A 576716-nucleotide genomic window follows, 5' to 3' on the forward strand; every position below is an offset into this window, starting at 1 on the left:
TGAATTATACTCCTAGCCTTTTATGGATATACTTTGAGGTATATTCGGTCTCTCTTTCGTGAAAATAATTAGATGAAATTCAGATCCCTTTTGAAACATATTTCAAAGGCATGAGTTTGTTCATATATGCTAGCTTTGAGGTGTAAATTTGGTATGACCTAAGGGCTTTTTAGAAGACACCTTTCAGGTATGTCAAAGCATATTTGAGAACTGATCGAGGGTTATTTGAGGGAAATTTCTGAAGGTTGATTCAAGTTTGTTGGAAGGCATAAAATGCAGCCTAATACAATTGTGATAGGAATGATTTGAGGACCAATTCAAAGTCAACCTTGAGATCAATTTCTAGAGAAAAGTCCTAATTCAAAGCAATAATGGTAGCCAAATGGAATGTAGTGGAAGCTTGATGATTGTCTTCCTCTATGGTATGATCTCTTCTATGAACTGAGGTTTGCGACAGATTCTTGTGCTTCTTTATCATTTGTGATATATACATAACCTTGTACGTTGAAAATTAAAGTCTGATCTACATCAATAGTTCGAAGATTGTGAGTACTTGTTAATGAAACATTTTTGTGATCTAGGTATATATGCATCAAAAGAGAGAAAAATAAGGGCTTAATTGTATACCATTGTAAGTGGGTCATTGTCCCTGATATAGGAGCGCACAATTATTTCTCTATTGTGAGGGTGATTGGGTTGTGCAAGGTGGAGAGTGAAGTATCCCTCAAGTTGGAGCTTGAAAATACTTCAGGGAGGCAGGGTCATGCTAGGGAAAGTTGGAGCTTGAAGGTTGTTGGAGAGTTCTTTCAGTTGGAGCTCATAAATATAGGGTGTCAGAGCATCCTTCTAGTTGGAGCTGGTAAAACTAAGGTTTTGGAGCATCCATTCAAGAGTTGAAGCTTCCCGATAAATAAAATTATTTTCTAGAGTAGTAGGAAGTTGAAGCTTCCCCTTTAGTTAGAGTTGATAAATATTGTACTCATAAATTATATTAGAAAAGATTTCAGTGTTTTTTCTCCCAGAAAGGTTTCCACCTAAAAATTTCTTGTGTACTGTTCTTGTTATGTGATGTTGGTTTATGTGTTGATCTAATGCTAATGACATATAATGCTATGAAAGTTTAAGAATTAACTAATTGAAGTGAAATACTGATTCACCCCTCTTAGTATTTCCAACATTAACAAGTTATGGAGTTTGTTTTCGTATATTGACATTAATGTTTGTTTAAAGCCCTTTTCCATATGTTTTGATTCTAGCAAATATATGCTTTGAAAACACAAATTTCCTTATAGTAAAGTCTTCATACTTGGGTCTATGATAATTATTGTTACTATATTGCTAAGTTAAAGTGAAGGATGTGGTTAATGGGGCGTTGGTTTAATGGCGATGTTGACAAATTATTAAGCCAACCACCATGATTTAATTGTCATTCTCATTGTGTTTTATACAACATAAGTAGGATGTGAAAATGTGGACTAGGTTGGGTGTAAAGTTGTTTGGTGAATAGACATCTCTTAGATTTAACACCTAAATTGGAAATTTGTGTAATGTAGTGTAGCCTATGGATTGGGGCATTATTCTTGTCCGCATCTTGGTATGTTTCTAAAAACAACTTCCAAACACAAAAAATTGAAGTATCTAATAATTTATATAACATTTGAAATTTGCTATATATTAGTTAGCACATAAGATGTAATTTTTATGGTAGCCGTAGAATTTAATTGTGTGTTCTTTCATTTGCATAACATAGGGAGGATATAGTAATGAATTTTCCTAGTTTCTAGGAGTATACAACTAGAATCATTGTCATATGACGATAGTAATTAAATATGGTAATCTAATTTTTTTCCCCAAATTTTAAACAATGATGCTTAAATTTACTAGTTTTGACAAATGTAGGCCATACATTTTAATGCAAAATTCTAAAATAAGAGAAATCTAATATTTAAAATATAGTTCCCTTATATTAGAATTTTGACATGACAAGGTATTTATAAATGCAAATTTGCACTTGATTCTAGACTTAATTGTCATAAATTTGAACTTTAACTTCATACTCTTAGTTTTCTCTGTCTTAACGGTGAGTTTGATATTTTTTACACCTTTAAAAAAAAATAAGTTTCATTTCATTGAATCTAATTATGAACATGAACATCGAGACTTCAAATACTACCAGTGATGAGGTTTAGTCCCTATGTTCTTTGCAAACTTAGATAATGTGTTATTATTGTAATTTTCCTTTTAATGTTCTCATTTCATTTTACATTACTCAAAGAGGGATGCTTATTACCCACCTAGATGTGTATATTTTATTGTAATATTAGGAGACTTGGTTAAACTTGATCATTGCAAAATAATTTTTCTATTTTATAGAGATAATAATGATGGAGATTGTAGGCAGTCTCCTTTTTATCACATGCTTGACCTTCTTCGTATTTGTATGTGAGTATTTGTATTTCTATTATGTTCTCATATCAGTTAATATTATAGCGTAAAGATCACGACTTCCCAAGAGATTCACTGGGTTCCTTTGAGATTTTATTCCTATCCAAAATCTTTATCCAAGTGGTTTTGACGAAAAAAGGGGACCATTGTTTGATGGGATTGTCCTTGCCAACTTTGTATTTTTTCACTTTGTTTGTGTACTTTTCGTGCCCCTCAATTTTGAATATCTATTTTCTTGATTAAACTCACAAGAAGGTTCCATTTCCCTATTAGAACCCAAACTGACCCATTCTATGTATTAAAACTAAATAAAGGTGCTATGCTTGCAAATTTTTTCTTCTTTATTAACAACATTAGGGGTTCATTGTACCACTCCACAACCTAGTATGGGAGAGATGTTGTCCTGTAATATTACATTAAAAAATAAAATAATACTTTGATTAATTTAAAAAAAATACTTTTAACATAAACTGGTAAATTTTATCAATATAAAAGGCTCTGGCAAATGCACATAGATGGGCTACATAATAAGATGGCCCTTATAGAGACATGATGCTACAATAGCTAGAAATTCATGGCTTACTTTCCTTAAAGAACTAAAATTGTACACATTCTTACAAAGGATTACTAGATATGAAAATATTGAGATCCTTAGAATCCAAAAACAACCACTAAACTACTTGCTAGAGGAAGACAAATTAATAGGAGAAATTTCCTTGTCTGTTAGAGGCTGATTATTCAAAGAAAAGGAAGAGGGGACTTCTACTACATGGCTCGAAAAAAAAAATCCCAAACATAGAGGGTAATGTGTAGGAAGCTAACTTGAGTTAATTAGTTTGAGAAACACTTGCTCAATTATGTCCACATCTCACTTCAAGTGCTAAAGTACGCTCATCATAACCTCCCCTCTAGGCCTTGAGGTGCCTTCATCCACAACAAGCATTGCTCTAAAATGTCCATATCATTCTGCAATGCTTTGATTAGCATGTCATGTTGCTGTAGGGAATTGCGAGTTTCTTGTAATTCCCTATAATCCATGGTATCCACTCTCTCATAGTCGCCAAACTAGACCCCTATGACTAGCTCAGCTAGATCCCACTAGGAAGGGAATACTTCCCCGTACTAAATCCTTACTACCATACAACTCCAAACAATTGAATAATGAGAGAAGAGCCCAATTCACTACCACTGAATGGGCTATGAATGGGGGTCGATATATCCCATAGTTGTTGTGTGTGTGAAGGGAAAAAGGGGATTATTTCCTTTGATGGGAATAATATTAAACATAATGATGAGGAGTAGATATGGGATGTCATAGTTGCCTTAGTAATGTGGAGATATAACTACCAATGTATCCTTGTTGATCCACAATGACATGACGCTTGTTGGATAATGAAACTTAAGGAATTGGTTAGTTGACAAGTAGCCCATTAATTAAAAACAACCTTTTTTTTCCTAATTGAGCAACCAAATTGGCTTGGGAATCAACCAATTTATTGTTATACCTTCGCACATGGAACCTCTCAAACTTATAGTGAAATTTTCAACCATAGCTCTAATTTTGTTAATGATGGCTTCAAGCCTGAGATCTTGTTCCTTTGATCCAAATTGTATGTGTCTCAAACTGTGAATGAATCTCCCAGGACAAGGATATTCCTTGTATGGAATGAACATGCTAAGATAATGCCTTGTAAAAGATCATATGACTATTATATTGTTAGAGGGAACTCCTAATTTCCATGCATATTGTCCTTTAATTATTCCTCTGGGGCAAAATTACACTGCACCCTCCACATATGCCTCCCCTACAAAATAAAAATTATTATTAAGACAAAAATATTTCAACGTCAACCATAAATAAAATACTTTAATGTCCATTTTAAATAACATAATTTTACATCAACTTTATATATAGAGAGATATATAAAGTAATTGAAAGTAAAAAATATCTAATTTTGTCCATAATTGCTTTATACTTTTTAGTGTGAGGGAGATGTGTAATTCCTTCACTACTCAATATGTGGTTGACACATGGCATATAAAATTCTATTGATATTACAACCCACTATAAAAGAGAGTGTAAAGATGATCCAAAATGGATTTTGGATAGACTCCTAAGTCTAAGTGTTCCTCACAGAGGAAAATGAAAGTCCAAGGAAGTTCCTGGACATAGCCCCATTGCAAAGATCTTTTCATTATGAATCTACTGCAACTTGAATGGGCAAAAATGGATTTAGGATGCTGAAGTTATCACCAAAAGAAGATGCCCTATATTCTTTAGAAAAAGAGGAAAAATCCTCTAAAATGAGCAAAAACCCTTATAAAGGGAAATCACATTGGAGGAGGGCCAAAGGCGGACTTAAGTGGGGAGCGAAGCCACCTCCCATTGCCGATCCCCAACATATCGGGTCGGAGGTAGGCTTGCGCATATAACATAAGGTAAGGACCCCCCCGGGCTGATGCGATATGCCGATCGCCGAAATCGACAGATCAGCATCAAGGATGGCATGGGACTTAAGGCGGGACCCCGGGCCAAGCGACATTGCGATTGCCGAAATCGGCAGATCGGCCGTCCTCGATACACAGGGCCAATGCGATGAGCGATACCGATAAAAAGGTAGGACTTGATAAGTTTTCAAAGCCCGATTGTATAAAATTTCAGGTCCGATAAGTCAGATTTTCACGTTTTTCCTGTGTATTTGGGATTTTACCCAAAACACACATGCGATTTGATAAGCGATGAAACCAGACCCAAAAGGGTTTGTAAATGTAGTTGCATAACATTTCAAGTCCGCCATAAAGCCATTTTGCAATATTTTCAGTGTTTTAATGTATTTTTCAAATACAAAGGTATACCATGAAACAAGTGGGATTTCGAGTGGGCCGTAGGCGGTAAGTGGTTTTGGCTGGGCTCTGCCCGAGCCCATACACTAATTGCCATGTGGCTAGGTTCCGGAGAGAGAAAACCACCCTTTTCGGGTGGGTAATCTTCGTGCGTGTTGGCCACCTGAAATCAATAATAGTTGTTGATCAACGATTACTTGCAATGGCATCCGAAGACGGATCCAAAAGGATATAAGGTGGATTTAATGATTTTTGAAGTCCGATAGATTGCGTTTGGGTGGATTTTTATAGGTTTTCTGTGTATTCTATGTGTAAACAGAGAACGACAATTTTTGGGTTTTTGCCTATGAAACGGCCTCGAGTCCTTCTGTAACAGCTCCTAATCATCATTCCATGCTACAAGTAGGCGTTTTGGTAGACGATGAGGCATTTTGAAAGCCACAGAGCTGTAGAGCCAGATGGCTAGTCGAACAAACAACGCAGAGAAGCGACAGAGCCGCAGGGGAATGATCGAACACAGGGAAATGGCTGGGGAAGCCGAAAAGCTGGGAAAATGCCTCAAAGGAGCCTAGAGAGCTCAATTGAGGAGGAGTTGAATACTGAAAGTAGTTACAGAGCCGAGAGAGCAGAGAGAGCGGAAAGCTACTGTGCAGAGCAACGGAGGGAGTCACTTGGAGGTCAAGTGAAAAGCTAGAGAGCTGCAGAGAGCCAAAGAATCCAGAGCCAAAGAAGCCACAGCTAGAGCCAAGAGCCAGAGCAGAGAGCCAGAGCCAGAGCCGAGAGCCAGGGCCAGAGCCGAGAGCTAGAAGAGCCGAGAGCTTCAAGAGCTAGGGATAAAATGGTGTCTAAACCCATTGTTTCTGTGTAAAACAGTGGAGCTGAGCCAAGAGCTTGTAAAAGGACTTTGCCATAATCCCAAAGAGCCTAGTTGAGTTTACTAGAGCTCATGGAGACATAGCCCAAGAGTTTTGGGTGAACTCCTAATTAAATTGTTGTCTTATGTGTGTGGTTTTATTGCTGCATTATATTTGCTGCTTTAGTTGTTGTTATATCAATTCAAGCAAATAGACTTAAAAACACATAAACAATTTTTAAATTAATTTAGGTTTATTAATATATTTAAAATTAATTGATTTGTAATTAATTTATTTTATGATTTACTTATTATATTAATTTATTCTATATTAATAACTGAAATTTCTTTTATATAAATAAAATAAATAAATAATATAAATTAATACCCCTTATCATGGTCAAACTAGTCGTTATGAGGTCAAATCTAGCTGTTGTCTTTTCAGCTGTTACCTTATCGAGTAATCTGAGTCAGTGGATATTCTGCCCTATCTATTTAAAGTGCATAGCCAGATCTGCTCATTCAACTTGTCCTGACGATGAACCACACTGGTTGGTTCGAAACGCGTCGACAAAAATTTTTCCATGTGATTTTCGCCGAAGAATTTTTCAATAATTCGAACTTCCTAAGATATGGATGGAATAATTCGTTCATAGTGGCTTGGAATGTTGCTGGTGCATTGGTTAACCCATATGGCATTACTTTAAATTCATAGTGACCTTCGTGTTTTCGAAATGTCATTTTTGGTATATCTTCCAACCTGATTCTGATTTGATAATAGCCTGACCTTAAGTCCAATTTTGAGAAGTATTTTGCGCCATGTAGTTCATCCAACATTTCGTCGATAAAGGGAATTGGGAATTTGTTTTTAATCGTTATTTTGTTTAATCCTTTATAGTCAATGCATAACCTGAACGAACTATCCTTCTTCCTTACCAATACCATTGGAGCAATATACGGACTCTTTTCGAAATGATCCCACACTTTAAAAGGTCTTCGATTAATCTCTCAATTTCTGTCTTTTGGTGATGTGGATATCGATGCAGCTTGATGTTGACAAGGTCTGACCCTGTTTTGACTTCTATTGTATGCTCAATTTCCCTGTTAGGAGGCATTTTCATAAGCAGGTCTTGGAATACCTTTTTCATGCTTCTGAATTAGATCTTGTATCTTTGGTGACTCTTCGTTTATCATGTTTGCAGATAAAATTTCTAATTGGTGACATTGTACTACACAAGCTGGTGCTCCTTTTCAAATTATCTTCATCATCTGAGATGACAATACAATTTGATTTTTTGGTGCTTGGAATCGGTATAACTTGTACCTTTGCCCTTCCTGGTTAAAGCTTATGAACTATACTTGATGGTCGGCAGAATAAGTGCCTAGAGTTCGTAGCCATTGGATACCTAAGACCACATCTACTTCACCTAATGGTACAATGAACGAAGATTCTAAATTAAAGCCTTGAATCTACAATTTGACCTTATGGCATTTCCCTAACGTTTCAATCTTCTTACCATCGGCGACCATCACCTTCATGTTAGGTAAGGGAAATGAGAAAATGTTGAGTCTCTTTGCCACAGTTGCATCTAAACAATTGTGGGTGCTACCAGAGTCTATGAGAACCACTACGTTGTTCTTCTTTATACGTCCTTTCAATTTTAGAGTTTGGGGTTGTGATATACCTATCATCGCTGATAGTGACACTTGCGGAATAGTTTCACCATCTAATTCTGGAGAGAATTCTGGGGCATCTTCTATTTCTTCTATGTCTGAATCATCACTGTTTGAATCATTAGTTGCTTCACAGTTATATAGGTTCTTTGATTCCTTTCCTTTTTCACACCTATGTTTAGGGTCCCACTTCTCGCCACAACGTTTGCATTTGTCTTTTTTTATCCTTTGCATTTCCACATTAGATTTTTTGCCTTCACGAAGATGTGGTGGAACATATCTTGTATTATCCGTATCCACAAATTGGGGCATTCTTCATCTCGAATATACTTTTTCCAGTTCTGACCACAGTATCTGTTCAAAATTCTTTTCAGCAGCATTTGCTTTTTGTCTTACTACTTCTATTGATGTGATGTCATGAAGCTCAAGTTCTGCTTGTAAATGAGTTTTAATTTCGGAGATGTATGATTGAATTAGACGAGATTCTGATAACCCAGATACTTGTGTTGCTAAGGTCTCCCATTCTCGAGTGTACTCATCCACATTTCCTTTTTGTCGCAATCTGATGAGTGTTGTAAAGAACTCTTTTTCCTGTACACCTCAAAATCTTTTAAAGAATGCATTCTTAAATTTTCTCCAACTGGTGGCAATTGTCATCTTCTTCCACCACATGTACCAATTATATGCTTCTCCTTCCATTTTCATAGAAGTGTGCCTAATATTTTCGTCATCATTGTCGATGTTGTAAATCTCGAAGTATTCTTCTGCTTTATTCAACCACACAACACTGCATTTTTTGTTCCCATCGAATTTGAGCAGCTCGATTTTTGCTTTTCGCTAATACATTGCTAACGGTGGAGCGAAAAGAAGGTATTGATTGGTGAATGTATCCTAGAGCTGCTTATTTGAAAAAATCGCATTACTATTTCCTTGATGGTGCGTGGATGATTTTTTTGGACTCCGCTTTTTCATGAGAATCTGTTGAATTTGTTGAATCTGATGAATTGTGCTATTGATTACCTTCATCATTTTGTAGTTGTTCGGGTGTAACCTTCCTCCTTCCACACAAAGTGTTCAGCAACGCCATTGTCTAATTATGATTTATTTTGGACTTGATATGGTTTTGCTTGAGCTGTAGTTCTATTCGATTTGTTGTATCCTGAAGCTTCTTGATATCATCGGAATGTTTGATAACCCTACTCTCGAGATCGACTAATTTTTGGTTGAGATCATCGGAGTGGCTACTAATCCTATTCTCCAAATCAATCAATTTTTGGCTGAAATCGGCCATTGACATCGACGACATTGAACGAGTTTGTGGGGGGTGTATATTTTTCCGCCAGCTTAAGTTTCTTCCTTACGTTGACTAATTTTTTTTAATTAATTTTTTTAATAATTAAATTAAATTAATTAATTTAATTATATAACATAGAGTTTTTTTAATAACTAAATTAAATAATTAATATCATATAACCATATGATTTAAGTCATAAACCTTTATAGTTATATACCCCAAGTTATATATCCCAATATGGCCTTATACGATGCATAGATGTCAAGGACTGCGGCCAGTGTTGACCGAGATTGAAAGCTGACTGGAATAGACACAGGGATAGTGGATGAAAGATGGATGCAGAAGGCTTTGACGGAGACAGGAAATGATGGCGGGGTGATGGGGGAGCGGACTTGTGACAACGCGGATGTTGGACGCTACAAACAACCATGTTGGAAATAATACTGAGAGGGGGGGGGGGGGGTGAATCAGTATTATCAAACTCTTTTCAATATATTTATACTTTGAATTATTCTTCAGATATTGTATGTCAGTACCATAAAATAATGAGCATGAACAAGAAAAACAGATAGTCACACCAAAGAACACCAGATATAAGGTGGAAACCCAATGTGGGTGAAAACCACCTGCTGCAATATGTCTCTATCTTCTTTCAATTAGAAACTCTTTTTACAATGATTTTGTACTGGTGCAGTCCTTTACCAGTACGCAGGTTGCAACCTGCAGAGAGCTACAACTCTCTCTCGTTTTCCAGTCTCTCCTGGAAGGGAGCTACAACCCCCTACTTCTTTTCTTTCAAGGACCACTTTTCATTAATTTTCAGACTGGATCCAAGAACATCAAATAAACATCAAGTACATGTGAATTAACCAATCTCCTTATACAATCAAACCAATGAGCCACCCAAACTTCTCAGAATGCTGTAAACAGAAAACCAACACCAGTAACCTAAACCCAGAACACAGCAGCAAATGGAAAACCGGCAGCCAACAAATATTTCAAAACAGGTCCGCAACTTCACCAATATAAGCCTGCGGATACCCGCACTTCACCTTCAGCTGTGCTGCGTATACCCGCACTTGGTCTTCTTCTATACTGTGTACGCCGCACTGTGCCTTCAACTGCGCTGCGTATACCCGCACTGTGCCTTCCTCTGTATTGCGTACCCCACACTGCGCCTTCAGCTGCGCTGCGTATACCCGCACTGCGCCTTCTTCTGTAGTGCGTACCCCCGCACTCATGCTATAGATCGCCTGCGAACCTCTGATTAGGGCCAAATTAACAGTCCTCCAAATTACCACAGACAGTCAGATCCACAGATCTGATCATGCGCCCGAGAGATCACGACTTAGCAATAGATTCGCCTTTAAATTTTACCTTGATTTAGATCTAGCTTTTAAAACTGATAACCCAAAATTCAGATCTTAAGATCTTCAACTTTCAAAGTTCTCTTAGCCAAGTGATCTCCTTCCCTATTTATAGTCAAGCCCTTATTCACACCATGGGACAAAACCATCAATAACCAATACAAGGGATCCAAACCGGGGTTAAATTAGATCCTATACCACGGGCCAAAACCATAGGATCATGAACGACGGGCTAAATACCACGGGCCAAACATAAGAAACCCCACGTGAGCGCACTTCTCTGCCTTGAAGTGAGTGAACTCTGGAACCGCACTTTCTGAACGGGTAACTAGCGAGTATGACCGCACTTCATGAACAACGAACCTGCGGGTCCGCACCTTTTGAACCATTCACCTGTGAACCTTGTAATTTTCATCATTTTGAGAGCCTGAACAGAGTTTTGCCACTTGAGTGAGTTGCCATCAAGTACAACACCTGTACCATAGGGCCAAACCAGAATCATAATGCCAACAATCTCCCCCTTTGGACTTGATGGCAACCTCAAGATCCTCAACGTCATTCTCCCCCTTTGACATCAAGGGCAAAGGGTTATGCTCCCCCTAAGAACATGCTCCCCCTGACTATAAACCAGATCTGCAAAGGAAGGAAATTTCTTCAAGAAGAACCATAATCCACCAAACACCATAAATAACCATGAAAGAGATAGAGACATATTGCAGCAATATTCCTTCTGTACTTCTTCCATAATGCCAACAATGCATTATATGCTCCCCCTGAACCTGTGCCATTCGATCTTCGATCAATCCGCAACTCAGCAAATGTACGCATATACCCCAGATGAACCTTGCGTACAACCATCAATCAGAAGAGAGTCAACAACAAGATGATGCATCAACAACCCCCAGCTTTTGCCTGAGGTATTCAAAGGTCTCCCTGGGCAATGGTTTGGTGAGTATATCAGCAACTTGTTCCTTAGAAGGAACATACTCCAACTTGACCTTTTGTTCAAGCACTTGTTCTCGGAGAAAGTGATACTTGATTGGTATGTGCTTGGTCTTTGAATGCATGATTGGGTTCTTTGAAATGCTGATTGCACTTGTATTATCACATAAGATGGAGATAGGTGGTGTGCAAGTGATTTGAAAATCCTGCAAGGTCTGCATCATCCAAAGGAGTTGAGTGCAGCAAGATGCAGCAGCCACATATTCCGCTTCAGCTGTAGACAAAGCAATTGAACTCTGTTTCTTGCTAAACCAAGATACTAATCTGGAACCCATAAAGAATGCACCACCACTTGTGCTCTTCCTGTCATCCACGCTTCCGGCCCAATCTGCATCTGTATAAGCATGAAGTGTGAGATCTGTATCTCTAGGATACCATAAGCCATAGTTTTGAGTCCCTTGAAGATATTTGAAAATTCTCTTCACTGCCTGAAGATGAGTTTCCTTTGGATTTGCCTGAAATCTTCCAACTATTCCCACTGCATGCATGATGTCTGGTCGGGTACCTGTCAAATAAAGTAGACTTCCAATCATAGATCTGTAGGTTGGTTGATGCACTGCTGCTGATTCATCATTTGCACTGAGGTTACATCCTGTGACCATGGGTGTACACACTGGTTTTTCATCTTCCATACCATATTTCTTCAAAATCTGCTTGAGATACTTGGTTTGAGACAAGAAGATCCCTCCTTCATTTTGTTGGATTTGCAATCCAAGAAAATATGTCAGTTCTCCAAGCAAAGACATTTCGAATTCTTTCTGCATCACCAAGGCAAAGCTTTGACTCATAGCTTCTTCATTGCTGCCAAAGATAATATCATCTACATACACAACAAGTATTAGCAATTTGTCATTTTCAATTTTTATATAAAGATTGCTATCTGCTGATCCTTTTGAAAAACCTTGTTGATGAAGATATTTGTCCAAACGATAGTACCAAGCCCTTGGAGCTTGTTTAAGACCATAGAGAGCCTTTTTTAGTCTGCATACAAGATTTGGATCATTTCCAAGAATGAAACCATCTGGCTGCTCAATGTATACTTCTTCTTCTAAGTCTCCATTCAGAAAGGCTGATTTCACGTCCATTTGAAATACTTTGAACTTTTGAAAGCTTGATAGAGCAAGGAACATTCGGATGGCCTCAAGTCTTGCAACAGGAGCAAAAGTTTCTTCAAAATCTATTCCTTCTTGCTGGGCATACCCTTTACAAACAAGTCTGGCCTTGTTTCTAATTACTTCCCCATTTTCATTCAACTTATTCTTGAAGATCCATTTTGTCCCTATAACATTCTTATCCTTTGGTCTAGGAACCAACTCCCAAGTGTTATTCTTTTCGATCTGCTCAAGTTCTTCATCCATTGCTTTGACCCAACATTCATCTTTGCATGCCTCTCTTACATTTTGTGGTTCAGTGGAGGAGAGTAATGCCAAATAGCTTGAAGCTTCTGCAATTGTTCTTCTTGTTTGTACACCTGCTTCTTTCTGCCCCAAAATCTGAGATTCTGGATGATTCTTCTGAACGTACCTGGATGGAGTCTTCTCTTCTATCCTTATCTGTTCCTCTGGTGCTCCTTGAGGTTTTTCTTCTTCATCATTCTGTTTTTGAGGGTAGTCTTCATTTTCTTCGATATTTTCATGATTTACTTCCCTAGGAATGTATCCTTTTTCATCAACCACTACATCAATGCTGTCAACAATTCTTCCAAGTCTTTTATTGTAGCACTTATATGCTTTGCTGTGTGGAGAATAACCAAGAAGAATACCTTCATCTGCTCTAGGTTCAAGTTTGCCAAGCTGCTCATCAGTATTCTTAATATAGCATTTGCTCCCAAAAATTTTGAAATGCTTTACCGAAGGAGTCTCACCATACCAGAGCTCATGAGGAGTTTGAGTGCTGTTTACTCGGACATTTGTTTTGTTGAGAATAACAACCGCAACATATGCAGCTTCACCCCAGAAAGTTGCGGGAGTTCCAGACTCATCAAGCATAGCACGAGCCATTTGTTGGACTGTTCTGTTCATCCTTTCCACCACTCCATTTTGCTGAGGTGTTCTAGCTGTAGAGAATTCCCTTCTTATCCCATGTTCTTCACAGAAATCGAAAAATTCATTTGAGGTAAATTCCCCACCTCTGTCGGACCTGAGGCACTTAATTTTGTAACCTGATTCATTTTCAACCAAGGCTTTGAAGGATTTGAATTTTTCAAATGCTTCGTCTTTGTGCTTCAAAAGTCCTAACCAAACAAACCTGGAGAAATCGTCAATGAATAATATCAAGTATTCTTCTTCTCGTGGTGACCTTGTCCTGAAAGGACCACATACATCTGTATGGACTAGTTCAAGAGGCCTGCTGGCTGATCCTTCCTTCTCCGGGAAGTTGGTTCTGGTTTGCTTGCCAAACTGACATGATTTGCATATGGTATTGTCTGGAATTTTGATATCTGGAAGACCACGAACTGCCTGATATTTGCATGCCTTCCTTATTTGTGAAAAGCTTAGATGCCCCAACCTCCGGTGCCATAACCAATGTTCATCATCCTTGCTCAAATAGCATTGTTGTTGTCCTTCTTCAAATATGTATAGATTATTTGGAGTTCTTCTACCTTTGATCACTGTTTTCCCTGTATCAAGATCACGAACACTACATCCATTTGATCGAAATATTACCTCGGTTCCTTGATCGCACATCTGACTGACACTCAGAAGGTTATGCTTCAAGCCATCAACATACAAAACATTTCCAGCTTTGACCTTTTCTTTCAATTGAGCTATGCCTTTTCCTTTTATAGCTGCAGGAGTATCATTTCCAAAAGAAACTTTCTTTCCCTTTTCTAAAGCAGAATATGATTCAAGTTTTTCTTTATCACCTGTCATATGCTTCGAACATCCACTGTCGATGTACCATAGATTTTCCTGTCCTTTTGCATAAAAGGCTATCCCACATCTTTCTGATTGTGGTTCCTTTATTCTCCATGTTCTGGTGCTTGAGGCTTGTTCCTTTGTCTGCTGAAACCTGCTCCTGCATTCAGAATCTTCATGACCGAAGTTATTACAAATAGAACATTCAATTTCATTTTCAAGAGCCGAAAAGTTGTTACAGGTCCTTTTTGTAATCCCAGTCATACTTCTTTGTTTTTGAGCTTCTTTAGTCATGATTGTTTTATATGCAACACATTAAACTGCTTTGTGACCAAAGTTATGTCAAGAGAAACATTGGCCATTGAAGAAACTTCTGCGGTTATCAAATCTACCGGCCAAATGATTGTAATTTCTATTGTCATCCATTCTTGAAGCAAGTTGAGAAGATTTTACCTGTGGCTGGTTATAGCTTTTGTTCACCCTTAAGACAGATTGCCCCTGGTTTACCTGGTAGTCTTTGTTTGTTTTTGATGTAATTTGTCCCTGCTTTACCTGGTGATCTCCATTGTGCTTTTGCTCATTCCTTCTTGCTGCATCAAGATAACTCTTTGAGGTGGATGCTTGAGATGTTTCTCCATTATACCCCAGACCTGTCTTGTTTAGCGGAGAACGCTGTACATTGATGATCTCATCCAGAGTTTCAAATCCTTTGACAAACCTAAGATTAATAACCTTTGTTTTCTCAATTTCTTTTCTAAAGCCAACAATTTCACATTCTAACTTTTCAAGAAATTTTTCTTTTTCATCAATTTGAAATTGTAGAGTATCAATGATTACATTCTTTTCTTCTATACATGTCTTGAGTCTAGAAATCTCTTCATAGAAACTATCCACAACTATAGCATCCATATAATCATCATCTTCAAAGGCCATTAAAAGTTTATAGTCATTACCTCGTTCATCTTCATCACTATTTGATAGACCATCACTGTCTTCATGAGTGTAGTAGCTTTTCTTATTTGCATTCTATTTCTTGTTCCATCTAATAGGTTCCTTTCCCTTGTCGATCTTATCCTTATGAGGACATTTGGCAGCATAGTGACCTACTCTTCCACAAGCAAAGCATTTGAAGGGTAACTTACCTCTGAACCGTCCAACACCCCGTTGAAGATTTCTGACAAAATTTGATTCTTCTTCTTCTTTTGACCTATGTCCTGATTCATAGTACTCTCCTTTGCCTGAAGCCTTGAAGGCAGCTTCTCTCTTGCCAGATGGACCTCCTTTCCTCATTTCATAAGCAGTTAGAATTCCATGCAGTTGTGACATTTTAAGATGTTGTAGATTCTCCTTTTCTTCTATAGCAGAAACTTTAGATTCAAACCTAGGTGACAAAGATTTTAGTGTAGGAATTTACAGGGTAAGTTCCTCAGAAAGAATACCAAAAGGACACCGCTCACAACCAGATCACAGATCAATACGCCAGTATTTTTGACGTGGTTAAAACCCTCAAAGAGGGAAACAGTCCACGACCTGTCCCAACGTGGGTACTACAGGCAATTTATTAATCAAAGAATGAAAATTTACATAAGCTTCTTTCATGCACGGATTACCCGAACAATGACCCTCCATGCGCTTTAAATAGAACTCATGGACCAATCGGGTGTCAAGCCACGGATCAAGTGTCGGTAATACCGAGGTGAGAGTGAACCGTCGGATCACTACATATCGTGACCGTCAGATTGTAAGTTACAAAATGTACAACGGTAAAGAAAGACACTTTACCTAACTCTATACCTAACTCTATACTAGACCAAGTTGAACTTAACTATATCCTATGTGTCGGAATATCCTAACATCCCCCCTTAAAAACAACTTGGGATAGGATTGAAGGATTTACAAATATGACACAATAGGAGAAGGAAGGAGGCACTAGAGGGTTGTTCCATATAGATTTCTTCCTTCAAGTCCCCATGCAAGAAGGCAGATTTAACATCCATCTGATGGACTTCCCATTTTAAAGAGGCAGCAAGGGAAAGAACAAGGCGGATAGAGTTCATTTTGGCAACAGGGGAGAAGGTTTCAGTGTAGTCAATGCCTTCAACCTGTGAAAAGCCCTTAGCAACAAGACGAGCTTTATGTTTATCAATTTTCCCATCTGGTCCATACTTGGTTCTGTAAACCCATTTACATCTTACAAGTTTGCGTCCCTTTGGTAGAGGAACAAGATCCCATGTATCATTTGTCAATAATGAATGATATTCTTCATTCATAGCTGCTTCCCAATGTGGATGGCCTGAAGCTTCTGCAAAAGTGTCAGGATCATGATTTACTGGAGCTTGAGCCAGTAAAGAAGAGGCTCTTTCAAACTGGGAACGTGTACGTCGCTGATCTGTAGGATCACCAGCAAGATCACCTGCTGCATCCCGAGTAGCACGGACCCATCTTGGAAGTTGAGGATCCTGAGAAGGTGGGGGAGGATTATCATCCTCACTTTCATCATCTGAAGAAGAAATGTTGTCAAAAGTAGAAGAGATAGGAAGAGGTGGCACATCCGCCGGACTAGGCTCGCAGGCCGATTTATTTTCATCAAATTTTACATCTCTTCTAATGATAACATTTTTGGACTTAAATGGAATAAGTCTATAACCTTTTACATCTTCAGAATATCCAACAAAAGTACATTTCTCACTCTTAGGTTCTAAAGCTTTATGCTTTTCATCTGGAATATGGGCCCATGCTTCACTTCCAAAAACACGAAAGTGACTTACATCTGGTTTAATGGAACTCCAAGCTTCTTCTGGAGTGATATTCTGTAGAACCTTAGTAGGAGTGCGATTGATTATCTAATTTGCACAATTAATTGCTTCGGCCCAAAAACTAAGACTGAGTCCTTTAGATTGCAGCATACAATTAGCCATTTCCTTTAAGGTGCGATTTTTCCTTTCAGCTACACCATTTTGTTGTGGAGTGTATGGAACAGTATGTTGCATTTGAATTCCATTTTCGGTGCAAAAGTTGATGAATGTGTTTTTAACATATTCTCCACTATTATCAGTTCTTAGCTTAAGAATTTGATGTCCAGATTGTTTTTCAACAAAGGCTTTGAAGGCCAAAAATGTGTTAAATACTTCGCTCTTGAGTTTTAAGAAGTATACCCAAGTGCGTCTGGAGAAATCATCAATGAAAGTTAAGAAGTACTTGCAGCCAGAGAATGAAGCAACAGGAAGAGGACCACATAAATCACTGTGCACAAGCTGTAAAGGGGCTGAGGCGTGCCAAGAGGCACGTTTGTCAAAACTGTCCCCATGATGTTTTCCGAGTACACATCCGGAACAAACACCATCTCTGCAAGATACCATAGGAAGACCTGTCACCATATTTTCTTTACATAGATGCTGAAGGGAGCGATAGTTTAAGTGACCAAATCGCTCATGCCAAAGTTTGCTCACTTCATCATTATGAACAACAAATACTGAGGGAAGATTTGATGACCCAAAGTTGTGAAACTTATACAACCTTGTGGAATCATCAGCAAGACCAGTGGCTAGAATTTGTTTAGGATCTTTTAGATCCTTGATTACAACATCATGAGGTGAAAATTCAACAATTTTACCTTCACCTAAATGAGTTATCTGATAGACAGATAGAAGGTTGCAGGATAAGGTTGGAACACATAATACATCATTAAACTGACCATTGTCTAGATGAACAGTTCCAGTTCCTACAACATTAAGAGATCTATCATCACCAACATATATATTTTTGGTGTTACAATCATTTAAAGAAGAAAACATGGCTTGGTTTTTGGCCATGTGATAAGAGGCTCCAGAATCAATGAGCCACTCATGAGAATGAGAAGAAGAAGAAGATACATTTAATGCATAACCAGACTGAGATGATTGACAACGACATGCAGAAAGTGCCATTCCGGAAGTTGAAGTTGAAGTAGGCTCCACATGGATGTTATGTTTCTTCATTGCGGCTTCCAAGGCTTCCATCTTCTTAAAGCATTTAGATTCTAAGTGGCCATCTCGATTACAAAAGTTACAATGTCTATCAGTCTTCTTCCATTTGTTTTTATTGGTCTTATCATTTTGCTGAAATGATCTTTCATTTTGAGGCTGAGTTGGTTTAGGACCATTCTTTTGAGGATATGACTTCTTAGGATTCTTTGAATTTGGTTGCTGCTGGGCGGCTAACGCTTTCGTGGAAGAGTTTCCAAGATTAAGAAGACCAAGGTGTAAGAGTTTTTCTTGTTCTCTTATTAAGGAATCACAAAAGAAGTCAAAGGAAGGGGCCTTGTAGTCTTTTCCTTGACAAATGAAAGCTTCCCTTGTAGAATGGAAAGTGGAAACAAATACAGAGTAGGCTGGTCCCAATTTAGTAAGGATGGAATAAATAAGGTTACCATCTTCTTTCTTAACTTTAACACCTTCCAAGAGATATCTAAGGGTCTTGAATTTGGACAAGAAGTCTTCAATGCAAGAAAAATTATTAGGATCCAAAATAAGCAACTCATTTTCAAGTTGATGGGCTCTAATTTCATTTTTAATCCCAAAAACTTTAGCGAGTTTTTCTAATGCTTCATGAGGAGTCTCAAGTTCTGCAATGTGGAATCTAAGATCAAGAGAAATAGACATCCCTATCAAACCACGTGCTTGATCTTGTCTATTTTCCCATTTTGCAGCCTTGTCTTCATCTTTTGGTTTCTTTTCTTGGTCTGTGGCTATTCTGAAGAGACCTTTACTTCTAAGTAAATCTTCCATGTAGGCTACCCATTGGAAGTAGTTAGTGCTGTCAAGAATGACTTGGCATGGACTTTCCATTTAAAAAAAAAAAAAAACTGAAGCTGAAGATGCTGAAAGTAAGTGTTCCAATGGATAGATCTCGAAAAAATAGGCGGTTTTAAAAAAAACGACTCTGAAAAAGGCTTCCGGATGAAGAAGTTATGGCTTTTTGAAAAAAAATGGTTGACGTTGCCGGCAAAGTGCGCGAATGTGCGGGAATGAAAAAATCCGCCCCCACAAAATGGAGACTTGAACCCAAGACCTCTACTCTCTTAAAATAGCTTTGAACCAATTGATCTATACAAAAAATTTGAGAGAGAGAGAGAGAGAGAGAGGGGGGGGGGCCTTGGTTTGCGTGCTTGCCTTGAGAAAGCTCTTTTTCCTTACAAAACACAAAACACAAAACCCAACACGAATATGCAAAGAAAAAAGAACCTTGCGGCTCGAAGTTAGCTTTAGCCAAAAAACTAGAAATTTAAAAAAAAAATCTTAAAGTTAGCTTTAGCCGAAAAACTAAATATTTTTCTCAATGTTTCTGATTTTCCGAGATCACACTAAGGTGCAGGGAAAAGAGCATACGCATGAGAAAAATCATTCCTTTCTGTTTCTGATTTGCCCAGATCGCACAGAGTCGCAGGGCAAAGAGCATACGCAGAAATGAAAGGTATAGATCCGGTTAAAAAAAAAGGGCTAAATAAACCGAAACCGAAATAAGCAGAGAGAAAATAACAGTAAACTGCAAAAAAACACTGTATACTTCCCGATCTGAAAAATGACGCAGCTAGGGCTACCGGAAACTTTTTCGCGTGAAACGAAAGGGGTTCCTCACTGGAACAGATGCTCCGAACGCAACAGAGCAGTCCTCTCGGCCCGAAAGCAGTCAGAAACAACAGATCTAGGAAACGACAGCCGCATGCAGTTCTACCGGCTTCAAATTTGGATCACCAACGGACGCGGCCCTCAAATAGCTCTGATACCATGTAGGAATTTACAGGGTAAGTTCCTCAGAAAGAATACCAAAAGGACACCGCTCACAACCAGATCACAGATCAATACGCCAGTATTTTTGACGTGGTTAAAACCCTCAAAGAGGGAAACAGTCCACGGCCTGTCCCAACATGGGTACTACAGGCAATTTATTAATCAAAGAATGAAAATTTACATAAGCTTCTCTCATGCATGGATTACCCGAACAATGACCCTCCATGCGCTTTAAATAGAACTCATGGACCAATCGGGTGTCAAGCCACGGATCAGGTGTCGGTAATACCAAGGTGAGAGTGAACCGTCGAATCACTACATATCGTGACCGTCGGATTGTAAGTTACAAAATGTACAACGGTAAAGAAAGACACTTTACCTAACTCTATACCTAACTCTATACTAGACCAAGTTGAACTTAACTATATCCTATGTGTCGGAATATCCTAACATTTAGAACTTTTTCAACCACAACAACCTCTTTTATTTTTTCACCCAAATTTTCCATACAATTAACAATCTCATCCACACGAAGAAAATAGTTAGCCACACTTTCATCATTATACATCTTGAGATTTTCATATTGAATCCTGAGGGTTTGAAGTTTTGCACGTTTTACCTGATCATCTCCTTCATAGCTCAGAACAATCTTGTCCCATATTTCTTTTGCAGATTTATATTGCATAACTTTCACAAATTCTCATTGAGATAGACATCCTAGAAGAGTATTGACTGCCTTTGCATTTGTTTCATATTTCTTCTTCTCAGCTGGATCTGTAGGAGTAGCTGATGGAAAAGTATACCCTGTTTCTATGATGTCCCAGACTTCTGTACCCAAGGATTGAAGATAGGCAGTGACTCTTATCTTCCAATACACGAAGTTTGTCCCATCAAAAATCGATGGCCTGATTGATGCTTCCCTCTCGTAGTTGCTCATGATGAAAGATCTTCCTTCAAGCGATCAAGCTCCTTTAGAAGGACCCGCTCTGATACCAATTGTTGGAAATAACACTGAGAGGGGGGGTGAATCAGTATTATCAAACTCTTTTCAATATATTTATACTTTGAATTATTCTTCAGATATTGTATGTCAGTACCATAAAATAATGAGCATGAACAAGAAAAACATATAGTCACACCAAAGAACACCAGATATAAGGTGGAAACCCAATGTGGGTGAAAACCACCTGCTGCAATATGTCTCTATCTTCTTTCAATTAGAAACTCTTTTTACAATGATTTTGTACTGGTGCAGTCCTTTACCAGTACGCAGGTTGCAACCTGCAGAGAGCTACAACTCTCTCTCGTTTTCCAGTCTCTCCTGGAAGGGAGCTACAACCCCCTACTTTTCTTTCAAGGACCACTTTTCATTAATTTTCAGACTGGATCCAAGAACATCAAATAAACATCAAGTACATGTGAATTAACCGATCTCCTTATACAATCAAACCAATGAGCCACCCAAACTTCTCAGAATGCTGTAAACAGAAAACCAACACCAGTAACCTAAACCCAGAACACAGCAGCAAATGGAAAACCGGCAGCCAACAAATATTTCAAAACAGGTCTGCAACTTCACCAATATAAGCCTGCGGATACCCGCACTTCACCTTCAGCTGTGCTGCGTATACCCGCACTTGGTCTTCTTCTGTATTGCGTACCCCGCACTGTGCCTTCCTCTGTACTGCGTACCCCGCACTGCGCCTTCAGCTACGCTGCGTATACCCGCACTGCGCCTTCTTCTGTAATGCGTACCCCTGCACTCACGCTATAGATCGCCTACGAACCTCTGATTAGGGCCAAATTAACAGTCCTCCAAATTACCACAGACAGTCAGATCCACAGATTTGATCATGCGCCCGAGAGATCACGACTTAGCAATAGATTCGCCTTTAAATTTTACCTTGATTTAGATCTAGCTTTTAAAACTGATAACCCAAAATTCAGATCTTAAGATCTTCAACTTTCAAAGTTCTCTCAGCCAAGTGATCTCCTTCCCTATTTATAGTCAAGCCCTTATTCACACCATGGGACAAAACCATCAATAACCAATACAAGGGATCCAAACCGGGGTTAAATTAGATCCTATACCACGGGCCAAAACCATAGGATCATGAACGACGGGCTAAATACCACGGGCCAAACATAAAAAACCCCACGTGAGCGCACTTCTCTGCCTTGAAGTGAGTGAACTCTGGGACCGCACTTTCTGAACGGGTAACCTGCGAGTATGACCGCACTTCATGAACGACGAACCTGCGGGTCCGCACCTTTTGAACCATTCACCTGCGAACCTTGTAATTTTCATCATTTTGAGAGCCTGAACAAAGTTTTGCCACTTGAGTGAGTTGCCATCAAGTACAACACCTGTACCATAGGGCCAAACCAGAATCATAATGCCAACAAACCACTGAGGCAACGTAGCACGGGACGACAACGAAGGCAACGATCTACTTGCTCCAATACCAAATGGAACACATGAATTTAGCAATTGACAGCCATAATATATATTTTATTAATAAATGAATAGATGATGTTTACATTTTGTGGGAGGCCTTGGCTATATACTGCCTTGGGTGCCTCTTGGTGAATGGGCATGATCAAAGATCATGCCCTTTGCCTAATAACTTATGACTAACTAATTTTTTATATAACACTTGTTGAATTGATTCTATAGGGAAAGGATTGCTGGGTTTTTTCTCCATGTGGGTTTTCCCAAGGTAAATTATTATGTTCTTGTGTGGCTGTCTCTTTATGATCGTTATGGCATTTTTGTTTTACTATTGAGCTCCTCTGTAATTACTTTATAATGGAAAATATCACAAGAAAAGGATTAACCTAACCAAATTCACAAGCAATTATCAGTATACAGGATGCCCTAAACATCAACATTTCGTACTCCCATGTGGTACTTTTCTTCATTGGATGTTCTTAACAGTCCCACTGACCTACTCTTCTGGTAATTTGTTTGAGGTTAATAAAATTCTCATCTAATCTTCTCTTTGCTTGGTGCTAGAACAGTATTAATTCTCACATTTAGATAGTCATTTTTTACCATTCTTGGTTGTTCTAAATCCATTAGCACCTTCAATTTTCATATCATCACTATTACTTTCTATGCTCAACTTTGCCTTCAGCTTTAGTTCAGAAAATCCTGATTCACTTATTAGAGATACACCTATTAGAAACAATATCAAAGAAGCTCTTCTTTCTGAGCAGGCATCACTCTTCTTACTTTCTAATGGAATGAACAGGAGAATATAAGGAAGACACAACCCTCTGATATGACATGATTGGTAAAAGTTAGGCTTGTCACACTGGTTTACATTTCAAGGTGGACAAAGTAGTGCATTCAAGGAGCAGGACAATGCAAGTTGTTTAAAGGAACCTCTAAATTAGTCAATATTAATCTGAATTTTTATAATAGATTGTCCCAAAAGCAATCTTCAGAAATATTTGATAATGATCCCTTTGAAAAGTTAAAAATATTAAGTATTGATCAGAATGTGTTTTATATGTTTTGAGTTCAAATTACACAATCAAAAGAGACATGAAAATGAAAGCAAAATGACATGCTAAAATGGTTTCTAGTCCAGCAAAAGGGGATCATATTGCACCTTTTCACCACAATTTCCTACCCCTTAATCGACTCTCCTTCCTTTAATCCATCTTACTTGCATATCTTGAAAATAACCTTCTGAAATCTAATACACGTGGGGTTTCAAAATCAAACAAGATAATGGACCATTAGTAAATAAACAGCATAATAGATAATGTAAAAGAATTACCATTCTTCTATTTCATCTTCATCCATTTCCCCAGGGATTTCATTTAGGTCGCTATTAATATAAGCATGACCAATATTGTTAGATTTTGACAAAGCATGACAGTCAGAAAACAAATCATCTAACTCAAGTGAATCAATTTCAGCTGCTATTTCTTCTTCAAAATGAAAATCCTCTCCTTGTTTACAATCTCTGATAGATTTTAGCTGCACTTGAAGAACTGGTTGTGCTAACAAATGCTTGAATGGTTTATATTCAGTAGCCAAGATGGATAGTCCACAAGTCCCTGAAAGACTGCCTGATACCCACCGCTCAGAGAAAATTTCAATCTGTATCCAAAAATAGCCATACCAGTAATTAGTATTTGTCTACATAAAATGAAAACCTTTGCAATATTTTCAAGCAACCTTTTTAAACCTGCTATATTTCATATTGTAGAAACGCAGAGTAGATGCAGATAAATAGCTTATGTGACATTGCCTTTATGAAGTTCACCTCATTTCTTTATTACTAGACAAAATTGAAGAGCATATGCAGTGGATTTTCTCACAGTTTGTATTGATAGTTAGCAATAAGAATTTCACAGTAACTTATTAAACTCTAAAACTTTAAAGTCATATTCTCTACAACTAAGCAATGAAGTTCAACGTAGTACGTAAAAGGATCATAGAACAAAACACAAGATGCGATTCATAGCATTGACCTTTAGAACTAGCTTAGAGTAAGTTCATTCAGATGAGGTGGGAATAATTCTACTAGCTAATACATAATTTTTCTATCTAGATAACTTCCTGTAGAATATTTATCCCAGAATGCTGTGCCACCACTATCCATCTAATTGAACTTCAAACAAGTCCTGTTATTTATATTTGACTTCCTTTTTTCCTGATATTTAACTTTCTTGTAGCATGAACATTAAACATATGTACTGACCTTTTTTTCACGAAAGGACCGCTCCACCTGCCAGAGTATTGGGCCTCGAATGGATTGCCACCTGTTCAGTTGTTCACATAGAAAAAAAAAGTATGTCAAACTCGTTAACAATCATTAGTAAAAACTTTTCTTACATAAATATTGACAGTTGAACAAATACCTGGGAGGTGCAGGATGAGAATTTGCAAATAGAACTCCACGAGTCATAACAGATCCAGCTATTGATTCAACAACATGTGCTGAATCAACTTCATCTAAATCTAGTAAGGTTTGTGGCCTTCTAAGGTGTCGAATGCTACTAGCCCCAAGAAGGTAGTCAGAATCACTCAAATAAGATACTGCCATCCAAGCATCATCTATTGCCTCATCACTGATAAAATCTAACACTGCAACCAAGAGGGAAAAAAGATTGTTCCTGAGATCTGTTGATGCATTAACAATCTTTATTGATAACTACCATCTACAAGCACTCACCAGCACTACAATACTCTATAATCTCTAGATTGTCTTTACTCTTAATCACCATTCAATTGACGTCAGAACCTGTTCTGGGCTTTAACATACAAGTCTAGTTGGATATTTGTAAATACATGGCTATACAAGAAACGGGTGTTGTTGTGACATGATTAAATTTCAAAATTTAGGATTTTCAATCTAACCAAGTTGTTGAAACCTATAGATATACATGAAATAAAAAATAATTATCAAATAAAAAAATTGTAAATGTTGCCAGTGAAATAGATATAAACCTTAACAGAACCACAGAACTACTCGTAAAAAATGACAAATTTTTAAAGCATTGCCCACCACATTGTCATAAAAATCTGAAGCACAATTACCAAAACTGAGAAAACGAATTCCCACATGACATATCCTCTTCAGGAAACTGTGTCCTGTACATTGTGATCACCAACTTTAAAGTGCCCATGTTAAATCCAATTGGTGATCAGAAGCAACAAAACCAGAACCCATAGTGTTTCTCGTAGAAGAATTCTCCTACTCAATAACACTTCATCCCAAAATGTGAAATCCCCTTAATATATTCACTAAAATTGTAAATTGTATAAGTTCAGCACCCCATTAGACTTGCCCTACCTTTGTTGGCAAGACCCCATGGATTTCCAAACGAGACACTATCATAGTAAAGTTCAAACAAGATAAAACAATAGCAAAGTGGTAAGGTCTCAGTTTTAACAAGACAGCTTTTTTTAAAAAAGCCTACTTTGTTTCCAATAGCCAATTCTTGCCTTTGGAGCTTTCCCCTCCCCTCATATTGAAGTACAACTTAATCCTTTGAATTTAACAAGGAAATATACTTTTCATTATTATATGGAAAATTTAACCACAGAACACAAAGCCTTGTATTTTTTCATGCAAGCAGATGATCTTCCCTTATGTACAACTGAGTATGATATCTGAAAGCACATACTCTGTTGATTCAAAAGTAATCATAACCATAACCAGACCAGAACTGTTTTCCCAAAATGTCAACAGGAACCAGAACGAAATGAAGAACTGTTACAAAAACTGGTCGAACAAAAGATATATAAAATATAAAATTTCAATATAAAATGTGTTCATGCATAGCAATGAAAATTTAAACTATTAAGCACCAAATATGCAAAGTTTGCTGATTTATATTGTATGGAGGGTGCAAATAGAAATGTTACATAGAGATATAAGTTTTGACATACATTAAATTAATGCTTGGGAGAAAAATACATAAACTTTGAAGCTCTAAATGGCCTCTTGAGTCCAAAGTCATCATGCTATAATCAAATAACTACATAGCTTACGATGTCATGAGGAATGATTCATAAGTCATCAAGGTCATAAAGATTGTCGTCAACAGCATTTACTGAAGCCACTAGATCATCCTCATGTTCTGTTGCATGGGTACCCTCTTCTCAACTGAACGCCCCTAATGGACTAACACTTAGCTATGGCAGTGGAAGCAGCTTCAAGTCCATCTAGCTGAAATCAACCTTTGTAAACATTGCTGGTTGGCTATCTAATACCCCTCATATTCTATGATGTTAGCTTCATTTTGAAGAACCTGCCCAAGCAGGTTGTGTTTGGAGAATTTTGGGCTTGAAGCCAAAAATCTTCCCGAAGTCTTATGGCTAATTATCTGATACATGGGTTCTAGCATATGTTGGAAGGGAACACTCTTGAACTTAAAGATTCTGAAATTTTGAGTGTAGTTATTTAAGTTTCCACACCCTTTGGCACTCTTTCTTATGGCACTTGCCTTGTAATTATGGTTATATAATTGGAGGGCTGAGATGTCTTTTTGAGGAGCACTCCAAATGCACATTCTCCTCGGTAGTTGGGTCATGGTTTGAGGATTTTGGTAGCCCTTCTATGTAGATCCATGCTTTTGCACATGCTCCCAGGTCATCCTTATCTTGGAGGTTGTTATAACAACCAAACTTCCAAGTGGACCTTCTTGCACACATCTCTATGGGACAAATTTGTTATTGCATGGGAGAAAGTGCTCAAGAGTCAAACTACCATTTCTATTATTGGTGTGTGGCTAGTTCTCAAGGTACTGTTGGCACACTTATTTAGGGAGATAACAACTAGTATTGCCATGCACTTCTATGGTGCACCTCCTCAAGGAGTATTTTGTTGTTACTTGGCCCAGTCAATGTGAACGCAACCGAAGTGTCTTTGAAAAAATACACTTCAAGAAGCACAATAGGTTATAAATGTTCAAATTAAAATTTTCATTGTTTAGAATTTCATTAATTTTAATTTATGCCCATGGGACATCATCCTCTAATTACAAAATCCCCCTCGTACAAGTTAAATGTCCACCACCTCAATGAGATGGTCTATGTCTATTACAATCTTAAGCTATGGGTGGGTCAAATAGACAAAGCATCAGACTTGGATGCCATTTCATTGGATGTGATTAACACAAGTGTGTGAGGCTAGAGATTAAGAGGCCTATCATGGAGAAGGCATTGAGTGGTTGGAGCATGATGTTGATGAGTTGGAGGAGGAGGTATCAAAGGATGTTCCACTTCTAGGAGAGATAGGTTTGGAGATGGAGGACATTTTGAGTGTGCCACAACTAGTGTCACCACCTCCATAAAGATAGGTAACTAGAGACAGAGTCAAAAGACTACCCACTTCAACTTCCACCTTATCCCCAATAGTTGCACAATCCACCTTAGGCTCAACCTCAGCATGTCTACCTATTGCTTCTAGAGGAGAGGTTTTGGTGGTGACCTTTGCTCATAAAAGGTGTATAGGGAATCTTTGATATCTTAGTGCATTGTGATTATCCTCGTAGTATTTAGACACCTCATGATGATCATTTGTGTTAAATATCCTAATACCAACCCAAATTTATTTTCCCGCAACAATTATTTATTCCCATAAATTTATTTTATTATCCAGATAGATTATGAATAGTTGAAAAATAAAATCACTAGTATTTTAACTTCTAGAAATTTATATGCAATGGAAAAAAATTATCCTTCATTAATTTATCTCAGGAAAATCAGGGTTTCAACCCATAGAGAAATTACCAGGAAATATGCATTGACTAAAACTTGTAGCTCAACCCTAGGAATTTCAACCCACTAGAAATTAGCCTTTGAAGAAATTTGGCCCAACTCTCACTAGCAGTCGACCCTGCGTCTTCCCCTCGAACAACCTCTATGCCTCAGGAAACTTGGCCTTGGCAAATCAACTAGCCAACAAATCAACCTCCTCCTCGCTTCAACAATTTGACTTTGCAATCTCCAACAATTCAACCTCCTGGAAATGCTCTCAAATCAACTTGCACTCTTCCTCCTCTGTGCTATAGTCTAGCTGAGCCGCTCGCTCTAGGGAAAAATCACTCTCTCCTTGTGTGTCTTCGCTGCTCCCTTGGGCTTATTTTATAATCTTCGTCAAGCCCAAATCCCCAACCCTAATCTCCCTTCTAGAAGATCTAGGAGATCAACAATTTAGATCATTTTTAAGTCAAATAATTTCATTATTTATCCTTCGAAATTGACTTGGTAGTCCATAATAATTAATTGACTTTAATTATTGTACTTTTCCCAAGTTATTTTATTATTATTATTATTATTATTTTTCTGAAGAAAATACACCCGTAATTTTATTCATCATAAAAGAAAGAACAAAATTACATTTTGTATATGCTAAACACATTCAAGAGATACACCTCATGACATTGAGCTATAGAGAAAAAATTGTAAATAAGATACAAAGAAAACATTCGAAGTTAAGTGTGGAAATAATCACTTAACTTCTCTTTTTTGCCTTTATTTTTTTGCACTTTCTGCCATCTCTCAGAGTTTGGTTCAACAAGAACCATTGCCAATTCTCTTCTTGTTGTCTTTGGTGAGGTTTCTTTGTCTGAGTTTGAACTCTCAAATACATGTGTTCTTTTTGTGGCCCCATCCCATTAGATGCATGGATCTCAACTAAGTTGGTGCCCTTCTGAATAAGGGTTGCATTTTTGGACTGAGCCTCAGCTCCCCCTTATACTTGGTTACCTTGTTGTACATGAACATCCACTTCTGCTTGGATTGGTTGACCCTCCATGGTTTCTTCTTCCTCTTCTTCTTTTGAGAGGAGAGAATTTGATACCTGCCATCCTTTTGGCTTATGGGCCTGCCTCTTTTTTCTTTTTTGGATTCTTTTTTGCTTGAGGACATGTGTCTTGGAGGTGCCTTGTTTTAAAGTATGTTCGACATCTGATTGACGTGTTCTCATAATTTAAAACTTGGGTCCACTGAAAGTTTTTGTGATTCAATTGGATGTGGTCACATAGACCTTTTCCCAAGTTAGACTTAAGAAAGAAGACATAAATCACTTACTACATCAAGTAAGCACCTAAAGAGGCAATAAATCATCTTCTATATGATAAGACACCAAGCCTATGCAAAAGATCTTTTGAAGCTACCATATGCTTCAACACTCCCTCCTAGCAAGGAAGGGATTCTCCATTATCCCCAACTTGTCTTTGTACTTCACAAACTTCCCTTTCACTAGAGGCTTAGTGAGAGTTTTTGCTACCTACTCCTCTATGGAAATGTTCTGCAATCTCACAACACTTCTTTAGACTTTGTCTTTGATGAAGTGATATCTGATCTCGATATGCTTGGAATGTTCGTGAAACACAAGATTCTCAGAGAGCTTAATGCAACTCTGATTATCACAATGTATCACCGTTGACCCCATCTCTAGACCAAATAATCCTGCAAGTATCTTGCGAAGCCATACTACCTCACAACTCGCGATACTCGCTTCCATTTACTCTGCCTCTGTTGAACTAAGTGACATTGACTATTGTTTTGTGCAGTACCAAGATATCATCGTTGCTCCCAAGCTAAAACAACATCCAGACGTGGAATTTTTGTCCACAACACTCCTAGCCCAATCAGAATCTGTGTACCCCTATAACTCCTCTCCACAACTCCAATATATCTGAGCCCAAAGTCTACTATACCTCACATGTATCTCAACACATGCTTTGCTACCGCCCAATGAACCTGTCACAGCTCCACCATGGACTGACTGAGTGTGTTCACAACAAAACAAATATTCGGCCTAGTGTTGACTAAATACATCAACGAATCTATCAGTTGCCTATACAATGTGGGATCCACCAACTTGCCTTCAAAAGCACTAAACTTCTTCAAGTTATTGATCATCGGTGTGGACATAGGCCTGCAATCCTCCATTCTAAACCTCCTCAAGATCTCAACTACATATTTGCCCTGCTTAAGGAAAAATCTCTCCTCGTTGTTGCCACACCTCCAATCCAAAAGGTAGTGCATCAAGCTAATGTCCTTCATCTCAAAATCCAAAGCAAGATCCTCCTTACACATCCCAATGAGCTTCTTAGATCCCATCAAGAAAAGATCATCAACATAAAGTACCAAGATGAGCGGCTCACCCTCAACAAGTACATAGTACAAGTTGGAGTCTGCCTCACTCTTGGTGAAAATGAAAAAGATATCCATCGATCCATGGAGCCTGCTTCAGCCCATAAAGGGCTTTCTTCAATATGCACACATGAGATTCCCCCATGCACCTCAAAGCCTTGAGGCTGCTCAATATACACCTCCTCCTCAATCACTCCATTGAGGAAAGCAGTCTTCACATCCATCTGATGTATTCTCCACCCCATTTCTAAAGCAATGGACATGATTTCTCTAATGGATGCATATCTAGTGGCGGGTGTGAATGTCTCCTTGTAGTCCACTCCCTCCTATTGGGAGAACCCTCTTGCTATTGACCTTGCTTTGTACTTCTCAACATTGCCATTAGTCTGTTATGCTTGAAAGTGCTACTAGAAGCCTCCACATGCTCCTTAGCATCCCTCAAAATCTGCTCAGCCCATCTCAGCTTCCTCCTAGTAGAGCGCAAAGGAACATATTTCTCCTCCACTAGATCTACAGGCTATGTCCTTACCATTAGTGCTACTAGTCCATACTCAACCTTAGGAACCTACCACTCTTGATCCTCTACCCCTCCTAGCTCTCTCTCATGTGACCTTCTATACGTCTTGTCCTCATCAAATCTAACTTCTCGGTTGACAATAACTCTCCTCTGTCCTGGAATGTAAACTCAGTAGGCCTTTGAGACCTCATTGTAGACCACAAATATGCCCCTTTCAGACAAGGGCTCCAACTTAGTCCTTTTCTCCGCATAGTGTGAACATAAATTAGACTACCAAAGATACGTAGATGACTTACCTTTGGACTCACTCTTGTGAACATCTCCTCAGGAGTCATACCCTCCAAAACTCTCTGAGGACTCCTATTCTATAGATACACAATTGTATCGCAAGCCTCCACCCACAAAAACATAAGCAATTCCCGGTCGTTGATAATTTCGCTCCCTGCTGCCATTATGATTTTGTTTTTCCTCTTGACCACCCCATTCTACTAAGGGTTGTAAGGCACCATGAGCTCCATCTTAGTCCCTGCTGCCTTGCAAAAATCTTGGAACTCATTGGAGGTATACTCACCCCCATTATTTGATCCCAACACCTTAATCTTCTTACTAGTTTGGTTTTCCACAAGAGTTTTGAACTCCTGAAACTGAACAAGACCTAACCCTTGGTCTTTAGAAAGCAAATCCAAGTCTTCCTTGAAAAAGCAATAATGAATGTTGCAAAGTACAATGACCTTGTGATTGATTCCATTGACATAGGACCACAAATGTCCAAATGCACCAAGTCCAACACACCCCTGGACCTGGTCTAGCTGTGAGGAAACACAACATTGGCATGCTTGCCAAGCACACACCCCTTGCACACTCCCTCTTTCTCCACCTCGATTTTTGAAAAACCTGTAATCATTCTCTGTAACATAGGAAGATCCCATATGTAGTTGTCCCATTTTCTTGTGCAAAATATCACATTGGCTGTCACTCTCATGTACGAGAGCCTTCATCGACTGTCCTCTCAACAGATAGAGATTCTTCTCCCTTCTCCAAATTATTCGCCTTACTCGGATTAGCTCCTTTTGGCCTTGTTACCCACTACCTAGATGGTCCTCAGTCGGCAACCAACAACCCCTTACAGCCACCAGATAGCTTGATGTGCCATTATCTTTGCCACCTGAGTCAGCCATGTGGTCCTTTGCCCATCTGTTATGATCGTATGTTTGAAGGTGGGCCTCCCGACCCTGAAGGTATGACGTTTCATTGGTGTAGTTGAGTAATTTTGTTTACTTATCATGGGCACTTTTGGGCATGGATTGGTGGGGGGATTCAGCGGAAAGAGTGGGCTAGGTTCGTACTCTTGTCTCCTCTACTTGATTTGGTGGTTAGCCTTGTATCCTAGTCCCATGGGATCTCCTTTATTGTCTATTAGCTTTAGGGTTGGCACTACACGAGAAATCCTGATTTTGGTTGCATGGTCCCGCTTCCCAACTCCATATACATCACTCTGTTCCACTCATTTTAACCCCATTTATCACTTTTCCCATCCGGGTCCACATTTGTCCACTGGGTCCACAAAGGGTTAGCCTCCCCCTCCCCTTGCCCACACCTTGGGTCGAGCCTGGAATGATGCCCCAGAGGTTGATGCAACTAAAAAGAAAAGAAAAAGCATAATTTGGCCACTTTCAACAAGCAATGTACCACAAAATGCAAAAGATGGCCGGACATACAAATTTAGCACACAGGCAAAAGACAAACATGAGCTCTACCCCTTATCTATGGCCATCACCCTGGTTCCTATGGGCCCTAGATGAGCCCCCTCCACATTAAGGAACCCATGATTGTCCCAACCCCTGGTGGGCAATGAATTGCCCCACCTTAAAGGGGGTATCTACTGTTGTATCCTACACATCATGCTCTCATCCCCTGGAGCCCTGAGTAGTTATGAAGAAAAATCAATCAAAGGAAAAAGGCATATGAATAAGGGTGGAAAAACAAAGGTCGGGGTAACTCATGTACCACGATTTCTCCCTCCTACACTCATATACCCAAGTGTGGGCTTCCCCTATTATAGCTACCCTTGTACCATGGCATGTGGCTTGGAGCCTTCCCCTGATCCCCACTCCATTCCATCATTATATCACATGCCACCTGTCACTTGATGGATGTACCATGGACATGTCACCCCCCTTTAAAGGTTGAAACCACCTAATAGGCTCCTTGGTTAACCCCCTTATTGAGCTTGGAGACACCTGTACATGCCAAAGCCCACTATGGAAGGGCATCCCATTATGAAGTGTCCACTTGTGTTCCATGATTTGTAAGCTCTTTTACTTGATTAATTTAATGATTTGTTATACTAGAAGGCAAGGGGACGCATTGTATCTTATGCAAGAATGCAAGTGGGTCTCCATTTGGTGTTTGGTCTCCCTATACGGGGTCCAAGCCCTCTAGAGGGTCACAGTGGCACTTGTAGGGTGAGTATAGAGAGCCATGGGCCTTCGCCATAACAAAAAGCACCTCATGGATCCCCAACTTGCTTGTATTCCACCTTTTTGGATGAGGATGATGCACCTGGATCACCATGCCCAACTGACTTCACACTTGTACCACACACTTGACAGAGGTTCCAAGGTCCAGATGATGATGTGTCTCACTGTGGAAGACAAAGGGAGGACTTATGTCATCATCCTAACTCTTACAGATGGTTTATAGGCATTATTGATCCATTTGGAGACCCATGAGGATGGCATTGTGTCCCACACCCACTTGGGGACACCACAGGTGATTTGCTTGGATATCAACGGGCCAACCCCTCATTCACTATGTTTGGAGCATATTTTCACACATTGGCACACTTTGGACTCCACTAGGCTTTCTCAATGGCCCAACGACTCATTATGTTTACCATTTTTCCCTCTTGAGAAGAGGCTTATCTTTCTATTTTGGAGCTATCTTGGTGGGCTTGTCACCAAGGGATGTTATTATTGCACATTATTCTATTATTTGGGGCTTAATTAGGCAAGTCAAACTCTTTAGGAAGGATTTAATAAATGAGAGGCTCATTCATTCCTCTCATCATCACTTGGATTGGATTAGTATCTCTTAAGAGATTTTCACACTTGTTTTTGGGATAATTTTTTTGGAGTTTTTGGATGCACTATGATGTTTGGATTTTAGCTATTATTTTTGGAGCTTCTTTCTAATGCGAAGTTGGTGAATGGATATACTCTCTCTCTCTCTCATGTAAGTGAAATTTTAATGCTATTCTTGTTATCTTACCTATCTAATGCATGTTATTGTTATCATTATTCTTGTATGGGTTAAAGTAATGCAAAATTCTTCTAGAAACCTTGAATAAGTGATTTAATGCATGTGTTGCTCTTTGAGGGAGTGGGTGAATGTTCCTAGAGGCACCTCATAGGTTGAAATCCCTTGAAACTTCATCTCCTTTGCAATTCGAAGTATAAATCCCTAAATGACCTTGTTGCTGCACCTTGAAAGGCTAGCGAAAGTCATCTATGGCTCCTTGGCATATGAAAATTCTCGATCTAGGTGTATCTTGACTCCATTAAGCCCAAGAAGCAAGGCATTGATCCTCGCATCCCTTTGGTGGTCAAAATTACCCTTCTTTTTCTCATCTCTTCCAATTCTAGGCCTAACCCTAGTAGGTCACCTAGGGCATCAAGCGAAATCATTTGTAGCCATTCAAAACCCTTGAATTTTGGTCCACAACTGTGCTTTGGTTTTCTCAAGAGGTCCTCTACGTTTGAGGCAAATCTGATGGTGGAATCCCGAGATATAGCAAGCCCTAGCCATAAGACCATCTCTTTCCCTAGGTTGATTTGGGTTAGTGTCCTCACTTGGATCATTGCATTTAAAATTCAAAAGAGAATTTGTCCTTTGATCCTATTCTCCTCCCTAAACTGGTCAAGCCCCTCTAGTGTTGATCAACTCCACATCCTTGACCTAGTTTGGGTCCACTTTGGTTCTTTGTGGTCCCACAACTTTATAACTCAAATTCCACAAGGATTGCATAGAAAACATTTCTCCACAAGGATTCTTAGGTCAAGGAAGATTCTTTTCAAGGGATATTCCTCAAACCTAGGCTTAAGCATCCTCTTAAACCTTCCTAGAGAACCCATCACCTTGCTTCTTAAGCAAGTAAGCCATTCAAATAAGTTTCTCTTGTGAATAGGTTATAGGGATCACTCTCCACCCATTCATCGATCTAATCATCCTTGCGATTCCTCCTATATCGGGTCTCCTCCCATCAGTGAAAGTCTGTAAACAATAGGGGGCTATAGCTGAGGTGGTAGTGGGCTATTGCTCCATTGTTGCCACTTAACCTAGTAGGTTCTCTATAGGATCCCCTCCTAGGACCCCTACTAGTTTGAGCAGTAACAAGCTCTATTATCACTCAAACTAGCAAGGATCCTAAGAGGGGATCTTATAGAGCAACTACTAGGTCAAGGGAAACAATGGAGCGATAGCCCACTGTCACCTCAGCTAAGGCTCCTTGCTCTTTACAGACTTTCATTGATGGGAGGAGACCTAGTATAAGAGGAATCACTAGACGAATAGATCAATGAGAGGATGAAGGGTGATTCCCAAGGCCTATTCCTAAAATAGACTCAAATGTATGGCTTTCTTGCTTGGAAAGCAAGGTGATAGGCTCTCTAGGAAGGGCTAAGAGGATTTTTGAGGATAGGGTTCGAGAATGTATCTTGTAAAGGTGATTCCTAGGCCTATAAATCCTTATGGAGACTTGGTCTTTATGTGATCTTTGCGGAGTTGGAGTTGCAAAGTTGTGGGACCACACTGTAGGAATTTATAGGGTAAGTTCCTTAGATAGAACACTAAAGGACACCGCTCAAACAGATCAGTACACCAATATTCTTGACATGGTTAAAACCCTCAAAGAGGGAAATAGTCCACGGTTTGAGCCAACGCGGCCACTTCAGGCAATTTATTAATGTAAAAGAAATAAAATTTACATAAGCTTCTCTCATGAATGGTCACCTTACAAATGACCCTCCATGCTCTTTAAATAGAGATCATGGACCAATCAGGTGTTAAGGCACAGATCAAGTGTCGGTAATACCAAGGAGAGAATGAACCGTCGGATCACTTCATGTTTAGAACATATTGTGACCGTCGAATTGTAAGTTACAAAAAGTACATACTAAAGAAACACACTTTACCTGACTATACACTAGACCAAGTTATACTTAACTATTTCCTATGTGTCAGAATATCCTAACATCCCCCCTTAAGAACAACTTGGGATAGGATTGAAGGATGTACAAAGATGACACAATAGGAGAAGGAAGGAGGCATTAGAGCCTATCCCCCCTTAGTGACAACTCCCTGAACTCCAACAATAAATCGAAGTTTAGTAAACTTTGCCTCTGTGAGAGCATTTGTAAAGATGTCTGCAACTTGATCATCGCTTGAACAATATTGCACTTCAACGACATGGTCATGAATGAGCTTTCTGATGAAGTGCATGTGTAGTTCAATGTGTTTGTTGCACTGATGTTGGACTGGATCTTTGCATAGTTGAATGGCACTTTGATTATCACACCAAAGTGTAGTCGGATGCTATTGCTGAAAACCAAACTCTGACAAGATTTGATGAAGCCACAGGGCTTCCTTACTAGCTTCTACAGTGCCACGATACTCTGCTTCTGCTGAAGAAAGAGAAATGATGCTTTGTTTCTTGCAAGCCCATGTAATAGGTCCAAAACCAAGATTAAAGACATAACCTGTAGTAGACTTCCGATCATCAGGGTCACCAGCCCAATCAGAATCAATGAAACCAACCAATAGAGGAGATGCTTTTGCACTGTAATGAATCCCAAACTGAACTATACCTCGAACATAGCGAAGTATTCATATAACTGCTTTCAAATGACTTTCATGCGGGTTTTGCATAAACCGAGCAACAAGACCAACAACAAAGGAAAGGTCAGGATAGGGATGGGTCAGATAAAAAGGTTTTCCAACAAGCTAACGATATAAGGTAGCATCAACTTCAGGGGAAATACAAATGACTAAATGTTTGGCTCCAAAATGAAAGGGAGAAGCCGCTGGCTTATAGTCTTCCATGTGAAAGCGGCGTAGAAGATCACAGGCATACTTGGATTGGGGAAAGGGAAATACCTTCTTTGGATTGCAAGACTTGAAGACCAAGAAAATAATGCAAGTGTCCTAAGTCTGTCATTTCAAATTACTTTTTAAGGCTAGACTTCACATGGTTTATTAGGTTTGGATCACTACCAGTAAGGATAAGATCATCAACATAAAGAACAAGAATGATAAGAGACTTACCCACTTTCTTGGTGTAGACAGTATTGTCAAAATGACACCTAGAAAAGCCAGTATCCAAAAGAAAGCTATCCATTTTGGCATACCAAGCCCGAGGGGCTTGCTTGAGACCGTAAAGGGATTTCTTAAGCCAACATACAAGGCTGGAGTATGTTTGGATAAATCCAAGAGGTTGTTCCATATTGATTTCTTCTTGCAAGTCCCCATACAAGAAGGCGGATTTAACATCCATCTGATGGACTTCCCATTTGAAAGAGGCATCAAGGGAAAGAACAAGGCAGATAGAGTTCATTTTGGCAATAGGGGAGAAGGTTTCAGTATAATCAATGCCTTCAACTTGTGAAAAACCCTTAGCAACAAGACAAGCTTTATGTTTATCAACTTTTCCATTTGGTCCAAACTTGGTTTTGGAAACCCATTTGCATCTAACAAGTTTTCATCCCTTTGGAAGAGGAACAAGGTCCGATGTATCATTTGCCAATAGTGAATGATATTCTTCACTCATAGATGTGTCCCAATCTGGATGGCTTGAAGCCTCTACAAAGGTGTCAGGATCATAATTCGTTGAAGTTTGAGCCAGTAAAGAAGAGGCTCTATCGAACTGAGAACGTGTATGACGTTGATCTGTAGGATCACCTGCAAGAGCACCTTTTGCATCCCAAGTAGCACAGACCCATTTTGGAAGCTAAGGAGCTGAAGGAGGATCCCAGAAGGTGGGGGAGGATTGTCATCCTTGCTATCATCATCTGAAGAAGAAATATTTTCAGAAGTAGAAGGGATAGAGAGTAGCGGCACATCCGCCGAACTAGGCTCGTAGGCCAATATATTTTCAACAAACTTTACATCTCTTCTAATGATAACATTTTTGGATTTAGGTTGAAGAAGTCTATATCCTTTGACATCTTCAAAATATCGAACAAAAATACATCGTCCATTCTTAGGTTCTAAGGCTTTATGTTTCTCATCTGGAATATGGGCCCATGCTTCACTTCCAAAAACACGAAAGTGACTTACATCTGGTTTAATTGAGCTCCATGCTTCTTCTGGAGTGATATTCTTTAAGACCTTAGTAGGAGTGTGATTTACTATGTAATTTGCATAGTTAATTGCTTCTTCCCAAAAATTAAGACAAAGTCTTTTAGATTGAAGCATACAATTAGCCATTTCCTTTAAGGTGCGATTCTTCCTTTCAGCTACACCATTTTGTTGTGAAATATATGGAATAGTATGTTGTAATTGAATTCCATGCTCAGTGCAAAAGTTGATGAATTTGTTGTTAACATATTCTCTGCCATTATCAGATCTTAGCTTAAGAATTTGATGTCCAGATTGTTTCTCAACAAAGGCCTTAAAGGCCAAGAACATGTTAAAGACTTCACTCTTGAGTTTTAAGAAGTATACACAAGTGCGTATGGAGAAATCATCAATGAAAGTTAAGAAATACTTGTAGCCAGAGAATGAAACAACTGGAAGTGGACCACATAAATCACTATGCATAAGCTGTAAAGGGGTTGAGGCGTGCCAAGAGGCACGTTTTTCAAAACTATCCCGATGATGTTTTTCAAGTACACATCTGGAACAAACACCATCTCTACAAGATACCATAGGAAGACCTGTCACCATATTTTCTTTACATAGATTTTGAAGGGAGCGATAGTTTAAGTGACCAAATCGCTTATGCCAAAGTTTGCTCACTTCATCATTATGAGCAACAAATACCGAGGGAAGAGTTGATGACCCAAAGTTGTTAAACTTATACAACCTTGTAGAATCATCAGCGATGCCAGTAGCTAAAATCTGTCTAGGATCTCTTAGGTCCTTAACTACAACAACATGAGGTGAAAATTCAACAATTTTACCTTCCCCTAAATGAGTTATCTACTATACAGATATCAGGTTGCAGGATAAGGTAGGAACACATAATACATCATTAAATTGACCATTGTCTAGATGAATAGTTCCAGTCCCTACAACATTAACAGATCTATCATCACCAACATATATATTTTTGGTGTTAAAATCGTTTAAAGAAGAAAACATGGCTTTTTTTTTGGCCATGTGATAAGAAGCTTCAGAATCAATGATCCACTCATGAGAATGAGAAGAAGAAGATACATTTAGTGCATAACCAAACCGAGATGCTTGACAACAACATGCAGAAAGTGTTACTCTTGGAGATGAAGTTGAAGTTGAAGAGTGCTTCAAATGGATGTTATGCTTCTTCATTGCTGCTTCCAAGGCTTCCATCTTCTTAAAGCATTTGGATTCTAAGTGGCCATCACGATTACAAAAGTTGCAATGTCTATCAGTCTTCTTCCCTTTGTTTTTATTTGCCTTATCATTTTGTTGAATTGATTTTTCACTTTGAGACTGAAATTGCTAAGGACACTTCTTTGGTTTAGGACCATTCCTTTTAGGATGTTGCTTCTTAGGATTCTTTGAATTTGGTTGTTGCTAGGCTGCTAAGGCTTTCTTAGAAGAGTTTCCAGTATTAAGAAGACCAAGATGTAAAAGTTTTTCTTGTTCTCTTATTAAAGAATCACAAAAGGCATCAAAAGAGGGGGACTTGTAGGCTTGTCCTTGAGAAATAAAGGCTTCTCTAGTAGAATGGAAGGTGAAAACAAACACAGAGTAGGTTGGTCCTAACTTAGTAAGAATGGAATAGATAAGGCTACCATCTTCTTTCTTAACCTTAACATCTTCCAAGAGAAGTCTAAGGGTCTTGAACTTGGACAAAAAATCTTCAATAGAAGAAAAATTATTGGGGTCCAACGTAACCAACTCATTTTCGAGTTAATAGGCTCTCATTTCATTTTTAATTCCAAAAATTTTATTGAGCTGTTTGATTACTTCATCAGGGGTATCAAGTTCTGCGATATGGAATCTAAGATCTGGAGAAATAGACATCCCTATCAACCCACGTGCTTGATCTTGTTTATTTTTCCATTTAGCTAGCTTATCTTCATCTTTTGGTTTAGACTTTTGGCCTGGGGCTATTCTATAAAGTCCTTTACTTCTAAGTAAATCCACAATGTAGGATAGCCATTGCAAGTAGTTGGTGCTGTCAAAAATAACTAGGCATGGAATTTCCATTTTAAAAGAAACCGAAGTTGAAGATGCTGAATCTAAGCGTTCCAATGGAAATATCTCGAAAAATTAGACCGATTAAAAAAAAACTGCTCTGAAAACGACTTTCGGATGAAGAAGTTATGGCATTCTGAAAAAAAGTTGTTGAAAATGCCAACAAACCACGTGAATGTTGGAAAGTGAATGATAATGTTATATTTAAAAAATTCCCCCCCTCTCCCCGCCCCAAACTTACTCTAATTAGCTCACTTTTAAAAAAATGATTACTTTATGTGACCCACTTTTATAAATAAGTGAAAATCACTTTTACAATGGTACTTTATGAACTATCTAGTAAATTGTAACTTAAATAAAAGATAAAGTAACTTTAAAATTATAAGTGACTCACTTTTTATAATGGGTGAGATCACTTTTACATAAAATAACTTTAAAACATAAGTTATATGTGCTTTTTGAAAAAGTAACTCAACAAAAAGAAAGACTTGAATCCAAGACCTCTATTCTCATAGAGTAACTTTGGACCAAGTGAGTTAGTTTAAAAGGTTAGTAATTTTTGGAAAAAAGGGAGATTTTTTTTTTGCTCACTGAAGCTTTGGAGTTCGTGCTTACTTGAAAACCCCTTTTTGCCTACAAAACAAAAAAAGCCACACAAACCAAAACGAACACACAAAAGTAATCCAAGCCTTACAACTTTAAGTTAGATTTGGCCGGAAACTATATACTTTCCTCAAATCTTTCTAGTTTTCTGAGATCACACTATGGTGCGGTGGAAAAGAGCATATGCATGAGAAAAATCTTTTCTTTTTGTTTCTGATTTGCCCAAATCACACAGAGTCGTGGGGCAAAGAGCATACACAGAAATGAAAGGTATAGATCTGGTAATAAAAAGTAGAGAGATAAATAAACCGAAATAAACAGAGAGATAAATAACTAAAACTGCAAATAAACATTGTATAACTCCAGATCTTAAAAAAGATGTAGCTAGGGCTACCAGAAACCTTTTAGCGTGAAACAAAAGGGGTTCCTCACTGGAACAGATGCTCTTAACACAATAGAGCAGTCCTCTCGGCCTGAAAGCTGTCAGAAACAGTAGATCTACAAAATGACAATGGGATGCAGTTGTACCTGTCAGGCCAGGCAGTAACTCCACAAAACAAAAACTGATTCATATATTATTCCATTAGGTAGGTCTTTGTTATATACAACAAGGAGAGACTGTTCAGTTCATCTCCCGATGACTGTTCACATTTCTAATTTAATTATTTACATAAATTTTCCCAATCACAAGGATTAGGTGTCAACATTCCCCCCCTTAATCTGAAGGGATGTTGGTGAGTCCAAGCATCGTTCTGAATCGTTCAAGCTTTTCTCTTCCAAGCGCTTTGGTGAAGATGTCTGCAATTTGCTCATTTGTGGAACAATGACGGAGATGGATTGTTTTGGCCTCAACATGATGTCGAATCAGATGATATTTAGTATTGATGTGCTTCGTTCGATCATGGAACTTTGGGTTCTTGGCCAACTTTATTGCAGAGGTATTGTCAATCATGAGTGGAGTTGATTGTACTTGTTTTCCCTGCAAATCTTCAAGAATTTTCCTGAGCCACACAATTTCTTTTGTTGCTTCAGCTGCTGCCACATATTCTGCTTCTGTTGTGGAATCCGCTGGAACTGATTGTTTGCGTGATGTCCAGGAGACAGCTCCTGATCCAAGACTCATAGCATACCCTGAAGTTGATACCCCAGTTTCTTTGTCTCCATCGAAGTCTGAATCAAAGTATCCAAATAAGCTGAAGTCATCCACCTATGTGTACTTGATTCCAAAGTCTTGAGTTCCCTTCAAGTACCTTAAAACTCTTTTTGCAGCAGACCAATGTCCCTCACAAGGCTTTTTCATAAACATGGAGAGGATTCCAACAGCAAATGAAATGTCTGGTCTGGTAGTAGTTAGGTAGTTGAGACTTCCTACAAGCTGTCTATACTTTGTTGCATCCTCAAATTCCTTTCCTTCAGTAGATGTGAGCTTTAAGTTTTGTTCCATTGGAGTAGTAAGAGGATTGCACTCTGTCATGCCAAACCTGTTCAACAAATCTCCAATGTATTTCTTTTGAGAAAGAAATATGGACTTTGGATGTTGGGTTACTTCAATGCCAAGATAGTAATGAACATAGCCCAAATCAGTCATTTCAAAACTTTTCCCGAATTCCTTCTTTATGGATGCAATGTAGCTTTCATTGTTCCCTATCATTAAAAGATCATCTACATATACCACAAGACATACAACTGTTTTGCCAACTTTCTTGACAAATAAAGTTGCATCATCAAGATCAAAATGATTGAAATTGAGTTTCAGAAGATGCTCAGTTAGTTTTTCATACCAGGCTTGCGGTGCTTGTTTGAGGCCATACAAGGACTTCACAAGTTTGCATACTTTATGTTCATGTCCTTTTATAGCAAATCCTTCAGGCTGGGACATAAAAACTTTTTCTTTTAGATCTCCATTCAAGAAAGCAGTTTTTACATCCATTTGATGGACTTTCCAACCGTTCTGAGCTGCTAGTGCAAAGAGTGTCCGGATGGTAGCCCATTTTGCTGTGGGGGCAAAAGTCTCCTCATAATCGACCCCTTCCTTCTGTGCAAAACTTTTTGCCACAAGCCTAGCTTTGTGCTTGTCAAGTGAGCCATCAGCTTTATACTTGTTCTTGTAGACCCACTTGTAGCCAATTGGTTTGATTCCTAATGGAGGATCAACCAGCTTCCAAGTGCCATTTTTTATGAGGGCATCATACTCCTTTTGCATCGCTTCTTTCCATTCATCAGGAGAAGCAGCTTCTTTGAAGGAAGTTGGTTCAAAATCTGTAGACAAGTTCAATTCACAATCATAAGACACATCCATATCAACAGGTGAATTAGAGTCATCTACATCACCTCCATTTTGCCGGTTTGAATTTCTGGTTCCTGTCTTTCCAACTTCATTAGGATGAACACTTTCAAGTGTCTTTGTTAGCCACTTTGGGGGACCTTTTTCAGATGGTCCAGGCTGCTCCGTTGATTGAGTTGGGACTGAATCAAGATTGAGTCTCCCAATTCTATCAATTACATCACTTAAAGCATCATCCGTTGCTGAAGTTTCATGTGGGGGAGAGTGTTCTTCAGAAGAAGATTCCACATGTTGATTTAGTATAGGAATCCCCCCTTCAAGATGTGGAATCTAATTATCAAATTCTTGAAATGATTTTGCTTTTGCGAATCTATCTAAACGATCAAGTTGCTGCTCAACAACATTGTCAGTTTTGGATGATTCAAGAAAAATTACATCTCTAGATACAACAAATTTCTTATTTACTTCATCATAGAGGCGGTATGCTTTGGAGGTGTTTGAGTACCCCAGGAAGATACACTTACGACTTCTAGCACCAAGTTTGTTTCTATGTACCTTTGGTATCAAGGCATAACAGGTGGAACCAAAGACTCTGAGATGCTTTACCAAAGGAAAATGTCCATACCACATTTCATATGGAGTCTTGTTTCTTATAGCATTAGATGGACATCTATTCTTTATATATGCCTCACATAGAACAGCATCAACCCAAAACATTATCTTTACATTTTTGAAGAAAAGCATGGATCGTACCATATTCAAGATTGTTCTATTCATTCTTTTAGTGACACCATTCTGTTGGGAATTATAAGGCACAGTTGTTTGATGTTCGATCCCATGTTGGCGAAGATAGTTTTCAAATTCATTTGATGTGTATTCTTTTTCATTATCAGTGCGAATAGACCCAATATGAGATTGTGCGTCATTTTCAATCCATTTATGAAAATTCTTGAATGTTTGAAAAGCATCAGATTTGTTCTTAATAAATAAACCCAACACATTCTGGTGTAGTCATCAATAAATGTCATGATATATTTATTTCCATTTGCAGAAGGAACAGGCATTGGACCACATAAATCTGAATGAATAAGTGCAAGCTTCCTATGTGCTCTTGAATGTGAATCATGAAAAGACTGTTTGCTATGCTTTCCTAGAATGCAAGCATCACATTGCTTAAGTTTCCTAGGAATTGTAGGCAAACCAGCAACACCATTTTTCTTCAATAAGCGGAGACTGTCATAGTTCAAATGTCCAAATCTAGCATGCCATAATAAATTTGATGGAAGTGTACCTTCTTCATGATGAGAATTGTATGAGAAATGTTGTGCATGAGCAGAGGTTCCTTGCAGTTTGAGAAGCCTTTCTTCTATTCCCCTCATGACAAGTGAGTGGTCAGATGCTTTTCTTACCTCAAGCTTGCCATCAAACATATGAATGGAGTGACCTTGCTGGCGGATGTGGACCAAGGACAACAAGTTTCTCTTGAGCTGTGGGAGATATAGAACATGATCCAGAAGAAAGTTTGGAAGACCAGGCAGTTTAAGCCTGATTGTGCCAAGCCCTGACGGCTTGATTTTTGATTGATCTGCAAAGTATACTGCTCCATCAACATTGTCAGTGAAATCTTCAAAAAAATCTTTTCTATGAGTCATGTGGCAGGTTGCTCCTAAATCAAGCAACCAATCATTTTTCCATGAAGCAAGTGAAGCAATAAAGAAATCTTCATTTACTCCAATGTTACATTGTGCCTCAACATAGTGAGCGGATTCAGGTGCTTTACCTTTGTCTGTATCATCAGTTTTACCTTTCTGTTCGTTTGTTTTCTGCTCAATTTTGTCCCATGGTAGCTTGCATGTAGAAGCATCATGTGATCCATTTCTTTTGCAGCGAATGCAATGCAAATCTGCCTTTTCTCCTTGAGAATGTCTGCCCCCCTTGCCTCTAAAATATCTTCCTCTTCCTCTTCGACCTCCTCTTCCTCTTGTAGAATCTTGAGCAGAATGCTTTTCTTTATGAGCAAGGCACACAGCCTCTTCAGAAGATTCAGGGGCTGTCTTCTTTCCAAAAGCTTTCTCTCTTTCAGCAAACTTTTTCACAAGAGAGTCAAAGGTTATATCTTTGAGATTTCCATTTGCTTGCAATGACTCAAGATAATTGGAGTAAGTAGGATAAAGTGCCTTGAGAAAAGAGATAAGAGGAATATCCAATTCAACCTTAGTGGATTTGATATCATGCATTATAGATTTTACTTCAGATGAAAGAGCAAGAGGATCATTATTTTGCAGTTCAAGAGTGAATAGTTTAATCATGAGTTGGACAACTTCAATTGCAGAATGTGAGTCATAGAGTTCTTTCAGCTTTTGAAAGGCTTCAAAGGCAGTTGAATATGACGAAATATGGCGACTCACCTCTTCATTTATAGATGCTACGATTAATGCATAAGCTTTGCTGTTCTTGTTTTCCCAAATGACGAGCTCTTTGTCTGAGGTAGGCTGTACTGGGTCATTGTCTCCGTCTCCGACACACACTCCTTTCCACAACTCATTGAAAATGAGGGTGTGTTTTATCATTCGGGACCATTCAGGATAGTTCTCCTTACCTGTGAGCACTATTCCCACCATAGATATGATTGAATGCATACTGTAGCAAATAAAATTTCGGCTGCAGAAACTTTTACTTTTAATGGAAAAAAAATATAGTTCTGATATAATGGGACAGCAGATTCAAATATCAATTTGCATGCTTCTGCATAATTTTAGAGCACAAAATATGGCAGTATAAAATACCCTCAACAGCACTGCGTTCACCAAAGAAAAACTGAAGAATGTAGTCCAGATATTGTGTCATACAGAGAAGTATTTAGGTTATTTTCAAGAACAATTTAATTTCCCGAAAAGGCTTAAGCGCTTCTCCAAATTTATGGTGCGCACAAGTCATTAATTATCCACCATTTGTAATGACCATTCAAATTCACCCTTGAATAACTTTAATGGAACATGGCTTCACGATTTATATAATATTGGCCTTCAAAAATGATTAAGGAATAGGCATAAACAAATAGTTTCACATTGCCTCATTTCGTCCTGCGTGGAGGCGTCATTCCATCCATTGAAAATGCATTAACGCACAGGCTGGTCAACGCTCACCGCACCATTCTATCCTTTGAACACAACACTACTCCAAGGTTGCACCATGCACCACGGATACGCTGTGGATTTAACACAGTCAGCGACCGCTCTTCGAGCTCAAGAAACTTTACATCCCCACGCTTCAACAGTTCCGCATATCAGCGCCCAAAACTCAATTATAATATTATATATGCTCATGCAAAGGAAGGCAAAGGCAAAAGAAAGGATGTTTGTGATGGCTAATGCCAAGAAATCGGCAGACCCACGATGACGGCATCTTCTTTACTGCACGCTTTAGTGCTGCAGAGATGCGGGTTCGAGTTCGCCCGCAAGGAGCACGCAGCAGCAAACTTATGGTGGATGAGCACAGAAGAATGTTAAGAAAAGAGTACCTCGATGATGAAATCCTTGCGATTCCTGCTCGTGGTTATGCTGGGCGGTGTGCTGTTGTTGATGCTCAGCATCGATGGAATGAACAACGTCGATGGAATGAACAGCGTTGATACCAATACCATGTTCAAATGTCAGATAGCGTCCAAATGTCAAGACCTTCACAAATCAGCGTGGATACCATGTCAGGCCATTCACAAAAAAAATTTAACGTACAACGCTTCTTTCAGGACAGCATGGACAGCGCTGGACAGGACAGCGCTTCAGAAGAGCAGGGCGCAGGTCTTATAAAATAGAATATGGCAGACAGAACGCAGGCAGTATCAGACAGGCACTCAATCACTGAATTATATGGAGAGCAGAGGAGCAGACAAGGGAGTTACAAGGCACAAGAGCTAAAAAAAGGAGCTGGCTCTGATACCATGTCAGGCCAGGCAGTAACTCCACAAAACAAAAACTGATTCATATATTATTCCATCAGGTAGGTCTTTGTTATATACAATAGGGAGAGACTGTTCAATTCATCTCCCGATGACTGTTCACATTTCTAATTTAATTATTTACATAAATTTTCTCAATCACAAGGATTAGGTGTCAACAGTACCGACTTCAGATTTGGATCACCGACGGATGCGACCCTCGAATAGCTCTGATACCATGTAGGCATTTATAGGGTATGTTCCTTAGATAGAACACCAAAGGACACCACTCACAAACAGATCACAGATCAGTACACCAATATTCTTGATGTGGTTAAAACCCTCAAAGGGAAACAGTCCACACCCTGAGCCAACGTGGCCACTTCAGGCAATTTATTAATATAAAAGAAATAAAATTTACACAAGCTTCTCTCTTGAACGGCCACCTTACAAATGACCCTCCATGCTCTCTTTAAATAGAGATCAAGGACCAATCGAGTGTTAAGCCACAGATCAAGTGTTGGTAATACCGAGGAGAGAATGAACCATCGGATCACTTCATGTCTAGAACATATCGTGACCGTCGGATTGTAAGTTACAAAAAGTACATACCAAAGAAACACACTTTAACAAACAATACACTAGACCAAGTTAAATTAACTATTTCCTATGTGTCAGAATATCCTAACACACACATGACGAAGTGGACCTAGAATTAGGTCAAGGAAGTGGAATTGATCAATCAAGGAGGGGCTTGACTTAATTTTGAAAGGGAGAGGATCAATGGACAAATATTCTTAGAATAGAATACAATGATCCCAATGAGATCACTATCAAGGAAAACCTAGGGCAAGAAACAATCCTTGGGCTAGGGCTTGCAATATCTCGAGATCCAATCATCGAAATTTTGTGAAATTTGGAGGGCCTCTATAGGAAACCCTAGCGCAGTATGGGTGAGAAATCAAAGTCTTTTGATGGCTAAAATGTGAGATAAGTGATGCCCTAGATGGCCTATGGAGGCTAGGCCTAAAAAGGGAAGGAGAGGTGAGAAAAATATGCATTTAAAGAGACTACCTATGGAAAGACCAATGCCTTATCCTTTGGGAGAGATGGAGTTAGGATAATTTATGGTTTGGAAGAGGTTTACCCAATCAAGGAGGTCTTCAAGCAACTTCGCATGGCATTAGGGAATGAGAGCAGCTACTTGAGATCTTTATACTTCGATATTCAATAATTGATGACTTGTCAAGATGTATTTCAACAAAATAATTTCTAGGAACATTCACCCATTCATACATGGCCCATGCAATGATGCAACATTATAAAAGATCAAAATTTCCATAATTTCGCATAGGAAAGCAATAAATTTCAGACTTGTATAGCGAAAATCCCAGCAACATTCATGTGACAAAGTATATAACAAGAATAAGCATGAAAATTTCACTTACATGTACAAAAGAATATATCCAATCATCATATTATGCCAATAATGAAGCTCCAAGAAAAGAGAGATAGATCCAGACATCAAAATTCATCCATAACATCCAAACTCGTCCTCCAAGAGGGGATGTGAAATTCTCAAGAGCTACTAAATCCCAATCGAAGTGATGATGACAGAAATGAATCACCTCTCATCTATTTATACAATCTCTAATGAGTTCGATTTGCTTAATTGGCCTAATTGAGCCGCAAATAATAAAATATTGTGCAATAATAACATCCCTTGGTGACAAGCCCACCAAGATAGCTCAATAACATAATAAGAAGCCTCTCAAGAGGGTCTAATGATCAATAAAGTGATTCGTTGGCCTTTGAGGAGGCCTAATGAAGTCCTAAGAGTGCCATGATGTGAGAATGGACTTCAAACATAGTGGACAAGGTGTTTGCCACTTGTTTTCCAAGCAAATCCTAGTGATGCAAACAAATGGGGGCACAAGAACATCCTCATGGGTCCCAAGTGGATCGAAACTACTTGTAAACCATCTGTAAGGGCTAGGAGGATATCATAAGCCCTCATATGGACCCAGATCATCTGTCAAGTGTATGGTGTAAGTGTGGAGCCGACTGGGCATGGTGAACTGGATGCATCATCCTCATCCAAAAGGTGGAACACGAGCAATTAATGATTGGTGCTAGGGATCCATGAAGTACTCTCTACTATGGTGGAGGCCCATGGATCTCAACGCTCACCCTACAAGTGCCAATGTGGCACTCTGGAGGGCCAGGACCCTGAACAGGGAGACCAAGCCCCAAATGGAGACCCACCTGCAACCTTGCATAAGATCCAATGCGTCCCCTTGCCCTCCAATACAATGAATCATTAGAATAATCAAGTAAAAGAGCTTAGAAGTCATGGAATCAATGAGAAATTTCATGGTAGCACGCCCTTCCATAGTGGGCTTTGGCATGTACAAGTGTCTCCAAACTCAATAAGGGGGTTAATCAAGGACCTTATTAGGTGGTTTCAACCTTTAAAGGGGGTCGCATGTCCATGGTACATCCTTCAAGTGGTAGGTGGCAAATGATAAAGTAATGGAACAGAGTGGGGATTAGGGGAATCATCTAGACCACATGTCATGGTACAAGGGTAACTACAATAAGGGAAGCCCACACCTAGGTACATGAGTGCAGGAGGGAGCAAATTGTGATACATGAGTTACCCGACCTTTTTTTTTACACCCTTCTTCATATGCCTTTTGCCTTTGATTGATTTTTCTACATAACTACTCGGGGCTCCAGGGGATGAGAGCATCTTGTGTAAACGTATAACAGTGGATACCCCCTTAAGGTAGGGCAATTCGTCGCCCACCAGGGGTTGGGACAGTCATGGGTTCCTTAATGATGGAGGGGGCTCATCTAGGGCCCATAGGCACCAGGGCGATGGCCATGGATAAAGGGGTAGAGCTCATGTTGGGCTTTTGCCCACGTGCTAAATTTGTATGTCCCAACCATCTTTTTCATTTTGTGGTACATTTCTTGTTGAGAGTGGCCAGATTATGCTTTTTCTTTTCTTTTTAGCTGCATCAACCTCCGAGCATCGTTCTATGCTCAACCCAAGGTGTGCACGAGGGGAGGGGGAGGCTAACCCTATGTGGATCCAGTGGACACATTTGGATCGGGATGGAAAAAGAGATGAATGGAGCTAAAATGAGTGGAAGGGAGTGATGTATATTGTGTCGAGAAGCAGGACCACACAACCAAAATTGGAATTTCCCATGTAGTGCCAACCCTAAAGCTAGTGGCCAATAAAGGAGATCCCACAGGACTAGGATACAAGGCTAACCACAAAATTGGGCAGTGGAGACAAGAGTACAAACCTAGCCCACTCTTTCTACTAAATCCCCCCACCAATCCATGCCCAAAAGTGCTCATGACAAGTAAGGAAAATTACTCAACTATACCAATGAAAAGCCATACCTTCGGGGTCGGGAGGCCCACCTTCAAACATACAATCATAACAAGTGGGCGAGGGACCACATGGCTAGCTTAGGTGGCGGAGATAATGGCACATCGAGCTATCTGGTGGCTGCCATAGGAGGACCATCTAGAAGAAAATTTTTCTCCTATATACACTACCCACATGTGGTGTGTAACAACTGGCTCCAACTGGGACATAAGCTCTTAGAGAGGTGCATGAAGCTACTCAAACAGGAGGTCATGAGAACACCAACAATATCTTGGTACTTCAGACCTGTCACTTGCACATATCAAAGACCAAGCACATGGGGCAACGTGTTTTTGTGGTGTCTTATGATCACCCATGCTTAGTATTAGGCCATAGACAATCAATAAGAAAATAAAATGCAAATTTAATCTAAATGCATCTAATATATCATGAAAATATCAGATGATGTTAGTTCTAATGAGAAAAACGAACATGCAATGCATCCTACCCTAACATGCATATAATACAATGTCAAGTGTCAAAGAAAGGGGTGATACAACTCAACTTGACTGGTTGCGACCAAAGTTCATCATCAAGTTTGGCAATGTAGTAAATCTTCCCCAAATTTCCTTTGAATCTTGACACGTATTAGATTTTTATCTACTAAGACCACATCCCCAACCTTGTATTCCCTTTTGGGCTTCCACTTTTTGTTTGCTTTGTGATTTGGTCGCTTGAGAATACAGACTTCTTGTGAAGGGAGAATGGGAGAAGGCTTCTCAATCTCATGTGTCTTGTAATATGGAATTGGCCCCAACTTGACCACATGAGTAGGGTAGGTAGGTTCTCTATAAAGTATGAAGGGGGTCCCATCAGATTGCGGAATGGTGACGTATGACAAATCCATTTGAAGTTGACCACCAACAGTGGCTCCCCATTTCCTTGATAACAACATCCCCCAAACATCAGGGATATCTATGACCACAACATCCATAAGCAATGATATATCGGGGTTCATAGCTAAAGAAACCTTAAGGTCCTTTATGAGGCCTTCTACTTCCACGGGTTTGGAGTTAAAGCCACACACATTTTTATACCTTCAAGTGATGTTAAGACCCAATTGCTCCATGACTTTCAATGGCATGATGTTTGAAGAAGCCCCCGAGTCTAACATGCAATTATGTAATAGAAGGTCATTTACGGCTAAGGTAATGGCTCATGTCCTGGGTTTAGATTGGGAAGGTGAATGTTTTGTAATGCTATGGGTAATTCCTCCCTTTCAAAGCCTAGGGACTTCTTAACTTGCCATTGTTGTCGAGGAAGTTTCACAATCTCCTTTAATGGAACTGGCACGGTCATCTTCCCTATAGCAGTCTCTAAGTCAATATCAAGCTCGACCTCTTTACCTTTATCCCCTTTGGTAGATTCTTTCTTTTGAGGATCCTTCTTGGGATTAGCCTTTTTTTTGGAGGATCCTTCTTAGGGGGATCTTGAAGGAGGGGTTCTTTGTGAGGGACTTGCTTAGGAATTGAGTCATTTTTGTTGGTTTCCTTGGAGGTTGTGGGGTCTTTGTTGTTGTCTTTTTGTGAATATTGGACCCCTTTGAATCTTCCACTATCATCAACGTTAAGGATTGGCTCTTTCTTCTCTTCTTTGATAGTGACCTCACTAATGGGAGGATGAGTATATGAACCCCCAACAAAATGTTGAAGGCTTCGAATTCTACGAGATTACCCTGCTCATTAACTTTATCATCGTCACTCTCATCCTCATCACTTTGTTCATCTTCGGAGGATGAATCTTGCTCCACAGTGTTTGTTGGAGCCAAAGTGTTGGGGACTTGAGATGAGCTTGGCTTATCCTCCTCATTTTTCTTCCTAGGGAAAGGCTTCCCTTTTGGGATATAGCTTGATTTTTGGGCCCTTTCCAAGGCAGTGAGCTTGTTCATGTAGAGCCTATCTCGTGAATTCATTTCTTCGCTGAGCTTTTCCATTTTCTTGAGAAGCACCAAAAGGGTTTCTTCGTGTTGATCTTTGGATTTTCCCTTCTTGGCTTCAACCTTAGCCTTGGGGTGTTCATCAACATCCATCTTGGAGATTCATAGGTTTTTCTCATCTTCCAAAGCTATATCTTTGGCCTTAGCTATATCTCGAGATCCCACCGTCAAAACTTCGTGAAATTTGAAGGGCCTCTAGAGGAAACCCTAGCACAGTAATGGGCAAGAAATCAAAGTCTTTTGATGCCTGGAACGTGAGATAAGTGATGCCCTAGATGACATATGGAGGTTAGGCCTAGAAAGAGAAGGAGAGGAGAGAAAAACATGCGTTTAAAGTGCCCACCTATGGAAAGATTAGTGCCTTATCCTTTGGGAGAGATGGAGTCAAGAGAATTTATGGTTCGGAAGAGGTTTACCCAATCAAGGAGGTCTTCAAGCAACTTCGCATGGCATTAGGGAATGAGAGCAGCTACTTGAGATCTTTACACTTCGATATACAATAACTTATGACTTGTCAAGATGCATTTTAACAAAATAATCTCTAGGAACATTCACCCATTCATACATGGTCCATGCAATGATGCAACGGTATAAAAGATCAAAATTTCCACAATTTCACATAGGAAAGTAGTAACTTTCAGACTTGTATAGCGAAAATCCCAGCAACATTCATATGACAAAGTAAATAACAAGAATAAACATGAAAATATCGCCTACATGTACAAAAGAGTATATCTAATCATCATATTATGCCAATAATGAAGCTCCAAGGCAAGAGAGATAGATCCAAACATCAAAATTCATCCATAACATCCAAACTTGTCCTCCAAAAGGGAATGCAAAATTCTCAAGAGCTACTAAAACCCAATCTAAGTGATGATGAGAGAAATGAACCACCTCTCATCTATTTATAGTATATACAATCTCTAATGAGTTCGATTTGCCTAATTGAGCCCCAAATAAAAAATAATGTGCAATAATAACATCCTTTGTGATGAGCCCGCCAAGATAGGTCAATAACATAATAATAAGCCTCTCAAGAGGGTTGAATGATCAATAAAGTGAATCGTTAGCCTTTGAGGAGGCCTAATGAAGTCCTGAGAGTGCCATGATGTGAGAGTGGACCTCAAACATAGTGGACAAGGGGTTTGCCCCTTGTTTTCCAAGCAAATCCCTGTGATGCCCCCAAATGGGTGTGAGGGGCACAAGGACATCCTCATGGGTCTCCAAGTGGATCGAAATTGCCTAAACCATCTGTAAGGGCTAGGAAGATATCATAAGCCCTCATCTGGACCCTGAATCATTTGCCAAGTGTATGGTGCAAGTGTGAAGCCGACTGGGCATGGTGAACTAGGTGCATCATCCTCATCCAAAAGGTAAAACACAAACAATCAATGAGTGGTGTTGGGGATCCATGAAGTACTCTCTGCTATGGTGGAGGCCCATGGCTTTCAACGCTCACCCTACAAGTGCTAATGTGGTCCTCTAGAAGGCAAAAACCCTATATAGGGAGACCAAGCCCCAAATGGAGACCCACCTGCAATCCTACATAAGATCCAATGTGTCCCCTTGCCCTCCAATACAACAAATCATTATAATAATCAAGTAAAAGAGCTTACAAGTCATGGAATCAATGGGGCATTTCATGGTGGCATGCCCTTCTATAGTGGCCTTTGGGATGTACAAGTGTCTCCAAGCTCAATAAGGGGATTAATCAAGGACCCTATTAAGTGGTTTCAACCTTTAAATAGGGTGGCATGTCCATGGTATGTCCTTTAAGTGGTAGGTGGCAAATGATATATTAATGGAACGAAATGGGGATTAGGGGAATCATCCAGACCACATGTCATGGTACAAGGGTAGCTACAATAAGGGAAGCCCACACTTGAGCATATGAGTGTAGGAGGGAGCAAATCATGGTACATGAGTTACCTCGACTTTTGTTTTTCCACCTTTCTTCATATGCTTTTTGCCTTTGATTGATTTTTCTTCATAACTGCTCGGGGTCTAGGGAATGACAGCATGTTGTGTAAACATATAAAAGTGGATACCCCATTAAGATAGGGCAGTGCATCGCCCACTAGGGGTTGGGACAATCATGGGTTCCTTAATAATGGAGGGGGCTCATCTAAGGCCCATATGAACCAGGGTGATGACCATGGATAAAGGGGTAGAGCTCATGTTTGGTTGTTGCCAACGTGCAAAACTTGTATGTCCCAACCATCTTTTGCATTTTGTGGTACATTTCTTGTTGAGCGTGGCCAAATTATGTTTTTCTTTTTAGCTACATCAGCCTCCGAGCATCATTCCAGGCTCAACCTAAGGTGTGGACGAGGGGAGGGGAGGGGTAGGGTAACCCTATGTGGACTCAGTGGACACATGTGGACCCAGATGGGAAAAAAGATCAATGGGGCTAAAATGAGTGGAAGGGGGTGATGTATATGGTGTCGAGAAGCAGGACCACACAACCAAAATTGGGATTTCCCATGTAGTGCCAACCCTAAAGCTAATGGCCAGTAAAGGAGCTCCCATGGGACTAGGATATAAGGCTAACCAAAAAATCGGGTAGTGGAGACAAGAGTACAAACCTAGCCCGCTCTTTCCACTGAATCCCCCCACCAATTCATGGCCAAAAGTGCTTATGACATGTAAGGACCATTACACAACTATACCAATGAAAAGCCATACCTTCGAGGTTGGGAGGCCCACCTTCAAACATACAATCATAACAAGTAGGCAAGGGACCACATGGCTGACTTAAGTGGCAGAGATAATGGCACATCGAGCTATCTGGTGGTTGTTGGCTATCTACTGAGGACCATTTAGGAGAAAAAATTTCTCCTATATACACTACCCATAGGTGGTGGTTAACAAGCCCAACAACCACTTCACCTCCCATGATGCTGACCTCTAGTCCTCTGTCTTCTACGACCAACACTGATATGAGATTCTTCTCCAAACCTAGTACAAACAACACTTCATTCACCTCCATGATACTTCTTAAGTCCATTTGCAACTCAATGCTACCATCGTCCTCTACCGCATACTTGGTATTATCACCAAACTCTACATGTATATCTCTAGGCTCCTTGGTCATGTTGGTGAAATGTCTTGAGATCCCATCATGTGACGAGATGCTCCACTGTCCACAAACTAGACACCTCTAATGACAGTTCTAGAAAGGCATGACACCAAGGTGAAGTTCCTCATAAACTTCTTAGTCAACTCATCCATTTGTGTAGTGACTGTCTTTCCCTTGCCCTTCTTCCTATTCGAACACTGTCTAGCAAAATGTTCAAACTTGTGACATGCAAAGCACTTAATTTTGCTTGTCCTTCTCCTTTTTACCCTGTGAAGATCCATCTCACTTTGTTTCTGCTTAGCCTTCCCTTTGTCCTTTTTTGCTTGTACAGCAAGAGCAAGCTCCTCTTTCTCCTCACCACGCCTTCATTGTCCTCCAGTGAATGAATTCTCACAGATATCTTTCAGGATGAAATCATCCCACAAATGGCCCCAATCAAGAAGTTGTTACCTGGCCAGGATCCCATCTACAAAGGTGGCCCAATGCTTGGCACATTGTTGATTTTTCATGATCTTCTACTTTGAGAATTACTTTCCAATGATTTCTTAATTAATCCTTCTTGTGTCACATTCATCATTAAGAAATTATACATATAAAATCTCAACAGTAAAACACTAATGACAATAGGATCATGAAGAGACAACAAAACACAAAAGATAAAATTTTACCCTAGGAAAACCCTAACTAGAAAACCCAACAACCTTTTCTTAGGAGAAATTGTTGAATTCAACAAAACATACAATCTGATTTTCTAATCAAATAAAGTCAAACAAGACCAACAACTAGCAAATGTCAAACCTGGTCAAACTGTCCAAAAATAGCCTCAGTAAACTGCCCAGACACAACCTCAATCATCCTGTGGTCAATTGCCCAGAAATAGGCTCAGTCATCCTGCGGTCAACTGCCCAAACACGGCAAATTTCAGCCTCATGTTGCTGCCTAGTAACTCAGTTTGTTGCCCAAAGACCCTTAGAAAATCTTGACTTCTTTCCTCGACTCCTTTGCAAGTGTGAACATAAGATTACATACTTCTTGTGATGATCCAAATTGTTCTTGAAGTGATGAGGTCGAGTGGCAATATATAGTGGTTGAGGTGCCTGAATTGGTGTGTCTTTTCACTGAGCCGACTTGACTTTTGGAGGCAAAAATAAATTAAAATTAAAATTTTGAATTCCCTCTTTATTTTTCCTTTTAGGGCCGACTTAAGTTCAAATTTGTATTTGTCATTTTGTTTTTCTTTTGTGGGCTAATATGTAATATCCCATATCAGGAATATACCCCAAACATAAGCAAACTCCAACCAGAGATGGACTAGGAGGGCATTTACCAGATATGTCGCCTCTAAAAAGAGGACGAGATCCGGAGGCTACCTGGCCCTTTCCAGACTCTGTCTAAGAGTATAACAGAAACACACAAGTGGTATAATAGCCGAGAATGCTCACAGAGATACAAGATACTATATATATCAAATAAACCATAAGCAGATACACAAGAAATGCAGTGAGAAATGCTAAGCCATTTTATTATACTGAGCAATAAATGAGTACAAGAGGTGATTAGGCAGATGGCACCTCGACTTGCACAAGGAAAATGAAGAAATACTCTCAGAATGACAAGAATGGCCTCTCTGCGTGGATGCTGCTGCTGTGCTACTGCTGTGCTGCTGCGGCTGCTAGAAAACAAATGATGATTTGGGGCTGCTCCCCTCCTCGGAAAAAGTTGAAACTCTGGATTCGGGCTCTACTCAAGAAACCCAGAAAACCCAGAAAGCTTTCCTGGAATGGCCTCACACTGATCTGCGTCCCAGCTGCTGGGAAACTGTCGTGCTGCTGCTGCTGGAAATCGAATGAGGATTTGGGGCTGCTCCCCTCCTCAGAAAAGGCTGAAACTCTGGAATCAGACTCTACTCAAAAAACCCAAAAAAACCCAGAAAGCTTTTCTGAAATGGCCGGACCCCAAAAATTGCCCCCTTGGAGTTCTGCGCAATTCCTCAAAGATGCTGATGAAACTGCTGCTGAAATGCTGATGAAACTGCTGCTGAAACGCTGATGAATCTACTGTTGGAATGCCAATGGAAATACCTTGCCCGAGCAGGCACTCGAAGTCCCCCGGGGCTAAGGGTGAGATCTCCGAACGGAGACACTCAATGCACTAAACAGTGCTGCAGATTAGCTAAATAGCCAGCGTGCTCTAAGTCGAAATGACTATCACAAATGCTCATAACCAGAATGATCCAAAATGAGGGGGATCCTCTCTATTTTATAGCCTCTGCCTCTCACAATCCTTAGGCTCACCTCCTCCTGCGTGATTCCCCTCTTGCCATGTGTTCTTCCCTCCTGCACAGTCCTCTATGTGTCTGGGTGGGCCCCATTTCTGCATCCCCCTTTGGCCCCCTTCGCTCCTCCTTAAGTCACAACGTTGTGCTACTAGGAAGTGACTTTTTATTCTTAAAGTGAGTTATGTCCCCCATCCTCACTTTTTTATTTATAAATAACTATAGAAGGCAAAAATTGGGCAAAATCGAATATTCCAATTAGCCATGGCTAATTAGGAATATTACAGTCTCCCCGGCAAAATGTTGCTTGTCCTCAAGCAACTGAAGTGATGGATGCTGCAAGATCTTCTCACTCTCCCAAGTGGCATCCTCATCCGGCAAATTCTTCCACCTCACCAAGAATTCCCAGACCGTCCGCTCCGCAGTTGCCTCTCCCTGGTATCAATGATAGCCTCCGGCTTCAATACCAAATGCCCCTTGTCATCCATGGGTGGTAGCTCATCTGTCACTGTCACCTGCTGCCCCAATGCCTTTTTCAGGCATGATACATGGAAAACGTTATGAATCTTGTTGCCTTGGGCAACTCCAACTCATATGCAACCTGTCCAACCCTGCGTATCACCCTATACGGCCCATAAAAGCGGGGCTTAAGCTTCTCAACCCCCTTCTGCTTTAGTGACGACTGTCGGTATGGCTGTAACCGTAGGTAGACCATGTCCCCTACCTCGAACTATCTCTCCACCCGACCCCTGTCGACATACAACTTCTGCTGGTTCTGTGTTGTAGCCATGTTATCCTTGAGAGCTCAGAGAATATCCTGACTCTCTTGGATCCATATCTTGGCTCTGGGAGCCTTGCTATCACCAAACATCATGTCAGCAAAAGATAAAGGATGATACCCATATAAAGCATAGAATGGTGACATACCAATGGACATGTAATGTGAAGTATTGTAGCAGTACTCCCCTAGATGCAGCCACCTCAACCATGCTCGTTGCTGCCCACTGACATAGTTATGCAAGTAGCCCTCTAGCCACTTGTTAACTATCTCTGTCTGCCCATCCTTCTGTGGATGATAACTGGTACTCGGTGTCAACTCCGTCCCCACCAATTGGAAAAGTTCCTGCCAAAACCCGTCCATGAAACAACTGTCCCTGTCACTGACGATGGTCTTAGGAAGACCATGTAGCCTGAAGATCTCCCTAAAGAACAGCTCGGCCACCTGTGTTGATGTATAGTGTGCGGATATGGCAAAGAAATGTATGTACTTCGTCAGTCGATCAACGACGACAAAAATGCAATCCTTGCCCTGCACCATGGGCAACCCTGTGATGAAATCTATCGAAATACTCTCCCATTTCCTCTCTGGAATGGGAAGAGGCTGCAATAATCCTGCAGGATGGCTCATCTCTCCCTTGTTCCTTTGGCAAACATTGCACTCCCGGATGTGTTGGAGTACGTCCTCCTTGAGGCCCTTCTATGAGAACCTCTCCCTAATGGCCCTGTAGGTTTTGGTAAAACCCTGATGTCTTGCCAATGGGGAATCATGTGATGCCTAGAGTATCTTCTTCTTGAGCTGAGACCCCTCAGTCAAGAAGATCTGGTCCCTGTAGTAGATGATCTCATCGACCACCCTGTACCTGTCATCTGCCACCTGCCCATCCAGAACCTCACATGCAAACCTGTCATTGGAGTACTCTACTAAGAGTCGAGCCCTCCAATCTATATCCAAGCTCATAAGAGACAACGTGGCTGGTCTACGTGAAAGGGCATCTGCTATCACGCTGTTCCTACCTTTGACATACTCATTGTCAAAGTCATATGCTTGGATCTCACTGATCCACTTCTGCTGCCTCTCCTGTAGCTGCTTCTGCTCCAAGAAGAACTTGAGACTATTGTGATTAGTCCTCACCCTGAACCTGTTTCCTACCAAATACTGCTGGTACTTAGCCAATGCATGCATGATGGCCAACATCTCCTTGTCGTATATGGAATACAACCTCTCGTGCGGAAGGAGCTTCCGGCTCTCAAATGCTATTAGGTGACCTCCCTGCATCAATACTGCGCCGATCCCCTCTCCCGACGCATCACACTCCAAGACAAATGGCTGCGTAAAATTTGGCAACGCAAGCATTGGGCAGCTACTCATAATTTCCTTGAGCCTATCAAAAGCTCGCTGCGCTTTATCTGACCAACTGAATGCCCCCTTCTTCGTCAAATCTGTCAGGGGTGCAGCAAGCTGTGAGAAACCTTTGACGAACTTCCGGTAATAAGTGCAAATGCCAATGAATCCTTGAAGTTCTGTCACGTTTCTCAGCTCCGGCCATTCCCTGATGGCCCTGATCTTCTCCTCGTGGACCCTCACTCCATCCACCCCTATGATGTGTCCCAGATACAACATCTCTGTCAACCCAAACTCACACTTGGAGAGTTTGGCATAGAACTGCTGCTCCTGTAAGATACGCAGTACTGTCTCAATGTGCTGGAGATGCTCCTCCCAAGTCCTGTTGTAAATGAGAATATCATCGAAGAATACCAACACAAACTTCCTCAAATGACTACGGAAGATGTGATTCATGCAGGACTGAAATGTAGCTGGGGTGTTGGTTAGCCCAAAAGGCATCACCAAGAACTCAAAGTGCCCATAGTGACACCTGAAGGCGGTCTTGGGAATATCCAGCTCCCTCATGCGAATCTGATGGTACCCAAATCTCAAATCAATCTTTGAGAAGAATCGTGCTCCCCTCAACTCGTCCATCAACTCATCGATCCTGGGTATAGGGTACCTGTTCTTCAGGGTCTTCTTGTTTAGGGCCCTGTAGTCGATGCACATATTCAATGTACCGTCCTTCTTCTTCACCAACACCATAGAAGAAGCAAAAGGACTCGTGCTTGGTCGAATGTGCCCAAGAGCCAACAACTCTTGGATAATCTGCTCGATCTCGTCCCGATAGGCCTTGGGGTGCCTATAGGGGGTGGTGATCACCGCCTAGATGCCCTGCTCAAGCTCGATAGTGTGCTCAAACCCCCGGTCCGGTGGCTTTCCTGGCGGAATCTCCCCAAACACTATGGCATACCGGTCAAGGATGGACTTTATCTCCGGATGTACCGTCCGCCCTGTAGTCCCTGGCTCTGATGCACGCAGCTCTACTGCCCACTCCATGTCTCCCTTTCGAAAGACTGCCTCCATCCGATGAGCCGAAACAGTGTGAGGCGGATATGTGTGCTGTCCCCGTATCTTCTCATGCCTCCCTGTCTTCTCATCATCCCACTCCATCTCCAGGGTCTTCCAATCTGTCGTGGCCTTCCCTAGAGTGATAAGCCACTAAACACCTAGTATCATATTGGTGTCGGAATATCGACCACGAAAAAGTGGTCAGTCAATGTGTAGGTGCCCATCATCACTGAAAGCTCTGGAACATAACGAGCACACGTCATGGTCTGATCTCCTGGGACCAAGACTAAAAACCCATCGAAGCTCTTTGTCTGTATACCTCTCCGCTCAACCATCTGGGCATCGATGAAGTTGTGGGTTGCCCCACTGTCAACCAAAACTGATACGCGCTAGCCACGTACTGTCCCTCGTACACGTAGCGTCAGATACTTGGGAACTCCCCGCAATGCTGCAAGGGCCCCTCCGGTGGGTGCAAAAGATGCACCACCTGCTGTTGGTGGTGGAGGTGGCAAAGGTCCTTGTATGGCATGGCTATCTCCTGCCTCCACATCCTCCTCGTCATCCTCTTCTCCACTGCTCTCAGAGAAGACCTCAATAAAATGTGCTTTACCAGCAGCACATCTATGTCCTAGTGCCCATGGCTCCTAACAAGTGAAGCACAACCGCTTCTTCTTCAGCTCCCTCCTGGCATCATCGTCAAGCTGTACTCGTCCTGGATTCCCCTTTGGAGATGGAATCCTCACATCTTTCCCCTTAGACTGCAAAGTCTGTCTCTAGGAGTAAGGTGTCCGGGTCCTGGGTAAGACATCCTGTAAGTCCCGAGTCTTGCTGATAGCGTCCTAGAGTGTAGCTGGTCTAGTGGATCAGACTAGACCCCGAAGTGGCTCTGCTAACCCCTCAACATACATATAGACCCTTCATGTCGTGGATAGGTCTGCCACCATCACAGAGACCCTCAAGAAATCTGCAATGTAGGTCTCTGGGCTCCCTGTCTGTTTGAGCCTTGTCAGCTTAACAAAATGCTGCTCTAGATCCCTCCGATCAAATCGCTCCATCAGTCCCCTGGTAAACTCGACATATGTCGTCACTGTGGAGTGCCCTAGTGTAACCATCCCATGAAACCACCAATCCTGGGCCTCACCATCCAAATGCAATGTTGCCACCTTGATGGCCTCTGTCTCTGACATCTGGTTAAGCTGGAAATAAATGTCCAGCTTCTCCACCCAAGACTTTGCCGAACTATTTGATGAACCAACAAACGTAGGCAAGTGGAATCTACTCGCTGCATGGTGGGTGTCACCATCATGGTAATGTCGGTACCCTTTGTGATGGTCGCGGGGTCTACTATCCTGCTGGAGCTGAACAAAATCTCTGAATGAGAGGGCTTCCCTGAACTCCTGCCCATAGGCCTGGTACTCTGCAAAACAATCGCCCATATGTCCGGGCTCTGCCTCCTGCTGGGTTGCTGCCCCCGCGTCTGCTCCTAAGAAGGTGGGCATGGTAGAGCATGTAGGGGCATGTGAGGCCCCTTGCTGCGCAGTATCACGTTGCTCTGGCAAGTGATGGGATGCACTTGATCCCTCACTGATCTGAAAAACTCGTGGGCTCTCCCGTTGTCTGGCCTCTACTGTCGTGAATCTCTACCCCATCACCTCAATCTGCCTCGACAGATCCTGCACTGATTTGAGGAGCATATCCGCAAATCTCTTCCCGTCCTCGTCTGCCATCTGCTCTACGTCCACTACTGGATCCTCTTGTTCTGCGTCTGCCACAGGAACACAATCTCCCTCTCCGTAGGTATTCTCCAACCTACGCCCAGTGTCTCTGTATCTCTGACCTCTGTAACAGATATAGGGTTTTTCCCCCGGTGTCATAGATTGCTAGCTCCATAGGCTAATCCAGATCTATGCTCTGATACCACTGTAATATCCCATATTAGGAAATACCCCAAAAGCAAGCAAACTCCAACCAGAGATGGATTGGGAGGGCATTTACCAGATATGTTGCCTCTAAAAAGAGGACGAGATCCGGAGGCTACCTGGCCCTTTCCAGACTCTGTCTAAGAGTATAATAGAAGCACACAAGTGGTATAATAGCCGAGAATGCTCATAGAGATACAAGATACTATATATATCAAATAAATCATAAACAATACACAAGAAATGCTAAGCCATTTTATTATACTGAGCAATAAATGAGTACAAGAGGTGATTAGGCAGATGGCACCTCGACTTGCACAAGGTAAGTGAAGAAATACTCTCAGAATGACAAGAATGGCCTCTCTGCGTGGATGCTGCTGTTGTGCTGCTGCTGCTGCTAGAAAACAATGATGATTTGGGGTTGCTCCCCTCCTCGGAAAAAGCTAAAACTCTGGATTCGGGCTCTACTCAAGAAACCCAGAAAACCCAGAAAGCTTTCCTGGAATGGCCTCACACTGATTTGCGTCCTAGCTGCTGGGAAATTGTCGTGCTGCTGCTGCTATTAGAAATCGAATGAGGATTTGGGGCTGCTCCCCTCCTCAGAAAACGCTGAAACTCTAGAATTGGACTCTACTCAAAAAACCCAGAAAAACCCAGAAAGCTTTTCTGAAATGGCCAGACCCCAAAAATCACCCCCTTGGGGTTCTGCGTAGTTCTTCAAAGACGCTGATGAAACTGCTGCTGAAATGCTGATGAAACTGCTGCTGAAACGCTGATGAATCTACTGCTGGAATGCCAATGGAAATACCTTGCTTGAGCAGGCACTCGTAGTCCCTTGGGGCTAAGGGTGAGATCGCCGAACGGAGACACTCAATGCACTAAACAGTGCTGCAGAATAGCTAAACAGCCAGCGTGCTCTAAGTCGAAATGATATCACAAATGTTCATAACTAGATTGATCCAAAATGAGGGGGCTCCTCTCTATTTTATAGCCTCTGCCAGGCTCACCTCCTCCTGCGTGATTCCCCTCTTGCCATGTGTTCTTCCCTCCTGCGCAGTCCCTCCATATGTCTGCGTGGGCCCCATTTCTGCGTCCCCCTTTGCCCTCCTTTGCTCCTCCTTAAGTCACAACGTTGTGCTACTAGGAAGTGATTTTTTATTCTTAAAGTGAGTTATGTCCCCCGTCCTCATTTTTTTATTTATAAATAACTATAGAAGGCAAAATTGGGCAAAATCGAATATTCCAATTAGCCATGGCTAATTAGGAATATTACATAATACAATTAATGAATACCGACACTACGCTCCTTGGAAGCGGGAGTGGGGAGTGACAATTTTTAGAAGCTTCTAGGTTGGGAGCGATTTTTATATAATATATATTTTTATATATTTTGATGCATATATGTCAACAAAAGCATGTATAATGATGAATTACTTATAAAAAGCATAAAAACATGGATTAAACCAATGTTACCAGACTTGAAATTGACGAGGCAAACGAGAGAAGAGTTTTAATCGGATCGGAAAAAAATCAGCGAATTCAATAAATAAAGATATACACATATTGAATTAAAAAAAAAAAAAAACAAAAAAAAACAAAACAAAACAAAGCAAAACAAAACATTTTTCATTGATATTCAATAAATTTATGTCCAAACAATGCATAATATCAATAGATGTCCAAAATATCATGAATGAATAAGTATCTCATATATGTTGAGTCCAAACATGATCCAAAGTACCAAGTCCTAACCAATGACTATAGAGAACTAGAAGCATCTGCTTTTAAAAGTTTACCAAACTCTGCATATTAATTAGTAAAAAAATAATAACTAAGACTCTAAGAGTGAGAACTAGAAGTGATTCCTCCCACTCCTTCGCTTGCTTAACTCTCAAACCATTGTTAACTTGACCAAGTAAAGTTTACCTTAACTACCCAACATAAATTAATAAAAAAAAAAATACTAACGTAGAATTTTTATTTTAATATAGGGTTATTCTTATTTTTATTTTGACTGAGTTAAATGTTTATAGGACATGATATTACAATACATTACAATGGTTGGAGAGCACCTCAACGCAATAAAGAATTTAATTTTTAATGTTTTGGTATTTTTTATATATATTTTAACTATTGATAATATTGATGATATTCGAAAATATCGCGATATTTTCGACAAAACGATATATCGCCGAGAAAATATCGCGATATTTTCTATTTTGAAAATATCACGATATTTTCAAAATATATTTTCAAAATATCGGCTATGTTTAATATTTTGAAAAAATTATTTTTTATGCTTGCTGATATTTTCGCCGATACCGATATTTTCAACACTGATATTTTTAGTTAGATTTATTCAAATTTTGAAAAAAAATTATTAAAATTGTATTTACAATTTCACCAAAAAATCTACCATCGACCAAAAAACAAAACTCGTTAAAAACATTAAATAATTAAATTACATTGTTTCATAGTAATAAATTATCAAAATGTCTTTGCTGGCCACAATTAACAATTACCAATGCAAGGAGTCCTTTGAAAAAAATGATCAATGTAAGAAGTCAATAGTCACATGACATAAAAGCTTCATCATCTGACTAGGACCAAGAAATGAATGGTTCTCATTGGGATGACTGCTCAAATTTGGCGGTGATTCCACTTCTTAAGGTGGTGGTTACGCCTCACTCCGATTCAACAACTTTGATTTTTCATGTAGACCCTTTTTCCGAGTCATCATTAATCAAACACTTCAATAAGATGGAATTTTATGTTATTGTGCAGATCTTACCGATATACGAAATGGTTTCCTTTGATGTTCAAATAGTATATCATGGGAAGAAATGGTTGATTTCAAAAATTATATGGGAAAAGGTTGCAATTAAAGAGTAATTAACAGCTCGAATCTGATGTATTTTCAAACCAAAGTATTAATCAAATTATTTTATTCATTAAATATTTAAAATTATTTTTTAAAATTAAATTTTATGTAAAATATAAAATAAATATTCAAAATAACATAAAATAATTCAAAACAACACATTTATTAACTAAATATTTAAAATTAATGAAATAATGTAATTTATATAAAATATAAAATAAATATTTATGATTTCAAGGACAATTTAATTGGTAAACGCTGTAAAAATTGTTGAGAAATCTAGGGCATGAATAGTTAAAGATTTCTTTGCTTGATAATGGCTTGTGATATACTTTTACTTCTTAGTTTATAGTCTTTTCTTCATTATGTTATTATTGTGTTTTTTTCATCAAGACAATTACCAATATGCACAATAAAAGACAAATGACACAGTATGTAGGCTTGTCAACCGTGGCTAAAACCTCTCACCACTTGAGAGGAAAACCCGATCAAAATTCTTCTTCTAGATCTTCAATTGACGAGTACCAAGACCATGACACAGACCCTTGACTCTAGTATCCTCCCAAGAACTTTGTCACTATCCTTGATGCTCTACCTCTTCCCTTCGACTTCCTTCTTGATCTAGAACTGCTCTCCTCGGCTCCTTCTAAAGAAACTCATTCTCTATCCTTAACACTACTTCTTCTCGACTTTTTCTAGAGACTGTCTGTCTCCTTTAGAGAAACTCGGTCTCCAGATCTCTATCTAGGTCACCAGAAGAATCCTTCCTTTGCTACCCCAAAAGAAACCTTTGCCTTCGCTTGCCCAAAAGAAACCTCTTCTTCACTTGTCCAGAAGAAATTCTTCTTCGCTGCCCTAGAAGAAACCTCTCTTCGTTGATCTAGAAGAAACCTCCTCTTAGCTGCCCCAGAAGAATCTCTCCTCGTTGATCCCAGAAGAAACCCTACTTCACAATACTCAGAAGAATCTCCTTCGCTTAACCTTCTTCATACTTCTTCTTGATCGAATGCTTGTCAAGTTTCTTGCTCTAAGTGAGGCCGAGTGTGGCTTACATATACACCTTTCCTCATGTCCCTTACACCAACATGATCACTTGTGGTTAGGCCAACTTCTTCTAATAGTTTCTTTCATCGTTGTAGGCCGACTTGAAGAGGATAAGTGACAAGGTCTTGGAGGATACTTTACAGAGACAAATTTAACCTTTTACAAAGTGTAACATGACTTCATTACATGAATCATTTTATGACAAGATGACAAATAATTCCTAAAGACTCCCAATGGGAGTCTTGACTCAAAAACAAGATCTCTTGCTCATGAAAACCATGAAGCAAGTCAATATAATAATTTTATTTTTCTTCTTTACATCTCATTACATAAAATCATAATTACACATCATTATGAAGACCGAACCTAGTTACACTTTTCAACAAAAATGAGTTGTGGCGTCTAGCGTATGAGTTGCGGGCCGCGACATCTATGAACTTCTCGGTCTCTTTCGAGAAGTGAGTTACGACGTATGAATTTTTAACTTAAACAAACCAAGTGACGAACAAGTCAAACAAGTGATGAAATAAACCACGCAACAACCCTAAAAATTGTGTTCTCTGAGTCAGAGGTCCAAAATTCGCCATTGTTGCCTGAATTCGTGATTAATATCTACGTCATGAGTCAAACTTGCATTGACCATGAGTCAAACTCAGTCAACGTGAGTTTGACTCACCTAGATTTGAGTCTGATTGTTGAGGGCTGATCCGAGTCAGACTCATGAGTGATTGTAGAGTCCTGTTTCACTGGATTAAACCATATAACATCAATCATTTAGTAGTTATAATCTTCATCAATCACAGGGCCACAAGTTACAACATCTCAATTCTCATCAATCTTAAAGTTTCAAAGTTTCAAAATTCAATATATAACATTTGTCATCACTAAAGTTGTACTTGTAACCATTACCAAACTATAACAAAGAATATCAAACATGAAATGAAACATTTCAACTTTCACGAAGCATCATATTCATAATTAATTACCAATGAGTTATAATTGCCAGCTTCAAACTTCAAACTTAAATTGTCATATATTGCTTACAAAAAATACCATAATAAATATGAAAGAGTCAACAATTATAAAAAGTACTGGAAACTAGAAAAGACAAGTAAATCTACTATGTACTAAAATTTCTTCTTGCCACGAGAAATTTCTAAATTCTTTTCTCGTGGTCTATGAGCAATGGGAGTCTCCTCTCGCATGGTTGGATGGCCACATCTAGAACCAAATGGCACATGGCCTCCACATGAGGCCAATGTTACCAAACTCGGAATCGACAATAAATCGACGAGGCAAAAGAGCGAAGGGCAAAAAATCGTTGAATTCATTAAATAAAAATATACACATATATTGAATTAAAAAAACCATTTTTCATTAATATTGGGTAAAGGCATGTCCAAACAATGCATAATATCAATAGATGTCCAAAATATCATGAATAAATAAGTATCTCATATATGTTATGAGTCCAAACATGATCCAAAGCACTGAGTCTTGAGTCCTTAGAAGCATATGCTTCTAAAAGTTTACAAAAAACTGCATACTAATCAGAGTGAGAACTAGAAGCGATTCCTTCCACTCCTTCGCTTGCTTGACTCTCAAAGTTCTCCAAGTCATGAAGGCTTAAAAGAGGAGGCTCATCTAATTGAACCCAGTCTGCCGCATTTGTAGCTTGCAAATCTATCTCTTCAAGGTCGATTGGTGAATGATCCATACCTGTCATTATCATGAGACATTGAAATGTGAATTAAAGTTTCACTTTGAAGTTTGAAGTTTGAACTTTAAAGTACGAACTAGATTATGAAACCTTCAAATTCAAGCTCTCGAATCTCACCTTGTATTTGTTTATTGCGAAGTAGTAGATTGTAATGGACAAATACAAGGTCATTCAAGCGTTTTTGTGTCAATCGGTTGCACTTCTTAGAATGTATTTTCTCAAACATGCTCCAGTTGCGTTCACAACCTGAAGCACTGCATGCTTGGTTTAAGATTCAAATGGCAAATCTCTTCAAATCTGGCGTATCACTACCAAAGTTTTGCCACCAAAGACCTAGCAAGTGGTAAGGGTTTGTGAGTAGAAGACTAGAAGTACTAAATTAGTAAATAGTAAAAACTTAAAAAGAAAAGAAAATTTAATAAAACATTTAACATACAAAATAAAGTTTAAACAAATTTAATGAATTGATGAAGCCTTTAAGCTGGGTACCTGGCAACATCTTAGACCTTGTTCTGGATCAGGGAAGCACCTTTCCACGCATGTCATAAATCCTCTGCCAGCCTCCCCATCCTCATTAAATTTTCTCTTATCATAAAAATATTGTGGGTTTAAGAAGTACCCAGCATGTAAGGGGGAATGCAATTGCCTATCCCAACGTGCATCTATAATGTCCCAAAGAGGCATATACTTTGTCTCATCATCCCCATATCTTCTTTTGATGGCCTCCTTTGCGAGATCCATCGCCTCATAAATGTAACCCATAGCGGGTTTGTCACCATCAACCATCCTGAAAGTTCAAGCATTCAAATTTAAAGAAATATGAAACATTGTAAATAAAAAGAAGCTTGAAATGAAATTTAAAAAATGAAAAAGTTAAAAGACTTGAAGTACCTGAGAACTCTAACAAGGAACTCCGTCACAGCAATAATCTCTTCGGCATCTTTCCAGAAGCCATCATTAAACACAAGTGCAGCAATTTCAATGCCTTCAAGGGTCTTGGAATGTTTAGATCCCATCCACTCAGGTCCCAAGAACATCCTCTTCAGATTTATCTTTTGCTCAACCACAGATTGCAAAGATATGCAATTTGTTGCAAATCTAGTCACTACAGGTCGAACAATTTCTTTACCTTCAATGTATATTCTTATAGTGTTTAGGACAATAGTGTGGTTGTATAGGTATTTGGTTATGGATTTTGCCTTATCCACAACCTCATGTATCCAATGAAGCTTACCAATGTCCTCAAGCATTAAATCTATGCAATGGGCAGCACAAGAGGTCCAAAAAATAGTGGGGTGCCTCATCTCAAAAAGTCTACCAGCAGCCATATAATTAGCTGCATTATCGGTGACAATTTGTACAACATGTTCTTCTCCCACTTCTTGAACGACTTCCTCCATCATTTCACAGATAAGTTGGGCAGTCTTAACCTTGTCTGAAGCATCCACTGATTTGAGAAACATTGTGCCTGCGGGACAAGATACAAGGAAATTTATTAAAGTTCTATTCCTCTGATCTGTCCATCCATCACTCATGATGGTGCACCCTGTTTCTACCCATGATGAACGAAACTCAGCTAGCACAAGCATGACATCTTCAACACTCTCTAACAACATATCTGTCCTAAGGCTCTCTGATGTAGGGGCTTTGAACCCTGGACCTGCAATAGCAATTGCATCAATCATAGCTTGCCAATAAGGACTTCTGGCACAGTGGAAAGGTATGTCAGAATAGTACCAAAAGTTAGCAATGGCCTTCCTTGCCTGACTATGGATATTTTTTTTCCAACCAGTGGCATCCAAGGTAGGTTGGGAACCGGGTTTTGTGCGGGGAGCAAAAAAGGTGTTTATGTTTCCACCTCCAGTGTTGAAGGAAGGAGTCGAAGGACTCGTATGGCTTTGAGTTTGACTTGGCCTTGGAGGCATGTGTGGAAAACGTGGGAACAACATTGAGGATTCAACAGAGTGAGGTGACATGGGGCTAGTGGTAGAAAAACTATCAACTCCAAGAGTTCCTATTTTAGTATTTTGCTTTGCTTTCTTGGCATTACGCTGATCTAACATCTCAAGGGCCAACGCTGCTTGGTATTTGACATTATCGTCAACCTTGCCGCAAAGACCTATATCATGGCCAGGTATTTGTGCAAGGTGGAACTTGAATCTATAAATGCCTCCACTACATTCCTTTTTGCAAAATTTACAAAGGAGCTTGGATTTTCCGGGAATCTTGTCACAATAAGCCCAAGCAAAGTCCATCTCTCTCGGCATTGTTGTTGCTAAGAACTTGTGTTTAATTTGTGGCTTCTGTTAAGATTTGGAGTCGTGGCTTCTATTTAATTTGTGGCTCCTGTGAAAGACAACAAAAAATCAAATTTAAAAATGATCCCAAAATTTAAAATATGCTAGAAATCTAAAAAATTAAATGAAGGCAGATGTCAGTAAACATATAGAAATGTTGCCTTTCAATAAAACTAGAAAACATGCAGAACCCTGGTTTTATTCAATGGAGCACAACATAGCTCTAATAATTGGCACAAAAGCACACCAAGAAAGTGCCATGTCATGCTAAAAGGCCAACGTGCAGTACTGCCTTTTAAGTTTTGCTGGTTGAGAACAGTCATAACAGCAGCACAGATGACATGCGAAGCAAACCAAAAAATGGCACATTAACTGCTTGAAAATTCCTTAAGAAGTGCATCTCCTTGAGTCCTTACCAAGCAAACATACTCAACAGTCAACACCCTACCTTATACAAAAGAGATCCAAAAACTGTGCTCTCCATCACACCAACAACAGTAACAGTAGCACCCTCCTCTAAGGTTGACTTATCTCTCATTAAATCTCGAAAACGGTGCTTGGAAATTGGAATAAGTAATTTTCAAGCTTGTTTATTGATCATGCAAAAATTAAAATAACAGAAAGTCTTCACAGGTGAATTTGACTTAGCCTGAGGTGTGAGCAACCTCCATAATGATAATACATAACTTCAATGGTAGAGAAGAAAGTTGAGATCCATGATGATATGGTATCTGACTTGAGGATCAATGGCGATGGCTTGAATTTTAGTGGCACTATAGAAGAGGATAACTCAGTTCTTAAAAGTTTCTGGATGGAAATGGATCAGGCTTTCTATATAGTATAGAGATGGAAATAATCTCAGTCTTAGCCCAGAGAAGACTAGTATTCACTGCAAGCCTATTTTAACAGATAATGTGGAGTACAGAGAGATAGGTTTAGTAGAGAATAACATTAAAGAAAGGCTTCAATGCCCTTTTGCACACATAGCAAATGAAATTGATAAACCCTCAGTTCCTATCTTGGCCAGATGTCCAACGATAGAAAGGAAAGCTCAAGTCCATGGTGATTTGATATCTGATCTCAGGATCAATGAGGATTGCCTGAACTTTATTGGCATATTAGAAGAGGAAAACTCAGTCCTCAAGAATCTTTGGGAACAAATGGAGCATACTTCAGATGGGGATGAGAATAATTCTGATCTTAGTCCAGAGAGGAGTAATATTTGTTGTGGGCCTGTTTTTAACTTTTTATTACATATGTTGGTCCTCCATGTGCATATCCCAAGAACGTAGCTTAGGGAGTATCAGTAAGCTACCTCATTAGACGTGGATTTGAAATAGATCTGATATGCTTCATATCAGAGTTGGAAAACAGTGCAATTTGTTTCTCAAACTAAATAAAATAAGGATAAATAAATATCAGAGTTGGATAAATAAATATCAGAGTTGGAAAACAGCTTGATCCCTGTAGGATGTTGCACCTTAGTACTACTGTCAGATACATATATGGCAGGCATGGCATCTCTGCGATATGGTTATGTCTGTCATCTCTCTGCGTTATAGTTGGTCATAGTTGTAAACTTGTATGGATTCCGATTAACTTTGCGTTATATATCAGGCAGATACATATATGGCAGGCATGCCGCATAACTGTTATATATATGGCATTGCCGCATTAGCATCTGTTCTTCTCTGCTGTATCGCGATTCACATCACATGATCACACTGCACAGTATCACGATTCATCATTATATATATATTATATAGAGAGAGGGGTTACCTCAAGGCTCACGCAGGTATATGATATCTCAACAATGCGGCGTCGAATGCAGCTCCGAGGCTCTGCGGCGGTGTCGACTGTGCGGTGTCTGGAGTCTGGACGCGGGACGATGAATTATGAAACAACTCTACCACGTAACCGATAAAGTGATAAACGCGACAATCCGAAACCCAAAACCCGATAAACCTAAACCCAAAAATTTTGGCGGGACTCGGAAAAAAACGCAGAGTCGGAATAATCGCCATACTCGCGAGTCAAACTCGCGTTGACCACGAGTCAAACTCGGTCAATGCAATTTGACTCGGGAAGATTCGGTTCGGATCGTTTCGTGGCCGAGCAGAGTGGGAATCGCGATTAATCGACAAAATCGTCGCTTCCTGTTTCACTGCATGAGGCTACAGATGGAGGTGGCGGCAAAGACGGTGCAACTTGAGCAATGCTAGTGGATGATGGGGGTGGCATGGCTATTGACATTGTTGCTTCATCCTAGTTGTTCAAAAGTTCTGCTTCCAATTGTTCTAAATGTAAGGCTCCATCCTATAAGAATTTATAGGGCAAGTTCCTCATATAGAACGCCAGAGGACATCGCTCACAAACAGATCACAGATCAATACACCAATATTCTTGACGTGGTTAAAACCCTCAAAGAGGGAAACAGTCCATGGCCGGAGCCAACATGGCCACTTCAGGCAATTTATTAATAAAATAATGAAAATTTACATAAGCTTCTCTCATGAACAGTCACCCTACAAATGACCCTCCATGCTCTTTAAATAGAGATCATGGACCAATCAAGTGTTAGGCCATAGATCAAGTGTCGGTAATACCGAGGAGAGAATGAACCGTTGGATCACTTCATGTCTAGAACATATCGTGACCATCGGATTGTAAGTTACAAATGTACATAGTAAAGAAACACACTTTACCTAACTCTACACTAGACCAATTTATACTTAACTATTTCCTATTTGTCGGAATATCCTAACATCCCCCCTTAAGAACAACTTGGGATAGGATTGAAGGATGTACAAATATGACAAAATAGGAGAAGGAAGGAGGTATTAGAGCCTATCCCCACTTAGTGACAACTTCCTAAACTCCAACCATAAATCGAAGTTTAGTAAACGTCACCTCTGTGAGAGCTTTTGTAAAGATGTCTGCAACTTGATCATCGATTGAACAATATTGCACTTCAAGAACATGGTCATGAATGAGCTTTCTGATGAAGTGCATGTGTAGTTCAATGTGTTTGTTGTGCTAATGTTGGACTAGATCTTTGCATAGTTGAATGGTACTTTGATTATCACACCAAAGTGTAGTCGGATGTCGCTGCTGAAAGCCAAACTCTGACAGGATCTGACGAAGCCACAGGGCTTCCTTACTAGCTTCTACAGCGCCACGATACTCTGCTTCTGTTGAAGAAAGAGAAATGGCACTTTGTTTCTTGCAAGCCCATGTAATAGGTCTAGAACCAAGAGTGAACACATAACCGGTAGTAGACTTCTCATCATCAGGGTCACCAGCCCAATCAGAATCAGTGAAACCAACCAAGAGACGAGATGCTTCTGCATTGTAATGAATCCCAAACTGAACTGCACCTCGAACATAATGAAGTATTCTTTTAGCTGCTTTCCAATGACTTTCATGTGGGTTTCGCATAAACCGAGCAATAACGCCAACAACAAAGGAAAGGTCAGGACGAGTATGGGTTAGATACAAAATTTTCCTACCAGTTGACGGTATAAGGTAGCATCAACTTCAGGGGAAGTACAAGTGACTGAAAGTTTGGCTCCAAACTGAAAGGGAGAAGGGGTTGGCTTACAATCTTCCATGTTAAAGTGGCGTAGAAGATCACAGGCATACTTGGACTGGGAAAGGGAAATACCTTCCTTGGATTACAAGACTTGAAGACCAAGAAAATAATGCAAGTGTCCTAAATCTGTCATTTCAAACTTCTTTTTAAGGTTGGCCTTCACATGGTTTATAAGGTTGGGATCACTACCAGTAAGGATAAGATCATCAACATAAAGAACAAGAATGATAAGAGGCTTACCCACTTTCTTGGTGTAGACAGTATTGTCGGAATGACACCTAGAAAAGCTAGTATCCAAAATAAAGCTATCCATTTTCACATACCAAGCCCTAGGGGCTTGCTTAAGACCATGAAGGGATTTCTTAAGCCGACATTCAAGGCTGGAGTCTGTTTGCATAAAGCCAGGAGGTTGTTCCATATAGATTTTTTCATGCAAGTCCTCATGCAAGAAGGCAGATTTAACATCCATCTGATGGACTTCCCATTTGAAAGAGGTAGCAAGGGAAAGAACAAGGTAGATAGAGTTCATTTTAGCAATAGGGGAGAAGGTTTCAGTATAGTCAATGCCTTCAACTTGTGAAAAACCCTTAGCAACAAGACAAGCTTTATGTTTATCAACTTTTCCATCTGGTCCATACTTGGTTCTGTAAACCCATTTGCATCTAACAAGTTTTCATCCGTTTGGAAGAGGAGCAAGATCCCATGTATCATTTGACAATAATGAACGATATTCTTCATTCATAGCTGCGTCCCAATCTGGATGGCTTGAAGCTTCTGCAAAGGTGTCAGGATCATAATTTACTGAAGCTTGAGCCAATAAAGAAGAGGCTCTATCGAACTGAGAACGTGTATGTCGTTGATCTGTAGGATCACCTGCAAGAGCACTTGCTGCATCCTGAGTAGCACAGACCCATTTTGGAAGTTGAGGAGCTGAAGGAGGATCTTGAGAAGGTGGTGGAGGATTGTCATCCTCGCTGTCATCATCTAAAGAAGAAATATTTTTAGAAGTAGAGGGATAGTGAGAGGTGGCACATCCGCCGAACTAGGCTCATAGGTCGATATATTTTCAACAAACTTTACATCTCTTCTAATGATAACATTTTTGGACTTAAGTGGAATAAGTCTATATCCTTTGACATCTTCAGAATATCCAACAAAAATACATTTTCCATTCTTAGGTTCTAAAGCTTTATGTTTCTCATCTGGAATATGGGCCCATGCTTCACTTCCAGAAACACGAAAGTGACTTACATCTGGTTTAATTGAGCTCCATGCTTCTTCTGGAGTGATATTATTTGAAACCTTAACAGGAGTGCGATTTACTATGTAATTTGCACAGTTAATTGCTTCTGCCCAAAAATTAAGACTAAGTCCTTCAGATTGAAGCATACAATTAGCCATTTCCTTTAAAGTGCGATTCTTCCTTTCAGCTACACCATTTTGTTGTGGAGTATATGGAACAGTATGTTGCATTTGAATTCCATTCTCAGTGCAAAAGTTGATGAATTTGTTGTTAACATATTCTCCGCCATTATCAGATCTTAGCTTAAGAATTTGATGTCCAGATTGTTTCTCAACAGAGGCATTAAAGGCCAAGAACATGTTAAATACTTCACTCTTGAGTTTTAAGAAGTATACCCAAGTGCGTCAGGAGAAATCATCAATGAAGGTTAGGAAATACTTGTAGCCAGAGAATGAAACAACTAGAGGTGGACCACATAAATCACTATGCACAAGCTGTAAAGGGGCTGAGGCATGCTAAGAGGCACATTTTTCAAAACTATCCTGATGATGTTTTCCGAGTACACATCCGGAACAAACACCATCTCTGCAAGATACCATAGGAAGACCTGTCACCATATTTTCCTTGCATAGATTTTGAAGGGAGCGATAGTTTAAGTGACCAAATCACTCATGCCAAAGTTTGCTCACTTCATCATTATGAGCAACAAATATCGAGGGAAGAGTTGATGGCCCAAAGTTGTTAAACTTATACAACTTTGTAGAATCATCAGCAATGCCAGTAGCTAAAGTCTGTCTAGGATCTCTTAGGTCCTTAATTACAACATCATGAGATGAAAATTCAATGATTTTACCTTCACCTGAATGAGTTATCTGATATACAGATAGAAGGTTGCAGGATAAGGTTGGAACACATAATACATCATTAAATTGACCATTGTCTAGATGAATAGTTCAAGTCCCTATAACACTAAGAAATCTATCATCACCAACATATATATTTTGGTGTTACAATCATTTAAAGAAGAAAACATGGCTTTGTTTTTTACCATGTGATAAGAAGCTCCAGAATCAATGAGCCACTCATGAGAATGAGAAGAAGTTGAAGTTGAAGAGTGTTATTCCTGAAGATGAAGTTGAGGTTGAAGAGTGCTCCAAATGGATGTGACGAAATATCCTAACTTCCAAGTGATATATGCTCTATCAAATCGAGCCCTCTCATAATAATGTGTCAACAATGTCAAGTTGTAGTGTACATAAACCAAGCTTCTTGCCCGGTTTTCATTGAGGTAGCTTCTTTTAACATTGTTGATGAAACTATAGGTGCTCCAACACCTCTATGCAAAAGAAGTATAAACCACTTGTGAAAGCACTTTAACTACCAATTTTGTCAAAGGCCCACCAAATACATACACGTTCCACCATTCAACAGGATCCATTCTATCTCTATTATCAATTGCATGCAAAGAACCAAACATTCCAATTTGACTGAAGTATTTGCTTAATTCTCCATGCAATCTAGCACACTCCTCCCTGCCAGGGACCAACTTGTCGAATGCTAACATATACCCATTTTGTACCTCTGGATATGTATGGCATTTTCTCCTAACCCCACTCCCAGGTGCAGGTTTGGCCAACCAAGATGGAGAGTAGTATTTTGGCGTAAGGACATATGCCAAGGCATGGAGTGGAACATTAAGATGATCCCTCCTTTTGACCACATGTTTGTGAATATGATCATACAAGATGGCTAAACAATATCTTTGATTTTCCCTAGCATGCTATCCATTTGCTCATGCACCTCCCCAATCACTGACGCATCTATTTCTGCAAAACGAATCATGTTAATGGCCTTAATAAACTGCAAAATATTCTTCACACTTGCCCAAACTGACCATAGAACGATGTCCTCCATCTCTTGAAAATCTTCCTTGTCAAATGTGTTTGCAGCCCTATCCTTTAATATCTGCCATGATTCACTTAATACCATGCTAGTCAATGCCTCTCTTACCTTCAAAAGGCGCCTGAAGGTGAGGTAATAGCTAGCACATCTAGTCTTTGCAATCTTCAATAACTCCAACCTTGAGTGACTATGGAAAAGGCCATGGGTATTGAGGTATCTTGCCTTTGTTGTACAATGAACCAGTCCATTTGTATTGAGGTTCCTTTATATTAATAATGTCATGCATCAAAAGGTTCATTGTGTGAACCAAATGCCCAAACCAAAATATGTTGGGGTATCTATCCTCAATGATTTCTCTTGTTGCCTTACAATTAGAAGCATTATCAGTAATGATTTGGATGACAATGTATGTCCCAATATTTTCAATTGTTTGAATTAATGCTTCTGCAATGTTGATGTCAATCTTGAACTTATTTGAGTAGTCTTGAGATGAATGGAAGATTGCAACAGTAGAAGACACGCCAAGAACACTTACCAATGGCTTTCCTTTTACATTTGTCCAACCATTAGATACAATGGATACCGCGTATTCATTCCAAGCATTTGTGAATTTACCCAAAGTACTTTTTTTTGGCTTTTTCCAGATCAAGTTCCACGGTTCTTGCATTGTCATACCCAGGGCTCTATATCCTTTAGGGGCATCATTGATGGTTGCAACCATTTCATGCAAATAAGATGAGCGAAGAACATTGAATGGTATGCCACATTCAAAGAGAAACCACATTTTTTTTGCATCCATGTCATCCCTACAACCTTGGTCCAATAGTTTTGATATCGTTCTATGCCTTAAAGGGTGTTTGTGTCTGTGGCTGCGAATCCACTACCATGGGTGGATGATGATGGAGTTTTTGCTCTGTGTGTTGGTGGTGTCATGTTCACCCTTTGATCTTTTTGATTGATATTGTACTCCTCCTCTTCCCTTATATATTTAGCTCTTTGTTGTGTTGACACATTTGCACAGGTTTTGATTCCTATTTGCTTATTTCCATCCCATGACATTTTCCAACATAGATGCTTTCTGGCAAGGGTATGTGAACATGTAATGGAGGCATACAAATTTAGTGGTTCCACCCAGTGTTGTGAACATCGTGATTAAATCGCGATTTTTTCGCCCGGCCAATTTAATTGCCGATTTTTTCGGCGATTTTCTTTATTTCAAAAAATCACGATCCGATCATTAAAAATCATGAGTGGCGAAAACAATGGGTTTTAAAGCCGAATTTTTGGTTTTTGTTTGCCATTTTTTTCAGATAGTGGGTTTGTTTGAGAGTTGAGGAGGAAAGGAAGTTGACTACAAGGGCAAAGAGGAGAAAAACGAAAGATTTTAGCATCCCAAGCAAGAAAAATTCGAGTTTGGACCTAATTTCTTCAGCAAAGCGTGGTTTCCAAGTATGGGCACCAAATTTGGCCATTTTTTAGGGTTTTATTCTTGTGTTTGCTTGGGTTTCTATAACCCAATGATTATTAATGATTTTTTATTGGATTTGATTGTGTTTTTTTTTCATTTTTGTTGCATAAAGTGGAGAGGGTTCATTTTGGTCAAAAATGCAAAAACTTGATTGTTAAATTTCTAAGTTTAATTTCTTCTTGTGCTATATTTTTTTTGCATCATTTTTTTTTGGGTTTGAATGTGCATTTTTTCCATTATTGTTACATTGAGTTGAGTTTTTTTTTTGTCAAAATTTCAATGTGTTGTATGTAAATTTTATTTTTATTTTTTTAACTTGCAATTCTTCTTGTGCCCTAGGTTCAACTTCAAACTTCATCTTACATGAAAACTCAAGAGTTGAACCAAGTTACAAACATGCCAAGAAAATTGAACCCTCTATGGGAATTTGGTGAACCTGATGGAGGGTTTGACAGATCAAACTTGACCTGGAAGTTGTGTGGGCATCATATGACAATGGCGGTGTATAGATTGAAGTATCACCTTGCACAAATCCGTGGACATGACGTAGGGCCTTGCACCAATACAAATCCGGAAATTATCTAAAAAGCCCTCAGATCATAGGAAGAAATAAAGCAAACCAAACTATCCAAGTCATTTCTGAGGAGTCAACTAGCAAGGAATAGAGTGTTAAGAGGTGAATATGAGAGTGGCACTGGTTCTACTTCAGCATCAGTGTTTACAACCAACCCTGTAGCTGCCTCATCATATTTTGTTCCTAGAACCACGGCTAGTTCACAACCATCTATCTCTTCAATACATAAAAAAAAAAGAAAGAAAAAGTTGACAAGTCGTTGGGCAAGTTTCTTCTTTGGAGTGATATTCCTTTCAGCATTGCAAGGAATAATCCATTTTTTCAATCTGTTGCTAATGCCATTGCAATTGTTGGCCAGGGTACAAAGTCCCTTCTTATGATGACATTAGGGGCCGCATCCTTCAAGATGAAAAGGTTGACTGCACCAAAAGATTTGAGGAGTTTAGGGCATCACGGGCACACACGGGATGCACTATGATATCAGATGGATGGATCGATCAAAATGGGAGAAGCCTTATAAACTTCTTGCTTAATTGTCCCAAGGGGACAATGTTTATGAAATCTGTTGATGCATCTGCACATATCAAAGATGCAAAATTATTATGTGATTTGCTGAATTTGTTTATTTTGGAAGTGGGTCTAGAACATGTTGTCCAAGTCATAATGGACAATGCTGCCAATTATGTTGTTGTTGGCAAGATGCTTATGGAGAGACATCCTACTTTATTTTGAACACCTTGTGCTACACATTGCATTGATTTGATGTTGGAGGACATAGGAAAAATTCCTTTTGTCAAAGATATTGTTGACTTATCAAAAAGCATTACAAAATTTATATATAATCATGCATCTGTGCTTCATTTGATGAGAACATTCACCAACAACAAGGAGTTGGTGTGCCCCGCCATTACACGGTTTTCCATGAGTTTCATATCTCTTCAATCCCTCTTGAATTCTATGTGGGGTGTGAAGAGAATGTTTCTTTCAGATCAGTGACGTGTTTTGGCATTTAGCCGCAAACCAGAGGGAGAGGCCATATGCAAATTAGTTTCATACTAGGAAAGCTTTTGGGCGAGAGTGCAGGAGGTGTGCAACATTACTGAACCTTTGGTAAAGGTTCTTCGATTAGTTGATGGTGACAAGCCCGCAATGGGCTACTTGTATGAGGCCATGGACAGGGCCAAAGAATCCATTCGGACCTATTATGATGATAAGGGAGATGGGGGGTTTCAGAAACAACTCCTCCTAGGGGAAGTGATTGATGAACGATGTAACAACACTCCATCGTCCCATTCATGCTGCAGGGATCTATCTGAACTCCACATTTGCTTACCCTTGTGGGTTCTTATTAAAAAAAAGGGAGAAAGAAGAAGCTGACAAGTTGTTGGGCAAGTTTCTTCTTTGGAGTGATATTCCTTTTAGCGTTGCAAGGAATAATCCATTTTTTCAGTCTGTTGTTGATGCTATTGCAATTGTTGGCTCAGGGTACAAAGTCCCTTCTTATGATGACTTTAAAGACCGCATTCTTCAAGATGAAAAGGTTGACTGCACCAAAAGATTGGAGAAGTTTAGGGCATCACGAGCACACATGGGATGCACTGTGATGTCAGATGGTTGGACCGATCAAAAGGGGAGAAGCCTTATAAACTTATTGGTTAATTGTCCCAAGGGGACAACGTTTATGAAATCTATTGATGCATCTGCACATATCAAAAATGCAAAATTATTATGTGATTTGTTGGATGTGTTTATTTTGGATGTGGGTCCAGAACATGTTGTACAAGTCATAACAGACAATGCTACCAATTATGTTGTTGCTGGCAAGATGTTTATGGAGAGGCATCCTACTTTATTTTGGACACCTTGTGCTACACATTGCATTGATTTGATGTTGGAGGACATAGGAAAAATTCCTTTTGTCAAAGATATTGCTAACTCATTAAAAAGCATTACAAAATTTATATATAATCATGCATCTGTGCTTCATTTGATGAGAACATTCACCAACAACAAGGAGTTGGTGCGCCCCGCCATAACACGGTTTACCACCAATTTCATATTTCTTCAATCCCTCTTGAATTCTATGTGGGACGTGAAGAGAATGTTTCTTTTAGATCAATGGCGTGCTTTGACATTTAGCCACAAACTAGAGGAACAGGCCATATGCAAATTAGTTTCATACCAGGAAAGCTTCTAGGCGGGAGTGTAGGAGGTATGCAACATTACTGAAACTTTGGTAAAGATTCTTTGATTAGTTGATGGTGACAAGCCCACAATGGGCTACTTGTATGAAGCCATGGATAGGGCCAAAGAATCCATTCGGACCTATTATGATGATAAGGGAAATGAAGGGTTTCAGAAAACTCCTCCTATGGGAAGTGATTAATGAACGATGGAACAACACACTCCATCGTTCCATTCATGCCGCAGGGATCTACCTGAACCCCACATTTGCTTACCCTTGTGGGTTCTTGTTATAAAAAAAAAGGAGAAAGAAGAAGCTGACAAGTTGTTGGGAAAGTTTCTTCTTTGAAGTGATATTCCTTTCAGCGTTGCAAGGAATAATCCATTTTTTCAGTCTGTTGCTGATGCTATTGCAATTGTTGGCCCAGGGTAAAAAGTCCCTTCTTATGATGACTTTAGAGGTCGCATTCTTCAAGATGAAAAGGTTAATTGCACCAAAAGATTGGAAGATTTTAGGGCATCACAGGCACACACGGGATGCACTGTGATGTCAGATGGTTGGGCCGATCAAAAGGGGAGAAGCCTTATAAACTTCTTAGTTAATTTTCCCAAGGGGACAATGTTTATGAAATCCGTTGATGTATCTACACATATCAAAAATGCAAAATTATTATGTGATTTGCTGAATGTGTTTATTTTGGAGGTGGGTCCAGAACATGTTGTCCAATTCATAACGGACAATGCTACCAATTATGTTGTTGCTAGCAAGATGCTTATGGAGAAACATTCTACTTTATTTTGGACACTTTGTGCTACGCATTGCATTGATTTGATGTTGGAGGACATAGGAAAAATTCCTTTTGTCAAAGATATTGTTCACTCATCAAAAAGCATTACAAAATTTATATATAATCATGCATCTGTGCTTTATTTGATGAGAACATTCACCAACAACAAGGAGTTGGTGCGCCCCGCCATTACACGGTTTGCCACCAGTTTCATATCTCTTCAATCCCTCTTGAATTCTATGTGGGATGTGAAGAGAATGTTTCTTTCAGATCAGTGGCGTGCTTTGGGATTTAGCCACAAACCAGAGGGACAGGCCATATGCAGATTAGTTTTATACAAAGAAAGCTTCTGGGCGGGAGTGCAGGAGGTGTGCAACATTACTGAACCTTTGGTAAAGGTTCTTTGATTAGTTGATGGTGACAAGCCCACAATGGGCTACTTGTATGAGGCCATGGACAAGGCCAAAGAATCCATTCAGACCTATTATGATGATAAGGGAGATGAGGGGTTTCAGAAACAACTCCTCCTATGGGAAGTGATTGATGAACGATGGAACAACACACTCCATCGTCCCATTAACGCTGTAGGGATCTACCTGAACCCTGTATTTGCTTAGTTGTGGGTTCTTATTTGATGCTGAAGTCATGGATGGATTCTTCACCTGTGTTCAGAGGATAGTGCCATCTCTAGCAGAATGTGCAGAAATCTCCAAAGAAATGGAGATATACAAGATGCCAGGTTGCACATTTAGCTTTGACATGGTTGTGGTTGATAGGAAAACTAAAATGCCAAGTATTTTTGAGTTTGTTTCAAATTTCATTGTCTCTTCAAGTTCATAACTTCATACTTTACTTCAGCTTTCAAATTTCATTTTTTTCTTATGTTTATCTTGTTTGTAATTTTGTTCTAGATGCATGGTGGAGAAGTTATGGTGCCAAAGTACCCAATCTGCGAAGGCTTGCCATTCGAATCCTCAGCCAAACATGTAGCTCCTCAGGATGCGAGCGCAACTGGAGTGTATTTGAAAAAATACACACCAAGAAGCACAACAGGTTAAAACTTAAAATATTCCAAATTTCCAATTAATTTTTTCAATTCATTAAATAATATATTTTTTTATAATTATTATTTTATGACCCTTGTATAGGTTGGAGTCCCAATGACTTAATAACATGGTCTACGTCTACTACAATATTCGATTGTGGGTGAGGCAAATTGAGAGGACACCTGATATGGAGGCTATTTCATTGGATGGGATTGACACCACTGCTGCATGGAGGGTTGAGACTGAGAGGCCTCTCATGCTGTCTACCGTTGATTGGTTAGAGAAGGAGGTAGTGGAGGGGGTAGAGGAGGAGGAGGAGGAGGTGACACCACCTACCCAAGCTACCTCTGTCACTAGTAGAAGACGTGGTCTACCTTCTGTAGCTCCTAGATCTTCAGCTTCTAGAGCATAGTAGACTCCACTGCCAACTCCACCGCCATCTACATCTAGAGGGAAAGTTATTGCATTTTCTCACAAGAGGGGCAGGGGAAATCAATAGTATTAGCTATTTGATTCATTTCATTGTATATGACATTATGACTCATGATATGAGATACATTATTATATTTTTTGTTGAAATTTTGAGGCTAAGTTGGGACTCAGGACTTACTATTCACTGTTCAAGACATGATTCACTGTTATGTGTGATGTAGCACTAGAAATGATATTACACATCTTATATATTAGTTCTTTTATCATATTTATATGTCAATGCATTTATTTTATGTTGTAGATGCTTTAGATATTAAAAAAATTGAATATTTTTGTATTTGCCGATTTTTTCCCGATTTTTATTTTTTATTTTTTCCCCTCGCCGATCTAATCCCCATCGCAATGTTCGCAACATTGGTTCCACCCCCTTTCCATCCTCCAAACCTTTTAACATATTTCCACAAAGGTGTTTGGTCTACCCTGGTTTTCTTTCCATCATCTTCACTCCCATTATCCTCCTCTTCTCCAAGGTACCTCCACCATTACCCACTTCTTCATCATCTTCATCACTTCTTCTTCTGCTTCCCAACACCATCATCATAGGCGAAAAATGGAACCAACAAGATAAGGCTAATCCATTTACCCATGATGTTTATTGAAGCTTGAGATTATTGCATATAATAAAATAAGAGGAATGGGAAAGAGTAGGAGAAGAGAAGAAGATCATCTAGATTCTAAATTCATTCAACATAAAAAACACAAATGTTACATGAAAAAAAAAAGAATGGGATTAGACCCTACCTCTTTGGTTCTCCAACAATCTCCATTCAATCTCCCATAAGCTGCTCAAGTTCAAACCCTGTCAATCTCTCTCTCACATGTGAAATCCTCTCAATCTCTCTCACACACATGCAATGATGTTATGAGGGAGGGAAGGAGGCCTTTTATTCTTTTTGGCCCCTCCTATTTTCCTCCAAAAAGATCACCCCTCTTCTTTGTCGCGCGTGGGCTTCTTGGGCACAAGAGCAAACTTTTTAAGAGGGAGCGATTGCTCCTTTCCATTAAGAATCACTCCTAGAGCGATGGAGAGCAATACAAGAGCGATCGCTCCCTGATTGCTCCCAAAAAACTAGGGAGCAAAATTCTTTTTCTGGGAGCACGCTCTCGAAATTTGCTCCCAAACGGGAGCGAATTTGGAGTGCACTCTTAGTGTCACTCCCTTAGCACTTTTGATCGGAGCACGATTCAGGAGCATATTCAAGGGGGGGGAGGAGCAGGGGTGGTGCGCTGCCACGCAACCCTGTACCAACCACAACCACCAAAATTCAATACTCCCTCTTAACTAAGGAGGTATCCACTTTGACTTCTTCAAATGTATCTCTTTGTTGAAAAATTTCTTCATCCCAAGAAAAGGTTGAATGAGCTCATCTATGTTGATGGATCCATCCACATGATATTCTATACCAAAACCACGTGGAAATCATCCTGCATCAGCGTCATGCAAAGGGATCTAGTCACCCACTAGCCAAAACCCATGGCAATAGGGTTAGAACCTCCTGACCGGGGTTAACAAGACTAGTCCTGGGTCACAAGTTCAACAAGTTGTCATTTGGAGTCATGTCAGGAGCCCCCTTACCAAATGGTGAAATTCTACACCTATTTATCACTTCCACATGTCATCACATGCTATTGAATGGCAAAACACTTTCCCAATGCTATAAGGCACTCACTCAACCCACTAGCCAAATAACCATTGTCACTATTGTTAGGTAACTCCTGACCAAGGGAGCACTCCGAGCCTTGATGCCATCAAGGCCAATCTCCCTAGCCACATTATAGGGCTCCCGGTCAATACCCTTAACCTAGGGAGAATCTTTGCCCCTTGATGCTACAACATCAACACTCCCTTTAACCAAGGGAAGCATTCTCAACCACTCCAAGCTTGTCCCTGAAGTATACAAACTTCATCCTAGGACAGAGGCTTTGTGAGAATGTCAGCAACTTGCTTGTCCATAGAAATGCATTGGAGCCTCACCTCTCCCTTCTGCACCATGTCTCAGATGTGGTGGTGCCATGATCTCGATGTCCTTCAACCTGCCATCATAGTCGTCTCCCACACCTAATCAAACAATCCTGCGAGTAGTTTCTGAAGCCACACGGTTTCACAACTCACCAAACTAGCTGCAATATACTTGGCCTTTGCAGTCCTGAGTGCAACAAATGTTTGTTTCCTGCCCATCTAGGATATCATAGCAGAATCACAATTGAATCATCATCCTAATGTGCTCTTCCTGTCTTCAACACTGTCCAATCTGAATCTATATATCCTTGCAGTTATACTTCATCATTTGAGACATCTCAATCCATATTCAACTATACCATGCTGGTACCTCAACACATGTTGTGTTGCATGCCTCGGCTCAACCATAAACTGATCAACTTCCTTCCCTGGATCCATGACCACAATTGCTTTCCGGTCACCCTGACTAGGTGCACCCTCTGACACTGAAACATATCATGTTGTGGCAATCTTGACTACTCCCTCTACCACTTAGTTGCTTTAGATTGGTTACCATGGGAGTGGCCATGGAATTGCAGTCCATCATCCCAAATTTCTTAAGGATCATAATAATATACTTCCTTTGACTAAGGAAGATGTCAACCGACTTCTACCACACTTCTAGTCCCAAGAAGCAATGTATCTAACTAAGATCCTTCATCTCAAACTCAGAGGTCAACTCCCTTTAACACTAAAGCAGGGTTGCCTGCTCCCTCTATCATGGAAGAAAATCTTGTTGCCATCGCTGCTCCCTTTGTCATGTGAGTTCTTCTACTCCTATCAGAAACAAGTCATATAATAGCAAGATCAACCAAGACTCATAAGATATCCATCAATCTGAGAATACCATTCCTGAGGTTCGTATAAAGTTTTCTTCAGTCCGTAGAAATGAGATTCCCTCTCATGGACCTCAAATACCTAAGGTAGCTCTATGTGCACTTCTTCCTTAATTACTCCATTCAAGAAGGTTGTCTTTACATCCATCTGATGTAACCTCCAACAAAAGCAACAAAAATAATAGTTCTAATAGAAATGTACTTGACAATTGGAGCAAGGGTCTCTTCATAGTCCTCTTCCTCTTTCTGGGAGAATCCTCATGAATCTCGCTTTGTACTTCTCTATGTTGCCATATATTGCATACTTGATCTCGTAGATCCACTTGGAAATCACCATTGACTTCCCTTCAACACAATTTTCTCCATCATGGCATTCTTCAAATTTGTTGGCCTACCTGCTCCCTCTAAAAGCTAGCAGCTCTTCCAGTCATCTAGCATGGTTCTAGATGTCAATACAATTACTCCCTCTTGAGCACAAATCACTCTAGCTGATTTTATGCTCGATCTTGGGAGAACCCTCTTGTCACAAACTTTTCTTCATTCTTCCCGATGCTTCCATTTGCTACCAGAGCCTAAGAAATCTTCACGATGTACCTGCAAACCTCATTAGGAGGCCACAAAAGAAACAATTATAGCCAAGCACAAGATACAACAACAAGAGGTTGACCCGAAAATAAAGCAATAATCAAGGAAGAAGGATATAAGGTACTTCTCTTTTGAGGATTGTAGGGAATTGTCAACTCCCTCTTGATCTTTGCCTTCTTGCAAAAATCATTGAAATTCATCCACAAACTCATCATCAACATGTTGCTTTCCTTTCCTTCCTTGCATGAAATGTATGAGCTAGGATTTCTGCATTCAATGGATTCATTGATTCTCGGTCTAGCTCTAGGGTTTTATCCCCAAACCCTAGGGATTTCTTCAAATCATTCCTAGGGTTTACAAAACCCTAAGTCAAATAGCTCTTCTGAGAAGGGGTCATCTTTATATGAGAGAGCCTCTCCATAGCTCCCTCTGGCTTTTGAGTGACTTTCAATCTGTTTTGGCAAGACCCCGGCAACATATCTCAACAAACATCAACAACATATACAAGACATCTCTTACGCATACATGAGCAACAAATTGTCCCTTTCTAAACAAATTTCAACTTTGTCCTTGAAGTTGCCCAACCAGGCGTAAATGTGAGTTTTCGTCTAAGATTAAACTTGGCCTTGTTATGTTTTCTAGAGTTCTGTTCAACCCTATCCCTCATGTTATCAATTGATCAAGGATGTTTCATCTCGGTCAAACTACCAGTATCAGTCCAATCAAATGTATCAAGTTCAATGATCAATATAGCCTCTGTAAGGCTAGTTCTCTACCTCTTTTATTGTCCAGCATTGTAAAGAGACAATTGTTGAAGAATGAAGGGCACTGGTGTTTGTTAGGATTCTTCACTGCTTGATAACAATTGGTGATGCACTTTTACAATTATCTTAGCATGATCTTCTTCTTCTTATTATAGTGTGTGTTTCATCAAACTGCTATCAAAATAAAAAAGACAAGAACACAAATGTTGGCTCTCTGTTAGGGCCAAAACCTCTCTCTCTTAGGGAGGAAAACCCTTCAGTAAGTTTCTCTTATTGAACCTTCTTATTGACTAATGCCAAACCCTAGACCCTTGACTAGGATGTCATCTAAGCACAAGTCAAGTCCTTCCTCTTTTCTGCACCATGTTCCCCAACACATAGACTTCCTTCTTCCGGCACTTTGCTCCCCAGCACTCCGTCCTTTTTCTTCGTAGCTTTGTCTAGAGATAGACCTTGGTTATGTTAGCTTCTTGATGAGATATTCTTCTTCATTTCTTCTTTCACTTAAGGAATCATCCTTCTCTTGATCCAACGAGACTCTTCTTGAGATAGGTCTGCATAACTTGATGTGACTGAACAACAGCCTTGTTTTGCCACATATGGTAGGAACCCTAGAGAATTAGGGTCCTTTTCCTTCACTAGGCTTGGGAGTCCTTGTAGACTTGATTTCTCACCCAAACAATGATATTTCATGGATTGTTCTCTAGCTGTTGTTATGCCGCAAACTTACCCTCCTCTTCTTCGCACATGTGACTGTTTCTAGCCCTAGAAACAGTCCTCTTCACTTCGGCCTTCTTCCTCCTTCCTTCACTTGTCTTGGAGACCCTTTAGATTAGGCTTTTCCCTCACTTTCTTGGCTACTGTATTTGGTTGATTTTAGAGATTGACGAAGGACGTCGAGGGGGAGTGGACAACCTCTATATATAGAGGATTGTCCCTCCTTTAGGCCGACTTGACTGTTTCTTCATCATTTCCATCGTTTACCTTCCTTTTGGAGGATGTTGTTGCATGGAGAGGACTTGCACTTGTCTTGGAGGTATTCCTTTAACCTTATACAATATTATACATAATGTAACATGCCCTCTAAGGGTCTTACATAAATACATTGACACTTTGACTTCCTAGAAGCACTTAAACATGTGCTTGACCTACTTCAATGAGCAAGAAACTCATTGACAAATAATATAAAAAAAAAAAAAATCTCTTTTCTTGAATAAATACAAATGTCAAAATTACATTTATGAAGACCGAACCTAGCTACACTTTCTTCAACACTCCTTCTTAACTAGGGAGGTATTGATAAATCATTACAAGGTGTTTGGTTAATTTTCAATATTGAAGAATTCACATAAGAGAAGTTGGATTGGCAATCCATCTGTTATAGCATCATAGTGACCAAAATTTTTCCACAGCAAGGCCTTGACTGACAACTCTATCTCTCAATAGATCAGAGCACAATGTTGGCAAGACCAATGACTTATAGACACCTTAGTCATTGTCTCTAAAGGAACATACCCACCCGGGTGTTCATCGTGTATGACTTTCTAGGACTATTCTTATCTTGGGTTCCTAGCCCTCAAAGAATATCGGTCCTCTTGCCTACTCTTGTCTTGGATGCCCTACACATCCTCAAAGAGTATCGGAGGCCAGATGATTACCCAATCCTCCCATTCTTTCTTCCCAAGTGAACACAAGAATGTTGTGTCTATCACTTCCTCTCAATTGAGGAAGACATGCCCAAGTATCTTCTGACAAGGTACTTGTCCAAGTTCCTTTGTAATTGGGAACTTGTTATAACTCCCTCTTAGCTAGGGACTTGTCCATTCATCAACAACTTCTTCTTCGTGGGTCCTCCAACTGCTTGATCTCCTTCCTTCCTTTGATGTCATGAAGTCTTTGGTTGAACTTCTTCCTGGTAGGGCACCATCCATCGATCACTTTCCTTCTTGGTTTGTCATGTCATTGCTTCCTTCGTGGAAAGTGGCTTTTTTGTCATATATCAGGTTCTCTAGTCATCTGGTTATTTCTTGTCATCTTGTTTATGCTTCGGGCTACTCTTCACACGGATGCTTCTTTTTACTTGTTTGTTCCCATGCTTTGATCTAGTAGCCTTTCATGACTTCATCTTGATATTGCTTCAACATTAAATGGTACTTTTGCTAAATGGCTTCTTCATCATGACATCTTTGTAGAGTAGAATCAGTTATCTACACCTTTCATATCTCCAAGGCCTTCACAGGTGTCAAGGGTCCTTTGATCTTTCTCTTCCTTTGTCAGAGTTGTCATGCCTTCTTTCAGGAGATGTCTTCAAAGTATCTTGTCATATAGTGATTCTTGGTGATCATGGTGTTCTTCACATGCTTGATCTCTTTCTTCACTTGCTTCTTTCAGATAGATTGGTCAACCACCTTATGCTCCTTGTGAGAGCACTTCTTCATTGCTTGCTTCTAGGACTAGTCAACATTCCTTCTCCACTTGCTTGTAGTTAGCAATCTTATACTCCTTATGTGAGTATTTCTTTTGTTGACCTTTATTGCATTGTAGTACATGCCTTTGAGCATGTCATTGGTGAAAGAGATTCGTTCATACTTGATCATGTCATAGAACTATTCCCATGACTCAATAATATACATATAATAACATGACTAAACTTGATGCAAACATACCTCATCTTGATTCTCCTTTGATCATCTTAGCTTCATTTGGTTGTCCTTGGTGTGGCCCTTCTTACTTCATCTTAGCTTGCCTACATACCATCCTTTTCTTGAATCCCATGAATGGGATTCCCAATGAGACATCTGCCTTTGTTTATAAATCTTCTTTTGAAGATTCCATCATAGGATCTTGAAGACCATTACCCTGTAAATGCTTCTTTCCTTTTGATGATGGAGGTCTTCTAAGATTCTTAATCATGATCAATTTTCTTTAATTGTAGATGAGGTCCTATACTAGGTATGCTCCTTCTACATGAATATCTTGAGCTATATCTACCATGCTCCTATATTCTAGAAGATATTTCCAACCATGTATTTTGTTTTATTTGTAGGAATTTGCAAGTTAAGTTCCTCAGATAGAACACCAAAGGACACCGCTTACAAACAGATCACAGATCAATACACCAATATTCTTGACGTGGTTAAAACCCTCAAAGAGGGAAACAGTCCACGAGCTCAGCCAACGCGATCACTTTAGGCAATTTATTAATGTAAAAGAAAGAAAATTTATATAAGCTTCTCTCATGAACAATCACCTAACAAAAGACCCTCCATGCTCTTTAAATAGAGATCATGGACCAATCGGGTGTTAAGCCACGGATCAAGTGTCGGTAATACCGAAAAGAGAATGAACCATCAGATCACTTCATGTCTAGAACATATCGTGACCATCGAATTGTAAGTTACAAAAAGAACATAATAAAGAAACACACTTTACCTCACTATACACTAGACCAAGTTATACTTAATTATTTCCTGTGTCGGAATATCCTAACATTCCCCCTTAAGAACAACTTGGGATAGGATTGAAGGATGTGCAAAGATGACACAATAGAAGAAGGAAGGACGCATTAGAACCTATCCCCCCTTACTGACAACTTCCTGAACTCCAACCATAAATCGAAGTTTAGTAAACTTCGCCTCTATGAGAGACTTTGTAAAGATGTCTACAACTTGATCATCGGTTGAACAATTTTTCACTTCAAGAACATGGTCATGAATAAGCTTTCCGATGAAGTGGATGTGTAGTTCAATCTGTTTGTTGTGCTGATGTTGGACTGGATCTTTGCATAGTTGAATGGCACTTTGATTATCACACCAAAGTGTAGTCGGATGTTGTTGCTGAAAACCAAACTCTGATAGGATCTGACGAAGCCACATGGCTTCCTTACTAGCTTCAACGGCGCCACGATACTCTGCTTCTGCTAAAGAAAGAGAAATGGCACTTTGTTTCTTGCAAACCCATGTAATAGGTCTAGAACCAAAAGTGAAGACATCACCTGCAGTAGACTTCCGATCATCAGGGTCACCAGCCCAATCAGAAAGAGTGAAACCAACCAATAGAGGATATGCTTCTACACTGTAATGAATCCCAAACTAAATTGTACCTTGAACATAACGAAGTATTCTTTTAGCTGCTTTCCAATGACTTTCATGTCGGTTTTGCATAAACCGAGCAATAAGGCCAACAACAAAGGAAAGGTCAGGAGGGGTATGGGTCAGATTCAAAAGTTTTCCAGCAAGTTGATGGTATAAGGTAGCATCAACTTCAGGGGAAGTACAAGTGACTGAAAGTTTGGCTCCGTACTAAAAGGGAGAAGGGGATGGTTTATAGTCTTCCATGTGAAAGTGTTGTAGAAGATCACAGGAATACTTGGACTAGGAAAAGGAAATACCTTTTTTGGATTGCAAGACTTGAAGACCAAGAAAATAATGCAAGTGTCCTATGTCTATCATTTCAAACTTCTTTTTAAGGCTCGACTTCACATGGTTTATAAGGTTGGGATCACTACCGGTAAGGATAAGATCATCAACATAAAGAACAAGAATGATAAGAGACTTACCCACTTTCTTGGTGTAGAGTCTAGACAGTATTGTCAGAATGACACCTAGAAAAGCCAGTATCTAAAAGAAAGCTATCCATTTTGGCATACCAAGCCCGAGGAGCTTGCTTGAGACCATAAAGGGATTTCTTAAGCCGACATACAAGGTTGGAGTCTGTTTGTATAAAGCCAGGAGGTTGTTCCATATAGATTTCTTCATACAAGTCCCCATGCAAGAAGGCGGATTTAACATCCATCTGATGGACTTCCCATTTGAAAGAGGCAGCAAGGGAAAGAACAAGGCAGATAGAGTTCATTTTGGCAACAGGGGAGAAGGTGTCAGTATAGTCAATGCCTTCGACTTGTGAAAAACCCTTAGCAACAAGACGAGCCTTATATTTATCAACTTTTCCATCTAGTCCAAACTTGTTGCTGTAAACCCATTTGCATCTAACAAGTTTCCATCCCTTTGGAAGAGGAACAAGGTCCCATGTATCATTTGCCAATAATGAATGATATTCTTCATTCGTAGCTGCGTCCGAATCTAGATGGCCTGAAGCTTCTGCAAAGGTGTCAGAATCATAACTCGTTGAAGCTTGAGCCAGTAAAGAAGAGGCTCTATCAAATTGAGAACGTGTACAACACTGATCTGTAGGATCACCTGCAAGAGCACCTGCTGCATCCCGAGTAGCGCAGAGTCGCAGACCCATTTTGGAAGTTGAGGAGCTGAAGGAGGATCCCGAGAAGGAGGGAGAGGATTTTCATCCTCGTTGTCATCATCTGAATAAGGAATATTTTCAAAAGTATAAGGGATAGAGAGAGGTGGCACATCCGCCGAACTAGGCTCGTAGGTCGATATATTTTCAACAAACTTTACATCTCTTTTAATTATAACATTTTTTGATTTAGCTTGAAGAAGTTTATATCCTTTGACATCTTCAGAATATCCAACAAAAATACATTTTTCACTCTTAGGTTGTAAGGCTTTATGTTTCTCATCTAGAATATGGGCCCAAGCTTCACTTGGAATATGGGTCCATGCTTCACTTCCAAAAACACGAAAGTGACTTCATCTGGTTTAATTGAGCTCCATGCTTTTTCTGGAGTGATATTCTTTAAAACCTTAGTAGGAGTGTGATTTACTATGTAATTTGCACAGTTAATTGCTTCTGCCCAAAAATTAAGACTAAGTCCTTTAGATTGAAGCATACAATTAGCCATTTCCTTTAAGGAGTGATTCTTCCTTTCAACTACACCATTTTGTTGTGAAGTATATAGAACAGTATGTTGCAATTGAATTCCATGCTCAATGCAAAAGTTGATGAATTTGTTGTTAACATATTCTCTGCCATTATCAGATCTTAGCTTAAGAATTTGATGTCCAGATTGTTTATCAACAAAGGCCTTAAAGGCCAAGAACATGTTAAAGACTTCACTCTTGAGTTTTAAGAAGTATACCCAAGTGCGTCTGGAGAAATCATCAATGAAAGTTAAGAAATACTTGTAGCCAGAGAATGAAGCAACTGGAAGTGGACCACATAAATCACTATGCACAAGCTATAAAGGGGCTGAGGGATGCCAAGAGGCACGTTTTTCAAAACTATCCCAATGATGCTTTCCGAGTACACATATGGAACAAACACCATCTTTGCAAGATACCATAGGAAGACATGTCACCATATTTTCTTTACATAGATTTTGAAGGGAGCGAAAGTTTAAATGACCAAATTGCTCATGCCAAAGTTTGCTCACTTCATCATTATGAGCAACAAATACCAAGGGAAGAGTTGATGACCCAAAGTTGTTAAACTTATATAACCTTAGAATCATCAACAATGCCAATAGCCAAAATCTGTCTAGTATCTCTTAGGTCCTTAATTACAACATCATGAAGTGAAAATTCAACAGTTTTACCTTCACCTGAATGAGTTATCTGATATACAGATAGAAGGTTGCAAGATAAGGTAGGAACACATAGTACCTCAATAAATTGACCATTGTCTAGATGAATGGTTCCAGTACCTAAAACACTAAGAGATCTATCTTCACCAACATAAATATTTTTGGTGTTACAATCATTTAAAGAAGAAAACGTGGCTTTGTTTTTGGCCATGTGATAAGAAGCTCCAAAATCAATGAGCCACTCATGACAATGAGAAGAAGAAGATACATTTAATGCATAACCAGACCGAGATGCTTGACAACCACATGCAAAAAGTGTTATTTCTGAAGACGAAGTTGAAATTGAAGAGTGCTCCAAATGGATGTTATGATTCTTCATCGCTGCTTCCAAGGATTCCATCTTCTTAAAGCATTTGGATTCTAAGTGGCCATCACGATTACAAAAGTTGCAATGTCTATCAGTCTTCTTCCCTTTGTTTTTATTTGCTTTATCATTTTGTTGAATTGATTTTTCATTTTGAGACTGAAATTGCTTAGGACCCTTGTTTGGTTTAGGACCATTCTTTTTAGGATGCTTCTTCTTAGGATTCTTGGAATTTGGTTGTCGCTGGGCTGCTAAGGCCTTCTTAGAAGAATTTTTAGTATTGAGAAGACCAAGATGTAAGAGTTTTTCTTGTTCTCTTATTAAAGAATCACAAAAGGCATCAAAAGAGGGGGACTTGTACTCTTGCCCTTGAGAAATAAAGGCTTCTCTAGTATAAGGCTAAGGGTCTTGAACTTGGACAAAAAATCTTCAATGGAAGAAAAATTATTGGGGTCCAACGTAATCAACTAATTTTCAAGTTGATGGGCTCTAATTTCATTTTTAATTCCAAAAGCTTTATTGAGTTGTTTCATTGCTTCATCGAGGGTTCTGTGATATGGAATCTAAGGTATGGAGAAATAGACATTCCTATCAACCCACGTGCTTGATCTTGCTTATTTTCCCATTTGGCTTGCTTATCTTCATCTTTATGCTTAGACTCTTGGCCTGAGGCTATTGTATAAATACCTTTACTTCTAAGTAAATCCACAATGTAGGATAGCCATTGGAAGTAGTTGGTGCTGTCAAGAATAACTAGGCATGGACCTTCCATTTTAAAAGAAACTGAAGTTGTAGATGTTGAAACTAAGTGTTCCAATCGAAAGATCTCGAAAAATCAAGCCGATTAAAAAAAACGGCCCTGAAAACGACTTCCGGATGAAGAAGTTATGGCTTTTTGAAGAAAAGTTGTTGAAGATGCTGATGAACTACGTGAATGTTGGGAAGTGAATTATAATGATATATTTAAAAAAAAAACACCCCCTTTCCAAACTTAATCTAATTAGCTCACTTTAAAAAAAAGATTACTTTATGTGTCCTACTTTTATAAATAAGTGAAAGTCACTTTTACAATGATACTTTATGAACTATCCACTAAATTGTAACTTAAATAAAAGATAAAGTGACTTTAGAATTATAAGTGACTCACTTTTTTTAGAATTATAAGTGATTCACTTTTTATAATGGGTGAGAACACTTTCACATAAAGTAACTTTAAAACATAAGTTACATGTGTTTTTTGAAAAAGCAACTCAACAAAAAGAAAGACTTGAACCCAAGACCTCTATTCTCATAAAGTAACTTTGGACCAAGTGAGCTAGTTTAAAAGGTTAGTAATTTTCAGAAATGAGGAAGGGGTTTTTTTTTTTGCTCACTGAAGCATTGGAGTGCGTGCTTACTTGGAAAACCCCTTTTTTGCCTACAAAACAAAAAACAACCACACAACCCAAAACGAACAAGAAAAAGTAATCCAAGCCTTCCAGCTTAAAGTTATATTTAACTGAAAACTAAATCTTTTCCTCGTTGTTTCTGATTTTCCGAGATCGCACTAAGGCGCCACGGAAAAAACATACATATGAGAAAAATCCTTCCTTTCTGTTTTTGGTTTGCCCAAATCACACAGAGTCGCGAGGCAAAGAGCATATGCAGAAATGAAAGGTATAGATCCAGTAATAAAAACTTATAAAGGACTATAAACCGAAATAAACAGAGAGATAAATAACTATAACTGCAAATAAACACTGTATACCTCCAGATCTTAAAAATGACGTAGCTAGGGCTACCGGAAACTATTTCGCTTGAAACAAAAGGGGTTCCCCATTGGAACAGATGTTCCTAACACAATAGAGCAGTCCTCTCAGCCCGAAAGCGGACAAAAATAGTAGATCTAGGAAACAACAGTCGGATGCAGTTGTACTGGCTTCAGATTTGGATCACCAATGGATGCGGCCCTCGAATAGCTCTGATACCATGTAGGAATTTACAGGGTAAGTTCCTCAAATAAAACACCAAAGGACACCGCTCACAAACAGATCACAGATCAATACACCAGTGTTCTTCACGTGGTTAAAACCCTCAGAGGGAAACAGTCCACCCCTGAGCCAACACGGCCATTTCAGGAAATTTAATAATGTAAAAGAAAGAAATTTTACATAAGCTTCTCTCATGAATGGTAACCTAACAAATGACCCTCTATGCTCTTTAAATAGAGATCATGGAACAATTGGGTGTTAAGCCACAGATCAAGTGTCGGTAATACCGATGAAAGAATGCACCATTGGATCACTTCATGTCTAGAACATATCGTGACCGTTGGATTGTAAGTTACAAAAAGTACATACTAAAGAAACACACTTTACCTAACTATACACTAGACCAAGTTATACTTAATTATTTCCTATGTGTCAGAATATCCTAACACTATTTATAAATGCTCTTTCTGAATGAGTATTTTGAACTCTATGTACATCACGCTTCTAGATTCTAGAAGATGTTTCTAGCCATGCAATTTTATTTTATTCCTACATGCTCCTATACCACTCAAAACTTTGAAAGAAGACCTTAAGTAAACAAGTAGACTTATTCATAGTAGAGATCCAGAGGATCTTCCTTCTTTTGCTTCTTGTCTTCTTCGTTAATTTCTTGAGTCACATGAGCTTCTTCCGTTTTTCTTTTGTTGTTGTTGTCCTTCTTTAGTTTAGGACAATTCCTTTTGTAGTGTCCATATCCTTGGCATCCATAGCATTAGATTTTGGACATATCTTTGTTGTTTTTCTTCATGGACCAAATTTGCCAAATTTTCCCTTTCTCTTGGCCATGGTAGCAAATACTTGCTCCTTTGATCCCACATTCTCTTTTGCTTTGAGTCTTGTTTCCTCTATCTTGCATAGCGACCACATTTCACTTAGTGGGGTGGCTTCCTTCTTTGCATATATGCTTGATGTGAAGTTACCCCAATCCTCAAATAAAGCATTGAGTACTTGAAGTCGATCCCTCATCTCAGAGATCTTCATGAAGTAGGGAGCTATTCCTTCCTTTGATATCTTCATCTTGTACAATTCATTTCGTAGAGATATCACTTCTCCAGTTGTGCTTACCAAGAATAGCTCTACTAGTTTATCATAGATTTCTTTTGATGTTTCAAGATTAGAGACATAAGGAATGAGAGAGTCTTTGATGGATTTTATTAGAATCCTTTGAGCTCTTGTCTCAGCCTTATTGTACTTGGCTAGCGCTTGAGTTTGTTCCTTAGTAGGGGTAGTGATATTCCCTTTGATGTGTTCTAGGAGTTCATTCTCCTTGAGAGGTAAATCAGTCCTCTTCTTCCATGCAAGTAAGTTATTGGTTCCTACCAATTTGTTGCTTTCCTTGCAAAAAGACATTGATGTATATTTAGAAGGGGGCATATACTTACTTGATAGATTTTGAGATGTAGTAGACTTGCTTTCTCCTTGAAGACTTGCCTTCCTTAGATCTTGATGTTCTTCAATTTGCTCTCTCCAAGTGCACTTGCTTGATGACTTGTAGCTTGATGTAGGTCCTTATTTGATCTGCTCTTCTTGTAGGTGCCTTTGTGTAAGGCTCTTCTTCTTGCTTTGTAGTCTTCCTTGATGAATGTTAGATGGTAGACCTTCTTGTCCTTGATGTGATAGAGACTTCTTGGCTAGATGCTTCAACTTTTGTAGATGTTCTTCCTTGATGAGTGTTCTTGAGATTCCCTTTCCTTGATGTGTCACCTTAGCTCCGATACCATGTTGAAGAATGAAGGGCACTAGTGTTTGTTAAGATTCTTCACTGCTTGATAACAATTTGTAATGCACTTTTACAATTATCTTAGCATGATCTTCTTCTTCTTATTATAGTGTGTGTTTCATCAAACTGCTATCAAAATCAAAAAGACAAGAACACAAATATGGGCTCTTTGCCAAGGCCAAAACCTCTCTCTCTTAGAGAGGAAACCCTTCGGTAAGTTTCTCTTATTGAAGCTTCTTATTGACTAATTCCAAACCCTAGACCCTTGACTAGGATGTCCTCCGAGCACAAATCAAGTCCTTCCTCTTTTCTACACTATGTTCCCAGACACTTAGACTTCCTTCTTCTAGCACTTTGCTCCCCAGCACTTCGTCCTTTTTCTTCATAGCTTTGTCTAGAGATAGACCTTGGTTATGTCAGCTTCTTGATGAGATATTCTTCTTCCTCTCTTCGAGATGTTCTTTCACTTAAGAAGACATCCTTTGTTGAAATTTGATGACTAAAAAAAAAGTTCCATGCAAGCCCAACCCGGTTTTAATTTCACTTTATCACTCCCATTCAGTTAAATGCCCTTTCCCATAAATATACATTCAACATATAGAATTCTGGAAATGAAATTTTCAGATTAAAACACATGGGACTGTCAACACATGCTGAAAATAAATATGGACATAACCAGACCAGCAACACACATAAAAATACACAAAGATTTTTGGTCAACTTAGACCCAGGCAAAACCCCTTCAATCTTCTCCGGGGAAAACCTGTTAGAGAGCTCTTCAAATTTATTTATCTTTCAAGTTCAGGAAAAATACATTTGCAGACAAAACAAAACAACAAAATACAACTTATATCTTCAGCTCAAAACTCCTTGAAAACTGTGCCCACTTTGCCTCGATTTTCGTGCCCACTTGAAGCTGAATATGTACTGTACAGACTTCCGTACCACTGTACGGATTTTTTTTCATTTTTTCAATACTTCTCTTGAACGTCATGTAGCTCACATCATTCAGTGTTGTTTGTACTATACCTTTTGTTGCCTTTTATGCCTTGATTTCCATGCCCAGCTTTGCCCAGAAATCACTCCTTCAGCTTGCTGCAACAAATTTCTCCTTCAGAACTTTTCTCCAACTCTCAGCCTCCTTTCTCCAATTTGTTCATGAAGAATGAATGCAGTCTCTCTTTTCTTTTCCCCCTTTTGTTTCCCTAAATGACTTTTGGGCAACCCTAAGATCTAATGGCTCAGATTCATTTAGATCAAGGGATGAGAATAAATGTGCATTTAATTCTCACTTTCTATTTTTTAACTCACCCATTAAATAAAGTACCCACATTGTACTTTATGTCTAAAGTCACTTTTCACTTTATAATTTAACATTGACTTTACCACTTATAAAGTCACTTTCACTTTATAAAGTCACACTTAGGAAAAGAATTATTTTGGACACTTTTCCCTAGGTAGAGACTAACCCATGGGAAACCACTTGTCCAAGGTACATTAAAAATCAACATCCTTCTCTTGATCCAGCGAGATTCTTCTTGAGATAGGTCTGCGAACATGATGTGACTGAACAACAACCCTAGTTTTGCCATGTATGGTAGGAACCCTAAAGAATTAGGGTCCTTTTCCTTCGCTAGAGATATAGACTTCTTCGCTAGGCTTGGGAGTCCTTGTAGACTTGATTTCTCACCCAAACAATGATATTTCATGGACTGTTCTCTAGCTGTTGTTATGCCGCAGACTTACCCTCCACTTCTTTGTACATGTGACTGTTTCTAGCCCTAGATACAGTCCTTTTCACTTCGGTCTTCTTCCTCCTTTCTTCGCTTGTCTTGGAGACCCTTTAGACTAGGCTTTTCCCTCACTTTCTCGGCTACTTTATTTTGCTGATTTCAGAGATTGATGGAGGACATTGAGGGGGAGTGGACAGCCTCTATATATAGAGGATTGTCCCTCCTTTAGGCCGACATTAGGCCGACATGATGTCTTTAGGCTGACTTGATTGTTTCTTCATCATTTTCATCGTTTAGCTTCCTTTTGGAGGACATTGTTGCATGGAGAGGACTTGCACTTGAATTGGAGGTATTCCTTTGACCTTATACAATATTATACATAGCGTAACATGCCCTCTAAGGGTCTTACATAAATACATTGACACTCTAACTTCCTAGAAGCACTTAAACATGTGTTGGACCTACTTCAATGAGCAAGAAACTCATTGACAAATAATATACAAATATTTTCTCTTTTCTTGAATAAATACAAATGTCAAAATTACATTTATGAAGACTGAACCTAGTTACACTTTCTTCAACAACAATAGCCTCCAACTACCATGTCAACAAACACAAAATATTACATTTACAAATCTCCAATAAAGAAAGCTCCATGAAAGTAAGATGTCTCTTCTTATTTCTCTTATATCGACAGTACAAATTTAAATTATGGACTTGAAATTCTTCAACAAGACATGCAACAATAGACCTCTGGCTCAACAATACGCCATAAACAACAACTCCTCATTTACTGTGCAAGCATAGTATTGCAACAATGCATCCTCAGCTAAATACTGTCTTACACTGCCCTAGTTCTATCATTGATTTTGCCTTAACAGAATCCATCAACTCAACAACCTTTTGCATGAAACATTAGTTCTGGCCACGATGGCTTCTCCATAGACTTGGGACACCACTTTACTTTCTGGTCACTAATTTGAGGCTTCTCGGCCTCCTAAGGTCACTCATCCCCCTTGTTCTTCCTGTGGCCTTCCTCAGATAGACTGCAGCCTAGTTCTGAGGCCTTTCGACCCTTATAAGAAATGAACTAAGGTCTTTCGATCCATAACTAGGGCTTCGACCCATTTCCAATATCACAAATAAACTCAGACATAATACAGACAGAAAAACACTTGCTTACATCCAGCAGATCTCAACTTCTTTGTGATTGCAATTCAAGGATGAATGCCTCATACATCAACAAGTATCTTTGTTGGATGTAGAGGGATAGTCAAGACAAATTTGCCAAAAACTTGGTCTTTTCAAGTCTCTTTAATGGTTGCTCTTTAACCTTACTTGAAACCATGTTGATTTTTTACAATCTACTATTTTGATAATTACTTTCCAATGATTTCTTAATTAGTCCTTCTTGTGTCACATTCATCATTAAACAACTATACATAGAAAATCTCAACAGCAAAACAATAACGATAGTAGGATCATGAAGAGACAACCAAACACAAGAGACACGCAACTTTACCCCGAGAAAACCCTATCTAGGGAAAAACCCAACAACCTTTTCTTAGTAGAATTTGTTCAATTCAACAAGAGATACAATCTATTTTCCAATCAAATTAGGTCAAACAAGACCATCAACTACCACAAGTCAAACCTGGTCAAACTTTCCAAAAATAACCTTAGTCAACCTACGGTCAATTGCCTAGACAACCTCAATGATCCTGCTGTCAACTGCCCAGAAATAGGCTCAGTGAGCTTGTGGTCAACTACCTAGAAATAGGCTCAGTGATCCTACGGTCAACTGTCCAGACACAAGCCAAATTTTGGCCTTCTGCTGCTGCCCAAAAACTTGGTCTGCTCCCCATAGACTCTTCCTCAGAAAATCTTGACTTCCTTCTTAAACTCCTTTGCATGTGTGAACAAAAGATTAGACGCTTCTTGTGATGATCTGAATTGCTCTTGAAGTGATGAGGTCGAGTGCAATATATAGTGATTGAGGTGCCCGAATTGGTGTCTTGTCACTGAGCCAACTTGTACCGTTTGGAGAGTCGAATTGACTTTTGGAGGCAAAAGTAAATTCAAATTTAAATTTTAAATTCCCTCGTTATTTTTACTTTTAGGGCTGACTTAAGTTCAAATTTGTATTTTTCATTTTATTTTTCTTTTGTGGGCTAATACAATTAATGAATACCGACCACAACTACCAAAATTCAACAACATCTTTTCAAAGCCACTTTCACGATCTTTCAATCATTCAAAGCCCCCCCAACAACTGAAAGCTCATCACGAGCCTACTAGATCCTTGTGAGGTAAGATGTTATGGCCTCTGATTTGTTCATCCTGATGCTATTTAATTTTTTATGCAACACTACCTCCATGTTTTTGTTTTTGCTCTAATAAAGACTAGTTAGGGCTACCCACATCTAATGTGTTGTATCCTTCCCTCACATGTGAGGAATTATGTGATCCCTCACACCATCACAAATTATACCCATCACTTTCAAATCCTTCTGATTGTGCTCGACTGCTTGGTTTGGATCAGAAGGAACTTGGATATCTGTGTTCACAAAATTCCACAAACCATTCATTTTTAAAACTATGGTTAACCACTCCTTCAAGAAATTGAAGTTAGCGACCCCATCCAACCTATCTTCATATTGCAAACTACTTATTGACGCCATCTCACAAATCGACTTAGTAACTTGGCCACAAAACCTCAGCTACAAAATTAAAAATAATTCTACTATCATAAAATGAAGAAAATTGTTGCTGCAAACGCTAGCGATCTCAGATCTCTCTTCAAAGTTCTCTAGAGCTCTGATACCATAATAAATCTCCTAATACCAACCCAGATTGATTTTCCCACAACAATTGTTTATTCTCATAAATTTATTTTATTATACAAATAAATTCCGAATTGTCGAAAAATAAAATCATCGGTATTTTAACTTCTAGAAACTAATATGCAATGGAAATAAAATCAGAGAGAGAGATCAATCACGCATTATAATAGATAAACACCCACAATAATTCTCCTTCATTAATTTATCTAAGGAAAATCAGGGTTTTGATCCACATAGAAATTACAAGGAAATATGCATTTCACTAGAACCTGTAGCTTAGCCCCATTAGAAGAATTCAGCCCTAGGAATTTCGGCCCACTAGAAATTAGCCTCTAAAGAAATTTGACCTGGAGAATTTCGGCCCCCCTCTCACCAACAACTCAGTCCTATGTCTTCCCTTCAAACAACCTCTGCGCCTCAAAAAATTCGGCCCTGGAATCTTTAGCAATTCAGCCTCCTAGAAATGCTCTCAAATCAACTTGCACTCTTCCTCCTCTGCCCTACAATCTAGTTGAGCCTCTTGCTCTAGGGAAAAATCACTCTCCTTGTGTGTCTTCACCTCTCCCTTGGGCTTAATTTATAATTTTCATCAAGCCCAATTCCCTAACCCTAATCTCCTTTCTAGAAGATCTAGGAGATCAACGATTGAGATTATTGCTAAGTCACTTGAATAATTTCATTATTTATCCTTATATATTGACTTAACAGTCCACCATAATTAATTGACTTTAATTATTGTACTTTTCCTATGTTAGACTTAGGAAAGAAGACATAAATCACCTGCTCCATCAAGCAAGCACCTAAAGAGGCAAGAAATAATTTTCTACATGCTAAGACACCAAACCTATGCAGAAGACTTTCCGAAGTTGCCACAAGCTTCAGCAATCTGATGAGATATATATAATTTTGTTTTGATGTGATTTTGTATCATCTTGTTAGGGCTTCTAACTCCAAAGAAATATCATATTTTAGCTAAGTCACATGACACAAGGACACGAGACACGGAGGACACGTAAATACGAGGTATTCAATACGAAACGCAGCGACCTGGATACAGGACACGGGGGACACGTTTTATATATATTTAATTAAAAAAAAAAATATATATATATATATATATATATATATATACCGAAATATAGTTTTTTATCCATATTAAATTGCAGGTTGCAGCTTATCTAATCAAATTAAAATATAATTACTTCTCAAAGTTCATAGTTCACTTTAAAAAAATAAATAGAATCAAAATTTACAACTTACAAGCACATAAGAAACTAAGTAGTAAGTACTTACTACTAATTAATTATTTGATATTAAATCAATTTAGATTTATTTTAACTCTAGATCTACCAAATTTCTAAAAAGATTAAATTTTCTTTTCAATCTTAAAAAAATTAGACATCAAAAATTTAATCAGTTTCAACACTAAATAATTCTGAAGTTAAAATAAACCTAAACTAATATACATTTTTCCATATTTTATGTGAAAAAAGTTACCATTACACCTTATCAAACGAACTTACCTCCACACCATCATTTTAAACTCAAAATTATAAAAATTTTATTTTAAAGAAGTAACACGTATCAGCATAGTTAAACAATTCTAAATATCGCAAACTGTTCATATTTAAGTTGAAAAATTTTACGACTACAACCGAAACCAACCAACTTCCACATGACCCTAAGGACAAAATCACTTCACTTTGATAAAGCTTTACCATTTTCCGGTTGGACACTATAAAGTTAAAACAACCCTTCCAGTTGAACACACCTCTAAACCTCGTAGCCAATGCCGAATTTGATGCCAATTTGTCGTCCAATGAGAAATCTGTGCAGTTGTTCGACTGATCCATCACCTGCCTCGACAATCCAACTGACTCCCCAGCGGTTTCTGATAAGTACCAAATCACATTTTCAATAGCTCTAGGTCTGTACTGTGGTTTTATGATTCTCCATGGGGAATTAGGAGGCCAGCCATTGAAGACTACTATTAAAATTTAAGCATTTGGATCCAAAACAGGAGTTGCAGCCCAAAGAATCCGTGGGTCTTTTTTGAATTCAATGAAATGTTCAGTTTGCTAAATTTCATATGTTTTATTTATTTTTAAGGGAATTTTTGCATTATATAAAAAGTTAATTTATTGAGAAGAAATGTCTAAGATGGGAGAATCTATGACAGCTCCAGACAACCGAAAATAACCCGGGGGCCGGAATAGACCAACGCTTACGCTATAAACCATGTTTTATTTTCAATACGTATTCAAAACATCGAAATACGTTAGGGCAACGTATTTTATGTACGAAATACGCGTATTCAAAATTTATGACACGAATGGAAAACGTCGAATACGTATTCGATTTTTATGACACGTTAAAAATCGTATTGGACACGTATTAGGGCCGTTTTCGTGTCCAATACGTAAAATACGGGACACGGGACCCTAGGGGACGTGTCCTGTGACTTATTTTAGTATTGACATCTGATATACCATTTGACATCTTATATTACAGTTTTGTTTTCATATTTATGTAACAATGTGTTTGTTTGTTATTGATGTTGCTTTAGAAGTTTAAAAAGTTTAAAAAATGACTATTTTGTATTTTTAAAGTTTTCAAATAATTTTTGATATTTTTCTTGAAATTGCTAATAATTTATAATTCAATCCCCAAGAGATAAATTCAAAGTAATATACATGTAACATTGATATAAATATATATCAAACATATTAAGTAGTCATCTGCATAAACAATCATTACCTAGTCTTGTTTCAAATCCCAACAGGTGTAGAGACCTTGTATGTGTGACAGAAGGTGTTTGACCTGTCGGAGTCGGTTTCCCTCTGTCAACAAAGCGGGTTAACATATGTCCAACAAGCCAAATTTGTTTAAGCAGACATTAATAAGATACTTATTATGACTATTACATTAAGGTAATATATATTAAGCCAACCTTGAGGGTTAGCTCAAGCAGTCATGAGCTGGATGTAAGATCTCTCCCCCGAAGATGGGAGTTCATGGGTTTGACTATCTTGATCCCTTCAGAGTCAGGCTCAATATTCAAGGATGATAGTTTACCCTGTTTACCTGATGGATCATGGGGAGCACTCAAAAAGATTTTCCATGAGGTTTTCCTTGGAAAATAAATAAATATATGATTTATTATCTTACCTCTGTTCATTATATTAGAATATGATGGTTTTTTGTTTAGATTTCTAGAAACAATGACTGCTTTAGGCAACTAATACTACATTGACAAAGCAATAACATGTTGCAATCCTTTTTCCAAGGAAAAAAAACGTAACTTTATTTATGAGAATCAAAATTACATTTTGTATATGCTGAACGCATTCGGAAAATACACCTCAGCCAAAGAAAATCCTAGCACAAGGCACGTAAAATAGTTCCCCAGTAGAGAAACTACAATACATCAATGACCCCAGGGACAAAGAGCTAGACTACAAGGCTGAAAACCATGAAAACAAAAAACACGCAGAGAAAAACGTCTGAAACATAACATCTAGAGCCAAAAGGCCCACTTACATAACCTGAGAGTTACAAATAAATCATGGGTCAAAACCCAGACAGAAAACTAAGTCTCAACAAAGCCAACCCATAATGTGCAGGCGTGAAGGGGCACAGGCTGCAAGCAAAAAATAGAGCGCGGCAGGGACCTACTACCAGTGGAGCCAAGAGAAAGCACCACGAAAAATCCACAGCAGACCCCAACCAGAAGAGGGGTAGTGGCAAACCAGCAGGGGAAAGCCCTACAACTGAAGACCTAGGCACACGAAACACAAAGACCACAATGAAACCCATCACCAAGCACTTAGCGAAGGCCGACAAGAGCTCCAACAGATGAAGTAGCGACGACAACGGATAAACTGGAAACCAACAACAAGATACCCACCACGAACCCCCGAAACTTGCCAAATGCACCAGGAGACAGGAGAAGAGTGATACCCAACAACACAAACATGGAGGATAGAAAGGTAGCATGAACCAGAGGGCAAGGCAGCTAGGGTTCCAGCCACTGAGCCCCCTACTCCCTCAATGCCTCTCCTCTAACATGTTGCAATTATATACATAGAATGCTAATTATAATGAATTAATTACAAAAACAGTAAAATACCAAGTCAATAGATAATATCATGTCAAAATACAAGTCTACTCTAAAAATAATAAAGTTTTGATTTACCATTTTCATGAAGAAAGGCAGAAAAGGTTCCAGGTTCTGTATGTGCCTGAGAAAGAACAATTTCTGGCACCCCCATCTTTGATGGATATCTCACAAATTTCTCCTCAAGAACTATTGTTCCTTGTCCTGTACAATGAAATACAAAACTTCAAAATTCAGATTACTCTAAAGATATCTAAATATATAAAAACGAATCACTTAATCTTCAAACATCAACCCAAACATTGCCAAGTGTAAGTACTAAAAACCATTTCTATACCACCATATACCAGTATGTAGCCCATGAAGTGCAGTCATATAATACAACCAAGAACTAACTGATTCTTTCATAATATTCCTCACAAACATACCCAAACCTAACTTAGTTTACAATGTCCATTTTTAGCAGCTCATCACACTACATGAAAGGCATGCAAACAGATTCCAGGAGAGCTTTCTAGATATTCAAATTTGTCAGTCATAATGCTAGTTTAGTTTGCAGAATATTAAATTTCTTAATGTAGATCCATTTAAGTCATGGAGGATGATGTGTCCGACACTTCATTGGGACTTAGGTTGAAGTAATAATGGATATGTTAATGGACTGTTGAATATTATAGAAGATGCAGATTCAATAAGGCTTTACATTTCCAAAGAACAGTTCTGCCACCACCTACTTTTCTCTGGTGGAAGTGACAACAGGTAGATTAAAGAACTTTCAGAGCCATTGTGGTGTGCATTCATTACAATGTTCAAAGAAGAGATATTGCATCTCCTAACCATCTTTAAAGATATTACAAAGCTTGGAAGAGGGTGCTGCACTTCAATTAACATTGGTGCCTGGTAACAGCACCAGATGTTGCACTCTAATTCACAAGTATACTCAGTAGTCTTCAATTTTCTTAAATGTTCTTCTCTAGTAGAATATTTAGAATGACATGTAGAGAGCAGACAAACAAAATAGAGATACATGATTTAGGCAACATATGCATATATGGATACTATCAAATCTAGCAGCAAAACTAAATATGCCCTCAGGGCTCATTATTATCAAAGGGCTGTATCATTTTGTATGCAGGCTTCAAAGGGCTATATATGCACCAAGACTTGGGGCAAATGAAACCCCCACCATGTCTTCTGTGTTGGTTTTCAAAACCCAACATCCAGTATTTAATTCCTAGCAGAAGAATTACTGAATAAACACATAGCTAGGTTCCTAACAAAATAGTCATGCAAGCAAATAATGATCTCAATCACAATGGTACACAGATTTTTGCCCAACATGTTTTTCATTAACAAATCCAAACTTATGTGGGTTCCTGTCTTGGGATAATGGCCGACCTGAGAAAATACATATACAATAACCTAGATCTGATCCAGCAAATCTGCCTTAGATCGATGCTCGATCTCTCCTGCAGGTCTAGATCTCTAGTTTCTCTGCACTCCTCAGACACAACACACCACTAACTAAGATGCCGTTCTCAATCTCGTGTTGATGTTGTGTCTATCTCCTTTCCTCAACCTTGCTTTTATAACTTTACATTGAGCTAAAACCCTGATCCTAACCCTAATCTCAAAGTGATTGACGACTTAGAATAGATCTCGCCTCACTTGAGATCAATGGCTGAGATTAAAACTTATTCACTAAAGTAAATTACTTTACTTTTCCTAAGTTTCTATCAGCTCAATAAGCCAACATATTAATATGTGATTTTTCCTTTTACATAAGCAACTTGCTTACTCTTGAGCAAGTGTTCTAAGGAGAATGTGGGTGACTTATGCACGCCTAAACACAAGGCCTGTTTAGAAGTGCCTGCCCGAGCTACAAAAATCAACACACCCTTTCAGCAAGGGAGGTACTTTGGAAGAACCTCCTCCACCTGGATCTGTCTCCAATCCCAGCACATCATCTGCTACTGTAGTTTGCTCCCTCTGAACTGGAAGAGTTCCCTGCCACCTGCTTTGAAATCTGATTTGAAGACATGTTTCTCCCAACCATGCTCCTGTTAGATTTCCCTAAAACCCAGTAAATTAATTTGCAATTTTTTGTGTAAAAACCATAAATACAATTAACTGCGTTCTGGAAACTTAAATCGCAAATACACTGAATTTTATAACTTAACATGCACAACAAAAAAGAAATTAGAAGACAAACACATCAACACATTTAACACGAGATATGCCCAGGAAACCCCAACTCCTGGGAAAACCAACAATGTTGTGTGTCTTTTATTTTCTCCTTCAACAAAGGAATTTTATTCAAGAATTATAACAAGGGAGAAACTTCCTTTCTACCACAAAAAAGCACTGAATCTACGAAACCTCTACGCAAATCAACTAATTTGCCCACACGTGCGAGCGCAAGTCTCCTTTTTTGTGCGCACATGCTAATTGAAAGACTACGCTAGGGTTGTAAGAGCTTGGCCCTCACTCGATTTCTTTTGCTTGGATGTTGAGTCGTTGCAATCTGCTAAAACCCTCCTCTCTTCCTTCGCTAATCTTAAACACATTACTTGTGCTCAACTGACTTGCCACCAACTCACTCTATCTCCTTTTATAATTTCGATCTCAACCCTAATTTCCCTCTCAACGACTGAGATTAAATCGTGATCAAGGGCTAAGATTAAATTATAAGTTAACTTAGGAATAATTTTTAATTTTTCCGAAGTCTAACTTTAGGAAATAGTTAAATAATTAATATTTTGCTAAAGTGGTTGTCTTGTGGGTTCTTCTGCTAGCCTTAACACCTAGGCAAGCAAAACCCTTACTTCTCTACTCCAATCAACACTCCCTCTTAGAGAGGAAGGTGTTTTGCACTACACCCAACTTCTCTCTGAGGTAAACAAATTTGGTCCCTGGCAAAGCCTTGGTCAAAATGTTTGTTGTCTGCTCCTTTGTTGGTATGTACTAAAGAGAACCTATACTTCTCTGAACAATATTTCTGATGTGGTGATAATGTATATCGATGTGCTTAGAGCGATCATGAAACACTGGATTTTTAGAGAGCTTAATGCAACTCTGATTGTCACAATGGATCACAGTGGGCTCCAACTTTGTCTTGAACAAACCCACGAGAAGCTTCCTCAACTAAATAGCTTCGCACCTTGCCAAACTGGCAACCATGTACTCAGCCTCAGTTGAGCTCAATGCAATTGATCTCTACTTCCAGCTAAATAGAGAAACAATTGCTAATCCTACAATAAATGTGCATCCTGATGTGCTCTTCCTATCTATGGAGATCCCTGCCCAATCTGCATCAATGAAGCCCTCAAGCCTCATCTCATCAACCTATCTATACCACAATATATGCTCTACTGTCCATCTGAGATATCGCAACACATGCTTAGCAACAACCCAATGCGCTCTAGTAGGCCTTACCAAAAACTGGGTCATGAGTTAAATGCAAAACATATGTTTGACCACAAGTTAACCAAATACATTAGTGACCCAATCAACCATCGGTAAAGTGTGGGATCTACTTGTATCCACCTTCCTCCAGTTTGTGATTAGAGGCGTGGTCACGGTCCTGTAATCCTGCATGTGAAATCTTCGCAGAATCTACAGGGCGTACTTGCCTTGTCCCATGAAGATCTCCCCATCACACTGCCAAACGTCCAGTCCAAGGAAATAGTGCATCACCCCCATATCCTTCATCTCAAACTTGCCTGCAAGATCTCTCTTGCACTCCTGGATGAGCTTATCTGCGTTTGTCAAAATCAGATTGTCCACATATAGCACTAGAATAAGCGGCTCACATCTAACAACAATGTAGTAGAGGTTTGGGTTCGCTTCACTCTTAGTGAAGCCCAATCCCTGAAGATAATTGTCTATCCAAGCATACCATGCTCGTGGAGCCCGTATGAGCCCATACATGACTCTCTTGAGTCTGCATATGTGTGTCTCTTCACTGCATGTCTCAAATCCCTCCTGCTGCTCAATATAAATCTCCTCCTCAACAACCCCGTTGAGGAACTGTCTTCACATTCATCTGGTGGATTGTCCACCCCAACTATGCTGCAACAGCTGCAACAACCCTGACAAATGAATATCTGGCAATTGGGGCAAAGGTTTCGTCATAGTCAATCCAATCTACTTGCGAGAAGCCCTTTTCCACGAATCTTGCCTTATACTTCTCGATACTCCCATCAGATCCATGCTTGATCTTGTAGGCCCAACGAGAGACTACCAAAGATTTTCCCTCTGGCCTTGGCACCACTTCCCAGACATCATTCTTCATGATGGAGGCATACTCCTCTACCATGGATTCTTTCCACATTCGTTGAGTGGCTACCTCCAGATAACTTTTAGACTCGAAATCCAACAACTCCACCATAAGTGCCATATATCCTATGTAGCTCTGTGGTTGTCTGCTCTATTGAACTGATGTACTTGGAGCACCAACTTGCTCTAATGCCTCTTGGATCAACTGATCAGCCCATCTCGCTCTCCTTCTCCCAGTGTTGGGAGTCGCTCCTTGAGTGGGCTCCACTCTCTCCTCCAACTATGTGTCCCTCTCGTCCTCATCCAACCCACGCACAACTATGGTCTGAGGTTTTGACTAAGCCTCCTGCTTGGGAGCCTATTGCTCTTCCTGCATAGTAGTGGACTCCTGTTCTAAGGACTCTCTCAAAGCCCTATCCTCCCCAAACTTCACATCTCTTTTGATGATTGCTTTTCTATGTGTTGGAATATACACATTGTATGCCTTGAATGTCTCATTGTAGCTCATGAAGATTCCCTTCTCTACTATTGGCTCCAACTTTTTCCTTTCCTCCTCTGGTACACGGTAGTACACAAGGCTACCAAAAATCCAGAGATGTGACACATCCAGTTTCTTCCCTGTAAACATATCCTCAGGTGTAACTCCCTCCAACACTCTGTGTGGGCTCCGATTCTACAGGAAAATTGTTGTATTGCATGCCTCGACCCAAAGGAACTTGGGTAGCCCTTGGTCATGCAACATGGCTTTGGCTGCTCTAACTATTTCCCTATTCTTGTGCTCTGCCACCTTGTTCTGCTGAGGATTATATGGTGTTGTCAACTCCCTCCCAATGCCCTCCTTGGCACACAACTCCTTGAATGCGTTTGAGGTGTACTTCCGACCATTATCAAACCTTAGTGCCTTGATTTTTTTGCCAGTTTGGTTCTCAACCAAGGCCTTAAATTCCAACAACTTTGAGAAGATCGCATCCTTCCTTTTCATGAAGAATATCCAAGTCTTCCTCAAATAATCATTTATGAAGGTGACATTATACGTGTACCCACTAAGAGATACTATAGAGAAAGGACCACACACATCTGAAGGAATAAGATCCAAGATGCCCTTGGCCCTATTGTCTCTACTAAGAAAAGATGACTTGGCATACTTGCCAAGTGTGCAACCCTTGCACACCTCATGTTGATCCACGTTGCATTGTGGCAACCCTGTTGCCATCTCCTTAATAATCTTCAATACCCCATGGTGAAAGTGTTCCATGCATTTATGCCACAACTCTCCAAGCTCGCTGCCCGAGTCATAGCCTCCTTTGTTAGTCAATGTTGCGGCTACCTCAAACTATAATTTGTACAAGCTCTTCTGCCTAACCCCATTCTACATTGACACTTTGGACTTTGAGGGTTTTATAAAAACCTTACCCTATCTAAATGTCACTTCGTACCCCTTATCCTCCAAAGGTGAAACTAAAACGAGGTTCTTCTTAAGCCTTGATATGTAAAGAACATCTCTGAGATATAGAGGTTTCCAGACTCCCTCTCAAAACGAACTGTACCAGTACCATTGACCCGGTATTTCCCGTCGTCTCCCATCTCAATATCAAATTGTATGTCCTTTTCTGACAATTCGCTAAAATACTTCTTATTTTCCATCATATGTCAAGATGCACCACTGTCCACATACCATAAACTGGTATCCATTGAACTTGCAATACAGGCAATGAGTGAAATCTCCTCAAAATGAGACGAGAACATATCTATCTTTGTAGAGGCTGCTACTTGGTCCTTCTTTGACCCTTTCTTCTTGTTCGAGCATTTAGTAGCATAATGCCCAAACTGGTGGTAAGAAAAACAATTGATCTTGTTGAGATTCTTTTTGTTCTTCTCACCCTTAGAACTCGGCTCACTACCACCACTGCACTTTTTACCCTTGGACTTGGTCCCCTTACTGGTTAGAGCAAAATTTTCTTCATCTTCCTTGCTGACGAGTCATAACATGAGATCTAGCTTGAGCTTGGTTTTGAATCTCCTCTTAGATGTAGTCACCCCCATAAACACTCCCATTTTATAAAGTTTCTTAGGCACATCCCATCCGTGAATGTGTGCCATGACTTTGTTAAACCCAATACAGAAAAATTTACCATATTTTTATTTGGAACTGTCTCACCGACACCAACCAACTCTTCCTTTACTTTGGAAAACTTGGTGAGATAAGACACTACTGAATCTGACTTGGACATTTTAATGCTTTTAAGCTTGTCCTTCAACACTAACTTTTTGGCCTCGCTCGAACCCTGATAGAGACCAATGATGGTTGTCCACATTTCTTTGGCTTTCTTCTTCCCAGTCAGGTGAGGGATAATGTGGTCTTTGACTCCTTCTAGGATGATTCTTCTTGCCCTAGCATGCATCTTATTATGTTGAGTCAATTGTTGAGGATCAATAGGCGTGGTTGGGACATTATCGACAAAATCCCAAACCCCTTGATCCTCTAACACCACTGCTATCCTTTCACACCATGAGCAGAAGTAGGATGCACCGTCTAATCTGTCTTCAAATCTAAGACCCTGATATGCCATCCTGACAAATCAAACTATTGAATACAAATCGCATTACCGGAAACAATGCACACTACCCAGGAACCCTAATGGCCAAATCGATATGATAAACTCACTCCCTCTGAATTGCAGAACCTACTCTTGAAGATAAAACTATGGTTGGTCTTCAATCAGAGGCTACACTCTGAAACCATGTTAGATTTCCTTAAATTCCAGTAAACTGATTCACAATTTTCTAGGTGTAAAAACCAAAAATACGAATAACTGCGTTCTGGAAACTTAAATCACAAATACACCAAATTTTCTAACTTAACATGCAAAATGGAAAACAAATTAGAAGACAAACACATCAACACATAGAACACAAGATATACCCAAGAAACCCTTGTGAAAATTCCTTGAAATGCAACAAATGAAAATAATTCTTCCATTGAATAATTAATTATGCAGTTTATTTTGTCTATGGTAAAATATCAAATTATTCACACTGCAGTTTCTTCACAAAATAAATATTGTAAAAGCAAAAATAAGAACTAAGAAATACTAGCACAAACACAAAAATTTTGGCACCGTTATTTTTGGACAAAAGTCCTTGGAAAAACCCAATGTGGAAAAACCAATGCAACAACTAAGGGTTTATATTTTATTATATGCAGTAGAAAATCTGAGTACAATTTGGAAAAATATTGAGGAAATTTTCGTCACCCCATGAGCCTCAAAAACCCCTCTGCGAATTTCCCTACGTCACCCTTTGCGCAGGCACAATTTCACACTGTCTGGATCTCTCTATGAAATGCATGTCTAGCCTACCACTAACTCTGGAAGTGTCTCTCTCGACCTCTGCGAATTTTTCCTGTCTTTGGATTTCTGAAACGACCTCCTAAATTTGCAAATCGAACTGCTTCCTAGAGGCTACTGTGTAGCCCCTGCACAACCTCTCTATGGCTATCTTTGCCTCCCTGCAAATGACTCCCCAGAACTGTAAATCCTTCCTCCAGATACTGTTGAACTCTCTTGCCACCTACAACTCACCCACTCACTCGATCTCCACTTTTGAATCACTCCTACTACTGGGAATTCGAACTGCCTAGGGAAATTGAGTATCTGCACTAGTGTGTTCTCCATCTACCCATACCTCCTCTTATACTTTTCAGTTGGAACTCCAATGACCAAGATTAAAAATTAATCGATGGCAGAGATCATCTCCAAGTCAATCTGTGTGAGATTCTAGAGAATTCTTACCTTTCTCAATTAATTACTATTAATTAACCAGTGTTCCTAAGACTCAGGAAAAATTTAATTGATGGTCAATTAATTTAATTGATCTATCTCTAGGTGTAATTTCCATAAACGATTTATGGGTTTTGGAAAACTCCTGTGTTTTAGCCTCTCCACAAAGTTTTGAGACTAGAATACCATCCGATGCTACAAAAACTTACAGTCTCTCTTAGCGAGGAAGGTGTTATCTCTCTAGTGCTGCACAATCTGCCACAACACCCTGTCTCTGCATCATCCTCCATACACACTACTGATGTCTAACAACTATAGCTGCCTACCATTGTCCATCAACTATTGCGCTAACTTTTATTCATCTGCTACTGGTTGAAGTTGAACCATGCTACATCTGTGTTGCGGCTGACACTGCACTATACATCCTGTATTGTTGCCAACTCTGCATTTGCACTACAACCCAACTAACACTCCCTCTCAACTGTTGCTACTAATCCTGCAACTACTGCAACTGAGAAGCATCCAAAATACTAAATCAATTGCCTTTGTGCTACAATTGTCTCCTAAGTCTCTGACTGCTACTAGCCTCTGCACTGTCCACTAAGAAATTTGTGTTGTTGTTGACTCTGCTACTGAGCCTCCTGCTCTGCTATCAACACTACTCTGCACTCCTCGGCATCTGACTGCCACTAGTCTACAACTGTCACTCTGGAACTGACTGCACCAACTGACATTGATCCTCCTGCTACTGAATATTGTGGGCCCCTGTAGCAAGGGTAATGATCCATGAGGAAACACCATCGAATGTTGCACCTCAATGGACCCTACCCAAATCTTTGTGTAACTCTAGGAGTAAAGCTCGATATCGCCCCACTTCTCTCAATATCGTTGCATACATGGCAAAACCTTCCTCCAACTAGGAGGATACCTTTTCTATCTTTGTGGATGTTGCCACCTCATCATGCTTCTCCTTATTCCTCTCAGGACATTGAGTACTGCAATGGCCAAACTCCCCACACCTAAAGCACTTGATCTTAGATAGATCCTTCTTCTTCTTCTTTTCTCCCTGCGAGCCTTGTGCCTAACTGGGACCTTTTGCTTTCCCCTTTGATGCAAGCGCCACATTGTCTTCCTCCTTCACCCCTTTTGATCCCTTTTTTCTATTGCCGCTGATGGAGCTCTTTACTAGAGATCGCCTCATCTCTTCCTGCGGTAGGTCTGACCACATCCAATCTCACCCGGTAATGTATCTCGTCTCAAAATGCCTTGGATGAAGATTTCCCATTCTTCAGAGACACTGTTTAGGGCCAAACGCACAAGCTTTGTAGTTTGAGGCGCTTCTCCTATGGTTGCAAACTGATCCAGGATATCCTGAATTCCAGTGAGAAAGGGATCTATGCCTTCACCCTTCTACATCCTAGTATTCTGAACCTTCTCCTTCAGGAATATCTTATGTTGCTCGGAAGGATTCTAATATAACCCTGCAAGAACATCCCACATCTCCTTGGTTGTATTCTTGCCAGAAATGTGTGAGACTATATGGTCCCAAACTCCATCTAGGATCATTTGCTTCGCTTTGGCCATCTCTTTCCTGAAAGTTGTTGACTGCTACTAGTCTGTAGTTTTTTACCACAACATTATCTGCATAGTTTTTCAGACCCTGCTCATCTAGGAGAAAGGACATCCTAGCCTTCCAGATAATATAGTTGGAAACATCGTCCAATCTGTCCTAATCTCTAAGTCTGAATGTGGCCATTTCTACAAAAACTCGACCTGTAATGGAAATCTCCCTCTTTCTTCTGCTCGACTGTTGGCTCTGTTATTCGCACTCTCTTCTGGAGTTAGAAAAAAACCCTGCTGTGGTTTGAAATATTGGACTTCTGAACTAGAAACCCTTTGAGAGAAATGTTTCTCTATATGTGCACTTTCTGTTGAAATTTCTAAGTCTGACCCATCAAAAATCCCTACTGCATTATCTGGTTAATTATCTCCTACATGATCTTCCCATTAACAAGTTATTTATAAATATAAATATTGAAATAAACACAAATGCAGTCTTAAAACATATACAGATCAGCAACTAAAATAACTGAGACAATCACACAAGGCACTGTTATTTTTTAACAATCGTCCCCAAAAAAACACAATGCGGGAAAACCGATGCAGCAGATATGAGGGTTTTATTATTACGCAGTTTCTAAATACAACTAGGGAGCTAGAAATGGCTCACCCTTCAGATATTTTCCTTGTCAAAAGTACCTCTCCTCGAAGACAGATATTCTGGATGATCAGTGACCACATGATTGATCCCACAACAACTTCGACAATTCCTTAACTGGACAGCGAAATTTGCTCCAAAATTCTCTCTGGAACTGCGTCACCCTCTACGACTCTGCGTTTGCCTCTCAACTCCCAGACTGCCCCACAAAAATTCCTCAGCACTGCCTCTTCAGCCCAGCGTCAGCTCTGCTAGGCTCTGCGCAGCCTCTGTTGCCTTTGCGTCAGCCTCTTGGCTCTCTGTGTCTTCTGCGCTGGCCTCCTTAGCCTCTGCGTCAGCCTTCCTAAGCTCTGCCCTGTCTCTCCAACACTTGCTTTGCCTCTATGATATGTATTTCTGGCCTTCTGTCGAACTGCCCCTCGCTGCAACAGATCACTAACTCGATTTCTCAACAAACCCTGCCCCAGAAAATCAACTTGGTGTGTCTCCAACTGGCCCTCAAGCCTCCTCTTATAGTTTTCCTATTGACGATTCAACGGCCAATATCAAGTCCCTAATCAACGACTAAGATTAGAACTGGCTTGATCCTCGTCTCTTAGAACTTTCTCACCCATATTATATTAATACACATTAATATTTTAATTTTCCTAAGTTTAGACTTAGGAACTCATTAAAAATATTAATTATTTTAATATCTCTTCATCCGGGTGGAATTTCTCCAAAAGATTTCTGGGTCTTGGAGATCTCATGTGCCTTAGCTTCTACACCAAATTTCATGGCTAGAGCACATCCGATGCTACCAAAATTCAACACTCCCTCTTAGTGAGGAATGTTCTCTAGCAGCACTTCACCATAGAAGCATCACACTAATCCTCCGCATCGGTCCTCTGTGCTGATGCTAGGCCTGCTACCTCACATCCACTGCACTGCTGCTTCTTGGACGGCTGCCCATGACACTGCCACTACCACTGCTACATCTGCATTGCAACTCCCTCTCAACATATTGCCCATAGCATTACCACTACTAACTGTTGCACTGCAACTTAGTTACCGAGAAGTAAGTAACTGGCTTCACCCAAACACTGACATCCTGGTCAGTCTGGAAGCCTCGTGATGCTGAAGCTACCTCTGCTGCTAACCTGTGCTCCCTCTGCTACCACTGCACTGCTGCAACCTCTGTTGTGCCTCTCGCACTGCTGCAACCTCCACTACGCTACTACAGACTTCTGCACTCTAGCACTGTCTTGTCGCTCCATCACACCTTGCTCCACCCGACTCCTGTCATCATGCTACTGTCGTTAAGGGCTCCCAGAGCCGTATGTGATCCAAAAGTTTGGGCACCTCAAGGATCTTGCCCCAAGCATGTAGTCCTCCTGACTACAACTCTATTTTTCCCCACCTCTTCTCTAGAGGTGCACGAGCACTCATGGCACAATCATCATCAGTCTCGACCTCTTTCTCCGCCTTAGCTGGAGCTGCCTTTGAATCGGAAGCTTCTCCCTTGCCTTTCTTCTTGGGACACTGGGATGCATAATGACCCAGCTCCCCACAATTGAAGCACTTGACCTTGGAGATATCCTTCTTCTTCCTCTTCTGAACCCCCTACTATCCCGCAGATGCTAGAGCTACATCCTCCTCCTCCTCTTTCTTGACTCGAACTCCCTTACCACTACTCCCCGCCTTGGTCATCCTCCTGATCTCTTCCTGTCGAAGAGCTACCCACATCTCCTCCCAACCGGGAAGAGTAGCCCTGCCCAAAATACTTTGGACAAATGTCTCCCACTCCTCGGAGACTGCATTCAGGGCAGTCCTGACCATAAACTCTGGATCCGGTGTAGACCCCACGGAAGTAAGCTAGTCGCAAATCTCCTACAACCTGAGAAGGAATGGATCTATCTGCTCTCCCTTATGCATCTGATATGACCTCAACTGATTCTCCAATAGCATCTTTCGCTGCATGGAAGAACCCTGGTATAAGGTGGTCAGGGTGTCCCACATTTCCTTTGCTATGTTCTTCTCAGCAATATGTGGTATGACATGATCTTTGACCCCGTCTAGGATCATGCATTTCGCCCTCGCCATCGCCTCCTCATACTTCTCATTCTCAGCTGAGTCAACTGGGATAGCCACTACTTTCAAAGCAAAGTCCTTGATGCGATGTCGATCCAAGACTGCAAGGATCCTAGCCTTCCAAATGACAAACTTGGAAGCCTCGTCCAACCTGTCATGATCCCTCAGTTCGTTCACTTTCATTTCAGCTCCACTTTTGGACTCCCTCTGAGCCTCAACTCCCCTCCTGGAAATCTCCCTTTGAATCTTGATTTCCCTCCTAGAAATCCTCTGGCCAGTTGTCGAACCGCTCCTCTCCAATCCTCCTTGCAACTACAACTCGGATCTAGATTCCTTGGCTAGAAATCTGTCGAGGTAGTGATTCCCTCTACCTTGGTTCTATCTCCTTAGACAATGTTTTATATCAACAGAAACAACGTCCCACCATCTCCTCAAATCACAATCTGCCCACAGCTCCCCAAGCCCCGACAACTGAAGAAACTGAGCCTTTCAGGGTCTGTGCAATCCCGGCAAAAGCTGAATCTGCTGCTCCGACCAACTACATCAATGCTACCTGGCTGCACAGGATGACGTGGCTCTTCATGAGCCTCTTCTGCCTCACTTTGCCTCTACGTTGCCCCTTCCCTTGGCTCATACCGTTGACGCAAGCTCTGCGTCACCTCTTCTCTTGTTGCTTCTACTTTGGAATAGCGCTATCTTTCAGGACAACTACTACTGCTGCAGATTTCAAATTTCAGTTGTTGTCTTCAGTCTTCCTGTGATCTACAATTGCTCTGATACCATGTTGAAATTTCTAAGTCTGACACATCAAAAATCCCTACTGCATTATCTAGTTTATTATCTCCTACTTGTTCTTTCCATTAACAAGTTATTTATAAATATAAATATCGAAATAAACACAAATGCAGCGTTAACACATATATAGATCAGCAACTAAAATAACTGAGACAATCACACAAGGGACACCGTTATTTTTGGACAAACGTCCCTGGAAAAACCCAATGCGGGAAAACCGGTGCAGCAGATATGAGGGTTTTATTATTATGCAGTTTCTAAATACAACTAGGGTGCTAGAAATGGCTCACCATTCAGAGAATTTCCTTGACAGAAGTACCTCTCCTTGGAGACAAATATTCCAGCTGATCAGCAACCAGATGATTGATCCCACAGCAACTTCGACAGCTCCTTAGCTGGACAGCGAAAGTTGCTCCAAGCTTCTCTCTGGAACCGCGTCACCCTCCAAGGACTACGTCACCCTCTACGACTCTGCGTCTTCCTCTCAGCTCCCAGTCTGCCACACGAAAATTCCTCAGTGCTGCCTCTTCAGCCCAACGTCAGCTCTGCTAGCCTCTACGCAGCTTCTGCTACCTCTGCGTTAGCCTCCTGGCCTTCTGTGTCTTCTACACTGGCCTCCTTAGCCTCTACGTCAGTCCTTGCTGCCTCTACGTCAGCCTTCCTAGGCTCTACGTTGTCTATCCAACACTTTCTCTGCCTCTCTGATATGTATTCTCGGCCTTCTATCAAACTGCCCCTCGCTGCAACAGATCACTAACTCGATTTCTCAGCAAACCCTGCCCCAAAAAATCGAATTGACTAATCAACTTAGTGTGTCTCCAACTGACCCTCAAGCCTCCTCTTATACTTTTCCTGTTGACGATTCAACAACCGAGATTAAGTCCCTAATCAACAACTAAGATTAGAATTGGCTTGATCCTTGTCTCTTATAACTTTCTCACCCATATTATATTAATACACATTAATATTTTAATTTTCCTAAGTTTAGACTTAGGAACTCATTAAAAATATTAATTATTTTAATATCTCTTCATCTAAGTGGAATTTCTCCAAATGATTTTTGGGTCTTGGAGATCTCATGTGCCTTAGCCTCTACACCAATTTTCATGGCTAGAGCACATCCGATGCTACCAAAAATCAACACTTTCTCTTCCATCCAGCGTTGATTCTACTCTAGCACCCTGTTGCAAAACCCTTCTGCACCCAAACAAGAGATCTGCTTTGTGAAAATACTGAGTTGTTTCCCCCTCTGCCTGTTGGAATTGCTTCTGCAGACAAATTGAACTTTCATGCAATTGCAACTAGAAAATCGAACACTTGCCCAACAATTCGCACAACCTGGCTATGAACTGCGCAACCCAATAAAATTTCGGCTTGTTGCTCCCTCTGAATAGTGAAATTCTCTCTTCCGCTTCTGAGCCTCCTGTCTATCAAATATGCTCTAATACCATGTGAAAATTCCTTGAAATGCAACAACTGGAAATAATTCTTCTAACTAAATAATTAATTATGCAGTTTATTTTGTTTATGGCAAAATATTGAACTTTTCATACTGCAATTTCTTCACAAAATAAAATATTGCTGAAGCAAAAATAGGAACTGAGAAATACTAGTGCACACAAAAATTTTGACACCATTATTTTTGGACAAAAGTCCTCGGAAAAACCCAATGTGGGAAAACCAGTGCAATAGTTGAGGGTTTATATTTTATTATATGTAGCAGAAAATCTGAGTATAATTTGGATGTCGAAAACTGGCAATCCTATAGAGAAAATACTGGCAAAAATATTGTGAGGAAATTTTCCTCACCCCACAAGCAATCTAGCACTAAAATTGACCTCAAAAACCCCTCTACGAATATCCCTGTGTCACCCTCTGCGCAGGCACAATTTCGCACTGCTTGGATTTCTCTCTGAAATTCCTGTCCAACCTGACACTGACTCTGGAAGTGTCTCTCCCGACCTCTATGAATTTTTCTTGCCTTCAGATCTTTGAAACAACCTCCTGAATCTGCAAATCGAACTACCTCCTAGAGGCTACTATGTAGCCTCTCTATGGCTATCTTTGCCTCCCTGCAAATGACTCCCCGGAACTAGAAATCCTTCCTCCAAATACTGTTGCCATGTTCTGCCACTGGCAACTCACCCACTAGCTCAATGTCCAATGTTGAATGACTCCTGCTACTAGGAATTCGAATTGCCTAGGGCAACTGAGTATCTGCACTGGTGTGTTCTCCATCTACCTGTTAAATTATGCAACTAGGGTCAAATTCCACTTTGGACAACTCATTTGATGGAGATGATGATTACATTGAATTCCTCTTTTCGAGAGGACCAAAATTGACCTAAAGATCATCAAATTTGGACAAAGGAAAATGTACTTATGAAGAAAAACCCACATATGCACATTTGGACAGGTTGGCCCTAATGGTAAATTGGTCACCCTTGGAAGTCTATAAATACAAGTGACCTCAAGCTCATTTGGACATCACCAAGCATCTTCTTCTTCTCTTATTTATTGATTGGTTTGCATAGGTTTGAGGCTAGGGCGACAAAAGAAGTTTGCAAAGGTATGAAATTATAGGGTCCGAGACTCGCATCTTTCTTAGGGTTTTTGGGTTATAATCATTGGCTTATCACGGGAGAAATTAGACCACAATCGTTGGCTTGCAGGGTCAAGGGAGCGACTAGAAGCCTTCAGTCGCTTGCATAGCTCCTCCATGTGACCGGGAAGTTTGACTAAAATTTATCATTGACCAAAGTTGATCGTAGACAGGAAAAGTTGTCTCTGATATATTCTGATGCTAGAAACATATTTCTGAACGTTATTGGGTTGTTTTTCTCGATGATATTGTATTAGGCTCATTGTAATCTCTACTGAACATTTTATGACAATCTAATAGAAGAAGAATTTCAAAGGTTTTTCCTTCTAGAGGAATTTTTCCCTGGTCTTTGACCAAACCTGTTGTCTCTTGTTGATGTGTTGATTGTCTCCTTTGTCATTGCATTTATTGTTCTATCTTCAATCACTGTTGATGAATGAAAAGACTAATTGTTATTGAAAAGATTGCTAATTGAAGTATTGAATTGGGCAAGTAATTGATACAACATAGAACAATCAGAAAATTTTACATGGGATCAAAGCTAAGGTGAAGTACAAGCCCTAAAGGAGACGAGCATTGAAGCAATCATTTTGGTAAAGTTAAAGAAGCCAATCTTGTCAAGTCAAGATGTCTTCCTTCTTCAAGGAAAATGAGAAGTTGGATGACTCATCCAATTTTGCTGCATGGAAAATCAGGTTGGAGATCATAGTTGATATCAATGATGTTTTGGAACACATTCAAGGAAAAGTACCTGAGCCTCTGGAGAATGCTTCTGCTGTTGCCAAGAACAAGTACAAGAAAGGTGAGTTGAAAGCAAAGCAAATTATAGCTGATGGTTTACAAGATAATTTACTTGCATATGTTGGAAAATTAAGGAAGTCTAAGGACATGTATGATAAGATAGCTGGCATGTATGAAGTCAACAATTTAATGAAATCATCTCCTTGAAAGATCAACTCAAAGACACTAAGATGAACAAAAGAGAGTCCGTCCAATCTTACATAATATTAATGAGGATATCTCGTCTTAGAGATCAATTGCAAAGAGTTGGGGAATCTGTATCTGATAGGGAATTTGTGATTGTGACTCTAAGAGGTCTCCCTCCTATTTGGGAAACCTTTATTACTACTATAAGCAACAAGAATGTCCTCCCATCATTTGATGAAATTGTTGGAAAGCTCAAGAAGAATCAAGGATGATCTCAAGAGGAGAGATTCAAAAGCATGAAGAAGCAAATGTCCTCCCATCATTTGATGAAATTGTTGGAAAGCTCAAGAAGAATCAAGGATGATCTCAACAGGAGGGATTCAAAAGCATGAAGAAGGAGAGCCCACTGCATTCATCACTCATGACAAGAAGAAGAAGAAAGGAAAAGGAGGTCCATCAAATTCAAGAAAGCCTCCTCCTCGAAATCCAAATAGAAAGAAGGAATTATTGCACATTGAATGCTACAATTGTCATAAGAAAGGCCACTATGCTCGAGATTGCCTTGAGAAGAACAATGGACCATGCTACAATACTAGAAGCAACAACAACAGGTTCAATGATCAAAGAAGGAGAGATGACCAAAGAAATGATCGCAATGGAAGAGATGAAAGAAGAAGAAGAGATGCTCCAAGTGATCATGAAGAAGATCATCATCCACAAAAGAAGTCAAGATTCTCCAGGTATGAAAGTAATGTTATGAATCAATCTGAATATATTCTTATTTCTGCCCTTACTAGTTCATCTCCTCCGAATTCGTGGGATAGTTGGTTGGTTGATAGTGGGGCCACTCATCACTTCTTTGGTTATAAGAAAGTTCTCTCTAATTTGGTAGAGAGGGAGTCAAATTTGAAAATTATTCTTGGAGACAACTCCACTCATCCCGTTAAAGTTTTGGGTTCGTCAAATTTCATTTGAATTCTGGGGAATCTATTTTGCTCCATGATGTGATGTATGTGTTAGGATTGAAGAAGAATTTGGTATCAATATCCGCTTTGGAAGACAAAGGGATGAGGGTTGCCTTCATCAAGGGAAAGGTTCTTACTTGGCCTGTTGGATCACCTATGAGAGATGCATTCACATTGGGATCAATATATGAAGGACTCTATAGGGTTACTAGAAGACCTCTCCTAGCATTGGTTCATGATACTAATCATCTAAGTGAGCTATGGCACCGAAGATTGGCCCATCTACATTATGATGCTCTTCCGAAATTGGAGAAATTGGTCTCAGGGATTCCCAAGGTTCAAGCCCATCATGATGGAGTATGTCCAGGTTGTGCCAATGGAAAGAAGACAAGGGGACCATTCCCCTCTAGCGAGAACAAGACAAATGACATCCTCCATCTCATTCATTTTGATATATGTGGTCCAATGCTCGTGCATTCTATTGGTGGCCATCTCTACTATATCACCTTCATTGATGACTTCTCAAGAAAGACATGGATATATTATTTGAATCACAAGGATGAAGCCTTCAAAATGTTCAAGGAGTTCAAAACTTTGATTGAAAATCAAATAGGGAAGAAAGTCAAAATATTCAAGTTTGACAATGGTGGAGAGTACACATCAAAGGAGTTCATTGATTTTTGCAAGAAGGAAGGTATCAAGAAAGAGACAAATGTGCCCTATACACCCGAACAAAATGGAGTGGCTAAAAAAAAGAACAAGTCTATTATACAAGTTGCTCGTGCCATGCTCCATGATCAAAAGTTGTCGAAGTTCCTTTGGGGAGAAGCAACAAATGTCGCCGTATATGTTCAAAACAAGGTACCTCATCAAGCATTGGACAACAAGACCCTTGAAGAAGTATTCACAGGTGTCAAGCCTGATGTTGGTCATCTCCGTATCTTTGGCTGCCTTGTATACTTTCATGTGTCGAAGGACAAAAGAAACAAATTGGAGGCCACTGGAAGAAAAGGTACATTTGTTGGATATTGTGAAAATTTTAAAGCATTTAGAATATATATCCCTGGTCAAAGGAAGGTTGAAATTAGCAGGGATGTTACATTCGATGAAGATGTCACCCTTGGAAAAGCAAGGAACCTTCCTTCGCTGCCTCCTCCTGAGAAGAATGATGACATGGATATTTAAGATGGTCCTTCTGTGCCCAAACCTGATACAAATATTGTTGATGATCCCATGGAGACCATGGATTCCTTAGATCCTCCTCTGTTGGAGAATGTAACTAGGTTCAGTCTTCATTATTGTATTGGAGTCAAATGTAATATATTTGTCAAAATAAAAGCAGAAGGAATTTTTATTATTTTTGAATTGACTTATTAAAGTATGGATTTCATGCTTGGGTCAAATGTATAGGTCAAGCCTCCATTGTAGGCTTTAGGTTATTGTCAAAGTCAATTTGGGAAGACTCCTCCATCAAGTAAAAGTCTCCTTGTTATTGAAAGAATTCTCATCAAGTCAACCTACCTCAAATAAATCACGTCAGCCTAAATACAAAAACACACCTCTTCATATATTCATGTTGCCTCATTTCAAGTTGGCAACAACTATATATACCAGGATGAGGACTTCGGATAATGACCACAGAAAATCTCGCATAAGAATTTCAGAAGAAATATTTCGGTGTTTTCTACAGGAGCTCGGACAAGGTACAAGGAGGATCTCCGCGTGATCACAGAAGCTTGGGTTAAATCACAGAGATAATTTCGCTAAAGACAGGTACAAAATTACAGTGACCACAATTTTAGGCTATTACAATTTCGGTGCCATTATAATCTCACTGCTATCACAGTTCATTGCTCCCACGTTTTGATGCTACTGCTATACTACAGTTTCGGTGCAAATACTGACTTGGTGTAACCATAGTATGGAAGGTTCGGTGCCACCATAGTGAGAAGGAATCAGTGTTATCACAGTGGGAAGACCTCGGTGCCACCACAAAAATGAAGTCTCTTGTTGCTATTACAAAGACAAGGTCTCAGAGATATTGCAATGACGATGTCCTATTGAAAGCTCAGTGGCAAGTGTTCGATGCTAACACAGTGAAAGGAAGAAGAATGACTTGATGGAGGTAGTCTCGAGTCTAGATTGTAAGGGTGTTTTGCATCACAGTGTCCGAAGAGGAAGAAAGGTGGAAAGGGCATGCAACTAGCTATTTCTATGTCGATAGAAGGTTAGGCGGAGTTTTCCAAGAAGTTTGAGACAAAATTCATACTTGTGTCCTATTATCCACCACCTGTGAGTAGTGTATATAGGAGAAAATTCTTCTCCTAGATGGTCCTCAGCCGGCAACTAGCAGCCCCTTGTAGCCACCAGATAGCTTGATGTGCCATTATCTCTGCCATCTGAGCCAACCATGTGGTCCCTCACCCACTTGCTATGATTGTATGTTTGAAGGTGGGTCTCCTAACCCCGAAGGTATGGATTTTCATTAGTATAGTTGAGTAATTTTCCTTACTTGTCATGGGCACTTTCAAGCAGGGATTGGTGGGGGGTTCGGCGGTAAGAGTGGGCTAGGTCTGTAATCTTGTCTCCAATGCCCGATTTTGTGGTTAGCCTTATATCCTATTCCTATGGGATCTCCTTTACTGGTCGTTGGCTTTAGGGTTGGCACTACCTGGGAAATCTCGATTTTGGTTGCGTGGTCCCGCTTCCCGACACCATATACATCACTCCCTTCCACTTATTTTAGCCCCATTCTTCTCTTTTCCCATCCGGGTCATGGGTCCACTGGGTCCACATAGGATTAGCCTCCCCATTCCCTTGTCCACACCTTGGATCGGGCCTGGAACAATGCCCCGAAGGTTGATGCAGCTAAAAAGAAAAGAAAAAGCATAATTTGGCCACTCTCAACAAAAAATGTACCACAAAATGCAAAAGATAGCCGAGACATACAAATTTTGCACGTGGGCAAAAGCCAAACATGAACTCTACCCCTTATCCATGGCCATCACCTTGGTTCCTATGGGCCCTAGATGAGCCCCTCCATCATTAAGAAACCCATGATTTTCCTAGCCCCTGGTGGGCGATGAACTACCCCACCTTAAGGAGGTATCCACTAACATATATATTACACATCATGCTCTCATCCCCTAGAGCCCCGAGCATTTATGAAGAAAAATCAATCAAAGACAAAAGGCATATGAAGAAGGGTGGAAAAACAAAGGTCGGGGTAACTCATGTATTACAATTTGCTCCCTCCTACACTCATATACCCAAGTGTGGGTTTCCCTTATTATAGCTACCCTTGTACCATAACATGTGGTCTGGATGATTCCCCTAGTCCCCACTTTGTTCCATTACCATATCATTTAACCCCTGCCATTTGAGGGATGTACCATGGACATTTCACCCCCTTTAAGGGTTGAAATTGTTGATTTTGGGTAGCATCGGATATGCTCTAGCCTTGAAAATTGGTGGAGAGGCTAAAGCACATGAGATCTCTAAGACCCAGCAATCGTTTTGAGAAATTCCACCCAGATGAGGAGTTATTAAAATAATTACTATTTTTTATGGGTTCCTAAGTCTAAACTTAGGAAAATAAAAATATTAATGTGTATTAATAAAATATGGGTGAGAAATGTCTAAAGTGACGAGGATCAAGCCAATTCTAGTCTTAGTTGTTGATTAGGGACTTAATCTTGGTCGTTGATTCATCAACAGGAAAAGTATAAGAGGAGGCTTGAGGGTCAATTGGAGACACACCAAGAGAGATCAAGAATTCGATTTTCTCGGGTGAGGTTTGCTGAGGAAATCGAGTTAGTGATCACAGTTGAAGTGGGGCAGTTCAGCAAGGGATTTTCATCCGAGGCTGAAGAATACATAGCAGAGAGGCAATGCAATGCTGGGAGAGACAACGCAGGTCCTAGAAGGGTTGACGCAGAGATCATAGAGCTGATACAAAAGGTTGATGTAGGTGACGCAGAAGCCGTAGAGGCTGATGTTGGGCCTCAAAGGCAACGCTGAGAAGATTTTGTGGAGCAGACTGGGAGTAGATCAGCAGATTCTCAGCTGGGATAGGGTGACGTTTCTCCTGGAAGAGTGGCACAGTTCCTGAGCAGTGCTTGGAGCAGCTTTGGCTGTCCAGCATAGGGAACAGTCGGAGTCGTTGTTGGGTTTGATCATCTAGTTGCTGATTTGCCGAAATATCTGTCTCCGGATAGAGGTACTACTGCCGAGGATATTCTCTGTTGGGTGAACCATTTCTGGCACCCTAGTTGTATTCATGAATCTGCTTAATAATACAAACCCTCTATATGTTGCACCGGTTTTCCCGAATTGGGTTTTTTCGGGGACGATTGTCAAAAAATAACGGTGTCCCTTGTGTTATTGTTTATGTGCATGATCTGTATATTTGTGAAGGCTACAATCGTGTTTACTTCGATGTTTATGCAATTAAATAACTTGTTAATGTAAAGAACAAGTAGGATATTGTAAACCAATAATTGCAATAGGGGTTTCTGATGTGTTCGATTCAAGAATTTTCATAGAAACCACCTAATATGATCCTTGATTAACCCTCTATTGAGCTTGGAGACACTTGTACATGCCAAAGCACACTATGGAAGGGCATGCCACCACGAAGTTCCCCATTGATTCCATGACTTGTAAGCTCTTTTACTTGATTATTCTAATGATTTGTTGCATTGGAGGGCAAGGGGACGCATTGGATCTTATGCGGGATTGCAGGTGGGTCTCCATTTGGGGCTTAGTCTCCCTATACAAGGTCCTAGCCGTCTAAAGGGCCACATTGGCACTTGTAGGGTGAGCATTAAGAGCCATGGGCCTCCACCATAGCAGAGAGTACTTCATGGATCCCCAACACCACTCATTGATTGCTCGTGCTCCACCTTTTGGACGAGGATGATGCATCTAGTTTTCCATGCCCAGACGGCTCTACACCTTCATCATACACTTGGCAGATGATCCAGGGTCCCAAGGAGCACCACAGAGGGCTTATGACATCATCCTAGCCCTTACAGATGGTTTATAGGCATTTTTGATCCACATGGAGACCCATGAGGATGTCCTTGTGCCCCTCAGCAACGTGGGGGCATCACAGGGATTTGCTTGGAAATAAGGGGCCAACCACTTGTCCACTATGTTTGAGGTTCGTTCTCACATCATGGCACGTTCTAGACTTCATTGGGCCTCCTCAAAGGCCCAATGACTCACTTTATTGATCATTTGACCCTCTTGAGAAGCTTATTATTATGTTATTGAGCTATGTTGGTGGGCTTGTCACCAAGAAATGTTATTATTGCATATTATTTTATTATTTGAGGCTCAAATAGGCCTAATTAGGCAAATCAAACTCATTAGTGATTGTATAAATAGAAGTGAGGTGATTCATTCTAATCATCGTCACTTGGATTGGGATTTAGTAGCTCTTGTTAACTTCACATTCCCTTCTGGAGGATGGATTTAGATGTTATGGATGAATTTTGATGTTTGCATCTACTTCTTGTCTTGTAGCTTCATTATTGGCATAATATGATGATTGGATATACTCTTTTGTACATGTAAGTAATCTTTTTCATGCTTATTCTTGTCATTTACTTTGTCACATGAATGTTGCTGGGATTTTCACTATACAAGTCTGAAATTTACTGCTTTCTTGTACAAAATTGTGGAAATTTTGTTCTTTTATAGCGTTGCATCATTGCATGGGCCATGTATGAATGGGTGAATATTCCTAGAGGTTATTTTGTCAAAATATACCTTGATAAGTCATCATTTATTGCATATCGAAGTGTAAAGATCTCAAGTAGTTGCTCCCATGCCCTAATGCCATGCGAAGTTGCTTGAAGACCTCCTTGATTGGGTGAACCTCTTCCAAACCATAAATTCTCCTAACTCCATCTTCCCCAAAGGATAAGGCATTGGTCCTTCCATAGGTGATCACTTTAAACACATATTTCTCTCACCTCTCCTCTCTTTCTAGGCCTAGCCTCCATAGGTCATCTAGGGCATCAATTATCTCACGTTCTAGCCATCAAAAGACTTCGATCTCTTTCCCATTACTGCGCTAGGGTTTCCTCTAGAGGCCCTCCAAATTTCACAAAATTTCGACGGTGGGATCTCTAGATATTGCAAGCCCTAGCCCAAGGATCATCTCTTGCCCTAGGTTTCCCTTGGCTAGTGACCTCATTTGGATCATTGCACTTTATTCCAAGAATATTTGTCCATTGATCCTCTTCTCATCCACAATTAGGTCAAGCCCCTCCTTGAGTGATCAATTCCACTTGACCTAATTCTAGGTCCACTTGGTCTCATGTGGTCCCGCAACCTAGCAACTCCAATTGCACAAAGATCATAGAAAGACCAATTCTCCATAAGGATTTCTAGGCCTAGGAATCATCTTTACAAGATATATTCCCAAACCCTAGCCTCAAGAATCCTTTTAGCCCTTCCTAGAGAGCCTATCACCTTGCTTCCCAAGCAAGAAAGCCATACAATTGAGTCTCTCTTGTGAATAGGCCTTAGGAATCACTCCTTATCCTCTTATTGACCTATTCATCTAGTGATTCCCCTTTACATCGAGCCTCCTACCATTGGTGAAAGTCCATAAAGAGCAAGGAGCCTTAGCTGAGGTGACAGTGGGCTATCGCTCCATTGTTTCCCTTGACCTGGTAGTTGCTCTTTAGGATCCCCTCCTAAGACCCTGCTAGTTTGAGCGGTACCATGTCCAACCTTACCTCAGGCACATTACCAATGGGTGCATGGTTGCTAAATAGTGGAGCCAGAAGGGATATGACATGAGCACGAGATGAGTTTGACAACCTAACTGAGTGGGAATCAAAATTGCATGTGGAGTTTGGTGATGATGCCAAACATGCAGTTAAAGGGGTTGGAACAATGATATTCCAACTTGAGTCAGGAGGTAGGATGGAAGTGAAGGACATGTTGTGGGTGTCGAAACTTAGGTGGAGTTTGCTCTCAGTCTCCATGATGGAGAAGGGGTTCTATGTTGCTTTCCAGGATGTGAAGGTACTGATCAGACCCAATAGATCTAGCTCTAATGAGGGACATGTCATAGGAGTTAGAGAGAGCAACATGTATAGGCTGAAGAGTTGGCCCGTTTGAGCGAAGTCACGAAGCATAGCAGTGACAAAGAACAAGCAGCAGACAACCCCAAAGGTTGAGTAGCTTGGAGGGAGTCAACTTTTAGGTTTAGGAGAGTAGTAAATCTACTCAAAACTAATTGTTGGTTTGCTAGGGTAAGAAAAACTAACATGGATCCTTTCCATTCTGAGATGTGGTGGAATGTATTTTGTACTCGATGGTTGTAATTGGTCTTTTGGAATAATTATCTTTCCTTAAAGTTTGTTGTCTTTATTTCTATTTGGCCAAGCACATGAGATTGAAGCTAGCGATGCTTTTGGTGTATCGTCATGGTTTGAATCTGCATTGTATGCTTCTACTTCTACTTGCCTTCCATCCACAATTTTTTGTAGCATAAGGACATGTCTTCACATCTAAGTACTAGTGTTCCATTTTTTCCACACTTATGACAATTGTTTTTCTTCTTTTTCCCTCTCTTTGATTCACTATGAGATGTGTCTGAGACCTTTTCTGCTTCACAAGTAAGTTTCTTATTGTTGCATCTGTGTCCTGGAGACCATATGTCTCCAAAATATTTATATTTAATTATTCTATTCTTATTTGAATCCTGTTGTTGGTTTTCATCTTCCCTGGTGAATGATGGCTTGTTGAACTTGTATTTTTGTTCAATTAATTTCACTGCATGTCTAGCATCCTCGACTATTTTAGGATTCCATAGCTTTATTTCACTACAAATGTAATCCTTCAGTCCATAGATGTACATTTTTAGCAATTGTTCATCACAAATCTGAACTTCCCATTCATGTGTGTAGTCATTCACATTTCCCTTTTGTTTAAGATGAACAAATTTATTGTACAGATCATTGTCTTCCTCGTCATGGAACCTTTTTAATAGGGAAGCTATTGAAACTTTTCCAATGAAAAGAACGAGTGTCACATTTTTCGATTTACCATAAAAACCAATTGTAAGCTTCCTCTTCTAAGTCACTAGAGGCCATCATTATTTTCCTTCTTTCACCCAAGGAGGGGTTCAATTCAAAAATTCCCTACATTTTGTTGGCCCAAATGATTGCTCCCCTATGGTCTTTACCATAATATTTAAGTAATTCCTTCTTTATTCATTGATCATCTCTATCTAGGACTCTTGTGTGATAATTACTACCTGAAAAAATTACTTTGGGTGCTTCTTGCTTTTCTTGTTCACTTGTGTTTTGTGATTATGAACTTGATGTTGGATTGCAATAGTTTAAGGTTTCTAAAGGTTAAGTATCCTTGTCGTCATTTCTCATTCTTAAAGCAGTTTGGCATCAATTCTCGACGTCTTCTATTAACTTGTTAATCTTGTCTCCTCTTTCTATTAATTTATTGATTTTATTAGTTAACTCTTTTTGTCCTTCCCCCAACCCTCTCTATGCCTTCTCAACACTGCTAAGACAATATCATATGTTGCTAAGCTCATCTCTACAATGGTTGACTTCGACATGTAATTTCTTATTGCTAACCATCTTGGGGTTGGCCTTTGTCCTTACAGACCTCGGTCCCTCCCCCCTTTATGTTATTTATTTTCATATCATTATTTTAGTTACTTTTTTTTAAGAGGTAACTTTATAAATGACTTTATTAAGTAACTTTATTTTATAATTAATTTATTAAGGCAATTTATTTAAAATAAATTAACAATTTTTTGAATTTATTTTTTTTCAATTAAGTCAATTTGTACAAATTGTACGATCATGTCCGTACGGTTCCATAGAGTGCGTTCCGATTTTAAAAAAGTGCCAATAGGAGGGAGGGCAGACAAAGTCAAATGGTAGCAAACAAGATTGAGTGACACATGAAAAATGACAAAAAAAGTACAAAAGGTACATGGGTTTTGGCAGTGGACAGGGTTGAGCGACACAGAAAAACTGATGGCGGAAAAGTATGGAGGGTAAGCAACTTTTGGTTTTGACAACGGACGAAAATAATAGCATACGGAAATGAACATGGGTTTTGGTGCCAGAGGCAGGGCATAGATAGGTAATATGAGCAACAAAGGATTACATGGCAACATACAACAGATGAATACAACAACAAACCAAATTGCTCATCTTGTCCTCTACAAAGCAACACAGTTTTTGGCTATGATACCAATGCAACAAATAGATCATGCTTGTATTTTGAAGACAATCTTGTTTATAAATATATAAATTTATTTATTGATAAAATGAAAAAGAATGATGAATATTACAATGAGGGCCCCCGTTGAAAATACCTAGGTGGGGTTCCTTTTCCACTAATGGATGTGTCTTTTTGATAAGACACATGTCACTAGCTAGATAACTAGCATTTATTATGTTTATAATAGTTACGAGTAATAAGCAGTCGCTGGGAAACATAATAGAACAACTCAAGTAAAAGGAAGCATCGAAGTCTTCAAGTAAAAAGGTCCAAGTTGAGGAGAATAAAACAAATACAAATCTAAAACAACTCAAGAAGAAGCGAATCCAATTGAAGTAAAGACATGTTCGGATGTTGCAATACAAACAATGGAAATTCCAAGTGAGTATCCAATAACCAACCAAGGAACATCAGTTTGTGAAGAAAATCATATACCAAAAGTAAACTAAGAAAACCCTACAAACATGATAAAGGAAAATCATGTTTCAAGAACACCTTATTGACATCTTAACCGTAAGAGTAGATAACTTAACCAGTGAACATATCAATGTTGCTCAAAAGGGAAACAATTAACCTATCTTCCAAAGAATATTGATAGCAATATCATTAATTCTCATAATAACAATTCATCTTGGGTATCAAATAAGTGTGAAGTTCCATAGAAAATCGAATTGGGATGGTTAGATAATTTTTCAGTTAGACAATTCTACTCATCACTAGAACAGAGAATCATGTGAAGACATTAAAAGCCAAAGCAAGAAGTAAAGCCTTCTCATAAATATAGCTTGAGGGAAAAGCATTTCCAAAAAAAAATGTAATGTAATGAATGAATGAATATATATATATATATACACACACACACATAATGAAGAGACACATGAAAAGACATATCTCAACTTAAGGATATGACTTTTAAATGAAAGGGCATTGTCGCCTAGTATTTATATGGAACATGTCATTGTACAATCAATCATCATATTTTCTACCATCAATTTGTTATATACATTTTATATAATTATTGTCTAAATAGATTTCTTTATAATCTAGACATTTTGAATACTTTGTGTGTGAATGAACTTTGTTCATCACAAAGGGCATGCCAAATAAAGTGATTCTAGAATGAGTGGACCCTCAAAGAGTCTATTTCTTTCACAAGCATCCCATTTGATCCTCAAAGTATCTCATTGACAAGAATTGGCAAGGACAATGGCAATAGCAAGAATAATGGATTCCCAACAATGTTCGATGGTAAGGGTTACATCTGGGAATAATGAATTCCCAACAATTTCTTTGAATCCAGGCGGTTTGGCAAGGTGCAACATTGCAATTAGTGAAGCCTTTTGGTCCTAGTTCTTTAAATTATTTAGGTAGTTTTTGATCGAAAATACCCCTCTTGAAGTGAATCCTCTGTGCTACGATTTGAATTCTTGCCAATCCTGTTGCCATAATTGTCTCTCTTGCATCAGTGTCCTAGGCCTATTGGTTTTCATCAACCATTTAACTTACATGGTTGGGCTAGTAGGAAAAAATTCGCAAATATGTTGTGAAGCATAAACCAACAAGCCATAGCAGAACTCACTTGATTAGCAATATAACCAGACACAAACTTATGAACTAGACAATACTATTGTATCTAATCTGGTTCTCCAAAGATAATGCATTTTTTTTGTTTACAAATGTACCAGAAAATAATCATTTTAGATCGAGTCTTGTATTATCAATCCCCTAGAGTTAGGCGCGCCTTTAACTGAGGTGTGCGCCATGGGTGACATCCCCATCACATGAATTGCAACAAAGATATTGTAGGAAATGTGACAAAAGTGGAGGTTGGGCGAGGGCATGCCAACACGAGGTGCCAAAAAATCGACACTTGTGGTTTCCATTAGGCCCTTGTGGATGGCTTGGTGGCACAGCGGATGTGGACAACCAGGCATCCAACTTGCCCAACTGTCGGGTGAAAACTGTGAGGAGATGGCATGGGCACCCCAAGGGTGGCACGACATGCCCCCGAGACAAGTGATCGATGGAAAGCAACATGTCGACCCTATTACCCACCAAAAGTGGGTGACCCCATAGGAGAACTTTTTCTCCTGTCATTTCTGTTGTCCAGTTAGCAAACCTTGACAGCTACTAATAATCGATGATGATTTGTCAGTCATATCTTCTCCACCTGCATCAATCATACGTTTCCTCGCCCATTTGACAAGAGCGCATGTCGGAAGGTAGGCTTCCTATCGAAAGGTACTTTATTCATTTTGCAATCGAGTGCTTATGCTTGTTTGTATTTGGGCATTTGACATGGATTACTAGGTAACCTGGAAGGAAGAGGGGTTTTTTACCGTGATTTTGTTCCCTTAGCATAAATGGGGGATTAATCTTTCATCCTACTCTAGTGGAACCTCCCTTAATGGTCCAATAGGTATAGGAGGGGCACTACTAGGGAAACTATTGAAAATTGGTAGCTACGGGATGAATTTCCTTGAATAAAATCCCATTTATGATAATTCTAGAGTGACTTTCTAAAAATAGAAAGTCATGTCTATCATTTCAAGCGTGACTCCAAAAATAGTAAATGACCTAGCTTCAATTGCTAATCAAGTATAGATGATGAAAAATCACTTAAATTATCCTTAATCAATCTTAATTGTTCAATTTTTACTTAATCTTCAATATTATCATTAATATTATTATTATTATCCTTATGATACTATAATATTATTATCAAAATGGAAATACATGTCACCTTTCTTACTTGGCACTCAATCATGCCACTTTACACCTCTCACTCTCTCCTTGATGGCACTTGTACCCCACTCCCTCTCTTAATGATGTGTTACTCCCTCTCTCTATTAATGGATTTGTTGCACTCTTACACTCTTTTACACGCAATAAAGATTCGTCATAAAAAATTCCTCTTACGTACTCTTCAATGCATATGTTACACTCTCCTTCAAGGATGCATAACTCTCTCTTTATGGCATGAGTTACAAGGCATGCATACCCCTCTCTCTTTATGGTATGAGTTACAACGCATTCGTACCTCTCCCTAAATTGGCATATGGTACTCTCCCTCAAGGCATGCGAGTCACTCCTCCTTTATGGCTCGAAATCTTTGCTCCTCCTATATATGTGTGTGTGTGTGCGCCTCTTATCTGCACTTCTTACTCACTCATGCATTGTGAAAGAAGAATTCGAACTTGTGAAAGAGAGAGTTGAAGAGACTAGAGAGAGAGAGAGAGACTTGGAAAATAGGAGCAAAACTTGGTGAGCCAAAGTGATTCAGTGTTCGCATCAGTTGTTGCTACCAAAGATCTTGCTACAACTAGTTCATATTTGGGTCAACTTACTCATTCTCTTGATATCTCATTGTATTCTATTTCTCTACTGAACAATTGATTTCTAATAGAAGAAGAATCTGGTTGGGTTTTCCCCTTGCGGGTTTTGCCCTGGTCATTGGACCTAAATTCTCTATGTCTCATTGTGTTCTTGGTTGTCTTCTTTTGATCTATATGGTTTATGTTCTATCTACAATTGCTTAACTGATATTGCAATAGAAAGAAGTTTCATAATAAGTAATTGTTTCAACATAGAACATCAAATTTCAACATGGTATCAGAGTTTTGGTGAAGACAAGTCCAAGAAGTCAAGAGATTTTCCCTTCTCATTTTCTGCTGAAATATCACTTGCTGTCCCTGCTCGTTTTCTATTGAAATATCTCTTACTCTCTCTTCTATTTGCAACTCGTTTTCTGCTGAGATATCTCTTGTTGTCCCTTCTATTTGCAGGTCATTTTCTGCTAAATAAATCTTGTTGTCCCTTCTATTTGCATCACATTTTCTGTTGAAATATCTCTTCTTGTCCCTTCTATTTGTTTCTCATTTTCTGCTGAAATATCACTTGTTGCCCCTTCTATTTTCTACTGGAATTTGTTTGAGCAAATCAAGATGTCTTCTTCTTACTTTAAGAATGAAGAGAAGTTGGTTGATGCTTGGAATTTCTTCCCTTAGAAGGTCAGATTGGATATTACTCTTGAGAAACATGATGTACTGGAGTACGTTGAAGGGGAGGTAGCAGAACCAATAGAAAACTTTAATGTTGTTGTCAAGGCTAGATATAAGAAAAAGAAGTCAAGGCTAAAAAGATTATCCTTGATTCTCTTGGAGACCATCCTATCACCTATGCCTCCAACTTGAATAAATTTAAATAAATGTATGATAAGCTGATCAGAATGTATCAAGTGAATAACTTGAGCGAAATTATTGCTTTGAAGAATCAACTCAAGGATATTAAGATGAACAGAGGAGAGACAATTCAAGCATACTTCATGAGGATATCTAAAATCAAAGATCAACAGTCTACTGTCGCTGAAACTGTATCTAATAAAGAGCTTGTGTTGATTATGCTTGGAGGTCTTTCTCCGACTTGGGAATCTTTTATTACCACCATCAACAACAATGACAAGTTTCCTACATTTGATGAGCTCCTAAGAAAGTGTAGTCAAGAAGAGGCAAGACTGATTTCCAAAGGAAGAATCCCCAAGCATGAGGAGGGAGAACCTACTACCTTTGTTGTCTAAGGAAAGAAGCAGAAAGGAAGAAGGGGCCATCACTATTTGAGAAAACCTGCTCCTAGATCCAACAGTTCCTTCACATGGAACAAAGAATTATCAAAAGTCCAATGCTACAATTGCCATAAGCATGGCCACTATGCTCGTGACTGTCCAGAAAGCATAAGAGCACCGAGATCGAACTGCAATAGTCATACCAACAAATCTAACTATAGAAGAAGAAGAGAAGCTCCTTCTTCTTGTAAAGAAAGCTATCGTTCTTCAAGGAACCCAAGGTATGATAACAATGCAGCTGAAACACAATCAAAATACTTTCTTGTTTTTGCTCTTTCTAGTTCCTCTCATGTAGATTCTTGTGACAACTGATTGGTTGATACTGGTGCCTCAAGGCACTTTATTGGTTATAAAGAAGCGTTCTCTGAAGCGAACAAAGTTCCTTCTTCAGATTAATTATTCCAGAAGACTTGGAATATAAAGATATCCATGAGGATACAAATATTATATATTAAATGTATGAAAAATGATACAAATGAGAATGAGAGATTTGCTTATATACTATGCAGGTGCCTCTTCATCGAGAGTCATGCCTCATTAGGCATGACGCTTCAACCTAATTATTAATTAACTAATCATTACTAATTATTATCATTTACATTATTTCCTATATATTTATTCATAACATTGCCTTCCTCCTCAAAAAGCTTTGTCCTCAAAGCTTGTTGATGAAAAAGGCTTGATCTCTTTTTCGGGTTCGAATGTCTTCTCGTCTTGGAACAATCATCTTCATTGATACAAGTTGATATGATCTTCTAAGTGACAAACAAAATTGTTGCACTGAGAAGGGATCAGACCATCCTAGATTAATCTTCTGTGGAATATTCTAATCACTGGAATTTTGTAACGACTTGTCATCATAGGACTGGATTGAGGTTACATCAATATTCTTTGGAACATCAGTTTGTTGTTTGTGTTATGAATGGTCCCGATAAGTAGCTTGGTTGAATTGCCTACTCTCATGATTCGGATGTCGATAGGGAACCTTTTTGGTTTGACTTTCCCTTATTAAGTGTGTGGAAATTTTTTTATTTACTTCAGGTGACGATGTTGTTGAGTTGGTTATAGAACCTTCACTTAGGGTGTTTATCATCTGAACTGCAACATCTAAGTGCGTCTCTTCAACTAGTTTGCATTCTTCTTGAGTTATGATATTCACTGGATCGGTATTCATTCCCTTATCTTCAACTTGGACTGTTATGACTAGAGATTTCGATACTTCTTCTTGAGTAAATTGTTCTAACTTGTCTTTTAATGTTTTCTTATCATCCTTAAGTTTCTTAATTTGAGTGAGTAGACTTTGATTATGGTTTCTCAGACGTAAAAGTTCTTTGGTTTCTGATTCATCAACCTTATTTTCAATGTTTTGACTTTTAAGTTTTTCATCTTTTAGATCTCTGATTTGTTCTAATAAATTTTTATTAAGGTTCTTTAAACGTAAAGTTTCCTCTTCTTGTTCTGATAAGTGCTTCTTGAGTTCTTTCTTTGTGACCTTAGTCTTCTTCACTTGTGCAAGTAATTTTTCGACGTGGTCCTTGAGGCGAGAGATTTCTTCATCCTTTTCCATTACTTCCTTGTAATGCATATCCACAAGATTTTTATGTTCGTGTTGTAATGCTTTCTTGTTTTGCCGAAGTTTGGCTATTTTTCCTTTCTCTTGATCTTCTAAATGTACTTCCTTGATACACTAGATTACATCGTTTTGTAAGAGTGATGATGGGCTTTCAACTTGCAATGTGGATTCTGTTTTCTTCATTTCCTTATTAAAATCAGCAAGTTGTCGCCTATATATTGCCATTAATTTTTTTATATCTCTTGCTATTGATTGTTTTTGTGCATCACTTAGAAATTCGACTAAGGTAAAAGTTTTGTAACATTTTGTGTAGACGACATTTTGATTTCTAAATGATCCCTGACAATTAGGATATCCCTCTGAACAAAAAGGACATATTGAAAAGAAACCACTGCTTTTGGTGGACATCTTTTTGTTTATTTTATATTTTAATATAATTTTTTTTTAATTCTATTTCCTTATATATATATATTGAATTTGTTTTTTCTAAATAAATTTTTTTGTACAATTTTTTTTTGTTTTTTTAATTATATAATTATATTTATTATATATAAGTTATCTATCTTTTAATTATATAATAAATATACGTAATATATCTTTTAATCATATACTTACCACGACCAACAGAACGGTGTATCGGTTGACCAGTGGTCGTTGACCCACGGTAAAACGTGACTCCCGTCCCCTCAGCCTATAATTCGTCGCCGCAGTAAACATTGTCTGGTTCACGAATCAAATATTCATCTTGATGTGATCAGGTCGTGGCATTTGACAGCGGATGACAGCAACAAGACCGAGGTCCTCCCAGCGGATAGCACTACGTGGTCCGAACTGAAAAAAACACAGCAAAGGCAGATGGTTCTGGAGGGGATGCAAACAGGGGATGGATGCTATGGAGCAGAGATGTGTGTTTGCAGCGATGTGCTGGATGTTGGCCCGTTGTGGCTTGATCAGAACAGCCGCAGCAGTTGTCGTGGCTATGACGGCTTATGGCCACTAGTTGACAGCCTTGGCGGCGGCTACGCAAAGTCGATCCCTTTTGATATATATTTTAATACAATTTATTTTATAAGTTTTTTATAACTTGGTTGGTCGTATACGCAGCGGAAGGAGATGGCAGTTGAGGTGCGATGGGAGGGCCGATAAAGTGCCCGCTAATAAGTCCATCTGGTTAGTGTACGGCGGCGGCTCTTAGCAGCTTTCAACAATGGCTCTCGACTAAGTGATAACTTGGCTGGTCGTATACGCAGTGGAAGGAGATGGCGGCTGAGGTGCGATGGGAGGGCCGATAAAGTGCCCGCTAATAAATCCCTCTGGTTAGTGTATGGCGGCGGCTCTCAGCAGCTTTCAACGATGGCTCTCAGCCGAGTGACTGCAACAATTGCTATTACTTACATATATTTTTATTTAATTTTTAGAATATGTTTTTTTTCTAAGAATGACCAAAAGCCTAACAGCACGCTGGAGAAACTCCAAAACTGGTAGCAAAACGCTAGAATCACGACAACAACACAGTTGACGACAGGTTGATGGCCAAAATCCAGATCAGAGGAAGCTCTGATACCAAATGAAGCGAACAAAGTTCCTTCTTTAGATTAATTACTCCAGAAGACTTGGAATATAAAGATATCCATGAAGATACAAATATTACATATTAAATATATGAAGAATGATACAAATGATAATGAGGTTTGCTTATATACTATCCAGGTGCCTCTTCATGGAGAGTCACGTCTCATTAGACATGACTCTTCAACCTAATTACAAATTAACTAATCATTACTAACTATTATCATTTACATTATTTCCTGTATATTTATTCATAACACTCTCAAATCTAGTTGAGAGGGAGACATATTTTAAAATCATTCTTGGAGATAATTCTACATATCCTATAAAGGGATTTGGTTTTGTTTCTTTCCATCTGGATCAAAGTAAAACTATATCATTTCAAGAAGTTTGTATGTACCTAGTTTGAAAAAGAATCTTGTATCCATATCTACTTTAGAAAATAAAGAAATGAAAGTTGCTTTCATAAATGGTAAAGTTCTCACATGGCTGATGAGATCTAACATTAAAGATGCCTTCACTTTGGGTTCAAGATATGAAGGTCTATATAAAGTCAATGGAAAACCAATCCATGCGTTGATCCATGACAACAATCATCAAAGTGAACTTTGGCACCGAAGGTTTGCTCATTTACACTATAAAGCATTACCTCATGTGAGAAATATGGTTTCCGAAATGCCGAAGATTAGAGCAGATCATGATGGAATTTGCCAAGGATGTGCAAGTGGAAAGCAAGTAAAGGGACCATTTTCTTCAAGCAAAAGCAGAACCAGTCAGGTACTTCATCTTATACATTCTGATTTATGTGGACCTATGCCTGTAACTTCTCTTGGTGGCTACTTGTATTATATAATCTTTGTGGATGATTTTTCTCGCAAGACATGGATTTATTTTTTGAAAAATAAAAGTCAAGCATTTAACATGTTTAAAGACTACAAAGCTCTGGTAGAAAAACAAATTGGAAAGCAGATCAAACCTTCAAATCTAATGATGGAGGAGAGTTCACTTCCAATGATTTCATTGACTTCTGCAAAGAAGTTGGAATCAAGAAAGAGACCAATGTACCATATAACCTAGAACAAAATGGTGTGGCCGAAAGAAAGAATAGAACTATCATGGAAGCAGTCAAAGTTATGTTGTAGGATCAAAAATTAGCAAAGTTCCTATGGGGAGAGGTTGCTAACACCACTGTCTATGTCTAAAATAGATCTTCTCATTGTGCCCTGAACAACAAGACTCCTAAAGAAGTCTTCTCTAGTGAAAAGCCTGAGGTTGCACTTGAGGATCTTTGGTTGTCCTGTCTACTTCCATGTGCCAAAAGAAAAGAAGAACAAGCTAGAAGCTTGAGGTAAGAAAGGTATCCTTGTTGGTTATTGTGAGAATTCTAAAGCTTACAGAATATACATACCAAGTCAAAGAAATATAGAGTTTAGCAGGGACATAACATTTGATGAAGATGCAACTCTTGGAAAAGCAAAAGACACTCCTCTTCCTCCTACAAATGTTGATAGACAAGATGATGTATTTGAAATACAAGAAGATCCTGAGGCTGAAACTGATTTTACTGATGAACCCATGGAGTCCATGGACTCCTTGGATCTTCCTCCATGTGATCCTCCTGCTAGAAAAAGACCTTTATGGCTTCATCACACTCTACAAGATGTTGATAAATACGTTGCTCCTAGAGGAACCTTCAGAGAAAGCAAAAAACCATGTCGGTTCTAGGGATATGTTGTAACCATGAGCAACATTATTCAAGTTGAACCATGCAGTTTTGAAGAAGTTGTGAAAGATCAAGTGTGGAAAGATGCAATAGTTGAATAATATGAGTCCATCATTCATAATGATGTATGGGAAGTAGTTCCCAGACCCCAAGGTAAGTTTGTTGTGTCTTCTAAATGGTCGTATAAAATTAAGCATGGTGTTGATGGCAGTATTGAAAAATATAAAGCTAGATTTTTTGGCCAGAGGGGTTCTCTCAGAAAGAGGGAATAGACTATGGTGAGATTTTTGCACTTGTTGCTTGATACACCACCATCTGATCTATTGTGGCTCTAGCTACTAGTCAGGGATGGAATCTTGACCAAATAGATGTGAAGACTGTTTTTCTACATGACTTCCTCAAGGAAGAAGTATTTGTGGAGCAACCACAAGGCTTTGAAGTACATGTTCGGAGAACTCATGTGTGTATAGTATATATTGAAGAAAGCCCTCTATCGTTTGAAGCAAGCTCCAAGAGCTTGGTATGATCACATTAATAGCTTCTTGATGAAGCTTGGTTTTACTAGAAGCAATGCTAATCCAAATCGTTACTTCAAAACAATCCAAGGTATGCTTCTCATTTTGGTATTATATGTTGTTGATTTATTTTTGACCAATGGTGAACCTCTTATCCTCCAATGTAAGAGGGAGTTGGCTTCTAAATTTGAAACGAAAGATCTTCATTTGATGAACTTCTAGGTCTAGAAGTATGGCAGAGACCTGGGGAGAATTTCCTTTCTCAAGGAAAATATGTTGTCAAACTACTAGAAAGATTTGGCATGACAAAATGCAAGTCCATGAATACTCCAATGGAGACGAATTTCAAGAAGCTATGTGGTGAAGTTGCAGGACCTGATTTAGCTAATCCTTCAAAATACTGACAACTGATTGGGGCACTGATGTTCTTAGTGAACACCAGACCAGGCATATGTTTTGCGATCAATACTCTGAGCCAATATATGATTAAGCCATCACATGCACACTGGATTGCAGCAAAGCATGTGTTGAGATACCTGCATGGGACCATTAATCTTGGATTGAGATATACTACCGAAGACGTAAGACTGCATGGGTACTCTCATGTTGATTGGGCTGATAACTCTATTGACAGAAAGAGCACATTTGGGTGTTGCAATAGCTTGGTATTTACCATGATATCTTGGATAAGCAGAAAGCAAAATTCTGTAGCCCTTAGCACAGTAGACGCTGAGTACATTGTTGCTAGCATCGCTAGCTGTGAGGCAGTATGGCTAAGGAAGCTCTTTGGGGAGTTGTTTGAGCATGTATTGGATACAACATTAATTTACTATGACAAAAAGTGTGGGATTTGACTTGCTGAAAATCTCGTGTTCCATGACAAGTCCAAGCACATTGAGATCAAATATCACTATATCTGAGATATGGTGCAGAGAGTAGTGAGACTCCATCATATTGAGAGTGATGATCAAATAGTTGACATACTTACCAAGCCTTTGCCGAAAGGGAAGTTCTTGGTTGCCTGTAGCGTAGCACCATCCGCATAAGACCCATGAGTACCCGCAGGTCTTGGTGGGTACTATAGCAAGACAGGTCACTTGCATAGAACCGGCGGCTAAGACCCGTACTCGGCTAAACCAGTATTGAACCCATAGGCAAGATCCTTGTCATGTGTTGGCAAGTGGTAATCCCCCCAAGAGAATATAGGGTGATGGATGAATCTCCCCTATGATGATTCTTCTTCATTAGATTGTAACATCATTGTTTCAAGGCATAGATCCTTGTTTTAGAAAGAAATTCCTCCCTAGCTAAGAGGGAGTGTTGAAAATTGACAGCTAAGGGATGAATTTCCTTGAATAAAATCCCATTTTTGACAATTCTAGAGTGACTTTCTAAAAATAGAAGTCATGTCTATCATTTCAAGCATGACTTTCCAAAGATAGTAAATCACCTAGCTTCAATTGGTAATCAAGTATAGATGATGGAAAATCACTTAACTTATCCTTAATCAATCTTAATTTCAATATTTACTTAATCGTCAATATTATCATTAATATTATTATTATTACCCTTATGATACTATAATATTATTATCAAAATGGAAATACACGTCACTTTCATACTTGGTACTCAATCATGCCACTTCACACCTCTCACTCTCTCCTTGATGGCACTCGTACCCCTCTCTCTCCTAATGGATTCGTTGCACTCCTCTTCCACTCTCTTACATGCATTAAAGACTCGTCATAAAAGATTCCTCTTACGCACTCTTCAATGCATATGTTACACTCTCTCCTTCAAGGAATGTGTACCTCTCTCTTTATGGCATTAATTACAAGGCATGCGTCCCATCTCTCTTTATGGCATGAGTTACAAAGAATTTGTACCTCTCTCCCTAAATTGGCATATGTTACTCTCCCTCAAGGCATGCGAGTTACTCCTCCTTTATGGATCGATCTCCTTGCTCCTCCTATATATATGTGCCTCTTATCTTCACTTTTTACTCCTTGCGCATTGTGAGAGGAGAATTTGAACTTGTGAAAGAGAGAGTTGGACAGACTAGAGAAGGATTGAGAGAGAGAGAGAGACTTGGAGAATAGGTGCAAAACTTGGTGAGCCAAAGTGTTTCAGTGTTTGAATCAACTCCTAGTACCAGAGATCTTCTTGCTACAGCTAGTTCATAATTGGGTGAACTTACTCATTTTCTTGATATCTCATTGTATTATGTTTCTCTGTTGAACAATTGATTTCTAATAAAAGAAGAATCTGGTTGGGTTGTTCCCTTGTGGGTTTTTTCCTAGTCATTGGACCTAAATTCTCTGTCTCATTGTGTTCTTGGATGTCTTCTTTTGATGTATATAGTTTATGTTCTATCTACAATTGCTTAACTAATATTGCAACAGAAAGAAGTTTCAAAATAAGTAAGTGTTTCAGCATAGAACATGAAATTTCAACAGAAACCCCAATTGAGATAGTGTAGTCCCATTTTTCCCTATTCCATACTTACCACTTTCCATCTTACATTACAAGCCCTATATTCCATGTCCCTTCTTCAGGTCCAATTGACCATTGGTTCTCTGGGATTTGGCACCATATATCCTCATATCTAGGTAGGGCCCGAAATTTGGCCCTAGGAGGTTGATGCAACTAAAAGAACAAGAAAAAACATATGATGGCCACAAGTAAAAACAAAGGAAGATCAAAATACAAAAGATAGTTGGGGCATACACACTAGCACGTGGGTAAAAGTCTAGCATGAGCTCTACCTCACTCATTATGGCCATCACCCAGTTCTTGAGCACATGTTTCTCTTCATATTATGAAAAGGAACCCTTGCATGTCCTAACCCCTAGTGGACAATGAACTGTCTCACCATTAAGGAGGTAATAACTACTATACATCATACAAAGCAAGCTCTAACCCTTTGATCTATGAGCAGTAATATAAAGAAAAATCAAGAAAAAATAAAAGGCACACAAGAGGATTGGAAAAACAAAGGCCGAGTTGGTAACTCATGCATACACAATTGCTCCCTCCCCACATTTGTACACTCATAATGAGGAGCCCCATCATTGCTAGTCCCTTTGACCATGACACTTAACCATGAAGTCTTCTCCCCTTCACTCCATGATTATTCACATGACACCTATCAATTCAAGGGTGGACCAAGGACATGCCACTTCCCCTTGGGGGATGGAAACACCTAATAGGGTCGTCTATTAACCACTCCTACCTAGGGAGGTAACACCATTGTGAATTCCATCCTTAATTTTGGAAGGGAATCCTTATTTCAAATATCAAATTACCCATTACTTTCAAGCTTGGTCCACTTAGATGTAAAAATGATTAAATGTACCAAATGATGTAGTTGCTAGCATCAGATATAATGTGTAATTGTCAGGTGGTTCCACAACCATGGCTTGGGTAACTCAACTGGGACCCAGGCCTTCTAGAGGAGCATATTGACACCCACAGGTGAGGTGTTGAGAGCCATCGGACTCCAAGTAGTAGTAGAGCATCATACATACCCATGGGCAGCTCTAGCATCAGATATTATGTGTAATTGTCAAGCAGTTCCACAATCATGGCTTGGGTAACTTAACTGGGGCCCAAGCCTTCTAGAGGAGCATATTAGCACCCACAGGTGAGGTGTTGAGAGCCATGGGACTCCAAGTAGTAGTAGAGCATCATACATACCCATGGACAGCTCTAGCACCCACAATGTTCCAACACTTTGTCGTGCATTAATGACTTTTATGGATGATGCACCTAGACCCAAAATTCCCCTAGCCATCTTAGCACTATGAGAGGGATGGCAACTAATCCAGGGCCTAGAGGAGTATGGTCTCACACTTTGAGATATGCGAAGGGCTAGCACCACCTTGAAAGCCCCCAGTGTTGGAGCAAATGCAGACATTTTGGCCACTTGGAGAGCCATGAGACCACATTTTGACCCGAAGATGCAATTTGGGGGCCCATAAAGAGAGATTGACATAAATGTGAAGGCTAAATTCACATCCTGATTTTAGAAGGAATCATCACTTCACTTGGCACCCTTAGCCCTCAACGCAAGCCCTAAAAGACTACACATGGATGACGTCAGAACATTCTTCCCTACATCTCACACGTGTGGGCAATCATTTGTGTTTTTCGTTGGTATTAGGTTTCCTTGTTACCTAACTTGTTGTTGCCTCATTATTTTATTGTTTTAGGGGGCATTAGGCTAAAATTAACTTTGTCACTCCTCTTATAAGTAGAGGAGAGATCATTTGTTGAAAAACATCATCACAAGTTGGAGATTTCAACCTTGCTTTAGAGAATTTCAACCCACCTTGTGACCTACGAATGCACTTTGATATTTGGAGCAAATAGTTTGTCTTTGGAGCTATCGTCTTGGATCAATGGATAAAAATATTTGCATGTTATCTTGTAAGTGAGATGGTTGTTGATTAATTAATTTTCTTTATGTCTAATGTATGGAATATATTGAATCTAGGGTTTTCTATTGTGCCCTAATGTGTTGAAAATCTATGTGGTAAAATCTAGATATCATTATTGCATGCATTACCCATTAAATAACATTTGCATGCATTACTCATTAAATAACATGTGAATGATAATCCAGCAGTGAACTCTGATTAGCTCTCCCATGAAACTTCGTGATCCATTACATAGGTAATTGCAAGGGTTGTTGGTGCTAGGGCATTAATTATCCTTCCTCCTTAGCAACTTCTTGGTCATTTAATCAACTCATAGACTTGATCCACCCAAGGATAAGGATTTGGCCCTCCTTTATTGATGATCACTTTAACTTTTAGCCATAAATTTTGCTCTTCTTCCTTTCTTACCTAATTTGACCCCTTTAAGGCCAAGTGACCAAGCAAGGGCTTCGTGCAAATTCCTAGGGGAAGGGAATTTCCGGAGTTGGTGAGTCTAAATGCCAAGAGGATAATGGTTCCCACAAAATCTCTTCCTTTGATAGGTATTCACTTCAATTTTGTCCATAATTTTTTCCCCTAATTACTAGCCCTAAGCTAACCCTTGTTTGGATTTAGCTTCAACTTGGGGGCCTCTTTGAGGGTTTCATGTGCCTTAATCTTGTTGATATATATTGTTTGAAACCTTGACCTTGGGCCACCCCAACTCTCAACCTATTAAACAAACCCTAGGCCTTGTGTGGTCTATCCTAGGTATCTATAAAGAAAGCAAATTGCCTCCTATTGGAGCCTTGAGCCTAAATTGTAACTTTCTTGTGGAGGGCCTAATTGTGTCACCTTGTCCCCTAACCTTAGAATGCCCATTAGGTGACCTTCTCATGTATTGGGACTCCTCCCGTCAGTGAAAATCTGTAAAGAGCAGGGGTGTTTTAGCTATGGTGACAGTGGGCCATCACCCCATTATTGTCACTTGATCTAGTGTTAGCCTTGTAGGGTGCCCCTCCCCAAGGTTTGCTAGATTTTGTGGCAACATTTTTGGCTCCATTACCGAGGACGAAGTGAATCGAATTTTAAGGTTTAGCTTCATCCCTAACAACATATAGATCCTTATTTGGTGACTCCATTGGAAGAATGAAGCCCTTGTTCTTCATTGAACTTCCAAATTCAATGCTTGTAGGGTGAAGCAGACATTTCTCAAGGCATTTTGAATTCACCTTAGCGACTCCACACTTGAAGATTGTGAAAACATCGCATGGCTCACTGGAAGGGCTTCTTCTACAAGTTTCATAATGATGATCCTCACCCAAGTAGTCATGATGTCACCAATAACCAAGAAGAGCTTAATGCCCATCTAGAAGAGTCTCTTGGGAGCCATGGAATTCAAGAATCTCCTCAGCACCTTGAAAAGGGGTTGTGGTTCTTCCTGAAGTACAATGGCCTTATATTGCCTTGCTCTTCCCATAACAATCAAGAAGATATAAGTATGTCAGCCATCTCCCCCTACCATTTACACCATGATTCTGAGAATATTGATGAGAATGATATGCCTGACATAGCCTTTGAATGAAAGTTCATGAGTTTGACCATTGAGTATTCTATACTTAAGCTAAGAGAAAGGATCCAATGGCCCAAAAGTTAGGTTACTCCTCTCCCTCCTCATCTAGGACCCTTGATGCATGGTCATCTTACTTTACCACCTCCCACCCTTATGATTCATCATATAAATCTTGCGAAGGAGGACGTGACATTTGGTTTCCCTATCTCATAATGATTCATAAGGGAAACTATTGTTATGTTGATCTAATGATATGCTAGTTACATTGGTTGTATGACTACATTTAGCTCATGCATAGTATGCTAGCATTACATGATAGCATAGGTGCATTGCATGCTCATATCATGCATCTCATGTTCTCATGTAGATTAGACTTTGCATTTAGATGAGACTTTACTTTCTATATGGATTTATTATTTTCATATAAAACATGGGCGATACCCTACACCTAGTGCACATGCTCCCAAACAAGTTTGTTGCAATGTGCAGGTTACAAGTCTGCAGTCCCAGGAGATTTTTGAAGTTCTCATGAACTCTTTGTTCAAGTACATGGATCATGTGCTTTATGGTGAGCTCATGTCCTAGTTGGAGCCAAATGTTACCGACCCAAAGTGGGTGACCCCATAGGAGAAATTCTTCTCCTATTATTTTTGTCAGTCGACCAACAACCCTTGACAACCACTACTAGCCAATGATGATGTGCCATTCATATCTCTACCACCTACATCAGTCATATGTTTCCTTGCCCATTTGGTAAGAACACATGTTGGAAGGCGAGCTTCCGATCAAAAGGTACTTTATTCATTTTTCAAGTAGGTGCTTATGCTTGTTTGTATTTGGGCATTTGACATGGATTATTGGGTAACCTAGAAGGAAGAGGGGTTTTTTACTATGATCTTGTTCCCTCACCTTAAATGGGAGGTTAATCTTTCATCCTAGATTAGTGGGACCTCCCTTAATGGCCCAATGGGTATAGGAGGGGCACTACTTGGGAAACCTCGATTGAGATAATGTAGTCCCATTTTTCCCTATTCCATACTACCTACTTTCCATCTTACATTACAAGCCCTATATTCCACCTCCCTTCTTTCGATTCAACTGACCATTGGTTCTCTGGGATTTGGCAACATACATCCTCATACTTGGGTAGGGTGCAGAACCTGGCCCTAGGAGGTTGATGCACCTAAAAGAACAAGAAAAAGCATATGATGGTCACAAGTAAAAACAAAGGAAGATCAAAATGCAAAAGATGGTTACGACATACAAATTAGCATGAGCTCCACCTCACTCCATTTGCTTGAGGGTGATATGGAGTGGACATCCGGTGCTTAATTTTAAATTTCTTAGCGATGGATTGGATTAACTTAGAAGTAAATTGAGTCTCTTGACTAGTAATAATCTCTCGTGGGATGTCAAAACTGACAAAGATTTCTTCATATAAAAAATCAACCACTACTCGTTATGTCGCCTTTGGTAGGTCCTTGGCTTCAACCCACTTAATTACATAGTCAATGCACACCAAAATGTATGCCTTCTGTTTTGATGACAAATTAATCGGCACTATAAAATCAAAAGCCCACTTTTCAAAAGGCTCTATCATAACTTTTGGTTGCAGAGGCATTTCGTCAAACTGTGTTGGTCTTCCCATTCTCTGACATTTATCACAACAACTGACATACTTCTTAGCATCCCTGGAAATTGTTGGCCAATAATATCACTATTGCAGAACTTTGTTTGCAGTCCTTTTGTTGGTAAAGTGGCCCCCACAAGGCTCGTCATTACATGCTTTTAGAATGTGATAAATTCCATCTTTCTTAACACATCGTCAGATCACATGATCAAGCCTAGTCTGGAACAGGTACCCTTGAATCCCAGAGTATGTAGCACTATTTCTGACAACTTTATGTCGCTCTCTAGTCAATAAATGTTGTGGGAGTATTCCTGCAACCAAATAATTAGCAAATGACTACAAACCGGGTTGCATTAGTAGACAAAGCAAACAAATGTTCATCAAGAAAGGCATCTTTTGTAGGATTGGACTAATTTGTATTAGGATGTTGTGATAAGAAGCTAACAATGTCATTCACCTTTCCTAGCTTATCGATGATAGTGATATCGAATTCTTGCAGAAGAAGAAGCCACCTAGTAACTCTACCATAAGTAATATGTTTATTCATGAGGTACCGAATGCAAAGTGATCAGCATGTACAAAGACAAGATATCCAGTGATATAATGACGAAATTTGTTTATGGCATGGAACACAGCAAGCAATTCTTTCTTAGTTAAAATATAATTAAATTCCGTTGGAGTTAAGTTCTTACTGATATAATAAATGGTGTAGGGTTTCTATTCTTCCTTTTGGCCTAATACAATCCCAATGGTTGTATCTGATGTTGTTTTTCTACGTCAAAATTAGCCTAGTAAATTTTTCAACGATGGTAACTACTTTTGATAACAATGTAGTTTAATAGAGCATTCAAGTCTAATATTTAGAGCATAGTAATCATTTAGTAGCTACACTTGAAAAATCACAACCATAAACAATAGTAGAGTGGAAGAGAGAAGTAGAATATATAGACAATGCACAACACTATTTTACCTTGGGAAAACCCCTCTCCTAGGGGAAAAAACCAACAACCTTTCCTTGATAGAGAGAGAGAGTAATCCAATATCCAATGTTTCACAAATAAACCAGTCGAAGGTCAACCCCTTGACAATTCAACAAATCGGTTCAACACTTACAAAAATATAGTTGAGATAGACTAGTCAAAACTGGTCAAACCTCCTCAAAATTTGCTCAATGTTGCAGTAAAAGTTGCAGGTCTGAACTGTAGCTTCGGTCAATAGGGTCAAACAGTCTTGCAGTCAGATCTGCCTCAGGCCTATGGTCAAACATCACAAATTGCCTCGATCTCTATGCCTACAAGTGTGGCCTAACTAGCAGAATCCAAATCCACAAAAATTACAGTCAAAGAGGAAGTCAAAGGTCCCGGTCAAAGCTGGTCAACGTTGCTCTGTGCGCTGGAAAAGTCAACCACAAGAAATCACAAAAATTATAGTCAAACAGATCTGCACGTGTGAAGAGGAAAGAGAAAACTCGTTGTCCAAGAAGAGATGTCAAATTGCCTAATCATGTGAGGAGAGAGAAAAATGTGTTGTGGATGTGCCAAAATGATCTCAACTCAACTTATATTTATACAAGTCAATGTGGGTCAAAGGTCGTGTCTCTTAGGCTTCACATGAATGTGGGGCCGACCTTGACAAAAACCATCTCTGTGGGCTTGACTTCAACAATACATTTTTGCTTGTCAGATTGTCAAAATCCATCATGACTTAGGTCAAAATTGATCCTCTCAAGAAGAGGGATCCATGCCATCATCATCTCATGCATATGAGTTGTCTATAGTGGAATTTAGAATTTGTTTTGCTAGAAAAAATACTAACTAAAGTTGTCATATTTCAACATCTGAGGCATCAATATGAATATGAAAAGGATCCAATTAGGACCTCGCAAAATAGTAGTGGATAATTTTTCTTTAAGGGCATCAAATGCCAACTGACATTGATCACCCCAACAAAAGTCTGCAACTTTTGTCGAAAGACCAAATAATGGGGAAGCTACCTTTGTAAATATTTCTATAAATATTTGATAATATCCCGCATATCCTAAAAAGAAGCGGACATCCTTTTGTGTGATTCGAGTCGATAATTTAAGAATTACTTCTATTTTGGCATGGTCCACCCTAATCCCTTTAGGAGAGATATGGTGTCCTAACACAATTCCCTCAGTGAGAAGCATTTGACATTTTTCATTACTGAGAGAACAGTTTGTCTCTTGACATCGAATTAATACCTTTTCAAGATTTTTCAAGGCTTCCTCAAAGGTTTCCCCATATACCATAAAATCATCCATATATATCTCAGCACAATCATTGATCAATCTTTTCAATATTTTTCAAGGCTTCCTCAAAAGTTTCCCCATATACCATAAAATCATCCATATATATCTCAGCACAACCATTGATCAAATAGGAAAATATCCTGAGAACATCCTGTTGAAAAGTTGTTGGAGCATTACATAATCCAAATGAAAGCACTCGGTATGCATAAGTTCCCCATGGACAAGTGAAGGTGGTCTATTCCTGATCTTCAGGCGCTAATTGGATCTTGTTGAAAAATGTAACTAGGTTCGGTCTTCATAAATGTATTTAAGTCACAACATAATGTAGTTGCCAAAAGAAAGAAAATGAAATTTTATTATTATTAAAATTGACTTATTAAAGCATGGGTTTCATGCTTGGGTCAATTGTTTTTAGGTCAAAGCCTCCATTGTAGGCTTCTAGGGTTTATGTCAAGTGTCCTTGTCTATGTCATAATGTAAAGAACCCTTCTTGGGAAATATTTGTCAAGAAAGAAATTTATTTTCTATTAAAATAAGTCTTCTAGGCCTCCTCCACCAAGTCAGCCTCAAACTGGACAAGTCAACCTAAATCTGGGCAACAGAATCACTATATAAAGGCAACAACTCGACCTCATTTGTCACTCACTCACAATAAGTTCGATCTGCAACTTCTGGGGCCAGAAAAAGTGCAAAATTCAAGGAAGAAGAGGAAGAAGGATAACAAAGGAGGACTCTTTCAAGCATAAAAGTCGAAATTTTCTCTCTCTTTCCCACACGTGTGAAGTTGTGCAACTGCTAGAAGGGGGCCAAAATTTTGCAGTTACTGGGAGGTCGAAATTCTATAGTTGGGGGTTGAAATTCTACATCTGGGAAGTCGAAGTGTTGGATTGTTGTTGGGTTGAAGCTGCTGGATAAGAAGAGACTACTACATCATCTTGGAAGGTTGACTTGGTGGAGGAAGAACGTCTCTTGGTCTAGGGTCTTGATCCATCTCAATTTGAATTACTGAAGAAAGAGTTCTTGACTGGGTTTTCCCCTGTATAGGGGTTTTAGCCCTAGTTGTCCACCTACATATGGTGTCCCTGATCTTCATGTTTTGCTTTTGATAATTGCTTGATGAAACAAAGATAAAAGAAGAACACAAGAAAGTTAATAAGAACATAAGAATATCACAAGTAATTATTAACATAAGAAAATATGTATACCTTTCTGATTCTCTAACAGATCTGATTGTAGCTGTTGAATCCATCAAGAATGGAGATGAATTTCTTCCCTACTAGGGTGGCTAAGACTTGATCAAAGAAAGGCAGGGGAAAGTAATCTTTTAGGGTAGCCTTATTTAGTTCCTGCTAATCAACACACAGTTGCCACTTGCCATTCTTTTTAGGGACAATGACCAAGGGTGAGACCCATTCGCTATCAGAAATAGGATAAATAAACATGCATTCAACAACTTTTGTAACTCTTCTTTGACTATGTCCCCTAGAGCTAGATTCATCCTCCTTTGGGGCTTCCTAACAGGTTGAGAATCCTCTTCTATATAAATATGGTGGGTACACAAATTAGGAGAAATCCCTTCATATCAATATAATCCCAGGCAAAAGCACTGCTATTTTTCGTGAGCATTTTCATCAATTGCTTTTGTTGTGACGATTCCAATCGGACATTAATGTTCAAAGTTTTTCCAGGATAAATTTCAACAGCTTCAGTTTCACTTTCTATTGCAATTTCAAGTAGAGCTATTGAATCCAATTGTTGTGCTAGTTCAAAGGGTGAACATGTCTCTTGCGACTATTTTTCTAAAACTTGATTGAATGGTGAATTGTTTGTTAATTTTTCAGTGTTCTATGCTTAACACAATCACTTATTCCAATTCTTCTTCAATTAGCAATCAATTTATCCAATATAATTTAATCTCCCAGCAACACCAAGCAATTGTAGATAGAACAATAAACCAATGCACAATAGAAGACAACCAAGAACAAAGAGACACAATATTTGGTCAAAGACCAGGGAAAAACCCCACAAGGGGGAAAACCCTTTCAAAATTCTTCTTCTATTAGATTGTCATCAAATGTTCAACAAAGAGATACAATGTTCCAATTCATCAACAATGAGTCAAACTCAAATTTTTGACTATCCAAGAATCAATTAACCAATATCCAATCCAATGATGAGCTTAAAAGTCAAATATGGTCAACAACGAAAATTTGCAATTCTAGTCAAAGTCAAAAACAACAACAGCAACTCTTAACCAGTCAACGGTCAATGTTCAATAGTTCTCCAAAAGATTCGGACAACCTACCAAAAGATGCAGCCTCTTTTCTCCAGTCAAAATGGGTCAAAACAATCAAAATTCTAGCCATACAAATTCAATCAAAGTCAACCTTTAACCTGTGGAAACCTTAGTTGTAGAACAATGCTCAACACTAGTCAAATGGCCCAGAAAAGTTCGGTCAAACCATCCCTAAACTCGGCCTCCCAAAATGGATGCATATCCAATCAAACCAAGTCAAAACATGCCAAGTCAACACTAGTAAAAGGTGCCAAACAAAAGTCAAACATGATCAACAAAATTTCCTCTCTCCTCCTCACACGTTTTAGCTCAGACCCTACAATTTCAGGCTTTTATGAACCAATCAAATCAAAAGAGAGAAGATGTGATGTGTGATGATGTCCTCCAAGTGATGTGACATGATGTGTATTTAAATGTGTCTCAAGGGGTCGAATTAGCTTGCCCAGACCGACTTGTACTTTTATGCACATGTGGGTTTCTCATAAAAAATAATATTTTTCCTTGACCAAATTAAATACTTCCAAAGTTCCAAGGGCTAGTAAGGGTTCTCTAGATGAGGAGGGCTTCCCAATGGAGGGAATTTCTCCCTAAGCTGCCAAATTTTAACACTACCTCTCAACTAGGGAGGAATTACCGATTGCGTCATAAGTCCCACCTCAAATGTCTCGTCATCTTCATCAAGTCATATCTCGTCTCTACTCATCTCTGATCATTTGTTGAACATTCTTGAACCTAAATTAGAAGAATCGTCATATGGGAGCTCCGACTACCACCCTATATCCAAAGACAATAGGTGAGATACAACTTATCGGGCAAGGATCACAACCATCCCATTGTCTAATGACAATAGGCGAGATACAACTTCCCATGGGAGGTAAGAATCACATCCATCCTATCGTTTGATGATCTCTCCACGTTGATCCTCAGGAACCAAGTAGTAGAACACCTACATCCCATCACTTGAGCAAGATACCACTTGCCATGAGAGGCAAGGATCACAACCATCTCAAATATCCTCACCCATTGGCCAGATGGGTGGCAATCCCAACAAGCCTAGCTTGTGGGTAGGATGCATACATGGGTATACTCTATCAAGTCCAAACATGATAGTGGGAGATACCCAACTTGCCATAAATGACAACGATCACACACACCCTATAGTGACAATAAGCAAGATACTACTTACTGCAAGGGGTAAGGATCACAACCATCCTATTGTCTAGAGATCCCTCCAACCCCGAGAGCGCTCCAACTCAATTCCTCTCCCTGTGAGCTCAAACAGGGGTGAAGAGCATAGCTCAATGTCCTTGATCAATTGGGAACCTTTCCCGGGAGGGTCGCATCCATCAATCCAAGTTGCTCTCTAAAGACCAAGAACTTCCCTTTCGGAAAAGCCTTGGTGAGAATATCTGGTATCTGCTCATCCATCGAAATGTGATAGTCTTACGACTCCTCTCTGCACCATATCTCAAATGTAGTGATATTTAATCTCAATATGCTTGGACTTGTCATGGAACACAAGATTCTCTACCAGTCGGACCCCACTCTTGTTGTCGCAATATATCATTGTCATACCCAGATCCTGCTCAAACAACTCTCCAAAGAGCTTCCTCAACCATACTACCTCACAGGCATATACTGAGCTTCAGCTCTATTAAGGACAATGGGCTTCTGCTTCCTGCTCATCCAAGATATCATGGCATATCCAAGGCTAAAACAACACCCTAATATGCTCTTCCTATCGAAAACAATTCTAGCCCAATCAACATTAGTGTAACCATGTAGTCTCGCATCTCCGACAATATATCTCAGACCAAGATTAATCGTCCCATGAAAATACCTTAGCACATGCTTAGCAGTGACCTAGTGTGCATGTAGAGGCCTAGTCATGAATTGAATCAGAGTGTTAACTGCAAAACATATGACCGGTTAGGTGTTCACAAGGAACATAAGTGCCCCAATCAACTGTCGATACTCATAAGGATTCGCCAAGTTAAGCCCAACAACTTCTCCACATAGCTTCTTGAAGTTCATCTCCATCAGTGTGGTCATGGCCTTGCATTCTACCATACCAAATCTTTCTACTAATTTCACAACATATTTTCCCTGTGAAAGCTAAATCTCACCAAGACTCTACCACACCTCTAAGCCCAAGAAATAGCATCAATATGAGGTCTTTCATCTCAAATTTAGAGGCCAACTCCCTCTTGCACTCGAGCATCAAAGGCTCACTACCTGTCAAGAATAAGTCATCAACATATAAAACCAAAATCAGAGGCATACCTTAGACAATTTTGAAGTAGAGGTTCAGGTTGGCATTGCTTCTTGTGAATCCAAGCTTCATCAAGTAGCTATCACTATGAGCATACCAAGCCCTAGGGGCTTGCTTCAATCCATTGAGAGCCTTCTTCAGCCGACACACATGAGTCTTACTGTCCTGTACTTGAAATCCCTATGGTTGCTCAACATATACTTCTTCCTAGAGTATGCCATGAAGAAATGCGGTCTTCACATCCATCTGGTGAAGAGTCCATCCCTGGCTAGCAACTAGAGCCACAATAGATCTAATGGTATTGTAGTAGACAACTGGTGCAAATATGTTATCATAATCTTCTCGCTCTTCCTAGGAGAAACCTCTAGCCACGAATCTCGCCTTATATTTCTCGATACTTCCATCTGCTCCATGCTTGATCTTGTACAACCATTTAGAAGTCACAATAGACTTCCCTTTGCGTCTTAGAACCACTTCCCACACACCATTCTTCATAATAGATTCATATTCTTCGGCCATAGCATCTTTCCAAGCCGGCTCTTTCACTACTTCTTCAAAGGTGGGAGGCCCAACCTGTATTATGGTGCTCATAGCTAAACATAACCCTAGTATTGACATAGCTTCTTACTTTCTCTAAAGGTTCCTCTGGTAGCGGTATGTCTTTCAACATCCTGTAAGGTATCACGTAGCCATAATGGCCTTTTCTTGGCAAGAGGATCACATGGAGGAGGATCCAGGGGTCCATGGGTTCCATGGGATCATCAACAACATCTATCTCAGGCTGGTGCATAGAAGGACCTTCTAGTAGGTCCATGTCATCGTCCTTCTTCTCAACATTGGTAAGAGGAGGAGTGTCCCTTGCTTTCCCAAAGGCAGCATCTTCATCAAATTTCATGTCTCTGCTACAATCTATATTCCTTTGACCAAACACATATTCTAAAAGCTTTAGAATTTTCACAGTATCCAACAAATGTACCTTTCTTTCTAGTGGCTTCCAACTTGTTGCTCTTGTCCTTCAGCACATAAAAGTACATGGCGCAGCCAAAGATCCTCAGATGTCGAACATCGGGCTTCACACCTGTGAAAACTTCTTCGGGAGTCTTGTCACCCAAGGCTTGATGATGGGTCCTATTTTGAACATTGAACATAGTGTTTGCAGCTTCATCCCATAGAAACTTTGCCAACTTTTGATCATGCAGCATGGCTCGGGTAGCTTCCATGATAGTCCAGTTCTTTCTTTCAACCACTCCACTTTGTTGAGGGTTGTAAGGTAGAATGCACTCTTCCTTAATCCCAACTTTCTTACAAAATTCAACAAACTCATTTGATGTGAATTCTCCACCATTGTCTGCCCTGAAGACTTTGATTCTTTTCCCTATTTGATTCTCTATTAGTACCTTGAAGTCCTGGAACATCTCAAATGCTTCGTTCATGTGCTTCAAGAAGAATATCCATGTTTTGCGAGAGTAGTCATCCACAGAGGTTATATAGTATAGATAGCCACCATGAGATTTCACCAGCATGGGACCACATAGGTCAGAATGTATAAGTTGTAGAATGTCACTGGTCCTGCTCCTGCTAGAAGGGAATGGTCCCTTTGATTTCTTTCCACTTGCACATCCCAGAAATACTCCATCGTGATTAGCTTGAACCCCAGGCATTCCAAAAACCATCCTCCTTACTTTAGGCAGGGCTTCATAGTGAAGATGGGAAAACCTTTGGTGCCATAGCTCACTTTGATGATTGCTCGCATTGGTCTTCCATTGACTCTACAGAGTCCTTCAATTCTTGATCCCAAGGTGAAAGCATCCCTCATGCGGGATTCCATGGGCTAGGTGAGGACCTTTCCTCTTATCAAAGCAACTCTCATCACTTTGCCTTCCAAGGCAGATATAGATACAAGGTTCTTCTTCAATCCTGATAGTTACATAACATCATGAAGATGTATGATTTCTCCATAATCCAAATGAAATGTAATAGAACTGAAGCCCTTCACAGGATAAGTGGAGTTGTCCCCAAGAATAATCTTCCAATTTGTCTCCCTCTCAACCAAGTTTGAGAGGACTTCACAATACCCAGTGAAGTGCCCAGAGGCCCCACTATCTACCAAGCAACTATCAAATGGATCTGGAGGAGAGGAAATAGAAAATGCAGAAATAAGAAAATATTCAGATTGAGTAGCAGCTGCATTATTTCCATACCTTGTATTCCCTAATCTCTTTTGAGGATGGTTGTCTTCTTCACGATCATCAAGAGCATCTCTTCTTCTTCTATCATAGGACCTACTGTTGTTGTAGCCACGATTGTTGTTGTAGCTGGACCTTGGAGCTCCTCTTTTCCGAACAGTCTTGAGAATAGTGACCATACTTGTGGCAATTATAGCATCCAGCTTTGGACATATCCTTGTCTCTTCTTGATCTTCTATTAGAATCCCAGGAAGCTAGAGCAAGCTTTCTTGAATTAGATGGATCTCCTCTTCTTTTCCTCTTCTTGTCTCGAGTAACAAATTCAGAGGGCTCTCCTTCATCATGCTTTTGAATCCCCCCTCTAGAAATCATCCTGCTCTCTTCTTGAGTACACTTACCAACGAGCTCATCAAATGTTGGGAATTTGTCATTGCTGCATATAGTTGTAATGAATGTCTTCCATATTGGAGGAAGACCTTGAAGTACAATGAGTATCAACTCTCTATCAAACATGGATTCTCAAACAGTCAACAATCGATCCTTGAGTTGGGATATCCTCATGAAGTATGAGTACACAGTCTCCCCCTTATTCATTTTGATGTCCTTGAGTTGATTTTGCAAGGAGCGAATATGATTCAAATTGTTGACCTCATACATCCCAACCAGCTTGTCATAGATATCCTTGGACTTCTTCAACTTTGAAATGTAAGTAAGCAAATGATCTCTCAAAGAATCAATAATTATTTTCTTGGCTTTCATCTCACCTTTCTTGTACTTGGTCTTAGCATCTATAAAAGCATTTTCTAGAGGCTCAGGTACCTTTCCTTCCACATATTTCAAGTCATCATTCTCATCCAAGTTCACTTCCAACTTGATCTTCCAAGCAACAAAATTTGATGAGTCATTCAACTTCTCTCCCTCGAAGTATGAGTTAGACATCTTGACCAAGTCAAATAGGCTTCTTAAAATCTCTTCAAAGGTGATTTCTTATCTCTTGTCTCCTTGGGCTTGTCTTCAACTCTAATACCATGTTAATTTTTCAATGTTCTATGCTTAACACAATCACTTCTTCCAATTCTTCTTCAATTAGCGATCAATTTATCAAATATAATTTAATCTTCCAGCAACAATAAACAATTGTAGATAGAACAGTAAACCAATGCACAATAGGAGACAACCAAGAACAAGAGCAGCATAGTATTTGGTCAAAGGACAGGGAAAAACCCCACAAGGGGGAAAACCCTTTCCAAATTCTTCTTCTATTAGAATGTCATCAAATATTCAATAGAGAGATAAAATGTTCCAATTCATCAATAATGAGTCAAAGTCAAACCTTTGACTATCCAAGAATCAACTAACTAATATTCAATCCAATGATGAGCTCAAAAGTCAAATTTGGTCAAGTCAAATCTGCAATTATGGTCAAAGTCAACAACAACAACAACAACCCTTAACTAGTCAACGGTCAACAGTCAACAATCCTCCAAAAGATTTGGTCACCCTGATAAAAGATGTAGCCTCTTTTCTCTAGTCAAATTCGGTCAAAACAATCAAAATTCTGCCCATACAAATTCAGTCAAGGTCATTCTTTAACTTGCAGAAACCCTAGCTGTGGGACTGCGATCAACACTGGTCAAATGGCCCAAAAAAGTTTGGTCAAATTGTCCCTGAACTCGACCTCCCAAAGTAGACCTTGGAATTTTAGTCTTGTACGAAGTTATGTTTTAAAACTCTGACTCCGGTTCGAAAACGGCCAAGGGTCGGCTCCGACTCCAACTCTGACTTGGTATCGACTCGGCCAGTTTGATTTCAATGACTCAGTTGTTGTAAAAATACATTAAATATTTACTTTTTATAAAAAAGCATAATTTTAAGCATTTTCATTCATGTTTCCAAACACAACACTTTAGAATATAGAGAGAAGACAACATATGATATGATCAAAGTAAGCTCATGAATATATCCATTATATCAAAATGGCACCCAGTGCATTGTCCAATACATACACGAATGATGATATAGAGATCAAAACAAAAACACATAACCAAGGAAACTAGAAATGGCCTCTACAACAAAAGTAAACTATGAAACATCACTAGTCACCAGTACTACTAGCTACTGCTAGAGGAGCCAACATCATCTAGCTCAAACTCTGAATCAGAGTCAGATAGAGAAACCTATGTCTCCTCCTCATCATCATCTCCAACTGCAACTATAGAACTGGTAGCACTAGCAGGCTGCGAAGTAGCTGCACACTGAGATAGACGAGATATGCGCTTTTGTCATTGCTGAACAGAGGAAACACCTGCAACTGGAGGACTTGGGGTTGGGCGTGAGGCTGATACAAGTGGATCTGCATTCAACTGAACATTTTGTTCAAGTAATGCCTCCGTCTCTAAGTCCAAATCAAGATCCTCATCAGAATCAAACTCTGTTGGATGACTCTCCACTACCCAATCTGATGTTGAATCAATATATTCCAACACAATGGGATCTGAATCAGGTTTGTTCAGCAATTGGTTGCGTCTGAGCCGGAGGTTGTATTGGACATAGACTAGATTATTTAACCATTTTTTATCCAAACGGTTTCTCTTCTTCATGTGAATCCTCTCAAAGACAGACCAATTGCGCTCACACCCAGTAGCACTGCAAGTTTGACACAAAACACGAATTGCAAACTTCTACAATTGAGGACAATGGCTACGAAAAGCCTCCCACCATTGTGCTGCAAAAAACATAGTAGTGTAATGAGTTAGCTCAACAAATTGTATCCAACTTTCAAATTATAAACAATTTAACAAAATAAGAATTTGAAAATTGAAATTTTTGTGTACCTGGCTCATCTACTTCCCTTTCCATCTTTGCTAAGTTCTTGCCAAAGGTACCTGTGGCTTTGTTGAAACAAGTGACCTGTCGGTGTATCTCCAATGGGATCATGCGATCAATGCAGTGAATCAATCCATCTCTAACCTCCCCACCCAAAGCTCCGGAGCCTCCAGAGCTTTATAATGATACATTGGGTTCAAAAAATACCCAGCTGCATGCATAGTTTTAAAATTCGGCCAATTCGAAACGGAAACGGCCGAGTTGATCCGTTTCATTGCCCAGAAATATGACTCGGTGGAGGAAACGGTTCGAGAGGCCGAGTCAGCCATGACTCGGCCAAGTCATTCAATGACTCGGCCAAGTCATTCAATGACTCGGCCGAGTCATGGCTGACTCGACCAACTCGGCCATTTCCACATCTACTCGGCCGAGTCACTAAATCTGGCCAGTCACCCAAAAAAACAGGGATTTTTCTAACTCTTTAACATTTAGCTGATTGTTGGGGACTCCAAGGTGTTTTCTAAATTGGTTAAGTGCTATTTGGGGTCCATTCCCCTCTCCTAGTATTAATATGCTATTCAAATTTCATGGTAATGTTAAATTCTTAAAGTAAAAGTGACATTCTCCTTAATCTTCATTTTCATCCTTTTACTTAAATTTTTAACATTACCATGAAATGACTCAGGATGTTTGAGAGTGGTTTCGGCCTCATTGGATTTCATATGGAGAAAGTAGAATTTTAGATTTCATTCAAAATCCAGCAGACTTATCAGTTTTTCAGGATTTCAGGATTGGAAGATTGCAATGTTTCCATTGAATTTTGTCATGTATTAGGGTATGGAACTCGTATTTAATCAAGAGCACCAATCCCTCTGTACCTTGATGTTAGTGACATTGGTTGTCGAACTCCTCCGGGATTCGCTCCCAAACCAGGAGCTTCTGAAAATGTCACTCCCACACCCGTTTTCTCTCTCGCTCCCGCTCCCAAGTAACACTGAGCCAGATGATGTTGGCAACTCTAGCAGTTGCCAGTAGTATTGGTCACAAACTTTTGTTGTAGAGGCCATTTATAGCCTCCTTGGTTATGTGTTTTTGTTTTGATCTCTATATCAACATCGTGTATGTATTGGACAGTGCACTGGGTGCCATTTTGATATAATGGATATATTCATGAGCCTACTTTGATCATATGTTGTCTTCTATCTATATTCTAATGCTGTGTGTTTGGAAACATGAATGAAAATCTTTAAAATTATGTATTTTTATAAAAAATAATTATTTAATGTATTTTTTACAACGATCGAGTCATTGAAATCGAGCCGGCCGAGTCGATACCGAGTCGGAGTCGGAGTCGGAGTCGGAGTCGACCCTCGGCCGAGTCGGAGTCGGAGTCGGAGTTTTAAAACATTGGCTGCATGTATAGGGCGATGGAGTTGATTGTTCCATCTTTCATCAATGATTGCCCAAATGGGCCCATACTTAGCCACTCTATCCTTGTATGATGTCTTTATTTGCTCCTTTGCTTGATACATAGCCTCATAAATGAAGCCCGTAGCCAATCTTTCCCCATCCACCAACTGCAACCAATGTTTTAAGACTCCGACTCCGACTCCGACTCGGCCGAGGATCGACTCCGACTCCGACTTCGAAACGGTAATGACTCGGCCGGCTCGATTTCAATGACTCGGTCGTTGTAAAAAATACATTAAATATTTATTTTTTTTATAAAAAAACATAATTTTAAAGATTTTAAACATAATTTTAGAGATTTTCATTCATGTTTCCAAACACACCTACAACTGGAGTCCTTGCTGGCTGTGAGACTGAGGATGGTGGATTGGGATCTGCATTCAACTGAACAGCATGTTCAAGTTCAATTGATGTCTCGATATCTAAATCTAAATCAAGATCCTCATCAAGATCAAACTCTGCTGGACGACTCTCCACTACCCAATCTCATGTTGGATCAATGTCTTCCAACACAATGGGATCTGAATCAGGTCTTTTGTTCAGCAAATGGTTTCGTCTGAGCCGGAGGTTGTATTGGACATAAACTAGATCATTTAACCGTTTTTGATCCAAACGGTTTCTCTTCTTTGTGTTACTTAGGAGCGGGAGCGAAAATGGGAGCGGGAGCGACATTTTCAGAAGCTCCTGGTTTGGGAGCGAATCCCAGAGGAGTTCGACAACCAATGTCACTAACATCAAGGTACATAGAGGGATTGGTGCTCTTGATTAAATAAGAGTTCCATACCCTAATACATGACAAAATTCAATGGAAACATTGCAATCCTCCAATCCTGAAATCCTGAAAAACTGATAAGTCTGCTGGATTTTGAATGAAATCTAAAATTCTACTTTCTCCATATGAAATCCAATGAGGCCGAAACCACTCTCAAACATCCTGAGTCATTTCATGGTAATGTTAAAAATTTAAGTAAAAGGATGAAAATGAAGATTAAGGAGAATGTCACTTTTACTTTAAGAATTTAACATTACCATGAAATTTGAATAGCATATCAATAGTAGAGAGCATTTGAGTGTGTTAAATAGGGTTTGGGAGGGGGAATGGACCCCAAATGACATTTAGCAAATTCATATAACACCTTGGAGTCCAAACCAATCAGAAATCACCTTAAAAATCCATTAAAAAAATATTAAATTGCTGTTTAACGTGTTCTGGGCTGGCTTTTTGTGACTCGTCCGAGTCATAACAGAAACGGCCGAGTTGGCCGAGTCAGCCATGAATGACTCGGCCGAGTCAGCCAGCCGTTTCTGTTATGACTCGGCCGAGTCACAAAAAGCCAGCCCAAAACACGTTAAACAGCAATTTAATATTTTTTTAATGGATTTTTAAGGTGATTTCTGATTGGTTTGGACTCCAAGGTGTTATATGAATTTGCTAAATGTCATTTGGGGTCCATTCCCCCTCCCAAACCCTATTTAACACACTCAAATGCTCTCTACTAGGCCAAACTTACCGTTTCAAAGGCTGAGTCATGGCTGAGGGTATCGGCTCGGATCAACTCGGCCGTTTCGGTATCGAAACGACAGTTTTTTAAAACAATGACTGCAACACCTTAACCAGTGGCTCAACAACCTTCACAATCTCTGATGCCTTTTTCCAAAATATTTTTTCATTAACTTTCTTTTTCAAATATTTTCCATCATGTTTGTGAGACCATTGGCTTTCATTCCATTCATCACTGGAAAACATCTTTTGCAAGTTTCCATGTTGGGAAAGCATAGATTGGAATGTCAAAAAATGAGTTGCAAATCTAGTGAGGGCAGGCCTAATAATATCCCTGCCCCCTGTGTGTCTCCTCATTAGGCTCAAAATCCATGAATGATTGTAGATACATTTTGTTATGCTTTTGGCATGATCTACAGTGTTCTTGACCCAATCTAATTTGCCAATATCCTCAAGCATGAGGTCTATGTAATGTGCAGCACATGGGGTTCAAAAGATGGTTTTGTGTTTTTCCTCTAACAGTTTACTAGCAAGAACATAGTTAGAGGCATTAACTGTGATGATTTGAATAACATTAGCCACCCCCACCTCCTCAACAACCTCATCCAATAGCTGAAACAACAATTGTCCATCTTTCACCCTATCAGATGCATCAACTGATTTTAGAAACATGGGTCCCTGTGGGAAAAAGATAAGAAAGTTTATGATGGTACGGTTCCTTTGATCAGTGCATCCATCTAACATGATGGTACATCTTGTTTTTTCCCATGAGTTTTTGAAATCTTTCAAATACTCATCAATGGAAGAAATTTCTTTTCACAAACGAGACCCCATTAACTCATGCATAGTAGGGCCTTTGAAGCCCTTTCCAGCAACAAATATGGCATCAAATGTAGGCTCATAAGATGGTGAACAGGAAGCATTGAAGGGGATATCAGCACCATACCACCATCTAGCTATGTAATCACAAGCAGTCTCCATCAGTTCTTTCTTCCAATGGTCATCTAAAGTGGGTTGCATATGACTTCTACTATCTTGAGGACCATGTGCATCTACTGAAGAGGAGGGTGTGACAGTGAAATAACTTTTGATATTCATATCACCCTTCTTTTTCATTTTACCCTTACCCTTTTTTTCTTACATGGACTCCAAAGAGGGAGGAACATAGCAGAAGGGGTTGGATGCATTAGTACAATGGATAGATGAAGAGCCCTCAAAATCAAAATGGGGGTTAGTAGCCATCATTTGTTGTATACTCCTCTTCCTCCCAATTTCAGCCTCTATTTCTTTTTTTCCTAGCTTTTTCTTCCTGAAATTTCTCAAAGCTATTTAACAACTCCTTCCTAATCTCCCCAATTTGTGGTGATTCACATGGAGTAATTTGGCCTCTAAAACCAGCCATTGTTTCAGCCTATGAATGCCTCCAGGACCCTCCTTAATTTTTCTATGGCAAAATTTGCAATGCATTTGATTATCAACCATTGCAGCATATGCCCAAGCAACATCTTTCACTCTAGGACAATGTTGCACGAAGCGGGAGCGAAGCGGAAGCGCGGAAGCGGAAGCGGAAGCGTGGAAGCGTCATTTTCCAAAAATCTAGGAAGCGAAGCGTCCGCGGAAGCGTCTGCTATATATATATATATTTTTTTATATTTTTTTGCATTTATACTCAAAACAAACATCCCAAATACCAAATTAATTGTAGAAGACATGAAAACATGCACATTTTTGCATAAATCAAGATAGATATGGCATCCATGATTCCATTGTAGTTACTAGTATGTACAACAATCATCTCTATTCTAGCTATTACAAACATACATCAAATTTTTAAGCATATTATAAAACATAAAACATTTAAGCATATTATAAAACATAAAACATAGAGCATATTATGATTTATCTAGCAAGTGAGCAACTGTCAACATTTGTCATGTCCAAAATTCAAATAATAATGTTTACAAAATATGTCACTTGGTCACCGCCAAGCCAAAAAGGTTCAAAATTCAAATTCACAAGTCTACAAGTCTAATGAGTAATCTATGACAAAAAGTAGTAGATTGTGAATATATCTACTAATCTCTCCTCCTTCCACCACGAATAGAACGTGGTGGCGGGCCTCCACGTGGTGGCAATGAAGAAGATGGTGCCTCTGGAAGTCGTGGCACTGAAACTGATGAAGAAGAACCCCCTGCTGTTGGTGTTGAACCATGGAACCTAGGAACCAAGGGACCAGATGAGGGAGCATCTGCTATATTTATATTTTTTTTTGCTTTCATTTGTCACCCTAACCCAAGGTGGACCCACCCCCAACAAGCAAACTCACCTAAAATTTAAAAAAAAATTGAAAAAAAAACGATTTTCTAAATGCTTTTCCAGAAGCTTTTCTGGAAGCGCCTAGGAAGCGCCTAGGAAGCGCCTGGGAAGCGCCTGGGAAGCGTCTGGGAAGCCCCTGGGAAGCGTCTGGGAAGCGCCGTACGAAGCGCGCTTCGGCGCTTCGGAAGCGCCAGCGCTTCCAAATTTCCAGGAAGCGTCTAAAAATTTCGGAAGCGCGCTTCCGGCCAAGCTTCCTAGGCGCTTCCGTACGGGACGCGCTTCGGGGCTTGGAACCACGGGGGGGGGGGGGGGGGGGGGGGGCGCTTCATGCAACACTGCTCTAGGAGCCATTTTTTGACTTGGAAATGAAAGGAAAAAAATCTGAAAATGAAAACAAAAAAAAATAACATTGCTTCAATGTTCATTTCTTTTACAAAAAAGACTCTTTTCAATTTCCAGATTTGCACAAAAAAATAAATAAGAAAAAACAGATTTTAGAAGTGAAAAAAAAATACCTCTAGGCACAAACCGCCTCCTCAATGTTGCTCCAACCGCTGCCCAAGAAGCTCCTCACTGTTGCTCCAATGCTTGCCCAAGACTCCTCATTGCTGCTCCAAAAACAAACTCCACAACTCTTCACAAACTCCTCACAAATTCTCACACAAATGCAATGAGATAGTTGTGAGGAAATGAGAGGGGTTGGGTAGCTTTTATAGGGTTGGGAGAGGTAAATGGACCTCAAAATAATCTTAAGCCAAATTAGAATTGGTTGTGGGGTCCAATTTCCCCCCCAAAAAATCTGCAAGTTGTGCTTTTGCGTCGGTGACCGAGTCAACCGAGTTAACTCGAGGTGAGCATTGGCTCGGCCTGGCTCGACAAAGTCAAAGTCGGCTCAGCCGTTTTTTTAAACATTGGTACTATGAACCAATCAAATCAAGAGAGATGTTATGTGTGATGTTGTCCTCCAAGTGATGTGACATGATGTGTATTTATATGTGTCTCAAGGGGTCAAATTAGCTTGCCCAGGTTGACTTGTACCTTTATGCACATGTGGGTTTCTCATCAATATTAATATTTTTCCTTGACCAAATTAAAATCTTCCAAGGGCTTCTCTAGATGAGGAAGGCTTCCCGATGGAGGGAATTTCTCCTTGAGCTGTCAAATTTTAACATTGTTGTTGGTATAGGGATGTGCCATGAAGGTACAAATTAGATCATCCTCAGTATGTTCTTTAAAAATTGAGACTTGATCAAGGCTCAATAGGGGTCGGGTAGAGGTCGGGTAGATTCTTTGTCACTATCTTCAAACCAAAGAGAATTCTCAAGGTCTGAGGAAGGTTTAGTGGGAGGATAAAGAGTAACCTTTTTAGTAGAATTTTCGTGGGGAATAGTCATGTCCCCTTTCCAACAGTTGATATAAGCATTTGATGTGGCCAACCAAGATCTTCCTAGGATTAAGGAGTAACCTCCAAGGTTAGCTTTTGGTTGGAGAATCATAAAGTCAACTGGATATTGACACAAGTCTATGGAAACAACAATGTCTTCCACCACCCCTTCTGGTTTTATTGTAGACCCATCAGTCATTTGAAGGACAATTGGGGTTGGTTGAACACCAAGAACTTAAGTTTCTCCATAATCTCCTTTGTCATGACATTTATGGTCACCCCTAAATCTACCAAGGTATTGGCTATGGGAGTATTGTTAATGTTAATAGTAACAATGAGGCTTACTAGATCCGCGTATTTTGTTGTAAACACTTTACCCAACATTAAATTTGTTCATTTTTCAATCACATGAACTATCTTGGGATCTCTCTTTTTCCTCTATGGTTTCTTTAGGTAAAGCTCCTAGACTGCTTTTGCTTAGATAGGGACATTTTTAATCGCTTGAAATAGTGGAATCTTTACACATATTTCTCAAATCTCCCAACAAATCAAATTCAGGTCGTACAAGAGGTTTTTCAAGACACGGTCTCTCTAGATAAGGAACAAGATCAAGCTCATTTTCAAGAGATTGGTCTATTGAAATATCTTGAGCCTATGAAGAAAGCAATTCCGACTCTGGAGGGTTATCTTCTTGTTCTTGTTCTTGAATAATAGGATAAGTTTGATTTTGAATTACCTTTCCAGAATGCAGACGGATATTTTTACAATCCACAGATGAAAGGGGATAGGTAGGAAAAGGGGGTAGTTCAACATTGTAGGTGGGCTAAACTACTTTATTATTTGGATTAGGAATAGGTTGAGCAGGCAGTTGAGGCCTCTGCTGAGTCTGAGAAGGTTTATTGGAAGGTAGTTGGAGTTGTTGCAAAAGGAATAGGTTGAGCAGGCAGTTGAGGCCTCTGCTGAGTCTAAGAAGGTTTATTGGAAGGTTTATTGAGGTGTAGCTTGTGGTGCCATATTTCCAAAAGAGGAAGGTCCTCTCCAACCCACGACCCACCCCTGACTTTTCATTTGAGGGGGCCAATGTGGCCAAGGCATAAGAGGGTACCATCAAAAGGTTGGAGTAAAATACTGGGAAGGATCAGAAGATATTGGTCAAGATGATCGAGGGGGCTAAGGTTTATTTTGGGCCACAAAACGAATCTACTTAGTTTCCTCGTTGGCTTCTTGAAACATCACCTTAAGCCCTCGTAGAGAGGGGCATTCTTGAGTGGAATGCTTTTGCTTGCAAATGTTACATGTCTCGACATTGTTTAAGGAGCATTCTCGAAGAGGATGCTTCTTATGACATTTGGAACAAAATATAACCAAGGCTAACTCAGCTTCCTCCTCCTCCTCCTCCTTTTCAGCTTGCAAGGTATCTAATTGACAGTTGAGTGTGCTGAGAATATCCAACAAGTTCCCTAGCTTAGCTTTAGTTAACCCAATCCCACTTCACCTATTAATCCTTGAGATCACATCCCGAGAGCTTCTTCCATATTTCGAGCTACCTCTAGAATATTGTTTACACAAATCACAAATTTCTTCATAAGATAATAGAGAAACATCTCTTGCTCCATTAAGATTTAAAATTTCGAGCCAATCCTCTCGTATTCCTTTAAGAAAAAGGATACATAGGGTTTCTGGGTCCAAGGTGCTTTGTTTTGCCCTTTGTAGATTATACTGGAACCTTTCCACATATTCTTCGAGGCTTTTATCATATGATTGGGACATCTTGAAGCCTTCTTCTTTAATATCTTGGACTTTACAATAGTCCTGACATTTCTTCAAAAATGTTTTCTTCATGTCATCCCAAGTTTGGATGGAATTGCCCCCGAGTCCCAAAAACCAACGAAGGGTTGCATCCTTCAAGGTTGTAGGAAATAGTTTCAATTTTTGGGCATCCGTCAAATAATCATAACTATGACAAAGAACATCAAACTCGAACAAAAAGGTAGTTGGATCCTCTTTTGAAAGGCCATGAAAATTCAAAAGGGTAGAAAGAGGAATGGCTTTCATTTGGACTTTTGCATCAAGGTCTTTGATAGGGAACTCAAAAGTAATAGGGTCTTGTCGCTTAGGTCCATTTACCTCATCATCTCCCATCTTTTCTTCCCTTCGAGTTTCGAAGTTCTGGATTTTATTGGGACCTTCTAGGCTTTCCAGTTCCTCGTCCAAGGTAACCTGTTTCCTCCTTGGTGCTTGTCCTTTTGTATTATCTAGAAATAAGGTGATATTTAAAGGATTTTCCTTTCCCTTCTCACTTGCCAGAATGTTAGTAGGAGTGGCCCTATCGCACCATGTGGGGTTTTAAAGGATTTCTTCCTTCTACCTATGATGTTTTAATGCATGACCTAACACAAAAAGATAGTGGGGATCTAGTTTACTGAAAGGGGTAATTAACAACCCCTTTGGTTGCTTCTAGCCCTAATATCTTTTATGCTAACTATGTGAGGAGTCTTGAATCTTTTAAGTGCCTCCCTAGCAACGATGCCAAAAATGATGGTGTATTTATACATTTAATAATTCCGGTAATGGTTTAAGCTACACAATCTATTTTAATAGTCAAATTGGTGTTGGTAAATTTGTGAGGCTCACTGTGTTGTATGCACAAGAGACAAGTCCTCACACTTATTTGGATGACCTAACTAAAGGAGTGCATGATATTTGGGATCAAATGAGAGAATCAACTTATAGACAGTACACAACATAGCTATGTGGCACTTTAAGCACCCAAACTTCTCAAAGGGTGAGCTCAATGTCACTGGGTGTAATTTAGGCAATTCAATAGCATTTGATTTTGCATCTCCTGCACCTAGAGTAGGCTGCGAAATTCCCTAAGCTACTAAAATAAGAAAAGCATACATCACGCAATCACACATGCTTGGAAATAAATCATGACACTTATTGGAAAAGTAAAGGTCACACAAGTTGGGAAAATAAAGTAACACACATGCTTGAAATGAAACTAACTAAAACTCAAAGTGTTGCAAAAACAATCATAAATTTACTTAGAGATTAACAAAAATATTACTAACACAAGACCGTACCTTGAGTGGGCCCCTACTCAAGGCCGATCTATGCCTCTACACTCTTAGTCTTTCAACACAGGAAAAAGACTTAAGCTTCCAAACTCATACAAAACAACACAACATAATAAGATAATGCAAATTAACACACACACACACATATATATAGATATCAACCAAAAATAATAACAGAGTATCTTCATTGTCGTGCGCTTCAAAGTGCTCACATATTTATACAATACCATAAGTCTAAATTTTCTCTAAGACATTTGAAGGTTACATCTTCCTATGATGTACAAATTCACTATGACAACATACTTCTAAAAGTCAAGGAATCTATGATGACATTAAGGAAGACATCCAAATCCAGAAATTCTTCTCTATGGAAAAAATGGGAATTCTTGTGGGGATACAATTCAAGTTTTGCAATGACAACATAAATTCCTAAGGACATTTTTTATGACAAAATACGAGTTCCTGTGGACAAAAATTCATATCAACAACTGAAGACTCAATTTGGCAATCAAAGCATCCAAATAAGAAGGTTAAGTTTAAGACCTCCGAATTTGTGACTAGACTGAGCATGGATGATTAAGCGAAACTTTGTAGCATTATATGTGAAGTCCTGATGTACATAGTACTTGAGGAACGTTACAGAGTTTTACATGTCGTTGGACAAAGTTTATATGCAAAAGACAGTAGTTTGAGACATGTGCAAAGGTCACCTTGCTGTGGAAAAGATCAAAATCATATCTATAATTAAAGGACGAGACTGGAAGAACTATGACTAGACGTATGAAGCTAATATATGAAGCAGCTGCCAAGACTTCCTCCTATACATAAAAGGACTATTTCCATCAACAAAACCAACCTATCTAATTCACTGTAGTCTGCAAGTATCTCTGTTGGAAGAAAAAGACATATGTCAACTGAAGAGAAGGTCAAAGGATTAGATCGATGCAAGAATGGACAGGTAATGTTATAAGAGGTACATATAATCTTTGAAACTAATGACTTATGCTAACAATACTACATGTAATATTAAGTCTTTTTAGTCATGGTTAAGCTAACAATCTCTTGAGAGATATAGATGTATTAGAAAAGTGGTCTGTAAGAGATTGTTGATATGTTAAAAACTAGGTTTTGTGATTAAGAATTGAAATTAGAAAGCTTGCTAAAAAAACATCTCTAGGATTTGTAGAATTTGCAATTTGTACGCTGACAAGTCTTTGGCATCTACGGTTTGTAAACCTTAGCAAAGTTTGAACTAAGAAGAACCCTAGGAATAGAAACCCTAACTAATTGTTTCTGCTATAAAAAGAAAACCTATTTCTTGAGAATTACAAGAATGACATCATGGTGATATGAGAACAAGGTTGGTGAACAGGTCCAAGATTAAAAGGGAGTTAACCCTCATCAAAAAGATAAGTATCCTACATTTCCTTGATTACTACTATTGCTATTTTATCTTTTTACTTTGCATTTTTGCTCTTTCATAGTTTTCTAATAAAGATTGCAGGTCAAGTCAAGATCTATCTAAGCTTGATTAGCAGTTGAAAGAATTGAAAGAACGTGGCAAAGCATGAAGATTAAGAAAGAGAAATGAAAAGTCGATTAGATGGCAAGAAGTTCACCTACCTTAGTTGGAAAAGAGGAGATGTCAGAACCTAAACAGATACACTACTAGAAATTTGACAAATAATCCAAAAAAGTTTATGATCAAAAGGAAAAGATGATAGACCAATGAAAAGATCCTTTGGCAAGACGTAGAAGAGTTCTGATATCGCTGTACCAATAGTTGATTGATTCAATCTAGGAACACATCGATTGATAGTACTGATGATGATAAAGATACTATTGATGATTGGAAGCTGATATAATTTCTTGGAAAAGCATGTGAGAAATATTTTGTTACGAAGAAAGAAGATGGAGAGTCTTTCGCAATCAACAGTGAAGTTTGGCTCGATAAGATGTTTGATGATCTACTTGATGACATGTTAGAGCTATGTGAAGATTGACAAAGGTCTAGGAAGGCCTAAGCTCTCTATGACATGATGCAAGATAGGAGCCCAACAACTATAGTAGATCTCCATAAAAGGAACATGTAGTCGATGCTTTGATTAGTAATTTTGAGACAAACTTACGCTTGTGGTTCTTCCTCCCTGTTTGAGAGGGAGTGAGGATTTCCTCCGTGTTTTAGAGGGAGTGAGGATTTCCTCCCTGTTTTAGAGGGAGTGAGGGTGGACACCATATTCTCCATGTGTCATGCACTATGGCCAGGACTAATAGTCGTAAGCCTAGTGAAGGCACTGGTAAGGAGAATGGAGGATTGGATAAGCATCTGGGATTGATACTCCTTAAGGAATGTTATCCAAGATAGGAGTAGTCCCAAGTACCGATACTCTTTGAGGATTAGGAATCCAATATAATAGTCCTGAGGACTGATATTTGTTGGAATTTCTAAGTCTACCTGTTAGAAATCCTTCATGTACTTCTCTAATTTATTTCTGCCCACTTGTTCTAATTAATTAACAAGTTATTTACCATGTAAATACTGAAAATAAATACAAGTACATGCTCAACACATTACAGATCATCAACTGAAGGAAACAAAACAAGCACACAAGTGACACCGTTGTTTTTGGACCAATGTCCCTGGAAAAACCCAATGCAGGAAAATCGATGCAGCTATCTGAGGGTTTTATTATTATGCAGTTTTTGAATACAATCTGGGTGCCAAAACCGGCTCACCCAACAGAGAATAATCTGAGCAATAGTACCTCTCAGTAGGAGACAGATGTTTCGTCTGAAACCCCAGATAAACACTCTGACAGCTCCAAGCTTCAATCTGCCCCACAAAAACCCTAGTGTCGGCCTCTAGGGACTGTGTCAGCCCTTTATGTCCCAACGTCTACCCAGCATCACCCTAGCTCGCCCTGCGTCAACCTCTAGATGGACTGCATCAGCCCTTAGAGCCTCTGCGTCACCCACGCTGGCTCTCTGAGGCACTGCGCAACTCCTAGCTGCCCCTCTGTGAGCCCTGGCTACCTCTGTGTGAACCTTTGGCTGACTCTGCGTCCCTCTCTCCCGGCTTCTATGCTGATCCTCTCGGTACTATCTCTACCTCCCTTTTTCTGTATTCACTGCCCCTCAGCTGCAACTCTGATCACTCCTTCGATTTCCTTAACAAACCCTACCCCAGAAAATCGAATTCTTGATCAACTCGATGTGTTCTCCAAGTGACCCTCAAACCTCCTCTTCTACTTTTCTCATTGACAAATCAACGGCAGAGATTAAGTCCCTAATCAACAGCTAAGATTAACCCTGGCTTGATCCATGACTTTTGGACCCTTCTAACATAGTTTTATATTAATTCACATTAATATTTTATTTTCCCCAAGTTTAGACTTAGGGACTCCATTAAAAATATTAATTATTTTAATATCTCCCAGACTGTTTAGAATCTACCCAAACCATTTCTGGGTATTGGAGATCTCATGTGCTTTAGCCTCTCCACCAATTTTCATGGCTAGAGCACATCCAATGCTACCCCAAATCAACACTCCCTCTTAGCGAGCACTGTGCTCTAGTAATTCTCCTCACTGAGCATCACCCTGATCATCCGGCATCGATCCATGTGCTGATGCTCGGCCTGCTGCCCAACATCCTCTGCACTGCTTCAACATGTACCGCTACCCATGGCCCTGCCACTACCATTGTTCCATCTGTACGGCAGCTCCCTCTGCATCCGTGCTACTGCCCATGGCCCTGCCACTGTTGCATCTGCACTGCAACCCCTCTAATCATGTTGCATCGTGTTGCCCGTAGCCCTGCCACTACTAACTGTTGCACTGCAACTTAGTTACTAAGAAGTAAGTAACTGATCTCCCAACTCTGACATCTTCGTCAGGCTAAAACACCCTCGATGCTGAAACTTCCTTTGTCGTTGACAAGTGCTCCCTCATAGACCTCTGCGTTGCTGCAACAACTTTGTGCATCTTGCACTGCTGCCTCACGTTGTCCTGGGACTCCTGCACTGTAGCTCCCTCTGTCACTCCATCCACATCCATCTCTACCGACATCCGCCAGTCCTGCTACTCCTCTTCGGGGCTCCCATAGCAAGGTATAATCCAAGAGGTTGGGTACCTCGAGGATCCTGCCCCTCATCGCCTGTAGTCCATCTGACTACAGCTCAATGTCTCCCCACTTCCGCTCAAGTGGCATGTGAGCACTCATGGCACAGTCATCATCTGTCTCCAATTCCTTCTCCGCCCTTGTTGGCACAACCTTGGTCTCGGAAGCCTCTCCCTTGCTCTTCTTCCTCGAACACTGGCTCGCATAGTGACCTAGTTCCCCACAGTTGAAGCATTTGACCTTGGAGAGGTCCTTCTTCTGTTTCTCCTGCTTTCCCTCAGATGCTAGGGCAGCATCCTCCTCTTCCTCCTTAACGCTGATCCCCTTGTCGCTGCTTCCCGCCTTGCTTAGCCTTTTGATCTCTTCTTGGTGAAGATCCGCCCTACATTTCCTCCCAATCTAGAAGGGTCGCCCTACCCAGTATGCTCTAGACAAACACCTCCCAGTCTTCTAAGACTGCGTTCAAGGTTGTTCTCACCATCAATTCTTGATCTGGCGTGGCTCCTATAGAAGTCAGCTAATCCCGGATCTCCTTCAATCGATCGAGGAAGGGGTTGATCTGTTCTCCCTTCTGCATCTGGTATGACCGCAACTGATTTTCTAGTAGCATCTTCCTCTGCACGGAAGTATGCTGATACAACTTCTTTAGGGCCTCCCACATCTCATTTGTTGTATTCTTCTTGGCAATGTGTGGTACTACATGGTCCTTGACCCCATCAAGGATGATGCTCTTGGCCCTCGCCATTGCATCCTCGTACTTATTGTTATCAGCCGGGTCAACTGGGACTGCTATTGTCCTCAAGGTGAATTGCTTGAGACGGTTCCTGTCTAGAACAGATAAGATTCTGGCCTTCTAGACTACGAAGTTTGAGGCTCTGTCCACTCTATCCTGGTCTCTTACCCCGTTCATTGCCATCTCGCTGCTCCTCTACTTCCCTCCTGGAAGTTCTTGGTGTGACTCCCTCTGAGCCTCGATTTCCCTCCTGGAAATCCCTCTGCCAATGTCGAGATGCCCCCACTCCGATCCTTAGTGCAGCTGCACCACTGATCCGGATTTCTTGGCTAGAAATCCTCGGTAGCAACTCCCTCCTCCTTGGTCTTGTCCTATTAGGTATTGTTCTGACTACAGTGCCCCACCAACTTCACTCTACAACTTACCCACAGCGTCCTAAGCCCCAGCAAACTGAAAGTTAGAGCTTCTAGGCTCTGCGCAATCCCGGCACCAGCAAAATTTGCACCTCCTGGCCACGAGAGGCAATCCTTCTTGACTGAGAAAGATGACCGGGCACTGTGTAGGTCGAGTCTGCTCCCCTCTGCCACTATGCTAATCCTCTTCCCGGCTCAAACTTGATGACGCAGGCACTGCGTCACTCCTTTCTTGTTGCTTCTTTGCTAGGAACAGCGTCTGTCACTCGGGACAGTTGTTTTCTGTTGTTGTTGCTCTGCTCAACTGATGTCCTTAGTTCTCTTGTGATCTGCAACCATGCTCTGATACCATGTTGGAATTTCTAAGTCTACCTGTTAGAAACCCTTCATGTACTTCTCTAATTTATTTCTACTTACTTGTTCTAATTAATTAACAAGTTATTTACCATGTAAATACTGAAAATAAATGCAAGTACATGCTCAACACATTACAGATCATCAACTAAAGGAAACAAAACAAGCACACAAGTGACACCGTTGTTTTCGGACCAATGTCCCCGGAAAAACCCAACGCCGGAAAACTGCTACAGCTATCTGAGGGTTTTGTTATTCTGCAGTTTCTGAATACAATCTGGGTGCCAAAACCGGCTCACCCAACAGAGAATAATCTCGGCAGTAGTACCTCTCAGTCGGAGACATATGTTCCAGTTGAAACCCTAGATAAACACTCCGACAACTCCAAGCTCCAATCTACCCCACGAAAACCCCAGCATCAACCTCTAAGGACTGCGTCAGCCCTTTCTGGCATAGCGTCTGCCCAGTGTCACCCTAGCTCGCCCTGCGTCAACCTATGGAGGCACTGCGTCAGCCCTTAGAGCCTCTGCGTCACCCACGCTGGCTCTCTGAGGCACTACGTCAGCCCTTAGAGCCTCTGCGTCACCCACGCTAGCTCTCTGAGGCACTGCGTAGCTCCTGGCTGGCTCTGCGTGAGCCCTGGCTGGCTCTGCATGAGCCTCTCATTGGCTTTGCATGAGCCCTGGCTGGCTTTGCGTGAACCTCTAGCTGGCTCTGCGTCCCTCTCTCCCGGCTTCTGCGCTGATCCTCTCGGTACTATCTCTGCCTCTCTTCTTCTATATTCACTGCCCCTTAGCTGCAACTCTGATCACTCCTTCGATTTCCTCAGCAAACCCTACCCCAAAAAATCGAATTCTGGATCAACTTGGTGTGTTCTCCAAGTGACCCTCAAGCCTCCTCTTATACTTTTCTCGTTGACAAATCAACAGCCGAGATTAAGTCCCTAATCAACGGCTAATATTAACTCTGGCTTGATTCATGACTTTTGGACCCTTATAACACAGTTTTATATTAGTTCACATTAATATTTTATTTTCCCTAAGTTTAGACTTAGGGACTCCATTAAAAATATTAATTATTTTAATATCTCCCAAACTGTTTAGAATCTGCCCAAACCATTTCTGGGTATTGGAGATCTCATGTGCTTTAGCCTCCACCAATTTTCGTGGCTAAAGCACATCTGATGCTACCCCAAATCAATAATATTCTTTGACAATGGGGTGATATCTAAGATAAGAAGAGCCCTGTAAGGACACACCTGGTGAACATCCGAATGGGTATGTGCCTTGAGAGGCGGTGGCCGTGTCCAAATGAATGCCTCCTAGCATTGTGCTCTGATCTAGTGGAGAGATAGAGCTTGTCTGTCAAGGCCTTGCTATTTTGTAATTGACAATGTTGGTTATGATGATGCTTATCAATCTGAACTCTTCTTATGAGAATATTTCATCTTGAGAGTATCCTTGTATCCTATTGAGTCATTATGAATACCTACCTAGTTAAGAGGGAGTGTTGGAAATGTGACTAGGTTTGGCCTTCATAATTATCACTGTACTTGTGTCATTATATATTTCATGTAAAAGCAAAAGAAGAAAAGTAAATTATCATCATTATTATTTTCACTAGTCAAAGCATATTCTTCATGCTTCTAGGGTTTATTGAGTCTAAAAAAAAATTATTATGAGTTATTGAGTCAAAGTCCCATTTGGACTTTTTGAAAGAAAAAGGAAAGAAATTTGTATTTGAGTCAAAGAGTCGATTTTGTCACCACAAGATCAAGTTGGCCCTCTAGATGGACAACTCGGCCAACCCATAAGTTGTGTCTCTTCATATGGTTGAACAACTGTATATTGGCAACTGTGCTCCACATTTCGGCAATCACTTTGATTTTTGTGCAAGAAGAAGAAGAAAATCAGTGAAGTAAAAGGAGAGAGAGAGCGAAGTGAAAGGAGAGAGAAAGTCTTGTTTTTTCCGCCCTAATCTGTTCACACGTGTGGGTATCTTCTGTGGTTTTTCAGAGCTGTTACAGAGCCGAAATTTCAGGGATTGACCAGAATTCAGTAATTTGACCAAAGTTGACTTTTGATGACTATGATTTGTTGAAGATGGATTGAAGGAGGGCTGACTTGGATCTTTGTGGCAGTCTTGGTCTTGGGTTTTGGATATCTCACATTGATCTAATTCTATAAGAAGAGGATTTCTCTGAGTTTTCCCCCTTATAGGGTTTTTGCCCTGGCTTGGAGCCTAATTTCTTGTGTCCTTGTCTGTTTGTGATCTTCATGTCCCATATATTTTGGTAATTGCTTGATGAGAAAGAATATAAATTTAATAAGAAGCCAACAAACACTCACAAGTAATTATCAAGTTAAGAGAAATCATCCTAATCTACATGCATCCTGACTTTTCAACAAAATCTTGGTAGCTTCTTCATTGTGGTTAATCCTAGTTTTTGTCACTTTAATAGTTCAACATTTCTACAAATTCTGAAAATACCCATTTCAAGAATTGTTACCATAACAAAAAAATTCAGTAGTTTCCTCATTGTGGGTAACATGGCAACAAAACCTTTTTGGTTGCAAAATCAGAAAAATCAGTAGAATCTACAGGGTATGACAGTGTTTTGAGGAGAGTGGCACTGACCTTTATATTATTAGAATGGCAATTATTCTAGCTGAAAACAACCCATACAAACTAAATCCATCTTCACTGGCCAACTGGAAGTTAAGAGATTAAAAGAATCCAAGCACTAAGGGTGAAGTCCATGTTTACTTTGCCAACCCCTTCCATGAAAGAAAAGAGAAAAGAAACCATATTTCCAATATTTAGGCCCACAATGATTTCTGACCGTGACAAGAATATTACACAAATAGATATTGAAGTTACTGACATTTTTATTTTTTTCTAAAAAAGTCAGTGCTAGATTTTGAAGATGAAGTTTGCTCAGCGAATGGATTATACCTGAATCTGCAATCTCGTCTGTATGTCTCTTGTTGTGTAAAACTTTCCCAAGGGCATGAAATAGAGAGAGAATTCCATCACGTCCCATGCTTGACTTTACATTATTTGTCAATGCTGGGAAGCTAAAAGCTAAGATAGATGATTGAGCAACTTTCTTCCGCTTATGTTTATTAGATTGTGCTTTAGGAAGTCCAGGATATTCAAAGCTCCCCTGGTCCCAAGTGTCAGATAACTTGCTGAGGCAGTAGAATTGTAAAGAATTGATTGCGTGTCTAAGATCACCTCCACTACTTTCAGATATATAACTTAGCCACTCAGGAGGCGGAGACCGATGTTCTGCTGTCCATATTTTTGTAAGTGTCTTCGTGATGCTTTTTGATGTAAGAGGATTGAAAACTATCTGCATCAAATGCTTAATTCTCCTACTAATCAACTTCATATGAGGACCAAAGATCAAAAAAGATGTTAAAATACTACATAGGAAGTATTTATTACCTTTGTAGCACCTCCTTGCTCAAGAGCTAACTCCAACTCTTGGATCATTCGGCCAGGTCCCTCTCTATCTCCAGATTCAGTGAATTCAGTAATGGATACAATTGTTGGAAATTGAGCAGACAGTGCAAGATGTCGGAGACCCTGACAGAGTTGTTGGCAAGCCTCCCAACTATTTGGGGTAGGCAGGTCATCTACTAGAAGTAGCATATCTTTCCTCAATCTGCCAGTTGCATTTGATGAGCCTATATTCAATATTGGATATTTTCGTATAGCATCTAAAAATGCTTCAAACTCATCAAGCTTTGATATATATGATGTTCCTGGCAAATCATCAACAAACATCATATTCCTAGAAAGGTACAAGATGGGCATACAAATGTATTCAAACCAAGAAATGTAGAATTTGCTACTAAAAAATAACCCGACACTTCCAGTTGCAAAAGGTTACTATCAATCTATGATTATAAAGATGCTCATATATTATTTTACTTTAATTGAAACAAAAGCAAGTTTCTAGAAAATAAATAAATGTAGCTGTAAAATGTATACCAGAATTTATGTGGTGAATATATTCTCTCCACAGGGTGGGTGTTGGTGTGTCCCATTCATAAAATTCAATTCCTAAGAGATCTATGAGCAAATGAATAGTTGTCTGCATCAGATTTCACAAGAAAATTGAAGCATTAATAGAGATGAGCATCTTCAAGTGTAGAAAAAATGCCTAAAAATGCCTGAACATAAGAAAAACAAAAATTAATATTGATATCCACCAATAAAATACTCTGAAATCACTAAAGTCATTATCATGTTTATTGCATATTCCGAAAGTAAAGCTAATTTTCAAAAGTATAATTGTTAACAATCTGTAGAGGTCTTCATATTATTTTAGAAAAGAATAAATACAGCCTGCTCAAGGTTGGACTTTCTTTAATTAAAAATGCTCAACTTATAATGTACTACACCATAATGTTCCGACCTAAGTTGCACCAAACATGGACACTTGTACAACTTTCCAAAACAGGAACATCTCGAAATGTTAACCCTCCAAAATGGGTACATGGGGAAACATACTATATAAAAATAACAACAAATATAGATATATAGTTTTTTTTTAAACAACGCATTATCTTGCAAGAAAATAAAATCACACATAAAATACCATTTTAGGAGAACCATGTCTATATAAACTCTTATAGATTATTACATGACACAAAATCCCATAGCTTAGTGGTCTTGACTAATGTCAATCTTATACCCTCATACATGATAGAATCCAGTGGAAACACTACAATCCTGCCAACCTTGAAATCCTGAAAACTGTAAAACCTGCTGAATTTTGAAAGGGATATGTGTTAAATGGTGTTGTCATTGATGTCAACATACATTAATCAACACTCAATATTTGTTTGGATTGCATCAGTTGGAAGCTTCAATGCAAGGATGGATGGAAACCCTAGCTCTAGTATTTGGATTCCCTGGACGATGGACATACCCCACACTTGTTGGAGGTTTTTGAAGAAACAAATCACTGAATTTGTCTTGGAGATCCTCGTCATTAGATTCTCCTCGTCAACCTGATTCCGGTGGTATATGGCACATCACAAGAGGCCTCACAGTCTGTGAGTTATGCCAGATTGAAGGACCCAAGTTGTGGGCAAAAACCCCACAAGGGGGATGTGTTGAAATAAGTAACCAGGTTCGGTCTTCATATATACTCTTGATTCTTGTATATCGTAAAATTAAAAATAAATTATTATTATTATTTTTTGTAACATGGGTTTCATGCTCAGGGTCATTTTACCTTAGGTCAAAGCACCCATTGAGTGCTTCTAGGTTTTGTCATTAAGTCAAGAAGTCTAAGAGTCATTGTCATATGTAAAAGACCACATTAGGCATATTTTAATATGTCAAAAGAATTATTTTTGAGTCAAAAGAGTCAAAATACCGCTCCAAGACTAAGTCGACCTGGCAGCAGAAAAAGTCGACCGAATTAGGGCATGTCGTCCTCCTTGGAAGCCTACATATAAGAGAGCATTCGACCACCTATGGACTCACTCACTCATTCACTCATCGTTCAATCGAAGGACAAGAAAAAGAAGGCAAGCAAAGGAAGACGAAATTTTTGGGTTTTTACACTCTCTCTCTCACGTGTGAAGGCAAGCCAGGGTTTTTGTAGTCTCAAGGAGCAAGGAAAGGGTCGAAGCTGGAAAAAAAAGTGGACAATTTGATCTCTCATAAGGCATAGAAGAAACACTATAAAGGACAAATCATTATTCCCAGCACTTACCAGGAAACAATTACATGGCATCGCTTGTTCTTCTTGAAGAATGTAACTAGTGTCAAACTTCATAATTCTATTTGAGTCAAGATGTATTGTATTTGTCAAAAGAGAGAAAAATGTATTTATTTATAAAAGAAAATTATTTATTAGCATGGCTTTCATGCTCTTATTATTTAATTTCTAGGTCAAAGCCTCCATTGTAGGCTTCTAGGGTTTATGTCAAAAGTCTTTGTCCATGTCATCATGTAATAGACCCTTCTTGGGCTTTATCTATCAAGGAAGAAATTTATTTTTAATGTAAAAAGAGTCATTTAGACCTTCTCCACCAATTCAACCTCAAGGAAGACAAGTCGACCTAATTCGGAGCTAAAATCGACTATATAAAGACGGCAACTCGACCTCATTTGGAACACATACAAGCAAGTTTGATCTGCAGTAGCTAGAGAAGAAAAGGAAGAGTGAAATACCTAAGGAGAAGGAGAAAACCATAGCGAAGAAGGAGACTTTTGTCAAGCAAGAAGGAAGCCAAATTTCTCTCTCTTTTGCCACACGTGCGAGTTTCTGGGTTGTTGTTGGAGGGCTGAAATTTCAGATCTGCAGTAGGGCCGAAATTCTGGAAGCTAGGGGTCAAAATTTTGTGTTGTAGCTAGGTTGAAGTTGGTTGACAAGAAGAGACTACTGAAGTTTGCATAATCATCTTGGAAGGTTGACTTGGTGGAGTGAGGAAGGTCTTTTGGTCTAGTTAAAGGTCTTGGTTTGTCTCAATTTCATTTGAATTTACTAGTGGAAGAGTTTGACTGGGTTTTCCCCTTTATAGGGGTTTTAGCCCTAGCTGAGTGCCTACTTCTAGTGTCATCGATCTTCATGCTTTTGATTTGATGATCGCTTGATGAGATAAAGAAGAACATAAAGAAAGCCAATAAGAATATAGGAATATCACAAGTAATTGTCAAACATAAGAAAATCTTTTTTCCTTTTTGATTTTCTAACATGGTATCAGAGCTAAGGTGAAGGAGGAAAGAAAAAGGCAGCTTGAAGGTCTATTGAAAGAAGGATCAAGAAAAAGGTTTCAATGAAGATCATAAGGAATAAAGGAAAGCCTTTTATCTATAAGGAAGACATCATAAAGTATATGGAAACCTCAATGAAGATAGAAAATAAGCTAGAAGGAGCTACCAACTATAGAGCATGGAAGAAGAGGATGGATCTCATCCTTGCAAAACAAAAAGTATTGGATTTTGTTCAAGGAAAGGTGAAGGAACCCACAGATGATGCAGGAAAGGAAAAATACAAGGAAACAAACATCTTGGCTATGAATCTTATTGTAGATGGAGTGAAGGATAATCTAATTCCCTATATATCCAATATAGAAACTGCAAAAGGGATGTATGAAGCTCTCTCCAAATTATTCACTATCAAGAACATTGGACAAGTTGCTAGTCTCAAAAATGAACTAAGAACAATGAAGATGACAAAAGATGACATTGTATCTTCATATTTTGTGAGGATCTCCCAAATAAGAGATGAGATCCAAGCTATTGATGAAATCATACCAGATAAAGAACTTGTGATTGTTGCTCTACTAGGTCTACCTAAATCATGGAGCTCCTTTGCCTCAGGTATTAGCAGTTGGAAAGAAACACCTTCCTTTGAAGAAATGTGGAATACATGCAGTCAAGAAGAAGCCCGCATCTCATTAGCAAGTAATAAGAAGGAAGAAGAAGAGGACAACACTTCAAATGCATATTCTGCTCACTACAAAAAAAAGGGGAGAAACAAGAAGCTTAAAGGACCAAAGAAGAAGATTGACCTATCTAAAGTAGAATGCTATCATTGTCATAAGATGGGACATTATAAGAATCAATGTCTAGAAAATCCTAGGAACAAGAATAAGAAAAGACGAAGAAAACATGCAACAGTTCCAAATGAAGATCCACCTAAGAAGAACAAGGTTGAAGAGTCTGAAGTCAAAGACTTATACTATTAAGTCTTTTAGGGATAATATCCCTTACATATCCTTCTACTATTGTTTTAGGTTTTTGTGAAGGTTTTTCCTTTTATGTTTCGATTTCTAGAGTTCATAGATCTAATATGTCTTAGAAATTTTTGAAATGTTTTGATAAGTTGTAGGTATCCCTCAAAAAGATTGGATTAAGAGGGAGCCTTCACCATTTCACTAAAAGATAAGTATATTGTTATTTGTTTCCTCTTTCATATTTGTTTTCCTCCGCATATCAAGATTTGTTTATACTCATAATCCTTTCTTTGTATTTTCCTTGGTAGGAAAGCTTACAGATTACACAAACGTTATGGAGGAAACCTCAAGGAAAGACTTGTATCGTGAAAAGTAAGCTTGTTGCTAAAGAAACTCTACAAGGTTTGTTAAAGAAGTGTTGAAGAATCTAGGGCAAAGTAGTGTAGTGTGATTCTTCGTTACTTGATAACGATTTGTGGAGTCTTTTGACATTTCTTGTTAGGTTATGCTTACTCTTCTTCTTATTAGTGCAAACGTGCGTACTTCATCAAATTGCTACCAAAACAAAATAACAAGAACACAAAGTTGGGCTCTCTGCCAAGGACAAAACCTCTCCACTCTTGAGAAGAAAACCCTTGGTAAGTTTTCTCTTATTGAAGCTTCTTATTTGAACAACTGCCAAACCCTAGACCCTTGACTAGGATATCCTCCAAGCATAAGTCAAATCCTTCCTCTTTTTGCACTATAACTTCCAGCACATGGACCTCTGTCTTCCAGCACTTTGCTCCTCAGCACTTTGTCCTCATTCTTCTGGCACTTCGTTCTTCCTTCAACTTGTTAGTAACCTTGTAGCACTTTCTCTAAAGAAGACACTATTGATCAGACCTTTCTTCTTAGGATGGTTCCTTTCTTCTTTCCACCAATCAACTGACTTTGATGTAGGGTTGTTATCACTGCATAAAGAGTTTTGATTCTCGCACATGTCACTGTTTTCTACCCTAGAAAACAATCCCTTCAACTTCGATCTTGTTCCTTCTTCCTTCGTTTATGAGGGCTTCTCCTTCGCTTGTAGAGAGAAGCCTTGTAGACCTTGTTTGCACCCAAAACGGTGAGATAGGATGACCTTTACTTTTCTGCCACTATGGCCGCAGGCAAACCTTCCTTAACCTCGCACGTGTGGCTGTAGCTTCTCTAGAAACTGTCTCCTTACCCTCAATGTTCTGTCTGCTTATCACGCTGCCCTTGTAACTCTTTTTCCTTGGCTTTTCTTTGTCCTTCTTCATCCTCTTTCTTGCTTGTAGATTACAGAGTGAAGTTATATCAAATGAAGGGTGGACAGCATCTATAAATAGAGGTTTGTCCCTCCTCTTTAGGCCGACTTGACAATTTGCACTATAATTCATCTTTTATTCATTATTTTGCTGCTTGGAGACTCCGTTGATGTTAAGAGAGGATTTGACTATGCTTGGAGGTGTTCCCATGACTTTGTACATGATGTAACATGCCCTCAAAGGGTCTCATCATAATTACATTTTAACTTTGACTTTCTCGAAGCACTTTAAAATGTGCTTGACCTATTTCCAATGAGCAAGAAACTCATTGACAAATACTATAAAAATAATTTCTCTTTTCTTGAATAATTACAAATATCAAAATTACATTTATGGAGACCGAACCTAGTTACATTTCCTTCAACACTCCCTCTTAACTAAGGAGGTATCCATACAACATTTGTCATTACAAGGTGTTTCGCAATTTTCAATCTTGAAGAATTCACATAAGAGAAACCGGATTATCAATCCAGTTGTTATAGCATCATATCCATCAGCGTTGTCATAGTGCAAGGCCTTGACTAACAGTTCCATCTCTTTACGAGACCATGAGCCATAATGCTGGCGAGACCAATGATTTATAGACACCTTCATCATTGTCTCTCAAGGTACATACCCACCCGGGTGTTCAAAAAGTATGACCTTCTAGGACTACTCTTATCTTGGGTTCCCAGCCCTCAAAGAATATCGGTACTCTTGCCTACTCTTGTCTTGGATGCCCTACACATCCTCAAAGAGTATCGTATGCCAAATGATTACCTAATCCTCCCATTCTTTCTTCCCAAGTGAAGACAAGAATGTTGTGTCTATCTTGTGTCTACATTTCCATTCATGCCCTTCATCTAGACTTACAGCTGTTAGTCCTGGTTTAGTGCATGACCCACGAAATGGAAAACACAATTGTCACTCCTTTGTAATCAGGGGTGATTCAAAAACTCCCTCTAGATCAGGGACTTGTCAGAGCTCCCTCTTAACTGGGGATTCTTTCCATCATCAACAGCTTCTTCTTCGTGGGTCCTCCAGTTGCTTGATCTCCTTCCTTTCTTGATGTCATGAAGTCTTCGATCAAACTTCTTCTAAGTAGGGCACCATCCATCGATCACTTTCCTTCTTAGTTTGTCATGTCATTGCTTCATGGAAAGTGACTATCAAGTTTTTCTTGTCATCTTGGCTACTCCTTTGTCATCTTGTCCATGCTTCGGAATACTCTCCTCATGGATGCTTCATAGTACTTGCTAGGTTACATGCTTTGACCTAGTAGCCCATCATGACTTCATCCTGATATTGTTTCAACATTGCTTTTTCTTTTGTTGGATGGTTTCTTCATCATGACATCTCTATAGAGTAGAATCAGTTATCTGCATCTTTTGTATCTCCAAGGCCTTTATAGGTGTCAAGGGCCCTTTCTTCCTTTATTAGAGTTATCTTGCCTTCTTTCAGGAGATATCTTCAAGGCATTTTGTCAGATAGTGATTCTCGTTGATCATGGTGTTCTTCACATGCTTGATCTCTTTCTTCATTTGCTTCTTCTCAGATAGATGGGTCAACCATCTAATGCTTCTTGTGAGAGCATTCCTTCATTGCTTTCTTTCTGGACTTGTCAGCGTTTCTTCTTGCTTCATAGTCAGCAATCTTATGCTCCTTATGTGAGCATGTTCTTTTGTTGACCTTCATTGCATTGTGGTACATGCCTTCGAGCATATTCTTGGTGAAAGAGATTATTTCATACTTGATCATGTTATAGAACTATACCCATGACTCAATAATATACAAATGACAACATGACTTAAACTTTGATGCATACATACCTCATCTTGACTCTCCTTTGATCATCCTTTGGTGTGGCCCTTCTTGCTTCATCTTAGCTTGCCTGCATTTCATCCTTTTCTTCAAACCCATGAATGGGATTCCCAATGATACATCTGCTTTGGTCCATGAACCTTCTTTTCAAGATTCCATCATAGGATCTTAAAGATCCTTGCCTTGCAAATGTTTCCTTTCTTTTGATGATATAGGTCATCTAAGATTCTTATCATGATCAATTTTCTTTCATCATCTATGAGGTCCTATACTAGGTATGTTTTTTCTACATGAATATCCTAAGTTATATCTGTCATGCTCCTATATTCTAGAAGGTATTTCTACTTATGCAGTTTTGTTCTTATCATAAATGTTATATCTACATGAGTATCTAGAACTCTATGTACATCATGCTGCTAGATTCTAGAGGATGTTTCTAGCCATGCAATTTTAATTTACTCCTACATACTCCTATTCTACTCAAAACTTTGAAAGAATTCTAGAAGTAAAGAGTTTGACCTAGTCATAGTAGAGATCCTGAGGATCTTCCTTATTTTGCTTCTTTCTTTCTTATTTCATCTCATGAGTTATGTGAGCTTCTTCCCTCTTCCTTTTGTTGTTTTCCTTGTTAAGCTTAGGATAATTCCTTTTGTAGTGTCTATATTCTTGGCATCCAAAACATTGGATCTTGGACATGTCTTTGTAGTTTGTTCTTCATGGATCAAACTTACCAAATTTACCCTTTCTTTTGGCCATGGTAGAAAATGTTTGCTCCTTTGATCCCACATCTTCTTTTGCCTTAAGTCTGGTTTCCTCTGTCCTGCATAGAGACCACATTTCACTGAGAGTGGTTGCTTCCTTCTTGGCATATATGCTTGATGTAAAGTTTCCCCACTCCTCAGGTAGAGCATTGAGTACTACAGTTGTCATCTCTCTATCAAACATGACTTTCCCAAGCTCTTGAAGTTGATCTCTCATTTCAGAGCTTTTCATGAAGTAGGGAGCTATTCCTTCCATTGTTATCTTCATCTTGTATAATTCATTTCTCAGAGATATAACTTCTCCGGTTGTGGATACCGAGAATAGCTCTACTAGCTTATCATAAATTTCTTTTGATGTCTCAAACTTGGAGACATAAGGAATGAGAGAGTCTTTGATTGATTCTATCAGAATCCTTTGAGCTCTTGTCTCATCCTTGTTGTACTTGGCTAAGGCTTGAGACTGTTCCTTAGCAGGGACAGTGATATTCCCTTTGACAAGTTCTAGGAGTTCATTCTCCTTGAGTAGTAGATCAGTCCTCTTCTTCCATGCAAGAAAGTTATTGGTGCCTACCAATTTATTGCTTTCCTTGCAAAAAAAAATTGATGTATATTCAGAAGCGGACATGTACTCACTTGATAGATTTTGAGATGTAATGGATTTGCTTTCTCCTTGAAGGCTTGATGGCTTGTCTTCCTTGGATCTTGATGTTCTTCAAGTTGCCTTCTCCAAGTGGACTAGTTTGATGATGGGATTTGCTTGAAGACTTGTAGCTTGATGTAGGTTCTGCTTCAATCTGCTCTTCTTTGTAGGTGCCTTTATGTAAGGCTCTTCTTCTAGCTTTGTAGACCTCCTTGATAAATGATGGATTGTAGACCCTTCCTGTTCTTGAAGTGATTGAGACTTCTAGGCTTGATGCTTCAATATTGTAGATGCTTCCCCTTGATGAGTGTTCTTGAGTTGCCCTTTCCTTGATGTGTCACCTTAGCTTTGATACCATGTTGAAGAAGCTATGTGATTCTTCGTTACTTGATAACAATTTGTGGAGTCTTTGTACTTTTCTTGTTAGGTTATGCTTCTTCTTCTTCTTATTAGTGCATATGTGTGTACTTCATCAAACTGTTACCAAAACAAAATAACAAGAACACAAAGTTTGGCTCTCTGCCAGCGACAAAACCTCTCCACTCTTGAGAGGAAAACCCTTAGTAAGTTTTCTCTTATTGAAGCTTCTTATTTGAACAACTGCCAAACCCTAGACCCTTGACTAGGATATCCTCCAAGCATAAGTCAAAACCTTCCTCTTTCTGCACTAGAACTTTCGGCACAAGGACCTTTGTCTTTCGGCACTTTGCTCCTCAACACTTTTTCCTCCTTCTTCCGACACTTCATTCTTCTTTCAACTTGTTAGTAACCTTGTTGCACTTGCTCTAGAGAAGACACTATTGATAAGACCTTTCTTCTTAGGATGGTTCCTTTCTTTCCACCAATCAACTGACTTGGATGTAGGGTTTTATGACTGCATAAAGAGTTCTAATTCTCGCACGTGTGATTGTTTTCTACCCTAGAAAACATTCCCTTCAACTTCGATTTTGTTCCTTCTTCCTTCGTTTATGAGGGCTTCTCCTTCGCTTGTAGAAAGAGGCCTTGTAGACCTTGTTTGCACCCAAAAAAGCTGAGATAGGATGACCTTTACTTTTCTATTGCTATGGCCGCAGGCAGACCTTCCTTAACCTTGCACGTGTGGTTGTAGCTGCTCTAGAAATTGTCTCCTTACCCTCGTTGTTATGTCTCCTTATTACGTTGCCCTTGTAACCCTTTTTCCTTGGCTTTTCTTCGTCCTTCTTCATCCTCTCTCTTGCTTGCGGATTTGAGAGTGAAGTTATATCAAATGAGGAGTGGATAGCTTCTATAAATAGAGGTATGTCCCTCCTCTTTAGGCCGACTTGACTGTCCATTAGGCTGACTTGACAGTTTGCACTATAAGTCATCTTTATTCATTATTTGGCTGCTTGGAGACTTCATTGATGCTAGGAGAGGATTTGACTATGCTTGGAGGTGTTCCCATGACCTTGTACATGGTGTAACATGCCCTCAAAGGGTCTCATCATAATTATTTTGACTTTGACTCTCTAGAAGCACATTAAAATGTGTTTGACCAAACCTAGTTACATTCTTGAATAAATACAAATATCAAAATTACATTTATGAAGACCGAACCTAGTTACATTTCCTTCAACAAGAAGAACTCAAGGTATGTCTGATTGATTTAACTCGTTGCAGATCTTCTTCACATAAGAAGGTATGATTATTCTGTTGAGAAATCTAGGGCATAGAAATTAATTGATTTCTCTTTTATTAGTATCTACTTGTGCATGCTTTTTACTTCTTTAGATTAGGATCTTCTTTTACCTAGCTTTTTAGTGTTCTTCTTCATCAAACAACTACCAATGCATAAACCATAAAGAGAAAAGAGACACAGAATATAGACTATCAAACAGGGCCAAAACCTCTCATTCTTTGAGAGGAAAACCCGAACAAATTCTTCTTCTTATAGAGATTCCAATTGATGAATACCAAGACCATGACCTAGAACCTTGACTTAAATGACCTCTCCAAGACCAAGTCAAATTTTTGCAATTTAGCCTTCACTTCTCCAACTCAGATCTGAACTTTTTAGTCTCCTTGACTGTAGTCTTTGTCCTATTGTAGGAGACTCTCCTTTCTCGCACGTGTGACTGATAAAGGATGAGTTTTGTCCTTTACTTCTTCGCTTTAACTAGAGAGAAGTTCTATGTTAACTCGGCATGCAACATAGACATCAAACTTGCCTTAACTCAGACTCTTATCTTCTGCAACTTTGGCTTTTCTACAATATGTACCTACTCTTTTCCTCGAACGTGTGACAGACTTGCCCAAAAACAAACCTGAAATATATTCAATCTTCCCTTCAAACCTGATCTCATTCCTTCGCTTGGATGTAGGGCTACTATTGACCCTTAGATTGAAATATTTTGCACCTTTACTTAGATTACCTTCTCTGAAATCTTCGCTGAAATTGTTGCTCTGAAATAAGGCCGAGTTGCCCTATTTATAGTTGTTTCCCAACATAATGCACCGACATGAATGCATGTGAGCTGACATGTCCTTTGAAGAGTTTACATTATTCCCTTTTGAAGCCGCCTTGAGGAGGAGATGTTCTTGGTCTTGGAGGGCTATTTATACTTATCTAATGACTCATACAAAATGTAATATGCCCAAGATGGGTCCTCATACATGACATTGACTGAATTTGACTTTATGACCAATCCTAAGGGCTCACAAAGGGAGTCACACTAAAAATAAATTCCTTGCTCATGAAACCCATGAGACAAGCATTACAATAATAATTTTATTTTTCTTATTTTCATCAATTACATAAAATCACAATTACACGTCATTATGAAGACCGAACCTCATTACTTTTCAACACTCCCTCTTAACTAGGGAGGTATTCATAAAGGTACTTGGTCATTCTCAATCTAAAGAATTTCGCATAAGAAGAGTCGTATTTGTAACCCAACTGTATAGCATCATATCAACCGACATTGTCACATAGCAAGGCCTTGACTAACAGCTCTATCTCTCCACAAGATCTAAGCACAACGTTGGCAAGACCAACGATGTATAGACACCCTCATCATTGTCTCTCTCAAAACATACCCCACCCAAGTTCTCAGGGTGTCTTCCACCTCGACTATTCTTACCTTGGATTCCCAGTCCCCAAAGAATATCGATGCTCAACGACTACTCTTATCTTGGATGCCCTAATACATCCTCAAAGAGTATCAGATGCCAGATGTTTACCCAATCCTCCATTTTGTCTTCCCAAGTGAAGACAAGAATGATGTGCCTATCTCTCCCTCTTAATTAGGGAGGACATAGCTATTCCAATAAAGAAATGTACTCATTCCTACGGAAGGAATGTACCTAAGCTCCCTCTTGGCTTAGGAATTTCCAAGTTTCTTCCAAGTAAGAAACTTGTTTCTAAGCTCCCTCTTAATTAGGGACCTACAACAACTCCTCAGGTGGAGATGATGCAACAGCCAGATGCTTGAAGAACTCCTCCTCACGATGTCATGAACTTCTTTTTGTTATCTAGGAGTCTTCATGTTTGGGACTTCTACATAGGGCACTGACCATCCAACACTTTCATCCATGAGTCAGCCATGTCTTCATCGGAAAATGATCCATCAATCCATATCTAGCCTTCCTTTATGCCATGTTTCTTTCTTTAGGCCATGTTTACTTAAGGATCTTTCATGCTACTACATGTGCATTGGTGGTGGAAGACATCCATAGATCGTCCCTTAGCATCCCTGCATAAACCCATCCAAATATTCAAAAATAAAAGGAATGAACACTAAAATCAACATTACCTTTGTGATGGTCTTTCATCATGACATCTTCTAGTTTGCATCAGCATCCTACATACATATCGACACATCTCCCAAAGATATACATGTTTTCAAGGGTCTCTTTCTTTTTCAGACTCCAACAGAATCTTCATATCTTCCATGGAGATATCCTAGTTTGTTGAAATTTGATGACCAAAAAAAGTTTCCTGCAATCTCAACCTGGTTTCAATTTCACCTTATCACTCCCACTCAGTTAAATGCCCTTTCCCATAAACATACATTTAACATATAGAATTCTAGAAATGAAATTTTCAGATTAAAACACATGGCACTGTCAACACATGCTGAAAATAAATATGGACATAACCAGACCAGCAACACATAAAAATACACACAGATTTTTGGTCAACTTAGACCCAGGAAAAACCCCTTCAATCTTCTCCAGGGAAAACCTGTTAGAGAGCTCTTCAAATTTATTTATCTTTCAAGTTCAGGAAAAATACATTTGCAGACAAAACAAAACAGCAAAATACAACTTATCTCTTCAGCCCAAAACTCCTTGAAAACCGTGCCCACTTGCCTCGATTTCTATGCTCACTTGAAGCTGAAAATATGTACTATATGGATATGACTGTACAAATTGTACTAACTGTATGGATTTATTTTCAATTTTTTTTCAAAACTTCTCTCGAACGGCGTGCAACTCACAGCGTTCAATGTTGTTCATACAATACCTTATGTTGTCTTCTATGCCATGATTTCCATGCCCATCTTTGCCCAAAAGTCACTCCTTCAGCTTGCTGTGACAAATTTCTCCTTTAGAACTTTATCCATCTCTCAGCCTCCTTTCTCCAATCTGCTCATGAAGAATAAAATCAATCTCTTTTTTCTTTTCCCCCTTTTGTTTCCCTAAATGACTTTTGGGCAACCCTAAGATCTAATGGCTCAGATTCATTTAGATCAAGGGATGAGAATAAATGTGCATTTAATTCTCACTTTCTATTTTTTAACTCATCCATTAAATAAAGTACCCACATTGTACTTTATGTCTAAAGTCACTTTTCACTTTATAATTTAACATTGGCTTTACCACTTATAAAGTCACTTTCACTTTATAAAGTCACACTTAGGAAAAGAATTATTTTGGACACTTTTCCCTAGGTAGAGACTAACCCATGGGAAGCCACTTGTCCAAGGTACATTAAAAATCAACACTCCCTCTTACCGATGAAAGTGTTTCTCACCACACCCATTTTGTCCCTGAAATGGACATGCTTGCCTCTTGGCAAGGACTTCGTGAGAACATCAGCCACCTGCTGATCCGTTGATATATACTCCAACTTCACTACCCCCTTTTGAACATAGTCCCTGATGAAATGATATATGATGTCAACGTGTTTTGACCTGTCATGAAACACTGGATTCTCCGTGAGTTTAATGCAACTCTGATTATCACAGTGAATAACCGTCAGTCTCAACTCTTGATCAAATAGGCCATACAACAACTTTCAAAGCCAAATGGCCTCACAACTAGCCTAGCTAGCAGCCATATACTCAGCCTCAGAAGAGCTCAAAGCCACTGACGTTTGCTTTCGACTGAACCATGACACAACTGCCGAACCCAATCTGAAGGAACACCCTGAAGTGCTTTTCCTATCAGAAGCAGAGCCTGCCCAATTTGAATCTGTGTAACCTGCCAACCTCATTCTGTCTCCCCACCTATAGTCCAGACCATAATCAACAGTTCCCTACACGTAGCGAAGAATGTGCTTTGCATCTACCTAGTGCACCTTCCTGAGCTCAACCATGAGCTGGCTAAGTGTGTTCATTGCAAAGCATATATCTGGTTTAGTGTTGACCAAATACATCAAGGACCCAATAAGCTGCCTATACATTGTGGGATCCACCAAACTAGAATCTGAAGCATGAAGCTTCTTCTAGTTGGTGATCATAGGTGTAGACATGGGTCTACAGTCTGCCATGTGAAATCTGCTTAACACATCCACAGCATACTGCCCCTACCCCAGAAAGATATGCCCCTCCTCCTGCCACACTTCAAGCCCCAAAAAGTAATGCATCAGCACAATGTCCTTCATCTCGAACTCCAAAGCAAGATCCTCCTTGCAACCACTAATCAGTCTCTCTGCCCCCATGTTACTTGGGAGCGGGAGCGGGAGCGGGGAGCGGGAGCGACCATTTTCAGAAGCTCCCGGTTTGGGAGCGAATCCCGGAGCGATTTTTTAAAAATATATATATATTTTATATTTTTTAATTTTTGATACATATATGTCAACAAAAACATGTAGAATGATGAATTAGATATAAAAAACATAAAAAAGCATAGATTGAACCATATAACAACAATCATCTAGAAGTTATAATCTTCATCAACCACGTCCGCAAGTTAGTAACATAGTAACATACAACATATTGAGTTTCATGATTCATCAATCTTAAAGTTTCAAGCTTTCAAAATTCAATATATAACATTTATCATCATTGATCACCAAAGTTGTACTTGTAAGCTAAGTGTAACCATTACAACAAATAATATCTAACATGAAATGAAATGTTATAAAATGAAATGAAATGAAACAACTTTCAACTTTCATGAAGCATCATATTCATAATTCATTACTAATGAGTTATAATTGAGATATATTGTTTAAAAAAATATCATAATAAATATGAAAGAGTCAATAGTTATAAACTAGAAAAGAGAAGTAAATCTATTATCTATTTCTTATGCTTGGGCCTCTTGCCACCACGAGAAATGTCTAATTTTTTAGTCTTGTTGCAAAATCAGGATCTTTGTCATTAATATCACCCTCCAAGCATTAATATCCAGAGGTATCTTTGTCATTACCTTTGTATCTGTATAGGGATCTTTGTCATTAATATCACCCTCTAAGCATTAACATAAGATAGAAAAAGCATAGCATGTCAAGTCAAGATTTTGTTTGAGTGATGCGTACATTTTTAGAAGGGTCATGATAGAGGAGTTCGACAACCAATGTCACTAACATCAAGGTACATAAAGGGATTGGTACTCTTGATTAAATACGAATTCCATACCCTAATACATGACAAAATTCAATGGAAACATTGCAATCCCCCAATCCTGAAATCCTGAAAAACTGATAAGTCTGCTGGATTTTGAATGAAATCTAAAATTCTACTTTCTCCATATGAAATCCAATGAGGACGAAACCACTCTCAAACAACCTGAGTCATTTCATGGTAATGTTAAAAATTTAAGTAAAAGGATGAAAATGAAAATTAAAGAAAATGTCACTTTTACTTTAAGAATTTAACATTACCATGAATAGCATATCAATACTAGGGCCTAGACTTGATCATTAAGCTGCCCCACTCAAAAACTATTTGTTTCTTTCAAAAAAAATTGCATTTCGAACATTACTACAAAAAAAAAAAGGCAAAACGCTCCCGAAAAGGCAGGGAGCGAAATTTTTTTTAGGGAGCGCGCTCCCGACCCGCTCCCGAGTCGCTCCCGCCCGGAGCGCGGATTGGGAGCGGGAGCGAGGGGGGGGGAGGCGCTCCCCCGCAACACTGCTCTGCCCCAATAATGAACAAGTCATCAACATACAACACAAGAATGAGCAGATCATCCCCTACAACAATATAGTATAGGTTTGGATCTGCATCACTCTTCGTGAAACCCATCTGTTGTAAGTAAGTATCAGTCCTCGAATACCAAGCTCTCAAAGCTTGTTTGAGTCTGTAGAGTGCTCGCCTCAACCGGCATACATGGGTCTCCTACCCAAGTACCTTAAAGCCTTGTGGTTGCTCAACATACACCTCCTCCTATATAACTCCGTTCAGAAATGCGGTCTTCACATCCATTTGATGGATCTACCAACCCATTTCTGCAGCGATAGAAATAAGGGACCAGATAGAAGTGTACCGAGCTACGGGAGTGAAGGTCTCATCATATTCAACTCCCTCAATTTGTGAGAACCCTCTAGCCACAAACCTCACCTTGAACTTCTCAATGTTGCCATCCGCAACATGCTTGATCTTGTAGAGCCACTTGGAGGTCACAACTGACTTTCCCTCAAGGCTAGGCACCACTTCCCAGACATTGTTCTTAATGATAGAGGCATACTCCTCCACCATAGCCTCTCTCCATACCTCCTGGCTGGCAACCTCCTCATAGCTAGTAGGCTCAGAGTCAACAATGTTGGTAGCCTTGGCTACATAACTGCAAAACCGCTCAGGTGGCACACTCTCCCTGTTCACCCTCTTCGGAGGACCAACGGACTCCGCTTCCTTCAAGGTGTCTTGAAGCCACTTGGGCCTCCTCTTCCCTGAAGAAGCTTCCCCATAGGGAACCTCATCCTCTGCCCCCCAGTCTGGTGAACCTGAAGGTCTGCCAACTGACCCTAGTGTGCCTATACCAGCACCTGTCCTCGAAGAACCTGTATTGGCACCTATGCCTGTGTCAGCTGAAGTGCCATGTGAACTCTATACCAATGGACTCCCTAAAGAAGTGCTTGGTGAACTCGCCACTAGTGCCCCAGATGTCACTGACATTGAAGTACCTCCTATACCAATCGATCCAGAACCCTGAGGTCCTGCTCCCTATACCTGACCTCCCTGTTGAGGAGAAGTTTGTGACTCTCTCTCATCATACTCCCATGATCTCTGATAGGCCCTCTCCTCCTCGAACTTCACATCCCTCCTAATCACCACTCTCTGTTTAGAAGGAATGAAGATCCAATAGGCATTCAAAGTCTTGTTGTAACCCATAAAGATACCCTTCTCTGCCATGGGTTCCAGCTTCTGGGATATAAGAATATGTGAGACATCTAAAGATACGAAGATGTGCCACATTAGGCTTCTCTCTAGTGAAAGCCTCCTCCAGAGTCATATTCCCCAATACTCTGTGAGGACTCTTGTTCTAAAGATAAACAACAGTATTATAGGCCTCAGCCCACCAAAACAAAGGCAACCCCTGATCATGAATCATCGCTCTAGCAGCCCCAACAATAGCTCTATTCTTCCTTTCAAACACCCCATTTCGTTGAGGGTTGTAAGGAACTGTGAACTCTCTCCTAATGCCCTCATGTGCACAGAAGTCAGAAAACCCACCATCGATGTACTCGCCACCATTGTCTGACCTCAAGACCTGAATCTTCCTACCTATCTGCTTTTCCAGCTTCGAAATCTTTAAAGCGACTAAAGACCTCACCCTTGGTCTTCAAGAAATATATCCAAGTCCTCCTAGAGTAGTCATCAATGAATATAACATAATACTCATAACCACCCAAAGACACATGAGAAATACAGCCACTAACATCAATATGAATCAAGTCTAGTATACCTATAGATTTGTTGTCGCTCGCTGGGAATGGGAACTTGGTGTACTTGCCCAAAGCACACCCTCTGCAGACCTCATAATGCTCGATACTAAAATCAGGAACTCCAGTAGTGATCTCCCTCAGTACTCTCAAAGCTCCATGATGCATATGCGCCATCCTCCAGTGCCATAACTCGCACAAGTCTACTACTGGTGGTACTAGTGTTAGTGCTACCAGATGTGCTACTCACCAATGCTCCCATCGACTGAAAACTAAACCTATATAGTTTCCTAGAGCGAACTCCAATCACTTGGCCGAAGTGATGGAAGCTCCCCTAGGATGCATCAATACCTTCCCTCCTGAGAAAGTGGGGTCAAACCCCTTCTCCTCCATAGCAGACACTAAAATCAAGTTCTTCTTCATCCTCGAAACATACAAAACATTTAGGACCTTCAAAGGAGGCAAAGACTCCCTCTCAAAGGTCACAATCCCCACACCAACAGCTCTCACAATGCGGTCATCTCCTAGTACAATCTCAATATCAAGTGCCCTCTCTGCAAGCTCTAAAAAGAACTCTCGTGCACCTATCATATGGCAGGAAGCCCCGTTGTCTATGTACCACACATCGGATGATGTACTCCTACTAGATGTAGAAGTAATAAATGCAAACTCCTGGTCAAACTGTGAAGCAAACTGCTCCACCTCTGTTGAAGCTGCAGTACCCTTCTTCACCTTGTTCTTCCTCTCAGGACATGTAGCAACAGTGTCCCATCTTCTGACATGCCCAACATTTGACTTTGGACATATCCGTATCTTTCTTCTTTTCTTCTCCTTTCCCTTAGCCCCATCTGATGAGGCCCCTTTCTTGGCCTTCTCTTTGTTCTTCCCCTTGGCTGTCAAGGCTACATCCTCCTCATCTGTTATCTTCACACCACCATTGTCAATCTTTCATATCTCATGTTGCACACAATCATCGCAGAATCTGTCCCAATTGGGAAGATTCTCCCTAGAGGTAACAGCATCCCCAAAGACCTCCCAAGACTTAGGAAGTCCCGCTACAGCAATCCTAACTAACTCTGTGGGTGCAACTACCTCACCAATAGCAATCAAATCATCGCGTACCTGTTTGACCCTGCCAAGATAATGAACTACACTTTCAGCCTTTGTCATCCTGAGGTTCTTCAATAGTTCTTTGAGTATTATCTTCCTACTCTCATTGGTACTCTGATAGAGAATGGTTGGAGCTGTCCACATCTGATATGCATATGTGTTTCCTCTCACCTAAGGAACCGAATGATCCTTCAAACTGTCCATCAAAATCCTTTTTCCCTTTGCATTATTTTTTGTGAATTCAGCAAGTTCATCTGCAGCAGTAGGAGGTACAACCACTTGCTACACTATGTCCCAAACTGTTGCCTCCTCAAACACTGTCTGAATTCTGTCCTTCCAAACGACATAGTTCGATTTCCCATCCAGTCTGTCCTCTATCCTTAAGAACATGGTCATGACTATTGTCCAAAGTTTACAAAACCAAAAAAATGGAGAAATGAACTTTCCAGCACACCTTGTTGTCCCAAAAGTTCAGTCTATCTGAAATTTCACCTGGCTGTCCCAAAATATCAGTTTGTTGTCCAAACTGAGTTTGCTGTCCAAAAATTCAGTTTGTTGTCCAAACCACTGTTTGTTGTCCAAACCATTGGTTGTTGTCCCAAACTATTGTCTGTTGTTCAAACTACAATTTTCAGCCTGTACCTCTAATACCATGTTGAAATTTGATGACTAAAAAAAAATTCCCTGCAATCCCAACCCAGTTTTAGTTTCACCTTATCACTCTCATTCAGTTAAATGCCTTTTCCCATAAACATACATTCAACATATAGAATTCTGGAAATGAAATTTTCAGATTAAAACACATGGCACTGTCAACACATGCTGAAAATAAATATGGACATAACCAGACTAGCAACACACATAAAAATACACACAGATTTTTGGTCAACTTAGACCCAGGCAAACCCCCTTCAATCTTCTCCAGGGAAAACCTATTAGAGAACTCTTCAAATTTATTTATCTTTCAAGTTTAGGAAAAATACATTTGCAAACAAAACAAAACAGCAAAATACAACTTATCTCTTCAGCCCAAAACTCGAAAACGTGCTCACTTTGCCTCGATTTCCATGCCCACTTGAAGTTGAAAACATGTACTGTATGGATATGACTGTACGCACTATATTGTACGTAATATATATTAATAAAAAATTGTTTTTTCAAAACTTCATGTTCGTACAGTACCTTCTGTTGTCTTCTATGCCTTGATTTCCATGCCCAACTTTGCCCAGAAATCACCCCTTCAACTTGCTGCAACAAATTTCTCCTTCAGAACTTTTCTCCATCTCTTAGCCTCCTTTCTCCAATCTGCTCATGAAGAATAAAATCAGTCTCTCTTTTCTTTTCCCCCTTTTGTTTCCCTAAATGACTTTTGGGCAACCCTAAGATCTAATGGCCCAGATTCATTTAGATCAAGGGATGAGAATAAATGTGCATTTAATTTTCACTTTCTATTTTTTAACTCACCCATTAAATAAAGTACCCACATTGTACTTGATATCTAAAGTCACTTATCACTTTATAATTTAACATTGACTTTACTACTTATAAAGTCACTTTTATTTTATAAAGCCACAATTATGAAAAGAATTATTTTGGACACTTTTCCCTAGGTAGAGACTAACCCATGGGAAACCACTTGTCCAAGGTACATTAAAAATCAACATAGTCAAATCTTCTTGGTTTTTCGGATGTTGATTGTCTTTACCATGGTTGCATATTCCATGATCTCTTCTCCCTTTCTTCACACATTTTATTCCCAGGAGCTTTCAATCAGAGTTCCTCAATTGTAGTCAACCACCTCATACTTCATATGAGGACATATTATGTTGATTTCATCTAGTGAATGTGTGATCCATGCATTCCTGCATCCCTTTGAGGGAGGAGATCGTTCATTTGATTATGCTCTTAAGATAGAGCAATGATCCATGTTACCTGCAACCATATGACATGACTTCTACAATATCAAATGTAAGCACACATACCTCGTTTCTCCTTTGGGTCATCCAGTCTTACTGCAATAGCGTCCTTGACTGAAAGAGCTTCAATTCCTTGATCTTCTTCACTTTTATGTCATCATACCATTATCCCATGAATTCCACAAGTTTGGAATTCTTGATGAAATACTTGCTTTTCCTCATGATACCTTTCAATGAAGATTCCATCAAAGAATCTTGAGGATCTAAAGTATCCTCATCATTAGATGTTTCCTTTTGATAGATGTATGATGAAGCTTGTACCAGATGACCTTGTCACTTATGTTCCCAATGAGATTCCCAAGAGATATATCCTTGACTTCCAAACCATCTTTCATGCTTCTCTATGATGATGTCTCGAGCTCTTACTTTCAATGCTTCTATGATGCCTTGATATATCGCATTTAGTAAATCGTGATAGCTATATCTTACAACAGAAGACTTAGGAATTTGAGAAGAACTTAGGTGAGGAAGACTATCTCAGTAATAGAGATCTCCTACTTCCTCTTTCTTGGATTTCTTCTGTTCAGCTTCGTCTACGTCTTTGGCGATATGGGCTTCTTCTCTTCCTCTTTTGTTGTCCTTCTTGACCTTAGGACAATCTCTTTTGTAGTGCCCATACTCCTGACACCCATACTATTGGATCTTAGACATGACCCTTTTCTTTTACCAAGAACCAGAGTTTCCAAATTTTCCTTTTCTTCTTGTCATTGTAGCATAAGCTTGACATTGCTCACCTGCTCCCACATTAGATTTGGCCTTTGGTCTAGATTCTTCAATCTTGCATAGTGACCATAGATCCTGGAATGGAGTAGCTTCTTTCTTCCCATAAATACTTGAAGTAAAGTTACCCCACTTCTCCAAAGGAGAGTGAGATGACACTGCCTTTTGATCTAGCTTCCTTTGGATGAATAGTCTTCAAAACACTTTAACTTGAGTAGATGTAGGGTTTTGGCCTTCTCCCTCTTGATGATGATCCCAATGCTTCTTCGTAGACTTCTTTGATCTAGGGTTATGATGCTTCCTTTGACTTCAAGATGATCTTCGCTTTAATGCCTTCCTTGAGATTTGATCCTTGAGTGTCCCTTGATAAGATGCCCTTCCTTGACTTAGTTACCTTAGCTCCGATACCATGTTGAGAAATCTTTTTATTAGTAATTGCTTGTGAGTGCTTTTTACTTCTTTAGATTAGGATCTTCTTTTACTTAGGTTATTAGTGTTCTTCTTCATCAAATAGCTAGCAATGCATAAACCATAAAGAGACAAGAGATACAGAATCTAGGCTATCAGCCAGGGCCAAAACCTCTCACTCTTTGAGAGGAAAACCCAAACAAATTCTTCTTCTTATAAAGATTCCAATTGACGAATACTAAGACTATGACCTAGACCCTTGACTTAAATGACCTCTCTAAGACCAAGTCAACTTTTTGCAATTTAGCCTTCACTTCTCCAACTCAGGTCTAAACTTTTTGGTGTTGTAGTAGACTCTCCTTTCTCGCATGTGTGACTGATAAAGGATTAGTTTTGTCCTTTATTTCTTCGCTTTAACTAGAAAGAAGCTCTATGTTAACTCGGCATGCAACATAGACATCAAAATTGCCTTAACTCAGATTCTTATCTTCTACAATCTTGACTTTTCTGCGATATGTACCTTCTCTTTTCCTCACATGTGCCACAGACCTTGCCCAAAAACAGACCTAAAATATATTTGATCTTCCCTTCAAACTTGATCTCATTCCTTCGCTTGGATGTAGGGTTGCTATTGACCCTTAGATCGAACTATTTCACACCTTTACTTAGATTGCCTTCTCTAAAATATTCACCAAAATTGTTGCTCTGAAATAAGGTTGAATCGCCCTCTTTATAGTTGTTTCCCAGCATAATGAGCCGACATGTCCTTTGGAGAGTTTAAATTATTCCCCTTTGAAGCCGACTTGAGGAGGAGATGTTGCTTGGTCTTGGAGGGCTATTTATACTTATCTAATCACTCATACAAAATGTAATATGCCCAAGAAGGGTCCTTCATACATGACATTGACTCAATTTGACTTTATGACCAATCCTAAGGACTCACAACTGGAGTCACACTAAAAATAAAATTCCTTGCTCATAAAACCCATGAGGCAAGAATTACAATAATAATTTTATTTTTCTTCTTTTCATCAATTACATAAAATCACAATTACACATGTCATTATGAAGACCGAACCTAGTTAGTTTTCATCATATTCCTCATTTGAAATTTGCTTTATATTACTAACTCTCTTATGTCTAGGGTTTTGAATCATAAAGATTCTTATTAGGGTGATTAATCACTAGATTGAATCTACCCTTATCATACTATCTCTTCCCATTTTGTTCATGTTGATGAAGCCCTAACCTTTATGGTTCTCTATAAAATCCTAGACTTTTGATGCTTAGGGTATATTAATGATGAAACCCTAGTCTACTTAGGGTTTGTTGATAAAGTTTTGTTAAAATTGACAACTAGGGCAAAACTCCATGTGGGTCATCTTATTTATGGCAGCTGATATTTTTATTGGATCCCTCTCTTCGAGAGGTGTAGGATTGATCTAAAGATCATCCGATTCCGTCAAGTATTCATGGAGTTATGAATTTATTTGTGTTATAAGACAAACTGTCAAGTCAACTAGCAACTTGAGTAGGCTTAGAAACCCAATCGTCATGTCTATTCATCATCTATGTTTTAGTATAAATAGGAGAGGACTTGAAGTCATTTGGGACACACACTCTTCATGTGATCTCCTCCTCTCCACGTCTTTGGGTTTTTGGTGAAGGAGAGAGACACTAAGAGTACGCTGGGCTAAGTAGATGATGCCCTAACTGCAGTAGCTAATGCCCTAGCCGCAGTAAGCCGTAGGCTTATGAGGAAATCTAAACGCAGTCAATAGAGACACCTTATACGCAGTCAATGGAGACATCTAAACACAACAAGGAGACCTGTTCACGTAGTCAAAGAAGATAAGAACTTCGCATTCTTCCTCTCTGAAATTTCGGGTGTAGTAGTCGCAGTCAAAGCATAAGGTATCCGCAGATGAAGTGAACTGAACTCGGGTACAGGGACCCGCATTCAAGGGTGATAGATCTCGCATTATCTCTCTGCATTAAGGAGTAGTAGATCCGCATTGAATTAAGGTATCCTTGTCTAAAGGCTTGACTACACCTCGGATGGGTATAAGGTGCAGTCAAGCTTGATCCCAGATTGATGGAGCAACAAGGTCACCAAATAGACAATCTCGGAATAGAGATGTCTCTAAGGTACAGTCGTAACCAGATCTAGGAGGTGTGATGAGGACGCAGTGTTGACCAAAGTTCTGGACTAAATACACTCTTGGCATACCTATGACTTGAAGTACAGAAGAGCTCGGACAAGGGTACCGTATTCTCTTGGTATATAAACCTCGGTGGCATACCTGTAGCAGCCCAAACACAATGAACAACTGTGACAGATCTGTTCTCTCGACTCAATGAAGATTATGTTAGAAGTTACAATCCTGGCATAACTCTGATAACGAAATAGGTTTCGATGATGGTCAAGAGATCCTTGGCATACCAGTGAATGGACACAATCTCAACATAATGAGAATGATAAGGATGAACAGTCTCAGATCATGATGATGAAAGATGCAGCATGATGGGCATGTTAGTAAAGGGCAGCATGATGATGAATGAGACAGCATGATGATGAATGATGCAGCATGATGGGCATATTAGTAAGGAGCATCATGATGATGGGAGCAAATGGGAGTCGCTCAGTGACTAGGTGCAACACAGTGACGGGTGCAACATGAGTACAAGCTGCAACACTATGTTAGGTGAAGCCGTCACCTTGGAGAATCAGTTGAAGCAGAATGTCTTCAACTGATCTCATGTATCATCATTATAGGAGATGATCTATGCTCATATCTAGATAAGTCAAAGTGTTGACTTCTGTTGTAAATGTACTATCTCTCTCTCTCTGCTGAACTTTGAAGAACATAAAAGAAGAATTGATCAAGGGTTTCCCCACATTGGGGTTTGTCCCTGGCTGGCGCCACATCTTGTGTCCTCTTGTCTTGGCTTGTCTTCTATGATTTATGTTTATGTTCTATCTGCAGTTTACTTTAATGCCGATGTGGTTGCTAATCTAGAAAACATATGGAGCTAACTGTGAAAATTGAAATAAATTGCTCTTAGCATAGAACATACCTAAAATTAACAAGTTTAGATCTCATGACGAAATCCCACTCTCTTGATGTTTAGGGTTTTGGTAATGTTATGGTAAAACCCTAGCCTTTTCAGGGTTTGTTGTTAATGTCTAGAAACCCTAGTTTTTTAGGGTTTATGACAAAACCCTTTCTATCGTCAATATAAAGTCCTAGGAATGAAACCCTAGATGTATGTACTTTTGTATGATTGAAACCCTAGCCTGGCCAAAACTATTGTATATCTAATTTTGGAATTTGATGTTTGTATCTAGGGTTTATGATAAAATCCCTAGTAAGAGATTGATATAAGTTTCTAGGGAATAATAACAAAACCGTAGATATGAAATGTTAGAATGTTGACTTGATTGTTGATATTCTTTTGTTGATGAATTCTAGGGTTCGTCACAAAACCCTAGTAGTATTTGTCATCAAATTATAAAATATAATGTTAAATGCTATGATTTGATGGCTAACTTGATTTAATTGTTGATATCTAAGACTTTAAGTCTTGATGATGGAATCTAAGGTTTGCTGCAAAACCCTAGCAAAGTTGTTGAAGTCTAGAATATAAAAAGGTGCTACTCTTGTTGGTTATGAACCTAACTAGGTTTAGATATCTAAAGTTTTTTTTCATGTTCAATGTATTAAATGCTCCCATTATGATAAGCTGCTAACCCTATTTTGATATGACTGACTTCATGCTTCTATATATTTGTACTTGGTTGTACTTATTGTTTAAGATTTGCAGGTACACAATCTTCAAGATGTTGAAGAAGTTCATCTACCTCATAATTGAAGATGACTTGGTCATAATAGTAATGAGCATGATGGAAAAAGAGGAGTTGTAAGAATGATGACGATATTAAAGAGGAATAGATGATCTTGTTGTAAAAGGAATGATGTACCTTAAGCTTTGAAAGGTTGAAGTTTCTTCGATGTTATGAAGCTATCAATATCCCCTAGTTGAGAGGGAGCTTGGATATAAAGAAAGGGTATATCTCCCCAGTTAAGAGGGATGGCATATTATGACAGTTATAGTAAATACCTTGAAAGAAGGAATAAGACCAAAGAATGAATGGAAGTATCGTAGATGGACATTCTTGATTCATGAAGTTGCAAAAAAAGCCCTGGTTGTGTTGAGAAGTACTCAGGTTGAGTTTGGTGCTACTTGTTGTATCTTTGTAGACAATCCTCGACCAAAGAACTGTGCCAAAGCATCAATTGTGAAGGGTTTTTATGAAATGGATGACCCAAAGATGCAAATACTTGTCTATGCCTATAATTCTTAATCCTTTAGATTAATCAAAGTGTTAGTGTTCCATTATGACAACATACAATCTTTATAAGTTCTTTGAAGGAAGAATGTAGAAGAACTTAAAAGATTAAATATCCTTCCTGAACATCTAATCATTTGAGATGAGAGGAAACATATAGATGTATCTCTATAGTGAACAAAATATATTGAGAGGAAACGTATAGATGTATCTCTATAGTGAACAAAATATGTTTAAGTATAGCATAGAAGCAATAATCTATTAATTTTTGAGTATCCAATTAAACAGATTGTTTAATTATTACACAATATAGAAAATAACCTTGCTAGGGATGTCGAGGAGACTGATATTCAACCCTTCCCTTCCCAATGTCCTACACTATCTCAAAAATATGTAGAAATAGATTATGAAAATCACTAGAAAACACTCACAAGTACACAAATGTTGCATAAATGGAAACCAGAATCCTTTGATTATCTTGAAGATGAAAATATTACAGCAGTATCACCCAAAAATATGCTCCAGGTATCAACCTTTCTTAATTCAAATTACAAAGTACATATAGAGTTTTTTCTAAAAATCTCTTACCCATTACAACTTTTTCATGAAAAACTAAATGTTTATCCAAAAAGATACCTATAACAAAATTGCTTAAAAAAGAAATCATTGACTAATAAAGTGGAATCTGCACACTAATCAAGGATCTTGTTTCTAACTGCTAGCTTGAAATCTGCATCTCCGGATTGTGTTCCTGAATGTTTTTGAGTGACGGGGGGTGAGCAATGCACAAGCGCTTGCCATGTCAATTTCCATAGTTTGTCAAAACCATGGATTGTCGACCCCCCCCCTTCGTTAAACGTAGGGAGTGTCGGGGGCTCTCGCAATTCTTTATTGCTCGTTGATAGGGGCGGACGAGATCTAAACCGTTGGAATCTGCACAGTAATCAAGGATCTTGTTTCTAACTGCTAGCTTGAAATCTACATCTCCTGATTGTGTTCCTAAATGGTTTTGAGTGACAAGGGGTGAGCAATGCACAAGCGCTTGCCACATCAATTTCCATAGTTTGCCGAAACCATGGATTGTGGACCCCCCTTCGTTAAACATCGGGAGTGTAGGGGGGGTCTCGCAATTCTTTATTTCTCATTGATAGAGGCAGATGAGATCTGAACCATTGGAATTTGCACGGACGATAATCTGACATGATAGGACCCATTATTTTCAAAAATAATACAAATAAATAAACAAAAGCACATAAATAAAGTTTGCGCGCTTTATTAGAAAGTGCACGAATTAAAATTTTGACTATACAAGAAAATGTTACAACATCGGCTCCATCTAGGGACTGCTTCCCACTGTGGGATGCAGAGAACATGTAGATCCATGTGCCTTCTCCTCGAGCTATGGAGTCATTGCTATGAGAAAATCACACTTGCTCTGTAAATGTAAATCACACCGATTTATTTACAATGATTATGAAAGAACTTACTCAGTATTGAATGTAATGTTTCAAATATTGCCCATTGACTGGCAATGAGAAATATTTTCCTTCCAAATTTTGAATGATGAAAGTATTATTTCCTTTGACCTCTATAATCTTGAAAGGACCCAACCAAAGATTGTCAAACTTTCCATGTTTTCCTTTGTCTTCTCTTCTTGCATCCCATCTCAGTACTAGGTCTCCTTGCCTGAAGTCTCTTTCTCTGGCCTTTCTATCAAATAAAGTCTTCATCTTATCTTGATACTAAAGTAGCTTATGCTAAACTTCTTCCCTGTCTTGATTGAGTTCAATAATTTGATTGATTCTCTTTGAAAAATCATTTGTTTCCTCATAGGAATCCTACAAGATTTTCATCACTGGAAATGCTAATTGAGTAGGAAAAATAGCTTCAGTACCATAAACTAGTTGAAATGGAGATTTTCCAGTAGCTCTCTTGGGTGAAACTCTATTTGCCCAGACTGCAAATTTTAAGTGACTATCCCAGTTTCTTTTGTGGTCTGCTAACACCTTTTTGATGACTTTGATTAAACTTTTATTTGATGACTATGCTAATCCATTCCCTTGTGGATAGTAAGGTGTAGAATGATGTAGAGAAATTTGGTATTTCTGACAAAACTCTATCATTTTTACATAACTAAAGGCTTGAGCATTATCTATAATTATTTCTCTTGGATAACCAAATCTAGATAAAATATTTTCTTCAATGAATTTCATAACTACAAAATCGGTTGTATTTCTGACAAAGATAGCTTCTACCCATTTTGTGAAATAGTCTATTGTTGTTAGGATCCACCTATGTTGATTGCTGGATGTGGGATTTATTTCACCAATAAAATATAAACCCCATTGCAGGAAAGGAGCTTCTACTAATACAAGAATCAGAGGTAAAGAGGATAATTTTTGTTTACCTGCAAAGATTTGGCAAGGAATGCAGCTCTGAACTTTTAATCCAACTTGAGTAAATAATTTAGGCCAATAAAAGTCTGCTTTGAGTATCTTGTGTGCAGTTTCCCTCCAAGCATAGTGACCTCCACATACTCCTTCATGAAATTGGTCAATCACCCCTTCAGTTTCACTTTCAGTCAGACATAACAATAAAATATTCAAAGGATCCTTCCAATATAGGTTGCCATTAACTATGCAATATTTCATAGACCTAAGTCTAAGAGATCTACATTGATTCTTTGTGAATTCAGGAGGACATTTGAAATTCTGCAAAAAGTGAACAATATCCTTGTACCAGTCTGACAACATAAATTTTTCATCAATATGCAAAGAGAAATCTGTAGGTATTGAACTAGAAGAAGGTTCTTGTGGATTCTTCCCCTCTGAATTTTGAGAAGGTTATTGTGGATTCTTCTCCGAATTCATATCTAACAGTTGCAAAATCAAATTAATACCCAGGATTTTACAATTTGATTCTGCTAGCAATTTCGTTAATCCTTGTCTCTTTACTAGCTTTTTTGGTTTGATATCCAAATCAAACTCTAAAATCTTAGCAATCCATCTTCCCCTTTTTCCATCTGTATAAGCCTGTTTCTCAATAATATCATACTTTAGTTCTGCATCCCTCATGACTTTACTAAAGAAAGCAATTGGTAACTCACAACAATCTTCATTTTGTTGTAATAAAACTGTTGCTATTGTAGTATCTAATGCAAAGGAGAAGATACTAAAAGATTTTGAATAATCAAGGCTAGCTAAGACTGGTGCTTCTGAAAGTGCCTTTTTGATTTGAGCAAATGAAAATCTAGCTTGTGCATTCCATTTAACTTCATGATTCTTTTTGAGCATATCATTGATATCTTTTACAATTTCAACATAATTAGGTATAAATCTTATCAAGAAATTGATTTTTCCCAAAAATGCTTGAATCTCCTTCTTTGTTCTTGGCAAACTAATTAACTGAATAGCAGACACTCTTTTCGGATCTATCCTGACTCCTTCCTTTGAAACAATAAGTCCCAACAATATTCCTTCCTACATAGCAAACACTGACTATTTTAGATTCAAAGAAATCCCAAACTTCCTACAGCTTTTGAAAACCTTCTTTAAATGTTTAATATGTTGAGACAAATTTAGAAAAGACAATAAGGTTATCAAGGTAAATAACCATGAATTTATTTTTCTCCAACAAAAGCTAGATTTTTAGCTCTTTGGAAAGTTGCTCTAGCATTTTGTTGATAAATCTAGGGGCACCTAGATTAGGTGATTTCTCTTACTTTGATAACTGCTTGTGATGTATTTTAATTAACTTGATTAGCTTCTTCTTTCATTTTATTATTATTAGTGTTCTTGAACATCAAACAACTACAAAACAATGAACAATGAGACAAGAGGACACAAGATATAGGAGATTAGCAAGGGCCAAAACCTCTCCTCATGAAAAGAAAACCCACAAGAACTCTTCTCTTCTTATAGAACTTCAAATGACGAATTCCAAGACCTATGACCCTTGACCAAGACCCCTCCAAGATCAAGTCAAACCTCTCATGGATGAGCTCCTCTCCCACAAAGTCAATAATAGTCAAACTAGCCTTCCAACAACTGCTTGCTTCTTCTTCGACCTCAATTTCAGACCTGTACTTTTGATTGTGATTCTTGGCCCTCCTGCAACAACCATAACTCGCATGTGTGATAGGAATATGGTGAAGATGGTCTCTATTCTCCTTTGCTTGGGTAGTAGTTCCTTCTCCAACAATTCGACTTGTATATAGATGCTTCTTTAACCCTTTACTTGGCTTCTAAACCTGGCTGTAATTCGGTCTCGCTGTAGTTGAGAAGATGTCCTGATTACAGTCTACACGTTTGAGAGATTACCCCAAAACATACGTTAAAAATTTTCCTTTTGTCTTCTCCTTTTTTGGCTGGATCTTTTAGTGTTTTCTATGCTTCAGATCAAACTCATTGTGTGTCCTTACAAATGAGGTCGAGCTCTTTATTTATAGGCTTCTTGTCCTAGCTTAAATGCTTACTTGTCACTGTCTCTAGGTCAACTTGACACTTGGAAAGGCTGACTTGTCTTGGAGCATTATGACAAGGTCTTGGAGGGTCTTTGACTCTAATAACTTTTTCTTTACAAAATACATCATGCCCAAAAGGGTCTTTCATACATGACAATGACTCAATGACAAGCCCTAGAAGCACTCAATGTGTGCTTGACCTATAAAAATAAATTTTCCTTGAGCATGAAACCCATGCCTAAAGAATGACAATAATAAATTTATTTTTCGCTTTACATCAAATACATAAAATCATGATTACATATGTCAATATGAAGACTGGACCTAGTTACACATTTTAACACATTTATCAAACCAAAAAGCATTTTGGCATACAGAAATGTACCCCAAGGTGTAGTAAAAGCAATTTTACTTCAATCATCTTCATTAACCAATATCTGGTTATATCCTGAGAAGCCATCCAACATTGAAATTTTGTTTGATCTTGTTACTTTTTGCAGCAAATAATCCATCTTAGGTAAAGGGTAATTATCCTTCAGAGATAATTTGTTCAAATTCCTAAAATCAACACACAACCTTATTTCTCCATTATTTTTCCTAACAGGGACCAGATTAGCTATCCAATCAAAATATCTTAGAGGTACAATGATTTTTGCATCAAGTAATTTCTTCACTTCCTTCTCAATTACTGGCAATAAGATTGGATTTATTCTTCTCAATTTCTACTGAAAGGGTTTGGCCTCTGGTTTTAAAGGAATCTTATGTTCAATAATAGATGTATCATATGTCTTCAGATCTTCATATCTCCATGCAAAAACATCTTTATACTTCTTGAATAATTCAATGTATTTATCTTTGATTTCTGGTGGCAGTGAGTCTGAAATTTTGATGTTTTTAATATCCTCTGCAGTACTAATATTACATTCATGTACATCATCCTGTTGGAATTTAGGAAAGAGGAATTAGGGACATCATTTTGATCAAATAATCTTTCAAGGGGGACTAATCCTTTTGGAATATGATTATTAGACAGCTGAATAATATCATGGTCTGTTATCTTTTGCTTCAAATTCTCATCTTGCTGAAATATATTTTCCTGTACTTCCTCATTATCATCCTGATCAATATGTAAACATGAAAATTCTTCAATTGCCTGTAGAAATTTTTTCAACAGTACATCATCTTCAAATACTTGCTAGTGTTTCACATTGTCTGGGATAGAAGGTTTGTATCTAACTTCAACCTGATATTGCAGCTGGAAGGAATCTAGAACTTTAAAGGTGCTTGTTGAAACTGTTAAAGAATTTGCTTGTACATTATCCTCCCTTGGTATAGATAAAATGTTGAAAGCTTGAAAATAATTTTCTACATAGTCCCATACCTCATTCCTATAAGTTTTCAATCTAGGATGCTTAGTCTGACAAAAGTTCCTAACTTGTTTCACCACTAACTCAGAATCACCAAATACTGATAATCTTTGCACTTTCATTTTCTTAGCTAATTCCAGACCAAGAATTAATGCTTCATATTCTGCTACATTATTGGTGACTTCGAATTCCAGTTTGAAAGATTGATTAATAATTTTCTTTTCTAGTTAAATCAAAAACAATTCCATCCCCTGATCCATCTCTAGAAGAAGCTCCATCAAAATACATTCTCCAAATATCATTTTCTAAAGACTTAGGAATATTTACAGTGTCTTCAATTCTATTTTGTACATTACATTCTTCATTTATAGCCAAAATAAAGCACCCTAAATCTTGATCAATGGAATAGATAGGATGGTTCACAGCTTGTCTAACATCAGTAATTATATTTATAAATCTAACTTCTCTATACAATCTTAAATATTCTCCTCCATAGACTAGAATAGTGGCATATGGCATATCCATTTGTAAACTTCCTCCAAGCTTAGCACACCAAGACCTTGATAGCAACATACCAAATTTAGGAGGGACATTTGTGGATAACGATATCCATTACCACACATTTTACAGGGATTTGGGCTAAAGTCACTACCAAATCTTTGATTAGTCCCAAACACTTCACCTTCTTAGAATCAAAAGTATACAAATCATGGTAAGGCCTTGTCACCTGCAACTGAAGTTGATCCATAATGATTTTTGGCATTAGATTATAAGATGCTCCAAAATCTAACATACAATTATAGAGGAGAAAATCATGGATCTTTAGAGTTAGATAAAACGGAGGAACACCCTCATCTTGAATATCAAGACTAAGGTTTTTCATCTTGCAAACTGTGAAGACTACATCCATTTAGACACTTGTTTCTTATAACCAGGATTTCTTGTTAGCTCAGATAAAGGAATTGGAATTTTAACCTTTTCTAATTATTTTCTACATTAAAAACAGAAGGAACCACCTTTTCCACTTTTGACTGATCTTGTGACTGGGTTTGTTGTTGTGAGGATGAAGCTTCAACAATCTTATCTTGTGATACATCAAAAATAACTTTCTTAATTGGTCTACCCGGATTTTGTCTCGACCTTAAATCATATCTTTTATTAAGTTCAGCAATTAGAAATTCTGAAAAAGCTTGATATTTGGAAACATTAGAAGATTCCACATTCTGAACTAAAGATTGATTTTGATTTATGGGAACAATAGCACCTTCAAGTGGTTGAACAACAAAATAATTGATATCATCTACAATTGGTGTTATTTCCTCAATATCTTGATCATCAATCATTAATGGAGGTTGAATTTGTTGGTCAATATTTTGTCTTTCTCTCTATAAAATTTGTGGTTGGAAAGGCCTTTTGTAGGGTCCCGAAGGTCTATTTACATTTTGTTGTGCTTGTCTAGGCTGAGTTTCCATTCTTGAGATTCTGTTAGACAAGTTTCTTAACATTGAAGTAATTTCATCTATTTTTTGATCTTCTTCCTTAATTTTGGATGATGAACCAGCTTTTGTTTTTGCTTTTAACTTTCTTTTTGCTTTCTCTGCTTTGGCTCTCAACTTCCCTGATGCTGCTCTATTAGCCTCAACTTCAATTGCATCAGTTTGCATATCTGCCAAAGTTCTAGATTTCCTTTCTCTCAACATTAATGCAAAATCATAATCAAAAGCCTTAGAAAATCTAACCTTTGCTATGATAACTGGGGGTTTACAATCTGTAGGCATATTGTTATAAATTTTATTAAACCTTTTGATGAAATCTGATATAGGTTCATTAGGGTTTCTTTTGAGATCCTCAAATTCAGTTAAATAATAAACAAGATCCTTCTTTATTCCCCACTGATTTATAAAAATATTAGTTAACTCTGCCCATGAATGAATAGAATTTGCCTGCAACTGTCTAAACCAAACTCTAACATTTCCTTCCAATGATTGGACAAACAACCTCATATATACATCTTCATGTTCTATATTCAAATTATCTGCAAAATCCAAAAATGTAGATAAATGATCTTTTGCATTTGATCCTGTTTCCCCATTGTATCTAGGTAAGTGCTTTAGATATCCATCAGGGAAATCATGAAGTTGATCTGTTGGTGGCAATATTAATGTTGCATATCTAGCAAATACAACTGGTCGCACGCCAGTCGTAATTGGCTGAGAACTTGGCTGTGAACTTGGCTGTTTAGGAGATGAAGGTTTCTTAGGGGATGGTTGTTTTGAGATTATAGGATTTTTTGGAAATTGAGGATGGATGATTAGCTTTTTGACTTTAGGAACAATTGTCTCTTGATCTTCAGATGCTAGGGGATTTGTATAAACTTTGAACTCCTCTTCAGGTTGATCAAAAGTAGAAGGATAGGTATGAATAATAGAGGATATAAAATCTCCCGGTTTGAGTCCAGGTAATTGTAATTCAAGTTTTTCTTTTTGTATTAGAAGATTCTGAAAGGGAAACAAGAAGTTCAAAAGACTCAAGTTGATGAACCAATAGAGCAGTTTGTAGATCTATTCCTTTAGAAAGAAGTTCTAAAACTTTAGGAGGTAGATCAAATAAATAAGAAGGTATAGGGATTTGTTCTAGTTGTTCAGGCTGTGAAACTGATTTTGGTGGAAAAGAAGTAGAAGCAAGTCTACGTCTGAGAGAAGCAATTCGTACAAGTCTCTTTGGATTTGATAATGGTGCAAGTAGCTCAAGATCAGAATGAGATCTCGTATGCCTGCGTGAAGCCAAATTTTAAATTTATGAAGTGCCTAGATGAAATATTTCAACCTACTAGCCTTTTATTCACCATTAATAGGAAAGTTGAGTCCTAATCCCAAGGATAAATTGCTTCAAAATTCGTTCCCTGACAATGCCGCCTATCTAATGTTGTATCTTTGTACACAGTCCTCGGCCAAAGAACTACACCAAAGCATCAATTGTGAAGGGTTTATTTTTTAAATGGATGACACAAAGATGAAAATACTCGTCTATGGCTATAATTCTTAATCCTTTAGATTAATCAAAGTGCCAGTGTTCCATAATGACAACATACAATCTTTATAAGTTCTTTGAAGGAATAATGTAGAAGAATTTAGAAGACTAAATATCCTTTCTAAACATCTAATCATCTGAGCAAAGAGGAAACATATAGATGCATCTCTATAGTGAACAAAATATGTTTAAGTATAGCATAGAAGCAATAATCTATGAATTTTTTAGTATCCAATTAAACAAATTGTTTAATTTTTATTTTTTTTTAACCACATGGTGAATCGGTAACTGCTAGTCCTAATCTATGGGAGACCCAAGATCAATCCTCATAGTTGCCACTATAACACCAAGAGTACATCCAACTACCTGCAAGTCGATATACTAAGATCCTATGGTTTTAGCAAAGCGAAACTCTCGTGCCGCCAAGGCGAGGGTGGGGAATCTGCTTCTCAAGCATCCACCACAGCTGGCCAGTGTACTCAATGAGATTTGAACTACGGTCTCCCACGCTTCACCCAAGTAGACTTACCGTCAAACCACACATCACTGTACAACAAATTGTTTAATTATTACACAATATAGAAAATAACCTTGCTAGGGATGTTGGGGAGACTGATATTCAGCCCTACCCTTCCAAATGTCCTACACTATCTTAAAATATGTAGAAATAGATTATGAAAATCACTAGAAAACACTCACAAGTACACAAATGTTGCATAGATGGAAACCAGAATCCTTTGATTATCTTGACAATGAAAATATTACAGCAGTATCACCCAAAAATATGCTCCAGGTACCAACCTTTCTTAATTCAAATTATGACATACATGTAGAGTTTTTTCCTAAAAATCTCTAACCTATTGCAACTTTTTTATGAAAATATAAATGTTTATCCAAAAAGATTTGGATACATATAATAAAATTGCTTAAAAAAGAAATCCTTGACTAATAAAGTTGAATTTGCACACTAATTAAGGATCGTGTTTCTAACTACTGGCTTCAAATCTGCATCTCCTGATTGTGTTCCTAAATGTTCTGCTCAATGCTGAAATCTTGCTTGAAAACCTGTTTCTTGTTCAATTGATAAGTTCAACGAACTTATCCCACTGATCATCATCTGGACATGAAAACTTTATCACCTTTCTGTAGGCCTCATCTACCTCGGTATACTTTTCAAAAGTCGATTTACTGACAAAAAGATGATGAATTTCATATGAAATAAACAAATCATTTGCTAAGTACTGCAGTAAACTTTGACCACTAATAATTCCTTTAACTTTAGCAAATTTTGATTTGTTTGTTGCTATATCACGTAATCTTTTCTGATAGTTTTCCTGCTGAATTAATTCACCGTGAGAATCCCTCAATGATGGGAGTCCTTTCTGTTGAAGAACAAAAAACTTTTTGTGAAATCTCTTGATCTAAACTTCTAAATTTTCACATTTGTTTTCCAGCTGTACATTAAATTCTTCTTAGTCAACACTTTCCTTACTTCAAGGACTGCATCTGTTCTATCTTCAATTCCCATTTCTTCTAGCTCTTCCTTGGTTTTTGAATTTAGGACTTTGATGATTTTGGTTGCCTCTCCAGGTTTATGGTCCAACTCTTCTTTGATATCTTCAATGGCCCTTTTAGCTTTCTCCAATAGTTGTTCTTGTTCAAAAATGATTTCTATGGAAGACCAGAAATATGAAATTGCAGAATTTATGTCTATCCAAATCTGCTCCTTAGCTTCTGATAAATTTTGTGCATTAACTAATTCATCCAAATATTTTTCAAGCTGCTTTGTAAGCTTGAAATTCTTTTGCAACTCTGAAATGTATGCATTGTCTTCTTTTATCTTATTTTCCTCTGCCTTTGCAATGATGCCTTCAACTTCTCAATTTCTACATTTCTCAATGATAGATCAGCCATCGCTTTTTATATTTACTCTATTGAATCATCACCCACTGATTTTGTCTCTCCTGCAAGGGTTATAGTGCTAACAATCTACTCTTTTTCTTTGACTAATTTCTCCATCTCTGCCTCCACCCTTTGTATCTATAAATTATGTTCAACAATCATGCGCAACATAGTCTCTTTTTCATTCACTAACTCTCCCACCTCTTGAGCTTAAGGATGTTCTGTAGTGGGTAACTTGAGTCTCCTGTACAAAGCTTGAATGTCAACATTTCTATTTTTTATTATTTCTTGTGTGGCATCACCATCATTAGGATCCAATCCTAACTTGATGATATCTTCTAAATATTGAACCCTCGTATCTTTGAAGGGAGAAGACATTCTTTCTATCTTGACCTGAATGTGCATATTACTCGAAGAACTCTGCAGTTTTGAAACAGTCATGGCCGAATTCACCAACTTATTTATGTAAATCTATTTGGTCTATAGGGTGAATTTGTTTTGTATCAAAAGTAAAAAGAGAAGTTTTATAATCCTCAGCAGTCTTTGGAATTGGAACTTTTGGCTCTAAGAAAGCCAACTGAAATTACTACTTGTCAGGATCCAATACAGACAATAATATGTTTTGAGTAGATGTGGTCTTCTTCCACAAATATGAATAAGTGGCAGACTTCAGAGATTCATTCTTCTTCTTTATCTCTATGAATCTAGTAAATATACTCTGACTGCTAGAAGAAGGAGAAACTGATGGATCATATATTGTTGGTTCCATTTGTCTCAAAGAAAATACAGGCTCGCTTGACACTAACATTGTTGTTGTTGGCACTTCTGTAGTTGTGGCCTCAAATGATTCTTCCTCTGTCTCCCTGGTTTTCCTTCTCTTGAACACTCTAAATTTTGCTGATTTTGATCCTGAAGGAGTAGGAGAAATGCTTCCAATTGTTCTTTTAAGCTCTTTTTCCTTTAGGTGAGGAGTTTAAATTGTTTGAGTTGGTACCTGTTCTTCTGAAATTTCTTGCAGAGTATTCTCCTCCCAAACTTCCCTATTGGCAAACTGCTCAATTTCTGGCTTTGAAGCATGAATATGAGCAAATTTTGTTCAAGTCTGATGGCTGAGATTTTTCCAGTTGGATCATAATGCCAATTGAAACTCAATTTAAACTTCATTTGGGCTAACAAATTCTCTACTTCTTTATTAGCTGCTCTGGCATTTGCTATGAAGGAACCAACTTGAGCCTTCAATTTAAATTGAGCCTTTTGTTTTCTTGGCACAAAATGAACTTCATCTACATTCAAGCTCCGCCTTTTGAAAACCAAAGCAAAAATTCTTATTGGAAGAAATGCCAGTAGCTTATAGGGTGACAATTCACAACCATAAACCCTAATCTCCGTGAAACTCTACTAATCTATCCATTTTAGGCTTTGATTTCTCTTGCCCTAGGTTGGCTAAGCTTCAACTTGAGGACTTTTTGAAGGTTTCATATGCCATTGTCTTGCTAATATCCATTGTTGGAAACGTTTTCTTGGCACATTGACCTAAGGATAATCCATCTTGCTTGCTATTACTAAAGCCCTAGGTATAGCGTGCCCTAATTAGGCCTCTCTAAGGGATGTGAATTTCCTTACTCTCATTGGTTGAGCCATCCTTTAAGAGCCTATTTTGTAGAGCAACTTGAGGACCTTTTGAAGGCTTCGTATGCCATTGTCTTGCTAATATCCATTGTTGGAAACCTTTCCTTGGCACATTGACCTTAGGATAATCCATCTTGCTTGCTATTACTAAAGCCCTAGGTCTAGTGTGCCCTAATTAGGCCTCTCTAAGGGATGTGAATTGCCTTAATCTCATTGGTTGAACCATCCTTTAAGAGCCTATTGTGTCCCCTTAAACCTTTAAGCCTAGAATATCTCTCATAGGTGACCTATCTACTAAGAAGCCTCCCATTGGTGAAAGTCCGTAAACAACAGGTGGTAGTGCCCGTGGTGACAGTGGGCCACACCTCATTGTTGTCACTTACTCTAGTGCTTTCCTTGTAGAGCAACCCTCTACAAGACCTGGCAGATTTTGCGGCAATAGTACTTCTTAATATACCTTTGCGGCAATAGTACTTCTTAATATACCTTTGGAAATAGGTCAAATTAGTGTCCCAGTATTTAGAATTCTTGAATGAGTTTCATTTTAATTGATGTTGGTCCATTAAATGTTACATGCAATGATTTGCATGATTAGTATAACAATAACATCTAATAGTCAAACTTCTTTGTTATAGACAAACTTGAAAAGTGATTCTTTGGTATCTATTCATTGGTCATTACTTTTATGTTAAAATACAATTTCATCAACAGTGGCAAATGGGCCTTCAACTGTAACTTGATCTATAAGGGTTTCCTTGTCGATCAATGGCTTGTCTTTATCAACAATAGATAAATCTTTATTGGCAACATTTGGTTTTCCAGTCCCCCACTGTATATGTGAGAATTTCCCTATCCATCATTTGTACCTTGACTTCTGCAAGTGTTGTTAATTCAACAAAATCAGTTAATGTTTATATATCAAACATTGGAAGATGTAAATCCTTCCTCTTAAATATTTTAACGTCAGTAAGCAAAATTTGACAATGAACTTTCAGACAGTTGATATCTTTGTCCTCGTTTAAAATTGTCTTTATCCAATAAACCTTCTTGAAATTTCTCTTGAGGTCTTGCATTTTTCTATTTTTTTGTGATTTCTGCTCATTTTTGTTGATATTTTGCTATTTCACATTATAACTCATCAACTTCTGTAGCGAGGCATCTAGATTCTAAACCATCTGCAAATTCTTTAATTGATATTATTTTGAGTTTACTCACTTTTCCGTTCCTCACTATGATATGGGTATGCAGTGTTTGATTCTACAGTTGAATAATAGTGCTTTAACTATCTTCTATAACACTAAGTGGATGCACAAAGTTGTGAGAATCCCACTAACAATTACTCAAATTATACTGGGGCTTAAATTATAATATAAACTTCACTTAAAATAGACCCCTTCCTTCTATAAATCAATATGAAACATAAATCCTCGTGATTTTGGAAGAACCTTGGACAATTTTGGTTAATGCCTTCCACTTCCAACTTTACTGATATATCTCTCTTTGGTAATATGATTTTCCATCTCTCATTGATAATATGGAACATGGAATAAACCTTTATATTTCTTCTCACGAGTCGAACATTCGCCTCTTTGCATCATTTGATATATAAACGTTATTGCTCCTTTGTAACATGTTGATTTTTTATTGCTTGACATTCCATTATCAATATGGTTTAATTAGCAGTGATTTCACCTTTTACTAGGATATTGTTTGTTTCCTGGGGTTTTGAAGGTTCCATAATTCACCTTATGTACAGATCACAACAAATGAGGATTTCCCTTTTGACATTCTTTGTTGCCTTTTATTACAGTCACTATTTTGATGAAAACATTTCAGAAGATTTGGACTTAGAGTCACTGGCCCTGGTCACGGTATAAATAGAATGGGAGATTGAAATTTTTATGAGACCATTGGGAAATTTGTAAAATACTTAAATGCAGTGATGCCCAACATATGATTTTCAAACACTTGTATAAATTACCACTAAAAGTGAATTTATGTCAAGAGGAAATAAAGTGGAAGGACCATAGAAGTAAAATATTAGATTTAGAGAGGAGCAAGACGAACAAATTGAGCTAGAAAATCAGAAAGTGAAAATTTCGTCAAATACTTAAATTCAGTGATCCGCAATTTATGTTTTACAAACACCCATATAAATTACCATTAAAAGTGAACTTATGATGAGTAAATGAAGTGGAAGGACTATGGAAGTAAAAAATTAAATTTAGAGAGAAGCAAAACAAACAAGTTAAGCTAGAAAATCAGAGGATGAAGCAGACTAGAAAGAAAGTATATGAGAATCCAAAAGATGCTGAAGAAGAGTTCAAAGAAGATTAACCAGGAACATCTCTTTCACTAGTGATATCAGCAATATTAACACCAGGGAAGGGATCAAAGAATTTAGCTGACAATACCGGTTGTCTACATACTACTTCAGTGGGATACTCAGGAATGCAGAAGCAAATATTAACTGCAGTTTTTTCTCTGGGCATATTTGTTCTTGTAGTCTATTTTATCTTGTAATGACTTGTATATGTGGTCAACAAGATAATTAGATGCCCCAAGAATATAATTACTTTATTTCTTTATCAGTTATATCAAATAAGTTGCAAAGATGGTATCACAGACAGTAAAACATTTTAAAATTGGATGAAAACTACTATCGGCTAAAAAATTCTTTAATTGTGATTGAATTGAATTCATGAATTGAATCTCCATGCACTAAAAATGTAAAAAATAAAGTTTTCTGTAGCACTCAAAGAAAAAACACATTTTTAGTACCATAGAAAAATTGTCAAGGATAAGATGAAAGCCCAACAAACAACACCTATGGTAAGTGAGGATTTCAAGCTCTTACACTTGGTAGCAACCAAGCACGGAAACTACACAAACGAAAGAACAAAATTTTAATATCACAACCTAACGACAATAAATACAGTCACAAAATTGAATCAAAAAATTGGTACATACAGTTTTTCCAACTCCTGTTGGACCTTTAAGCAAAAGAACATGACTTCCAGTGTTTTGCTGCACAATGAAAAAAATCAAGAATCATTATTAGTGTCATCAAACAAGACTGACTGAAATAACAGCACCCAACAGGATTGACAGTGATGATGCCATCTAACATGAAAACTACAACCTATTATAAAATGGCAAGACTGTAGTGTTAGTATTCACTAAAATAGATCTTGAAGGAGAAATGCAAGAATCATTCTCATAATAAACATATTGTGGGAAGCATTCACTTAAAACAAGCTCAATTACTGGCACCATCTTTTGTCTGACATCTGCAGCTGAAATTTCCACATCTTGGAAAGTTTATCACAATGAGATTCTTTCTAACTTCACTTTCTGTCTAAAAAAGTGGCTAGTTTATGTTAAAACTTAAAATGGCAGCTTGCTGGGTTGATAAAACCAGTGTGATTCTAAAGTCCCAAATGACATGTTTGTGCTTGTACCTGTGCTTCTTTTGTGTCTGTGCTTGCAAATGTGGTGAGGGCCAGGATAAATTCCTACGCAAATTTGGCAGAATAGATATCACCTGCACTCCCTGTGGCCTGGATTCTATTTAAATGCTGTAAGGTGAATACACGCAATGATATTCATCCCATATTGGAGAAGGGAAAACTTGCTGCATCATGATAACAGGTAATTCCACCAACAAAAGGCTACTGAACCTTAATAATGGGGTTGATTAGCAGAGATTTCTCCCATATGTTATAAAATCTTCATTTACCTAAATATCTAGTTCTATCTTAGTGACCTTTCACTCCAAGTATGAAAGGTACAAAAAATACTTGCATCATCAAATGTACTCAAAAACTAGAACACACAAACTATTTGAAGCAAACAAAGTTCGTTCATCAAGTTAAATACTCCAGAAGACTTGGAATATGTAGATCTCCATTGAGATACAAGAATGTATATTAAATATATGAATAAGAATGATGATACAATGAGAGTGAAAGGCTTGCTTATATACCAAGCAGGTGTCTCTTCATGGAGAGTCATGTCTCTTCAAGACTAATTAGCTAATCATTATTTATGATTATTATCATTTAAATGATTTCCTATATATTTATTCATAACATTGTCTTTCTCCTCAAAAAGCTTTGTCCTCAAAGCTTGTCAATGAAAAGGCTTGATCTCTTTTTTGGTTTCGAATGCCTTTTCGTCTTAGAACAATCATATTCATCGATACAAGTTGATATGATCTTCTAAGTGACAAACAAAACTGTCGCATTGAGAAAGGGTCAGACCATCCTAAGTTAATCTTTTGTGGAATATTCTGATCACTAGAATTTTGTAACGGCTTGTCATCATAGGACTAGATTGAGGTTACATCACTCTTCTCTAGAACATCAATTTGTTGTTTTTGTTCTGAATGGTCCCGATACGTAGCATGGTTGAGTTGTCTACTCTCATGATTCGAATGTCGATAGGGAACTTTTTTGGTTTGATTTTCCCTTATTAAGCGTGTGGAAATTGTTTGATTTAATTCAGGTGACGATGTCGTTGAGTTGGTTACAAAACCTTCACTTGGGGTGTTTATCCTCTAAACTGCAACATCTAAGTGCGTCTTTTCTTCAACTAGTTTGCATTCTTCTTGAGTTATGATATTCACTGGATCGGTATTCGTTCCTTTACCTTCAACTTGGATTGACGACTTCGACATTTCTTTCATGATAAGTTCTTCTAACTTATTTTCCAATGATTTCCTGTCATCCTAAGTTTTTTAATTTGAGTGAGTAAACTTCGATTATGGTTTCTGAAACGTAAAAGTTCCTCATTTTCTCAGTCAACTTTATTTTGGATTCAAGCTTTTCAATTTTTAAACACTTGATTTGTTCTAATAACTTTTGGTTAAGGTTCTTTAAGCATAAACATTCCTCTTCTTTTCCTGATAGATTTTCGTTGAATTTCCTTTCAGAAATTTCATTTTCTTGTTCTAACTGGTGTTTCTTAGCTTTACATTTTCTTACTTGTGTAAGTAACTTCTGATTATGTTCCTTCAAACATGAATTTTCATTATTTTTGTTGAATATGACTTCTTCAAGCTCTTTCTGCTTCTTTGACACTGTTTCTGGATTCTTTTAAGACATTAGTTTCGAAATATCCTTAAGATCTTTTGCTAAAAGCATTATCAGTTTTGATTTTGTTGTCATGTCTTGGAACATGGCCATCTTCTTCTTGTAAGGGAATATCAAAAATTTGTTTTCTATGTTTAGAATGAACGTACTTAATTCCTTGAACCAAGGTCGACTGAGAATTATGTCAACCTCTTTGTCAAGCATAGTTACGACACAGAATTGAGATATGTACTCATAATGATCAATTGTCACTTGTAAATCATTAATTTCATATTCTTTTCCACCAAAAAAACCTTCTCGTTCGCCTATATTTGGTTCTAGAATTAATAGTTGATTTGCCAAATTAATATTAATGTAATTATCTTCAATGTTTGGATTAATGGCGATGTTAATCTCTTTCCTTTGGATACACCCTTTTAATGTAAATAATTTAAAATTTACAATTGGAATATCTTTATAGGAGAATTTTCCTTCCATTCCTTTTGAATTAGACTCCATTTGCCTTTTTCGAGATGAAATTAGGGCTTTTGAAGATAACCCCTTCTTAATCTCTATAATAAAATATTATTATTTTCCTTGTATGACATTTTATATCTCTTATAAAAATATCCTTCTTGATATATATATATATATATATATATATATATTAAACTTTTTTATAGCTCCTTTTATTTTTTTAGTATCCAATTTATGACCTTTTATATCTCTTATAAAAATATCCTTCTTGATTTTATATATATTGTTGATTTGGGGTAGCATCGCATGTGCTCTAGCCATGAAAATTGGTGGAGAGGCTAAAGCACATAAGATCTCCAAGACCCATAAATGGTTTGGACAGATTGTACCCGGTTTGGGAGATATTAAAATAATTAATATTTTTAATGGAGTTCCTGAGTCTAAACTTAGGAAAAGTAAAATATTAATGAGTATTAATATTAAACTTAGGAAAAGTAAAATATTAATGAGTATTAATATTAAACTTAGGAAAAACAAAATATTAATGAGTATTAATATAAAACTGGGTTAGAAGGTTCCAAAAGCCATGGATCAAGCCAAATCTAATCTTAGCCGTTGATTAGAGATTTAATCTCGGTCGTTGAAGGACCAACAAGAAAAGTATAAGAGGAGGCTTGAGGGTCAGTTAGAGAACACACCAGAGTGATCAGTCATTCATTTTACTAGAGCGAGGTTGCTAAGCAAAGTTGAATCAGTGATCAGCAGCGAGGGGCAGTGAGTACAAGGCAGAGAGGCAAAGACAATACTGAGAGACCAGCGCAAAAGCAAAGAGAGTGAGAATAGCAACTAGTCCAGGCTATGCAGAGCTTGGCAGAGACATCGCAGAGACCAGAGGGACTGCGTCATCCATGCAGAGGCTAGAGGGACTGCGTCATCCACGCAGAGGCTGCTGGAGTGACGCAGAGGGTCCCAAAGGCTGCGCAGTGCCTCAGAGGGCTGACGCAGAGGGTCAGAGGGCTGACGCAAGTCAGCAGGAGGCTGATGCAGAGGCCAAAAGGGCCAGCGCTGAGCTTCAGTTGTGCCGGAGAGGGTTTCATGGGACAGGTTTTCTGAATACCTGTTTCCGAATATAGAGGTATTGTTGCCGTGTATTTTTCTTTGTCGGGTGAGCCGGTTAGGCACCCAGTTGTACTCAGATAGACTGCATAATAATATAACCCTCTAAATAGCTACACCAGTTTTCCCGCATTGGGTTTTTCTGGGGACATTTGTCCAAAAATAACGGTGTCACTTGTGTGCTTGTTTTCTTTCAGTTGATGATCTGTAGATGTTGTGACTGTATTGTGTTTATTTTCGTTATTTAAATGTATCAAATAACTTGTTCGAATTTAAACAAGTAGAAGAAATAAACCAGCAGAATACATATTAATTTTCTTACAGATAGACTTAGAAAATTCAACATGGTATTAGAGTGTGGTTACAGATCACAGGAGAATTTGAAGGCATCAGCTGAGCAGACCATTTGCAGCAAAATCAGCTATCCCGAGTGACAGTAGATGATCCTTGCAGAAGCAACAGAGGAAGGGTTGAGGCAAAGGGACTGCGTCATCAGTCTGGGCTAGAGAGAGCCCAACACAGAGGCTGAGGAGGGCATAGAGAGGCTCACGCAGAGGCCAGGAGGGCTGACGCAATTGGCTGAGGGAGCTATTTTTCCGGTGCCAGCATTGCGCAGAACCAAGAGGCTCAATCCTTCAATTGTTGGGGCAAAGGAAGTTGTCGGCAGTTTGCGGGAGTGAAGCTGGTGGGGTACTATGGTTAGAACAGTACCTAACAGGGCAAGACCAAGGTAGAGGGAGTTGCTGCCGAAGCAGATTTCTAGCCAAGGGATCCAGATCAATGTTGCAGTTCCACAGACGATCGGAGAGGAGCAACTTGACAGTTGGCAGAAGGATTTCCAGGATGGAAATTGGGACTCAGAGGGAGTCCAGACGAGAACTTCCAAATGGGAAGTAAAGAGACTTGGAGGAGTCAAACCGAGAACTTCCAAACGGGAAGCAAAGAGACTCATAGGAGTCGACGGAAGAGTAGCAAGATGGTCGTGAATGGACTGAAAGATCAGGATAGGTTGGACGAAGCGTCCAACTCTGTGGCCTGGAAGGCCAAGATCTTGTCCATTCTAGACAGACATCGTATCAACGGCTTCACCTTGAGAGTAATGGCTATCCCAGTTGACCCGGTAGCTAATGAAAGGTATGAGGAGGCAACGGCTAAGACAAAGTGTATCATCCTTGATGGGGTCAAGGATCATGTGGTCCCACATATTGCCGAGAAGGAAACGACAAAGGAGATGTGGGACACTTTGAAGACATTGTACCAGCATACTTCCGTGCAGAGGAAGATGCTTCTGGAGAATAAGCTAAGGTCATACCAAATGTAGAAGGGAGAGTAGATAGATGTCTTCTTAGATTGGTTGAAGGAGATGCGTGACCAGCTAACTTCCATAGGGGCCATGCCGAATCAGGAGTTGATGGTAAGGACCGCACTTAACGCATTCTCCGAGGAATGGGAGACATTTGTCCAGAGCGTACTAGGCAGGACGAGTCTTCCGGATTGGGAAGAAATGTGGGCGGATCTTCGTCAAGAAGAGATCAGACGGCTGACCAAGGCAGGGAGTAGTAGCAAAGGGGTCAGGATCAAGAAGGAAGAGGAAGAGGATGTGACTCTAGCATCTGCGGGAAAGCAGGAGAAGAGGAAGAAGAAGGACCTCTCCAAGGTCAAGTGCTTCCATTGTGGGGAATTGGGTCTATATGCGAACCAGTGTCCGAGGAAGAAGAGTAAGGGAGAGGCTTTTGACTCGAAGGCAGCGCCAACGAGAGCGAAGAAAGAAGTCGAGGAGGATGACGATTGTGCCACGAGTGCTCATGTGCCACTTGAGAAGAAGTGGGGAGACATTGAGTTGTAGTCAGGAGGACTACAGGCGATGAGGGGCAGAATCCTTGAGGTACCCAACCTCTTGGATTATACCTTGCTACGGGAGCCCCGAAGAGGAGTAGCAGGACTGGCGAATGTCAATAGAAACGGATGCAGATGGAGCGGTAGAGAGTGCTACAGTGCAGGAGTCCCAGGACAGCGCGAGCCTAGCAGGCTGCAACAATGCGAGGCACGGGAGTGTTGCACCATTGCAGGATGGCACAGAGAGGTGTGCAACGGTGCGAGATGCAGGGAGTTGTTGCAGCAGTGCAGAGGTCAGTAGAGGGAGCACTTGTTAGCGGCAGAGGGCTTCAGCATTGGGAGTGTTTCTAGCCTGACAGGGATGTCAAAAGGTGGGTGGATCAGTTACTTACTTCTCAATAACTAAGTTGCAGTGCAGTAGCACGATGCAGCGTGATGAGAGAGGGATGTAGTATCAGATGCAGTGTTGGGAGGATGGACCAGCAACAGCACAGATGCAAAGGGAGTTGTCGTACGGATGCAGCAGTGGCAGTGGCAGGGCCATGGGCAGCAGTACAGGATGCAGCAGTGCAGAGGATGTTAGGTGGGGAGGCCTAGCATCAGCACAGGTACCGATGCCGTATAATCAGAGTGATGCTCAGTGTGGAGTATTACTAGAGCACAGTCCTCGCTAAGAGGGAGTGTTGATTTGGGGTGGCATCAGATGTGCTCTAGCCATGAAAATTGGTGGAGAGGCTAAAGCACATGAGATCTCCAAGACCCAAAAGCGGTTTGGACAGATTGTACCAAGTATGGGAGGTATTAAAATAATTAATATTTTTAATGGAGTTCCTAAGTCTAAACTTAGGAAAAATAAAACATTAATGAGTACTAATATAAAACTGGGTTAGAACACAAATTAATTTTCTAACAGAGAGACTTAGAAAATTCAACATATATATATATATATATATATATATATTAAACTTTTTTATAACTCCTTTTATTTTTTTAATATCCAATTTATTTATGGATACCTTAATATTTCAAAACTCCTTTGTATTTTTTTTAGATATTTCTACTTACGTTATTTTTTCCTTTTGTACTTTAAAAAGAATATTTAAATATTGTTTCAATTAGATTCTTTTAAATATCTTATTGTCCTTTGTATTTAATTTTTAAATTTCATATAACTCTTTAAACTTTAATTTTTTTTCCTTTTGTACTTTAAAAAGAATATTTAAATATTGTTTCAAATTCAACTTCACTTTGACGATATTTTCTCCTTATGTAACCTTTTATAATAATACCTGCTTTGTACTTATATATATTTTCAATAATTTTATGACTTGAACTTTTCTTTAAATACCCCTTTATAATATAATACTTCTCTTTATATATCAACGTAAAAAGTACAATTTACCATTCACATAAAGAGATTTTGTATTCCTTTTGTTTTACTTTTACTTTTAAAATACCATGGGAAATTACCATGGGTTTCTAAAACCTCGGTTAATGTTCTCCACGTAAATAGTAAAGCTTACCATTCACATAAAGAGATTTTGTATTCCTTTTGTTTTACTTTTACTTTTAAAATACCATGGGAAGTTACCGTGGGTTTCTAAAACCTCAGGTAATGTTCTCCACGTAAAAAATTAAAACTTACCATTCACATAAAGAGATTTTGTATTCCTTTTGTTTTACTTTTACTTTTAAAATACCATGGGCAATTACCATGGGTTTCTAAAACCTCGGTTAATATTCTCCACTTAAAAAGTAAAACTTACCATTCACATAAAGAGATTTTGTATTCCTTCTATTTTTCTTTTACTTTTAAAATACCATGTAAAAAGTAAAACTTACCATTCACATAAAGAGATTTTGTATTTCTTTTGTTTTTCTTTTACTTTTTAAATACCACGTAAAAAGTAAAACTTACCATTCACATAAAGAGATTTTGTATTCCTTTTGTTTTATTTTTACTATTAAAATACAACTTACCATTCACATAAAAAGATTTTGTATTCAATTACCATGGATTTCTAAGATCTTGGTCAATATTCTCCACTTAAAAAGTAAAACTTACCATTCACATTAAGAGATTTTGTATTCGTTTTGTTTTTCGTTTACTTTTAAAATACCACGTAAAACTTACCATTCACATAAAGAGATTTTGTATTCCTTTTGTTTTTCTTTTACTTTTAAAATACCACATTAAAAGTAAAACTTACCATTCACATAAAGAGATTTTGTATTCCTTTTGTTTTTCTTTTACTTTTAAAATACCACATTAAAAGTAAAACTTACCATTCACATAAAGAGATTTTGTATTCCTTTTGTTTTTCTTTTACTTTTAAAATACCATGGGCAATTACCATGGGTTTCTAGGGTTTTTAAAACCACAGGCTTGTAAACCACTTAATGATATAATATTATTTACTCGTCTTTCTCTTACATATAGTTTTAAATATATTTGGAAAGATTCCCTCTTAACTTTATCATGCACTTTTTATCAATAATGTAGAACCTTTGTATATATATGAATGTTCTCCTTCAAAATCTACATCTACATCGCCCTATATTTATTTATTTATTTAGTTTTAATCTTTATACGTACTTATTTTATTTTCTTTTTTCTTTTTTTCTTTTTTTGAACTTGATTTTTTTCCTATCTTTTTTTAAATCTTTGATTTTTTTATACTTTTTATTTTATGAATTTTCAATATTTTCAATATATATGTACTCTGACCTCTTTCTTTTCTTTTTATTATATTTATTTCCCTTTTATTTTTTAAAATTTATTTATTAAATTTAATTTTTTTTAGTGCCTAAAAGCAAGCTGGAGAAACACCAAAACTAGTAACGAAACACTGGAAATCACGACGGCAACACAGTTGACGACAGGTTGATGGCCAAAATCACGACGGCAACACACTCAACGACAGGTTGATGGCCAAAATCTCAACGGCAACATAGTTGACGACAAGTTGATGGCCAAAATCACAACGACGGCAACATAGTTGATGACAGGTTGATGGCCAAAATCACGACGGCAACACAGTTGACGACAGGTTGATGCCCAAAATCACGACAGCAACACAGTTGACGACAGGTTGATGGCCAAAGGCCTGGTGATTAGCCAAACGTGGCTTTGATACCAAACAAAGCGTTCTTTAAGTTAAATACTCCAGAAGTTTTGGATTATGTAGATTTCTATTGAGATACAAGAATGTATATTAAATGTATGAATAAGAATGATGATACAATGAGAGTGAGAGGCTTGCTTATATACCAAACAGGTGTCTCTTCATGGAGAGTCATGTCTCATTTAGACATGACTCTTCAACCTAATTACTAATTAACTAATCATTATTTATGATTATTATCATTCACATGATTTCCTATATATTTATTCATAACACTATTTAATTGTTGTAACCCCCTTTCATGCACTTTACTGATTTATTCCTACCTACTTGCTCTATTAATTAACAAGTTATTTACCATGTAAATACTGGAAATAAATACAAGTACATGCTCAACACATTATAGATCATCAATTGAAAGAAACAAAAATAAGCACACAAGTGACACCGTTGTTTTTTGACTAATGTCCCCGGAAAAACCCAATGTGGGAAAACCAGTGCAGCTATCTGAAGGTTTGATTTATTAAGCAGTTTCAAAATACACTCTAGGTGCCAAATCTGACTCACCCAACAAAGAAAAATCTTGGTAGTAGCACTTCTCTACTCGGAAGCAGATATTCCGGCTGAAATCCTAGATAAACACTCTGGCAACTCCACAACTCCAATCTGCCCCACGAAACCCCAGCGTCAGCCTCTCTCTGGCCTAGTGTTAGCCCAACGTCACTCTGGCTTAGCCTGCGTCAGCCTTTGGAGGCATTGTGTCAGTCCTCTAGCCCTCTGCGTCACCCATGCTGGCCCTCTTAAGCACTGCGTAGCTCCTGGCTGCCTCTGCGTGAGCCCTGGCTGGCTCTGCATGAACCCTTGGCTATTTTTGCGTCCCTCTCTCCGACTACTGTGCTGATCCTCCCAGTGCTATCTCTGCCTCTCTACTTCTGTATTCACTGCCCCTTAGCTGCAACTCTGATCACTCTCTCAACTTTCTCAGCAAACCCAGCCCCAGAAAGTCGAAATCTTGATCTCTTGTTGTGTTCTCCAAGTGACCATCAAGCCTCCTCTTATATTTTTCTCGTTGACAAATCAATGGCCAAGATTACGTCCCTAATCAACGACTAAGAATAGATCTGGCTTGATCCATAACTTTTGGACCATTCTAACATAGTTTTATATTAATTCACATTAATGTTTTAATTTCCCTAAGTTTAGAGTTAGGGACTCCATTAAAAATATTAATTATTTTAATATCTCCCAAACTGTTTAGAATCTGCCCAAACCCTTTCTGGGTATTGGAGATCTCATGTACCTTAGCATCTCCACCAATTTTTGTGGCTAGAGCACATCCGATGCTACCCCAAATCAACACTCCCTCTTAACGAGGACTGTGTTCTAGTAATACTCCTCACTAAGCATCACTCTAATCATTTGGCATCGGTCCCTGTGTTGATGCTAGTCCTGCTGCCCAACATCCTCTGCACTACTGCATCTTGAACTGCTACCCATGGCCCTGCCACTGCCACTGTTGCATCCGTGCTGCAGCTCCCTCTACATCCGTGTTGCTGCCCATGGCCCTGCCACTACCACTGCTGCATCTACACTGCCACCCATCTCATCATGCTGCATCATGTTGCCCATAGCACTACCACTGCTAACTGTTGCACTGCAACTCAGTTACTGAGAAGTAAGTAACTAATCCCCCAACTCTGACATCTCCGTCAGGCTAGAAACACTCTTGATGCTGAAGCTCCCTCTGTCACTAACAAGTGCTCCCTCTCCGACCTCTGCACTACTGCAACAACTCCATGCATCTCGCACTATTGCACACCTCTCTGTTTCATCCTGCACTGGTGCAACACTCCCGTGCCTCTCGCACTGTTGCAGTCTGCTAGCCTTGCGTTGTCCTGGGAATCCTACACTGTAGCTCCCCCTGTCACTCCATCCGCATTTGTCTCTACTGACATTGCCAGTACTGCTACTCCTCTCCGGGGCGCCCGTAGCAAGGTCTAATCCAAGAGGCTGGGTACCTCGAGGATCCTGCCCCTCATCGCCTGTAGTCCGCCTGACTACAGCTCAATGTCTCCCCATTTCCGCTCAAGTGGTGTGTGTGCACTCATGGCACAGTGATCGTCTGTCTCCACTTCCTCCTCTGCCCTTGCTGACGCAGCCTTGGTCTTGAAGGCCTCTCCCTTGCTCTTCTTCCTTAGACACTGGGTCCCATAATGACCCAGCTCCCCACAGTGGAAACATTTGACCTTGGAGAGGTCCTTCTTCTTTCGTTTCTCCTACTTTCCCTCAGATGCTAAAGCAGCATCCACCTCCCCTCCTCCTTGATTATGATCCCCTTGCCGCTACTTCCTGCCTTGCTCAGCCTTCTTATCTCTTCTTGGCAAAGAGCAGCCCACATTTCCTCCCAATCTGGAAGGATCGACCTGCCCAGTAGGCTCTGGACAAACACATCCTAGTCTTCTGAGACTGCGTTCAAAGTTGTTCTCAACATCAATTCTTGATCCGGCGTGGCCCCTATGGAAGTCAGTCGATCCCGGATCTCCTTCAATCGACTGAGAAATGGGTCGATCTGTTCTCCCTTCTACATCCGGTATGATCGCAGCTGATTTTCTAGTAACATCCTTCTCTGCACAAAAGTATGCTAGTACAATTTCTTTAGGGCCTCCCACATCTCATTTGCCGTGTCCTTTTCAGCAATATGTGGTACTACATGGTCCTTGACCCTATTGATGCTCTTGGCCCTCGCCATTGCCTCCTCGTACTTGTCGTTATCAGCTGGGTCAACTGGGATAGCTATTGTCCTCAAGGCAGAGTGCTTGACACGATTCCTGTCTAGAATGGATAATATCTTGGCCTTCCAGACTACGAAGTTTGAGGCTCCGTCAAGTCTGTCTGGTCTCTTACCCCGTTCACTACCATCTCGTTGCTCCTCTACTTCCCTCCTAGAAGTTCTTTGTTCAACCCCTGTTGAGGCTCTCAACTTCCCGTCTGAAAGTTCTCTGTTCGGCTCCCTCTGAGTCTTGATTTCCCTTCTGGAAATCCCTCTACCAACGTCGAGTTGCCCCACTCCGATCGTCTATGCAACTGCACCACTAATCCGGATTCCTTGGCTAGATATCCGCCTTGGCAACAACTCCCTCCTCCTCGGTCTTATCCTATTAGGTATTGTTCTAACTACAGTACCCCACCATCTCTGCTCTGCAACTTACCCACAGCCTCCTAAACCCCAGCAAACTAAAGGTTAGAGCTCCTAGGCTCTACGCAATCCCGGCACCAGCAAATCAACTTCCTCAGCCAACTGCGTCAGCCCTCCTAGCCTCTGCGCAACCTCTTCTTGGCTTAATCTTGATGACACAGGCACTCTGTCACCCCTTCCTTGCTGCTACTCTGCTAGGAATAACTTTTGTCACTCGGGACAGCTGTTTTCTGTTGTTGCTGCTATGCTCGGCTGATGTCCTCAATTCTCCTGTGATCTGCAACCACGCTCTGATACCATGTTGGAATTTCTAAGCCTAACACGTTAGAAATCCTTCATGCACTTTACTGATTTATTCCTACCTACTTGTTCTATTAATTAACAAGTTATTTACCATGTAAATATTGGAAATAAATATAAATACATGCTCAACATATTACAGATCATCAACTGAAGGAAATAGAAACAAGCACACAAGTGACACCGTTGTTTTTTGACTAATGTCCTCGAAAAAACCCAATGCTGGAAAACTGGTCCTGCTATCTGAGGGTTTGATTTATTAAGCAGTTTCAGAATACAATCTGGGTGCCAAATCCGGCTCACCCAACAAAGAAAAATCTCGGTAGTAGCACCTCTCTACTCGGAAGTAAATATTTCGGCTGAAACACCGGATAAACACTTCGGTAGCTCCACAGCTCCAATCTGCCCCACGAAACCCCATCGTCAACCTCTAGGGACTACGTCAGCCTCTCTCTGGCCCAGCGTTAGCCCAGCGTCACTCTAGCTTGGCCTATGTCAGCCTCTAGAGGCACTACGTCAGTCCTCTAGCCCTCTGCGTCACCCACGCTGGCCCTCTTAGGCACTGCGCAGCTCCTGTCTACCTCTGCGTGAACCCTTGGCTGCTTCTACGTCCCTCTCTCTGGCTACTGCGCTGATCCTCCCGGTGTTATCTCTACCTCTCTACTTAAGTATTCACTGCCCCTCAGCTGCAACTATGATCGCTCTCTCAACTTTCTCAGCAAACCTAGCCACCAAAAGTCGAAATCTTGATCTCTTGGTGTGTTCTCCAAGTGACCCTCAAGCCTCCTCTTATACTTTTCTCGTGGACAAATCAACGGCCGAGATTAAGTCCCTAATCAACAGCTAAGATTAGATCTAGCTTGATCCATGACTTTTGGACCATTCTAACACAGTTTTATATTAATTCACATTAATATTTTAATTTCCCTAAGTTTAGACTTATGGACTCCATTAAAAATATTAATTATTTTAATATCTCCCAAACTGTTTAGAATCTGCCCAAACCCTTTCTGGGTATTGGAGATCTCATGTGCCTTAACCTCTCCACCAATTTTCGTGGCTAGAGCACGTCCGATGCTACCTCCTAGGCAAGAAAAAGGCTTTGTAAAAGAAGTTGAATGGCTACCTACCTTGTAAAAGCACATTTGAACCATGGTCGCAATATTCATGTATGAATTCAAATTCAAATACAATTTGATGCAGAAAGGATACATAATGAAAAAAATCAGGTACGCCTCCAATACGGAAGTTAATATCTCATATATACTAAAATATGCATTTTCTTACAAATTTTTGAAGAGTTTCTACGTCAATAATTCCCAATAAAAAGGAAAAAAATCAATTTCTTTAAAATTTTGTGGTTTTTTTTCACAGGTACAACGCTGTATATTCCATATGAATATATGTATACTGTCAAGACTCAATATTGTCAACGTCTGTCATGTCACTTAGAGGAAATGAACCTGGGTGGTGAGGATTCCATTCCTTCCTCCCAACCACCCATGATAACCCGAATTGACTTTATGGTTAATTTATATTTATAGATGTACTCAAGATTTTCTTAATATTTTTGAGGTTCTTGTTCAGCTTGTTATTTGGGTTTATGAGTCAACAGGAATCAAATACATAAGGTATACTATCAAATTTATCAGAAGTAAGTTGACCGTACTGTATTCCTACTGAACCAAAAAGTTTCACCAAATTTTGTTCTAGTGCCGAGTTTCCATACAGCAAAAGTCAATACAGCTGAATCTTGTTACTATGATTTGAATAACTATATTTCTCCAAAAATTTCCCTTTATTAATATGGTTGTAAATATAAAAATTCATGGCCAGAAAACGTCTAGATGTGAGGTTTACAGATTACGAGTGCACTAAATTAATCCTAATTAACACTCACCAAATATTAAATTCTTGGTCAACCCAGAAAGGTCCTGGCCAACACTGAGTTAAAAGGGTTGGTCCTGCACCTATCAATCCAGACAGCCAGCTAGTAAGGTCCTCTTCAACCCTTCCTACAAGATTGGTCTGGATCATTTCAATCCTGATGTAGGTCAGGTCATGTGCCTGCCTTATGCAATTCTGCACCCATCTTACTGTACTGGTCCTCATTAAATTTTCTAGCCCCAGCAAATTGGAAAATTACTTCATAGTAATTTTCTTGCTGATTTTCAGTTTTAATTTTCAGCTTACTGAATAAAATGCACTACTGGGATTTTTAACTGGCAGAAAACAAAAATTTCAGCGGAAGCAAATTAATCAATTTCCACACATACGCAGAAATATTTGCCCTTCAAAATTTGGCTCTTCATTCAAAATTACTTCCTTTATTACAAGCACTCCCTTACTGGGACAATGGCCCACAAAGAATTTACTGGAAAAATTACGGCAAATAAAAACCTGGCAAATCTGCCCCTGAAGAAACCCGATATGCATTCCTGCAACCTTTCAGCCTGCACCCCATATGTGCAACCTGCCTGCTCCAAAACCCACGGGCCACAACACATGTGCCACCTGAACTTGTACTTGCACACCACGTGCAAACTCTCTTTGCCCTGCTGTCACATGTGCATCCCAATTTATCCTGCTGTGGCATGTGCAACCTCTCCTATGTTCATTTGGCCCGACACATGCAATCGGTGTGCTCTCTTGCTGCGGATTTGATGCTCAGAAAATCTGCACGGCTCCTTGCTGAACAGCCTTCACTTTATTTTCTGAATCTGAATTTCTTCTTGCTGCTGCACTGTTTTCTCTCCCTTAGCCTAACCACTCTCCAAGTTACTCCTTGAGTCACTGTCTTTCATGTCTCAATCACTCTTTCTTGTGTCTTTCTCCTTCACCTAACCTTGCTTTCATAATCTTAGGTTGTTGACTACATGAATTAACCATTGATGACCAAGTTTCCATGACCCTAATCTCCAAAGAGATTGACAATTGAGATTAACTCCCAATCCACGGTCGAGATCCATCTAATTCACTAATGTAAAAACATTTGCATATTATGACATTAAACTCACTTTTTAATAAAAGACAATTCACTTTAATAATTCCTTTAATTAAAGTGAATTTCCTAATGTTGAAGGCTTTGGATAACTTCCACGCATCTAGACACTTAAACATGTGCAGAAGTACCTATTTAAGCTACAAACATCAATAGTCCCTCTTACCGAGGAAGGTATTCTGCACCACTCATGCTTGTCTCTATAAAACACAAGCTTTCCCTTGACCAAGGGTTTGGTCAAAATGTTTGTAACCTGCTCATCTATGGAGATATATTGGAGTTTAACTACCTCTTTCTGGATCATGTTACTGACGAACGGATACCTAATCTCAATATGCTTGGACCTATCATGGAACATTGGATTCTCAGAGAATTTGATAAAACTCTAATTATCACAATATATGACTATGGGCTCCAACTCCTGAGCAAATAACCCTGCAAGTAACTTGTGAAGCCAAATGGCCTAACAACTCACCACACTTGCTTCCATATACTCTACCTATGTTGAACTGAGTGCCAAGGAAGTTTGCTTCCTTCAAAACAAAGATATCATCGTTGATCCAAAACTGAAGCAACACCCTGAGGCCCCTTTTCCTATCTACTACACTCCCTACCCAATTTGAGTCTGTATATCCCTACAAGCTCACTCCATCAACTACAAAATACCTCAGACCATACTCCACTATACCTCTCAAGTACCTCAACAAATGTTTCGTTGCTACCCAATGCACCTGCCTCGACTCCACCATGAACTAACTCAAGGTGTTCACAACAAAGCACATATCTGGCCTAGTGTTTACCAAATACATCAAGGACCCTATCAACTATCTATACAACATGGGATCCGCCAACTCTGAATCTAAAGTCAAAAACTTCTTCAAATTGGTTTTCATAGGTGTAGCCATAGGGTTATAGTCCTCCATCTCAAATCTCCTCAGAATCTCCACTGCATACTTCCCTTGACCAAGGAAGATCTCTCCCAACCTCTACCATACCTCTAACCTTAAGAAGTAATGTATCAAGCTTGAAGGTTGTGGACGACTTCCGCACATCTAGACACTTAGACCTATGTCAAAGCACCTGTTCAATCGACAAACATCAACAGTCCCAAATGCACTAGCCAACCCTTAGAAATGTCGTGAAAGGTTGGCCTTAATGGTTTTGTTCCTAATCGATCAACCCTGGAGGAGTCAGGGGAGATCTTAACTAATCCAATCTTAGCAATGTTCAAAGATTTTATGGTGGTAAAAGGCTAGGGAATTTGTGGCAAAATATTAATACTAACAATTGGAGTTGTCGCCATGAATTGTGAAGTATGTGGTAGTTAAGTGCACCAAATGAATTCGCCACATCAGGTTTACTAACACTACTTAAATTAGTATATGAGTTTAGACAATTTGATGGACCAAATGTCATATTATGTACACTGGTGTTTCTTAAACAACGACTTTTGGCGTGATAATGAATTGATTTAGTAGACTTTTTCATCTATTCTCTATTGATGTTAATAGCTCGAATAGGTGCTTCTACATAGGCTAGGTGTCAAGCATGCAGAAGATGTTAGATCGCCTCTTTAGGTTCTTGTTCATGAGTAAGTGACTTCTATAATCTCTTTCCTAAGTTTAACTTAGGACAAATACATTAATTAATGTTGACTATTGAGCTAAGTTTCTAAGGATAAATAATTTAATTATTTAAGTGATCTAGTGGGTAGTGTCCATAGGAGAAAAAAATTCTCCTAGATGGTCCTCAACCGACAACCAACAGCCCCTTGCAGCCTCCAGATAGCTCAATGTGCCACCATCTCTGCCACCTGAGCCTGCCATGTGATCCCTTGCCCATCTGTTATGATCATATGTTTGAAGGTGGGCCTCCTGACCCCGAAGGTAGGGTTTTCCATTGGTGTAGTTGAGTAATTTTGTTTACTTATCATGGACACTTTTGGGCATAGATTGGTGGGAGGATTTGGCGGAAATAGTGGGATAGGTATGTACTCTTGTCTCCTTTTCCCGATTTGGTGGTTAGCCTTGTATCCTTGTCCTGTCGAATCTCCTTTACTGGCCATTAGCTTTAGGGCTAGCACTACATGGGAAATCCCAATTTTGGTTCCATGGTCCCGCTTCCCAACACCATATACATCACTCCCCTCCGCTCATTTTAACCCCATTCATCACTTTTCCCATCCGGGTCCACATGTGTCCACTAGGTCCACATAGGGTTAGCCTCCCCCTCCTTGTCTGCACTTTGGGTTTGTTACCCACCATTTTGTGGGTGATATCCCTACGAGAGTTTTTTTCTCCAAGATGGTCCTCAGTCGGCAATCCCTGCAGCCACCAACTAGCTCATTGTTCCATTTCTCTGCCACCTAAGCCAGCCATGTGGTCCTTCACCCATCTGCCATGATCATATGTTTGAAAGTGGGCCTCTCGAACCTAAAGGTATGCCTTGTCATTTGGTAATTGAGTATTGTGGTTTGCTTATCATGGACACTTTTGGGCATGGATTAATGGGGGGATTTGGCGGAAAGAATGGGCTAGGTTTGTGCTCTTGTCCCCTAGTCCCCTTTGGATGATCAACCTTCGATTCTAGTCTGGTGGGATCTCTTTTATTGACCATTTGGCTTTAGGGATGGTATTTCACGGGAAACCCTGATTTTGGTTATGTGGTCCCGCTCCCTCATCCACATATATTACCCCCATTCAACTCATTATTCCCCCATTCATCATTTCTCCCACCTGGGTCCACATAGGGCTAGCTCTCCCCTTCCCCTTGCCCACACCTTGGATCAAGCTTGGAATGATGCCTTGGAGGTTGATGCAGCTAAAAAGAAAAGCAAAATCAAAATTGGCCATATTCAACAGGAAAACGTACCACAAAATGCAAAGATGGTCGAGACAAACACATTTAGCACGTTGGCAAAAGCCAACACATGAGCTCTACCCCATCATCATGTCCATCACCCTAGTTCCTATAGGTTCTCTGAGCGTCCTTCATCATATAGGAATCCATGATTGTCCCAACCCCTGGTGGGCAATGAACCGCCCTACCTTAAAAGGGGGTATCCACAGTTATATCTCACACATCATGCTCTTACCCCATGAGCCTCGAGTAGTTAATTAAAGAAAAATCATAAAAGGGCAAAAGACATATAAAGAATGGTGGAAAAATCATGGTCGGTAAACTGTCGATTTCTGGTAGCATCGGATGTGCTCTAAGCCTCAAAATTTGCAGGGAGGCTAGGACACATGTATTCCACAATACCCAGAAATCGTTTTGGGAAATTCCACCTGGAGACAGTTTTATTAAAATAATTAATTATTTTTAATGGGTGCCTAAGTCTAAACTTAGGAAATTAAAATAATTAAAGGGTATTAATCAAACTGAGGGTGAAACTTCTAGAAGAAGATGGAGATTGAGTCCAAATGATCTGAGCCATTGATTAGAATCTAATCTAGGCCGTTGATTACTCAACTGGAGGATTATAAGGACTTCGATGGGCATTTGGAAAACACATTGGAGAGAGATCAAGAGATCGAATTTCTCAGAGAGGGCAGCGCAGCAATTGCTAGAGAATCGATTGAGGAGATTTCTTGAAGTGACGAGCAGGGATAGTTTCTGAGGGAAGTTTTCCTGGACTGGAGAGTACAAGGTAGAGAGGGCAGAGAGACATCTAGACAGGCTGATGTTGGGCCACACAGAGCTACGTTGTGGCAACGCAGAGCCTCAAAGGGAGATCGAAATTCTGTTGAGGAACAATCAGAATCTAGTGTTGGAGCCGGGATGTGAGACCGGGAGCCCTGAGAGCTGCAGTTTCCAGCCAACAGAGGATTAGAAGGAGGTGCAACGCAATCCCAGCAGCAGTGATGCAGTGATTGCGTAGGCTTGACGCATTACTGCACAGAGGCTCATCTCCAGCGCAGATCAGTGTCGGCTCTTCCAGTGACAGGGTGAGATCATCTCACTACTCTTTTTGTCCAGTTTCTCTCTGTATCGGATAGGCGGGTGGGCATCCAACGAATTGTATTCAGAAAACTACTGCTTAATAATACAAATCCTTAGTTGTTGCACCGGTTTTCCCGCATTGGGTTTTTCCGGGGACATTTGTCCAAAAATAACGGTGTAATGTGTTGTGTATTTCTTTCTTGCTCAGTTTCTTGTTTCCGCATATAATTTTAATTGGTAAAGGTTGTAATGTATTAGTTTTGGTATTTGTTGTAGGAAGCAGTAAATAATTTGTTCAGTACTTAACAAATAGAAGTAACTTAATCAATTGTTGTAGTAGAAATTTGCGTTTCCAAATTTTCACAAAAACCTCATGTCCCACAATTACTCCCTCCTATACATTATATATCCAAGTGTGGGCTTCCCTTCTACTAACTACCCTTGTACCCCAGCATGTGGCCCAGAGCTGCCCCTTCTCATCCCCTACTCCATTCACCTCTTTATCACATACCACCACCTTTTAAAGGATGTACCTTGGACATGTTACCCCCTTTATAAGTAGAAACCACCTAATGGGATACTTGGTTAACCCCATTTGGAGTTTGGAGACATTAGCACATGCCAAAGCCCATTATAGAAGGGAAGACCATTATGTGTTGAAGAAAGTGTAACTAGGTTCGGTCTTCATAATGAAATGTAACTATGATTTTATGTAAAGAAGAAACAAATATATTTACTGTATTCCTTGCATCATGGGTTTCATGAGCAAGAAGTGTTTTTCATAGGTCAAAGACTTTCTTGATGTCTTTAGGAATTTGTTGTCTTGTCATAAATATAATTAAGAAGTCATGAAGTCACATTACACATGTAGAAGACATGTCATTTATGTAAAAGTTGCACTCCAAGACATTGTCACTACCCCTCTTGCAGTCGGCTAAAAGAAAGACAATATTCTCCTTAAGGAAAAGTCGGCTTATCTCCAGGATCTCATGTCGGCCTAGATAGCAAGCATAAGTCACTATATAAAGAGTGACTTGACCTCATAACGACAAGCATCTCAGACACATCTGATCTGAAACAATACGGATCTCAGAGCAAAGAGATAAGGGTAATACAATGAGGAAGGAAGGCTACTACAAGTGCATAAATGTCTCAAATGATTTTGGACTAAGTCTGTCTCATCTCTATCATATTAGCGAAGGAACGAAGATTGTTCTAGGACAGTGAAAATTCAGTTAAGGGCTACATCAAGTGTGTAACTATGATAGAAAGAGACCGAAGTCAGAGAGGCCCTTGTGGACCGAAGGAAGAGATCAGTGGAAGTCGAAGACTGTGTCTAGGGTTGCGAAGAAAAGAGACCAAGACTCTCTAAGTGACAGTGCCATAACAGTGCGAAGGAGAAGGACTGAAGTGATACAGTGCGAAGAAGGAAGACTGTGATATGAAGGCCGAAGAGTGCAAGAGATAGTGACAAGTGTCTTGAAGGTAAACTTGTGTCAAGTGTCCTTGTCAAGGGTCTTGGTATTCGTCAATTGAAATATCTATAAGAAGAGATTGAAGGGTTTTCCTCTCAAGAGGAGAGGTTTTGCCCTGGCTAGGAGCCTACATCTTGTGTACTTGTATTTTGTTGATCTTCTTGTTTTGATAGTTGTTTGATGATTGAAGAACACACTAACATAAAGAAGTTAATTCTAGAAAGAAAAAAGACATCACTAACAGTTATCATAGAAGGAAGAATCATTAATGTTAAATTTCCCTAGATTCTTCAACATTATGATGTCCCCATTTGTGGTCCATGGTTTGTAAGCTCTTTTACTCGATTTCCTTGATGACTTGTTGTACTAGAAGGCTAGGGGACGCATTGGATCTTATGCAGGATTGTAGATGGTCTCCATCTTGGGTTTGCTCTCCCTATATGGGGTCCTAACCCTCCAAAGGACTACATTGGCACACGTAGGCTATGTGTTGAGAGCCATGGGCCTCCGCAGCATTAGACAGCACTCCACGGATCCCTAGAGATGTTCAGAGATTGACTCAAGATCCACCTTTGGACAAGGAAGATGCACCTAGTTCACCTTTGCCCAACCAACCCCATAGATGTACCATGCACTTGGCAGTTGACCCAGGACTTGTAGGATGATGTGGCATCACCTACACCATCATCTGAGCCCTTACAGATAGTCTACAGGCATCTTCGACTCATTTGGAGACCCATGGGGTTATTATTGTGCCCCCACACCCACTGGGAGCACCACAGGTTTATTGTTTGAGGACCAAGGGGCCACCCCCTTGTCCATCACTTTTGAGGGTCCTATTCCTCATTATGGCACCTATGGACCTCTTCAGGCCTCTAAGAGGGCCCTACGACCTGTATTGTTTATAATTTGACCTCTTGAGAGGGTTATTATTTCATTTATGAGCTAGTTTGGTGGGCTTGTCACCAAAAGTTACGTCATTAGCACATTATTTTATTTTTGGGGCTTATGTAGGCGTAAGAGAGTAATCCGACTCCTAATTAGTCTAATAAATACAAGCAAGATGAGTTCATTTTCTCATCATCACTTTGGATTGGATCATTCTTCTCTTCATAGAATTTCGCAATTTTTTTAGGATGATGAATTGGAGCATGGATGAATTTTGATGTTTGGATTGGAGTATTTTATCTTGGAGCTTCTTTATTGTCAAATTGTTGATGGTTGGATAGGTTCTATTACATGTAAGTACACACATTTAATGCTATTCTTGTTTTATTTTTGTCATATGCACATTTAATGTTATTTTTGTTTTATTTTTGTCATATGCATTGAATGGGATTTTCGGTATACTAGGGCTAATTGTTGCATTGCATAATTGCAAAATTGTGGAATTATTGTTTCTATATAGCATCTCTCAATGTTTGGGCCATCTATATGAATGAAATCTCCTAGGGATAATTCCATCGTTGAATTTATCTTAATAAGACATCTCTTTTTGCCAAGCGAAGTATAAAATCTTTGGGGTCTCTTCTTCTTGCCCTAAAGGCCAAGCGAAGTAGTCCTTAAGGCCTCCTTGACCGAAATACAAGTTCCTTTCTCATCATTCTCCTAGATTCCATTCTCCCCAAGGGATTAGGCACTGGTCCACCAATAGGTGATCACTCAAAGAACATTTTTCTCCACCTTTCCCTCTCTCTTCTAGGTCTACCAAGTTGGGTCACCTAGGGCATCACTTTCCCAACGAAATAGCCATAGAAAAAGTTCAATCTCCTAGTCTCTACTGCGTTGATGTGTCCTCAAGGCCTCCTCCAAATTTGCAGCCATTCTGACGGTGGAGTTGTGAGCTAACCCAAGCCCTAGCTCTGAGATCACACTTTGCCCCGGTAGCTCTGAGATCACACTTTGCTTTGATATGGAGCATAATGTTGCAAATACTAAGAGGGGGGTGAATCAATATTTCACTTCAACCAGTGAATTTTAACTTCACAGAGATTATCACTAGCATTAGATTAAAAACATAATCTAGCATCACATCACATGAACAAATAACAACATCATTCAACAATGCATAATATCCAAGACAGTAAATAAGAGATTTTTAGGTGGAAACCTTTCCGAGAGAAAAACAACCGAATCCTTCTTAATATAGATCTTCAAAATTTACATCAATAGGAAGCTCCAACTTCCAAGATTTTCAACATCAACTAAAGGAGGCTCCAACCCTTTGGTTTCAGGCTCCAACTTGAAGGACGCTCCAACACCTTGATCTACCAACTCCAATTGGAAGGATGCCCCAATGCCCTGATTTACCAACTCCAACTGGAAGGACGCTCCAACGCTACAGTTTTATTAGTTCTAACTGAAAGGATGCTCCAACACCCTGCACAGGCTCCAACTTGCCCTAGCACCACCCTGAAGTGTTCTCATGCTCCAACCTAAAGGAGGCTCCACTCTTTGCCTTGCACCCCCTACCATCCTTCAATTCACCACATCACGCCACATTTCACAATTTTCAGACTAGATCAACATGTGCTCAATACAAAAAACAAATTGCAATTCAACAGCAATAATAACTTCCTCTGCTCAAGTTACATCAACCATTCAACCATATAAACACTGATATAACCTAGTTCAGCGACCAAATTAGAAGCACTATAAACCTTAGCACTCATCAATTGTCCACATAGGCCAATAACACTGCTCAACAATTTCTAACTCAACAATAGCAGCATCATATACCTTTCTACATATCAATAGCACCAAACCAAATACCTCTTTGTAATGCAAGCCTCTGCTCAAAAACCAAACCTGCTCAACAATACATCAAACCCTAGATGTCAATACCACTACTGCACTTCAACTAGCATAAAACCTCGTCCTAAATATTGCTTGGTTGTATTCGTCTCTAAGTTGTGATCGTCTCGCTTCTTTCAGATTACGATTTGGTCAAATAATGACTCCAGAAACCATAATAAACCATGTTATAAATTAAATGTTTTATGATAGATTTCTTTTCGGGACTCGGCCGAATTCTAGCACCAACCACTGGAAATTGTTAACCATTCAACAAAATAATCATTTAACCAAAAATAAAAATAATCCGACTTTATCCCAAGGAGTTGAACCTAGAACATTCAATGTTGCTACAACTCCATCGTTCGAGTTCGCTGATGGTTGTTACGACACTCGGTTGAATTTTATATATTAAGACATCAATTGTATCGGGGACATGTAACCTATCCATGTGATCTCATTCAAGTTGTTCAATATGGTAACATACGTGACAGTATATAGATCACACTCGATGTTTTCAAGCTCTACGTGGATTATCAAGGATTAATGAAAAGCCATGGTCATGGGATTCTCCACCATATACTGACAAATCTCGCCATCCAAAAAACTAAAGCTCAGCTCTCTTGTTATGAATGTCAGACCAGAATTAAAACTAAAGAAACATAGTCCATGGCTAACAAGTCACCGCTCCTCCGCCAAACCCTTGCCAATCATGACGAGCCAGATCTCGATTCCTTGGATCAATGCTTAGAACTCAATAAATAGAACACCGACTCGAATTGGAATTATTTTTACAAACACTACACTTACATAAACAAATTGTTCGGCCATTTCATCGAACTAGTTATAGATCTCATGCGATACCAGGCTCACGAGCTCTTAGAGGTAACAAGTTGCACCAATCGCTCCCATTCACGCGCATTACACAGAATCTTACTACTACATCATATATTGCAATTTGTTGCTCAATCACTTGGTGGACTATTCATTTGTTACGTGCAGTGCCTTCATCAATAGGTATCATCATTGTTTGGTGGGAGAGATCTCGATCTCACTATTTTAGACCTCTCAAAGGTTTCGTCTTGAGCCTCTAAACCATTGAATGTGTAATAAATCTCTACATCATAAACTACATATATGATATTAGGATGAGTTGCTTCATTGTTGGTGTGAAGGGGTATCCCGGAGCATAAATTAAATTTCCTGCTTTCTTTGAGCGAATTATTTGTGTATTCAGATGCCTTAGAGATTTACCATGACTGTCTGATCAAACAAAAGAGGAGAATCAAATCCTTATCTCAAATCTTGTTTCTTCAATAAATGAGGTGTCGTGAATACATAGCAGAGAGACAGAGTTGGTACCAGAGAAACAGCGCAGAGCCCGGAGAGGTTGATGCAGAGGCAGTTGGGTGCTACGCAGGGGTAGCCAGGAGCTGCGTAGAGCCAGGAGAGGCCAGTGTGTGAGACGCAGAGGGTCTAGGGGCTAACGCAGAAGCTCCAAAAGCTGACGCAGAGACTAGCAGAGCTGACGCAAGGCCAAGAGGCAGCACTGAAAGGATTTCGTGGGACAGACTGGGTGCTGGTGAGCCGGGTAGGGTGACACAGTCCCTATCAGAGTGACGCAGAGCAGTGGGAATTGCAATTGTTGCTGTGGGAGTTTGATTTTTGGCTCCAAATAATCGAGTCGACTTGATCAAAAGGAGGGAAACAAAAATTCAAATTTCATTTTTGATTTGGGAGCCAAAAATCAACTTCTTCTTGGAGGTCGACTTTAATTAAGTGCCACAAAAATAAAACGAAATTCCTTTAACCATCTTTGCAAGCAAGCTTGAATAGACTAGGTCCAACAATAATTTTGAAATAAAGATGTCACAAACAAACCAATCCAAAAGCAGCTTGCCACATCCTCCAACTTTGAGGACTCTGACCTTAAGAAGGGGGACCCCAAATTTGATTGATCATATCTCCTCAACCGCGATGAGTTATGAGGCGTGTCACTTACCGTTGGAATCAGCATGACGAGGAGAAACAAATGACGATGGTCTCGTGATCAATATCACTGTCCTTTACATCGATTTTCCTCAACAAGTGCAAAGCATCTAGGCCTTCCCGTCATTTGGAGCTTCCAACCAATGCAAACTGAACGAATATTAAGAGCATTCAAGGACCAACATTGGCATCAATGACAACACCATTCAACACATGATTTAGGTCTCCAATTTTGTTTTGTATGATATAACATTTATTTACCCCTTAAAGATGAGTTGGTTTCTCGCTCATCAGGGTTGGGACATGCAAGGGTTCCTTATGATGTAATGGAACATATAGTGCTCAGGAACTAGGTGATGGCTAATGACGGGGGTAGAGCTCATTCTAAGCTTTTCTCCACATGCTAATTATGCCCCGGCCATATTTTGTATTTTAAATTTTCTTTTTCTTTTATTGTGGCCATCTTGTGCTTTTATCTTTCTAGCAGTTGCATCAACCTCCAAGGCAAAGCTTTCCAACCCTAACTCAAGGACGCAGATGTGTGGGTGCCAAATCCCAATGAAACAATGACAGCAAACCCGGAGGGTGTATGTGAGATCAAGGGAGTGGTGAAAGGTGGTATGGAATGGTTATGGACACGCTACTTCAATCCAAGTTTCCCAAGTAGTGCACCTCATATACAATAAGTATGAAGTGCCATCAAGATAACATGTAGTGTTTCTTTGTGTTGTAGCTAAATGCTCTATATATTTTATGAAATCTTTCCATAATATTGTATGCAAAATTCTTCTTTTCAAAGCCCATAATGCAACTTTGAATTGCGTTGATTTGGGGTAGCATCGGATGTGCTCTAGCCATGAAAATTGGTCGAGAGGCTAAAGCACATGAGATCTCTAAGACCCAAAAATGGTTTGGGAAAATTCTAACCAGTTTGGGAGATATTAAAATAATTAATATTTTTAATAGAGTTCCTAAGTCTAAACTTATGAAAAATAAAATATTAATGGGTATTAATATAAAACAGCGTTAGAAATTTCCAAAACTCATTGATCAAGCCAAATCTAATCTTAGTCGTTGATTAGAGATTTAATCTCGACCGTTGATGGACCAACGAGAAAAGTATAAGAGGAGGCTTGAGGGTCAATTGGAGAAGACTCCAAAGTGATCAGTCATTCTATTCTCTAGAGCAAGGTTTGCTAAGAGAGATAGAATCAGTGATCAACAACAAGGGGCAATGAATACATAGCAGAGAGGCAGAGTTGGTACCAGAGAGACAACGCAGAGCCTGGAGAGGTTGACGCAAAGGCAGCTGGGTGCTACGCAAGGGTAGACAAGAGCTGCGCAGAGCCAAGAGAGGCCAGCGTAGAAGACTCCAAAGTGATTAGTCATTCTATTCTCTAGAGCGGGGTTTGCTAAGAGAGATAGAATCAGTGATCAGCAGCGAAGGGCAATGAATACGTAGCAGAGAGGCAAAGTTGGTACTAGAGAGACAGCGCAAAGCCCGGAGAGGTTGACGCAGAGGCAGCTGGGTGCTATGCAGGGGCAGCCAAGAGCTGTGCAGAGCCAAGAGAGGCCAGCGTGTGAGACGCAGAGGGTATAGAGGCTGACGCAAAAGCTCTAAAAGCTGACGCAAACGCTAGCAGAGCTGATGCAGGGCCAAGAGGCAGCGCTAGAAGGATTTCGTGGGACAGACTAGGTGCTGGTGAGCCGGGTAGGGTGACACAGTCCCTATCAGAGTGACGCAGAGCAGTGGGAGCTGCAATTGTTGCTGTGGGATTGTTCATCCGGTGATTAATCAGCCGGAATATCTATCTCTGAGGAGAGGTACTACTGCCGAGGGCATTCTTTGTTGGGTGAACCATTTCTGGCACCCTAGTTGTATTCTGAAAACTGCATAATAATAAAACCTTCTGAATAGCTGCACCGGTTTTCCCGCATTGGGTTTTTCCGGGGACATTGGTCCAAAAATAACGGTGTCACTTGTGTGCTTGTTTTCTTTCAGTTGATGATCTGTAGATGTTGATACTATACTTGTGTTTATTTTCAGTATTTACATGGTAAATAACTTGTTAAGTAATTAAACAAGTAGGAAGAAATAAACCAGATAGTACAGGAAAAATTTCTAATGGGTCAAACTTAGAATTCCATCATGGTATCAGAGCATGGTTGCAGATCACAGGATAACTGAAGGCATCAGCTACCAGAGCAGTAGCAGCAGATTCAGCTGTCCCGAGTGACAGAGCTGATCCATGCAAAAGGCAACAGAGGAAGGAGTGACGCAGAGAGACTACATCATCATTCTGGGCCAAAGAGAGCAAGCCCAGAGGCTAAGGGAAGTAGAATCAGGATCACGCAAAGCCACGCAGAGGCCAGAAGTGTTGACACAGTTGGCTAGGGAAGTTGATTTGCCGGTGTCGAGATTGCGCAAAGCCAAGTGGCTAAATCCTTCAGTTGCTGAGATATAGAGGCTGCGGGTTATTTGCGGAGTGATGCTGGTGGGGTACTATGGTCAGAACAATACCTAACAAGGCAAGACCAAGGAGGAGGGATTTCCAAAAGGGAAATCGAGACTCAGGGGGAGTCGAACCAAGAATTTCCAAATGGGAAGTTGAGAGACTCAGCAGGAGTCGAAAGAAGAGCAGCATAATGGTCGTGAATGGACTGAGAGATCAGTATAGGTTGGACAGAGCATCCAACTTCGTGGTCTGGAAGGCTAGGATCTTTTCCATTCTTGACAGATATCGCATCGCCTTGAAAAAAATAGCGATCCCAGTTGACCCAGCTGAAAATGAGAAGTACGAGGAGGCAATGGCCAGGGCGAAGTGCATCATCCTTGGTGGGGTCAAGCATAATATGGTACCGCATATTGCCAAAAAGGATATAGCGAATGAGATGTGGGAGGCCCTGAAGAAATTGTACTAGCATACCTCCGTGTAGAGGAAGATGTTACTTGAAAATCAGTGGCGGTCATATCAGATGTAGAAAGGAGTGCAGATAGACATCTTCCTTGGTCGACTGAAGGAGATCTGTGTCCAGCTAACTTCCATAAGGGCCACACCGGATCAGGAATTGATGGTGAGGAACACATTGAACGCAATCTCAAAGGATTGGGAGGTATTTGTTGAGGACATACTGGGCAGGTCGACCCTTCCAAATTGGGAGGAACCGTGGCCGGCTTTTCGTCAAGAAGAGATCAGACGGGTGACCAAGGCAAGGAGTAGCGGCAAAGGTGTCAAAATCAAGTAGGAGGAAGAAGAGGATGCGACTCTAGCATCTGCAGGGAAGCAGGAGAAGAGGAAGAAGAAGGACCTCTCCAAGGTCAAGTGCTTCCATTGTGGGGAACTAGGTCATTTTATGAACTAGTGTCCTAGGAAGAAGAGCAAGGGAGAAGCTTCTGAGACCAAGGCAGTGCCAGCGAGGGCGAGAAAGAAGTCGAGGAGGATGATGATTGTGCCATGAGTGCTCATGTGCCACTTGAGAAGTGGAGAGACATCGAGCTGTAGTCAAGAGGACTACAGGCGATGAGCGGTAAGATCCTTGAGGTACCCAATGTCTTGGATTATACCTTGCTACGAGAGCCCCGAAGTGGAGTAGCAGGACTAGCGGATGTCGGTAGAGACAGATGCAGATGGAGCGGCAGAGAGAGGTACAATGCAAGAGCCCCGGGACAGCGCGAGGCTAGCAGGGTGCAACAGTGCGAGAGGCACGAGAGTGTTGCATCAGTGCAAGATGGCACAGAGAGGTGTGCAACGGTGCGAGATGCAAGGAGTTGTTGCAGCAGCGCAAAGGTCAATAGAGGGAGCTCTTGTTAGCAGCAGAGGGAGCTTCAGCATCGGGAGTGACTCGTTAGCAGCAGAGGGAGCTTCAGCATCGGGAGTGACTCTAATCTGACAAGGATGTCAGAGTTGGGTGGATCAGTTATTTACTTCTCAGTAACTGAGTTCAAGTGCAGCAGTTAGAAGTGGCAGTGCTATGGATAGCACGATGCAGCATGATGAGAGGAGATGCAGTGCAGATGCAGTGCTAGTAGGACGAACCAGCAGCAGCACAAAAGCAGAGGGAGTTGTCGTACGGATGCAGCAGTGGCAGTGGCAGGGCCATGGGCAGCAGTACAGGATGCAGCAGTGCAGAGGATGTTAGGTGGGGAGGCCTAGCATCAGCACAGGTACTGATGCCTGATGATCAGGGTAATGCTCAGTGTGGAGTATTACTAGAGCACAGTCCTCGCTAAGAGGGAGTGTTGATTTGGGGTAGCATTAGATGTGCTCTAGCCATGAAAATTGGTGGAGAGGCTAAAGCACATGAGATCTCCAAGACCCAGAAATGGTTTTGGAAAATTCTAACCGGTTTGGGAGATATTAAAATAATTAATATTTTTAATGGAGTTCCTAAGTCTATAAAACTGGGTTAGAAGGTTTCAAAAGTCATGGATCAAGAGAACTCTAATCTTAGCCGTTGATTAGAGATTTAATCTCGGTCCTTGATGGACCAATGAGAAAAATATAAGAGGAGGCTTGAGAGTCAGTTGGAGAAGACACTAGAGTGATCAATCATTCTATTCTTTAGAACGGGGATTGCTAAGATAGATAGAATCAGTGATCAGCAGCGAGGCGTAGTGAATACATAGCAGAGAGGCAGAGTTGGTACCAAAGAGACAGCGCAGAGCCCGGAGAGGTTGACGCAGAGGTAGTTGTGTGCTATGCAGGGGCAACCAAGAGCTGCACAGAGGGTCTAGGGGCTGACGCAAAAGCTCCAAAAGCTGACGCAGAGGCTAGCAGATTTGACACAGGGCCAAGAGGCAACGCTGGAAGGATTTCGTGGGACAAACAGGGTGTTGGTGAGCCGGGTAGGGTGATGCAGTCCCTATCAGAGTGACGCAAAGCAGTCGAAGCTGCAATTGTTGTTGTGGGATTGTTCATCCGGTGATTAATCAGCCGGAATATCTGTCTCCGAAGAGAGGTACCACTACCAAGGGCATTCTCTGTTGGGTGAGCCATTTTTGGCACAATAGTTGTATTCTGAAAACTACATAATAATAAAACCCTCTGAATAGTTGCACCGGTATTCCCACATTGGGTTTTTCCGAGGACATTGGTCCAAAAATAATGGTGTCACTTGTGTGCTTGTTTTCTTTCAGTTGATGATCTGTAGATGTTGATATTGTACTTGTGTTTATTTTCAGTATTTACATGGTAAATAACTTGTTAAGTAATTAAACAAGTAGGAAGAAATAAACCAGATAGTACAGGAAGAATTTCTAACGGGTTAAACTTAGAAATTCCAACATAGTATCAGAGCATGGTCGCAGATCACAGAATAACTGAAGGCATCAGCTACCAGAGCAGTAGCAGCAGATTCAGATGTCCCGAGTCACAGAGCTGATCCGTGCAGAAGGCGACAAAGGAAGGAATGACGAAGAGAGACTACGTCATCATTCTGGGCCAGAGAGGCAACGCAGAGGCTAAGGGAAGCATATGAGGCTCACGCAGAGCCACGTAGAGGCCAGGAGGGCTGACGCAGTTGGCTAGGGGAGTTGATTTGTCGGTGTTGGGATTGCGCAGAGCCAAGTGGCTAAATCCTTCAGTTGCTGAGGTATAGGAGGCTGCGGGTTATTTGCGGAGCGATGATGGTGGGGTACTGTGGTCACAACAATACCTAACAGGGCAAGACCAAGGAGGAGGGATTTCCATAAGGGAAATCGAGACTCAAAGGGAGTCGAACCAAGAACTTCCAGACGGGAAGTTGAGAGACTCAGTAGGAGTCGAAAGAAGAGCAGCATAATGGTCGTGAATGGACTAAGAGATCAGGATAGGTTGGATGGAACATCCAACTTCATGGTTTGGAAGGCCATGATCTTGTCCATTCTAGACAGATATCGCACCAAGAACTTTTCCTTGAAAACAATAGCGATCCCAGTTGACCCAGCTGAAAATGAGAAGTACAAGGACGCAATGGCCAGGGCGAAGTGCATCATCCATGAAGGGGTCAAGGATCATGTGGTGTCGCATATTACCGAAAAGGATATGGCAAATGAGATGTGGGAGGCCCTGAAGAAATTGTATCTGCATACTTCCGTGCAGAGGAAGATGTTACTTGAAAATCAGCTGCGATTATACCAGATGCAAAAGGGAGAGCAAATAGATGTCTTCCTCGATCGATTGAAGGAGATCCCTGTCCAGCTAACTTCCATAGGGGCCACATCGGATCATGAATTGTTGGTGAGGACTACATTGAACGCAGCCTTAGAGGATTGGGAGGTATTTGTCTAGAGCATATTGGGCAGGTCAACCCTTCCAAATTGGGAGGAACTGTGGGCGGCTCTTTGTCAAGAAGAGATCAGACGGGTGACCAAGGCGGGGAGTAGTGGCAAAGGGGTCAAAATCAAGGAGGAAGAAGAGGATGCGGCCCTAGCATCTGCAAGGAAGCAGGAGAAGAGAAAGAAAAAGGACCTCTCCAAGGTCAAGTGCTTCCATTGTGGGGAACTGGGTCATTTTGCGAACCAGTTTCCTAGTTAGAAGAGCAAGGGAGAGGCTTCTGAAACCAAGGCAGTGCCAGCAAGGGCGGAGAAAGAAGTCCAGGAGGATGATGATTGTGCCATGAGTGCTCATGTGCCACTTGAGAAGAAGTGGGGAGACATCGAGCTGTAGTCAAGAGGACTACAGGCGATGAGGGGCAAGATCCTTGAGGTACCCAACCTCTTGGATTATATCTTGCTACAAAAGCCCCGATGAGGAGTAGGACTTGCGGATGTCAGTAGAGACGGATGTAGATGGAGCGGCAGAGAGTGTTACAGTACAGGAGTCCTGGGACAGTGTGAGAGGCACGGGAGTGTTGCACCAATGCAAGATGGCAGAGAGAGGTGTGCAACGGTGCGAGATGCAAGGAGTTGTTGCAACAGCGCAGAGGTCAGTAGAGGGAGCACTTGTTAGCAGCAGAGGGAGCTTCAGCATCGGGAGTGTCTCTAGCCTGACAAGGATGTCAAAGTTGGGTGGATCAGTTACTTACTTCTCAGCAACTGAGTTGCAGTGCAGCAGTTAGCAGTGGCAGTGCTATGGGTAGCACGATTCAACATGATGAGAGGGGATGCAGTGTTGGTAAGACAGACCAGCAGCAGCACGGATGCGGAGGGAGTTGTCGTACGAATGCAGCAGTGGCAGTGGCAAGGCCATGGGAAGCAGTACAAGATGCAGCAATGCAAAGGATGTTGGTAGGGGAGGCCTAGCATCAGCACAGGGACCGATGCCAGATGACCGGGGTAATGCTCAGTGTGCAGTATTACTAGAGCACAGTCCTCGCTAAGAGGGAGTGTTGATTTGGGGTAGCATCAGATGTGCTTTAGCCATGAAAATGGGTGGAGAGGCTAAAAAACATGAGATCTCCAAGACCTAGAAATGCTTTGGGCAGATTCTAACCGGTTTAGGAGATATTAAAATAATTAATATTTTTAATGGAGTTCCTAAGTCTAAACTTCGGAAAAATAAAATATTAATGGGTATTAATATAAAATAGGGTTAGAAGGTTCCAAAGTCATGGATCAAGCCAAATCTAATCTTAGCCGTTGATTAGAGATTTAATCTCGGTCGTTGATGGACCAACGAGAAAAGTATAAGAGGAGGCTTGAGGGTCAGTTGGAGAAGACACCAGAGTGATCAGTCATTCTATTCTCTAGAGCGAGGTTTGCTAAGAGAGATAGAATCAGTGATTAGCAATGAGGGGTAGTGAATACATAGCAGAGAGGCAGAGTTGGTACCAGAGAGACAACGCAGAGCCCGGAGAGGTTGACGCAAAGGCAGTTGGGTGCTACGCAGAGGTAGCCAGGAGCTGCGCAGAGCCAGGAGAGGCCAGCGTGTGAGACGCAGAGGGTCTAGGGGCTGACGCAGAAGCTCCAAAAGCTGACGCAGAGGCTAGCAGAGCTGATGCAGGGCCAAGAGGCAACACTGGAAGGATTTCGTGGGACAGACTGGGTGTTGGTGAGCCAGGTAGGGTGACACAGTCCCTATCAGAGTGACACAGAGCAGTGGGAGTTGCAATTGTTGTTGTGGGATTGTTCATTCGGTGATTAATCAGTCGGAATATCTGTCTCTGAGGAGAGGTACTACTGCCGAGGGCATTCTCTGTTGGGTGAGCCATTTTTGGCACCCTAGTTGTATTTTGAAAACTGCATAATAATAAAACCCTTTGAATAGTTGCACCGGTTTTCCCGCATTGGGATTTTCCGTGGACATTTGTCCAAAAATAACGGTGTCACTTGTGTGCTTGTTTTCTTTCAGTTGATGATCTGTAGATGTTGATATTGTACTTGTGTTTATTTTCAGTATTTACATGGTAAATAACTTGTTAAGTAATTAAACAAGTAGGAAGAAATAAACCAAATAGTACAGGAAGAATTTCTAATGGGTTAAACTTAGAAATTCCAACATGGTATCAGAGCGTGGTTGCAGATCACAGGATAACTAAAGGCATCAGCTACCAGAGCAGTAGCAGCAAATTCAGCTGTCCCAAGTGACAGAGGAAGAAGTGACGCAGAGAGACTACGTCATCATTCTAGGCCAGAGAGAGGCAGCGCAGAGGCTAAGTTAAGTAGAATCAGGCTCACACAAAGGTCAGGAGGGTTGACGCAGTTGGCTAGGGCAGCTGATTTGTCGATGTCGGGATTGCGCAGAGAAGTGGCTAAATACTCCAGTTGCTAAGGTATAAGAGGTTGCGGGTTATTTGCGGAGTGAAGCTGGTGGGGTACTATGGTCAGAACAGTACCTAACAGGGAAAGACCAAGGAGGAGGGATTTCCAGAAGGGAAATCAAGACTCAGCGGGAGTCAAACCGAGAACTTCCAGACGGGAAGTTGAGAGACTCAATAGGAATCAAAAGAAGAGCAACATAATGGTCATGAATGGACTGAGAGATTGGGATAGGTTGGATGGAACATCCAACTTCGTAGTTTGGAAGGTCGGGATCTTGTCCATTCTAGACAGATATCGCATCAAGAACTTCGCCTTGAAAACAATAGCGATCCCAGTTGGACCCAGCTGAAAATGAGAAGTACGAGGAGGAAATGGCCAGGGCGAAGTGGATCATCCTTGACAGGGTCAAGGATCATGTGGTGCCACATATTGCCAAAAGGATACGGAAAATGAGATGTGAGAGGCCCTAAAGAAATGGTACTAGCATACTTCCGTGTAGAGGAAGCACGAGAAGAGAAAGAAAAAGGACCTCTCCAAGGTTAAGTGCTTCCATTGTGGGGAACTGGGTCATTTTGTGAACTAGTGTCCTAATAAGAAGAGCAAGGGAGAGGCTTCTGAGACCAAGGCAGCACCAGTGAGGGAGAAAGAAGTCGAGGAGGATGACGATTGTGCCATGAGTGCTCATGTGCCACTTGAGAAGAAGTGGGGAGACATCGAGCTGTAGTCAGGAGGACCACAGGCGATGAGGGGCAAGATCCTTGAAATACCCAACCTCTTGGATTATACCTTGCTACGGGAGCCCCAAAGAGGAGTAGCAAGACTTGCGGATGTCGGTAGAGACGGATGCAGATGGAACGACAGAGAGTGCTACAGTGCAGGAGTCCCGGGACAGCATGAGGCTAGTAGGGTGCAACAGTGGGAAAGGCACGGGAGTGTTGCACCAGTGCAAGATGGCACAGAGAGGTGTGCAACGGTGCAAGATGCAGGGAGTTGTTGCAGCAGCGCAGAGGTCAGTAGAGGGAGCTCTTGTTAGCAGCAGAGGCGGCTTCAGCACCGGGAGTGTCTCTAGCCTGACAAGGATGTCAGAGTTGGGTGGATCAGTTACTTACTTCTCAGTAACTAAGTTGCACTGCAGCAATTAGCAGTGGCAGTGCTATGGGCAGCGCAATGCAGCATGATGAGAGGGGATGCAGTGCTGGTAGGACGGACCAGCAGCAGCACAGATGCAAAGGGAGCTGTCGTATAAATGCAGCAATGGAAGTGGCAATGGCAGGGCCATGGGCAGCAGTGCAGAGGATGTTGGGTCGGGAGGCCTAGCATCAGCACAGGGACCGATGCCAGATGATCGGGGTAATGCTCAATGTGGAGTACTACTAGAGCACAGTCCTCGCTAAGAGGGAGTGTTGATTTAGGGTAGCATCGAATGTGCTCTAGCCATGAAAATTGGTGGACAGGCTAAAGCGCATGAGATCTCCAAGACCCAGAAATTGTTTGGGTAGATTCTAACCGGTTTGGGAGATATTAAAATAATTAATATTTTTTATGGAGTTCCTAAGTCTAAACTTAGGAAAAATAAAATATTAATGGGTATTAATTTAAAACAGGGTTAGAAGGTTCCAAAAGTCATGGATCAAGCCAAATCTAATCTTAGTTGTTGATTAGAGATTTAATCTCGGTCGTTAATGGACCAACGAGAAAAGGATAAGAGGAGGCTTGAGGGTCAGTTGGAGAAGACACTTGAGTGATCAGTCATTCTATTCTCTAGAGCAGGGTTTGCTAAAAGAGATATAATCAATGATCAGCAGCAAGGGGCAGTGAATACATAGCAGAGAGGCAGAGTTGGTACCAGAGAGACAGCGCAGAGCTCGGAGAGGTTGACGCAGAGGCAGCTGGGTGTTGCGCAAGGGCAGCCAGGAGCTGCGTAGAGCCAGGAGAGGCCAGCATGTGAGATGCAGAGGGTCTAAGGGCTGACGCAGAGGCTAGCAGAGCTAATGCAAGGCCAAGAGGCAGAGTTGGAAGGATTTCATGGGATAGATTGGGTGCTGGTGAGCTGGGTAGGGTGACGCAGTCCCTATTAGAGTGATGTAGAGCAGTGGGAGCTACAATTGTTGTTGTGGGATTGTTCATCCAGTGATTATTTAGCCGAAATATATGTTTCCGAGGAGAGGTACTATTGTCGATGGCATTCTCTATTGGGTGAGCCATTTCTGGCACCCTAGTTGTATTCTGAAAATTGCATAATAATAAAACCCTCTAAATAGCTACACCGATTTTCCCGCATTGGGTTTTACCAAGGACATTGGTCCAAAAATAACAGTGTCACTTGTGTGCTTGTTTTCTTTCAGTTGATGATACGTAGATGTTGATATTGTACTTGTGTTTATTTTCAGTATTTACATGGTAAATAACTTGTTAAGTAATTAAGCAAGTAGTAAGAAATAAAACAGATAGGACAGGAAGAATTTCTAACAGTTAAACTTAGAAATTCCAACAAAATGTGCATGCATTATTTAATTTCTCCCTCACAAAAGAAATAGCTAGGGTTTCAAGTATATATCAAGGGCATCCCCCCTTACTCAAAACTTCCTTTTTTTTAGCTTGACCCGTGAAATTGACTGCATTTGAGCCCTAGGATGCCAAGGAACTCGCCATTGGTGTGTTGATCACTTAGAACCTAATAAAATATACCCTCTCTCTCTTTTATCTATTTTTCCTAGGGAAAGTTAGGGTTAGGGTAAATTAAGGGCTTATTATTTTATAGATGAACTTGAATAAGTTTTGGATAAAAATGTTGCTCTTAATTTAGGCTTTATTTTGAATATTTATTTCATGCAAAATCTAGCATTAAAACAATACAAAACCTAACATTTAAGGGTGACGTCATCCTAGCTATTTTAAACTGGCACATGGTGAAAAGCTTTATTTATCCTTAGCTCTCTTGCCTATTTGATGACCTTGGCCATTTGTCAATCAATCTTTTGAGATCATTTCCTCTATGTCTTGTTTGTTACATATCATTGCATGACTTTTTTGTTGAGAACCATTCAAGCCCTACTTATTTGTTGAATATTTATTGGGTGATTCTTTCTCAAACCCTAAGTTGTCTTTCAAGTCTATCTTTGAACATCTAAACCTTGGGATTTTCCTCTAGGGAAACCTCCCTTGTGGATATTTTATCTACCACAAAAGAGTAGAAGACAAACAATCTAGGTGATAGTAGGTGGTTGTCTTTTGTTGCCCTTGACCTAGGTTTCCTAGTGAGGCTTTGCACTAGGCCTGCTAGATTTTGTGGTAACATGGACCATATTCAATGTTAAGGGCACAAAAATGGTTCACACAAACCTTACCTTCCAATGTCTTTCTAGCTCAGGATTTGTAAGCAACTTACCACACTTGTGTTATGGATGATTATATCATTGACCCCAGGGTGGTTGTCTTTTCCAGCCCCCAAGCGACAAGACATTTCACAATTAGACCCATTAATCCATAGGTACAACTGATGAAGGTGGCGATGGAATGGGCAAGACTTCAAGCAAGATGGCCATAGCAATGGTACCAGTTCAAGGAAGTCCAATATCTCTAAGTGCTATATTGAGAAAAGGGAGCAATCATGGAGGTATGAGTTACCCCTTTCCTCAGCCTGCTTTCTCCACCCCTCTGGTGCACCTTTTACTTTAATGATTTTTCTTTCTTGCATAGCTTAGGAGGCCTAGTTTGCTTTATGCTTTTCCAATACCCCCTTAAAGATGTAGCAGTCTCTCACTCATCAGGGTTGGGACATTTAAGACTTCCTTTTGAATAGAGCATGAGATGTTGAGGAACTCAATGATGGCTAATGAGGGGAGTAGAGCTAATGCTAGGCTTTCTCTTGTTGGAGAATGTAACTAAGATCAGTCTTCATAATTTATACCATTATGTATTTTATGTAAAAAGCAAAAGAAAAGAAAAAGGAAAATTATTATTAGTCTAAATAAACACGTTCTTCATGCTTCTAGGCTTTGAGTCAAAAGAGTCAAAGTCCTATTTTGGACCTATTGTAAAAGAAAAAGAAAAAGAGATTTTAAATGTAATTTTTGGGACAGAAATCCCTCTAGATGCCAAGTCAGCCTTGCCCCAATGGACATGTTTATTTGCACCCCTCCAAACTATATAAATAGAGGGAAGATGGAGCTCATTTGGACACACACACACATACTTGGATGTTTTTGGTCTGAAATATTGCAGAGAGGGCAGAGAGGATATGGAGAGTCGTAAATTTGAAAAGGAAGATATCTTCTTGTGCTAGAAGTTGTCTTCGTTTGTCTCTGGTAGTTGGTCTCTTGTTGATGAATCTCCTAGAAGGAAGGAAGGTTTGACTTGGCATCTAGAGGTGGAAGATTTTGTGGTTATGGGTCTTGGATATCTCATTTGATTTGATTCTATAAGAAGAAAAATTTTCTAGGTTTTCCCTTTGGAGGGGTTTTGCCCTAGCTTGGAGCCTATATTTTGTGTTCTATTGTCTTTTGTGATCTTCATGTTTTATCGTGATTGTTTGATGAAGAAAGAAAACATAATGATAAAAATGTTAACAGACCTCACACGGAATTATCGTGTAATGGAAATCTAATATAAAAATGGAAACCCACCTGATTTCTAACATCTCCGACGTGTTTACTATGTCCTAGTGATATTTTGTGGTTTTCTTTTTCTTTATTTGTGGCTTCATATGCTTTTATCTTTCTTTCAGCTACATTGACCTCTAAGGGTAAATTTTTGAGCCCTAACTCAAAGACGAGGATATAAGGTGTCAATCCCAATAATAAATGACAATCAACCCAAAGAATGCATACATATAATAAGGGAAACATGGAAGGTGGCAAGTATGGATTACCTTGGGTATGGATTACCTTGGGCATGCTATATCAATCAGTGCTTCCTATTAGTGCCCCTCTTGAAGGAAGGACCTCAGGGAAGGTCACACTGGACTAGGGGCAAAGGATAATCTCCCAAGTGAAGCATGGGAACAAGGGTACAATCAAGAGTGGTCAATCATCCAACTTGGCATGTGATTCACACTAGTATGCCCCAAAACATTAAATGAAAGCACACAATTACATAAATTATTAGTGTAACTTCCAATAGATGACCCACCTTCGTTCAAGAAGCATTCCAGATGGGATAGAGCACTAACCAAAGCATAGGTGGAGAGCTCTAATGTAAGGCTATCTGTGGATCATCATAGGTATGCTAACTGACTAGCTAACCAATGGACAAAGAACAAAAAAAAAAAAAAATCTCCTAGGTATTACCCACTTTTGGTGGCTAACAATCCCCAAAGAATATCCCAACGCATCAAAATATGTTAGTATGGCTCAAAAGGTGAGCCTCAATGAGAGCATACACATCGAAATCTGCAACTAGGCCTCAAAAGGCCATATCTTTGGCAACCAATCATGTTGAATAGGTCTTCAAATGACAAAAGAAATCTTCATGAGCCGTGAGTGGTAACACAATGGAAAGAACCACTTCGACAATTTATGGTAACTCGAGGAATTCATATATTCTAGTCAAAGTGGAAAATTTTCCACCTTGAACAGTTGAGATTTTGATTGAATAAGAGTCGTATTTCAATCTAGTTATAGAATATCCAATAAGTCAACCACATGAATGTATGCTCTTACAGTGTAGGTTCATTTTCTTGTATGTCGACAGAAAGTTTTGATTTTGATTTTGACTTGGTCAAAGTTAGGGTTCAATTTTAACTCCACATTTATCAGGCAACCTGATTTTCATCGTGATTTCAGGGGTCCACACCAACCACATACAAGAGTTTATCATCACAATCCAAGTGAAGTAAGGAACTCTCCAAATCACCCTCTCTAAATAATCATTCCAAGAATCTCAAAAAGAGAGACCCATTGATTCACCTATGCATGTCCTGAAAAGTGGGCAGTCCCTACCCATACAAGCATTGGCTCAAGAAATTCGCTGGATTGGGATTTTATATAGCACCCTTTCTACATGTCTCAAGCAAGCAAACAAGACAATTCACCCCGTTGTCTAGCTCCATCACTAGCAACATAATATATAAGAAATGGCTAACTTGTAAAAAAACTTGTAATCGTGCCAGGTTAGTAGATTAATTCAATAACACAGAAAAACAATCAAAATGGATTTCCTACAACAGTTGCTTGCTATCATCCAAAGCATATTGTCGTTAAACACTAAACTTTAGTTCATCAATTCCAAATATTAATTTGGTTTCATCTTCACAGAATTTTATTCATTATACAATTACTAAACAGTCAAGTTATTACCAGTGAACCATTAAGCTTCCCTTCTATCCAAGCTTTCACCTCAGCTACCTGTCAATATTTCAGAAAGAAAGCAAAAAATTAAATCTCACATGCTTTTCACATCATAATCAATCAGTGATACTATTTAATGGCCTTTATAGAAGTCACACTATGCATAGAACTGAGGATTTATAGGGTTTGAATCCAGCAAAGGTTTTTAGTATTTCCCAATGGTAACAAAAGCTAACAATGAACAATGACTTTAAATGAATTCCTGCGGAAGTACAAAGCAGCAAGGAAAATATCAATATAACTGGATTGAAGAAACATAAATAGATACACCTTCAAATATCTAAACCCAACAGACCAGATATTCTAACTACGAAAAGAAACTGTGATCGCCAGAGTGCAGACAACAAGATAGGTTACACAGACTTCTAATATTTAGGGCATTAAAATAGTCTGTTATAATCAGATTGTATTACAAACACAAGACTGGACACTAACTGACTAAAGATCAAGAACTTACTATCCAACAATGATCTCCATAATAAGAAACAACAGTAATCATAACAATAGACATAATCAAATGAAAACCTTGCACGTAAGATGAAGCTTTAAAATCTTGAACCTTTTTCTTATTGGCAGCAAGCTCTGTAAGCGTCCTGGGTTTGTATTTGTCAACCCACAAGCCTTTTTCAGCAATCTGAGCAGTTCGTGATCTTTGATTTCTGTTTTCTACAGAGTAAAACCCAAAACAAACAACATCAACTCTGTTGGTGATCAAACGATTGAAACACATATTTCACTTTCAATCGTCCTGAGCTACTATTTTCTTAATATAATCTCAATATGTAAATGGCATGAAAAGAAGCTGGACAAAAACATCATAGTGGTTTTGCAAGACAACTAGTACAAAGGTCATCTGCAAAATGTACGCAGTATATTTTTCAATTAATAAAATTAAGCATTATTTTTTCCAAAAAATGAGGCTTAACACATGCAACACAGAAAACAAATGAGGAATCTATGGTGCAGAACACCAAGACTATAATGGGTATATCGCAAAATACTCAAAACTCATGGAAAAAGTCTTAAAGATAATATGATGGATTTAACAGAACGGTTTGTTACGCCTCGTATTATATGAGGTTTCAATTTGAGATTTTCATCACATTCATAATGGGATTTTGTTGCTGGTTCCTTGGAGCATTGGACCAACTTGAGGGGATATAATTTCATGGAGCCCCTTCTCTCTTTGGAATATGATTACCTAATGAACGTCTTTGGTTGGGGGAAGTCTCACTTCTCCTTCGTTGGATGATTATGTTTTCTTGTTTGGTGGTCTGCTCACATGTGCTTGCCTTGTTGATCACCCCTTGGTTGCAAATTTGATGGCCATGGAACATGCTAGCTCATCCTGGTGTGCTTTTGGTATAGTTTATTTTCTTGGATATGCTACATCTTTTTCATGAATAATAGTTCTAGCCCTCCCAAGGGGTTAGATGATGATGTTAAGAGGTAGATGTTTCATGATATTGTTGGACTTTCCTAGTGAATATATATGATGATGTTGTAACATCTGTGCCGCTAGAAGGGAGTGCTCTACATGGTCCTCTTGCAATGGCTTATGTGGTGGGGGCATACTTAATGTTTGATGGCGATGCATGTTGCCTTGGTGACATTTCCCTAGCTGATATGTTATGAACATAGCTATGTATAAATAATATAAATAATAATAATGATTAATAAGTATAGTTAATTATCTAAGTTGCACGAAACACCGAAACATCTAGGAGTTTCTGAAACGGGTACAGCACGAAACGCAACACCCAGAAAATGGAAACGCAGCTGAAACGTCATGGCTACATTAACATATCATTACTAATAAAACTCCTCATCCTCATCAGCAAAGATAGAACAAGACGCTTGTTCAGAAAAAGAAGCAACTCTACTAGTACTTCCAGTTGCACTTGCATCACCACTAGCACAAATATCAAGAGAAGAAAGAGAGCTCTAAATCTGGACATTTTGCATCATCCCAATCCTTATGAGGTCCACTTGTATATTCTTCACCCCTACGAGACACAAGGCGTAGGTTTGAATGCACATATACAACGTCCTCTGCCTTCTGTGATCCCAACATGTTGCGCTTCACATTATGAATGAAATTGTAGGTGCTCCAATTCTGTTTTGCTGATGAAGAGCTTGCGAATTGTGATAGAATAGGAGTGGCAAGACTTTGCAAATGAACACCACTTGCCCCATGACAAGTCCACCACTTAACTGGGTCCATGTTCCTCCTCTCATCCAAAGCTAATATGTCTGCCAAATCCTCTAATCCAGCAGCAAAACATGCAAATTCTAGCCTTACATCAATATCCTCTGAAAGGCTTTCTTCACTCCATTGGCCACCTCCTTGTCCTTATGTGGAGCCTTCCTCTTCCCATTGCTTTCAGCAATCAATTCATGATCATAAAATTTTGGATTCAGAGCATGTGCCAAAGTGTGCAATGGAGTGTTGAAGCTATTCCACCTGGTAACAATAATGGACCTCACTTATTCAGCAAAATCAAAATCCACAAAAAGAAGAGTGGGAGCCTCCTGTGTAATAATTTCCACAATTTTTTCAACCATGGTATCCATGCCATCATAAACCTCTCCTAGGAAAGGTTTCTCTGTGTCTGCATCTCAAAGAAGATGAAATGCAGGTGATGTGAACTTGAGCAAAAAATCAATCTTGCTCCACCAATCTTCATCAACCAACACCCTCCTCACCATACTTCCCTTCTTTGAATCTGCCTGTCTCCACTCAGCCCAAGTTGGACCCACCACCATACTCATTAATGCATTTTTAACTTCAACAAGGCAATGCAACATGATGAAGTTTGAGGCATACCTTGTCTCAACAACTTTCAACAACTCCAATTTGGAGTATTCTCGATATATTGCTTGAGATTGGTGGTGGTTGGTGATGAATTTTATAATCTCCCTAGCCTGCCCTGTGACCTCCTTAATCCATTATGTTTTTGCCTCAATCTCTTCTAAAATCATATTCAAATTGTGGACAATGCAAGGAGTCCAAAATATGTGATTGTATCTACTCTCAACAATCAAGCCTACAACTTTGCAAACAAGTGCATTATCTGTGATAACTTGCACCACATTTTCTGGCCCTACTTGTTCAATAGCAAAAATTAAAATATCAGCAATGAACTTACTATCCTTTATCTCACCCGAACAATCTTCTGCTTTGATGAACATGGCTCCTTTTGGTGATGATGCAATGACATTAATCAAAGGCATGTGTCTTGTATCAATCTAGCCATCTGAGATAATGGAAAGCCCTGTACTACCGCATGAGTTACGAATTGGTTTAAAAACACCATCAAGAAGTTGCCTCTCTTTCTTCAGCAAAATTGTTCTGACTTTTTCATAGTTTGGGCCCTTGTAACCTTGAGGAGCTTTTTTAATTACTCTCACCAAATCCTGCCAATATGCGGATCAAACCACATTAAAGGTGATGACACAAGCAAAGATGGCCCTTGCCACTCTTGAGTCAACTTCTTCTCTCCCTTGACTATCAAGCATTTTCAAAAATATGTTGTCTTGAATTGGAGTTGATGTCTTTGATAACTCTGCTTCTACTTCAAGTGCCCTCCTCTTTCTTGCTTCTTGAACAATCCTTAGCTCAATGCCATCAGACATGCAAGGATTGGTAGATGCCGATTTTGCTTCTTTGATCCTTCAACCTTTGAGTATCATCGCTCTCTTTCTTGAATTTAGCCCTCACCTCTGTGTTTTTGGTATGTGCACACACATCAATACCCTCTATCTCTTCATGCAAAATGTGAGCCTTCACTCTTGTGTAAGAGCCCATGAAGGTCTTTCCATTTTGCATAAATTGCACTTCCATTCCCATGTACCTCCGGAATCCATTTGCTTCACTTTTGTAGCATACTTCCATAGAGGATAATATTCTTACTGCCTAATTGTTTGAGTGGATTTAGGGGCACTTAAAACACAGCTTTGAGAAGCCATGAATGCTGCAAAATTACAATAATACAAAATGAAAAACTCACCCAATTTAGGGACTCTTGAAACACAACTTTGAGAAGCCATGAATGTTGCAAAATTAGGAAATGAAAAACTCACCCAACTAGCTACTGCCCATGCTCTTCCTCTTGCTGCCCACGCCCTTCCTCTTGTTGCCCACACTCCAAAACACAAATAAACTCCTTGTTGTTGCTATAGGAAGCTCTTCTTGCAAAACAATGTGTGAGAAATGAGTGAATGAAGTGCCTTTTTAAAGAAAAGAAGAGGCTCATAGGGTTTCTAGAGAATTCTATTCTTTTCATCTTCTAGAGAATTCCATTTGTAATTTTTTTTATTAAATTTAGCTAACAACCACATAAAAATTGGTTTATTAGTGTGTTTTGGTGTTAGATGGGGCCCACGCCCTTTTTCCACTCCTTGAGATGGCTGAAAAAGGCCAAAAAAAGTTTAATTTTTCCTTTTTGGTCGCCAAAACTCGACCTGTAGCGGCCGAAATGAGGCCAAAACACCGTCATTCATGTCGTACGCCATTTCGAAATCGCGAAACGCCATACGGTACGGTCAGTGGCATTTTGGCCCCGTTTCAAGGATGTTTCGGGCCATCCCCAATATTGGTATGCCACCATTTTTGGAGTTTCCTGCAACATAGTTAATTATGAAAGGGCATGTCTCAAAAGGACATAAGCCATATAAACAGGCACTCCAACCTAGTATATAAACGAGACCCTCATTGTACTATGAAAACCATAGTATTCATTCATACACTTTATATATACATTATTACTCCTATAACATTTGGTATCAAAGCCAATCTGCTCTAGCCTTTGGCCATCAACCCTTCAGCAAAGTTTTCTTGCTGTTGCAACTTTATTGGAGGCGTTTTAACCACATAAAAAATTTTGGAGGTTTTCCAATTTTGATGTAAATTACTCCGCTGTAAATTTGATAGGAAAAAAGAGAAAAAATAAATAAAAAAAGAGTTCGTTTTGAATTTGTTAAAAAAAAAGATAGAGAAAAGGCACGAACAAATTTGAAAAAAAAATACAATCATATTATTTTTTAAAAATGCTTAAAAAAAGTTATTTAAAACAATTAATAAAAAAGTAGTCAAAACGCCGTTGCACATTAAGCCACATAGCCACCACAATCGTCGTCAAATGACCTACACCATCATCCTGTCACATGCCATACATCGTCATCTGATTGCCCTTGCAACAATTGTACATAGCCGCCACAACCATCACCTGTTTAATTATGCCGTCACTGTCACCCATACTGTGCTTGCCCTACACCAACTAGTCACCCTGTTGTAACTTACTATCAACTGTCCTTTTTTCAACTTGTGTGGATCATCTGTGGAAGCCATGTTGATATAACTAGCTCCAAAAAAAAATCATGCAAACCAAAGTGAATAATTACTTTAATCAAGGACTTAGGGCTATTAGAATTGTGTGTTGTCGAGAGTCACACAATTTAGGCATATGTCAACCATGAAATATTATAATTAATACAAGGGCCATCTAAGTTCGAAAGGAAGTAATCGGAAGTCCAAAAAAAGGGAGTCTCGACTCCCAACATTAAACAGTTTATGATCCAAGGGAGACGAACATTCTTAAACAAGGAAATTATTATTAAAAGGATGTCTTGATTTGATTATATAATTCCTTAATTAAAGTTGAAGTGATCATTTAAGGTATTAACAAAAAAAATATTCACACTTCAATATTTTATTAAAAAAAGGAATATATAAAGGTACTTTATATTAAAAAAAATTAAAAATTTAAAAAAAAAAAAAAAATATATATATATATATATATATCATTTAATTCCCCAAAATTAAAATAGGAGAAATGAATTATAAAAGAGTTATAAAAAAAGGGTTATTTTTAAAAATTACAAGGTATTTAAATTATTCAAGACCAAGAATGGATTACAATTTGAAAAAGAAGGAAGATTTTCCTATAAAAGTTTTCCAGGTGCAAATAGCAGATTATTTACATTAAAGAGGAGCATCCAAGCAAAAGCGATTAATATCATTATCAGCACAAGCTATAAGGAAAATTACACCAATTATAAATTGGCAAATCAATTATCAATTCTAGAATCAAATATAGGTGAAAAAGAAGATAATTTTTAGTAGGAACAGTATGAAATTTGGGATTGACAAGTCACAATTGACGATTATGAATGTATATCTCAATGTAGTGTTGTAACTATGTTTGAAGAAAAAATCAACATAATTTTCAATTTACCTTAGTTCAAAAAACTAGGTACTTCCATATTAAACACAAAAAAAATAATTATCAATAAGAAGAAAAGGGTGACACTTGAGGACATTACAGTTAAGTCGGATTCCATAATACCTTCATCCAAGGACCTGAACAATATATCAAAGATAATCAGTTAGGAAAGTCCAAATTCAATATCAAAAATGAAAAAATAGTTTAACGAAGTTATCACGGATAGAAACAAAGAAATTTCTCACTTAAAAGACCACAATGAGTAATTACTTACGTAAATTAGGGAGCTTAAAAAGGACAAGAAGTCATTGGAAAACAAAATACAACAATTTATCAAAAAAGATGTTGATTTCGATAGCTCGGGAAGGTCTTCTTCTAGCTTTGTGTCTTAGCATGGAGAAGACTTTGATTTGCCTCTTTTGGTGCTTACACGTGAGGTGCAAGTGATTTTTTATTTATTTCCTAAGTTTAACTTAGGAAAAGTTCAATAAAATTCCATGAGTCTAGTTGGAACTATATGTTGCCAATGCCTTCCACTACATACCTAGTGTTGTCACCGAGCTCCACATGTAAATCTCTATTCTCCTTGACCATACTAGTGAAGATATCACAAGATCCCATCTTGTGACAAGATGCTCCACTGTCCACAAACCACAACCCTCTTGTAATGGCGCAAAAAAAGACAAGATACTAGAGAAAATTTCTTCTCGAATTTGTTAGCCAACTCATCCATTTGTGCAGATGCGATTGTTGTTGTTTTCCCCTTGCTTTTCTTCTTGTTGGGACACTGTCTAGCATAATGACCGAACTTGTGACATGCAAAGCACTTGACTTTGCTCATTTCTTTCTTACCCTGTGAAGATACCCCTCCACTCTGGTTTTGCTTGGCTTTATTGTTGCCTTTCTTTGCTTGCCCAGCAAGAGAAAGGTTCTCCTCGTCTCAATCCTTGTGTTGTCCACCAGTTATAGATTCCTCCCAAATCTCCTTTTGGATGAAATCATCCCATAATCTAGCCCAATCAGGAATTTTATCTCTAGCTAGGATACCTATCACAAATGTAGCCCACTGCCTAGTACACCCTTTCAATGCTACTTTGACAAGATCCACCTCTTCCCCAACAGTTGAATGTTCAACACAACCCTATTGAATCCTTGTCAAATATGCGGCCACAGTCTTAGATATGTTCATCTTGATGTTATTCAACTTCTCCCTTAGCACCACCTTTCTATTTTGGTTGTTACTTCGTTACAGCTTAGTCAACGGAGACCACATCTGATAGGTTGAATCTTTCTTTGTTATGTGAGGAATTAAATGATCCTTCACACCATCCAAAATGATATTCTTGGCACTTATATCTTTCAACTTATGTTCAACCGCTTGGGTAGAATCTCGAGGAACCTGAATCGCTTGGCTTGCAATTGTCCACAAACTATTTGTCGTTAAGACAACGGTGATTCACTTCTTCCATGCACTGAAGTTTACAGCGCCCTCCAACCTATCTTCATATCTTAGACTTGACGATGCCATACAAGCAGATCAACTTCAACCACAAAGCCCTCGCTGTAAAATTAAAAGTTCTATTGCCGTAAAATAATTTGTTGTCGTAAAACCCTTGTGATATCTGATCTCTCCCAGAGAATTTCTATCGCTCTGATATCATGTTAATTTTTCTCATACTAGATCTGATTTATTTTACTTCAACAATTTATTAAAACCCTAGAAAATATTTATCTCAAATATTTCTGAATTTGCCGAAAATAATACACTAGTATATTAACTTAAAAAATGTAGCGAAAATAAAATGAAGAGATCAATCACACCACAACAGCAAATTTACACCCAACACAATCTTCCTTCATTAAATTTCTCGGGAAAATTCTGGGTTAGACCCACAGAGAATACATAGAAAAAATACAGTTGTTAGGCACTTGGAAACTCGACCCCATTGGGAAAATCAGCCTCAAAGAATTCGGCCTATGGAAATCGAACCACCTAAGCAAATCGGTCCTGGAGAATTGACCTCCCTTTCTCCCTATCGCATAAGGCCCCTGCACACTAGAGAAATCAACCTCCCTAGATAATTCGGCCTCCTCCACAATTCGGCCCTTTTCTTCAGCAACTCAACCTCCCTCTTTCTTGAACTCGACCTCCTTGAATTTCTCTCGAAATTCCCTATTGCACTTCTCCTCACTTCTTTTCAGTCTAGTTGAGCCTCTCGCTCTAGAGAAAATCGCTTCCTCCACAACTATGTGTGTCTTCAGTGTTCACCTCTCCCTTAGGCTTATTTTATAATTTCATTAACCCAAATCCATAACTCTAATCTTCTAAGTGGTCAATGGCTAGGATTAAATCCTAAGCCTCACTTAAGATAAATGGTTGAGATTATATCTAAGTCACTTAAATAATTATATTGTTCATCCTTAAAACTTTGGCCTAATAGTCCACAATAATTAGTTAGCATAATTATTGTACTTTTCCTAAGTTAAACTCAGGAAAGAAATCATAATATCACTTACTCCACCAATCAAGTACCTAAAGAGGCAATCAAATATCTTCTACATGCTAAGACACAAAGCCTATGTAGAAGAGCTTCCAAAGCTACAAAAAACTTCAACACTCCCATTCTTATACATCTAGGGTTAAACACTAGGGTTTCTAGGGCATATTTACGCATAAAAGTGACTTTGTGTGGATGTTTGTGGCTCATAAATTAGGAATTGCATATTTAAATCATATACAGGCAAAATCTAGCTTAGTGCATGGTAAATCTCCCTCATTTATGGCTGATATCATCTTTCTTTTTGTTGTTCAATGTTTATGCATACCTAGCAACCATAGAAATTAATTTCCTAACCTAACCTTAGTCTCTATTGGAAGGCCTTTGTTCCCTTGTTGTTGATTATCATAAGAAGGCATTTTTATTGGCTGTTATATGACATTGTACACATATAGCAGAGAAAATAGAGAGAAAATCCAAGATATATACGAGATCTATATACAAAATAAATATATTTACAAAATGGGTTTAGATCTACTAGCCCAAAGAGTGTGAGGACAACTCTGCTCTTGGGTAGCAAAATACAAGCTCTAAAATAGCTAGATCTAACAAATAAAGTGCATAAATAGATAGATCTGAAGAATTAATGATAAGATTTGCAAGTTATGGCCAAGAAACTCCCTTCAAAAATAACCTTATGATAAGCCTTTGAGAGAGATCTATGTGGGTTCTTCCACTTCTATGCCTTGAGAGTTGGTTGGTTCAACCGAAAACTTCCCCAAATGCCCAAGATCTGATTCAGAAAATAAAATCTCTACACACTTTCGAAAGATAATGTTAGATCCAAAAGGGATTAGATAGCACAATGAAAAAGAAGACTAGGGGTCCAACCAAAAACCCACTAGCGCTTCTAGATCTAGAGTGTTTTTCTAATCCAAATATCAATGCAAGATATCTATAGATCAATAGATCCAAAATATGGCAAATGAAGATAACAAATTAATTATTTTCCAATAAAGCATTAAGAACAAATGAATCTGAAAAATATTACCATAAATGTAGAAGAATAACACCACAAAGCTTTAACCCCAAAGACTTTCTTTTTATTAGCTCAAAAATGTTTTCAGTACAAAGCAGAGCTTCCAACAAAGAGCTTAATTACAACTGATGTTGATCTTTAGTGAGTAGCTAAGAGCTTCCTTAAATGGAAAAAATGAGAGAGAGAGATCCCTCTCTAAGTGAAAACGGCTAGATCCAAGTGCTAACGACAAGATCTCATCCAAAAAAATTAGAACCCTTGATGAGCCAGCGCAGATATCTAGGAGGAAATTTGTTTTCCTTGAAGGAGATGCTGGATGGAGAAAATATTTGATCCTAGAGTGGTTTGGACCACTAAAAATATTTTTATCCTTCTTTTCTTGAAAAATTCTCATTCAATTTAACCATCATGGACCATCCTTTTAAAAATTTGATTTTGCTAGGACATGGGCCTTTTTTTTTGAACCATCGAATTTTTCCTTGGGCCATTTCTTCTTTGTAAATGGAATTCCCACAAATTTTTTACTTGACTTTAATATTTGAGAATTTCCATCTCATTTTTTTGTCATTTTCACTTGGAAAAAATTTTATTTTTCCCTCATTTTATTTTTTAGCTAATTATTTGCCATTTTTGTCAAAAATTAGAAAATAGGTTTTTGAGGGGTAAAGACATATTTTTCCACCCTCAAAGTATGTCTAGATAGAAAGTTGAGGTGTAGAGGTCTAATTTTGATTACTCATACCCCCTACAACTTCTATAGACAACACTTATTACATTTTACATCAAATAATTATTAAAAATCTCAACTAGTGGAAAAGTTTAATAATTAAAATATGACACTTAGACTCAACCAAATTTTGCAAAATTTTAGAGATGGTCTAGTATGGTAATTTACATCGACTCTAGACACTAGGACAAACCTAAGACTTTACCATCAAGTCTCACTCTAGCTTTCGGGTATAACTGAGAGAAAAACTCAACTAATTATTTAGAGTTGAGAAACATAAATAATTAGCTAAGCAAAAAAACTCCCTAGAGTGAAAACTTTCTAACAAAATCCTAAGCTACCTAGGTGTGTTACACGACTCATTTTTCATCATGCTAGAATCTTTTTTACAATAACCCCACGGGGTTGCAAAATTTGGACTACAAAATGATTACAAAAGCTAAATGATGATGACGACTTCTAAAATTTTGGTTGGGCTGCAAAATTTGGAATACAAAATGATTACAAGAAGCTAAATGATGATTATGACTTCTAAACTTTTCCCTGATCTGACGATGTTGGAATGCTCAAAGTGTACTTTGATAATGGAGTAGTTGACAGATCTTCAAATGTACATTTGAATGGTCAACAACCCCTTCACAAAAAGAATGGAGGATTTGATCACAAAGGGGGATCTCAATGATATTGTCCCAAAGAAAGGGACGTATACATGCACAAATATAAGGGTCGGGAAAGGGCATATAACAGCTAGGTTGGATCGATTTCTTCTCCATAGCAACTAGTTAATTAAAGGGATAGAATGTATCTCATCAATTTTAGCATAAGGAGAGTCTGATAACCAGCCCATCAACTTGGAAATCGATCCACTGGAATATCTGGGACCAATCCCCTTTCGCTACAATCCAAGCTGGCTACAAGAAGGATTTGTGGATATCATAAAGCAAGCTTGAATCTCCCATGTAGAAGGATCTACAACCTTCGTGAGGGAATCTAAGCTAAAAGCAATTAAAAGGGCTCTAAGATTTTGAGCTAAGGACAATTATAAACCCCTTAGACATAAAAAATTAGAGTTATACAGGCAACTGGAGTAGTACAAACCTAATGGACTCTGGGCCGATCAAAAATTGGCATATCAAAAAAGAGGAGTTAAGCAAATGAATACAGGCAATTCCCAGACAAGAAGAGGAATATTGGAAGCTAAAATCATGGAGCATCTGGCTAAAAGCAGGGGACCAGAACAAGTCATTCTTCCACAAACAAGCCAAGGCCAGGGAAATCTGTAATCAAGTCAAAGAAATAGTACCGGAAAGTAGACCCAAAATCACCTCCTTTGCAGGAATAAAGCAAGAAGCTTTCTCACATTTTCAGGCGTTATACACTAAAGATAAAGAGGTTGACTCAGCCAAAGTAAGGGACTTTCTATCATGTATCCCTTCTATAGTCTTTGTTACCCACCATTTTGTGGGTGATATCCCTAGGAAAAAAAAAATCTCCAAGATGGTCCTCAGCCAGCAAACACCAACTAGCTCGTTGTGTCGTTTCTCCACCACCTGAGCCAACCCTATGGTCCCTCACCCATCTGTCATGATCGTATGTTTCAAGGTGGGCCTCCCAAACCTAAAGGTATGCTTTGTCAATTGGTAATTAGTTATTGTAGTTTACTTATCATGGAGACTTCTGGGCATGAATTAATGGGGGGATTTGGCGGAAAGAGTGGGCTAAGTATGTGCTCTTGTCCCCTAGACCTCTTTGGGATGTTACCCTTGGGCCCTAGTCTTGTGGGATCTCTTTTACTGACCTGTGGGCTCTCGAAATGGTACTTCACGGGAAACCCCAATTTTGATTGCGTGGTCCCACTCCCTCATCCACATATATCACTTCCCCTCTACTCATTATAACCCCATTCATCATTTCTCCCATCTGGGTCCATATTCCTTCATTGGGTCCACATAGGGTTAGCCTCCCCTTACCCTTGCCCACACCTTGGGTTGGGCCTGGAACGATGCCCCAGAGGTTGATGTAGCTGAAAAGAGAAGTAAAAGCACAATTGACCACATTCAACAGGAAAATGTACCACAAAATGCAAAAGAGGGTCGGGATAAAAACATTTAGCACGTGGCCAAAAGCCAATGCATGAGCTCCACCCCATTCTCATGGCCATCACCCTAGTTCCTATAGGCCCTAGATGGTTCCTATAGGCCCTAGATGAGCCTCTTTTATCATTCAGGAACCCATGATTGCCCCAACCCCTGGTGGGCAACGAACCGCCCCACCTCAAAGGGGTATCCACTACCATACATTACATATCATGCTCTTACTCCTTGGGACCCTAGCAATGAACCAAAGAAAAAGCATAAAAGGCAAAAGGCATGTGAAGAAGGGTGGAAAAATCAAGATCAGGGTAACTCATGTACCGCGATTGCTCCCTAATTTACATTGATGTTTGGATAATTTTCATATGTCTTGGAGCTTCTTGATGGAAATTTTTTTTATGGTTGGATATATTCTTATACATGTAAGTACATTTTAATGCTATTCCTTCTTTCTAATCTTGTCACATAGATTGTTGTTGGGATTTCGCTATATTAGGGCTTATTTGTTGCATCTCTTATGCGAAGTTTTGGAAATTTTGTTTTTGGATAGTGAACGCTTCATGTATGGATAGTGAATGCTTCATGTATGGGCCATGTATAATGAATGAATGTTCCTAGGTAGTAGGGATGTTTCATTACTGAAATTCATCTTGACAAGTCATTTACCTTGAAAAACGGAGTATAAAGTCTTTGAAGTTGCTTTTGTTGTTGCCCTAGTGCCAAGCAAAGTTGTCTTTGAGGCCTCCTTGACCTAGAAAATTCAAAGGTCCATAGTCATAATTCTACCTGACTCCAAAATCCCCAAAGGATTAGGCACTGGTTCGCCCAACGGTGATTACCTTAAACCTATTTTCCTTCTCCCCTTTCCTCTTCTCTAGGTCTAGTCCTCTAGGTCAACTAGGGCATCAATTATCTCATGATCTATACATCCAAATACTTCGAATTTTGGTCCACAAATGCGTTGGTGTGTCCTCAAGAAGCCCTCCAAATTTCATGAGATTCTAACAGTGGGATCTTGAGATATCGCAAAACCCTAGCTCGAAGACCAATTCTTACCCTTGGTTTCCCTTAGGCTAGAAACCTCACTGGGATCCTTGCATTGCCTTTCATTGAAAATTCATTCCTTGATCCCTTTCCCCTCCCTAATTAGGTCAAGTATATCATTGGTTGCTAAATATTATCCCCTGAAACGAACCTCAGGTCCATTTGGTCGCCTGTGGTTCCATGCACTATCAAGGTTAATTCTTCAAATATCACCTGGAACCCAAGTTTCCACAAGAATTCTAGGACTTAGGGATGTCCTTTATAAGGCACATACTCAAAACCTAACCCTAGAAATTTTCCCCAAGCCCTTCCTAGAGATCCTTCCATCTTGTCTTCCAAGATAAGCAAGCCACATATTTGAGCCTCTCTTGTGAATAGGCTTCCAGGATCACCCCTCACCCTATCATTGTTCCATCCATTTCGTGATCCTTATAATAACAGGTCTCATCCCATCCGTGAAAATCCGTAAAGAGTAGGGAGCCTTAGTCGAGGTGACAGTGGGCTATCGCTCCTTTGTTGCCCTTAGCCTAGTAGTAACCCTTCAAAGATCCCCTTTTAGAACCCTTGTTAGTTTGAGCAGTGGCAGTCTCCAATTTAGAAAACTAGCCCCTCATTAAGGAGGTTGACGAGGAGGAAGTAGTTAAGGCTATCCGATCATTAGATTAGATAAAGCCTCGGGACTGCATGGCTTTACAATAAGCATTTTCCAATCCTTCTGGTCACTAATCAAAAAGGATCTTATGCAAACGATTCACTCGTCCAGGAGAAAAGACAAGCTGGGAGGAGGTATGAATTCCTCCTTCCTTGCCCTGATTCCCAAGGAATCCAAGCCCATCAACTTCTCTCATTGCAGACCAATCTCCCAATGTAACGTGGCATACAAAATCCTCACAAAGGTCATTGCAAACAGATTAAAGAAGATACGACCGTCAATAATATCAAAAAATCAAGGGGGATTCAAGCAACATTGACAAATCATGGATAATGTCATATTAGTGCAAGAGGCCATACACTCAAGTAAGGAGAGAGGTGACCCTGGTATCGTCATCAAGCTAGACATGGCCAATGCTTTCGATCGGGTAAAAGACATTCTTTCCTTTTTTCAGTTGTGGAAAAGTTTGGATTCAGTAAGGAATTTATAAGATGGATAAAGGCATGCATAGGTGCCCCTTGGATCACTCCACTTGTCAATGGAAAACCCTCTAGTGTTGTCACTGCCTCTAGGGGCCTCAGGCAAGGGTGTCCTCTCTCCATGTTGTTATATATCTTAGTCGCTAAGAGCCTTAGCACTGCCTCTAAGGGCCTCAGGCAAGGGTGTCCTCTCTCCATGTTGTTATATATCCTAGTCGCTAAGAGCCTTAGCAAAAATTCGAAATTGGCAATAAGAGAAGGTCGATTGATGGGCCTCAGCATTGCTAGAAACATCAAAGAGATCAATCATTCCCAGTTCGTGGATGATACGCTTCTCTTGGGAGGGGCCTCAAAAATTATTGTCAGTCATTTCAAAAGAGTGTTGGATTCATATTTGGACCTATCAAGTTAGTGAATAAAAAGAAAAGCTAATTATATGGATGGAATTGCTCTGATGCAACATTATAGGAGATCACCAATTTCCTTGAATTCCAAGTAGGAATGGGATGAAGTTATTTCAAATGTCTCAGAATTCCCATTTCACACTGCGCTACAAGCTCAGAGGATTGGAGCGAGGTCCTTCAGAAGATCAAAACTAAAATGCAGGCATGGGGGGCAGAGTGGCTCAATTCTGCAGGTCGAACAACAATGATAAAAGCAATCCTATTGCCACTTCCAATATACTTGTGTTCTGGTCTCCGAGTCCCTAAAGATCCGGTAAATCTAGTAAGTGCCCTCATCCGAAAATTCCTATTGCAAGGAGGGAAAAACAATGAGAAAAGGTTCCATTTGATGCAATGGAATATTGTTCAGCGTCTGAAATCTCATGGTGGGTTGGCAATAAAAGATCCATATTTCATGAACCTTACTCTCGGAGCTAAAATAGTTTGGAGATTGTTATCTGATTCAAAGGATTGGTGGAAACGAGCTTTCTTAAAAAAATATTTCCACAAAACTCACTTACTCCGAGATTGGTCCAGAACAAGTTCCAATATTTGGAAGTTATGCAAAGAAGCAGAGCCCCAATTGTGTTTGAGCATCTAAGTTGGCAAGCGGTTAATGGAGTGCACATCAAAATATGGAAATATAACTACACCCTAAAAGGCCCATTGGAATCAATAAGAGCTTCACGAATTGGCAGATTGGATGCAACACGAAGGATATATAAAACTCAAAGATATCTCAAATTTGAATGATCAAGGGTTCTAGTCCGGATTGTCTTGCCCCAACCTTCCTCCCAACCTCCATCAGCAATGGGATATGCTAGCATGGAATCCTAAGGGAATGGCCCCCATCTCATCCTCATCTCGAGAATAGTGTACATGGAGAATGAGCACACTCCAAAGTTATTCTATAAAAGAAGGTTATGCTTTCCTAGTTAAAGAATTGCCTCATCCAGCCTTGGACAAGTTGTGGAAGGAGATATGGCACAAGGATGGCATTCCAATAGTAAACACCCTTTGTTGGACCTTGGTTCATCAAAAGATTTTAATAGTTGAAAATATAAAGACGCAGAGCATCCGAGGTCCATCAAGATGTTCTTTATGTATAGCATCAAAGGAGAGCATTCCCCACCTATTCAAACTTTGTTCCTTTTCCCTGGAGGTCTGGCGGGTGACTTATGCAAATCTAATCCATATTGAAGTAATTTCGGAGACCTGGTATGAAATGTTTGTAACTTGAAAAAATAAATCCCCTTGGCCTCAAAAGCCCTCATTGTTGATATTTCTAGTAGAAGCAAAAACAAGAACAATTTTCTTCAACGATAACTATTTCCAATGATTAATTAGCATTAGTCCAATATAGCATTCAATATCATTGAGCAGTTATACATAAGAAAATTTCAACCATTAATCACTATAGAGCAATAGAAATAACAATAAGACAATGAAACAAGAGACACTAAAAATTAGGCCTGCGGCGAGGACAAAACCCACAAGGGGAAAACCATCATCACATAATGTTCTCATGTTAAATTAAATTGCATCTATATTAGACTTGCATCTTAGAATAGATTTACTTTTCCATATATATTTATTATTTGGATGAAAAACATGGGTGATGAAGTACGCCCAGTACACATGCTTCCAATGGTTGTTTTGTGATATGCAGATTACAGGTGTGTGTCCCAAGAGATTGCTAGAGTTCTCATGACCTCCCTATTCGAGTACATGGATCATGCGCTCTACGGTGAGCTCATGTCCCAGTGGATGCCAGATGTTACCCACCAAAAGTGGGGATCCCTAGGAGAGCTTTTCTCCTACTCATCTTCTTCCATCCCACAGCGAACAACCCCTGACAAACACCTTGCAGTTGATGTGAAGCGCCACTTTATCTCTGCTCCCTACATCAGTAGTATGTTCCTCACCCACTTGTAGAGAGCATATGTTAGAAGGTGAAAAATCCGACACAAAAGGTATGTTTTTCATTGTGCAATCAGGTGCTTATGCTTGTTTTTCATTTGGGCATTTTGGGCATGGATTATTGGGTGACTTGAAAGAAGGAAGTACTTTGACCGTGGTTTTGTTCCCTCACCTTAAATGGGGGGTTAATCTTCAATCCTAGTCTCGTGGGATCTCCCCAATGGCTTTAGGAAGGGAACTACTTGGGAAATCTTGATTTTGGTAGTGTGGTCTCATTTTCTCATTCCACATTTTTCACTCCCTTCAACAAATTACAAGCACTATTTCCCCAGTTTCTTTCTCTGGGTCCAAATGACCACCGATTCCACAAGGCTCTGGCACACCCCATCCCCTTGTCCACGTACCTGGGTTGGGCCTAGAAACATTGCCCTGGAGGTTGATGCAGCTAAAAGAAAGTTAATAGCATATCATGGCCACAAGCAAGAAACAAAAAAAAAATCATAAACTGCAAAAGATGTACAGGACATTTAACATAGCACGTGGGCAAAAGCCAAACATGAGCACTACCCTTATCATTATGGCCATCACCCTGGTTCACAGGGCCCATGAGTATCCCCACATCATTAAAGGAACCCATGCACATCCCAACCCCTGGTGGGCAACTGCCCCACTTGATGGGGGTAATATCTGCTTTACATCATTCACAGCATGCTCTCATTTCTTGTAACCCCAAGCAATAATACAAAGAAAAATCAAGAAAGGGCAAAAGGCAAATAAATAAGTTAGAAAAATAAAGGTTGGGGTAACTCATGTATCCACGATTGCTTCCTCCTTACATCTATATACCCTGTTAGCGCTTGAAATTTCACCTCAGGCTGAGAAAGGTAAACCTCAAGGCTACATCAAACCATTTAGCCTCGTAGCTACCCCTACGGGGCAGGAGAAGGCTCTCTCCGGTCAATCTCGGTAAATTTTCAATAGGATGAGATGACCAACAAGGTAACACTGGTATTAGGCTAGTAAACTGATTATAAAGGTTGATTTGGGGGTTTTTGGGGTTTTTGGTGGCAAATTGAGGAGAGGGCAATTTTGGGTGCGGGATTGGACACAGTTTCTGCAGGGGGTTCCTTGGGGCGAGGTAGGAGACAGCGTTGATGCCTTTAACTGAGGTGGATGGTCAGGAATGAAAGATGAAGAGCTAAAGAGAGCAAACAATAACTTTGAATTCTCTTTAGACAGAAGAAAACATTGAAATTAAACAAACTTAAAAGCAGAGCATGGCAAGCATGAATTCTTACTTTAACACTTCATTTGTTTAATGTGCAGAAGTAAAAGAAAGGAAATGAATCATATAAAAAGCTTACAAGTACATTGAGAAACACACCATCAACACATGAGTCCACAAGAATCCCAAAGAGGACTGCAAAACCCTGGTCTTCCTTTGCCAAAAATTGCAGAGATACAAGTGAAATAATACAATGATAGCTTCTCCCTCAAGAGTCCAACCATGAAAATGAGCATGAAAGTACATAATATAGATGATCTAACCTCTTTCCCTGCCTCCATGGGTCGAGCTCACTATCCTAGGAGCTGTTTGAACAACTTCTAAACTAAGCACTACAAAATAGGCAGTCAAAACAACTTGCCTCTAAAAACTTGGAAACCAGTTCATACAGTCAATTTTACCCTTTTACATGAGAGAAACTTCTAGAAGAGTAAAACAAGAGTAAAAGTACCCAAAAAGTGCCACAAGTACAGTCAAAAGGACCACCATCGACCTCAGCAAGTCAAACTGGAGCTAAACTGCAAATTCTGGGCTGAACTGGTCAAATCTGGCAAAGTTCCCTCAACGGGTCGCGCACATCCAGCTCAACGGGTCGCGCACTTTGGAGCCCTGTTTGGAGGCCTTCCCGGTGTCAGAATGAGGTGCAGGATAGCTCGTTGGAAAGGTCTCTGAGTCTACTTTCCAACCCAACCGGAATTTTTGGATTTGGAGGTCATTTGCCCAGTCAAAAGTCAATTCTCCCAAGACTACTTCTGCAGCTCAAAAAAGGGGCAGAAAGTCAAAATTTGACTGTATTTTGACCTTTTGGAGGCCCAAAACTCCATGAAAACTCAAGGTAATGCATGGGCATATGTAACTTTGCATGACAAATCCATCAATGCTGAGTTTCCGCAAAACGGAGCTACGATGACAAAGGGTCTCACCGGGGGTGAGACCCGTTGAGAAGCCAAAACCTGTAAATTGCCCAAAAATGCCAAAAATGAGCCAAAACTTCCAAAAAAAATTTGTACTTGGTGCTGTGAAGAGGCTAATGGGTGTCATGATGAGTGAGAGAAGCCTCGGCCAAGATGCGGAGTGGCTTGGCCTTCTTCTTCCTCCTAAGAGCCTCGGTCAATCTTCTTTGGAACACTTTCATCTTTGCTTTACAAACGTGCATCCTCGCCCAATAGTGGTTTTCCCTGTTCCTTAGCAGCCTTTTGTCTTGGTTGGCCTTAGCCAACAGCCTCTCCAAGTGGGCATTCTCCTGAATAAGCAAAGACTCCCGGTCAACAGGCAATGGATCACCGGGCCTCCTACGGTTTAGGACTCGATCACTACGAATCCTCCAAATCTCATCAAGTGCCTTCTCCTCCTCCAGCTGTGTGTTCCGCTGCTCTAGATATGTGATGGTCCATTGGGCACCCTCAAGTCTCCGCTGCAAAGTATCATTCTCGGCCCTAAGCTGCTGAATGATCTCCTTTGCCTCTTGGCTAGGAGAACTGACCTCAAGATCGATCACTGGATCCTCATGAACCATGGGCTCTTTGCCCCTCTGCAATACCTGTGCTGGTGAAGAAAGCGAGGCCCCTTCCACCTGCTGTGGAGATAACACTCGCTGCTCTGAAGATGAAGGCGAGACCCCTTCCACCTGCTGTGGAGATAGTACTCGCCTAGCTGCTGCAAATAAGGCCCTTGGGCCTTTCTGATAGGTGACCATAGGAGTGGAGCTGACATGTCGGGTGATGGGAGCATCAGGCTGCTGGGATGGTCCCCCCTCCTCATGAATGGCCTTCTGATGTGGCTGAGGTGGCACTGTGAAAAACTCACGGGAAATGAACTCCTCCCATGAGATGCCCTGCTGTGTCAACTGATGCAAAACTATGAGCTGAATCAAACCATAGTGACAAAGGCTCCTGTACTGCTGGGCCGGGGTCTTCCTCTACAACATGGGTACCATCCTCTGAATATTCTGAAACAGGAAGATCGGGAGGTTCATCATCCTCACCCGGGTGAAATGCATCAACAGGGAATGTGATATGAATACACCTGTGAAAATCTGCCCTCACATGTGAAGTAATGCATGATGAGTCTCATGAGGGGGGCATACTCACTGCGAAGAAACCTGAATGGGAAAACACCCGTCAACAGTTTCACAAATGATGGCCGGACATAGGGCTCAAAGTGAACAAAATCAAGTAGTCTGCGCTTAGACCACACCTCACCCACATTCGGTATACCTGTAGCCTCTGAGATCACCTCGGGTGTCAATATGAAATTCACCCCTGCAAGAGTGACATGTCCATCATGGAGGTGTAAGACAAACAAGCGGGCCAACTCTCTATGATGCTGAATCTGAGAGAGCCTCTCACAAAACTGATAACATGACATGTACTGGAAACAACTCAGTGCCAAAGGACAAGCCTGTAACTCTGCCAATGAAGTAGGCTCCTCCCTCTTATGGTGACCTCCCTTACCCCCTCTACGAGGCCTCCTCTGTTCCTCAATCTCTGTAGATGATGAATGATCATCACCTTGCTCATAAGTCTCGGTATCTGACATGGTTTTGGAACAAGGTGGGCAAACTGAAGGACAAATTGAACTGCTGCCTCTACCTGCAAAAATACTGAACTCTATGCTCGACCGATTGAGTAAATTTGAAGAGGAGTAAGGGAGTTTGAAGTTTTGGAAGCTGGCAGCTGAACGGGTCGCGCACAGCCTTGGACGGGTCGCGCACAGCCCAACGGGTCGCGCCCGTTATGTTTTTGCACTGCTGGATGGGTCGTGCACCTGCAAACTGCCCGAAACGCTTGTAATTTCGCCTCCTTCACCTTTCACTCTCTCACAATCTCACTTGTAAGCTTGAAATGCATAATAAGAGTGAAAGGAGGGAACATCACTTTTTATAATCTCACTTTGAAAAAATTTCATCCAAAAACCCACTTTATAAAGTCTATTTTGACACTTTAAAAAAAAACACTGATTTTCTTGGTTTCCTTTATCCTGAAGTTGACTTTTTGAGTGCTTTGACCTGATTCTTTTTGCAGGGAGATCATCTGAAGGACTGTAGCAAGGGGACCAGGGTTGTTGCTGCCTTTTTGAAGACTTCTTGGAAACTTATTCTTTTTACAAAAGTTATCATGACCTTGGCTTTAAAAAACAGGGTTTTTAAATCCAAGGTTAAAAATGAACTACACATGATGAAAATTTCGAAGGAACATGTTTAACATCCTCCCTCTGGCTTGCTGGTCACTCAAGGACTTTCAGAGACATGACCTTGCTAAGACAACTGACCAAGAACCCTAGACCTGGAATTTTGACTTTAAGACCAAACAAGAGTAGCTTGACAAACTCAATGACTGATATGACCTGATCCAGCAAAGCCAAGAGGGGTATGAATAGACCAGCTCCTCCATCAGGGTTATGGCATGCCTAATGGGATGCAAACTTTGACACTGATGAGACACCTACCAATGCAAATGCAAAGAGCTTTGATCACTGATGGAGGGCTTTAAAGACCGACACTAACATTGGCTCCAATGGGGATGGTAGCTCCTTGGAGGTGCCAAGAACCTTAGACCTCTGGGAGAGCAGACCAGTGCTTTCAGCCATTGGGCAATGGAGTCAAAAACTCAAGCTGAAATGCATGACTGAAAACTGACACAAACTAACTCAACAACAAGACTGAAAATTGACTCACAAAGGACTTATGACTCAACTAAAAACTGACTCAATACTTAAACACAATCGACCAACTGAAAATGATGCTCAAAGTGGAGTTTATTCATCACAACCTACTCTAACAGTTTCATTCATCACCTGATCAAGTGAAATGAAACAACCAATGCAACCAAGTAAGTATCTCATCTGCTGTTTGAAATCTCCGCAAGTTCTCACTTATGACCAACAAGAGAGAACTAATAAAATGCAACTCCCATGACGACTTAGAAACAGATCCATAGAATGATATGAATTCTCTATCCACCTCCAAAAACACTGCATAAGGATCATGAAATTCAAGCACACTGGAACTTAGCTCCTCGAATGGATTACTTCTCTTTTCCTCATACCATGAATGCAAACTTTGATCTGAGTCTTGTGACGAGACCTCTGCTAAAAATGACACAGAAACTGGCTGCCGGATCAAATTCATATCAGCACATGTTTCAAGCTCACATGTAGTCAATGGAGAAAGACTTTGACTGCAAACCTCATCCAAAACATCAGCTATTGGATCATGAAAGACTTGAAAAGACTGCCGCAATGTATCCATTGAAAATGTATGACATCCTTCTAGCTGTTCATCTTTTTCTTGAGAGATTTTACAAAGATTCTGCCTTATAAACTGAAATGCTTCAAAACAAAAGGGTATAGAATCTTCCTGTATCATCAAATCATGTATTTCGGCTGCCACAGCTTCATCTGTAATCTGCCCTTCAATTTCATTTGGTGGCTGCAAATCTGATGCTACAGGCTGCTCAAGAATTTTGTTATTTGTCTCGTCCTCAACATTAACACTGAGAGATTGCTGATTTGTTATAGGCTGTTCATTTGAATATTTACTATGCAATCTACCCTTCAAAAACTGAAATGATTCAAAACAGAACGGTACGGAGTCACCTTCTTGTATCATTTGATCAAATATGTCAACTTCCATGCCTTCATCTACAACTTGACAACCAATGACATTTGGGGGCTGCAAATCTGAATATGAGAAGTCTGGAACAAGGTTTTTATTGCCTCCAAGATGGTCTAGATCAAGACTTGTTGACAGCTGATTCCTAATTTCATGGAAGTTGTCTCTGATGAACTGAAATGAATCAAAACAAAGAGGCAAAGATCCTTCACTTACTTCCCAATTTTCTGCACTTTCCTCATCGATGTCATAGCTGATATGTGATGGCTGAACATTGTATTCAAGCTGCTGAAAATGAACTTTTTCCTCCCACAAACTAGCTGCTGTTTCGTCTGCAAGATTAGCGTTTGTTTGGAGAACATAATCATCATCATACTGATCATAATGAGGCAAATCATCATCAAACATACACATCATATCAACAGCTCTCTCTTCTTCACAATGATCTATAAAACAATCACTACGACAACTAGGGTAAGAAACAAAATGTTTTGGATCAACAACTTGTTCTTCTCCAATCAGCGTGTCATGAACATCATAATCATTCCTTGAGTTGATCTTGTCCATCATCTTTTCCACTGCGCTTACCAAAATGTCAAGCTTCACCTCTAGAGATGTTGATTTTTCCAGATCTATGTTTTTCATCTCTTCTTCCTTCATCCTTGCCCTTCGGATCAGCGGTTGAGCCTCTACACTTACTGCACTGTTTTGCATCTCGTGAAGTGTTGCAATATCCCTTTCTCTCAGCTGAAACTCCATCTCCGGATCAAAGGCGCCCGGGTAGTGCAAGAGAGCAGATCTAGTAGTAGGCCTTATATCAACTGGCATTGAATAATAAACTTGGTTAAATCTGGCTGAAAACTGTTGTACTGTCTCCCCTGGCAATCTTTTCAGCTGGTTATACTCTTCTACAATCAAGAAAAGGTTCTGCCCAATCATCCACCTATCAAGAAAAACTTTGACGAACTGCTGGAAATCTGAGATGCTCGCATCAGGCAGGGCTTTGAACCAACTCTTGACTTCGACTTGCAAAGAAAGAGCAAAAAGCCTAATACTGACATCTTCTTCATCAACCTCAAAAAGATCTAGAAAATTCTCAAAATTCTGCACATGTTGCTTAGCGTTGACCTTGTTACTTTCACCATCAAACATCGGCAAGTATAGATCATAGTTTTTGGGGAAAGCATGAATAACAGAAGGTAAAACAAGAGGTTTATACCGATCTGGAATTTTACAAGGTATAGGGGTATGTACAGCATGTATAGAATTAGTTTTGGTTGCTTGAGACTCATCAATTTGAAGATGGTCATCACAAAATTCAGAAAAAGGATCCTGATCAAGCTCAAAGGCATGCAAATCTTTGGTATTCACAATCTTCAAAGGGAAAGAATCAATTGCAGGCTGAGGATCTCTTCTCAAATACAATATACTTTGCAAAGCCTTCTTAACATTCTTGGGAAAAGAGAAGAAATAATTGAGAACAAAGAACAAAATGTCTTGGATGCAATTCCAACTTGAATACCTGATCTGTCCATGTTGTCCTTTCATGTTTCTGCTGGTCGGGATCATCCTCCAGTGGAGTCTTTGGATCTGATCTCGAAAATGATTTAGAGTCGCCAAGTGAATGATTTCAGCGTTTCAAGTGTCTGATCGTTGTCCACTATCAACAATCAGATCTGACCTTGATACATGTACTGGGGTAATATGCAAATGAAGTGCTGTATTCACAAGCTCACGGAGATGGACTGAAGCAGCGTTTATCTACTAACGCTGATGTAAAACAAGAGCGTTTTCGAAGGCTACCTGGCATAACTTTAGGCTCCGTCTAAGACTTATGAAACAAACACATCAACCACAAACAAGTTTGTTCTCCCCAGTATGGTCGCCAGTATGTTAGCGCTTGAAATTTCACCTCAGGCTGAGAAAGGTAAACCTCAAGGCTACATCAAACCATTTAGCCTCGTAGCTAGCCCTACGGGGCAGGAGAAGGCTCTCTCTGGTCAATCTCGGTAAATTTTCAATAGGATGAGATGACCAACAAGGTAACACTGGTATTAGGCTAGTAAACTGATTATAAAGGTTGATTTGGGGGTTTTTGGGGTTTTTGGTGGCAAATTGAGGAGAGGGCAATTTTGGGTGCGGGGATTGGACACAGTTTCTGTAGGGGGTTCCTTGGGGCGAGGTAGGAGACAGCGTTGATGCCTTTAACTGAGGTGGATGGTCAGGAATGAAAGATGAAGAGCTAAAGAGAGAAAACAATAACTTTGAATTTCTTTAGACAGAAGAAAACATTGAAATTAAACAAACTTAAAAGCAGAGCATGGCAAGCATGAATTCTTGCTTTAACACTTCATTTGTTTAATGTGCAGAAGTAAAAGAAAGGAAATGAATCACATAAAAAGCTTACAAGTACATTGAGAAACACACCATCAACACATGAGTCCACAAGAATCCCAAAGAGGACTGCAAAACCCTGGTCTTCCTTTGCCAAAAATTGCAGAGATACAAGTGAAATAATACAATGATAGCTTCTCCCTCAAGAGTCCAACCATGAAAATGAGCATGAAAGTACATAATATAGATGATCTAACCTCTTTCCCTGTCTCCATGGGTCGAGCTCACTATCCTAGGAGCTGTTTGAACAACTTCTAAACTAAGCACTATAAAATAGGCAGTCAAAACAACTTGCCTCTAAAAACTTGGAAACCAGTTCATACAGTCAATTTTACCCTTTTACATGAGAGAAACTTCTAGAAGAGTAAAACAAGAGTAAAAGTACCCAAAAAGTGCCACAAGTACAGTCAAAAGGACCACCATCGACCTCAGCAAGTCAAACTGGAGCTAAACTGCAAATTCTGGGCTGAACTGGTCAAATCTGGCAAAGTTCCCTCAACGGGTCGCGCACTTTGGAGCCCTGTTTGGAGGCCTTCCTGGTGTCAGAATGAGGTGCAGGATAGCTCGTTGGAAAGGTCTCTGAGTCTACTTTCCAACCCAATCGGAATTTTTGGATTTGGAGGTCATTTGCCCAGTCAAAAGTCAATTCTCCCAAGACTACTTCTGCAGCTCAAAAAAGGGGCAGAAAGTCAAAATTTGACTGTATTTTGACCTTTTGGAGGCCTAAAACTCCATGAAAACTCAAGGTAATGCATGGGCATATGTAACTTTGCATGACAAATCCATCAATGCTGAGTTTCCGCAAAACGGAGCTACGATGACAAAGGGTCTCACCGGGGGTGAGACCCGTTGAGAAGCCAAAACCTGTAAATTGCCCAAAAATGCCAAAAACGAGCCAAAACTTCCAAAAAAATTTTATACTTGGTGCTGTGAAGAGGCTAATGGGTGTCATGATGAGTGAGAGAAGCCTCGGCCAAGATGCGGAGTGGGTTGGCCTTCTTCTTCCTCCTAAGAGCCTCGGTCAATCTTCTTTGGAACACTTTCATCTTTGCTTTACAAACGTGCATCCTAGCCCAATAGTGGTTTTTCCTGTTCCTTAGCAGCCTTTTGTCTTGGTTGGGCTTAGCCAACAGCCTCTCCAAGTGGGCATTCTCCTGAATAAGCAAAGACTCCCGGTCAACAGGCAATGGATCACCGGGCCTCCTACGGTTTAGGACTCGATCACTACGAATCCTCCAAATCTCATCAAGTGCCTTCTCCTCCTCCAGCTGTGTGTTCCGCTGCTCTAGATATGTGATGGTCCATTGGGCACCCTCAAGTCTCCGCTCCAAAGTATCATTCTCGGCCCTAAGCTGCTGAATGATCTCCTTTGCCTCTTGGCTAGGAGAACTGACCTCAAGATCGATCACTGGATCCTCATGAACCATGGGCTCTTTGCCCCTCTGCAATACCTGTGCTGGTGAAGAAAGCGAGGCCCCTTCCACCTGCTGTGGAGATAACACTCGCTGCTCTAAAGATGAAGGCGAGACCCCTTCCACCTGCTGTGGAGATAGTACTCGCCTAGCTGCTGCAAATAAGGCCCTTGGGCCTTTCTGATAGGTGACCATAGGAGTGGAGCTGACATGTCGGGTGATGGGAGCATCAGGCTGCTGGGATGGTCCCCCCTCCTCATGAATGGCCTTCTGATGTGGCTGAGGTGGCACTGTGAAAAACTCACGGGAGATGAACTCCTCCCATGAGATGCCCTGCTGTGTCAACTGATGCAAAACTATGAGCTGAATCAAACCATAGTGACAAAGGCTCCTGTACTGCTGGGCCGGGGTCTTCCTCTACAACATGGGTACCATCCTCTGAATATTCTGAAACAGGAAGATCGGGAGGTTCATCATCCTCACCCGGGTGAAATGCATCAACAGGCGAATGTGATATGAATACACCTGTGAAAATCTGCCCTCACATGTGAAGTAATGCATGATGAGTCTCATGAGGGGGGCATACTCACTGCGAAGAAACCTGAATGGGAAAACACCCGTCAACAGTTTCACAAATGATGGCCGGACATAGGGCTCAAAGTGAACAAAATCAAGTAGTCTGCGCTTAGACCACACCTCACCCACATTCGGTATACCTGTAGCCTCTGAGATCACCTCGGGTGTCAATATGAAATTCACCCCTGCAAGAGTGACATGTCCATCATGGAGGTGTAAGACAAACAAGCGGGCCAACTCTCTATGATGCTGAATCTGAGAGAGCCTCTCACAAAACTGATAACATGACATGTACTGGAAACAACTCAGTGCCAAAGGACAAGCCTGTAACTCTGCCAATGTAGTAGGCTCCTCCCTCTTATGGTGACCTCCCTTACCCCCTCTACGAGGCCTCCTCTGTTCCTCAATCTCTGTAGATGATGAATGATCATCACCTTGCTCATAAGTCTCGGTATCTGACATGGTTTTGGAACAAGGTGGGCAAACTGAAGGACAAATTGAACTGCTGCCTCTGCCTGCAAAAATACTGAACTCTATGCTCGACCGATTGAGTAAATTTGAAGAGGAGTAAGGGAGTTTGAAGTTTTGGAAGCTGGCAGCTGAACGGGTCGCGCACAGCCTTGGACGGGTCGCGCACAGCCCAACAGGTCGCGCCCGTTATGTTTTTGCACTGTCGGAGACTGTTGGACGGGTCGCGCACCGCCCAACAGGTCGCGCACGAGCCTGGACGGGTCGCGCACCTGCAAATTGCCCGAAACGCTTGTAATTTCGCCTCCTTCGCCTTTCACTCTCTCACAATCTCACTTGCAAGCTTGAAATGCATAATAAGAGTGAAAGGAGGGTACATCACCTTTTATAATCTCACTTTGAAAAAATTTCATCCAAAAACCCACTTTATAAAGTCTATTTTGACACTTTTAAAAAAAACACTGATTTTCTTGATTTCCTTTATCCTGAAGTTGACTTTTTGAGTGCTTTGACCTGATTCTTTTTGCAGGGAGATCATCTGAAGGACTGTAGCAAGGGGACCAGGGTTGTTGCTGCCTTTTTGAAGACTTCTTGGAAACTTATTCTTTTTACAAAAGTTATCATGACCTTGGCTTTAAAAAACAGGGTTTTTAAATCCAAGGTTAAAAATGAACTACACATGATGAAAATTTCAAAGGAACATGTTTAACATCCTCCCTCTGGCTTGCTGGTCACTCAAGGACTTTCAGAGACATGACCTTGCTAAGACAACTGACCAAGAACCCTAGACCTGGAATTTTGACTTTAAGACCAAACAAGAGTAGCTTGACAAACTCAATGACTGATATGACCTGATCCAGCAAAGCCAAGAGGGGTATGAATAGACCAGCTCCTCCATCAAGGTTATGGCATGCCTAACGGGATGCAAACTTTGACACTGATGAGACACCTACCAATGCAAATGCAAAGAGCTTTGATCACTGATGGAGGGCTTTAAAGACTGACACTAACATACCCAATATATGGACTTCCCTCATTATTCCTATCCTTGTACCCATGGCATTTGGCCCTCAGACCCCTTCGCCCCATTTGTTTCATCATCATTCACATGCCACCTATTAATTGAAGGATGTACCAGGGACATGTCTTTCCCTTTAAGGGTTGGGAACACCTCATAGGATCATTTATTAACCACTTCTACCTAGGGAGGTACCACAATCATGTAATCAAAGCCCCAAATTTGGAAGAGAAGCCCCATATGAAGTCTCAATTTTCCCTTAACTAACACGCTTGGTTTACTTAGATGCACTAATGATTAATTGTACATGATGGTGAAGATGCATCGTTGGACATTATGTGTGATTGGCAAGTGGGTTCACCATGGGTTGGGCAACTTAATTGGGCCTAAGTCCACTAGAGGAGCATATGACACCCTACAGGTGAAGCATTGAGAGCCATGGGACTCTTATCACTTGCAGAGCATCATTTCACTCCATGGGCAACTTCAAAACCCCCAGCAGTCCGCATTTTGCCCCACATTATTCATGAGATGATGCACTTGGACCAGTGTGCCCCAACCATCTTAGTGGTGATCACATGGTTTGGCAGTTGATCTGAGGCCCAGATGAGGCTTGTCTCACCCCTTGAGACATGAGAGGGTTGTTGAGAAATCAGGAGGCTTCCAATTATTATTAGATTTCTCTTTTGTTGATATTTATTTGTGAATTTTGTTGGCATCTTTTAAATTAATTATGTTCTTCAAATAATTATCAAATGCAAAACATGAGACCACAAAAACAAAAGGACACAAAATATAGGCTCTCGGTCAATGAAAAACCCCTCTCCTAGGGGAAAACCCAATAAAAAACTCTTCTTATGAATCAGATCAAAGTGAGACATCCAAGACACATGACCACAAAAGAACTTCCACCTCTAGATGCCAAGTCAAAACCTTCCATTCTGCTCAACAAATTCATCATCAAGAATCAAGATATCTGCAACAAGAGAAGTACCAAGGCAAAACTTTCACATATTCCATCTCAAGAAGAAACTCTTCTTCCATTTCAAACTTCGTCCCTCCACTTCATCTGTCTTCTTCTGCGAAATTTCAGACTGAAAACACATCCATGTGCGTCCAAATGAGCTTGTATCATATTCTATTTATACTGTCCAGAGGGGTGCGAACAAACATGTCCATTGGGGTAGGGTTGACTTGTCATGTAGGCCAACCTGGCATCTAGACGAGGTTTTGACCAAAATTACATAATAAAAAATTTCTTTCATTTTTCCTTTCAAGAGGTCCAAATAGGACTTTGACTCTTTGACTCAACAAAACCTAGAAGCATGAAGACCATGCTTATCTAATAAATAATAGTAATAATAAAAAAATTTGAGCATGAAACCCATGCTTGAAAAAGAAAGTATATTTTTCTCTTTCTTTTTCTTCTTTTTGCTTTTTACATAAAATACATAGAGGTACAATTATGAAGACTGAAACTAGTTACATCTTTCAACACTCCCTCTTAACTAGGGAGGTATTCATAATTGTACAAATGGTACAAGGATGACCTCAAGTTGAAATGTTCTAAGAAGAGTATCACAATCAGCATATACAATGCTAGAGATCTCGATACCATCTAGGCTAACTGCCAAGGTATCAACCCATCAAGGGATCTAGGTACCATCTAGGCTACCTACCAAGGTACCAACCCAACAGGGATCCAGATCATCTAGGCTACCTACCAAGACACCAACCCAACAGGGATCCAAGTGTCATCTAGGCTACTTGCCAAGACACCAACCCAACAGGGATCAAAGTGTAATCTAAGCTGCCTGCCAAGACACCAACCCAACAGGGATCCATGTGTCATCTAGGCTACCAGCCAAGACACCAACCCAACAGGGATCCAGGTGTCATCTAGACTACCTGCCAAGACACCAACTCAACAAGAATCCAAGTGTAATCTAGGCTACCTACCAAGACACTAACTCAACAAGGATCCAAGCGTCATCTAGAGTACCTGCCAAGACACCAACAAGGATCTAGGTACCATCTAGGCTACCTACCAAGGTACCAACCCAACAAACATCTAGGTATCATCTAGGCTACCTGCCAAGATACCAATAGGGATCTAGGTACCATCTAGGCTACCTGCCAAGGTACCAACCCTACCAGGGATCTAGGTATCATCTAGGCTACCTGCCAAGATATCAACCCTAACAGTACCGTCATACAGGCTATTCAGCCTAAGGTACAATAACTTGTCACCATTATCTAGTCTGTGCTCTAATGTCAAATTTTTTGGAACATCTATCCTTAACGAGTACCGGGATGCTTACCCAATCCTCTGAACCCCATTCTTCACAAGACGTACAGTTGTTAATCCTAACCTAGTGCATGAAACATGAAGTCTATCCATCATTACTCCCTCTTAACCAGGGAGGATATACATAAAAGGAATATATCCAAGCTCTCTCTCAACTAGGGATATTTTTCCAACATCAACTACTTTGTTCTTCCAGTGGAGATCATAGTAGTAGTAGTTACATTGGCTTCTTCTTTCGTATGATCATGTCATCAAAGAACTTCAACCTTTCTGAATATCATGGAGCCATCCTCTAATACTTGTGACAAGTTTTAGGTCATCAATATTGCACATCACTTTTGTCTTTTCATCATCAATGATGGCATTATATTGATCCTCTTCAAACTTCAAACTAATCGTAGCTTCCTTATGAAAGTGATCTCCTTGTTGTTGTACGAACTTGACCTTCGGGTTATCTTCTTGCATTGCTACCTTTTGAACACATCTTGACTTCATACTTGCCAAATATGTTGACCTTGCCTCAACATTCTTCATATATTTCTGCAATATCCTTCCAGGTAGCAAAACAATATGTTAATCAAATAACCAACAACAATTATTAATATTTACCTCATCGTGATGACCTTCTCATCGAAGCATCAACATCCTTATGATCCATCTCCACACAAATCTTCCTTCATGCATCAAAGTGCCCAAGGATCGTGCCTGATTACCAAGCTGGTTGTTGTAATATCTTCCTTGGAGTTGGCATTGTTAACTCCCTTATTTTCTTGCGGAGACTATACTTGATGTTGATTAATATTGTTTATTCATGTAATCTATGAGAGTGTCTTGATCTCTATTAATCATGCAGCCACATGGAAGACTCTCCAAGCACATTCATAACTAATTCTTCCTTCATGATTCTTGTAGAATATCTTTATATAGGCATACCTTTGCTTCATGTAATCATCTAGTCATCCTGAGATTGTTTCTTATACATGTTAAAGATAAGTTTCCTTTTTCAAGAAAAAAGGAAATATCTTTTGTTAGTACCAATTCCTTCAAGGTCCATCATGCTCATCATTGCTTTGATTATCTTCCTTCTTATCTTGCTTCCTTTATGTACCTGCAATTTTCATCAACAAGTACAACCAAGCATAAAATACATACGTACAAGAGTATCATGTTAATATTATCAATCTAGGGTTATAATGACTTTAAAAAGTGTGTATCTAGGGTTTTGGTTACAAACCCTAGATATCCCATGACCTAACCCTTATTAAGGTCGAAAACTTCTACACCTAGGGTTTTGACATTCAAGCCCTAGGTTTCATTTTTACATCAATCCTCTTTAGGGTTTTACCACACATCTGAGATTCTATCGGCAAACCCTAGAATGTCATGAGCTGGGATTTCATTTGAGGCAACCACAAGTTAGAGTTAGGGTTTTTCACTTTCTAGGGTTTTCTAATTCAAGTCCCATCTAGGGTTTATGAACCCTAGATACCAAAAAAGTTTCAAAAAAGTAAAATCTACAAACCCTAGATTTGCAAAAATGCCATTCTCTTTCCCTAACATTATCATAAAGAAACTGCAAAAATCCTAACATGCCTCACATACAAAGACAATGCATTATTAACATATCATCATTATTATACGTAACTTCTTTGACTTTTACCTTGTTCCTTCTTTGTGAATATGTGGTCCCTCATCTTATCTTCAATTGTCAAGTGTTACGTCTCAAAAGATGCTTCAACTTTTCCGAATATAGAGCCTTTGTTGAGCTGCCAGCATCGTCATTATTTGATATATATTACTTCACCCAAGATTGTTTCTCTTATTCATAACACGGATGAATTTCATAATTCTTTAGTTTATTTTTGCTTCAAGTACTTTAGCTTCTAGTGATCTTTAAGTTCCTTCTAAACAAGTCGACTTCATTTAGCCTCTTTGAGACTTTGTGAATTAGTGTGAGCCAAAGTCATTGTAGCACAGTGAAGATAGTAATTGAACCACCACTCAGAAAATATTGCCATTGATAACAGGATGTGGTTTGAGTCATTAACAGAGTACACTGATGCAAGACATAAACAAACAACACAGAATACAATCCTCAGAAATGCCATGTGCCAAAACGAGCTTCAAAGAAGAAAATAGATACAAAGGATACATGTATGATCGAGCCATAACAGAGTGTGAGTTTCTTCAAACCTTTGCTCCACAACTATATTATAACTCTACCTTTGCGAAGATTTTAACAAGAAGAATTTATTGCCATTGTAACTACGATTGGAACAAAACACAATCAGAACCGTGTATAACAAGTTCACTTTTCAACAGACTAGTGAATGAAATGAGATTAGAATTAGTTGATTGTCATTAAACCAGACTTTTGCCAAAGTTTTATTTTGCCAATCGGTAGAAATCAATCACAAGGTATTGTAGAGTCGAATGACAACACCTGTTGCCATATGAACTTATTCACGAAACCATAAATAAGCTCAATTGTCCAATCGGGACCCAAAATGAGCCAAAACAATAAACAGTAATTGTGTATAAACCAGATTCCTTGGCCTTGATCGGAACTCTAACCTTGAATCACAAACTTCATTGTTCCTCAACACACTCCATTCACTTGCGGAGCTAGAAACCTCTATGCAAACTTCGTCACTATAAATTTCCAAACAATCCAGACATTTTATGCGAGCCTCAAAATATATATGCAAACCATTGTTATCCATAATATACATGTTCTTGCGAGGCACTAATTAAACATGAGTCATGATTTTTTAAATTGAGCCACAAATATGAAATGCGGATCATTGCTAACATAAATAAACAGATACTCGAATCTCAGAAGATTCGAATATTCTGACTTCAAGATCAATGCAAACTTTTTTATCGAAACTCTTTATATATAGTTTGGATCACATAACTGGATTTCTTGACTAGGTTTACCACGGAATCTTCATTAAGTATGCCAATAGATAGTGATCTTCAGCCTCCGCCTTCAGACTGCCTAAGCTTTGATACCATGTCGAGAAATCTGGAGGCTTCCAATTATTATTAGATTTCTCTTTTGTTGATAATTATTTGTGAATTTTGTTGGCATATTTTAAATTAATTATGTTCTTCTTCATCAAATAATTATCAAATGCAAAACATGAAGATCACAGAAACAAAAGAACACAAAATATAGGCTCTCAGCCAGGGCAAAACCCCTCTCCTAGGGGAAAACCCAGTCAAAATTTCTTCTTATAAATCAAATCAAAGTGAGACATCCAAGACCCATGACCACAAAAGAACATCCACCCCTAGATGCCAAGTCAAACCTTCCATTTTGCTCAACAAATTCATCAGCAAGATATTTGCAACAAGAGAAGAACCAAGGCAGAACTTTCACATATTCCATCTCAAGAAGAAACTCTCCTTCCATTTCAGACTTCATCCCTCCACTTCATCTTTCTTCTTCTGCGAAATTTCAAACCAAAAACGCATCCATGTGTGTCCAAATGAGCTCGTATTATATTCTATTTATACTATCCAGAGAGGTGTGAACAAACATGTCCATTGGGGTAGGGTTGACTTGTCATGTAGGTCAACTTGGCATCTAGAGGGGTTTTCAACCAAAAATTACATAATAAAAATTTTCTTTCCTTTTTCTTTTCAAGAGGTCCAAATAGAACTTTGACTCTTTGACTCAACAAAACCTAGAAGCATGAAGAACATGCTTATCTAATAAATAATAATAATAATAAATTCTTTTGACCATGAAACCCATGCTTCAAAAACAATTTTTATTTTTCTCTTTCTTTTCCTTCTTTTTGCTTTTTACATAAAATACATAGAGACACAATTATTAAGACCGAAACTAGTTACATCTTTCAACAAGGGCTAATACCATCCTCAGAGCCCTCAGCATTCGAGCAGAATCAGGGTATTCTATCACCAAGAGATCCATGAGATCCATTTTGTGCCCCAAACACAAAATTGGGGTCCACACAATGATTTGCATGGATATCTAGGGGCCAACCCCTAGAGAATGATTTTTGAAGCCCTCTTAACTTAGTTTGGCACAAAGAGAGCTCAACACATGCCTCCAAGAGGCCCATGCAGTGATGATGTCATCATTTCGACCCTCTTATGGGTTAATCTTTATGATTTTACATTAACTTTGTGGTTGGCTTGTAGCCACACTTAGTTTTGCTCATCATTTGACAACTAAGAGGGGCTTTAGGCTAAAATTAGACTTGATTGGACATTTATAGATAGAAGAGACCTCATTTGAGTCTCTCATCATGATCACACTTGGAATTCGATCTCCTAGAGGGTTTTCGCACTTGTTCCTTCTTGGCTATTGGAGATCTATTGGATGCATTTCGATATATGGAAGTTATTTTTAATTGTTGTTGGAGCTACTTCTTTGGATAATGGATGGATATACTACAAGTTGCCTTGTAAGAGTTTATGTTTGAATATTCTCTGTCTTAAAATTGCGTATTGTATGGAATTGTTGCTTCTAGTTTATGTTATTTTGTGCCCTAATTGTTGAAAATTAATTTTGAAAGACTGCCTAGTTGAGTATGTTTTTCATTGTAGAACGTGTAATGAATGTTCTTAGTGGTGGAAATCTTTAATCTCTCCATCAAACTCCATTTTGTTTTCAAATGGGTAAATGCTAAAAGTTGATACCTAGGGAATCAATTTTTAGCATCCTTAGAAAGGATCTAGCTTATCTATTTCATCCTTGACTCCATATGCCTAAAGGACAAGGCATTAGTCCAAGTCACTAGCGATCAACTTGAGGACTTTCTTGAGGGTTTCATTAGCCTTGGCTTAGTTGAATATCATTGTAAGAAACCCTTTCCCTTGGGCCCTGACCTTGTGAATACTTATCACCACCTAAAAATCTCAAAACCCTAAGTCTTGTAACTTCTTTTCTTAAGCTTTTCTTTGAGAGTGTTTTGCTTCTTTGAAGCCTTGAGCCATTATTGAGCCTCTCTCTTGAATGAGCTCTTCCTTGATCACTTTGTATCATATACCTAACATATTTATTCTAAGTGATCTCCTTCCTACTAGCACTCCTCCCATCGACGAAAGTCCATAAAGAGTAGGGGGTTTTGGCTGAGGTGACATTTGGCCTCTACCCCATTGTGAGCACTTTATCTAGCTTTTGTCTTGTAGGGTTTCCCTCTCCAAGGCCTGCTAGATTTTGTGGTAACAGTCCTGATTTTGGAAGGGGATCTTTGTTTGAAGTATTAATATTCCCTTAGCATTCAAGTTTAGTTCACTTAGATGCATTATTGATCTTAGTCTTTGATGGATGGTTGCTTTCTCTAGAATTCATGTTGTTTTCTATCAAGTGGTTCACCAGCCCAGGCCTTGGGCACCCACTCCATAGGTACCCAGGCCCTTCAGAGAAGTACATTGGCTCAAGCAAGTGTAGTGTTGAGAGAGTGTAACCTCTTGATAGCACTAGCAGATGACACATGCCCCAGAGTACCTCCAGGACCCAGGAGGTTGGTCAACTTTGACTCAATTTTGAGGATTCTTCATGATGACACCACTGGACACAATATGCCCCCAGGCTAGCCTTGACATGACCTAATGGGCTCCTAAGGATTCTTCATGATGACACCATTGGACCCAGTGTGTCCCTAGGTTGGCCTTGACACAACCTGATGAGCAAGAGTTGATTTAGAGCACAGATGAGGATAGTATTCCACTGAGAGACTAGGGAGGGCTTGTTGCACTAGAGGAAGCCCTAACACTGTAGAGGATGCCTTATTTCACAGTTGGAGTCCCATGGAGACCACAGTATGGCACCCCAACTAGACCTTAGGACTCCACATGAGATACTGAGGTGGATTTGAGGGCCAACCATTAAAATTTTAGATTATTCTAATATCTACACTCTTTGACACCTCAGCACGCCTAGCTCTGCTCTTTTCTATGCCTCTGTATCCTATAATGCTTATGCTATTGGATCTGGATCTTGACCCGGTGGACCTGGAACTGGATATGCAAGGGATGCTGGGTCAACCTTACCTGGAACGGGCTATGACTATCAAACTGGAAAGGACCCCACGTTAGTTACCCCTGTTTCTAGTTCTCGAGATGAAATAATAGGCTCTGCAACCTTTGTTATTTACGCTTTGGCATGGCATTTGGAGCCTAAATTAGACATGACGTAAGCAATTAAAGAGGCTACAGCTCACACATGTGGGATAATTAGGCTTATTTTGTTGTTAGCTAATGGGTTGGCTTGTAACCCAAGTTCATTCAATGATCAAACTTGTTTTTAGGGGCTTTTTAGGCTAAATTAGGAGACCTAAGCCTCATATAAATAGAGGATAGGCCCAAATCATTTTCATCATCACTTGTGAGCTAATTCAGCACTCTTAGAGAGTTTGGCCTAGCTGAATTGTGAATTGTATCTTGTGGAGATGTGATCTATTGAGGATTTTTGCTTATGGAGCTATTCTTTGGCTTTAGAGATGTCATTTTGGAGCAATAAAGGATTTTTTCATGCATTCTATCTTGCAATTGTACCTTGTATTTGATAGACCTTTGAATTTGTGGAAAATTATTATATGGAATCTTAGTGATAGTATTGCATAGTGTTGCAGGAAACGCCCCCCAAGATCTAAACCGGGATCCACGTCCCGTATGGATTCGTGGGGGATCTGTCGTCAGATCCGCAGTTCAGAAATCTGGAACCGTGGATCAGGTCGGAAATCACAGTTCTTGGAATTTCGGAACCATGTCAACCTGATCTGCGGTTCTGATTTCTGAACCGCAGATCCGACGTTGGATCCGCGGCAGATCAGGCACAAATCTGATGCCTGACAGGCGATTTCGCGCAGCAAACCAAAAAAAGCATGTTTTTGTTTAACTTGAGTTGGGGGTAGGTTTAGGTTCAGTTAGGGAAATGATAGATGGGGATAACGCTCATTTCCCCTCTCATTTCCTCACTCTTGTATTTTTGGAGAGCTTAGAGAAGGGAGGAGAAGAGAGGCTTGAGGAGAGCTTGGAGGAGTGAAGGAGGAGGAGCTAGGAGCAGTGAAGGAGGAGGGGCTTGGAGGAGTAAAGAAGGGCTTCCATCTATAAGAGCTAAAGAGGTAAGTGCAAACCCCAAACTCCCTCATTTTTCTGTCATTGTTGTTTGTATTTTTTCTCCTCCCTTTCCTACTCTTTCCAATTCTTTCTTCTTCTTCATTTCATTGCAGGTTGTCCATCTATATTCATATTCCAAAATGGTGTCCTTTTGGCTTCTATGTATCATTCCACTTTTGGTTTTCATGATGGCAATGGGGAGTAGGAATAGAAGGGAAGAAGAACAAGAGGATCATGGTCCCCATATGATTGAGCCAATATATGATGAGGAGGGAGAGGAAGGGGAAGAACTTGAAGAAAACACTAAAATGCTAGGGGGGAAGTTGCATTGACACCCTTGTGGAATTATGTGACCAAACTTGAAGGGGGAAAAGGTGGTGGAAGCTACAAGTTTTTGTGCCCTCATGGTTGTCATGGAGGAAAACCATATAGTGGTTCATATACCTATGTGAGGAGGCATCTTTGTGGGGTGTTGGACAGTGATGACAAAAAGGGTACTGTGGGGATAGCAATTTACCCAAAGGTTTCAGCTAGACAAAGAAGAAAATACATCCAAATAGAGGAGGTTGCACAACAAAAAACAAGAAACAAAAAACTCATTTTGAATCAAGTGCAACCTCTAGATTTGGTAGCTCATCTCCTCTTGGTACTTCTACAACCTCTTGAAGTAGAAGAATAATTGGGGATTTCCTTTATGTTGCTGGGAGGGATTTCCTTTATGTTGCTTGCGTGTACCATTCAATGTGCTTCGTTCTCCCTACTGGTATGATATGGTTAAGGCCATCAATGAAGCCCCAAAAGGATACATGAGCTCCAACTATGAGAAAGCTAGAACAATGTTATTAGAAAGAGAAAAAGAAAAGGTTCAAAGAGCTTTGACACATTTTACAAATGAGTGGGTGGATTGTGGGGTATCCATTATATCAGATGGGTGGACAAATGTTAGAAACCAACATTTGATAAATGTTCTTGGTGTTTCTACTAGTGGTGCAGTATTTATTACATGTCATGACTCCTCCTCCATCAGTGCAACTTCCCAAAACATTGCAAATCTCCTATTGCAATCAATCAAAGATGTTGGTCCTAATAATGTGGTTCAAGTGATCATTAATAATGCAGCAAATTGTAAGGTAGTAGGAGAAATTATTGAGCATACTCATCCACACATCTTTTGGTCTGGGTGCTTGGTGCACACATTGAACCTTTTGATGCATGATATTGTGAAGCATAAAGAATGTGGATGGATTAATGAGCACTTACTCCAAGTTGCAGTTGCTTAAACATGCAAAAATAATATTTGCAAGTTATTACCTCACCTTTAGGCAGCTAGTGAAGGTGAGACAAGCTTTAACTAATATGGCGACCTCATTGTTGGTTTCTAAAGGCCTCTAAGTTACTTATGTGTGGCCATCTCTCATGATAGCCTTCCCTCTTTCAAGTACTCTCCAAACACTCTAGACCACCTCCTATCATCTAAACAGAACTTAACCAACGTGCTTAGTAGATATCTACAAACAATGTACTCAAGTCCATTGAATTGCACCCCAAGAATCTTGTCTCTAATATTAATTTCTATTCCAAGCATTTTCTACAATTGAGAAGTGACCTTATCAGACTTGTCAATACCCACAAACACTTGATATACACCCTCAAGGCACCCCTTGGTTAATTGTGGATGGTTCTCATCCGCTTTAGGTTGACCATGATCACAAGCTCCCTCAACCTAATAGGATTTTTCAACTTTTCCACCTAAAGGAGATTGAGTCGAAGGAACAACTCACCTTCAAATGCCCTGTCTATTATGAGATCATAGGAGATTTCACTGCCTTTATCAAGGTTCAAGTGCCCCCCATCTTCACACTTTTTGGTTTTCCATATCAGACATGTTGACCTCTTTTTTGATGGAATATTTTGGATATTAATCACAGTGCCTACATGGACCTCCCTGCCCAAAGCCCTTCAGGAGGATCACCTCTTTTTACCGTGTTGTCATGTCTACTTAAAGTGACAAATGACAAGCAAAGGTCTAGGATTCTTTGAATATCATGTCACTACAACCTCAAACCTCTTACCAACCCCCAAAAATGGCTCATCCTACTTCCATGGGACCTATGAGGAGCTCATGTACTAGATTTCATAATAGACTTTTATCGGACCAATAAACACAATAGCTTTAGGACAACCCAAAGCCAAAGTCATATTCCTTTTGCAAAAGGTAAAACTTCGTAGGCTTCATCAAGCAATCAACCTTCCATTCAAAGATTTCCCTTGCATTGATTGTTGGGAGTGAAAGGCTTCATTAATCTAGGACTCCCCCTAAGATCCCTCCTCGAATAGCATGGCCAAACCACTTAATGGTAGGCAATCTCCAAATGACATTCACAAAAAGTGCATCATCCCCTTCAAGATAATTGAGGACTTTGATGAGAATCCTTCTTCAATCCCCCACCTCTTTCCACTTCAGCTTCCAACTCCAACATATCTTGCATGTTCTTGATGTGATTTTGTTTATGTAATATTTTTTGTCTCTTTCTTTCAGTTATGTTCTTCAATCTTTTTTTGATAGTAGTGTGGCTAGAAGCTGCTTGGGCACCCCAACAATGTAATTGCACTAGATATACTCTTTTAGTCACATTGACCTACTTTGTGGTTATTCATTGAACATTAATAAAATTATCTCATCTTCTCTACTTCTAGTGCAAAGTAGGGGCACTCCTTTTCTCCTCCTCTTGCATAGTGATGTATTTCTTTTTAGGGTTTAACTTCCGGATTAACCCTTTATACTCTATTCTTATTTATATTCCTTTGTGCACCTAAAATTTGTCATTGGCACTCTCACATCACTATTGTGATTTGTTCTATTTTCTAGTCCAATTGACCTGTTTTGGCCATTTTTGGGGAATAATTTTTTAAAATGGTTTTTAAAAGGCATTGCTCTTGTTTCTTTCCACATCAGACTATATATGCATTATTAAAATGATTCCTACTTCCAGACCATTATACAAGCCAATCCCCTTTCTTAATACTGGAGAGTTCTCGCAAATGGAGTGACACTCCCATAAAGTACCGTTATTCATATGCACAAATTAGATATTTAGTACACTTTTCACGTACACCTGGAATACAACAGGTTTCACGTTCTGTCTTCAAATTGAAAAGAAAACAGACAACAAAAACCGGGAAACAAAACAAGGGCTACAAAAACAATAGGAGCGATATGATTGAGAATCAGATTAATAATATCCATGGTGACAATCCTGTGATAAAGCTTAAATTAATAGCAGCATAATTTTCAAGACAACTGGAATAAAATAGAATATGCAACTGCCTTCAAACCGACAAAAATAAAGATAGTAAAAGCTAGTAATTAAAACAAGGGTGACAAAAGCAATTGGAGTAATATGGTTAACAATCAGCTTATTAATATCCCTAAACCCAATTCTATAATAAAGCATGAACTAATACCAGAAACTGTATAGTTTGAATGTGACAGTTCATACTTGGCATTGCAGATTGCTGCTGAAGAGGAGGAGCTTCAGAAAATGTCTCAGGGAGAAAAGCAGACCAATCCTGCAGAAAAGAATGAGCACAAGCAAGTATAAACCTCTGTTTTTCTTTAAAAACATTTATGCCCTTCAGCATTTTCCTTGAACTACTATAATAATATATTTACAATTCCATTTGATTAAAATGCTTGACTACAGTGCAAAGATAACCTTCGAGAGTACAATATTAGCCTAAAACAACATACTGAACTGTGATTCCTCCTATACAAAGTTAAAGGATTTGTCCTTTATCTGTAGAGGAAAAAGAAGTATGGCCACAGAGACACACCAAACTAACACTTAGCCTTACCAGGAAAAGCACTACTGTAGAATGCAACTGTCACTGTCCACACAGTTCTTCGTATTAGGGAGCTCCATCAAAGTACAAAAGCGTGGAACTGTGTCAAGAGAAACTCCACCTCAACCTTTGTTTTGCTTCTTGGAAACATTACAAACACTTGAATGGTCCTAGAAATGCTAAAATAACTTTCCCTGTCAACCTTTTCCTTCAATTTTTCTGAAACTTTTCCCAATCATTTTACACCCTAGAAATCAGCATCTCAACGATTGACCTAATTAACAACCACTTCCAACATACAGGCTCTCTTGTAAGGATTAGAAAACACTAAATAGAAGAAAACCATTAGCACTATTACCCACCACCTTGCATGGAGGTAATTTAGGATGTAATGCCAAAGTTCTATGGAACCTATTGCTCACCATTTCCACCCAAGGCCAAAAGGGAATCACTGCAGTTGTTTTGCAACAGAGGGGGTTGTGACATTGAGATTGGACCTCATACCATTGAGCTTCCCAATGGCAAACAGTAAACAGTACAAATAGAGCATCATTAGAAAAAAGGGCAGAAGCTGATGTTGTGAAATTGTGCACTTTCAGCATCTTGTTCATCGGGTATTTCTTTTCTCAAATTCAACATATGTCTCCTTCCTTGCTGGGTGCTTTCACTCAATCAGATTTGGAATAGAAGGGGCTCATAGGAAAGGACAAACTCTGCAATTTAACTAGATATGTGAAAATGGAGTGTTTATAGTGCATTCAAATGGGACATATTCTGTTGATTTTATAAGAGTGCAAGGAACAGTGAAAGTTTGAGCGGGGAAGTAATGACAATACAAGCAAAGAATGACAAACCCGTTGCCAAATTATTGTTCGACAAGTATGGGACAACTACTTAACCATTACAGCAAGCACTTTCAATCTGGAAACAGTCCAGGTGCCTGTAGACATACCTCCTTTATTGACTCCCATCAATCAATTACTAAGCCAGGAGGTATAAGGACATATCATCGTAATGTTGATTACAGCAGTCATTGTATAAAACGGAAGGGTTCTGAGGTCACATTTGATAGCTCAAGAAAAAAAAATTAAAAGACCCCTCCTCAAGCACCTGGAAAGTTAGCAGTCTGTGTGACATGGGGTTAGGCCTTACAATTATGCTAAAGAAGAATGTTCGAGCCTCTATAAATACAAATCAAGGGCATGAGGAAGTTATGTTGCAAGATAGATCTGCTAAGAAACCATCCTCAGGCATTGCTATGAAAGGTGTTGCAGAATTCACAGGTGTTATCAGTGGTTAGTACCAGTGATGATAATATCGGCGAGATATCGCCGAATATCGGAAATATCGTGATATTTTCGGCGAGCCGAAATATCGCGTGATATTTTCGGCGAGCCGAAATATCGCGTGATATTTTCGGCGAGCCGAAATATCGCGTGATATTTTCGGCGAGCCGAAATATCGCGTGATATTTTCGGCGAGCCGAAATATCGCGTGATATTTTCGAGGAGCCAAAATATCGCGATATTTTTGGCTCCCGAAAATATTGCGATATTTCCAAGATATCGCCGATATTTCCGAGATATCGCCAATATCTCGGCAAAATATCGCAAGATGACATAAAATATCGCCGGGCATGTTATGCCGCAGCTAGAAAAAGGGAAAATTGTTTTTTTTTCTTCATTTCTGTTTTGAGTGTTGGAGAAGGAAGGGGAAGAGTTTTGTGGTGGTTGTCAAGGAGGGTTTGAGGATCAAACATCGATCATCACCACCAACTAAGCTTTTTTTGTGGATCAAAGATTGAAGAACAATGAGACAAACTTCATTTCTTCCATTAACAGGTATGTTCTTAAAAACCCCTATGTTAATGATTTTTTCATAGATTTAGGGTTATGCTTGCTTGCCTCTTTGCCTACCAACATTTTGTTTCTTTGTTTTTTTTCCATTTGCTATGATTTTCATGCCCATGAGCCAATGCAAGGGTTTTCTCCATATTTGGACAGCAAGCTTTATTTTTTTTTTCAACTTTCTTATGCACCCTCTTATTGCCATTTTTCATTCACATTGCAAAATGCAAATAATGCAGTAATTTTTTTAAAAGAGGTGGTTATTACTTATAATTTTTTGTGTTGGGGGGTTTAATGCAATTTTTTTTTTGTGCCCTAGGTTTGAATTAGTTCACTACAAATGTCAAATATGCCAAAAGCCTTGGACCCATTTTGGGAGTATGGGGAGGTTGTTGGTGGGGCAAATCGGGCATATATATCATGCAAATTGTGTGGGACCAAGATGTCAGGAGGGGTTACACGATTGAAATACCATCTGGCTAGACTCCTTGCACATGATGCAGATGTAATGCCTTGTATGGTTTCTAGTGCAGAGGTTATACAAAAAGCTCTTGAAGCAATCGCTGAACAAGACAGAAAGAAAGCTGCTAGGGAGAGGCCAATGGTCTCAGATAGATAGCTGCTAGTTTTATTTGTTTTGCAACTTTTGCTACATATAAGTTTATAACTCATGATGATGAAATACTTTTAAAGTTTTATATATGTGATGTTATTTTGTTCGAGTCCCTGATTGGACAATTATCAGGGATCAGCATGATATGTGATGTTATTTTGTTTGAGTCCTTGATTGGACAATTATCAGGGATTAGTAGGATTTGGTATCGCCTTTGAAGTTTCATGTCTCATTTCTATTTGACATCATATATATCAGTGCTTTCTTCATATCTATGTGCCAATGTGTTTAGTTTATGTTGTTATTGCTTTATATGTTTAGAAATCTAAAAAAAATGAATATATTATGCATTTTTTATGCTTGTCGATATTTGCTGATATTTTGCTGAGATTTTTGCCAATATTGCCGATAAGATGTTTTCTGGACCCTCGCCAATATTTTTCCAATACCGATATTTTCAACAGTGGTTAGTACAGCAATATGTTATGTAAAAGCTAAATATATATAATTAGGGCATGATCAAAAGATCATGTCCCTTCTTGAAAAGGCGCCCAAGGCCATATTTAAGCCAGGGCCCTCTTTGTAAAAATTTATTGTTCAGTTTTTTCATATAAAAAAAATTATATATATATATATATATATAATTGAAGTGTTTGCTCCATTCGGTATCAGAGCCAGCCGTCGTTCAAGCTACCACCACTTCCGTCGTTCCATCATTTCGTTCCATAGATCTGACATCATCTACTAACTCCGCCCTCGTTCCTGTAAAACCCCCGTCACCTATGTTCCTAATTCAATATGCCACCAACACAATTCTTCACCGCTTCTCCCCCACTGCCAACAACATTGATTCCGCGACATTTCGACAGTAGAACCATGTCAATCTACCCTCCGTGTCTTGTTTTCCCCGACGTGTGCCACCATCGTCATCATTGCATACGCTGTCATTTGTCCCCTACCACTGTTCGCTGACGCATTCTACTGACTATTCTGACTGATCCTGCTCCCCGCATCCGTTGTCGTCTTCTTCCCTCATCGACCGTTTCTTCTAAACCGACATACCTACGACAAACGCTCCGTCCAGTTCCCCCTTGATTCACGACAATTGGTATCATTAATTAATTATTAAACACTATATAATAATTATATTATTATTAATTATTATGTTATATAATCAATTATTATATAGAGTTAATTAATAATTACATTTATTTATTATTTATTATATAATTATTTATTTATTATTATATAGTTACTAATTAATTATTAATTATATATATTTAATAAATAATTATAATATATAATTATTATATATCGGGTTAAGCTGGATCGCTATACACCACTATACACTTGAACAATGTCGTCAATGAGGATGAGTGACTTTAGTAAAAAATTGATAGAACTTGAGGATAAGGTCAAAGGAATGTCGAGAACATTAAGAAGCTCCAATATACAACAAAAATTGTAAAGAACCAGCTCCAACAAGATTATGATGACCTTCGAAGGGACCACACAACCCTTTCAAAAAAGGTTGATCAGAATCACACTCAAGAAGTGGGGTTATTAACCCTGATCTGTCAAAGATTCAATATTCCAGATGATCGACAACATCAGAATAATGAAGCAACTCAACAACCAAATTCTTCAAACACATCAAATCCATCAGACTCACCTCGTATCCCTGAATCTCCACATACATCTTCCATTCCCAATCCACAAAATAGTTGTAGAAAATTTATGATCTGCACCCTTAACCAAGTTTTCAAGTTTGCATGTGTTTGTTTAGGCCCAGCCTACATATTTTGTCATGCTGATATAAATTTCAGTATGCATTTATTGTAAACATTAAAAGAGTACTTCTACTATTTTTCACTTTCCTATCAGTTGAAAATTAACACATAATTTTAGCAAGCATTCACACATATGAGACACTTATTTTTGGTCAAGTTGACCCCAGAAAAACCCCACAGCCTCTTGGGGAAAATCAGTCTTCAAAGGAGGATTTTATTGCTTAAGAAATTATAAAATAAGTACAAAAGTTCATTGTACTATACTTCTCAGAATCAGCATCATGCAGCTTCCTCTAGTTGGTGATCATAGTAGCCATAGGCCTGCAATCATCGATACGGAATCTCCTCAAGGTATCTATTGCATATTTTCCCTGGCCCACAAAGATGTGCCCATCCTCCTTCCAAACTTCCAACCCCAGAGAGTAATGCATTAGCCCCATATCAGTCATATCGAAGTCTGAAGCAAGATCTCTCTTGCAGCGCTAGATGAGTCTGTCCTCCCTTGTAATAAACAAGTCATCCACATACTGTACTAGAATGAGTGGATCGTCACTTACAAGATAAAGTATAGGTTTGGATATACATCAGTCTTCTGGAAACCCATCTGGTGCAAGTAGGCATCTATCCTCTCTTACCGTGCCCTTGGTGCTTGCGTTAGTCCATACAAGGCTTTCTTCAGCCTACACACATGAGACTCCCTCCTGTTGTAGCATTTTTTGGTTTTGGTAAGTTAAAATAAATTAGTCCAAAAAATGAAAATATTTTTCAAAAAAATGTTAAGCTAGGATATGGACAAAAAGAATACTGAATAAAAATGTTAGGAAATATTTTGATAAATATGTCCATATCAAAGAAAATGTTAGAATAGATGCCCTAAAAAATGAAGGCAAAAATAAAATGTTAGGTTAGAGAGAAAAGCAAAAAGCAATAAACTCTGAAAGTGTTGCAAATCTAAATGCCACTACTTTTACTCTAATTCACTTTTGAAAATAATAGTTGTGTGCAGTTTGTTTAGATGCCACACTAGTTTATTTAATCTAATTATACAGTTTAATCATAATTGGATTTGTTTTAAATTGATTGTCAAAGGTAGAAAATAAAATTGGCTCAACAGTTTAATCTGAGCCAATGGAGAGAATAAGGTATAGAGGTAGATTATTCATCAAAAGAAATATTGGGTTGCTAGTTTAAATGACTCTGAAAAATAAGTAAAAAATGTTAGGATAAGTAAAGAGTAGGTAGAAGAAAGGTTGCAGAAATACAAGGTTGTTAAAAGCATAAGCACATTTATCATGCTTGATCCAATGTTTCAGTGTGCAAGAGCAGTTATGAAAGTGAAAAGATGTTCACTCGCTAATTTGATTAACTTCCCCTCATTTCATTTCACTCCCCCACTACATACTTACTAATTTCCCATTATCCCATCATTTCTTATGAAAATACCATTTTCCCTTCATTTTCACCCTTGCCCTTTGGTTTCACACATTTTCCTAGCAAATTACCCTCCAAACTCATTCCCCTACCCAAAAACCCCTTTTCCCTAGTGTGAAACCCTTTCCCCTTGAAAAAATACCATTTCCCCTCATTTTAACATTTTTTCCTTAATTTTAACCCTTTTCCCTAGACATTTCCCTTTGAAAATCATCCCCTGCATTACTTAATTAACTCCGCCATACGCCTAAAAAACCCATAAAACCCCTATATTCTAAGTTTTGTGTCCCCCCCGCATTACTTAACAAACCTCCACTATATTCACATTTTCCCGATATATAAAACCTTTTAACCCACCCCCTTGGTGCGGTTAACAAACCCCGCCGCATTTAACCCTGGTCCCACTCCATAAACCCATTCATTATATTTTTAACCCGCTTTATTCATTAATTAATTACAAATCCATTGTAATTATCCCCCAGGCCCCACTAATCTCCACCCGATTTCCCTCCGTGCATTTCCACCGCACGACAGCCGTTAGATCTTGCACCCCCAGATCTGACGGCGCGCATCCATATCGCGTTGATTTCTTTTCCGAGCTTTACCCGCCCGAGAGCACGCGAGATTCGTGGTTTTGCTCGAGCCCCTTTTGGTTACGTGGCAGCTTTACGTGAACTCGCGTGCTCTCATGGAAAAACCACCCGACTGCCAAAAGCGGTGCGATGAACCTTAATACCGCCTCCCCGCGTGGGCCGAAACCATCCACTGTTCATTATGAAATTCCACGCCAATTCTAGCCATTACCCGTTAAAATGCCAAAGACCCTCATTTTCACTCTTTTCGCTCGTTTTTTCACTGAAAGCCGCCTAAGCCTTCCTATGCCGCCCTGAGCATCTGCAACCCAATTTCACCGTTGTTTATGTTGGAAATACTGAGAAGGGGGGGTGAATCAGTATTTCTTACTATTTATTTTTTTTAATTGTTCTAGTGATTGCCAACAACCTATATAGATATGTATATGTATGTATACACAGAACACAAAAATCAACCGCTGAATTTAATGCTTTTATTAAAACTCAAGACAGTGCAAAGAAATAAATACAATATAAGTATAAATCTGATTGTGAATAGTTGCCAAGCTCCAACTTGGACTTCAATGAGGCTCCAACCTCCAGAGCACCAACTCTGTTTTGCAGTGGTTCTGCACTTAGGAGCACCTACCCCAATGACTTCAATCATGTTCAGTTCTGATGCTCCAACCCAACCTTGGTATAAATAGGTATGCTGCTGCACTCTATTCAGCTGAGGTTGTCTCACTCCTGCTCTCCTGCCTTTGCTGCCTCTACAGCCTCCGCTGCTTTTTCTACCTCTTTTTCCTCTGTTGCTTCTACTATCTCACCCTCAAGTTCTTCACCACCATAACCGCACCAACAGTTCTCTGTTTCTACTGTTTTATACATTCCCATGCCTTTGTCCATTCGTTTCCGCTTACACCGTCTCTTAGGCTTCCTCCTCAGTCGCTGTCGTTTCCTCTGACTTCGCTTGATCTTTCAGCTTCCCAATACGACCAAATCCATTTATTCCTATCTTGGTCCTCTCCTTTCCCGAAGATCTTTGAACTCTAGGAGGGGCCTCTGTTGCAGTAGCTCTAACTGGTTGCAAAGTCTTAGCACTCTGACATTGTAAGGTTGAACCCTAGCCAAACTCTGCAGTGGATCCAAAGAAATTGCTTCCAAAGCTTCCGAAAGGCAATCTAACTGTGCCATCGGTGCTGGTTATCTTCGATCGGATCTATGCATCAACCGCCACAGAAGGACGATGATTTTCACGAAACGATCTCGCCGTAACAAACGATCTCATCATGGTGGAAGCCGCCATTGCCATTGCGATCCGAAAACCAAAGGAAAGAAATCTAAGAAAACTGATATAAAAGTCTAGAAACACCCTTTTGCCCCGTCGTTTCTCTTTTATTCCAAAAACCCACGTAAATCCTTTTTCGTTTAGCCCTAGGCGCTAAGGTGTTAATACATAACCGTGCGCTTTTGCCAAATCATATTTACCCGTCGGGGCCCTCACCTGTCACGTCAGTCAATAAGCGTGCATGATTAGATCCCGCCATCCGATCGCGTCCACCATATCATCCGACGACGTTCGCTAGCCCTCATCCCTCAAGCCGCGCCCGTGATAACCCGCGGGGAAAGCGATTTCGCGCCCATCGCACCGGCCATGTGTCGCCATTTCACTGGATCGCGTGGCCATATACGGATACCGCCCATCTCCGATAGGTGGTGCGATAATCCCGCTTACCGCCTGTTTGTACATCTTTAACCTCCATGCCACTTTCCTACGCAATAGCCGTTGGATTTTCCACGTGGAGATCTAACTACTCTCGACCACCCATTTCCGTTGCTGCCCGATGCTTTCTCCATAGTTGCATCTTTGGTTTCCTCAACTTTCTGTGCAGCAGAATCCTTATACTCACGCGCTTTATTCACAACTGTATCTGTAGTTTCTCTCATCTTGTCTGCTACAGAATCTTTAGTTTCTCGTGTTTTGTCCACAGTGGTGTCCTTGACTTCCTATGTCTTGTCCGTGACAGAATCCTTGGCATTCTCGATTTTTTCTTGGAGGCCCTTGAAGGCCGACATGGTGCCCTCCTTGATACTACCCAGTGCAGAAGAGGCAGACTCGGTGCTGGCATCTTTGGCAACATGTGCCATCCATTTTGCAGATTCCAAGTTATCAAAGGCATTTTCCCGTCTCTCTTCTGCCTCCTGGCCAGAAGGTCTTCTCGCGTTTTCCTGTTCTGAAGCCATTGATCTGTACCTTGAAAATCAAAATTATCAGTTCAACTATTTCACAGCTCTAGAATCAAAATAATTTCACTGCATGTGTAAAACAAATCTCTCATGAATTTCCTATGCTCTGTGTGCTCCTCTTCTTCGGCTCTGTCTGCTTCTCTCGTCTCTATCTGCTCCTCGAATATTGCCATATTGACATCAATGAAAATCTGTGTCCAACAGTTTACCTCTCGAACACGCTCCGGACTTCGTCCACAAACTTTCCTATTCCCTGAAACCATTATCACCTCCCTGCCAACCTGTGTTTTTATTAATAAATTGTTTTATTTTGCAGGTGATTAGAAGGCCAGAAGCTTGGATAAACAGTTTTGATACTAGTTCCAAAACCTGTTTACTCCAAGATTCGCAAAGAAATCTACTCAAAAGGCTTTATTCAGAAGGAAAAGACAATTATACACAAAGCAGAAGAAATCATTTACACAGAGGCAGTAACTGTTAAAACATAGATAAATCAGCAACAGCATATCACATTTTCACATGAAGTCAAACAAGTCTTTAGTGAAATTCACTTTTACTAAAGACATAAATGTAGGATAAGAGTAAAAGATACCAGATGATGTGATTTACTGTGACTGGTAAAAGTAAAAGCAGGTGATAGAGCATTCATGGTAAAAGACTAAACAGAGGAGACAGATAAAGAAATACAAGTCAAAGTGTATCAGATGAAAGTGTATCAGATGAAAGGTCATCAGTAAATATGACATCCAGCGTGAAAATCGAACAGCATTCAGCTTTTGGAGGAACAATCAGCCAGCTTCAACAATTTTCAATTTTTTCAACAATAGTCACCAACAGCGCAGCATCAAAATAGTGCCAGATCAACTAGCAATCTTTATTTTGATTTTATAATAATCTATTTTTGTAAAAACAGTTTAGGATATTTTCTTAGTTCTACTGTTGTATAAATAACTCTCTTCACGAGTTATTAAGGGTTGCACCCTTGAAGAAGCATTTCTAAACATTTGATGTACTTGACTTTTCTGGATCATTAATACAAAGCAAAGGATTCTGAATTCTATTTTACACAGTTTGTGTTTCCTGTAAGTTTTTCCAGTATTACTCATTATGTTTTTCTTCATATTCTTATGTCTTACAGAGATAACTAGGTAGGAATAATTGGGTTTCAATCTATTCCTATAAGCTTCTGAAGTGATAATCTATAAAGAGAATGAATTAATGGATTGTTTGTTTAATTAATTCCCTCTGAATCAATAAATCATCAGCATCTTTTGTAAGCTTAAGCATATTCTCTTAAACCTTCTGAACATAGTTTAAAGGTTTTCATACTTATGATTATTTAATTTTCAATTTGAAAACTGTGATAATCATATTATTTCTCTATTTCTGCTTGCCACCATACAAGCTATATCACTGTGTGAAATTTTATAGCAGCCCTCTGCTTTGATATTAATATTATTCACAAGGTTAGGCATTATAGTGTTACATCTGTTTCATACATTGGTCCTCCAAATTAAAACAAAACCCCCCAAAACAATTATCTTAGATGCTCTGGCATGATAGCTGACCATTATCATCTCAGAAATACAACACCTCCCATGTAACTCAAAGCCCTCAGGCTGCTCAATGTATGTGAAAATTCCGAAGTCTGAAATCCTACTACAATAACTGATATTATCTCTTCTATGTGTTAAATAAATTAAACAAATTATTTGCATTTTCTTACAGCAAATATCGAAATAAATACACTGCAACCTTCACAAATTAAATATTAAGGAAAAATAAATGCAAGGAAAATTAGAGAAATGCTGGCACACATATAAGCATACTAACATAGTTATTTTTGAACAATCGTCCCTAGAAAAACCCAATGTGGGAAAACTGGTGCAGCAGATGAGGGTTTCTTTATTATTCTTTAGCAATAATTCATGTACAAGATATCAAACAGCAAAAATAGAGAAAGAAACATTGAGAGAAATTTAGTATAAATTTCTCACTCTCCACAGCGATTCTCTGACCCCAAAACGGCCACTCTACCCTTACACTAGTCTCACTGCATCATCCTTTGTGCAGTGCCTTGATGAACTGCGTCTTCTCTCAAGCTAATCCTTCCAGAACTGACCATGTACTCTAAGACTACCGTTGATGCCCACACTCTCTCCCCTACAACTCACCCTCTAGCTCTATCTTCTCTTGTTGCACTTTAGCCACTGAGAAAATCCAATGTTCCCCAGGGTCGCGTCCCCCCATTTGGGGGTCGAGTTTCCTAGCTCCCTCACACTCCGAGCACTTGGGGACAAGAGGGGGTCATTTCCCCATGCTCCCAAAAAATAGGGTACACATGGAAACTTGAAAGGGGTCGTTTCCTCTATTTTTGGGGTTGTTTCCTTCAATTGGGATCGTTTCCTAGGTGAAAGGGATTTTAAGGGGTCTTCAAGTGTCGTTTCCCTAGAAAAAAACCGCAGTTTTTTTATGAAACAAAAAAATCATAGTTTTTAATATTTGTTGACCGACCGAAAAGGGTTTACGTTATGTTCATTTCACATTTCATTTTATGTTTGCTCCTTCGTTGAATTGAACATTGTCGCCATCGCCAAGCAGCCTTCTGTCTGCTCCTCTGTTGAACGGAATGTTGCCGCCATCACCAAGCAGCCTTATGTTTGCTCCTTTGTTGAATGGATTACCTTGAGCAATTATGCTTATTTATCTTTTGATATGTTCTTATGTTATTTTGACTCTATAAAATTAAAAAATTTGACTCTTGATGTATCAGACTTGACTTTTATAATTTTATTTCAATATTCAATATTCAATGTTCATAGTTGGAAGTGGAACATCAATATGGTTTAATGTTTAAAGTTTAAAAGTTTAAACATTTATAATTTTATAATTTATTTTCATTGTGCATTATTAGTAAGTTAGTAGACTAGTAGTTACACCGTACAGTTACAAACTTACATGTATGATGTATGATTATAATTTATATGATAACAATATCAATGATCATGCTTTTCATTTTAAATTTGTTTCATTTATATGATTCATTGATTTATATTTTATATTTATAAGTTTCTAAGACCCTTACATCCCCCCGTGTTTCCTAAAAATTGGTGGGGAGCTTTTGCATAGGCTGCTCCTGCGTATCCCCGCTCCCTCACCTCCTTGTCCCGAAAACTTGGTGGAACATTGCTGAAAATCGATATGCCTGGGCAACTAAGTATCTGCACTAGTATATTCTCCATCTACCCAGTGACTTCTTCTTATAATCTTCCGTTGAAGCACCAACGACCAAGATTAAAACATAATCGATGGCTAAGATTAACTAGAACTCGATCCATTTCTTCTAGAAGATTTCACCATGACTTAATTAATACCCTTTAATTAATCAGATTTCCTAAGTTTAGACTTAGGCACCATTAAAAAAGAATTAATTATTTTAATTAAATCATCTCTATGTAGAATTTCCAGAAACGATTTTTGGGTTTTGGATAATACCTGTATTCTAGCCTCTCCATCAAATTTTGTGGCTAGAACACAACTGATGATACAAAATCAACACTCCCTCTTAGTGAGGAATGTGTTCTAGTGCTGCAACCCACTGAAGCAACACCTTGTCTTTGCACCATCTCCTTTAAGTTGTTGATATCTGGCTGCTGCTGCCCACCAACTACTGCGCAACTCTGATAAACGTTGCATCCGTGATGCTACTGGCCTTGCTATACTGCTGCCAACATTGCATCTGCACTGTAACTCCCTCTCAACTGTTGTTGTTGAGAATCTATTGAAATGGATTCTCCACCATACCCATCTATTCTCTGAACTAGATGAACTTAGCTCTCCCTAGAGCTTTTGTGAGTATGTATGCTACCTGATCGTCTGTGGGGACATACTACAGCTAGAATGCCCCACGTTGTACACAATCTCTGATGAAATGACATCTGATATCAATGTGCTTCGACCTATCATGAAATACTGAATTCTCAGAGAGTTTTATGCAACTCTGATTATCACAGTAAACATTGGTCGCTCCTATTTTCTTCCTGAACAAACTCACAGCCAATTTCCTAAGCCATATGGCTTCGAACGTAGCCGTGTTGGCCGGCATATATTCTGTTTCTGTTGAGCTCAGTGCTACTGACTTTTGCCTCCTGCTGCACCAAGAGATCATCCCTGATCCAACACTGAAGCAGTACTTGGAGGTACTTTTCCTGTCCACTGAACTCCCTAGCCAATCTGCATCTGTGAATCCGCTCAACCTGACGTCATCTCCTCGAGTATATTTCAACCCAATCCCAACTGTTCCACGCACATACCTGAGAATGTGCCTAGTTGTTGCCCAATGTACCCTCTTCTGTTCCACCATGAACTAGCTAAGGGCATTGACAGCAAAGCAAATGTCTGGCCTAGTGTTGACCAGATACATGAGTGACCCAATTAGCTGTCAGTACAAGGTGGGGTCAACTTCCTTGTCTCCTGATGCATCTATCTTCTTCCAATTGGTAATCATTGCTGTTGACATGGGTCTGCGGTCTTGCATTCTGAAACTCTTTAGAATTTCTGTAGCATATATCTGTTGCCCAAGGAAGATCTCCCCATTCTTTTGCCATACTTCCAATCCTAGAAAATAGTGCATCAACCCCATATCCTTCATGTTGAATTTTGCTGCAAGGTTTCTTTTGCAGTCCTTTATGAGCCACGATGTTCCTGTCAAAAATAGATCATCTACATATAAAACCAGAATGAGAGGCTCATTCTCCACCATCAGATAGTAGAGATTGGGATCTGCATCACTCTTGATGAATCCCAACTACTGCAAGTAGCAGTCAATTCGACCATACCACGCCTTGGGTGCCTGCTTGAGCCCATATAGGGCTTTCTTCAATTTGCATACATGAGTGTGCTCTCATGAGTTTTGAAGCCTTCAAGTTGCTCTATGTATACCTATTCTTCTATCACCCTGTTCAAGAACGTTGTCTTGACGTCCATCTGGTGAATTTCCCATCCCATTTGTGTTGTTAGGGATATGACGGATCTGATAGAGGTATATCTTGGAACTGGGGTGAAGAACTCTTTATAGTCTATTCCTTCCTTATGTGCATACCCCTTTGCCACGAATCTAGCCTTGTACTTCTCCACACTGTCATCTACAGCGTACTTGATCTTGTAGATCTATCTGGAACCTACAACTGATCTGTCTTCTAGACGTGGCACTACCTCCCAAACATCATTTGTCATGCTAGAGTTGTATTCTTCTACCATGGCATCCACCCACACCTGATGCTGAGCGGCTTCCTGAAAACTGGAAAGTTCTGCAACCTGAGCTACCAAGGCTTGATATTTGTCAGGCTGTCTGCATTGTCTTTTGTCTATCCTGGGAACTCCGACAAACTTCTCTATGTCTTTTAAAGTCTGCCGCACTTCCCTACGGGTTCTACTACTGGTGGTGGGAGGTTCAGTGAATTCCTCCTCATGTTCTAGCTGCTCCGTCTGCTGAGAACTGCCTGGATCTCCTACCCCTGAGGAGATGTTGGTACTGGTCACTACACTTGACCCCTACGACTATCCTCCTGCTTGTCCAACTTGTTGTCTTTGTTGTTGGACAAACGGAACCTCTGATGACTGATCTCCTGCACGGACGGACTCATTGACTAGATTCAGATGCTTTGGGCTATCCTCCTCTCCAACATGATTATATGAACATTCCTCTTCACTGTGGAATTCATTACATTTTGACACAAAGGAAATCCCTCTTGATTAGTCATGTTCGTAGGGGCAAGAATATTAGGCACAATTTGTTGGGAAGAATTCTTGCCACTATTTGGATTCCTTTTAAGGGCCCTATCATTATTGAATTGAGGCTTGGGAGAATAATTTTGGTGAGACCCTTTTTCTCTATTTAGGATGGTCAACTTATTCATCATATTCATTTGCCGCTGCATCAGTTTATTAGTAATTTTGTCAAATTTCTGGTCGAAGGCATGCAAGGTGGGGTTACCTTACAGCCACTAGGGCTGATTTGAGTTATTATGTGAGCTTCATTTCCAGATTCATAACAGCAACAAAGTAGAGCATTGCACTACAGCAAAATGGGTGTTGAGATATATTAAAGGGACCCTAAGTTGTGTGGGTATATAGATTCAAACTTTGCAAGCTGTGTGGATAATAGAAAATCAACTTCTGATATGTATCCAGCCTTGGCACAGACATGGACCAGCAAGAAGCAACATGCAATAGCCCTTTTGTTGACAGAAGCAAAATAGCGAGAACCAATGAGAGGAACAAGTGAGGTAGTTTGGATCAAGAGGATGCTTTCAGACATGAAGATGCAGCGAATAGAGCCAACACCCCTATGCTGTGACAATCAAGGGGTGCTCAAACTAGTCAAGAATCCAATCTTATAAGAGCGCGCCAAGCATGTTGAGATACATTGCCACTTCAACAAACAGGTTGTAGAGGGATGGAACTATTGAGTTGCAACATTGTCCCACAAAGGATGAAATTGCAAACATTTTTGAATCCTGAAAAATGTGAAAAAATCTGAGATAAATTTGGTGTAGTTAATAAATTGACCATAGAGAGGTGTTAAATTAAATTTAAATGTCAGCTTATAAAAGGTCAATTAGATATTAGACATAAGCATTAATAAAGTCACTTCAACTTTAGGTTGTTTTCTGCTTTTATGTATTATTTCACTTCAGTGTGTTTCTCAATCTATTTGACAATTATAAAGTGGATTTACTTGACTAGCTTGTAACCCTTTTATAAGAATAATTTCGCTTTCTTATCAATTAATGCAATCTTGGTTTCCTTTATGTCTTCTATTATCATGATAAAAAAGTTGAGGCAGTAAAATAGCCAGAAATAACACTGGGCACTTTTTTATTTGCATTTCTTAAAAATAGTAATTTGATAAAAGGTGTTGGTTCAGAATTTTATTGCCTACAAACATAACAGAAACATTTACAGTGCAACCAGTTTAAGACCAAGTTGGTAACTTCTATCATTAGCAAAACCAAAACTTCGAACTGTTTTCTATGGATAATTTGCAAATAAAAACTGAATATCCCTTCCAAATAATATCACATGATAAGCATTAGAATTTTGCGGTATCATAAAATAAGCATGCCTATATACAATGTAACTCAAATTTCAATTAAGCTGAATATGTAATGACTAAGAAATGCTACCTCAGTTCCGAAAGGTTTGCTTTTTGCAACTGAATGCCAAGACCAGAATAGCCTTTGTCATCCTTAAGCTTCTTTTGTTCACCATAAGATCCGGTTTTTGAATCACAAACAGCAATCTTTGAAGAATGCACATTACTAATACAATCTTCCTCATCTGAGGAAGATAGTATTACCAGTTGACGGGACCTCTTTCCCATCATTATCACCCATAGGATTCAGACTACCTGTGCACAATGCTTCATTGCCATAAATAGATGGGGGCAGCCTAAAGATGTAAAAGAGCAGATAAAACCACTCCAAATTTTGGAATTTGGTAAAATGTTGTTCAGGTATTTTCTCCCATGTCTATGAAAACAACTATTTGATCTATTTTGCAATCCACATATCATCAGATCCTAAACCTGCACACAATAAAATATGCCTGTCAAAAATTTCTAATAAGAATTTATTCTCAAGAAAGTATAAACACTGAACATTGTAAATGGATACGGCAAATAAATACCAAGAACCCAAATTCATAAGCCAATTATATTCTTAACTGGAATGCTAAATGAATAAGCTTTGGCACCCTCGATGCTTGTCATAAATTTAAAAACGTATGACAGTAGATAGAACAAACTACATTTGTTGAGATTCCTTGCCTGGAGATGAATAATAGACTTAAAAGTCTTAAATGTACTTTGTAGTTCAACCAGTAGGATGTGTCTATACTTTATCAGTGACAATGTAGGTCGAAAAAGCACAAGGAAGAAAGAAACAGTGACTTTGGTAGATGGTCCTGCCACAAGATCCAAGGATAATTGCTACACTACTCAATCATATCCACAACATAAAAGTATTACCGCCAAAATCAATTCTAGTTATATGTTATCTAAGAAATGGAGGAATGCCTAGCTACTCTGAACTTATCTATGGTACTACTTTTATTTGTGAAATCAAACCAGCAATTCCTCAATCTTGTAGGCTAAAGACTACTGCTCTGCTAGATCTTTGATCACTAGCAACAGTCTAAGTTGTGTTCACATAAATAATGCAGACAGTTGAAGCGCATAGAAACTTTTGTCCAGTGAAATGTCACATCCACTCAGCTGGGTGAAATGTCAGATGACGTGCCACATCATTTGCCAAAATACTCACAAAACATAGCCTCGCTTCATGATAAATCATAGATTGAAAAAACACAGTGCACTTTGCTTTATGCCATTCATTACAAGAGGTAAGTGTTGACTATAATATTGACTATTCTATCTCTTAATGCCCATCACAACATCTCTGTTTTTAGCTGTTGAATGGCATGTATGATGAGAATGGAAGTGAGGCAACATAAGAAGAGTGACATCTTCCAGTCAAAGAAAAAGAGTTCACTGAGACCAGGAGAAATGATATTGCACATATCATGATAATATCGGAATTATCACGACATTATCGCTGAACCCATGCTTGCTGATATTATCGCTGGTATTTATTGCAATAATTTTCTGAGTTTGAAATTCACGCGATAATTTCTCTAATTATCGCAAGACAACAAGAAATTATTGCCGTACTGCTTAAGTCGCCGCAATAAAAAGATCTGGGTTGGGTTTCTTGGTATCATTTTGGGTTTTCTTTTGCTGGGAATGAGCTCTCAGGGTAGTGTAAGCCTTGTGACCATTTTTTGGCCAGCAAACAAGGGAAAATCCATAGTTTTATTTGCCATCAGCTGAGAATTTGTGGAGTTGAGATCTAATCCAATATACCATATCCATAGTTCCAGGTATGTAAAAAAGATTTGCCTTCCTTCTCTTTGTTTTCAAGATATAGTATAGTGTATGCAATGTTCATTAGATATTAGATATACCTCTTTTTGCCTCTTTGAATGGAGGATTTAACACTTATGTAGCTAGGTTATTTTAATTGGAGCATTTATGATGTTTTTTGTGGATTTGTATTCTAATTTCCCCTCCTTTTTTGTCCCATAGGTTTACAAATTTAAACAGTGCTCCAGGGCCTACACATTTCAAAAATCAAAATGCCAAAGCCATTGGATCCAATGTGTCAGTATGGTCTACCCTATGAGGATCATAATAGAATGAGGTTGAATTGCAAGTTATGTGGTATGGAAATGTTTGGTGGGATCAGCCGTTTGAAATACCACTTTGTCAGAATACTAGGGAATGAAATGGATCTTTGGCAAGCATCCACAGCGGAAATGTAGTGCCTAGGGTAATTTTTTTCCCTATGGATTCTCTGTTTGGCTAGGGTTTTGATAAATCACAATAGAACGCATGCATTCATTAATATAACAGTGGCTTCCATTTGTAATGCAATGAATATATAAAAATTTCCTGCCCTGCGAAACAGTAGGTTCCTTCACCCAATAATCCACAGTATAGTTCCTGATCGCAAATACTGAATGCACCACTATACTAACACTATTCAGTTTACTATTGCTGTCCTAATTACAACTCACTGTCTGAGTTCCTGTCCAGCTATGATAGTATCTGCTGCTTACAAAAAACCAACTTCACTTTACAGAGTTCAACCCTCTTGTTTCCTTCACGGTCCACCACGTACTCCAAGCTTGCTGATTGGTATTGTTATGACAGGTTGCTGGAGGAAAAAAAATCTGCCTCCCCTGTAGCCAGTTTTCGGTCCTACAGTTGCGGCTCTGCAACTGCGGCTGTAGTCCCTACGGTCTGTGAAACTTCGATGTCTACCTCAGGAGAAATTTCAGTAGGGTTCCATTGTCCCTGAAACAAAGCTTGTTGAACAGTGAAATAATCAGAGAAAAGCCTCATTTCTCACGAAGACAGAATCGAAACTGCTCAAGAGGAATTGTTGAACAAGAAAGTTTTCAGATAGTATATTGAAGAAAGGTGTCTAACTAGGGTGGTATCTTTCACCACCAAAATCAGAAAAGGCTAGCTAGGGTGGAATCTTTCACCACCAAAACTAGATAAAGAAAAGGAGTCTTAAAACCCTTAGAACCTCACGCTCAAGAAAATCAGAGATATTCCAATCTAAATTAATCATGCCAAAATGATTCCAACTCTTTATTTATAAATTCCCTCATGGGGTTTCTCAAATGTGAGGGGTTGCAATGCAGCCCCCAGTTTGGGCTTTTTGCACCAACCAACCCAATATTCACCAAATGTTGACCCAGACATTTGGAAAATTGGGTTTTCCCCCTTTATCAAGACTATAGCCTATGGGGTTGGATAGGCTATTTCGTCATCTCGTGGGCAATTAATCCATAGGGGGCATTACAGCCCCCCCTTCCTGACATTGCTTGTCCCCAAACAATTACGTGTTTGGTTGTTGTACAATCTTTTCTTCAATTCTCAAGAATGAATAACTTCCTTCGATTTTTACAACTGCCATAGCGAGAACACCAGCACCCTTCTTCAGTCCTTGTAGCCCAATAAACAACATGCTGGTTAAAGGTGTCACCATGCAATAGTTACTGCTTCCATTCAATGGTTTATAGTTCAATTCTGCAACAAGAGTACAAATATGTGCTACTGCTGAAGCAAGTTCTGCTTTTAGACATGCATTTTCAACCTTCAGTTTTCTTGTTCTAACAATTTCATCACTGTCACGTCCTTAATTAATAATCTGGGGTTCATATTTCTTACTAGCATTTATAGAACCTCCTACTTCTGGGACTAAATGATAATTATTGTTGGTGCAGATTGCGTTTCTCTCCTGCTGATAATGATCTTCCTTAGGCAGCAGCCCTACCAAGGCTTCTATAGTCAAACACTTCAGGTTACCAATGTTAAGGTCGATCATATGTGTCCAAGGATTCTACATTGACAATACCCTCCACTGTTGCTAGGCCATCTTGAAGAATAAATCCAAGCAGAGATTCTAAAAGTTGTTCCAATCGGATTACTTCAGTCTCTCTTATTTTAGCCATCATCTTTTTGGCCCCCTGGCTTGCCTGCCTGATAAGTAATGTGGTCAAAGCCTTCCTCCTAATGAGTTCTGGACTGAACGCTTGACTAACTTGTAACGCACAATTTGCAGCAAGCCTTGCTAACCTTGCTTCAACAGAAGGCTTCAGCCAATCCTCAGCTTAAAAAACAGTGCAGTTATTCTCCAATAGATATTCCAACTTGCCCAAATATGCTGTAGTTCCCACGGGCCTCTTCGATCTCGATTGTTGGGCTATGTTCCTCAAAAAATTTACTACCTGTAGAAGCAGAAGACAATCTTTAATGCCATCCATAGTTACTGATGTTATCAATGACTTTAACCCAGCAGCGGATGCATGTGCTTTAGCCAATGTTGATAAATCCTTGGCTTTTGAACGTTTTGTTATATCCAAGTATAACCATTTCATCCATTCACCCACAAATCAGAAAGCATAAGCTGTAGCCTGCAAACAAAAGAGCCCATTCTGCTAAGTCTTGTAATCAATCATCTGAATTTCAGGACCATCATCCTGAGAACCAAATTTATGTCTAACAGCACTGTATCTCACAGCAATGCAAACATCCTGGGAGAGGTGATTAGAGGTATCTGAGACAATTGTTTGTCGCACCAAAACCATGGTACCATAAACAAGTTGCCTAGGGATATCAGAATGCAGATATTTTCCTTCCCTGGCAACTTTAGAAAGCTGCATTAGCATTTCCATGAATGGTATCCGAACATGATCAATGCTTGGTTGCCCTCCTGTCCACCACTTGGTCGAAGTCAGAGTTGGGCTATTTAAAACAAATTCATCAGTATTTGAGTCAAACATTGCATTTGCTTCAAGACCTTGGATATTGTAACCATGGGCCCATTTCTTTTTGCACATAACGACCAACTATTTGCATTTTATATGCAAGATTTGCCCGCTTGTTGCCTGTCACCAGCATACTATAAGGCTTTATGACACAGTGCAAAATCCCACAATCCTTCAGATGCATTAATGCAATAAATAATTGTTTCGCATATGCTCGTACTGCGGTTAATTTAAGACCAAAATTGCGACCACGCTCCTTAAAAACCTTCTGAAGATCCATGTGTAAGGACTCACACCCCAAAAAAATGATTCCTGTATTGGAGGCTGGAGAGCATTCTGACACCGTGTCGTTTATCTTCAGGAGCAACAAGTCTCTTCAATATTACCAGTTCCTCTTGGTCTGCTTTGTACATAGTTTCATTGTTGCATACAGTTTTAGTTGCAACCTCTTCAGGTTCTCTCTTCCCAGTTTTAAGATCCTTTGCCCGAACCAATGTTGCAGGAAGCGGGGACGTTTTTTGGAAGCAGATCCCTGGAAGCGTGGTTTCCCAAAAATCTAGGAAGCGAAGCATCTCGGAAGCGTCTACTATATATATATATATATATATATATATATTGTTGCGATGTCAATGTTGTCATTGATGGCCATATGGATTGAATATATATATATAGATAGATAGATAGAATCCGAACAAGCATTGGACCGAAGGAGCAGTCCCAAGGAGCAAGAGGAGCAGTACCAAAGAGAAGAGCGAGAAGTAGTTCAAAGAGAAGCCATCGGGAGCCAAAGAAAATCTATTGGAAGCCAAGACAGGCCAAGGAGGAGAAGATCCAAGAGAAGACCGCATATGCCCAAAAGAAAGAGCCAAAAGTGAAGAACAGTGATATCGAAGAAATATCATATCGGCGTTTTTTAGTCATCACTCAAATCTTTGATCTCCGATCTCGAATAAGACCTAAGCTTCGATATGCGATATGGACCTCTGAGCTCTGATATGCGATATGGACCTCCGATCTCCGATGTGCGATATGGACCTTCAATCTCTGACTTCCGATATGGACCCGACTTGATTTAAGTTAACGATTTAATTATTAAATCGCATCCGCCACTTTATCGGAACTTTTGAATGGCACCTCTGATAAGACCCTCCAATTGTGGATTGTCGATATGGTCACAGACCCAATTGACTTTATCATAACGTATCTAATATAATATCGCGTCTGCCTTGTCAGAACTTTCCTATATTGCAAGTTTTGCAGGTCGTGTCATGTTAAAGCTTCTAATACACAGTGTTGCACACATCGCGATCGGGATTTAATCGGCGCCGGGAAAAAAGCGGAAAAAATCGTTAAAATCGGGAAAAAATCGGAAAAAAGCGGGAAAAAATCGTTTGGCACAAAAATATTCATTTTTTTTCAATTTTTTTCAATTTTTTTAATATCTAAACCATCTACAACATAAAATAAATACATTGACACATAAATATGATAAAAAAACTAATATATAAGATGTTTAATATCATTTCTAGCGCTAAAATCACACATAACATTGAATCATGTCCTGAATAGTAAGTCCTGAGTCCCAAGTCCAACTCAGCCTCAAAATATCAACAAAAAATATGATAATGTATCTCATCATGTCATAATGTCATATACAATAAAATGAAAGTCTAATCCTATTGATTTCCTCTGCCCCTCTTGCGAGAAAATGGCACAACTTTCTCTTTCCCTCTAGATGTAGAAGCTGGTGCCTGTGGTGGTGGAAATGGCAGTGGAGTCTGACGTGCTCTAGAAGCTGAAGAACTAGTAGTAGCAGCTATAGGAGGCTGAGGTGGACGGAGACCACGTCCTCTACTGGTGGTAGTGGTAGCCCGGGTAGCCCGGGTAGGCGGTGTCACCTCCTCCTCCTGCTCCTCCAACTCCTCCTCCTCCTGCTCCTGCTCCTGCTCCTCCTCCTCCTCCTCCTCCTCCTCCCCCTCCTCCTCCCCCTCATCCTGCACTAACCAATCCTCAGTGGGATCCATGAGAGGCCTCTCGGTCTCAACCCTCCATTCAGCAGTGGTGTCAATCCCATCCAATGAGATGGCTTCCGTATCAGGTGTCTTCTCTAGTTGTTTCACCCACAATCGAAGATTGTAGTAGACATAGACCATGTCATTAAGTCTATGGGACTCCAACCTGTACAAAGTTCATGAAATAATAAATTAATAATTAATATTATAAAAAAAATATTGTTTAAAACTTTAATGAATTCAAAAATTTATTTGGAAATTTGCAATATTTTAAATGTTTAAGTGTTAACCTATTGCGCTTCTTGTTGTGTATTTTTTCAAATACACTCCAATTGCGCTCACATCCCGAGGAGCTGCATGTTTGGCTGAGGATGCGTATGGCAAGATTTTGCAAAAGGGGTACTCTGCCACCATACATCTTCCACCATGCGTCTACAACAAAATTACAAATAAAATTTTAAATAAACATAAGAAAAAAATGGAATTTGAAGAAACAATGAAATTTGAAACAAAGTTACAAAGTACATACTACAAACTAAAAAATACCTGGCATTTTAACCGTCCTATCAATGACAGCCATATCAAAGCCAAATAAGCCACCTGACAACTTATATTGCTCAATTTGTCTAGAGATCTCCATACGTTCTTCTGAAGATCTCACCATCTTCTGGACACAGGTTAATAATCCTTCCACGACCTCAACATCAAAATTAAACCCACATGCATAAGAAAATGCAGGGTTCAGGAAAAGCCCAGCAGCATGAATGGGACGATGGAGTGTGTTGTTCCATCGCTCATCAATGACCTTCCATAGAAGGAGTTGTCTCTGGAACCCATCATCTCCCTTGTCATCATAGTAGGACCGAATGGCTTCTTTGGCCCTGTCCATGGCTTCATACAAATAGCCCATTGCGGGCTTCTCACCATCTACCAACCGAAGAACCTTTACCAAAGGTTCAGTGACAGCGCACACCTCCTGCACTCCCGCCCAGAAGTCTTCTTGGTATGAAACAAGTCTGCAGACGGCCTCTCCTTCTGGTTTGCGGCTCATTGGCGAAGAACGCCACTCCTCTGAAACAAACATTCTCTTCAAATCCCACATAGAATTCAAGAGGGATTGAAGAGATATGAAACTCGTCGCAAACCGTGTAATGGCGGGGCGCACCAACTCTTTGTTGTTGGTGCATTTTCTCATCAAGCTAAGCACAGATGTGTGATTGTAAATAAATTTTGTGATGGTTTTTGATGAGTCAACAGCCTCTTTGACAAAGGGAATTTTCCCTATGTCCTCTAACATCAAATCAATACAATGGGCAGCACAAGGTGTCCAAAATAAAGTAGGATGCCTGTCCATAAGCATTCTACCAGCAGCAACATAATTTGCAGCGTTGTCCGTTATGACTTGGACAACATTTTCTGCACCCACCTCCAAAATAAACACATCCAGCAAATCACATAAATTTTTTGCATCTTTGATTTGATGAGTTGCATCAACAGATTTGATAAACATAGTCCCCAAGGGACAACTAACCAAGAAGTTTATAAGGGTTCTCCCCTTTTGGTCAGTCCAACCATCTGACATAACAGTGCATCCTGTTTGTGCCCATGATGCCCTAAAATCCTCCAATCTTTGGGTGCAGTCACGCTTTTCATCTTGAAGAAGCCGGCCTCTGAAATCATGAAGAGAAGGGAGTTTGTACCCCGGGCCAACACTGGCAACAGCATCAAGAGTAGGTTGGAAAAATGGATTATTCCTTATAATGCTGAAAGGAATATCACTCCAGAGGAGAAATTTTGTCATCAACTTGTCAGCTTTTTCTTTTTCAGTTCTTTTCATCATTGAACCGATAGTTGGTTGTGAACCAGGTGTGGTTCGAGGAACAAAATATGATGATGCAGCAAACGGATTGACTGACGCTGCAGTAGAACCTGTGCCACTTGGCCCACTTCCTTCAACTGACCTTTTTAGTTGCCTTTTGAGTTCTTCTTTGGCGTCTCTAGTGTGCTCTAATTCTCCCAATGCTCTCATGGCTTTTTGGATAATTTCAGCATTTGTCTTTAGACAGGGCCCCACATCACGTCCAGGGATTTGTGCAAGGTGGAACTTCAACCTGTACACCCCCCCGAATATTTCCTTTCCACACAACTTGCAATACAAGTTTTGTCTATCATTCGGAGTTTTAGGGTCACCATATTCCCAGAAAGGATCCAATTTCCTTGGCATGTTTGTTTTTGAATTTTGAATTTGCAAACCTATGGAAAAATAAGGATTAGGAAATAGGAATTTAGGATTACATAAATGATAATAGTAAATACAAATTACAATTTAGCATTTGCAAAATTACAAGCTAATTATTTCCAAAATCCCAATTTCTAAACCCAAGTCACCCAACCAAATGCCAAAAAACAATGAAAAATCAAAAAAAATAAACAATGTTTAAAGAAAATGAGAAAATAAAAATCAAAAATTGGTTCTCATAGTCATAACAAATAACCCATCCCAAATCAATGAAAAATTTCCAAAAATTCTTTAAAAACAATGAAAAACAAAGTTTTTATTGAACCAAAACAAAAAAAAATTAATCTACATACCTGGTTTATGGACAAATTGGCGATCTTGGCTTGGATTCCTCCTAAAATCGCTTCGATTCGCTCCCACAACCGACGGCAACCCTCTCCCTCCCTTCTTCTCCTTCTCCTCCGCGGCGGACTGCTGAATGAATAAAAAAAAAATCGTTTTTTCCATATAAAACCCCGCTGCCCGCGCCCCCCGCGATTTTAACCGAAAAAATCGCGATTTTATCGAAAAAATCGCGATTTTTTCAAAAAATCGCGATTTTTTCGATAAAAATCGCTATAAAAAAAATGGGCGATTTTTTCGATAAAAATCGCGCTTTGAATCGGCAAATTTAAAAAATCGCGATTTTCCGATTTTATCGTGATTTTATCGCGATGTGTGCAACACTGCTAATACAAATCCCAATATCCATGTGGTCCCAATGTACGTGAGTAAAGTGATGATGTGGCATGTGGGACCTCCCGGCATCCATTATAATATGGTTTCGCATTATTTAAATGTATTCGTTAAAATTTATGGCCCCTCCTATCTTGCTATTATAATATGGTTTCTGTAACAATGAAACTATGTTGTATTTGGTCGATTACTAACAAAGACCCCTTCCGACAGTTATTTAATATATTTCCAATGTGCCACCTCATGCACAAGTCGGCCTCACTTCAAATAGACGTGTCCCTTCAGTTATAAACAAAATCACTATAAATACAAGTCTAAACCTTCATTTCAACTCATCGATCTCGGTCATCCATCACAAAGAGTAAGACACAGTTCACAACTCGTGAACTTTATAGCACTGAGGAAAAGAAGCTAAAGGCCGAGAAGAGGAAGCAAATTTTGATTGAGACCTGTGGACAATCTCACGTGGAGGGATCAGACCTGCAGACAGGTGTGTGGATAGTTATCTGTAGAAGCTCGGACTTTGAAAGGCGCAGACATGTAGCTTAAACCTCTGTGCACTCTTGAATAGTGAAGAACTTGTGGCCTTGAACAATGAAAATTTTGAAGGCTTGAACAATGATGAATTTGGAGGATTGAACAGTGAAGAACCTGGAGCCTAGAACAATGTTGAACTTGAAGGATTGAACAGTGAAGAACTAGAAGCTTTGGATAGTGAAGAACACTCCTATTCGGATCTTGGAAAGTGGACAAATTAGGAGTCTATGGCAGTCTTATGGAGCGACTATTGAAGGAAGTCCTGAAGTTTTTTAAAGTAAGTCATTCATATATTTTGTTTGTTAAAAATTGGAGGGTTGGGGCCCTAGAGGTCAAAGCCTCTAAAAACAGGGTTGGAGCCTTGAGAAGGATAGGGTTGGCACCCTAGAGATTGGAGCCTCACAAAAGTCCAAGTTGGTGCTTGGCAACAAGTTGGAGCCTGGAAGATTGAAGGGTTGGTGCTCTCAAACATCACTGTACTCAAATTTTTGTAAAAGAGAATTGGTGTCCTCACTTGTTTATAATAAAATCCTTATTATTTATTTTTCTAATTATAATTGTGAAGAATCTTAAAAGATAAACATAACAATTGAAAAGAAATATTGATGTTGATTTGTGGTAGCATCGAATGTGCTCTAGCCATGAAAATTGGTGGAGAGGCTAAAGCACATGAGATCTCCAAAACCCAGAAATCGTTTGGAGAAATTCTACCCAGATGAGGAGATATTAAAATAATTAATATTTTTAATGAGGTCCTAAGTATAAACTTAGGAAAATTAAAATATTAATGTGTATTAATATAATTTTGGGTTAGAAGGTTCCAAGAGACGAGGATCAAGCCAAATCTAATCTTAGTTGTTGATTAGGGACTTAATCTCGGTCGTTGAAGACTCAACAGGAAAAGTATAAGAGGAGGCTTGAGGGTCAGTTGGAGATACACCATATTGATCAGTCAGTTCGATTTTCTAGAGCGGAGTTTGCTGAGAGAATCGAACAAGTGATCTATTGCAACGAAGGGCAGTTCGGCACAAGGTCAAGAATACATAGCAGAGAGGCAGAGATAGTGCCAGAGAGACAGTGCAGAGCATGGGAAGGCTGACGCAAAGGTAGCTAAAGCTTACGCAGAGGCTAAGGAGGCCAACGTGGGTGACACAAAGGGCCAAGAGGCTGACACAGAGGCATCAGTAGCTGCACAGAGGCTAGCAGAGCTGATGCAGGGCCAAGAGGCAGCACAAGAGATTTTCGTGAGGCAGACTGGGGCTGAGAGGGTGACGCAGTCCCTAGCAAAGTGACGCAAAGCAGTGGAGAAGCTTGGAGTAGCTTTCGTTGTCCAGGTAAGGAGCTGCCGTAGTTGTTGTGGGATCGATCATCCGGTGACTGATCAGCCGGAATATCTGTCTCCGAGGAGAGTTACTTCTATCGAGGGCATTCTCTTTTGGGTGAGCCATTTCTGGCACCCTAGTTGTATTCAGAAACTACATAATAATAAAACCCTTGTATTTGTTGCACCGATTTTCCCACATTGGGTTTTTCCAGGGACGATTGTCCAAAAATAACAGTGTCCCTTGTGTGTTTGTCTCAGTTATTTCAGTTGTTGATCTGTATGTGTTAAGGCTACATTTGTGTTTATTTCGATATTTATATTTATAATAATTTGTTAATGAAAAGAACAAGTAGGAGAAAATAAACCAGATAATGCAGTAGGGATTTCTGACGTGTAAGACTTAGAAATTTCAACATGGTATCAGAGCGTTGCAAATCACAGGAGAACTGAAGGCACCAGCAGTAATCTGAAGAATTTGCAGTAGTAGCAGCGGTCCCAGGAGACAACGTTGTTCCAGAGCAGAAGCAGGTAGAGAGGAAGTGACGCAGAGCCTGCGTCATCATTTCAAGCCAGGAGGAGGGTCAGCGCAGAGGCAAAGGGGCATATCGAACCTACGCAGTGCCCGGTCATCTTTCTCAGCCAAGAAGGATCGACGTTGTGGCCAGGAGGTGTAGATTCAGTCGTTGTCGAGATTGCGCAGAGCATGAAGGGCTCAGTTTCTTCGGTTGTCGGGGCTTGGGGAGTTGTGTGCAGATTGTGATTTGAGGAGCTGTGGGGTGTTGTTTTTGTCAGTGCAGAACAATACCTAAGGGGACGGAACCAAGGTAGAGGGAGTCACTACCTTGACGGATTTCTAGCCAAGAAATCCAAATCCAAGTTGCAATTGCAAGTAGGATTAGAGAGGAGCGGTTTGACAGTTGGCCAAAGGATTTCCAAGAGGGAAATCAGGACTTAGAAGGAGATTTCCAGGAGGGAAGTCGAAACTCAGAGGGAGTGCAGAAGAGGAGCTGAAATGGCAATAAACGGACTAAGGGACCAGGACAGGTTAGACGGGGCTTCCAACTTTGTCATTTGGAAGGCCAAGATCTTTGCAATCCTAGATCTACATCGCATCAAGGACTTTGCCTTGAGAACCATGGCTATCTCGGTCGACCCAGCTGAGAATGAGAAGTATGAGGAAACAATGGCAAGGGCGAAGTGCATGATCCTAGACGAGGTCAAAGATCATGTCATATCACATATTGCTGAAAATAACACAGCAAAGGAAATGTGGGATACCTTGAATACCTTGTATCAGGGCACTTCCGTGCAGCAGAAGATGCTATTGGAGAACCAGTTGTGGTTGTATCAGATGCAAAAGGGAGAGCAGATAGATCCATTCCTTCTCAGGTTGCAGGAGATTCGCAACCAGCTTACTTCCGTGGGGTCTACACCAGATCCAGAATTTATGGTCAGGACTACCCTGAATGCAGTCTTCGAGGAGTGGGAGACATTTGTCCAAAGTATTTTGGGCAGGGCTACTCTTCCCGGTTGGGAGGAGATGTGGGCAGCTCTTCGCCAGGAAGAGATCAGGAGGATGACTAAGGCGGGGAGTAGTGGCAAGGGAGGTCGAATCAAGAAAGAGGAGGAAGATGCGGCTCTAGCATCTGCGGGACAGCAAAGGAAGAGGAAGAAGAAGGACATCTCCAAGGTGAAGTGCTTCCATTGTGGGGACTTGGGACATTATGCATCCTAGTGTCCCAGGAAGAAAAACAAGGGAGAGGCTTCTGATTCAAAGGCAGCTCCAGCTAAGGCGAAGAAAGAGGTCGAGACTGATGATGACTGTGCAATGAGTGCTCATGCACCTCTAGAGAAGAGGTGGGGAGACATCGAGTTGTAGTCGGGAGGACTACATACTAGGGGCAGGATCCTTGAGGTGCCCAAACTCTTGGATCATATACGACTACGGAAGCCCTTAACGTAGTAACAGGTTAACAGGGGTCAGGTGGAGCAAAGTGTAGTGGAGCAGCAAGGCAATGCTTGGGTGCAAAAATCTGAGACAGTGCAGTGGAGGTTGCAACAGTGCTAAAGGCACAAAGGTGTATGCAGCAGTGCAGTGGCAGCGAACGAAGCACAATATAGCAGCAGAGGCAGCTCCAGTTTCACGAGGCTTCCAGACTGACTGGGATGTCAGTATTTGGGAGAAGTCAGTTACCTACTTCTCGATAATTGAGTTGCAATGCAGCAGTTAGCAGTGGCAGTGCTAGGGGCAGCATGGGTAGCATATTGAGAGGGAGCTGCAGTACAGATGTAGCAGTGGCAGTGGCAGTGTCATGGGCAGCAGTACAGGAAGCAGCAGTGCAAATGATGTGAGGCAGTAGGCCAAGCATCAGCACAGGTACCGGTGCGGAAGATCAGTGTGATGTTTCCATGGTGAAGCATTACTAGAACACATTCCACTAAGAGGGAGTGTTGATTTGTGGTAGCATCAGATGTGCTCTAGCCATGAAAATTGGTGGAGAGGCTAAAGCACATGAGATCTCCAAAACCCAGAAATCGTTTGGAGAAATTCTACCCGAATGAGGAGATATTAAAATAATTAATATTTTTAATGAGGTCCTAAGTATAAACTTAGGAAAATTAAAATATTAATGTGTATTAATATAATTTTGGGTTAGAAGGTTCCAAGAGACGAGGATCAAGCCAAATCTAATCTTAGCCATTGATTAGGGACTTAATCTCAGTCGTTGAAGACTCAACAGGAAAAGTATAAGAGGAGGCTTGAGGGTCAGTTGGAGATACACCAAATTGATCAGTCAGTTCGATTTTCTGGAGCGAGGTTTGTTGAGAGAATCGAACCAGTGATCTGTTGCAGTGAGGGGCAGTTCGACACGAGGCCGAGAATACATAGCAGAGAGGCAGAGATAGTGCCAGAGAGACAGTGCAGAGCCTAGGAAGGTTGACGCAAAGGCAGTTGGAGCTTACGCAGAGGCTGAGGAGGCCAGCGTGGGTGACGCAGAGGGCCAGAGGGCTGACGCAGAGACATCAGTAGTTGCGCAAAGGCTAGAAGAGCTGACGCAAGGCCAAGAGGTAGCGCTGGAGATTTTCGTGAGTCAAACTGGGGCTGAGAGGGTGATGTAGTCCTTAGCAGAGTGACACAGAGCAGTGGAGAATCTTGGAGCAACTTTCGTTGTCCAACTAAGGAGCTGTCGTAGTTGCCATGGGATTGATCATCCGGTGACTAATCAGGCAGAAAATCTGTCTTCGAGGAGAGGTACTTCTGCCGAGGGCATTCTCAATTGGGTGAGTCATTTATGGCACCCTAGTTGTATTCAGAAACTGCATAATAATAAAACCCTCATATCTGCTGCACTGGTTTTCCTGCATTGGGTTTTTCCGGGGACGATTGTCCAAAAATAACGGTGTCCCTTGTGTGTGTCTCAGTTATTTCAGTTGATGATCTGTATATGTGTTAAGGTTGCATTTGTGTTTATTTTGGTATCTATATTTATAATAACTTGTTAATGAAAAGAACAAGTAGGAGAAAATAAAGCAGACAGTGCAGTAGGGATTTTTGACATGTCAGACTTAGAAATTTCAACAATTGATTCACCCCCCTCTCAGTATTTCCAAGAATTGGTTTCAGAGCCAACTTCTTCATAATCAGCCTAACAGTTGGAAGAAGGATTCTTAAGTCACAATGAAGAATTAGTATTCAAGAAATATTTCCCAATTTGATGGAACAAACTTTGTCTCTTGGAAGCGTAGGATGACATTCTATTTAATGTCTCTTGGACCTGAAGTATGGTAATCAGTTACTGATGGGTATAAAGTTCCAGCTACTCCACCAACAGATCAGGACAGACAGAAAGTTTATATAGCAAATGCCAAAGCACTAAATTCCATAACAAGTGGAATTACTGATTCAGAATTTACAAAAGTTATGAACTGTGATTCTGCCAAGGCAATGTGGGACAAGCTTATTGTTATCTATGATGGAGACTCCAAGGTCAAAAAGGAAAAACTCCAAACACATAGAAGACAATTTGAGAGTCTTAAGATGGATGATGAAGAAGATATTGCAGCCTATTTCCTCCGAGTAGATGAAGTTGTTAACTCACTTAAAGGTTTAGGGGAAACCGTTGAAGAAAGCACAGTTGTCCAAAAGGTTTTGAGATCACTTCCAGAACGTTTTGATTCCAAAGTCAGTGCCATAGAAGAAATGAAGGACTTGGATGACCTAAAAATGGACGAACTTCATGGGATTCTCATTGCATATGAAATGAGAAAAGGAATCCCTAACTCCAAGGAAGTTGCATTCAAAGCTTCAAGGTCATCAAAGAAAGGGAAAATTTATAATTATAGCAGTGATGATTCTGACATTGAATCTGAACTAGCTCAATTCATAAGAAAACTAAGGAAAGGGTCCAAGCTCAAAGGAAAGTATCCTCTCATTTGTTTTAAATGTGGAAGAATAGGACATTATGCTGCAAAATGTCCTCATAAACACGATAGTGATGATGAAGACGAATATAAAAAGAAGATGTTCAAGAAGAAATGGTTTAACAAGAAGAATTTCTTCTCCAAACAAGATGACTCTGATGTAGAAGAATTCGAGATTACTAAGAAGAAATCAACTAAAAATATCTTTCTACAAAAAAGAGGATGATGAGTCTGATAAAGAAGACAACTATGCTGGAAGCGTGAAGTATTATTTATGGCATTTACAAATGAAGATGATTCTGAACAAGAAGAAGAAGGAAATGTGGATGATTTACTAATGAGTGCCATTAAAGAAAATGAGAAATTACGAAAGAAGGTCATTTCTCTCAAAGTGGAAAAAAAGGAAGCAAAAAGGAAGGAAGAATTCTTGAACAATAAACTAAAAAAAAGAGAAGAAATTTGCAAAAAACGTGAATCTGAAATTGTTTCCCTAAGAAAAGAGTTGGATCAAGTTAAAAAGAGTTGGCAAAGCTCTCAAACTCTTGATAACATCTTTAATACTCAAAGACCTCAACATGACAAGCCTAGAATTGGTTTCAAAGGAGAATCATCAAGTACAAAGGAGAATGTAAAAATCCAAAGAAGTTATGTTGACATCCTTTGCAGTCATCCAAAAGAGGAAAAGCCATCCCACCAAGAGCAAAGGTCCACCTTTAACAACCCAAGGAATGAAAGAAGACTACCTCCAAGGAAGAATACTACATCAAGTCAAGGCTATCCTAACAGGTGTCAAACAATCTTTCTTGGTTGTTACTTTCATTGTAAAAACTTTGGCAATCAAGCTAAGCATTGCAAAGCTCATAAGGATAATATTTCAAGATATAAGATCAATCATCAAAACAAGCCACATAGCCTAAAAGCACAAGGACAGATCAAGACTTACAACTCATTTGACCATTTGGCTAAGTATGATCTTGTTTGCTCAAAATGCAATGATTATGGCCGTGATACACAAAATTGTTCATTCAAAAGAGAAGAATTGAAGGAGGAACCCACTACTGATAAATGTGGTCTAGCTTTATGTGCACATAGTGATGAAAATCAATGGTTTGTGGATAGTGGATGTTCAAAACACATGACAGGTGACCAAAAGAAGTTTATCTCGTTAAATAAGAAGGATGGAAATGTAACTTTTGGAAGTGGTACTGCTAAAATTGTTGGAAAAGGGATTGTTTATCTTGTTAGTGGAAAGGGAAAAGCTCAAAATGCACTACTCATGGAAGGGCTCAAACACAATCTTTTAAATGGTAGCCAGATTTGTGATCAAGGACATAATGTTGTCTTTAGTACTAAAGGTTGTGAGATAAGGAATTCCTCCTCGGAGAACTTGTGGCAAAAGGAGTAAGAACACCAGACAACGTATATATTTTGAGTAAAATTCAAGAAGATAAATGCTATATGAGTCAAGCAGATGAAAACCGGTTATGGCACAAATGATTGGGGCATCTAAACTTTGATAACTTGTTTAATATCAGTAAAACAAATGCAGTAAGGGACATTCCAAAAATTGTCAAGCCAGATCAAGTTGTGTGTGGCCCGTGTCAACATGGAAAAGCAAACTAGAACCTGCTTCAAGACTAAGGAGATCTCAACATCAAAATCTTTGGAGATCATACATGCATATTTATGTGGACCAACGAGAACTCCAACTCCAACTCTACAAGGCGAAAGGTACTTTGCTATATTTGCTAATGACTATACTAGAATGATGTGGGTATTCTTTATAAAGTTTAAATCCGAAGCATTTGAATGTTTTAAGAATTTCAAAGCTCTTGTGGAAAATTAAAAAGAATCAAATATCAAGTGTCTTAGAATAGATAGAGGAGGAGAATTTACTTCAAAGGAATTCAATGATTTATGTGATCTACATGGAATCAAAAGACAACTTTCCGTAGCTAGAACTCCTAAACAAAATGTAGTGGAAAGAAGAAACATAATCGTGCAAGAAATGGCAAGAACAATGTTACTAGCAGTTGATTTACAAGCCAAGTTTTGGATAGAAGCAGCTGTAACGGCAGTGTATATCTTGAATAGAGCCCAACTAAGACCAAATAATGACAAGACTTCGTATGAATTATGGAAAGGAAGACCTACTTCGATAAAACACATTAGAATTTTTGGAAGTAAATGCTTTATGAAGATCAATGATGACTCACCAGGCAAGTTTGATTCTCAAGTTAATGAAGGAATATTTCTTGGATATTCAATAAGGAGCAAAGCATACAAATGCTACAATAATCGACTACGAAAGATGGTAAAAAGAATTGATGTGAAGATTGATGAGGCACTCCCCGAAAAGGAGATTGAAATCTATGAAGAAGATTCTATTCTTGAAGATTTTGAAGAAGATACAACAAAGGAAGAAAAGGATCAAGAAAATCAAAAGGAGCCATCTCAGACTCCATCAAAAGTAAAATTTGTTCGAAAACACCATCTGGAAGAACAAATTATTGGGAATACAGATGATGGAATACAGACCCGAATAAGGATGACTAGTTCACCAAGAAAAGATAATGTTGCTCTACTATCCATGGTAGAACCAGAAAACTTTGCTCAAGCTAGTAAGGACCCTCATTGGGTAGAAGCAATGGAAGAAGAAATGTTCCAAATCAAAAAAAATGAAACATGGGACCTTGTACCTTGTCCAAAAGATAAAAATATAATTGGAACCAAGTGGGTGTTCAAAAACAAAATGAATGAAGATGGACAAATCATCAGAAATAAGGCAAGGCTTGTTTGTAAAGGTTATTCACAAATAGAAGGAATCGAATTTGAAGAAACCTTTGCACCAGTAGCTCGTATGGAGGCTATAAGGATGTTTTTGGCATTTGCTTGTTCAAAAGGATTCAAAGTTTATCAAATGGACGTGAAATCAGCATTCCTAAATGGTGATCTAAAAGAAGAAGTTTACATGGAGCAACCGGAAGGGTTTGACCTAGCAGAAGGAAAAGACCTTGTATGCAAGTTGAAAAGGGCGCTATATGGATTGAAACAAGCTCCTAGAGCTTGGTATGCAAGATTGGATCATTATCTACAACAAGGGAGTGGCAAGAAGCAATCTCTACATGAAGATGGGCAAAGACAAATTGCTAGTCACTCTTGTATATGTTGATGATCTAATTTTTGCCAGCAATGATGATGGGATGAGCCATGAATTTGCTCAAAATATGTTGAAAGAGTTCGAAATGTCAATGATTGGTGATTTATCTTACTTCCTTGGACTACAAGTAACTCAAATTAAAGTAGGTATATTCATATCTCAAGCAAAACACCTTAAAGACATGCTTAAAATATATGGGATGGAAGAATGTGCACCTATGAGCACACCAATGACCACAGATTGCAAATTGAGCAAAGATGATGAATCTTTCTCGGTAGATGCAACTTTTTATAGGTCAAGACCTGATATTATGCAAGCAGTAGGAATGGTGGGAAGATTTCAATCAGGTCCTAAGCAGTCCCATTTGTTGGTTGTGAAAAGAATTCTCAGATACTTGAAAGGTACTCCTGATTTTGGTCTATGGTATCCCAAAAGCACAACTCTTACCATGACAGCTTACACCGATGTTGATTGGGCTAGAAACGTATATGATCGAAAAAGTACCAGCGGAAATGCATTCTTTATGGGAGAGTGTCTAGTATCTTGGCTCAGTAAGAAACAATCCTCCATATCTCTCTCCACAGTTGAAGCCGAATATATAGTTGCTGCAAATTGTTGTACACAAATATTGTGGATGAAGGAAGCATTGAAAGATGTCAACATAGAGACTAATCAACCAATCACCATCTATTGTGACAACACCAGCGCCATCAGTTTTTCAAAGAATCTGGTAATGCACTCAAAGACCAACCATATTCAATCAAATACCACTTTCTTCGTGAACAAGTAGTTGAACAGAATATCAAGTTGGAATACATCAACACAAAGGAGCAAATTGCAGATATCTTTACAAAACCCCTTCCACGAGAAGCATTTGAATATCTTCGCCAAAAGAAGGGGGTCATTGCTCTTGCATCACATTAAGAGAACACGTTGACAAGAGTAGAAGCACCATGACAGGGGGAGTACTTGGGCACCCCATTTTCCATTGATGCCAAAGGGGGAGAGAATACAGAAAGGAGAGGATCCAAGAAAAGGAGTATATTTCCATCAATGACAAAGGGGGAGATTGTTGAGATGTCAGTGTTGTCATTGATGGCCATATGGATTGAATATATATATATATATATATACACATATATACAAACAGAATCCCAAGAATCGTTGGACCGAAGGAGTAGTCCCAAGGAGCAAGAGGAGCAGTACCAAAGAGAAGAGCAAGAAGTAGTTCAAAGAGAAGCCATCGGGAGCCAAAGGAAAGCCATCGGAAGCCAAGAGCAGGAGCCAAGACAAGCCAAAGAGGATCAAATCCAAGAGAAGACCACATATGCCCAAAAGAAAGAGCCAAAAGTGAAGAAAAGTGATATCGGAGAAATATCATATTGGCGTTTTTTATTGTGTGTCATCACTCAAAGCTCTGATCTTCAATCTCCAATAAGACCTAAGCTTCGATATGCGATATGGACCTCCGATCTCCGATATGCGATATGGACCTCCAATCTTCGACTTCCGATATGCACCCGACTTGATTTAAGTTCACGATTTAATTATTAAATCGCATCCACCACTTTATCGAAACTTTTGAATGGCACCTCCAATAAGACACTTCGATTGTCGATTGTCGATATGGTCGCGGACTCGATTGGCTTTATCATAACGTGTCTAATATAATATCGCGTCCACCTCGTTGGAACTTTCCTATATCGCAAGTTTTGTAGGTCATGTCATGTAAAGCTTTTGATACAAATCTTGGCATCCATTATAATATGGTTTCACATTATTTAAATGTATTTGTTAAAAGCTATGGCCCCTCCTATCTTGTTATTATAATAGGGTTTACGTAACAATGAAACTACGTTGTATTTGGTCGATTACTAACAAAGACCCCTTCCGACAGCTATTTAATATATTTCCAATGTGCCACCTCATGCACAAGTCGACCTCACTTCAAATAGACGTGTCCCTTCAGTTATAAACAAAATCACTATAAATACAAGTCTAAACCTTCATTTCAACTTATCAATCTTGATGATCTATCACAGAGAGTAAGACATAGTTCACAACTCGTGAACTTTACAGCACCGAGGAAAAGAAGCTAAAGGCCGAGAAGAGGAAGCAAATGATTGGGTTAAAAATTGATGAAACTATATCTCGGACCTGTGGATAGTCTCATGTGGAGGGATCAGTCAGGCAAACAGGTGTGTGGACAATTATTTGTGGAAGCTCGGACTTTGACAGGCGCGGACCTGTAGCTTAAACCTCTGTGTACTCTTAAATAGTGAAGAACTTGTGGCCTTGAACAGCGAAAAATTTGAAGGCTTGAACAGTGATGAATTTGGAGGATTGAACAGTGATGAACCTAGAGCCTAGAACAATGTTGAACTTGAAGGATTGAAGAGTGAAGAACTAGAAGCTTTGGATAGTAAAGAACACTCCTATTTGGATCTTGGACAATGGACAAATTAGGAGTTTGTGGCAGTCTTGTGGAGCGACTATTGAAGGAAGTCCTAAAGTTTTTGAAAGTAAGTCATTCATATATTTTGTTTGTTAAAAATTGGAGGGTTGGTGCCCTAGAGGTCGAAGCCTCTAAAAACAGGGTTGGAGCCTTGAGAAGGATAGGGTTGGAGCCCTAGAGGTTGGAGCCTCACAAAAGTCCAAGTTGGTGCTTGGCAATAGGTTAGAGCCTGGAAGATTGAAGGGTTGGTGCCCTCAAACATCATTGTACTCAATTTTTTGTAAAAGAGGACTGGTTTCCTCACTTGTTTATAATAAAATCCTTATTATTTATTTTTCTGATTATAATTGTTAAGAATGTTAACAAGTAAACACAACAATTGAAAAGAAAAATTGATTCACCCCGCTCTCAGTATTTCTAACAAATATATATATATATATGCGTTTTTTTTTTTTTTTCAGAGGAAAAAATCAAGATAAATTATATTAAGATAATATAACAGACAGCATTACAGATGTCTCAGAGGAGACATTTAGCAGATGGAGAAGAGCATTATAAGACATGATATGGCCCCCGTGAGGAGGACGGAGAGAAACCTGTAATGAAGGGCCGCAGAGGCCGCAAAAAGACATGTGTCTTGGGATTGTTCTTTTCAGAAGTGTAGATATAACCCGATAAATAACCATATATGGGTCCAGCAATTGACAAAAAAAGATAAGTGATGGCCCAGTTGGCGCAAAAATACAGGAAGATAGGATCAAATCAGTAGAGAAACCGCCTGTAGAGTTACAGAAACTTAGGATCAGATCAGGAGAGAAACCACCTGTGGAGAGAATCGAGCTAATCCGATGGGGGCAAGAAGCCCGCAATAGAGATCAAAATGGAGTGTAGAGGTTGGCAGGTGTTCTGGAAGACACGTTGGTTCCTCCAATTCCAGATGAACCAGCAAGTAAGGATGAAGAGAGCACGCCAGGTTGGGCATTGTGAGCTCCACCAGAAGAAACCATCCTGTACAGAAGGAAAAGACCGATGAGAGAAACCATAAGTGAGAGAGAGCTTGTACTAGATTGTAGAAGAGGCAGCACACTCGAAAAACAGTTTGTTTCTTGCTGTGCTGAGCATAGGTGACACCTGCTCGGACCGAACCATCCTTTTTTTTGGAGGACCTCCCAAGTGAGGTTCTTGTTTGAGAAGAGAAGCCATGAGAAGAGGATCGCTTTAAGAGGGCAGGGAGCTTTCCAGAGCTTGGAGGGGAAGGTCGGAAAAGATGGCGGGAGGGTGGATGAGAGGAGAGAGTAGAGGTTTTTGACAGTGAGAGGGAGGGAGGGCTTCTCAAATGACCATACCAGCTCGTCCTTTGTACCAGATTGGGAGATACCTTTGTGAGAGAAGCTGTTTATGACGGAAAGCCAAAGGGGGCAGAGGGGAGGGGGTAGGCCGCACATATCAATCTAAATTCCACCTCATCAACATGGATTCCATTACGAGACCAAGGAAAACAGGTGGCTGGGGCCTCTTGCACATGAGATTTTTTGGAAAAGCGCTCCTTTGCAAATCTCTCCACCGAGGCATATATGGCAACAATCCATGGAGCTCCTTCATCAGGCAGAAATATCTCAAAGGTCGGAATATATCTTACTGGCACAGGAGATCCTCTCTTGGCATCAAGCATGGTTCCACTATTTGGCTGAACTTCAGGAAGATACAATCTTTTTTCTTGCAAAATCTGAGATGGTCTATCGTTACAGGCGAGAATGTCCTCATTGCCATTGATCCCACCCAGCACAAACTTGAATCCTCCATCCCCCCAGCTCTTCTTGCCTTTTTCCACTCAAAGGGCCTTTTCACTTGGAACAAGCTCATTGAGACGTGGTCCTCAAATCAGCCAATCTGGAATATATATATGCGTTTATATTAAAAAAACATCCAAAATACCAAATTAGTTGTAGAAGATATGAAAACATGCATATTTTTACATAAATCAAGATAGATATGGCATCCATTGTACACCAATGATTAATTATTCCAGCATCAACCATCTAAAATCTAGATTCCTCTTCTCTTCTCTAGCCCTTTCCTCTACTTCGATTCTCTAGGGATATTAGTCAAAATTGCCCAATTTTGATCATTGAGGCACATGTTTCCGAATTTCTCTAATTTGGAGAGGTTCATTTAATAGTATTTCCCTGTAAAGGGCAATAAAATCTTTCTTTTCCATTGAATAACGCTTATCCTGAGGTATACCCGCGCGAGACATTCGTAGTATTGTCCACTCATATTGCGCCAAACACTCGCAAAGGAAACACAAATTCTTGTAAATGAAAAGATATTCCTTCTTAAACAGACAAAGAATCAAATCCATTCTTATGATACCTGCGGGCGAAGGTTTTATAAGACATTCAAATCGGGTGTAAACATAAACTAAAAAGTTTGTGTAGATCGGTCCATTACATCTAGCTACTTGCAGTGGGACATATATAATGGATGATCTCGAGGCTAATCCCAACCAATATGGTGGAGACGGCCTAATCCAAGCCTTATAATATGGTAGAGAAAGCTTAATAGGCCTAATCAATGATTTTGACTTAAGTGAAGGGTACATTTTTGCTAAGGCCATGACAAAGGAGTTCAACAATCAACAACACCCAACACTGGGGTACATATAGCGCTCGGTGCTTTTGATTAAATGCCAATCACATGCCCTCATACATGATATAATCCAATAAAACGCCACAATTCCATTGATCCTGAAAATTGTAAAGTCTGCTGAATTTTGAATGGGATATGAAATTCTATTTTCTCCATATGAAGTCTGATAAGGTTAGAACCACTCTCAAACATCTTGAGTCATGTCATGGTAATGTTAAAAATTTAAGTAAAAGGATGAAAATGAAAGATAAAGTAGAATGTCACTTTTATTTTAAGAATTTAACATCACCATTAGGGAGCATCTAGGAAGTGTCTAGGGAGCATCAAGGGGCACCTTGGGAGTATTCAGAAAGCATTGTTCCTCACATAACAGTTCGAAATTTCCAAATACCAAAAACAAAAAAAGCCCTATGGAACCATGTGAACCGTCCACCTCTCAGATATGTTCACAATTTGCGGTGGATACACACTTAGAACCTCCACGGATCCACAGTCGATCCTTTCTGGATCCACGGATCAGGCCCCCGCAGATCCGGTTTTCCAAGAATCACCAAAACATGGCGGAACCACGGATCTGATTTTCAGATCCACGGTTCCGCCAAAGGATCGGTGGCGGATCCATACAGGACATGGTTCTGCCTCCTAATCCTTCGGGGGGGCAGTTCCTGAAACATTGGCCCAAACAACACTTGAGAATACACCTTTACCCTGAGATGCTATAACCTCATAACAACCATCAAGAACTTCAATGCAATAGCCATAGTATCCTTTTATTCCACTTCTGATTTGCAGATTTGCCATATATTCTTCCTTGTATCTACAATGGTTTTCTTTAGAAGTTTCAATCTATACTTCTGTAGAATCCTTTACAAGAGATATTCCTTCCTCTACCTTACTGAATACCTCAATTTTCAGAATTAAGGTAAGGTGTCTGTCAACTGGTGCTTGAAGATGCATCACTGGAACTTGACTCGCATCACTAGTTTCCTACTTATCCATTTCATTTCTAGTATAAATGTCTTTAGAAGAGTCAGAATTTTCTTGTGATAGAGCAATAGATAGATTCAAATTATTTTTACTCCTAGAGCCATCTGATGTAGCAACACTCATTGCCAATGAATCATTGTTAGCCAACACTTCGTCACAAACTAACTGATGTTTAAAAGCAGTATCAATATGAAAACCAAGAGAAGTATTAGAATCAACATGCTTATTTTCCTTGTAGCGAACCTGGTGCTTAGATTCATCTTTGAAATGTTTACTATCATGGTGCTTTATAGTGCAATTTCGATAAGACTGTCCCGGCCTATACTTCTCAGGTTTGCCATTATCATCCTTGTATCTATCCTTTCTATATTTCCTCTTCATGTACCTGTCTTCTTTGTTCCTTTCATCTCCATAATTGTTTTCCAATTTACTTTCCTTGATGTATGCTTCCACCTTCTTTTTGGTCAGATGTCTCATGTTAAATTTCTATCTTTCGCTGCCCACTTGTGAAACTTTCTTGGAAGTATCACCTCCAATCTGAAAAGGTAAAGAGACCATTTCCTTTATTTCAGAATTGCTATTGAATTTATCTTCCTCTGAAATTGCAGAATCTTCATGACACTGAGGATTCATTTGTTTGATTTCATCCCACTGTCTTTGGATAGCAAATTTAATGAAGCTGGTTCAAGGCCATAAAACTGTTCGTCATTGTCTGAATAACAAAATTTGTCTCCCAGCTCGTGTACTTGTCTTTTCCAATGATGATGCCCCACTATTATCATCTACCTTTGGAGTCAACAAAGATGTTTCCCTTACTTGCACAGGTTTTTCATTAATGGCCAACTAGATACTCCATATTGAAAAAAAGGAGAAAACTCCCTTCTTTGATCAATAGGCATTTGAGGCATTGCCTGAAGAGTGCCAAATGGATTTGTTACAGGTTGTGGTCTAGTGACCACTTCATTCTGTTGTGTGCCCTTACCACAATTTCTGGGCCTACCTTCGTACTTAATGTCACAGAACTCTTGAAAGGTTAGGGCTACCCGAGTACCCTCTTTTAGCATTTGGTACTCCCTCCAATAATCCGAAGCATCTTTGTTCTGTTCTGGTGGTCCACAATTCCCTGTTTTCCACCCATCTAGGAACTGGGGAAGCCAAGGTCTCTGACTGTCTATCCTAGTGCTAGATTGTCTGGGGATATTACACTGAATAGGAACATGGTAATCGTTACCCACATTATTAAGAAGCTAATTTATCATATATTGGTTTTGTTGCCATTGAGCAGCTATAGTTTGCCTAGTTTTTTCCCAGGCCTGCTTTTGCTAAACCTCCATTGAAGCCTTCCGTGAAGATCTTGCGCTAGTGACATCAAACCCAATTACTCATAGATTGGCAAGGTGAGCTGGCTCTGATACCATTGTAGTGTCCTAGGGTAAGTTTTTGCCCTAGGGTTTCTCTGTTTGGCTAGGGTTTTGATAAATCACAATAGAATGCATACATTCATTTATATAACAGTGGCTTCCATTTGGAATGCAATGAATATATAAAAATTTCAACAGTGAACAATCCTTGAACAGAACTTAAATAAACTAGGGTTGTCTGCCCTACGAAACAGTAGGGTTCTTCACCCAATAATCCACAGTATAGTTCCTGATTGCAAATACTTAATGAACCACTATACTAACACTATTCAGTTTACTGTTGCTATCCTAATTACAACTCATTTTCTGAGTTTCTGTCCAGCTATGATAGTATCTGTTGCTTCCAGAAAACCGACTTCATTTTATAGAGTTCAAGCCTCTTGTTACCTTCACAGTCCACCACATACTCCTAGCTTATTGATTGGTATCGTTATGACAGGTTGCTGGAGGAAAAAAATATGCCTCCCCTATGGCCAGTTTTTGGTCCTGCAGTTGCAGCCCTGCAGCTATGGTCCCTGTGATCTACAAAACTTTGACGTCTGCCTTAGGAGAAATTTCCATACCGTTCCTACCATATTAAAGTTCCAATGTCCCTGAAACAGAACTTTTTGACCAGCGAAATAATCAAAGGAAAACCTCCTTTCTAACCAAGACAGAATCAAAACTGCTGAAGAGGAATTGTTGTGCCAGAACAAGAAAGTTTTCAGACAGTTTGTCGAAGAAAGATGTCTAACTAGGGTGGAATCTTTCACCACCAAAATCACAAAACACTAGCTAGGTTGGATCTTTCACCACTGAAACTAGATAAGGAAAAGGGGTCTTAAAACCCTCTAAGCCTTCGACTCAAGAAAATCAGAGATATTCCAATCCAAATCGATCATGCCAAAATTATTCTAACTCTCCTCTATTTATAGATTCCCTCATGGGATTTCTAAAGTGCGAAGGGTTGCAATGCAGCCCCCAGTTTGGGCTTTTTTACCCCAGCCAACCACAAATTTACCCAATGTTGACCCAAACATTTGGAAAATTGGGTTTTCCCCTTTTATCAAGACTATAGCCTACGGGGTTGGATAGGCTATTTTGTCCTCCCATGGGCAATTAATCCATAGCGGTCATTACAGGAAATTATCCATATTGCAAACAAATCTATTTTTCAAATGCATAAGAGAGATCAAAAGGAAGAGACGAGGCTTGAGCTTACAAATGGATCTACAAGCTTCTCAAGAGAGGGAGAAAGCCATTCCTCAGGCTCACATTCTGCAATGCCTGGCCCCTCAGTGTCCCCACCTTTCTTTGTGCCAAGATCTGTGCCAAGTGTTGAAGCCGTAGCTTGGTAGGTGATTCTACATAGGTCAAGTGCCATGACATGCAGCGAAACACCAAAATTCTCTCACAACAAAATTATTTAATTATTTCCTAAGTTTGGACCTTAGGCATAAAGTCACTAATTAAATTTTTATTTTATTGGCCAACTTTTATAAAGTTAAAAAGGTCAATGAAAGATTATATTGTGATCGTAGATCTCAAGTGTGGAGATGCAATGTCAGCCTTCCATCACTTTGGAGATTTGGTCAGAAATTATAAAGAGGGAAATACATTGTTGGAGAGGTAGATCGATTTGGCACAAGCTTTTAGCGAAGAAACAGGAGGTCAAACTCACAACAAGACAAGACAGCAAACAGCTCAAGTTTCAGGGGCAGCAAACAGGCCGAGTTTGAACAGCAAGCAAACTTAATTTATCTGGGTCGTACAGGTCGAAATTCTGAGGGTTGTACAAGCCAAAATTCTCAGGGTCCTACCGACTGAAATTACCAGGGCCATGTAGGCTAAAACAGCTGGGCCATACAGACCGTATTTCCTGAAGCCATACAACATTGTGGTTTCCAGAGTAAAATTGTGTCAAAATATTTTAAGTGCTTGGTTTCTTGGTTATTTTATTTTTGTTGTGCATGCTGAGTTAGGAACCCAGCGTATTTCCCGTCATAAAATTCAGATCTGAAAGTTAATTTTTATTTATGTTCTGAGTATAATTTTATTGGGCATAAAATCTAACCTAGGTTCAAGAACTATCTTCAAAGTTAATTTTTGTTTTTGTTCTGAGTATAATTTGATTGGGCATAAAATTTAACCTCGGTTCAAGAATCTAACAAGGTATCAAAGCAGTAATCTCTAAGTACGAAACCAAGGGCGTTTGACACAGGTACCAACTCAAAGGAGTTTGAACTTTCAGCAAACAAGTGATTCAAGGGTTTAATCCACCATCGCTACTAACGTTAGATATCAAGATAGACTGGAAGGGTCCTTGAACTATCTTTAATGGAGGGTTTGAATCATATTCATTCTCAAGGAGAACAAATTGTGGAACTTTGTCAACACCACAATTGTTCCACCAGTTGCAGATCCAATTGCCCTAGACCTTCATGAGGTGAAAGAATCAAGGGCACAGTGGATTATTCTAGATGGGGTTAAAGACCACTTGATTCCACATCTATCCGAGAAGAGGACAGCTAAAGAAATGTGGGATGCACTCAAAAAGTTGTACTAGAGTAACTACCAGAGTCAAAAAATGGTACTAAGGGACCAGTTGCATAGCATAAGAATGTCCAATGGTGAGAGCATAGCTTCCTACTTGACCAGGATCACTCAACTATGAGATGAGATGGCAGTTGTAGGGGAGATAATCCCTTAACCAAAACTGGTGCGTATAGCCTTAAATGGCTCTATGAAATAGTATGATGTGTTTGTGAAATGCATCATGGGTTGAGAGCACCTTCCCACTTGGGAAAGAATATGGGACGACTTCACACCAAAAGATATTCAAGAAGGGGCTCTACGTGGTGACCAAAAGAAGTTTAAGGATGAAGAAAATCTCGCCCTGGCTAGTAACAGCAAACCAATGGCAAAGAAAGGACCAAGTGATGGTTTGACTTCCAAAGGAGAGAAGAAGAAAGACTCTAGCAAAATGAAATGTTTTGCTTGTCACCAGCCAAGACACTTTGCCAACCAATGCCCTAACAAGAAAAAGGGCAAACAGAAGAAGAAGGTCATTGCAACAGTGGAAATGGATGAATTTGCAGCCAGATTTGAAAATAAGTTTTCACTCATTACATGTCTCTCAAATTCAGTAACCAACAGCATGTGGTACATTGATAGTGGGACTTCTTGCCACATGACGAGAGTTAAGGAGTATTTCACCAGCCTGAAGGAGAAAGAAATGGACTTCTATATAGAGCTTGGGGACAATGCCAAGTATAAGGCAGCTGGAATTGGCACTATAAGTTTCAAAGGGAGTTTGGTAAACCCTTGCTGGTGGAAGATGTGTTGTATGTTCCAGGAATGACCAAAAATTTGATTTTTGTTGCAACCTTGGAAGACAAGGGTTACATTGTGACCTTTGAGGATGGCAAGGTGTACATTCGGCCTAAAGATTCCATGACAGCCAAGGTGATAGGAGTCAAAAAGGGTAATTTCTTCAGACTTCAGTTTGAGCCAGTGTAGGCACTAGTCAGTTGCAGCCAAGAGTTGGGAGAGTTATGACATAAGAGGATAGCCCATTTGCATCATTGAGCACTTAATGTGCTCAAGGAGATTGTGACACAATTGCTAGAGTTTAGGGTCGAGCAGCATGACGTGTGCAAGGGCTACGCACTGCACAAGTATGTCAAGACCACCTTTCCGAGTAGCGATACTAGGGCCGAGGGCTTTTTGGACCTAATTCATTCAAATGTGTGTGGGCCCATGTTAGCAGTGACCTTAAGTGGATACCAATATTATGTGACCTTCATAAATGACTTCTCCAAGAAGACCTGGATATACTTCATGAAGAATAAGGATGAGGTTTTTTGTCAGTTTAAGGAATTCAAAGCCCTCATAAAAATCTAGATTGGGAGAATGATCAAGACACTCAGGTCCGACAATGGAGGCAAGTACACCTAGAATGCCTTCAAGGGATTTTGTGCAAGTAAGGGTATCAGAAAAGAGTTGATAGTTTCTTACAACCCTCAACAAAATGGGGTTGTGGAATGAAAGAATAGGGCCATTATTGGAGTGGCCAAGGCTATGATTCACGACCTAGAGTTGCCTACGTTTTTATGGGTAGAGGCTCGCAACGCTATTGTTTATTTGCACAACAGAATCCCACATAAGGTGTTGGGGCAGATTAACACCTGAGGAAGCTTTCACCGGAAAGAAACTAGATTTGGAAAATATCCACATCTTTCGGTGTTTGGTATACTGCAATGTTCCATCAGAAAAGAGGACAAAGCTAGAACCTATTGCAGAGAAGGGGATTCTTGTGGGGTACAAACCTCAAAAGCCTATGGAATTTACATTCTAGCACTCCGGAAAACAATGATGTGCATGGATGTGAGATTTGAGGAGCAAAGGGCTCTTAGGAGGTCTTGTAGCACAGATCCTTCCATAGTGAAGGTTCAAGAGCAGGATACACTAATGTTGATTGGGCAGGTAGTACAGCTGACAGAAAAAGCACGTATGGGTGTTGTTTCAGCTTAGGATCAAGAGCAATTTTTTGGCTCAGTGGGAAGCAGAAGTCAATTGCTCTGAAATCTTCTGAGACCGAGTACATGGTTGCTAGCTTGGAAGCTTGTGAGGCAATTTGGCTTTGAAAGCTTCTTGTAGGACTATTTGATCAGGAGATGGAGCTAACTATCATTCACTTTGATAACCAAAGTTGTATCAAACTCTTGGAGAATCTTATGGTTCATGACAAGTCAAAACACATTCATATCAGGTACCACTTCATTCAAGATTGTGAGCAGAAGGGGACAGTAAAACTGCAGTATGTACCTACGAACAAGCAAGTAGATATCTTGATGAAGGCTTTGATTAAGGGCAAATTTGTGTTCTTCCAAGACAAGTTGGGGGTGGTGAAAAACACCTTCGTCGCTAAGAGGGAGTGTTGAAATTGTAGCTCGGTAGGTGATTATGCATTGGTCAAGTGCCATGACATGCAATGAATCACCAAAATTCTCTCACAACAAAATTATTTAATTATTTCCTAAGTTTGGACATTAGGCATAAAGTCACTAATTAAATTTTTGACTTTATTGGCCAACTTTTATAAAGTAAATAGGTCAATGAAAGATTATATCATGACCATAGATCTCAAGTGTGGAGATGCAATCTCAGCCCTCCATCACTTTGGAGATTAGGTCAAAAATAAAGAGGGAAATACATTGTTGGAGAGGCAGATCAAGTTGGCACAAGTGACTAGGCTTTCAGTTGAGAAACTAGAAGTCGAACTAACAACAAGAGAAGACAACGAACTGGTCAAGTTTTAGGGGCAGCAAACAAGGTAAGTTTGGACAACAAGCAGACTGAAATTATTTGGGCTATATTGGTCGAAATTCTCAGGGTCGTACAAGCTGAAATTCTCAATGTCATACAGGCTGAAATTCCAAGGTCGTGTAGCCTGAAATAGTTGGGTCGTATAGGGCATATTTCCTGAAGTCATTCGTCAATATTTTCTAGGTCAAATAGGTCGCACAGGGCAGGCCATGATAGGGAAATTGTCAAGTATTTTTGTTGTTGTAATTTTCTGAAGCGTACACTTTCTGTAATTGAAATTTCCAAGCCAAATAGAAGCCCAAACTTTGTTGGTTTTATGTGCTTGGTTTTTTGGTTATTTTATTTCTGTTGTGCATGCTGAGTTAGGAACCTAGTATATTTCATGTCATAAAATTCAAATCTAGAAGTTAATTTTTATTTATGTTCTGAATACAATTTTATTAGGCATAAAACCTAACCTGGGTTTAAGAAATATTTTCAAATTTAATTTTTATTTTTGTTCCGAGTATAATTTTATTGGGCATAGAATCTGACCTAGGTTCAAGAAATCTAACACCTAGGGGCAACCTTTGTTGATTTGTGGTAGCATCGGATGTGCTCTAGCCATGATAATTGGTGGAGAGGCTAAAGCACATGACATCTCTAAGACCCAGAAATGGTTTGGACAGATTGTAACCGGTTTGGGAGATATTAAAATAATTAATATTTTTAATGGAGTTCCTAAGTCTAAACTTAGGAAAAATAAAATATTAATGGGTATTAATATAAAACTGGGTTAGAAGCTTCCAAAAGGAATGGATCAAGCCAAATCTAATCTTAGCCGTTGATTACAGATTTAATCTCGACCGTTGAAGGACCAAGAGGAAAAGTATAAGAGGATGCTTGAGGGTCAGTTGGAGAACACAATAGAGTGATCAGTCATTCGAATTGCTAGAGCGGGGTTGCTAAGCAAAGTCGAATCAATGATCAGCAGTGAGGGGCAGTGAGTACTAGGCAAAGGGGCAGAGATAGTGCCAAGAGACCAGCGCAGAAGCAGAGAGCGAGAGGCAGCAGCCAGTTCAATCCATGCATAGACCAAAAGAGACAGCGCAAAGGCCAAAGGGACTGCGTCATCCATGCAGAGGCTGCAGTTGTGACGCAGATGGTCACAGAGGTTGCGTAGTGCCTCAGAGGGCTAACGTAGAGAGGTTTGAGGCTGACGCAGAGGCTAGAAGGGCTAGCACAGAGCTTCAGAGACGCTGGAGAGGGTTTCGTGGGACAGGTTTTCTGAATACCTGTTTCCAGATAGAGAGGTATTGTGGTCGTGTATTTTTTCTCTGTCGAGTGAGTCGGTTAGGCACCCAGTTGTACTCAAAGAAATACTACATAATAATAAACCCTCAGAATAGTTGCACCGGTTTTCCCGCATTGGGTTTTTCCGGGGACATTTGTCCAAAAATAACGGTGTCACTTATGTGTTTGTTTTCTTTCAGCTGATGATCTGTAGATGTTGAGACTGTATTGTGTTTATTTCGTTATTTATATGTTTTAAATAACTTGTTCAGAATTTACAAGTAGAAGAAATAAACTAGCAAAATACAGATTAATTTTCTAACAGATAGACTTAGAAAATTCAACATGGTACCAAAGCGTGGTTACAAATCACAGGAGAGTTGAAGGCATCAGCTAAGCAGATCATTTGCAGCAGAATTAGTTGTCCCGAGTGACAGAAGTTGATCCTTGCAGAAGCGACAGAAGAAGGGTTGACGCAGAGGGACTGTGTCATCAGTCTCGGCCAGAGAGAGGCCAGAGAGAGGCCAGCGCAGAGGCTGAGGAGGGCAGAGCGAGCCTCAAGCAGAGCCACGCAGAGACCAGGAGAGTTGACGCAATTGGCTGAGGGAGTTGTTTTACCAGTGTTGGGATTGCGTTGAGCCTAGAGGCTTAGTCCTTCAATTGTTGGGGCATAGGAAGATTTGGGCAGTTTGCGGGAGCGAAGCTGGTGGGGTACTGTGGTCAGAACAGTACCTAACAGGGCAAAACCAAGGTAGAGGGAGTTGCTACCGAGGCAGATTTCTAGCCAAGGAATCTGGATCAGTGTTGCAGGTGCACAGAAGATCGGAGAGGTGCAACTTGACGTTTGGCAGGAGGATTTCCAGAAGGGAAATCAGGACTCAGAGGGAGTCTAGCAGAGAACTTCTAGGTGGGAAGTAGAGAGACTCAGCAGGAGTCGAAAGGAGAACTTCCAGAGGGAAGTAGAGAGACTCGGAGGAGTCGACAGAAGAGCAGAGAGATGGTCGTGAATGGGCTAAGTGATCAAGACAGGCTGGACGGGCGTCCAACTTTGTGGTCTAGAACGCCAGGATCCTATCCATTCTAGATAGACATCACATCAAGGGCTTCGCCTTGAGAACAATGGCTATCCCAATTGACCTGGCAGCTAACGAGAAGTACGAGGAGGCAATGGCCAAGGCAAAATGCATCATCCTTGATGGGGTCAAGGATCATGTGGTCCAACATACTGCCAAGAAGGAGACAGCAAAGGAAATGTGGGACACCTTGAAGACGTTGTACCAGCATACTTCCGTGAAGAGGAAGATGTTACTTGATAATCAGCTGCAATCATACCAAATGCAGAATGGGGAGCAGATAGATCTCTTCCTAGGTCGATTGAAGGAGATCCGGGACCAACTGACTTCCATAGGGGCCACGCCGGATGAGGAGATGATGGTAAGAACTGCACTTAACGCAGTCTCCGAGGAGTGGGAGACATTTGTCCAGATCTTACTGGGCAGGTCGAATCTTCTAGATTGGGAAGAATTGTGGGCAGCTCTTCGTCAAGAGGAGATCAGGTGGTTGAGCAAGGCAAGAAGTAGTAGCAAAGGAGTCCGGATCAAGAAGGAAGAGGAAGAGGATGCAGCTCTGGCATCTGCGAGAAAGCGGGAGAAGAGGAAGAAGAAGGACCTCTCCAAGGTCAAGTGCTTCCACTGTGGGGAACTGGGTCATTATGCGAATAGTCTCCGAGGAAGAAGAACAAGGGAGAGGCGTCTGACTCTAAGGCAATGCCAGCGAAGGCGAAGGAGGTCGAGGAGGATGACGATTGTGCCATGAGTGCTCATGTACCTCTAGAGAAGAGGTGGGGAGACATCGAGTTGTAGTCAAGAGGACTACAGGCGATGAGGGGCAGGATCCTTGAGGTACCCAACGTCTTATATTATACCTTGCTATAGGAGCCCTGAAGAGGAGTAGCAGGACTGGTGGATGTCGATAGAGACGGATGTGGAAGAAGCAGTGGAAAGTGCTATAATGCAAGAGTCCCCGGGCAGCACTAAGCTAGCAGGCTGCAACAGTGCGAGAGGCACGGGAGTATTGTAATGGTGCAGGATGGCACAGAGAGGTTTGCAACAGTGCAAGATGCAAGGAGTTGTTGTAGCAGCGCAGAGGTCAGTAGAGGGAGCACTTGTTAGCGGCAGAGGGAGCTTCAGCATCAGGAGTGTTTCTAGCCTGACAGGGATGTCAGAAGTTGGGTGGATCAGTTACTTACTTCTCAATAACTGAGTTGCAGTGCATTAGAAGTTTGCAGTAGCACGATGCAACATGATGAGAGGGGGATGCAGTGTAGATGCAGTGTTGGGAGGATGGACCAGCAGTAGCATGGATGCAGAGGGAGCTGGCGTACGGATGCAACAGTGGCAATGGGAGGGCCATGGGCAACAGTACAGGATGCAGCAGTGCAAAGGATGTTGGGCGGGGAGGCCTAGCATCAGTACAGGTAACGGTGCCAATAATCAGAGTGATGCTCAATGAGGAGTATTACAACAGCACAGTCCTCGCTAAGAGGGAGTGTTGATTTGTGGTAGCATCGGATGTGCTCTAGCCATGAAAATTGGTGGAGAGGTTAAAGCACGTGAGATCTCCAAGACCCATAAATGGTTTGGACAGATTGTACCCAGTTTGGGAGATATTAAAATAATTAATATTTTTTATGGAGTTCCTAAGTCTAAAATTAGGGAAAAAAAATATATTAATGGGTATTAATATAAAACTGGGTTAGAAGGTTCCAAAAGTCATGGATCAAGCCAAACCTAATCTTAGTCATTGATTAGAGATTTAATCTCGACCGTTGAGGGACCAACAAGAAAAGTATAAGAGGAGGCTTGAGGGTCAGTTGGAGAACACACCAGAGTGATCAGTCATTCGAATTACTAGAGCGAGATTGCTAAGCAAAGTCGAAGCAGTGATCAGCACCAAGGGGCAGTGAGTACTGGGCAGAGAGACAGAGATAGTGCCAAGAGACCAACGTAAAAGCAGGGAGCAAGAGGCAGCAGCCAATTCAGGCCACGCAGAGACCAGTAGAGATAGTGCAGAGACTAGAGGGACTGTGTCATCCACGCAGAAGCAGCAGGAGTGAAGCAAAGGATCCCAGACGCTGCGCAGTGCCTTAGAGGACTGACGCAGAGAGGTTTGAGGCTGACGCAGAAGCTAGAAGGGCCAGCGCAGAGCTTCAGAGAAGCTGGAGAGGGTTTCGTGTGACAAGTTTTCTGAATACTTGTTTCCGAATAGAGAGGTATTGCTGCTGTGTATTTTTTCTCTGTCGGGTGAGCTGGTTAGGCACCCAGTTGTACTCATGGAAATACTGCATAATAATAAACCCTCAGAATAGTTGCACCGGTTTTTCTACATTGGGTTTTTCCGAGGACATTTGTCCAAAAATAACGGTGTCACTTGTGTGTTTGTTTTCTTTCAGCTGATGATCTGTAGATGTTGAGACTGTATTGTGTTTATTTCGTTATTTATATGTTTTAAATAACTTGTTCATAATTTACAAGTAGAAGAAATAAACCAGCAAAATACAGATTAATTTTCTAACAAATAGACTTAGAAAATTCAACAACCTTAAATTCAATCAATGGTTAAATCAAAGGAGAAACAAGAGACTAACAAAATTGTGGCAAAATGTTTTCTATGGAGTGACATACCGTTCAACATTTCCAAGAACAATCCATTCTAACATTCCATGTTTGAAGTTGTTACCATTGTTGGTCCGAGCTACAAGGACCCTTCCTATAATGACTTGAGAGGGCATCGCCTTCAAGGGGAAAAGGTTAATTGCTCAAGGAGATTGGTAGCACTGAAAATATCATGGGAGATCATAGGATGCACCATTATGTTAGATGGTTGGACAAATGGAAAGGGCAGGTCTATTCTAAATTTCTTGGTTAACTATCCATGGGGGACAATGTTTATCAAATTTATTGATGCATCTACATATGTTAAAGATGCACAATTATTATGTGAGTTATTGGATAACTTCATCCGAGAGATAGGTCTACACTATGTTGTCCAAGTCATTATGAACAATGTTGCTAGCTATATTGTTGCTGGCAAGTTGCTCATGGAGAGGTATCAGAGCTTATATTGGACTCCTCGTGCCAACCATTGCATTGATTTGATGTTAGAGGACATGGGAAAATTTCCCTGGATTAAGGAAATTGTTGAGTCAGCTAGGAGTGTTATGAAATATATTTACAATGTAACATGTTTCTAACACTCATGAGATAGTTCACAAGGAGCAAGGAGTTGGTCCATCTTGTTATCACATATTTCATGGCTAGCTTCATTTCTCTTTAATCTCTCCACAATTCTATGTTGGAGTTGCAAGAGATTTTTCTCGCAGATGAGTGGAATGCTTATGTCTATAGCACTAAAGTGGATGGGCAAACCATAGCCCAACTTGTGAGACACGATCAAAGTTTTTGGATGGTAGTGGAAGAGTTGTGTGCTATCAGTGAACCTTTGCTAAAGATTCTTTGCTTGGTTGATAGCAAGAAGCCCGTAATGGAAAACTTGTATGAGGCCATGGATAGGATAAAGGAAGTTATCCATCAGTACTATGTGGACAAGGGGGAAGATGGATTCACTATACAAGACAAGATATTGGGTGTGGTTGATGAGCGATGGAACAACACTCTCCATCGTCTAATTCATGCAACAGGGGTCTACCTCAACCTTGCATTCTTTTATGCATGTGGATTTAGGTTTGATACATAGGTTATGAATGGATTTTACCAATGTATTCAAAAGATGGTGTTGACTTTTGTTGAATGCAATAAGATTTCCAAACAACTTGAGGTGTATAAAGTGAGTTATGGGACATTTGGGTATAATATGGCTATCCAAGACAAGACCACTAGGATGTCAGGGAAGCTACAAGTAAAAAGAATCAATTTTCAAACTGTTGAGAATTCAATAGGGCAATGAATATGTTAATTCTCTTAACTTGATAACTGTTTGTGTTACCTTTTACTTATTAGCTTTGTTCTTTATTATTCCAATGTGCAATACATCAAATAGCTACCAAAACAATAAGAAAAGTGACACAATATATAGGCTGCAAGCCAAGGCCAAAACCCTCCTCTTAAGGGGAAACTCGTAAATCTCTTCTTATGTTTCAAATTTTTCGATTAACGAATACCATGACCTAGACTCAGACAAATACCCTCCAAGATCAAGTTTACCACGACCTTCTATTGCAATATCTTCGACCTCCTAGTAGATCCAAAATTATGCTCCCCAGTAACTGCTGCAATTGTTGTTGCTTCTCTAGGAAACTTTGATATCCCTCTAATAGCCTTCCTCTTGACTTCGCTTGCCTTGACTTGAGTCTTAGGGCTAGTAAGATGCCCTAAGAGACCTTCGCTTGTCTTCCCTTCTCTTTTGCTTCCAAAATCAAACCCTAGAAGATCCAGCACAGAAACCCTAACTTCAATCTTCCCAAAAGAATAGATAAGACCCAAACACTTTGACTTCTTCGATTTCCTCTTCTTCACACTTCTTTCTTTGACTTCTCTTTCTTCTACTTCTTTGCATAAGAGATGAGAGAGTGAGTGATCCAAAAGGAGGACGAGTTCCTCTTATATATAGGCTTCCTCAAGGGTGGACGTGGTTGTAGGCCAACTTGACAGCTCCTTAGGCTGACTTGATCTTGGAGGTATTTTGACACTTTCAAGACAAAATAAATTTTTCTTTACAATTTACAATGTGCCCATAAGGTCTTCCATATATGATAATGACTCTTCTACCTAGGACAAATCCTAGAAGCACTCAATGGATGCTTGACCTATAAAATAAAAGAACTTGAGCATGAAACCCATGCTCCAATAATAATAATAATAATTTATTTTCCATTTTATATTTACAAGAATACATTTCATACTTATGAAGACCAAACCTAGTTACACATTTTTCAACACTCCCTCTTAACTAGGGAGGTATTCATAAGAGGTACATGGTCATTCTCAATCTAAAGAGATCTCATAAGAAGAGTCGGATTGCTAATCCATCTGTCTAGCATCATATTTGTTGAAGGATCTAGGGCAAAGTGGTTTAGTGTGATTCTTCGTTACTTGATAACAATTTGTGGAGTCTTTTTACTTTTCTTGTTTGCTTAATCTTCTTCTTCTTATCATTAATGCATGTGCGTGTACTTCATCAAACTGCTACCAAAACATAAGAACAAGAACACAAGATATTGGCTCTCTGCCAAGGCCAAAACCTCTCTTCTCTTGAGAGGAAAACCCTTTAGTGAATTTCTCTTATTGAAACTTCTATTGATCAATGCCAAACCCTAGAAACCATACTTAGAATATCCTTCAAGCACAATTCAAGTCCTCTCCTTTCTGCACTTTGTTCCCCGGCACATAGGCTTCCTCCTTCCGGCAATTTGTCCCCCGACACTTCATCCTAAGGTCCTTCCACCTCCTTTCCACCTTCGCTAGAGAGATAGGTTCCTTCACTAGGCTTGGGAGTCCTTGTAGGCTTGATTTCTCACCCAAACAATGATGTGACATGGACTATTCACCAGTTGCAGACTTGTCCTCTTCTTTTTCCGCACATGTGACTGTTTCTAGCCCTAGAAACAATCCTCTTCTTCCTCGGCCTTATTCCTTCTTCCTTCGTTTGTAAGGGTCTCTTCTTCGCTCTTAGAGGGAGGACTTGTAGAACTTAATTTCAAACCCAAACAACACAAGGATATTGACTGCTTGTCCCTGTTGTCATATCCGCAGATTTCTCCTTCTTCTCCTCACACGTGTGACTATTTCTAGCCCTAGAAACAATCCCCTACCTTCGTTGTTCTTCCTTCTTACTTCACTGCTCTTGTAGACCCTTTTTCTTTGGCTTCCTTCGTTCCTCTTCTCCTTCTTTCCTTTGTGGATTTCAGAGCTCAATCAATGTGTTGTATTGGAGTGGACAGCCTTTATAAATAGAGGATTGTCCCTCCATTTAGGCCGACTAGTCAACTGTTTGCAGGCCGACTTGAAGAGTGGACTTCGGATGGTTCTTTAGGTGGTGTTGCATGCTTGAAAGAGCTTCTTGATGGTGCCTTATCATAAGAGGAGACTTGACTTTGCTTGGAGGTATTCTTTTGACTTTAATAGATATTTATACAAGGTGTAACATGCCCTTAAGGCCTTCAACATTTCCTTTAGACTATTTGACTCACCTATAGCACTTAAACTAGTGTTGGACCTAATTCAATGAGCAAGAAACTCATTGACATATATTATAGATCTAATATTTCTTTTCTTGAATAAGTACAAATATCAAAAGTACATTTATGAAGACCGAACCTAGTTACATGTCCTTCAACAATATTAACCAGCATTGTCACATCGCAAGGGCTTGAATAACAACTCTATCTCTCCACAAGATCGGAGCACAATGTTGGCAAGACCAATGATGTATAGACACCATCATCATTGTCTCCCAAGGCACATACTCCACCCGGGTGTTCACGGAGTATGACCTCCCATTGGACTATTCTTATATTGGGTAGCTAATCCTCAAAGAATATTGATCCACGACTACTCTTTTCTTGAATGCCCTACCACATTTTCAAAGAGTATCGAATGCCAAATGGTTACCCAATCCTCCATTCTTTCTTCCTAAGTGAAGACAAGAAGGTAGTGTCTATCTCTCCCTCTCAATTAGGGAGGACAAATCCACCAAACCAAGCTTGTCCCTTAAGTATACAAGCTTCTTGTTCGGAAGTGATTTTGTCAATATGTCAGCTACCTGTTCATTAGTGGAGATATACCGTAGCTGCAGCATGCCATTTTGTACTAGCTCTAGAATATAGAGATACTTATTGTTGATGTGCTTTGTCTTTCCATGAAACACTGGATCCTCAGACAAACGAATACAATTGGTGTTGTCACGAAGTATCACTGTAGGGTTCATCGGTCCTTCAAACAAGCCGGATAGCAGCTTCCTTAAACATACTGCTTCTCTGCTTACTTCACATGCTACAACATATTCAGCGTCAGCACTATTCAAAGCAATGGTGTCTTGCTTTTTGCTCATCCATGAGACCATGGAGGATCATAAACTGAAACGTCCTACCGTAGTGCTTCTTCCATCTTGTTCACTGCCTCCTTAGTCGGAATTTGTATATCCAATCAATTGGACATCATTCCTTCTATCAAATTTCAAAGAGTAGTTGATGGTTCCTCGCAGATATCTCAGAATATGCTTTGTTGCTATCTAATGATCATGCTTCGGCTCCACTTGGAATTGACTGAGTACATTTACTGCAAAACATATGTTTGGTCGAGTATTCACCAATTACATCAATGAGCCAATGAGTTGTCTATCCTTGGAAGGATCCACAAGGCTTGATTCGAAACTCCTTAGTCTCTTCAAGTTTGTGATCATCGGAGCGATCATAGGTTTACAGTCCATCATGTCGAACTTCTTTAGAACCTCGATCACATACTTTTCTTGACCCAAATACATTTCATTCGGTCCTTGCAAGACTTCTAGTCCCAAATAGTAATGCATCAACCTAAGATCCTTCATGTCAAATTTTGTTGCCAATTGCTTCTTACATTCTTCAATTTGACCTTCTACACCTGTCAAGAGAAGATCATCTACATACAAAAGAATAATTACAGATTCATTGTTTACAACCTTAATATAAAGGTTTGAGTCAGCATAACTTTTTGTGAAGCATATTCTTTGAAGGTATGCATCCATTCTAGCATACCATGCCCTTGGTGCTTGCTTGAGGCCATATAATGCTTTCTTCAATCTACAAACATATGCCTTCCTATCTTTGACTTCAAATCCCAAGGGTTGTTCTATATAGACTTCTTCATCTATAGTGCCATTCAGAAATGCAATCTTGACATCCATTTGGTGGATGTTCCATCCCATCAATGCTGCTAGAGAGACTAATGATCGAATCGTTGTATATCTTGTTGTTGGAGCAAATGTCTCTTCATAGTTGATGCCTTCAAGTTGAGAGAACCATCTAGCCACAAATCTTGCTTTATACTTATCTATACTTCCATCAACTGCATGCTTGATCTTATAGATCCACTTGGAAGTAACCACAAATTTGTCTTTGGGTCTAGGTACGATTTCCCAGACTCCATTCTTCATTATAGATTGATACTCTTCATTCATGGCATCCTTCCATTCTCGATGTTCTACAGCCTCTTCAAAGGTGGATGGTTATGCTTCTATTAATTTTGTCATGTATGCAGCATACCCAGAATATTTCTTGGGTCTCTTACTTTCTCTAAATGATCCTTGTGCTACCCCATGACCTTCTGCATCAAGTAGTGTGGATTTCAACCAATTAGGTCTTTTCCTTGTTTCTGGAATGACCACGGGTTGAACAAGTTCACTTGGCCCTTCTTCTTCATGGTGTGATCCTTCTCCTTCCTTGTCAACTTCCTCCTTGAATATCAGAAGTTCTTTGTCATCAGAATCTATGGAAAGTTCTTTTGACTTCTTGAATGCTATACTCTCATCAGATATGACATCACGACTAACTTCAATGTGATGTCCATCTTTCATATAGATTATGTAGGCTTTTGATGAGTTACTATACCCAACAAATATTCCCTTCATACTGGAAGGATCCAGCTTCTTTCTTTTGTCCTTTGGTATGTGAATATACACAGGACACCCAAAGATTCGAAGATGATCTAAAAATGGCTTCTTCCTAGTGAACACTTCTTCCGGAGTCTTGTTATCTAGAGATTTGTGAGGACATCGATTTTGAATGTAGACTGATGTCTTTGTTGCCTCTCCCCAAAGAAACTTAGGTAGATCTTGATCGTGTAACTTTGCTTTTACACTTTCTTCAATGGATCTGTTCTTTCTTTCTACAACTCCATTTTGTTCGGGATTGTATGGGACTATCAGCTCCCTCTTAATCCTAGACTCCTTACAAAATGCTATAATCTCTTTGGATGTATATTCTCCTCCATTATCAGATCTTAATATCTTGATTCTTCTTTCTGTAAGGTTCTCCACTTCAGCCTTGAATTCTTGAAATTTTGTAAATACTTCATCCTTGGTTTTCATTAAGTAAACCCAGGTCTTTCTTGAATGATCATCTATGAATGTGACATAGTATAGATGGCCTCCAAGTGATTTTGGAGTCATAGGGCCACACACATCAGAGTGAATGAGATCCAAGATTTCTTTTGACCGCAAAGCACTGCTTCCAAATGGTCTCTTTGTATTCTTGCCCAATGCACATCCCTTGCAGACACCTTCATGATCCTCTTTCAAATTCAGTATTCCATCTACTATGGAATTCAAAGTTGGAAGTATTTTGAAATGTAGATGACCAAACCTTCGATGCCAAAGTTTACATGGACTAATCTCAGTGTGAACTAGGGTTTTGTTCCATAAACTGTCGTAGATATTCCACTAGATAGTTTGTCACAACATATCTGATAATATTATATTAAAAATCTGAGATTCTACACTATTACGGTTTTATTTAATATCTATATCTGTAAAATTAACTGTAATTAGTGCATGCATGTAAAAGTAAATCAAGTAGAAAAGTAGAGAACGACAAAATAAGCTCACACACACATAATACACAAGATATGCTCTCTGGGAAACCCTTTCGAGAGAAAACCCAACTGGAAGGTGAGGCTGCTTCGCTCTCTTTCTCTGTCTGGAAATATGGTTGCAGATACAAAGAAGTAATGTTTGTGGCCCATGGGCTGCTACAGTGCACAGATCCTCTCTATGTGCTCTACCTCCTATCTCTCCTGGCTATCTTTGCTCAACTATGGAACAAAATGCTCTCGAAAGAATGGAATGCCTCTTCCTCCTAGTGGCTCGGTTATAACACAACCCGATAGCCTACTAGTGGTTAAGTTTGACTACATCAACTCTTAACTAGAGTTAAAAAATAGACTCTTCTAAATTCTTTTACATCACAAACACGTGGCTAGCCCCTTTTCCATGAATAATGGGGGCTGACGCGGCATCCTCCCGAACTATAGGTTTGAAAACAGGAAGGTCAACTTCTGAGTGGCATAACTTTTGCATACGAACTCCGATTGACGCGATTCTTGCGTCGTTGGAAAGCTTTTTATGTGTAGAATAGCATGAAAAGATGTTGCGCTAAAGCGGCAAAGTTTTACCCCCAAAAAACGTCATTTGATGCCTCAAAACACTCTCGGAAGATTTCGGACCTCGTTTCACCAAACTGGGTCTTGCCTTTAAAAACGTCCCCTGAGCTGACTCCTCCACTTTTTCCACTCCAAATGCATCGAGATGGATGAAAAACAATATAATGATCCAATTCGGATCAGGCTTGGTTTATGGGAGATATTAATCTGTAAAGCCTTCCTTCTCGGATACCAATAACTTTTTGCTTGATCTATGCTTGAGTCTTTTCCCCAAACAACTACTTTTCCATTAATGAAGGCTACTCTATCGCCTTTATCTTCTAAACATGAAATAGAAAGTAAATTTTTGAGAAAACCTGGAACAAATAGAATGTTGTTGAGGTGGATGTTGTTTCCATCTTCGAGTTTTATGGAAGTTGATCCAATGCCTTTCACTGGATATCTTTTGTTGTCTCCAAGTTCCACAGAGTAAGCAGATTTTCCTTCTGATAAGGTCTTCAATCGGTGGGAGTGGCCAGTCATGTGCATTGATGCACCACTAGCAATTTTCTTGATGAACTTCTTCATTGTATAGGAGATCTTCATGATGCCCTTAGAGAACCAAAGCTCTGATACCATGTTGAGAATTCAAAAGGGCAATGAATATGTTAATTCTCTTAACTGGAAAACTGTTTGTGTTACCTTTTACTTATTAGCTTTGTTCGTTATTATTCCAATGTGCAATACATCAAACAGCTACCAAAACAATAAGAACAGTGACACAATATATAGGCTACAACCCAGGGCCAAAACCCCTCCTCTTGAGGGGAAAACCCGTAAATCTCTTCTTATCTTTCAGATCTTTCAATTGAAGAATACCATGACCTAGACTCAGACAAATACCCTCCAAGATCAAGTTTACCACGACCTTCTGTTGTAATATCTTCGACCTCCCAGTAGATCCGAAATTCTACTCCCCAGTAACTGTTGCTACTTCTCTAGGAGACTTCGATCTCCCTCTAATAGCCTTCCTCTTAAATTTGCTTGCCTTGACTTGGGTCCTAAGGCTAGTAATATGCCCTAAGAGACCTTCACTTGTCTTCCCTTCTCTTTTGCTTCCAAAATCGAACCCCAGAAGATCCAGCGTAGAAACCCTAACTTCGATATTCCCAGAAGAATAGATAAGACCCAAACACTTCGACTTCTTCGATTTCCTCTTCTTCGCACTTCCTTCTTTGACTTCTCTTTCTTCTACTTCTTTACATAAGAGATGAGAGAGTGAGTGATCCAAATGGAGGACGAGTTCCTCTTATATATAGGCTTCCTCAAGGGTGGACGTGGCTCTTCATATACGCCGACTTGATAGCTCCTTAGGCCGGCTTGATCTTGGAGGTATTTTGACACTTTGAAGACAAAAATATTTTTTTCTTTACAATTTACAATATGCCCATAGGATCTTCAATATATGATAATGACTCTTCTACCTAGGACAAATCCTAGAAGCACTCAATGGGTGCTTGACCTATTAAATAAAAGTACTTGAGCATTAAACCCATGCTCCAATAATAATAACAATTTCTTTTCCATTTTATATTTACAAGAACACATTTCATACTTATGAAGACCGAACCTAGTTACACATTTTTCAACACAAACTTCCAAATTTCAATGTATTTACTTTTGTCTATTTGTTACTCAATGGAAAATTGAAATATAATTCACTTTCCTTGGAAATTTGAATCCTTTCCATTTATTTGTTGCAAATATTTGGTGGGCAAGCGATGGTAGAAGAGTCCCAAATTTGCACAAACTTCCCATTCAAGTGCAAAGTCAAACTTGTAGTTGTTAAAATTGGCAACTAGGGCCAAACTCCAAGTGGGTCATCTTATTTATGGTAGCTGATATTTTTCCTAGATTCCTCTTGTCGAGAGGTGTAGGATTGATCTAAAGATAATCCAATTCCGACAAGTATTTATGGAGATATGAATTTATTTGTATTTACTTGACAAATTGTCAAGGTCGGCCAGCAGTTAAATGTATGGCACACATGCCCAATGAATCATATAAATACAAGTGAGGTTGATTCATTTTATCATCTCATCTCACTCATTTCTTCTCTCTCTCTCCCCTTAGCTTTAGGTTACACAAGGGGCAACGCACACGTGGGAAGAAGGAGGACGCAGAAGCTGCTGAAGGTCTCTTTGACCAGCGTTGACCTTAGAAGAGTGTGGTTTTGGTGTGGCTGCCTCTCCTAGGCAGGCCGCATTTTTTGGCACGAAAATCGAGGCAATCTGACCTCAGGTTTGACTAGCGTTGACTGCCCTAGTTTGGGGCAACACGTTGACTTCAGTGAACTGCAGTTTGACTGTGTATTTGGGGTTGTTTAAGGGCTGATTCTTCAGGCTGTTCGAGGACTAGTTGACCGGGAAATTGACCAAGCATATTGGAGGTCAATTTCATCTCGTTTGACTAAGTTTGACTTTGCTGATTTAGGGTTTGTTGTTGCTGATATAAATTACAGAATTCTAATTTTGTACTATTTTTCTCTGCTGAACTATTGAAGATAAAAGAAGATTTGATCAAAGGGTTTCCCTGCATTGGGGTTTGTCCCTGGCTAGCCGCCACATCGTGTGTCTCTTTTCTTGGCTTGTTTTCTGTCGATAGTTTAATGTTCTATCTGCACTTTACTTAATGTATATGTGATTGCTAATCAGTGGTTAATAAGAAGAAAAGAAGTAAACTGCTCTAAGCATAGAACATACCATAACTTAACAGTAGCTCTTTAGGGCATGAGGCAATCGGAGTGTCTTTGAAAATATACAATATGACTGCAATATGTTAGAGATTTTCAAATTTAAATTTAATTTTTTTATAAGTTCATTAATTTCATTTATGGCATATGCCCATGGGACATCATCCTCTAATCACAAAATGCCCCTCATGTAGGTTAGATGTCCACCACCTCAATGACATGGTCTATGCCTACTACAATCTCAAGCAGATATGGGTCAGGCAGATAAGCAAAGTACCCAATACAAATGCCATTTCATTGGATGCACTTGACACCACGAGTCCGTGGAGGGTGGAGACTAAAAGGCCTATCATGGAGGAGGCATCCAAGTGGTTGGAGCAAGAGGCTAAGGAGCTAGAGGAGGAGGAGGAGCGAAAGGAGGACAATACACTTCTAGGAGAGATAGATTTGGAGCAGGTGGAAGATATCGGAAGTGTGTCGCAACCAATGCCACTGCCTCACAAAGACTACCAACTAAGGGAAGAGGCAAAAGACATCCTGCTTAATCTTCCACCTTTTCCCCAAGAGTTTCACCTTCCACCTTAGGCTCAAGCTCAACACGTCCACCTACTACTTCTAGAGGAAGAATGACACTGGTGACCATTGCCCGTAAAAGGGGTAGGGGGAATCGTTGATATCTTAGTGCATCATGATTAGCCTTGTAGTATCTATATGCCTCATCATGATGATCTCATGAGATACACTTTTTTGTTTTTATATGATTTTCTTTCATCTTATTAGGACTTGTGACTCGGGACAGATATCATATTTCAATATTGATGTTCGATGTACCACTTGACATCTTATACATTTTATATAGCAATTTTATCTTCATATTTATGTGACAATGAGTTTGTTTGATGTTGGTGTTACTTTAGAAGCTTAAAAAAATTAAAATAATGGTTACTTTTGTATTTTTTTAAGTTTTTCATAATTTCTCCAATATTGCCGATAATTTAAATTTTGGACCCTCGGCAATAAATTGCCGATAACAATAAATATAACATTGGATATGATAGCATTTAGTAAATTGTCCATGAGACCAAAGAGCCTATGGGACAAAGGCACTTCTATCCAATGTAGCCTTTTCAATTTTTCATTAAATGCAGGGTGTGAAGGGAAAAAAAAAAAAAATCAAAGGTGACAAACATAATCTAGTAAAAAGAACTTTTGGACTACTCATTTGGTCTCCGACTTTATCTCTCTACACCAAGAATCCTACACCTTGTTGTAATTGCTTTTTAAAATCTTGTTTCTTATGTGCATCATTCTTGCGGACGAATTTGTTGCATCCTACACTTGGTCTTCCTAAGATGTTGTATCCCAACTACTGAATTGCAAATTTGTTATCTTCCATATGTGGACATTTGCTTCTAGTGTAACAAGAAATGTTGTTCAGTCTCTACCTCTTCTTTCCTACATGTTACCTCTCATATTGTATGAGGTCATATCCAGTTGCACATGATAGATTCTGATGATATCTATTGATCAATTGAGAGAGGCAAGGGCTATTTTATGGATGCATACACTACCCCTGGCATTATCCTTATGGTATTTTTTATACTAACTACTCAAAGGTTGAACGTGGGACGCTCAGAGGGAAGTGAAGAATGCAGAGATACTTGTCTATGCCCCTATATCTTGGCGGGAGAATTAGCAACAGTTTTATGTATTTCCACTGGTATGATGCTATTGTTGATATGTCATACAAGCACTTTATTTTATTGTGGGACATGGTTAGACGGGTTCCTTCACACATTTTACCTAGGTGAAGTTGCTCCCTAATACACTGGTTTATGTCACTTGATGATGGCACTCTTTATGGTTATATCAATTATTAGAGGGTGCCTAGCTTATTGACCCCATTTTACTATGGTTTGGAGCTTATTATTGATGGATTTGATGACATCACACCCTCGTAGTGTGAGCGCCCTAGCTCGTGGTGTCACCTTTATTGTACTACTTTATATTTTGTTCACAGTTTATTCATTGGGTCTACGTCGTAGAGCCTATTTTGAGTTAGTTGCACATGGGAGAGAGGGTGCACCCTACTAGAGACCACACACACCACTTAGAGTGGTTTTTTCATACATCTTTATGGCATTGATGGAGTTAGTTACCATGGACGCTACAAGAGCCATTTAATGACATTCATTAGCACGCATTTTGAGGTATATTGGAGGAGTTTGAGGGAATGGCTCTCACACTCTATCTATTATTCACACATGTGGAGGTTAGGGTGGTCAACCCCTAGTCGTTTATTATATTTTTGGCATGCTTATTCACTTCTCTAGTGTAGCACTCCTCTTGGAGTGCAATTTATTCATTTGTGACTTGGTCTATCACTTGGATTAAGGAGGTGTTGCCCCTTATGCTAGCATGGGTAAATATAAAGAGAGAGAGAGAGATTTTTCACACCATTGTAAGCCCAAGGTCACAAGTTAAAGCCTTGTAGCAACCATGTGAGGCCTTGTATTAAGTGTCCTAGACCTTGTGTTGGGTTAGACCATGGCCAATCCCTTTGAGTTCATCTTTGGCTCCTTTCATCCTAGATAGGATTGGAGGGTCCTGGATGGGCTTACTTGAGAACTCATGGTTTTAGAGGAGCTTGCTTTTGTAGAGGTGATCACTAGTGTAGGGGCCAATCCAACAAATGTCGAGTGCACCTGTCTTAGCACATGGTTATGAGTCTATTGAGTTTGTAGGTGGCCTTGGCTATGGTGCAATATCCCTCAAATGTTTCTCAACATGGCAATCTCACAATTATCATTTTTTTCACACTTCCCAAGGCAATTCATGTTTCCCAATGGAAGTGGTCCCAGAAGTAAAAAAAGTAAACTTGGTCTCATAATGTTTAGCTTGATGAGAGGATGACATGCCATGTTGAATATTTCCAATCAGAGAAGGCATGATCAAGTTATGGCGGGTCAAAGTTGGTCAATAGGTATTACAAGTTCCAATTGGCAAAACAAGGGGAGCCCTAGGAAATTTTTTACATGCATTACGTCAAAAATGGTCTACAAGACAAGAGGAACAAAACCCATGTTTTTTGCAAATCCTCAAGGGCATTAGAAATCTACTGTTTGGCCATGATGAGGTGGCATTGACCAAGGGGATGTGGTAGTGCAGTGGACACTAGGAGCCAATAGAGCGTATGATTGGTTACAACAAGGAAAATAGCACCTAAATCAAGCAGAACACTTGGCTAGATCAGCAAGGCATTGGAGCTAGAGAAAAAGGTAGCAAGGTCGAATTAGTATCCATGAGAAAGTCAAGTCAACTAGTTGTTAAATGGATAAGATAGTTGTTGGAGGGTCAATGAGGACGTTGGAAGCATCTTGGACTAAGGAGGTAAGATTATCGACAAATTTATAGTTGTTACAAGTTAAAGAATAGTCTTCTTCAACTAGTTCAAGTTCCAAGAGGATCAAGTCAAACTCCAGGGGCCAAGTCGAGTTGTCAAGTGGAATGTTGAGGTCTTAAAGGGAAACATCAGGGCAGAAATGGTACTATGCTTCGTATTTTTGTCTTCCAAGCCATGAGCAAGTGAAACGTTGGGCTACCTTCAAACTTGAGAAGCAAATAGAACCCCCTTTAGTGGGAAAACTGTTAATTTTAGGATAACAATGGTAGGTTCTATGCTTAGAGCAATTTTACTTCGATTTTCTTTATTAGCCCAATATCATATCCAGTATAGCAATCACATCAACATGATAGTAAAATGCAGATAGAACATAAACAATAACAGTAGAAGACAAGCCAACACAAGAGGACACAAGATATCGCACCAACCAGGGACAAACCCCAATGTGGGGAAACCCTTGATCAATTCTTCTTATAATTCTTCAAAAGTTCAGCAGAGAGAGAGTACAATTTACAATATTCACTTGCCCAAACTGATCAGTCAAAACAGCAGAAACAGAAAGCCCTAACCAAAAAGTCAATGTTGGTCAATAAGGTTGAAATTAACCTCCAAAACAACTCGGTCAACCTTGGTCAACTCAACCTCCAACAGCAAGATAATGCAACCCAAAACAGTCCAAAAATAACCAGTCAAATCTAGTCAACAAAAGTCAACGCAGCAACCTGAATTAGGGCAGTCAACGCAGGAGTCAAACTGCCTCGATTTTTGTGCCCAAAACAGTGGCTTGCCCAAACAGAAGTCTCCCTCACAAAACCAAAGTCAAACAGGGTCAACGTTGGTCAAAGTCAGCCTCTTGAAATTTCGGTCTCCTGAAATTTCAGCCTCCTGAAATTTCGATCTCCTGAAATTTCGACCTCCTGAAATTTCAGCCTCCTGAAATTTCGATCTCCTAAAATTTCGGCCTCCAGAAATTTCGATCAAATCTGGTCAACGCAGCAGCTAGAAAAGACAGTCTTCCTTTCACACGTGTGGAGAGAGAGGCCCAGAAATCCGTACCCAATCAAGATGAGAGAGAGAAAGATGAATGAGATGAGATGTCAAAATGAGGAGGAGGCACCTTGTATTTATATGCAATGTTGAAGGCTGGAGGAGGCTAATTTGATGGTTGGCCGACCTTGATAATTTGTCGTCAATCAAAATAAATTCATAACTTCATTTGTACATATCAGAATGGGATGATCTTTAGATCAATCCTACACCTCTCGGAAAGAGGAATCCAAAAAAAATATCAGCTGCCTCATAAGAGTTGTCCAAAGTGATGTTTGGCCCTAGTTGCCAAATTTAACACTCCCTCTCAACTAGGGAGAACATCACCTGCCAAACTGTCTGACAATCTATACCATCCCTGTCACTGCACTGCTCTTCTTTGCTCTGCTGAACCATGAAGAAAGAAGAAATGATCGAGAATATATCATACCATTCTCCACTAACCCGAAGTCAGTCTCCAACAACAGAGAGTGTGTCATACCACTCTTAACTGACCCGTAGTCAGTTTCCATTGATCCCAAATCTATATCAACATCCTAGCATAGGGAGTACAGTAGTACACGATGCGTCCATCGGTGGTACTATGGTCCCTATCCTCATTTCCCTACTCATTGGCCAAATGAGAGGTACTTCCCATGAGTCTCGAACTGCATGGGTAGGATGTGCTGGCAGAACGTGAACCATTCATCGTGCTCATATGCCATAGGGGAGGGTGAACCACTCAGCCTATGCATATGCCACCATGGGGTATCACAGGGGAAGGTGAACCATTCACCCTGTACACAGCGCACCACTAGAGGAGGGTGAGTCACCCTATTGTTGCTCATCAATCCAAGAAGTACCCCAAGCCCAACGGAGCTCCTAGAGCTCACTATCCATCTCATACAAGACCCTCATAAGAGGGTCTCTCCACAACTCCAAGTCGTTCACGAAAGGTTAAGAATTTGACCTTCCCGAGGGGCTTCGTAAGAATATCAACGACCTGCTCATCGGTCCCAATATGATGGAGCCTTATTGCTCCTTGTTGTACCATATCCCGGATAAAGTGGTACCTGATATCAATATGCTTGGAACGATCATGAAACAGGGGATTCTCAGAAAGACGAATCGCACTCTGGTTATCACAGAAGATCACGGTGGTATCTAGCACATGTCCAAACAAGTCACTAAAGAGCTTCCTCAACCAGACAGCTTCACAGGAGGCCAAACTAGCAGCAATGTATTCAGCCTCAGCGGTGCTTAATGCAACTGACTTCTGCTTCCTGCTCATCCATGATATTGAAGCAGAACCTAGAGAGAAGCAACATCCTGATGTGCTTTTGCAATCCACCACACTGCTAGTGTAGTCTGCATCAGAGTAACCATGGAGCCTCACATTCCCGGCAGTGTATCTCAGTCCATAAGTGATTGTGCCCCGGAGATATCTCAAGAGATTCTTGGCAGCAATCTAATGTATATGATGAGGCTCGACCATAAACTGATTCAATGTGTTCACTGCAAAACATATGTCCAGACGGGAGTTCACCAAGAAAATCAGGGCCCCTATGAATTGACGATACTCAGAAGGATTTCCCAAATCGGGCCCGACAGCACTTCCACATAACTTCTTGAAGTTAAGTTCCATCAGAGTAGTCACGGACTTGTTGTCCACCATCCCAAATCTTTTAAGTAGCTTCACAACATATTTTCCTTGAGAAAGGAAAATCTCCGCTCGCTTTTGCCAGACCTCCAACCCTGGGAAGTAATGCATCAGTCCTAGGTCCTTCATATCAAATTCGGAAGCCAACTCTCTCTTACATTAATGAATAAGAGGGTTTGCACTTGTCAGAAAGAGATCGTCCACATAGATTACCAAAATGAGAGGTCTATCATTCTCAACCTTAAAGTAAAGATTCGGATCAACTTCACTTCTTGTAAATCCCAACTTCATCAGATAGCTATCGATCCTCTCAGACCAAGCCCGGGGTGCTTGCTTTAACCCATAGAGGGATTTTTTCAACCTGCATACATGTGTCTGACGATCTTGAACTTCAAAGTTCAAACCCCTCAGGTTGTTCCACATAGACTTCCTCCTTAAGTGAACCATGCAAGAAGGCAGTCTTGACATCCATCTGGTGTAGATTCCATCCTTGCGAGGCAACAAGGGCTATAATCAAACGGATGGTGGTGTAGCGAGCAACAAGTGCAAATATCTCATCATAATCCAGACCTTCCTTTTGAGAGAAGCCTCGAGCAACAAATTTGGCCTTTAACTTCTCAGCACTTCCATCAGCACCATGCTTGATCTTGAAGAGCCATTTAGAGGTGACAACAGATTTGTCCTGGGGTCTACGGACCACATCCCAGACATCATTCTTCATAATTGACTCGTACTCTTCATTCATAGCATCCTTCCATACTTGTTGCTTCACATCTTCTTCGAATGAGCAAGATTCAGACTGATTAATGGTGGTCATAGCAGTTAAGTACCCATGGTACCTATTAGGCTTCTTGCTTTCACGAAATGTCCCCCTCAGTGCAACATGTCTCCCAGCATCTTCGAGAGTTTCCCTCAGCGATAAGGGTGTCCTTTTGGAAGAGGAGGGCTCATGAGGAGGAGAATAAATGGGATCCATCGATTCTTCAACATCGAGCATCGGCTCATCCTGTGAATCTCCCTGATTTCCCGCATCTGCTTCTTTGTCCTTCCTTGGAATAGGAAGGTTGCTAATCTTCCTTAGGGCAGCATCCTCATCGAAGGTGACATCATGACTCAACTCTACTTCTCTTTGACCAGACACATAGATTCTATATACCTTAGAAGTTTCACTGTAGCCCACAAAAGTTCCTTTCTTTCCAGATGCCTCCAATTTACTTCTCTTTTCTTTCGACACATGAAAGTATATGGGACTACCAAAAATTCTAAAATGAGAAACATCAGATTTCTTACCGCTAAAAACTTCTTCGGGAGTTTTGGAGTCCAACGCTTGATAAGGGCATTGATTTTGAACGTACACAACAATTTTGGCAGCTTCTCCCCATAGGAACTTTGGAAGTCCTTGATCATAAGCATGGCACGAGTGGCTTCTATAATGGAACGATTCTTCCTTTCAGCAACACCATTTTGCTCAGGAGTATATGCAGTAGTAGTCTCCCTCTTAATGCCAGCTTCCCCGCAATAGTCATTCAATTCATTTGACTCATACTCGGTTCCATTATCAGTCCTCAATATCTTGATCTTCTTCCCTATTTGATTTTCCACCAAGGCTTTGAAGGCACGGAACCATGAGAATATTTCATCCTTCTTCTTCAAGAAATATATCCAAGTTTTGCGAGAGAAGTCATCCACAAAGACAGCATAATATAAATATCCTCCTAATGATGTCACAGGCAACATATTAGATAGATCAGAATGAACCAATTGCAAAATGTTTGTGGTCCTGCTATCACTTGAGGGGAATGGTCCCCTTGTGTGTTTTCCCTCGACACATCCTTGGCATACACCTTCATGCTCTATTTTGAATTCGAGCATACCTGTATCCGTCTTCCTTGCATCGGGTAGAGCCTTATAATGAAGATGATCAAACCTTTGGTGCCATAGTTCGAATTGAAGAGATGTGTCGCAAGACATGGCTCCCAGTGGACTTCCTCCAACTTGATATAAACTGTCAACCTTGAATCCAAGAGTAAATGCTTCTTTGAAATTTATTTTCCACACATGTACCTTTCCATCGATGAATGCCTTGAATCCTTTGTCTTCCATCGCCGAGATAGACACTAGATTCTTCTTTAGATCAGGTACATATAGTACTTCTTGAAGATGAACGGTGTTACCTTGATTCAATTGAAGGGTAACATTCCCAACTCCCTTCACGGGATAGGTGGCAATGTCTCCAAGGATAATTTCCAAATTTGTATCCTTCTCTATCAGATTTAAAAGAGCTTCCTTGTACCCGATGAAGTGCCTTGAGGCACCACTATCAATCAACCAATTTCCCAAAGTATCCGGAGAAGAGGCAATAGAGAGGGCAAATATAAGATAAAATTCCTTTTGCTTAGAATTTACAGCATTAGACTCATCATACCTTGAGTTTCTTATTCTTTTAGAAGCTCGATCATTTCCAAGTTGAGTAGCGGAAGCATTCCTTTTCCCTTTGTTGTTGAACCTGCCATTCCTTTGATTGTTGTTGTTGCCCCTGGAATGATTGTGATCATCATCATGAGATGTGTCCCTTCTATTTGGACACTCCCTGGCATAGTGACCAAACTTGTTGCAAACGAAGCATCTTCCCTTCCTTCCATTTTTTGAATCCCGGTCTTCGTTAACTTTGCTTCTTTGAACCTGCATTGTTCTTCCTCTTGGCATGAGAGGAGAATGCGGTAGGATTATTCCTATTCGAAGGCATCTCCAATTCCATCATTCTTGAGAACATCTAGTCAGCAATTCTTCAAAACCTGGAATTTTGTCGTTATTGAGAATAGTAGTGTTGAACACGTGCTATTCACGAGGGAGTCCTCCAAGAGCAATGAGGGTAAGCTCCCTATCAGCAATAGCTTCTCCAATCGAAAGAAGATCATTTTTATCTCTGTAATCCTCACGAAGTAGGATTGAATATCTTCATTTCTTCCTTTCTTTATATATTTCAGTTTGTTCTTGAGGAAAAGAATCTGATTTGCATTGCTAGATTTGAACATGCCAATCAACCTGTCATATATCTTTTTTGATGTATTCAAATAGGAGATGTAAGTAACTAAGTGCTTATGAATAGAATCCCTGATGATCTTCTTGGCTTTGACTTCACCCTTCTTGTACTTTATCTTAGCAGCAGCGGATGCATTTGAAGGAGGTTCTGGAATCTTTCCCTGCACATAATCCATGACATCTTGCTCTTCTAGAGTCAAATCAAGAGACATCTTACATGCATGATAATCAGAGTTATCATGAAGCTTATCATCAGACTTGAAGTAGGATGTGGAGGCCATTGAGACTTGTTCTTGATCAGTGATTGCTCTTCTTAGTGATTGCTCTTCACTCTTGCTTGGGCTTTGTCTTCCCCTCAACTCTAATACCATGTTAATTTTAGGATAACAATGGTATGTTCTATGCTTAAAGCAATTTTACTTCAATTTCTTTGTTAGCCCAATATCAATATCTAGTTCAGCAATCACATCATCACGATAGTAAAATGCAGATAACATAAACAATAACAGTAGAAGACAAGCCAACACAAGGGGACACAAGATATGGCACCAGCCAAGGACAAACCCCAATGTGGGAAAACCCTTGATCAATTCTTCTTATAATTCTTCAAAAATTTAGTAGAGAGAGTACAATTTACAATATTCAATTGCCCAAACTAATCAGTGAAAACAGCGAAAACAAAAAGCCCTAACTAGAAAGTCAACACTGGTCAACAGGGCTGAAATTAACCTCCAAAATAGCTCACTCAAGCTTGGTCAACTCAGCCTCCAACAGCAAGATAATGCAGCCCAAAACAGTTCGAAAATAACCAGTCAAATCTTGTCAACAAAAGTCAACACAGCAACCTGAATTAGGGTAGTCAACATTGGTCAACACATGGATCAAACTGCCTCAGTTTTTGTGCCCAAAACAGTGGCCTGCCCAAACAGAAGTCTCCCTCACAAAACCGAAGTCAAATAGAGACAACGCTGGTCAAAGTTAGCCTCCGGAAATTTTTGGCGTCCTGAAATTTCGGTCAAATCCAGTCAATGCAACAGCTAGAAAAGACAGCCTTCCTTTCGCACGTGTGAAGAGAGAGAGGCCCAAAAATCCGTACCCAATCAAGATGAGAGAGAGAAAGATGAATGAGATGAGATGCCAAAATGAGGAGGCACCTTGTATTTATATGCAACGTTGAAGGTTGGAGGAGGCTACTTTGATAGCTGGTCGACCTTGACAATTTGTCCATACTCAAAATAAATTCATAACTTCATTTGTACATGTCAGAATGGAATGATCTTTAGATCAATCCTACACCTCTCGGAAAGAGGAATCCAAGAACAATATCAGCTGCCTCATAAGAGTTGTCCAAAGTGATGTTTGGCCCTAGTTTCCAACAAATTTATAGTTGTTACAAGTTAAAGAATAGTCTTCTTCAACTAGTTAAAGTTCCAAGAGGATCAAGTCAAATTCCAAGGGCCAAGTCGAGTTGTCAAGTGGAATGTTAAGGTCTTAAAGGGAAACATTGGGGCAAAAATGGTACTATTCTTCGTATTTTTGTCTTCCAGGCCATGAGCAAGTGAAACGTTGGGCTACCTTCAGACTTGAGAAGCAAATAGAACCAGTGTTGCGAAAATCACGATTTAATCGCGATTTTTTGACTCAGCCGATATTATCGCCCGATTTTTACAAAGTTTTTTTTCGAAAAAATTGCGATTTTCTCCAAAAAATCGTGATTCAAACAGAAAAAATCGCGACCCTTTGGGACAGCGTGTTTTATAAGCAAATTGATGAGTTTTATTTCTCATTTTTAGCAGACAACGGACTTGTTTGAGAGCTGAGGAGAGGAAGGCATCTACTAGGGCAGAGGAGGAGAAAAACGGGAGATTTTAGCATCCCAAGCAAGAGAACTTCGTGTTTGGACCAAATTTCTTCGGCAAACCGTGGTTTCCAAGTATGGGCACCAAATTTGGCCATTTTGTTTTGGTTTTTTTCTTGTTTTTGCTTGGGTTTTTATAACCCATTGATTATCAATGATTTTTTAGTGGATTTGATGGTTTTTTTTCATTTTGGTCAAAAATGCAAAAACTTGATTGTTAGATTTATTAATTTAATTTTTTCTTGTGCTCTATTTTTTTGCATCATTTTTTATTGGGTTTGAATGTGCATTTTTTCTATTATTGTTGGATTGTGTTGAGGTTTTTTTTTTGTCAAAAATTCAATGTGTTGTGTCATGTATGTAAATTTTATTTTTTTTTTATTTTTTTTTAACTTGCAATTCTTATTGTGCCATAGGTTCAACTTCAAACTTCATCTTACATTAAAACTCAAGAGTTCAACCAAGTTACAAACATGCCAAGGAAATTGGACCCTCTATGGGAATTTGGTGAAGCTAATGGAGGGTTTGATAGAATAAACTTATCTTACAAGTTGTGTGGGCAGCATATGTCAGGGGGGTTTATAGATTGAAGTACCTTGCACAAATCCATGGATGTGATGTAGGGCCTTGCACCAATACAAATGCGAAAATCATCCGAAGAGCCATGAGATCATTGGAAGAATTAGAGCAAGACAAAGTGACCAAAGTAGATCTGAAGAAGCAACTAGCAGGGAGTGTGTTAGGATGTGAATTGGTTTTTTTCTTGTTTTTGCTTGGGTTTTTATAACCCATTGATTATCAATGATTTTTTAGTGGATTTGATGGTTTTTTTTCATTTTGGTCAAAAATGCAAAAACTTGATTGTTAGATTTATTAATTTAATTTTTTCTTGTGCTCTATTTTTTTGCATCATTTTTTATTGGGTGTGAATGTGCATTTTTTCTATTATTGTTGGATTGTGTTGAGGTTTTTTTTTTGTCAAAAATTCAATGTGTTGTGTCATGTATGTAATTTTATTTTTATTTTTATTTTTTTTTATTTTTTTTTAACTTGCAATTCTTATTGTGCCATCGGTTCAACTTCAAACTTCATCTTACATTAAAACTCGAGTTCAACCAAGTTACAAACATGCCAAGGAAATTGGACCCTCTATGGAAATTTGGTGAAGCTGATGGAGGGTTTGATAGAATAAACTTGTCTTACAATTTGTGTGGGCAGCATATGTCAGGGGGGGTTTATAGATTGAAGTACCTTGCACAAATCCATGGATGTGATGTAGGGCCTTGCACCAATACAAATGCGAAAATCATCCGAAGAGCCATGAGATCATTGGAAGAATTAGAGCAAGACAAAGTGACCAAAGTAGATCTGAAGAAGCAACTAGCAGGGAGTGTGTTAGGATGTGAATATGGAAGTGGCACTGGTTCTACTTCAACATCAATGTCTATGACCAACCCTGTAGCTACCTCATCATTTTTTTCCTAGAACCACGGCTGGTTCATAACCATCTATCACTAAAATGCTTAAAAAAAGAGAAAGAACAAGCTGACAAGTTGTTGGGCAATTTTATCCTTTGGAGTGATAATCCTTTCAACGTTGCAAGGAATAATCTATTTTTCTAGCCTGTTGTTGATGCTATTGCAATTGTTGGCCCAGGGTACAAAATCCCTTCTTATGATGACTTTAGAGGCTGCATTCTTCAAGATGAAAAGGTTGACTGCACCAAAAGATTGGAGGAGTTTAGGGCATCATGGGCACAAACAGGATGCACTGTGATGTCAGATGGTTGGACCAACCAAAAGGGGAGAATCCTTATAAACTTCTTGGTTAATTGTCCCAAGGGGACAATGTTTATGAAATCTGTTGATGCGTCTTTACATATCAAAGATGCAAAATTATTATGTGATTTGCTGAATGTGTTTATTTTGGAGGTGGGTGCAGAACATGTTGTCCAAGTCATAACGGACAATGCTGCAAATTATGTTGTTGTTGGCAAGATGTTTATGGAGAGGCATCCTACTTTATTTTGGACACCTTGTGCTACACATTGTATCGATTTGATGTTGGAAGACATAGGAAAAATTTCCTTTGTCAAAGATATTGTTGACTCATGAAAAAGCATTACAAAATTTATATATAATCATGCATCTATACTTAGCTTGATGTGAAAATTCACCAACAATAAGGAGTTGGTGTGCCCCACAATTACACAGTTTGCCGCCAGTTTCATATCTCTTCAATCCCTCTTGAATTCTATGTGGGATGTGAAGAGAATGTTTTTTTCAGATGAGTGGCGTGCTTTGACATTTAGCCGCAAACCAAAGGGAGAGGCCATATGCAGATTAGTTTCATACCAAGAAAACTTTTGGGCGGGAGTGCAGGAGGTGTGCAGCGTTACTGAACCTTTGGTAAAGGTTCTTCGATTAGTTGATGGTGAGAAGCCCGCAATGGGCTATTTGTATGAGGCCATGGACAGGGCCAAAGAATCCATTCGGGCCTACTATGATGATAAGGGAGATGAGGGGTTTCAGAAACAACTCCTCCTATGGGAAGTGATTGATGAACGATGGAACAACACACTCCATCGTCCCATTCATGCTGCAGGGATCTACCTGAACCCCGCATTTTCTTACCCATGTGGGTTCTTATTTGATGATGAGATCATGGATGGATTTTTAACCTGTGTTCAGAGGATGGTGTGCTCTCCAGCAGAACGTGCAGAAATCTCCAAAAAAATAAAGATATACAAGATGGCAGGTGGCACATTTAGCTTTGAGATGGCTGTGGTTGATAGGAAGACTAAAATGCCAGATATTTTTTAGTTTGTTTCAAATTTCATTGTCTCTTCAAGTTCATAACTTCATACTTTGCTTCAACTTTCAAATTTCATTTTTTTCTTATGTTTATCTTATTTGTAATTTTGTTGTAGATGCATGGTGGAGTCACTATGGTGCTAGAGTACCCCATCTGTGAAAGCTTGCCATTCAAATCCTCAGCCAAACATATAGCTCCTCAGGATGCGAGCGCAACTGGAGTGTATTTGAAAAAATACACAACAAGAAGCGCAACAGGTTAAACTTAAAACTTAAAATATTCCAAATTTCCAATTAATTTTTTGAATTCATTAAATAATATTTTTTTATAATTATTATTTTATGATCTTTGTATAGGTTGGAGTCCCAGCGACTTAATGACATTGTCTATGTCTACTACAATCTTAGATTGTGGGTGAGGCAACTTGAGAGGATACCTGATATGGAGGCCATCTCATTGGATGGGATTGACACCACTGCTGCATGGAGGGTTGAGGCCAAGAGGCCTCTCATGGAGTCTGTCGATGATTGGTTAGAGCAGGAGATAGTGGAAGGCATAGAGGGGGAGGAGGAGGAGGGGGAGCAACAGGAGGAAGAGGTGACACGACCTACCCAGGCTACTCCTGCCACTAGTAGAGGACGTGGTCTACCTCCTGTAGCTCCTAGTTCTTCAGCTTCTAGAGCACAGCAAAGTCCACTGCCAACTCCACCGGCATCTACATTTAGAGGGAAAGGGAAATCTATTGCATTTTCTCGCAAGAGGAGCAGAGGAAATCAGTAGTATTAGTTATTTGGTTCATTTCATTGTATATGACATTATGACTCATGATATGAGATACATTATTATATTTTTTGTTGATATTTTGAGGCTGAGTTGGGACTCAAGAGTCAGGACATACTATTCAAGACATGATTCATTGTTATGTGTGATGTAGCACTAGAAATGATATTACACATCTTATATATTAGTTCTTTTATCATATTTATGTGTCAATGTTTTATTTTATGTTGTAGATGCTTTAGATATTAAAAAAATGAAAAAAAATGAATATTTTTGTATTTTACGATTTTTTCCCCTCACTGATTTAATCCCAATCACGATTTTCACAACATTGAATAGAACCCTCTTTAGTGGGAAAACTCCATTGCAAACAAATATTTTTCATGAGGTCGACTTAATCTCCAACTTGTGGATGACAAGTCAAGAAATATTTTTTTAAGGGAAGGAGGAAAGTCGAAAACTAGCCATTAGCAAAGAAAATTATAAATTGTTAAATCCTCCTCGCATTTGAGGTTGTTGACTGTGAGACCATTTTATGCCATTCAATAAAGAAACCATTTGCAAAGATACCCTTGTATTGGGTTGATTATTTCTATGCTCTTTCTTCTTAACTTTTTCCTTTAATTTGTGCTTTATAGAACTAACTTGTGTTGATTTCTATGTGAAATTAATTTGAGCACAGTTTTCTGTCAGATAATTACTTCCAATGATACAATTCATTCTTCTTTAGTCACAATATAGTAGAGATCATAGTAAAATAAAAATGAACAAGAGACACAAATTTTACCTTGGGAAAACCCTATTCCAAGGGAATAACCGTGCAACCTTTTTCCTTATGAGAGATTGTCCAATTCAAATCAATTTGTACATCCAAAAAACCAGTCAACATATCATTTCATTGACCATGACAATTTCCAAGTCAAACCAGGTTAGAAGAGAGAGAAAGTCAAACTTCTGCTTGCAATTCAAAGTTGGTCAAGGAGGCCGAATTTCGGCCCTATTGCTTCTGGTCAACTGAGGTCAAAGAGGCTGAAATTCAGTCTTGTGGTTGCCACAGAGACTTCAATCAAACTATAGTCTTTGACTTGCGGTCAAAGTTCGATCAATGCCCAAATTCCTGCTCCAAATTCGATCAATAGATAGTCAAAGATTCCAAGAATATTCGGCTATCAAAAATAGTCAAAGATTCAGTCAAATAGCAACTCAATAATCCAAGTCAACACTAGTCAAAGAAGAGAATAGAGAGGTCAAACTTCGATGGTCAAACTTTGTCTTCTCCTTCATTCGCACGAGTGAACAGGTTCGAGTTGTTGATGGATGGATGCCAAATGAGATGAGTTGAATGCCAATATATACATGTCCAATAAAGTGGGTTTTTGACCATGGGTCAAACCCCTTCATGAGGTGGAGCCAACCTGTCAATTTGAGGCTGACTTGAAAAGCAACAAAATAATATATTTTGCCTTTGACTTGAAGACTTCAAATACCGACCGCAGCTACATATTTTCAACACTCCCTCTTAGCCAGGGATGTATTTCTTCTTTTTGACTTTCACAGATGTACATTTGATGAATAAAATCTCTCATAAGAAAAGGTTGAAAACATCAAGCTCAACCCACTAGCCAAAACCCATAGCAATAAGGTCAAAACACCACTGACCAGGGGAGAAATTCATGTTACTCACATGACCAATCTCTCCAACCACAAGCAATGGTTTCCCGGTCAAACACCATGACCTAAGGGAGCATTCCAAGTCTCAGGGCCAATCTCTCGAACCATAAACAGTGGTTTCCCGGTCAAACTCCATGACCTAAGGGAGTACTCCAGGCCTCAATATACATAGAGCTAATCTCCCAACCAAACTCCATGGCTTTCAGGAGCAATCCAGGCATGATACTCATAAAGCCAATCTTCCTGACCATAATTGCTTCTCCCAATCCAAACCCATGACCTAAGGAAGCAATCCAGGCATGAATCTCATAGAGCCAATCTTCTTGACCATATATAGGGCCTCTCGGTCAACCCCCATAACCTAAGGAAGCAATCTAGGCTTGATGCATGTAGGGCCAATCTCCCCGACCATAATTATGGTCTCCTGATCAAACTCCATGACCTAAGGGAGAAATCCAGGCCTTTGACCAACTCAACCCTCCTGGGGAGCAATCCAGGTCTTTGACCAACTAAACCAAGAACTTAGTCAAGGTGTTCACTACATAGCAAATACCAGGTCTGGTGTTAACCAGATAGTTCAAAGATTAAATCAGTTGACGATATATAGATGGATCAACTAGGTCAGACTCAGAGTCTAGCAGCTTCTTCAAATTATTCACCATGGGAATGTCCATGGACTTGTAGTTCATTATCCCAAATCTCTGAAGGATCTTAACAACGTACTTTCCTTGACCAAGGAAAATCTCACCAAGCTTTTGCCACACTTCCAATCCCAAGTAGTAATGCATTAAACCAAGATCCTTCATCTCAAATTTAGAAATCAACTCCCTCTTACACTGGACAATGAGGTCCTCTGCTCCAATCAAAAAGAAATCATCAACATATAGTAGCAAAAATCATAGGCTCACCTTTAACCATCTTGAAGTATAGATTTGGATCAGCATCACTCTTTGTAAAAACAAGGCTTATCAGATATCTATCAATCCGAGAGTACCAAGCCCAAGGTGTTTGTTTGAGTCTATACAAGGATTTCTTCAATTTGCAAATATGAGTCTCCCTCGAATGAACATCAAACCCATGAGGTTGTTCTATGTACACTTCTTCTTCAATCACACCATTGAGGAAAGTGGTTTTGACATCCATTTGATGTATCTTCCAACCTGCAATAGAAGCAATAGTAACAATAGTTCTAATAGAAGTGTCCATGGCAACAGGGGCAAATGTTTCTTCATATTCCTCTCCCTCTTCCTAGGAGAGCCCTTGCTTTGTACTTCTCTATGCTGCCAACAAATGCTTGATCTTTGTGAGTCCATCTAGAAGTCATTACTGACTTTCCAGAGATCTCGGAACAATGACATCCTTCAAACTTGTTGGCTTGCCTACTCCCTTTGAACTAGGAGCTCTTCAGGTCATCAAGTACAATAATAGATGTTAGTACAATTTCTTCCTCCATAAATCATTGACCCTAGGAGAATCCTCTTGCCACAAATTTTGCTTCATTCTTCCAATATTTCCACCTATTTCTAGAGCCTTGCCAGCCTTCACGATGTATCGGCAATCCTCACTAGGAGGCCATGGCAGAACGATTATAACCCAGCAAAAAAAACAAAGACAAGAGGATAGCAAATCAAAAGCAATAATAATCAAGGAAGACAAATATAGAGTACTTATCTTTTGAGGATTAAGGAAAATGTCAGCTCCCTCTTGATCTTAGACTTCTTGCATCCATCTTGCAAATCAACCTCATCCATATGATGTGATTCCTTCCTTGCATGAGCTAGGGTTTCTTCCTTCAGCGGAAACATTCGATCCTAGGGTTTTGTTCATAAACCCTAGGGCTTTCTTATCCAAATGTCCAAAAACCTTAGAAACTTTATGTCCTTTACATGAGATGAAATCCATCATCAATCAATCAATGATCATCCTTGGTTCCACCAAACCAAGTAGCTCGGCTTCTTCAAAACATTGTAGCAGCAGCAATAATAGATTCCATCAAAATAGAACTTAGCACCCAAATACCCATAGCAGCAAATGCAAGATTCACAGCAGCATATATATGGCATCAATACTTCAGAAGTTCAGATCTTAGCAACAACAGATTCATTCAAAAACTTTAATCCAATATGCTTATATCCTTGACCTGCTATGATAGGACAGTACTAGATCTACAAGTGATTTGAACTTATCAAGAGAGATTTGATTTTTAACCTTGAAGACGGACTCCGCCTCTTTTTCACTTATATATAATGCATCTTCCTACTTCTGAACACAATGCAACATCTCTCAAGAAAACACACAGTTTCATTACATTATATGTCAAACATTCATTATTGGCCTTATCTTGCCCATATTATGAGGTTGTCATTTGAAATATCAGAAACCTCTTCAATCATCATAGTTGTCCTTAAAGGTTTCTTTAAGGATCTCTTACAGTCCCATGACTAGATCAATTTTCCAATCTTCAAGATAAGCATGGATTCAACCTTACATTATTGAACTAGAGATCAATAGTTCCAAGGAGAAACTCGATAAAAGTCTTGCTACAGATTTTTGGCTAGACCTATACTTGGTCCTCATTTACAGACATAATCTTCAAAGGAACTTGATCTCAAACAAAAATTACTGTTAGAAAATATAATGATGAGACATACCTTTATTTCACTGATTCATAGCTTTGTTAGTCTCTTTGTATATCTAAGTTTTCAGGCTTCATATTCATCATAGAATATTCTCTCACTGAGATGTGCTTTGCATGGGAACAGAGTCATTATTGCTTAGATCTTCAATACTTCAACCTTGTCACTTAAGGCATCAGTCCTTGTCATCAATCCAACTTTCTATTGAGTATTGTGTCTTCCATAGTTCAATTAGATCTCATGCACAGGTAAATGACATTGTCGACTTATCTTTACACAGAGATGTTTCAAAACTTCCTTTTGACTGCTTCTTACAAGGTGACAACTGCTCAGCTCCTTAAGAAATCAAGGAATTATTTAAGACCCCTTCAAACCTGTCTCAAGACAATAATAGCTTGTGCAAGGAAGCATATTCAATCAGAACTTGTGATCTTTATTCGTAGCTTTCCAAAGAGAAACAAATGACATCAAAAATATCTATTGTAGGTATGAATTTGAAATCTTTTACAACCACCTTTCTGAGACCTTTCGGATCTGATTTAAGAGATTTATGCTTCTCGGGCCTTTCTTAGAACCACAATGATATTTCCAGTTCTGAAGTAACTTGATCACAATCTTGAATAGACCTAAAAATGAATCTTCAAATATTAGGTCTGGTGGTATTTAAACTTAAACTAGGGCTTCAGAGATTCTTGGCCTGCTGCACCCAAATTCGGGCTACTGTGACAAACTCTGAGATATATCAGCCTACTGCAACAGGCCCTGAGGGCTTCCTCAGCCTACTGTGACAGACTGAGGTATCTTTTTCCGGTCTATTGAAACATGCTAAGGTTTATAGATTCGAGTCTTTGATTACAAATGCAAGAATGAATTTTGGTCTTTACTTCCAGCATTGATTTTGACCTTAAACTAGGGATTCAACCCTTTTGAGCTTGGACTGAGATTGGCATAAACATGCTGACTTGTCAATGTTGCTTCGTCCACTTCCTGAGGCTCTCGGTCCTCTGTAACAGTCCTTTGGATTTTTGGCCTTCTGATCTGAGGTTAGTTTCGGCCTCTTTAAGGTCTGAGGCATTCGGCCTATTGAGGCAGCAAATGGACTAAGGTTCAGAGATAGGGCTTCGGTCCTCTTCCTGTACTTAGAACAAGTACATACCTTAAACAGAACTCCCTGTTCCTTTTCACAGTCAGGACAGACATTAGTAAGGGCACTGATTACACAGTACTTTTTGGTGGCATCTCTTCTTCATTTGATCTAACACCTTCAAGACTGCTCTTCAACCATATCTCTGATACCATGTTGATTTTTAGGTGCAATTAATTTGAGCACAGTTTTCTGCCAGATAACTTACTTCCAATGATACAATTCATTCTTCTTTAGCACATTTAGATCATTAAGCAATTACACTTCAGAAAAACTTCAACTATCAACACAATAGAGCAGTAGAGATCTAGTAAAACAAAGATGCACAAGAGACAAATTTTACCCTGGGAAAACCCTACTCCAAGAGAAAAACCCAACAACATTTTTCCTTATGAGAGATTGTCCAATGCAAATCAATTTGTACATCAAAAAAACCAGTCAACATATCATTTCATTGACCATGATAAGTTCCAAGTCAAACTAGGTCAAAAGAGAGGGAAACTCAAACTTTTGCTCACAAGTAAAAGCTGGTCAACGAGGCCGAAATTCAGTCTTGTGGCTGTCACAGAGAATTCAGTCAAACTACAGCCTTTGACCTGTGGTCAAAGTTTGGTCAAGACCCAAATTCCTGCTCCAAATTCAGTCAACAAATAGTCAAAGATTCCAGGAATATTCTGCCTTCAGAAACAGTCAAAGATTCGATCAAACAGCAGCTCAATAGTCCAAGTCAACACTGGTCAAAGCAGAGAATAGAGAGGTCAAACTTTGTCTTCTCCTTCCTTCGCACGTGTGAACAGATCTCCTTGAACAGGTCCGAGTTGTTGATGGATGGATGCCAAATGAGGTGAGTTGAATGCCAATATATACACGTCCAATCAAGTGGGTTTTTGACCATGGGTAAAACCCCTTCATGAGGTGGGGCCAACCTGTCAAGTTGAGGCCAACTTGAACAGCGACAAAATAATATAATTTTCCTTTGAAATGAAGACTTCAAATATCGACCGCAGCTACATATTTTCAACAACTTGCAGGTACAATTTGGTTATCACAAAGCTACTATAGTGATTCATTGAGGGATCAACGGTCACATGGAAGGAGAGATCTAGGCCCAAATCCTTCACCTCACCCTCAGCTAGTACTAAGAAAACACATTCCAAGTGTTGGACAAGCCCTCTGGGAGGGATCTTCAACTGAAGTGGTGGATATTGATGCTATTGTCAATATAGTAGTTGGGGTATCTCAAACGGGTAGATCCTAACTAGTGGGATTAAAATTTCTTGCAGGTGTTCTAGACTAAGTGAGTGGGATAGTTTCACCCCCAACTCCTCACTCATTTCTAGTCTTCAAGGAAAAGTTGACAAAGAAAGGGTTGTGATCACAACTCAGCAAATTGGAAAGTAAAAAGACCAAGGTAAGCTTCACTCTTCCACCATCTCATTTATAAAAATTTTAAAAATACTTTCCTTTCTTTTAATTTTTTAACTAGCTTGCTATAAAATTTTCTATCACTCATAGCTAGTAAGTCCTTGGGAAAAAGAGTAGTAATTTTCATATCTAAAGCTAAACCAAGGAAATAATACATATGTTTTTTTAGCATAATTTCCATATATTTTCATGGGTACATTAAGTATTTTTGCTGATCTGCAGTAAGGCATAGCTGTAGCAAACCATTTTCTGCAGATTTTTCATTCTATAGGGTATAATTTCTTCAAGTATCTTAACTCATCTTGTTTTAGTTCAGATTGGATCTGTAAGTTGATATCTTTAATCTGTAGCTTGAAATTAATTATTGCAGCCCTTAGAGCTTTTTATTTATTGAAATTTATGGGTTTTGCACCAAGGGGGTTTTGACTCCAAGACCTCAACAGCTGAATTTCCAGCTTGTCGGAAATTCAATTTTGTTGCAGGTCCAAGGCTTATAAGTGGTTTAATTTGACCCATCTTTTACCCTCTAGTCTCCCCACCCCTAGATCTTGGATCTAGAATTGTTTAGGCACTTTTTGGTGGTCTATCAAGAGGATTATTTGCTATTTTCTGCAATTTTTCACAGAATTTGCAAACCTGGTATAACAGGACAGCGAGTCGATTTACACAGCAATCCCTCTAACCAAGGATTTAATCATATAAATACTTATATATTTAGTTAGCATATTTTTTGTTCACTCAATTTGACTAGTCACACCATATATTTTGTAAGATTAGAGTGTCAATTTGAATAGTCACTCAATCCTAACCGTGCTTTTATTAAGTAGATTTGCCTAATAATCATTTTTACTGTAAGGAATCTGCTAGATAATAAATTGCCATGTTGCTAGGGTTAAAATTTAACATTCTCATAGCTTACATTCATTGATAAATGAGAACACTAGTTTAAAAATTGAAATGCTCAGGCAACTAGAAGAAACTGAGGAGAAAGCTGATGAAGTAGTATGGTTAACAGCCACGTGTGACCAAAATTTTAGTAAGCTAATGAAATGCTAGATTGCAAGCCACCTGCAAGGGTATATGCTTCGCATCCTACGGAGCAATCCTATAAGTTTATATTTGAGAGATATGCTTCCCAACAGATTGTGGATATTCAAAATCCTTGAAAATTTTGTGAAGTTTATTTTGACAGCACCCCAATTTATTGTGTTAATTAGCCCCAAGGGTTAGCTCAATTGGTTGAGTTCCCGTTGATAAAGTACCTTGCCATTGGGAGGTCACGGGATCAATTCTCCTCTACGCCCTCGGGGTTAGGCTCTGCTAGTTTGGCCAGCAGGGTGTGATCCCTTTGGATAGATCTGCTCGGATTTTCCTCGGAAAAACAGAAATTATTGTGTGAAGTTGTGAACTTTAAACGCACAATTATGTGTTGCCCCGAATATTCAAACGGTCTCCAAATGCCTATGTTTGAGACATACAATTGAGGACCTTCATCTCCTACCTATTGAATAAGCAGATGAAATTTAAAACAATGAAAAAGTATAAAGTCAATGAGATGGAGGTTGAATTAAGGATGAGGAGTGGAAGTGTCAAACCGACTAAAGTTTGGATGAATCTTCTATGTTAAATAACAGAGCATGTAGCATTCCTTATGTTGGAGAGGATGCAGTTAGAGGTAGCCTCACTCTACAACAAACTGATCAAAACCTTTTGTAATGAGTTGCTACAAAGTTTGAAATGAGATGGATGGGACTTCCTGACACGCCGCAGAGAAGAGAGCCTCATTCATTGCCTAGACTTAGGGCAACTCTCTTCTGAGCTGAGTTATATTTTGAAGGATTTCGTTAGATCAAATTCAACTGAATATAGTTGAGATTCTGATTTCCACTTTTGATGCATCCCATTCCTTCATGTAGAGGGTCCGGAAAGCCTAACATTGCTAATGAAAGGATGAGATGGAAAGAGATTATCAATATCTCAAGTTTTCATCCAAAGGAGGGCATGACCGATTTTGTTTCTTATGAATTTAAGGATCGTTTTATAGCACAAAGTGTTGTTAAGATGGATATAGAATAGCAAAGGCAACTAGCAGTTATATTTAGATTCAAACTAAAAGTCCAAAGCATAAATAAAAACAGATGCTTAAGCACAAGCAAAAAAAGAGGAAAAAGAAATGGAAGCAAGAGCCAAGCCAAAGGGATGTAAACAAAGGTAGGATGGGGCAGAGAAAGAAGCAAAAGCAAAGGTAGAGGTACAAATGGAAAATGAAGCAAAAAAATAAACAGAGAGAGAGAGAGAAAGAGAGAGACTGAGGCAGAGGCAGACCTATAGGATGTAACCACAGATAAGGAAACAGGGTCAATTTCTACAATAGATGATGAAGTCAGAATCCCACATCAAGGAGACAACCAGAAAAGGCCAACTAGTAGCCCTACCCTTTTTCTTCTTCATTTTGTTGGACAAGGGGTGTGCAACCCTTCAGTTGGGGGTCTGATCAGTCCCAAAATTGGCATGTTTTGCTACCATTCACCCCGCAAAAACACTTGAACATTGCCACTATGAAGCTCAATGTCCATTGCGTGGACCATTTTTGCAACCATTAGCAGTTTATTAGTTAATTAATTACAAACAGTTATCTTGGCAATGTTTTATGAGATTTTGCGTTAAAATATCTAAGTTTTCATCTACACTGATGAATGTGTGTTAGTGATAAGTTTGCTGAAAAGACATGATTGATATTCTTACTCGCTATGGAGTGTACAAGTTCTACAAAATGATTATTTATTCATTTCATCAGCATAGAATCTCTTTCACCAACACTTATGTGCATTCCTCTAAGTTACAAATCAAAGGGTTAAACAGGCTGCAGAGACCTCATCACTCCATGGTCAATCATACACTCATAGAAATTAGTTAAAATTCATGAGACAAGTGGTGGTCACTGTGCAGTAACAAGGGCACACATATTTGTCCATTATCTAGACTAAGGAAGGAAGGAATGGGCCTGAAAAATCGCTTCACCAGATATGCTCAGTTCATCCTAGGAAGACGGACTTGCAAGTTCATCTCTTCAGAAACATACCAATCCAACCCACCAAGAAGGGTGGTGTGCCCAAGAATCCGTTTCCTCAATGGCCCGCAAAAATGATAGTTAACTGGTGCAGGAAAGTGAGTGATTCTTAAAGGAAAATCAGTTGGGGGAGCCTTGGAACACCCTGGCATCCAAGAACTTCCCATTATAAATGTACTCATCTACAACTTGAATTTGGTTAGGCTCCAAAGTCTCCGTAAGTAGGGTTAGAAGTACAAGCTGCAGACTATAAATTGTAATCTTGAAGATATTTCCATTAAGAAATAAAGTTGTTGCTTGTTAGGTCAGCCAGCAAAATATGATTCTTATAGCTTACCCTCTTTTACCGCCGAACCACAACCTATAGGAATAGGGGTGTAAGCTATAGGAATCATATTTTGCTATAGGAATCGTATAGCTTACCGCCGAACCACAACCCCTTTAGCTTACCCTCGTTTTTATATCAAGTTCAACAAATGATTTAACGGAGGTTTTGCCATAATGATTGAATTTGACTCTAACTTATGCCTCAGTAACAAAAATAGTTTATGGTTCATAGAACAGCATTGAATAAGAATGAAAGACGCAGAAAATGAAGGCGTAACTTCTCATTGTGCCACAAATTTCACGTCACTTTCCTGCCGATGAGGCATTATTTCACCTAGGAGGTCAATGGGATTAACCCATCCAATCCTGCCCCACCCAAGCGGCATGAATTTTAAAGGAATGAGGCCGGGTACAAGTTCCAGCCAATTTTAGCTGAATAGATATCCTTCAAATCTAGCACCTAAGTCAAAGGAAGTCCAATGTATGCAGTGCAGCCCTTTGGGAGTGTTTTTGACAGCGTTCAAATATAATTAGAACAGACGAAATAAACAGAAAGGGGCCATTTTCAAGAAATTGTCATCACCTTGAACCAACAGACGTATTCATTTCAGAAAAACATATATCAGACGTGGGATGATGTTGCTCAAGTATGGACTGGACTGAGCAATTACAAGTTCTTTAATACAGTACCGGGTTATGGTTGCAGAAAATGTGAAAAAAGGATTTAAATGTCGAGTTATTCAGCACAAAATGCAAAATATCAACTGCAGACCCGCATAGGTGTATAAAAGGACCCCAATAGAGAATGTGGAATTGCAGAATTCAAATGTTAGAAAGCCTTTCGAATACAAAAACATGGAAAATACCTGCATTTGAGTCACTGAAATGGGCGCCAGCCAGCCGCTCTTTCTGGGTTACATGTATATTGTAAAATTGCCTAGCTAAAATGATCGCAGAGAAGCCAAAGAGTTGAAAGGAAAAGGACAATTTTTGCACACTCCCTGTGCAAGTTGGTACAGAAAGAAAAATACGGTTTCTTTTTGTTTTCTTAATATAATCTATTGGATTTGAGAGGAGGGATGTTAGAAATGATTTATGAAATGCTAACTAGATCTATTTTTTGTTTTTCGGGGAGAGGATAAATACAGTTGAGTAGGCTTATATTTTGCATCTAGGGGGAGGATAAATATGATTATAGGATAAATAAGATTACATTAGTGTTTACAAAAAAAAAGTATTGATGGTAATGGTTGGTGTTATAGATGTTTTTTAATATGGAAGAGATATTGTAATATTATGTTTTAATTTGTTAAATATTTTATTGAGTTGAGAGGTTCTTTCAAGTTTAGTATGGAAGAGATATTGTAATGTCATGTCTTGTTAAACATTTTAATTTAGTCAAGTTACATAAACATAAAATTAGTTGAGTCCCCGTTATTAAAGCACATTTGCTATTACGAGGTTAGAGGTTCAATTATCTTGACACTCTTGGGGTTAGGCTCCATGGTTGAGTTGGGAGGAAGTGATCCCTTCGGGTGGATTTGCCTTGTACAAATATTTTGTGGACGTAGTGGTCACCGATCTCCAAGATCCGTGAACCACATAGAAAAAAATAAAATAGAAGTAATCATTATAATTATAATTATAGTTATAATTAATAATTGAACTAGCCTATATCCATCTTAATTTCGGATCTACCAAGTGTTGAGGGGTCAAATCTCTTCAAGTGCAAACCTCTTTTAGAGTGAAGAGATATTTGATCCCTTTCGGCACTTAGTAGATCTGGAGTTAAAATGGATTTATGTTGGTGATTAATGAAGTACAAGATGCGTGGAATTAGAGTAGATTTAATAGCTAAGAATACATGTATTCTCTTTTAAGGTTATATGTTTAATTTTCGAGAGTATGTATATATATGAGTAATATTGTTATTTATGGATATTTGTATCTCAAGGGCAGGGTATTAGTAAATCTTATTTTCATTTATAGATGAGAGAGTGGGATGCATTGCATTTTCCAAACAAATCTCAATGCCTGAAAAAAATCTATAGAAAAAAAAAAAGTTATTATGCACAATAATGTTCTCCATGTGCCATCCCATTGTTACAAAAGGTGGTGTTCATAGGATCATACCACTTATCACCATATAACATATGATTTGGGTTCCAACACTAAATTCTATGCAGTTGTCATGATTGACAATATTTCGTTGCAGCATAACATAATAATAAATCATATGTTGGTAATACTAAGCGTGCAAACAATTAGGCATGAAATCCAAATGGTAGCTAATTTGGAAATTTTGATTTTGCTTTTATGCATAAAATGCAAATGAAGGATCATGGATCTTGAGATATGTTAACTTGACACCATTGGCTAAGGTTCCATTCCCGCAAACATTACCTAATGTGTCAAGGTAGTTGTAAGGAAAATGCCTCCATGTTCTTATTAAACCTTAGGGGTAAAGAACTTCACATTATTAGCTAAGGTTCCATTTGTGCAAGTTTTAGTGACAACTTACGGTAGTTGTAGGATATTTGCAAGATAGGAGTCGAACTTATAACACTTGGAGACAAATATCACATCCATGTGTTATGGACCTAAGCTTGCCTCCATGTTCTCATTGAGACTTGGGGAGCAAGGACTTCACCATTGACCTAGGTTTTGTTCCCATGAGATTTACTCAACACCTTAAGGCAATTGCAAGGACCCTTGAAAATAGGAGTAACACGTGTAGATATATATTGCATACGCATATACTAGAACCAAGTGCACTCCATGTTCTCCTTAAGGCCTAGGGGTGAGGAAGTTTGCATCATTTGCAAGGTTTCATTCTCACAAGGTTTACTAGGAACCTTAAGGTAATTGTGGGGGCACCTTAAGGTGGGATTGAGCATGTGATACTTGAAAATGAATACCTCATGCACATATTATGGATCCAATTTCGTCCCCATGTTCCCTTTGAGGCCTAGGAGTAGGGAGTTTCACACCATTAGCTAAGATTCAACTCCCATGGGCATTACTTAACACCTTAATATAGTCGTGGGGACCCTTGAAGATAGGAGTATAACTTATGGAACCTAGAGATGAGAAACATGTATCCATGTTATGGACCCAAAGCCACCATTGTGTTCTCCTTTAGGCTTGGGAGCAAGGAACTCCACACCATTGGCCAATGTTTCATTTCCACAAGTTCTACCTAACAACTTATGGTGGTTATGGGGATACCTAGAGGATAGAGTTCAGTCTTATGGTGCATTGAGACTAGTCATGTGTGTCCATATTATAGATCCAAACTCATCATTATGTTTGCCTTAAGGCATACCAAAGTCAAGTCCACTATGCTTGGAATTAATGGTGGTGAAGGTAAACTTTCACACCATTATTCAAAATTACATTTCCATGAGCTCTACCTAGCACCTCAAGGTAGTCATATGGGTAATTGAAGTTAGGAGTCAAAATTATGCCACATTGAGGTCAACAATGATGTATCCATATTACAAATTGAATCCTACTTATGTGTTCTCCTCAGGGTCTACTGAGAGTAAGCCCAATAAACTTGGAACTAATGGTGGAAAGTGAGGGTTTTCATATCATTGGTCGAGGTTGCATTCCATGGATTGGATAATCATCGGTGCACATAGAGAGAGCGGTCAAATTTATTGGACCTAGAGATGAGAACAGTGTGTCAATATTACAAAGCTAAGCCCACTCTTGCATTCTCCTCAAAACATGTTGAAATTAAATTCAATGAATTTGAGACTAATGACAAAGAGTGAGGAATTTCACATTATTAATTAAAGCATAGTCTATCTATTATATGTTTTTGTTCTTTCCCAGGTATATGTTCTAATCATTTTTGTCTTATATCTTATCGGGATTTATTAGAATTGCAAGTTTGAACTATGTAATTTACATAATTCGAGTATCCCATAAATTTCCCGGGGTGTTGAATTCATTTATGCATTCAGATTTACAATTCAAATGACAAAAAATACAGTCTCATAAAAAATTGTATCATCAAATTTCAATGAAAAGAAAAAAAAAAATATATATATATATATATAATAATTGCATTACATTATTAATTAATTAAAATTTAATTCTTACACATTTTATTAAAATGGTGATTAAAAAAAAAACTAAACTTGTAAATCATAATCACACTTATATTATAAATCCAAACCCACTCCCACACTCTCCTTAAAATTCCACCTCTCACGACCGAGTGATGCTCACATTATATATATATATGCGACTTTAAAACTTTTCCCAAGTCGAATCTTGGTTTTCTTCAATTGAGATATTTCAACAAGTTTAGGATCAATATAACTATAACTAGCTCCATAATCAACTAAAATGGCAATGGGTTTATTATTTATCTCACCTTCAACTTCAATCATGTGGGCCTAATGATCAACCTACCTATGTTTCTGCCCATGCCCTCCATTGTATCAACTCCTTGTATATGATGTATAGTCCTCTATTTATCTCCTTTGTTAGGGCAGACGCCCTATACATGTGTTCATCTCACAACCCCAACACCTAACGGGCTAAAAAGTATAGACTTTTTTCCTAATAAATCGACTACGTAACAGGCCCTGGTTTATTTTCCATATAAATAAAATAAAACCAAGGTCATGGGACTCGTTTTCTAAGTTGAAAGGTGGACAAACATTATAGTGAGCATCACTTGTGGTTTAATAATGGTTATGGAAATTGGAAAAGACATTGGCAAAGGAAAAGAGGCAATAAATGGCTTTTAATTATGAAAATAAAGGAAAATAGGAGAAAAGGAAGATGAGGAGACACAAATTTGCATGCAAGGGAAATTAGAGGATAAATGAAGGAAAATGAAAAAAAAAGGGAGATCAATGATAAAAAGGCATCTGAGAATCAGTTCATAGCTTTTGGCTTAGCTTTTGTTAGTTCAATTTTGGCTCTCTCCTTTCATTATCTCTCTCTCATACACTCTTGCACGCTTAGAGCATTCTTGGAGCATCCTAGAAATCACTTGGATTAGAGAAAGAAAGAAAAGGAAAGCAAGGGAGCACAAGGAGACAGTTGAATCAACAGCTACAGCAGGCCTACCTTGTAGGTAGCAGGTTGCATGTGTGATTTCCGTGTTGGTTTTTTGATGCATGGTATATGCATTTGGTTCCTTGGTTATTAGTTGTCATTGGCATGGGGATTTTCCTAGAGTGACAGTGGTTTCAGCCTTGCCTTGTCATTTCCTAGATAGCCATGGTGCAGTGGGTTCCCCATTTGGTTTTCTGATTGGTTCTATTGGTTTCCTATGGTTGTGGGTTGGAACAAATTCTCTTGAGCCCTAAAACAACTTGGGTTCCTTGAAGGTTGTGGGTTGAGTTACTAGTCCCTATAGCCTATGGGTTGGGACAAATTCTTAAGAGTCCTGAAACAACTCAAGTTCCATGGAGGTTGTGGGTTGAGTTACTAGTTCCTAGAGCCCTGGACAGCTTGGGTAGAGACCAATTTGGTTGATTTTAGTGATTTTTGGACCATATAGGTGAGATCATTGTGCTTGAGGGTTGAGGTGGTTTGGCCTCTAGAAGTCCTGGTTGGTTTTATTTTGGTTTAACCCATATGATTCCACATTCATGCTTGGAATATGGCACGAGGTTGATTGGTTGAAAGAGAGATCTGGTTTAGCCCAATCTATGGTTGGGTGGTACGTGGAAGTCCTGACTTGGTTGCCATTTTCATATGTGAATAAGAGTTATTTTCCTATTATGATATAAGAGCACTTGTATTGGTTATTATGGTGATCTTATGGCTGATTTGTCATGGGCCTTATTTTGGTTATATGCATGGTTCTATTATGTGCTCTAGGTATGGATCTTGTTCATGATTTGATAAGTTATTGGATGGTTGATGAATGCATGGACTAACAAGTGTTATTGCAACTAGCTAGAGAGGACATAGAGCCTTCTTGGTGATTCTCATATGAAGTTCAGAAGTTTATGATCAGATATGCATTCATGACCTGTAGCTTATATGTTTACTATTTGTTTGACGAAATATTTATCTTGCATCAAACATGTATTGGTCAAGATCTTGCTTAAGTTTTGATTGTTTGACTTTGAGTTCAGATACATCAAGGGCAAGGAGAACAGGGTTGAAAATGCTCTCAACAGGAGAGTGCGGGTGAATCACATTTCAGTTGTGAGCTCATATGTGATGCAGCGAAACTGCCACTTTACTAAAATCCATAATTTTAATTTAATTAAACCCCTGTTTAATTAACTATCAAACCCCGATCTCTTGCGTGGACTCCAAATTAAGCTCTTCTGTTAAAATAGCAGAACTATTTAAATTTCTCGATATATGGAAAACCTTTACTTTTACCCATGGAACGGAAAGGAAATAAAATGCCAGTTCATAACTTTCTCGGGTCCGAATTCTAAATTAACCAGCGCACATCTTCCAGAGCAATATCCGTCGGATCTCGTCCATTCACAATGAATGGTTACGATTGATCCGGAACTCAATGGATTAAACCACAGTTCATAACATATCGCGTCCGAAATCTGGATTAAACTTTGTGCATTTTTCGACACGATTACCATCCGATCTGAGCTTTTCAAGCGGACGGTCACGATTAACTGAGTTATTAACTCAATTTTATAAATGATCGTGTCCGTTTTTGGAATTAACCTCTGCGCTTATTGGCACGCGATGACCATAGATCTGTTGGATCTGTCGATCGGATGATCCTGATCTTCTTCCGGGTTTCTTCACGAATTTATCAATCAACTCGAACTTATAATGTTTCGGGTCCATTTCTTGTGTTAAGGAGCGTGTGCATTCACCAGCGAACACCATTGATCTTCAAACAAAGACTCCACTAAAGGTTTAATTTCACACACAATTTCCTGGATTTAATAGAGATTCAGCCTACGATTAAAGAATCAAATAATATAAACCACACAGAAACCACTTTTAAACACAAAACTCCTTTCTTCATTCATAACAGTATTTACATATATGTTCAGAACATCTCGTGCTTTGATCTATTCACTCCACTACTTAGCTCCCTCTAACTCTCTAACACTGTAACCTCTGTCTTCCACACTCTCCTCGCAGACTTACATTTATTGCATAATTACATAATTATGGATTATACTAAATCCATGATATTTTCCATAATTCGCTCAACTAATTCCTATTCGAGGATCTCGTAATCCCTAAGATCTCTACAAGATTACCCATATCAATTATCCCTGATATTCTCACATAGTTGAGAATATTTCACAACTGAAAACCTCACACATAGATTTCTCACTCAATCTATATAAGATTCCTAAAATACATAAAAACATCACCCCCTAAATCAACCAAATGAACAATAATACTCTGAGTAGGATGCTCCTGCATCAGACTCCCAATGTAGAAAAAAAATCATAGACTCCTGTTTATGAGGTCTGTCACTTTTATGTAGTAATGTGACAGCTACAAGTCTGAATGACTTGCTACCTCCAGGATTCCAAACTCTGTTTTGTTGATGGTCCTTCAATGGAATAACTTCATCATGTAGTCTGCCATTAAATTTGCAGAATAATATCTTCAGAGAATTATTAAACATGATTCTTGATTTTCCATACCTCATCATCCTCTGTTCTGGAAATATAGACTCGTGAACTGCATGTGGAAACTTGAATACCCATTTTCCTAGTTTCCAAATTTTGAACGAGTCTCGAACTGGTTCACGGTCTACACCTATAGCTTTGCCAAGTAACTCTGTCGTGCTGAGATTAGTAAGAATTATATCTGAAAGTTCACCATCATCATTACTCGAACTGTCAATTCTATATATTTGTAAAGCAATTTCCTCCACCATGCTCTAGGAGTAATTCCTCTTTGTTAATCACATCAACTCAGTTGATGTTCTCTATGGTGTCCTTTCCTTCTTTTGTTACAGTTTCTCTGGTTTCGACTTCTCTGGCTTCTGTCTCTTTAGCTACTGTTTCCTTCTCTAATTGAGCTGTAAACTCAACTTCATGGAATGAAAAACAATCTTCCCAATTTCCTTCATGTTCACAAAAGACTTCTTGATCATAACAATGGTCATTAGTTATCTCTATTGCAACAAATTCCTTATTTAGTACCATACCTGCATTCACAGACAAACTATTAGTTTTAAAAATATCAGACCTTTCAGTCTCTTTTGATGCTTCAAGCACCAAATTCCCATCATGGAATTTCTAGGTTTCAGCAAATCCTCTTTGCTGTGACTCGATCTCCTTCTCCAACAAAGAAATATATATTTGTTCAAGTTTGTTCATCAACATAGCATTCCATTTCTGTTGCAATAGATTCCACTTGACCCGTTTCCTTATTCTCCATCCATGTCTTCGGTCTTCATTCTCTTTCTCTTGAAACCATTCCTGTAGTATATTCAAATCTGCTCTCATCACTGCAATACTTATCCTATGCTCTTTATGACTCATCTGACATTTATTCAAACCTTCCCTAAGTTTCTCTATGTTCATTTTCACTAATTCTTCAAACTCAAATAAAAGAAAATATTTACCTCAATCAAATTCTAAAACTGATTCCTCTGTTTTTCCCTTTGTTTCCGTTGTGCCTCTGATTTTCCTTGTCATATGCTTTCTTGTCTTTCTAACAACTTTAACTTGTGAGATGCAATCAGCCTCTGTAGTAACCAGTCTCCCTGCTACATGATACCTCACTAAGCTTCTCTCCTTTGAGCTCAGTCTTTTGGCATCTCTCTGGTTCTCTCCTCTCGAACCATATGAGCACTCCTTGCTCTAGGCCGCTGCAAATCTTCTCACCTTCTTATGCCATTACTCTGCACAAAAATTATAAAGACTAATGCTGACAAATTTGCAATATAATCATAATTCACGCAGAATCTTCTTCTGCTCTGATACCACTTTGATGCAGCGAAACTACCACTTTACTAAAATCCAGAATTTTAATTTAATTAAACCCCTGTTTAATTAACTATCAAACCCAATTGTAGGGAAGGCCTCAGTTGGGTGAACTAGATCTAGGCCTAGGGGGATTTGAGCGGAGAGTTACAACGGACCATGGCGGTCACCTAACAGCGCTCGGACGGTGAGGTTACAGAGCTCACTGCCATGAGGAAACAGAGGTCTATCAACATTAGCAGATATGGTAACTGTTTTTCTCACCTCCTGTAATTTTTTTGCTGTTGATTGACCATTCCTAGGGCCTGCTGTCACCGACTGCTAGCTGTTGCCCTAGCCCTTTGACTGCTGCTCCCCCCAACCGTTACGGAAGCCCTGTTCCCACTGCAGCATGGATACTATGGACCTCGATGAAGTAGACTACTCAGCTGACCCAAACCCTAACCAACAAATTTTCAGGCGATCAAACCCTTCGCCGGCCCAAACCATCCCGCGTAACCCCTCTGCCTCTCTTCGCAACGGCCCTCCGCCTGTGGTTACCCTACCTGGAACATCTGCCTCTAGCCTACATTTCGACTTCCTCTCCATAGCCTCACCAGATCTAGACTGCCCGCCTCTCTCTCCAGCGACCCTACATCTTCTAGCCGCATGCTCACCTTCCTCTCCGTCATTCGAACCCTCCCCTCCTGGCGATCACCTCTGCAATCCCCACATTCTTTCCTCATCCAGACCTACCCTCCCTGGAGATTCAGCACAGCACCCTACACCGGATATCCTATCCATCGCTGCAAAGGCCACAGATTCCGGCCTGCCTTCTGGGTGTTTTGAAACCCCGGCTGTCAAAGTTCGTCCATCTGCTCAAGGTCCACAACACGCGAATCTGGGCTTTGCTGACCTGCTTTTGGATCATCCCACCGCCCTTAGAACCGGCAAAAGGAAATCTAAGTGTGTGAGGGCTTCATGGAAGGACTTCACCCTCACATTCGGTGATGATCTCACCATGGGTGAAGTGGTCAACACGGCCGGGAAGGTCCTGGTGGGTAGGGTCAGAGGCTGAGCTTACTCTACAGAGCGACTCAATCGTTGGGTAAAGGAAATCTTGGGAAACACTTTCAAAGACCTCCCTGAGGTACAAATTCTACCTCGAGGCTGGTTTGCCCTGCATTTCTCACTGGAAGAATACACCTCTCTGGCATTATCTCGCTATTGGCACATTGAAATGGCCCTGGTATTACTGAAATGATGGAGTCCACTCTTCGACCCTGAACGAGAGCAGATCGGGGCTGGACCTCTATGGGTGAGACTACCGAGGCTCCTACTGCAATACAGGTATGAGGATGTCTTCTTCCGTATCGATAATACCCTGGGTACCTATCTGGACTACGACAAAACCTACATTCAATCAAAGAACAGAACATTAGCTCGCATTCTGGTGCACCTAGACACGAAGGAAGGCCTGGAAGAAAAAATCACCCTGCAATGGAGGCATTTCACTAGAATACAAATTTTGGATTATGAAGGAGTCCCCTTTAGGTGTCGAAGATGCCACAAAGTTGGACATTTATATAAGGAATGCCCTCTGGTGCGAAAGGACAAGGAACCCTCTGCAGGAGCTGAGGAGGACACAGGGTCACACGCCGAACCCACCTCGGGACCTCCTGCATCTGCTGCTGCGACAACTACCAGATTGACACACTCTTTTCCTCTGGACTCTCATAGCGGACCTCGTCCACCCTCCCCACCAATGACCAGATCACGAGCTGTTTCTGAAGCTGCTCGTACATCGGGTACTCCCTCTTTCCCTATCTCTGATTTTATTTCCTCATCTGCTACCTCTGCATTGCATGTGCATGCTGCATCTTTGGGAGACACTCTTACCCCCATTCCATGTCCCCTCACCCCTCTACCCCCTACTTCCTCCACCCCCCCCATCCTTCCCTCCTGATCCCCCCTTTTCCCCCTAAACCTCCTCATCCCTCCCCCCAGTCTCTCCTCACCCATACAACCTTAGATCCTGCCTTGTCACTCCTCAGGACGGCAGATCCGGCCTGGGCCTGGACCTGATACCCTCCTCTCTGCATCACAAACCCATCCGAGGTCGAAAATCTCATATATCCAAAGCTATCCTGATAGCAGAGGTGGAAGTCGCCTCCGGAAGACAAACATCACTGGACCGGGTTCTTAGAGCATCGAACACCCCTACTCAACTACCTCCATGAAGTGCCTATCCTTCAACTGTAGGGGCATGGCTAGTTCGCCCAAAAAACTAGCCCTAAGAAGACTTCTCGACTCCGAATCTTTAGACATCATCCTCCTTCAAGAAACCTTGGGAGAAGCTGACCTCATCTCTCGCACTCTCGGCTCTCTAAAGCCTGGCTGGATTTTTCAATCCCTGGATGTTATCGGACGATCTGGAGGCTTGGCAATTGGATACAACCCCCGCACCATAAACTTGAGAAACTCATGGGGTGGGGACAGTTTCATGGGTATGGATATCTACGCCTCTGATCTGGGAGTGGACCTGCGTATTGTCAATATCTATGGACCATGCCACCACAGAGAGGCTTACTGGAATCGGCTACTCAACCTATCGATTATGTCCTCAAATAACCTTATCATTGGGGGCAACCTAAATTTCTCTATTGGATATGGAGAATCCTCGTGTACCAATGCACAAGTTGACAGGCTCACTGAATTAATGGAGAGACTGCTGGAACAACACCATCTGACGGACATTCCCTTGAACAAGCCCCTCCCCACCTGGAGAAATCGGCGTACAGGAGAAGCAACATTAGCTAGAAGGATGGATATATTCTTGATAAAGGACTCTCTGATACAAAAACTCTCTCTCTACAGACAGTGGGTGGGATTTGGTGGTATCTTGGATCATTCCCCCATATTCATGGAGATCTCGGGTCCACAAAAAAAACCAGGGGCACCTTATAAATTTAACTCCATCTAGTTAAATGACCCATCCTACATTCAAATGATAAATGAGTTCTGGAGACTCCATCCCCCATCCAGAAGCAGCACTTGGGCTGAAGGTTTCTGCTCGAACCTCAAAATGCTCAAAAATCTCTCTATTAAATGGGCAAAGGAAAAATCCAAGAGAGATGAGAACACCCTCATTACAGTGGAGCTTTCTTTGGCCTCACTTCAGGATGAGCAGAACAGAGGGTTTACATCTACTGAAGCCAAGGATCAGCTAATTGCTCTAGAAAATCAGAAGATCAAAATCCTAAAGGAAAGAGAAGAAACTTGGCGACTCTGAAGTCGAGCAATCTGGCTACAAGCAGGGGATGAAAACACAAAGTTCTTTCAAACCTATCCTAAAGGAAGGAAAATCTCAAACACCATCTGGCATATGCCCCGGGAAGATGGAAGCATGGCATCCACTTTCAGTCAACTCTCTTAGTTAGGGTCCACCCACTTCAGAAATCTCTTCAGGGCTCCCCGTGAGGCTTCCATTGCTGAAATTGTCCAAACAACTGGACACTTTCCCAGCTTCGTTGATGAGGATTCTTATGAAGAGCTAAATACCCTGATCACTCTAGGGGAACTGGAAGGAACGCCCAGTTGGCCCATAGAATTCTTCCTTGCTTTCTATGACCTTATCGACACTTACCTACTTAAGGTGGTGGAAGAATGGAGATTAACAGGGCGCTTGTATGATGCCATCAACACTACATTCATTGCCCTAATCCCAAAATCCGACTCCCCAACTTCTTTCAATGACTTTCAACCCATCTAACTCTGCAACAACTTGTATAAAATCATTGCTAAGATCATAGCAAACTGGCTTTGTCCTATCCTATCCAGACATATATCCTCTAAACAATTTGCCTTCCTATAGAACAGACAAATTCACGAAGCCATCGGCACTGCACAAGAAGCCCTTCACTCTATCAATCATAAAAAGATCAAAGGTGCCATTCTTAAAATCGACCTAGCCAAAGCTTTCGACAAGGTCAGTTGGCTATACATTAAAATGATCCTCACCCACCTTGGGTTCCCCCCTCCTTTCATGAATTGTATCATGTGTTGCATAACCTCTGCCACCTTCAGTGTCCTCATAAATGGCTCTTCTTCGCATTTCTTTCATGCCGAGAGAGGCCTCCGGCAGGGATGCCCACTTTCCCCTCTACTCTTTCTTATTGTTATGGAGGCCCTGAGCAGGCTCCTCACAACAGCCAAAAGGGAAGGTCGACTACATGGACTACATTTGAATTCTCTCTGCCACCTCACCCACCTTCTCTTTGTCGATGATGTACTCATCTTCCTCAATGGTAGTTAGAGGGACTCATCAACCTTCCATGACATCCTCAAACTCTTTGCAATCCACTGACATGGAAGCAAACCACTCAAAGTCTACCATCACTCTCTCCTACACTTCTCCCTTGGAAGCCAGATCTGTAGCCCATCTTTTCCCTTTCTAGCAACATTTTATGGAGGATGGGCTAAAATACCTGGGATTCAAGCTTAAACCTCACAGTTATCATATTGCAGATTGGATCTGGCTCGTTACAAAAGTTGAGAAAAGGCTAAAAAACTGGAACCATCGCTTCCTTTCAAGAGCAGGCCAGTTAGTGCTCATAAAATCTATTTTGGAAGCCACACCCGTGTACTGGATGACTTTGTCAGGGATTCCTAGAGGGATACTCGCTCGCATCCAACAAATCTATTGCCGATTCCTTTGGAATGGGTACAAAGAAGGTAAGCCCTATGCATGGGTGGGATGGAATCAAATCGCCCTACCAAAAAAATGGGGTGGGTGGGGATTAAAAGACCTCCATGCTTTTGCACATGCTCTTGCAGCTAAAATGGGATGGTCCTTACTCATTACTCAGAATCTCTGGACCAAGGTCACTTATCATAAATACATGTGGCCTCAACACCTCATGGACTGGATCCGTAACCCAACCTGGCCTCAAACTGGGATATCAATTGTTTGGAAATCCATTCTCCATACCATGCCCAGCATCCGAGAGGGACTTGCTTGGAAAATCAAAGAAGGCAACATGGCACGCATAGGTCTAGATCCATGGTCCGGTGGGGGCAATATGCATCGCTTACCTCCTGATCTTATACTATTCCTAAATCAGAGGTAGATTAAAATGATCAGACAGATTGCAGACAGGGGTAGCAGCTCCATTTTCGAACAAGTCTGGTACACGGCTTGGCACCTGGGCATACCCAAACCCTGGCATCATTTCTGGGAGGGATACATACATGATCTAAATGAAACACATGTCCGCATAACAGAGGGAACTGACGAACTAATCTGGTCCCCAACAGAGAATGGGAAATACTCTCCAAAAACAAGATATCAACACCTGATATGGGATCGTCAACCACCAACTTTCCTTAAATGGTGGTAAAAAATCTGCAAACTAAAAGCCCCCCCTTGAGCCAGACTTTTCATGTGGAATGTGTTGCGCAACAAGACACCAACAGGAGAAAACATCATGCGCAGATCGCATTTTGGGCCGCACAGGTGTGTCCTCTGTACACAGGCAGCAAAGACAAATGAGCACTTTTTTTTAACCTGCCCTTTCACTGTACAACTATGGCAACAAATAATTCACCTCCTCCAAAAACAAGGCAGCTAGCTTGGTCTATCGATCACTGAGGCTTGGACAAATTGGAATAGAATACACATAGACAACAAGACCCGATGCATACCCCTCCTCGTATGCTGGAAGATCTGGTTGGCTAGAAACAAAATCATCTTCCAAGGTTCTTCGGCTCGATGGCCTCTCATCACTGCAAAGGTTATTGCTGCTTATCATGAAATACCTGAAGAGACACAGCCCTCTACAACTCGCCTGCATGCCCTTGGAATTATTGATCGAACTACCCCATGGGCATACTTCGATGGAGCAACCCAATATCATGGATGTGGGGGAGGATCTCTTCTATACCTGTCTGACCAACACTATTACAAAACAAAAATGGGATTGGGGGAGGGTACAAACAATTATGTGGAACTGATTACTCTCAGACATTTATTGCATTTTACACTTGCACACTCATGCAATAACATTCAAATCTTTGGGGGCTCACAAATCATCATAAATTGGTTCAACAACAAAAATACATGTCATGCACATTCCCTCAGAAACATTCTGGATGAGATCATGGTTTATAAGGCCCAATTTAACTCTATTATCTGCCAACACATTTACAGGGAATATAACGAGGCTACTGACAAGCTATCCAAGGAGGCCACGACACAACCCAGAGGACTGTGGATGATAACAGAACAACATGGAGCAGAACAATATCAATTTTACCATCGGCCTTATGTTGACATATTTTATCCTCAGAGGGATCAGGCACAAAATTTTTGATGAACATAATGGCTCAGTTTTTTGTATATGTATATATTTATGTTGAAAATCTATCATTTTTTATGAAACTCTGAATCACCCTGTGTGGTGAATATGTACAACACTCTTATGTTTATGGCTTCAGCACATAATATTTTTTGTCCAACTATGAACCTGGTTTCGACCAGTAGTTATGCATATGCCTATGGCATCTACTACATGTAATTTTTCAAATTAATGAAAGATTATGATTTTTCCCTGGGAAAAAAATTAACTATCAAACCTCGATCTCTTGCATGGACTCCAAATTAAGCTCTTCTGCTAAAATAGCAGAACTATTTAAATTTCCTGATATATGGCAAACCTTTACTTTTACCACGGAACCGAAAGGAAATAAAATGCCAGTTCATAACTTTCTCGGGTCCAAATTCTAAATTAACCAGCACACATCTTCCGAAGTGATATCCGTCAGATTTCTTCCATTCACAATGAACGGTTACGATTGATCTGGAACTCAATGGATTAAACCACAATTCATAACATATCGTGTCCGAAATCTTGATTAAACTCCATGCATTTTTTGACACAATTGCTGTCCAATCTGAGCTTTTCAAGCGAACGGTCACGATTAACTGAGTTATTAACTCAGTTTTATAAATGATCGCGTTTGTTTTTGGAATTAACCTTTGCGCTTATTGGCACGCAATAGATCTGTTGGATTTGTCGATCGAACGATCTTGATCTTCTTCCAGGTTTCTTCACGAATTTATCAATCAACTCAGTCTTATAATGTTTCGGGTCCGTTTCTTGTGTGAAGGTGCATGTGCATTCACTAGCGAACACCATCGATCTTCAAACAAAGACTCCACTAAAGGTTTAATTTCACACACAATTTCCTGGATTTAACAGAGATTCAGCCAACGATTAAATAATCAAATAATAAAAACCACGCAGAAACCACTTTTAAACACAAAACTCCTTTCTTCATTCATAACAGTATTTACATATATGTTCAAAACATCTCGTGCTCTGATCTATTCACTCCACTACTTAGCTCCCTCTAACTCCCTAACACTGTAACCTCTGTCTTCCACACTCTCCTCACAGGTTTACATTTATAGCATAATTACATAATTATGGATTATACTAAATCCATGATATTTTCCATAATTCACTCAACTAATTCCTATTTGAGGATCTCGTAATCCCTAAGATCTCTACGAGATTACCCATATCAATTATCCCTAATATTCTCACATAGTTGAGAATATTTCAAAACTGAAAACCTCACACATAGATTTCTCACTCAATCTATACAAGATTCCTAAAATACATAAAAACATCACCCCCTAAATCAATCAAATGAACAATAATACTCTGAGTAGGATGCTCCTGCATCAATATGGGACAAATTTGCAGGAGAGGATCTTGCATGCGGGGCAACATGATGACAAGTACCAGTAGCTGAAGCAGAGATTGCAGCAACAGAGTGAAGATGATAGGGATGAAAAGTATCACCTCACGGTAGATGGCTTGGTTAGATTCACGAACAAGATTTATGTGTCAAATAACAGTGAGCTCAAGAAGCTTATCTTGAGGGAGTTTCATGTCAAGCCGTATTCAGGCCACTCGGGATATCAGAAGACTTTGAAAATTGTTAAGAAGTTTTATCATTGGCCGAACTTGAAGAAAGAGGTGGTTGAGTTTGTTGCAAGATGTTTGGATTGTCAATAGGTGGAAACAGAGTGTAAGCATCCAGCGAGATTATTGCATCCTATTACGCTTCTAGAATGGAAATGGAAGGTCATTTCCATGGACTGTGTTACAGGTTTGTCGAGGACATTGAGACGACATTATTCCATCATGGTTGTGGTTAACAGGTTGAGCAAGGTATCTCACTTCATTGCAGTGAAGTCTACAAATTCAGCTAATGAGGTAGCTCATATCTTCATCAGGGAGATAATGAGGTTGTATGGTGTTCCTAAGAAGATCATATCAAACAGAGATGTGAAGTTCACTTCCAAGTTTTGGAAGGAATTATTTGCAGGTTTGGGGACAAAGTTAGCTTTTAGTACAACTTATCATCCACAGACAAATGGACAGACAAAGAGGGTTAACAAGATTCTTAAGGATATGTTGAGGATGTATGTTATGCATCAACAGAGGGAGTGGGAGGAGTATCTTCCATTAGTAGAGTTTGCATATAATAATGGGTATCAAGAATCCTTGAGGATGAGTCCATTTGAGGCTTTCTATGGGTGGAGTTGTAATACTCCCATCAGTTGGAGTGATCTAGTGAACAAGGTGATGATTGGACTGGATATGTTGGTTAAGATGGAACAGATGATTCAGGTTATTAGAAGGAATTTGAAGGCAGCACAGGATAGGCAAAAGAGTTATGCAGATCAACATAGTGCATTCAAGGAGTTTCAGATTGGGGAAGATGTATACGTGTGCATCAAGCCCAAGAGGAGCTCCTTGAGGATTGGGTCATGTTCCAAGTTGGCACCTCAGTATTGTGGGCCTTTTGAGATCCTTGAGAGGATTGGACTAGTGGCCTGTCGACTTGAATTGCCGCTAATAGTGAAAGTCCATGATGTTTTCCATATTTCATTGCTTAATCTATATGTCCAAGATGTTGATCGTGTGATTGATTGGATTGTATTGCAAGTGGAACCAAAGGGAGAGTTCCAACCATTATCTTAGTGCATTTTGTAGCAAAAACAACTCATGCTCCAGAACGGAGAAATAGAGCAAGTTAAAGTGTAGTGGAAGCACTTTGGGCCCGATGAAGCTACATGGGAGATGGTTGATCAGATGCGGGCTTTGTATCCTTCTTTATTCGTTGGTTGAGAAAATATGTTTGGTTTATATTTATAAATGCATATGTGTATTGTAGATACTACAATGAGTTGTGTTATAAATCTCCAATAAGCAGTATGTTGTAAATATTGCAACGAGTTGTGTTATAAAGCTCCAATAAACAATATGGTGTTCATGGTTTCAGCAGTTTGGTATGATGTAAATGTTGCATTGAGCCGCGTTATGAAGTTCCATAGGAAACATGTTTTGATGGTCATAAGCATCATAGAACACCGAGGAAGGTGTTCGCCCAAGGGGGAGGGGTTTGTAACAACCCCTGGTTGATTTTCCATGTAAATAAAATAAAACCAAGGTCACGGGACACGTATTCTAAGCTGAATGGCGGCAAAACTTTATAGTGGGCATCACTTGTGGTTTAATAATGGCTATGAAAAATGGCCACGGAAAAGAGGCAATAAATGACATTTAATTATGAAAAGAAAGGAAAATGGGAGAAAAGGAAGATGAAGAGACACAATTTTGCATGCAAGGGAAATTAGAGGAAAAATAAAGGAAAATGAAGAAAAAGGGAGATCAATGATAAAAAGTTATCACATAATCATTTCACAGATTTTCTTAGTTCACAACTTTTGTCTTAGCTTTTGTCAGTTCAGTTTTGACTCTCTCCTTTCATTCTCTCTCTCATACACTCTTGCACACTTAGATCATTCTTGGAGCATACTACCAATCACTTGGATTAGAGAAAGAAAGCGAAGGAAATCAAGGGATCATAAGGAGACAGTTGGATCAACAGCTATAACAGACCTACCTTGCAAGTAACAGGTTACACATGTGATTTCCTTGTTGGTTTTTGGATGCATGATATATGCATGTGGTTCCTTGGTTATGAGTTGTCATTGACATGGAGATTTTCCTAGAGTGATAGTGGTTTCATCCTTGCCTTGCCATTTCTTGGATAACCATGGTGTAGTGGGTTCCCCATTTGGTTTTCTAATTGGTTCTCTGGTTTCCTATGGTTGTGGGTTGGAACAAATTCTCTAGAGCCTTGAAACAACTTGGGTTCCCCGGTGGCTATGGGTTGAGTTACTAGTCCTTGGACCTTGTGGGTTGGGACAAATTATCTAGAGCCCTAAAACAACTCAAGTTCCCTGGAGGTTGTGGGTTGAGTTACTAGTTCCTAGAGCCTTGGACAACTTGGGTAGAGACCAATATGATTGATGTTAGTGATTTCTGGACCGTATAGGTGAGATCACTGTGCTTGAGGGTTGAGGTGGTTTGGCCTCTAGAAGCCCTAGTTGGTTTTATTTTGTTTTAACCCATATGATCCCACATTCATGCTTGGAATATGGCACGGGGTTGATTGGCTGAAAGAGAGATTTGGTTCAACCCAATCTATGGTCGGGTGGTACGTGGAAGTCCCTAACTTGGTTGGCATTTTCATATGTGAATATGAGTTATTTTCATATTATGGTCTATGAGCACTTGTACTGGTTACTATGGTGATCTTATGGCTGATTTGTCATGGGTTATATTTTGGTTATATGTTGGTTATATGCATGGTTCTATTATGTTCTTTATTTATGGCTCTTATTCATGATTTGATAAGTTATTAGATGGTTGATGAATGCATGGACTAACAAGTGTTATTGCAACTAATTAGAGAGGTCATAGAGCCTTCTTGGTGATTCTCAGATGAAGTCCAAAAGTTTATGATCATATAAGCATTCATGACCCGTAGCTTATATATTTACTATTTGTTTGACGAAATGTCTATCTTGCATTAGGCATGTATTGGTAAAGATCTTGCTCAAGTTTTGATTGTTTAACATTGTCATCATCATTGTCATGATTTTGGAAAGTTACAGGCATTTCTGGGCAGTAGTATGGAGGTTAGCCTAAAAACGTGGTCTAGATCTCGTGATCGCATGCACATAACATGGAATTTTGGGTCATAACCGCATGCAGGCAGGCTTATAGGTGCGGTTGGAGACTCATAATTGCATGCATAGTGTGTCAAGGGTGTGATTGAGAGGCAAACCTAGTGAAAAAGAGTTCTAGCTCAGGGATTGATCACCTGGGGTGGTTGGCAGGCTCCTGAGTGATCTGTAGTCTTTGAGGGATGTCATTTTACTTCTGGTTTGTAGGCCCCACTTCCATAAATGGAACTTAGAGGTCAGGTCATATCATAATGACACTCAACTCATGTTTACCTTGGAAAGCCTGTAAAAGTGGGTAAATGTGGGAGGGGTGGTTACAGAATCTCCATGGTTCACTTTGGGATGGTTGAGTTGGATGATTTATGTAAGAATTGATCCTAAAAAAGGATGGCTTATATCCCTTTTTCTTTGCTCCACCTTGGCCCTCTTCTTGTCATCCCGAGTTTTTTGGAAGACAAACTTATATTTGTTCTACTCATAAAGGTAATTTTCCTTCCATGTAGCTTCATCCAAAGCCTTGGGCTCATCAAATTTAATTTTGTCACTATAAAATGATGGTAAACTACCTTAAAATCTTTGTATTTTGATCTTTTCATCTTCAATAAAACTAGCACACTCTTAGTAATTCAACAAATTTCCTTTCATGTTGCAAGTTATAAATTGCAATTCGGGCCTACAAGTTGGACGAGTAATTGTATAATTGGAGAAACTTCCTTATCTTTGGCAACCTAGCTTCAGTGTCCTCACCCTTCTTATGCACATCATCGAAGCTAAGAGGCTTAGTCTTCCTAAGTTCTCCTTCTAAGTTATTCGTTTTAGGTCTCCTCCTTTATTGTTTAACTAGTGATACGCATGGGCTACTCCCATATTTTGAGGAAGCATAAGCCCTCTTGGTTGAGTGACTTGGTGAGTAATGTTAGTGCCTACTATAACTCTTATAATGCATTGAACTTCTGGCATCCTCCCTCTTGATTTGAGAATTGTGTTCATTTGCCTGCCTTGAATCAAAGATATTATCCATCTACCTCTATAAATTATTTAATCTTTGTAGAATCTAAGTATTAATGTTGTGTTTTTCCTTCATTAACCTTTTATTATCAGCCTTATAGCTGAGCACCTCCATTTTGAGACTCCTCATAGTCTCCTATAGGTCTCTATTCTTTGAACTGACCCTTACATGTCCATTTATCTCTATCTAAACATTACCCATATTGGCATTCATGCCCCTCACTTCTTCATGGTTGTATGACCTCTTCACATCTTCCATACTCTTAGTCTTCATGCTGAACTTACTCTTGTAGACCACTAGAGGCCTTCTTTCAATTTCCCACGGTAATGTGTTATTCAAATTAAAAATTTGGGTTATAGGTGGATTCTCCTCCTTAACATATTTCTGTTAAATATTAGTTTGCTCAAATCTAAATTTTATGCTGAAAGTTTGAACCATGAAAGTTTTTGCCAATTTTGCCGAATTTTCCCCTATTCTACTACAATAGTGTTCTCTTGATTTCTTTAGACCCTAAATACCCAGATTTCAAATCTAACTCCATGTTTGTGTTCCATTATCCAATTGTTTCATATTAACTTCTTTTGTATGCCATTCTAAGCTTTGGTTAGAGAGTTGTTCCCTTTGGAAGTAAATTAGTGCCTAATTTTTCCTTCTACTATTTCAAGCATAACTTCCCCATACTATCTCTATTTTGCAGTTATAATATCTCATTGGAAAACTTTCTCCAAGCTCTTTCATTTAAGTTGTAAACATTATGTGTAACAAGGGTACACATAGTTTCATTAGGGTTCAACACCAAAAAACATCATGTAGGGCCTTAAAAATGCTCTCCAAGTTACTGACTTGTAAAACTAGTAAAACTTTTGAGAAATTTTGGAGTTTTTTTTTTGGGCGATTGTAGCTCCCTCAATGAGCCCAAAATGGTATGTAACTTTGTTCTATAATAATTTACAGGTCTATGAATCGCCTTTGTGTGCTTTCCCTAATAAATGGAATTGCGGGCATATATATCCTCAGTTCTCAATGAACACAAAATAAGTTTGCTTGTCCACCCCTAGATACTTGACACCCATGCAGTCTAGTCTTATGCCACCTATTTTTTGTCCTTCAAGCTCAATGGTTCATATGACACCTAATTGATCCGTATGTTTTGCATTGGTTTATTTCGGGGGTGAGATAAAATGGTTTTGTGATACCGCTTATGGGTACCAAAATGGATATAGGGCCGAAACATTGCAAAGTGGAAAACCATAGTTTGAAATTTTGCCACCTCACCTTGTGTCACAGTGGTAGTCTACTAGATATGCCATCTCAAATTTCCACTTCCTTACTAATGTTATTCTCGACTCATGGCGCACGCAGTTAACGTACCTCATTTATGTACCCTAACACTTGTAGGTTTCTCATTCATTTTAGGGACGTAATGAAATAGTTTGGAATACCAATTGTGGGTGCCAAAATGAACATGATCATTCCACATCATTGTTAATCAAAACCATGGTTTGGATTTCACTCTGACCCACCACACTCATCTATTAACTATCATACACTTTAACCGACCAAAATGAATATAAGTTGTCAATCTAATAAATCATGTGATCATAGATTTAAAAATGTGTAAAGCCTGAATAAGTGCCTTTCATTTTCAGAGAGGGCATATGATTAGATAATTCCCAAATAAGAACTCCCAACCATCCTTGGTGTTATCCATTCTAAATGTATCCTGAAATCATTATATTCCAAGAATCTATATGTTGTCACTTAGGAATTTTATTAAATGTTTCAAGGGGCCAACTTCATAATTTGAGAATTGATATACATGCTCACGAAAACACATCTCGTTAAGGCATTAGCCAAATAATTCCACGACCTTATCCAAGGAACCTATTATCCATGATAATATCTAGAAATAATTTTTATTTTGATTAATCATTTACATCTGTCTGTTGCTTTTTCGAAAGAGATTGTTGTACTTTTCAAATTGGAGATTAAAGAAGGAAAGAACATGCCAAGTTTGAATTATTTTGGAGAAATTCCCATATTCTCTAAAAACCCATTTTCTTTCACAAACCTCATTTTTCCCCTTTGTTTTCTGAAAAACTCTAGTCAAAATCCCTTTGTATTTCCAACTCTAGCTGTGTTTCCCCATTCCCCTTTAAAATTTCTTCAAAACATTAATAAAACATGTTGTAAGCCTTTTTAAAGGTTGGGACCCGCAGTTTATATCGCAATCGGCCTTTTCCCTTATGCAAAACCATATATGTCGTATCCCTCATTCGCTTGCGATTACGATATCGCAAAACGCAAAGTCTTTCTTTTGCCGACATTGCACTTTCTCCTTGCCGATTGCGATATCGCATAACCCTTCCCTCGCTGATTGTGATATCGCATGTCTTCCGCCAATTGCGATATCACATAAATTTCTTCTGCCACCGATATCACATATCACAGTTTTCCGTCGATTGTTATATCCAAGTCTCGTTACCACTCCGCTCGCCGATTGCGATAAAGACCTTCCCGCTAATCAAAATATTTTCTCCTCCCTGTCGATCGCATAAAGTTTCATCCCCCCGCCGATTGCGATGTCGCAATCAGGGATCGCATAGACATAACTCCATCCTCCGTCGAACTCCCTTCCAATTTTCGATTGCGATGGATCCAAAAGGTTATGTGTTGTAGTTTTGAGAAATTTCAGGTCTGGCATAATGGGAAATCACCATAAAATCAATGTCAAAGCTCCTTTTCGCTTTTTGGTGGCATATTGCGATTGTGACAATAGTAGGCTCGGATCAATGGACTAGATTGAATCAGCCCGGAACAACGACCTAGATCAACGAATATTAAATTTCCCTTTTCGTTTCCACTTAGTGGGACAATGAGGATGTTTTTCAGCAGCATGGTCATCAAAGAAAACAACAAGACACAGAGGACAGTGAAAAAACTTTCAAACATGGTTCAAACAACAAACAACACGCCTACCAACACGATAAACCATATTGCTTATTTAAAGGCCTAGAAACAACACAACAAAATTCAAAAGGCTGGATGCTCTGAATTTTCACAAATACAATGCCAACATTACAAACAGTTGCAATTTTTTCCTCAATTATTGCAACAGTTGGATAAATTCTGTTTATATTTGAATCTATTTGTATTCAAACTCTGTTAAAACAGAAAATTCCTATGAAAACTCTGCTAGATAGAAGAAAAAGGAGGAACATGTCTCTAGAACAATAAATCGAATTTGGCCCAAGTGGCAAGATATGTAAAGGGATCCTTTCTCTATAAATAGGTAGATTTTCGACTCTGAGCAGGGTGGATGGAGAGTGTGAAAAAATGACCTTCTGTAATATTTTGTTGTTTTAATAGAAAATCAACAACAACTCTATTTTTGTACCTGGGATTCGTGTTATGGCTTTTATGAGTTTTTATTATGTTGTTTCAAGTTTTACATAGTATCTTGATTACTTGGAAATCTGTCAAACAACTCCAATTTCCTTCATTTACTATGTATGATTGTGGTTTTCCATTTGTATCAATTTTAAAGCCATAGATGCCTTAGCTTCCATTAAACATTGTTGTTGATCATAATCTGTTTTAATTTGACTCCATGCTCAATGGTGGCAATCATCACATTTTTCTTCACCTACAAAATCACAAAAAGAGATCAGAGTTAGTTATCTGAATTTTGAGTTTATCACAAGTAATTTTATAAATAATCTGAGAAAGCCCTCTCAGATTGGAAGGACTAACTTCCAGCCTAAAGTTGGTTTGAAATAGTTACAGTTGGTTGGAGGTTGATACAACCCAATCTGTCCCAACCTAGTGATAACATTTTGGTGTGTCTGCCGGGAGTCTGAAAGTTATATCATCCTGGATGTTTCATTTCAAAAGATGAGCTCTTGAAGGTAGTAGGAGATCAGATTGTTCAAGGCTGCATTTCTACCTTGGTGACTCCACTGGTACTCCAAAAAAGGTGGTTTCTAAGAAGATTCATACGAGGAGCAATCCAGACCCTAATCCACCAGAAATAGTTGATGATCCAAAAAAAACCTCAGCAAAGATGTGGGCTCATCAAAATCAAGTACTTCATTTCTCTTAAGATCTACCTCATTACCCTCTAGAGATATTCAATATATTGAAGGTATTAGATTTGATGAAGAGTATAAGCCTATATTACTCAGATCTAAATCAAAGAATGATTTACCAAAACTAGAGTTAGATTCTATTTTTGAGGTTCCTAAAGAAGTTAAATATAGGTTTTGGGAAATTGTTGCATCAGAATTGTCACTTGAACAAGAGTCTTTAGAAAAACTAAAATAATTTGATCCTTTTGAACTTTTGTCAAGAAAAGAAATTGGTTTCCCTTTACCTAAAAGAAATACAAAAGTATCTGTCACTCAAGCCCCTTCAAGTACATCTACTTCCATCACTACCCCTACTAGTTTCATTTTTACCCTTCCTGTTGGAATTTCTGCTAGTACTTTTGTAATGGAAGACCCTGCTAGATATGCTCCTCTTGTTTTACCAGCCATACTTCATGACTTACCTCAAGGGTACTCCATTAGAATAAAAACTTTTCGAAGTGAGGAGGGGATAACTATAGAACAACCTGTTGACCAGTTCAATGACTTTATAGACCTAGAAGAGGTAGATTATGAAGATGTTAAAATGAGGTTGTTTGTACAGAGTTTCATTGGTGAGGTGAAAAAATGGTTCAAAGCTTTAACCCCTGGAAGTTTACATGATTGGAATGAATTAAAAGACACTTTCCTAAGGAAATGGGGAAGTAAAGTTAATCATGTACAAGCTTTGACTGAATATAACAATTTGAAGAAAGCAAGCCATGAATCAGTACAAGATTTTTCAAAAAGATTCAATAAAGTCTATAATTCCATTCCTGCTCACATTAAGCCTCCCCAAGAGCTGCTCAGTTACATTATGATGAGGCCTCTGATTATGAGTTTTCCATTCTATTAATAGAAAGAGAGTCTTCTACTTTAGCTGACATGCAGAATGATGTTGTGAAAGTGGAAGTTAATATGGTTGTAGCAAAGAGGTCTAAAATTGGTAAAGGGAAAGTAAGAGAGAAAGAACAACCTTCTACATCGTCTGATGTTAAATTTGATACCATAATGAAAACAATGGAAAGACTCACGAATAGACTAGTCCTTGGGAACAATCCTCTTGCTGCACAACCCGAGACACAAGTTAGAAATCCAAATTTCAGAAGGGGTCAAATTCAACAAAGGCAAAGAGAACAAAGAAATCAACCTGACCAACAAGTTAGGCCTCCTTTCCATCAAAACATGGTAGATGATGAGGAAATGCAACCAGAGATCCGAGAAGATACCATTCATTCTTTAGATGAAGATGAAAAAGGAATGTTTTTAACAAAAGAAGAACATGATGAGTCTTATAATGACTTGGATGGTGATGAAACTGAGCCACAATCAAAATAATTAGAAGGCTACCAGCATGCTATTCTAGAGATGCAAAATCAGTATAATTTGAGAAACATAAATGTTCCTGTAGTTGCAAATAAAAATCAGCCTAAGAAAGATGCTCCAAAGGTTACAGAACAAAAGAAAGAAACCCCTACAAAGGAAGTTGAGAAGACACAACCAATTTTCAACTTGGAGAATGAAATCTCAAAGATAAAGATTGTTGTCCCCTTTGGAGAAATAATAAGAGTTGCAGAATACAGAAAGCAAATTGTTAGAATACTTAATGCTGAAGTTGGATCATCTGATATTTTGAATTTGCATGAAGATCATCCTACTGTGTTCCTAGGGCCAAGAGCAGAAGATGAGAAGAATGAAGAGGTACCACCTTTCTATGTGAGTTTAAACATTCATGACATGACAATACATAATGCTATGTTAAATTCAGGGACTGTTGGCATTTTGGCACAGGTGTGGCCGTATGGTACAGGTGTTGTCCTTGATGGCAACTCACTTTGGTGTCAGACCTCAGTTCAGGCGCTCAGAATGAAGGAAATCTTGTATACGCAGGTTCACCTTGCCGAAGACGCGTATACACGCGGGTTATACGTTCAGAAGTCGCGTATGCGTATACACGCACTTTTATGCACAGAAAAGCGTGTACATGGTGGGAAACTTATTTTTGGTCCATGGTTGTTAGTCCTTGGAATTTGAACCTATGGTTTTGGACCAAGGTATCTCGTCAGAAGTGTTGACCCCAGGTTTTGGGCCCTTGGTATTGGTTTATTATGGTTTTGGACTGTGGTACTGTGGAAGGCCTAAAACTATAAAAGAGGAAGGAGATCATGTGACAAGGCATCATCTGAATTATTATTGAATATCTGATAATGTACGAGATCTGAAATATTGGTGATTAGCATTGTGGAGCAGATCTGGATCTGAATGAAGGAGGAACCTTAGCGAAAAGAAGGATAAGTTCTATTGATGGGTCATAATCTCTTGGCTTGAATGATAATATCTTTGCATGATTTTGATCTGTTATATCTGGCACATGCGTGATCTATAAATCTGATAATCTGGGTTAATCAGTGCCTGAATACTTGAAAGAGTGAATTATGTTTGTAGATCTGTACGCAGGTTCAGTTCAGCTAAGGCGTGTATATACGCAGGTTCAGTGAAGGAAAACAACGTATACGCAGGTTGTTCCATACGCAGAAGCATATGCACGCAGGTTTCAGGCCATTAAAGTAGCGTATACATTTTGAGTTGTGTTTTTTCTGCTTCTGTTTATTGCTGCAGTGTTCTGGGTTCAATTTTGGTGTGTGTTACTGTTACTGTGATCTGGGTATAGTCGTCAGAGAGGTGTTTATGTTGATTTAGTTTTTGGTGAAAAGGTGATTGGTTGATGCAGAAATTCTTGATGGTTGATTGATGTTATTTGTGGATCCAGTCTGAAAATTTATGAAACGTGGTCCTTGAAAGAAAGAGAAGGTTGTAGCCTTCTGTAGGCCAGCACCTACGTACTAGTATCTTGGCTAGTGCAAGAGCTAAGGGGGTTGTAGCTCCCTTCCAGGAGAAGCTGGAAAACGAGAGAGAGTTGTAGCTCTCTGCAGGTTGCAGCCTGCGTACTGGTAAAAGGACTGCACCAGTACATTTGTAAAAAGAAGTTTCTAATTAAAGAAAAGATAGAGACGAATTGCAGCAGGTGGTTTTCACCCACATTGGGTTTCCACCTTATATCTTGTGTTCTTGTGTGCGATTGTCTTTCTGCTCTGCTTTACTGTTTCTGGTTACTGGTTATTTGCTTTTGAATCACAGATTAACAATCAACATCAGAAAGATAAAGTAAATTAAAAGTTTGCATTGTATACGCAGGTTTTCTTCTGCATTATTGCGTATATACGTGGGTTTAATTAACTGAAGTAGCGTATAGCAGTTGATTTTAAAAAAGGAATATTTCACTTAATAATACTGATTCACCCCCCCCCCTCTCAGTATTATTTCCAACAATTGGTATCAGAGCAGGTCCTTCAGAAGAAGCTTGATCGCTTGAAGGAAGATCATTCATCATGAGCAACTACGAGAGGGAAGCATCAATCAGGCCACCGATTTTTGATGGGACAAACTTCGTTTATTGGAAGGTAAGAGTTACTGCCTATCTTCAATCTCTTGGTACAAAAGTTTGGGATATCATAGATACAGGGTATACTTTTCCATCAGCAACTCCTACAGATCCGGCTGAAAAGAAGAAATATGAAACAAATGCAAAGGCGGTCAATACTCTATTAGGATGCCTATCTCAATCAGAATTTGTCAAGGTAATGCAGTTTAAATCCGCAAAAGAGATATGGGACAAGATTGTTCTGAGCTAGGAAGGAGATGATCAGGTAAAACGAGCAAAACTTCAAACCCTCAGGATTCAGTATGAAAATCTTAGGATGTATAATGATGAAAGTGTGGCTAACTATTTTCTTTGTGTAGATGAGATTGTTAATTGTATGAAAAATTCGGGTGAAGAAATAAAAGAGGTTGTTGTGGTTGAAAAAGTTCTAAGATATTTGTCCCCTAGGTTTGAATCTAAAGTTTCTGCAATAGAAGAAAAAGAGAATCTACAAAGCCTTAAAATGTCACAGCTGCACGGAATTCTAACTGCTTATGAAATGAGGAAAGGAGGTCCATCAGACAGGAGAGAAGCTGCCTTCAAGGCTTCAGGCAAAGGCGAGTACTATGAGTCAGGACACGTGTCAGAAGAAGAAGAAGAATCAAATTTTGTCAGAAATCTTCAACGGGGTACTGGGCGGTTCCGAGGTAAGTTACCTTTCAAATGCTTTGCTTGTGGAAGAGTCGGTCACTATGCTGCCAAATGTCCTCACAAGGATAAGATTGACAAAGGGAAGGAACCTGTTAGATGGAACAAGAAACAGAATGCAAATAAGAAAAGCTATTACACTCATGAAGATAGTGATGGACTTTCAAATAGTGACGAAGATGAACGAGGTAATAAGTATAAACTTTTAATGGCTTTTGAAGATGATGACTACATGGATGCTATAGATGTAGAAGGTTTTTATAAAGAGATATCTAATCTCAAAATTTGCTTAGAAGAGAAAAATGCGATTATTGATTCTCTGCAATGTCAACTGGCTGAAAGGGAAAAACATCTTGAAAATTTGGAATGTGAAATTGTTGCTCTTAGAAAGGAGATTGAGAAAACAAAAGCTATTAATCTAAAATTTGTTAAAGGATCTGAAACTTTGGATGAGATTATCAATGTGCAGCGTTCTCCACTAATTAAGACAGGTCTGGGATATAATGAAGAAACATCTCAAGCATCCACCTCCAAAAGTTATCTTGATGCAGCAAGGAGGAGCGAGCAAAGGCCTAATAGAAATCATCAGGTATATCAAGGACAATTTACCTCAAGAACGAACAAAGACTATCAAGAAAATCAGGGGCAAGCTACCTTAAGGACAAATAGAAGCTACAATCAGCCTCAGGTAAAATCTTCCCAATTTGCCTCAAGAATGGATGTCAGTAGAAACTACAATCGGTTGGATGATAGATTTAATAATCGCAGGAGTTTCTTCAATGGCCAATGCTTCTCTTGCCATAACTTTGGTCACAAAGCAGCCCAATGTGTTGCCTATAAGACAATCATGACTAGAGAAGCTCAAAAACAAAGGAATATGATTGGGATCACGAAAAGGACTTATAACAACTTTTCAGCCCTTGAAAATGAAGTTGAATGTTCTATTTGTAATAACTTTGGTCATGAAGATTCTGAATGCAGGAGCAGGTTTTGGAAGACAACTCAGAAGGAACAAACCTCAAGTGCCAGAACATGGAGAATGAAGGAACCACAACCAGAAAGATGTGGGATAGCCTTTTATGCAGAAGGACAAGAAAATCTATGGTATATCGACAGCGGATGTTCGAAGCATATGACAGGTGATAAAGAAAAACTTGAATCATATACTGCATTAGAAAAGGGAAAGAAGGTTTCTTTTGGAAACGATACCCCTGCAGCCATAAAAGGAAAAGGCACTGCTCAGTTGAAAGAAAGGGTCAAGGCTGGAAATGTTTTGTATGTTGATGGCTTGAAGCATAATCTATTGAGTGTTAGTCAGATGTGCGATCAAGGAACCGAGGTAATATTTCGATCAACTGGATGTAGTGTTCGTGATCTTGATACAGGAGAAACAGTGATCAAAGGCAGAAGAACTCCAAATAATCTATACATATTTGAAGAAGGACAACAACAATGCTATCTAAGCAAGGATGATGAACACTGGTTATGGCACCGGAGGTTGGGGCATCTAAGCTTTTCACAAATAAGTAAAGCATGCAAATACCAGGTAGTTCGTGGTCTTCCAGATATCAAAATTCCAGACAACACCATATGCAAATCATGTCAGTTTGGTAAGCAAACTAGAACTAACTTTCCTGAGAAGGAAGGATCAGCTAGCAGGCCTCTTGAGCTAGTCCATACAGATGTATGTGGTCCATTTAGGACAAGGTCACCTCGAGGAGAAGAATACCTTATATTATTCATTGACGACTTCTCCAGGTTTGTTTGGTTAGGACTTATGAAGCACAAAGACGAAGCATTCGAAAAATTCAAATCCTTCAAAGCCTTGGCTGAAAATGAATCAGATTACAAAATTAAGTGCCTCAGGTCTGACAGAGGTGGGGAATTTACCTCAAATGAATTTTTTGATTTCTGTGAAGAACATGGAATAAGAAGGGAATTCTCTACAGCTAGGACTCCTTAGCAAAATGGAGTGGCGGAAAGGATGAACAAAACAGTCCAACAAATGGCTCGTGCTATGCTTGATGAGTCTGGAACTCCCGCAACCTTCTGGGGTGAAGCTGCATATGCTGCAGTTGTTATTCTCAACAAAACAAATGTCCGAGTGAACAACACTCAAACTCCTCATGAGCTCTGGTATGGTGAGACTCCTTCGGTAAAGCATTTCAAAAATTTTGGGAGCAAATGCTATATTAAGAATACTGATGAGCAGCTTGGCAAACTTGAACCTAGAGCAGATGAAGGCATTCTCCTTGGTTATTCTCCCTACAACAAAGCATATAAGTGTTACAATAAAAGACTTGGAAGAATTGTTGACAACATTGATGTAGTGGTTGATGAAAAAGGATACATCCCTAGGCAAGTGAATCATGAAAATATCGATGAGGATGAAGACTACTCTCCAAATCAGACAGATGATGAAGAAGAACCCCAAGAGGCACCAGAGGAACAGATAAGGATAGAAGAAAAGACTCCATCCAGGTACGTTCAGAAGAATCATCCAGAATCTCAAATTTTGGGGCAGAAAGAAGCAGGTATACAAACAAGAAGAACAATAGCAGAAGCTTCAAGCTATTTGGCATTGCTCTCTTCCACTGAACCGCAAAATGTAAAAGAAGCATGCAAAGATGAGTGTTGGGTTAAGGCAATGGATGAAGAGCTTGAGCAGATCGAAAATAATAACACTTGGGAGTTGGTTCCTAGACCAAAAGACAAAAATGTCATAGGAACAAAATGGATCTTCAAAATAAGTTGAATGAAAATGGGGAAGTGATTAGAAACAAGGCCAGACTTGTTTGTAGAGGGTATGCTCAACAGGAAGGAATATACTTTGAAGAAACTTTTGCTCCCATTGCTAGACTTGAGGCCATCAGAATGTTCCTTGCTCTCTCTAGCTTCCAGAAGTTCAAAGTATTTCAAAGGGACGTAAAATCAGCCTTTCTGAATGGAGACTTAGAAGAAGAAGTGTACATAGAGCAACCAAATGGCTTTATCCTTGGGAATGATCCAAATCTTGTATGCAGACTTAAAAAGGCTCTCTATGGGCTTAAACAAGCTCCAAGGGCTTGGTACTACCGCTTGGACAAATACCTTCATCAACAAGGTTTTTCAAAAGGATCAGCAGATAGCAATCTTTATATAAAAATTGAAAATGACAAATTGCTAATACTTGTTGTGTATGTAGATGATATTATCTTTGGCAGCAACGAAGAAGCTATGAGTCGAAGCTTTGCCTTGGTGATGTAGAAAGAATTCGAAATGTCTTTGATTGGAGAAGTGACATACTTTCTTGGATTGCAAATCCAACAAAATGAGGGCGGTATCTTCTTGTCTCAAACCAAGTACCTCAAGCAGATTCTGAAGAAATATGGCATGGAAGATTCGAAACCAGTATGTACCCCTATGGTTACAGGATGCAGTCTCAGTGCAAATGATGAATCAACAGCAGTACATCAACCAACCTATAGATCAATGATTGGAAGTCTACTTTATTTGACAGGCACATGACCAGACATCATGCATGCAGTGGGAATAGTTGGAAGATTTCAAGCAAATCCAAAGGAAACTCATCTTCAGGCAGTCAAGAGAATCTTCAAGTACCTTCAAGGAACTCAAAACTATGGCTTGTGGTATCCTAGAGATACAGATCTCACACTTCATGCTTACATAGATGCAGATTGGGCCGTAAGCGTGGATGACAGGAAGAGCACAAGTTGTGGTGCATTCTTTATGGGTTCCAGATTAGTATCTTGGTTCAGCAAGAAACAGAGCTCGATTGCTTTATCTACAGCTGAAGCGGAATATGTGGCTGCTGCATCTTGTTGCACTCAACTTCTTTGGATGATGCAAACCTTGCAGGATTTTCAAATCACTTGTACTCCACCTGTCTCTATCTTATGTGATAATACGAGTGCAATAAGCATTTCAAAGAATCCTGTCATGCATTCAAAGACCAAGCACATACCTATCAAATATCACTTTCTTCGGGAACAAGTGCTTGAGCAAAAAGTCAAGTTGGAGTATGTTCCTTCTAAGGAACAAGTTGCTGATATACTCACCAAACCACTGCCCAGGGAAACTTTTGAATATCTCAGACAGAGGCTAGGAGTAGTTGATGCTTCATCCTGCTGTTGAAGCTTGTCTGTTTCAGAGAAAGATGGTGTACGCGAGTTGGATGAGGGGCATCCGCGTACATACGCCGATTTATGCAGGTGCAGTCGCGTATATGGAGTTCTGAAGAAAATCAGCAAGGACAGACTCTGGTTGGAGAGAGTCTGATATGGGTCTGTCAGAGACCATCGGGCACAGGTTCAGGGGGAGCAGATAATCTTCTAATAATGCATTGTTGGGATTACCTTAGAAGCTCTTGGTTCTAGTACTCAAGCTGTTTTTGGTTCAGGTGGATCAGCTGCAGAAAGGAGAACAGAAGGAGAACATGGTTGCTGATATATACAGTGATTATTAGATGTTGCTGATAGTAGTTATTGGTGATTTGCATAGTCTTGATATTTCGTCTCTATGTCATGTATATCTTTTTTTTATCAAGGTCATGTAACGGCCTATTTTGGTTTCCCCACTATGCCTGGGATGATTGATGCAATGTGATTGGTTGTCATATGTAAATTTCTGATGTATCCCCACTTGGTTGGGTGATGGTTGTACGTATCGAGTCTTGTGGTGATAGGAAGGTCTTTTATGATAAGTCATGGTTCCTCTTGAAAAACACCTTTTTGCAGATCTTGCCTACAGTCAGGGGGAGTATGTTCAGCAGAGCAGAGATATCAGCATGTACTCAGGGGGAGCACAGCCCTTTGCCCTTGATGACAAAGGGGGAGAATGACTTGGATCTTGGGGTTGCCATCAAGTCCAAAGGGGGAGATTGTTGGCATTTTGGCACAGGTGTGGCCCTATGGTACAGGTGTTGTCCTTGATGGCAACTCACTTTGGTGTCAGACCTTAGTTCAGGCGCTCAGAATGAAGGAAATCTTGTATACGCAGGTTCACCTTGCCGAAGACGCGTATACACGCGGGTTATACGTTCAAAAGTCGCGTATGTGTATACACGCACTTTTATGCACTAAAAAGCGTGTACATGGTGGGAAACTTATTTTTGGTCCATGGTTGTTAGTCCTTGGAATTTGAACCTATGGTTTTGGACCAAGGTATCTCGTCAGAAGTGTTGACCCCAGGTTTTGGGCCCTTGGTATTGGTTTATTATGGTTTTGGACCGTGGTATTGTGGAAGGCCTAAAACTATAAAAGAGGAAGGAGATCATGTGACAAGGCATCATCTGAATTATTATTGAATATCTGATAATGTACGAGATCTGAAATATTGGTGATTAGCATTGTGGAGCAGATCTGGATCTGAATGAAGGAGGAACCTTAGCGAAAAGAAGGATAAGTTCTATTGATGGGTCATAATCTCTTGGCTTGAATGATAATATCTTTGCATGATTTTGATATGTTATATCTGGCACATGCGTGATCTATAAATCTGATAATCTGGGTTAATCAGTGCCTGAATACTTGAAAGAGTGAATTATGTTTGTAGATCTGTACGCAGGTTCAGTTCAGCTAAGGCGCGTATATACGCAGGTTCAATGAAGGAAAACAGCATATACGCAGGTTGTTCCATACGCAGAAGCGTATGCACGCAGGTTTCAGGCCATTAAAGTAGCGTATACATTTTGAGTTGTGTTTTTGCTGCTTCTGTTTATTGCTGCAGTGTTCTGGGTTCAGTTTTGGTGTGTGGTACTGTTACTGTGATCTGGGTACAGTCGTCAGAGAGGTGTTTATGTTGATTTAGTTTTTGGTGAAAAGGTGATTGGTTGATGCAGAAATTCTTGATGGTTGATTGATGTTATTTGTGGATCCAGTCTAAAAATTTATGAAACGTGGTCCTTGAAAGAAAGAGAAGGTTGTAGCCTTCTGTAGGCCAACACCTACGTACTAGTATCTTGGCTAGTGCAAGAGCTAAGGGGGTTGTAGCTCCCTTCCAGGAGAAGCTGGAAAACGAGAGAGAGTTGTAGCTCTCTGCAGGTTGCAGCTTGCGTACTGGTAAAAGGACTACACCAGTACATTTGTAAAAAGAAGTTTCTAATTAAGGAAAAGATAGAGACGAATTGCAGCAGGTGGTTTTCACCCACATTGGGTTTCCACCTTATATCTTGTGTTCTTGTGTGCGATTGTCTTTCTGCTCTGCTTTACTGTTTCTGGTTACTGGTTATTTGCTTCTGAATCACAGATTAACAATCAACATCAGAAAGATAAAGTAAATTAAAATTTTGCATTGTATACGCGGGTTTTCTTCTGCATTATTGCGTATATACGCGGGTTTAATTAACTGAAGTAGCGTATAGCAGTTGATTTAAAAAAAGGAATATTTGACTTAATAATACTGATTCACCCCCCTCCCCCCTCTCAGTGTTATTTCCAACAGGGACATCACACAATTTAATCCCTAAGGTCATCATGGAAAGATTGGGTTTAGACATAACCAAGCCTTACAAAGACTTGTTTTCATTTGATTAAAAAAGGGTGAAATGTACAGATCTAATCAAAGATGTGGTTGTTGCTTTAAGTCAAATTCCTGCTAAGGCTTTATTGAGGGATATTATTGTGGCCGATATTCCACCAAAGTTTGGCATGTTGCTATCAAGATCATGGGCTACCAAAATCAAAGGAACCATTCAGATGGATATGTCCTATACTACTATCCTGGTTTTTGGTGAACAAAGGAGATTATACAGAGAGTCTAGGATGACATATATGGTTAGAAGCAAAGACAAACCTCAAAAATTTCCATTATATGCAATGGAGACTGAATTGGGCTCATCTATACTCTTCAATGAAATCACCAACAACACAGAAAATCAACATGCAGAAAAGGAGTAGCAAGTTGAAGAAATTAATAGGAAAGGGTGGTGGCACATGAGCTTTGATGGTGTTGCAAGAAGAGATGGAGCTGGTGCAGGCATATGGATAATTAGCCCGAGAGATGAAAGTAATTTTTTCTCTTATAAACTCAATTTCGATTGCACAAATAATATGGCAGAGTATGAAGCATTGGTTTTGGGTTTAGAAGTCTTGAAGAATTTAGGTGCTAAGAAAATCTTTGTTTTTGGTGATTCTAAATTGATCATCAAACAAGTTAACAACACCTATCAAACCAAGGATGTTAGAATGAGAGCATACATAAATCTGATTCTTGAATTACTGGAAAAATTTGAGGAGTATAATTTCACCATCCAACCTAGAGAACATAACAGTATTGCAGATTCTCTAGCTATTTCAACAGGTTTATTTACAATTCCAATTCATTCCAACAATAAATATGAAGTTGAAATTAGGCATAGACCTGCTATACCTGATAACATAATAAATTGGCAAGTGTTTGATAATGATCAACAAGTCAGAAATTTCTTGGAATTGAAAGAAGAATTTAAATATATTCAAGTTGACCAACAAAACATCTTTGATGAAACAAAAGCCAATACCAAAGTTGTTCAACTCAAAACAATTATATTCCAAAGGGCCTGATTCCTCTTGAGAAGTTATTTGACCAGAATGATGTGGCCAAAAACCCGAAGATGAAATATGATGATGAGGAGGTTGAGACTTATAATCTTGGTACTGCAGAAAATCCAAAGAATGTCAAGTTATCCAAATTTCTTTCTCTTGAGGAAAAACAAAAATATCTAGATTTGATGAAGAAATACGTAGATATTTTTGCATGGAGTTATGCTGATTTAAAAAGCTATGATCCAAATGTTATTCAACATACAATACCAATAAAACAAAATGAAAAACCTTTCAAGCATAAATTGAGAAGAATAAATCCATTGCTTTTGCCATTGATTGAAAAGGAGATAAAAGAGTTGTTTGAAGCAAAGATCATATTACCATTGAGGTTTTCCAAGTGGTTAGCTAATTTGGTGCAGGTGAGAAATAAGAATAGGGAAATTAGGATATGCATTGATTTCAGGAACTTGAATAAAGCTTCATTAAAAGATAATTATCCACTTTCCAAAATGGATCATATTTTGCAAAGCATTGTAGGATCACGAAGGATGTCGATGCTAGATGGTTTCTTAGGCTATAATAAGATATTTGTACATCATGATGATCAAGAGAAGACAAATTTTACCACACCTTGGGGAACATTTATGTATGCAAAGATGCCTTTTGGACTTATGAATGCAGAAGCAACTTTTCAGAGAGGTATGGACATTGCATTTGCAGATGGGATATACAGGTCTGTAGTAGTATATTTGGATGATATTACTGTGTTTTCTAAAAAGAAGAAGAACATCTCAAACACTTGGAGAGAGTCTTTCAAAAATGCAGAAAATTCAGTATTTCTCTAAATCCTACTAAGAGTATTTTTGCTTTGACAAAGGGAAAGTTGTTGGGTCATATTATATCAAAGGAAGGAATTAAGATTGATCCAAGTAGGGCTTCTGCTATCCAGAAAATTAGCATGCCCAGAAATAGAAAAGAATTCCAATCCTTTTTAGGCAAAGTAAATTTTGTGAGGAGATTTGTTCCTAACTTTGCAGAAATTGTGAAACACATCACAAAGATGCTTAAAAAAGATTGTGATATTAAATGGATAACAGAGGCTAAAAATTATTTTGAAGAAATCAAAGAGGCTCTTACTCAGGCTCCATTCCTTATAAATCTTGATTTTTCAAAGCAATTTTTGGTTTTTACTTTTGCTTCAGTACACACAATTGCCAGAGTATTGTTGTAGAAAGGACAACAAGGTTATGAATAATCTATTTCATTTTTCAGTAGAATTGAAATATAACATCAGGGAGAAGCAAGCTTATGCTTTAGTGAAAGCTCTTAGATATTTTAGGGTGTATGTCGTTCATTCACACATTATTGCCTATGTACCTAATGTTGTAGTAAAAGACATATTAACTCAAGCTGATCTAGATGGTAAAAGGAGTAAATGGATTGCTAATTTGATAGAGTATGATTTGGAAATAAGGCCTACAAAATTGGTAAAGGGATAAGGATTGGAAAAGTTGATGACTCAATCAAATTTTGACTGTCTAGATATTAATTTTGTAGCAGAAAATTCAGATACAACTGAAGATGAAGAGCTGATCCCTGTTGAAGAATAATTTACAATGTTAGATTGGTATAAAGATGTTATCTTTGTACTACAAAATCCTAGAGCTCCTCCTGAACTAACAAAATCAAAATCCAGATTTGTCAAGTTGAAATCAGTAAGATATTGTATTTTGAATAAATGTTTGTATTGGAAAGATTCAGGTGGAATACTTCTTAATTGTCTATTGGAAGATGAAGCTTAAAAGGTGATCAAAGAGTTTCATAAAGGTGATTGTGGAGGACATCATTACTGGAGAGAAATAGTGAATAAGATACTCAGAGCAGGATTTTATTGGCCTTCAATGTTCAGAGATGTATACAGAAAGGTTGCTGCTTGTCATGGATGTCAAATATTTGAAGGAAAAATGAAGTTACTCTCATTACCTTTAAAACCTGTTTTTGTGGAAGCTCCTTTCCAGTAGTGGGGGTTAGATTTTATTGGTGAAATACATCCTACTTCTTTAGGCCAACATTGGTGGATCTTAACAACCACTAATTACTTCACAAAGTGGATTGAAGCAATTCCCACAAGATAAGCTACAAATGCAGTCATTATTAAATTTCTGGAAAATAACATCATGTCAAGATTTGGCTGCCCCATGAAGATCATCACTCATAATGATCAGGCTTTCAAATCAAAGAGGCTGGTAAGTTTTTGTAACTAGTATAATATCACTCTTGGTCATTCTACAACTTATTACCCCTAAGGTAATGGCTTAGCTGAATATTCAAACAAAATCCTAGTTATAATCATCAAAAATATTTTGCAAGAAAATAAAAGGTCAAGGAATTTAAAGCTTAAATTTGCTCTATGGGCTAACAAAATTTGTACTAAAATATATATAGGAGTTTCTCGTTATGAGTTAGTCAATGGAATTGAAGCTATTTTTCCTAGTTCGCTTGGAGTTCCGGTCATGAAACTGTTGCAGGGACTAGAGGAAGAACCAAATGTTATCCAAAGGAGGATCAACCAACTAATTTCTTTGCAGGAAAAAAAAGAAGAAGTTTACAACAATCATCAACAATCTCATAACAGAATCAAAAATACTTTTGACAAAAAGATCAAAGCAGAAAATTTCAGTCCTCAAGATGTAGTTTTGAAGTGGGAAGCTAAGATTGAAGATAAAGGAAAACATGACAAGTTTGAGAATCTCTGGAAGGGGTCGTATAAGATTTCAGCTTATCATGGGAATAATACATTTCTATTGCAAGAAATAGATGGTCAATTATATGAGGGAGGACCTGTTAATGGAAGGCTTCTCAAAAGTTATATCTCTTGATCCAGTTGAAAGAAATACCATTATATATATTCCATTTTTCTGTTTTTCTCATTTACAGGTGTGGATGATATACTTGACAAGTTTGAGCCCGAATTGAAGGCCATAAAGACTTGGAGATTATGTCGTCATTTTCAGTTTTCAATAAGGCAACTGGTCTATTGGTTCTTTGTTGCACCACAGGGGCACAACATCCCCATTGGAGCCATTATTATCTATGATAACATCTAGAAATAATTTTTAGTTTGATTAATCATTTGCCTCTGTCTGCTGCTTTTTCGAAAGAGATTGTTGTACTTTGCAAATTGGAGACTAAAGAAGGAAAGAACAAGTCCAGTTTGAATTATTTTGGAGAAATTCCCATATTCTCTAAAAAACCATTTTCTTTCACAAACCTCATTTTTCCTCTTTGTTTTCTGAAAAATTCTAGCCGAAATCCCTTTGTATTTCCAACTCTAGCCTATTTCCCCATTCCCCTTTGACATTTCTTTAAAACATTAATAAAACATGACGTAAGCCTTTTTAAAGGCTAGCACCCACAATTTATATCACAATCAAACTTTTCCCTTATGCAAAACCATACCCATCGTATCCCTCATCCACTTGTGATTGTGATATCGCAAAATGCAAAGTCTTTCTTCCATTGATATCGCACTTTATCCTCGCCGATTATGATATCGCATAACCCTTCCCCCGCCAATTGTGATATCACATGTCTTTCGCCGATTGCGATATCACATAAATTTCTTTCGCCGCCGATATCGTGTATCGCATTTTTCCATCAATTCTTATATCCAAGTCTCGTTACCACTCCGCTTTCCAATTGCAATAAATACCTTCCCGCTAATCGCAATATTTCCTCCTCCTCGTCGATTGCGTAAAGTTCTGTCCCCCCACCAATTGCAATGTCGCAATCGGGGATCCGAAAGGTTATATGTTGTAGTTTTGAGAAATTTCAGGTCCGACATAATGGGGGATCACCATAAAATCAATGTCATAGCTCCTTTTTGCTTTCCGGTGGCATATTATGATTGCGACAACAATAGGCCTGGATCAATGACCCAGATTGAATCAACCCAGAACAATGGCCCAGATCAACGAATATTAAATTTCCCTTTTTGCTTCTGCTTAGTGGGACAACGAGGATGTTTTTCAGGAGCATGGTCATCAAAGAAAACAATGAGAAAAGAGGACAACAAGGGTGTTTTTCAGCATTTATCCAGCAACATGGTCATCAAAGAAAACAACGAGACACAGAGGACAGTGAAAGCACTTTCAAACACGGTTCAAACAACAAACAACACGCCTACCAGCACGATAAACCATATTTCTTATTTAAAGGTCCAGAAACAACACAACAGAATTCAAAAGGCCGGATGCTCTGAATTTCCACAAATACAATGCCAACATTACAAACAATTGCAATATTTTCCTGAATTATTGTAACAGTTGGATGAATTCTGTTTAGATTTGACTCCTATTTGTATTCAAACTCTGTTAAAACAGAAAATTCCTATGAAAACTCTGTTAATTAGAAGAAAAAGGAGGAACATGTCTCTAGAACAATAAATCGAATTTGGCCCAAGTGGCAAGATATGTAAATGGATCCTTTCTCTATAAATAAGTAGATTTTCGACTATGAGCAGGGTGGATGGAGAGTGTGAAAAACTGACCTTCTGTAATATTTTGTTGTGTTAATAGAAAATTAGCAGCAAGTATGTTTTTGTACCTGGGATTCGTGTTATGGCTTTTATGAGTTTTTATTATGTTGTTTCAAGTTTTACATAGTATCTTGATTACTTTGAAATCTGTCAAACAACTCCAATTTTGTTCATTTACTATATATGACTGTGGGTGTCCATTTGTATCAGTTTTAAATCCATAGATGCCTCAACTTCCATTAAACATTGTTGCTGATCATAATCTATTTTAATTTGAATCCATGCCCAATGGTGGCAGTAATCACATTTCTCTTCACCTACAAAATCAAAAAAAGAGATCAGAGTTAGTTATCTGAATTTTGAGTTTATCACAAGTCATTTTATAAATAATCTGAGAGATCCCTCTCAGATTGGAAGGAATAACTTCCAGTCTAAAGTTGGTTTGAAATAGTTACACTTGGTTGAAGGTTGATACAGCCCAATCTATCCCAGCCCAGTGATAACAGAACCTTTAATATATTTTGGCAAACAATTTGCAAATACACTTTACTATTATCACTTTTGCTCTTTATCGTTGGTCCATGCATACCTAGTTTTGCAACTTAGGCTCTAATACCACTTAGTAACACCCCTACTCACCCAATGGGGTGTATTACTACCCTTGCAAACCTGAGTTCTGATTTTCTTCTTAAACTTGCTTCATACACCTTTGATACCATGAAATATAATTCCCAATAGGACTTCAATATCAACCCTTTGGTTAACTATTTTCTTTATCATGCATACCTAGTATATTGTGTTATGCAATGCGCGCACACTGATAGCCACGATAACAATATTCACATATTTAATTCATTAACCCTAAACATTACATGTAAATGCAAAAAAAAATACACAAAAAATCATATAAACATAATGAGAAACACTTATCTTATAAATGATGAACCAATTGGTTGTAGATCTAAGATGTTCCACCCAACCATAGACTGTGTTGCTCATAATCTATCAGTAGTAGGTGACCCCCGAGGTGAGGTTATGACTCCACTAGGTCAAAATTCCACCTAAATCCATCTATGGTCCATAGTTATACCAAGAAGGTAACAAGTTAAGGTACTTGACTTTAGTAGCCTCCAACCAACAATCTCTCGTCCCCCATAAGCTTACACAACCCAAGCAGCGCACCCACTTCTCTACACTCACAGACCATCAAGCTATGCCACTACCCTTCCAGGGTTCCCAACTCAGGTTGACCAGGTATTATCAAAGTCATATGGCTTCCAAGAGTTCCAACTTCCCTCAATAGTCCCCCGGTATCTTTCTAGCTTCTCACCAAGGAAACCTATCTCCATACCCAAATCCACCTAGGATTATCGGGCTAAAATAATTCATAGGTCACAACCCTCTTCCTCCTCTAGGTAGATCAATAACCACGTTATCCCCCCTCATGGAATGGAACAATTAGAATGAATGGAGCAACACTAAAATTCCTCGTTTTATGTGCATGTGCCCTTTTTTAAAAGTGGAACCTCCTAAAGTCACTTTATGGGCTTAGGATAAAAAATGGCACTTTTGAAATTATGCATATTTTACCAATGGTTCACCCCCTAGGCTTAATCCCTTCATCGCTTATCCCATATCACCCCTTTCCCATTCATGGAGTCTTAGTTCCCCACTAGTTCCAACTTCCCTCAATAGTCCCCCGGTATCTTTCTAGCTTCTCACCAAGAAACCTATCTCCATACCCAAATCCACCTAGGATTATCGGGCTAAAATAATTCATAGGTCACAACCCTCTTCCTCCTCTAGGTAGATCAATAACCACGTTATCCCCCCTCATGGAATGGAACAATTAGAATGAATGGAGCAACACTAAAATTCCTCGTTTTATGTGCATGTGCCCTTTTTTAAAAGTGGAACCTCCTAAAGTCACTTTATGGGCTTAGGATAAAAAATGGCACTTTTGAAATTATGCATATTTTACCAATGGTTCACCCCCTAGGCTTAATCCCTTCATCGCTTATCCCATATCACCCCTTTCCCATTCATGGAGTCTTAGTTCCCCACTAGTTCCCCATACTCTTGTTGGGCACCAAATTGGCCTATCTTTTCCCTACATTTCCACTCCTCTTTTCATCCCTTTTGTATTCATTCGCATATATTTACTGTGTAAAACTATGAGGTAATTCCCCTTTATCATCTCTTGGAATATTTAATTAATGAAGTAGAGTCATGAAGGTTTTTACCTATGCGAACCACTAAAACATGTGATGACTGCAGATTATGGAGCACAAGTGTTGACCGCACAACATATCGTAGCAGTTCCGCAATTCACAACAGCTGATCGACCACGACGAAACAACATAACTGATTTGTAGCTGTTCTCAACCTGTTTTTGGATCATTCCTGTTCTTGCTCTCTCGGCGCTAGTGCTGTGATAGAACTGATGTATATCTTTGGGCATATAGTTGCCAGGTTTTGGGGAGAGATGTTATTCTCCTTTGTACTGTATAAAAGACAGGTCATTCATGTATCAAGGGGAGTTGGACCCCGCATTGTATTGTAACAACATTATTCATAGGGTTAAGATACAAACCTTTTTGCTGATCTATCGTTTGCTGTGAGTAACGCAACCCTAATCAGAGAGCTGGGCTCGCTCTTCTGATCAAGTGCTGTGTGTTTCCTTGTTTTGTGTGTATTGTCTATCACTGTGTTTATTTCTTGTTGCTGTTGCATATCTGTTAGATAATTGTGAATACCTTTTTAAGTTCTGCAGTTGAGTTTTTATCTCTGTTTCAACAATGTTTTGATTGGTAATCACGAACCCTTGGTTGAGGACAGACTGTAACCTTGCCCTTGCATATACCTTGCATGTTGCCTTGAAAAGAATACACACCCGGATTAATACATTAATGTAGGAAAAGGGGTGGATAAATTGTTCATACATGGACACCAACATTTTGGCGTCGTTGTCAGGGAGGCTAACGAGGTGCAAGACACGATCTGTATTAACCAGAGGGTCAATCTCTCGTCTTGGGTAGAGAACGAGCTTTCTCACTTTGCTCCAAGTCTTGAGTGTAGATATTTCGTTTATTTTGCACTTTTATTGTTTTCCTATTTTATTAGGGCTGATCTCTTGCCCTGGGGAGGGAGGAGTCCTTTGACGCCCTGCTCCAACGCTGAGCTTAGATTTTCCCTAGCATTTTTTTTGTTGTTTCGATTTCGAGAAACCCAATCTCTCGCCCTGGGGAGGGAGGGGTCCTCTGATGCCCTACTTCAGGTCTTGAAGTGTTAGGTTTTCTTGTGTGTGTGTTATTTTCTTGATTGGGTTCTTGTCCCGGGGAGGGAGGAGTCTTTTGACGCCCTGCTCCAGGTCTTGAACCTTGGGTTCCTGTTTTATTTTCTTTTCTTCTGCCCTCTTTTCAACGTGATCTCTTGTCCCGGGGAGGGAATGGTCTTTTGACGCCCTACTCCAGGCCTTGAGCATTGTAATTTGATCACAACATCTATCGTCATACCAACTTGTATGAACAGAGAACCAAATAAAAGGGGTAGAGGGAGAGCCCCAAGGAAGGGAGGACAGGATTTGGGACAGAACACCTACATCCAGCAAATCATTGCAAAAGATGAGTCAGAGGTGTCTTCCCGTGCAGATGTGAGGCCAGGTGCACAGACAAAATCTGAGGGACAATCTGTAGATCAACCAGTGTTGTTCACAGCACCCCCCGCCAATTCAATACAACAGACCCTTCCAGCAGCCAGAGAGACAAGCAACAATACGCCTGTTAAAGGGATCCCATTTCTTGTAACAGAAGAAGAAGAAGTTGCAAGTAAAGCATCCGAAGGAATGGTCCATCCTAGTAGGGAAGAAGGAGTTACAGAGAGGAGATCCGAAGGGTTCAGCCACTATGACAGGGAAGAAGAGATTGTAGAGACATTTCTATCACCAAAGGATAGAGGAAGCGCTGTTAAGGCAACTCGAACCCCTGTGATAAAAGCCCTTCCTATGGAGCCTGTTGAAATCCCTAGTGAGTATTGGAGGATATTCATGGCACCTACAACCTCTACTATTGACTTCCCAATTGGGGATTTGGGGACTGGTGCACCAACAAAGCCCATTCCTTTAACAACTTTACTTAGTTTCCATGGGCTTACTTTAGAAGACATTGACACGTTTTTGTTTGAATTTGACATTGTGTGTTGAGGGTATGATTACATAATGGATGCTCAGAAATTGAAAATATTCCCTGCTACGCTAAAAGGGATAGCCCTGCGGTGGTTTATGGGTCTTGGGGGAAGGTCTATCACCACGTGGGAGGCGATGGGCATTGATTTCTTGGAGAAATACCAGGAGTACTGTAAATCACAGGATATTAAAGAAGAGCTTTTTAAATTTACACATTAAGAGGACGAAAATATGGAAGATTGTGTGGAACGCTTTAAATACACATTGCAGAGATCAGGTCACTCTAACCTGGATAAGAACATTTTGAAAGTTATCCTTCTCCGGGCCTTTCGAGAAGACTCTTTGGAATTGTTGAATAGATTCAGAAAGGGAGATATATCAAAGGAGGACTTTGATACCATCTGTGAGTTGTGTATCTAGTGCTCAAGAGGAGTTTCAAGAAATAAACAAGGGATTCGATCAACGAAGGTATCTGGTGGAGGCGTTGCAAAAGTAAAAATTGGGAATCTGTTAGACAACCTGAGGACTGATATCCTGAGTACCTTGTCTAAACAAATAGACACACTGCAGGTAAAACAGAAACAACTAGAATTGGAAAGAACTATGGCCGTATTTTGCCCCACATGCAGGAAGAAACGCCCACAGAGGGAATTTCCATTAAACTTTGTAGAGGAGTGTGTAATCTGTGAACTGAAGCATGCGACAAGTTCATGCCCATCCTTGCTAGGACTAAAAGCGGTTTTTCAAGGGACAGGCGAAGAGATGGAGTAGCTGTACTTTATGGGACCTAAAAAGCCATGGCAATCTCAGCCGTTAATGGGAAATCAAGGTATGTTTCTGAATCCATCTCAATATTTTAGAAATTTTAATATGGGTCCCCAGACTATGCCTTATCTGCCCATGTGGCCCCGATACTAGTTTTCACCTTGGCAGCAGTGGGCTCCTCAAGCTAGTTCAAGTTCCCCATGGGCTCCAAATTAGCGGGGACCTTCTCCTCCTGGTCAGTTTCCCCAATCGGTGCCACAACAACAAATTCAGTTTCCCTCTAATGTGCCTCCTGGTAATCAGCGTGTTCGTCCGTAACTCCCTATCCAACCCAATCCGAATGCTAACAATAAAGGGGCTCAGCAAGCTGACACCCTCAACTTACCTTCATACAACATCTCCACCGTAGAATTATATGAGATGCATTTACGATTTGGGCGGACAGTGGATGCTCAGCCCTCACCAGTTATCATTGAACAGATTGATAGTGAGGAGAAGGAACCAGAAATGGTTGGAGAGGAACCAAACCGAGTTAACAAAAATCATACACCTCCTCAACCGTCAGTTACTCAAAAACACCAAGCTGAACCGCCCTATCCAAAAAGGTTGGCTGTGAGTAAACCAACCCCTCAAGCTGAGTTTGACCTGTTAGGGGAGTTACAAAATTTATTTGTCAAGATTCCCCTATTGCAAGCTATGAGGGATGTACCTATATATGCGAAAACTCTTAGGGAATATTGTGCTAAGAAGCCTAAAAAGAAATCAAGAGACCCACTCACCATTCACGTAATGGGGAAGCTATCAGATTTCATGATGGGAAGGTCCATGCCTGTAAAGTATGGGGATCCCAGGAACCCAATTTTGACCATGCAAATTAATGGGGTAGAAATTCCAAATGTACTTGTAGATTTAGGTGCTGCCATAAATGTCATCACTGCTGAAACCATGCATGCACTAGGATTGTGTAACTTGAAACACACACCTACAGTGTTAGAATTGGCAGATCGATCTACAGTGAAACCAATAGGGAAGTTAGAAGATATCACGATTTCAGTTGATTCATGGCACTACCCTGTGGACTTCCTAGTACTCCAAATGCAATCTCCAGCTGGAGGCCATCCCCTAATTCTGGGAAGACCGTGGCTGGAAACCGCAAACGCTTATATTGGGTGTTGGTCTGGACATATGATCATTTCGAATGGGCAAAACACTAAGAATCTAGTGTTATATCCTCCTGCAAAACCTAACCCATCAGCAAAATCAGCAGGCCACAAGAAATCTTTATACAAGAAAGAGTCTGAATCAGAAAATGAGGAGTTAAGACCAGTTCTCACTATTGGGCAGGCCCTCCAGTTGAAATCCGAAACAGAAGATGACACAATTACTACCTTTATCAGTGATCCTTGTTCTGTTTCAGATTTGAATCAGCAAATCCCGGAGTTCGTCTTGAGCTGTGAGACTCAGGAAAGTATTGGAACAACAGATGGATTCAACGAGTTACCTACAGCTGCGCCCTATGACAGTGTTTCCGTGGAAATAGAACTAGGAAAAGCCCTAAATATCAATCCAGAGCTGTCGGATTCCCAAAAAAAAAAACTCCTAGATGTTCTTCGGAAACACAAAGAAGCCTTCACTTGGGACTACTCAGATATGAAGGGAATTCCTGCTAATCTGTGCACTCATCACATATACATTAAGGAGGATTGTCATCCTGTGAGGCAACCCCGAGAAGAATGAACCCCACTCTGAAAAACACTGTTAAGGAAGAGCTCCAAAAGCTGCTGGACGTGGGATTTATCTACCCCATTTAAGACAACCAATGGGTTTCCCCATTAGTAATGGTCCCTAAGAAAAATGGTAAATGGCGAATATGCATGGACTACGGAGAATTAAACAAGGCAACTCAGAAAGACCATTTTTCGTTACCATTCATTGACCAAGTCTTGGATACATTAGCGGGGAAGAAGTTTTTCTCCTTCCTGGACGGATTTAGTGGGTACAACCAGATCCAGATAGCTCCTGAAGATCAGGATAAGACCACATTTACATGCCCTTGGGGAACGTTTGCATATAGAGTCCTCCCATTTGGTCTCTGTAATGCACCTGCAACATTTCAGAGGGCAATTTTATGGATTTTATCTGATCTGATGGATGATAGTGTTGAAATCTATATGGACGATTTCATGGCATATGGAGATTCATTCGAAGAAGCATTGGGGAAGCTAGAAAAAGTTCTTGAAAGATGCAAGTAGGCGCATGTCTCCTTAAGTACAGAAAAATGCCATATGATGATGAATGAAGGAATAGTCCTGGGACACTTGCTTTCGGCTACAGGAATCCGGATGGACCCAGCCAAGATAAAGGTAATACAACATTTTCCAATACCCAAAACACCCACTTAGGTACGTAGGTTTATCGGTTGTGCTGGTTATTACAGGCGCTTTATAGAAAATTTTACTAAAACAACACATCTGCTTTTTCAATTACTGACAAAAGATGCAGACTTTGCGTGGACAGATGACTGTGATGCAACCTTTGTGAAGATCACGGAACTAGTCTGTAGTGCTCCAATCCCCATTGGGCATTACCATTCCATATTCATGCTGATGCTTCCCAGATAACAGTTGGGGCAACAAGTGGATAAGGTACCATATGCAGTTTACTATGTTAGCAAGAACTTGGCCCCTGTTGAGTTAAACAGTGACTGAAAAAGAATTCCCTACTGTCATCTACAACATCAACAAGTTCCGGCACTATATCACTGGTTACCCCACCTTTGTACACATGGATCATGTAGCCATCAGGTATCTGATGAATAAACCCGTTACTCCTGGTCGTATTACAAGATGGCTTTTGCTACTTCAAGAATTTGATATTACCATAGTAGATAAACCAGGGAAGGACAACGTGGTTGCTGATTTTCTGTCTAGATTAGAAAACAATGCCGAAGGTACACCTATCGAAGATAGCTTTCCAGATGAATATGTCTTTGTAATTTCCACTAACACTCTGTGGTATGCAGATATTGCTAACTATCTTACTACAAGGAAGGTACCTCGTCATTTGTCATATAAGGACCAACGGAAAATTATTCATCATAGTACCTGATATTCATGGATGGCAGGATACCTCTTTCATACAGGGGTTGATCAACAGATTTGGCGCTGTGTATCAGAGGATGATATCTATGAGATATTGAAGGCCACCCATAGTGGACCTTGTGGAGGACATTTTGCAGATAAAAGAATAGGCCACAAGGTGCTGCAAATGGGATACTACTGGCCTTCTATCTTTCATGATGCTAGAGATTACGTCCGAAGATGTGACAACTGTCAAGGGGTGAGACAACCTGGGAAATTGGATGAAATGCCATTACAGCCCAAGATAGTCCTTGAACCTTTTAAGAAGTGGGCCATCAATTTTTTTGGACCCATCAACCCACCTTCCCATCAGAAGGTTCACATCCTGGTCTGTACTGATTATGTGACTAAGTGGGTGGAAGCCAGAGTGGTTGCGAAAGCAACAAAACAGGTGGTGGCAAATTTTCTTTTTGAAGAGATTTTTGCTCGATATGGTACCCCGAGAGAAATTGTTTCAGATGGAGGAGCATAGTTCACATCCCACATGATAGAGAGGCTTATGCAGAAATATGGGGTTAAACATAGAGTGACAACTCCTTACCATCCCCAAGCGAATGGACAGGTAGAAAGCACAAACAAGGTATTGGAAAATATCTTGACAAAAACTGTAACAAGTCATTGCTAGGATTGGTCACAGAAACTTCCAGAAGCTCTTTGGGTGTATAGGACGACATGGCGGAATACAACTGGGTTTTCACCATTTGAGCTAGTCTACGGGAAATCCCCCTTGTTTCCAGTTGAATTCGAGATCAGTACGCTCAAAGCAAATTTGGAAGTGGGATTAAACTTATTAGAGGCCCAAAAACACTGGTTGGAACAACTCAATGAGTTAGACGAGATTCGTTCAGTAGCTGTCCAGAGAACTACTATTGTCCAACAACAGAGAACGAAATGGCACGATAAATTTATCAAGAATAAGGTGTTTCATACAGGGGACTGGGCATTGTTATATGACTCCCGGTTCAAAGATTTTAAAGGAAAGCTTCGCACTCATTGGATGGGACCCTATGAAGTGGACGCTGTATTCGTTAATGCCACAGTCAGATTGGTTATAGTAGATGAAAATTGTACTTCCTTCCTAGTGAACAGACATCGTTTGAAGTTATACCACCGTCCAATTTCTAAAGATGCCTTCATAAAACATCTTTCTAATACATCTGGTTTGATGGTTGTTGGTGCAGAGGATGCTCCCTTTGCCTTTTGATGAAAGATATATATCTATATATATATATGATGTTACTACTTACTTGTTTGTCTTTTTGCAGGAATAAAAACTGAATTATGACAAGGAGAAACGGAGAAATTTTTCAAGTAACAGTCATTGTTGTTACTCCGCCAGTGTTGTTACTCTACTGTTGTTGTTACTCCGCTAGTGTTGTTACTCCACTATTTCTGTTACTCTGTTGGTGTTGTTACTCCACCGATGTTGTTACTCCACTGTTGTTATTACTCCATCGATGTTGTTACTCCACCGATTATCTTTGTTGTTACTCCACCATCAGGTAGGTCGCCAGGTACGCCTTCATTGACTCTTACAGATTTAATTAAAATATTCCAAAGAAGAGACTAGTACGTGTCGCGGACGACCACATTTAAGTTGGGGGGGGGGGGGGGGTCCCGTCATAAAGAAACGACGACGTACATAAAATTGTAATCATATCACATCATTACCAAATCCAATGAGAATGGAAACCAAAAATTGTGCGATTTTGTAATCATGATTCCTACGCATTGGAATTTGAAATCGTACGCCAAGAACTTTACCGGTCATTTCCCCAGTACGTTGTATTCAATTACCATAATCATTCACCTGTACTACCACACCCTACCATTATTTGCTGTGTTTTTCGAGGTGTACCAGTCATTATTATCATTCTTTTACCCCGTGACCACCATGCTAACAATATTGTCATCGTCAGTTGGGTTGTTGTTACTCTCCCCCTACCAACTGACTGTACCCATCGTGTTGATCCAGTTCTTACAGTGATGGGTGGGTTGGCTATGCGCCATGAGCCGGAGGGCACGACAATGGTCAAAAACAATCCGGAAGTATGGCAGGTTTTCGAAAATGCAGGGTGGAACGTCTATTTCGACAGATTGCAAGGATTTAACGAGGCAATTGCGATTGAATTCGCACTCAATTTAGAGGAAGAGAGCTCTCAGGTCCAGGGGATAGAAATCCCTGTTACAGAAGAAACCATTGCAGAGGTCAACGGGCTACCCCAGCAGGGGCAGAAATGGTTTTCACGAAGAACCGCCCTTCCGGAGTTCCCCGAAGCATTCTTGCAGGCTAGAGAAAATGTTGTTCAGAAAGGCCGGGGGTACGACTGAAATTCATTACCACACCCATGGGGTGAGGTAGCAGGTTTTGTAATGAGATACATAACCTGCGAGGGGAGGTATACCACCATGTTTAAATACCATTTCAGAATATTGGCTCACCTCCAGTTCCCACAGGCGGAAGCCTTCTCATTGAATATGCCTTTCTTCCTGTTAAGAAGTCTCCAACTGATGGTGCATTCTGCTCGACATTCATGACAAGTGGCAGCAGTCATTACCAACCATGGCCTGGTCCGGTTGTTAGTCATGCATGCGATTGGTCGATTTCAAATCCAGTGGGAAACATTTAGGGATTCTACAGAGGAAGAAATAACGACTACTAGAGCTGCTAGAGAAGAAGAGTTGAAAGTGATGGAGGAAGGAACTGGAGCAGAGGATGAATACATAGATAAAGAGGAACCAAAGGAAATGGAGATGGAACCTGAAGGGCTGGAACAAAATCAGGAGCGTGAACCAGGGAGGACAGTCGAGGTTGCTCCACAAGAACCAGCCTCAACCACGAAACCAGTGGAAGAAGAAGTGCTGCAGGAAGGGGGCAATATAGAAAGGGCCACTAGCACCACGACTGAGGCTGTCCTTCAAGAACCAGCCTCGACCATGGAGCTAGTGGAGCAAATCAACAACACTATAATAAGCGAAGAGGGACCACATCAGGCTGAGGTGGAGGAATTCATTAATATTGTGGTCAGGGGTGTCCCACAAGAACCACCCTCGACCATAGAACCAATGGAGGAAGACAAACTAGAATGAGAAGGACCTGAAGCTGAAAGAACCGTGGGGCCAACAGAAGAAGAGGCTATGGGTATACTGGATGGAATCAATGTGATTATGCAAGAATCCATCTGTATCAATGTCGTGCTGGAAGAAACAGTGCCAGCATCGCGTGTTTAAGAACTGCTGGACATGGAAGGTGGTGTCCCACAAGAACCACCATCAACTTGTTTGACCTTGGAGACCATAGAGGAATTAAATGTTGGGATTGATGCTATTCCACAAGAACCAGCGTCAACCTCAGAACAGGGGACTGCACAGGTAGGGGTTTTAACCCAGAGTAGAGATGCCGCAGACAAAGGGAAAGAGCTCGAGACCACAACTGGGGCCAAGATAGATCAGGTAGGAAAATTCTTTCAATTTTCCTCTTACTTCTCCATTCTAAAAGGGGCAAGGGTGTCTCGCTCTGCCTGACACACAGAAGAGGATGTGGCTGTTCCGCTGATTTTGAAGTATGATGGGTCGAAGAAGGGACCAGCTGCCATAGGCTTGTTGGCCACAGATCCCCACAAAGACCTCTCTCAAGAACCCAAAATAGAGGAAAAGGCAGATGTTTTTGAAACGAGGGAACCTGGAAGGGAAAGTTTGGCTGAACCACCGATGGACATCCACCGAGTGAGCCCACCACCTGTCGAGATAGCTTCACAACAGGACGAGGTAGGAGACAATAAGGAAATGGTTGCTCCCTAGGAAGAGAAACCAAACAAAGAAGCCTTGTCGAGTAACCCTGTGGATACTCCCTCGGGTAAATCACCACCTGTTGAACCAGCTGCAGTACCAGATGAGGTGGTAGTTAAAAAAGAATGGGTGGAGTTGTGTGAAGAATGAAGGCTGCCTATGAAGTAGAAATTTCAGCTCCAGTTTAAAGAAACGATGCGGCTCACAACAAAGGTTAAGAGGCTGAGGAAAGAGATGCACCGGTTGAAGAACCAAGTGAAGAAATGCAAGCGGCAGGCTAAGAAGCCCAAAACCATGACGACCGAAGCAGGGACGCAGGTAGATGAAGTGGCAACAACTTTTGTTGCCACTCAGACAGACTTGATAGAATATTTGTCTGAAGGAGGTGAGTTTTCTTTTTCGGCTGAGGTACAGACCTGGAAATCCACCGTGGTGCGATATCAGAATGAAGCTAAGAAAGCCCAAGAGCTAGCATCCATGACTATCTTTGAATATGTGGAGTGCATTAATATAATGCGATTGAGGCATGCAAAGCAACAACTCAAGGTGGAGCAGCTGGAAAGGCAAGTAGCAGAGTTAAAAACCGATAAAGAGCATATGCTCCATTTAGCACAGGAAGTGATGGCATGTCGCCCTCCCGCTTCCAGTTACTCTTTATTTTTGCATGAGCGCTTTCTTTTCTATTGTTTGGAAAGCATCTAGAAAGAAATTAGTCACGAGATTGAGGACGATGTACAGTTCCTTTGGATATTGAGAGCCCATGATGTGCCAACTCAGCATTTGATGTGCGAGCTTTACATGCATGGGTATCTCTTGCGTGTTGAGAGAGAATTTAACGGATGCTGAGGACACAAAAGTGGTGCATCGATCTCTGCGTCAAACAATTAGTCACGTTTCAAGCTGAGGCCCTGGATAGTTGTCAGGAAAGGTGGATGATGTCACCCACATCTGTCCAGAACAGAGAACCGTTTGGAGCACCAAATTTTGCACGAGCACTCAGCAGGGTGCCAAGATATGTGGCGTGCATCCAAACATGTGGGGTCCGGTGGATGGGAATTTGATTCCAGTACCCTGTCCTATGGTTGCCAGTAAAACACTACACCCCAGCCTATAATGTGCCAAATGATTGGTGGAAGGAAGTTCTCCTCTTAGAAGGGTTTAAGGTTCTAGTAACATAAATGGTCGAGGAATACGATCTCGCTTGACTATAGGAAGCACACAACCTATCCAACCCAGACCTGCGGAGACAGCGAGTTGCACGAGGGCATGCAGAAGGCTAGTTGGGGGGAGATGTTGGGTACCAAATTGGCCTATCTTTTCCCTGCACTTCCACTCCTCTTTTCATCCCTTTTGTATTCGTTCGCATATATTTACTGTGTAAAACTATGAGGTAATTCCCCTTTATCTTCTCTTGGAATATTTAATTAATGAAGTAGAGTCATGAAGGTTTTTACCTATGCAAACCAAATAAACATGTGATGACCGCAGATTATGGAGCGCAGGTGTTGACCGCGCAGCATATCGCAGCAGTTCCACGATTCACAGCAGCTGATCAACCACAACGAAACAACATAATTGATTTGCAACTGTTCTCAGCCTGTTTTTGGACCATTCCTGTTCTTGCTCTCTCGGCGCTAGTGCTGTGACAGAACTGATGTATATCTTTGGGCATATAGTTGCCAGGTTTTGGGGAGAGATATTATTCTCCTTTGTACTGTATAAAAGACGGGTCATTCTTGTATCAAGGGAAGTCAGACCCTGCATTGTACTGTAACAACATTATTCAGATTAATAAGATACAAACCTTTTTGCTGATTTATCGTTCACTGTGAGTAACAAAGCCCTGATCAAAGAGCTGGGCCCGCTCTTCTGATCAGGTGCTGCGTGTTTCCTTGTTTTGTGTGTATTGTCTATTGTTGTGTTTATTTCTTGTTGCTGTTGCAGATTTCTTAGATAACTGTGAATACCTTTTTAAGTTCTGCAGTTGAGTTTTTATTTCTGTTTCAGCAATGTTTTGATTGGTAATCACGAACCCTTGGTTGAGGACAGACTGTAACCTTGCCCCTACATATACCTTGCGTGTTGCCTTGAAAAGAATACGCACCCGGATTGATACATTAATGTAGGAAAAGGGGTGGATAAATTGTTCATACCTGGACACCAACAACTCTCTTGTTTAACTTAGTCTACAACATTAATGTATTTTATTAATATTTGTGTGATTAAATCATTACAAAGCTAGGCTTACTAGCCTTTTAGCACATAGGCTCACCGACCTAAAATCACATAGGGACTTTGGCCTAAAAAATATAACATAGGCATGCTTGCTTGATACACAAATGTGCATGGGCACAGAGGCCTCCAAAATATTTCCTAGCTCACTAGCCTAATCATGATATGTACATTACATACTCAGGGGTAATTGTAGAGGTGTTATAATTAAGGATAAATGACAATAGGTAAAGTAAGAATCTAATTATTACTAGGGATTCAACTTTGATCTTTAAAATAATGCTCAAAACCTTCCAACTAAGCAATGGCTCTATAATTGGAACAATTTCTCGAATCAAATAGAAGTCATCAGGTTTGAGAATGTCAAGTTTTGTCATGTTCTTAAGGCACTCAAATACCTAAGCTACACTCTAACCAACAAAGCAACTCAAATGGATCATGACAAACTTTTGTTAAAAAATGGGGAGGTATATTAACCCTATCCCTTCAATTGATTTCATCAGTAGTTATGTTTAACTTTAGCATGCAAACATTTGGCACATAATTTAAATTAGGGTGGGTGTATATCAAAGCTAATGATTGAGACACATTCATTGTGCGTTCCCATATCACATGAAAACTTCAATGTGCATATGATCTATTGAATCACCTTGGCTCATGATTTTTATTGCATGTGGGATAATGACCTTGAAGTCTGGGAAATTTTTGCTTCTTATTCAATTGCATTTGGGTTTGAATTAGGAGTCGGTATTGGTTGTTTTCCCTTCTAATCATGTTTGTGGTATCTTGACTATGAGATTTGGTTGGATATTCATAATTTTGTCCTTAGTTTGACAGGAATTGGTGGAATTGAATTGGCTTTGGGTTAGTAATGAGGTTTAGTTCAATATAGCACCACAAGGTTAAGGAACTTTAGTGGCTTTTGTGACTCTAATTGTGACAATGGCTTGTGCAATTTCTATGATTGTCATTGTTTTTATGGCTTCTATGAGTTATGTGGACCCCAAGTATGCTCAAAGCAAGTCTATGGGGTTCCTTATGTTTTGACTCAACATTGATGGTGCCATCCAATTAGGATAGTGGCTTCAATGGCTTATGTGGTTGTCCTCATGACGATAACTTTTTTGGATTTCATGGCTGTCATCATGGGTGTGGCTTATATGTCTTATGTGGCCCCCCAATATGTGCAATTCAAGTTTATGGGGTTGCTTTCATTCTAACTTTGCATTAGATGTGCACTCCTTTACTAAAGGTAAGTTATTAACCCTTTATTTTCATCCTTATTGGTATGTTGGATAGTGATTTAAGATATTCTAGATTGTGTGTGGCTAGTGGTAAAATAGGGTTGGCTTTGGGGTTATGTTATGAGCCCATGATGGAACATGGGCATGCTGGATGATGCCCTTAATGTGATACCTATGTAATTCAAACAATTCTAAGAAGGCATGAGGCCTACATTGCTAGTAGCAATGCATCAATAACATAATTTTCAGAAAGAATGCAATCTTAGGAAACAAATCATGATATTGAAGTCACATTTATGATGGAAATCCTTCAACACTAAAAATAAAAAGTTGAGGAATTGCAAGTTGAATATGTAGCTCTTAGTCAAATGATTGTTGCCTTGGTTAGAATCAATTCCATATCCCACTTATTAGCTAGGTAGCATATTGGGTCAATAGAGAATATCGAGGAGGAAATAGTTCAATAACAACAAGAGGTTGTGGAAATGTTGAACATGCTCCATGACAATTAAAGTGCACACAGAAGAAGCCTACATTGGATCTAGTCTCATCCAACAATGTTTTAAGTACTATAAAAACAAATTTGTTAGTTGTTAAGAGTTTTTGTATAAATGGACACATACAATAGATTACCAAAATCATTTTTAAAGAATTATGTTATTGTTGATCTCAATTTTCAAACATAATTCAAGTTTTTTTTACTAAATAACTGATATACATATACTATTACTATTAAAAATTATGCTCTCACAAATACCTAAATTAAATTTAATTAACTATAAATGTTAATTTTAAATTAAATTCCCTAATTGTTAATAAAGACCATTGTTTGTTTGTTTTATTTTTTAAATTATTATTATTATTACTATTTTTTTCAAGCTAGGTTGAGCCTAGGTCGGGGCCAACCCTAATGTTGGATGGAAGAATGACCTGCCACCAACAGGATGTTATCACTAGGATTGTACAAAGCTTGGTTGAGCTTGAATGCCCCTTGGGATAGTTTAATTCCCCCAAAGGTGGCTCCCATCATCAACCCCTCCCCACAAGGTTCGAGCCAATAGTGTTGTTTATGTTGATAGTTTATATTTGATATCAAATAGGCTTTTTAATGCCCTCCAATCATACCTGCATATAATAAATGGATGCTAAATAATAACATATGTGCATCAAATATCATTTACTATTAATTTCCATCACTTAAAAAAAATATGAATTCTTGCATTGGGTGTTGCTTCATAATCCTTTTTTGCCCTTTTTCTATTTGGGTCCACTTTCCACCTTCTTGGTAAAGTTGCCTCTTACTTATCTGCTGAAACCTTCACATGAGAATGCGCATTGTCTAGAGCATGGCTGGCTCAATTGGCTAAATGAATAAGTGAAGGATAATTGAACTGGTGAAGGAATGTCACACTGACATGAATGGTTTGAGTACAATTGCAGACTCAAACACTATACCTTGGGTTCATAGGAATACCTAATTGGTATGGATTGGTTGGACAAGCACCATGCTTTCTTGAATTGCTATAATGAGGCTTTCACTTGCTTTGATAAATAAGGGTAACAAAGACAAGTGCAAGGGATTCCAAGGTCAATTTATGTAAAGAAAAAAACCATCCATGCAATTGAAGATTTTTTTTTGAAAAGAGTGTCAAATTTACGTAGCTCACATGAAAGAGGAAACCAAGGAAAAGGTACTAAACATTGAAGATCATTTCATACTTAAAGAATTTGAAGATGTATTTATTGAAATTCCATGTTTACCACCAAAAGGGACATTAATCTCTCTATTGAGTTGGTAGTTGGAGATGCCCTAATTTCTAAGACACCATATAGGATAAGCACACTTCAGCTTAAGGAATTGCAAATGCAACTTGAATAAATTTTGAAGAAGGGGTACATATGCACAGATGTGTTGCCTTGGGGTGCCCAATGCTCTTTGTTAAAAAGAAAGATGGTACACTTATGCCGTGTATAGATTTTAGGAAACTAATAAGGTGATAGTGAAGAACAAGTATCCTTTGCCAAGGATCCATGAATTGTTTGATCAACTATGGGGAACCAATATTTAATCCAAGATTAACTGAGCTTAATATACAATTAGGTGAGAATCAAGGAACATCAACAAGACAACATTCAAAACTTAGTATGGGCACTATGAGTTTGTGGTGGTGCCATTTGGGATTTTCAATGCCCAAGCGTTTTTGTGTGTCTTATGAATGAAATTTCTTGGAATTAATTGGAAAAGTTTGTCATTGTGTTTTCAGGCGACATCCTTGTGTACTCAAAATTTGAAGAAGAGCATGAGTAGCATTTCAGGATGGTGTTGTAGGTAGTTAGAGAGCATAAGATTTATGCGAAGATGAGTAAATATTCATTTTACCAAAATTAGATTCATTATTTGGAATATAACATCTCAAAGGAAGGGGTGGTACTGAAACCAGAGAAAACCAAAACAATTAGAGAGTGGCTAGCACCCAAAAATGTGATAAAGGTCGAATCCTTCATGGGGCTAGCAGACTACTACATGATATTTATTTAGAAGTTCTCAAGGATAGAACACCCAATCACCTCTTTGCAAAAGAATAATTTAAGTGGGCTCATGAATGTGAAGCATTTCAACATTTGAAAATGCTACTAACAAGTGCAAAAATATTGAGGATATAAGTATGGGGGATTTACGCAGTGCATTATATTAGATATCATTTTTGGGATTCAACTGCGTTAAGTAAGTCATTCAAACGTATGACCATTTCCATGAGAGGTAGTCGTAACTGACTAATTTCTCATGATTTTTGAATAGTTCACTTAGCACTCATTGCATCGGGTGATGCTCACAGGGGTGAAGAAGTGGGATTGAAACTAGTGAAATGTGGAGAACGAATCACATAGCATCAATCATCACTTCCGGGGCTTGCACCCGGTAACCAGGACTTCCCAGGAGGTCACCCATCCCAGAACTCCTCTGGCTCAAGCGCGCTTAACTGTGGAGTTTTTCCCACAATCAAGCCCACTTAGCTTGCTACCCCATTTTCAAAACCTTAGCAAGTATTGTGCCTCATGAACCATTCAAGTAGAGATCCCTTGACTCTTTTTGAATTTAAGTATGGGGGATAGCTTATCCAAATGAGGAATTTGTTTTGTGCACTAATGCATGCAATGAAGGGCTTAGAGGGGTCCTCATACAAAATGGCCACGTAATATGTTATGAGTCAAGGAAGTTAAAGAAACATTAGAAGAATTATGCGACTTATGGATTGGGGTTGGCAATCATAATCTATGACTTGAAAATGTGGAGGCAATACCTAATTGAGAATAGACCACAGTGGTCTAAAGCATTTATTTGATCAACCAATTTTGAATGCCAAAAAAATTAGATAGTTGAAATTTCTGGTTGATTATGATTTTGAAATCAAGCATATCAAAGGCAAGGAAAACGAGACAGTTGATGAATTCAACAGAAGGGTGCATACAATGCATGTCACAACCATAAGTATATGCAATTATAATTTAAAAACTAGAACTTTAGGGGCCGAATACTCAAATCAAGAATACATGAAAATAAAAGAACTACAACAAGGTAATGTATAACCAAAGTATAGGAATTATGAGTTGAAAGAGGATGGAATCCTTATGTACAAGGAAGAATTTACGTGTCGAATTCTCAGGGGATGAAATTTATAGTCCGAGGTGAGATGCATAAGGTACTTTATGATGGACACCCAAGGTACTAAAAAAACAATTTGAACTATAAAAAGTCAATACTTTTGGCTATGTATGAAAAAGGAAGTGGCTAATTATATAGCTAGATTTTTACAATGTTGAGAAGTAAACGTTGAGCATAGGTTTCCAACTATATTCCTACAACTAATACCCATTCCTAAGTGGAAGTGGGAAATTGTTTCAATAGATTTGATTACAAATTTTCCTAGGATTGTGAGGCAACATGATTCCACCATGGTAGTGGTGGATAAGTTTAATAAGGATGTTCACTTAATTCTAGTGAATTCAACACATAAGGAAACAAATATTGTTGAAATATGCATGCAGGAAATTCCTAGGCTACATGATGTACATAAGGAAATTATTTTAGATAGATATACCAAGGTTTACATCAAATTTTTGGAAAGGATTATTCAAGGGGTTTGGAACCCATTTCAAGTTTGATACAACATATCATCCATAACCAAATGGACAAATAGAGAGGGTCAATTAGGTGAAGATGAGCTAAGGATGTATGTGATGGATAAATCATCAAAATAGAAGAGTATTTGCATTTGGTGGAGTTTGGGTATAATAATGGGTATCGAGCAACTTTGAATATGAGCATATTTGAGGCCTTATATGGCAGAAAATGAAACACACCTATGTTTTGAGACAACCCATTGGATAGGGCCATTGTGGGGTTAGGTTGTCTTAGGGAAATGGAAGAGCAAGTGGTGAAAATCAAGAAAAATTTGAAGGCTGCCCAGGATAGGCAAAAAATGTATGCAAATGAGAGTAAGATAAACACATAATTCAGATTTGGTGCTTATGTCTTCCTAAAAGTGAAGGCTAGGAAGAGTTCATTGAAAATGGGAAGCTGCTCAAATTTGGTAGCTAAATTTTGTGGGCCATTTGAGATTCTAGAGATAATTAGCCTAGTTGCATATAGGTTTACACTTCCAACATCCATGCATGTTCATAATATTTTCATTTTTCATTACTTAAAAAGTATGTTCTTGATGCTAATCATGCCATTGGTTGGAATATGATTCAGGGGGAGCTTGAGGGAGACTTCTAAGTTTAAACAATGGGCATTTTTGATCGGAAGGTCGCTTTGGAATCGAGCCATCACCTTGGTAAAGGTGCAATGGGCACATTTCGGTCTTAAACATGCTACATGGGGGCACGGGGATGCCATGAGGGAGGAGTCCCCTCAAATTTTTACATAATTTTGATTGTATAGATGTATATATTACACTGAGGATAGTGCATAAATAAGGAGCAGGGAAATATAACTCCACCATGATGACCCTTGTGTGTGTAATTTCCATATCATGATTAGGCTAGTGAACTGGGAAATATTTTGGGGGTTTATGTGCCCATATACATATGTGTGTTAGGCAAGTGTACATATGCTATATATTGTGAGGCTAGAGTACTTGTGTGATTTAGTTTGGTGAGCCTATGTGCTAAAAATGCCAATGAGACTAGCTTTGTAACTATGTAATCACACATATATTAATAAAATACACCAGCACTGTAGACTAAATCAAACAAGAGAGTATGGTGGACCAAGACTCCAAAAGTGGGAAGAGGGGTCTATGTACTAAGTGATGAAGGGCTTATGACTAGGGGGATATGCCATTATCAAAAAATTCCTAAAGTGAAAACTAACTTTTAAGTCTATAAAGTGACTTTAGGAAGAAAAACTTGCTAAAACGGGCACATGCACATAAAATCTTGAATTTTATTGTTGTTTCATTCATTTTTCTTATTCCATTCCATGGAGGGGATTGAGTGGTTATTTTTCTTCTTGGAGGAGGAAGAGGGTTGTGACCCTATGAGTTTTGTTACCTTGACAATCCTAGGTGGATGGGTATGGGGATAGGTTTCCTTGGTGTGAGGCTAGTAAGGTACCTAGGGACTCTTGAGGCCAGTTGGAACTCCTGGAAGCCACACGGCTTTGAAAGCCCATAACTGACCTGAGTTGGGAACCTTGGAAGGGTAGTGGTATAACTTGATGGACTACATGTGCAAAGAAGGGGGTGTACTACCTGGGTTGTGTGTGCTAATGGAAGAAGCAAGATTGTTGGAACTAGGTACCTTGGTAGGTTACCTTGTTAGTACAATTGTGGACCATAGTTGGCTTTAGATGGCCTTTTGCATTGGTGGAGTCATAGCCTTGACTAAGGAGTGACCCACAATTGAGAGATTATAAACAACATGTTATGTGGTTGTGTGGAATGTGTGAGGTTTACAACCAGTTAGTGCTTCATTTATAAGATAAGTGTTTCTCTATGTTCATATGATTTCCACCATGTGTAACTATTTCATTTTCATATGATTTTTATGATTAACAAATTGAATATGTAGTGAGTCATGTTATCATGGCTATGAGTATGTGTTCATTTTATACCAGAGTGTATATGCAAGCATGAAAAAACAAATAGTTAACCAATGGTTTGATATTGAAACTCTATTAGGCATTATGTTTCATAGCGTAAGAGGTGTATGATGCAAGTTTAAGAAAAAAAATTCAAAATTCAGGTTACAGAGATAGTAATATGCCCCAATAAGTCACTGGCGGTGCTAAATTAATCCTAGGTACAAAGCAAGAGCCTCTCCTTGATTATTTGTAGTTTAGTTGAGTCCCAATTCAAAAGTGTTTAATGTATTTCCCTTTATACCAAGAATTAACCCCTTGTACTTGTCACCCCTAATTGTGAGGAGTGTTATCCTCTTCACTAGAATTCAATTCCCGCAAAAACCAAGTTGAGCTCTTGATGAGCATATTGTTGTAGTGGTCTTGAGCATTAAGTTGACAAGTTTTAAGTTTATGTAGAGTCCTATTTATCTTAGGTGTCATTCCTAGAACAAGGAGAAGTGCCTAATGGGTTTCTCCGAGATGTATATTTCATGAATAAATAAATAAATAAATCCATAAATAAATTAATTACATAATTATGAAATAAAACATGATACTTAAGCAAGTGTATGTTGTGGATTAAAAGTTTGGAAAAAGATGAGTTAAAAAACACAAATTTTCTGCTAAAATTGTTTTTCTCTCTCTTTTCTTTTTCTCTATTTTAAATGACAATTAATAATGTATCTTTCATATTCAATTTATTGAAAATTTTTATAAGTATTAACCATAAAATATGTTTTTTTAATATATACATATATATATTTTTATTTTTTATTTTTTAGTGTTCCATGATATGATATTTGTATCATGATCATCATGGGTTGTACTTACCGCTTTGAATTGAAAGTTAATATATTTATATATATGAAATTTGTGTTAATGGCTTAAATCTATATTTATTTTACATTATAATTGTACAAAGAGCAATGATGACCTTATATATACTAGATCTATCAAGGCATAAACATGATGGCTCAAACAATATTGATGATATATAAACTGTCTAATATCCTATTTAAAAGAAATAAATGGCACACTTAATGGTTTATAAATTTAATGACCATAAGTCAAAAGATAAGGAAAACCTTTAATCGTCATGAATTTTATGTTTGACAAGAAATTCTCTTCAATGTTAATTAAGAAAGTCAAAGAATTACAACATATAACTATGACATTCTAGTTGATGGATGAAATCTAGTATTAAATATTTAAATTGTAAAGTTCTTAGAATTAAATTATTCACTTCAAGAAAACAAGTTTTGCAACTACATTCTATAATGGTGAAAGAGTTTTTTTTGTTTTTTTTTAATACTGATGGTGTTGGAGGGAGCGATGAAGAGTGAGGAGTCTCACATTATAAACCAAGTAACAAGCCCAATTTGCACTAACACATATGGACCCATTTTTTAAAGAAAATACCTTTGTTTTATGCATTTTTTTTTAGTAATTTTGATATTAAGTAAGAGGAGGAAGTAATAACACTTATTTTGGAAGGGGAGGGTTATCTCTTTATACCATCTTGCACAAATCTCATTTTGAGGCATTTAAATTTTGGTTATGTATGGGTACCATTTTCAATCACCAACTAGTCATACCATCATACTATCCCAAGTGTTTTTTTACCATGTAAAAATCCTGCATTGTGTTTAATCTCGTGAAAGGGAGATGATCCCATCTGTACCCATCATTCCATCTCACATATTTTTCATTCATTGATTTTATTGTCTTATATACTCATCACACTATTTAGTTTTCATGCCTCTCTTTAACATATCACCTTGGGTAAACAATAGTGTAATGGTGAAATCTCCTCAACAATCATCATTTAATGGTTTGTGAAATGTAGTTCCCTATCCATAATTTTATGCAAGTAGTAGCTTGACTTTGACGTGATTGATGTCACTAGTAGGGGTGTTGGTTTTCTTGGCATGATGTTGATGTAATGATTACCAATAGACAACCTAATTCAACAAGGCCCATGCTTACTTTAAGGTGCCTACACCATACTAACATACAATTTGTGGATAATCTAAACAACATCATCTAACTCATATTGCCTAAATCCATTCATAATGTCTACCATATTTTCAAGCATTTCATTTAGATGTCTACCTTTAATTGATATCCAATGGAAAAATGATTTAAGAATCACAAAAGGGAAAAATTGGGGGTGCAACAGTGGGACAAGGGATATCCTACTAGAAAATGTAGTAGCCACAACAAGTCCCAACTTAATATAGATTTGCCAAGATGGTTGATTCGGGGCATACAAGGAATGAAATGAAACGTAGGAAAATAAATGGAACACACATACAGAGAAATATAATAGACATTACAATAATGTGGTGAAAACCAACTTCTATTAATAAATGAAATACAAAATATTGTAGAATACAAATTGGCTAGAATGGTGGTAGCTATATCTAAACAAAAAGAAATGGCAGCTACGCACAATAGTAAACGCTAGTACAAGAAGCTAAGGGAATGACCTTTTAACATTAAGCAAGAACCCTAAAGGTCCAAAAATCTAACCCTAGAAGATGAAACACCAAAAAGTTTTCTAGGCCTGACGGAGTTAATTGGTACATCAGCTTCTTGGGGTCATAACTTTTGCATACGATCTCTATTTCGTGCGCTTAGTAGGTCGTTTGAAAGGTGTAGCCGAGAATATCATATTTTGAAAAAGGACTTAGGCATTAGCCTGGGATCCAGCAAGGAAAAAAACAAAGTTATTTAGTGCCTCAAAATGGCCCCAGAATTTCAGGATGTGAAAAACTATAGAAAATATGCTAAGATAAAGAAATGTGATTTGAGCTAGTGGAGCAGGTAGATAGCCACCGATATCGACCTGGATTAATACTCCCCCCTTAGGAAGCAATGGTATCCATTGAGTTTTTTCTCAATATAAAATGGTCGTTGCAAGTCAACAGGGTGAGGAATGATGCAGAGCAAAGATAATGTTTCAAATACTCGAATGCCTTATGTTGTGATCCAGACTAGAAAAAATTTACTTTTGCTCCTCCCTTGGTCAATTGCCTCAGAGGCCAAGAGATGTAAGAGAACCCCAACATAAAAATATGTGTTAGAAGTTAGAAAGGACTAAGAATTTATGAATCTCTTTTAGAGTTGTCGACGCTGGGCAATCCCAAATGACTTGAATCTTGGTTGTGTCCACATGTGCCCCATGCTGATCCACATTGTAGCCCAAGTATTGAATCCTTAGCAATGCCAAATGATAATTTCTCTAAATTAACATAAAACTTATGTTGCCGTAGGGTGCTCGAGACCTGTTGAATGTGCTTCGAATGTTCCACCCAAGTTCTGCTAAAGATGAGGATGTCATTATAACACATCTAACCCCTTCTCTTTAGTAAAAGGAATGGGGTGTAAAAAAAATATTTCCTCTCACTGTTGCAACTGTCTTCGGTGGCCACTTTTCTCCACCATTTGAACCAATCCTATCGGTTTCCCAAAGTCACCAGGTGACGTTGGCTAAGCCCATAGGCATTTAGCCTGTTAAGGTCTCTGCGAGTTGAGTTTCCTTTGTGATTGGCTTGGAAAAAGTGGTATTGTTCTCCACGAAATGACCAAAGGATGGGGCTAAGTCCTAAACCTCCTAGCTTCTTTATACTCCTTTGCGCCCTTGGTATGCTTCTACATGAAGTGACCAAGGGGTAGTGCTATCTCGTAGCCTTCTATCCTGATGCGATAAACTTGTGTCCCATACACAGCCATCGGGGTTATACCGCCAGGTCGACATGTCCCGTCAGGACCCCCTGTCCTCACCTTAATTGGTCACAACCTTGCCACGTGGTTTCTCGTCAATCCTCCATGTCATGGTGCCTCATCTTCTGACGCATTCCTCTCGCCCACTTACATCCACTAGGGAATTCCTATTGGGATAGGTTGTCAAGTGGGTCCACCCATTACGCTCACCAACTAATTAAATTCCTTTCGGGGCAAGATATCTCTGACAACTCCCATGTCATCCTGATTCTTAGTCATCCTAACGATGCTTCCGGTGCAATGTTGAAATCTTTCGAGTTCAGGCCAACGGGATGACGTCACGATGACGTCTACTCTTGTGAGCCATTCAAAACCTGCGATGTGTCCCTCTGCAAGAGAGAGAAAGTTCCTCTGACCCTTTTCTTTTCATCGATTCCCTTTGTTATTCGAAAAACACTAGGTTTTGAAAATGACTCCGGCACCACCACTAAGCGGTTTGTGGGTTTAGAGGCATACCCTCGGAATAACTCCCAACTGTCGATCAGCATGATCAACAATGCAAGAGAATCGTTTCCGAGACCCCAAGGCTTAACATGGCTACCAACTCGAGGCTCATCAAAATGTTGTCATGTGGCCCGACACCCATATCCCAATGTATCCACCTTGCCTCCCTTTACATTCCTTTGGGATGACCGTAGTGGGGTCACGTGTTATGTGCGGTCTACCCGATGCATTCCCATTAGCGCATTCTTTCCTACATGGATCGACAGTCACATCCCAGTGTTTAAACATGTCCACCCTTTTTTATCACGCTGGGTGATTGCCTTCGGGCTATCAAAACTGGGTGGGCTTCACCCACTCTATTCCTTCTCAACGCTTACCACTTGCGCCTCAATTGAAATATTTTGGGGTGTACTCGCTAGGATGGCGTCATCCCTATCTCCTTTGCTTGTGTATTTAGTGATGTCCTGGGCTTACGTAGGTTGTGGGCCAACCTTCCCACCAATGGTAACACCACTGCGCACACGTAGTCTGTCGTGTCATCCCGCCCTACTCATCCCATTCCTATCATACTGCGCACCTTAGTGAATGCTTTGACTTGGAGCTAACGTGGTGACCTATCAACGAGGCCACTTTTGACCAATCGCATAACTTCCAAGCTCGTGTGGCCTCCAACTTATCCCGACTGGTTTCCTCCCGAATGTTACTCACTACTACCTTCAACGTCCCTCTAGGGTAAACCTTCCAAGGCACATCAACACTTCTCTCGACCAATCACGCGCAAGGAGAATATGTCTCCTCCAATATTAGGGTTCCAATCCGTAGGGGATTAAGCTTATCCAATCGATTTTATATGGTTGGAGCTTCGCTCCTCTACACCGCAACATATCCATGTCCCTCACCAATCTGTCATGGCCCATCAGGGGACTTCAATGTTGCCTCGGGCGATGAAGTAGAAGGGGACCTCCGTGATCCCTCCAAGGACAAGCTCGATTGTTACACAATTTCCTTCAAGCTGATTTTTCCAAATATGGCTCTACTTCATAGGTTTTGCAGACCTCCATATCAAGGTTAAGCTTCGATTTTGATGCTAAGGGTTTACTGATGTGCTCTACGGTGCTACCCCTCCTGAGCTTGGGTGATAGTTTCATCAATGGGTTTCCAGCCCGTGGGCCTTCCCTACTTGTGGGTAGGGAATTCCTCACATGGTGGCATAGGCGCTTCGATGCCCATTACTTATCATGCACTTGGAGTGAGCTTCCAAGAGGTTTCGACCTCTATTGCTACATGCCAACAGTGCCAAAATCCATGTTAAGCCTACAAACGCCTCCACAATGCCATTCTAGGGTTGCCAGGGTATTTGGCTACTTGTAGGGACACACAACCCTTATCGCCAAAATCCCTGTGGCAAGAATGGTGGATATAATTGCAAGTGTAAGGTTGGAGGCCATTTAGGTAAGGCTTCTAGGCGCTTTAGCCCAAGGGTAATAATCCACTGCATTGAAATCAAGCTTGCCTTATGGCACAATGGCTTGTAACTCGACAAATAATGGATGTAAACAAATGTAGACCCTCCTACACAGGGTCTCTCCCATGCATTCTTTGTATCGATAAAAAAGGATCGCTGAACCCACCATTCTTTCTAAATTTATTTACGAATTTTCATGACTCTAGCCATGACCTATGACAAGGTATGATATTTCTATTATTAAGTTATGTATGTGTTGCTTCCCACACTGTTAAACATATATGCAAATTAAGTCTCAGCTTAACATTATGGTTTAGGCCTTAGCATTATGTGGTTGTTATATTTTTCTTGGATCAAGTGCTATGAGCCTACCATCAACAATTATCACTCACCTTTGCTTCATATCCAACACACATACAATTATATTCGACATATATACATAAGTAACATGTTTCCATAGAGATGCATTACGAATGCGAGTAACATTGGCACAAAACACAATCTTTAATATAAAACCATCAACAATGTAATGTGATTCATTAAAGGAGGTAAACAAGCATGCACACATTACTCATCTTTATGTTTGCAGGGAAACTGAGTCTGGGACTAGGACTCTCAACCCAACCATAGACAAATACAACCACTTTCACTTGCAAATGTCACCCCCGAGCTAGATTCCAGAGTTTGAGGGGGGATGCTTGCTTCTGGAACTGCACACCAAATGCCAGCTGACACAGGGACTTTAGAGGACCTCTTCCTTAATCCCACCAGTCAATGGCTTCTTTCTTTGCTAGCACAGGGCGTCCATAGGTGCCGCACCTCACCCCAAGTGAATTCACAGTGATTCACCCCTTCTTAGGGAGTCCAAAATCCACCGTATTAAAAGGGCATTGCCCAATTGTCTTAACTCCAATCATTCATTGCTTCTGCATTAGGAAGGTCTCTTCTCAAGATGTTACAGGGCTCCATAGATTACATCCCAACCCACAACCTTCAGGGACCCAAGTTGGTACAGGGCTTCAAAGACCTCCGTCTCAACCCATAGCCTCCAGGGAGCCAAGCTATTACAGGGTTCTAGGGATCCTATCTCAACCCACATCCTCTAGGGAACCCAAGCTATTATAGGGCTCCAAAGACTAGTACTCAACCCACACCCTCCAGGGACAAATAACCATTCCCATTCTCTTATCTTCTCTTCAATCTTCTTGCTAAAATCTTCTACTAGAGGCCCGATATCAGTCTCTTCTCAGTCTACCTCCAAAGTAAGGTCTCTGCTCTTGCCATGGGAATTCAAATGGGTCTCCTCGTTAAGGGACAAAGTCTCTCTCATATTATTCTTCATTTGGTTTGAATGGATTCCCTTGATGTTTCAACCCTTTCTTCTTGATCTCCCTTCTTCGAGTGCTCTTACTAGTTCTTATGCCCTTTGCTCCTATTCCAATGCTTCTTGAATCATGCCCCCTCTCGCTGTTTGAATGCTTCTCTTTCTTGTTGGTATGCATTTCTATCCACCTAAATTACTGTTGCATCCTTGTTGTTTCTGCAACCTTCATAAATTCCCGCCCTCTTGCCCTTTGGGCTTCCTCAAGCAAGCATGGGCCTTGTCAGGTAACTTTATAAAGTAAACTAACATAGGTGTTTTACTTGTCAATCCGGGTTTGTAGACTTGGAAGCACGTCTAAAGTATATGGATTTCAGGTGAAGTCAATTTTGGAAGGCAAGACTACAAGGTTAAAGAAAATGCATATTACAAATATATATTATAAGTTTTAAAATACTAAAAAGTTTCTTGTTCAAGATGCAACAAGCAAGAGAAGAGGCTCCTAACTTAGGAGGTCCTGGTGGTCCTTCCTCATTGTACTGTCCCAAGAAGAGAAACTAAAGAGAAGTGGTTTGTAATGTGTAGATAGAAAGAGAAGAGGCTCCTAACTTAGGAGGTCCTGGTTGTTCTTCCTCACAGTTATGCTCCTATAATATTACCATTGCATCAAATAAAAATTGGAATTCAAGAAATAATACAGGAAGTGCAAAAAGGATGATTTTAGCCATGATTTATAACTTGATATAAAGAGAATTTAACTTAAATCCTTGTTTGTCCTTTCATATGAAAATTTGACTTTAAACTAACATCATCCAAAAATCACAGAAAAAGCGTCACACATCTAAATAACTGAATCATAAATCTAAAACAAAAAATACTGAAATTAAAGTTATGTCAATTTAATCAAAGTGTACTTAGCTTGGTATGGGGGCCCTCCAACCTTGCCTTGTACACCTAAGGAACTCTTAGTTACAACTAAATTATGAAAACATCCACAACATGAACAACAACTAGAACAGTAGAAAGTATTCTTCAAATTATCAAAAAGTATCCAATAATCTGAATACAAATTACATACTTGAATGGTCCATAAACTCAGTTTAAATAAGAAAATCATCAACAAAATTTGCTACAATGGCTCTAACAGTATTATCTATCCTAATCCATCCATTCAGGTCAAACTCATCAAGTATGGTTCACAAAATTAGAAAAAATCCCAAAAAATAATATTTTACCCTTTTTAATAGGGATTTCTGAATGACAGGTCAAGTTTGACCAGCGTTGACTGGGCCTGTGTTTGCTCAGTTTGACCGAACCAATAGGCGTTCCTTCATCTGTGGTTCCTAAGCTTTCCAAATATGCATCAGATCTCGCGTAGGTGTCCTGCACATATGACTTTAATGGAGCTATTACAGGAATTTTTAATGCAGTCCAAATTTACGCTGAAAACCCAATTTCTACAAAAATTTCTAAATTTTGAAAAAATTAATTTATTTACTTGAATATGCAAAATAGGACTAAAATGAAGCATATGTAAGTGAAATAAGATGGATTATGGTGGTAAATGAATGGATTTAGGATAGGCAAAAATGACCAAAATTGAGGGCCAACATACCTGAACACTTTTCTCAGCTCACTTAATTGCAAGAACTAGTTCATTAAATTCCTGAACCATCCATCCTTCAATGGATGTTGTCCAACTCAGGCTTATTATTTACACAAGAAACCATCACATCCCAAGCAACAATTCTCCTTCCCCAACTTTGGAATCTATGTCCCTTGACTCAATCCACTTTTCTTCTTTTAATTTCAACATTGTAAATTATTTACATCATATTTACAATGTGGCTCATATGAGACCCTTGGGTAGGGATGTTACAGTCCCCTCCCCCTTAAGGGAACGCTTCCCTCAATATTCATTTACACATATATAATTCCAAAATGAAGGTAATACACATATTGTTTCATGGAGATTTATACACACAACTCTATACAATATTTACAATTATATAAAACTGCTTTAATCATCAAACACGGAAGGATAATTAAATTTCATGGCATCAACCATTTCTCATGTGGCCTCCTCTAGCCCAAAGTGATTCCACAACACCTTTACTTGCTCTATGGCTCAATTCCGGAGAATGAGACTCTTCAGGTCTAGAATGCACATTAGCTCTGGTTGGAACTCTTCTCCTGGTTCCACCTATAACACAAACCAATTAATCACATGATTAGAATCCTGTACATACCTTTTGAGTAAAGAAACATGGAAAACATCATGAGCTTTAAGTGATGGAGGTAATGTGAGTCTATATGCTACTGGTCCAATCATCTCAAGGATTTCAAATGGCCCACAACACTGTGGTGCCAACTTGGCACATGTGCCCATCCTTAGGGAACTTTTCTTGGGTTTAGTTCTTAGGTAGACATGTTCTCTAACTTGGAACTATTTGTGTGCCCTAGGCTTATCTGCATAGATTTTTTGTTTATCTTGTGCCACTTTCAGATTTTGCTTTATGATCTAGACATGCTGCTCCATATCCTTAAGCATATCAGGTCCTACATGAAATCTGTTAACTGGATCACTCCAGCTAATTGGAGTATTGCAGCTCGTGCCATACAATTCCTAAAAGGGGCTCATATTTATGGACTTTTGGTGTCCATTATTGTATGAAAATTCCACAAGTGGAAGATCATATTCTTCCCAATTTTTGGGTTAATGCATCACGTACATCCTTAACATGTCTTCTAGGATCCGATTGATCCTCTTTGTCTTCCCATGTGTTTGTGAATGATAGGCTGTACTAAGTGCTAATTTATTTCCCAATCCTATAAACAATTCCTTCTAAAACCTGGAAGTGAATCTAGCATCTCTATCTGACATAATCTTCTTGTGAATGTCGTATAGCCTCACAATCTCCATTATGAAGAATTGTGCTATATCACTATTAGAGTTGGTGGATTTGACTGCCACAAAATGAGCTACTTTGCTAAGTTTATCCACCACTACCATGATTTCATCATGTTGCTTAGATGTTTTGGGCAATCCTGTAATGAAACCTATATAAATTACCTCCCATTTCCATTCTGGAATGGGGATAGGCTGCAACAATCCTACCGTATTCTTGCATTAAACATTTACCTGTTGGCATTCTATGCATCTTGCTACGAAATCTGCCACTTCTTTCTTTAGATTTGGCCAGTGATAACACTTTTTAATCGTTGTGAGGGTCCTTTAATACCCTAGGTGGCCTGTATAAGGCTTATCGTGTATTTCCTTCATTATTAGCCTTTTTACTTCATCACTATTAGGCACATAGATTATGCCTTTGAACTTGACTAATTCGTCCTCTGCAATGTGATATCCTTCATCCTCACCACTTTGATGCAACTTTTATTTCAATTGCTTATATTTCTCATCCTATAGTGCATCATTTTTTATAGATTTGTTGCATACGAACTTACCACCGCCAACTGATTTACTTGGCTTCTTCTGCTCAAGGCATCAAAAACCTTTCTTTCCTTAACTTTTATGTATTTAATCTCAAAATCAAATTCACTGAGCATGGCCAGCCATTTTGCTTGCCTAGCATTCAACTTTAGCTATCCAAACAAATATTTTAGTCCATTATGGTCTGACATGAGCGTGAATTTCTTGCCAAGGAGGTAGTGCCTCCACATTTTTAACACATGAATTATGGTAGCCAGTTCTAAATCATGTGTCACATAATTTCCCTCATGCTTATTCAACTTTATAGATTCATAGCACACTACTTTCCCTTCTTGCTTTAAGACCCCACCGAGTCCTTCTTTACATGCATCTATGCACACTGCGACATCCTTGTTAGGATATGCGATTCTCAACACTGGCACATTAGTGAGTAATTGTTTTAACTAATTAAAGCTTTATGCACATTGTGCAGTCCACTCAAATCTTCTTTCTTCTATAAGGTTGTAATGGGATGACCAGTTTTGGAGAAATCCTAAATAAATCTCCTGTAGTATCCTACCAATCCCATGAATGATCTAAATTCATCCACGTTCTTTGGAGTTGGCCGTTCCCTTATGGCTTTGATCTTTTCAGGGTCAACTGATACACCTTCCTCAGAGATGATGTGCCCTATGTAGTGTATCTGTGACCAGAAGAATTCACACTTGCTGAGTTTTGCATAGAGCTTGTGCTCTATCAACAACTGTAACACTACAACCAAGTGTTTCTCGTGTTCTTCTTTCGTTCTCGAGTAAACAAATATGTCATCAACAAATACTATGACAAATTTTTCCAGGTAAGGACGCAACACTCCGTTCACAAGGCACATGAACGAGGCAAGGGCATTGGTAAGCCCAAAGGGTACCACTACGAATTTGTAGTGCTCATATCTTGTCCTGAAAGTAGTTTTATGAATATCTTCTTCCTTTATTCTCACTTGATGGTAGCCAAACCTCAAGTCGATTTTGAAGAAAAGTGTTACTCCTCTCAGTTGGTCAAAGAGATCATTGATCCTTGGTAGTGGGTACCTATTCTTAATGGTTACATTATTTAGCTGTCTGCAGTCAATTCACAATATAAGGTTTCCATCTTTCTTCTTTACAAATAATACAGGTCCTCCCCAAGGAGACACACTTGGCCTTATGTAACCCTTGTCCAACATTTCCTTCAACTGTAATTTGAGCTCGACCAACTTTGGGGTGCTCATTCTATTTGGAGCCTTTGATGCAGGTGTTGCTCCTGGCACCAGTTCAAAAGAGAAATCTATCTCTCTATGTGGAGGTAGTCCAAGAACTTTCATTGGGAAAACATCTGCAAACTATTGCAAAACAAGGTACTTTTGAAGTAATTCAACTTCCTTATCATCTAATTGTCTGACAGGGTACTTTATCTAGTTGTCTGCCAACTTCTTCATTTTGAAAAATTTGTACTGTAAGCAACATGCATATTTTCCTGTTGTTGCATTTGGTTTGCATAATAGTGATCAACCTCACTAATATGGGTTTCCTCTTACCTTGCAACAATCTTTTTGTTCCTTGTTCATCCAAGCATTCTATTGTTTTCTTATAGAAATCTACCTTGGTTCAGTGCAAGTACAACCAATCCATGCCCAATAACAAGCCATGCCCACATAATGGTAACACATTCAAGTGGGTTGTCATGGGCATGCCATTGATCTCAATTTCACATGACCTTACTCAATGGATGATTCTTCTCCTTGTGCCTGTTCCTAAGAAGATCATATCAAACAGAGATGTGAATTCCAAGTTTTGGAAGGAGTTATTTGTAAGTTTGGGGATAGAGTTAGGTTTCAGTACAACTTATCATCTGCAGACAGATGGACAAACAAAGAGGGTTAACGAGATTCTTAAGGATATGTTGAGTATGTATGTCATACATCAACAGAGGGAGTGGGAGGAGTATCTTCCACTAGTAGAGTTTGCATATAATAATGGGTATCAAGAATCCCTAAGGATGAGTCCATTTGAGGCTTTCTATGGGTGGAGTTGTAATACTCCCATCAGTTGGAGTGATCCAGTGAACAAGGTGATGATTGGATTGGATATGTTGGTTGACATGGAACAGATGATGTAGGTTATTATAAGTAATTTGAAGGCAACACATGACAGGCAGAAGAGTTATGCAAATCAACATAATGCATTCAAGGAGTTTCAGATTGGGGAACATGTGTACTTGTGCATCAATCCCAAGAGGATCTCCTTGAGGATTGGGTCATGTGCCAAGTTGGCGCCTTGGTATTGTGGGCCTTTTGAGATCCTTGAGAGGATTGTATTAGTGGCCTGCCGACTTGAACTGCCGCTGACAGTGAAAGTCCATGATGTTTTCCATATTTCGGTACTTAAGAGATATATCTAGGATGTTGATTGTGTGATTGATTGGACTGTATTGCAAGCGGAACCAAAGGGAGTGTTCCAACCATAAACTTAGTGCATTTTGCAGTAGAAACAACTCATGCTCCGGAATCGAGCAATAGAGCAAGTTAAAGTGCAGTGGAAGCACTTTGGGCCCGATGAAGCTACATGGGAGATGGTTGATCAGATGTGGGCTTTGTATCCTTCTTTATTCGTTGGTTGAGAAAATATGTTTGGTTTATATTTATAAATGCACATGTGTATTGTAGATACTACAATGAGCTATGTCATAAGGCTCCAATAAGCAGTATGTTGTAAATACTGCAACGAGTTGTGTTATAAAGCTCCAATAAACAATATGGTGTTCATGGTTTCAATAGTTTGGTATGCTGAAAATTTTGCATTGAGCTGTGTTATGAATTCCATGGGAAACATGTTTTGATAGTCATAAGCATCATAGAACACTGAGGATGGTGTTCGCTCAAGGGGGAGGGGTTTGTGACAACCCCTGGTTGATTTTCCATGTAAATAAAATAAAACCAAGGTCATGGGACATGTATTCTAAGTTGAATGGTGGGCAAACATTATAGTGGGCATCACTTGTGGTTTAATAATGGCTATGGAAAATGGCCAAGGAAAAGAGGGAATAAATGGCATTTAATTATGAAAATAAAGGAAAATGGGAGAAAAGGAAGATGAAGAGACACAAATTTGCATGCAAGGGAAATTAGAGGAAAAATAAAGGAATATGAAGAAAAAGGGAGATCAATGGTAAAAATTCATCACATAATCACTTCACAACCTTTTTTTAGTTCACAAATTTTGTCTTAGCTTTTGTCAGTTCAGTTTTGGCCCTCTCCTTTCATTCTCTCTCTCATATACTCTTGCACACTTAGAGCATTCTTGGAGCATACTGACAATCACTTGGATTAGAGAAAGAAAGCAAAGGAAAGTAAGGGAGCGTAAGGAGATAGATCAGTAGCTATAATAGACCTTAGATAGAGGAGGAATGACCTGTTATAGAGTTTTGTGAACCCAACGTTTCGGACTACCAAGTGAGTCCATCATCAGGGGATGCGTCAATAGATATTCTCCAGATATTAATGATGTATCCATGAGCTCTATTTAGGGTGTATATATATATATATATATATATATATATATATATATATATATATAGGTTTTTAAAGAAAAGATATATGAAATTTGGTTGGCCATTATCCTGTTAGTTTTTCATTTATTTAATTATTTATTATTATATATATATATATATATTTTAATTTATTAATTTGTTTAATTAATTAAATAATTTATTTGATTAATTAGTTAAAAGAATAGATTAATTAATTAATTTTATTATTTATTAATATGTTTATTAATTTATTAATTTGATTAATTAATTAATTAATTAATAAGTTAATGGGATAAATTAATTAATTAATTTTATTATGTTTATTACTTTTATGTAAAATTAATTTTTTAATTAATTTGTTTAATTGATTCATTAATTTGTTTGATTAATTAACTAATTTGTTTGATTAATTAATTAATATGTTTATTGCTTTAATTTTATGTATTTTATTTGATTAATTAATTAATTAAATTAATTAATTGTTAATAAATAAATAAATTAATTAATTAGTAAATCAATAAAGAATTAATTATTGATTTTTTATGATTTCAAGTAAAGATTTCGAGGTGTTGCTTAGTTTTAATCCTTCGCTCTGGATAATATTAATTTTTCGAATTCTGATGCACTGTCCATCATGTCCCTTCCATGGTAGGACTTGATGTTGTTAAATAATGAATCCATACAGGTGAGGATAGTTTTAGATAGAGGAGGAATGACCTGCTATAGAGTTTTGTGAACCCAACGTTTCGGACTACCAAGTGAGTCCATCATCAAGGGATGCGTCAGTAGATATTCTCCAAATATTAATGATTTATCCATGAGCTCTATTTAGGGTATATATATAGGTTTTTAAAGAAAAGATATATGAAATTTGGTCGGCCATTATCCTGTTAGTTTTTCATTTATTTAATTATTTTTATTATTATTTATTTATTTATATATATATATATTAATTTGTTAATTTATTTAATTAATTAGTTTATTAATTAATAGGTTGCATATGTGATTTCCTTGCTGGTTTTTGGATGCATGATATATGCATGTGGTTCCTTGGTTATGAATTGTCATTGGCATGGAGATTTGCATAGAGTGATAATGGTTTCATCCTTGCCTGTCCATTTCCTGGATAACCATGGTGTAGTGGGTTCCCCATTTGATTTTCTAATTGCTTCTCTGGTTTCCTATGGTTGTGGGTTGGAACAAATGCTCTGGAGTCCTGAAATAGCTTGGGTTCCCCAGTGGCTGTGGGTTGAGTTACTAGTCCTTGGAGCCTGTGGGTTGGGACAAATTCTCTGGAGCCTTAAAATAGCTCAAGTTCCCTGGAGGCTGTGGGTTGAGTTACTTGTTCCTAGAGCCTTGGACAACTTGGACAACTTGGGTAGAGACCAATATGATTGATGTTAGTGCTTTCTGGACCGTATATGTGAGATCAATGTGCTTGAGGGTTGTGGTGGTTTGTCCTCTAGAAGCCCTAGTTCGCGTTATTTTGGTTTAACTCATATGATCCCACTTTCATGCTTGGAATATGGCACGGGGTTGATTGGCTGAAAGAGAGATTTGGTTCAGCCCAATCTATGGTTGGGTGGTACATGGAAGTCCCTGACTTGGTTGGCATTTTCATATGTGAATATGAGTTATTTTCCTATTATGATCTATGAGCACTTGTACTCGTTAATTTTCTTCATTTCATTTCTCTTTTTTTTTTGGTTATCATCACTTGCTCGTGAAGAAAGCCCATCCAATCCAGTTTTGAACCTGGATAGCTCTGATACCACTCTGTAACACACCCAACCCCTTCCCTTTGGTCGAAGGAATGGGGTGTAATTTTTTTCTTTCCTCTCCCTGCTGCAATTGTCTTTTGTTAGTGTTGTCTGCCACCTTTGGAATCAATCCTAGTGGTTTCCCAGAGTCATCGGGTGACCATCGACTAAGCCCACAGGAACTTAGCTTATTAAGCCCTCCCCGATCTGAGTTTCCTTTGCGACTGAAGCGACACTAGTGGTCTTATTCTCCGCGAAACAACCAAAGGCTGGGGCTAATCCCTAAACCTCCCAACCTCTTCGTACTTCTTTGCGCCCTAGTCTGCTTCTACGCGAAGTGATCGAGGGTTAACGCTTATCCAATAGCCTTCTATCCCAACGCAATAAACTTGTGCCCCACACACACCCATTCGGGTATACCGCCAGGTCGACGTGTCCAGTGGGGACTGCCCGTCCTCACCTTCATTGGTCACAACCTTGCCACACGGTTTCCCGTCAATCGTCCATGTCCAAGTGCCTCATCTTCTGATGCATTCCTTAGCTGCGCCCACTTACCTTTATTAGGGAATTCCTACCGGGCCAGGATGGCAAGTGGGTCTACCCACTGTGCTCGCCAACCAATTAACTTCCTACCCGAGCGTGCTTTCTCGGAAAACCCATATGTCATCCCGATGCCTAGTCAGCCCGATGATCCTACCCGTGTAGTGTTGAATTCTTCCGGGTTCAGGCCATTGGGATGACATTATTCTGATGTCTTCTCCTATGAGCCATTCAAACTCTACCATGTGTCCCTCTCGAAGAGAGAGAAAGGTCCTCCAACCCTTTGCTTTGCATTGATTCCCTTTATTATTCAAAAACCACTAGGTTTTGAAAATGGCTTCGACACCACCCCTAAGTAGTTTGTGGGTTTAGAGGCGTGCCCTAGAAACATCCCCCAACCGTCAATGTATGTGATCAACAATGCAGGAGAACTACTTATGGGATCCCAAGGCCTAACACGGCTACCAACTCAAGTCCCGTTGGAATACTGTCGCGTGGCTTAACGCCCATCTCCCGGTGTTTGCACCTTGTCTCCCCTTACATTCCTCCAGGATGAACCTGGTAGGGTGACGTTTATGGGGCCCGCTCGGTGCGTTCCCATTGGCGCATGCTTCCCTACATGACCCAACACTCACATCCCAACATTTAAACATGTGTGACACTTTTTATCACGTCAGGTGATTGCCTCCGGGCTATCACAGTTGGGTGGGCTCCACCCACTCTGTTCCTTCCCAACGCTTTCCACTTGCGCCTAAATTGAAATATTATGGGATGTACTTGTCGAGATGACATCATCGTTGTCTCCTTTGCTTGTCCTTAGTGATGTCACAGACTTAAGTGGGTTGTGAGACAACCACCCACCAATGGTAACACCGTTGGGCACACGTACTCTGCAGTGTCATCCCACCCTACTCATCTTGCTCCTATCAGCCTGCGCACCTTAGCGAATGCTCTGGCTTGGAGCTAACAGGATGACCTGTCAATGGGGCCATCTTTTCCCAATCACGTAGCTTCTGGGCTGGCGTGACCACTTGCTTATCCCGACTGGTTTCCTCTCGAAAGCTACTCACTACTCCCTTCGGTGTCCCTCCGGGGTAAACCTTCTGAGCCACATCAACACTCCTCTTGGCCAGTCATGCGCAAGGAGAACCTATCTCCTCTAAGCTTCGCTCCTCTGCGCCACAACATATCCATGTCCCTCACCAGTCTGCTATGGCCCGGTCAAGGGACTTTGACGTTGCCTCACAAGCTTTTTAGCTACACATTCTCCTCCGAGCTGATTTTTCCAACTATGGCTCTGCTTCAGAGGTCGGGTAGACCTTTGGATCAAGGTCAAGCTTCGATGTCGACGCTAAGGGTTTACTAGTGTGCTCTAGGGTGCTACGCCTCCCAAGTTTGGGTGATAGTTTCATCAATGAGTTTCCAGCTTGTAGGACTTCCCTGCTTGCGAGTAGGGAATTCCTCACATGGTGACACATGCGCTTCGACGCCCATTACTTATCACAGGCTTGGCGTGAGCTTCCAAGAGGTTTTCACCTCTCTTGTTACATGCCAAGAATGCCAGAATCCGTTTCAAGCATACAAGCAGCTCCATGACGCCATTCTAGGGCTGTTAGGGCATTGGGCTACTCGCAGGGACACACAACCCTTGTCGACAAAATCCATATGGAGGGAATGGTGGTTGCTGCAAGTGTAGGGTTGGAGGCCATTTAAGTAAGGCTTCTGGGAACTTTGGCCCAGGGGTAATTCTCCACCACATTGAAATCAAGCTTGCCTTATGGCACAACGAATTGTAACCTGACAAATAATGGATGTAAACAAATGCTGACCCTATTACTCAGGGGCTCTCCCATGCATTATTTGTATCAATAAAAAAGGGTCTCCGAACCCACCATTATTTTTAAGTTTATTTATGAGTTCTCATGACTCTGGCCACAACCTGTGACGAGGTCTGATATTTCTCTTATTAAGTTATGTATGTGCTACTTCCCGCATCGTGAAATATATATGCAGGTTAAGACTCAACTTAAAATTATGGCTTAGGCCTTAGCATTATGTGGCTTTTATATACATATATATTTCCCTTGCATCAGGTGCTATGAGCCTACTATCAACAATTATCACTCAACTTTGCTTCAAATCCAATACAGATACAATCATATATTCAACATATATACATAAGTAACATGTGTTCCACAGAGATGCATTACAGATGTGAGTGACAATGGCACAAAATTGTAGAAATTCCTTGCAGATTCAAATTGCTAATTGTACTTTACTAAAAAAATAGACTTGATGATTTGAATATGTAAACTTGAAGATTTTTAATAATTTGCAAGTGAAATTTTTATATGTGTTTTGGGTAATGGATCAAGTTACTAAACACATTAACAAGTGATTTTAAACCAAAATTTTCCAAATAGGAGGAGGTCATGGGGTAGCCATCGATTGACCCACGTCGCTCTCCCTCATTAGTTTAGCACAACAACTAATGAACCAATAAAACCACCATACACAAGCCAATAAGAATGAGACAAGTGTCATCCAGCCATAGGTCCTCATAAACACAGTGACCTGCCCAATCAATGTACAAATTGTTCACTGGGTGTACCTGCAACCCAAAGCTTAAAAATTTTAGTTGTTTGCCAATTCGACTAGAACATGATATCAGGAGCATACAATATTAGTTTTGAGTGAAACCAGTTACGTTGGATTTAGATTGCCAAGATCTATCCAATCGTATAGGTTTCGAGCATTTTTTTAGGTGTGTGTTATATTCTTTCCACGAATAGCCCGATGCACGAGGGGGTAATAGGGGGGTGAAGACCCCCTGTTCACTGCGCCGAGTGTTGCAAGGGGGATGGCAACCCCCCCTGTCAGAGGGTTTAAGGGCTTGGACCCTATATTAGGTGGCAAAACCTACCTATGGTTTTGTGTGTGGTTTTCACATATGGTTTTGGGCATGATGGTTTTCTGCCCATGGTATTTTGTAGATCCGGTCAAGGGAACTATGGTTATGTTCTAATCTAAGGTTAATGGATGCTTCAACATGTATATATATGTATTGTAACATTGAAAGGAATATAATGAAAAATCAAGCTGGTAGTCCCGATTTTGGGATCCAGGGGAAAATCTCTGTGTATATCTGTTTTATGTTTTATGTTCTTGCCGTTGTTTATATTATGTTTTTAGAATTCCTATGTAAGTAATCTATGTACGGGGTTAAAACCTACACATTTTTTGAGCACTTTGAATTTTGAGCACTAATTTGATCCTCTGGATCACTCCTCCCCATTGGAAGCTTTTGGACCTCCAAAAGCTCATTTTTTAGTCAACAACTAGATGAGGGTACAATTCCCTCACCCTTCCAGTCTTAATGCACTTAGCTTTGCTAGGATTTGTCACTTTGAGATTTTCATGAAAGTACATCAGTTTCCTTGATTTTGGAGTCCTTGTCTTGCTGTTAAAGATGACATCTTGCTGCAATTTCCCAAGATTTTTAGAAAAGAAAACTGCCCTTGAAAGAATATGAACATTCCCTCCTTGGTCTTCAATCAAAGGAAACTTATTCAATTTCAAATTCACTTCACCTTGAACACTGTCATCATGATGATGCTTAGCATGTCTAGTCTTACACTTGGCTTGAATCTTTACCAAATGTGATCGCCATCGCCATGCATCATTCCTCTTCAAAGCCAATCCATTATGAAACCCATAAGAAGATAATTTAGAACCAATGTCCTATTGTCAAATAGCTTTTGCATTTGCTTTTTGACCTCTGCATGCTTTAACACTGGCTTCTTGTTCATACCAATGTTCAATAATGAAGCATCCTGCTGCAATTGCACTTCATTTTGTTTACCTCTTTTATGAGGAAACTTGTTAGACTCTTGAAACATCTTATCACATGAATTAGAAACCTTAATGAATCATATTTCAAACTTGATTCATATCCTTGAAAGGGTTTAAGTTCCTCAACATCTTTGTGCTTGAACATTAACAATGCAAAATTTTGACTAGCATTAACAATCCTTTTCATGTGTCCAACATTAACAAGAGATAAACTCAATTTCTTGTTATGCGCTCTAACAATGTACTCATGGCTTCCCACCAAATAAGTGTTGGACCTTCCAATTTAAGAGAAGCAAGATGAATCTTGGTTTCATCATCCTTGATTCTTTATATCTCGAAATACACTTCAATCTGACGAATCCAATTATCTAATTTCTCAGCATCTACCTCCCCATTATACATAGGCAATTCAAACTTAATATTAAGCTTTAGCAAAGGAGTTTTACCATGTCCCTTTTGGAGAATTTGGAGGTGTTTGTTTTTGTGGAAGGGTAGAAGAAGTAGAAGAAGGTGAGGATGAGGATGATGGAGGTGAAGGTGGTGGTTTGTCACCATTCCCTCCATTCCCTTTTGGAGGCTTGTCCCCTTTTCTTCCATATCATTTTGGAGGTTTTTTGAGCTCTCTCCATACAACCTTGCATTTCTCTTCATAAAGAACCTTTACCATTTTAGATAACTCAAAGAATGCTTTTTTGGAAGTTCTTTCATCTTCAAACATCCCTTCAAGACCTTCTTCATGTGCCATGACTATTGAAGCTTGAGGCGTGTTTGTTCTCCTTAAAACAATTTGAGATCTTGGCTCCATAAGTTCTCCTTCTCCTCTTTTAAGTTTCAAACTTGTAAGCATCATAAAAACACTTGCAAACAAATCAAACCTTCACAATAACCTGATCCTATGATACCAAAATTGTCTGAATATGTAGACTTGAAGATTTTTAACAATTTGCAAGTGAAATTTTTATATGTGTTTTGGGTAATGGATCAAGTTACTAAACACATTAACAAGTGATTTTAAACCAAATTTTATAGCCAAAACAGAGAAAAATAACAATATCTGAAACACATAACAAAAAACATGATAAAGGAGTTCACCCCTCTTGGGCTACATCTCCTGGTTCCAACTTCAAATGCATGGCCTCTTTCATTAAGTGCTCAAAAATAAGCTCAAATAGAAAAACGATGTCTCCAATGGATCTAACACTGTTAAAAACCCCCATCTGGTTTCTTTCTGCACCTCATTTGACAAAAAATTGAGTAAGTTATGTCTGTTACAAGTTTTTTCCAAATTCTTTGGCTAGTCATCCCACAATTTGACCCAAATCTAGCTTGAGCGCCCCAAATCCGCAACCGACGCGCAAATATTCCATATAATCCCGCTTGACGGGAAAAATTGTAGGACCGTTAATTCGGCCATTAAGCCCCCAATTCTGAAAAATTTGGTAATGTTGGCGCATGCGACCGCATTGGGGGCCAAGATTCCAGGGCTTAACTCCATTCCCCTTTGGTTTGCCGTGCCCTTGGTCGTATTGGGTCTCAGTGACCTGGTGTTAGCCCCCTTTCTCTGCGTGCTCCCGGTTCTATGGATTTCATGTGCCTTGGGGCTGGCCCCCTCCACATTTCCGTGCGCTCGGTGTTATGGGGTGCCATGTGACCCCGGGGCTAGCCCCCAAGGCTGGCCCCTTAAACTTTACCACCACGAACTTGAGCACTGGGCTTCGACTGCGTTTGGTGTTGTGGGTTGTGGCCGTGGGCTGGGTTAAAGCCTAGCCCCTTGGTCCCTCCACCTACACTCCCGTGGGCATTGGGGTGGCCATGGGCTAGGGCTTAGCCCGACTCCCTCCCCCATATGTGCTACTATTAAGTTTAAATAGAATCCCTCCACCATATCTATTAAGAAACACTTGTGTTGTGATGGTGGAGCACCGTGCTGCCACTCTGGAGGTTTGCTGTTCGAATCCCATGGAAGCCCGATCTGGCCATAAACCAAATTTTGCCAAATAGGAGGAGGCCACATGGCAACCACCGATTGGCTCACGTGGTTCTCCCTCATTGGTCCAACACAACAACCATTGAACCAATAAAAACCAACATACACAAGCCAATCAGAATGAGACAAGTGTCATCCATCCATAGGTCCTCATAAACAAATTCATCTGCCGAGTCAGCATACGGATTGCTGACCGGGTGTACCTGCAACCCAAAACTTAAAAAATTTAGCTGTTTGCCAATTCGATTAGAACACGATATTGGGAACATACGATATCAATTTTGAGTGAAACCAATTGCATTGGATTCATATTGTCGAGATCTATCCAATCGTACAAATTTTAAGAATTTTTGAGCACTTTGAATTTTAAACACTAATATGATCCCCTGGATCACTTGAATCTACTTTACTCATTAGTGGAAACAATTAAACGATCGTGGAATCAAGAAGCCTACAAGAGAAGGAATTCAATCAACACATTACACAATGATTTCATGGGGAAAGCCATAGCTAAAAACTCTTGCTATCTATATATTTCATTAGTTAGAAAATATGAGAAGATTACAATGCTTTGCTCAAGCTCGAGCAACCTCTGCACTTTCTCCATCTGTCTCATAGCTTCTTAGACAAGCCTAGGCCAATACTTAACCAATTTATCACTTGCCCAAGTCCCTATTTCCTTGCGTTGTTTGCTTGGGAATTAGCCCCCTATTAATTAGGGAAATTCCTCAAAGGAATTGCACAACCCATCATAGGCCTTCCTTTGACTACATGCACCACTTGTACAATTCAGATGATTATATGATTGATAGTACACTGTCCCTGAATTCCAATATCAATTGGGTAACTCTCAGATCTTATATGTATGAATTATTTATGAGTGAATCTTCAGTTAACTGGTTGATCACTACAGGAAGCACCACACTACTAGACCTCCCACTAGTTCCTCCAACAGTTGGAACTAGTTTAATTGGCTTTAACTCAGTTAAACTGAATTAATTAATTACAACTCAAAATAAACTCAACCAGGGCTCCTATAATGTAGGAGACAATCTACATGACTCAAGTAAGACCCTCAACTCAAATTAACTGAGCCAACTAAGTCAAATTAACTTAGTTAACTAATACAAGTTGTCATTAGATGTAGAATAACAATTTTATTCGTAATTTAATTCAAGGACAAAATTAAAATAGGTTTTTCTTGTTGAATTTTCAACACTCCCTCTCAACAAGAAAGGGATTATCTGCTACCCTGATCTTGCCTCTATGAAACTCGAATTTGCATCTTGACAATTCCTTTGTCAAAATATCTACATCTTGTTCCTCCATAGGAATGCACTCACGCAACATGATTCTCCTTTGCACAAAATATTGTAGATGGTGATACCAGATGTTGATATGCTTGGACTGATCATGAAAAACTGGATTCTTAGAGAGTTTGATACAACTTTGATTGTCACAGTAAACCACTATAGTATCCATCCGCTGACCAAATAACCCAACAAGGATCTTCGTCATCCATATATCTTCACAAGTTGCTTAACTAGCAGCCATGTACTCTGCTTCTGCCAAACTGAGCGTTGAAAATAACAACAAGAAATGTTAAAAATAGAATCTAGAAATTCCAATTTAATTTGTCCTTGAAATAAATTGTGAATTAAATTGTAATTCTTTTCTCATATCAACTTGTAATAGTTAACTAAGTTAAGTTGACTTAGTTAGCTTAGGAAATTCAAGTTCAAAGTCTATCTGGAGTCATGTGAGTGTGATCCCTAAAGTTTAGGGGTCCAAATTGAGTTTATTTGAGTTGTAATTAGATAACTCAGTCTAACTGAGTTATAGTCAATTAAACTAGTTCTAATTATTAGAGGAACTAGTAGAGGTCTAGTAGTGAGTTGGTGCACTAGTGAATCCTCAGTACCACACCAACTAAATGAAGATTCAATCAAGAATAACTCATGCATGTCAGTTTAGAGGAAGACCCAGTTGAGACTAGAGTGCAGAGACAATGTACTATCAATTGTATGATTTTCTGAGTTGTACAGATAATGCATGAAATCAGTTGAGGACCTATGTTTCAATTACGCAATTATAGAGTTAGGATTTCCTTTTAAATACAGACTAATTCTTTCAGGAATGGTGCAAGGAGTCAGAAACTTGAAGGCTAGGAATTTGGCTAAATATTGGCCAAAAGAAGTCATCAGGCAAAGGATAAGAAATACTTGTGTAGGTTGAGCTCAAGGTTGAGTAGATCATATTGTATTCATCCAGATTCTTTGACCAGGAATGATGCAACGAAATAGGGGCTTGGAGAGCTGCAAAATAGGCTAAGGATTTGGCTTGAGCTAGCTTGTGAGATGAGAGTTGATTATACTTGTGCTGGGATTATTCTTGTGAGAACAAGCATTATATTCTCATCTTGCATTTCTGATTAATGCAATATAGATAGTAGGGGTTTTGAGTTGTGGATTTCCCTGGATACATATTGTGTTATGTGTCATTGATTATCTTCCTCTTGTCGATTACTGTTTTCATTGATATTTATGGGCTTCCGCTGTAAAGAGTAGAGTAGATTCTTGTCTTGTGTTTTAGGAAATTACATGAGCTGTGAATCTACAGGAAAATCTACATGGTATCAGAGTTGAAGATAGTATACAAGAGAAGAATTTGAATTTGTCGTTGTATATTGATGGAGCTCTAGTTTAGGGAAGATCTAGAAGATCCTATGTGCAAACTTCTTAATGGAGCTAGAAGGCTGCTAGTGGGAAGACTAAGGAGAAAGATTTTTTTGGGCGGCGAGTTTGCAGAGTAGATCTGATTTTTTTTTTATGCACAATTTTAAAAAATAAATAGCATATCTAGATTCCTTGCGAAAGAGATAGATGAAATATATTGGTGTGTGAGCCAAGAACCTATATTCTCTTGAGGTACAAGATGCATGTAAAGTCTTGAGGAACAAGGCAAAGGTTAGAGACTTGGTGGTTGAGAGGGAGAGTGAATTATCTCTCAACATGCAACCCCAGAAGAAGCCTCAAAAACGGTCTCAGGCAATTTTGGAGCAGCCACAATTGGGGAAGTTGAGAGGAGACTGAGTGGAGAGATCCACTCAATCAGAGAAGAAGCAATCTTAGACAATTGTGGAGCAGCCACAATTGGAGAAGCAGAGCGGATACCGAGTGGAGGCATCCACTCATGCATAGACCTCCAGTAGGGGGAAATTTTGAGCCAAGTGGAGCAAAGGGAGCACATGCAGCCATACCTCCAGGTTTGAGGTGGGGTGATGTGAAGTGATAGTCCCAAGAGGGACGAAATTGGGTAGGGTCCATTGAGAGGATTTATCTCATGGATCGTACCTTGTTACAAGAGCCCAAAGTATATAGTAGCAGGAGGAATCAATAGCGGTTGATGCAGTCAAAGATCGGAGTGACAAAGGCTAGAGCAGTCAGATACTGAAGAGTGCAAAGAAGAGATGCCAACAGTGCAGAAAGGCAGAGTCAACAGAAGCACATAGTTTTCAGTCGACAGAGGCAATAGAAGTTAGAGACTTGGGTGATAGATGCATCATACTGATTCAGGTTGGACGTTTTTTTTTAGTTTCAGGAGTTGTTGTAGAAACAACACTAAAGAAAAGTGTTGCATGCAGAACATTCCAAAGGTCCAGGACCGGGATAGAGTTGAATTCCTTTCTTATTGAGAGGGAGTGTTGAAAATAGCAATAAGAAATGTTAAAAATAGAATCTAGAAATTCCAATTTATTGTGAATTAAATTGTAATTCTTTTCTCACAGCAACTTGTAATAGTTAACTAAGTTAAGTTGACTTAGTTAGCTTAGAAATTCGAGTTGGAAGTCTATCTGGAGTCATGTAAGTGTGATCCCTAAGTTTTAGGGGTCCAGATTGAATTTATTTGAGTTGTAATTAAATAACTCAGTCTAACTAAGTTAGAGTCAGTTAAACTAGTTCTAAATGTTAGAGGAACTAGGAAAGGTCTAGAAGTGAGTTGGTGTTGTAGAAATTTTGAATAATTTAACACATATTCAATGGAGATTATCCTGATCATGTACTATTGCGGAAACCATACACAATACATAAGCTCCTCTACGTTGATCAACAATATAGCAGCATCAATAACAATAAAACATCAAGAGCATTCACACATTAACACATTATGTATCCCGGGGAAAGCATCTCGTTAAAAACCCCAACTATCTGTATATTAATGATTGAGTCATGTAACATTACACAGCATAATACTTCTCACAAGTATCTCCACCTCTGTTACACACAATACAACTCAGATCTGATCTCCAACTCTCTTCCATTGCTTGCCTGCCTCCACTGCTCAATACCTGCTCAAGAACTGATGAGAATGGCTTACCAAACTCGTTTTTCACCTGCAAAATAGTCACTCACACTTTGTTGGACGTGAGCACAAGCTATAATGTGGGCAAATACGTGGGCAAACTCATTGGCATACTCAATCCCTTGATTGTGCAAGATCTGGTGCACAACTATAGTCACAACTGATAGCAATCTGATTCTCTACCACCTGTCCCTGTTGAACTGAACATGCACTGACATGCAACTGAGTTAACTGATTTATTCATTAGTTGTTTTATGAGTTAATAACTTGTGAATTAATTAATAACTAATTCACCCAACTCATCTCTAGTCTATTTGCCAGTTAGACTAAATACAACTAGTTTAACAAAGCTAAACTGAACACAACTCCATCAACTCCACAATCAACTCCACCAAACTCAATTGATTGAGTTCTAACTGAAGTCATGCATGCAACAACTCAACTAACTCATAAGAAAAGCGTATTTCCTTCTGACAGCTGCATGTGCCACCTCTGTAGCTCAAACTGAAGTGCTCCAAGAGAATAAGATTAAGTTTATAGTCCAAATATTATTGTGAGATAATAATATTTGACTTTTCTATTTTTGACTTTGATCACTCACACTTTCATCAAAAATAGAAGTCCATCTATTTTTTCCCAACTTGATCAATCATCCATAAACAACAACCTGCAATCCATAGACATGATCCATATGTCTAAAAATAGACATAGTCTAAAAATAGACTTGCGCCAAAAATAGCCTGCGGGCCCACTTAGTGAAGGCGACTCTTTTCACTAAGCTCCATCATCTTGTTGCAATCTCAACACTCCCTCTCGACAAGATATGGATTATCAGCAACCCCTATCCTGCCTCGGTGGTACTCGAATTTGCTCCTGGTGAGAGCCTTCGTCAGAATATCAGCATCCTGATCCTCCGTTGGAATGTACGAAAGTAACATGATCCTCCGCTGCACACAATCTTTGATATGATGGTACCTGATGTCAATATGTTTAGATCTATCATGAAATACAGGATTAGCCGAGAGTTTAATGCAACTCTGGTTATCACAGTAAATCACAGTAGGATCCAAATGAGAACCGAACAAACCAACTAGGATCTTCCTCATCCATATAGCCTCGCATGCAGCCAAACTTGTTGCCATATACTCGGCCTCCACTGAACTGAGTGCCACGGATCTCTGTTTCCTGCTGTACCAAGAAACTGCTGTCGATCCAATACTGAAGACCCCTCCTGATGTGCTCTTTCTGTCTGTTGGGCTCCCTGCCCAATCTGCATCCGTGAAGCCACATAGCTTCACCTCATCCTCCTGTCTGTACCACAAACCATATCCCGATGTGCCTCTCAAGTAGCGCAATACATGCTTGCCCGCCTTCCAGAAGAGCTTGGTAGGCTTAACCATAGCTTGTGAAAGCTGGTTAACTGCATAGCATATATCAGGTCGTGTATTGACCAAATACATCAGCGACCCCACCAACTGTCGATAAACAGTGGCATCCACTTCTTCTCCCGAAGTGGCATCCTCCTTCCTCCAACCTCCAGGAAGAGGAGTATCAACAGGCTTGTAGCCATGCATGTTGAACTTCTCCAGTATCTCCCGAGCATACTTGCCCTGAGAAACAAACAGTCCACCACTGCGCTGCCATATTTCCAATCCCAGGAAATAGTGAAGGAGGCCCAAGTCCTTCATCTCAAACTCTGTAGCAAGATCTTTCTTGCATGACAGTATCAACAGCTCATCACCCGTTAGAATCAAATCATCAACATACAGTACAATGATAAGCAACTTACCCTCCACCACAATCTGGTATAGGTTAGGATCCGCCTCGCTCTTGGAGAATCCAAGTCCTGTGAAATAGCTGTCTATCCGTGTGTACCAAGCACGTGGTGCTTGCTTCAACCCATACAGCGCTCTCTTGAGCCTGCACACATGCGACTCGCTGCTGAAGACTTCAAAGCCTTCGGGTTGCTCAATGTACACCTCCTCCTCAATGACTCCGTTGAGGAACACAGTCTTCACATCCATTTGATGAATGTGCCATCCCATTTGCGCTGAGAGAGCAAGAATCGTCCGTATGGAAGAATACCTTGCGACAGGTGCAAAGGTCTCCTCATAATCGATCCCCTCAATCTGTGAAAAGCCTCGGGCAACAAATCTTGCCTTGTACTTCTCCACACTCCCGTCAGCTGCCTGCTTAACATTGTAGATCCATCTCGAACCCACCACTGATTTCCCTTCCGGTCTAGGAACAATCTCCCATGCACTGTTTCTGACAATAGAATCATACTCTTCCACCATGGCGTCTACCCATGCGGGATCCTCCACAGCTTCCTCGAAAGAGGATGGCTCAGTCACAACACACTTGCTCATAAGAGCCATGTATCCAGTGTATCGATCAGGTGACTGTCTCTGCCTACGTTGGGCTGTAGGTGGTCCTACAACTTTCTCTGCATCTTGAGCCAGTCGCTCAGCTTCTGTCAAGCGCTTTCGCCCTCTGATGGTTGGCGCTGCATGAGTGGTCTCTTCCACTCCATGAACCTCGTCCTGTGGCTGATCCACATCCTGAAGCTCATCCTTAGGAACTAATAGCTCCTCATCTGCATGCAAGTGTAGCTCCCTCTCAAGCGAACACTTCATGGCTTTCTCCTCCTGAAATTTTATATCCCGTCGCACAACAGTTTTACCATTGTCTGGCAAATACACACGATAGTTGTGGGGCGTATCAGTGTACCCCACAAATATCCCAACCTCTGCGGTCGGCTCCAACTTCTTCCTGGCATCCTTCGTCACATGCATGTAAACGTTAGCACCAAAAATCCTCAAATGAGAAAGATCAGGCTTCTTACCAGAATAAGCCTCCTCGGGTGTACTCATGCCAAGTATCCTATGAGGACAACGGTTCTGCACATAAACTGCTGTATTGCATGCTTCCGCCCACAAGTGAAGGGGTAGGCCCTGATCATGCAACATTGCCCGTGCAGCACCCACAATCGTTCTGTTCTTTCGCTCAGCTACCCCGTTCTGCTGTGGGTTATGGGGAGCTATGAGCTCTCTACGAATCCCTTCTGTCTTGCAGAAATCCTTGAACTCGTCCGAGATGTATTCACCAACATTATCGCTCCTAAGAGCCTTCACCTTCTTCCCTGACTCCTTCTCGACCAGTGCTTTGAATTCACAGAACTTTGAATATGTCTCGCTCTTCTTCTGCATGAAGAAGATCCAGCACTTACGAGAGAAATCATCAACAAAAATCACATAATACCTGTGTTTTGCTGTCGAAGCAACTGAGAAAGGTCCACACACGTCTGTGTGAATTCTCTCAAGGATCGTCGTGGCGCAACTATCCTTCTCGTGAAAGGTGGCTTTCACAAACTTCCCCAAAGTACACCCCTTGCACTGATCTGACTGCGCAAGTGTGCCTTTAGGAAGCCCTGTAGTGATCTGCTGCAGTATCTTCAAGGCTCCATGGTGAAGGTGACCCAATCTCCTGTGCCACAACTCGCCATCATCCCGGCTCACCAATCCTTCTGCCTTGCCTGCCATTGCTGCGCATCCATCTACATGCAACTGATAAAGGTTCCTCACTCGAACCCCTATCTTCCGGGTCTCACCAGTTGTCTTGCTGCGCAGGAAGGCCTTTCCCTCGCTGAAAACAACATCATACCCCTTGTCTTCTAACATCGCCACTGAGATGAGATTCTTCTTCAATCCTGGAACATGCATGACTTCCTTCAATACAAAGGGTTTACCAGACTCCCTCTCAAAGGAAATGGTACCGATACTGGTCGCACTGTATCTACCATCATCGCCCATCTCGATGTGCACTCCAAGATCCTTGTCCTCCAGATCAGAGAACAAATCTCTATCTCCCGTCATGTGAAAAGACGCACCACTGTCCAAGAACCACACTGATCCCATCACACTTGAAACCAAGCATGCGATCAATGAAAAATCAAACTCAAACTGAGAAGCTAAGGCCTCTCCCCCTGCAGATCCAGCAGCTTGCTTGTTCTTCTTCTTCTGCGGACAATTTGTGGCATAGTGTCCGTGCTGGTGACAGTGAAAACACTTCACCTTGGACATATCCTGCTTCTTGCCTTTCGCACCAGACTGAGAAGCTTTCTTGCTCTTCCCTTTCTTTGCTTTGGCAGCCAAAGCACAATTCTCTTCATCAGCTCCCTTTGACGAAGATCCGTCCCTGGTACTCCGCCTGATCTCCTCCTGCACAAGATCTGACCATAGTCTTTCCCATCCTGGCAACTTCTCCCGACCATTGACAGAGTCCTGATAGGAATGCCAACTCTTCGGAAGACCAAGGAGAGCCAAGCTCACCAAGTCCTCATCATCGACAGTAACCCCCACACTTCCCAGCTCATCTCGACATTGAGTGAACTTCGTGAGATACTTGGGAATACTGTCACCCTTCTCGCATTTGATGTTTCTGAGTTTATCTTTGAGCGTCAGCTTCCTCTGATCGCTCTTGCTTTGGAATAATTCTGTTAATGATTTCCACATCAAATATGGAGTAGCCTTTCCATGGAGGCTGGACACAATGTGATCCTTCACGCCCTCCAACAGAATCCTTTGACATTTTGCGGTCTTCTTTTGCCAAACTTTTGCCTTAGCAGCATCAGTAGGCTTTTGGATATCCGTATCTATGAAATCCTTCAGCCCGTTATCATCCAATACTGCCTCCATCCTGTCCTTCCATGCAATATAGTTCGAGCTGCCCTCAAGAGCATACTCCAATCGCAATCCGTTGAAAGACATTGCTGCGTTGTCACCAAGAAAACACTGTTGCAAATTCGAATTCCACCAGCAACCAACTCAACTGCCTCGGATCTAAGATTCGTGAGAACACAATATTTCTCGTACAGAGATTGACTGTATGGGCATTCACCGGATATCTCACCTTCCAAAGGAAGGATGAATCCAGAGGCTACCTGGCCCGATTACAGACTCTGCCTGAAGAAATAGAATGTAGACACTTCCTGAATAGTAGATCTGATGATCAACAGCTCCGATACCATGTAGAAATTTTTTCTACAATTATCTAGCTCGCTCCGATACCATATAGAAATTTTGAATAATTTAACACATATTAAATGGAGATTATCCTGATCATGTACTATTGCGGAAACCATACACAATACATAAGCTCCTCTACGTTGATCAACAATATAGCAACATCAATAACAATAAAACATCAAGAGCATTCACACATTAACACAATATGTATCCCGGGGAAAGCATCTCGCTAAAAACCCCAACTATCTGTATATTAATGATTGAGTCATGTAACATTACACAGCATAATACTTCTCACAAGTATCTCCACCTCTGTTACACACAATACAGCTCAGATCTGATCTCCAACTCTCTTCCACTGCTTGCCTGCCTCCACTGCTCAATACCTGCTCAAGAACTGATGAGAATGGCATACCAAACTCGTTTTTCACCTGCAAAATAGTCACTCACACTTTGTTGGACGTGAGCACAAGCTATAATGTGGGCAAATACGTGGGCAAACTCATTGGCATACTCAATCCCTTGATTGTGCAAGATCTGGTGCACAACTATAGTCACAACTGATAGCAATCTGATTCTCTACCACCTGTCCCTGTTGAACTGAACATGCACTGACATGCAACTAAGTTAACTGATGTATTCATTAGTTGTATTATGAGTTAATAACTTGTGAATTAATTAATAACTAATTCACCCAACTCATCTCTAGTCTATTTGCCAGTTAGACTAAATACAACTAGTTTAACAAAGCTAAACTGAACACAACTCCATCAACTCCACAATCAACTCCACCAAACTCAACTGATTGAGTTCTAACTGAAGTCATGCATGCAACAACTCAACTGACTCATAAGAAAAGCGTATTTCCTTCTGACAGCTGCATGTGCCACCTCTGTAGCTCAAACTGAAGTGCTCCAAGAGAATAAGATTAAGTTTATAGTCCAAATATTATTGTGAGATAATAATATTTGACTTTTCTATTTTTGACTTTGATCACTCACACTGTGATCACTCACACTTTCATCAAAAATAGAAGTCCATCTATTTTTTCCCAACTTGATCAATCATCCATAAACAACAACCTGCAATCCATAGACATGATCCATATGTCTAAAAATAGACATAGTCTAAAAATAGACTTGCGCCAAAAATAGCCTGCGGGCCCACTTAGTGAAGGCGACTCTTTTCACTAAGCTCCATCATCTTGTTGCAATCTCAACAGGTGCACTAGTGCATCCTCAGTGCCACACGAGCTAACCGAAGATTCACTCAAGAATAACTCATGCATGTCAGTTTAGAGGAAGACCCAGTTGAGACTACAGTGCAAGGAAAATGTACTGTAAGTTTTATGATTTTCCGAGTTGTACAGATAGTGCATGCAATCAATTGAGGACCTATGTTTGGATTACACAGTTATAGAGTGAGGATTTCCCTTTAAATACATGATAATTCTCTTAGGAATGGTGCAAGGAATCAAAAGCTCGAAGGCTAGGAATTTGGCTAAGTATTGGCCAAAGGAAGTCAACAGGCAGAGGATAGGAAATACTTTTGCAGGTTGAGCTAAAGGTTGAGCATAGCATATTGTATTCATCCAGATTATTTGACTAGGAATGGTGAAAGGAAATAGGGGCTTGGAGGTCTGCAGAATAGGCTAAGGATTTGGCTTAAGCAAGCTTTTGAGCTAAGATTTGATTATACTTGTGCTAATATTGTTCTTGTGAGAACAAGCATTGTATTCTCATCTTGGATTTCTGATTAATGCAATATAGATAGTGGGGATTTTGAGCTGTGGCTTTCCCCGGATACATATTGTGTTATGTGCCATTGATTATCTTCCTCTTATCAATTACTGTTTTCATTGATCTTTATGGGCTTTCACTGTAAAGAGTAGAGTATATTCTTGTCTTGTGTTTTAGGAAATTACATGAGCTGTGAATCTACAAGAAAATCTACACTAAGTGCAACTAATCTCTACTTCCCGTTGTACCAAGAAACTGTTGCTGACCCAATACCGAAGATTCCCCCTGATGTGCTCTTCCTATCGGATGGACTCCCTTCCCAATCTGCATCTATGAATCCTTGAAGCTTCAATCCCTCTATCCGTCTGTACCAAAGACCAAACTGAGTGGTGCCTCTAAGGCATATCAACACATGTTTAGCTGCCTTACAATAGAGTTTGGTTGGCTTAACCATTGCTTGACTAAGTTGGTTGACTGCAAAACATATGTTTGGTCATGTGTTCACAAAATAAATAAGTGAAACCACATGCTCCCTGTAAATAGTAACCTCCACTACTTCACCTGAAGTAGCATCTTCCTTCCTCTAATTTCCTATTATAGGAGTCTCCATGGGTTTGTTGCTCTCAATGTGGAACTTCTTCAGTATCTCGTTGGCATACTTGCCCTCAGAGACAAAAAATTCCTCATCTCCTTGCCATACTTCCATGCTAAGGAAATAATGCATGAGCCCCAGGTCCTTCATCTCGAATTATATTGCAAGATCCTCTTTGCAAGATTTTACCAGCTTCTCATCACCTGTTAGAATTAAATCATCGACATATAATACTATGATCAACAATTTACCTTCAACCACAATATGGAAAAGGTTCACATTTTCTTCACTTTTGGTGAAGCCCAACCTGGTGAAATAACTGTTAATCCTTGTGTACCAAGCACAGGGTGCTTGTTTCAATCCATACAACGCTCGCTTGAGTCTGCACACATGTGACTCTCTGTTGAAGGTCTCAAATCCTTCCATCTGCTCAATGTACACCTCTTCCTCAATCACATCGTTGAGGAATGTTGTCTTCACATCCATATGATGTATCTTTCATCCCATCTATGTTGAAAGTGTTAGAATAGATCTGATTGAGTACCTTGCTACTGGAGAAAATGTCTCCTCGTAATAAATTCCCTCCACCTGAGAGAATCCTCTGACCACAAATCTAGCCTTGTGTTTCTCCACACTCGCATTTGCTGCTTGCTTTACTTTGTAAAGCCATATGTAACTCACCACTAACTTGTCTGATGGTCTTGGGCCCACTTCCCAAACACTGTTTCTGATAATGTAGTCATACTCCTCTACCATGGCATCAACTCATACTAGTTGCTGCACTGCTTCCTTGAATGAGGATTTCTCAATCTCTACACTCTTGTTCATCAGAGCCATTTATCCAGTGTATTGATTTGGTGACCTCCTCTGCCTGCGTTATGATGTGGGTGCTCCCACATTCTCTCTAGCATCATGCATCAATTTTTCAGCCTCTCCGGTGCACTTCCTTCCATCTCTGGAAGTCTCTGCATGAGTGGGTGCTTCCACTCTCTGCTCCTCTACATGTGGCTAGTCCACATCATCATGAGGTTCTTCCTTTGGAGCTATAAGTTCCTCATCTACATGTAACTAAAGTTCCCTCTCAAGGGAACATCTCATGGCCTTCTCTTCATCGAAATTCACATCTCTACAAACCACTCTCATCATGTGGGATGGAAGGTACATCCAATAGTTGTGAGGTGTATAAGTGTACCCCAAAAATATGCGCAACTTAGCTGTTGGTTCTAGCTTTTTCCTTGCATCCTTGGTAACATTATAGTAAATTGATGAACCAAAGATCCTAAAGTGTGCCACATCTAGTTTCTTATCTGAAAAAACTTCTTCTGGTGTACTCATCCCGAGAATTCGATGAGGAGTCCTCTTCTGCACATATACAACTATGTTGCATGCTTCAACCCACAAGTGCAACGGTAGGCCCTGATCATGTAACACCACCTGTGCAGCTCCCACAATACTTATGTTCTTCCTTTCAGCCACCCCATTCTATTGTGGGCTATGGGGTGTTGTTAACTCCTGTTGAATGCCTTCTAATGCACATAAGTTCTTGAATTCATTCGACACATATTCTCCACCATTATGGCTCCTGAGAGCCTTCACTTTCCTGCTAGTGTCTTTCTCAACAAGTGCTTTAAATTCACAAAATTTAGCGAGCGTTTGATATTTCTTCTACATGAAGAAAATCCAACACTTACGAGAGAAATCATCTACAAATATTACATAATACATGTGCTTGCCCATGGAGGTTTTTGATAACCGTCCACACATTTGAGTGAACTCTTTTAAGGATCACTTGCGCTCAACTGTCCTTATCATGAAAGGTGGATTTGGTGTACTTCCCCATTGTACACCCTTTGCATGTATCTCTTTGCTCTAGTGCACTCTTGGGAAGTCCTGTAGAAATCTGCTGCATGATCTTAAAAGCTCCATGGTGCAGGTGACCCAATCTTCTATGCCACAACTCACTGATGTCTTGGCCCTGCACCTTCTTAGCTTTTGTGCTCAAAGAAGCACAATCTTCTACATCTAATTTGTAGAGGTTCTTCACCCAAACCCTGATCCGCTTCACTTGTCATGAGGCTATGTGACGAAGGAAAGGCTTTCCTTGGCTAAATATCACATCGTAGCCACGATCCTCCAACATAGCAACTAAAACCAAATTCTTCTTCAGACCCGAAATATACATGACATATTTTAATGTGAAAGGAGAACCAAAATCCATCAGAAAAGTAATAGTATCGATGCTGGTTGCGCTATACCTTCCATTATCTCCCATTTTTATGTGCATCTCGAGGTCCTTCTCCTCCAAGTCACTGAAGAATTCTTTGCTTCCGTTCATATGGAATCAGGCTCCATTTTCCAGATACCACACAATACCCATCACCGATATCACCATGCAAGCGATGAGGGTGAAATCCAACTCAAATTTTGAAGCAAGAGCTTCACCTAGCGCTCGTCATGAGGGCTTCTTGTCGGCCTTCTTATGCAGACACTTCGTGGCATAGTGTCCCAGCTCATGAAATTGAAAACATTTAATCTTCGAAAGTCCTTGCTCTCGCTACCCTGATTGGAATCTGATTTGGAATGGGATGAATTCCCTTTCCCTTTCTTTACCTTTCCAACTGAGGTATAGTTCTCCTCATCATCATGCTTGGATGAGGATCCATCTCTGATGTTTTGTTGAATCTCTTACTGCCCCAAGTCAGACCACAAACGCTCCCACTCTGGTAGCTTCTTTCTCCCATTTACCAAATCCTGGTAGCTGTGCCAGCGCTTGGGAAGGCTTAGAATTACTAGGTTGACCAGATCATCTTCATAAATTATAACACCAACTCTTCCAAGCTCATCCCGACATTGGATAAACTTGGTCAAGTACTTTGGTATTATGTCACCCTTCTCCATCTTGATTTTCCTGAGCTTGTCGTTCAGTGCCAGCTTCCTGTGGTCAATGTTGTTTTGAAACAGGTTTGTCAAGGCCTTCCACATTGCATATGGAGTCTCCTTACTGTCGAGGTTCGAGACAATATGACCTCGAATTCCTTCTAGGATAATCCTTCTCGCCTTTAAAACACATTTCCTCCACTTTGCCAGATCTTGAGCATTAGTTGTTGGAGGCTTAGGACTATCTTTGTATATGAATTCCTTAAGCATGTTGTCTTCCAACACTACCTCCATCATGTCCTTCCAAGAAATATAGTTCGAACTACCCTCAAGGGAATATTTGAGTCTCAATCCGTAGAACGACATTCTGCTGGCTCTGAAGTATGATACTGTAAATTCGATTTCGCTTGCAAAAGACAAACTCATATTCTCCTCTTCTAGAGCGATTTCTGCTTTGATGCCATGTAGAAATCCCTTGTATATTCAAACTACTAATTGTAATTTACTAAAACAATAGACTTGAATATACTATACTCATAAATGGAAACAACTAAATGATCACAAAATTAAAGCATACAAGAGAAAGAATTCAATCAACACAATACACAATGATTTCCTGGGGAAAGCCATAGCTAAAAACCCCTGCTATCTGTATATTGCACTAGTAAGAAAATATTAGAAGATTACAATGCTTTGCTCAAGCCTGAGAAACCTCTGCACTATCTCTCTCTGTCTCACAACTTCCTAGATAATCCCAGGCCAATACTTAACCAATTTCTCGCTTGCCCAAGTCCCTATTTCCTTGCGTTGTTTCCTTGGGAATTAGCCCCTATTAATTAGGAAAATTCCTCAAAGGAATTGTGCAATCCATCACAGGCCTTCCTTTGACTGCATGCACCACCTATACAATTCAGATGATTATAAAACTGATAGTACACTGTTCCTAAACTCCAATCTCAACTTGGTAACTCTCAGATTTGACATGGATGAGTTATTTATGAGTGAATCATCAGTTAATTGGTTGATCACTATAGGCAGTACCACATTAATACACCTCCCACTAGTTCCTCCAACAGTTGGAACTAGTTTAACTGACTTTAACTCGGTTAAACTGAATTAATTAATTACAACTCAAAATAAACTCATTGAGGGATTCTATAATGTAGGAGACACTCTACATGACTCAATTTAGACCCTCAACTCGAATTAACTGAGCCAACTGAGTCAAATTAACCTGGTTAACTAATACAAGTTGTCGTGAGATGTGAAATTACAATTTAATTCCTAATTTAATTCAAGGACAAAATTAAATTAGGATTTTTTTGTTGCATTTTCAATAAAAACATAGTCTTTAATACAAAACAATTAGAAATGCAATGTGATTCATTAGAGGAAGTAAAGAAGCATGCAAAAATTACTCATCTTTAAGCTTGCAAGTAAACTGAGTCTAGGACTAGGACTATCCACCCAACCATAGACAACTACAACCACTTTCACTTGCAACTATCATCCCTGAGCCAGATTCCAGAGTCTAAGTGGGGATGCTTGCTTATGGAATTGCACACCAGCTACCAGCTGACATGGGGACTCCAAAGGACCTCTTCCTCAATCCCACCAGCCAATGGATTTTATCTTTGCCAACACATAAAGTCTAGAGGTGCCTCACCTCACCCAAAGTGCATTCATAGTGATTCACCCCTTCCTAGGTAGTCCAAAATCCACTGTATTAACAGGGCATTATCCAACTATCTTTTCTCTAGTCCTTCATTGCTTCTACTTCAGGAAGGCATCTTCCCAATCTCTTACAGGGCTCCAGAGTTGTTATCTCAACCCACATCCTCCAGGGGACCCAAGCTATTATAGGGCTCCAAATATCTTTGTCTCAACCCACAGTCTCCAAGGACCCAAGCTGTTATGGGGCTGAAGGGATCCTATCTCAAGCCACAACCTCTAGGGACCACAAGCTGTTATAGGGCTTTAGAGACTAACACTCAACCCACAACCTCTAGGGACAGATAACCCTTCCCCTTCTCTTCTCTTCTATTCAAGCTGCTCGTTGAAAGCTTTTGCTGGAGGCCCGATCTCAGTCTCTTCTCGGTTTGCCTCTAAAGTAAGGTCTCTACCCTTTCCATGAGAATATGAATGGGTCTCCTCCTCGAGGGCCGAAATCCCTCTCCTCGAATTTTTCCTCTATTTCGAATGCCTTCTCTTGTTGTTCAAACCTTTTCTTGTTGATCTCCCTTCTTTGAATGCTCTCACTAGTTTTGATGCCCTCTGCTCCTGTTCGAGTGCTTTTGAATCACGCCCCCTATCGTTGTTTGAATGCTTCTCTTTCTTGTTGGTCTGCATTTCTATCCACCTTAATTACTATTGGGTCCTTGTTGTTTATGTAGCCTTCATAAATTCCTGCCCTCTTGCTTGTCGTGCTTCCTCAAGCAAGCATGGGCCTGAGCACTTTTATTAGCTCATTTAATTGCAAGAAGTAATTCATTAACTTCCTTCACCATCTATCCTTCAATGGTTGTCCTCCAACTTAGGTTTTTTGTTTTCACAAGAAGCCATCACATCCCAAGCAACAATTCTCCTTCCCCAGCTCTAGAATCCACGTCCCTTTACTCAACCCCTTTTTTCTTTTAATTTCAACATTGCAAATTATTTACATCAGATTTACAATGTGGCTCATACGAGACCCTTGGGTGGGGCTGTTACAATATTCCAAATATATAACCATAAAAGGGTTTTTAAATGGCTGTAGGATATCATCCATCATCCTCATGAACATTCCTATAGATTTATTCAAGCCAAAGGGCATGACAAACCACTCAAAAAGGCCTTCTTTATATATGAATGTTGTTTTCCATACATTAGTTTGTTCAATTGGAACCTATTGGTAGCATGACTTCGGATTAATCTTACTAAAGAACTTGGAATCCTTAAGTTGGTCAAGCTAATCACTAATCCTAGGGATTAGGTATCTATTCTTGACAGTGATTTATTTTAGGGATCAATAATCAATACAAAGTCTCCATGTCCCATCCTTCTTCTGCACCAATACAATTGGACTCCTGCTAGGTGAGGAGCTTCGTTGAATGTGGCCCTTTTGGACGAGCTCATAAATATGACATTTAATTTCCTCATTCTCCAAGAGAGAGCATATATATTTCAACCCATTAGGGTAAGGAGTACCAGTTATTAATTAAATTGAGCCATTGACCAAGCAGTGTAGAGGTCACCCCATAGGTGGAGTGAAGATATCTTTGTATGTCTCTACTATCATGTCCACTTGATTCTGTTGTGTAGAGAGGCCTCATGTAGAGGTTGTGGTAGTCACAATGACCTTCCTTTTACCTTATGACTAAACCATGAAGAGAACAAAATTTGTAGTATGAGAGAATACCTTTTGGCACTGTTTTGTTGAGATCAATGAAATTGTAGTATTTGGGACCACCTCTGATATCATGTAGGGATGACCTTTGAGAGTAAAAATGACACAATGCAGATGAGAATCATAAACACCATGATGTTTCCATGTATAAGGTTGTCCTAAGAGAACATCACTAACTTCAAGCAGGGAAACATCACATAATACCTCATCTTTGAAGGGTTTGATGTCATAAGAAAAGAGACACTATTGGTTGATACAAATGTCTCATCCATGGCTCAACCAAACAATGGTGTATGGTTGAGGGTGTGTTACTATCGACAAATTCATTATCTTGATTATATTGTCTAATATTAGGTTATTTTGGCTTCAACTATCAATGATGAAATGGAGCGGGATCCTCTTCACCGCATCTGTGAGTGGAAGAGGCGCTCCACCTCTTTAAGCTCCTATGGTTCATTTGGTTGGATCTTTGTGGTTGCTATGGTAGCACTAGGTTCCACATCGATGATTAACTTCCCTTTATCCTATTCTAAATTAGACGAAGATCCAGAGTCTATTTCATTTTCGTTTAGCTCCACTAACATTGATTGTTTCGAGTGACATTCATTGGTGTTGTATCATGGGATTTTGTGGAACTCACACCACTTTCCAGTGCCCTTTTCTGATTTCACATCACCCTTCTTTGATTGAAACTTGGGCTGGTGGTATTAAGATCTACTCTCCTTGGTTTGTCTCTTGTTCTTTGAGTTAGGATTGCCTTTTCCAGGCTTCTATTGTAGTGGATTTACAAGCCCAAACTCCATTTTATTCTACTTCTTCAATATCTCCATTTGAATGTGCCCATGTAGGCCACTGTGGTACTTTAAGACTAGGTTCCACTAGAAGTTTCAGATTCTGAACTGTGAGCACAAGGTATGGAAATTATTGGTGCACCCTAGCACCGTTTGGTCTCTCTCTAGCCATAGAGTTGTCCATCTCGTGTATTGGTAATGATATGATCCAAGAGGATCCCAAAATGCTCAAAATTTGAAGTCCAAAAATCTCATCAAAATCGACACCAATTTGTAGATCTGGTCGAGATGATGCCAACAACATGAACGATACCTCAATCCGAGTCTGTATGACGAAGTTATGCTCAACTAAAGTTTTTAGCAAACAATAAAATTTTTGGCACTAAAAGTGCCACACAACATCACCCGTAGAGCACCATGTGGAACCACCCATAGAGTGCCATGTGGCACCACCCACAGAGCGCCATGTGGCACTAACAAAAGGGTTCCATGTGTCAACCACTAGAGATGCCACATGGCATGACATGGCATCATACTAGATGAATGATGTGGCAGGAGTAAGATGAATAGGAACATACATGGGCCAATGGGATGGGGCCATGTGGCCCAATAAAATGGCACCACGTGGTACCCAACTACCATCCAAATGGTCCCTGACCAATCCACGACAAACATGTCACTTGGCAACATATAGATTGGTGACACATGGCCAAATCTGCTAGAAGTGTGATAAATATGGCGTAGGTCAGCATTTGTTATAACCAATCAATATATATATTAAATAAAAGTGGTTGGGGTCCATGGGTTTGAACCTAGGACCCCCGCCAACAAACATACCAAATATCACATACTAAGTTGCGCGCAAATGGTCCGATTGTTGGTAGAGCTGCCAACCAATATTATAAATACCCATACCATTTGATTAACGACTAGTCCATAAAGGAGAGAGAATGTGGGTTGGGCGTATCAAATATTAGCATACAGACCGAGAGGGTCATGTGCTAAGGAGGGCATAGAAATCTAAGAAGAATATTTTGTAGCATATTCTGGATACACTCCAGGGAATATTTTAGGGTAATGTTCCTAGAATATTCTAAGGGAATATTCTTAGAATATTTTGCACTGGTGTGGCATCTTGAAGATTCCTTAAGGGGTCTAGAGGTGAAAGTGACAGGATCATATGAAGTTTATAGTCATTTTTCATGAAAATTTGAGTCAAATCCATTGGTGCAGTCAAAATTGGGATATGAGCAGTGGATTTTTGGGTCATCCCTAGATGTGAGGTATTGCCATGTAATTGCCATTATTTTGTCGAGATAATAAATAGGTCTCTCCACTTTTAAGCTAGGCCCGAAGATGTAGCTCACACATTGTGAGTAAACTTTGTTAAAAAATCTTGGTGCATTGTCTATGTTTCCTTCTTTTTGTGTTTCTTCTTCATGGATGTTGCATTTAGGGTATTTTCATGCTCTTTAAGAAATTTTGTCTAACATTATCAAAGGAAAGATCCCAGATCATGTTGGTATCAAAGTGGTATTTTTGGATGTGAATTGTGGGTGTGGATGCTTACCAGGGCCAAACACAAAGAGGGTGAAGGAAAACTCAATTCTTTTGACTCAAATATTGGGCTTGCAACTCAAAGAAATAAAATGGACGATAATGACATGCACATAAAGAATGAGCAGGATTTCCGAAAGGCCTTCTACCAGATGGTTGATACAGTGGAAATGTTGTTTGTAGATTATGAAAGGAGAATGGAAAAAGAGGGAAAGAAATCATGAGCTCCAATAGATGATAATGTGTCAGTACATTGAGGAGGAGAATTTAATGGAGAAGATAATGCATATTAACTAAGCAATTCGATTAGATAGATCGAATTCTACTGCCGTATACAACATATAAAAGAGGATGAAGCAAATATTCAATTGGAATCTCTTCGATTGGGAGGCATAACTCTTGTATGGTGGGAGAGAAAACTTGAAAAAGGTAGTTAGCATAATGGTAAACTCCTTTCATCGTGGTCTAGGTTTGTTTCTACAATAAGAGGGAAATTTTATCCATTGGGTTACAGGAAAAAAACCATGATGGAATGGAAAACTTTGAGATAGGGCAAAGGTCAGAATGTTCAAAGTTTTACAGAAGCGTTTCAGAAGCAAGGATTGGCATTGAATATTCCTTGAGACTCACCAGAAACTTTGATGAAATACATTGACGCTTTACATAGTTATCTTCGTCATTCATTGTTGTTGTTTGATCCTACTAATCTAGATGAAGCTAGTGTGAAAGTAATTCATCTTGAAATCATGGGAAAACATGGACTAGAATATCATGCAAAGAAGCCTCCATCTAAGCCTGAGAAAAACAAGTTCAAAGGAAAAGGAAAGGGCAAGAAGAAAACGAAAATAAAGAAAGAGAAAGGAAATCCCTCACTACAACAAAACCCTGTGATTAACATCCATTTTTGCTTCCTTTCTTGCATATAGAGCCCATTTTTGGTGCTATTTGTGTCCATTTATAAAATATGGTGAAAAACTTGATGCAAAGTTTGCATCGATTTTTGCACCAATTCTTACACCAAGTTTAACATCAGGTATTGTAATAGGTTTTGCACCAGTTTTTACACTAGGTTTTACGCCAGGTTTTATGCCCAGTTTTGTGCCATCCTTTGCACCATGTTTTGCATCAAGTTTGGCACCTAATTTTGTTTCACCAAATTTTGAATCCTCTATTGCATCCACTTTTTGCACCTACACTTGCATCAACTTTTGCATCATCTCTTGCATCCTCTTTTGCATCATTTTTTAAATCAATTTTTGCATCATTTTTTGCATCCCATTTGCGACAAGTTTTGCATCGAGGTTTGTGTCTAATTTTGCATCTAATTTTGTTTCATCCACTTTTACATTATGTTTTTCATCCATATTTACATCCTCTTTTTCATCTGTTATTGTGTCCACTATTGCATCCAATTTTCTTGTCCCATTATTTGCACCTAGTTTGGCACCTCCCTTTGCACCCATTTTTGCTTCTAAATTTGCATCCACGTTTGCATCCTCATATACATCTAAGTTTTCATCGACTTTTACATCTATTTTTGCATCCCTTTTTGTATCCACTTTTGCATCAATATTTTCATTAGTTTTGTGTCTCATATTGCATCTACTTTTGCATCAAATTTTGTTGCATCAACTTTTGCATCCATTGTTGCACCCATGTTTACGTCCACTTTTGCATCCCTTTTTGCATCTTATTTTGCATCTTCATTTTCTTCTTTTTTTGCATCTATCATTACATCCACTTTTGTTGTGACACAATTTGTGCCATGTTTTGTACTTATTGTTGTACCCACGTTTGCTTCCAATTTTGCATCCATCTTCACATCCTCTTTTGCATCAAATATTGCATCTATTTTTGCATCCATTTTTTTGTTGGGTTTTGCATCTCATTTTCTATATTCTTTTGCATCTAATTCCATTACACCCATATTTTGCATCCAAATTTGTTTCTCCTGCTGCACCCATGTTTGCATCCACTTTTACATCCCTTATTGCATCTAAGTTTGCATTATTTATTTATTTATTTTCCTGTGTTTGTTATTACATCCATTTTTTTTGTGCCACAATTTGTGCCATATCTTGTGCCTATCGTTGCAACCCACATTTTCTTCCACTTTTGCATCCACATTTGCATCCTCTTTTGTGTTCAAGCTTGCATAAAATATTATTTAAGTTTTTTTCATCCCATTTTGCATCTACTTTTACATCCACTTATGATGCGTCCAGTTTTGCATCTAATTTTGTGTCCACTATTTCACCCATGTTTGGTCCATGTTTACATCCCTTTTTGCATCCAAGTTTGCCTCCTTTTTTCATCCAAGTTTGTGTCCTTTTTTGCATTCATTGTTGTATCCACATTTGTTTCACCACAATTCATGCTAAGTTTTATGCCTACTATTGCACCCATGTTTTCTTCCACTTTTTCATCCATGTTTGCATCCTATTTTGTGTCCAAGTTTGCATCAACTATTGCATCTACTTTTTCATCCACTTTTGTGTCAATTTTTTTGTCTTGTTTTGCATTTACTCATGTTGTGTTCACTCTTCATCCAATTTTTCATCTATTGTTGCCTCCATTTTTTTGTTCACTTTTTCATCCCTTTTCCAACACTCATCATATTTTTTGCATTGATGATATTTCTTATGACATTGAAAATTATGAACAACTGATGACAATGTCAATAATTATGATGATGATGATAATGAAGATGATGAAGATGACGTGAATTGTTATTATTATGATAATGAAAATGATGATAAAGACGATGGGGGTTACAATGACAATGATGACGATGATGATGCTAATGACCTTGGACAATATTCCGAATTTTTAAATGTTGTCATAGTCATAATCATAATCATTATCTTTGGAGTCTTCTTCCAAGTCATCATCATCTAATCATCATTATCATTATTTTCATCTTGGTCACCATCAACAACAATAATGGCATGAATGATGATTATGATGTTCATGACAAAGATGGCAACAATGATGATAGAAATTACATTAATTATGCTGATGGGGATGATGAAAATTATAATGATGATGATAATGGTAGTGATGATGATGATCATCGATCATCTCTAAAAAATAAAGTTTTTATTTCTCTTGCATATATCATGTGTCCTAATAACCCTTTTCGAGCACTCGTAACATTTTTTGGGTTGATGATATTTCTTACGACACCTATAATTATGAACAATTGATGACAATGTCCATAATCATGATGATGATGATGATGACGACATGAATGGTGATTATGACGATAATGCAATGATGACAATAATGATGATGATGATGGTGGTGATGATGACGATAATGAAAATGATGACACTCCCTCTAAACTAGGGAGGTACTCATAATGAGACAAAAAATTACTCTCAAGTTGAAGTATTCATATAAGAAGGGATCTGGATTGATAAGCATCAATGATGATTTGCACCATCATAAACAACATTATCAAAATAGAAAGGCCTTGAATAACAAGTTCTATCTCTCCATTAGATCAGAGCACAATGTTGGGAGTCATAAATTTGGACACCACTGCCTCTCTAGGGACTTACCCCACCAGGACGTTCACCGGGTATGTCCTCACATGATCATTTCCTAATCCACTGTCATAATATTTAACACCAGGAAATGTTGATCCTCATGACTATTATTATCTTGGATTAATGTACTTGACTTATGGCCGTTAGTCCTAGTCAAAGTGCAAATTATCAAAGAATATTGGTCCCAGATGTTTATTTAGTCCACCATTCTCCCTACTGATGTCTTTACTAGGCTTACGATTGTTATTCTTGGCCATAGTACATGACACATGGATAATATGGTGTCCACCCTCACTCCCTCTCAATCAGGGAGGAGACATCCACAAGCATAAGCTTTTCTCAAGAATACCCATCATTTTCATAGAGAATAACATCATTAATTTGTTTTCATCGCATCATGCCTTTATGATTAAGCATTCATAGATTTGTGGCAAAATATTTCCCCTTTTGTCATTTGTGATGAAAGAAAATAAAAAAGTGAAAGCCAAAATCATTAAAGATACACTATAATGATTTATCTAAGTCTAAAATCTAAGGTTGAAGTGAAAATTCATGTAAACTCTATATCTATGAGTTGTGCCAAACTTATGAAAACCTTATTCCCTAAGTCCTATATATAAGAAAAAGAAAAATAAAGAAAAATAAGGCCCAATGAATGGTAACTCATGTATTCATTCCCTCTTTGGAAAACATATGAATATATACACTCTTAGTCACACTTGATCACATGTTTGTGATGGTTAAATCATAGAGTCCTCTTTTCCCCTTGCATTTTCACTTCATCATTTAAGCACCTAATTGAGGATCTAGGGAATGTTTTTTGCCTAAGGGTTTCATGTCTACTCTTGGTTTACTTATGTCACACTACAGAAAATTTATGTGACGGAGTGAAGTAATTAAGTTTGTGGAGTTATTAGAGAAGTGTATTGATTTAGTCACCACACACACATGTATTACATCTTATTGATCCATATGTGTGGGTTGGAGACTCATTGCTTGAGAACTTTGATGGAGTCTACTTTAGGGCTTTGATGGTATAGCTTACAAAATCTCTTGGTAAACATTGTGATTCATCCTTTCTTTTCCTCGAGACACTTGATAATATTGAAGTCACTCCCAATAAACATGCAACTAATGGGAGTGACCACTTAAGGCCACCATAAGACAATTAATCTATTAAGACCAAGAATAATGGGGACAAATATATACAAAGGACAAAGACAAACCTATTTTAACTTTATTGTTTTATTAGGTGCAAGTTGAACATCTCAAGATATAATGAAGAGCATAATTAATTTTATTGCATTAAGAAAACCCAAGTACATTCTATAACTTAGAAAGGAAGAGATGTATAATACCCATCTCATCGACACAACAAATGGCATTAAGTTATTTTTTTTTTATTATATATAATTTAAACTTATATCATAAAATCACAAATTTAGCATGAATGGAACGTTTAAAACCCATTTTTTATAAAATCAAAATATAATTTTTGTTATATAAAAAAATACCAAAAACTAAATATATTTTTTTAGAAAATAAAAAAAATACGAAAACTAATATATATTAAAAAAAAAATACTAAAACATAAGCAATTTTTTTTGTTTGTTTTTTAATTTAAAATAATTTTTTGAATTTTTTTAAACACTTCCCTACATTCTAAGAAGCAAAAATTATAATAGAAATAAGGACAGACCAAAATCTTCCTTTCCCTGGTAAGTGTTTCCCACCATTCATTCCACTCACTCAAGTTATTTCACAAAACAAAGATAAGTGTTATTTCACACTCTTTTGGAAAAGCCTATTGAGCTTCACCTATGATATTATATCTATTCATTGATGGAGTCCTTGATATATTGATCAAGTTTTGATTCCTTGGAGATTAATTAGAGCAAATAAAACATGAGTACTCTTAATTCCAAGTTCAATACCTCTGGTGGTGGACACGAGGCAAGGGAGGGGTTGCTATTGGGGTCATAACTCCAATTTCATTGCCTCTGATGGTGGATGAGGAAAGGGAGGGGCTTGTGGTCGTGGTCGTGGAATTATCTCTTTTACATTATATTTAGGGAGTTCAAAGCAATTTGAATGGAATCATTGTTGTCGCTAGGTATAATGGATTAAGTGTGATAATGAATAAAATGAAGTAATTATTTGTGAGCATTTTTTCTTGAACGAACATTAGGATCCATTTTATCATAGAGAGAAGTACATGCATTAAAAACTACTCAATATTTCATGTGACATCATATTGTATGTGACTTATTTCTCATTAAAAACAATTTACTTTTTCACGTGACATTTTTTTTTTGTTAAAATTTCTTTTATTTCTAATCTGAATTACAATTGTAATTTGAAATAAAGCTTCCAATAACTCCTAATTTACCAATCGTGCATGGACATCATAATAAACATTCACAATATAATATGAAGAACAAATGGGTACCTACTTCATATGCATTAAAAAATGCTTCTACTAGTTAATGTGAATTACAATTGTAATCTTAGTTGGATCTCCAATATATCTTAAACCATATTTTCATTTTATTTTTTAGTACTATTAAATGTTATTATGTCCTACCTCATTTTATGGTTAGCATTCTAATAAAAATATGCATTGTGATATAGAAGTAGTACTAACATGTAATATTGATGTTTTTTCTAGAACGTTACAGGTAATGACCATGAAGATGGTGATACAAACTATGTTTAGATTACATCATAGATCTAAGACGATGATGATGAGGATGGCGATGGTGTTGGTGATGATTATGTGGATGATATTATCAAGATGGCCAGGATGATGATCATGGAAATCATCATGAGGATGACCTTGACTATGATTTTCGTGGTGCTAACTAGCCATTTGTTATTTTTTATATTTAGTTGGGATGTCTTAATATGTTAATCATACATTTGAATTTTAGTTGATTCGAATAATGATGGTGATACTATCGGTACTATCTTGTTACCTTATGAATATGTTGAAAATTGTTTACATTTTTTTATGAAGAATTATTGTGTATGATGAGATTCCTATTTTTTATGGATGTTGTGAATTTACCTTAGAATAATGATATCTATGAAATATTTTTATTTGGTAATCATACATTGACTTTTAGTTGATTTGATTAAATATGATGATGATATTATCATTTTTATCTTGTTATTTTATATATATATTGAAAATTATCAACATTATTTTGATGGAGAATTATTATGTATGATCATATTACTATCTTTTGATGGATGTTGTGAATTTACCTTAGAATAATGGTGTTCAGGAAAGATTTTGATATGATAATCACACATTTGAATCTTAGTTGATGTGATTAAAGATGATGAGGATATTCTTAGTATTATCTTGTTACTTTATATATGTGTTGAAAATTATCAATGTTTTTTTATGGAGAATCATTATGTATGATGATATTACTATTTTTGGATGTAATGTTGTGAATTTACCTTGGAATAATGATATCTGCGATAAGTGTTGATTTAGTAGCCATATATGTATATTGGAAATTGTCAATGATTTTCTAATGGAGAATTGTTATATATGAGGATACTGCTATCTTTTTGATGAATGGTGTCAATTACCCTTAAATTTGCTTACAAATATTAAGTTATCAATTTGAATTGTGATATATTCTTAAATGTGTTATACATGAAAATACCTCCTCATCATCTTGGAGGAGAATACTATGTTGTTGGTTGAAATACCCTTTTCTCCTAGACTATATAAGACTATAATACAAGTTATGTACCATGAGGACCACGTTATCCTAGTCTATAACAAGTTGTCCCCTTCATCTGATTTTTGTTACCAAAATTCCCACACAAGGAAAAAAGCTCGAGTTAACTAGAATTTGACACTCTTGTTCACTTTCGAAAACTCATATGGTGGAATGTGATCTCTTTATCCTCATCTTTAGATTTTTCCTAAAAAATAAAAGCATACAAAAGCGGGAAAGAGCCATAAAGCATGGGGAAGCTTTTTCCTAAGCACAAAAGCATCTAAAAAGTGGAAAAGGCCATTTTCATATGAGGAAACGTTATTCACCCAAAATATTTTCCCCAGTTTGAACTAATGAGGAATTTGGGAAATCTTCATAGCCTTCACTTTCCTATATATTGGAGGCTTGGCCATTGAGAAAAGGATGGGAATTCTTGTATTGTCACACTGCTGAGATCTATATTGAGAGGGATATTTTTGGAGCTAGGAGTTGGGGGAGGTGCTACTGCAATTCTGATGGTTGTAACTTTCCTCCAACTCCTTTATTAATATAGATTGGTTATTCTTCCTTCCACATGCTGCTCTTCATTCTTTACTTATTCTATTTAACTAATGAATGTATGTGATTTTGATTTATATTTATTTATTCAGTAATATTTATATGTTTCTGATAGATTATCAAGATATTATGTTGTGAAGGTTGCTTTTTTCTCTCTCTTATGTGTAGGACCAAGCTTTGGAGCTAACTAGGAGCGCTTCCCAGCTACACTAAAAAATACAACAAGATCTGCATGGGAGGACTCACAAGAATTCCTTCTCTTTTTCTTAATCTATACTCTACATCTTGATCTACTAAGAATCCTAAGCCTTAGAACAACCTTTCTCTTAATCGGCCTGTCCTAGGTTTCTAGGATAAACTAAGAGGATTTTATGTTCATCTAACCATGCATTAAGTCCTACAACAAAATGATATTTATAAACTGTAATATATTTCACTATGTAATTGAAATTAGTAAAATGAACCCATAAAGGGGGTCATAAATGGAAATAAAATTAAAACTCTAAACAAGAAGCCAAAAGTGGATGTAACCATGGATGCAAAAATTGGGAGTAGAATCGGATGTTAAACTAGCCAATAAAAAAAATGCAAACAATGACACAAAAAGGGTTTTAAAGTATAAATAAAAAATGGTGCAACACTAGACACAAAGAAGGGAACAAAATAGGGCATACAAAAGGATACCAAATTGGGCGCAAACAATGATGCAAAAATGGACACCAAAATGAGGATGCAAAGAATGGTTTAAAATTAGGATGCAAAATTGGGTGCAAAAATGATGTAAGAGAAGACACAAAACAAGATGCAAAATGGGACTAAAAAAGGGTGAAACCAAAGATGCCAAAAATGTCGCATAACTAGATGAAAACTCAAACTAAAATCTAGGTGCAAAATGAGATGCAAATGTGGACACAAAAAGTCGCAGAAAAAATGATGCAAATTTGGATGCCAAAAAGGATGCAAAATTAGACGCCAAAAATGATGCAAAATTGGACATAAAAAATGGTGCAAAATTGGACACAAAAGTAGAAAAAATGGTGCAAAAATGGCTCAAATTTGGATGCAAATGGGCATAGAAATAATTCAAATGGCTCAAAATAAGGTGCAACAAATGATTTAAAAATTGGTGCAAAAACAAATGCAAAAGTAGACGAAAAAATGGCTCAAAATTGAACGTAACATTAGACACAAAATGAGATGCAAAGGTGGACGCAACACATGGTTCAACATATGATGCAAATTTAGATGCTGAAAAACATGCAAAATTGGATGCAAGAAATGACGCAAAATATGGTGCAAAATAGGATGTCAAAAAGGGAGATAAATAAAATGCAAAAGTGGATGCAAAAAATGGGGAAAACAGATGCAAAAATTGGCACTAAATTAGATTCAACATATGGTGCAAAATTGGATGCAAAAAATGATGTAAAAAAAGGCAAAAAAACTGGCATAAAAATAGATTTAAAAATAAGTAAAAAATTAGAAGAAAAAATGGCATAATACTAGATGCAAAAACTCGCACAAATTGGATGCAAAAAAAAGACACTAAATTAGATGCAAAAAGATGGTATAAAACTAGATGCAAATTATGACATAGAACTAGAAGCAAAGAATGACACAAAACATGTAACAAAAAAATGATGCAAAAAAGGGCACAAAACTATAAGAAACACCTGTTGTAAAACCAAATGCAAATCTTGGTGCAAAATATGACGCAAAAAATGATGCAAAATTTGGCGTAAAAAAAGATGCAAAATTTGGCGCAAAAAATGGATGCTTTAAAAATTGTACAATAAAACCAGATTTAGCATCAAGCTGCTCATCCCAATTGAGAAAAAAATGCACTAAAATCTAGTGCTAAATCTGGCGCAAGTTGTTTATTTTGTTGTAGTGCCTCTTGCACTCATTGCAAGAAGGATGGGCACGATGAGGAGCACTATTGGAAGTTACATCTAGAGTTAAAGCCTAAGAAGTTTGGTGGAAAATAGAAGCAGAAGATGATTGCTGCAGTGCAACAAGACCTAGGTTTCAATTCCAAAGATGAGCTACATATCAAAACTATTGGAGTACAAGGTGAAGGTTCCTTTCATGCTAGCACAAGTTTTGAAAATAAATCTGATGATGATGAAAGAAAAAGAAGCTAATTGTTTCATATAAGAGTTGTATCTAAGAACACAAAAATAGATACACTATTTGATTGAGGTTCGCAAGCTAATTTAATCTCAGAATCAATTATTAAGAAGTTGGGTTTGGAAATGAGACTTCATCCAAAACCTTATCATCTTGGTTGTGTGTGTGACAATGCAAAACTCATTGTCACCCAAAAATGTAGGGTTAGATTTGATATTGCTTCAAAGTTGATAAATGAGGTTGATTTAGACATTGTCCCTCTTGGCATTTGTGGCATAGTCTTGGGAATCCCATACTTATACGATAGGAAGGCAGTCTTTTCCATGCATGAGAACAAGTACCATATCACCAAATATGGGGTGGAATATATTGTCAGATCTCACCACATGAAAATAAATTCAACCCTTTTCAGTGTAGGATAGATGAAGAGACTCATCAACTCCAACAAGAATTGTATTCTCATGGTTATGAAGGAAAACGATTCTGAGACATCTAATGCTTTTTAAGGTTGTAGTCCTTCTCACAGTTAATAAATGTTTGATATTGTTTCTAATTATGATGATATTTTTCAGGAACCAAGTGGATTGTCTCCCAAGAGGGAAATTTAGCATGAGATCCATCTTCAACGAGATTCCCCTCTTCCAAATGTGGGCATGTAGAGGATGTCAACTGTGGAATGGAGGAAGTAAAGAAGTAGGTGCAAGTCTTATTTGACCAATGAGTCTGTTGAGTCTTGAAAATATCATTCATTTCCATTACACTTTCACTATTATGTCCATTATATCACCTCCATTTCACTACTATGTCACTACATTCATCCCACATTCATTATCATTGGGCCACATTTATGTTTTTCCAAACTTTATTAATTCTTAGCCTTTTAAAGTGAATTTGTGGTTAAAAATTAGGAAATAATGTGCATATGCTTATACTTAACAAGTGGGTTGAGATTGTTGACATATGTAGGTCAAAAGGAGGCTTCTAGAAGACCCTTATGTGGCACTCTAAGGCCAAATTCGAATTTGAGTGGAAAGAATCATGGGATCATGAGGATATGTGTCACATCTCCTAATTGTATTGAAACTCTAAGAAGACGTGTCTTATCAGTTCCTATTTTGATTAGGACTCTAAAGGAAGAGGGAGAGATTCATGGACTCTCATTAATGAGATGGCTTCTCATCTTTTTGTATAAATAGGAGATCTCTCTCCTTCATTTGTTAGCTTGTTATTTTAGAGCTTGTTAGCTTGTTAGTCTTAGCTTAGCTTGGAGTTTATAGTTCTTCCTTGATGGCTTTTGAAAGCTTTGGAAAGCTTTGTTGTACTTTGTAATTTTGAAGAATTTGAATAAAGCTTTGATGTTCTCAACATGGAAGGAGATGTGAAGTAGATGTCATGGAGCACGTTAGAATGTAAGGTAGAGTAGATTTCATTTTGTAATTTTGTTTTGATTTCATTCATGTATGTCATTTTATTGCTTTCAAGTTTGATAGTCTAGATTTTCTATTCATGCAATTTTAATTCATGCAAGTGTGTTCAACCGGTTGATTGTAGATTAGTTTTTCTTTACATGTTTTTGTATCAAATAGTGACATGAGATTTGCCTCTCTGTTGAACTTTTTCTTAAGCTTTTCAATTTCAGTTATGCTTTGAATTCAATCTTATTTATTTGCTGTTGTTAGTTAGTTTAGATATCAAATTCTTCATGTCATTTGACATTATTTCCAGAGCCATGGCTTAACCCCGAAAAGCTACTTGCCGAGCTATCGGATTATGAGTGAAGTGATTTGATTTTACTTTCATCTCTGTAATTAGATATCAGGTTCTTCATGTTATTGATGTTATCTCCAGAGCCATGGCTTAACCCCGAAAAGCTACTTGGAGAGCTATCGGATTATAAGTGAAGTGACTTGATTTTACTTTCATTTGCAAGTAGGTAATTTAGATATCAGGTTCTTCATGTTATTGACGTTATCTCCAGAGCCATGGATTAACCCCGAAAAGCTACTTGGCGAGCTATCGGATTATAAGTGAAGTGACTTGATTTTACTTTCATTTGCAAGTAGGTAATTTAGATACCAATTCTTCATGTTATTGACGTTATCTCCAGAGCCATGGCTTAACTCGGAAAAGCTACTTGGCGAGCTATCGGATTATAAGTGAAGTAAATTGATCTTGCTTTCGTTAGTCTGCAATTTTTGGTTTGTTTGAGTGCAATAGTTTATATTTTATTAGATGGGCAGTAGAGACAGTAATTTCATGATCAGTATTTCATCTTTTGTTTGATTTAAGTAGCTGCATATTTACATTCCTGTTCAAGTGTTAATTTTATCAATAGCATGTTTTGAGATCTTTTGAAGTGCTAATTTTTGAAAGTTATCATAAGGGACATAAACCTTTTCTTGAAATCTACATCCATACTTGATCTTTAAAAGTATTATTAAGACCTTAGAATAGGATTTCCATTTGCATCAGACACTTTAGGAGATAAACAAGAACAAAACCCTAAAACAAGATAAAAACTATAAAACAACGAAGTAAGAAAAATGTTAACTAAGCACATATGGTGCACCACACTTCATCAGTTTACGATACCTGGATTGATAATTTATGTAGAGCAATTTAAGACGTTAAATTGATTAGACATTTTGGCGCCGTTGCCGGGGAAGTGTAATTAGGAGACGTTATTTCTTACATCTAAAAAAAAATTAATAATTCTTGAGTATGCTCTCCTCCTGCACTTTGTGTGATCTGGAGGATCAGAAAAATGATTGTTATGTAAAAAAAATTAATAATTTATTGAGTATGCTCTCCTCCTGCACTTTGTGTGATCTGGAGGATCAGAAAAATGATTGTTATGTAGAAAGAGAAGAAAAAAAGAGGAGACAAAATATACTTCATCATTTCAATTGATTAAAAAAAAAAAAAAATGAAACCCAACTTCTTTGATAGGTTCAGCTGTTCAAGATTGATTGGTTATGGTTTCTAGTGGTCCTCAAAACACTGTGTCCTGTTTTAATAAGATTTTGTAACTTAGCTGCGGAATGCAGCCTGATTCCACAGCTAACTGTGAATTCCGCAGCTAATTTCAAGGTTTAATAGGTTACATGCATCCAATGAAGAAGCCGACCACATGGGCATCTCCAGAATTGTCCTGACATGGATCCTATCCTAGTCACCCAACCTAGATTGATAAAAAATCAACTTAAGGCCTCAGTCAAAGTCATGTTTTTAGCATGTTTTCCTTGAAGTCTTTGCTGCCTGAAATTGAAAATCATTAATCCTTCTTATAAAATTTCACAATTTCAGAGAAAAAAAGAAAAAAGAAAAACAATCAATGGCGATCCCCAATTCCAGTTTCCATTGTAGCCTCAATAGAAAATTTGCATTCTCGTTTGAGCTTTGGCCTTGAAACAAACCTGCAAGAACATTTAAAAGAAAAAAAATTAAAAGTGCAAATTCAACATATCGAATTGCATGGACTGTTGTAAAGAAAATAAGATGAGGCCAATTGAAAAAAAAAAAAAACCCTTGTGTGGCTTTCAAAAGAGTGTATGCGGCATTTAATTTATGTGGATTTTTTTTTTTTTTTTTTTTTGAAACCTCCCAATGTCAAAATCTGAAAAACCTGCATACGCATTGATTTAATGTTCTGGCCTCTTCGTGATTTCGTTTCAGTGCATCCTCAGCCCTTTGTAAGCAATCCATTTGCATTCATTTGGACTGTGCATCTTACTCATATAGGAAGCTTTTGGTTTTGGAAAGTTTTTGGAAAGCCAACATAAGAAATTTCTCAATGATAACAGAATCTCAAACCTATGGATGGCCTACATAAACTATGCAAATAGATTGAAAATAGAGGCTTAAGGCATGCTGCAGTCACCAATACTCCTAGAGAAAATGCGGAGCTCATGATCTCTATTGTAGGCCTCACAAACTTCTTTGAGTTCTTGGTTATTGGCAATTCGCTCATTCACCAATAAACGCAGGTATTCGGATCACCATTCACGAGAGCTTTACTGATGGAGACTATATCATCAAAATTGGTTGATTCATATGCTGTGAGTACGTCTGAAAACAATTTTTCTCTCTGAAATCAATTTCACAACCGAAAGCAGCAACTCAGGAAAAACGTAAAACAGAGAAAAACGTCAAACTTCAAATGCACGATTTGGTTAAACGGAGACGAATTTGAGAAAAATAAAACATGGGTATTTTTTGGCAGTAGGGTCAATTAGATAACCCATAAATCGTTTTAAGAAATTTGTGGCGGTTTGAGAGAATTTCTCGGTTCTTTGAAGCCTCTTTTTGCATGCCGCGTGAGGAAAAACAATTGTTTTTCTGAACAGTTGCGACCATATTCCGATTTCTTTGAAAAATCCGCCCAGGTTTGATTTCCCTGGCTGCCAGGTCATCCACCGTGTCACTAAATGTGTGAGGGAAAAAGGATTTTTATTAAATGAACAAGGAATAGTTTGAACACGTCTTCTGCCACCTGTCTATACCTGTTCCGTTACTTCCCATTTAACAGTAAGATGATCAAATACGACACTTCTCCAAGCACCCATCTAACAGCTATTCCTATGACTTGGCATTTTACTTGCTAAAATATCGGCACAGGTGTTGGTACTCATGGATCTTGTCTTCATTGACAAGTTCTATGTACATTTTTAGCTTTATTATGACGTGCTTGGTAGTCTGACCATACTTTCAGCCAAAAACTCTGCAATAAAACGACCTCTGTCAACCCGTAATCCCACGAAAAGCGCCGATCAAGCTCATGACTATTTTCTACTCCATCTGTATCAAACTGCACTTACAGCTAGATTGGATTATATGCTTTGGTTTCACCTCTCTGATTGATCCAACCATTAAAGCTCTTGGGTAGAAAATATTTGACATCATAATAAATGACAAAAATATACATCAGATATCCTTAAGGAAGTGGGGAGCTTTGCTGCTGTTTGGTGGCAGTATACTGTAGGCAATTTGAATAAATCAACAATTAGTATACAACTGAATCCAATTTCTATAATTCCTTTAATCAGTAGTCTTGAGACTGTCTTTTAGCTGTGGAATGCAGCCTGATTCCGCAGCTAACTGGCAATTCCGCAACCATTTTCATACTTCTATAGGTTATATGTGTTAAGAGACGAAACAAACCACATGGATAGCTGAGAAAATGTTAGTACATGGATGGTGTCCTATTCATTTGATCCAAGTCGATGAAAAAGACCCCGGTCAAAGGGAAGTCAAGGTGTGTGTTATCATTAAGTCGCCACACTAAGTCGCCTCATGTCAAGAAAAAATAATAATTTTGAATCAATGAAATGAATAAGTTATTTGCTCACTTTTATGAAGGTATTAATTAATTTTGGACTGACGATGAAAGATGAATGGCTAACTTTTTATTCAAGATTTTTAGCTACAGAAACTGTGCACATTCCGCAGCTAAAGTCCAATTCCGCAGCTGAAAAACCTCATTGTTCAAATCAGCCTATCTTTCTCATACAAAATCAGATTTTGATGATTCAAGTACCGTTGGAAAAATCTCAACAAGATCTACACAATGAGAAATCCATCGCTAGAGTTTGAAATAGCAAATAATGAAATAAATTGCTGAAAAAAAGCAACATTCAACTTGGGGCACCAATTCCAAAGCAGGTATAAATTCTTTTGATTTTTCTTTTGAGAACTTGTTTTATTAATACAAATTCCTAGTTTTGTGTGTAAATATCATAACTAGAGAGATTGATCACCTCTCTCCTTTGATAATCTTACATTCCATTGCAGAGGAAGTATTAGTTTTTTTGCAGGTTCCAGGAGGAAGGACAAATGATTACAAGAGAATGGTGTCTTTCTAAGAGACCAATTTGTTTCATAAGAGGATGATCAACAACATAGAGGAAATATGCTAATGCAAAATCAGATCCAAACACTTGAAAAAACTTTCAGATACTATTGTCTCCATCACATCCATACCTCATAATAAACCATTCACTTCATTTCACTTCATATTTTCCATTTACATTCACATCCACTTTCCATATTTTTTTTGTCTATTCATAACCCACAAATAAAAGCAAGAGGCTCATTCACATGCTTATTGCCCATTGCCATTTCTACTCTCCATTGCCATCTTCCATTTCATCTTCCCTTTCCTGTAATTTTCATTCCGCAAATAAGCCCTGCTTCAATGCAAATTATTGAGTCCATAGTCCTTTGAGTCTAAGTTCTTTGTAAAAACACCTTGAGGCTTGCATACCTTAATGGCCAGTCCTCATGTTGACAAACAATGGGAATACATTAATGTCCCTTGTTCGTCAGATCTTCTAGGTGACTCGACATCAGCAAATTCATTCGTACCTAGCAAGATGTGTTTGGGCATCTTGACTCTCATTGTCATCAATGGTGAGAGTTCTCGTGTTGACTAGTGGCATCCATTAATGGTCACTAAGTCAACAATTTCCTGTTATGTTCGACATCAGAACATCTTTTCACATAGTAGGAATTGTGCCAATGAGTTTTGAAGACATGAAGACTATTATTTTTAGCATTTTGGAGCAGATTCAACAAGTTTTAGTAGAAGCAATAAAAAATCATCTTAACTCTTTATCCATGACTCCTATTGTTTAGCCATTTGAAGAAGAATATGATCAAAATTTTGCAGCCACCACAGATACAACTCATCCATTCCAAAGGGTAAGTTAAGGTACGCCATTTTCTAACTTTTGACCATAGAATTCCATAAAAAGCTAGAATGATAATTGTTGGAAAAACATTTCTCTTCCTCATTTCATAAAATTGCCAATACCATCAATTGGGGGGGGAGAATAATTCATATTCATATCTTGCCATGTCCATATCATGCTCAGGAGCCCACATACTTCCAACATATATTAACTGCTACATTGTTATTATGAGCATACAATGGCTTTTCAAAAAGTGCTTAAAGGATAAATTGGATACAAACAAAATCATGGTTGTCACACAAGAACCAACCATCATGCAATCCAATAAAGATATACTTTGCAAACAATAACCAAAATATCATTATGCAAAGTTCAAAGATCAAAATAGAATGCAAAAAAAAAGAAAAGAAAATTGGTTGTAACACAAGAACCAACCACGTTGCAATTCAAGTAAAACACTTTGCAAAAATATGAAGTTATCAAATGATATCATGCAAAGTTAAGCCAAAGCTCAAGGATCAAAAAAAGAGTTAATGTAATATATATTGCATGAGGACATGCAATAACTTCAGTTGGGGGGTATGTTGAGTCTTAAAAATGTCATTCATTTCCATTACACTTTCACTATTATGTCCATTATATCACCTCCATTTCACCTCCATTTCACTACTATGTCACTACTGTTATAGACATTTTTGGGCCCTACAACCCCAAGCATGAAATGTCCATAAACCAAGGGCTCCTAAGTCCCTAAAAGTGTTTTTCTAACCCCTAAAGGAACAAGGTCAACAGATTACAGCTTCTCCCAGAAGTTCTCCATGAGAAAATGCTCAGAATTGGTCAAAACAGGATCATTGCAGCTGCTCCACTGGCTAGGTGCGTTGCATCTCACCCAAATACACTGTGAGGGTGCGTTGCATTTCAAAAGTCCCTTCTGTGGGGTGCGATGGGCGAGAAATGACAAATGGCAGTGTCATTCCGCGAGGTGGAGAGGCAATGGAAGCTTCCAGAATCTTCTCCTGTGACACTTGCCTCACTGAATTCGACCAAGGATGAGTAAGAGGCCCTCAGTCTCCAAGTGGAAACAAGAACTATAAGAGAGAAGACACTAATCAAATCACAAGCTGACTCATCCCCCTTGTAGATATCTATATATGGATCCCTCATCCCAGAGATCCAGAGGCTGGAATTTTGCATATTGTAAGGAATTGCTGTTGGTTTTCTGAGACAAACATCAAATTGTTGGGTGATCTAAGCTTTGTTTGAGGTGAAGAGGGGCTTCTTTGCTGGGAGGTTGATGCTGGGTCAGAACAACCGGTTGTAACTCCTCTTGGCTCTTTTCTTGTTTATCAATAAAAGTTATTTAAGTTTTCCTCCATGCTTTTGTGTCATTGATGCTTATTACATTTGTATGGTCAATTTACATCTGACCCTAGATTGTTTATGATTATAGATCCATGTCTTTGTATAGTGCTATGCTTCTGTGATCTTACAGGTACTTTGTGAAGTTGGGCGTGCAAGGGAGCAGGTAGCTAAGGACTATCAAAGAAGAGAGGGATCAAATCAGGAGATTGGCGCAAGACAGAGGTTGGTCTTTCTGTTCCTCTCTATCTATAATTCATAAAGGAAAAACAAAAGTAGCTTTTCTTTGTTTGTTTCTAAGGCAACTGTCACCCCTTAGTGGGATAGAGCAGTTCTAAATAGACACTTTTCCCTGTAACAAAATGGCGACTCCGCTGGGGAGCTAATTAGTTTGTTTGTTTATCATTCTTTGTTGTTTGTTTCATAAACTTACGAGTAGCATTCGAACTGCATTTGCCATAACAAATGCAAAGTAGACAACTGCTACTTCAATCCATCTACTGGATCTGTTTATGATTTAAACAACTGATTCACAAACTATCTGATTGCCCTTGTGATAGCTCTTAGATTCTCCTTAGATCTACCCCTGATTGTTGCATTACTGATTGCTTTTTGCTCGGCCAAAACCCAAGAACTGAACTGCAAACTGTGACCCGGAACCCGAACAGAGTCTCGTTTCTGGCCCAGCGTAGGTACTGTTTAGAGATTCTGAATTTCAGCGCACTTCCCGAGTGGACAACCTGCGCTGCATTTCAGATTCTCTGTGTTACAGGTGTGCTGATCAGACTAGCTCTGTGCAGTTGTGGCTTCTGTGGATCATTCTTTCCAGTTTTATTCCTGAATTTTGCTGCCTGTGATTAGTATATGTCTGTTTGGAACCCCTTTTCCTTGCTGTTATTCTGTCTCCTTTGTACAAAATAACTGTAGATGTTTTTGTGTGTTTGTTGTGTCATTTACAGTTCTCCTTTGCAAAAGTAGCGTAATCGTACTTTCGTCCTTTGATTTGAAACTGTCGCAAGTGTCGATTTCAATCCTAGGAAAGAGTTTGATTGCTATTGATGGTCGATTATCCTGTTACTATTGCTTTTGGTCTGAATTTATAATTTTTCTAGTGTCAAGAACAAGTATTCATTTCAAAATTGTAAGGTGTTGTAATCGTCTCCATTTTTGATTTCGAAAAAAACTTGTTGATATTTGTCACTTGAAAAGAGATTAAGATTTGTGCATCAACTTTCTTTTTAGCATTCATATACTAAGAAAATCGAAAAACAAATACATGCATGTGCATTTGCATATAGACAGTCTGATTGGTTTGATTTAGGAAAGTGCATTTAGAGTGTGCTCTTTTCTCTTTGTGAAAATATTCTGTCTTTCTTTTCCCCAGTAGCTAGGATTTTCATTGCATAAAGGAGATAAAAAGTTTGTTTATCATCTTAGATTTCCTTTTAGGAATTACATCTACATCTCGTGGTGAACCTAAAAGGCAAACTTCATAAACAAGATCAACTTAAAATAAATTCAATGAACCTAACAACGCTTTGGAACTTAACGCACAACATTTAGAAGTCTAGGCTAGAGACGTATTCCGGCGTCGTAAAGCCTGGTAACTGTTGTTCTCACTAATGGTTGGGTGATTCCTCCACTCTGAGACGATAAGTGCCAGTACGGACTTGTGCTCCCACGTACCGTCGAGTATATTTTGGGAGATCCCAATAGGCTTAATCCTTTATCCATAGGAAGTCGTGTCTGCCGCCCTATCGATCACAATGCACTGAACACAGCATTCGGGAAGATTGACTGCCGTACCATAAAAAGTATTCTGCAGTTTTGCGATTGGTTTGGTAATCCCTCTACCTAGATTTCCAGAGCAGTCCCTTTCGTTCCTTTTCAGACTCCTTAACAGAAAAGGTCCATCTGAGCACTTGTCACTTCAGGCTCATTAAAAATCGAAGGAGACTAGAGTCATCTTTTGTTTTTTCTCGACTCTTAAAAACTGAAAAAACAAGTTGTGTCAAAGCATCTAAAATTCATTTAATTCGGAAACATACTTCCCCTTTATTTTAGTTGATCGAGTAATCCGAAATCGTGGAAGAAAGTCAATTGAAACCCCGTCATTCGCGGAGACTTACGAGTCAACCGTCTTTGTCTCCGGAATCGAAGCCAGTACAGACAAAGCGAACTCGTTTAACTGGTTCCAAATCTCCTGTTAAAGTTAGAACAAGTGTTCCAACAACATCAGAGACTCCGGTTACTCCAAACATTTCTGGAACCCCTGCCTCTACAGAAGAAGTTCAGCAGCCGTAGAAGGACAATGATACTGATCCTAGTCTGAGAGTAAACACTTGTGTTACCGAACCAGTTCCATCTACAACCGGTTCGGAGAGTCTTGCTCTTCAAACATCTGTCGCTGCCGATTCAATATCTTCTTTGGCACCAGAAATATTCTATGGACCTGACGGTCTTCCCCTTCCACCTGGTCTGATTGCCATAGAAGAAATTGTAGAAGATCCTCCAACAAGTACTCCATCGCAATTTGGAGTCGGGATCACTCTATATCCTTCTTCATCAGAAGTTAGTCTACCACCAGCGGAAGCTCCTGTAGAATCGCTAGGTAATCTTTTGGATAGACTACAAATGTCTGAACAACCGTCAACATCTAGGACTGTGTCGTCTGACACAGCGACGACAAAACTCCTCGCTATCACTTCGACAATGTTCGCCGGTATACCATCTGTCCCGACTAGCTCTCAACCGCTAGAAGGAGCCCACTCAGGGGCCATTTTGACAGTATGGTCCGTTCCTGTTTGTTCATCCGGAATAACATCCGGCAACTCTTATGTTGAGTCTCAACAAATTGATCCATTTGGAGGTCAATTTGGGCAGTCCGGCCCCCAAGGGCAAACTATTCCCTTGAGTTCTGGATTACCATCGTATGGGGGGCAGTACACCCTTTCATTATCCCCTCCGGGAGGATATCCATATGGGAGTTCACAACAACATTCAGGCTATACTGGAATTACCTCAAAAAGTTGGGTACCTATACTACCTCAACAACCAAGAGTTGTATATTCGATGCAACAATGCTTACCTATGTCAAATATACCAACTACGCCAGCTATTGTGACAGTGTCACAAGTTCAAGCGCTGCCTGTCGTATGCCAACCTCAGGTTTCTCAGGTTGTAATGCAACAGCCCCTTGACCCTGTGACTCAACCGCAATCGCCGACTGGTGGAATGACACAGGTTCAGACGGGTACAATTACCCCTCATCTTGGTCAAACTGTTAGTATCGGGCAACAACACATGGCTTCACAACCGTGGCTAGTGCAATACCAACAACCGCAATTCCAACAAGTATACCAAGGATCTGAGCAACAAATCTTTGCTAACAGTGGACAGTCGTACATTCAAAACGGTCAGAATCAACCATTTTACAATGGTCATGCCCACCAACCTTACCAAAGTTACCAGCATCAAATGCATTATGCCGGTATGCAAAGACCAACTGCTCAGGAAATCCCATCTTATCCTGGGTATGCTTCACCTAACCTGAATCAGCAGTTACCCTTTGTGGCAACTTTAGAGTTACCTGATTTAAATAGGTTAACAAACGATCCAATCGCTTACGCCCCTTGGTGGCCAGCGATTCCACATAAACTTCCATCAGATATTCCTAAATTTAATGGAAATCCGGGTGAAGATCCATCGAATCACGTGATGACCTTTCATCTATGGTGTTCATCAAACACCCTGAATGATGATTCGATAAGACTTCGCCTCTTTCAGAGGACGTTAATGGGTCCGGCGGTAAAATGGTACATCGAATTGCCTAGAGCTTCGTTCGACAACTTCAGTACCTTAGCCACAACCTTTTTAACCCATTTTCAGTTACCAATAAGGTACGAAACGGGAACAGAACTTCTTACCAATTTCAAACAGACAACGGCCACTCACATATCTGATCATATACATGAGTGGCGACGTCGTCGTAGAATGGTAAAAACATATGTCCCCGATTAGCTCCTAGCTGAATGGTTTATCAAGTCATTACTACCTTCCATCACGGAAGATGTGGCAAAGGGGGGAGTCGTAACGGAAGAGCAAGTTATTGCTCGTGCACAATATCTGGACTTGATTTACACTCAGTCCGGCATGCTCTACGATAAAATACTTGACGCCCCTAGACCGGAATTCTCAATTCCTCCTCCTCCTAAATCGAACAATGACTCTCATGCTGGCGATGGCATGATTGGCACAACAGACACGAAATCGACAAAGGCTACATCCAAAAAGGCCCGTAAGATTTCAAGTCAAAATGCAAAAGATGAACTTCTTGCTTCGGAAGTAAATGCCGTATCAACAGATAAAGGCAAAGAAACCAAACAAACAGGGAGCAAGAAGAAAGGCAAAGGGAAGAAGAAGAAACAGGAGGAATCATCACCTGAGAAACCTTCTTCAAACCCTCCTGGAGATAGGAAACCAAAAAATCCATGCTTTATATGCGATGAGGATCATTGGACCGCAAATTGTCCACACAGGGCTGAGCTTAAGAAATTCTTCAAGAATTCGAAAACCTCCGCAGTGTTAACTGATCCGTTTCCAAATCTAGGAACAAATCTGGTTGAAAGTGGAAATGCTTCCCCGTCTCAAGTGCTAATGTTGTCGGTTTCAAAACAGCAAAATGATGCTTTGATATCGACAAGGAACAAAGATTATGGGAATCCACAGCTGTCGAACAACAAGGATAAAGATCAACCAAGTAGTTCGACAACAACTTCGACAGAAGTTGCGCCACCCACCATTCCTGAATTGACGATAAAACCGCCAAAGGGAGTAGTACACAAGTCGACATTTAATCCCCGCGCTAGAGTGGCACAGTATTATAATATAGTGGAATATTTGGCCCGATCGCCATCCGCTATGTCGACTCTTGAAGTACTACAGAATTGCCCATCCCAAAGGCAGGCTTTATTATCAGCCATTGGTGGGATAGACCCAAAGGATTCCAATCTTGTATCCTTCGACCATGAATGATACGATCCTCAATTACCAGCTCAACTAGCTTTCCTTGTTCAAGTGAAAGCCCTCAACAAAACTGTTCATCGAACAATTATTGATGAGGGAGCATCTACATGCATTATGTCGATGAGTTGCTGGAAAACTTTAGGATCTCTAACCTTGTCGCGATCTTCGATGACATTAAAAGCATTCGACGGAAGGACATATACCCCATATGGTATCCTAAGTAACTTGAAAGTTGAACTAGGAGGGAAAACGGTAGAAATAGATGTTGAAGTCATCGATGGAAATCTTGATTACAACATCCTGCTAGGAAGACCATGGATATATGCTATGGTGGCTGTTGTGTCGACCTATTTTAGGAAGATTGCATTTCCCTTTCAAGGAGGGATTACAATCGTCGATCAACAAAACTTCCTCCCCAATGGTTCTCAAGTTACAGGAAGCATTCCCATGATCCATGGAAGCCCCCATTCGCTTCAAAATATCGGAGTAGGCCTACTAAAAGATCCTATACTAATGGGAACTTTCTCCCTTCCACCTCCAATCAACCTGGCGGAAGTAGCGTCGATAGGAACCTGCAATATGATATCTTCTAAAAAGATCTCAGAATACGATATCGACATGGATCATGCAATGGTTTTGCCCCCAAACCCAACGGAATTATTGTAGCAATCAATGTTCCTAGCATGGGAGGCAAACCCAAATCAATGCTCATCAAGCGTTTGGATAGATAGGTCTAAAGAATATGGTACCCCTTCAGATCCTTGGTCGCGAGTGCATGTCATCAACGAAGGAATTGTCCAATCAATGGTAATTGAAGAGGCACCATGGAATGATTCCCACCATCGTTGCCTTCTCCCGGATTGTGGAGAAGATGCTCAAGATGACCTTTATCATCCTTCAGTCTTTGATTTCCTATCAAATACTGTAAACACGGTGGATTCTGAGCGAAACTTGTCCAACATTGAAGAGACTATCGCCATAAATATATCGACCAAAACAAATGTTGTAGAGAATATTTACGTTGGCAAATGTTGTTCTCCTTCAGAACTGGAAATATATAACGCTCTTTTTCGCGAATTCAGAGATGTCTTTGCTTGGTCATACAGTGAAATGCCAGGCATTGACTCGAGTATCGTTGAACACGAAATTAAGATGTATCCAGATGTCAAACCAGTACGACAACGGCTAAGGCAGGTGCACCCCAAGAAAGCCGCTGCCATTAAGGCAGAAGTTGAAAAACTTCTCCATGCTGGTTTCATCTACCCAGTTCCTCTAACCGATTGGGTATCGAATATTGTCCCTGTTATGAAAAAACAAGGAACAATTAGAGTGTGCGTTGATTATAGGGATGTAAATCAAGCTTGTCCAAAAGACAACTACCCTACACCCTTCATCGACCAGATAATTGATGAATGCGCCGGATGCGAAATCTTTTCATTCATGGATGGATTCTCCGGGTATAATCAAATAAACATCCACCCACAGGACCAGTCAAAGACTACATTTATTTGTCCGTGGGGCACGTTCGCATATCGAAAATTACCCTTTGGTTTGAAGAACGCAGGGGCGACGTTTCAGAGGGCAATGAATTATGCCTTCCATGACATCAAAAACATCGTTCAACCATACCTCGACGACCTACCGGCTCATTCGCGAAGGCGGACTGATCACCTGCAGCATTTAAGAGCGATATTTCTACGTTGCCGACACTACAAGATACGACTCAATCCACACAAATGTGTATTTTGCGTCAGTTCTGGTTGTTTACTTGGCTTTGTAGTCTCAAAAGACAAGATTTGTCTCGACCCATGTAAGGTCCAGGCAATCATAAATTTGCCTCCACCTTCGAATTTGCTTCAGATTCAGAAACTCCAAGGGAAAGCAAACTTTCTGAGGCGGTTCATTCCAAATTACGCCGAACTTGCTAAAGGTTATACACGTATTTTGAAAAAGGAAGTGCCCTTTGTCTGGGATCAGGTTGCGCAAGCTTCCTTTGATGCTTTAAAAGAATCACTAATGAAAGCATCATTAATGTACGCTCCTGATTATCAAAAAGATTTTAATTTGTATCTGGCTGCAGCGGATACGACCATCGCAATGGTTTTAGTTCAAGAAGTCGATGGAATTGAACATCCTATTTATTATTTAAGTAAAAACTTAAATGATACAGAAAGCAAATATTCTTACGTTGAAAAGCTAGTGCTTGCAACTGTTCAAGCGATACAGAGATTTCGACACTATGTCCTCTTTCAGAAAACTAACATTTTGTCAGATTGCAACCCCATGACTTATATATTGTCGCGACAGTTGTTGGGGGGCAAATACTCAAAATGGATAGCAATCCTACAAGAGTTTGATCTAGAATTTGTAAAATCCAAGTCGAAGAAAGTTCTAGTTTTCGCAGAATGATCTCCCATCGTTGTCCAACGATGAAACATCCGAAGAAACAATCGTGGACAAAAGTTTGTTTCTGATATCTTCAAGCAATGAGTGGTATGGAGATATAATAATTTATCTCCAAACCCAAAAATACAGGCCAAACACCTCCCACTCCGAACAAAAACGTATTCGATACCAAGCAAAAGACTACATGATCATCGGTGATACGCTTTACCGTCGTGGTATCGATACAGTTCTGAGAAGGTGCCTCACCCATGAGGAGGCCGAAAAAGTCCTGAATGATTGTCATTCAGGCGCGTGTGGGGGGCATCAATCTGGATATGCTACAACGCAAAAAATCTTACGAGCAGGATACTTCTGGCCAACAATGTTCAAAGATTGCATAACCGCAGTCAGAAGTTGCCATGCTTGTCAAATTTTCGATAGCAAAACCAGAAGACCACCCGCACCTCTGCAGCCAATAGTGGCTGTTGGGCCATTCGCCAAATGGGGCATCGATTTCATGACATGTAACCCCACCTCGACCAGGGGGCATGGGTATATCATAGTCGCAGTTGACTATTTTACCAAATGGGCTGAGGCGATGCCTACATTAGATAATACTGGTGAAACAGCTGCCCTCTTCTTTTTCAATCATGTAGTCGCCAGATTCGGCGTACCACAAGCTATAGTCATAGATCATGGATCGCATTTTCGCAATCACATGATGGTCGAATTAGCTGCCAAACTAGGGTTGTCTCACGATAGCTCTACTCCATATTATCCGCAAGCCAACGGACAAGTTGAAGAAATCAACAAGGTCCTAAAGTGCATGCTGCAAAGGATGATTGGAGTTCACAAAAGAAGATGGAACCTAATCCTGTACTCAGCTTTGTGGGCTTACCGAACATCGGTAAGGAATGCAACTGGGTTTACACCTTTCCAACTGGTATATGGCCTGGAAGCAGTCTTACCAATCCAGTGCGAAATCTCGTCTCTCAAACTCGCAATTGATCTCCTCCCCGAAACTTTAGAAGAAGAAGCTCGTTTCTTGGAATTAATCCAACTGGATGAAACCCGTCGTGATGCTGCTTTGGCTAACGAAGCCCATAAGAAACGAGTCAAGGCACAGTTCGACAAAAATGTCAAACCCCGTGTCTTCTCAGAAGGTGACTTGGTCTTACTTTACGACCAAGAATCCGATAAATTGGGAGCAAGTAAATTTAAGTCTTTATGGATGGGCCCCTATATTTTTAAACGAGTGTTAGCAAAAAGAGCCTACGAGTTAATGGATTATGACGGAATTCCACTGGCGCAACCTCGTAATGAGTTGTACCTCAAGCATTACTATGCGTAATGGTAACCTGTATGCTTTTGTTATGTTTTTTGTTTTCGCTAAAGTGTTTATTTTGGTCAAGTAATCCACTTTTTACATTTGTTGCAGATGTCAAACCTATTGGAGTCATGTGTTGGATATGCCGACGGAGCGAGTCGTAGTTCGCGGAACCTATCTTCCGTAGCCTGGGCTATTTTTGATCCAAGCGACGAGTTAGTAAGTTTCAGAGGGGTGTGTATTGGTCGATCAACAAATAACATCGCTGAATATAGCGCGTTGATAGAACTTCTCTCTGATGCCATCACACATGGTATACGCCGACTAATTGTCAGGCTAGACTCACAACTCGTAATACTACAACTCACGGGTATATATTCCGTCCGAAACCCAGCTATTTATCGCATGTTCCTAAGGGTTAAGATTTTTGAAAGGCAATTTGATTTTATTCAATATCAACACATTTCCAGAAACTTAAACACATTAACTGACTCATTAGCAAATTATGTGTTAGATAGACATTTGCAACATTTATAAAAGAAAACATACCATCAATGTTTGCATGTGGATCGTGTAACTTAACCAAAATAAAACTCCAAAAATCAAAAATATATATAACTGTTTATGGTTTACACATAATGTTCTGTAACCAAGACAAAATCAGTCAAATGACCAAAAAACTCAAAATGCTAGGGGGCACCCTAGTCTAATGATGCTCGTGATAGCAAGTCACAGCCTGTGCGATCATGCATAAGAGACGAGTCCATCGTCTTGGCACACCAGTAGTATGCCGCTGTAACCTCAAAGGTAGCTCGTCCATCCTCACATCTGGAATACCAAGAGTGAGGCCCTCAACCTGCTCCTGTAATGCTGTGAGAGTCTCGGCCACATCGAGGTCACGAAGAATAGCCCTTCCGACGGCCTCTCCTGCTGGGGCAGCAGCTGGTACTCTCAGGCGAACTACTGGACAAACAGGACCAACATCTGCATGTACACATGAGTTTGATTAAAGTCTTGATAGAATAAAGCACAAGGACATTATAAATGAAAAACGATAAACAAGAATATGGTCAAAGATTTTACCAATGGCGCCCCACTGTTCGCCATCCGGCAGTACTAAATCTGGATCACCCCGGAAGTCCATACCCGCATATGGATACTCGGAATAAACCATCTCCTGACGATCAAACCACCTGAAGAAGGTATCAGAAAATGAAATCTGAGACTGACCAACATGCCTAAACATATGGTCAACCCATCTCTGCATATGTGGTTCAGTAGGTGAAGGTAAATCGAGTGCAATATACTGCGGTTGCATCAGTGGTATCTTCTCCAAGGCAAAGGCGGTCAAAATAGAACCATACCCAAAGTTCTTGAACCTCCCGCTCTTTATCTTGGTCAACTGTTCTTTCATCACAAGAAGTACTGCGTCACACCAGTTGAACACCTTCGGTTGGAGGCATTCCAAGGCATACTGCATATAAGATCGGTTGGCTACATGAAGAGCCGCACCACCGGCCATCCTACCAAAAGTAAACAAAATAGTATTGAGGGACCTGTCGGTGACATCACGGATGATGATCTTGCCGTCTTTACTCGGCTGAGATCCTTCTCTGCAGTACCGGTGAACATAATCTCTCACAGAGTTGCCTCCTCGGGTTGAACCTGATAAAGAGATGGGGGCACCCCGCCTCGACAAGCCAGTCAAGAAATAGATGTCTACTACAGTCAAGGGGATAGATTTTCCCCTGATCTGGAAAATCTGGTTGGTAGGATCCCAAGCATCGAGCAAATACTGCAGTAAGTTGATCTGCTGTCTCATGCTAGAAATGCGGAAGAACTTCAGCAAGCCACAGTTCCGCAGTGCGTTTACTGTAACCGGATCATGTAGGGCAAGCATGTCCTCTTCTTCATGCTCACGTTCTCGCCATGTAATGGTCATCTTACTCCAAAGATCTCTGAAAAACAAACAAGAGAAGAGTTAGACCCTGATTTTGGTAAGAAACAGGCAAAATTTCCATCAAAACTTGTGCATTAAATTCCTTTTCTGCGCCCAACGCACCTACAACAGTGTTCTGGGTGTGTTGAATGTCAGATAGCCTTTAGACAGGCCAACATTCAACGCACCTTTCGATACATAGAGGGTGCGCTGAAAGCAAAACGAGTTTTTCAAACCCCAGGGGCTCAGAAAAACTAGGAATCAAGCTCAGAATGTAAAATGGAAACCATGAAATGAAAGAGCTCAGGTTTAGCTCTTACCTGGTCCAGACGGCGCCGAGAATCGTCCACAAATCTCCCGAAATCAGCTAGTGAAAATCAAAGGGGGAAAGCACCTCCAAAGCTCCAACAAACAAATTTCAAATGAAATGGTAAAATGAGAGGTAAAAACACTTTTTCATTACTTTTTACATAGTTCAAAGTAAAATATTAGTGTTCTAACTCGTTTTCAAGCATATATTGTTCATTTCTGACTAGTTTGATGAAGCATTTGAAAATACAGTACAATCTTTGAAAGAACAAAGCTATTTATGGTAAAATCAAAAGGGACCATTCAATCGAGCAGTTTTAGCACATAGTTCAAGCTCGTTAAAAAATAAACATAAGACACAAGCAAATGTTTCCCCTCGCGTTTAAGCTCGTTAAAAAATGAACTATTCCCCGGTAAATAACCATCGTGAATGTAGTACTTCAGCCGTTAAAGCCTTGGTCGTGTTTGCACCGTCACCTCCACTTTTTATTGGCCGATCATTCACCTCCATTTGATTGTTTACCCATTTTGAGGAACAGTTGCGAAGAGTGATTTCACTAGCCATCCTTGTGACACTGCCGTGATTGGAAAATTCCAAACCTTACCTGGAATCAGCTGCTACCCGTTTTATCACTCGTTCCTCAAAAGACGAGTCTCATTTAAGCTCTTTTCAACTGACTCGTAAAATATGAAAAGATTGTCGAGCCATTGGCCTCTCTAGCTCGTTAAAGGGATAGGAAGTGCTATCCCTCCTGTTATCACTCAGGTTTTCCTTAAGCTCCGGAAAGGATACGGCCGAGGTAACCACAGACCAACTTTGGACTGCAGGTTCTAGCCAACCTACAATCAGAGAGGGCTCTCTCTTTTAGATTTAAATTTGTTTGAAAAGGATTTTAGGCTAGTTATTGAGTTCAGGGGTTTTTGTCTTGTTTTTGGTGGGAGGGAAGATGTCTCAAGTAGAGAGGCAAAACATAGTCTGGTAAGTTTCAAACCATTGGGCGTGGAGTCAAGGAGTGGGACTGCTGGTGCATTTTCTTGGTCACAAGAGAAATAAGGAGCAAGGTAGCTGCTCATGAAACAACACTTAAAGCTTAAAAGGATGAAATGAGGGATAAGGAATGAGAGGCAATAAAGAATCTCTCACTCGACTTAAAAGGGGGAAGGTGAATGAGCTCTGTCTAGGAGCAATTAAGAATTCCTAGACAACTGTCAAAGATGAAGGGATTAGGGGAAACATGAGCCATATGGAATTCATATTCATTACTAACCCAGATGAAAACATAAAGAAATAGCAGAAAATGAGCATAGAGGGCGTTTAAACCAATTCTAGACTATTCTTTCTTTCTACTATTTTAGACGGTATATCAATGGAAAAACAGAGGTAGGAAAACTTATTGAGTCATGTTGCAGCACAAGAATTCCAAATTCACTTCTTCAAAACCATTAGACACAGAGCAGACAGTCTTTCCTCCAAGCCTTTCAGCAGTCTTTGATTACAGAAAACATATCAGGTATACAGTGCGAGTCTCTGCTGAAGACTATCAACCAACCGACCCTTAAAACAATACAGAGGGTGGTATATATAGGGAAGATTTATCCAAAATTTATCTATTGCAGCCGACCTAACAGGTCTGACAGAAAACTGATTGCTTTAACCTAATCTTATCCAGAAATAAATGCCAGAAAAATATCTTTGAGCTATGCTGGGGGCAGCTGTAACAAGATGAGTTGACGTCTGTCCTGGTGGCTGTGTGCTGTTCATCTCTTATAACTGTGCATTGGTCTTTGCACCCTTGCTGTTCGGCGGCATTGAATGCTTCTGACTGTGATTTGAGAGCTAGGACGGGCTTACTCTTCTTGTTTTTGACTTTCTGGGGGGCTCATCAATGTTCAGGTGCTTCGAGCCCCTAAAAAATCTTCGGCTGATACTCTTTGGCTCTCCTCCTTCCTCTGATACTCTTTGGCAATAAATTGATGCTGTTCTGGCGTGCTGTGGGTCTTTTTCACAAATTAATGGCCGCTGTTCGGCCTCTGTTTCTTTCAAAACTGTTTTCTGCTCCTTCCGGCAAGCTTCGCGAAGAAAAATGGGTCATTCGGCGCCTTTCGGGCTTGCTGGGGGCCGCAGAATGAAAATATTCCCTAAAGATTCCCCATTCAGGCCCAAAAAATCTAGCTAGGCGCAAATCGCTCATCAAAAACTGCCTCAGAATTGGATTCCGGGGCCCCGAAGTGCGATTTTCGCCTCTGCGCCAAAAACTGATGATGACGTCAGCATGACGTGACGTTGTACGGCGGGTGACGTCAGCGATGACGTCAGCATGATGACGTGGCGGGATGACGTCATCATGTACGGACAGTGACGTGGCATGACACGTGGCAAGGGGCCACGCAGGCAGATGACTGGACATGTGACTGGGCAGAGGGGGGTGACGTAAGCAGTGACTGTGCAGGGGGTGACGTATGCGGTGACGTCACCGGGCAGGAGGCGGTAAGCGGTATTGTGGCGCACCACCTTTGGGGGAGAGCGGTTTCGTGAGGGGGGCCTCTGCCACAGCCCAGGAGCTGACGCGTGGCGGGAGTACGGCGGCAATACCGCCCATCTCCCGGACGCTAAAGCTCGGGTGCTTCGGGGACGGGGCGGCCCGCCCACCGTTGATTTGTGGGGCGGGCGATCCAACGGTTGGCGGGAGACGCGAGGTGGCAGCGGGTTAGTGGGCGGGGATATTCGCGGGAATATTCCCAAAATATAGCGCGCGGGTGGGTTATGACTTAGGAAAAAGTGGGTTATAGGTTTAATAAGCGGCGGGGTTGATGTTTTATGCGAAAAACTTTGGGTTAGGGGCGGAAAAGGGGGTTATTTGCGCGCGGAGTATGATATTTACATTTAGGACTTAGGGAAAAAGGGGTAAAACATGGTTTTAGAGGATTTTTTGGGGGTTTTTGGGCTAGGGGGGAGGTTATTAATCTGACCAGGTGTCAGATTAATCCCTGTTATGACTCGGATGGGCTAAAAACAGCCCCAGATGGACTATTTTTCCCCAGACTTAGAAAAATATGGCTATATTGCCAGGGAGGGGATATTTACATAGGGGAGTTATATGTACATAGCTTTAGTAGGGGAATGGGAAAACTGATAGGGAGTTATATAATACTGTTAGTAGTTAATATGAAGGTGACTAGCAAGCGCTAAGGTCAGGGACCTTAGGCTATATTTGGGGAAAAGAACTTGTAAAGAACTGAGATCCTTGAGTGAAGCAGATCTTCACCAAGGCAACTGATATGGAATATGATGAGACTAAGAGGCTCAAGCAGATCTTGACCTCTTTGGGGAGTTAATAAGTGACCTTTTTAGAAGAAGGCGGAGTTAGTTACATCTGCCTTTGAGCTCCTTTGCATGAAAACTGCCTGCACTGTGATCTAAAAGAGATAAAACACTTTGTACCACAAAATTGATCACAATTTATCATTCTGCAACCACACAGCTGCCTACCCAGCCTATTTTTCTAACATTTTTTCTTCTTTTTAATCGGGTGCACTTAGGCTTGCAAACCCGGATTTACAATTTTCCTTTGAATTCCTCCTATCTAGATCTATACTTATTTCTGCCAGGGCCCAGATTAAACAGTTGGGTCCCTTTGATTTTCTACCTATCTATAAATCTGCCAAGATTAAACTGTTTGGACAGATATCATTCTCTATATTCTAAAACAGGAAATTTGAAACCTAGGGAGGCCAGGATTTAGTTGTTTGGCCTTCCCTTAACTGAAAAACTTATCAAAAATGGAATACAACAGTGGCATTTGGACCAGCACACTTTCATTGCTTCTTGTGGAAATATGGAACACTGCAGCTTACAAAGTTTGACATATTTAGCATGTAAAAATGTCAATCTTGAAAGATGAATACTTGCTGCAGCAGGAGGCTAACACTTCCTCTAGATTTTAATATTTTTGGACCTGAGGGATTATTACACAAAAAGATCGAGCGCTTGTTTTGTTCGGCTCGTTAAAAGTATCGAAAATTCATCCCTTCTGTATTGTTTTATACTTTTTCAGACTTAAGGGATTAGATGACGAAAAAGGAATTTTGGAGTTACCTTTACGTCCCTTTTTAGACTCTCTAAAATTGAAAAGGACCAAGTTATCTTTGTCGTTAAACTCGTTAAAAAGATTAATAGCGACAAACTTGTCTATAGACGAGAACGAGTTTCATTATCGCTAGGCTCGTTAAAACATAGCGATGGGTTTGCCCGAAGGGCAAATTATAGAACAAGCATATGTTATCCTCCTCAAGCTTGACAAAAATAAAGAGGTACTGGTCAGCAATGACTGGGGAAAATTGGGAAGAAAACTCAAAGAAACTTCGTTGGTAGCAAGTCGCTCTTGAACATGACACTTCCACTCTGTGTCCGAGTCGGGTTGGGTTGTTTCATTCACCGGTCACATCACCATGGTCACGCCATACCATCCACATTTGGGGTTAATGCTACCAATCCATCACATCAGTGTCGCCAATATGTTCAAGAGAAGTCATTCAGAGAGTCCACCTGTGTCTCACTCACTACCATACATTATACTCCATCCTTTCATGACCGCCACCCTAAACCTTATATCACCAGATCGTTTTCACCTCCATTAAAATCATTCGCTCCGTTCCGTGTCATTGATGTGGGATTCATTAAGGCCCTCCTATGACAGATCACTTCTTGTCGACATCAGCTCATTATCCAAGAAGTTGATCTAGGAACAACCCGTTCAGTACTTTGAAGCTTGCATGCCTCAATGGCAAGTTTCTCACTTCCGGCGACAGGTTTACATCAATGGCCTTCGACCGAAAGATTTTGCTGGTGTTCGACGCCAAGTCCTTTATTCACACCACGTGAATTGTACTGCAGTACCTTGAGGGTCATTATCATTATCGGTGATTCCTCTCGTGCTTGTTAACAGTTTACATCATTGACTGGTAATCAAGCGATGTCTTTCCATGTTCGACTCAGAACATTTCTCACATGGATCGACTTGTACTTCGAGTGAAGATCGGACGAGATTGAAGACCCCAGATCTAGTTTCATCCATCCAGGCTGCGATATATATTCAGGGAAATAAAGACATTAAATGTACATCATTGCTGCACAGATAATCATCCACTCAAAAGGATGATGGCTCTATCAGAATCATCAGTCTACACTCAGACAATTGTCTGTCCTATGTACATGAAAATGAATTTATAAAGCTGAGCATGGGAATGCCTGCCTCAGCTAGATCATGAAAATAGTATGAAGATAATGTATTGTATTGTATCTTATTACAGGTCTCCTCCCAGCATTGAAAGAACTTCAGATCCTCATAATAAAGCATTTCACCCGACACTAAAAGATTAACGGCCTCATACTTTAGGGGGCAACTGTTATAGACATTTTTGGGCCCTACAACCCCAAGCATGAAATGTCCATAAACCAAGGGCTCCTAAGTCCCTAAAAGTGTTGTTCTAACCCCTAAAGGAACAAGGTCAACAGATTACAACTTCTCCCAGAAGTTCTCCATGAGAAACTGCTCAGAATTGGTCAAAACAAGATCATTGCAGCTGCTCCACTGGCTAGGTGCATTGCATCTCACCCAAATACACTGTGAGGGTGCGTTGAATTTCAAAAGTCCCTTCTGTGGGGTGCGATGGGCGAGAAATGACAAATGGCAGTGTCATTCCGCAAGGTGGAGAGGCAATGGAAGCTTCCAGAATCTTCTCCTGTGACACTTGCCTCACTGAATTCGACCAAGGATGAGTAAGAGGCCCTCAGTCTCCAAGTGGAAGCAAGAACTATCAGAGAGAAGACACTAATCAAATCACAAGCTGACTCATCCCCCTTGCAGATATCTATATATGGATCCCTCATCCCAGAGATCCAGAGGCTGGAATTTTGCATATTGTAAGGAATTGCTGTTGGTTTTCTGAGACAAACGTCAGATTGTTGGGTGATCTAAGCTTTGTTTGAGGTGAAGAGGGGCTTCTTTGCTGGGAGGTTGATGCTGGGTCAGAACAACCGGTTGTAACTCCTCTTGGCTCTTTTCTTGTTTATCAATAAAAGCTATTTGAGTTTTCCTCCATGCTTTTGTGTCATTGATGCTTATTACATTTGTATGGTCAATTTACATCTGACCCTAGATTGTTTATGATTATAGATCCATGTCTTTGTATAGTGCTATGCTTATGTGATCTTACAGGTACTTTGTGAAGCTGGGCGTGCAAGGGAGCAGGTAGCTAAGGACTATCAAAGAAGAGAGGGATCAAATCAGGAGATTGGCGCAAGACAGAGGTTGGTCTTTCTGTTCCTCTCTATCTATAATTCATAAAGGAAAAACAAAAGTAGCTTTTCTCTGTTTGTTTCTAAGGCAGCTGTCACACCTTAGTGGGATAGAGCAGTTCTAAATAGACACTTTTCCCTGTAACAACTACATTCATCCCACTTTCATTATCATTGGGCCACATTTATGTTTTTCCAAACTTTATTAATTCTTAGCATTTTTAAGTGAATTTGTGGTTAAAAATTAGGAAATAATGTGCATATGCTTATACCTAACAAGTGGGTTGAGATTGTTGACACGTGTAGGTCAAAAGGATGCTTCTAGAAGACCCTTATGTGGCACTCTAAGGCCAAATTCGAATTTGAGTGGAAAGAATCATGGGATCATGAGGATATGTGTCACATCTCCTAATTGTATTGAAACTCTAAGAAGACATGTGTCTTATCAGTTCCTATTTTGATTAGGACTCTAGAGGAAGAGGGAGAGATTCATGGACTCTCATTAATGAGATGGCTTCTCATCTTTTTGTATAAATAGGAGATCTCTCTCCTTCATTTGTTAGCTTATTAGTTTAGAGCTTGTTAGCTTATTAGTCTTAGCTTAGCTTGGAGTTTATATTTCTTCCTTGATGGCTTTTGAAAGCTTTGGAAAGCTTTGTTGTACTTTGTAATTTTGAAGAATTTGAATAAAGCTTTGATGTTGTCAACATGGAAGGAGATGTGAAGTAGATGTCATGGAGCACGTTAGAATGTAAGGTAGAGTAGATTTCATTTTGTAATTTTGCTTTGATTTCATTCATGTATGTCATTTTATTGCTTTCAAGTTTGATAGTCTAGATTTTCCATTCATGCAATTTTAATTCATGCAAGTGTGTTCAACCGGTTGATTGTAGATTAGTTTTTCTTTACATGTTTTTGCATCAAATAGTGACATGAGATTTGCCTCTCTGCTGAAAATTTTCTTAAGCTTTTCAATTTCAGTTATGCTTTGATTTCAGTCTTATTTATTTATGTTGTTAGTTAGTTTAGATATCAATTTTTTCATGTCATTTGACGTTATCTCCAGAGCCATGGCTTAACCCCAAAAAGCTACTTGGAGAGCTATTGGATTATGAGTGAAGTGATTTGATTTTACTTTCATCTCTGTAATTAGATATCAGGTTCTTCATGTTATTGAAGTTATCTCCAGAGCCATGGCTTAACCCCGAAAAGATACTTGGCGAGCTATCGGATTATAAGTGAAGTGACTTGATTTTAATTTCATTTGCAAGTAGGTAATTTAGATATCAGGCTCTTCATGTTATTGACGTTATCTCCAGAGCCATGTCTTAACCCCGAAAAGCTACTTGGCGAGCTATTGGATTATAAGTGAAGTGACTTGATTTTACTTTCATTAGCAAGTAGGTAATTTAGATATCAATTCTTCATGTTATTGACGTTATCTCCAGAGCCATGGCTTAACCCGGAAAAGCTACTTGGCGAGCTATCGGATTATAAGTGAAGTAAATTGATCTTGCTTTCGTTAGTCTGCAATTTTGGTTTGTTTGAGTGCAATAGTTTAGATTTTATTAGATGGGCAGCAGAGACAGTGATTTCATGATCAGTATTTCATCTTTTATTTGATTTAAGTAGCTGCATATTTACATTCCCGTTCAAGTGTTAATTTTATCAATAACATGTTTTGAGATCTTTTGAAGTGCTAAGTTTTGGAAGTTACCATAAGGGACATAAACATTTTCTTGAAATCTACATCCATACTTGATCTTTAAAAGTATTCTTAAGACCTTAGAATAGGATTTCCATTTGCATTAGACACTTTAGGAGATCAACAAGAACAAAACCCTAAAACAAGATAAAAACTATAAAACAACGAAGTAAGAAAAAAGGTTAACTAAGCACATATGGTGCACCACACTTCATCAGTTTACGATACCCGGATTGATAATTTATGTAGATCAATTTAAGACGTTAAATTGACTAGACAGAGTCATCAAAGCTAACTCATCCCCATGTGGTTATCTAATTATGTTGGTGCTAAAGAAATATGGCATGTGAGAATGTGCGTGGACTATCAGGATCTCAACAAGATCATGGTAAGAAACTAATATCCTCTCCCTCGTATAAATGATTTTCTTGATCAATTGAAGAATGTTGTTTATTTCACTAAGTTGGATTTGTGCAATGGTTACCATCAGATCAAGATTGCAGAAAACGATGTGTGGAAAACTACTTTCAAAACCAAGAAATAATTGTTTGAGTGGTTGGTAATTCCATTTAGGCTTTGCGATGCCATAGCTACATTCATGCATGTAATGAATGGTGTATTTCGACCATTATTAGATGAGTTTACGCTTTTATATTTAAATGACATTATTGTATTTAGCAAAACAAGGGATTATCATGTAAGACAAGTCAAGCAAAAACTGTATACTCTGCAAAAGAAGAAATTGTATGTAAAGTTTCTCAAATGTGAATTTGGCAAAACTTCTTTGGTGTATTTGGGTCATATTGTTGGAGGAGGTCAACTGAAGATTGATCCTTCTAAAGTTGATGTAATTTTAAAATGGCCTAAGCGTATAAATACAATAGAAGTGAGAAGCTTCTTAGGAGCAGTTCAATACTAATGAAGATTCATAGCTAACTTCTTAGTCATTGCATCTCCTTTGCATGCCCTGACTAATGTAAAGCATGTATTTCGGTGGGGAGGAAAGCTACAAAAGGATTTCAACACCATGAAGGTAAAGATCAACACAACACCAATACCAGCCTTTCTAGACCTTCAACAACCATTCAAGATTGATATGGAAGCCATTGCATATGCCATGGGTGTAGTATTGATGCAACATCGTAAGCTTATTTGTTACCACTATGAGAATTTCTCTCAAGTTGTTGTTAACTATCCCACATATGACAAAGAGTTATATTCCTTGGTTCAAAGTGTCAAGAAATGCAAGCATTATTTAATAGGTAAGGAGACCATTATACATACAAACCATGAACCCTTATAGTATCTCTAGTCACAAACTAATTTTCAGCAAGCTCGTCACTTCAGGTGGATGGGATTCCTCCAACAATTCCATCTGGTAACCAAATAAATGAAGGGTACAAGTAAAAATGTGGCATAAATGCTTTCTATACCTTCTATTTTTGCATCTATTGTCTTCAAGAATGCTTCTTTATCTCATGATAGCTATGTTGAACAATATGCTACTGATGAATATTTTAAAGATGCTTATGAGAGGCTAGCCCATGGGTCACAGGTGGAAAAATATCATTTGCAGGGCAAGTTGCTCTATCATCTTGGAAAGCCATGTATTCCTACAAGTGAAATAGTCCATGTAATTCAAGAAGCTCACACTTCTCTTGTGTTTGGTCACTTTGGGGTACAAAAAACCATGGCTCATTTGTAGAGGTTTTGTTATTGGCCTTAGATGAAAGAAATTGTAACCAAATATGTAAAAGGGTGTGTGATGTGCTCTACTTGTAAGCCCACTGATAGAAAATTGGGGTTGTACACACCACTCCCTGTTCCTTCTCATCCTTAGGAGATTATCTCCATGGATTTTGTAGGGGGTTTCCCTTGTAAAAAATGGGTAATGAGTACTTGTATGTAGTAGTGGATAGGTTTAGTAAGATGTGTGCCTTGATGCCATGTAAAAAGTCGATTACCACTGAGAAAACTACTCAACTTTTATTTTAGCTTGTATGGGTCCATATTGGACTGCCCACATCTATTTTCTTGGATTGAGATTCTCAATTCGTTGGAGAGTTTTGGACAATATTTTGGAATGGAAACCAAGCTATAGAGGAGTGTGGCTTTCCATCCACAGAACGACGGATAGATAGAGGTCGTCAATAGATCAATGGTTCATTTTATCCTAGGGTATTGCAACAAGCATCGTAAATGGTGAGATGAACAAATACGTTATGTTCAACATGCATACAATAGGGCTTTGCACTCTTCTACTCAAATTTCACCATTTGAGACATGCTTTGTGTACCTGTCGAAATCGCCCTTAGATTTGGTCTTTGGGAAAGATGAGGATTCCAATGAACGAAGTGATGAAGGTAGAGCTCTCAAGTTCATTTAGAGGATCCAAATGATACATCAAGTAGTGCAGGAGCATTTGGAGAAGAGTCAGGCACAGTATAAGGCCCAACATGTCAGGCACAAAGTTGATCATCAGTTCCAGGTTGGAGACCAACTATGGCTTCACATCAGAAAGGATAGGATGAAGTGAGACGGAAAAAAGTTGAAACCAAATAGATATGGTCCATTCACCATCTTATAAAATATTGGAACAAATGCTTATTGCCTTGATCTACCGACTTATATGCAAATGTATTCCATAGTTAATGTAAAGAACTTGAAACTTTACGAACCACCCATGATCATGGATACAATGGAGAGTGGTCAAGTTCCATTAGTGGATGATTTCACTCCATATTACTCAGATAAGTTTCCCACTGATGTAATCCTAGACAGAAATACCAGGTCTTCACGACGGGGAGATGTAGAGTACCTTCGAGTGGGTTTCAAAGGAATGCATCCCAGAAAGGCATGATGGATTGAAAAGGATAAAGTGAGGGAGCAATTCCTTCACCTACTTGTTGATTGATAAGGATTTTGGAGGCCCAAAAGCTTCTTAGTGGGGAGGATCTATCAAGGAGGATCCCAAAAGGATAAAAAGTTAAAGTCCTCAAATCTCAACAAAACCTGCACCAATTCGTAGATCTCAATGAGATAATTCCAATGGTGTGAACAACCCCTCAATCCAAGTCTGTATGATAAATTTTTGCCCACCTGAAGTTTTTGGTAAACGGTAAAGTTTTTGGCACTAGAAAATGCCATGTGGCATCACTAGAAGGTTCCAAATGGCACCACCTAGAGAGTGTCATGTGGCACCAAAAAAGGGTGCCATGTGTCACCCACCGGAGATGCCACATGGCATGACAAGGTTGTTGAGATGCCATATTTATTGTCATTGATGGCCCTAGTAAAAGAAGTTGAAACAAATCTCTATCTATGAGAAGGATTGTTGCTTGGTTGTCTTTGGTAGCCCTAACTTATCACAATAAAAATTCTACCATCGAGACTTACATTGACTCCTAAATTTAAGGCACTAAATTATGAAGTTTCTTTACTATATTTTTAATTTGTCAATAGGAGATGTTTTGCCTAAAACAAAATGCATTTGTTTGTATGTTTTATGTGCAATTCCCAAGGAGAAAAGGGATACATTGAAGCTTCTTGCAAAAAGATGTAACCTCTCTGTATATTTTGGAAGAAGGGATCCAAGATGTGTCTTGATTATACAAGATAAACAAAATTCTAAAGCCCCTATGCATTGTAGTATGAATCCTAGGGTTCAATTCATGCAACAGAGCATGCACTTCCTTTGTCTTTTAAATCATCTGTAGATATGGATTTGAGGCTTTTCATTGGCCTATTTGAATTAACATACGATGCAAACATGAATTCACCAATATTGAGATAATAAGGAACTTATTCCAATTTTGAATGGAAACATAACTCTAAAATAAAATTGTGCGCTAAAACAAAATACCAAAACCAAATCGTGTTCTTCAAGAAAATCGAAAATCAAAGTTCACACCTAAAAAGAAAACAGTACAAAAGCAGAAACACCAAGTCACCTCAATTATAAATCATAAGTTGACTCTCCATAAAGACGTGTCAGTTCAAATTTGAGATCAAACTTGTATATATATTCATCACTCCTCCTCCATTCAATCAGAACCTTGGTTGAAAAAGAACATAATTCGTGTTTGTGACAGGATAATCCAACAAAGAATGGTACAAGAACTCGTCTAACAGAATATAAGAAAGAGATAAGTGCAAAGAAGTCTCTGTGGCATAGGACCGAAGGTTGAAACAAATTTCTATGCAATATCAAATTTTGAAGCCTCCTCTCTATTTGTTTTACGTCACCCCTGTTTAAGGGTTAAGGCCAGATTTGTAAGGATAATTTCTATGGATAAATCAAAGTTTGTGCAACTTTATACTTCTGACATCTATGTGAAATTATGAGGTGTAATTTTTGTGGAAGGAATCCAAATCTTGTATGTGGTTCATATAAAATACAAAGACTTCAAATCTAGGATCAATATTGAGATCTGGATTGTGATAAGAGGTTGAATCCATAGAAATATTCATGGGACAACTTGTGAGCAATCTAGAGAAAACATTGAAGATTTCCTAGGAGCCTTGAAAAATATTTGTGTATCAATATTTTGAATAAATTTAGGTATCTTATTGAAGAGAGCATTGCCATTGAACCTTTTGGAAATTGGAATTAGTCCTCGAAGAGATGAGTTAAAGCGTTGATGGAACTTTTCTTGGATACCTTATTGAAAACTTGAAAACAATATTGGAGTTGACATATTGTGATGACTTGAAACCCTTATTGAAGAAAACTTATTAGAGATTTTCATTGAAGATCTATTGAAGAACTATTGAAGCATTACTTGAAGCCTTGTTGGGAGAATAATTGAACCTTCTCTTTGATAGAACTTGGAATACTGAAGCAACCACCTATCCGATACACATTTGGAGCTGATATTGTAGCAGTCATTAAAGACATGTGAAGTATTACTTGTGAAAACATGAAGAGCCTTGGAGACACCTTCAATACTTTACTAAAGTTGACTTTGATTTAAATTTTGGAGCAGTTTTTGGAGGCCCCTTTACTGAAGTTAATTCAAAGAACCTATTGAAGCTGATATGGAAAACCCGTTGAATCTGATCATGAAGACCCTTTGGAGACATTATTGAAACCTTGTCGAAGATATCTTTTAGGACTTATTGAAGAAGATATTAGAAGTCTCGAGGCACTGAAATCGTCTTGAAGAATTGAAGCAGATTAAGAGGGTTTGAGCCCTAGAGGATTGGAGTTCTCATAATAGGTTGGAGCCTTGTGGAACACCTGGTTGAAGCCTGAATTGTTGGAGAGGGTTGGAGCTTTGAAGGAATTACAAGTTTTATTATACAATTTGGAACTTGAATTTTTGTAAAAGAGGATTGGAGTCCTAGCCATTCTTCTTAATAAAGCAATTATTTTATTGTACTCCTGTGTTCTAGTTTTACTAAGTGATCTTAACTGGTATAAGATAACAACTGAAAAGAGACATTGATTCACCCCCCTCAGTATTTCCAACAATCACATCATACTAAATGAATGACATGGTAGGACTCAGGTGACTACACAAACACGTGTCCCAATGGGCCCCGACCAACCCACGATAGATATGTCACATGGAAACAGATAGATTGGTGGCACATGGCCAAATTTGGTAGAAGTGGACCAACTATGGCAGCGTTTGGCATTTGTGATAACTAATATATATATATCAAAATGAAAAAAATATATTAGTTATAACAAATGCCGACCTCTACCATAGTGGTTGGGGTCCACAGGTTTAAACTTGAGACCCCAACTAACAAACGTACCAAATATCACATGCTGTCTAGTGTGACAATGCCCTAACTATTGGTAGATATGCCAACTAATATTATAAATACCCCTACCCATTCAGCTGATGACCAGTCCACAAAGGAGAGAGAATGGGGGTTGGATGTATCAAATCTTAACACACAGGGCGAGAGGGGAATCACGCACAGTAGACATAGGAATTGAGGGATTCTTAGGTCCAAGGAGAGAGAATGGGGGTTGGATGTATCAAATCTTAACACATGGGGCAAGAGGGGAACCATGCACAGTAGACATAGAAATCGAGGGATTCTTAGGTCCATATAATACTAGTATAGCCCCCATATTGTTATTGTTGTTTCCCATAGAAGCCCACTATTGTTAATGTTGAGCCCTTACATTATTATCGTTATGTAGGCCTTAATTATATTTCACCCTTTAGACTCCTATATATACCAAGGAGGTCTTGTCATTTGAATAATTTAAAAATTCTTCATTTATGTGATGTAAAGGGAGGTTCTCCCCTCGAAGTGGCTTAATATATAGTCTTTTATCTATATTTTCTTATGTTCAGTGTTATTTTTGATTTTGATACATAATATTTGGTATTAGAGCTCTTGATCCTAGGGTTTCGCTGCTTCAAACGAGTCATTGTGGAATTTCACTATATTTTTATTTTTTTGTGAAGCTTAAGACCATGAAATTGCTACCACAGATAGGTGAAATATTGATGAACAACTGTTTACAATTTCAAACCTTGGTTTACAATACTTTCAGAGATATGGTCAAAGGAATTTAGGGTTTCTGTATGCTTCAGAATTTAGTCTCAAACAGGTCTCCCGGGGAAAATTCTCATAAATATCTCTTCTGGCATTGGATTTGAATTCCATAAAAATTAACTGAAATTGCATGGATGGTATTTTTTCAGGTAGGATTTTTATGGCTGAAGGTTGAAACTGTGGCACATGGCATCCAATACAAATTCGCTCTATTGAATTAGTCCATAATCAAGTCATCACGGGAGATTGGACATAACTTTATCTTGAACAATAAAATCTCAGTTCTACTTGAATTTTTAGAAACAAGTGATAGAGAGGTACCTAAGGATGAAATTTCAAATCTTGGGAGGCCAAAATCACATATATCTAACAATTTCAAGGTCATCTAGATCAACAAGCTCAAGATCGAGCTCTTAAAAGTTATGTATCTTTAAATTTGCATAATTTTGTTTGAAAAATCAATTTGAAGTGACACAAAGGGAATAGTGAAGCATATATATATCATTAATTGGTTCCAAAATTCTTCCTAAATAAAAAAATTCTACTCCCCTTAAGCCCTCATAAAGCTCTATTATGACACATGAAGAAGAGGAAATGGAACATGATATATCAAAATTATGAGACCAAGTGCAATAAAGAGCAACCAAAGATGAACTGAAAGTGATGATGAATGAAATAAAAGGGGACATGGAAGGTTTAAAGGAAGGCTTGACAAAGTTTCTACAAGAAAGGCTTCCTAGTGGTGACAAGGTATTCCATGAAACTCGTGATGAGAACAAAAGTAATGTGAATCATGATTTTAGAGACTCTAACTTTGGGTTGAAGACCAACCATATTCCAAAGTTCAATATGAGGAATTTTGATGGTAAGGGTCCAATAACATGGATAATACAAATGGATTAGTTGTTTGATCTACACGATGTGCAACACACACAAAATGGTACACATTGAATATCTATATTTAGAACCTAATCAATTTGTGTGGTATCGATGACTTTGTTCTCATAAATCATTTTTCACTTGGAAAATTTTTATGGAGGAATTGATAGCACATTATGAGGATACAAAGAGAAATACTTTCTTTAGTCAATTAATGTTGACACCTAATCATCAGGATTGGGTGAATAAGTGTAACTGATGTAAATAAATAATAGAAAATATGAAAAGTCACTGGGAGATGAAATGAACAGTCTCTCCCTCATGTATATAATAAAGACCAATCTGAATGAATACAATGAATTGTTTTGAGGAGTTACCTCCTGGTTTGACATGGTATCAGAGCCAATGCCATTTTTGGCTTCCCTCTGCTTTGTAACTCCCTATTCTACCTATGCAGACTGACATCTCTCTCACTATTATTCTACTGATTCTTCCTGGCAGCTCTGACGCTACCTCCCATCCCAGAATACAGTCGACTCATAATTCTAAAACGGTTTCATTCATTGCTTGTCGATGAAATCGAGACTCCCGTCACAGCAGGTGCCGCCTCTGCCTTAGACGATCTCTGTAAACATTGTGAATTTGTCATTGAAAAAAAAAACCGCCCATATCCAAAACACGTAACCTCCACATCCCCACAGCACTGAGAAAGAATAGCTCCATCTCGTCCCACAGATTCCGTAAAGGGAGAGAGCCAAAAGCTGTTGGCCAAAACGAGTTTTCTTGAGAGCTAAAATTTCCCTCACTGTGCATTTGTAAACCTTGCCATATGATCCTTCGTCTTTCCTAGTGTGTTTCACATACTTGCCCAGTATAATCTTCTCCCCCATCATACAGTGAATATTGTTGAAAGCGTTTCTGATAAAAGTTGTGCTCCAAAAGCTGCTGTACGGAGTGCTTGGAGAAGTTGGACCCGGCTAACCACACCATCAGCTTCCGCGTTCTCGGAGGCGAGCACCAGCTACGCAACTACAACTCGGTGACCATGCTGAACGAGTTCATGGAGTCTGCCCGCACCTGGACTGTGGTCTTGGAGTCGTATGTCGTCGACATTCTGGAAGGCAACAACAAGGAGAACACCCCTCCTACGCGTTTTAGAAATCAGAGTGCCGCAACAGGAAGAAGGACTGGTATTTTCCTACTATTGTCCTCATTTTGAGTTCTGCGTGTGTTGGCTCGTACTCATCTTTGTGTGATGAAACTTCTCCTGTAAAATCTGGAAATTGTGTGTTATTTCTTTGAAAGTCGATTGCTGTTCTAAGTAATGCATTGAAGCAGTGTTGAATAGTCTTGAAGAATGCATTAAACTCCTGGTGCATTGTTCATTTTTGTTGGGTTGGTTGAACGATGGACCGTGTATGCCTATTATGAAGCTGTTGCAGCAACTTTGTTGCATCCACCAAAAAAAAAAGAAAATCCTTCCAATTTTCACTGCAATTGGTCGATTAACGCTCGAGTTTGAGCTAGGCTAGAGCGATGGGTACATGAAAGACAAGGTTTCGAATTTGCTTTAGGAAATTGCATTATTATTTACACCATGGGATTCAAATAAAATGATAAAGAACAGATGTAAATTATGAAGCGTTGGCATATATTAAGAAGGGACCACACCACTATAGTCATAGGTACATGAAAGACAAGGTTTCAAATTTGCTTTAGGAAAAGTATAGAGGGGAAATAATCCCAGCTTGTTGAGAATCATAAAGAAAAGTGTGGAGACTTAGAAATTTTGGGGAAACTATTCAAATATTGTTGTCATTTGGTATGTCCTTTTTTTAATGGTCGAAATCCATTAACAACACATACATTGAAGCATTCGATGGTCAATGGCATGTGTTCTAGGGGATACAATATCACATAATACCTCTGTCTCCATATATCATATATCAGAATCAATTTTTTAGCAGCAGAAGTTTTTTTTTCTCCACAAAAGCACATTTTTTTTGTCAGAAGAAGTATTTTTACAGCACTCAGATTTTACAATGCATTCAATCATATCTTCTTCTAAAGAGGCTGTGTGCCTTGCTCATAAAGAAAAGAATCTTGCCCAAGATTCTTCCAGAGGAAGAGATGGTCGAAGAGGAAGAGGAAGATATTTCAGAGGCAGGGGGGGCAGACACTCTCAAGGAGAAAAGTCAGATTTGCACTGCATATGCTGCAAAAGAAATGGATCACATGATGCCTCTACATGCAAGTTACCTTGGGACAAAATTGAGCAGCATAGAAACCAACCCAAAGGTAAAACTAATGACACAGACAAAGGTAAAGCACCTGAATCCGCTCATTATGTTGTGGCACAATGTAATATTGGAGTAAATGAAGATTTATTTAATGCTTCACTTGCTTCTTGGAAAAATGATTGGTTGCTTGATTAAGGAGAAATTTGCCACATGACTCATAGAAAATATTTTTTTGAAGAATTTACTGACAATGTTGATGGAGTAGTATAATTTGCAGACCAATCAAAACTCAAGCCATCAAGGCTTGGCACAATCAGGCTTAAATTGCCTGGTCTTCCAGACTTTCTTCTGTATCATGTTCTATATCTCCCACAACTGAAGAGAAACTTGCTGTCCTTGGTCCACATCCGCCAGCGCCAGCAAGGTCACTCCATTCATATGTTTGATGGCAAGCTTGAGGTGAGAAGAGCATATGACCACTCACTTGTCATGAAGGGAATAGAAGACGAAAGGCTTCTCAAGCTGCAAGGTACCTCTGCTCGTGCACAACATTTCTCATACAATTATCATTATGAAGAAGGTACACTTCCATCAAGTTTATTATGGCATGCTAGATTTAGACATTTGAACTATGACAAACTCCACTTGTTGAAGAAAAATGGTGTTACTGGTTTGCCTACAATTCCTAGGAAACTTAAGCAATGTGATGCTTGCATTCTAGGAAAGCATAGCAAACAATATTCTCATGATTCACTTTCAAGAGCACATAGAAAATTTGAACTCATTCATTCAGATTTATGTGGTTCAATGCCTATTCCTTCTGCAAATGGAAACAAATATATGATGACATTTCTTGATGACTACACCAGAATGTGTTGGGTTTATTTATTAAAGAACAAATTTGAAGCTTTTCAAACATTCAAGAACTTTCATAAATGGATTGAAAATGATGCACAATCTCATATTGGCTCTATTCACACTGATAATGGAAAAGAATACACTTCAAATTAATTTGAAAAATATCTTTGCCAACATGGGATCAAACATCAAACAACTGTGCCTTATAATCCCCAACAGAACGGTGTAGCTGAAAGAATGAATAGGACAATCTTAAATATGGTGCGCTCCATGATGTTTTTCAAAAATGTAAAATTGATGTTTTGGGCTGATGCAGTTCTATGTGCTGTATATATAAAAAATAGATGTCCATCTAATGCTATCAGAAACAAGACTCCCTATGAAATGTGGTATGGGAACATTACTTCGGTAAAGCATCTCAAGGTATTTGGTTCCACCTGTTATGCCTTGATACGAAAGGTACATAGAAACAAACTTGGTGCAAGAAGTCGTAAGTGTATCTTCCTGGGGTATTCAAACACCTCCAAAGCATACCGTCTCTATGATGAAGTCAATAAAAAGTTTGTTGTATCTAGAGATGTAATCTTTCTTGAATCATCCAAAATTGACAATGTTGTTGAGCGACAACTTGATCACATGGATAGATTCGCAAATGCAAAATCATTTCAAGAATTTGATAATTAGATTCCACATCCTGAAGGGGGATTCCTATGCTAAATCAACCTGTGGAATCTTCTTCTGAAGCACTCTCTCCCCCGCATGAAGCTCCAACAATGGATGATACTTTAAGTGATGTGATTGATAGAATTGGGAGACTCAATCTTGATTCAGTCCCAACTCAATCAACGAAGCAGCCTGGACCATCTGAGAAAGGTCCCCCAAAGTGGCTAACAAAGACACTTGAAAATGTTCATCCCGATGAGGTTGGAAAGGCAGGAACTAGAAACTCAAACTGACAAAATGGAGGTGATGTAGATGACTCTGATTCACCTGTTGATATGGATGTTTCTTATGATTGTGAATTGAATTTGTCTACAGATTTTGAACCAACTTCCTTCAAAGAAGCTGCTTCTCATGATGAATGGAAAGAAGCGATGCAAAAGGAGTATGATGCCCTGATAAAGAATGGCACTTTGAAGCTGGTTGATCCTCCATTAGGAACCAAAGCAATTGGCTGCAAATGGGTCTACAAGAACAAGTATAAAGCTGATGGCTCACTTGACAAGAACAAAGCCAGGATTGTGGCAAAAGGTCTTGTATAGAAGGAAGGGGTCGATTATGAGGAGACTTTTTCCCCCACAACAAAATGGGTTACCATCCGGACACTCTTTTCCCTAGCAGCTTAGAACGGTTGGAAAGTCCATCAAATGGATGTAAAAACTGCTTTCTTGAATGGAGATCTAAAAGAGAATGTTTTTATGTCCCAGCCTGAAGGATTTGTTGTGAAAGGACAAGGACATAAAGTATGCAAACTTGTGAAATCCTTGTATCGCCTCAAACAAGCACCAGGAGCTTGGTATGAAAAACTAATTGAGCATCTTTTGAAACTCAATTTCAAACATTATGATCTTGATGATGCAACTTTATTTGTCAAGAAAGTTGGCAAAACAGTTGTGTATCTTGTGGTATATGTAGATGATATTTTGATGACAGGGAACAATGAAAGCTACATTGCATCCATAAAGAAGGAATTGAGGAAAGGTTTTGAAATGACTAATTTGGGCTATGTTCATTACTATCTTGGTATTGAAGTAATTCAACATTCGAAGTCCATATTCCTTTCTCAAAATTAGTACATTGGAGATCTGTTGAACAGGTTTGGCATGACAGAATGAAATCCTCTTACTACTCCAATGGAACAAAACTTAAAGATCACATCCATTGAAGGAAAAGAATTTGAGGATGCAACAAAGTATAGACAGCTTGTAGGAAGTCTCAACTACCTAACTACTACTAGACCAGACATTTCGTTTGCTGTTGGAATCCTCTCCAAGTTTATGCAAAAGCCTTGTGAGGGACATTGGTCTGCTGCAAAAAGAGTTCTAAGGTACTTGAAGGGAACTCAAGACTTTGGAATCAAGTATACACAGGTGGACGACTTCAGCTTGATTGGATACTATGATTCAGACTTTGATGGAGACAAAGAAACTGCGGTATCTACATCAGGTTATGCTATGAGTCTTGGATCAGGAGCTGTCTCTTGGAGATCATTCAAACAATCAGTTCCAGTAGATTCCACCACAGAGGCAGAATATGTGGTAGTAGCTGAGGCAACAAAAGAAATTGTGTGGCTCAGGAAAATTCTTGAACATTTGCAGGTAAAACAAGTACAATCGACTCCACTCATGATTGAAAATACCTCAGCAATAAAGTTGGCCAAGAACCCAAAGTTCCATGATTGAACGAAGCACATCAATACTAAATATCATTTGATTCAACATCATGTTGAGGTCAAAACAATCCATCTCCACCATTGTTCCACTAATGAGCAAATTGCAGACATCTTCACCAAAACGCTTGGAAGAGAAAAGCTTGAAAGATTCAGAACGATGCTTGGACTCACCAACATCCCTTCAGATTAAGGGGGGGAATGTTGACACCTAATCATCAGGATTGGGTGAATAAGTGTAACTGATGTAAATAAATAATAGAAAATATGAAAAGTCACCGGGAGATGAAATGAACAATCTCTCCCTCATGTATATAATAAAGACCAACCTGAATGAATACAATGAATTGTTTTGAGGAGTTACCTCCTAGTCTGACAATTGATAAATCTAAAACAAAAGGGTTCAGTTGGGGAGCACATTTATGAATTCCAAATATTGAATATCAAGGTAATTGATATTCAAGGAGCATCTGATTGTTGTCTTCATAGGAAATTTAAAGGATAACATCCCACACAAGGCTTGCCTTTGGGAACCTAAGTCATTGGAGAATTCATTCAGGGTGGCAAGAAAATTTGAAATCAAAATTGTGGCAACAAGGAGGTCAACCACTCACAACTATAAAGATGGAAGTGTTGCCACTCCTAACCTCCCACAACCTACAAGGTTGACACCACATAGATGAAAAAAGAGCAAAATGGATTTGTTACAGTTGTGATAGAAAATACTCTAAATGTCATAAGTGTGCCCAGAATAAATTATTTTACATAAATTGTGAAGAGGAGAAATAAATGGAACAAGAAACATCGAAAGAGGAAGATATACGCTAGGAACCAAGCCTAGGGGTTGAAAATGAATAAATGAATCTGACTATATCTCGCAATGCATTGGCGAGAATTACCACTCCTCACACTCTCAATATAGAATGATATATGGATAATAAAAAGGTAATAGTAATGATTGATTAAGATAGTACCCATAATTTTATTCATTATAAAATATCCAAGGATTTGAATTTATTTCTATATCTAGCACTAGAGTGTCAAGTGATGGTTGCAAATGAAGGAACGATAAATTGCTCAAGGAAGTGCCACAATATAATTCTAACCATGGGGAATATGTATTGAATAGTACAATTCTTTCCATTCTAATGGGTGGTGCTGATGTGGTATTAGGAGTGTAATGGTTATAATCTTTAGGGACAATTGTTTTTAATTTTCAAGAACTTTTCTTGAAAATTTTATGGGAAGGAAAGGAAATTGAAATAAGGGGCATCGAAGGGAAACCTATGAATATAATCATATCTAATGGCATGAAAAAGCTTTTGAAGAAGGAATAACGAGGGGCAATTGAACAATTATGTTCACTAGATGTTCAAACATCTAATTCATCCATTTCTCCATATCTCCAAAGGGTCGTTGACAATCATTCCAAGGTATTTGAGAATCCCAAAGGTCTCCCACCTATTCGCTATCATAATCATGTTATTCACTTGATTCCAGGAAGTGTTCCTCCAAACATCAGACCTTACAAATATCCCTATTCCCAGAAGTGTGAAATTGAATGTATGGTTGCAGAAATGCTAGAGACAAGTATAATTCAATCTAGCCAAAGTTATTTCTCTTCTCCAGTAGTATTGGTGCACATGAAGGATGGACCATGGCATATGTGTCCAGATTATAAAGAGTTCAATAAGCTCACTGTTAATGATAAATTTCCCATTCCTGTCATTGATGAATTGTTGGATGAACTACGAGGATAAATTTACTTCACCAAGCCGAATATTCATTCAAGATATCATCATATTAGAATGAAGATAGAAGACATTTTGAAAATAACATTCAAAACTCATGAAGGTCATTATGAATTTTTGGTCATGCCTTTTGGCCTTACTAATGCACCTTTCACATTTCAAGTTTTGACGAATTCCACTTTCAAACCCTTCCTTAGAAAAATTGTGTTAGTATTTTTTGATGATATACTAACCTACAACAAGTCTTGGAAATATCATGTTCAACATGCTGGAAGGGTGCTCAAACTATTGGAGGAGAAACAATGGTATGCAAAACCCTCTAAATGTTTCTTTGGGGTACATGAAGTGGAATATTTGGGGTCATATTGTATCTCATGAAGGTGTTAAGGTAGGCCCTAAAAAATTAAAGCCATAAAGGAATGAAAATTCCCCACAACCTTAAGGTATCTTTGAGGATTTCTTGGGTTGACAACGTATTATTACAAGTTTGTTAAGAATTATCGGAAAATAATAGCACCAGTAACAACATTACTGATGAAAGATGCATTTTTTGGACTCTAGAAGCAACTAAGGCCTTTGAAGATCTTAAAGAGGCAATGTTCTAAGCTTCGGTCTTGGCTAAACCAGACTTCACAAAAGCCTTTATTGTGGAATGTGATGCCTTAGGAAATGACATTAACGTTGTTTTAATGCAATAAGGAAGACCCGTTGTTTTTGAAAGTCGTCCAATCAAGGGAAAGTATTTACACAAACCTATTTATGAGAAGGAAATGTTGTCAATACTACATGCCCTGAAGCAATGACACCCTTACCTAATGGGAAGACACTTCAAGATAAAAAAAATCATGATAGCCTTAAATAATTCTTGGAACAAAGATTATCTTTAGAGAGCAGCAAAAACGGGTCACAAAGATGTTGGGTTATGACTTTGAAATCATCTACAAAAAAGGGAAGCACAATGTTTTTGTAGAAGCAGTATTAAGAAGGGATGAGGATGTGGAATCATTTCTCTGTTCCATTTCTATTATCCAACCCAACTGGATAACCAAAGCAAGGGATGAATGGAAGAATAAGGAAGAGGTGTGGACACTCATTCAAAAGTTGCAGCAAGATTCTAGTGCATTTGATACATTTATCTGGAAAAATGATTCACTATGGTACAAAAATCGTTATATCTATATAAGAGATCCCAACTTAAATAAAAGGTTCTTTTGGAATTTCACACATCCCCTATAGGATGGCACTAAGGATTTTTGAAAACTTACCACAGGGTTAAGAAGGATTTTTTTTGGGATGGCATTAAATCTTATATTCAAAAGTTTGTGGTAGAATGCTTAGTTTTCCAACAAAATAAAGTTGAGACAATTAAGATCCAAGGTCTTTTACAACCATTAGTCATTTCAAGTCAGTGTTGGGAGGAGGTTTCAATGGATTTTATCACAGGTTTACCCAAGTTCAAATGAAAGAGTGTCATCATGGTGGTAGTTGATATACTTACCAAGTATGCACACCTTTGTGCACTATCTCATCCTTTCAAAGCCAATACCGTCACTACTGCACTTGTGGAAATAACTCAAAAGATACATGGAAACCCAAAGATTATTGTAAGTGATGGAGATCCCATTTTCACTAGAATTTTTTGGACAAAATTATTTTCTTTTCTTCGTACTCAATCAACTCATAACTCATCTTATCATCCTCAATCTGATGGGAAAACTGAGATAGTGAACAAATGTTTGGAATAATATTTTCGTTGCTTTGTATCTGATAAACAAACATAATGAGTCAAGTGGTTACCTTTGGTAGAATGGTGGTATAACATTTCCTTCCATACTGCAAGAAAAAGCACCCCATTTATGGCGCTTTACGGATATCATCCACGTCCATCACACGTCTTTAAGAGAGAATTCTAAGGTTCAAGCAATGGAAAATCATCGAGAATCAACAACAAGTTCTCCAACTCTTAAAGGATAACTTGAATCTAACGCAAAATCAAATGAAACAAAATACATATCAACATCGCAGTGAAAGAACTTTTGATGTGGGAAATTGGGTATTTTTATGGCTACAACCATACAAACAAATGTCCCTCAAGCAAGCTAAGAAGGATAATTAATAATCACCCAAGTATTATGGCCCTTACAAGGTGTTGCTAAAGATTGGTACTATTGTAGCTCAATCTTGCACAACTAAAATGTCAAATATCTTAAAAATAAACTCCAACACAAAACCAAATTCATAGAGAAAATGTTCAAGCTTGGCATATTTTCAAAATCAAAGAAATACATGAAAGTGTCATGATAAAACTATCTCTCCCTCGGGTGAGGGCATGATCACTACCTTCAGAACTCCTGTAGTCCGAAAAGCATATCTTCCATGGAAATTCTACCGGAAGTGGACAAGAACCATACTTCTGTGAATTTTTATAGCGGAGGAGAGCAATGTCGGTTAGCATTGGAGTGGTGAACCATGTAGATGCGACCATATATTAGTCCCGAGGAGGTTGATCTACAATGACCAGTACATAGTAGGATTGACCCATATTTTCACAATTAAAGCAGTGAGCACTTCATAAAGCAATGGATCACATGCCAAGGTTACATCTACAAAATCCTAATTATAATATAATAACACCCGAGAAATGTCTCAACGAAATTCATGGCTTAACGGAATTCAATCACTTGTGTGATGTCAACGAACAATTTTTCAAAACAATCATCCAAGCGATCTGCTACCAGATTTTGTCCCGACACCGCCTCTCCATATTTCCACAAACCATTAGAGGTGGTCTCGAGGACAATTTTTGGTTTCCAAAAGCCATACATGGCTTTGTTAACATTGGCACATGACAAAGGTTGAAGCTAACACATCATCCAACTTCCATAGAAAACCACGCCCATCCACCACGGCTACAACATACCATATGACTAGTAGCTTGAAGGACCAGCACATGTCTCATTCTGTATGGCTCAAACTTAGGAATACGTTTTTGACATGTATTATATAGGGCGTTATTTAAAGAAGAGTTTATTGTTTTGGAGCATAAAAAATATAAGTTAATATTATATATATAATATTAAAATTATAAAAACATTCCAAAAATAAAATAAGCCTCGTGTATTAAAAAAGAAAAATTACCACTTGTGGAAGGAGACAATTATGTAACTGTCTATAAAATAGTTTTGTAACAAATTCTTGCACAGTTAGCCTAGGGAAAGAATAAAATTCCCAAAACAATGATATTGAGTGGGATCATAGTTTGGCTAGTCACGAAGCTATGTAACGAAGAAATCTCTCAAAATCTCAATAATAGGAATCCACTTTGATTCTAGCATCGGGAATGGTTGTAGCTATTATTTTCTCTTGTATGTAGTATTTGTATTTCTTTTCTATTTTTTTGCCTCTTTTGGAATGGTGTATGATGCAGCAGGTTGTCTTAATCTAATATTTCATGAATTTACTTTCTAGTACTTGTGTAGTTTAAATTTGAGACCCTTAAAGAGCACTCCATGTTCCATAAATTCACTCACAATATCTCGGTCTTCGCGCAATTCTTTTTGCAAAAGTTTGAATTTAGATTCTTAATTTCCCGAGTTTAAACCCTGTCCTCCTTTATTTGTCTTCTAAACCATTTCTTTAGCTCAAATACCCCACAACCCTCAATGTTTCTAACCATTCCGGTTTCAAAGGATAAATTTTTGAATTAGATAATTCATTGCTGCTCTTATTTCATGTCCCTCCGGCCACAAATTTTAAAAACTTTCATCAACCTTTAGATGTATCAGGCATTGGTTCCCCCTTATTGAGGAACCGTCTTCGGGGAAACAACATCAAATTGGCGTCGTTGCTAGGGAACATATTAGAAATTGTTTCCCTGGGTTTCATAAAAAATTGAACTGATTCTTGAGGGAGAGAAGAATCATTATTTAGCTGTATATATTCACCTATCTGCTTCACTTTGGGTGTTCTTTTTTGGGTTTTAAGATAGCAATTCGCACATTCTCTTTTGACAAGTTTACTCAAGAAAAAAAAGATATTATCGAGTTGTAGACTAACCCTCGAAGGTCATGTTTTGTACATTTTACTGGTGCTCCAATTTATGATTCTTATCTTTCAGATGAGGGTTTTGGTTATTTAGAAGATTTTACAAATTATGATGCATATAGTTTAGAGGAGGATGATTTTGTTTCATATTTTCAAGAAGATTTTCTTACGGGAAAATTTGAAGAAGATTACTTGCAACAATCCACTCAACGAGAGCCCAAAGTTGAAGAGCCAAGAATTCACTATAGTTGCCCTATGCAAAAAGATTCATGTCAAGGAAAGGAGGCAACTACAAAATTTTCTCATCAATTTTTTGATCCTGTAGTTGACTACGTGGTATCTTTCTTTGGTTAACAATAGATATCAGTTATGGGATATGTATCAAATTTTTTGTCTGAAGATTTTATATGGTGCATGCCTATTTTAATTTCTAAACTTCAAAAGCACAAAGACATTAGGTTAGCACTCAAATGTTTTCGTGGTACCATTGGAAGGTGAATTACACTTGATTGAAATCAACCATGTTTATAATGCCTATTTTAATTTCTAAACTTCAAAAGCACAAAGACATTAGGTTTAGCACTCAAATGTTTTCGTGGTACCATTGGAAGGTGAATTACACTTGATTGAAATCAACCATGTTTATAAGTAGACACTATATAAATAAGCTCATGTGTTGAGCATTTAGTTTTTAGTTTTCAGAAGTTTTGTTTCCATTGACAGAAGGAAGAATAAAGCTTCAGTATACAAAAAATTTAGATAAATTTTCAACTTTTACAATTATAGGGTTCAAAGAATTTTGACTCCATGCACAATAAAGGCTATTGGCCTGCAGTTCTCAGTGCTTTACAGGAAAAGCACTTTCCTGGTAGGAGAAAATATGTTGTAGCTCAATCTTGCACAACTAAAATGTCAAAGATATTAAAAGTAAACACCAACACAAAACCAAATTTGCAGAGAAAAGTTTCACGCTTGATATAATTTCAAAATCAAAGGAAGACATGAAGGTGTTATGATAAAACTATTTCTCACCCTATGGTGAGGGCGTAATCACTGCCTTAAGAAGTCATGTAGTCAGAAAAGCATATCCTCCATGGCAGCTATATAAGAAGCGAACCAGAACCAGGCTTCTGTGAATTCCTATAGCGAAGGAGAGCAATGTCTGTTAGCATAGGAGTGGTGAACCATGTAGATGAAACCATATAATAGTCCCGAGGAGGATGATCTGCAGTGACTAGTACAGATTATGATTGACCCATATTTTCACAATAAAAGCAGTGAGCGCTTCATAAAGCAACAGATCACATGTCAAGGTTGCATCTACAAAATCCTAATTATAATAACGCTTGAGAATTGTCTCTCTATCGTGGAACCTTTAGAATGGATCGAAATTCTATTTAGACCAGCAGTGGCAAGATATATACAATGAAGAGAAAGCTGGAGGTGTCAAGGATTTTTCACCTGGGGAACACCCATTGGTTCTACCAAATAAGTGATTTCCCTCAATAACATAATATTTAAGATGTTTCTGGAGCTACAAAATTACTTAGAAAGTCACAATCCACCCATCGCCTCCATAGGAGGGCTTAGCCATCAACAACTGTGATTTGGAAGGACAAAGAGAGGGTTTGAGCTCGCAGTAAATTTCATCGAAAGGAAATTCATTCAACACTTTCTGTATCATGGTCAGGAAGAGAGAGAAAGAGCATATTGAAACGCACTGGAATTTCGGTTGCAAGTTTTGAAAATTACAGTGAGGCAGCTTAGTGTATTACACTAGCGCCTGACATGGTTTGTTCAATTTTAATTCAATAGACACATGCTGATGGGGACTCTCATCTATAACATTTGGAACATGAAGTCGTAATAAGATTGTTGTTGTTAATATATGTTGCCAACAACCTTTAAAATGGAAAGAAGTGAGCGATCATTTACATGAGTTTCAGTTAACTCTTCATCTCCAACGTGTAGTGGGCCACCTTATCATCATTTATGTGTCTAAACTGAATGCTGGAGGTTGTATCAGAGGGCTCACATCTTCCCATATCAAATCACTATTGAGGTTCCCCAAATAGTGATATCCAATCATCTAAAATCAATGATTGTTTTATGTTATCTCCTCCTGCACATTGTTCAACGGTATGCTCAATAGATAGATCAGGCCAACATTCGATCTTCAACTCATTTTTACCACATGAAATAAGTGGAAAAAATTGACGAGGCGTGGAGTTCGCCTTGCACTTTTTGATTGCAACAAACACCGCCCTTAGTAGAAGCATGCATTGTCTTGGAAGCTGTTAATACCATGGAATTCCTCTAGTCATCTTTGAGATGGAAATCCTGAGAGATTTATAAGACGAATTTGCAGACATGTAAGGTTACATCAGTGCTTTGTAGCCCAAGTGCATCCTGGAGAAAAGTGAGGAATATCTATTGGAACCAAAGAGATTGGGTATACGTTATCACATTAAGTAGCGCAAATTCTTCAATATAGAATCTTGTTTTATATGGGTGAAAAGTATATCCAAGGCTGGCGCAATTTATTTGAATGAAAAACAATGGAAATTATCAACATGTTTAATTCCCAATTTACTTGAGCTTTTGGAACATGAGGTCCAAATATTGGGGAGAAAATGATCATAATGTTTATTACTATATAGGGACAATGCATGCCCAAATGGAACATAAAGAAAATTTGAAAGGTTGACATATGCAGAGCACTGGTCAATGACAAGAACAAGATTATATCTCTCACAACTACTGAACACGGTTAGAACATTCCATATGCCAGATCTGACGGTATCTGATAGCTCTTGGCTCAACGAAATTCAACCACTTGTATGATGTCGAGGAATGATTTTTCAAAATATCATCAAAGTGATCTACAGTCAAAATTTGTCCCGACACTGCCTCTCCATATTTCCACAAACCATCAGAGGTGGTCCCTAGGGCAATTTTTGGTTTCAAAAAACCATACATGGCTTTGTTAACATTAGCACATGAAAAAGGCTGAAGCAAATGCATCATCCAACTGCCATCGAAAACGCGCCCATCTACCATAACTACAACATATCATGACTGGTATCTTGAGGGGCCCGCGCATGTCTCATTCTATATGGCTCAAACTTAGGAATATGTTTTGACATGTATTATACAAGGCTTATTTACACAGGAGTTTATTTTTTGGAACGTAAATATATTATATATATATTAAAATTATAAAAACATTTCAATGTTGGGTATGTGTTATATTCTTTCCATGGCTAGTCGCACGCGTGGGGGGCATTAGCTCTCCTTGTTCCTTGCATCTGGTGCAATAGGGGGCGAACCCAAGGATGGAGGGCAAACCCAGAGATGGTAGGCGGACCTACGCATAGTTTTGTGCATGGGTTTTGCACACGGTTTTGAGCATGATGGTTTTGTACCCATGGTATTTCGTAGATCTAGTCAAGGAAACTACGATTATGTTCTAATCCAGAGTTAATGGATTGGGGTTTATGAATGCTTCGACATGTATATATGTATTGTAACATTGAAAGGAAAATAATTAAAAATCAATCCGGTAGTCTTGGTTTTGGGATCTAGGGGAAAATCTCTGTGTATTTCTTTTATGTTCTTGCCATTGTGTATTTTCTGTTTTAAGAATTTATTTGTAGGTAATTGCTGTATAGGGTTAAAACCTACATCCAAAACCTAACATAAGCCCTGTGTATAGAAAAAGAAAAATTACAACTTGTGGAAGGAGACAATTATGTAATTGTCTATAAACTAGTTTTGTAACCAATTCTTTGACAATTAGCCTAGGGAAAGAATAAAAGTCCAAAAACAGTGACATTGAGGGGGTTCAGAGTTTGGCTAGTTACAAAGCTATGTAATGAAAAATCTCTCAAAAACTCAACAATAGGAACCAGTTGTGATTCCAACATTGGGAATGGTTGCAACTATTATTTTATCTTGTATGTAGTATTTCATTTCCGTTTTTTGCCTCTTTTGGAAGGGTGTATGATGCAACATGTTGTTTTAATCTAATACTTCATGAATTTACTTGCTAGCACTCATGTAATTTAAATTTGAGACCCTTAAATAGCACTCCATGTTCCATAAATTCACTCACAATATCTTAGTCTACCCGTAGTTATTTCTACAAAGGTTTGAATTTAGAATCTTAATTGATTGAGTTTAAACCTTGTCCTCCTTTATTTGTCTTCTAAACCATTTTTTAGCTCAAAGACCCTGCAATCCTCAGTGTTTCTGGCCATTTCTGTTTTGAAGGATAAGTTTTTGAATTAGATAATTCATTGCTTCTCTCATGGCCTATCCCTCTAGCCACAGTTTTTAAAAACTTTCATAAACTTTTAGATGCACTGAGCACTGGTTCCCCCACAACCAAGAATTATCTCCTGGGAAACAATAGATAGTATGGAATACAAATTGGATCTCTCTGCATCTTCGAGAGAACACCCAATTTTCCATGTTTCATGCTTAAAGAAGGTTATAGGTGAAAAGCTCCCAGTTCAAAATATATTTCCAGAACTTGAAGAAGAAGGAAAAATCTTATTGGTGCCTAAAGCAATAATAGAATTAAGAATCCAATAGCTACAAAATCCATCAATTTCAAAGTATCTCATTACGTGGAAGAACTTAAACGCCAAAGATTTGACATGGGAGGATGAGTCTTTCATATAGAAGCATCCAAAACTACTCTAAGTGTTGAGGATAACACTTTCTTAAAGGAGAGGGGCATGTTAGGTCCCTATAATACTTGTGTAGTCCCCATATTGTTATTGTTGTGCCCCATAAAAGCCTACTATTGTTATTGTTGAGCCCTTACATTATTATTGTTATATAGGCCCTAATCATATTTTTGCCCTTTAGACTCCTATATATACCAAGGAGGTCTTTTCATTTGAATCATCCAAGAATTGTTCATTTATGTGATCTAAAGGGACGTTCCCCCCTTGAAGTGGATTATTATTTAGTCATTGATCTATCTTTTTTTATGTTCTATGCTATTTTTGTGCTGGATACATAACAAAAGAGAATATTATTTAGTATATTTTGGGTATACTATAGGGAATATTCTAGGGGAATATTCCTACAATATTCTGAACTGTTGTGGCATCATGAAGATTCTTTGAGGGGTTCATAGGTGAAAGTGATAAAACCATATGAATTTTATAGTCATTTTTCAAGAAAATTCAAGACAAATCCATTAGTGTAGTCAAAATTGAATGTGAGGTATTGCCATGTATTTTGTTGAGATAATAAAAAGGTTTCTCCACTTTGAAGTTGGGCTCAGAGACATAGCTCACACATTGTGAGTGAACTTCGTTAACAAATCTTGGTGCATTGTCTATGTTGTCTTCTTTTTTTGTTGTTTCTTCATGGATGTTGCATTAATGGTATTTTCATGCTCTTTAAGCAATTCTAGCTAACACCCTTGAAGGAAAGATCTAGGATCATTTTGGTATCAGAGCGATCTTATTTGATGTGAATTGTGAACTATAATTATCTAAGATATTTTTTTCAGTGATGTTAGACTCATCTTCTTTGATGTGAATTGTGAACTATGATGATCCATGATCTTTCCTTCTGTGATGTTAGTATTGCCGACTCATCTTCGTTGTGTCCCTTCCATTAACATTCTCACCAATGTTTGACACGAGGAATGAATTTTAGTAACATGAAAGTGATTTTCTCATAATTAGAATTTTTTTGGATACAGTAACAACCCTAACAGATTTAACCATTTATCTAAGGCATATGCATCTATTTTGGCTTCAAATAAGGGGATATCAAAGTTAAAATGTACCTTGAAGGGTTTCACACCTCCAAAATTGCTGCTTGTTGAAGATGCTTCAACCATTGTTGGTAGCCATCATAGGATCTAAGCGAAATTGTCCATCATTCCATTCCTCTGTCGCATAAATGCTTCCTTGAGAAATAACTTGATAGGATCTCTTGCTCCATCATCTCTCTTTTCTTCAACTACGGGAGGCCAATTGGATTTGTTAGAGCAACCATTCCCAAGTGAAACTAGCTCAAGACCCAACTCTCTGTACCTTGACCTCATCGGGGACATGCATTGAGAAACAACAAGGAGCATATTCCTCTAATTCCACTGATATAAGGAATACAAAGAATGAAATGAATGTAAGAAATATGGATCATACGCATAGAGAAATATAATAGGTATTACAATAATGTGGTGAATACCCAACTTCTATTAATAAATGAAATACATAATATTGTAGAACACCAACTAGCTAGAATGGTGGTACCTATATCTAGATGGAAAGAGATGTTGGCTATGGGCATTGGTAAAATATATTACAAGAAGTCGAGAGAATGACCTTTTAACATAAAGCAATAACCCTAGAGATCCTAAAACATAACCCTAGAAGATGAAGTTCCAAAAGGTTTTTAGGCCCCATTGGGGTTAAATTGTACATAAACTTCTCAGGGTCATATATTTTGCATACTATTTGGCATGCTCAAATGTTATGGCAGACAAATCGCTCTTGCAAAAAAGAGCGACCTCCCTAGATTCAATGGTTGAATCTAGTAACAAACAGACAAACTAGTAAATCCCGGATGAAGATCCTTGCTATAGCTTGATGCAACTCCTCAATGCTCATAATCCATACCTACAAACATAATAACAACAAAAGATAAAAGGAATATGATAGATAAATGACTCAATAAATCCATACTAGTGATCAAGGAAACTAGTACCTAATATCATTATCAATCGAAAAATGAAGTAAACACACAATTCATCAGCTCCATTGAACAAATATAGTGGGAAAGAAACACTCTTTTGTATCAAATATGAACAAGAAAGATAAATACAAGCTCAACCTTGATGTTGCAAGGCTCTTCCCAATAGTCTCCAATCCTCTCCTAGGTGACAAGCCTTCTAGCCCTATTCCAACAACATAAGTTTACATTCAACAATCCTCTTTAACCCTCTGATCTATGTTGAATTTATAGGCCAAGAGGAAGAAGTTTGAGATCCTCAAATGGAGGGATTAGGGTTCCACAAAGAGAGGGAATTGGGTCTCACGAACAGAGAGATAAGGCCCAAGTAAGTGTAAGCTCGAAGCTTTTCGTTGGTAAATATCCCCCCAACAAAGTTTCTAGAAATCACCTTTTATTTTTACTTACATTAAGTCATGTGTGCAGTTCATAGTGGAAGACAAAGCACAAATTTGTGCTGGCCATAATGGTAAGATCTGCGTATGTGCAGAATCTGGCTAGGGAAATGCGCAAATGCTAAAAAGTGGGCTTTTGGACCACATAATCCAAAATTCTTAGCGTCTTTAGGATTGTTTGGCTTCTAACATTGTAGGGGAATGATTTAGAACACTTCAACAAATAGCAAAAGATCCGGATTGGTGGCCATTTTCCTGATGGTGACAAAATGACGTGTAACAGATTGCCCCCTAAAGTGCAAAGTCAAAAAATATGTTTGAGAACTGAAGCACTTTATTAGGCCAAAGTTTGGATTAGAGACCATGATTGGGGACCTGAAACAATCAATTAAGAGTTACAATACAATATATTCATATAATCATCACTGAGGTAGGCATTCCCATACTTAGAGTAAAACATCTCAAGGAATCAACATGGAAATACACAAAGATCCATGTTAACAGTAGACACAGTATGGATGCAACCATCAAATATGGATCCATTTTTACAATCATGAATATTTAATATCCACGCAACCTAGATGGATGAAACTGGATTTAGGGTCTTGGTATTTATCTCTACCGATCCGTTGTATGAATCTAACCATGTGGGTGAATGTCTCGTAGTTGAACATGGTAGAAACCACCTGATTATTGATCAATGATGTGAACCGTTAATAGGCACAAGAGAAACCACCAATAATGACAACGGTTCTCAAGGTACCCCAATACAGTCTATGAAGTGTCAAAAGATGTCTTGAAGTCGAACATTCATATAATCATTCGATTGAAGGTAAATGATGAGAACCTATCATCGAAGGTGAGAAACCTACCATTAAGTCATGCAGGCTCCAAGATACTGAAGAAGGTTTCTAGATCAAATTCCGAGATAAAGAGCTGAAGTCGATAGGAAGCGACCCATTGCAGGAGGGCCTACGACATGAAACTCATGTGAAGTTTTGAAGAGAAAATTTGATGTTATTCAAGACTGACTTAGGGACGACCAATGCGATTGAGGGCTATGAATTGCAAGATAATTTTGACTGAGGTTGGACTTCTCTTGAACATATCAGTGACATGACATTTTGACTTGGCAACATTTGACTCGACAATAAGACCCAAAACCAACTGAATACTTTCAATGACATAGGATAAATTGAGAGACAAATGGATTTCCAAACCCAGACACAAAGGTGATAGAGTGTCATGTTCAAGAGTCATATACTGCCTTTTGTAATACAAAAACAAACATTTCTTCCCAATTCCTCCCCACCATTACTGGCAAGTACCTCTTTATTTTTGTGCAAGATTGAGGAGGATAAGATATGCTTTTCCTTTAAGTTCATCCTTTGGATGAATCCTTCTAAGTATTTTTAACGAACACTAGGAAGGAGTGGTCCGATCTCGTTATGATGGACGATTCCTGCACTGTTTATGTTTTATGAGTCCATTGGAGGAGTAACTCGATGTCGTTTTCATATTTAAAGAGTTTGAAAAAGACACAAAAATAAAACTCATTCATTTATTTTAGCGTAGAATTTTAACGAGCCCGGAGAAATCTAAGCTCGATGTTTTTCAGTTTTAGGGAGTTAGGAGAAAAACATATGTAAACTCCAAGATGTCCTTTTTCGTAAATTTAGTCCCTCAATCTCAGAAAAGGGTAAAATAATGGAGGAGAGAACTATTTTGACTATGATTAGTCAAAATATGCCTTTTTCGTAAATAGCCCACACTATCCATAAAATGGGTAAACTTATATCAAGAAGACGTTTTTTCGTTTTCTTTAACGAGTTCAAAACAAACAAGCATATTTGACAATATTTTCATGTTTGAGAGTAAAAAAAGAGCTTAAAGGTGACTCCAATATTTCACTTTTTCGTAATTTTTAAGAACTCGAAAAAGTGATAAAAGTTTACTCATTGCCAAAATGATTTATTTTCGTAATTAAACTTGTGTCTTGCACATTTAAACTAAAAAATTATCGTAACTGCTCAGAAAAATAGTAAAAACATTAAAAAAATGAATTTAGAAGACAAAGGAAAAAATATTATTTTAAGAGGCCTCAATTGCTTATAAAATTTCAAAAAGTTAAAATTCTCTTACCATTTGTGTTTTTACCATTAAGAGCTTTTGAGAGTGCATTTTCACCTGAAACTTCAGAAGCGGATTGTGATCAAATAAGTGGACCATTTCACAAACCGTTTTCTCCAGGTAAGAGATCATTCCCTTCTCTTTGTTTTGATAGCTTCTATTTTGAGTCTCACTGGTGATTTAGTTATTTTAGGGGGCCTTAGTCAATTTAGAATTCACCCACGGTGTGCACAGTTCCTTCTCATTGGGATTGCACAAATCGACTCTGAGATCACTATTAGAAACCACAATTTGTGCAGTTATTTTGAGAAGAACTGTGCAAATCCGCTCGGTTTCTAATAGGGGGTTGTGCAAAGCACCGAGGGTTTTGAAAAAATGATGAAAACGCTCAAGATTTTTTTGCAAAACATTTCACATTATTTTCTAATGCTTGTCGATTGTTATTTTTGGGCTTTTGATTTGAAAAAATGGAATGGAGATAGAGAGAACATGAAGTTCAAGATGTAGAGGCTTTGAATGACCCAATAACATTACAGGCTTTGAGAAACTGTGGTATGTAATTTTTTTTCATGATTCTGGGTATGAAAGCTCAACTAGATTTGCTGAAATGGCTGGTAAGAACTTGGAATGTTCAAGAAAAATGATTTTAGATTGGAGATCAAATGCTCACCATATATGCAGATGACATTTATTTTTTGATTGGGCTTCCACGCCGTGGAATCGATATTTCACTATATGCACATAGACGAGGTGGTGAAATGACAACACCTTATCTAGCTACACATTGTTTTCCTAGGTCCCAACTCAAAGATGGAAGGATTGATATTAAAACTATTGAGAGAATTCCATTGAGGACCATCACATTTACTGTTGCATGATTGTGTGGAAATACTGCTCTCTGTTTGGTTACTAAAGCCCAAATGCAGATTTCTCTGGAGTGTTTTCAACCTACTATTTTTAACTATTGTGAATGATTTGTTGCCAACCTCAAAGGGAAACTTACTAGAGCAAAAACAGGGAAACTCAAGAACTTTGGATATGGTGCCATAGTGGTTTCATTTTCTATAAAGAGGGTTCCTCTTTTATGTCCACAAGTATCTATGGAGATGGGATGACCTCGAGATCCTCACATGTTACTATGGGTTTCATTGCTAGCTTGCCACGGAGGCAGTGATGGTCCAATTGTGAGATATGCTCCTACTTTTTTCAGATGGATGGAATACTATATTATCATGATTGAGGATTACCAGTGTGCGGGCATGGATTACACTGGAGATCCAAATATCCCACTCCCTGTTTTTGATTTTTTGTTTTGTTTTGTAACATACAAAACTAATCATCTAAAATAATCATGCAGATATTGGCCCTATCAGACCAGGAGCGATGCATCGCTTTGACAGACGTGGGCGAGCATCTGGTAGCTCTTGTGGCACAAATTTATGAGGCAGCAAAAGCTTTATCTAAGCTTGAGCATAATCGAGAGATATTAAATCTAGATATATAAAATATTGGGATTGATGAATTACCTCTTCATTATCAGAGGCATACTGTGGGAGTACCTGGTCTGATCAGTCGTTTTTTACGAGGAATAACACTTACTATTATCTGTTACCATGATCATCGTGCATAACTTCTAGTCATAGTGATATATTTTGTTTTTTGATATATCGACATGTTCTGATAATAAAGGCTGCGAGGCCTCATATGCCTTGGATGGAATTTTTGTAAAGACAAAATTTTTACAAACATTTTGACTAATGAAAAATACTTCTATTTTCTCAGCTTATTTTGTATAATGTGTGAATGACTATTGTTTTTCTTTTTACAAATGTTGCAAATGTCGATTTAACACATAATTAGCCAATGCATCAGTTAATGTGTTTACATGTCTTGGAATGTGTTGGTATTAAATATAATCAAAGTCTCTCTCCAACAGACAGACCCACAAGAACATCCTTAACATTGTAGAACTTCTTACTAAATAGACACCGTTTAAATGTAATACTATGAGTTAAGAATCTAACCTAACGATTTAACAACGAATACCAAATGAAATGGAATTAGATAATAGCTCAATACCTGCACTATATTTTACAATATTGTTCGTTGTTCGACCAAGGCATATTCTATGAAGATTGACTAACTCATCAGTGGGTGAATAAATATCCCAAGCTATGGAAGACAAATTCCGAGTACTACGATTATCACCATCAACATAACCAATATAAGTTTGAGGGAGCCTCGACATCTGCAAATCAAGTGTATCATAAGATAAGTAGGACAAGTAGAAGAAGATTGAAAAAGATGTAAAAAATTGACACAATATGATACAACAAGGTACAAAGCATTCACAAAGTGAATCAAGCATAGTACTTCTTCAGGTAAAGTCCATTTCTGTGCTTTCCTAAGGAATACTGTCATAGTCAACTAGTTCATAGGCCCCTTTTTCCAATACATGTTTTACGATATAGGGACCATGCCACATAGGCTCGAATTTACCGACACCAAACTTGTCACGTTCTTGATCATAAACCAAGACTAAGTCACCTTCTGAATATGAGTGAGGATTTACATTTTGATCAAAATGCGCTTTAACTCATTTCTTATGAGTCTCACTAGCTAATGCATCATCACGGCGAGTCTCATCTAGTTGTGCTAAGTATAAAAAATGTTCTTCCTATGTAGAAGTAGTAGGTAATAGTTCGATTGCTAGTTTCAATGACGAGATTTCACATTTAATAGGTAATATTGTGTCCAGACCGTAAGGCAACTGGAAGGGAGTAAATGTGGTTGCAGTTGTTGCTGAGGTGCGATATGCCCATAAGGATGAAAAATAATCAAATGCTAATTTCGTTTATGAATTCCTACAATCCGTTTAAGCATGGTAGTCAAAACTTTGTTCACGACTTTTACTTAGCCATTTGCTTGCAGGTAATATGGAGTTGAACTATCATGACACAAGCGTAGCTTTGTAGTAAGTTCAGTCATCATAAAATTTTGAAAATGGCTACCATGGATTGTGACGATGGCTTGTGGAACACCGAACCTAGAAATCACATGATTGAATATGAAAATAGTAGTGGTTTCACCATCATCCTTATATGTAGGCATCGCCTTGACCCATTTTGTAAAATAATCTACAGTTAGGATAATATACCTATACCCCCCGACCGAGTGAGGGTTACATGTAATGAAATCGATGCCCCATTTTGCAAAAGGACCGACATAGATTTGGAAATTGTGACATTTATGGACTGCAATTATACAATCTTTGAACATGGAAGGCCAAAAGTATCCAAAGTGAAAGATTTTTTTGGCAGTGGAAAATCCTGACATATGACCACCACAGGCTCCAGAATGACAATCATTTAAGGATTTTTCGACTTCTTCATGAGTCAAATATCGTCTAAAGAAAGAATCAGCACCACAACGATAAAGTGTATCGCCAACAATAGTGTATTGTTGAGATTGGTACCAAATACGCCGATGGTCATTTCGCGATAATTTTGTCTGAAAAGTCTGATTTTGAAGATACACAATAATATCTCCATATCAAGGGTAAAAAAAAATTGATAAGAAAGAATGATTCATCTGGAAGAGAATCCTCTACCATAATTTCTGTTTTAGTATGGGAAAGTCACATAATAATTCAAAAAACACCAATGATTTCTTAGACTTAGATTTTATGAATTCTAAATCAAATTCCTGTAGGGCAACTATCCATTTAGAATATTTTCCCCCAGCAACTGTCTCATAAGAATGCAAACCATAGGGTTGGAATCTAAAATGACTGTTGTTTTACGTAAAAGAATTTAGTGATGGAATATTTGGACAATTTTTACGACTGCCAAGGTCAGTTTTTCCACATGTGCGTATTTTATCTCAATTTTTGTAAGATTTCTGCTTAAATAATAAATCACATGTTCATCATTCAACTCATATTCCTGAACTAATACCATTCTAATGGTGACATCAGATGCAGTTAAATACAAAAAAGTAATCTTGATGATAATCATGAGGATGTAACAATGGTGTATGAGTTAACGCATGTTTGAGTGCATCAAAATCTTTTTGAGAAACTTCATCCCATGTAAATGAGATGCACTTTTTCAACAGTCGAGTAAAACCTTTAGTTAGTTAGCACAGTTCGAGATGAATCGACATAAAAATTTTGCTTTCCCTTGCAAACTTTGGAGTTGGCACAAATTGGAAGGAGGAGGTAAATTCAGAATAACCTTTACCTTAAGTGGATCGATGCAAATGCCTTCTTTTGATACAAAAAATCCTAGTAATTGACCAGATTGTACACAAAAAACACATTTGTGAGGATTCAAGCGTACATTGTAATGTCGACATCTGATAAAGATAGATCTCAAATGCATTAGATGATATTCCCCTTTCAATGAATGAGTTGGTAGATCATCCAAATAGGGTTGTACAATATGCTTGATATCGTGAAAAATGTAAGAGATGGCCTGTTGAAAGGTGGCGCCAACATTCTTAAGTCCAAATGGGAGTTTTTTATAAGCAAAAGTTCCCCATGGACTAATGAACGCAGTTTTATGCTAATTGACAGGGAGTATGTTGATTTCTTTGTACCCAGAAAATCTATCCATGAAGGAAAATATTTCATTACCGACACAACCGTCAATTATTTGATCGATATAGGGGGTAGGATAATTGTCTTTTGGACAAGCCTTATTAATGTCCCTATAATCGACACATAGTCTAATGGTTCCTTGATTTTTGTTGAAAAGAACAATATTGGAAACCCAATCAGTGATGGGAACAAGATAGATAAAGCTTTCTTTGAGAAGTTTTTCAACCTCATCTTTGATAACAATAATCTTTCAAGGATGCACTGGACATAATCTTTGTCTGATAGGTTTAGCATCTAGGTAAGCCTTAATTTTGTGAACAACAATGCTTGGGTCAATTCCTGACATTTCCTCATAAGACCAGGCAAAAATGTCACGAAGTTCTTGAAATAGGGCTTTATAAGTTTGAATTTCTTCAAGTGAACATAAAGCACCTATGTGAATGTTCTCAATAATTTCGGATTTGAATGAGATATTAATTGGAATAGTTGTAGATATATTTCCTAATTTCTTTTCAAATTCAAATTCAATAATCGATATAGGGCATTCAGGATTATCTACAATCTCAGGTGAAAATATGGTAGAAAAATCATTCTCGATTTTTTCAAGGTTGGGAAGAAAAGATGAACGATGATGATAATCGTCCCAAGGCATTTCATCCAAAGTCATAATTTCCATGATACTCTCATCCGTTGGAAACATAATATCGAAAGGATCAGGAAATGATATTGGCTCTAGCCAAGATAATTGAGAATAATCATCAATGATCACGTTCACTCGATCAGTTTCAAAGGGTATTGGGTTGGAAAATGTTTGAACTGCCTAATAAGCTAATTTGAACGGGCTTAGAGGCATGTCGTTACCATATGTGGTCAATTAAGATTTTGAAGGCACAATCCAAGGATCGTAAGATTCTACAGTGCTTGATGAGATCATATTGACTTGGGCAACATTAGAAGAAAAGTTGGGTGGAGGGAGTGTAAAATTTCCCATAAATGATGAAACCTTTAACACACTGACACCAATTTCTTCATAAGGAGTAGCTCTTTTCCCCACAAAATGGTATACTACCTGTAGATTTAGGGTTAGAAGTATGATAAGATAACTAGTCTACTTTCACTATCCTTCCTTGGAGAGGAAATTATATCATTTGGAAAAGTGATGAGACCGCTGTAGACATAGCATAGGTCCAACTTTGACCCAGTAACATATTGTAATTGAGTTGGGCATCAATGAATTCTACCTTGATTGCAACCATTTTACCTTCTAAATCTACTGGAAGATCATTAAAAATCCTATAAGGATGAAAACCTCTTCCATCAAAGGCTTTTAGAGTGGTAGGAGATTGATTGAGAGTTGGAAAACCAAAGCTTTCCAACAAGCAAAAGACATAATACACATAGAGGCTCCTTTGTCAATTATTGTATGAAAGACTCGTTTTGTTTTGACAAAAACTGGTATTTCAAATTCCAATTGATGTGGGAGCCTAGGTATATGACTTTCAAGATAAAAAACTATAATATTAGAGTCCTTAGGATCAATTGATCTAATTGATGATAATAGTAATTTCCGTTGTGCTGGACATGTTTGTAGCACTTCAAAAATGTAGTAGTTCTGAGCCACTTTGGCATGTGGGTTAAAAGATAACTTTCGAACAACACCTTTAAGAGGCATACGAACTACCATATCAGGATTTGGTTTCTCAATTTGTAAAGGTTTAGAAGGAGATGGAGTTGATGTGGAAGGTTGAATAGATTGACTGGCATCATTTCCGTTTGCTATAGGACCTTTAGAACCATAATCTTTAGATCTTATTGCTACTGAAACTTGTGAAGACATCATCATGATATCTACCAATGTGGATGAAGAGGATGGATTATGTGAAACCATTTTACTGTCTTGAGAAGGGAATGGATCCTTCAAAATAGCAGGTGTGGGAGAACCTTTTATAAATTTACTAACCTCTACACGATGTAGTCATTCTTTTGTATAACGTTCTTCATTACAGATCCAAAAAAGGATAACGAGGTTTCTTTTTCTCGTCAGAAGGTTCATTTTTGGTTGGTTTCTTTGTTTTACCTTCCCCTTTTTCTTACTTCTGGGTTGTTTATCTTTTTTAGTAGATGATTCTACTGCATTAATTTCAGAGGTAATTCGGGAGAAACATTTTCAGTGGGTGAATATTGTATAGCCAAAGTTTGAGTATTGTTAGAATTATTCTTACATGATTTACTCTTTGACTTTTGGCTGACAGACCAATTACACCATCAACAGTGTGAAATCCTGTAAGAGCTGAATCTGATTGTTCTGAGTTTGCTAGGTGAGGTAAATTTGGGATATTTTTATACAAAGTGCTAGATTGTGTATAGACAAGGTCTAGCAATTGGGCACGAGAAATTACCTACTCTACCGTTACAACACCTCCTTTAATAACATCCTCGGTAATATCGATAAGTAAAGACTTAGTAAACCATTTGACCAATATTTGGTTTGGAATATAAAATTTGACTAAATGAAGTCTACGTCTCCATTCATGTATGTGATCTGAAATGTGAGTAGAGATAGATTTTTTTAATGAAGTAAAAAGTTCGGTACCAGTGTCGTATAGAATGGGTAATTGAAAATGCGTAAAAGACACTATTGATAAGGAATTGAAGTTATGGAATGAGGCACGCAAAATTCTATGTACCATTTTTTTGCTGCACCTATTAAAGTGCGTTGGAAAAGGCACAATCTGATAGAATCATCAATAAATGAATTCAAAGCACACCATAAATGATATGTCATGACATTATTTGATGGGTCCTCTCCTGATTTACCTTCAAATTTTGGTATATCACTTGGAAATTTAGTAGGAATTGCCGACCAAAATGGATAACAATAGATAGGATAATTCATAAGCCGTAATAAATCTGGAAAATCTAAAGTTGCGGTGAATGGTAACTGATGGTTGAAGTCTTGTTTTGGATATTGATAACCCTAAGGATTAAGTCCAACTCCTAGAGGAGGATACCCTAGATATCCTGGAATAGCTTGAGTAGTTGGTATTTTCATTCCTCTAGGGTAACCAGGGTGAGATATACCAGGTTGCGGTTGGGATGGAATTTGAAAAGTATGACCAGGATATGGTTGACTTTGAAAAGGTCGATTCTAATATGTTTGACCCTGTACCATTTGACCCAAGTAGTATTTCCCCTGTAAAGGTTGACTTTGCAAAGGTTGACCTTGAAAAAATTGACTTTGAAAAGGATGGCCTTGAACAACTTGATCTTGATACAATGTTTGAATCATTCCTATACTAGGTTGTTCGATAGGAATCTGTGTTGTAGAATGGAAAGTAGGACCAGTTTGATAAGCATATGCCTAAGGGATAACCTGTGTAGGTTATTGAACCAGTATTTGAGGCATAACTTAGACTATCATTTGTGTTATAGTTGGGATAGGTGTTTGAGGTGTACTTGGAACCAGTTGTTGAATAGTAGACTGAGAAGGTGTTTGAGGACTACCCTAAACATGTTGCTGAATATGTGTTTGAGGAATTCCTTGGACAGGATGTTGAACAGGTGTTTGTGGAATCCCCTAGACAGATTGTTGGACAGGCATTAGAATACCTTGAAAAAGTATTTGTGGAATAGATTGTCCAGTAGGCTAAATAGGAACTTGTGGAGCAACTTGAATATGCTATTGAACGTGAGAGGGGTTCCAAATAGTATTCATTCCTGGATAAGGAGAACGAATCAAGGGTTGAGACACAACAATTTTACTTGGACGGACCAGAGGTACATGACCAAAATTTGAATAATTTCTAGCAAAAGGTTTTCCTACAACTGTAGGATGTGTTCCCAAAACGGGTTGTCCTCTAGGTGGAGGATAAAATGGTTGCCCCCCTGGCAGATGATACATGCCAGTTTGGGTTACTTTAGGATTACCTATATTACTAGATATCATATTAACATATTGGTTTGAAATCAAAGGTAAAATACCAAGGATTTGGTCGAAAAGGATCAAAAGGAACTCTTGGAAAAGTTAATGGATCACCAATAGTTAAAGGTGTATGTGATGATTCTTCCTCCTCTTCTTCAGTAATATCTTCAATACTTATAAGACCAGGAGGTAAACCAGTATTAATTATAGTTTTTCTTCGAGGTGAATTCAGTACAGGAGTAGGATCTATGGCAGTTGAAGGTGATTTGAGTTCAAATATATCAGATTCAAGTTCTTCAACGTTTGGTTCAATTAAATTTGTGTCTTAAATTTTTCCAATGTCAGATTCTTTGTGAACAATCTTAGTAATTTAAGGTCCATTTTGAACCAAGCTTGATTCTTCTTCGTGTGGTTGAATCACTTCATGTGGTTGAGTTTGCTTCGTGTGGTTGATCTTTGGTTCCAGATCCCATCCATTTTGAACTTTTTGCCTTGATCTTCTCCAATTGGCCAGGTGTATAATCAGGAGGTAAACCTTGCATTCTACATGAATGCCTCGGTAATCAACCACGATGAATTTGATTAAAAGTGTATTCCAATTTTATTAAATCAAATAAGTAAAAAAAAAGAGAGGGTAACTAGGTATCAAGGATTACTAAGCCACTGTGAATTGCAGAATACCATTTCCAATACATGTAGGTAGTCTCCCCGAACGCTGTGTTCGGTATATCGCAGATGAAAAAGCGGTTGACTCAGTTACTTATGGATGGTATGCAACCTAAAAGGGGTCCTCAAAAATATACCTGAGGTACGTGGAGGTGCAATATGTGTTAGCACTGTCTAATGTGAGCTTGTACTATAGGAAGCATCCCCATATACTTTTCATATGTGGAACGTCGTTCGATAAACCCAGAGGTACGTGGAGAACGTTCCCATATACTTACACATGTGGGATATCGACTACCCGCAAAATGTGTTGCAACACAAAAAACGACAGCTGCTATGTTTATAGACATTAGAACATGTCTTCTAACCTAGAACCACTATCTTTGGTTGATTAAAAATTTGATTAATTTTACAGCTCCCCTTTGATTAAATTCAATTTGTTGTGGTCCCCAGTATGGTCGCCAATTTGTTATGGTAGAAAAATCGCTCTTGCAGACAAGAGAGATATCCCTAGATTCAATGGATGAATATAGTAACAAACAGACAAATTAGTAAATCTTTCCCCATGTTCATTCCTATTGAATCATAAACAAGAAGATTGAAATACAAAATCCATACCTTTTAAATGAAATTCCTGATGAAGATCCTCACTATAACTTGATGCGGCTCCTCAATGCTCAGAATCCATACCTGTAAATATAGTAACAACAAAATAACAAAGGAATATGATAGATAAATGACATAAACCCATACTAGTGATCAAGGAAACTAGTACCTAATATCATTATCAATGGAAAAATGAAGTAAACAAACAACTCATCAACTCCATTGAACAAATACAGTGGGAAAGAAACACTCTTTTGTATTAAATCTGAATAAGAAAGAGCAATACAACCTCAATGTTAATGTTGCAAGCCTCTTCCTAATAGTCTCCAATCCTCTCTAAGGTGACAAGCCTTCTAACCCTATTCCATCATCATAAGTTTACATTCAACAATTTCTCATTAACCCTCTGATCTATGTTGAATTTATAGGCCAAGAGGAGAAGGTTTGAGATCCTCTTCTCAAGGGATGAGATCCTCAAAAAGAGGGATTAGGGTTCCACAAGGAGAGGGAATTGGGTTCATGAACAAAGAGATAAGGCCCAAGTAAACGGAAGCTCAAAGCTTTCAGTTGGGAAATATCCCCCTAACAAAGCTTCTAGAAATCACTTTTTATTTTTACTTATGTTAAGTCATGTGCGCAATTCATAGTGGAAGACAGAGCACATATTTGCGCTGGACATAATGGTAAGATTCGTGTATGTGCAAAATTTGGCTAGGGAACCACACAAATGCTAAAAAGTGAGTTTTTGGACCATGTAATCTAGAATTCTCATTATCTTTGGGATTTTTTGGCTTCTAACATTGTAGGGAATACTTTAGAACACTTCAACAGATAACGAAAGATCTAGATTGGTGGTCATTTGCCTGATGGTGACAAAATGATGTGTAACATCAATAGCCCATTAGAAAGGTCTATCCAAGAGTTACACATTCTGACTAGGACCTAGATATGTTTTTGGGGCCTCGTCATGTCAAAGAAACATAATTTAGGGTCTCAAAACAACCTCAGAAGTTAAAGACATGAAAAACTTTAGAAAAGTTGACAAGATAAAGAATCACGCTTTGAGTTAGTGGAGTAGATGGATGGACACCAATATCCACCTAGATTGGTCTTCCCCACTTAAGAATATATGATCTCCATTGCATTTAGTATCGCCATCAGCTAGGGAAACTTCTTCTAAATTTTGCTCCCGGTGAGCCACTTACCTTGCTGAAGAAGTTGCCTTGCTTTCACAACACAATAGAGTTGTATGTGTTGTTGGCAGCTACCCTTTAACTTGGTGTCCATGTTTTGATCCAACATAGCCTATTAAATGTAGTTAGGACTGAGTTCAATGGGGGACAATTGCTTGACTACTTCCGAGGTGTCCAACAAAGGTGGAAAATATGGTTGAAATAACTCCACATTAAACATTGGGGGCAAGCTAAGGAAAGGGGGAATGCTCAATTCAAAAGCATTGTTGCCTACCACCTTTGTGATTATGTAAGGCCCATATCGGAGTGTTCTCATCTTCCTATTGGGTCC

At 39.3% G+C, this 576716-nt stretch overlaps 2 protein-coding genes and 1 pseudogene across 2 annotated transcripts; all 3 read right to left on the bottom strand.

Annotated features, from left to right (window-relative positions):
* Positions 1-23856: 23856 nt before the first annotated feature.
* ATRAD17 (RADIATION SENSITIVE 17) lies at positions 23857-396247 on the bottom strand. The gene is made up of 14 exons (XM_089392953.1): positions 395998-396247; positions 323161-323561; positions 309295-309301; positions 307131-307200; positions 265900-266006; positions 265290-265337; positions 224962-225018; positions 183725-183827; positions 183176-183495; positions 182681-183080; positions 108047-108172; positions 24984-25209; positions 24824-24884; positions 23857-24219 (listed from the first exon to the last, which is right to left on the bottom strand). Exons 2-14 carry the CDS (start codon positions 323358-323360, stop codon positions 23890-23892), a joined length of 2055 nt encoding a protein of 684 aa, XP_089249079.1. The 5' UTR covers positions 323361-323561; positions 395998-396247; the 3' UTR covers positions 23857-23889.
* Positions 315479-316067, bottom strand: LOC149217114 (uncharacterized; annotated as a pseudogene).
* Positions 329238-332648, bottom strand: LOC149217115 (uncharacterized). Its single transcript, XM_089391312.1, has 2 exons — positions 330177-332648; positions 329238-330052 (listed from the first exon to the last, which is right to left on the bottom strand). The coding sequence occupies exon 1, from the start codon at positions 332108-332110 to the stop codon at positions 330422-330424; it is 1689 nt and encodes a 562-aa protein (XP_089247438.1). The 5' UTR covers positions 332111-332648; the 3' UTR covers positions 329238-330052; positions 330177-330421.
* Positions 396248-576716: the final 180469 nt, after the last annotated feature.

The sequence above is a fragment of the Pinus tabuliformis genome, chromosome 1_1 (assembly GCF_031772625.1).
Source record: "Pinus tabuliformis cultivar Carrire ecotype Pingquan chromosome 1_1, CPIR1, whole genome shotgun sequence".
Taxonomy (NCBI): Eukaryota; Viridiplantae; Streptophyta; class Pinopsida; order Pinales; family Pinaceae; genus Pinus; species Pinus tabuliformis.

Coding starts and splice junctions, on each gene's coding strand:
- ATRAD17 (XM_089392953.1), bottom strand. CDS start 323,360: ATGATGGGAAAGAGGTCCCGTCAACTGGTAATACTATCTTCCTCAGAT. Junction 183,828..224,961: donor CAACAGGAGTTGGAAAAACT/GTATGTACCAAT, acceptor AATCTGATGCAG/ACAACTATTCATTTGCTCAT. Junction 183,081..183,175: donor AGCAAGGAGGTGCTACAAAG/GTAATAAATACT, acceptor CATTTGATGCAG/ATAGTTTTCAATCCTCTTAC.
- LOC149217115 (XM_089391312.1), bottom strand. CDS start 332,110: ATGCCAAGGAAATTGGATCCTTTCTGGGAATATGGTGACCCTAAAACT.